The sequence below is a fragment of the Geotrypetes seraphini genome, chromosome 9 (genome assembly GCF_902459505.1).
Source record: "Geotrypetes seraphini chromosome 9, aGeoSer1.1, whole genome shotgun sequence".
Classification (NCBI taxonomy): Eukaryota; Metazoa; Chordata; class Amphibia; order Gymnophiona; family Dermophiidae; genus Geotrypetes; species Geotrypetes seraphini.
The window spans coordinates 77138573-77622082 of NC_047092.1; the positions used below are offsets into that span (position 1 = coordinate 77138573).

The 483510-nt window shown below is 44.6% G+C and overlaps 1 protein-coding gene across 1 annotated transcript; it reads right to left on the reverse strand.

Moving 5' to 3' along the window:
* Window positions 1-57321: 57321 nt before the first annotated feature.
* On the reverse strand, window positions 57322-442686 carry LEMD3 (LEM domain containing 3). Its single transcript, XM_033958493.1, has 13 exons — window positions 441348-442686; window positions 413718-413755; window positions 361436-361502; window positions 298461-298528; window positions 269188-269267; window positions 268762-268907; window positions 251871-251972; window positions 204644-204746; window positions 203801-203979; window positions 131185-131266; window positions 121819-121924; window positions 103522-103600; window positions 57322-58313 (listed from the first exon to the last, which is right to left on the reverse strand). Exons 1-13 carry the CDS (start codon window positions 442630-442632, stop codon window positions 58150-58152), a joined length of 2499 nt encoding a protein of 832 aa, XP_033814384.1. The 5' UTR covers window positions 442633-442686; the 3' UTR covers window positions 57322-58149.
* Window positions 442687-483510: the final 40824 nt, after the last annotated feature.

A 483510-nucleotide genomic window follows, 5' to 3' on the forward strand; every position in this document is an offset into this window, starting at 1 on the left:
ATAAAGTCGGGCTCGTTTAGACTTCTTCGATGTACTAATGTTTGGGAGCTGCCTGAATGAAGGGTGCAGGACCCGTCCTTGTAAAAAAAAACCTTAAGGAGTGACTGCCATCAGGACAGGAGCCGCATTGTCCTTTCCTGTGTCCAGTAAAACGCATCACCAGCCTGCCAAGCGTTTCCTAGCCACGAGGATGGTTTGAAAAGTTTGGTAAAAAATACAAAAGCAAGTTAAACAACGTAGTCTCTCCATCGAGGGCTGTACACTTAGTCCAGACAGTTTCCAGTTGTTTTGGTTGTTGTTGTTTTTTTTCATTTGTAGGAGAAACAGCGTACGAAATACTGTAACTGGAAACTGGCTGTACTAAGTGTACAGCCCTCGATGGAGAGACTACGTTGTTTAACTTGCTTTTGTTTTTTTTTACCAAACTTTTCAAAATCACCCTCTACCTTTCCACAATTACTGTCTTCGAATCTGTAAATGCAAGATCTTGACCCCCCCCCCCCCAATCTGTATGAAAAACATGATTTTTAGTAACAAGCCACACATCACACATCACACACCTAGGAAAAGGCAGCATCTTACTGCAGTGAGCAGTACAACATCAATACACCCATTGTAAAACTAAACAAGCCAGGCTAATACAGATCAATCCTATACTGTCAATCCTTTTTTTTTTTTTTTTAATTCTTTATTTATCATTTTAAAAATTTTAACAAAATCAAACATTTTGTACAGAAAGATTGTCAGATTGATCACAAAATAATAAATAAATTATTAACATAAAAAGAACAAAATTCAAATCGGACAATCTCAAGTCCTCAATAATTATGTGATCCAAGATATATATAAGAGTGAACTTTTAAGGAAATCAATTATAAATTCTATATAATAAAGAACAGTATCATGTGTCTGACTTGAGGAATTATTCTATTACCAAGTCCAACAATTACTTAGTTGTTATTGTGGTAGTTGTTGTTATACCCTCTTTTTCCAGACGTTTCAGTGTCAGAAAAGCTGTAAGTTGAGATGGCTCAAAAAACACATACTTATTATCACGATATCTTACTATACATTTACATGGGAAACGTAAAAAGAAAATGCCACCCAGCTGTGTAACTCCTGCTTTCAACAAAAGAAACTGACGTCTACGATTCTGAGTTTCTCTGCTAACATCTGGAAACATTTGAATTTTCAAACCCAGAAACTCCTTACTCTTGTTCCTAAAAAACATTTTCAAAATCCAATCTTTATCCGGCAACAATGCCACAGATAGTATAAGAGTTGCTGGTTTAACCAAATCTTTATCTGATGTTTCCAAAATTGCTGTCAAATTTTGTTGAAGGTCTTGTATTTCCTGTCTCTTATCCTCCGAATGTTGGCCCCTTACATTCATAGGCAAATAATATACTCGAGTGAGAGGAGGCAATGATTCCTCAGGAATATTAAATATCTCCATGAAGTACCTTTTTATCATCTCTCTCGGGTCTACTGATAAGATTTTAGGAAAATTTAACAGTCGTAGGTTATTAGTCCGATAGTTATTTTCCATAATTTCCAATTTTTTTCTATACTGTCAATCCTAACAGAAAACCATGTCTTTCAAACACAGAAAACACTTTCACTTAGTATGGAATATGTCATCACAAACTAACCCCGCCCCTTTTTACCACCATGGATTTTAGCCATGGTGGTAACAGCTCTGGCTCATAGAATTCTGAGCATCAGAGCTGCTACCAACACGGCTGGCGCTAAAAAACACTCCACAGTTTTGTAAAAGGGGGGGATAAAATAGAAATACATAGACAAAGGTTAAATTGAACCAGCAAGAAGCTGGACTCTGCATATAATGCAACACCACAGAAACAGAGACACATCTCCTAAAGCAATAAATAAATAGAAAATTTTTGTTCTACCTTTGTCTTCTCTGGTTTCTGCTTTCCTCATCTTGTTACTCTCTTCCTTCCATCCACTGTCTGCCATCTCTCTGCCCCTAAATGGCATCTTCTCTCCTATGCCCCTTCCAGAAACTGTATGCCTCCCCCTTCCATCTCTCCTTTCACCCCCATTGGTCTGGCATCCTCTCCTTCCCTCTCCCACACCTCTCTTCTGCAATTCCTTTCTTCCCTCATTTTCCTTTTCAATTTATTTTCTGCATCCATCAAGATTACGTTCTTACTACCCTCTCATCAATTTCCTTTTTTACTGTCTATCTACAGCTCGCCACCTTTTTCCCTCACCCCCTCCAGTATTTCCCTAACTCAATCCTTTTCTCCCCATCATGTGCCCTCCTTTTATTTATCCCCTTCTTCCATCATGTGCCCTCTTTCTCTACCCCTTCCATCTAGCTAAAGAAGCACTGCCTGGGCTTTGCAGTCCTCAGTTATGTCTCTAGCAGGATAGATATATATTTCAAATCTGATATATTCTAATGACAAAATAGAAATAAAATGATTTTTTTCTACCTTTTGTTGTCTCTGGTTTCTGCTTTTATCTTCTTTTTACTCTTTTCCTTCCAGTGTCTGCCCTGTCTCTTCAATCCAGCATCTGCCCGTTCCATCCACTGTTTGCCCCTTCCAGAAACTGTCTGTCTCCCCCTGCCATCTCTCCTCTAGACCCCCCCCCCTTTTGTCTGGCATCCATCATCTTCCCTCTGTTCGTTCATGGTCTGACATCTTTCTCCTTTCATCTCTCTTTCCCTCCCCTCTGTGGTTTTTAGCATCTCTCTCTTCTCATTTCCTCCGCTCAGATCTGATATCTCTGTCTCCTTCCCCGTTCTCTGGCATCTCTCTCTCTTCACTTTCCTTCTCTGGTCTTCCTTCTTTATTTTCTGACTCCATCTAAATTAAATTCTTTCTTACTATGCAGTCCTCAGTTTCCCTCTTTTCACTGTGTCTACCCACAGCATGCCACTCCTTTCTTTCACCCCTCCACTATCTCACTAACTCTATCTTCTTCCCTATCCAGCATATGTCCTTTTTCTTTATCCCTCCTTCCATCCAGTATGTGTTCTCTTTCTCCATTTCCATTCAGCATTTGCTCCCCCTTCACCCCACTTCCATCATCTGCCCTTTCTCTCCCCATTTCCATCATCTTCCCCTTATCCCCACTTCCATCATCTGCCCTCTTCTCTCTCCCCCTTCTCTCCACTTCCATCATCTGCCCCTTCTCTCCACTTCCATCATCTGCCCTCTTCTCTCTCCTCCTTCTCCCCATTTCCATCATCTGCTCTCTTCTCTCTCCCCCTTCTCTCCACTTCCATCATCTGCCCTCTTCTCTCTTCCCCTTCTCTCCACTTCCATCATCTGCCCCCTTCTCTCAATCTCTCCATCCACTACAGGCCCATCTCTCTCCCGTCCTCTCACCTTTCCGATTTTGGCAACAAGATCGGCAACGCCCCCGCCCCGCCCCTGCGATGACACTTAAGATCGGCAACGGGCCTCCTTCTAACCCTGGCATCAACAGAACTTCAGATCAGCAACACGGTGCTCAGTCCAAAGCTTCCCTCTGACTCAGCTTCCTGTTTCCGCCCAGGCAGTTCAGTCAGAGAGAAGCTTTTGACTGAGCACCGTGTTGCCGATCTGAAGTTCTGTTGATGCCGGGGGTAGAAGGAGGCCCGTTGCCAATCTTAAGTGTCATCGCGGGGAGGGGGGCATTGCCGATCATGAATTGCGTCATGTGGGGGCCACCGATGCCGCTCATCGCCATTGTAGCCTAGATGCTGCCGATGGCCCCAATGCGATCTTGACGGCCCTGAGCAGACTGGCACCAGACGACCCGGACCTGGCCGGCCGTGCACCCTCCCTAAGACGTGCACCCAGGGCGGACCACCCTCCCGCCCCCCCCCCCCTTGGTACGCCACTAGTGCTATTCTTGCTCAGGCAAAACAATCCAAGTATTTGTTATTTTAATGTAATCTACATGGGACAGCATTGTGAAGGACTTGCGGAATATATACATTTGATATAAATAACTTTTATTAATTTATAAGATTTATAAAAATGTTTTCCTAACAATTGTCCAAAGCAGTGTACACAAAAACAATCAACATGAAGAGACAGAGAAGGGAAAGTGGAAGAGGTGGCTTTTACAGTATTCAAAGCCTGACTTGTTCAAGCTCCTGTAAATGATACTGGCTCTGTCCCGTGATCTTTGTTGAAGAGACAGCTCTGTGCCCTCTAACCTCATACATGTTGCAGGGCACAGAACTTTCAAGACAGTGAGATGGGGTGGGGGTCAGTGTTCCCGCTAAGGTGCGTTGGCCTGCGCGCGCGCACAAAATATTACATCGCAGCGCAAAGTTTCTCTTCACAGCGCACACACGCGTCGCAAAGGTAAGGGGAGGTAAGGTAAGGGGACGCATTGGGGGGATTGCACTTCCCCACAATTGCCATGCTTCGGTTCCTCTTCTTCCTTCCTTCCTCCCCCCCCCCCCCCGCGGGACCCTGCGGCACCATCAACTCTTACTCCCTCTAATGTCGGCCCTGCAGCTCCAGACTTCCTCGCACCTTCTCCCCTCCCCCTTTGGATCGCTATTATTTTAAATGTTATAGCCGCGGAGATGTATCCATCAGTGGAGATGTCTAACCTCGGCCTGCCCCGGAACTCTTACTGCAACAGTGACTTCCTGTTCCTGCCTAGACGGGCGGCTGCTGCAGTAAGAGTTCCGGGGCAGGCCGAGGTTAGACATCTCCACTGATGGATACAGCTCCGCGGCTATAACATTTAAAATAATAGCGATCCAAAGGGGGAGGGGAGAAGGTGCGAGGAAGTCTGGAGCTGCAGGGCCGACATTAGAGGGAGTAAGAGTTGATGGTGCCGCAGGGTCCCGCGGGGGGGGGGGAGGAAGGAAGGAAGAAGAGGAACCGAAGCATGGCAATTGTGGGGAAGTGCAGAGCTGCAGGGAAGAGTGTTGCGGTACCCAGCTGGAGGGAGAAGGAAGATGAGGGAGGGAATTAAAGGAGATGCCAGGGCTTGGAGCATAGGAGGAAGGTATGCCAGTCTAAGGGAAAAGGAAGGGGGAGATGTGAGAGCATGGAGGGGGAACGAAAGATGGAAGAAAAGGAAAGGAGAGAGATGCCAGAGAATCAGGGAAGGGGAGATACCAGACTATGAGGAGAGGTGTGGGAGAGGGAAGGCGAGGAGAGAGATGCCAGACCAATGGGGTGAAAGGAGAGATGGAAGGGGGAGGCATACAGTTTCTGGAAGGGGCATAGAAGGAGAGAAGATGCCATATAGGGGAAGAGAGACGGCAGACAGTGAATGGAAGGAAGAGAGTTACAAGAAGATGAGGAAAGGAGAAACCACAGAAGACAAAGGTAGAAAAAAATTTCTATTTATTTATTGCTTTAGGAGACATGTGTCACTGTTTCTGTGAAGCATTGTATGCAGAGTCCAGCTTCTTGCTGGTTCAATTTAACCTTTGTCTATGTATTTTTATTTTATCCCCCCTTTTACAAAACTGTGAAGCGTTTTTAGCACCAGCCTTGGTGGTAGCAGCTCTGATGCTCAGAATTTTATGAGCATCAGAGCTGTTACCTCCGTAGCTAAAATCCACACTACAGTTTTGTAAAAGAGGGAGGGGTTAGTTTGTGATTACATATTCCTTACTAGGCGAAGGTGTTTTCTGTGTTCTGTGTGTTCGAAAGACATGGTTTTCTGTTAGGATTGACGGTGTAGGATTGATCTGTGCTGGTCTGGCTTGTTTAGTTTTACAATGGGTGTACTGCTCACTGCAATATGTAAGATGCTGCCTTTTCCTAGGTACTCATGTGTGACGTGTGGTTTGTTACTAAAAATCATGTTTTTCTTACAGATGGGGGGGGGTGCCAAAAAATGATGGGCCCCGGATGTTACATATGCTAGGTACGCCACTGTATGTAAAGATACCAGAAAGCTGGCGTAGCAAAAACTTCTAAGTTTTGAGTATTTAACCCTCCCACAATCTCACGGGCACTCGTTTCAAGTTTATTGAGATTTTGATTTAAACGCAATATCAAATATTTTCAATGCATATAACAAAAATAAATTTGGGGAAATAAATAAAACCATTTGAACCAGTGTTCCCGCTAAGCTGCGCTGGCGTGCGCTGGCGCACAAAATATTACATCGCAGCGCACACGTTTCTCGTCACAGCGCACGATCGGAAGAGGCGTACGGCAGATGGCAGGGCGGCGAGAGGAGAATCGGGCGAGTTGGCTCATAACTTGCTGGCGCCCGATATTTTTGGCTCACGGTGAAAAAAGTTTGCTCACAACACCCGCCCGCTTAGAGGGAACACTGGTGGGGGTTGCAAGGAATGAAAAAGAAGCAAATAGAGAAACTAAGGAGATGATGATGGCCCCCATCAGGACCCCAACCTGGTTTAGTTGGCCGGCCCCTTTCTTGGGATGCACCAGGGAGGGGCCTAAGAGCCTGATTGGCCCAGGTGCTTAAGGCTCCTCTTGAACTAACTAACTAACTACTCCATCCCTCAGACCAAGAACTAACTAACTACCTCTATCCCTCCCTCAACACTTACTGACCAACACCTAACAGCCCCCACCCTAACAAACATCCTAAAAAAAAATAAAAAAATTTTAAATTAAGAAATAATAACAATAAACCTTTGTAATGGCAGGTAGGACTAGAAGCAGCAAGACTTCAATCAAAACAGGCAGTTCAGTCACCGAAAGCACACAGGGGATGGCTATGGTCCGAGTACAGATGGAAGGAGAACCAGGACAGAGGGCAGAGGTCTCTGTACAGACCGAGGCCATCCCCTCAAAGATGTCTACAGTCTCAACGCAGACAGAAGTAATGGTTCAATCGGACGAAAGCCTTTTGATGGAGCTAAAGAGCCTGAGAGAGGAGGTTCAGCGCTTAAGGAGCATCCGAGACGACGAGACCTTCATCGATGGAGTCATCCAGGAGCTGTCTCAGATCGCTGAACAAGAACCTGACAAGACCACCCTGGGAACACCCATAGCATCCAAAACGGCCACCTTGAGACAAACTACCGGAATGCAGGAAGTGGTTGGAGATGCTGACTCTTGGCAGTTGGTGACTTCCTCCACAAGAAAATGCAGAGGACCTAACTCTGTCTCTTTTTCCCCCATACAGGATAGCTCAACATCGACACCTCATATCGCCCTGAGGAACAGATATCAGCTGCTACAGGAAGGTCCGGAGAAAGAGCTACAAGTAGTTGTTCAGCAGACGGTTCCAACTCCGGAATCAACAGTACAGCCCACCCCTAAGAAGCGCAGAGTGGTGGTCATCGGAGATTCGCTGCTGAGGGGCACCGAGGGACCAATCTGCAGACCAGACCTACAATCAAGAAAGGTCTACTGTTTGCCAGGGGCCAGGATCCGGGATGTCACTGCTTGCATTGACAGACTCATCAAGCCCCGAGACCACTTCCCCATGGTTCTAATCCACGTTGGAACCAACGGCACTGCAAGGAGCAGCCCGGACAGCATACCTGAAGACTTCAGGGCCCTGGGGGAGAAGCTGAGGAGGATGGATGCGCAGGTAGTCTTCTCCTCGATTCTCCCAGTGAGGGGCAAGGGCAGAGTCAGAGAGGATCGAATACAAAGGGCGAACGACTGGCTGCGAGGATGGTGCAAGGAGATTAACTTCGGGTTTCTGCACCATGGAGAAGCATTGCAAGGACTACAGGGACACAACGGGCTACACCTAACCAGAAGAGGGAAGAATGTCCTTGGACACCGCCTAGCCCGCCTATTCCACAGGGCTTTAAACTAGGTAAGTCGGGGGAGGGTACAGGCACAAACAACATACCAGGCGAACTAAAATGCCAATACATTTATGAGGCTGAGGAAAGTAGACACCGAAATTCTGGGTCAGGGGTGAGTGCACACACTTTTGAGTCGGGAGTAGGGTCACATCATATTTATGGGTCACATTGTAATTCCGGGTCTAGGGGGAGTACACACTGTAGTTCTGGGTATATGGGGAGTACACATTGTGGTTCTGAGCCTCAGGAAAGCACAAATAACACAAACAATGCTAAAGGTGTTCAAATAGCTCAAACAGGAATATCCCCACTGAGACATAACAAAAATATAACATGGAGGGCTATGTAAGTCAACGCACACAGTTTAGGAAACAAGATCCTGGAATTGGAAACAGAAATAAGGAATGCCAACCTGGATGTGGTGGCGATATCCGAAACCTGGCTCACAGACTCCCACGGGTGGGACATGGTCATACCGGGTTACAACTTGCTTCGCCAGGACAGAGAGGGTAGGAAGGGAGGGGGTGTAGCATTATATACTAAAGATGACATTAAGGTCACGAGAATCTCAGATGTCCAGTATACTGGGGAATCCCTTTGGGTTAATTTGGCCAGAGGGAAGGACAAATGCTTGTATCTTGGCGTAATTTACAGACCCCCAAGACAACAGGATGACCTGGATATGGAAATAATCGAAGATATAGAAAATATCACCTTGCGTGGGGACACAGTATTGCTAGGTGACTTCAACATGCCTGATGTGGATTGGGTTACACTTACCTCTGCTTCCGGCAGCAGCAGGAGGCTATTAAACTCTATGAAAGGAGCAAGCCTCAGGCAACTGGTGTTGGAACCGACAAGGGATCAGGCAATACTGGACCTGATACTTACCAATGGAGAAAGTGTCACAGAAGTCTCGGTGGGCGACACATTGGCCTCCAGTGACTACAACATGGTATGGTTCAATATCAGGAAAGGTTTCACTAAATCTACTACACTAACTAAAGTCCTCAAATTCAAGGACACAAATTTCAAAGAAATGGGAGACTTCGTTTACCAGGCGCTACAAAGCCAAGAAGAAACCGATAACGTGGAAGACATGTGGTCGACTTTGAAAGCAACCATACAAGAAGCAACAAACCGCTATGTAAAATCAGTAAGTAAACGGCGAAGGAACAATAAGCCACAGTGGTTTACTGCGGAGATCTCAGACCTGATCAAGGAGAAGAAAAAAGCATTCATCTCTTACAAACAATCAGGGAAGCAGGACTCTAGAGCAGACTACCTGGCCAAATCAAAAGCCGTCAAAACAGCAGTCAGGGAGGCTAAATTCCTCATGGAGGAGTCTCTAGCAAAGAACATCCAGAAGGGAGATAAATCCTTCTTCAGGTATATCAGTGATAGAAGAAAAAACTCAGGTGGGATTGTACGTCTTAGGAAACCAGACGGAGACTATGTGGAAAAGGATTCGGAAAAAGCCCAACTATTAAATGAATACTTCTGCTCAGTCTTCACCCGAGAAGCGCCAGGGCTCGGCCCTCAGCTACAGACAAGGGTTGGCTCAGTTGACCCGTTTAGTAACTTTGAGTTTACGCCCAGCAGTGTCTACGGTGAGCTGTCAAAGCTCAAGGTTAACAAAGCAATGGGGCCGGACAACCTGCACCCCAGGGTGCTTAGGGAGCTGAGTGATGTCTTGGCGGAGCCACTGTCCGTGCTCTTCAACCTCTCCCTTAGTACAGGCAGCGTCCCGTTGGTCTGGAGGATGGCTAACGTCATTCCACTCCACAAGAAAGGCTCAAAGATGGAGACAGCAAACTACAGACCAGTGAGTCTAACATCGATAGTGAGCAAACTAATGGAAACTCTAATCAAACACCAATTAGATAAGATCCTGGATGAAGAGAATCTACGGGATCCCCGACAACATGGATTTACTAAGGGGAGATCCTGCCAATCCAACCTGATCAGCTTCTTTGACTGGGTAACGGGGAAGCTGGATATTGGGGAGTCCCTGGACATCGTGTACCTGGACTTTAGCAAAGCATTCGATAGCGTACCACACCGCAGGTTACTGAGCAAGATGAGTTCTATAGGATTAGGTAACACATTGACGAAATGGGTTGGGAGCTGGCTTGGAGGTAGGCTCCAAAGGGTGGTGGTGAACGGCACCCCCTCCGAAATGATGGAGGTGATTAGTGGAGTACCACAGGGCTCAGTCTTGGGTCCAATCCTATTCAACATCTTTATAAGAGACTTGGCAGAAGGGCTTCGAGGTAAAATAACATTATTCGCTGATGACGCCAAACTGAGTAATGTAGTGGGCAAATGCACAACAGACGAAGATTCAGTGCCCGACAACATGATGCACGACCTACTCCTACTGGAGCGATGGTCTAGGACATGGCAACTCAACTTCAATGCCAAAAAATGCAAAGTTATGCACCTGGGCAGCCAGAATCCATGCAAGTCTTATACCCTTAATGGCGAGATCCTAGCAAAAACGGTAACAGAACGAGACTTGGGGGTAATCGTCAGTGAGGACATGAAGTCTGCCAATCAAGTGGAGCAGGCTTCGTCCAAGGCAAGACAAATCATGGGCTGCATACGAAGGGGTTTCGTCAGTCGTAAGGCGGAAGTCATTATGCCATTGTATAGATCCATGGTGAGGCCCCACCTGGAATACTGTGTGCAATTCTGGAGGCCGCATTATCGCAAGGATGTGCTGAGACTGGAGTCGGTGCAAAGAATGGCCACCCGGATGGTCTCGGGACTCAAGGATCTACCATACGAAAAACGGCTTGACAAATTACAGCTATACTCGCTCGAGGAGCGCAGAGAGAGGGGGGACATGATCGAGACGTTCAAGTATCTTACGGGCCGAATCGAGGCGGAGGAAGATATCTTCTTTTTCAAGGGTCCCACGACAACAAGAGGGCATCCATTGAAAATCAGGGGCGGGAAACTACGAGGTGACACCAGGAAATTCTTTTTCACTGAAAGAGTGGTTGATCGCTGGAATAGTCTTCCACTACAGGTGATTGAGGCCAGCAGCGTGCCTGATTTTAAGGCCAAATGGGATCGGCACATGGGATCTCTTCACAGGGCAAAGGTAGGGGAGGGACATTAAGGTGGGCAGACTAGATGGGCCGTGGGCCCTTATCTGCCGTCTATTTCTATGTTTCTATGACCTTAGGTACCTGGGCCAACCAGAATGCTCTGGGATGCACTGGGGTGGCCTAAGAGTCCGATTGGCCAGATCCCCTTAAGCCCCTCCCCAGTGCATCTGAAGATTCACCAGGAAGGGGCAGGGCAGGATTAATTTGTTGAGGGCCCCTAGGCACACAAGTACACTGGGCCCCCCTGCCCCGCCCCACCCCACCATGCGCCCAGGCAGAAACAGGAAGCTGCGTCAGAGGGAAGCTTTGGGCAAGCAGCACCGCTTGCACAATTACAGTTCCTGCGTTGCTTGCTTGTCTTACTTTCCGTCGATGGGGGAGGTTGCGGATCGGGGTGGGGCTCGCGTTGCGGATCGGGGGGGGCCACATTGCCGATTGATGCTGGAGGGGCCCATCGCCGTTTGGAAAAAACAATGTTGATGGCTTACTTCATCGGGCCCCCCTGACCATTTCGGGCCCTAGGCACATGCCTACTTGGCCTATTGGTTAATCCTGCCCTGGGAAGGGGCAGGTCCACCATTCCTTTCACGTCGGGCTGGCCAGATGCAGGCAGGAGTCATCGATCTAAACCAGGTTAGGGGGGGAGGGATCCAGGTGGGGTCCTGGTGGAGGGGGGAGTCCGGCTGAGGGTGAACTTGTGGGGAGTGTTGGCAGGAGGGACTGGGAATCGCTCCTGCTGCTGATCATTGGGGGGGAGGGGTTCATGGGGTGTTGGCAGGAGGGATTGGTCATCCTTCCTGGGGAACATTGCCAGAGGGTTCAGGGGGGGGATGGTTCCACGAGTCTCTAACTGGCGCTTAGGACAAATGCTGGTTAGAGAATCGTGCTTTTAGGTGAAGGACTGGTCCCTCCCACGCCTAAAAAGCACAGTTACTTACCTTAACAGGTGTTATCCAGGGACAGCTGGCAGCCTATTCTCACATATGGGTGACGTCATTGTCGGAGCCCAGATGCGGAAGCCTAGAAAGCAAACTTATTTGTAGAAACTAGAAGTTTCGAGTCAGCCACACCGCACATGCGCGAGTGCCTTCCCGCCCAGCGCAGGGCGCGTCTCCTCAGTTCAGATAGCTAGCAGAAAAGCCAACCAGGGGAGGTGGGTGGGTTGTGAGAATATCTGCCTGCTGTCCCTGGATAAACACCTGTTACAGTAAGTAACTGTGCTTTATCCCAGGACAAATAGGCAGTCTATTCTAACATATGGTTGACCTCCAAGCTAACCAGAATGGGATGGTGGGAGCACTGGCAAATTAGGAGAATAAATTTTGTAATACTCTCTGGCCAAATGGCCATCCCATCTGGAGAAACATCCAGACAATAGTGAGAAGTGAAAGTATGAACTGAGGACCAAGTAGCAGCTTTGCAAATTTCCTCAATAGGTGTAGATCTGAGGAAAGCTACTGAAGCTGCCATTGCTCTGACTTTATGGGCTGTGACTCTACTCTGTAGGTGTAATCCAGCCTGGGCATAGCAGAATGAGATAACAGCAGCCATCCAGTTGAAGATGGTACACTTAGAGATTGGATGTCCCAACTTGTTTGGATCAAAGGAGACAAAAAGTTGAGGAGCAGTTCTGTGTGGTTTGGAGCTTTCCAAATAGAAGGCCAAAGCACGTTTACAGTCCAGAGTATTAAGAGCCGATTCTCCAGGATAAGAATGAGGCTTTGGAAAGAACACTGGAAGAACAATGGATTGGTTGAGATGAAATTCTGAAACCACTTAGGGAGAAATTTAGGATGAGTACGGAGGACCACCTTGTCATGATGGAACACAATGAAAGGTGGATCAGCAACTAAAGCTTGCAGCTCACTGATTCTTCGAGCAGAAGTGAGGGCAATGAGAAACACCACTTTCCAAGTGAGATACTTCAGATGAGCCGTAGACATTGGTTCAAATGGAGGCTTCATCAATTGAGCAAGAACAACATTGAGGTCCCAAACCACTGGAGGCGGTTTGAGAGGAGGTTTGACATTGAAAATTCCTTTCATGAATCTGGAAACCACCGGATGAGCAGAGAGGGGCTTCCCTTCAATAGGCTGATGGAAAGCAGCAATTGCACTGAGATGGACTCGGATCGATGTAGACTTGAGGCCAGAGGCGGATAAGTGCAAAAGGTAATCTAAAACAGAAGATAAAGAGGAATATTGAGGTTCTTTATCGTGAGAAAAACTCCACGCAGAAAATCGTGTCCATTTTTGGTGATAGCATTGTCTAGTGGTAGGCTTCCTAGAAGTCTCTAAAATGTCTCTTACAGGTTGAGAAAACTTGAGAATGAGACGGAATGGAGGGAATGCGTACAGGAAGAGATTTGTCCATTCCAGAAGAAAAGCATCTGCCTCGAGGCGATGAGGGGAATATATCCTGAAGCAGAACTGAGGCAGTTTGTGGTTGTGGGGAGTTGCAAAGAGATCTATCTGAGGCCTTCCCCACTGTGAAAAAATGTGATGAAGAGGCGAGGAATGGAGTGTCCATTCGTGAGGTTGCAGAAGACGACTCAAGTTGTCCACCAAGCAATTTTTCGCCCCTTGGATGTAGACAGCTTTGAGGAAGGTGTTGTGGCGAATTGCCCAGTCCCAAACCTTCAGAGCTTCTTGACAAAGGGAGGAAGAGTCCGTCCCTCCCTGTTTGTTGACATAGTACATGGTGACTTGGTTGTCCGTCCGAATGAGGACTACCTGGTTGTGAAGAAGATGTTGAAAAGCTTTGAGAGCATTGAAGATCGCTCTGAGTTCCAACAGATTGATGCGACACTGACAATCCGTACTGGTCCAGTGGCCTTGAGTACGGAGTCCATCGAGATGAGCACCCCAAGCGTAGGTCGAGAAATTTGTTGTGAGGACCTTCTGATGGGGGGGAGGGCATTTGAAACAGCAAGCCTCTAGAGAGATTGGAAGAGAGCATCCACCAGTGAAGAGATTGTCTCAATGGAGTGACTGCAATGTGTTGAGAAAGTGAGTTGCAAACCTGCATCCACTGAGATGCTAGGGTCCACTGAGGAATTCTGAGGTGAAATCTGGCAAAAGGAATCATGTGTACTGTGGAGGCCATATGACCCAGTAGCACCATCATGTGTCTAGCTGAGATGGAAGAGCAGGAAGACACTGTATGACAGAGTTGAAGGAGAGCTTCCAGACATGGTTGCGGAAGGAATGCTCTGAGTTGGATAGTGTCCAGAACAGCTCCTATGAATTGTAGATTCTGAGAGGATTGAAGTTGTGATTTGGGAAAGTTGGTTTTGAATCCAAAATTTTGTAGGAGCCACATAGTCCGTTGGGTCGCTACAATAACCCCCTGAGATGTTGAATCTTTGATGAGCCAGTCGTCTAGGTAGGGAAATACCTGAAGACCATGGTTCTTTAGAGCTGCTGCTACCACTACCAGGCACTTGGTGAATACTCTGGGAGAGGAAGCCAGGCCAAAGGGCAGCACTCTATATTGATAATGCAGATTCCCCACCTGAAATCTGAGATATTGCCAGGAGGCTGGATGAATGGGAAAATGAGTACAGGCCTCCTTGAGATCCAGAGAGCATAACCAGTCGTTCTGATCGAGAAGGGGATAAAGGGATGCCAGGGACAACATTCAAAGTTTTTCCTTGACTAAAAATTTGTTGAGAGCCCTGAGATCCAGAATGAGTCGCAGATCGCCCGTCTTCTTCAGAACAAGGAAGTAACGGGAGTAAAAACCCCTGTTCTGCTGTTCCAAAGGAACTGGTTTGATGGCATGGAGACAAAGCAGAGTTTGAGCTTCCTGAAGAAAGGCGGTCTGGGATGGACGGAAGGATACTCTCTTGGAGGAAGGTCTCGAAGAACCTGAGTGAAATGAAGAGACTATCCTTCCCTGATGATTGACAGCACCCAGAGGTCGGAAGCGATGGTCTCCCATCAGTGGTAAAAATGATGGAGACGACCTCCAATAGGGGGAAGATAGGTCAGAGACAGAATGGTGGAGGTTATGCTGTTTTAAACAGTCAAAAAGGCTGTGTAGCCTTAGATGCAGCAGAAGGCTGAGATTTCTGTTGCTTCTGATTCTGCTGTTTCTTGAGAGGAGGAAGAGTGTAAAGAGCCGCTCTCGGAGCAAAACACCTCTGGAAAATTGGAGGAGGGCGTGCAGGCTTGGCAGAAGCTGGCTTGGGCTTTGGTCTGACAATAGAAGCAAAGGATTTTTCATGGTCAGACAATTTCTTGGTGGCTGCTTCGATAGAGTCATCGAAGAGGTCATTGCCTGCACAAGGAACATTAGCCAAGCGGTCCTGAAGATTAGGGTCCATGTCAATGGTACGAAGCCAGGCTAGGCAGCACATTGCTACAGAACAAGCAGTCGCCCTGGCGGACAACTCAAAGGCATCATAAGAAGACTGAAGTAGATGTAATCTGAGTTGTGACAGAGTAGCTATGACCTCTCGAAATTCGAAGTGCTTTTGAGTATCTAGATAACTGAGAAATTTAGGAAGAAGATCAATGAGGAACTTGAAATAAGTGACAAAATGGAAATTGTAATTGAGGACTTTAGAGGACATCATGGCATTTTGGTAGAGGCGACGTCCAAACTTGTCCATAGTTTTCCCTTCCCTTCCAGAAGGAACGGTAGCATAAATCTTGGAAGGATGGGACCTTTTCAAGGAGGACTCCACAAGTAAGGATTGGTGAGGCAACTGCGAATTCTCAATGTAGAGTTTAATACCTGGAGTCCAACTTGCCTGGAACAGCAGGAATTGCATAAGGAGTCTCCAGGCATTGTATAAAAGTCTGAGATAAAAGCTTGTGAAGAGGAAGCTTAAGTGAGATGATCCATATAACTCTTTCTCCTCAATAACTGATCCCTTGAGCTGTTAATCACTAGCTTCCACCCTGTTAAGTTCAATCAATTTGTACCATCTATTAATCTTTGTAAACCGCATAGAACTTCACGGTCCTGCGGTATATAAACTGTTATTATTATTATAAGTGACTCTGCAGGAGGTTGAGGAAGATGCATGACTTCGAGGTACTCCTTAAAGTATTTAAAACCAGCATCCAATTGAAGGTTCAGGTCAGCAGCCATCTGACGAAGAAAAGAAGAGAAAGATAGCTGATCCACTAATGCCTTGCCTCGAGAAGGACTCGAGGAAGTCGAGGCAGCCTGGGTCGAAGATGAAGCTTCGGCAGGAAAATAGGCATCAAAAGAGAAAGGAGACTTGTCTCCCAGGGGCCAAGACACGAGACATCACTGATAGGATCGAGAGGATCCTGGATGGAGCAGAGACAGAGGAGACTGCGGTAATAATCCACGTCGGAACGAATGATGTGAGCCGGAGGAACTTCAGCATGGCCACACTGACTGACCAGTTCAGGGTCCTGGGACGAAAGCTGAAGCGGAGCACACGGAGGATAGCATTCTCGGAGATCCTGCCTGTACCGAGAGCAGATGCAAAGAGGCAGGCAGACCTCCAGGCTGTGAATGCATGGTTGAGGAGATGGTGCCAGGAGGAGGGCTTCCACTTTGTGAGGAACTGGACGTCCTTCTGGGGAAAGAGCAAGCTCTACCGGCGGGACGGCCTGCACCTGAGCACAGCGGGAACTAGACTACTGGCAGCCAATGTGAGGAAGGAGATCGAGAGGGCTTTAAACTGAGGAGAGGGGGAAAGCCGACAGCTGATCTGATGTTGACGCTTCGGACAACAGTATCCAGAACAGATGCTGAACGGGCTGACTGCAGGGAGGAAGCAGAGGGACCGGAGGATCTTATGATCAGACAGCGAGGGAAACATCAGGTAAAGGGAGCTTGCTGGGAGAAGACTAAGGGGCATGGAGACACAGGGGGATTGGGTGGCACGAGGGCGAAAGCTGAGGGCAATATAGAGGCACCACAAGGCGAGGGGGATCAAACAGAGGCTCAAGGGATGATAGCCCAGGAGGGGGCCGGTAGGGCTAGAAAACCCAGAGGAAAAGCGGGGAAGTGGGGTGGCGGGAATGTGGGGAAGCTGAAAGCTAAAAGGGTAAAGGCTGAGGGCAAAGCAGAAGCACAGGGAATGGGAGAACTGCCCGAAATCCAAGGGCAGGCGGCCCAGGTAAATGCAGAGGTGGAGGAAAAACGACGGGACCTACGGGACCTGCGGTGCTTATACGCAAATGCAAGAAGCCTCATGGCCAAGATGGGTGAACTAGAAGTCGTGGCCAAGGGGGAGGACCTAGATATAATTGGAATTGCAGAAACCTGGTGGACAGAGGAAAATCAATGGGATGTGGCGCTGCCGGGGTACAAGCTCTACAGGAGGGAGAGGACCCACAAGAAGGGGGGAGGCATAGCACTATATATAAAGGACTCTATCCACTCGGTCGGGATGGATATGGCAACGAAGACAGAGGGGCTGGAATCGCTATGGGTCAAATTGCCGGGAAACAAGGGTGCAGGCATAAAACTGGGGCTGTACTATCGCCCACCTGGTACGCCAGAAGGAGTCGGACACGACTTGGAAGTGGAATTGAGACAGGAATGCAGGACTGGAAGTGTAACAGTGATGGGGGACTTCAACTACCCGGGAATAGACTGGAGTACGGGTCACTCCAACTGCACTAGGAAAACAGGATTTGTAGAAGCTGTGAGGGACTGCTTCGTGGAGCAACTAGTCAAAGAACCGACACGAGGGGGTGCTACTCTTGAATCATCCTAAACGGATTAGGGGGGCCTGCAAGAGGGGTAGAAGTGGGAGGACCACTAGGCAACAGTGATCACAACGCGATCAGATTCACATTAGAAAGGGGGACACCCATAGAAAGGAGGACCGCAACAACTGCGCTCAACTTCAAGAAAGGGAACTATGTTGCTATGAGGGAAATGATGGGGAGGAAGCTCAGAAACATCTTTAGGATGGAGACTGTGGGAAGCGCCTGGACCCTATTCAGGGACACCCTGCAGGAAGCACAAAGAATGTACGTCCCCAGTTTCAGGAAAGGCTGCAAGAACAAGCGATCAAAGGACCCGGTTTGGATGTCAACTGAAGTAAAGAGGGCAATAAATGACAAAAAAGTATCCTTCCGGAGATGGAAAAAGGACCCAACGGAGGAAAATCACCAGGCGCACAGGAAATGCCAAAAGGAATGCTACCAAGAGGTTAGAAAAGCGAAAGGGGAATACGAAGAGGGGCTGGTCAGGGAGGCGAAAAACTTCAAGGCATTCTTCAGTTACGTAAAGGGGAAGCGACCAGCGAGAGAGGAGGTGGGGCCGTTGGACGATGGGGATAGGAAGGGAGTGATTAAGGAGGATAAAGAGGTAGCTGAGAGGTTGAACACGTTCCTCTCGTCGGTTTTCACGAGCGAAGACACATCTAATATACCGGACTCAGAGGAGCTCATGAGTGGGGAACAGGCCGAAAAACTGGAGCACATAGAGGTAAGTAAGGAGGATGTCCTCAAACAGATAGACAGGTTAAAATGCGGTAAATCACCGGGCCCGGATGGGATCCACCCAAGGGTTCTGAAGGAACTAAGACAAGAAATAGCGGGCACAATCTAGCATGTTTGCAACCTATCCTTGAAAACTGGTGAGGTACCAGAGGACTGGAAATTGGCGAATGTCACACCTATCTTCAAGAAGGGATCGAGGGGTGACCCCGGGAACTACAGGCCGGTGAGCCTGACTTCAATTATAGGGAAGATGGTGGAAGCTATAATCAAGGATGGCATTTGCGAGCACATCGAGAGAAATGGCCTACTGAGAACAAGCCAGCACGGATTCTGTAAGGGAAGGTCGTGCCTAACGAACCTTCTGTACTTCTTTGAGGGAATAAGCAGTCAGGTGGACAATGGGGAACCCATAGACATCATTTACCTCGATTTTCAAAAGGCTTTCGACAAGGTGCCACATGAAAGGCTGCTTAGGAAGCTGTGGAACCACGGGGTGGGAGGGGATGTGCACAGATGGATCAAGCACTGGTTGTCGGGTAGACTGCAGAGGGTCAGAGTGAAGGGCCAATATTCTGACTGGCGGGGAGTCACGAGCGGTGTGCCACAGGGATCGGTGCTGGGGCCGTTACTCTTCAACATATTTATCAATGACCTGGAAAAGGAGGCAAAGTGCGAGGTTATAAAATTTGCAGACGATACCAAACTGTGCGGTAGAGTTAGGTTCAGGGAGGAGTGTGAGGACCTGCAAAGGGACCTGGACAAGCTGGAAGACTGGGCAAACAAATGGCAAATGCGCTTTAACGTGGAAAAATGCAAGGTCATGCATATAGGGAAAAAGAACCCGTTGTTCAACTACAAATTGGGGGGGGGGGCATTGTTGGGAGACAGCAGACTTGAGAGGGACTTGGGTGTGCTGGTGGATGCATCACTGAAGCCATCTGCACAGTGCGCAGCAGCCTCGAAAAAAGCCAACAGGATGCTGGGCATCATAAAGAGGGGCATAACAACCAGGACGTGGGAAGTCATCATGCCATTGTATCGAGCGATGGTGCGTCCACATCTGGAATACTGCGTTCAGTATTGGTCGCCACACCTCAAGAAGGACATGGCGGTACTTGAGAGAGTCCAAAGGAGAGCAACGAAACTGGTAAAAGGGCTGGAACACTGCCCATACGCCGAGAGGTTGGATAGGCTGGGGCTCTTCTCTCTGGAAAAAAGGAGGCTCAGGGGAGATATGATAGAGACCTTCAAGATCATGAGGGGCATAGAGAGGGTGGATAGGGACATATTCTTCAGACTGAAGGGGACAACAAGTACGAGGGGGCATTCGGAGAAACTGAAGGGAGATAGGTTCAAAACAAATGCAAGGAAGTTTTTTTTCACCCAAAGGGTCGTGGACACTTGGAATGCGCTACCTGGAGGAAGTGATCAGGAAGAGTACTGGTACAGGGATTCAAACAGGGATTGGACGGATTCCTGAGGGATAAAGGGATCGTGGGATACTGAGAGAGGTGCTGGGATGTAACACAGGTATAGAAAGCTAACCAGGTAATAAGTATAGAAACCCAACAGGTCGTGCATGTGCAAGACCGGAGGGTTAGGACTACGATGGGAAGATAGGACTTCAATGAGAAACCAAGGTGGCAAGGGAGCCCCTTCTGGTGATTCAGACAGGTCGTGACCTGTTTGGGCCGCCGTGGGAGCGGACTGCCGGGCAGGATGGACCTATGGTCTGACCCGGCGGAGGCACTGCTTATGTTCTTATGTTCTTATGAAGCAATAGAAACCGCTGAGTCCTTGAGGTCTGGAAGCGGGGACCTCGATGGAGGAGTCAGTGGTCTAGTAGAGCTAGATCAAAGCTTAGTGGAAGAAGGACGCTCTTTGGAAGAAGAGGTATGCCTGGAAGTATGCCTCAAGGAAGGCCTCGATTATCGGTGAGAGTGGTGCTTGGAAGCAGATCTTGAAGATCGAGGAGACTTCACCCTGGAGATGGAAGCAGACGTTGCTACCAATGAATGGATAGGGCTAGAAGCTGTGGATCGAAGCTCAGAAGGCTTGATGGAGGAACCTCGAGGCACTCCCAAAGACTCTGCTCCTTGTATGGAGTGTGAGGATTCCTGTCGAGGCACTTGCAAAGAATCTGCTCCTTGCTTTGCGTGCATAGATGCCAGACCAGACACTCGCAGAGACTCTGCTCCCTGCATAGTGTGTAGTCTCAGCTGGAGGCATAGGAAGAGGCTCGACCTCGCGGGAGTCTGCAGAATGCCCAGGCTGGATCAGAGTAGCAAGTTTCGGTCCCATATTAGTGAGGAACTGAATGAATTGCTTCTCTAACATGGTCTGGAAAGAAGCCGGCAAAGATGGATCCGCATCTGAAACCGGACCACTTACTTTGGCTGGTGGTTCCACAGAGGCAGTGGAAATGTGCTTCGACTTGGAAGTCTTGGCCACCTTGATTACCACCGCTGGAACCTTCTGCTGAGCTATCTGACCTGGATGCAGGGGAAGATACAGCAGGTGTAGTCGAGGTAAGAGCCGCTGCAAACGAAGAAGGTCTGATGAGGCTTGAGGTCAGAGTAGTGGAGGCAGATGGACCCTCGGTCGAAGGTGGGACACAGGCCGCTGTTGGGAAAGTGGTTGAAGAATCCATCTCGAAAAGCTTCTCCACTAAAAGCCAATGATGTTTAAGGGCTCGAGGTTGAAGAGTAGCACAGTGCTCACACGACTTCAGTTGATGGTCTGGCCCAAGGCACTTGAGGCACCAACGGTGTGGGTCTGGGAGGGAAATAGCACGCAGGCACTGGCTACACTTCTTGAAGCCCGTTGCTGGCCGGGACATAAGAGGAAAAATAGCCACTGCAAAGTCGAAGCACACAGGCTGCAGCCAAGTGGCCTGCCCCGGCCGTCGAACGGAAGAAATAATTTTTTTTTTTTTTAAACTAGAAATAAAAGAAAACAGCGATTCGTGAAGAAAATAAACACAAACCACGGAAAGAGAAGGCACAAAGTAACAAAGTTAAACGCAGAAAATCAAAGACGGACTTCTCAGCTCCGCAGAAAACTGAGAACTGAGCGGGGCGGGAAGGCACTCGCGCATGCGCGGTGCGGCTGACTCAAAACTTCTAGTTTCTACAAGCAAGTCTGCTTGCGAGGCTTCCGCATCCAGGCTCCGTCGATAGCATCACCCATATGTGAGAATAGGCTGCCTGCTTGTCCTGGGATAAGGTCTTGTTTTGGGCGTTTTGGACTTGGGCGATTAGTTTTTTGAGAATAGGGCTTAAAGGTAGACATAGTGGCGGTATAGGCGATTAAACTCCTGAATGTACAGGTAGGCCATTCTCGACATTTTTTCGAGAATGGACATTTCCCTACTGCCTACTTTGGGCGCCTAGTTTAGACATAATTTTTAAGAATGGATAATTTATTGGTGGTGACTAGCGCCCTATGTCCAAATCGGACTTAGATGTTTCTTTTGATTATGGCCCTCCACATTAAAAACTAAGGGTATGCAAAGTTTTGAACAGGACCATTTTATTATTTCATTTATTGCTATGGTTAGTTTAATGAGGGATGCATAATAGTTTAATGGCCCATGTTAAAAAATAAAAATAGTTTTGTCTGATCACTTGTATTTTCCACAAATAGTACACATTTTAGACAAATTCTGTCGGAGATATGTAAACTTTTGATCACAACTTGCAGATCAAGGAATGTACACATATTTAGAGACCTTTGTAACTGTGAACTATATACAGTGGAACCTTGGTTTACGAGCATAATTTGTTCCAGAAGCATGCTCGTAAACCAAATTACTCGTATATCAAAGCGAGTTTCCCCATAGGACAGGGGTGTCAAAGTCCCTCCTTGAGGGCTGCAATCCAGTCGGGGTTTCAGGATTTCCCCAATGAATATGCATGAGATCTATTAGCATACAATGAAAGCAGTGCATGCAAATAGATTTCATGCACATTCATTGGGGAAATCCTGAAAACCCAACTGGATTGCAGCCCTCGAGGAGGGACTTTGACACCCATGCCATAGGAAGTAAGAGAAACTCGCTTGATACGTTCCCACCCACCCCTACCCTCTGAGGCCAGCGGCGCTGCTCCACCCCCCTCGAGAACCAGCACCCCCCACCCGAACAACATTCAGCCTTACCCCCCATCTAGCACTGGCACGCAGCCCACAGGACGTGCCGATGAAAGAAGTTCCTGCCTCTTGCCTGGGCCTGGCCTTCTGGTTCTCGCTCTCTCCGAGAAGCAGGAACTTCTTTCACCAGCACGTCCTTTGGGCTACGTGCCGGTGCCAGATGGGGGGTAAGGCTGAATGTTGTTTAGGTGAGGGGGGGTGCCAGTTCGTGCCGGGGGGGGGGCATTCACAGGCAGGGGGGGAGCGATGCCGGTTCTCGGGGGGTGTGCTCACAAATCAAGTCAACACTCGGTTTGTGAGACAAGATTTGTGAGAATATTTTGCTCATCTTGCAAAATACTCGCAAACTGAGGTTTGACTGTATTTTGAACCAAGTAAAAGTGCTAACATATTTACAATATCTTTGTCCATGGCCTTCAGTGAAGAAACTGCTACTCATAAGAACATAAGAATAGCCTTACTGGGTCAGACCAATGGTCCATCAAGCCCAGTAGCCCGTTCTCATGGTGGCCAATCCAGGTCACTTGTACCTGGCCAAAACCCAAGGTGTAGCAATATTCCATGCTACCAATACAGGGCAAGCAGTGGCTTCCCCCATGTCTTTCTCAATAACAAGGTTATAGACTTTTCCTCCAGGAACTTGTCCAACCAGCTATGCTATCCGCTCTTACCACATCCTCTGGCAATGCGTTCCAGAGCTTAACTATTCTCTGAGTGAAAAAAAATTTCCCCCTATTGGTTTTAAGAGTATTTCCCTGTATCTTCATCGAGTGTCCCCTAGTCTTTGTAATTTTTGACGGAGTGAAAAATCGATACACTTGTACCCATTCTACTCCACTCACTCAGGATTTTGTAGACTTTGATCATATCTCTCCTCAGCCGTCTCTTTTCCAAGCTGAAGAGCCCTAACCATTTTAGTCTTTCCTCATGTTGCATCCTTTTCTCTATGAGGATTTATCCCAGTATATCCAGCTCCTACTGTATGTTTCTGAGCATGTCTCTGACCTGGAGCATAAATGCTGGTTGGTGCTTTGCTGCTGGCTAGGGGGGCAGTTTCTCCACTCCTTTCTTTCCCTCTACTTAGGGCATGTCCTTCCAGGGGGTCCTGCTTCTTGGGCTCAACATCCAGCTTCTGATTGTAGGGCAGGGGGCATTTTCCAGTAGCCTGAGTCCATGACCGCCTCCTCTCAGATCCTCTAAGCTTCAGCTTGGTCTGAAGCTGCTTTATCTGGAGCTGGATGATTATGTGTTAAAATGAATAGCAATTGGAATCAGCACATCTTACATGGCTTATATTGTGGAACAGTTGGCTTTTGATAGGCAGGGGCAAGAACAGGGACCCCTGGGAGCTGCTGATTGTGGTGACAGGTCAATCGCGCGAGGACAACTCAGCGCAAAGACAATAGCGCGAGAGACAATTGGCGCAAGGATAACTCAGCGCAAGACAATTGAGTGTAACGATAACTGAGTGCCAGACAATTGAGCGCAACAATAACTCAGCGCAATGACAATTCAGCGCGCCTCTAGATGGCGCCTGCCGAACGAAGGCCACGCGCACATTCAGCACGTTAACACGTGATCACGTCACCACGTTGTCAGTATGGTTCCCTTGACTCTTTGCGTTTTCAATATAAGTCACGTGAATGCATTTTCGTTACTATGGTTACGTTTCCCCTTTATATATGTGCTCCGAACAGCCCGCCTTCCTTTCGCTGCCTGACTTTGTCCGTTATACATAAAGATCTGGTTTTGCTAATACTTCATCTATAACAAATATTTGTCTTGCGCGGATTTTTCTCGCCTCTAGTGAGAGCGAATGTACTTCCACATTTCTTCATTTACAGGCATGTTTATATTTTCGGTTCACGCGCACGTGGACCTATATTTTAATGTCGCTCCTTTTGCAAGCGATACAAGATGCACGCTACACAATCGCAAGAAGAGCGAGGGTATAATAATAAAACTGAGCGCAATTGACTATGAACCGTTTATATTGGGTATGTTTATATTTTCGGTTCGAACGCAGACTCGGACTGTATTTTTTAATGTTGCTCCGGTTCGTACGAGCATGCGGACCTTATATTTTAATATTGCTCCCTTTGCAAGCTATACAAGATGCGTGCTACATAATCGCAAGAAAAGTGAGGGTATAATAATAAAACTCTGAGTGAACTTGTTCAAATTAAACGTTTGTTGGTTATCATGGAATGCTCAGCGCGCATGCGCACATCAATAGTCATTTTTGCACCCGTCTTGCGCTTAGTTGTCCCGCATGGTAAAAGAGCGAGAAGGCTGATTTATGATATTAAGATTATGTATCATGTGATGTCTGATATTAATTGGATGTATAATTGAATGCAGTTATAGAATTGAAAAGTAATAAAGATGTAAAGAAACATGTTTGCATGAGGTAAAAACTCTTATGCCAGCAAGACTAGTATCTGAATATGTTTAATTTGAGTGTTGCATTATCTAATGATACAATATTATTTGGTATGTCCATGAGAAAACAAAAGTCAAATATCAGCACATAATAATAAACCTTTATTGATCATGACTGGAGTTGCCATATCATCTTCCCAAACACACATGTTGCAGGAACAGATGTTGTGCTCAGGATCTTCCCCCAGGAGTTTCTCTGAAGCCCTCCCCTGGCCCCTACCCATTCTAGAATCCACTGCTCTGACATGTGCCAAGTGTGAAGGTTTTTTATGCCGACCAAGGTAACCCACTCAAGCATACTGTACTCGCTTTGACCTTTTCAGGGTGTTGTGGGTGGTGTTCAAAGGCTTTTTCCTTCACGTAGGGCAGGTCAGATGGTATCTTGGCTGGAGCGGCTTCAGGGATAGCCAGTGTTAAGGAAAAGTGGAGACACTTTAAAATTTCTATTTCCTCCCTTGTTTTTGATGGCCCAGAAAGTGCCCAAGTGGGAATGTCAGTCATGTGTTATCTCAGAAGACATGAGATGTAGAATAATACATGGTTTTAGAATTCAGCATGTTGTACATAATAAAGGTGCAAACCTGATGGTGGCAGTCATGTGTTGGCCTTTGCAGAACCAAGAATGGGTTAACAAGGGTGCAAACGTGATGGTGGCAACTGCATGAGGGAGACCAAATTCCTGGAAACCACGAGGGACTGTTTCATGGAACAGCTGGTCACGGAACCAACACGGGGAGATGCCACTCTTGACCTAATCCTCAATGGGCTAGGGGGACCTGCAAAGGAGGTGCGGTGCTAGGACCCCTAGGAAACAGCGATCACAACATGATCCAGTGCAGGCTGGAAATTGGATCATCAAAGGTGAAAAGAACCACAGCGACAGCACTCAACTTCAAAAAAGGGAATTATGATGGCATGAGGAAAATGGTGGGAAAGAAACTCAACGGCAATGCAAGGAAGATGGAGTCCGTAGAAAAAGCCTGGACCCTACTCAAGGGCACGGTGCATGAGGCACAGAACCTGTACATCCCCAGATTCAGGAAGGGGTGCAAAAAAAAAAATCGAACAAAAAACCCAGTGTGGATAACAACTGCAGTGAAAAAGGCGATAAGTGACAAGAAAGCATCGTTCAAAAAATGGAAAAAGGACCAAACAAAGGACAACCAAAAGGAGCACAAAGAACACCAAAGGGAGTGTCACCGTGTGGTTAGGAAAGCTAAAAGAGAATATGAGGAGAGACTGGCGGGGGAAGCAACAAACTTCAAATCGTTCTTCAGATATGTGAAGGGGAAGCAACCGGCAAGGGAGGAAGTGGGGCCATTGGATGATGGAGACAAAAAGGGAGTGGTAAAGGAGGAAAAAGAGATAGCTGACAGGTTAAATAAGTTCTTCACGTCAGTCTTCACGAGGGAGGACACATCCAATATTCCGGAACCGGAGGACATCGTAAATGGGGATCGGGATGAAGAGCTGGTCCAACTAGAGGTAAGCCAAGAGGATGTCCTCAGGCAGATAGACAGACTAAAGAGCGACAAATCGCCAGGTCCGGACGGCATTCACCCAAGGGTACTCAAGGAACTAAGGAACGAAATAGCAGAGCCACTTCGCCAAATATGTAACCTATCCTTAAAAACTTGAGAGATCCCGGAGGACTGGAAAATAGCAAATGTCACGCCCATCTTCAAGAAGGGTTCAAGGGGGGACCCGGGAAACTACAGGCCGGTGAGCTTGACCTCGGTCCCGGGAAAAATGATGGAAGCACTGATTAAGGACAGCATCTGTGAACACATAGAAAACAATGGACAGCTAAAGTCGAGTCAGCACGGCTTCTGCAAGAGTAGGTCATGCCTCATAAACTTATTGTACTTCTTTGAGGGGGTAAACAGCCAGGTGGATAAAGGGGAATCCATTGACATAATTTACCTTGACTTTCAAAAAGCCTTCGACAAGGTACCGCACGAAAGACTGCTTAAAAAGCTGTGGAAACACGGGGTGCAAGGGGAGGTCCACCGATGGATCAAAAACTGGCTGGCAGGCAGGAAACAGAGGGTTGGAGTAAAGGGCCATTACTCAGACTGGCAATGGGTCACGAGCGGATTTCCGCAGGGGTCGGTGCTGGGACCGCTCCTGTTCAATATATTTATTAATGACCTGGAGGCGGGAACAAATTGCGAAGTTATTAAATTTGCGGATGACACCAAACTCTACCGCAGGGTTGAAACCATGGAAGACTGCAAAGATCTGCAAAGGGACCTAACAACACTAGAAGAATGGGCCAAAAAGTGGCAAATGAGCTTTAACGTAGGGAAATGCAAGGTCATGCATGTAGGGAAAATGAACCCGATGTTCAGCTACAAAATGGGGGGATCACTGCTAGGGGTAAGTAATCTTGAAAGAGACCTGGGAGTGATGGTAGACACAACTTTGAAGGCGTCAACACAGTGCGCCACAGCCTCAAGAAAAGCAAACAAAATGTTGGGTATCATTAAGAAGGGTATCACGACCAGGACAAAGGAGGTCATCCTGCCACTGTATCGTGCAATGGTGCGCCCGCATCTGGAATACTGTGTCCAGTACTGGTCGCCGTACCTTAAGAAGGACATGGCGGTACTTGAGGGAGTCCAGAGAAGAGCAACTAAACTGATAAAGGGTATGGAAAACCTCTCATATACTGACAGACTGAAAAAGCTGGGGCTGTTCTCCCTGGAAAAGCGGAGACTTAGAGGAGACATGATAGAAACCTTCAAGATCCTGAAGGGTATAGAAAAGGTAGACAGGGACAGATTTTTCAGATTATGGGGAACCACAAGTACAAGGGGGAACTCGGAGAAATTAAAAGGGGACAGGTTTAGAACAAATGCCAGAAAGTTCTTTTTCACCCAGAGGGTGGTGGATACATGGAACGCGCTTCCGGAGGCTGTGATAGGCCGGAGCACGTTACAAGGCTTCAAAGAAGGTTTGGATAGGTTCCTAGAGGATAAAGGAATTGAGGGATACAGATAAGAGTAGAGGTAGGTCATAGGGATAGTCTGGGACCACTGCTCAGGCAATGGGCCTGATGGGCCGCCGCGGGAGCGGACCGCTGGGCGAGATGGACCTCTGGTCTGCCTCAGCGGAGGCAACTTCTTATGTTCTTATGTGGCAGTCAGGTGTTGACCTTTGCAGAACCTAGAATGAGTTAACAAGGGTGCAAATGTGATGATGGCAGTCAAGTGTTGGCCTTTCTAGAACCCACAAGCAGAGTACCCAAGTAGAAATGTCTTCCCAACCATATATGGTGCAGGAACAGATGAGACACTTGAAAATGTCTATGTCCCCCACTCCTTTTGGTGGCCCAGAAAGCCAGAGGCCTGCTAACTGTTATGCTCAGGATCCCTCCCCTAGGAGTTACCCTAAAGCCCTCCCCATCTTACAATCCACCGCTATGACATGTGCCAAGCGTGAAGGTTTTTTATGCCGAACAAGGTAACCCACTCAAGCATACTGTACTCGCTTTGACCTTTTCAAGGTGTTGTGGGTGGTGTTCAAAGGCTTTTTCCTTCATGTAGGGCAGGTCAGATGGTGTCTTGGCTGGAGCGGCTTCAGGGATAGCCAGTGTTAAGGAAAAGTGGAGACACTTTAAAATGTCTATTTCCCCCTTGTTTTTGGTGGCCCAGAAAGTGCCCAAGTAGGAATGTCAGTCAGGTGTTATCTCAGAAGACATGAGATGTAGAAAAATACATAGTTTTAGAATTCAGCATGTTGTACATAATAGAGGTGAAAACCTGGAGTGGCAGTCATGTGTTTGCCTTTGCAGAACCTAGAATGGGTTAACAAGGGTGCAAACGTGATGGTGGCAGTCAGGTGTTGGCCTTTCTAGAACCCATAAGCAGAGTCCCCAAGTAGAAATGTCTTCCCAACCACACATGGTGCAGGAACAGATGAGACACTTGAAAATGTCTAATGTCCCCCCTCTCCTTTTGATGGCCCAGAAAGCCAGAGGCCTGCTAATTGTTGTTCCAACTGCTTCACTTAAACTATCTGTTAATTTGCTCCTGATGTTGTTTAACTGCTGTAACAACATCTTCCTCACTCACTCCCACTACTGTTGGTTAACTGCTCTGCCAACATTTGCTCTCACTCCCACTAATGTTGGTTAACTGCTCTGCCAACATTTGCTCTCACTTCCAGTGATGTTGGTTAACTGCTCTGCCAACATCTTTCTCACTCACTCCCACTACTATTGGTTAATTGCTCTGCCAACATTTGCTCTCACTCCTACTGATGTTGGTTAACTGCTCTGCTAACATTTGCTCTCACTCCCACTGATGTTGGTTAACTGCTCTGCCAACATCTTTCTCACTCACTCCCACTACTGTTGGTTAACTGCCCTGCCAACATTTGCTCTCACTCCAACTGATGTTGGTTAACTGCTCTGCCAACATCTTTCTCACTCACTCCCACTACTGTTGGTTAACTGCTCTGCCAACATTTGCTCTCACTCCCACTGATGTTGGTTAACTGCTCTGCCAACATTTGCTCTCTCACTCCCACTGATCTTGGTTAACTGCTCTGCCAACATCTTTCTCACTCACTCCCACTACTGTTGGTTAACTGCTCTGCCAACATTTGCTCTCACTCCCACTGATGTTGGTTAACTGCTCTGCCAACATTTGCTCTCACTCCTACTGATGTTGGTTAACTGCTCTGCCATTTGCTCTCTCACTCCCACTGATGTTGGTTAACTGCTCTGCCAACATCTTTCTCACTCACTCCTACTACTGTTGGTTAACTGCTCTGCCAACATTTGCTCTCACTCCCACTGATGTTGGTTAACTGCTCTGCCAACATTTGCTCTCTCACTCCCACTGATGTTGGTTAACTGCTCTGCCAACATCTTTCTCACTCACTCTCACTGTTGGTTAACTGCTCTGCCAACATTTGCTCTCACTCCCACTGATGTTGGTTATCTGCTCTGCCAACATTTGCTCTCACTCCCACTGATGTTGGTTAACTGCTTTGCCAACATCTCTCTCACTCACTCCCACTACTGTTGGTTAACTGCTCTGCCAACATTTGCTCTCACTCCCACTGATGTTAGTTAACTGCTCTGCCAACATTTGCTCTCACTCCCACTGATGTTGGTTAACTACTCTGCCAACATTTGCTCTCTCACTCTCATTGATCTTGGTTAACTGCTCTGCTAACATCTTTCTCACTCACTCCCACTGTTGGTTAACTGCTCTGCCAACATTTGCTCTCACTCCCACTGATGTTGGTTAACTGCTCTGCCAACATCTTTCTCACTCACTCCCACTACTGTTGGTTAACTGCTCTGCCAACATTTGCTCTCACTCCCACTGATGTTGGTTAACTGCTCTGCCAACATTTGCTCTCACTCCCACTGATGTTGGTTAACTGCTTGGCCAACATTTGCTCTCACTCCCACTGATGTTGGTTAACTGCTCTGCCAACATTTGCTCTCACTCCCACTGATGTTGGTTAACTGCTCTGCCAACATCTTTCTCACTCACTCCCACTACTGTTGGTTAACTGCTCTGCCAACATTTGCTCTCACTCCCACTGATGTTAGTTAACTGCTCTGCCAACATTTGCTCTCATTCCCACTGATGTTGGTTAACTACTCTGCCAACATTTGCTCTCTCACTCCCACTGATCTTGGTTAACTGCTCTGCTAACATCTTTCTCACTCACTCCCACTGTTGGTTAACTGCTCTGCCAACATTTGCTCTCACTCCCACTGATGTTGGTTAACTGCTCTGCCAACATCTTTCTCACTCACTCCCACTACTGTTGGTTAACTGCTCTGCCAACATTTGCTCTCACTCCCACTGATGTTGGTTAACTGCTCTGCCAACATTTGCTCTCACTCCCACTGATGTTGGTTAACTGCTTGGCCAACATTTGCTCTCACTCCCACTGATGTTGGTTAACTGCTCTGCCAACATTTGCTCTCACTACTACTGATGTTGGTTAACTGCTCTGCCAACATCTTTCTCTCTCATTCCCACTACTGTTGGTTAACTGCTCTGCCAACATTTGCTCTCACTCCCACTGATGTTGGTTAACTGCTCTGCCAACATCTTTCTCTCTCAATCCCACTGATGTTGTTGGACCATACATGATTATAAGCAATGCTATACTGTTTTTCTGCTATAACACATCTAAGTTAACAAAGGTGCAAACCTGTTGGTGGCAGTCAGGTGTTGGCCTTTCTAGAACCCAGAAGCAGACTCCCTAAGTAGCAATGTCAGTCAGGTGCTATCTCAGAAAACATGACATGTAGAATAATACATTGTTTTACAATTCAGCATGTTGTACATAATAGATCATGACTGGTGAGCTCAAAGATTTTGAGGTGTTGACACTATATTTGAACATATGTGTATTACATGTTTATTACATATGCTATATGTTAATAAACATTTACCAATTTTGAAAACGTTTTGTTCTATTCTTTATCTTACTATGACATCAATAACCATGCCATTAATTGTTACTTGTTATTGTGCTATCCCACTAACTAACAAGGTACACAACTGAAACAATGAACTATTAGAAAGAATTGCAAGTGATGTATTTAATTTAAAATGTTTTATTATTTGAACACTTGATGTATGATGAAAAAATGAATAAAAAATTTAACAAATCTTTAATCATATTTATTCGTACATCATTAAATACATAATTTGACAATATGAATAATAATATATAACTGGGGTCCAAGATGCTCTATGCTAAATAAAAACCTAAGTTTGTCTCATAGATGCAGACATTGCTCATCTCATCATCCAAGACCAAATTCGTGGCCATTGAGATGCTGAAACTCAATGCTCCAAATATCCCTTAGACCAGTTTTAGGCTACTTTTTTACAGATTAACACTGAATGGCCTGTTTCAGTTGCAACCACCTTAAACTTTGTGATTTATTAAGACCATATTTATGTTGCAACTGTGTAAAATCAAGCAGTTCACCATTTGAAATAACATCATTTTAAGTCCTTATACCTGCTATCATCCAATGCTTCCAGAGGACCTTAAATCCGCCAATTTGAATCTTAGGGTTTAGCCATATAGTCTGATTTATTAATAGAAATAGTTGTTAAATTGCTGTCAAATGTTATGGTTTTCCATGTGTCCATTAATGTTCAGTTACTTTATATAATCTAGGCATCCTGATAATAAAACATAACATATATTTAAAGGAAACATGAGTAGCCATTCAAAATATAACCAATCTGGAGTGTTTTAAATGAGCTCAGGGATGACCCAATGCACACCTTGGGGTAAAATATAGGCTTGATGATACCTATATAAGTTTGGAAAATATACCCCACCCTCTGTAATTGGTTTTTGTACAGATACTACAGCGATTCGAGGACTTTAATTCAAGTACCCATATGCAAACACTGTTATATCTGCGCATGCGCATTTCCGTCAGTCTCTCATGCATATGACTTGCAACCGTTCTGCTTTCTTTTATTTTGCGTATACAATAAATTATTATTGCCAGTATTTGATAAACACTTTGCACATGTACGCTGCACATTCATATCGGCGCAACTCACATTTGAATCATAAGGATCAATAGGTCAGCACATGCATACTTCCAACAACATGTGCGCATGCGCAGTTCTGGCCCCCCACCTGCATTTACACCTGTCACCATTTATTCCAAGTTCCCAGTAACTTGTTTAGTCCACGCGGTTTTGACTTGCACTCATTGGACTTAAAACCGTCAATTGCGCGCTGGGAAACGAACCCGTCAATTGCGCGCAAAACTATGATAACTTTAACATGATGACACATGTTATCATAATGCACTAATGAATGCATGCTGATGTCATCACGCGTTTCACTCAGTCATGTGACTGGTATATAAGCTTTGCAAAAACGTCATAAATTCAGAGAAGATGGCATCCTACCAAGGATTTCGTGGGTCCAAGCCCCACTTCTCTGAGCATGAAGTACTCAGATTAACTGAGTACTTCACGCTCAATGCAAAGCTGCTGTTCCCCCATCAAGGGGAAACTCAGAAATAGCGGACAAATGGACAGGGCGTGCAGCAAACTTGCGCACCTGTTCAATGCTAGTGCCTTGACACCGCGCTCCGTAAGTACTTATTAAATACATGTTATATATATATGCTTGTTTTTTGCACGGAAGCCAATAATGTATGCATATTTCATCCGCATGTCATGAAATCGCGCACTGCGTCATCATCCATCCGCTGGAAAATTGCGCAGTTCATAATGGTGTCCCTCCATCTTTTACTTGTTTGAGTTAAATACAGGGATAGGCATCTCCAGTCCGAGATAGCTGTATTCCAGTCGTGTTTTCAGAATTTCCACAATGAATATGCTTGGAATCTATTTCCTTGCACTGCTTTCAATGCATATTCATTGGGAAAATCCTGAAAACCGGACTGGAATACGGGGCTCGAGGACTGGAGTTGCCTTTAATATGATGTTTAACATTTCTCATATATATCATGCCTCATTCATGTCTCTCCATTATATAATAGGTTGAAGATTTGAAAAAAAAAAAAAAAAAAAAGCCCGAGAGCTTAGGCTCCATCTCCCTGCGTGGGTGCGGGCTGTAAGGCGTAATCTGGATAACACCCCAGGCATGTTACAGTAAAATATAGGTGGGGTGTAAGGTGTGCATTCATAATATCTCTGTTGACTAATAATGTTTTTTAAACATTAACAGTTCTTCATATACTTCTGACACTACATGCATTTATTTCTTCAGATGAGAGTGAGGAGGAAGAGGAGCAGGATGAGGTTGAGGAGGAGGAAGAGGAGGATGCCCCTATCCCTGACCGCCCCTTCCTTATCCCACGCCGATGCCCCACTTCCCAACCCCCTTCCACCTCCGCCCAGTCCCGCCCCACTTCCCAACCCCCTTCCACCTCCACCCAGTCCCGTCCCACTACTCCCCACCGACACCCTCGACCTCCCCCCTCCAAAAATGCCTCAAACCCAGCCCTGCCCCTTCATTCCCAATGCCCGGTTCCCCCTCCTTCCCACACCCTAAACCCCGGTTATGTTTAGAACTTTTCCCCCAAAATCATCCCTCCGTCATCACCTCTCCCCCAGCCCTCCCACATACCTCCAGGAGTCCTCCCTCAACCCCCATCCAGGACAGATTCAGCAACCTCTCTGTCCAGTCTGGTAAGTGTTCTGATATTTTGATTCTGTAATTGTTTTTTTTCAAATTCTTTATTCATTTTTAAAACTTACATCAAGTATACAATTAATAAAAACATTTAAGATTAAATACATCACTTGAATTTTCCTAATATAATATCAAATGCATAGGTTAATTCCCTTCCTATGTAACAAAAAGAACCAAGTTTGTCTCATAGATGCTGCCACTGTACACTTCATCTGCCAAGACCAAATTCTTGGCCATAGAGATGCTGACTATGTAATTGTCTTTTCAATTTCTAACTGCTTATAATGCTCTTTTTCATTGGAGATATATTGACATCTCCCTCCTCCTCCCCTGTGTCAAGATCCCCCCTCCCCATTAAAAGCCCCGCCCGTTGTCCCACTTGTTCTACCCCCCTCCACCCGAGATTGTGGGACCAACCCCGCACCACCAACCACCCCTGTTGCAGCGACAACTATTGTGGCTCATGCTGCCATCAACACAGATCCTGCACCCAGTTCAGTAATAGCGGAGGACATTCATACGGTGGTGGAAATCTTGAATGCAGGTGTGGAAAACATCCAAGACTACGCAGAGGAGACGGTCACAACCATTCGTGACGTGACAGGGGCACTACGGATCTTGATAGCAAAACTTTGTGGTGCCCCTCCCACCCTGTGAATGGCTCCCGCTGTTACCACTCCTCCCATCCCTTCTTCCTCCCCCTGCCACACTCCCTCCCCCTCCTGCCCTTAGCCCTCCTTGAAACAAAAAAAATTAAAACAATTCCCACCCCTTCTTCCTCCCCCTCCTGCCCTTAGACCTCCTTGAAAAAAAAAACAAAAAATTAAAAAAACAATTCCCACCCCTTCTTCCTCCCCCTGCCACACTCCCTCCCCCTCCTGCCCTTAGCCCTCCTTGAAAAAAAACAAAAAAATTAAAAAAACAAGTCCCACCCCTTCTTCCTCCACCCCCCTCCACATCCGTTCCCTACTTACCCACCCCTTCTCATCTACAGCCACTGGTCTCCAGCATCATGACTCGCCTGCCTCCTATTGTCTCGTGGGATCTGCTATCCTCCTGTGAGTGTCTTTCTCTCCCTCCCTCCCTTTCTCTCTCCCTCCTTCCCTCCCTCTCTCTCCTGGTCCCAGACTGTTGCTTCCTATCCCTGACAACTGTGTTTTCTTTCCCCTCCAGCCTCTTGTGTTGCTGCTGCAATGACTACTACCTGAACAATCTGGTCTCCAGCATCATGACTCGCCTGCCTCCTACCGTCTCGTGGGATCTGCTATCCTCCTGTGAGTGTCTCTCTCTCTCCCTCCCTCTCTCTCTCTCTCCCGGTCCCAGACTGTTGCTTCCTATCCCTGACAACTGTGTTTTCTTTCCCCTCCAGCCTCCTGTGTTGCAGCAGCTGTGACTACAACTTCACAATTCAGGTCTCCAGCATAATGACTCGCCTGCCTCCTACCGTCTCGTGGGATCTGCTGTCTTCCTGTGAGTGTCTCTCTCCTGGTCCCAGACTGTTGCTTCCTATCCCTGACAACTGTGTTTTCTTTCCCCTCCAGCCTCCTGTGTTGCAGCAGCTGTGACTACTTCACAATTCAGGTCTCCAGCATCATGACTTGCCTGCCTCCTACCGTCTCGTGGGATCTGCTATCCTCCTGTGAGTGTCTCTCTCTTTCCCTCCCTTTCTCTCTCTCTCCCTCCCTCTCTCTCCTGGTCCCAGACTGTTGCTTCCTATCCCTGACAACTGTGTTTTCTTTCCCCTCCAGCCTCTTGTGTTGCTGCTGCAATGACTACTACCTGCGGTCTCCAGCATCATGACTCGCCTGCCTCCTACCGTCTCGTGGGATCTGCTATCCTCCTGTGAGTGTCTCTCTCTCTCCCTCCCTCTCTCTCTTTCTCCCGGTCCCAGACTGTTGCTTCCTATCCCTGACAACTGTGTTTTCTTTCCCCTCCAGCCTCTTGTGTTGCTGCTGCATTGATGCCGCCACGAACTAGTTCCATGAACAATCAAGTCTCCAGCATGAGAACTCGCCTGCATCCCACCGTCTCAGCTCCCATGTCTGGACTTGGCTTGCCAGCTCTCCTTCGATGATCAGAAAAATGTGACATCATATCTATGATACTTTTAAAAATAAATTTTAATAGTTTATTGAAAGTAAGGCACAACTGCGTACAAGATAAATGCAAATCTTATCAAACATAAGTGTTAATTTACATGGCTGTGTCATGCCCAGAGACAGCAGCACAGCACAGAACTAGGTAGAATTTGTAAAGCTATAAGATTGACAGCTTATCTTGTTTAGAGAGCTTTTTAATAGAGTAGAACACTTATCGTTCTTAATCATTTAAGTATAAATTAGATGAAATGTATAGAGGTGATATGTTAACATCTTTCCTTTCGTGCACACACAATGTGATGGCTGTATAAGGTGTACACCTGGTGTAATTTTAGTCACCCATATCCCTGTATGCCTCTTGTAAGGCGATGCGCATCTAGTTTGCTTTAAATCCCAGAACTACTTACCATTAATAAAACAGGGAAACTGGTCTCCTGAAGTAATAGCATGAGAATAATCTTCTTCAGGAGGTATAAAATTCCACTCCCCAAATACACTCCAATATCATCAATAATGAAGAGGTTCAAAGACCTCACAGTGGAGCGTGGTATGTGTTCCCACTCCTATATTTTTTACTATGTAAATGTAATAGGTACTTACTGAGCAAGGGGTCAATGCACTGGCAGTGAACAATTTCATTTCCCTGTCCTTTTCTACAATATTCCTGTGCTTGCCCTTGCAGTCATAATATCTCTGTTGACTAATAACTTTGTTTTAGCATTAACAGTTCTTCATTCAATACATATATTTCAGACACTACATGCCTTTATCTTTTTTCTTTCTTCAGATGACAGTGAGGTTTGGGAACAATACTTTCTCATTGAACGAGAAGTACTCTGTTAAACAAAATACTTCCGCACAACAAACATATATTGAACAGGTGCATGAGTTTGCTCCACGCCCTGTCCATTTGTCTGATATTTCTACGTTTCCCCTTTTAGGGGAACAGAAGCTTTGAATTGAGCAAGAAGTACTCAGTTAATCTGAGTACTTCACGCTGGGAGAATTTGGGCTTGTGCACACAAAATCCATGATAGGAAGCCATCTTCTCTGTGAATCTATGACGTTTTTGCCAAGTACTCAGTTAATCTAAGTACCTCACCACCAACCACCCCTGTTTCAGCGACCACTATTGTGGCTCACACTGTGGCTCCCGCTGCACACACACACTGATTGAATGAGAGCCAAAGAGTCAGTTTTCTCCACACTCTGTCCATTTCTCCAATGTTCCTGTGCTTGATGGGGAACAATACTTTAGCATTGAACAAGAAGTACTCAATATGTATATATGGACTAGATTTATGTATGTATATCTCTGTATATAATCTTTTACGGTTCAGTCTTTTACATCCTCCAGTTCAAACACTGAAGCTCAAGGCTTAACTATTTTATACCTAAAGTATACAGAATACTTCTCTTTCTGTGAATTCACACTGGAGTTTCTTCCACTCCCTGTGAATTTCTACAATGTTCCTGTGCTTACCCTTGCAGTCGTAATATCTCTGTTGACTAATAATTTTTTTAAGCATTAACAGTTCTTCATATACTTTTGACACAACATGCATTTATTTCTTCAGGTGAGAGTGAGGATGGGGAACAATAATTGTCTTTTCAATTTACAACTGCTTTTAATGTTCAATTCTCCAATGTTCCTGTGCTTGCCCTTGATGAGGAAGAATACATTCTCATTGACAGAGAAGTACTCTATTTGTGTATATGTACTATAATTATGTATGTATGTATATAATCTTTTACATCCTCCAGTTCAAACACTGAAGTTCAAGCATACAGAATACTTTTCTTTCTGTGAATGTAGGCTTTCGCCCTCATAAGCATCCTATTTTTTGACCATGTAATTGTCTTTTCAATTTCAAACTCCTTATAATGCTCTTTATCATTCAATGTTATTATTCACTGTTCACGTCATGTTTACTTGTGTTCAATAATACTTACTTTGCATTTAACTTTGCCCTGGGGGACTAAACTAAACTAAACTAAACCTTAGGTTTGTATACCGTGCCATCTCCACAGGCACGGGACCTATGTTCACTGTATTATGCTTTCTTCAATAACAGTTACCCAGAAATAAAAACATTATAATGCAACTACTGAGTCCAGAATTTATTTTATTTTAACCTCACAAACTCCAATGAGATTATGAACTTATAATGACTTATAATGACTGAGGTTGCCATTTAACAAATTGGTTATTATTCTCTTTTAACATATTAAGACACTTTATAAAATTAATAACTAGAAGGCTGCAAACAAATTGTGGACAGTTTTGTTTGGTTTTTATTTGCGGGGGGGAGAGGGGGGGGGGTGGGTTAAGTGAAGCTTGTCTTTAATCTTTGGAATCTGTTGAGCCTGAAGACAACAGAGCGTGAAGACAACAGAGCGTAAAGACAAGAGCGTGAAGACACTTATTGTAAGTTTGAAAATGAATAACAATTTAAACAAAGAAAAAGAGATAATGACCTTCATAAACACTTAAAACATATATTCTGTCATGTAAAGATTATTAAGCGAATTCAGCTTTACAAAATTTTGAGAATTCATACAAAAACATATCATGCAAGACAAACACAAATAAATGATTACTTAGAAATAATGAAACTTAGCATTTGACAGATGGATCAGATGAATAGACACTGCAGGCATCAGACTATGGGCATTTTATTATGACCCCATTGCAAACACCCACTATGCCCATTTACCTTCCACTATAACAGGTCTCACAGTCCCCAATGAATATGTCTGGTAACGGGACAAAAACACCTGGGTCAAAAATTGAGAACCATCCCAAAATCTCCAGCCTGGAACTGGGTAACCTGGCCACCCTGTTACTTTGATTTATTAAACTCTTTTTCCAAATAGAGAATGACACAGGGACACAGGAACTAAATTTTCCCATCCTGTCCCTGCGAGTTATGTCGCTGTCCTTGTCCCTGTCACATTCCTATCAGCTCTGCTTTAACTACACAAGCCTCAAACACTTATGACTTTAAAGTGTTTGAGGCTTGTGCAGATGAGGAGCTTAGGCATTGGTGGAATGAGGCACTATGACATCTGGTTCTGGTAACCGGTCTCACAGTCCCCCCAAAACGCCGGCAGATATATATTCCGTAAAGTGTGTGTGTGTGTGTGTGTGGTGGGGGGGGGGGTTGCGCTCAGTTGTCTCAGCGTGCGCTTTGACTATGAACCAGTTGTCTTGCGCTCATGTGTCGGCGCTCAGTTCTCTCTCGCTCAGTTGTCTCGCGCTCACCTGCCGGCGCTCAGTTGTCTTGCGCTCACCTGCCGGAGCTCAGTTGTCTTGCACTCACCTGCTGGCGCTCAGTTGTCTTGCACTCACCTAAGGCGCTCAGTTGTCTTGCGCTTACCTGCCGGCGCTCACATGACTCTTGCTCAGTTGTCTCGCGCTCAATTGTCCCGCTCGTGCACATTACAGAAAATAATCTGCGCTCCATTGTCTTGCGCTAGGTTGTCTTCACGCTCAATTGACTAATGCTCACTTGTCTTGCGCTCAGTTGTCCGCGCCTCTTTGTCCGTGCGCAATTGTCTATGAACCGCTGGTTGTTAACCAGGGGAGCATTTATTTTCTGAGGTACCAGTGCGATGACATGGTAGGGAACCCCCATTGCCACTGTGATATCTGTTCAGTGAGGGGATTGTTTCCCTAAAGGCATGCAAGATGGATCCTGGCTCTGCTGGAGGGCCATGGGTGACAAAGTACTGAGTGAGAGGTAAAATGGCATGGCTAGGGCCATTGTTATAGCTCTTGTCAGAGATATGGGTGTCCCTATGTCTATGTAGCCTACAACTGGTTGTAAGATGGCAGGGGTCTTAGTTTGAGGCTTAAATCTTTCTGCCCACCTCTGTTTGGGGGGGGGGGGGTCTAGGACAATTCAGCACAGGACAGTTCAGCATGGCAATTTCATCACAGCTATTGTAATGGCGAGCACTTACCTTGCTGAAGCTGAGGTTTGAAACAGAGGGGGGATAACCCCCCTCACCGCTTCTTTCCTTTCCCTTCACCCACCTGTGGTCTTCTGCCTTCACATCAGCTGATGACTTCAAGGTTTGAAAGAGGGGGGACATAGCTCACCCCCCTTTCCCTTCACCCACCCATGGTCTTCTCTTCCCTCCACATCATCTGGTAACTTCAAGAATTGAAGGGGGGGGGGGGCATCAATACACATCAATCAGGCACATCGTAAGGTTTCCTTCTATACTGGAATAGAAAGTTGTCCAGAGGGAAGACTTCCAGGGTAAAAGGTTGACTTTAAGAAGGTGTCTTAATATTAAGCGATGAAACAGCCCATGCTGAACTGACTGCATTGAAACGGCCATGCTGAACTGTCCCATTCCCTCTGCTGGGACCCTCCTGAAAAAGGAAGGTTACATACTGCAAGGTGGGAAACCTAAGTCTGTAGGCATCTATCAGTGATGGCAGCAGGCTAGTTGGTTTGGAGGCCCTCAGAGGGCAGTAGCTCACCTTAGTGCTCTCTATCTCCACTTTCTGGTGGATGGACATAACCACTAGCCCCTGGATTCATCTGCTGCTGATGGCAAAGAATGACATATTCTCACATATTCATCATCAGGCTTTAACAGGTCATAAGAGCAAACTTCAACTTACCCAATCATCCCAACTCTCTTGAAATCCTAACCTTAACTTCTGACTTAGCGCTCTTTCCTCTTATCTCTACCCCCACCCATTTAATGGGGCACACCCTTGACATGATATTTGGACCAATAGCACTCACCCCCATTTTCAAAAATTCAATAACCCACCATCTCCCCTGGTTGGATCACTCCCTAATTATACTTAATCTGCTTATACCGCCTACTCATGACCACACCATTAATTTACGCGACTATAGCAAAATTACCGACACAGGAATTCAGAACTCTCTAAATTTAGATCTAAAAGAATTTGCTACTCTTAAAATGGAAGAACAATCAGATCTTTGGGCAAATTCAACCTGTTCCTTAATTGATACTTTAGCCCCTATCCAATGGTCACACCCCAAAAAGAAACCCTGGTTCACTGAAAACCTTACTCTCCTTAGACGCCAACTCCACTCCTCTGAAAGAAAATGGTGCCAATCCCGAACCTCCTCTTAAATCTGACAATATAAAGAATCAGCCACACATTACAAACGTGCCATCCAAAATGCTAAAAAGGGATATTACTCAAAACGCATCTCATTAACCTGCAATTCTTCTACCCTCTTTGCTATTATTCGGTTTCTATCTCCTTACTCAAAAAGAAACAACACCCACCCTGGATCGCTCCCAACCACTTGCCACTGAACTGGCCAACTATTTTGTTTAAAAATAAAGAACATTAGTCAAAGTTTCGGTCACACTCCTTCCTTAGGACCCTCTGATCCACTAAGCCCGAATAATCTCCTATATATAGCACCTTTTCAAAATTTAGACTTCTGACCCTTGAAGATCTTAGCAAAACCATCCATTCTGTGAACACCTCAAACAACCCAATTGAAAACATTCTCCCTTCTACCTTAAAAAAATTATTTCCTATATTTGGACCTTTCCTTCTCAAAATAACTAATAGTCTCATTTCTAATACTGTTCCTAACTCATAGAAATCCGCTTTAGTTTTCCCAAAACTAAAAAAATCGAGACTCAGATCCAACCAAATGTGAAAACTACTGTACCATTGCTAATCTTCCCTTCATTGACACTCACTGAAAAAATAGTGTTCAACCAGCTGTCTGAATTCCTCGAAATAACCCAATTCACTACACCCTAATCAAATAGGTTTTCGCATCAATCATTCAACAGAATTGTCCCTTCTTGGACTTACCACTAGAGAATGACACAGGGAAAAAATTTATCCCCATCACCGATCTGTCCCCGCGACCACCATCCCCGTCCCTGCCCCGTCCCCACAACTACTATCCCCGCAGCATCCATACAAGCCTCAGTACTGCAATATTTAGCTTATTCCTTCTTTATAAATCAAAGTTCTGGCTGCTGAACTAGAGAAAGATGTTCAGCTGGCAGGGCTTTGTTTATAAATTTTTATCCTATATACTAGGGAGATTTAAAATACCCAATGGTGACAAAATACAGCTCTATCACTGATCACCTTAAATAGATAATAAATATAATTTATATAATAAAATTACACTATCAAACTGGCTTCAAAAAGTGCTATTAAGTGAACGCTCAGACCCACAATCTGAACTCTAGTGATTTTTCACGGAGCCAGTTGCAAATGAGACCATCATAGCATGTTCACTGTCTCTGCCACCTGCTTCCCATTACACCTAAAAATTGGGAGGTACTTAGTGGGCGTGACCTGTGTTGGAATCGAGTTGCCGGAGCTGTCTGTTAGCTGGCTAGAGGAGTCCTGTTACCCGGTAAGCCGTGATTTGGAAGTTTAGTGAATGTTATAAGGTTAGGAAGAGAATTGTATGGGTGTAGTTTAGTGCTTTTTGTGCTTAGTGGACGGGAGGATCTTCTTTTCACTGGGTGGTAGTCTGATTGATTATGTTTTATCTCCTCAGTGTCCCCTTTGAAGTGGCACTCTAGGGGGCGCTATGGAATGGATAATGAACAATATGTTTTTGTGGAGTATTTTGTGGAGTTTTTCTACAAAAGTGCCTGCTTTTCGTATGATTCTGGGTAACTCTAGTTAGATACAAGCATATGTGTTAGTTAAGGCCACGCCTAATAGAAGCATATGAAAAGTTGGTGAATAAAAATCTGAATATGGATGTAGCCAAGGCCAGAAAAACACACTACAGATTAATATTAAGGAAAAGCATAATAATATTCTCTTTATGTACTTTGCTATTAAGCCAGATCATAGAGGAAATCAGGTAATGTGTAACATACATAGAAACATTAATGACTCCATTTTGTTCTCTGTTTTTCTGTGTCTTCTGCTTGGCTTTACTCCATTTTGTGTTCGGCCTATGTCCCTAGTCTTTGTTCAGGTTTTTCCCGCCTTGAGCTTCCCTCGTGGTCTAATTGATACCAGATGGGCTTGAGCTGGGTATACTGGACATAATAGAGAAAGTTTTCTTGCATTAAATATGAATGAAATACATGGTATGGATGTATGTGGATGAAAGGGACCCCAAGCGAGTGATGGATGTATGAAAGATATATATATATATATGAAAGAATGGTGTGTATTTAATTTCTAATACAGTGGTACCTCGGTTTACGAGTGCACCGGTTTGCGAGTGTTTTGCAAGACGAGCAAAACATTTGCAAAATCGGTGCCTCGGAAACCGAGCATGGCTCGATTTACGAGCACCCCCCCCCCCGCAATCCGGCACCTCCCCGCCATGATCCGACCCCCCCGCCACGATTGGGCACCCCCCGCCACGATCCGACCCCCCCGACATGATTGGGCACCTCCCGACACGATCCGACCCCCCCTATGACACAATTGGGCACCCCCCTGCCACTTCTTACCCTCATCTGGGCACTCTTGAAGATCGGCCCTCGTCTGCTGGGCCTTGAGCATGCTCAGATGCTCAAGGCCCAGCAGACGAGGAGTCCGATATTCTAGAGTGCCCAGATGAGGGTAAGAAGCGGCGGGGGGGGGTGCCCAATTGTGTCGGGGGGATGTCGGATCGTGTCGGGGGGGGGGTCGGATTGGGTTAGTGGGATGCCCAATCGTGTTGGAGGGGGGTTGGATCGTGTCGGGGGGGGGGGTGCCGGATCGCAGGGGGGGCCTTCGAGGGGAGCAATGCCGGTTCTCGGGGGGGGGGGGGGAACGCATCAAAGCGAGTTTCCATTATTTCCTATGGGAAAACTCGCTTTGATAAACAAGCATTTTGGATTACGAGCATGCTCCTGGAACGGATTATGCTCGTAATCCAAGGTGCTACTGTATTTTATATATTTGCAACCTAAAGCAACTTAAAGGAAGCCTGGGAGACAACATCTGGAAATAGTTAAGCTAGAATCAGAAATTCTGTAGCAGTCTCTAGCATAGGAAGGAGGGCATTGGTAGCCCACACTTAGGAATGTGTGGTCAGTGAAATTTGAAGCTGTCAGCTCAGAGGGAGTGCTGACAGGAAGGGACATAAAGTTTTCAGCACTTCAAATGCAGTTTCTCCTGAAACAGATAAGCAGTTTTAGATTTAACATTTCTTTGGCTATGTTATAAAATGTTAATGTATATTCAAGGATGAATGTAAACAACAAAAAATATGATTTCTGGAACTTATATTCCATGTTAAAAAGAGTTCTTTGTCCAAATTTAAGGACAGCTTGTTAATGGATTGACTGATAAGTAATGATGTCATGCAGGACAAAAGATATATATTGGGGAGCAACAAATTATCGAGTTCAGATCTTTATCAGAAGGCCAGCATTTGGCAACTATAAAGACCCAAAATTAACCCTTTTGAGGTCCATTCAGACAATTATTAAACGGACATAATTATTTTATTAAAATTTGCATCATGTGTTATTTCTCATGTACTTTTTACACACCTAGAGCACTAGCCACGTACGGCTGCTTAGTACACGTGTGCCGCTATGCTTACCTTCTGAAGAAGCCAACTGTGAAACCTAGGTTGGGGGGTCAGAGAGAGTATGACAGCAGTTTAGAATTTAAGAATGTACCCGGAGCAGTTGCAGAGCTGAATTTTTGCCACCATGCAATATAGATAAGTAATAATCTTCTTATTTATGTAGTTTTTAGGTGTAATGGGAAGCAGGTGGCAGAGACAGTGAACATGCTATGATGGTCTCATTTGCAACTGGCTCTGTGAAAAATCACTAGAGTTCAGGTTGTGGGTCTGAGCGTTCAATTCATAGCACTTTTTGAAGCCAGTTTGATAGTGTAATTTTATTACATATATTGTATTTATTATTATCCATTTAAGGTGATCAGTGATACAGCTATAAATTTTTATCAACACAACTAATATACTACTTTATCCTAAAGGAAAAAAAATAAATAGAAATTTTTTTTTCTACCTTTGTTTGGTTTCTGCTTTCCTTATCTTCTCATTTAATTCCTTACATCCACTGTCTGTCTTCTCTCTGCGTCTTCCATTTGCTCTGTTACTGTGCCATTCACTTCACCCCTACCCCCATAGTCTGGCATCTGTCTTCTTCCCTTCCAGCGTCTTCTCCCCACTCTGTCTTCCCCCTTGCCCTTCAGCGTCTTCTCCCCAGTCTGTCTTCCCCCTTTCCCTTCAGCATCTTCTCCCTACTCTGTCTTCCCTCTTTCCCTTCAGCATCTTCTCCCCACTCTGTCTTCCCCATTTCCCTTCAGCGTCTATTCTTCTCCACCCCCCTTCAGCATCTGTTCCTTTCCACCACCACCCTTCTCTCTTGCCACCTCACCGCCCTTCAGCACCTCTCGCGCAGTCAGAGCATCTCCCTCCCTCTTACCTTCACGGCATGTTTTGTTTATAGAGCAACTTGCTCAAACCGCCGGAGTCTGCCTGCAGTCGCATGCGTCTGTGGGCGGAAGCTTCTCCTCTACTTACCATTACTATTTACTACCATTTAGATCACCGTAAAGCCATCATTCTCATATCTCTTAATCTCTTGGTAGCATTTGATCCTATTGATCATGATCTTCTTCTTCATCGACTGCGAAATTTCCGGACATGCCTTCAACTGGTTCTCCTCCTACTTCTCAAATCGCAGCTTTCAAGTTCACTCTAGTGGTTCATAAGAACATAAGAATTGCCGCTGCTGGGTCAGACCAGTGGTCCATTGTGCCTAGCAGTCTGCTCATGCAGCGGCCCTTAGGTCATCTTCTCAAATAATCCAGACTTATGGTGTCCCACAAGGCTCCATTCTCTCCCCCCTACTCTTTAACATCTTCTTGGCCCCATTAACATTAGCTCAATCAATAGGATTCACCCCTTTTGCCTACGCCGACGACATTCAACTTCTGCACCCCATCAACCCCTCCAATCAAAAAGACATACAAGAAATAAATCAAAAACTTGACAGTATCAGCCAATGGCTGCATGATAACCAATTGTCTCTGAACATAGACAAAACATCAGGTACTCTTTTCTCTGTCATAAAGAACGAAACATTAATCGGTCCAATCTGCATTGAATCCCATCAAATTAAAATCAAACCTAAAGTTAAACTGTTGGGAGTTACTCTAGATAACCATCTTGCCTATCATGATCAAATTAGTTCAATAATTCAAAAATGTTTTTATAAACTTTGTCTATTCTGTTACCTCTCTTCTTGAACCCTCTTCCATTGAAACTCTTATTCACTCCCTGATCATCTCACACATTGACTATTGTAATTTCCTTTACCACAGGATTACCCAAAAAGAAATTCGCCAGTTACAGCTTATCCAAAATACAGCTGTCAAACTCATTCACAATGCAAAGAAATATGACCACGTCACTCCGCTTCTTCATGAATCACACTGGCTACCAGTCTCCCATTGCATCACATATAAAATTCTGCTCATTCAAAATCAAGTCGACCATTGTCCATCTTTTTAGACAAACTACTCATTCCCTATTCCTCTCCTTGCGCAGAGATCCGCCATCGAGAACCTTTTAACCGTTCCATCAATCAAAGAACTTTTCTACACTCGTAATATTAATTTTTCCGCTGTTGCATCAACCCTTTGGAACACCATGCCATCACACCTCCATCTCGAAAATCTTCTTAACTTCAAGTCTAGACTCAAGACTTTTCTATTTCAAGATGCCTTTCAAAATACAAGTTAGACTTCTCCTTAGATATCCAGCAGCATTCACTATGAACTGCTTTTAAGAAGCGACCTCCTCTCCCTATTTGTTTTTCCCCTCCCCCCTTCATTTTAATTTTATTTTCACTTAGATGTATTTATAATATCTTCCCTCCCCTATTACCTTATGTAACAACCCTTCCCATCCCAATCGTTTTTGTCACTCCACCACCTATTTATTTTTCATTTTTTATTTATTTTTTTAAATTGGAAATTTTAGCTTTGTAAACCTACAAGATATTTGTTGATGGCCAGTCTATCAAATTATAAATAAACTTGGAAACTTGGTTCATGGACCGGTGCAGGTCCTCAGAAATTTCCTGCCGGTCCGCACAGGGCCAACGAGATCAGGGGAGCTTCCCAGCCCTCAATACTTGCCTGCAACAGCACCAGTAGCGTCAGCGCATCGATTCACTTAGGCAGCCTTGGGTCTTTTGATGGGTCGCACCTGCCTCTGAGAAGAGGAAGTTGCATCATCAGAGGTGGGCCGCGACTCAACAAAAGCCCCAAGGCTGCCTAAGTGAATCGCTGCGTTGATGCAGGCAAATACTGAGAGCTGCTGGGAGGGGAATAGAGGGAAGGGGAGGAAGCCACTGTTATAGTCTGGGAAGCTGCTGGATAAATGGAGAGCTGCTACTGGGCCTGGATGGAGGGAGGAGAGATGCTACTGGGAGGGGAGGAGGGAAAGGGAAGAGAATTAATGTTGGATAGAGGGAAGGGAGAAAGAAAAAAGAAAGGAAACAGCTGGCAGGGAGATTAGAGGAGGGGAAGGGGGTCAGGGTGGAATGGAGAGACGGAGGAATGAGAAAGCAGAGAGAGATTGATGCTGGAAAGTGTGTCAGCAGAGAAATAAGGAGAAAGGGACAAAGATGCTAGATCTGGTGTAGGAGAGATAAAAATGAAGAGAGCAGTGAAGCTGGAATGAATCATGTAAAAAGGAGCGAGGGGGCGCAGGCTGGATGGAGAGGGGCATAGAAAGAATGCAGATAGATGGACCTAGGGTCTGATCCGGTGAAGGCGTCTCTTATGTTCTTATACTAGATACCATATGGAAGGGGGAGAGGACAGACAAGTGGATGGAAGGGGCAGATGCTGGATTGAAGAGACAGAGAGGACAGACGCTGGAAGGAAGAGAGTGAAAAGAAGATGAAAGCAGAAACCAGAGACAACAAAAAGTATTAAAAAAATAATTTTATTTCTATTTTGAGATTAGAATATATCAGATTTGAAATATGTATCCTGCTAGAGCTGGTGTTAGACATAACTGAGGACTGCAAACCCAGGCAGTGCGTCTTTAGCTTCCAGCTGGCTCAGGGCTCTCTCTGACCAGGGTGCAGTTGCCCAAGTTGCACTCTCCTAACACTATTCCTGTCATGTGTGACTGCAGTATTCTGTTAGCATGATATTTCTGTGTAGCATTCTGTAATAATTTGGCTTTTTCAGTTTTCTTGATAGTAGAGGGGATATATGTGAAGGGGAGGGGAGACAGGAGTTTTGTTGATCCTTGCTCTGTATTATTTGTATTTATAAAATGACAATTGTACAGAATATCATTTATTTTTATACCTTAATAAAATACAATATAAAGGCGGTGGTTGCTACCAGAACGATGCTGGGCTGTATAAAGAGAGGCTTAGCCAGTAGAAGGTGTTGATGCCCCTATACAGGTCATTGGTAAGGCCCCACTTGGAGTATTGTGTTCAGTTTTGGAGACCGTATCTGGCGAAGGACGTAAGAAGACTTGAAGCGGTCCAGAGGAGGGCGACGAAAATGATAGGCTTGCGCCAGAAGACGTATGAGGAGAGACTGGATGCCCTGAATATGTATACCCTAGAGGAAAGAGGCACAGGGGAGATATGATTCAATACTTGAAGGGTATTAACGTAGAACAAAATCTTTTCAAGAGAAAGGAAAATGGTAAAACCAGAGGACATAATTTGAGGTTGAGGGGTAGTAGATTCAAGAGCAATGTTCGGAAATTCTACTTTACGGAGAGGGTGGTGGATGCCTGGAATGCGCTCCCGAGAGAGGTGGTGGAGAGGAAAACGGTGACTGAGTTCAAAGAAGCATGGGATGAACACAGAGTATCTAGAATCAGAAAATAATATTAAATATTGAACTAATGCCAGTACTGGGCAGACTTGCATGGTCTGTGTCTGTATATGGCTGTTTGGGGGAGGAAGGGCTGGAGAGGGCTTCAATGGCTGGGAGGGTTTAGATGGGCTGGAGTAGGTTTTAACGGAAATTTTGGCAGTTGGAACCCACACAGTACCGGGTAGAGCTTTGGATTCTTGCCCAGAAATAGCTAAGAAGAAAAATTTTTTTATTGAATCAGGTTGGGCAGACTGGATGAACCATTCGGGTCTTTATCTGCCATCATCTACTATGTTACTATGTTATAAAATCATAACTATTTGAGGCTTGTGCGGATGAGATCAGATGGTTTGCGGGAACCAAGCTCACGAGGACAGGGTGGAGACAGGGTTTTTTAATTTCAGTCTTAGTAGTTGGCCGGTCCACAAAATAATTATTTTATTTCCGCTGTAAAAAGGTTGAAGAACACTGGCCTATTATATACATTCTTATCTGCCTTGCAGTGGTGATACTAGTACACATAATATATGTAGTATTGTATATACATAAAACATGTCACAGAAAATAAGTGCATCTGCATCAAAGGGTGGCATTTTTAAATGCCACTAATACTCATTCACTTTTGTAACAAGTCAGAATATGGTGTCACTAAGGAGCTCAAGTGACAGAGCCATATCATACAAGTTCTTCTATTCCTCCTTTACCTATCTAGTTCAAGGATGGATTACACAGCTAGAGACCAGACCAACCTTCATTTCTATAATTAGTCCTGCATGAATGGCTACTTTTAGATATCAAATACACAAAGAAAGTGGAATGAAACAAAAATTAACTTTATCAATTCAATTGCACTGAAAGATCATAAATGGAAGGCGGCAAAACCTCAGACCGTATTGTTACGTTTCATAACAGCCAAAGGCTATTGACAAATGCAATATTATGGTTTCAATCATTGGTCCGCCTCCATCCTTTTCATGTGAATGCAATAATTCATTAAGTGCTATAATTGATATTTTAAAAAAAATTTTCAATAGATTTTATAATTTTGTATATATAAAGTTATTGTGATTGTCAAAGTTAATAATAAAGTTGTATGAAGTCATATAAAAAGTTCTGTGCAAAATGGCAATTCTGTGCAAAAATAGCAGTTTTATCATAAACTAGTCTTTAAGCCCGTTACATTAACGGGTGCTAGAATAGATTTGTGTGTGTCTCCTTGGCAGCTTTCTATTTGTTTGTCTTTCTTTCTTTCTGTTTCTTTCTTTCCTCGGCTGTCCACCACCACCCCTTGCCTGCTCCCCCTGTCCAGCAGTAGCCCTTCTCTCTTTCTTTTACCTCCCCCGTGTCCAGCAACACCTCCTTCCCTGCTCCCCCTGTCCAGCAGCAGCCCTTCTCCCTTCCTTTTACCTCAACCCACTATCCAGCAGCACCATTTCCCTGCTAACCCCTGTCCAGCAGCAGCCCTTCTCTCTTAGTTTTACATCTCCCCTGTCTAGCAGCACCCCTTCCCTGCTCCCCCTGTCCAGCAGTAGGCCTTCTCCCTTCCTTTTACCTCTCCCCCCTGTCTAGCAGCACCTCTTCCCTTCTCCCCCTGTCCAGCAGCACCCCTTCTGGCCCACTGGCACAAACCTCATGTCCATCTCTCCCTCCTCCTTCTGTCCCCTCCATGAATCTATCTCCCTCTCCCCATCTTGCCTCCTCCACATCCATTTCTCCCTTCCCCCCGCTTCCTCACTCTATAACGCACCCCTGCCATCATCTACTCCTCCCGCCGTGTTTAACTTAAAAAAAAAGCATTGCACCGCGATGTTGCTGGCCTCAGCATCTTCTGTCCACTGCGGCCAGCCCTAGTGGAAACAGGAAGTTGTCAGAGAGCGGGCAACAGTGGAGAGAAGATGATGAGGCCAGCGGCAACACGGCGCTGCGCTTTTCTAAGAAGCTAAACGCGGCAGGCGGATGAGCAGGCGAGGGAGGAGGGTGAGAAGTAGATGCCGGCAAGGGCGCCTGTTCCGCTCCCCCCATTCCGATGCCTATGGAATCAGCGGCGGCAGCGGATTCTCTAGTGGTGAGTGAGGGTGGGAGGATAATTCAGTGTTCCCGCTAAGCTGCGCTGGGGTGCGCTGACGCACAAAATATTACCTCGCAGCGCACAAGTTTCTCGTCACAGCGCACACAGTGTAGAGCACAGTTCTTCAACCGCCGGTCCGCAAACAAAATCTTGCCGGTCCGCGAAGGATTCGGTCCCCGCCGCAACGAAAGGCCGGCGTCAGCTGACTTGCAACTTCCTGTTGCAGTCGCTGTGCCGGGACTCCTGCCTTCGCCGGGACTCCTGCCTTCCACCGCGTTTGCCTCCTGCCTTGTCTCCGCACCTCCAGACCAGCAGCGGCAGCTGTGTATGCTTTTAACTTCGGCACAGAGCTGCCCCTAATCAATAGTTTAGCGCGGTTTCATAAGGCAGCCTCGGGGCCTTTGCTAGGCCGGCCCACATCGCATCATCGAAGCGGGCCGGCTATCAAAGGCCCCGAGGCTGCCTCATGAAACCGCGCTAAACTATTGATTAGGGGCAGCTCTGTGCCGAAGTTAAAAGCATACAGAGCTGCCGCTGCTGGTCTGAACTCTTGGGCCGCTGAAGGAGGGCAAAAAGCAGCTGTCCTGGAGGTTTCCCTTCCTCTCGCCTTTACAGGTTCCTTTTTTCCACCTTTTTTTTTTCCTTCAAACGGCAACGGGCCCCAGCATCGACATCAATCAAGTAAGTTCCACTGTCAATCAAGCGGTTCTGCTCGGCCAAAGCTTCCCCTGTGACATGAGCCACCCTCAGGGGAAAGAAAGTGACCCACAAAGGTGAGGGGAAGGGGGGCAGATGATGGAAGTTGGGGGGGGGGAGAGAGAGAGAGAGAGAGAAGGGGCAGATGATGGAATGGAGGAGATGAGAGAGAGAGAGAAGGGGACAGATGATGGAAGTGAGAAGAAGGGAGAGAGAGCAGAAGGCAGATGGATGTCAGTTGAGAAGGGAGAGCAGATGCTGAATGGAAGTGGGGAAAGAACACATACTGGATGGAAGGAGGAGATAAATAAAGGGGGAAGAAAATAGTAAGATAATGGAGGGGTGAGGGAAAGGGGTGACAAGCTGTGTGTAGACACAGTGAAAAGAGGGAAACGGGACTAAATAGTAAGAAAGAATTTAATTTAGATGGAGGCAGAAAATAGAGAAGGAAGACCAGAGAAGAAAAGGGAAGAGAGAGCAGAGAATGATCAGATCTGAGTGGAGGAAATGAGAAGAGAGATATGCTAAAAACCACAGGGGGGAGGGAAGGATAGAGATGCCAGACCATGAGGGGAACAGAAGGAAGATGATGGATGCTAGACCAAATTGGGGGGTGGGGGGGGGGGGCAGGAGGAGAGATGGCAGGGAAAGACAGACAGTGAATGGAAGGGGCAGATGCTGGACTGAAGAGACAGAGAAGGTTATCATGCTGCTGTACCGGGCCATGGTACGCCCTCACCTGGAGTACTGCGTCCAGCACTGGTACTTTAAGAAGGACACGGTACTACTCGAAAGGATCCAGAGAAGAGCAACTAAAATGGTTAAGGGGCTGGAGGAGTTGCCGTACAGCGAAAGATTAGAGAAACTGGGCCTCTTCTCCCTTGAGCAGAGGAGATTGAGAGGGGACATGATAGAAACATTCAAGGTACTGAAGGGAATAGACTTAGTAGCTAAGGCAGGGAGAACGAGAGGGCACTCTCTAAAGTTGAAAGGGGATAGATTCCATACAAACGTAAGGAAGTTCTGTGGTAGAAAGCAACATATTTATTTGGCTCATAACTTGCTGGCGCCCGATATTTTTAGCTCACAGTGAAAAAAGTTTGCTCACAACACCCGCCCGCTTAGAGGGAACACTGGAGGGGAGAGTCGCCGGCGTGTTCGAAAATGGAAATCGGCATGGACCCAGACACCATGGTAGAGTCCCTGATAAAGGACCGCATCATTGATCACCTTGACAGACACGGGCTGATGAGGACCAGTCAGCACAGTTTTAGCAAAGGCAGATCGTGTTTGACAAACTTGCTGCACTTCTTTGAGGGAGTAAACAGATAGATAGACAAGGGCGACCTGGTCGACACTGTATATCTGGATTTTCAGAAGGCGTTTGACAAGGTTCATCATGAACAACTACTTCGGAAAATTGCGAGCCATGGAATCGAGGGTGGATTAAAAACTGGCTGGAGTATAGGAAACAGAGAGTGGGGGTAAATGGACAATACGCGGACTGGAAGATCGTCACCATGGGGGTGCCGCAGGGCTGTGTTTGGACCTGTGCTCTTCAACATCTTTATATATGATCTGGACATTGGTACGACGAGTGAGGTGATTAAATTTGCGGACAATATGAAGTTTTCAGAGTAGTGAAGACACAGGGGGATTGTGAAGATATGCAACGTGACATAATCATGCTCGAGGAATGGGCATCAACATGGCAGATGAGGTTCAACGTGGATAAGTGTAAAGTGATACATGCACGAATACAGGATATCCGGGGCGGTACTTGGAGAGACCTCCCAGGAAAGAGACTTGGGAGATATGATTGATAAGTCGATGAAACCGTCTGCATAATATGTGGTGGTGGTGAAAAGGGCGAACAGAATGCTAGGAATGATAAGGAAGGGGATCACAAACAGATCAGAGAAGGTTATCATGCCGCTGTACCGGGCCATGGTGCGTCCTCATCTGGAGTACTACGTCCAGCACTGGTCGCCGTACATGAAGAAGGACATGGTACTACTCAAAAGGGTCCAGAGAACAGCGACTAAAATGGTTAAGGGGCTGGAGGAGTTTCCATACAATGAGAGATTGGAGAAACTGAGCCTCTTCTCCCTTGAAAAGAGGAGACTGAGAGGGGACATGATCGAAACATTCAAGATAATGAAGGGAATAGACTTAGTAGATAAAGACAGGTTGTTTACCCTCTCCAAGGTAGAGAGAACGAGAGGGCACTCTCTAAAGTTAAAAGGGGACAGATTCCGTATAAATGTAAGGAAGTTCTTCTTCACCCGGAGAGTGGTAGAAAACTGGGACGCTCTTCCAGAGTCTGTCATAGGGGAAAACATCCTCCAGAGATTCAAGACAAAGTTAGACAAGTTCCTGCTGAACCAGAACATACGCAGATAGGGCTAGTCTCAATTAGGGCGCTGGTCTTTGACCAGAGGGCCGCTACGTGAGCGGACTGCTAGGCACGATGGTCCACTGGTCTGACCCAGCAGCGCCAATTCTTATGCTGTTATGTCACAGGGAACACGCCGTCCTAAGTGCGCATGTGCGCTTAGGGTTTTATTATAGAGTATATATAAACGCATGAAAACAACTGAAACTTGGAACAAACACAAGGATGATCAGAAGAAGTGTCACAGGGCGGTGAGGGATGCCAAAAAGGACTATGAGGAGAAAATAGCGCAGGAGGCCAAAAACTTCAAGCCCTTCTTCAGATACGTGAAAGGGAGAAAACCTGCAAAAGAGGCGGTGGGACCACTAGACGACCAGGGAAGGAAAGGGTACATCAAGAATGACAAACAAATTGCAGATAGACTAAATTCTTTCTTTGCATCTGTCTTTACAAAGGAAGACATTGCAACAAGTCCAGATGCAGTGAGTGTTCAAAGGAGCAACAGAGGACAGTCTTACCACAGTAGAAGTGGACTTGGACCAGATTTACCGCCAGATCGACAAACTCAAAAGTGACAAATCTCCTGGACTGGATGGAATTCATCCGAGAGTCTTGAAAGAGCTAAAAGTGGAAATCGGTGAACTATTGCAAAAACTTCCCAACCTGTCAATCAAAACATGACAGATACCGGACGACTGGAAGATAGCGAACGTCACGCCGATATTTAAAAAAGGATCAAGAGGAGTACCGGGCAACTATAGACCTGTGAGTTTCATGTCGGTCCCTGGGAAGATGGTTGAGGCGCTGATCAAGGATAGCATAACCTGGCACTTAGACACACATGACCTGATGAGAGCCAGCCAGCATGGATTCAGGAAGGGGAAGTTATGTTTGACGAACCTACTCCAATTTTTTGAGACAGTAAACAGACAAATTGATAGCTGAGAACCGGTGGATATTGTATACTTGGATTTCCAGAAAGCGTTCGACAAGGTTCCACATGTAAGACTCCTCAGGAAACTGCAAGGCCATGGAATAGAAGGAGACATACTAAGATGGATAAGCAAATGGCTGGAGAACAGAAGGCAGAGAGTGGGCATAAATGGGAAATTCTCAGACTGAGAGACTGTGACTAGCGGTGTGCCCCAGGGCTCGGTACTTGGGCCCATCTTATTTAACATCTTCATAAATTGCCTGGAGGATGGAACATCCAGTGAGATCATCAGGTTCGCAGATGACACAAAGCTATGCCGGGCAATCAAATCACAGGACAGCGAGGAACTCCAGAGCGACTTAAGCCGATTGGAAAATTGGGCAGATGAAGTTTAATGTGGATAAATGCAAAGTCATGCACTTAGGAAGAAAAAATAAGGAACACAGGTGCAACTCTGGGAAAAACCGAACAGGAAAGAGACCTGGGCGTATTAATCGATAGGACCCTGAAGCCGTCGGTGCAATGCGCGGCGGCAGCGAAAAAAGCGAATAGAATGCTAGGCATGATAAAGAAGGGAATCACGAGTAGATCGGAGAAAGTAATACTACCGCTTTATAGAGCGATGGTCAGACCACACTTGGAATACTGCGTCCAACATTGGTCTCCATACCTAAAGAAGGATTTAAAAGTACTCGAGAGGGTGCAGAGATGAGCAACTAAGCTAATAAAGGGCATGGAGAACTTGGAATATGAGGAACGACTTAAGAGACTGGGATTGTTCTCCCTTGAGAAGAGGAGACTGCGAGGGGATATGATCGAGACTTTCAAAATACTGAAAGGATTCGACCAAATAGAGCAGGATAAAAAACTATTTATAATGTCCAATGTGTCAAGGACAAGAGGACATGGACTAAAGCTAAGGGGGGACAGGTTCAGGACAAATATCAGGAAGTTCTGCTTCACGCAACAAGTGGTGGAAACCTGGAATGCTCTCCCAGAAGAGGTTATTGCGGAATCCACCGTTCTAGGATTTAAGGGTAAACACCTCCTTATGAGTGACTTAAGGTAACATAGGTAAGGGTAAGCTAGATGCGCATCTCTTATGAGAAGCTTAGAGTGATATGGAAACTAATATTGTGCCAAGGTACACCTGGCGGGGCCTCCGTGTGTGCGGATTGCCAGACCTAGGGTCTGTTCCGGAGATGGCACTTCTTATGTACTAACGAAACGGATCCATCAGTCAGTTATTGTGCCACTAAGATAAGTGGTTTCTATGTTTAATGATTTTTTTGATATTACAAACAGAGTCAGTTTCAATGATAAACTTTGAAATTTTTATCTATTTATGATAACTGCTATTTTTGCACAGAATTGCCATTTTGCACAGAACTTTTTATATGACTTCATACAACTTTATCATTAACTTTGACAATCACAATAACTTTATTTATAAAAAAATCATAAAATCTATTGAAATTTTTTTTTAAGTATCAATTATAGCACTTAATGAATTATTGCATTCACATGAAAAGGATGGAGGTGGACCAATGACTGAAACCATAATATTGCATTTGCCAATAGCCTTTGGCTGTTATGAGACGTAGCAATACGGTCTGAGGTTTTACCTTCTTCCATTTATGATCTATCAGTGCAATTGAATTGACAAAGTTAATTTTTGTTTCATTCCACTTTCTTTGTGTATTTAATTTTTGGTTGTGGAATTACTGATTTTTTGTTTTGTAGTTTTATATATCACCACAAATTAGCATAGGGGATGTAAACTGAGAATTTAAAAACTATCTTCTTCCAATATTAACAACCCATCCCCATATTCTATCAGGTTTCCCACAAAAGCACAGCATGTAAGGCATGAGAGGATTTTCTGTTGCAGAAGTGAGCATAATTACTTAACCAGAAACAATACGCATTATTTGTTCAAATTCTTGCTATAAATCTAAGAGAAATCAAGGGAGTTGGCTTTTTATAGCCAACAGAGTGACTGGGGCCAGGGGGCAAATTTCTTGTAATTAATATACCAATGACTATGTATAAATTTGCTAAAAATCTAAATATTTCTAACTTTTGCCCCTGCAGACCAATGTTTTATATTAGAAGTAGGCATGATACTTGCATTTTCAAGACAAGTGGGTAAAATACTAAATCCCAATATCTCATCACAGCTCTAATAATTACAACACATATATAGCTTTCACAAGATTTTTTTTCCATTATCTGCCAATTGTTTCTTTATTGCTCACAAATTTAAATCCATTACAGTTGGTATCAGATCTTCCACACAAAATCAAAAGTCAGACATCATATATAAAACCTACAAAATATATTTAAGGTTGTATCTAATAATTAAGGTGTTTGGCTGTTTGACCTTTATGTGAAGATATACCCACAAAATATATAAAATAAAATTATGGTATGAAAAAAATATGAAGCTTATCTGATGCTTTAATGTAGACATCCTTACAGAACATTTTGCCACCACCATTTACATTTTATATACAAGAACTGTAAGTACAACTCTACTTGCCTTTCCTGCCACACTTATATATAACACAAAAGCCAAATGAATTTCTCACAATTAAACTGTAACAAAATTAATATCTATAAAAGAATCTTTAAAATTTGAGTTGTGATGTATATGATATACAAGAACAGAAAAATTACACCAGACAAAATTAAGAGGAGCTATGGAGATAAGGGAAGTCTGTTCCATGCTTTAGGATTGTAATATCAAAAACACTTCTTGGTGCAAAAAATACATCCACCGCTTTTGAAAAAGTATGACTATCTTTCTCATGCAAAGAACTTTAAATGCACTGGTAATGACCAGAGCATCAAAACATTTGCATGAAGTTATTGTTCAAACAGCTCAATACTACTGCATTACTGCCAAGCTCCTTTAGGAATTTTCCTAAGATCTCTAATGTCCACCAGGCCTTTATTAATGAAAATATTACATACAAAAAGCACTTAAAAAAGGAAGACGGCAGTCAAACAGGAAATTTCCTGCTGCAAATAACAGTCTTAGCAGTAGTGCAAAGTCTTCTCAGGATCTTCCTAGAGAGTTAGTTGTGCATGTCCGGAGACGAAGATGTGACATAGAGTTCATATGTGTGTTTGATGGCTTTAATGGAGTGTTGCATGCCAGAGCCTGAGGAAAGCGGTGATGATATCGATCTAACCGAAGGTATTTTACTGTTACCAATTTTCCTGTAATAAAACAAAACAGGTTTTTGTTTAGTTGTATTCATGACATTTTATGTTGTTTCTAATAGTATTTCCATGAATGAAAATTACTACTATTTAGTCATGTTAATTACCTGTGGCAAGACATTTTCACAGACAGCAGGATATAGGTCCTCACATCAAAAGATTAGGTTCTTACCTTTGCTAATCTTCTTTCTTGTTAATCCATACTTTATTCTGTGACAAATGGGTTAATAAATCACCACTTAAATGTATTCCTATTATTCCACTATCTTGAAGGATATCTTCAAGATAGTGGAATTATAGGAATATGTTTAAGTGGTGATTTATTATATTCCTATTGCTAGTGGTTTACAAATGGGTTAATACCATATAACTGCCAAGACATTGTAGGAAGCCTCAAATTCCAGAGACTTTAGCTCCACCCCTCTCACCTCAGCACTGCCTCTTCAGTATTCAGTTACATAATAACATAAGCAGTGCCTCTGTTGGGTCAGACCAGAGGTCCGTCATGCCCAGCAGTCTGCTCACGCGGCGGCCCATCAGGTCCAGGACCTGTATAGTAATCCTCTATATACCCTTCAATCCCCTTTTCCTTCAGGAAATTATCTAATCCCTTCTTCCAGTACCTAAGTCCACTTTAGGTGCCACTAGGTGTGATTTTATAAATCGTGCCTAAGTTATGATTGACATGCACTTTGTGTCATGCTCCTCAGCACCTATGCTTTAGGTGCCATTTATTGAATTGAGGCCTAAGTGTATTCTGTAAAGCATGTGCACCAGTAATAAATTTGAACTTAGCTCCGATTCCCATGCCTAATGGTAGGCACCAAATTTACATCGGCTGAAACCTGGTGTTAATGCTGGCCCCCAAATTAGGTGTTGAGGTAGTATTCGGTATCAATGCACACCTCTGACACACCCCTTCCCCTTCCATGGCTACATCCCCTTTTGAGTTACACGCTATTGGAGTTAGGCACCCTGCCTTATAGAATAGCATGCAGCCAGATATGCATGCAAATTCTAATGGGTGCTAATTAATATCAATAATTGATTGAGCACCTAATTATTGATAGTTATGAGGTTGTTATTCATTTAAGCCCTCTGTTAATAAGCTACCGTAGAGGTTTCTACCGCAGCCCAGAGCGCCAAATGCTCCGACACTCATAGAAATTCTATAAGTTAGTCGTAAAGCAACTAGGAACATCTGTAGAGGATAAAGGTAAAAGTGAGAGAGGAGTATGTGGACACTCCCCGACCAATAAGTCTAATCTGCTCATATCAAGAAATGCAAAACAGCAACAATTAAATATAACTGAACCAGGTCAACAAACATTAGAAATCTGAATGACAAGAAAACAGTACTATAAGGAGACAGCCTGTCAGAAGGGGGCCCCTGAACTAGAGACCCCCCCAAATAAGTGCTAAACCCATTCTGATGACACTTATAAAGGACTTGTCAGAAAACAGAAATCCAGCTTGCCAGTACCTAGAAAGGCAGACAATCGGCGAATTAGCACAGCATAGGGCAGGTTCCTGGAATAAAGTGTGGATTTACAAGAAAGCAATGTTACTTACCGTAACAGTTGTTATCCAGGGACAGCAGGCAGCTATTCTCACTAGTGGGTGATGTCATCCGACAGAGCCCCGATACGGACATCTTGAAAGCATGTCTTGCTTGAAGAAACTCAGAAGTTTCGAGATGCCCGCACCGCGCATGCGCCAGTGCCTTCCCGCCCGATGTACCGGGCGTGTCTCCTCAGTTCAGGTAGCTAGCCTGAGAAGCCAACCCAGGGGAGGTGGGTGGGACGTGAGAATAGCTGCCTGCTGTCCCTGGATAACAACTGTTACGGTAAGTAACATTGCTTTATCCCAGGACAAGCAGGCAGGTATTCTCACTAGTGGGTGACCTCCAAGCTAACCCCAATGGGATGGTGGGAGAGTTGGCAACTTAAGAGAACAAATTTTGTAACACTGTTTGGCCAAACTGTCCATCCCGTCTGGAGAAAGTATCCAGACAATAATGAGAGGTGAATGTATGAACCGAGGACCAAGTGGCAGCCTTACATATCTCCTCAATCGGTGTCGATCTGAGGAAGGCTACAGAGGCTGCCATTGCTCTGACCTTATGGGCTGTGACCTTACAGGGAAGGGATAATCCAGCCTGGGCATAGCAGGAAGAGATACAAGCCGCCATCCAGTTAGAGATGGTGCGCTTCGATACAGGTCGTCCCAACTTGTTTGGATCAAAGGAGACGAAAAGTTGAGGAGCAGTTCTGTGTGGCTTTGTGCGATCCAAGTAGAAAGCTAGAGCACGCTTACAGTCCAGAGTGTGCAAAGCAGATTCCCCAGGATGAGAATGAGGCTTTGGAAAGAACACTGGAAGCACGATGGATTGGTTGATGTGAAATTCAGAGACCACTTTAGGCAAGAATTTTGGATGAGTACGAAGGACCACCTTGTCATGATGGAATACAGTGAACGGTGGATCTGCCACTAGGGCCTGAAGCTCACTGACCCGGCGAGCTGACGTGAGGGCCACCAGAAAAACCACCTTCCAGGTGAGATACTTAAGTGGAGCCTTGTTGAGAGGTTCAAACGGAGGCTTCATAAGATGAGACAGGACAACATTGAGATCCCAAACCACAGGAGGAGGTTTGATAGGAGGGTTGACATGGAAAAGTCCTTTCATAAATCTGGAAACCACAGGATGAGCAGACAAAGGTTTCCCCTGTAGAGGCTGATGGAAAGCCGCAATAGCACTCAGGTGGACTCGTATAGAGGTAGACTTGAGACCAGACTGAGACAGGTGTAGAAGATAGTCCAATACAGAAGATAGGGAAGCTCGCTGAGGTTCCGTGGCATTGGAAGTACACCAGGAAGAGAATCTAGTCCATTTTTGGGAATAGCATTGTCGAGTAGCAGGCTTCCTGGAAGCCTCCAAGACCTCCCTCACTGCTTGAGAGAACTGGTGAGGAGTTATGTTGAAAGGAACCAAGCTGTCAGGTGGAGAGACTGCAGGTTGGGATGAAGTAGTGAACCTTGATGTTGAGTAAGTAGTGAAGGAAACACTGGAAGAAGTACTGGCTCCCTGCTGCACAGTTGAAGCAGAAGGGAGTACCAAGGTTGTCTGGGCCACCGAGGAGCAATCAGAATCATGGTGGCATGGTCTGATCTCAACTTGACCAGAGTCTTCTGAATGAGAGGAAAGGGAGGAAACGCATATAGGAAGCGATTCCCCCACTCCAGTAGAAAAGCGTCTGCCTCGAGGCGGAGAGGAGTGCAGATCCTGGAGCAAAACTGAGGCAGTTTGAAGTTGTGGGGGGCTGCAAAGAGGTCTATCTGAGGTGTGCCCCACTGAGCATAGATCTGATGAAGGGGTTTGGAATGGAGCGTCCATTCGTGAGGCTGGAGAAGACGACTCAATTTGTCTGCTAAGACGTTGTCTTTCCCCTGAATGTAGACAGCTCTGAGGAAGGTGTTGTGGCGAACCGCCCAATCCCAGACTCGAAGAGCTTCCTGACAAAAAGGGGCCGAGCCCGTGCCCCCTTGTTTGTTGACATAATACATGGCGACCTGATTGTCTGTGCGAATAAGGACCACCATGTCGTGAAGCAGATGCTGAAAAGCTTGGAGAGCATTGAAGATGGCTCTGAGCTCCAGAAGATTGATTTGATGGAGTCGTTCCGCACTGGTCCAGAACCCCTGAGTGCGAAGGCCATCCAGATGGGCCCCCCATGCATAGTTCGATGAATCGGTTGTGAGAACTTTCTGATGGGGAGGGGAGTGAAACAGCAAACCTCTGGATAGATTCGAAGAGGTCATCCACCAGAGAAGAGACTGCCGTAGAGCAGGAGTGACGATAATGTGACGGGACAACGGGTCGGACACCTGAGTCCACTGAGATGCCAGGGTCCATTGAGGAATTCTGAGATGTAGTCTGGCAAAAGGCGTCACATGAACTGTAGATGCCATGTGGCCCAAGAGGACCATCATGTGTCTCGCCGAGATGGACGGGCGAGAAGACACCGACTGGCAGAGTAGAAGGAGAGCATCCATGCGTTGAGGAGGAAGGAATGCTCGAAGTTGAATGGTATCCAGAACAGCCCCGATAAAGGGGAGAGACTGGGTGGGCTGAAGATGAGACTTGGGGAAGTTGATCTCGAAGCCCAAACTCTGCAGGAAACAAATTGTAGTCAAAGTCGCCGAAATGACCCCTGGAGCCGACGGTGCCTTGATGAGCCAGTCGTCGAGGTATGGAAACACCTGAAGACCCATGTTCCGGAGTGCAGCGGCCACCACCACCAGACACTTTGTGAAGACTCTGGGAGACGAGGAAAGGCCAATGGAAGCACTCGATACTGCAGATGTAGATGTCCTACCCGAAATCTGAGAAACTTGCGGGAGGCCGGATGAATCGGGATGTGAGTGTAGGCCTCCTTGAGGTCCAGAGAGCATAACCAATCGTTCTGCTCGAGGAGGGGATAGAGAGAAGCAAGGGTCAACATGCGGAACCGCTCCTTGACCAAAAACTTGTTGAGGACTCGAAGGTCCAAAATGGGACGCAGATCGCCCGTCTTCTTCGGAACCAAGAAGTACCGGGAGTAGAACCCCCGGTTTTGCTGATCTAATGGCACCGGCTCGACGGCCCGAAGCCGAAGAAGAGCTTGAGCCTCCTGTAGAAGAAGAGCGGTCTGCGTCGAGTTGGAAGGATACTCTCTTGGCGGGTGGTCCGGGGGGACCCGTTGGAAATGAAGAGAGTATCCCTCTCTTACGATGGTAAGGACCCAGAGGTCCGTGGTGATTGTCTCCCATCGATGACAAAAATGATGGAGACGACCCCCGATGGGAAAAACGGGAGGAGACAGAACAAAGTCGGTTATGCTCCCTGGAAGAGAGTCAAAAAGGCTGAGTGGCCTTGGGTGCAGCCGGCATCTGAGGCTTCTGCTGAGGCTTTTGAGGAGGCTGTCTCTTTGCAGGCTGTCTCACAGGAGGAGTCTGTCTCGGCTGATAACGCCGCTGGTAAATCAGAGGCGGCCTAGAGGGACGAGACTGCTGAGGCTTAGGCTTAGGCCGCAGAATAGACTGGAAGGACTTCTCATGGTCCGAAAGTTTTTTAGTAACAGTCTCGATAGGTTCATCGAACAGATCAGCCCCCGCACAAGGCACATTAGCAAGTCTGTCTTGGAGGTTCGGGTCCATATCAATGGTACGAAGCCATGCCAGGCGACGCATGGCGACCGAACAGGCCGCAGCACGTGCCGAGAGTTCGAAGGCATCGTAGGAGGATTGCATTAGCTGCAGGCGTAACTGAGAAAGGGTCGCCACCACCTCTTCAAATTCGAATCGAGCTTGAGCATCGATAAAAGGGATGAACTTGCGGAGCACCGGCAAGAAGAAGTCCAAATATGAAGAGAAGAAGAAATTATAATTGAGCACTCGAGTCGCCATCATCGAATTCTGGTAGATACGTCTACCAAATTTATCCATCGTCCTCCCTTCACGGCCCGGAGGTACTGAGGCGTAAACCTGGGAGGGATGAGATCGTTTGCGGGAGGACTCGACCAGAAGTGACTGATGAGAAAGTTGTGCCCCCTCAAACCCCTTGTGATGGACGATGCGGTATCGAGCATCCAATTTACTGGGAACTGCAGGGATGGAATACGGTGTCTCAAAACAACGCATGAAAGTCTGGTCAAGCAGTTTATGCAGAGGAAGGCGAAGCGTCTCCGCTGGGGGGTGAGGCAAGTGCATGGTGTCCAGATACTCCTTAGAATATCGAGAACCAGTGTCCAATGTCCCATCCAAATCATCCGCCATTTGTCGAAGGAAGGATGAAAAAGATAGTTGGTCCGCCAGCGCCGGCCGGCGAGACGGACTAGAAGAAGTGGAAGCCTCCGGATCCAGAGAGAGCTGAGAGCGGCAAGGAGAATAGGAGGTAGATGGTTCCTCATACTCCGGTCCCTCAGGCGGGGATAAATCCAACGAGGAGTATCCCATACGCTGGATCTTCTTTTGCGGGGACACCTCCGAATGACGTGAGGAGTGTCGAGATGAGTGTCGAGATCGATGCCCCTCCCGGTGACAGGATGGGGAGCGAGATCTTCTGTGCATCGCACGATCCCCCGAAGCCTCTAAGGAATGGATGGGACTTGATGCAGTGGATCGCAGAGGTGGTAAGGATGCGGACTCACGCAGTGCCACCCAGGTCTGGTATGGAGTGCGGAAGAACTCTTCCTGCGATGCAGTATGCCCAGGACTTCGACTATCAGGGGCTGACACAACACTCTGCTGTTGAGGGGGTGTGATGGGCTCCAAAGGCGGCATATCACTAAATGAAGCCCGCCTGGAAGCACCCGCCGCCCTCCGCCGATCCTCCTCGTCGAGCAGAGAGATCGTACGACGAGGAGGAGGGGGAGGGGGCGGGCCGCCCCCCGGGACCGAGACCGGGAGGTCACCCTGAATGGAGGCGATAAGCCGGGGTCCCATAGACTGCATAAGCTCGACAAACTGAGCTTCCAGCAGGGATCGCAGCGAAGCCGATATGGAGGGATCCGCACCGAAAGGGGGTCCGCCAGCACGGTCTTCGCGCTCCTTTGTGGCCAAGTGCTTTTGCTTGCTAGCTTTAGGCACTTTGATGACCACCGGAGGGACAGTGGAAGGCGGTACCTGAGCCGAGGAGACGGGGACAGGCACCGATGCTGAACCGGAAGCAGAAGTCGGAGTGAACGATGCCGGCTTCACGATGCCAGATGCAGGGGTTGTCGATGCAGGCTTCGAACGAACTGGCGAAACCGCAGTGGAAGTTGAAGCAGACGGCTCTTTAGCAGACTCCATCTTAAACATCGACTCCCAAAGTAAGCAGCGCCGTTTGAACGATCGCGCAGTGAGCGTGGAACAAGGCCGGCACGATTTCGGAACGTGTTCTGGACCAAGACACTGAAGACAGCATCGATGCGGGTCCGTCAACGAAATCGCACGCTGGCACTTGCTGCACTTTTTAAAGCCGGTGATTGGCCGGGACATAGGCCGGAAAATCGTCGCCGCTAGGTCGAAGGCGCTCAGCCTAAGCCACGAGGCCGGCCCGGCCGAACCGCCGGAAGAAATAATTTTAACTTTTTTTTTTTTTTTTTTAAATACAACTTAAAATTGAAATAAATCAAATAAACAACAAAACGCGGTAGTAAAGAAGGCAAATATACTGAAATTCAGTCAGCGCAGAATGAAGTGAAACTTCTCAGCTCCGCGGAAAAAAAAGAACTGAGGAGACACGCCCGGTACATCGGGCGGGAAGGCACTGGCGCATGCGCGGTGCGGGCATCTCGAAACTTCTGAGTTTCTTCAAGCAAGACATGCTTGCAAGATGTCCGTATCGGGGCTCTGTCGGATGACATCACCCACTAGTGAGAATACCTGCCTGCTTGTCCTGGGATAAAGAAGATTAGCAAAGGTAAGAAATTAATCTTTCGTTCTTGTACAATTCTACTTTATTCTGGGATGATTGGGATGTAACAGAGAGGTCCCAGAGAATCAGGGTGAGACTGATGAGCCTGCTGCCAAAAGAGAGGCACCAAAAGCAACATCCTGTTGGGCTGCCACATCGATCCTGTAAAACTTGGTGAACGTATGCAAAGACGACCAGGTAGTGCTTTTTCCCAGCCACAACATAAGCTAAGCTAAACTAAATTAAACTAAACCTTGGGTTTGTATACCGCATCATCTCTACATTCGCAAAACTCGACACGGTTAACAAGGGTTAGGGTAGAAAGGAACTCCAGTGAAGGGAAAAGACAAAATGAAGAGAAAATTTAGGACAGAGTAACCAGAGAGAGGAAGAGTTACATTTTTGAAAAGAACCAGGTTTTCAGATGTTTACGGAAGAGTTGGAGGGAGCTCAGATTCCTAAGAGGGGAGATAAGGTTGTTCCAGAGCTCAGTGATTCTGAAAGGGAGGGAGGAACCTAGTTTTCCTACAAGGGAAACGCCTTTTAGAGAGGGAAAGGAAAGTTTCAGTTTTTGGGTAGATCTGGTGGAATTGGGGTTAGAGGAATTCCAAGGAGGAATAAAAGGGGGGAGGATGCCGTGTAGGATCTTGAAGGTAAGGCAGGCCATTTGAAGTGGACTCTGGAGATTATTGGAAGGCAGTGGAGCTTGGACAAAAGTGGAGAGACGTGGTCGAATTTGCTGTTTTGCGAAGATAAGCTTAGAAGCGGCATTTTGAATCCGCTGGAGTCTTTGAAGGTTTTTCTTTGTTAGGCTTAGGTAGATAGAGTTGCAATAGTCCAGTCTGTAAAAGGATGGTGGATTGGACAAGGACGGCAAAGTGTTTTTGATGGAAACAGGTTCTCACTTTCCTTAGCATGTGAAGGCTGAAGAAACATTTATTTTATTAGGGAGTTGAGGTGATCGTTGAAGGAAAGTGTAGAGTCAATGATGAATCCCAGAATTTTACTTGAGTATTCAAGATGCAGGGTGGGGCCAGAGGACAGTGGGATGGAGGTGGGCAGTTGGTCCAATTTTGGGCCGAGCCAGAGAAGTTTTGTTTTGGATTCGTTCAGTTTCATCTGCACAGTGTGGGCCCAGGATTGAAGGTTCAATATACACAAGGATATGTTCGCAGAGAGGTTGGTGAGGTTCCGGTTGGTCTCGAGGAGGACAAAGATGTCATCTGCGTAAGTGTAAAGTGTTTCAAGTGGGGAGAGATGGAGGAGTTTAAGGGAGGACATGTAAATGTTGAAAAGAATAGGAGAGAGGTGAGCCTTGTGGGACTCCACATATCGGGTTCCAGGGGGAGGAAGAAGTGCCCTTCATGTTGACTGTGTAGGAGCGGGAGTGTAAGAACTTCGAGAACCAGTCAAGGACTGTGGAGTTAGTGCCTATCTCGGTGAGTTGGTAAATTAGGATATCATGATGGACGACATCAAAAGCTGCAGAGAGGTTGAATTGAAGAAGGACGGCGAACTTGTTGCGAGAATGGAGATGTTGAACTTTTGAGATTAAGGAGGTCAGAAGGGATTCGGTGCTGAAGTTGGGATGGAAGCCGTATTGGTAGGGTAGAAGAATGGTGAATTTTTCAAGGTAGGAAGATAGTTGAGTGGATATGATAGATTCTAGCATCTTGGTAAGGAGAGGAATGTTTGCTATTGGATGGTAGCTGGATGGTGTGGAGGGGTCTAGATCAGGTTTTTTCAGTAGTGGGGTTAAGGAGATATGGCCCATTTCTGGGGAGAATAGACCCGAATGGAGGGAGGAGTTTATGAGAATGATAAGAGATGAGATGGACTGAGGGGGAGTGTTCTCATAAAGGTAGGCGGGTAATGGATCCAAGGTACCGTTACAGGATTTCAATTTGAGGCAGAGATTATGGACCAGGGATTCAGAAACTAGTTCGAAGGAAGACCAGGATCTGTCGGTTGGGATGGGGTAGGAGTCTATTGGGATAGGGTTGGGGTCGATTGGAATCAAAGATTTGTAGGAGATTGTAGGAGGGAAGGAGCACCTCAAGGTGGAGACCTTATCGCTGAAGAACTTTGCTAGAGAATCGGCTGAGGGGGAGGAGGGGAGGATGGAGTCATTTTTGGAGGTTAAGGAACGCCAGATGTTAAATAATGTGCTACTCTGGTTGTTGGATTTGGAGATTTTGTCACCGTAGAAGTTTTTCCTTGCTTTTTTTAGAACAGTGTTGTAGAATTTTTAAATTGACCCTCCAGAAGTGTCTGTCTGTAGGGGATTTAGATTTTTTCCGTTTTCGTTCCAGAGCTCGGCATTTCTGTTTCAGTTCTCTGTGGTATGGGAGGTACCAAGGGGCCTTACGGGAATAGGAGATGGTTTTAGTGGAGAGAGGGGTGAGGGAATGGAAAGTGGACTCAGAGAGGGCGACCCAGTTTTGCCAGTTAGTTTCTGGTTCTGCAGGTTTAGGGATGGGGGAAAATTTGTCAAGAAATTTGGACCAGAACAGATTGCTCGAGATTTTTTTTCGGAAGGTAATAGAATTTGAGGTGCGGGACAAAAATTGTTTGTAACCACCAGGAACCACAACCACAGCTTGCGCACATCCAAGGACAACAACACCTGGTCCTGCTGCCCCCAAGCTGGAAGAAGCAAAAGCAGGAAGCCAGGCTTCCTGAATCAAATGGAAACTACTTGCGGAAGAAAAGAAGGAACCATGCACAGCACCACACCAGAAACCCGGCAGGAAAGAGCCGGAAGCTCCAAAGCTCTGCAGGCGGAGGCAATGGCCACTAGAAAGATAGTTGGGACCTTAGGATCCATGAGAGATGTCTGCTACAGAGGCTCATAAGGCAGACGAGCCAGAGAGTGGAGAACCATATTGAGATTCCAAGCTGGACATGGAAAGCACAGCAGAGGCCGAAGCTTCAGAGTGCCCTACAGAAACCGAATGACAGCCAAAAGAGCTATGAAAAACCGGCAATCTGCACCCAGAGACAAGCCACCACCAGACCTGTCATCAGGCCATATTGCAGAAATTCCAGGATGTGAGGAAACGCTGGAACAGACGGGTCCATCTGACTCAGGATGCACCTCGCCTGATAACATCTCCAAGCCTGCGCATAGGTAGTTAGTGTGGATCTCTTCTTGTTGCAAAGCAATGTGGCAACCACCGCTGAAGAAGAACCCTGGCCATTTAAGGCCATGCACTCAATAGCCATACAGAAAGACCAAAATGATCCGGATCCTACAGCACAAATGGACCCTGTCTGAGGAGGCGGGGGTGACAAGGGAGCTGGAGGCCCTGATCCTCCTGGAGCCAAACCAGGTCAGCATACCATAGGCACCTCAGCCAATTGGGTATGACCAGGATCACAGGACCTCCATCGCAACAGACACCCTTATCAAGGGCCACGACAGGAAGACAGAGACCTTCCTGTCGCCAGGGCTGAACCAGAGTGTCCAGTCCTTCACTGCTGGCCTCGCAACATCAACTGAAGATATGTTGGCTTTCTGGTTAGCTGCAAGCGCCATGAGGTTGAACATGGGACACCCCAATGGACCACGATACAATTGAATATCCTTTGAGAAATGGATCACTCACTGGAGGCCAGAGTCTAATGACAGAGAAAATCCGCCTGAACGTTGTCCACTCAGGTCAACTGTGCTGCCGACAATGCCACTAGACGTCTTTCCGCCCATATGAAGAGCAGCTGAGCCTCCACGCTCAGGGAGGCACTCCTGATGCACCCCTGCTGGTTGATGTAAGCCACTGCCGAGGCATTGTCTGAGAAGACACAGATAGGTTGATGACGGAGACGACCTTTGAAGTGGAGGAGAGCCAGTTGAATCGCCAGAAGCTCTAGGTGATTGACCAAGCACTTGCGCTCTGAGAGAGCGCATCGCCCTTGAACAGGGATGGTTATACACACCGCCCTCCAGCCTTGGAAACTTGCATCTGTGGTCAGAAGCACCTACACCGAAATACGAAGATGACCTCTGGAAAGCGAAAGGGGTCGCAGCCACAAGTCCAGACTGTTCCGTACCACTGTCGACCAAGGCAAGGGTGCATGTAACAGGTCCCTTTGTGGACTCCAGCGCGAAAGCAGAGCATCCTGCCGCAGATGCAAATGAACTCTGTGCCAAGGGACCACATCGATCATTGCCACCATGGTCCCCAGAATCTGGAGAAACTGCCAGCCTGTAGGGACTGGAGTAGTTAGAAAGACCTTGATAACCTTTTGGAGCATCTTCTGACATGATACTGGCAGACCAATGCGAAAGCAAACTCCCAGGTACTTCCAATCCCAAGTCAGCTCGAGGTGATTCTTCTGGAAACTGATCACACCACTCAGGTGCTGCAGCAACTGTACAACCGGATTCACGACGCTTATCAGCCAGTCTCCCAGATATGGGTGAATCAAGATATCCAGGGTGCAAAGATGGTCTGCCACCACTACCATCACTTTGGTGAAGGTTCTGGGTGCCATCACCAACCCAAAGGGCAACGTCGTAAACTGGAAATGTGGCTCTAGGACATGGAAACTCAGGTACTGTCGGTTGTTCGGAAAAAAGGAAATGTGATATGCCTCCGTCAGATCCAGGGAGGTTAGAAACGCCACCGGAGCCACCCAGGTGATCAGAGAATACACTGACTCCATACATAAGCAAGGCACTGGCAGCGCTGCATTGACCGCTTTGAGGTCCATAAACTCCAATCTGCGGAGCCTTTCCTAGGAACAAAGTAGTATATCGAGTATCCCCCAGAGCCTGAGTCTTGCCCTGGGATGGGTTCCATAGCAGCCAGATCCAGTAATCTGCAGACTGTGGCCTATACTCTAACTGCCTTCTCTGGTGGCCCACCGAGAAATCCAGGAAATACTTAGTCAGAGGACAGAGAAACTCTAGTTTGTAGATGTCCTGAAGGACCTCCAAGACCCAACGGTCGGAGGTAATGATCTGCCACTTGGCCAGAAAGGCCAACAATCGCCCCCCCCTAAGCACAGAAGGGCTGGTACTGATCTGGCATTCAAATTGGGTTCTTGCATGCCCCACCAGATGACTCCCTGGGGCAGCTGGTGCCTAGGACCACTGAATCACAGTCTGGCTGAAGAAGAGGGTCACTGGCCAGCTCGAGGTCCCAAGTATAGATGAGAAGACCTGAAGGGACGAAAATTAGAGTGCCCCAAAGCCCTGATTACAAGCGGGACCTGATTACAAGCCATGACTTGGGTCCACGATCTTACACACTAGTCAAGTTCAAGTTTATTTATTCATTTGATGAATCGCCTATTAAAATTGCTAGGCGATGTACAAAAATCCATGTAGAAAGTAATACAAAGAAACTATCAATTAACAATATAATTACATAAAATACAGACATGAGGGGATAGGTCATTACATCATCCAACCCCTGGCCAAAAGTTGACCCTTGAAGGGCAACCAGCTCAAGGGCACTGTAGAGGAAGAATCACCGGACCACTGATGGATCCATAGCATCCTGCGAAACGAGATGGAAAAGGTGAACAGCCTAGAGAAAACCTTCAACATGTCAGACAGGGAACCAGCCACATGGTCCACACCTGAGATCAGGAAATCCAGGTTCTGGAGAATAGCCGTGTCAAAATCATGGGGGGAGATTGGAATGGCATGCTCTGGCCATGGAGGAAGAGGCTGACGCCACCTGCATGCTGGCAGCCACCTCGTCAAAACAGGCGTTTAAAGATGAAATTCACACACCAGTCCTGGACATACTTCAGGACCACCCCTCTCCTCCCGACACTGGGGAGACGTGCATGTGGTGACCTGTGCTACCGAGGAATCCACCTTCGGGGAAGCGAAACCCTCATTAAAAATGTCCACCAGAAGATACATGGAACAAGCACATATCAAGGAACCATCGGGTGCCTCTCAAATGCCTGTAAGGATCCAAACTATGTTAGGATGATCAGGAAAAAAAGACAGATTGTAGCCTCTGTTCATTCATGAGGGAACACTCCAGTGACAGGCTGCTCAGCCTACAGCTTCAATTCCTTAGATTCTAAGATCCAATCCACCAGATACACAGGCGCACAATAGGATCCACCCCTAGATCCAGGGCTCCACTGGGATCCTGATCTCGGAGATCCGCCAGGGCAGCCATGGTGCCCCCATGCTTAAGCAGAAGCATGGTAAGGGCATTTGAAGCAACCACGAACACGACTGGCATGCTGACTGGGACCCCAGAAGGGAGGCAAGGGTCAAGACACTGGTCCAGAGGAGGAGGGGTCCAAGAGGCCTGCGGAAAGATACAGGCAGAGATTTCTTATCCAAAGAAGCCCAATACATCCCATTAATAAATCTGAGGGAAAAATCCATTCTCCGGGATTGGAGCCGGCTCCTTCAGACTCTCTGTAGAATGCTTGAACAAACTGTGAGATGTTGCCCCCGAAGCATGCTTGCATTTTGCCTGCATACTCCCCGGGGTACCCAATGCCATTTTCATGGGGTACCTAGGCAGGAGTAGCGGGAAGACCCCCTTCAGAGATTTAAGGCACAGTGTCTGGGCAAATTTTGCTCCCCTCGCAGGCCGCAGCGCATGTGGAACATGGCTGCGCACCCACCGCAAACAAGGCATGAAACCATGACATCCTGCCCTGGGGAGTCCATCTGACTGGTTTTCTTGATAAAACAAAGCTTGCAAGTGCTAAAAATAACTTTAAAACAAAATCAGGAAAATCCAAGATGGCCACTATGGGAGCTGATTCTGACTAAAAATAGCCCTGGGAAAAAAAACAAAAAAACAAACCCCTTAAAAAGGGTGATTTTAGGATTGGGGGTGGGGTAGGACATGCAGGGAAACCTCTCAAAATCCCCTTAAGACCCCTCAAAATCATTGATTCAGGCTGTTGGCCTGTACTCACTGTGACAAGTGCTGACTGGGAAAATACTGCAAAGAGAGCTGAAACAGCTTACAGGGAGATCTTCTGTCTGAGGAACTGGACTACATTTCTTCTGACACAGCACAGATGCCTGGCGGAAAAATGCAGTCTGGTCCCAGGTGCGCCCCCACGGAGACTGCGCTCGACCCACTAGTGGACGAACCTGGGGTGAGCAAGCTCCCAAGGGAATGATCCTTCAGCCCTGATTTGAAGTGCAGGCTGTCCAGAGGGTACATTGACTGGCAGCCAATCCCCTGGAAACAGACTTTTCCAAAGGTCTGTGATTTCTTGTAGTCAGAGTTGTCCCCGCAAGGAACCTCTGTAGCACGAGGGCAAAAACCATGAACTAAAAGACTGAATTTTAAAGAAAATAAGCACGAGCAGAAGAGACAAGCTCCTAAAGCCTGGCTTGCAGGAAGGAAAACTGAATCCTGAGGGGGCAGTGCTGAGGTGAGAGGGATGGAGTCAAGTTTCTGGAATTTGAGGTTTCCTACAAAGTCCTGGTGGGTATAAGGAGATTATGTACTTACCCTGGTAAGCTCTTTTCCATAGGGTTATTTCCCTTTACCCGCATGGGCTGCAGAAGAGAACCATTCCACTCTGCCTCTAGAGTACTTCACAGGCTAGCTTAGCTCCTCCCATCAGTCAGTACCCAAGGATAGAAAGACACTGTATGACATCTGTAATGACAAGCTAAAACTTCGTTCTGCTCAAAACAACTAAACAGTACCTGGAACCGCCAACATAAGCTTCAAAGGAGCTCAGGAACTGCTCTCAGAACAGGTTGAACATATTTACAAATACTTCCCAGCTCCTAAGGGCTGACCGATCTCCATGAAACAGATTGGCAACATAGGAAATATGACATTGAACTCTGAAATCAGGCACAGCAAAGACGGCGTGGAGTCTAGAATGTCTCACCTATCGACTGGAAAAGAGCTTACCAGGGTAAGTACATATTCTCCTTTTCCAATGTAATACCAATGTAATAGGTGAGATATTCTAGACCATAGGGACATACAAAAGCAGTCCCCCCCCCAAGTCAGGGTGGGCTTGTTGTGCCAGCCTTTAAGACTGAGCACCAGAAAGCCGAGTCCCGTCTGACAGCAACATCAACTGAAAAATTTTGCAAACGTGTGAAGAGAAGACCATGTTGCCGCTCTGCAAATCTCCAAAGGAGAAACAGATCACTCTTTGGCTCATGAAGAAACCACACTCCTGGTAGAATGTGCCTTAATAGAAACAGGAAACTGTTTTTCTGCAAGAATGTAGGTGGACAAAATGGCCCTATGGATCCCACCAGGAGATTGTGGCCTTAGAAGTGGGAGTACCTCGCTTAAACGAATGTGTCAGCACAAACAGATGGTCAGAAAGTTGAAAATCGTTAGTGACCTTCAGATAATGCAGCAGGACCCTGCGCACGTCCAACATTTTCAGGAGATGATCCTGATGTTTGCAAAACAGGCAAAACACATCTCCTGATTGGCATGGAATGTTGAAACCACCTTTGGCAAAAAGGAAGGAACTGTCCGGAGCGAAACTCCCGTCTCCGAAATATGGAGAAAGAGGTCCCTACAAAACTACGCCTGCAGTTCAGAAACCCTGTGGGCAGACGTGATGGCGACCAGAAAAACAGTTTTGATCGTTACATCCAGGAGAAAAGCATTGCAAAGAGACTCAAAAGGAGCTCTGGCAAGGCCCGACAGCACCACATTAAGGTCCCAGACTGGGAACGGATGCTTAGCGGGTGACTGGACCCAAAGTGACCCCTTCAACAAACGAGCAACAGCTGGATGTGACGTTAACAAGGACCGGCTATCCCGAGATTGGAAACAAGATAGACCAGACACCTGGACTCAAAGACACCACAGTGAGGTCCTTATCCAGACCAGTTTGGAGAAAGGCAAGGTCTGCGACACTGGAGCCAAAAAAGGGCCCATCTGATCCTGGTCACACCAATGTTGGAAGGTGTTCCACACCTTAGTAGGCAGACACTGTGGATGACTTTTTGGATTTGAGAAGAGTAGCGATCACAAGCTCCAACTAGCTTTTACGTTCTAAGGTTGCACACTCAAGAGCCAAGCTGTAAGAGAAAAGCGACCTGGATCTTCCATGGCCACCGGGCCCTGAATAAGAAGGTCCGGGTAGATGCGCAGGCGCAGACTGTGTCCTACCCGCAGTTGTATCAGATCCATGTACCAGGCTCTTTGTGGCCAGGTAGGAGCCACTAGAATGACTTGGCCTGGATGAGTCGCAATCCTTCGAAAAACCATGCTGATCATCGGCCAGGGTGGCAAGACATACGGAAGAACATCCTGAAATGACAGGGTCCACTCGCTGGGATCCAGAGTCTGACAACTGAGGAAGTCCGCTTGAACGTTGTCCTCATGTGACGCCATCAGCACTAGGAGATGATGATCCGCCCAACGGAAAAGAAGCCGGGCCTCTTGAGCCAAGGGAGAGCTCTCGGTCCCTCCATGTCAATTAACATATGCCACTGCTGTTGCATTGTCAGAAAAGACTCGGACAGCTCGCCCCTCCAGAAAACTCCGTAATTCTCTCAAGGCCAGCCAAATGGCCCTGCATTCCAGGCGATTGATGGACCACTTCCTCTGTCACAGGGTCCAACAGCCCTGAAGGGGACGACAATTGCAGTGAGCCCCCCAGCCCCGAAGGCTGGCATCCATGGTCACCACAATCCAGGAGGCAATGTGTAACGGGACTGAGTGACTGAGGGTGAAGCCACCAGGTCATGCTTGCTCTGGTCCCCAAAGTCCATTGCAGATGCATCTCTAAGGCATCTCAGTGTGGTGCCCAACAAGAAAGCAAAGCATGCTTTAGAGGATGCATGTGCAACTTCGCCCAAAGAACCACATCCAGCGTGACTACCAAGGAGCCCAACACCTGCAGGTAGTCCCACGCTAAAGGCGCCGATTTCTTTAACAGATCCAAAATCTATGCACACAACTTTTGTCTATGAGGTTTGAGTAGGTAAACGTGGCCCACCTCCATATCGAACCGAACTCCTATGTATTCTAGGAATTGCATGCTCATCAAATGGCTCTTTCTGAAGTTGACAATCCAGCCCAAGGATTCCAGCAACCTTTCCACCATAGAGCGCCCCTCTTCCCAATGAGGGCGCTCTGATCAACCAGTCGTCCAGATAATGATGAACTTGCAACCCCATCTTCCTCAGATGAGCTGCTACTACCACTATCACTTTGGTGAACGTCTGAGGTGCTGTTGCCAGGCCAAAGGGTAGAGCTGAAAATTGATAATGCTGATCCAGCACATGAAACTGTAGGAATTTGCGGCAAGATGGAAAAATGGTAATGCGAAGATACACCTCCGTAAGATCCAGGGAAGCCAGAAACTCCCCCGGAGACACTGCTGCAATGACCGACTTCACAGTCTCCATCCAGAACCGAGGAATCTTGAGAGCTGCATTCACATGTTTCAGATCCAGAATAGGTCTACAATCTTCCAACCCTTTCTTTGGTATGATAAAGTAAACAGAGTATCTGCCTGAGCCCAGAAAATCACTTGGCACAGGCTCTATTGCTCGAATATCCAGAAAGTGCTGAACAGTAGCCTGTACTTTGCGCGCTTTTTCCTGCCTCCCTGCAGGAGAGGTCATGAACCAATCGGAGAGTGGTTGGGCAAATTCCAGCTTGTAGCCTGATCAAATAATTTCCAAGACCCACTGGTCTGCCGTAATGCGCATCCAGGCAGGCAGAAACTCTGAGAGCCAACCCCTTATCTTTAGAGGGGTCCTCGGCTCCCTGGCATCATTGTGTCTTGTTAGTAGGTCAGGCAGGACAGGTGGCAGCAAGCTGACCCCTGAAGCCCTGTGAAGATCTCGGCAATGAGGAGGGAAAACATTGTTAGTAATCACAAAACTTTCCTCTGGAGCCACGAAAATTAGGACGCCCAGACATCTTAGGTCTGGCCTTACTATCTGGCACAGCCTTTGGGTGAAGGTCCATCACCGCATCCATGAGATCATCCAACCCTTTACCAAACAATAACTGCCCCTTAAAAGGCAGTCTAGCCAGGGTTGCCTTGGAGGTGGAATCCCCGGCCACCTTCTGAACCTAGAGCATTCGGCGGGCCAAAATCTAATAAGCAGACACCTTTGCCAGCAATCTCACAAGGTTATATAAGCCATCCACTAAACAGTCCATCCCAGCCATCAGAAGCTGAGGAGGATCTACTGCATTAGTCTCCAGCATAATCAGCAGACCATACAGGCACATGCCACAAATGACATAGCCACAGCAGCTTTGACTCCTAAATTAGCTATTTAAAATTTTTTCCTGAGGATCACATCCACCCGGTGATCCTGCATATCTTAACACAATGCCCAGTCACTAAGGAGCAAAGTGCGTCGGGTCACCTGGGCCACCAAGGAATCCACCTTGGGTTGTCCCAGCAGCTGCTGACACTCCTGTGCCAGAGGATACAAGTGAGACATAATCCTAGCATTCCACAAGGGACCTTCCAGAGAGATAAACTGTTCTGTAACTAAAAAACTCATATCCGGATGCCAAGGAAAGATTGTATAGTGGGCGCACATAGTGCAGAGCCATAGAGAAGTGTAAGACGAGGAAGGAGTGTGCTTGGCTTCCAAGCTCAATTCCTGCAAGGATTCAGCAAACAAATCAGGGAGCGCCAAAATTTTAAACAAGCGCACCAAATGTCGGATCTTCTCCAAGATTCGGAGCTCCTAAGGGATCTGCCGATCCAGCATCCCAATCTGGATCCTCCAATCTGGGGAATAAATGATCAGCGAGGTCCGGATTCACAGCTGGAGACTCCTGAATGGGCTGTGAAGAAGGTACAGCTGGAGCAGCCTGAGACTGACATCCCCGCAGAGAGACTGGCACTCAGTGAAATCATAGGGCAGGGGTGTCAAAGTCCTTCCTCGAGGTCTACAATCCAGTCGGGTTTTTAGAATTTCCATAATGAATATGAATGATATCTATTTGTTTGCACTGCTTTCATTGTATGTCAATAACCACAAAAATGTAATGAACTCTGAGAAGATATCTGGACCCTGGGGCAAAGAGACACCCTTAGATGACTTAGATTTGTGCTTCTTAGGCTGCGGTGGGTCTGTCTCGTGGCTGGCTGATAAAGGCGCAGACCCAAGCCCCAAAAATAAAGACGGCTGCCCCGAAAGGCTAGCTGAGCATGTTATCAAATGCTTCTGCAGAGGGAAGGTTGAACCCGAAGTTACTGTCCTCGACGGTGCCGCGCAACACGTGGTGCACGGACTCTCTAAAAGTGGTACATTTGCACATATTTTACATGAATCCACTGTAGGAAACCCTGAGGACTCCATACCAACAGTTTTTCTAGCAAAAATTTGCATTTTGAAGAAGCAGGGAGAATTTGAAAAAAAGATTGCTAAAAATCTAACATAGCCGCTGGACCTGAATTTGCGCCATAACACAGTAAAAACGACCTTTCCCAAAATTAAAAAATTCAGAATTTAGGATTTTTCAGGTGGTGGAACCCAGGGGAACACTAGAAAACTCTCAAAACCCCTCAAAATTAAGTTTTAAAAATCGCTGATGGAGCCTGTCAGCTCCTCTTACTCACAGTAATGTAGATAGAAGCTGCACCTGCTTTCTAGGCCCTGTAAGGAGCCAGAGTCAGAATTCACTGCCACACTGCTGGAAAAGCTGTTGCTAAGCTGATCTTCGGGCTGCCGTTCAGACCCACTGTCTGACTATGCCTCCACCTCTGCGAATCACAGACTGCGCACCAGAACGGGCAGAAGCTCAAAAACGCAGCCTGCACACTGTGGAACACCGCTGAGCCCCCTAAGCATGCTGAACAGTCTGCGCTCGATCCCCCCCCCTTAAAAAGGAGTGAAAGGGAAAAATGCTTGAGTACCTGAATAAATTCATGTAAACCATTCTGAGCTCCCTTGGGAAAACGGTATAGAAAATTTAATAAATAAATAAACTAGGTCAGGGATGGCCCTGAGCTGCAAGGAAGACTAGCTAACAGGTAACCTGAAGGGATTGGCCTGTCAGCTACAGATTGAAGTCTGTGGAATTCTCAAGCAGGCAACTCTTCAAATTTCTTCAAACGCGAAAGAACCGCAAAAGGGGACAAATCTATGTCGAATTTAAAATTATGTTCTTACCTGTTAATTTTCTTTCCCTTAGATGCAGCAGATGAATCCAGAGACCAATGGGATAGCCCACATCTACCAGCAGGCGGAGATAGAGAAACTGATTAACAGGTGGTCCTATTGGCTGGCACTCCTCCTGTTTATCCAGTATAGCTCCTTGCCCAAGCATCCGTAACCATCAATAGGCATAGCATGTAAAAAACTTCTGTCCCATAACAAATCTCAAAATGCAATAATACAGAAAACAACCTGCCATAATAACAAACTGCGAAAGTTGCAAAAGTAAAAACCAAGAGACAATATCCAGAAAGGGTGGGGCTCTGGATTCATCTGCTGTGTCTAAGGAAAAGAAAATTAACAGGAAAGAACATAATTTTTCCTTCCCTAGCAACAGCAGCAGATGAATCCAGAGACCAATGGGATGTAGCAAAGCAATCCTCAATCTGGGTGGGAAGCAAACGCCGCCTCCGCAACAACCGAAGCACAAAACGCCCCTACTGCATGCGCCCCCCACATCCAAGCAGAAATGCAGAGAGAAAGCACTCTCGGAAGACCAATTAGCCGCGAGACAAAACTCCTCCAAGGAAAAAACCTCTGGGCCGAGCCCAAGAAGTAGCCATCGCTCCGGCGGAATGGTCATGAAGTTCTTTCGCCAACTGCTTTCCTGCCAGCAAGCAAGCATAAAGAATGTCCTCCTGGACCCATCGAGCGATGGAGGCTTCGGACGCCGCCATACGTTTGAGGCGTCCCTTGAAGAATACAAAAAGGAGATATAAACAACTAAAAGTCGTTAGAAACCGAGCTCGCGGAGAACGCTACGTACGTACCAAAAAATGCAGTGAATAAAAGCACTGCTCCCAATTTCTCCTCCCAGGAAGAAGGAAGGAAACGCGAGCATAACATAAAAGAAAGTATGACACCCCCCTAGAAAGAAATAGTGGTACCATCCGAACTGATACCCCATATTTTGGAAATCAGAAATAGGAATCCCCGTTGAACAAGACCTGCAACATAGAAAACTGCAGAACTGAAGCCATGGCCACAAGAAACCCCATGTTCAATGGCACAGCCCTTTAGAGTCCCAAAAGACAAGGATGAAATGAAGCCTTCGGTAAACTGAGAAGAAGTACGTGAAGATTGTACTCCAAACCGGGCTTTCTAAGAGGCGCATGAATATACCGCACTCTGATTAGGAACTGAACTACATGAAGCTGAGAAGTAAGCGAAGAGCAATATACCTAGCCCTTGTAACAAGCCAAGAATGGCACTAGAAGCTGAAGGGAATTGAACGCTAAGCCCTCTGCAATACACTTGTGCCAAAAAGGAATTCTGGAGTGGTTCAAAAGTTAAGAAGCACTCAAGAAAGGAAAAACCTCCAAAAGGAAGCAGAAGCCACAGGAGAAGATGTCCGTAGCACCTGGATAAGAGAAGAAACAACCTGCTTCGCATAACTCTTACACGTCAGCCAAGATTTTTCAAAAAACTAGGTCGTAATACTAAAGTAGTACAAATATCCATGTTGATCGGACTCTAGGCGAGCAAAGCCGGAGATACCAAGAAACTTCTTAGTCCAGCTGTCGAAAGACTCATCAAATCCACATAGTAAGGATGGCGCCGCCAATCCAGAGATTCTACAAATACTGTGCCCGAAAAGCGAGCTCGAGATGGCAAATCCAAGCCATCATCAGCCAGTGGAAAACACTGAAAAAGAGAAGGCAGAGGCGAGAAAGGAGCCAAGCAGCTACCCCCTCTAACTCCCACTCCCTGGGCCCGCCGAAGAAGCTAGGAAACTTAGAATTGAGAGACGAGGCCATGAGGTCTAGGTCAAGGAGATCTCACGTTCATAAAAAGAGCTAGAATGCCTGAGCCACAAATCTCAATATCCAGGATGCAGAAGATTACACTATTACTAACATGCACACTTTCCAGAGCGTACACAGTGCTGTACACTGTAACATACAAGAAATGGGCCATGCTCAGATTCCGCGGAGAGAAAGTCTATCCAAACTCTTATCCTGATCCATAAAAGGATCTGCCAACAGAAGACGAAGATGAGAGTTCACCCATTGAAGCAGAACAACTTCACCTGCCAACTGAGTACCACACCTACTGCCCAAGCTGTAGAGAAATACCCCCATCCTTATACTGACCAAAAGGACCTTCAGCGGCAATCCGGAAGAATGATCTGAAGCTCCAGAAAGGTAGCCTGACCCTGCTCAAGAATAAAAGAATGAACAAGTACTGAGTCGCCTCTGAAGACCAGACTCCTGGAGCTGAGGATGGAAGCCACCGAGCTCCCCAATCCGACAGCCCGAGATGGTCGGTGGTCATGAGCTAGTCCAGCAAAGACCGAGGCATGCCTTGAAAAGAGAAATCACGCTAAGCCACCAAATCATACAAAGCGATGCAGGAGGAGCATACCAAATAATTGGAGCCCTGAGATACTGGGAACCACTGGAACAAAAGCGACTGCTGTAGCGTAAGAAGGGGAAAGCAAGCTGAAGTTCCCAGTGGAGTCAGCAATATGGATCTCAGAAACTGTACAGAATCCCATACTCTTGGTCATGGTAAGCGAAGAAGAATACCAATCTGAGACCGAGACCCCACGCCCAAGTCTCCGGAAAGAAACACATGTCTCTCCTATATGAATAAAAACATCACCCCGATATACCTATAAATAGTACAGGAGAAAAGAGCGCTGTGCAAATTCGAAGATGCACGTGTAAAGAACTGAGGAAAAGATACCACCCTTTTCATGTCAGTCAAATGGCCCGAATGGAAGTCGTCCGAATCAAGCAGGCAGTCAAGAAGAAATTAGATGAATCGCCTGGTAACGCCAAAACGGTACCACCGCCCACATCACCTAAAACGTTCGTGAAGCCTTGGGTAGGCGAAATGGCATGTGCCAAAACCGAAAGCGCTGCTCCAAGAGAGGCAGGCAAACCAAGTGCCGATTCGGAGTCCATAGAGAAAATGTAAATATACTCCCAGGTTGTCTGCAGAAATGTGTAACCCGAGAAATTAATTCAGCAGAATGGGATCCAGCCTGCCCAATGCCCCCGTCTCGGGCACCATGCAGTAAGTGGAACAACGTCCCTTAGTTCCCGAAGAACTACAAGAACTGTCCTGAGGACCAGTAACACTGAAAAGGGAAACATAAAACATAGACTCCAAAAATGAACTGGAAACCTGAGGAGGATGCAAAGATGCAAGCATCCTGAAAAATCTTCACAGCTCCCTGACCTGACATTATAGCATCTTCTCCCTCATGAGAAAACCTGAAGAGTCATTGGAAGAAGTCAAGATCCCCTCAGAATGAAGTGCAGAAGGTCAGGGAATGGCAGAATGAGACTGTAGGATCTGCAAGAAGATTCTCCTAGGAAAAATCAAGTTTCACAATGTAAAGAGGAATATACTGGAACCATGAAAACAGTACTAACCCCATGCAACATGAGCGAAATACGCATGTTCTTTAAAGTGAATACGTACTAGACTCAATCAAGATGCTGCATCTACCGCCCCGTGGAAAACAACAGCATCCTTACAGGTACCAGACAAAGCTCACATCGCTAATGAGAGCTTCAGGGATGAGGCTAACAGCCACATAGCGCGTGATCCTCCGCGGGTTTGATAGAATAGGTAACTTGCTCCTGGTTAAAAGGAGCTGTTCAGCCCTTCCTTTCTGGTCGGGGGGCCCGTCTAGCATGTGCCATGAGAAAATGGTGACAGAAGAAACCAGCATGATAAGCATGGAAATCTGAAGTCCAGGCCCCCTCAGAAATAGAGAAAGAGAGTCCTGGCCGCAGGATGATGCGCAGTGTCATTATGCCCATAGAGACAGCCCGAACTTGGAAACTATTTGTACTACCTTTAGGCATATATATCCTGTGCCACTACTAGACACATGCAGCTCAGCACAGAGGCCCAAATAAGGACCGTTACCAACAGACAAAGGCTCAATCTGCAGGGACCCCAAGAGAGACAATGAGATACCTGTGTGAAATACAGGGCACTATCTTACTGCTGATCTCACCGTGCCGTGAGTTGCCGTATGTCGCCCCAGTCCGGAGACAAACCGAGACTGGGTGACCTAGCACAGGTCAGAGTCTCTCTGGTAAACCCCTTGAGTGCTAACCCCAGAGTCTGATTAAACAAGCAGCTTCCTTCAAGGGAGTACAGCAGGAACACATAGACATATAAATCTGCCCAAGCTTGTCCTAAAGCTGATGAAACACATACAACTTGTCTGAACCGGAAAGGAGAGAAGCCCCGGCATACCCTGACCAAAGTCAGCTGGAAACAAACTACCGGAACACTGCAGCTCTCCCGCCATCGCCGGAGACCCAAGCGCCGCCTGATTCTCGCTGACACGTGGCCGCTGCATCAACGCTCCTAGAAACATAGTCGGATTCAAGCCCCGCAAAATTTATCCTGCTGCGGCTTGCATAGAAAGAAAATCAGACTCAGGGAATAACTAGAAGAACGGCCCACAGCGCCGGAAAAAAAAAACCATGTCCCATCTCATGTGCGCTGCTATAAACCGGCACCTGCACAATCAGCTGCAAATGGCCGTGACAAACACCGATGAAAGAGAGCCTCAGAATAAACAGGACTACTATTGCTACACTGAAACCCAACAATGAGAAGTGCGAGCATGAAATCGCACCGCTACTGCCGCGCTGTAACCAACAAGGAAACCAAGTGCGTGCATGCAAAGGGCGGGAAGTCCTGGCTCCCTCCACGGATTTCTAGTCATAAAACTTAGCCTCAATAAAATATCCATTCCTTAAATGTACGATGACCGAACCCACAGTACTAAGACTCCCAAACAGAACCTGAAGTTCAACCGATAGTAAAAAACCATACATACTCACAAGCTTGTTGTTAGGGCAGGTTGAAGCCAGTTAAAGCTGGTTGATCAGCAGTAACCGAGCAGAATGGAGGAACTGTGGTCTCTCTTTTATTTTTATTTTTTTTACAGAGAAAGGAAAGAAGAAAACAAAATTGAGACCCAGTCAGACCCTCTATCACTGGAGGGAGGGTGAGGCAGGGACCTGGGGGGGCCTAGTTGTAACCCCTAAAGCCGGCACCATTCAGCCGGACACCCCTGTCTCACTGAAGAGAAAATCTCAACAGGAGAAATAGCATTGCCAACTCACTGAAGAGAAACCTCAACAGGAGAAACAGAATGGCATTCTCACTGAAGAGAAACCTCAACAGGAGAAAATAAAGTTCCAGTCACAGCCAGAATTCAGGAGCTAGTTGAATAGCGACCTTTTCCTGCTGGGAGATAGAGAATACTGGATAAACAGGAGGAGTGCCAGCCAATAGGACCACTTGTTAATCAGTTTCTCTATCTCCGCCTGCTGGTAGATGTGGGCTATCCCATTGGTCTCTGGATTCATCTGCTGCTGTTGCTAGGGAATAATAAATATGGGAGAGCAGAACTCTAACACCTGCAGCCATGCATGCTGAAGAGAAAGACTGATGGGAGCAGCTAAGCTAGCCTGTGAAGTACTCTAGAGCGGAGTGGAAGACCTGGAATGGTTCTCTTCTGCAGCCCATGCGGATAAAGGGAAACGGGTAAAGGGAAATAACCTTATGGTCTAGAACAGGGGTGGGCAACAAGGGCCGCAATCCAGTCGGGTTTTCAGGATTTCCCCAATGAATATTCATGACATCTATTTGCATGCATTGCCTCCCATTGTATGCAAATGGATCTCGTATTCATTGGGGAACTACTAAAAACCCGACTGATTGTAGCCCTCATTGCCCACCCCTGGTCTAGAATGTCTCACCTATTGCACTGGAAACAGAATTAACCCAATCGTCCCGGAATAAAGTGGGATTGTACAAGAAATAAGTAATGTTATCTGATGCGAGACTATTATGATAAAATGTGTAACAAAGTTCTTTTAGCTTGCAGAGTTCCCATCAAGGGAAATCACATAAGTGCAAGAACTCTAATACTAGTGTCATAGCAAAGGGTCACATCAGGTTTAAAACTGGTAGAAGGGAATTCATGGAGGGGGTGGGGAAGGAGGTATTCTAACATTATGTGCTTAAAGGATACCTGTTAAAAGCAAGCAATTTTGGAATAGTAAATCCTATATAACAAATCCCTAGCTTTAGGATGCCTTTAAACATAAAGAGAAAAAATGGTGTCAATGGGCATCCACTTCATTTTGTTTCCAATAGGCTTTTTTACACATACCATATATACTCGAATACAAACAAATTTTTGTGCCACAAAAATGGCCTAAAAATGGGAATCACGGCTTATATTCAGGTCATCGCCCACCTACCCCCCTCATGGACTTGTTACAGGCCTTCGCTGGGCCTGCCGTATGGCCTGATGGGGTGGGGCAAGACAGGAGGGATCCCTCCTGTCTTCTGTCCCGGCTAACTCTGCCAATTTATTTTTTTTTTTATCAATAAATGTTTATTGAAAGTTTTGTAGTGTGAAAATATACAAACCAGAATATAAATATCAGGAACAACAAATGTGAAGCAAGCATCTAATAAACACACCAATACACAGAATGCTCCCCCATCAGTACAAATATCAAAAATGGCTCCCAACATTAGTAACAAGCCCCCAATATTTATCAGTAACCAGGACTCCACAGTACCCCCCCCACCCCTCCAGCATCAGCACCCTGCAGGAGGGACCCCCTGTTGTTTCTTCAGGTACATCCCCCTCAAGCACTATCCCCCCCCCCCAGAAAGAAGCTCAATGTAAAGATTCGATTTTTTCTAATATTCGTGTCCAAGTCCGGGTGTTTTGCAATAGACAGTTCCATTTGGAAAATAAACTGAAGCTTTAAAGTCCAATCCAAATGAGTAGGTGCCAGATCCTGTTTCCAATGAGCTGCAATCAAGCATTTAGCGGCCGCCAAACCCCAGCGCCGGAGCTTAGTTTGCCAGGAATATTGACTAACATTGTAAAGGCCTAATAAACATCCCTGTGGAGAAAAAGGCAATAAAATCTGTAACAAGTGTGATAAACATTCCACTACTTTCCTCCAAAAGGGCTTCAAAACTGGACAGTCCCACCATATATGCAAAAAGGTCCCCATATCCAGCCCACATCTCCAACACAAGGCAGAAACAGTGGGAAACATGCGATGAAGACAGACAGGCGTATAGTACCAGCGGAGGACTACTTTATAGGCATTTTCCTTAATAAGTGCACAAGAGGAGGCCTTGCCCACTTCCATGTGAATTCTAGACCACTCCACCTCAGAAAAATTACAGTGCAAGTCCACCTCCCAAGCCCGCTGATAGAGAGTCGGAAAAGAAAAGGAGCCCCGTATATATTGGTAAAGAACAGAGATGGGTTTAGGCATGTTCCTAAGAGTGACCCACATGTGAGCAAAAGGGTCGAGAGATTGAATGGGCCCCCTATCCCACTTCTGAGAGTTAAGAAAATGACGTATCTGAGAATAGGCCAGAAAATCTCCCTCGGGCAAGGCAGCGCTAATCCGGAAGGTTTCAAAAGACACCAGGACCCCCTTCTGAAGCACATCGCGAAAGGTATATAACCCCAATCGTGCCCACCGCACAAAAACAGAGCTTTCCCCACCGGCCGGGAACATTGGCTCCTCCCGCATCGCACCAAGAATCGATGGGACTACCCCAGCCCCCCAGCGCCTTCTAGTAACACACCACATTTTCAAAAGATGTTCCAAAAACGGGTTCCCTGGAACAGCCAATTTCCTAATACCCATCGAGGAAGACCAAAGCCAATGTCTCAAACAGGGGCGTCCCACAAAATGCTGTTCCAGGCGCACCGCCAACTTAAAATCCGCGATCTCCCAATCTAATAAGAGCCGCAGCTGAGCAGCTCGGTAGTACCACAACAAATTTGGTACCGCACGCCCCCCTCTATCCCTGGCCGCCCACAAAGCAGCTCTAGAAATACGAGGAGGTTTCCCCTGCCAAATAAAACGAAAAAATAAAGCATGTAACTGTTTCAGCACCAAATATGGGACTGCAACCGGCAGTGTTTGAAAGAGAAAGAGCAAGCGGGGTAAGACATTCATTTTTAAAACTGCAATGCGACCCCACCAAGACAACCAAAACCCGTTCCATCGTTGAATATCAGTTCGGACTTGGTGAATAATCCTTGCATAGTTAGCTGTATATAATTGGGATAAATCAGTAGGTATACGGATCCCCAGATATCGAATAACCCCAGGTGCCCAGCGAAAAGGAAACCGATCAGCTAACCTTCGTTGATCCTCCACCCCCAAGGTTACACTCAACAATTCAGATTTATCCATATTTACCGTAAATCCCGAAACCTGCCCGTACTCCAAAAAAAGATCAACTAAAATCGGTAGCGAGTCCTCCGGATCCCGGACATACAATAACACATCATCAGCAAAGAGTGCCAAACGATGTTCAATATCCCCCACCGTCACCCCCAATAAATCACCATGTTCCCGAATACGAGTGGCCAAAGGTTCCATAGAGAGAGCAAACAACAGAGGAGACAAAGGGCAACCCTGTCGGGTGCCTCTCCCTATGGAAAAAAAGTCACTATAAACCCCATTAATACACACTGTGGCTCTTGGAGCAGCATAAAAGGCCTGCACCCAGGTCAAAAAGAAAGCTCCCAACCCCATCCGCGTCATCACCTGCCATAAAAATTCCCAATCAACCTGATCAAAAGCCTTCTCGGCATCAATCGCCAATAAGGCAACTTTAGCCGATGTCCTCTGTGCAGCCCACATAAGGTGTAACGTGCGTCTAATATTATCACAAACTTGTCGTTTTTGAACAAAACCAGATTGATCCAAATGCACCAAAGAAGGCAGCACCCGACCCAGACGAAGAGCTAGAACTTTAGCTAGAATTTTTGCATCAGTATTCAGCAACGAAATCGGCCGATATGACCCACACCCCAGCGGATCTCTGTTAGGCTTAAGCAGGATCGAAATCCCGGCCTCCCCCATAGTGGAGGGCAACGGGGAACCTTCCCGCACCCCATTTGCAACCCGAACCAACAACGGAGCAAGAACCTCGCGAAATAGTTTATAAAACTGATTAGTATACCCATCCAGGCCGGGCGATTTCCCCAACTTCAAATTAGCAATGACTCCCATGACTTCTCCTAACTCAATAGGCTCATTAAGCAACTCCCTATCCTCGTCGGAAAGTCGAGGAAGCCGCAACTGCGATAGGTACCCCTCAGTAGCCATGGGATCTTTTCCCTGCGAAGTCCCATACAAATCAGAATAAAATTTAAGGAAAACCGACCTAATAGCCGAGTCAGTACGACGCACCGTCCCCCCCGCATCTCGTATTGTCGTGATTGCCGCTCTCGCCTGTTTCAACTTAATTAACCTAGCCAGACGAGATCCAGGTGTATTATTATACTCATAAACGGTTTGCCTCAAGCGGGTCCTCAAAAACTCATAGTCCTCCATCTGTAGTAAAGAAAGCTCCGCCCGTACCTTAACAAGTTGCTCATATACTAAGGGGTCCTGGTGTCTCTGATGCAGCCTCCCCAACCGCTCCAGTCGTTTATGAAGCGCCAATGAGCGCTGAGCCCGCCGACGCTTATAACGAGCACCCCATTTTATAAAAATACCCCGAACTACCACCTTCAGGGCATCCCATAAAATTGCATCATTAACCGTATCATTATCATTATTCTGGAGGTACTGATCTACTGTCTCACTCACCTCCCGAACCACAACAGGATCCTTCAATAAAGACTCGTTAAGTCTCCAAAAACAGCGTCCCTCCCCGGCCCAATAACCCGCACAAGTTACCCACACCGGCGCGTGATCAGAGACTTGAATATCTCCAATTTCCGCCCGGCAGATCCCTCCCCACAAATTACGATGGACCCACAGCCCATCTATACGTGCATACGATCTATGTGCATGTGAATAGTGAGTATAGGTACGCTGCGTGGGGTGCAACAACCTCCAGCAGTCTACCAAGCCCAGAGAAGAAAATAAAGACAGTAAAGCCCGTCTAGCAGCCTTAGACGGTGACCGAGTCCCACCCACAGAGTGATCCAAAATAACATCAGGTGTAACATTAAAATCCCCACCAAGATACACTGACCCCTGCACAAAACCAACCAGGTCTTCTTTAATAGACCCAAAATAACTGGCTTGTCCTGTATTGGGGCCATACAAATTGATAAGGGTGATGGTACGGCCTGTATAGTAGCCACAAGAGCCAAACATCTCCCCGCGCCATCACGATAAACTTGATCAACTACAAGCCCTAGTCCCTTTCGTATCAATATGGCCAAGCCCCCCACTTTCTTCCCTGGTGTTAACCCCTGGTGTGTCCAGATCTGGTCATAAGTGTTGGAACGTAAAACCGCCACATCACGAGGCCTCAAATGTGTTTCCTGAAGTATACAAACATCCCATTGCATGCGTGCCAATTCCTTATACACAATACTACGCTTACCGGGACTATTAAGTCCATTAACATTCCACGAACCTACAGTAAAAAGCTTCTCATCTGCCCTTGCCCTCCCCTCCCCCACCCTAACCCCCCCAATCCCCACCCCCCTCCCCCCACCCCTACGCTGCATCGAACCCTGTACATTAGGATTCGCCAGCTTACAGAAAGTGCAATCCTCTCCCAAAGTCATTTAGGACCCCTTTCAAAAACATTGAAACAACCAAAGTGCAGATCCACACACATACCCAATGTGCCACACCTTCTCCCCCCAACTGCACTCATCCCTCAAGCATTCCACCAACTCCCAAACCCCATGCAGACCAGCAAAAAAAACTCCCCTTGCCCCTCAAAGCCCAACAAGCAAGTAACAATATAACCCAACATCACATCATGTAATAAAGAACTGGGTGTTAAGGAAAGTCGCACATCTTTGGGGGTGCCAGTATCAACCAGAGTCCCCAGCTCAGCCAAGCCTACTCATAGAGGCTCCCCCACAGCCAAAAGATCAAATCCGGCTCCGCAAAGGTAGTACAGTATCCGAACCCCAGTCAGGTATGGGGTTTTGCCGGTTTCTTGCCAGAGCGCAATGCCGTATTCCAAGATGCACTCTGCGCTGATGTGGATGCCACAGCTGGAGGCCGTTCTTCCTCCCGCACGGTCCCACAGCCCAGGGCTCGCATCTCCGCCCAGGCCTCCGACACTGTGCTCACCCTCCGAGATGTCCCATTAACGGTCAGCCACATCCCAAAGGGAAAGAGCCTACGGTATTTATGGCCCCCAGAGCGTAAGGCGGAGGTGACATCTTTAAACGCTCTGCGCTTCTGCAAGGTAGACCACGCCAGATCCTGGAATACTCCCACCGCCAAATCCTTCCACCGGAGTGTAGCTTGTCGTCGACCAGCCAATAAGATCCGCTCCTTCAACGTAAAGTCCCCAAAGCAAGCAATGATATCACGAGTGCTCTGGGCTCGTGCAGCTCCCAGACTGCGATGGGCACGCACCAGCACTATAGTATCAGGCAGGTCAGCTCCATCAGCTCTCAGCAAATGCTCACAAAAGTCCCGTACCACTGCCTTGCAATCCCTGTACTCCTCTGTTTCAGGGATGCCCTTAAAGTGCAGGTTGCAGCGCCTAGACCGATTCTCTAGGTCCTCAACTTGGGTTTGGAGGTCCCGGAGTTCGGACGACAGGCGAGCCGAGGTCTCAGAATTAGAGGTCACCACCGTTTGGAGGGTAGCCACGTGGTCTTCCGACGCTGATACTCGGGCTCCCAGCTCACCAACCTCTGACCGCAGCTCCGCAATCGCTGCCCGCACGTCACCTCGCACCCCAACAATTTCCGCCTTCAGCTCTTTAAACCAGTCCGTGATGGACTTCTGGGGCGCATCACCAACCTCCCCCCGCTGATCGGGGATCCCCTCATCCTCTGACTCCGATTGAGTCGCCGGTCCGGCCGCCATTTTCTTTTTCTCCCCCATGCTGCCTGCCGCCTCCGGTCCCGATTTCTCCAGCGGATCGCCAAAGAATTTAAATTTATCTAGGCGCTTTCGGGTCGCCATGAAAGAGGGGGTCCGGGCCGTTGAGTTTCGTGGCAAAAAAGACGCACTTTGGAAGCGCCAAGCTCAAAAGTAGCAAAAGCCCGACGGAGCTTCTGCTTCACACTGCCATTCGGCAAGATGATGTCACTTCCCTCCTTCTCTGCCAATTTATTTTTGCCCCCCTCCGCATACCTCTTTTGAATCTCTGGTGGTCCAGCGGTGTACCGGGCAGGAGCGAGCTTTCCACGCTTCTGCCCTGCGCCCCTCTCTGAACAGCCACCCCAAGTTCTTGGACCCAGCAGTGTGCCAGGCATGAGTGAGCTATCCTTGCTCCTGCTCAGCGCTGAGCTGCTTGCTGAATGGATGCCCCGAGTTCTTGTGGGACTCATGAGAACGCACGGCAGCCATTCAGCGAGCAGCTCAGTGCAAGGCAGGAAAAGCTTGCTCCTGCCCAGTACATTGCTGGACCACCAGGGTGTCAAAAGGTACCCGGTGGGGGGTTGGTGGGTGGGAGGAAGGTAAAAAAAATTGACAGAGTTTGTCAGGACAAGAGATGGGAGGGATCCCTCCTGTGCTGGCCCATCAAGTCATACACTACTACTATTTATTATTTCTAGAGCGCTGAAAGGCGTACGCAGCGCTGTACATTTTAATACACAATAGAATGGTCCCTTCTCAGAAGAGCTTACAATCTAATTTAGACAGGAGATTTCAGGGTTGGGGAGATTATAGTAGAGGAAATGATACAGTGGGTATAGGTATCTGACAGCAGTGAGTGGGAGTTAGGAGTTGAAAACAAATTCAAAAAAGGGCTTTTAGCTTGGATTTGAACGCTACTAGGGAGGGAGCACGACGTATTGATTCAGGCAGCCTGTTCCAGGCATAAGGTGCTGCAAGAAACAAGGGACGGAGTCTGGAGTTGGCAGTGGAAGAGAAGGGTACAGATAAGAGGGGCTTGCCCGATGAACGGAGATCATGGGGAAGAGCATAGGGGGAGATCAGTGAAGAAAGATATTTGGGGGGGGGAGGCTTCAGAGCGAACACACTTGTAAGTCAGCAAGAGGAGTTTAAACTGTATTCGGAGATGGACGGGGAGCCAATGAAGTGACTTGAGAAGAGGGATAATGTGAGAATACCAGCTCTCACGGAATGTGAGTCGCGCAGCAGCATTTTAAATGGATTGAAGAGGCGAGAGATAGGCACGCGGGAGGCCTGAGAGAAGTACATTGTTATTTAACATTTTTCTTGCTCCACTTTTGACCTTATGTCAATCCATTGGATTTTCGGTATTCGCCTACACCGATGATATACAAATATTACATCCAATTGATCCCAATAATCCACAGGAAATAACAGCAATAAATGACAAACTGGATCAAATTCATCATTGGCTAGATGCTAATAAATTATCCTTAAATATTCATAAAACCAATGTGATGCTCTTTCCATGGAAGGACTGTAGCACACCGCTTATTCCAATTTCCATTAAAGGCACTCCATTGCAGATACACCAAAATATTAAGATCTTAGGAATTATATTTGACAATAAATTATCATACCACGATCACATAAGCAATGTGGTTAAATCTACTTTCTTCAGACTGCGTCAAATTCGTTCCGTCGCCAAGTTCTTATGTGCAAAATCCCTGAATATTCTAATACATTCTTTAGTTATCTCCAAACTTGATTATTGTAATGCCTTATTTAAGGGCATGACACAAAAAGAAATCAGACGTCTTCAAATTATACAGAACGCCTCTATTAAAATAATTCATAAAGCAAAAAAATTTGACCACGTCACACCCTTACTTAAGGAATCACACTGGCTCCCCGTTGCACACCACATTTTATATAAAATATGTTTGCTTACTTTTAAATCATTAACATTTCAAACCCCCACTTTCATTTTTAGAGTTTTAATTCCTTACACTACTTCTAGAACACTAAGATCTCAGGATCAACATTTATTGGCCATTCCCTCATTGAGAGTCATTAATACGAGACGTCTTACTATTTTTTCAGTGACTGCCCCCCAGTCTTGGAATGATCTCCCACTTTATATAAGAGAAGAAAAGAACTTAGACAAATTCAAGACTAAGCTTAAAAGTTTCCTTTTTAATGATGCTTTTAGTGAATAAACAATTCTATAATCCCTCTTTAGCTTATATTTCCTTCTTTTTATGTTGTCTTCCCTCCTAATGTTGTTACCTTTATATATTTAACTTGATACAGATTGTAACCTTTAAAGAATTTTCCTATTGTTTCTCATAGTTGTTTGTTTTTGAAATATTGTTTGTCTATGTAATAATTTACCTATGTTTTTAAATATTCGTACTATTTTGTATATCGCCTATAATATAGATTAGGCGATTAATCAAACTGTATAATAAACTTGGATAACTTGGATAGTCTAAGCGCAAGGTGACGAGAGCATGGACAAGAGTTTTGGTCGTGTGTTCTGAAAGAAGTGGACGAATTTTGGTAATATTATAGAGGAGGAAACATAGAAACAAGCAGCAGAAAAGGGCTATAGCCCACCAAGTCTGCCCATACCAAGTATCCCTGTCTGTTGGATCTAAGCAGAGAAGGAGAGAGAGGAGTCAAAGATCACCCCAAGGTAGTGAGCTGATGAGACAGGGAGGAAGATAGCATTATCCATCGAAATAGAGAACAGCAGGAGGGGGAAGGGGAGTTTAGGTGGAAAGATAAGGAGTTCAGTTTTAGCCATATTCAGTTTGAGATGGTGGCGAGACATCCAAGCGGCAAGAAGAGAAGACCCAAATTTTCACAGGAGAAAAGGACAATCCAAACAAACGAAACTGTGGAAATCCAATGTACTTCACGCTTTTTATTCAATTAATCCTTAGAAACATGATGCCCACATTTGTCATAGAAGGACCCAATGTCCACAGTTGTCATTGAAGGACCCAGCACGGGCCGTGTTTCAGCAAAACATGCCATCCTCAGGGATCCTATGATATTAATTTTAGGAAAATGTCATATGATTATTTTAATGCTCAAAAAGAGCAGTGGAATGTAAAAAAAGGCTGATTATAAATACTGGCAAATAAAGCACAATTGTACTAGTGAGAAGACCAAAGATGTGAAAAGTCATATGGTAGTGGAGGCCTGCAGGACATCAGGAAGGGGAGGGGGGAACAGAATACAGAACAGGGAGGGGGGCTGAGTGCAGAACCTGGCAGGGCAGGGAGGGTGGCTGGATGTAGGGGAGGGAATGAGGGGGAGGCAGGGCCAATGTTACGTCAATTTTTAAAAAGAACTCCAGGAGAGATCCTGGAAATTACAGACCGGTAAGCCTCACTTCAGTGCTGGACAAAATGGTGGAAACAATTATAAAAAATAAAACTGTGGAACATGTAGACAAACATGATTTAATAAGACGGAGTCAGCATGGGTTCATCCGAGGGAGATCTTACCTCATCAATTTGCTTGACTTCTTTGAAGGTGTGAATAAACATGTGGATAAAGGTAAGCTGGTTTATATAGTGTAGCTAGATTTTCAGAGAGCTTTTGATAAAAGTTCTTCACGAGAGGTTCCTGAGAAAATTAAAGTGTCATGGGATAGGAGGCAAAGTTCAGTTGTAGATTAGGAATTGGTTATCGGATAAATATAGAGGGTAGGGAGATCACGTGGTACTATGATCCGGAAAGCACGCAGGTAATTGCTTCTCTGGCCACCTTCCCGAATAAACCCTGCTTTTAAGCATTCTCAAACCTATATTTGTGGCAATCTGGTGGGGTATTATTATTCGATTCCCCGAGCTGTTTTCCTGCTGGGCCCGCAGCATTGGATGGCCAGTAAAACTGTGCGGAAGGACAGGGAGCACACTCATGCACTGGCGGACAAGAGGGCACTTACTTCCTGCCGTCTCTTCCTTGTGGGTAGCCGAGATTTCAGCAGAGGTCACAGCGGCACTGGAAGTTGTGCTCAAGAAGCGGCCTGCAACCTTTGGACTCCAAGCTGGAAAATTTAGAGCAAGCTGGATGGCGTCAGTAGCGATCTCACCCAATTCCAACAACAGGTGAGTGATGTAGAGGATCGAGTGGGAAATGTTGAGACTTCGCAGGTACAGCAGCCCCGGCAACTGACGGCTCTGGAGGACCGCATGAATGACCTGGAAAACCGCAATCGGCGGAATAATCTTCATTTGGTGGGGCTCCCTGAGTCTGATGCAGGCCCCAATCTTCCTTGTGCGCTGGTTGCCTGACGTGCTGGGGCTCCTGGAGAGTGTGGGCCTTTTTTGTGTGGAGCAGGCCCACTGGATTGGCACGCGCCAGGAGGACGCCCACCCAGCCCAGTTTAATCATCATGCATGTGCTTAACTTTGCCCATAAGACTGCTGTTCTGCAGGCTCTCCGGAGTGACCCATGACCATCAAAGGGTACTCTGCTTCCAGGATTATTCATCCCAGGTGGCACAGCAGCGGCGGCAATTTGGGCCCTTGTGTTCCCGCCTTTTTGCCCGTAAGATCAAGTCTGCCCTTCTCTACCCGGCGAATTTGCCATCAGGGGGCCACCCACTTCTATGACACCGTGGCGGAAGCACAGGACTATGTTAACAGGCAGTGGATGCCTTAGGTTCCCCTGCGTCCACTCCCACCTCCACGGCGTCCTGAGGTGGTAAGACCTGGCCTTCCTGGGGTCCTGTGGTCACACTTTATTTTTCTCTCCTCCTCCAGTGGGCCTCTATGACTTGACCCTTACTGGTTGTTTTGGGCTGGGGGTCATCTTGTTTGGTGCAGACCTTCTGGGGCCCCCCCTGGCTCGGATCTACTTGATTGTGGATGGATGCTCTACCTCTGGCCTCTGTGATGGGGGGGGGGGGCCTTCTTTTCTTTCGCTTCTGGTGGCATTGTCGCTGAGGCTAAGGGTCTCCCTCAATTATGTCAACTGTTGGATCTTTTGGATGTTTGGCGACTCCTCCACCCTGGAGAAAGGATTTACACCCATCTCTCTCGTGCTCACTCTATTCAATCTCGCATCGACTATCTGTTGATTTCTTGCTCTCTCTTCTCCAACAACGGGCGGAGATAGGACCTTACATGATATCGGATCATGCCTGGGTGTGGATGGACTGGAACTCGGACTTAGGACCTTGTACCCCAGAGTATTGGGCTTATCCTTTATGGCTAAGGGATGATCCTCACTTTTTGCCATATCTTCTGAAAGAGTGGAAAGACTACCAATTCCATAACAGCCAACATGTAGAGAATGGCGAAGGCGGTACTTTGGGGCACTATCATTAGCTATGTTAGTAGGGTTCGGAAGGCACATGATAGGGAACTGCTTTGTTTGTCTGGACAACTGACAAGAGCTCGACGTGCCTTTGCTCTTCATCCCACCCCGGCTAACAAACAAAATCTCCTATTCCAGCAGGCGGCACTCAATGAGCTTTTACATCAATGGGTTCCAAATCTCTTGCCTATTACAAATTCTGCTTGTATGTTCATGGCAATAAGGGGGGAGACTTTTGGCCCGTTTGGTCTCCCACTGGGAGAGTCGTAAGAAGATTTTGCGTCTTCGTACAGACGAGTCCGCTCGGGTCACTAGTGATCCTGATATCTATGACGTCTTTTGTCATTTCTATGTGGATCTTTATGCTCCACCTCTGGATTTGGGGCTCCCTGGCGACTTATATTTAGACGGATTTGATCTCCCGTGTCTTACGGAGGAGCAGCTTGCCCGATTGAATGCACCTATTGAGGCTGGGGGAGGTGGAACTCGTTATTACTCAAAGCTCTACTTTGAAAGAACCTGGAGTTGATGGTTATAGAGCTGAGTTTTACAAACTTCTGAAACCTAAAATTGTGTCACCGCTTGCTGCTATATTTAATGTGATGGTCAATGCTGAAGCTATGCCCGAACACCTCAATATGGCTCAGATTATAGTCCTTCCGAAATCAGGGAAAGACCCTACTATCCCAGAATAGTATTGTCCTATCTTGCTCCTCAATTTTGATGTCAAACTTCTAGCAAAGATCCTGGCCAATCGTTTGGATCGGTTGTTGCCACTCCTCCTTCATGAGTTCCAGGTCAGATTTGTAAAGGGTCGTTCCGTGGCAAAAAATTTGCGGAAAATCTTGCTCTCTTTGGAATATAACTCTAGAATTGCAGCGCCTTCTCTACTTAGCAGTTTTGATGCTAAGAAGACATTCGACCGAGTTCGCTGGGATTATTTATTTGCTACTTTGACTAAATATGGCTTTCAAGGGCGTTTTGTCTCAGCTATACGTACGCTCTATGCCACTCCCCAAGCCACTCTGTGGATTAATGGTTGTAGATCTTCTTTGTTTGAAATTCATAGAGGCACCCATCAGGGATGTCCCCTGTCTCCTTTATTGTTTGTCTCAGGCCTTGACCCGCTCCTTCGTGATGTTTACTCGAACCTGGACATTAAGGGAGTTTATCTGGGACCGCAAAGTTTTAAAGTCGTTGCCTTTGCGGATGATATTTTGGCTCTTCTGACAGACCCGCTCCCTTCTTTACAGGCCCTTTTGGAGACCATTCAAGAATATGGTGACTACGCTGGTTTTCGTCTGAATTTAGTCAAATCTGAGGCTTTACCGTTTTTCCTTGGCCTTGAAAGCTCAATGGGGCAACTCCTTCCCTTTGCGATGGGCTACTTTTGGTATTTGGGGGTATATCTTTCGACCTCTACAGCACATCTTTATTCACTCAATTTCAATAAGCTTTTGGCTGATACTAGGGTCTAGCTTGAGGCCTGGGGTGACCTCCCTTTGACGCAGATGGGCCGTAAAGCCTTGATCCGTATGATGATTTTCCCATGTTGGTTGTATGTGTTGCAAACTTTGCCTCTCCGTTTGTTGAAGAAAGATCTTGCTAGTTTGAACCATTTACTATCGAGTTTCTGCTGGAATTCTCTTAAGCCAAGAGTTCGCTTTCATTATTTGGTGGGTGGCTGGTCTCGTCTCGGGAAGGGGAGGGGGGGCTCGGTATTCCCGATTTTGGCCTCTACAATGAAGCCTGTTTACTCCGGCATCTGAAAGATTGGTTGCGAGGTGAACAACAGTATATCCTTTGGATTTTGAACGGGCTTTCTACGCACCTCATTCTTTGTCTAGTCTCTTACATTTGCCTGCTAAGAAGCTTCCCGCTGTGTTCCGTGCCTGTGTTCTTTTGAAATCTATGCATGTTGTGTAGGGGAGCTTGATAAGTAGATTGGAAGGGGACCCCCGAATGATGAATCAATTGCCCCTTCGCGGGAATTTGGCCTTTCAGCCAGGCCGGGATAACCCTGCTTTTCTTAGCTGGGCTGCTCGTGGAATTAGTCTCGTGGAACACCTGTTGACTGAGGAGGGCTGTTTGAAGCCCCTTGCTGCTTTTAGGGACCGCTCGGGTGGGTGCTGGGGCGATACTTTTGCCTACAGTCAAATTAAACACTATATTCTCTCCCTTCCTCAGGAACGGATCGCATAGCCCATGGGGGGGCACCTTCGGGTTTTCTTTGAAGGGGTGGCGGTTTGCTCTACTTCGGTGTTGGCGTTGTATAGGGCACTTTTGGCATTTGCTGATGCCAAAGATGTTTCACAAATACAGGGGAGCTGGGGGGCGTGAGCTTCACATGGATCTCAGTCATTGGAATATTCTGTGGACCCTGCGGTGGGTTCCTTGCTTGCTCACAGGGGAGGTGTTTCGTGAGTGTTATGTTAGAGTGATTTATAGGGCCTATTATACTCAGGTACAATTGCATAAACTGGGGGGGGGTATTGATTCACCCCACTGTCTGAAATGTGGTTGGGATCCCAACACTTTTGCCCATTCCTTTTGGGATTGTTGGGACTGTCCAAATTTTTTGGACATCTATTGTTCATTACTTACAGGGCTTTTTTTTATGTCCGGTTGAGGGTACTGTAGAACAATTGGTCCTTGACCTACCTGGGGCATTTCGTGACCTTCCTAGGGGGGGGGGGGTATTCTCACTGGTGTCATAAGGTGTGTCTCCTTGCTCGCAAATGCATTTTGCAATCCTGGACTGCTTCTGAGCCTCCCTCTTTTTGGAACTGGAGATCTTTGGTGCATAATTTGGCCACATGGGAGGCACAAGAGGCGGTTGGTCGCCCTTGTCGTAGGCGTAGCTTTTTGCTGGTTTGGGGAGTCTATTTGGCTTCTTTATCTCCTCAAGGACATAGTCTCCTTTTGAATCCTCTGGCTTAGCTTTGTTGCTGTGCTATGCGCCTACTGCTGGGTTGGGTCACTGCAGATACCCCCCTTTTTTTTGGGGGGGGGAAATCCTCATTGAAGATACCGAGGACCACAAGAGTACGGGCCTTTGGGATACGAGAAACCTATTGTTTCTCTTCTGTCTGTTTATTTGGGGGGGGGCAAGAAGGTTATGATAGGGGATTTTGCTGGCTGGGTTGGGGAGGCAGGGGGTGGGGTTTCCTACTTCTGTTTTACCGACTACAAACTTAAAAATGTTGTATTGTTGAATGTTGGTTCTTTTGACTTTGCTCTGTTCTTGGTTGTCTGTTATTTGCATTCACAATAAAAAGATTTGAACATAAAAGCAGAGGGTAGGGTTAAATGGTCATTTTTCTCAATGGAGGAGAGTAAACAGTGGAGTGCCACAGGGGTCTGTACTGGGACTGGTGCTATTTAACTTATTTATAAATGATCTGGAAATTAGAACGACAAATGAGGTGATTAAATTTGTAGATGACATTAAACTATTCAAAGTTGTTAAAACCAAAAAAATAACTCTGTGGAGTGACGATGTTCCTAAATGGACTTTATTTGAAAGTATTAAAGTTCCAACGGTACACTGAAATCATCCACATAAAATAATTTCATCCACATAAAAGTAAATCATCCACATAAGAGCCTTAAAGGACCTAGTCCGCTAAGGATACAGGACCCAACATGGTCCGCGTTTTGACAAAAAGTCTTCTTCAGGGGTCCCTGGGGGTCCTATAAAGGTGAGTATGTGGGAAACAATTGTGTGGTGAGCTGGAAGCGAGACATTGCTTGCATTTGCAATGGAAAGGGGGTGTATTCCTAGGAACATCATCACTCCACAGAGTTTTTTTTTTTGTTTTCTCTAGATTTTCTTCTTTGTGAATATTTTGGGGTCAATTCTTTTTGTTTTTTGCAAAGTTGTTTGTAAATCTTTATTCGTTTTCATCTCTTACAACAAGTGTATAATAATCAATCAAAATAATTTTTACAAATCACTTGACAATCTTACTTATAATCATTAAAGTATAAAAGAATCCCTTCCCACCCACTCCACCCAATAACAATAAATCAATTATCAAATATCATATTTCCCAATCCCACCCCACCTATATCTTATATAATAACAAGGTGTTTAGGGTGTAATATGTAATCAATGGCCCCCAAATCTTTTTAAAATTATGATAATTTCCTTGATGTATAGCAAGCACCCTCTCCATTTTATAAATATGACAAACTGAATTCCACCAAAAAGTATAATTAAGTTTAGTATAATCCTTCCAATTTCGAGTAATATGTTGAATGGCAACCCCCGTCAGTATTAATAAAAGTTTATTATTATTTGCTGAAATTGGACTCTTAAGATGTACCAAATAATATAGTATCATATGAGAGGGCAACATGATTTTCTAGCAATGAATTAATATGGGGCCAAATTAACTTTCAAAAGGCATTTATATAGGGACAGAAAAAAATTAAATGATCTAAAGTCCCAGCTTCTAAACTACAATGCCAGCATCTATTAGACCTAGAGCTATCCAACTTCTGTAAACGAACTGGGGTCCAAAAGCTCTATGCAACAAAAAGACCCAAGTCTGCCTCATAGATGCTGACCTTGTAGTTCTTATTCTCCAAGATCAAAATCGTGGACATTGAGAGGCAGAAATTTGGTGCCCAATCTCAATGCTCCAAATATCCCCAAGACCAGTTTTCCGTTTTTTATTCAAATACCCATACAACAATTTATACCACTGTGCGGCTTGGTGACCCAAGAAATCCGCCTGAAAGCATAGGAATTCCAAACTATACTGAGAGTTAAGAACTTTCCATTCAGGGAACCCCTCCTGAATAGCCTGCTTCAATTGCAACCACTTAAAATATTGTGATTTGTTTAAACTATATTTATGTTGCAATTGTGAAAAACTAAGCAGTGACCCATTTAGAATAACATCATTTAAAGTCCGTATACCTGCAATAATCCAATGCTTCCAAACGATTTTAAATTCGCCAATTTTAATCTTGGAGTTTACCCAAATGGATCGATTTAATGATTTAGAAATTGGATCTGGTGATAAATTACTAACATAACGTAAAGTCTTCCAAAGTTGTTAAAACGCATGCGGATTGTAAAAAAATGCAGGTGGACCATAAAAAATTGGAAGACTGGGCGTCCAAATGACAGATGAAATTTAATGGACAAATGCAAAGTGATGCACATTGGGAAGAATAACCTTGAATCACAGTTACCGGATGCTAGGGTCCACCTTGAGGGTTAGCATCCACTGGTCCCGGAATAAAGTGGGATTGTATAAGAATAAAGCTTTTCCTGCTGGGCTCAAATTGCTCTCTATTACATCTTAGCACAGTAGTCATGAAATTTCCCAGCAACCTAGTAGCAATCAGCATCAGTTAGGAGTATCATCATCTATTAAATATTTCAGGCATTTTAAACCTATTAGTTTACTTCTAGCTTATTGTGAAAACAAAACACAAAAAAACGCTTTCAACCAAGCCACTAGCACATACTGCAGTCATCAAAATCAAAGTTGTGACTCATGCATTGGACTGTGCTATTAAAACAAAATGGCTGAAGAAACCTGAATTCCAAAAAGCATCAAGCAACCAGTATGAGAAGTGCATGTGAAGCAACAAGATAAGACTGGCAGCCTATAACAGCTATTAGAATGGTCTTAATAGATGTTATCCTCCTACGACAGAAAAGAAAGAAATTGAGGAGCAGCGCATCTAAGTTGCACATCAGAATAGTTTATGATATACTTGAACATTTTCTTCTGGTATTAATCATTTACACTGCTCATTGCACCTGCTTGTTAGAGAATGTAAGTGGTACTTTCTCAAATTCTTTAACTAGGCTTAAGGAACATGCTACTTTTAAAAATTAGAACTGGGCTTAAAAACAATCCTTTCAAACTTCAACTACCGTATTTTCACGCATATAACGCGCGCGTTATACGCGTTTTTACCTACCGCGCATACCCCTCGCGCGTTATATGCGTGAGCGCGGTATACAAAAGTTTTAAAACATAGTTCCCACCCCGCCCGACGCCCGATTCACCCCCCCAGCAGGACCGCTCGCACCCCCACCCCGAACGACCGCTCGCACGCGCTCCCACCCGCACCCGCATCCACGATCGGAGCAAGAGGGAGCCCAAGCCCTCTTGCCCGGCCGACTCCCCGACGTCCGATACATCCCCCCCCCCGGCAGGACCACTCGCACCCCCACCCCGAAGGACCGCCGACTTCCCGACAATATCGGGCCAGAAGGGAGCCCAAACCCTCCTGGCCAGACCGCTCGCACCCCCACCCCGAACGACCGCTCGCACGCGCTCCCACCCGCACCCGCATCCACGACCGGAGCAAGAGGGAGCCCAAGCCCTCTTGCCCGGCCGACTCCCCGACGTCCGATACATCCCCCCCCCCCCGGCAGGACCACTCGCACCCCCACCCCGAAGGACCGCCGACTTCCCGACAATATCGGGCCAGAAGGGAGCCCAAACCCTCCTGGCCACGGCGACCCCCTAACCCCACCCCGCACTACATTACGGGCAGGAGGGATCCCAGGCCCTCCTGCCCTCGACGGAAACCCCCCTCCCCCCCAACGACCGCCCCCCCCAGCCGACCCGCGACCCCCCTGGCGACCCCTACGACCCCCCCACCCCCCTTCCCCGTACCTTTGGTAGTTGGCCGGACAGACGGGAGCCAAACCCGCCTGTCCGGCAGGCAGCCAACGAAGGAATGAGGCCGGATTGGCCCATCCATCCTAAAGCTCCGCCTACTGGTGGGGCCTAAGGCGCGTGGGCCAATCAGAATAGGCCCTGGAGCCTTAGGTCCCACCTGGGGGCGCGGCCTGAGGCCGTGGCCAGGAGGGTTTGGGCTCCCTTCTGGCCCAACTATCAAAGGTACGGGGAAGGGGGGTGGGGGGGTCGTGGGGGTCGCCAGGGGGGTCGCGGGTCGGCTGGGGGGCGGTCGGAGGTTCTTGGGGGGGGGGGCGGTCGTTGGGGGGGGGGGGGGGTGCGTCGAGGGCAGGAGGGCCTGGGATCCCTCCTGCCCGTAATGTAGTGCGGGGTGGGGTTAGGGGGTCGCCGTGGCCAGGAGGATTTGGGCTCCCTCCTGGCCCGATATTGTTGGGGAGTCGGCGGTCCTTCGGGGGGGAGGGATGTATCGGACGTCGGGGGGGGGGGATATCAGGCTTTCAGGATGGGGACAGACCTTCAAGGGGGGACAGTGCACGGAAGTCAGGGGGGGTGAACGGAGAGTCGGGACAGCGCACGGAAAGTCAGGGCGGGCGAAAGGAGTGTCGGGCAGCATGCGCGGTATACCCGTGAGCGCGGTATACCAAAGTTTTTGTACATATCATCGTGATTTCTGCGCGCTATACCCGTGTGCGCGTTTTATACGGGTGCGCGTTATTTGCGTGAAAATACGGTAAACGTTTCTTAGTCACATGAAAAACAACAATGGTTAAATTTCTAAAACCCATAAACTTACCATCAAACCAAGAACCATGTAGTGCCTTAAATGCTTTTCCAGCATACTCAGGAGATAAACATTTCACATATACGCAGCCCTGCAACAACAATGCATTAGTTCAGTACAAGAAAAAGTAAAAGTTTTCATTTCTGATGTTTCTCATTCTGTGGCAACTTGCATATCAATCAATGGTCAAAATTTGACTCAGTGGTATAATAGAGTAGAAAATATATTTCTTCCTATGATTTGAATAGATAATACAGTACAGAAAAATAGGTAATGATTCTTCAGAATCAAAGCAAATCACTAGAAAGCACAGTTACTTACCGTAACAGGTGTTATCCAGGGACAGCAGGCATATATTCTCACATGTGGGTGACGTCATCTACGGAGCCCCAGCGCGGACAGCTTTTCAAGCAAACTTGATTGAAGTTTCAAGTTTGCTACACTGCACCACGCATGTGCATGCCTTCTTGCCCACTAGAGGGCGCATCCCCACCTCGTGGTCCTCAGTTCCATAACCAGCAAAGAAGCCATCCCCGGGGAGGAGGGCGGGTTGTGAGAATATATGCCTGCTGTCCCTGGATAACACCTGTTACGGTAAGTAACTGTGCTTTATCCCAGGACAAGCAGGCATGATATTCTCACATGTGGGTGACCTCCAAGCCAACCAAAAAAGGGCAGGTGGGAGGATGGCAATTTAGGAAAACAGGTTACGTAACACCGACTGGCCAAACCGGCCGTCACTTCTGGACAAAGTGTCCAGACAGTAGTGGGAGGTGAACGTATGAACCGAAGACCAAGTGGCAGCTTTACATATGTCCTCCACAGTAGACCGGAGGAAAGCAACCGAAGCTGCCATAGCTCTGACCTTATGCCCCGTGACTCGACCATGGAGCGTAAGACCAGCCTGAGCATAGCAAAAAGAAATACAAGCAGCCAACCAGTTGGACAAGGTGCGCTTGGAAACAGGATGTCCCAACCGATTAGGATCAAAGGACAAAAACAATTGAGGAACCTTCCGATGAGACTTGGTACGTTGGAGATAAAAAGCCAACGCCCTCTTACAGTCAAGCGTGTGAAGCGCCGCCTCTCCAGGATGAGAGTGGGGCTTCGGGAAGAATACCGGAAGAACAATAGACTGATTGAGGTGGAAATCAGACACAACCTTAGGTAGAAATTTAGGATGGGTGCGAAGAACCACCTTGTCATGATGGAACACAGTAAAGGGCGGGTCCGCAACCAAAGCCTGTAGCTCACTAATCCGACGGGCCGACGTGAGCGCAAGTAAAAAGACCACCTTCCAAGTGAGAAACTTAAGAAGAGACTTATCAATCGGCTCAAAGGGAGGTTTCATCAGCTGAGCCAAGACCACATTAAGATCCCAAACCACAGGAGGAGGTTTCAGAGGAGGATTAACATTAACTAAACCCCTCATGAAACGAACCACCAGAGGATGAAGAGAGAGAACGTCCCTCTAGATGCCGATGGAAAGTAGCAATCGCACTGAGATGTACCCGGATGGAAGTCGTCTTCAGCCCAGACTTGGACAAATGCAACAAATATTCCAGAACCGAGGACACCGGAACCAAACTCGGATCCAGATGGTGCGAGGCACACCAGGATGAAAATCTGGTCCACTTCTGGGAATAACAAAGCCGAGTCGAGGCCTAGCGCGAGGCTTCCAACACCTCCCTGACCGCCGAAGTCAGGGGGAAAGGAACCAAGCCGTCAGATGTAATGACCGAAGATTGGGATGCAACAGCGAACCCCGACTCTGAGACAGCAGAGAGGGAAACACAGGCAGAAGTAGAGGCTCCCTGACACTGAGTTGAAGGAGCAGGGAGAACCAGTGCTGATGAGGCCAACGAGGCGCGATGAGAATCATAGTGGCTTTGGATGACTTGAGGTGAACCAACGTCCTCAAGATCAGAGGAAAAGGAGGAAACGCATAAAGGAATCTCCCTCCCCAGTCGAGAAGGAAGGCATCTGCTTCGAGACGGTCCTGGGAGTAAATCCGTGAACAATAGAGGGGCAGTTTGCGAGTCTCCGGGGAGGCAAACAGATCCACCTGAGGAGTCCCCCAGCGGTCGAAGACCTCGCGCAGAACTCGGGAGTTTAGCGACCACTCGTGCGGCTGGAGAAGACGACTGAGTTTGTCGGCCAGACAATTCTTCTCTCCCTGAATGTAAACCGCCCGCAGGAAGATGTTCTGGGAGGTCGCCCATTCCCAAAGGCGCAAAGCTTCCCTGCACAAGGACCAAGAGCCCGTCCCCCCTTGCTTGTTGACATAATACATTGCCACTTGGTTGTCCGTCCGTACCAGGACCACCTGATTTCGCAGCAGATGACCGAAGGCACGAGCTGCCAGAAAAATGGCACGAAGCTCCAACACATTGATGTGACAAAGACGGTCCTCCGCCGACCATAGCGCTTGAGTCCGCAGACCGTCGAGGTGAGCTCCCCACGCGTACTCCGAAGAGTCCGTGGTCAGGACCTTGCGATGTGGAGGGACGAGAAAGAGCAAACCCCCGGAAAGATTGGAAGAGTTGGTCCACCAACGGAGCGATCGTCTCAAGGAAGGAGTCACCGTCACAGGAAGGGACAGCGGGTCTCGATCCTGACGCCACTGGGAGGCCAAGGTCCACTGAGGGAGTCTCAGATGCAATCTGGCAAACGGCGTGACATGAACTGTCGAAGCCATGTGGCCGAGTAGAATCATCAGCCTGTGCGCAGAGACGGAGCGCTGCCGCAGAATCTGGCGGGCCAGGCGAAGCAGAGCCTCCAGTCTCGACGAGGGAAGGAACGCACGAAGGCGAACCGTGTCCAGCACGGCCCCGATAAACTGAAGGGATTGAGCCGGGCACAACTGCGACTTGGGAAAATTTACCTCGAACCCCAGTCGTTGGAGAAAAGTGATAGTCTGTCGGGTCGCTGAGATAACCCCCTCCCGGGACGAAGCCTTGATCAGCCAATCGTCCAGGTAGGGAAAGACCTGCAGTCCCTGAGATCTTAGGGCAGCCGCGACCACCACCATACACTTTGTAAAGACCCGAGGAGACGAGGCCAGCCCGAAGAGAAGGACGCGATATTGGAGGTGCAACTCCCCCACCTGGAACCGTAAGTACTGGCGGAAGGCGGGATGCACCGGAACATGAGTATATGCTTCCTTCAGGTCCAGGGAGCACATCCAGTCCCCCGATTCTAACAGAGGGTACAGGACCGGAAGGGACAACATACGGAACTTCTCCTGGACCAGGAACTTGTTGAGCCTCCTGAGGTCCAGAATGGGGCGTAAGTCCCCTGTCTTCTTCGGGACCAAAAAGTAACGGGAGTAAAACCCCCGTCCCCTTTGGTTCGGGGGCACGGGCTCCACCGCCCGAAGGCTCAACAAGGACCTGGCTTCCGCCAGGAGAATAGGAAGCAGGTGTCGACAGCCAGGAGAAGTCCCCGGCGGATGTTCTGGCGGGATGGCTAAGAAGTGTAGCGAGTAACCCTCGGAGAAGATCCGGAGCACCCAAGCGTCCGATGTGATCTCGGCCCAGGCTGGAAGAAAGGCCTGCAATCGGCCCCCGATAGGAAGGGGGTCTTTTGACAGTGCGGAGGGGGCCCGCCCCCAACCGCGCATCACGTCAAAAAGACGGAGCGGGTTTAGACGCTCCTTGCACTAGAGGCTTTGGTTGGGACGCCCTGCCCTGCTGCTGGGGACGTCGGGGCGGTGGCCTGGAGAAGGCCGGCGTCGACTTCTGCGGGTACCGCCGCGGAGGGGGTCTAAACGGCTTCTGCGGTGGAGCCCGGGGTTTGGGACGGGCCAACGAGGCAATAGAGCGCTCGTGTTCAGACAAACGCTTGGTCGCCGCCTCCAAGGATTCGTCAAACAGCTCTGAGCCAACACATGGAAGATTGGCCAGACGTTCTTGCAAATTCGGGTCCATATCCAGGGTACGGAGCCATGCCAGGCGGCGCATGGCCACCGCGAAGGCGGACACGCGAGAGGCGAGCTCAAATGCGTCATACACAGCATGGAAGAGGTAGAGACGCAGTTGGGACAAATTGGACATAAAAGCCCCAAAATCCTCCTTATGGGAATCCGGCATGACTCCATAATACCTCGGCAACGACTTCACCAACTGTCTCAAATAAGACGAGAAGGTGAATGCGTAATTTAGGACCCTGGTCGCCATCAAAGAGTTGGAATAGAGGCGACGACCAAACTTGTCCAAGGTCCGTCCCTCCCGTCTTGGGTGAACCTTCGCAGAGACCTGGAAGGCTGTGACTTCTTCAAAGCCGACTCCACCAGTAGGGACTGGTGGGACAGCTGTGCCTTATCAAAGCCCTTGCACGGAACAGTGCGATACTTGGACTCCATCTTAGAAGGCACCGCTGTAACTGTAAGAGGGGAGTCAAGGTTCCTCAAAAAGGTCTGGCTAAGAACCTTATTAAGAGGGAGCCGAGGCGTCTCTCTGGGGGGAGAGGGTAAATTCTGCTCCTCCAAAAACTCCTTGGTGTACCGTGATCCTGCTCCCAGATCAAGGTCCAAAGCCCTTCCCATATCTAGAACGAATCTAGAGAAAGAGGAGGGCTTTGAAGGCGGAGATGGAGATCGCGACGAGCGCCTCGCCAAGAAGGAAGGAGAAGCCTCGCGTGAGTAACGAGGTTCCCTTCCCGTGCCAGACCCCGAACCCCAAGAAGCCGCACCGAGAGATCTAGGCGGGGTCGGGGACCGCCCATGCCCCAAGGAACCCCTTCGGGAACTCCCCGGGGTATGGGGCACCGAGGCACGCCCCTTTCGTCTTGGCGAAGAGTCCCTCGAGCACTCAACCTCAGACGAACGGAACAGCCTCGGATTATCGAGGCGTAGTTCGGAGACCCGCAGGGTCTCCGCCCCGGTCGGCGAGGAGCGACCGCGGCGTCGAGGAGAAGCCCGTTGGCGTTTCGGCTTCCTCGATCGATGCTTCGCCCGAGGCCGACCCGAGGGCGAGGAACCCCGGGAGGACCTCGACGAGGACAAAGAGGAAGAGATTCTCCGAACTCGCCGCACCTTGTCCCGAGGCCGCAAACTCCGCTCAGGCTGGTCCGCCGAGGTCGAGGGCAAGGTCGGGGCCAAGGCCGAAACCCCCCCCCCGGGCCCGAAGTCGAGGGCACCGAGACCGAGGGCACCGACGCCGGGGCAGCCGAGGCCGAAGCCTGCTGAAGGTGCGTGAGGGCCGCGGACAGCTCCGAGGCGATGAGAGCCCGGAGCAAGTCCTGGAAGACGGGTACTCCCATCATAGCCGGCAGATCCGGGGCCGTCGGGTGCTCCCTCGAGGGCGACCTCGGTACCGAGTATTTCCGCGGGGCACCCGACTTCGGCTCTTGGGGCGGGGCCGAGGACGACCCACCCGCCCCCGCCGAGGAACTCGAGGATGGCTTCTTCGAGGCTGAAAATGAAGAAGGAAGTGAGGACTTACCCTTCGCCGACTTCGGAGTCGAAGACACCGGCTTCGATGTCGAGGGATCCCGGGGCGAGGACGAAGGAGTCGAGGCCGAGGTCAAGGCCGGGGCCGAAGCCGAGGCCTTCCCCGCCACGGGGTCCACTGCAAAGAGCTCCGCCATATGAGGCTGACGGCGGCGGAGAGCTCGCCTCTGAAAAGTGGAGCACCGAGAACAAGTGTCGGTGGGGTGCTCAGGGCCCAGACAACGCAAGCACCACCGGTGAGGATCGGTAATAGAAAGGAGCCGATCGCACCGGGTGCACTTTTTGAAGCCCGTCACAGGACGGGACATGGGCCCAAAAACCGGCCGGGAACAAGCGAGGTCCCGCGGCCGCGGCTACCGGGAGCCCCCAGAGCCGAACGAAAAAGGTTTTTTTTGACGAAAACTGAAAGAAATAAAAGGAACAAAAGAGAGAAACACAGCGACAGAGTCAAAAAAGAGACACAGCCACGGTGACAGAAGGCAAAACTAAGAGCACAATTTCCACAGGGCTTCTGGCTCCGCGGAAGAGAATGAACTGAGGACCACGAGGTGGGGATGCGCCCTCTAGTGGGCAAGAAGGCATGCACATGCGTGGTGCAGTGTAGCAAACTTGAAACTTCAATCAAGTTTGCTTGAAAAGCTGTCCGCGCTGGGGCTCCGTAGATGACGTCACCCACATGTGAGAATATCATGCCTGCTTGTCCTGGGATAAAACTGTAATATGTATTAAAGCTGACAAAGTTTGATACTAGCAAATCACTGTGACAAGATGGTATTCATGTTAGAGGTCTGAAAACTCAAACGGGAAATAAATTGCATATATACTACTAATAATCTATCATTAAAATCTGGTGCCATGTCTGATGCTTGGAGGAAAGCAAATGTTGTATCAATTTATAGAAGGGCTACAGAGGTGGTGCAGAAAAGAGACTAGTGAGCTTGAAATCTGTTCTGGAGAAAACAGTTAAAGTTAAGAAGAAAATCACCTAATATACAGATATACATGTAATAATGCTGAAGAGTCACAAATTTAGCAAAGGGAAATACCACCTTACTGATCTAATACAATGTTTTCTTAATGATGCTAAGATAAGACGTGGAAGGAGTTCGTACAGTACACTAATTTTTAGAAGCCATTTCATAAAAGTACCTCATGTAGACTTCTAAACAGACTTAAGACAGGAGGCAAACGTCCTATCATAAATTTGAAATTGCTTTAAAAAAGTATGATTAAAGGGGAAACTTTGTCATACCTATATAAGAATAGCCATATTGGGTCAGACCAATAGTCCATCTAGTCCAAGTATCCTATGTTCAACAGTGGCCACCTAGTACCTAACAGAAACCCAAAGCTAAAGTGAGATTTGAACCTGGGTCCCTTAGTTCCCAGTAGAGAGCTGCACGGGACCGGAGATGACAGGAATCCCACAGAACCCATGGGGATCCCATGGAGATTCCCCCTGGGGTTGTGGGGTTTCCATGAGGATGCCCCTCAGGGTCGCAGGGATCTTGCAGGGTTGGAGGTAGAGAATGACACAGTGACTGTTATCCACTGCTAGCTGTGGGTAACCCGCAGGAATGGGGAAAGAAATTGACTGTTTGCCGCGGGTATGAGGACAAGGCCATTCACCGCTCAGTAAAGCGACGAATGGCCTCCCTTCTCACCCCTCCCGGTCAGCAGCCCCCTCGCAAGTCCAGCAGCTCCCCTCCCTCCCTTCCTATCGTGTGTCCAACAACCCTCACACCCTTCCTCTCTGGGTCTCCGATTGCCGGCGGCAAAAAAAACCCAAAACAAATCTGCAACTCTCCTGGGTCAGCCCCTTCGCGCCTCCTGGGGTGGGCCTACCAGCCTTCTCTCTTCCTCCCTGCAGCTCCTGCACCTTTCTCCCTTCCCTCTAGCCCCCTTCCCATGGGTCCAACACCTCTATCCCCTCCCTTCAGTGCCCAGGTGTGAGTCCGGCGAAACCAGAAGTTACATTGGAAGAAGGGACTCGATGGCAAGAAGGTTCGAAGCAGGAAGTTTCCATCTGGCTGGTAGGCCTGCCCCGAGAGGCGCAAAGGGGCCGATCTAGGAGAGTTGGATCGTTGTTTTGGTGGTGTTTTTGTTTTTTTTTTGCCACCATAGGGAGGGTGCGAGGGTTATTGGACCCATGATAGGGAAGGAAGGAGGGGGGGGGCTGCTGGACTCACTGGGGGGGAGGGCTGCTGCTGCACCCATGAAGGAGGAAGGGATGTGCTTGGGCTGTTGGACCTCTGGAGTTGAAGGGAAGGGAGACAGTTGCTGGATCTGGTCTGGGGATTGGGGGGGGAGAAGAGAAACAGGTGCTGGGCCCATGTGGTGGCTGGAGTGGAGTGGGAGTGGAGCGGGAGGGAAGGCAGAGGTGCCAGATGCACATCTGGGCACTGAAGGGTGGGGATAGAGGTGTAGGACCTTCGGGGAGGAAGAGAGAGAAGGAAAGGTAAAGAGAAAAGCTGAACCAAGTGAATGAAGGAAGAATGACTAAAATATTGAACATAGTGGAGGGAGGATGGAAAGAGATAGTGTGAGAGACACATTGGTGTTAAGGGAGTAAGACAGGGAGATATACAAAAAGAGGGGAGATAGTGAGCATGGATGGGAGCATAGGAACAGGGACAAAAAGAAGAATGCTTCATGGGGTGGTATATGGACACAGAGGAGTAATGCTAGACATGGGAGGGTATATGGACACAGAGAGAAGATGGCTAGACATGGGAGGGTATATGGACACAGAGAGAAGATGGCTAGACATGGGGGAGTATAAGAATGCAGAAGCAAGATGATGGATAGGAGGATATAGAAGAGTGATATTGTACATGGGGAGGGGTTCATAGAATGGAGAGATGATGAAGGCAGGGAGATGGGCACAGGTGAAATACTAGGAAAGGGATGTATAGGAGACATGGAGACGCGGAATATGGGGGAACAATACATAGACAGAGATATAAGATGGATGGTGAGCATGGAGAAAGAAGAAATGTCAAATGGTCAGGAGACCCTGACAAGTGAGTTAAGAGAAGAAAAAAGAAAACAAAGACCAGCACCTGAGACCAACATGATTTCAGAATAAAATGAGACAATAAAAGGTAGAAAAAAAAAAAAAAATTTTATTTTCTATTTTGTGACTAGATTATATCAGATTTGAAATATGGATCCTTCTAGAGCTGGTGTTAAGATATAACTGGGGACTGCAAAGCCTAGGCTTTGCTTCTTTAGCTTCCAGCTGGCTTAGGGCTCTCTCTGCCCTAGTTGCACTTCCCTATCACTATTCCTGCCATGTGTTTCTGAAGTATTCTGTTAACTTGATTTTTCTATGTAGCATTCTTTAGTAATTTGACTTCAGTTTTTTGATAGTGGAGGAGGTATTTGTGAGGGAGAGGAGAGACAGGGGTTTTGTTGATCCTTGCTCTGTAATTATTTGTGATTTATAAAATGACAATTGAATAGAATATTGTTTCTTTTTAAACTTTAATAAAATAAGTTCAATATAAAACCATAACTATTTGAGGCTTGTGCTGATGGGATCAGATGGTCTGTGGGGACGGGGTGGGGGCGGGGACTGAGCTCGCAGACATGGGGACAAATCTTCTGATTCCATATGGCTCCTAAATGGTCCTGTATAAGAACATAATAGCCTTACTGGGTCAGACCAATGGTCCATCAAGCACAGTAGCCCATTCTCACGGTGGCCAATCCTGGTCACTAGTACCCAAGGTGTAGCAATATTCCATGCTACCAATACAGGGCAAGCAGTGACTTCCCCCCATGTTTTTCTCAATAACAGACTATGGACTATTCCTCCAGGAACTTGTCCAAACCTTTCTTAAAGCCAGCTACGCTATCCACTCTTATCACATCCTCTGGCAACGCGTTCCAGGGCTTAACTAATCTCTGGGTGAAAAAGCACAGTTACTTACCGTAACAGATGTTATCCAGGGACAGCAGGCAGATATTCTTAACGTATGGGTGACGTCACCGACGGAGCCCCGGTACGGACTTTTTAACTAGAAAGTTCTAGTTGGCCGCACCGCGCATGTGCCTTCCCGCCCGACGGAGGAGTGCGTGGTCCCCAGTTAAGATAAGCCAGCTAAGAAGCCAACCCGGGGAGGAGGGTGGGACGTAAGAATATCTGCCTGCTGTCCCTGGATAACACCTGTTACGGTAAGTAACTGTGCTTTATCCCAGGACAAGCAGGCAGCATATTCTTAATGTATGGGTGACCTCCAAGCTAACAGAGAGGGAGGGGGGATGGATGGCCATTAGGAAAATAAATTGTGTAACACAGATTGGCCGAAGTGTCCATCCCGTCTGGAGAAGGCATCCAGACAGTAGTGAGTAGTGAACGTGTGAATTGAGGACCAAGTGGCAGCCTTGCAGATTTCCTCGATGGGCATGGAACGGAGGAAAGCCACAGAAGCAGCCATAGCTCTGACCCTGTGGGCCGTGACAGCACCTTCCAGTGAGAGATCGGCCCGAGCATAACAGAACGCAATGCAGGCAGCAAGCCAGTTGGAAAGCGTCCGTTTAGAGACAGGACAACCTAGGCGGTTAGGGTCGAAGGACAAAAAGAGCTGAGGGAACGAGCGGTGGGCCCTGGTACGGTCAAGGTAGTATGCAAGGGCACGCTTACAGTCCAGCGTGTGCAACGCCTGTTCCCCAGGATGAGAATGGGGCATAGGGAAAAAGACAGGCAACACAATGGACTGGTTGAGGTGAAATGCCGAGACCACCTTGGGAAGGAATTTAGGATGGGTACGCAGAACCACCTTGTCATGGTGAAAAACAGTGAAAGGTGGGTCGGCAACCAGTGCATGCAGCTCACTAACCCTCCTGGCAGAGGTGATGGCAATGAGGAAAAGCACCTTCCAGGTAAGAAATTTGAGCGAAGTCGTGGCAAGAGGCTCAAAAGGAGGTTTCATGAGGGCAGATAAAACCACATTCAGGTCCCAGACGACTGGAGGAGGCTTCAGAGGTGGTTTGACATTGAAGAGGCCTCTCATGAACCGGGAAACCAGTGGATAAGCCGTGAGAGGTTTTCCGAGGATAGGCTCATGAAACGCAGTGATGGCACTGAGGTGGACTCTGATTGAGATAGACTTGAGGCCAGCGTCGGACGGAGAGAGCAAATAGTCCAGTACAATTTCCACCGCCAAAGAGGTGGGATTGTGGTGATGTAGGAGACACCAAGAGGAGAACCTGGTCCACTTCTGATGGTAACATTGGAGGGTGGCCGGTTTCCTGGAGGCATCCAAAATACGACGGACAGGCTGAGACAGATTGTGTGGAGAGGTCAGCCCGAGAGAAACGAAGCTGTCAGGTGGAGCGAGGACAGATTGGGATGCAGTAGAGACTGATGCTGCTGTGTAGGAAACACAGGAAGGAAACACAGGAAGAGGAATGGGCTCCCTGGAGCAGGAGGGAGAACCAGTGTTGGCGAGGCCACCGAGGGGCAATGAGAATCATGGTGGCTTTGTCCCTGTGGAGTTTGAATAACGTCCGCAACATCAGAGGCAGTGGAGGAAAGGCGTAGAGGAACCGATCCGTCCAGTTGAGTAGGAAGGCATCCAGGGCCAGACGATGAGGAGAGAAGAGTCTGGAGCAGAACTGGGGCAGCTGATGGTTGTGAGGAGCTGCAAAGAGGTCCACCTGAGGAGTGCCCCACTGAGCGAAGATGGAGCGGAGTGTGGGAGGATCCAGAGTCCACTCGTGAGGTTGAAGGATGCGGCTGAGATTGTCGGCCAGGGAGTTCTGTTCGCCCTGGATATAGACAGCCTTGAGGAAGAGACTGTGGGCCGTGGCCCAGGTCCAGATGCGGATGGCCTCCTGACAGAGGAGGGGAGATCCGGTGCCGCTTTGCTTGTTTATGTAATATATGGTGACTTGGTTGTCTGTATACAGGAGAAGAACCTGAGGGTAGAGAAGGTGCTGGAAGGCCTTGAGAGCATAGAACATGGCCCTGAGTTCCAGGAAATTGATGTGATGTTCACGCTTCTGATGGGACCAGAGTCCCTGGGTGCGAAGATCTCCCAGGTGAGCTCCCCATGCATAGGGGGAGGCATCTGTGGTAATGATCATGGAGTGAGGGGGTAGATGAAAGAGTAGACCCCTGGAAAGATTGGAGGAGTTCAACCACCATTGAAGAGATTGCTGAAGAGACGATGTCATAGAGATGGGATGAGAAAGAGGATCCGTGGTCTGTGACCATTGGTTGGCTAGAGTCCATTGAGGTGTCCTGAGGTGGAGTCGCGCCAGAGGAAGCACATGGACCGTCGAGGCCATGTGGCCCAGGAGGACCATCATCTGCCGAGCTGGGATGGAATGATGAAGGAGCACCTGACGACAGAGGTGGAGCAGGGTCCGTTGTCGGTCGGAGGGGAGAAACGCCCTCATCAGAGTGGTGTCGAGAACTGCACCAATGAAGTCGCTGTGTGGGAAGTAGGTGCGACTTGGGGTAGTTGATCTCGAACCCCAGGAGATGGAGGAAAGAGATGGTGTGTTGAGTGGCTTGTAGCACAAGCGGAGACGTAGGTGCTTTCACCAACCAATCGTCCAAGTAGGGGAACACCTGGAGGTTGTGAGACCTGAGGAAGGCCGCCACCACAATAAGGCACTTGGTGAACACTCTGGATGATGATGCGAGGCCAAAGGGTAGCACTTTGTACTGATAGTGATGGTGCTGTATCTGAAACCTTAGGTAGCGACGTGAAGTCGGATTGATTGGGATGTGAATGTAGGCCTCTTTGAGGTCTAGGGAACATAGCCAGTCGTGTTGAGAGAGAAGAGGGTAAAGCGTGGCAAGGGAGAGCATTCTGAATTTTTCCTTGACCAGACACTTGTTGAGGTCCCGGAGATCGAGGATGGGACAGAGGTCTCCTGTCTTCTTGGGAACCAGGAAGTAGCGGGAGTAGAATCCCTGACCCCTTTGGTCTGAGGGTACCTCTTCGATGGCATTGAGAAGAAGGAGGGATTGGACCTCCCTCAGGAGGAGGAGGGATTGGGAGGAGTGAGAAACAGACTCTATGGGAGGATTGTCTGGTGGAAGAGTCTGAAAGTTGAGAGAGTAGCCGTGGCGAATGATGTTGAGGACCCATTGGTCGGATGTGACGACCTCCCAACGGCTGAGGAAGAGTTGGAGGCGTCCGCTGATAGACTGAGGAAGAGGCAAAGATGGTGGGAGACTCCCTATGCCCTGGAGAAAGGAGTCAAAAGGGTTGAGATGGTTTTGACGGAGGGAGAGGCTTGGCAGGCTGCTGAGACTGGGAACGAGCCTGAGGTTGATGCTGGTGACGAGGACGGCGAGGCTGCTGCTGAGGCGGGTTGAGAGGTCTGGCCGAGAACCTGCGTTGGTAGGAGGACTGCTGTCTGTAGGGGCAAGCAGGCGGAGTCTTCTTTTTGGGTTTGACCAGAGTGTCCCACCGAGTCTCGTGTGCTGAGAGTTTCTGGGTGGTTGAGTCCAGGGATTCCCCGAAGAGTTCGTCACCAAGACAAGGTGCGTTAGCCAGGCGGTCTTGGTGGTTAATGTCAAGGTCAGAAACTCTCAGCCAGGCCAGACGCCGCATGGCAACAGCCATGGCAGATGCTCTAGAGGTCAGCTCAAATGAATCATAAATGGAGCGTACCATGAATTTCCGAAGTTGGAGCAGACTGGAAATTAGCTGTTGGAAAAGAGGGACCTTACGTTCAGGAATGTATTTTTGTAAGGAGGAGAGCTGTTGCACCAGATGCTTCATATAGAAGGAGAAGTGAAAGGTGTAATTATTTGCCCTGTTGGCCAGCATGGCATTCTGGAAAAGGCGCTTGCCAAATTTATCCATAGTTTTGCCCTCTCTGCCAGGAGGGGTGGAGGCATAGACACTGGAGCCCTGAGTTTTCTTTAAGGTGGACTCCACCAGGAGAGATTCATGGGGCAATTGAGGCTTGTCAAACCCCGGGATTGGAATGACCCGGTACAAGCTATCCAGTTTGCGAGGGGCCCCGGGGACAGTGAGGGGGTTCTCCCAGTTTTTATAAAAAGTTTCCCGTAGGATGTCGTGGACGGGTAACTTAAGGAATTCCTTGGGAGGTTGCTCAAAGTCCAGGGCATCGAGGAAAGCCTGGGACTTTTTAGACTCGGACTCTAAAGGAATGGAAAGAGCAGCCGACATCTCCCTGAGGAACTTGGTAAAAGAGGACTGTTCAGGCTTTGAACCGGTGTCAATCGTTGAGGGTTCCTCGTCCGTCGAGGAAGCGTCTTCCTCGGTACCGTGCAGGGATTCTTCCCATAAGTCAGGGTCCCTGATGTCGGGGTGTGCACGGCGGGTCATCGGTGTGGAGGGCTCGGCATGGCGGGTCTTGGAGAGACACTTGCTGGAGCGTACCGAGGCGGTACCGGGAGAGGAAGACCGGTGCCGTTCCTGGTACCGGGAAGGGTCGGCATCGGAACGGGCCTGTACCGCAGGTTGGGAACGGTGTGGTTCAGCCGAGAGCACCGGCATGGATGTGTTAAGCGGTACCGAGGGGGTCGACACTGATGGAATCGTGCGAGGCTCGGACCGGTTTTGCACCAGAAGGTGTGAGGCCAGCAATGCCGGCAACAGTTGTTGGAGTTGTTGCTGCAGCTGCTCCTGTAATTGGGTCTGGAGTATGGCCGCGATGCGGTCGTCCAGGGGAGGCACCGGTACCGCTTTTTTCTTTTTCGGTACCATAGGTGCCGCTCTTCGCTCCGGCGATGAGGAGGCCGATGACGAGGCACTCACCGATATCGGAGCGGAGCGTTTGCGGGGTCGGTGCGGTGCCGGAAGGACCGGCGTCGCAACCGTGGCAGGAAGGCGCTCAAGGGAAGTGGAAGGCTTCTTAGCCGGCTTACCTGGGGCCAGCGACCCCGAAGAAGGATCTGGTGTCGTCGAAGTAGTCGGTGCCGACTTTTGAGATGCCGTCGACGTCGCGGCAGGTTCCATGGCAGATCCGGTGCCGAAGAGAATATTTTGCTGGATCTGCCTATTTTTCAATGTGCGCTTTTTAAGAGTCGCACAGCGGGTGCAGGTGTCAGCCCGATGCTCTGGACCCAAGCACTGCAAGCACCAATTGTGCGGGTCGGTGAGAGAGATCGGGCGTGCACACCGCTGGCACTTCTTAAAGCCCGGTTGAGGGGGCATGAAGGGAAACACGGCCTCTGCAAAATCGAAGCCGGAGGCCTGTATGGTGGCAACAGGCCCCGCCGGGGCCGGGCCTAAAAAATAAGAAAACTGGACGAGTTTTTTTTTTTTTTTAGAAATAAAAGCAAAGGAATCCGAAAGGAAAAAAATCAAAGAACAAGAAAAAATACGCCAGCGGGAAGGCAGAAAATAGTTTTTCAACGGCCGTTGAAAACACATGCGTCTTCTTCGCTCCGCGGAAATGAAGAAACTGGGGACCACGCACTCCTCCGTCGGGCGGGAAGGCACTCGCGCATGCGCGGTGCGGCCAACTAGAACTTTCTAGTTAAAAAGTCCGTACCGGGGCTCCGTCAGTGACGTCACTCATACGTTAAGAATATGCTGCCTGCTTGTCCTGGGATAAAAAAATTTTCTCCTATTGGTTTTAAGATTACAGTCAAACCTCGGTTTGCGAGTAACCCGGTTTACGAGTGTTTTGCAAGACGAGCAAAACATTCTCGCAAAACTTGTCTGGCAAACCGAGTGTTGACTTGATTTGCGAGCACCCCTGAGAACCGGCATCACTCCCCTCCGCTCGCAAAAGCTCCCCCGCTCAAACCGGCACCCCCCACCCGAACAACTTGAAACTTACCCCCCGTCTGGCACCGGCACACAGCCCTCAGGACGTTCAGGTGCCGCTTGAAGAACTTCCTGCCTCTGCCGGGCCTTGAAAATGCATCTGCGCATGCTCAAGGCCTTCTAATTCTCCCTCTCGCCCAAGATCTCCAAGAATCTCGGCGAGATGGGGGGGTAAGTTCCAAGTTGTTCGGGCGGGGGGTGCCGGTTTGAGAGGGGGTGGAAAGGGGGGTGGAGCAGCACCGCTGGCCTCGGGGGGTAGGAACGTATCAAACGAGTTTCCATTATTTCCTATGGGGAAACTCGCTTTGATATACGGGTATTTTGGTTTACGAGCATGCTTCTGGAACAAATTAAGCTCGTAAACCAAGGTTCCACTGTATTTCCCTATAACTTCATCGCGTGAATCCTAGTCTTTGTAATTTTTGACGGAGTGAAAAATCGATACACTTGTACCCGTTCTACTCCACTCAGGATTGATTTTGTAGACTTCAATATCTCAGCCGTCTCGTTTTGCCAGTCTCTCAGCAAAAGACTGTGCAATTTCCCCAGCCACTTCAACTTTTGAACCAGTCCTCTGCTGTTCCCTTTTGTGTGTCTTTTGTTTTTTTTATAATTTTGTAATACAGTTCAGATTTAGAACAGTACAAGATGAAGATAAACATAACACAGAACAAAATTAAACAGTTTCTTTTAGAAAGAATCTTCCTAGCCCACTACTATGAAGGAGTTAAAGGCAATATTACAAACTAAAGTATAAAGAAAAATATAAGCTCAGGAGTGAAGATAAAGAATCCCCTGAGCTAAACTTCTTAGTGCACATTTACTATCTCCCTTCCAAGATCAGCCTTTATTATCCTCCTAAAGTTGTTCCCTTGGTTCTACTTCTTGCTCACGTAAATTTAAAAACTGTTGCAAGTATTTAGGATCCCCAAAAATAAATTATTTATCCTGAAGTTTAATAATACATTTGCATGGAAATTTTAAGAACAATAAAGCATTCAAAGCTAATACACGGGTCTTTAAAGTCAGAACACAGAGCAGCGTGGGACAAGGCAGGAAGCGAAAAACTCGCACCTGCCTGCTTGCTGCTGCCGCTCGGGGGGAGGGGGGAGGAGAAAGCAGGAGAGAAGGGCAGGAGGCTGAAAGCTCCTGCCCTATGTGCTGGACCGCCATTCACGGGAAAATGAAGGTTGGGGGAGGGTGGGTTAGTTAGTATTCGCTGCGTAAGATACACCCTTATTTCCACCCACTTTTTTTGGGGAAAAAGTGCGTCTTATAGAGCGAAAAATATGTTAACTTTATTCGGATGGGGGATTACGTCAAGGAATTATTGTCTGGATGGAAACATATGGATGGAGTGGAAATGCAGTGAGCAAAACCTTTTTGTGAGGCAAGTAAGTAAAAGAAGGCCGCTTTGGTTCTAAAAAGTAGAAGCTGAGAAGGTAAGGAATAAGAGATTAGCTTTCATAAACTACAAAAGATCACAGAAAGAGGAAGACAGGCAAAAAAATCTGGAAAAGTTGAGAGAGGCTGGTTATGTAGTCAGGAAAGCAAAGATTCAAATGGAAGAAAAAATAGCTGACAGTACGTCTGACTTCCGTGGTAAGCAAATTAATGGAAACACTTAAAACAGAGAATGTTGAAGTTTCTGGAATCCTGTGGATTACAGGATCAGAGGCAACATGGATTCACTAGAAGATCTTGTCAGACAAATCTGATCAATTTCTTTGACTGGGTGACCAGAGAATTGGATAGAGATGTGTACTAGATGTGCTGTATTTAGATTTTAGCAAAGCCTTTGACAGTGTTCCACACACACGTCTAAATAAATAGAGTGCCCTCGGAATGGGTCCCAAAGTGACAGGCTGGGTCAAGAACTGGTTAAATGGAAGGCGACAGAAAGTAGTGATCAATGGAGATCACTCTGAGGAAAGAGATGTTACCAGTGGTGTGCCTCAAGGTTCTGTTCTTGGGCCTGTTTTTTAACATTTTTATAAACGATATTGCTGCAGGGCTGTCAGGTAAGATTTGCCTCTTTGCGAATGATACCAAAATCTGCAATAGGAGTACACACCCAGGATGGTGTGAATAACATGAGGAAAGACCTGGCTAAGCTTGAAGAATGGTCTGAAATTTGGCAGCTAAAATTTAATGCTATGAATGCAAGGTCATCCATTTGGGCTGCAAAAACCCAAGGGAACGGTATAGTTTAGGGGGGTGAAGAACTTATGTGCGCGACAGAAGATCAGGATTTGGGTGTGATTGAATGTGATGATCTTAAGGTGGTCAAACAGGTTGAAATGGTGACGGCGAAAGCTAGAAAGATGCTAGGGTGCACAGGGAGAAGTATTGCCAGTAGGAAGAAGGAGGTATTGATGCCCCTGTATAAGACTCTGGTGAGACCTCATTTAGAATATTGTGTACAGTTCTGAAGGCTGTACCTTCAAAAAGATATAAAAAGGAATAAGTCAATTCAGAGGAAGGCTACTAAAATGGTGCGTGGTTTTTGACATAAGTCATATGGGGACAGACTTAAAGATACTATATACTTTGTTGGAAATGTGGGAGAGGAGAGGTATGATAGAGACATTTAAATACCTACGTGATGCAAATGTCCATGAGTCGAGTCTCTTTCATTTGAAAGGAAGCTCTGGAATGAGAGGGCATAGGATGAAGTTAAGAGGTGATAGGCTAGGGAGTAATCTAAGGAAATATTTTCTTTACAGAAAGGGTGGTAGATGCGTGGAACAGTCTCCCGGTAGAGGTGGTGGAGACAGACTGTGTCTGATTGGCACGTGGGAATCTCTTAGAAAGAAGAAATAATGGCTACTGCGGATGGGCCATTTGGCAATTATCTGCCATCATATTTCTAACACATTACAATAAAGAATTCATAAAGAGAACTAAAAGTGTCTATCCAGAGTGTTGGTTTAAAGACATATATCCCAGATTATTTATTTTCTCATCCCTCTTCTTTGTGGATTTGGTACTCTCTTACTGTGAGGATCTTTTTCCATCATAGTTTCAGAGAAACATTGCAGACCTTGTTGTACATAAGGGCATATCAATTAGGAACAAAAATATTACCTCTCGTGAATTTTTATCTACAGCAATGTGAACAATTCCATCATTATCACAGCATTTCTCCAGAATTGCTTCTTGAATTGCCAAATGCCAGAGATCCCCCACTTCCCTAAATAAAGAACAGAAGTGCTCAAAAGATTTCAAAATAGTGCACATATGCAAGAACAATGAGAAGGTTCATCAACAGATTGTTAAAAAAAATGGTAAACTAGTATCAGTTTGAAATGTAACAACTATATCAACATTTTTCATAAATACAAAAGTGATTGAATCACTGAAGGGCTGATGTAGAAAACTTCCTGGGCAGTTACTGCAGGTTTAACACCATTTTACCATGGAATAACAAAGAAAAAATGGTTTTAGTGCAGGTGTTACCTCACACAAAATCACTTATTGCAGACCATATTAAAAATACATGTTAATAGTCATTAACTATCATGTAAACATGCAGAAAAAGTCCAGGTCCAGGTCCAGGGCCGTGTAGAAGGGTTGGTTGAGAGAAGTGGACATCTAGTAGCACCTCTTCTCTCACTTTAACCCCACCATCCTGCCTTGGATTGCTTTCTGCAGCAGCACCATCCTCAACCCCCCTCCCTCCCCAAGGTGAAACAAAATAAATCAGCACAAAATTTTTTTCCTCTGAACTGGCCCTACTTGGTGTATCCCTGTATGCACCATGTAGGGTAAGGAAGGAAAGGGCACCACCATTTTGAAGAAGACATGGGAGACAGGAGTGAATGGGTATCACTCCTGCCTTGAGATACTGGAGTAGGAATCTGGAAAGGACACTAGACAGCAGGGAAGTTTCTCTTACTGTTGGAGGAAGAAAGGAAGGAGGGCCAACCAGGAATTAGGTGTGTTAAGTTGGGTGCTAGGGTGGGGCCCCATTAGACTCCCAGACTTTTTATGCTCTACCTTTGGAGGGGGGGTCAGTGTCAGAATTACCTGAGCCAATAGATCTGCATTGGATTTAATTTTAAATTTTTGTTGTGACTTAAACATCTTATGAAGAGATTCACACAAGGTAGTGTACAACAGACATACCTTGACATAAATAACTTACATGGTATGAATATAATAGTAAAAATCACTACATTTAAGCACAAAATGCAAACAATATAGGGCTCAAAATCAAAACTTAAACATGTCTAAAAACCCGCCCAAGTCAGCGCTTGGCTAACCTAAAAGGCAGGTCATCTAAGTGCCGATAATCAACCGATTTTCTGGATGTATTGCGTGACTTTTTATGCCTATGAATGCCGGTGTGCCCAGAGCTGAAAGGGGCCTATCTGGAGGAGTGGTTAGGGTAGTTCTCATGGTGGCCTATCCAGGTCACTAGTACCTGACCAAAACCCAAGGAGTAGCAATATTCCATGCTATCAATCCAGAGCAAGCAGTGGCTTCCCCGATGTCTTTCTCAATAACAGACTATGGACTTTTTCTCCAGGAAATTGTCCAAACTTTTCTTAAAACCAGCTATGCTATCTGCTCTTACCACAACCTCTGGCAGTGCGATCCAGAACTTAACCATTCTCTGAGTACAAAAAAATAATCCAGATGAGGTTGCACCATGGAATGATACAGGGGCATTATAACATTCTTAGTCTTGTTAACCATCTCTTTTTTAATAATTCCTAGCATCCTGTTTGCTTTTTTGGCCGCCGCCGCACATCAGACAGAAGGCTTCATTGTATTGTCTACGATGATACCCAGATCCTTTTCTTGGGTGCTAATTCCCAAGGTGGACCCTAGCATCCGGTAACTGTGATTATTCTTCCCAATGTGCATCACTTTGCATTTGTGCACATTAAATTTCATTTGCCATTTGGAAGCCCAGACTTCCAATTTCCTATGGTCCGCCTGCAATTTTTTACAATCCGAATGTGTTTTAACAACTTTGAGCAGTTTAGGGTCATCTGCAAATTTAATCACTTCACTAGTCACTCCAATTTCCAGATCATTTATAAATAAGTTAAACAGCACCGGTCCCAGTACAGACCCTGCTGCACTCCACTGTTTACTCTCCTCCATTGAGAAATGACCATTAACCCTACCCTCTATTTTCTATCCGATAACCAATTCCCAATCCACAATGAACTTTGCCATGTATCCCATGACTCTAATTTTTTCAGGAGCCTCTCATGAGGAACTTTAACAAAAGCTTTCTGAAAATCCAGATACACTACATCAACCGGCTCACCTTTATCCATATGTTTATTCACACCTTCAAAGAAGTCAAGCAAATTGGTAAGGCAAGATCTCCCTCAGCTTAACTCATGCTGACTCCGTCTCATTAAATCATGTTTGTCTACATGTTCCACAATTTTATTTTTTATAATTTTTTCCACCATTTTGCCTCAGCACTGAAGTGAGGCTTACCAGTCTGTAATTTCCCGGATCTCCCCTGGAGCCCTTTTAAAAAAAATTGGCGCAACATTGGCCACTTTCCAATCTTCAGGTACTACAGACGATTTTAGTGACTAACAACAGGTCTGCAATTTCATGTTTGAGTTCTTTTAGTAGCCTGGGATGTATACCATCCGGTCCAAGCGATTTATCACTTTAACTTGACGATTTGCCTTAGTACATCTTCCAGATTCACTGAGATTTCTTTCAGTTCCTCCGCATCAACACCCTTGAAAACCATTTCCAGTCCTGACAACACCCTTCCCTCCCTCCCTCCAGCCCCCAAAGCAGCAGAATCAATCCTGACAACCCCCCTCCCTCCCTCTGGGCCTGAGAGTGCAGTCAGTCCTCACAACCTCCCCTCCCTTGGCCCTGAAGCAGCAGCAGTAGCCAGTCCTGACACTCCCCCATTGGCCCCAAAGCAGCAGTGGTAGCCAATCCCGACAAACCTCCCCCCCCCCCCCCCATTATCGAGGCAGTAGCGGCAGCCGATGAACTAAAAAAGCACATAAACAGATTGCTTCCAGCCAGCTTAGCAGGGCCTTTCTTTTTCCGTGTTGAAGTGACATGGCAGAGGAAAGGCCCTGCCGGGAAGGGCCAGAAGAAACCCATTTACAGAGTTGCTTCTGTTCAACGGCTGCCACTACTGCTTTGGTAAGAGAGGGAGAGGGGTTGTCAGCACCAGTTGCTGCTGCTTCGGGGCCAAGGGGGTGTCAGGATTGGCTGCCACTGCTGCCTCACGCCCAGAGGGAGGGGGTTTCAGGACAGCTGTACCTTTTACTTTGGGGGTTGGAGGAGGGGTGTTGTTTGGAGGTTGTCTGAGGAGTGAGGGAGATTTTTTTGCTGGCTGGTTGAGAGTGCCGGTTAATTGAATGTCAGTTAGATGAAATTCTACTGTATATTACATGAGTGTATATATGCCCCAGGAGCTCAATACAATTTACACTTTAGAAGAGCCTCAATATCTTGGTTTGTGTTCGTGTATTGTTTGGAGAGAAGACTGACCATATCTGGTGCTGTAATATTGACATTATGGGTTCTAGTATGAGTGTCAGCTTCCTGGTTTGTGGGGTGATGGGTATGTGGAAGGTGGTCTCTTATTACTGGGTCATTCTGTAATTGCAAGCAGGTTTCATTTATTAGTAATAAACTTGGTTGGTCTTGCATTAGTCAGTCCCTGATTAAGTCTGTTTTATTTATCAGGGATCTAGCATTAATATAGTAGCCAGAGATTGTGAGTGAGGTTGTTTGGGGACAAGTCATTGTTTAACCTTTTAGGTCATAAGGTTGTTGATCAATCTACCATGGTCTAGTTTATAATTTCTTATGGGGTCTATTGCCTGCGACTTCCTCAATTTTCCTCGTAATGGAGTCTGGAAGGGACATAACAGAATTTAATTTAACTCTTATTTTAATTTAACTCTTATTTTTTTTTTTCACCTTATAACCCCATTGTATTATGTAACATCTTTCTTCTCTCATGTATTCTTTCACCATGTTTCTCCAATTCATGATGTAACTTCCTTCTTCTTGCATTTTGTAATTCGCTGATTGTCGGAGCCCTGGGTAAGAAGCTGAAGCAGATAGGAGCACAGGTGGTCTTCTCATCGATTCTCCCAGTAAGAGACAAAGGCAGAGCCAGGGAAGAGCGTATCCGAAAGACCAATAAGTGGCTTCGCGAATGGTGCATAGAGATGAACTTTGGATTCCTAGACCATGGAGAGGCACTACAAGGACTACAGGGACCTGACGGACTCCACCTGACCAGGAGAGGTAAAAACGTTTTTGGACATCGACTAGCCCACCTACTTCGTAGGGCTTTAAACTAGGTAAGTTGGGGGAGGGTACTTACTCACTTTCCAGAGCAGTAAGGAACCACCCTGAGGAGGCGAATCACACCCACACTTCTGAATCTAAGGTAAGTACCAATACTACGTACAATAATTTAGGAGCCACACTATCTCGGAAGGAAATCTCTTCACAGGTATGGAGAGCAATGTATGTCAATGCACACAGCTTGGGCAACAAAATTCTGGAATTGGAGACTGAGATAATGAACGCCGACCTAGACGTGGTAGCGATATTCGAGAACTGGTTCACAAACTCGCATGGGTGGGATATGGTTATACCAGGCTACAACCTACATCGTCGTGACAGAGAGGGCAAGTTAGGAGGAGGGGTCGCATTATATACTAAGGAAAACATAAAAACTACCAGAATCACAGATATTAGATACACCGGGGAATCCCTCTGGGTGAACCTGGCCAGAGGAAATGAAAAATGCCTATACCTTGGTGTGGTATATAGACCTCCAAGACAACAGGAAGACAAAGATATAGAACTGATCGAAGATAAAGAGAACATCACTTTGCGTGGGGACACAGTTCTGCTAGGGGACTTCAACATGCCCGATGCAGATTGGAACACACTCTCCGCGACTACCTGTGGCAGCAGAAGAATATTAACCTCCATAAAGGGTGCACGACTCAAACAAATGGTATTAGAGCCCACCAGGGACCAGGCAATACTGGACCTGGTACTCACAACGGAGACAGCGTTTCGGAGGTTTCAGTAGGAGATAGGCTGGCCTCCAGCAACCATAACATGGTATGGCTCAACCTCAAGAAAGGCTTCTCTAGATCAAACACAGTGACGAGGGTCCTCAACTTTAGAGGCACAGACTTCGTCCTCATTGGAGATTTTGTCCATCGGGAGCTGTATAACCAAGCAGAAACTGACAATGTGGAGACTATGTGGTCAACTCAAAGTCACCTTACACGAAGCTACAAACCGCTACATAAAAACAGTTAGCAAGCGCCGGAGAAACAAAAGACCCCAGTGGTTCAGCTCCGAAATTTCAAACCTCATTAAAGATAAAAAGGAAGCATTTATTGCCTACAAACATTTCGGAAAGCGGGCGAAAGAAGACTATCTGGTCAGATCTAGAGCAGTCAAAAAGGCAGTCAGAGAGGCCAAACTACATTAAGAAAGGGGATAAATCCTTCTTCAGGTATATTAGTGACAGGAAAAGAAACAAAGATGGGATAGAACGCCTTAGGAAATCGGAAGGAAACTATGCAGAATCGGATTCTACCAAGGCAGAACTACTAAACAAATACTTCTGCTCAGTCTTCACCTGTGAAGCACCGGAAGCGGTCCACAGTTAAGGACAAGAGACAACAAGAAAGACCCGTTTCAAGATTTCGAGTTTACGCCCAGCAGCGTCTACTACGAACTTTCAAGACTCCAAGTAAACAAAGCCATGGGACCAGACAACATACACCCCAGGGTCCTCAGAGAGTTGAGCAAAGTCCTGGCAGAACCGTTATCCGTACTCTTCAATCTTTCCCTACATACTGGAAGAGTTCCCTTGGACTGAAAAATAGCCAACGTTATTCCACTTCACAAAAAAGGCTGCAGGACAGAGACGGCAAATTACAGACCAGTGAGTCTCACATCCATAGTGAGCAAGCTTATGGAAGCACTGATCAAGCAGAAACTTGACACAATCCTGGACGAAGAAAACCTATGTGATCCCCACCAACACGGATTTACCAAGGGCAGGTCCTGCCAATCTAATCTGATTGGCTTCTTTGACTGGGTAACTAGACAACTGGATGCCGGGGAGTCTCTGACGTGATATATTTGGACTTCAGCAAAGCTTTTGATAGCGTCCCACACCGCAGGTTATTGAACAAGCTGAAATCGCTGGGATTAGGGGACACACTAACTGCATGGGTTAGGGACTGGCTACACGGTAGACTTCAAAAGTTAGTGGTTAACGGTAGCCCCTCCAAAACTTCAGATGTGACCAGTGGAGTACCACAGGGATCGGTCTTGGGCCCGATTCTATTCAACTTATTCATAGGTGATATGACCCAAGGGCTTAAGAACATAAGAACATAAGAAACGCCCTCACCGGATCAGACCGAGGTCCATCTAGTCCGGTGATCCGCACACGCGGCGGCCCATTTAGGTACACCTTTTTGGAGACCTGGATTTACCGTATCCCTCAATATGATATGCAAGAAGGTGTGCATCCAACTTGCGTTTGAATCCCAGAACAGTAGTCTCCTCCACAACCTCCTCCAGGAGTGCATTCCAAGCACCCACCACGCGCTGTGTGAAACAGAATTTCCTGACATTTGTCCTAAGCCTGCTGCCACTCAGTTTCAGTCTATGTCCTCTTGTCCTCGTCACATCAGAATATTTAAGTAATGCTTCTTTTGGTCTATTTTATCAAATCTTAATATTTTAAAAGTCTCTATCAAATCCCTTCTTAGTCTTCTCTTCTCAAGGGTAAACAGCCCCAGCTTCCTGAGTCGATCTTTGTAGGTCAAATTTTCCATTCCTTTGATAAGTTTCGTGGCTCGCCTCTGCACCTTTTCCAGCAGAGTTATATCTTTTTTAAGGTATGGAGACCAATGTTGGACACAGTATTCTAAGTGCGGTCGGAACATTGTTCTATAAAGTGGCATTATGACCTCTTCCATTCTACTCGTAATCCCCTTCTTAATTATGCCCAACATCCTGTTCGCTTTCTTCTCCGCCGCCGCACATTGTGCCGATGGTTTTAGGGTACTGTCAATCAGTACCCCCAAATCCCTTTCCTGCTCGCTTTTTGCTAACTTCACTCCCAACATCCTGTACTCATGTTCCTTGTTTTTCTTTCCTAGATGCATCACCTTGCATTTGTTTATATTAAAGTTCATCTGCCACTTTATCGCCCACGTTTCCAGCTTGTTCAGATCTTTCTGGAGGTCCTCGCAGTCCCTTTGAGAGCCAACCGCCCGACAAAGTTTTGTATCATCTGCAAACTTAATTATATTGCATGTTGTATCCTCTTCCAGGTCGTTTATAAAAATATTGAACAAGATAGGCCCAAGAACCGAGCCCTGGGGCACGCCGCTAGTCACTTTCTCCCAGTCCGAAAATTTCCCATTTATGCTAACCCGTTGCCTTCTGTTTTCCAGCCACTTTGCCGATCCATCTGTGTACTTGTCCTCCAATTCCATGGCTTATTAGTTTCTTCATAAGCCTTGCATGAGGGACTTTGTCAAACGCTTTCTGAAAGTCCAAGTAAATTATATCCACTGGTTCTCCACCATCCATTTGTTTGTTCACTTTCTCGAAGAATTGTAGTAAGTTTGTCAAACATGATTTCCCTTTCCTGAAACCGTGTTGACTATCCCTTATTAGATTGTGGTCTTCCAAGTGTTGTACAATGTTCTCTTTGATTAGTGTTTCAATTATTTTCCCTGGAACCGATGTGAGGCTCACAGGTCGGTAGTTTCCTGGATCCCCTCTTGATCCTTTATTGAAAATTGGGATGACATTAGCTATCCTCCAGTCTTCTGGTATTTGTCCAGTTCTAATTGACATGTTAGCCACTGTTAGTAATAGATCGCCAATTTCCTCCTTGAGTTCCTTTAATACTCTCGGGTGAATTCCATCCGGTCCAGGGGATTTGTCGCTTTTTAGTTTGTCAATCTGGGAGTAAATCATGTCCAGCGTCACCTTCACTGTTGTTAGGCTTTCCTCTGTGGCCCCGGTGAATATCTTCCCTGTGTCCAGCATTATTGAAGTGTCCTCATTTGTGAAGACTGAGGCAAAGAATGTATTTAACCTGTCGGCAACCTGTTTATCCTCTTTAATTGACCCTTTCTTTCCATGATCGTCAAGAGGTCCTACTGCCTCTCTTGCTGGTTTCTTTCCCTTTATATATCTAAAAAAGGGCTTGTAGTTTTTGTCTTCCTGCGCTATCTTCTCCTCATAGACTTTTTTGGCTTAGAGGAAAAGTATCTTTGTTTGCCGACGACACCAAACTATGCAACATAATAGGCAAAAGCATTTTGCCTGACAGTATGACGCAGGACCTACTACTACTGGAACAGTGGTCATCGACTTGGCAGCTATGCTTTAATGCTAAAAAGTGTAAAGTAATGCATCTGGGTAAGAGAAATCCATGCAGAACTTACACACTAAATGGTGAAACCTTGGCTAGGACCACGGCGGAACGTGATTTAGGGGTGATCATTAGTGATGACATGAAGGCTGCCAATCAAGTGGAGAAGGCTTCCTCCAAGGCAAGGCAAATGATGGGGTGTATCCGTAGGGATTTTGTCAGCAGGAGACCTGAAGTGATAATGCCACTGTACAGATCCATGGTGAGACCTCATTTGGAGTATTGTATTCAATTCTGGAGACCACACTACCGGAAAGATGTGCTGCGAATTGAGTCGGTTCAGCGAATGGCCACCAGGATGGTCTAGGGGCTCAGGGATCTCACGTATGAAGAAAGGCTAAATAAATTGCAGCTGTACTAACTAGAGGAACGAAGAGAGAGGGGGGACATGATTGAGACATTCAAATATGTTACGGGCCGTATCGAGGTGGAAGATGATATCTTCTGTCCTATAGGTCCTTCGACCACCAGAGGGCATCCGCTGAAAATCAGGGGAGGGAAATTTCGTGGTGATTCCAGAAAATACTTCTTCACAGAAAGGGTGGTCGATCATTGGAACAGTCTACCTCTGCATGTGATTGAGGTCAGCAGCGTGTCAGATTTTAAGAGAAAATGGGATATTCACGTGGGATCTCTAAGGGAATAAAGACAGGGGGGTGGGTCATTAGAGTGGGCAGACTTGATGAGCTATAGCCCTTTTCTGCCGTCATATTCTATGTTTCTATTGTCCAGCCTTCTTTCTATGTGAACCGCCTAGAAGTCAGTTTGACTATGGCGGTATAGAAAAATAAAGTTATTATTATTCTGAACTGGTAAACTAAAAAAAGTTCTGGGTCTGTTATGATTAACGCTTTCAAAAAATGGTCTTTGTCCAAGAAAACATCTAGGTTTGTTTGGCTTCAAGATAATTTGGCTTCATTTGACTCCCTAATAAAAAGCATTCATATCCACACAACAAACAGTTTTCCTCTATATTACTAGAACTCCAAGTTACTTACATAACAGGGTCAAACATATTTCGAATCTTTAGACATGGTGTTAGGCTGTTTGGTGGTGAGTTTCTTCCATCTAAATGGAAAGCTGCAAAGAGAAAAGCATAATAAATTATCTTGAATAATACATTTTGGAATTTCCACCTGAAATGTGTGTTATTGTTCTGTGAAGTGAACTAAATAGATCCAATTTTTTACCTGCTTTTTGTGTAAATATCCATAAAATTTTATTTGACTGAACTGGCCACTTCAAGGCAGTGATGGCCAACTAGTGGTCCACACACTTTTGTGCAGTCAACCAGCTGGCCATAACAACCAGTAACGAAGAGTAGAGACTACCAGCAAAAAGGATAGAATTGCTGAAGCCTAATGGTATAAGTAAGAGGATAACATGGGAGAAACTCAGAGTGAAAATAAAAATAAGAGAGGGAAAATGGAGAGGGAACGATAGAAGAAAGATGAACACTATATATACTTATTAGTGCTATAGAATCAAACTGCAATAATTCTCCCTATAACAGATGTCCTGATAGCAATGCAAAGTCACAAATGCATTCTATGATTGACTTATGATGGCACAACTCAAAGCTTTCTAGACATTTTCCCATGTGCTGCTGGATCTAAATACCACAGTAACATTTAACAAAGCAACTTATGAGGAAAAAAAAGAGCATTCTCAATGGGAAGGCAGTTTTGTTGTATGATTTAATGTACTATTAGAGACTGCTTAGAGGAGTAGAGTGGCCCAGAGGTTACAGTCAGGGTTCAAATCTCACTCATGTTCCTTATGACTTTGGCCAAGTCACTTCACTCTCCATTAACTCAGGTACCAATCTAGATGTTAAACCCTCAGGTGCCTATGGGAAATATTCACTGTACTTGAATTAACTTACCTTGAACTATCAACAAAAAGGCGGTGCTAAATTCAGAGAGGATAGATAAGTAGTAAAGATAAGCAATTTCACTATAATTGATGAGAAACAGGAACAATGGAGAAACAGATGGAATTCCATAGATGATGATGGTCTTCAAATGAAGAAACAAATGCCCAAAAGTAAAACAGTATAAGGCATGATTTTGTGTTGTAAAAACCTCCAATTTTTCATCTTTTATGATGAACACATGCAACGATAATTTAAACTAGACTTTAGTACTAGAAGGAAATATGTTGTGCTCTATTCTGCAAACAAACCTTAGCACAGATGGTCCCAAGAGAGACTGCTTCCAACTTTATAACTAAGATAAGAACATAAGAGTTACCATTCTGGGACATACTGAAGGTCCATCAAATCCAGTATATTGTTTCCAACAGTAGTCAACCCAGGTCACAAATACCTGGCAAGATCCCAAGTAAAACAGATTTTATGCTGCTTATCCTAGGAATAAACAGTGGATTTCATCAAGCCATCTTAATAGCTTATGGACTTATCTTTAACAAATTATCCAAATATTTTTAAAATCCTGCTAAGCTAGCCGCTTTCACTACATTCTCCGTCAATGAATTCCAGAGATTAAATCTACTATTTAGTAGTTTCATTGCTTGCACCCTAGTCCAAGCATTTTTGGAAAGAGTAAACAAAGCATTCACATCTACTCATTCAACTCCGCTCAATATTTTACAGACTTCTATCAAATCTCCCCTGAGCTGTCTTCTCTAGGCTTCAAAGCCCTATCCATTTTAGCCTTTCCTCATAGTAAAGTCCTTCCATTCCTTTTTATCATTTTCATCGGCCTTTTCTATAATCTAATACATACCAGATAGTTGTTAGCTTGAGACAATTATTAATTTAAAAAATTAAAAATACTTATCATAAAGGTTATACTCGTGTTTTTCTTCTTCATGAAAAATGTAGAGCTCTTGTTGTAATTGAAATATATGGGCCAACATATTGCAACAAGAAAGCCAGCCTGAGTGGCAATAGTATAACAGACATATATTTAACTCCCATATCTTCACACAATTTTTTGAAAAATCTTGCTTTTACTGGATGAGTTTTTATAAAGTTTATCACATCTACCATGTGTTCTGGGACCAAATTCAATGTAGGACTCAAATGCTTTGATGCAAGTACTATGTATTATGTAATGGGTCCACATTGCTATGTATTATGTAATGGGTCCACATTGCAGCCGGAGCTTTGTTACGATTACATGCTTGTAATCCCCCATAAAATAGAAACATGATGGCAGATAAAGGTCAAATGGCCCATCTAGTCTGCCCATCCACAGTAACCATTATCTTTCTCTCTCCGAGACATTCCACTTGCCTATCCCAGGCCCTCTTGAATTCAGACAGTCACTGTCTCCACCACCTCTTCCGAGAGACTATTCCACACATCTACCACCCTTTCTGTATAAAAGTATTTCCTTAGATTACTCTGGACCTCTTAATTTCATCCTACGCCTTCTCATTACAGAGCTTCCTTTCAAATGAAAGGCTTGACTCGGTAGCGTACTAAGGGGGGGGGGCGGTCCGCCCCGGGTGACAAGCCCTGAGGGGGTGCTCCCGGCCTTGCCGTTCAGTCCCCCCCACCCCCCGAAGGACCGCTCACCCACCTGGCCACCCTGCACCACCAAGAAGCAGCCGGCAGCGGGATCGCGATATCAGTGATCCCTGAGCTGCTTCGGTGCTGCTTCCTGCACCACGGTTCCGCCCCTCCTCTGATGTCAGAGGCCTTCAAGGGGGGGGGGTGACAGGCAGGCAGGCCTTCAAGGGGGGGGGGACAGGCAGGCCTTCAAAGGGGAGACAGGCCTTCAAGGGGGGGCAGGCAGGCAGGTTATCAAGGGAGGGACAGGCCTTCAAGGGGGGAACAGGCCTTTGAGGGGTGCAGGCCTTCAAGGGGGGGGACAGGCCTTCAAGAGGGGGATAGGCCTTCAAGTGGATCAGGCAGGCCTTCAAGAGGGGATGCAGGCCTTCAAGGGGGTTGCAGGCCTTCGGGGGGGTGTGCAGGCCTTCAGGGGTGGGATGCAGACCTTTAAGGGGGGGGACAGGCCTTCAGGGAGGGGGGCCCTGGTGTACAAATACACGGAGGGAATGGGGGGGGGTTCAAAGAGACGCGAATATGCTGGACTTTGGGTGGGAAGAAATAATGGGTCTGAAAACAGAGAAGAGGGAGAGAGATAATGGACAATGGTTTTTAGAGAGGGAAGGAACAGAAAGGGGGATAAGTTGGACACAAGGGATGGTGTCGAGGGGGGATAGAGATACTGGATAGGAGGGTAGTTGGGAAAAGAAAGGGAGAGATGGTGGACCCTGGGGTGGTGGGGAAGGAGGGAGAGATGCTGGATGAAAGGGTAGTTAAGAAAAGATGGATCTGTGGAAGGAGACGAAAAAAGGATAGATGCCAGACCTCCAGGGGAGGGAAGGGAAATGGGGAGGACAGAGATGGCAGATGGATGGTTAGCATGCAGAAAGAAGGAAGAAGGAGACCCTGGCAAACAAGTTATCAGAAGACAACCAGACCCTTGGACCAACAAGATTTGAAAAATAACCAGACAACAAAAGGTAGAAAAACTAATTTTATTTTCTGTTTTGTGATTACAATATGTCAGATTTGAAATGTGTATCCTGCCAGAGCTGGTGTTAGACTGCAAACGTGAGCTAGGATTTAACAAAGAGGAAAAGTCCTTTTTGTTTCTTTATTTTATTTACACCACAGCGCCAGTGTGGTTAGGAGAAGCCAAAGGGGGGGGGGGGGGGGTGAAAAAGCTATAAAATAAACCCACCAGGATGTTTGAAAAAACAAACAAACACCCAATTGGGCAGGAAAGTTGAATCGATAAACCAATTCAATAGGCTGAATCAAATCGAACATTTTTTTTTTTTTTTTTTTCTTGAATCGGGCAGCACTAGTTTGCGCTACTGTCTTAGACTTTAGGACCTGGGATTGGAGAGAAATGGCATCCTCAGTACTTTATAATGCAAGTAAAACGAGGATTTGGTCAGACTTTTGAAGGGTCTGCAGAAGAAAAATATTGTATAGGCCGGGGACATGAGACAGCAGGAAACAGGAACTTTTCTTCCTTCTATTTTTGTGAATGGCAAGGCTGAGGATGTCGGAAAGTTCAGTTAAAATATGTGTTTTATAAGAAAATATAATAATGTGTTTTATAAAGTTTATAAGCATTGCTGGCCTACCCGGCGAGGTGTTCCTAATGGTGGTGATGGTGGCGGCAGTGTGTCAATGTGCTGAGAGGAAGAGGTGGTCTGGGAAATTCTGCTGAGCAAACTCCGGGCCCATTTCCACCCCCCAGTTAGTCCACTCCATTCAACTGGTTCACACACTGAGTGGGTCTTTGGGTGTTGTGCCTGGGTAGTTGTTTTGGGATCTCTTCCAGTGGTTTGTCAGTATCTCCTTCTGGGCCAAGGAAGGAAACTTTGTTAACCTTAGCATTGACCTTCAGAATATGTTTGTAACAGCGCTGCTTGTGTGGCATTAGGCTATTTAGTGATCAAAAGAAAAAACCAGATCTTTGCACATTTTTGCACTATATGGTGGGTGTATGAGGAGATTCACATTTCCTGCACAGCTAAGTCCTTGTGAAGTTACCTTGTTCTTTCTGTATTTGACATCTAGCAAGGTCTCTGTTTGGAAGGAAAGATCTAAGCTTAAAAATGAAGTGGCCAGAAATTATGGTAAAAGCAGATAGCATTGCTGATTTTAAGAAAGGTTTGGACAAATTCATGGAGGAAAAGTCCATAGTCTGTTATTAAGACATGTGGGAAATGTCTGCTTGCCCTGGATCGGTGGCATGGAATGTTGCTACTCTTTGGGTTTTGACCAGGTACTAGTGACCTGGATTGGTTACCATGAGAATGGGCTACTGGGCATGATGGACCATTGGTCTGACCCAGTTAGGCTATTCTTATGTTATGTTCTCATCTGTAGGGGCCTTTGTTTTCACTTTTTATTTTAATGTATTTTTTTTCTGGGAACTTATCAGTTTTTTTAGAATGGAAGAGAATTAATGTGTGTGGAATGGGAGGGGGGGTAACTAATTTCTTCAGCTAAATAATTAAATCCACTTCAACCAGACATAGGAGAACTCGCACACTATTTACACACACTCCAACCAAAATCGTCAAAAGAAAAAAAACTGTTCGACAACCTCCTAACGCTCGACCCCAAACTCTACAACCTATTGACCTCGACCACAAACTACAAAACCTTCAAAAAAGAAATAAAAACCCTTCTATTCAAAAAACACATAAAACCAAACTAACACAATCATAACTGTCCAAAGCATCACCTGCAACTACTCCATATGTACTTCTGATGTCATGACAATTCAGACATAATTTATGTTATGTTTGGATTAAGGGTTACATATATGAGGTTCAATAAAATAAAATTTTCAGTACCTGTTTCTATTATGACCATTTATTTTTCATGGCTATTACAAAAAATATTTTTTTACATGGGGGGGTGTCAAAAAATGATGGACCCCGGGTGCCACATACCCTAGGTACGCCATTGGCTTGATTCATGTGTATTTACATCACGTAGGTATTTAAATGTCTCAATCATATCTCCCCTCTTCTGCCTTTCCTCCAAAGTATACAGATTAAGATCTTTAAGTTTGTCCCCATACGCCTTATGACGAAGACCACACACCATTTTAGTAGCCTTCCTCTGGACCTTCGCAATCCTTTTTATATCTTTTTGAAGGTTTGGCCTCCAGAATTGTACACAATATTCTAAATGAGGTCTCACCAGAGTCTTATACAGGGGCATCAATACTTCTTTTTTCCTACTGGCCATACCTCTCCCTATGCAACCTATAGCATCCTTCTAGCTTTTGCCGTCACCTTTTCAACCTGTATGGCCACCTTAAGATCATCACATACAATCACACATAAGTCCCGCTCCTCTGTCATGCACATGCATTGTATGTTCCCTCGGGTTTTTGCAGCCCAAATGCATGACCTTGCATTTCTTAGCATTAAATTTTAGCTGCCAAATTTCATACCCATTCTTCAAGCCTCACCAGGTCTTTCTTCATATTATTCACACCATCCTGAGTATCTACTCTATTGCAGATTTTGGTATCGTCTGTAAAGAGGCAAATCTTACCTGACAGCCCTGCAGCAATATTATTTATAAAAATGTTAAAAAAAACAGGCCCAAGAACAGATCCTTGAGGCACATCACTAGTACCATCCCTTTCCTCAGAGCAATCTCCATTTTTCATGAAGAAGAACTGAGAGCCGAGTTGAGGCGAGAATGTAAAAACGCAAACACCATAGTTATGGGAGATTTCAACTATCCTGGGATAGACTGGAGCCATGGAGTTTCAAAGTGTTCAAAGGAATCGGAGTTCCTAGAGGCTGTAAGGGACTGCTACTTGGAACAGCTTGTCAAGGAACCAACGAGAGGGACAGCTATTCTGGATTTAATCCTCAACGGGTTGAGAGGACCTGCCCAAGAAGTGGAAGTAGTGGGACCATTAGGAAACAGTGATCATAACATGATCCAATTCAAAGTGGAAATAGGTATGCCAAAGGGGAGGAAAACCATTGCAACAATGTTCAATTTCAGGAAAGGGAACTATGATGCCATGAGAGAAATGGTAAAGAGAAAAGTCAGGGACAGTTCCAGAAAGGCACAGACGGTGGAGCAAGCCTGGACCTTATTCAAGGACACGGTAAACGAAGCGCAAAACCAGTATATACCCAGATTTAGAAAAGGGTGCAGAAAGAATCAAGCAAAAGACCCAGCATGGTTAACCAATGAAGTTAAGAAGGTGATAGGAGACAAGCAAAAATCTTTCAGGACGTGGAAAAAGGATAAAACCGAGGAAAATTGGAAAGAGCACAGGAAGCATCAAAAAGAATGTCACCACGTGGTCAGAACAGCATAGAAAGAGTATGAAGAGAGACTTGCCAAGGAGGCACGGAATTTTAAACCATTCTTTCGATATGTGAAAGGAAAACAACCGGCGAGGGAGGAGGTGGGACCCCTGGATGAGGGAGACAGGAAGGGAGTGGTAATGGAGGAGGCAGACAGATTAAATACGTTCTTCTCGTCGGTCTTCACAAAAGAGGACACATCCAACGTGCCGGAACCGGAAAAATTCTTCAAGGGGGATCAAGAGGAAAAATTATCGTGCATGGAGGTAAGCCTCGAAGAAGTACTCAAAACAGATAGACTAAAAACTGACAAATCTCTGGGCCCAGACGGAATCCACCCGAGAATACTAAAGGAGCTTTGAGACGAAATAGTGGAGTGCAGATTTGCAACCTATCCTTGAAAACAGGAGTAATCCCGGAAGACTGGAGGATAGCGAATGTTACACCTATCTTCATGAAAGGATCCAGAGGCGACCCAGGGAATTAAAGACCAGTCAGCTTAACTTCAGTTCCGGGGAAGATGGCCGAATCATTAATCAAGGACAGTATCAATGAGCATATAGAAAGAAATAAGCTGATGAGAGCAAGCCAGCATGATTTCTGTAATGGAAGATCATGCCAAACAAACCTACTGCACTTCTTTGAGGGGTTAAGTGAACAATTGGACAAAGGTGACCCCATAGACAACTAGAACATTAAGATCTATTGATCAAAACTTATTAACCGTCCCCTCATTAAAAATTATAAACACGAGACGACAATATATATTTTCTGTAACAGCCCCACAAACCTGGAATGCTCTTCCAATTTTTTTACGTAATGAACAAGACTTGGTAAAATTTAAAATACAATTAAAAACATTTTTATTCAATGATGCTTTTAATACTTAATTTAACAATACTCAGACTAATTCCAATATTTTTGTACCATTTGTTTTAATGTTTCCCCTTTGTGTTTTTCCTATGTATCTTTTTTATTTGACAAATGTATTTCAAAAACCCCTTTTACCTAATGTAATGCAGTTTTTATTATTCTTTGTAAGTATTTAAAGTTTGTTCTGTATGTTCTCTTTTAATTATATTTTACTATGTACATCGCTTTGAATTTGATAAAGCGATTAATCAAGAAAAATAATAAACTTTGAAACTTTGAAACTTTAGTATACCTGGACTTCCAGAAAGCCTTCGACAAGGTACCTCACGAGCGCCTACTAAGGAAACTGTGGAACCACGGGGTGGAAGGGGACATACACAGATGGATCAGAAACTGGCTGGCGGACAGGAAACAGAGGGTAAGAGTAAAGGGACACTATTCTGACTGGAAAGGAGTCACGAGTGGCGTCCCACAAGGGTCAGTGCTGGGACCACTGCTGTTCAATATATTTATTAATGACCTGGAAACAGGGACGAAGTGCGAAGTTATAAAATTTGTGGATGACACAAAACTCTCCGGTACAGTTAGATCTGTTGAGGAATGTAAAGAACTTCAAAGGGACATGAACAAACTGAGTGAGTGGGAAAATAAATGGCAGATGAGCTTCAATGTAGAGAAATGTAAAGTCATGCACATAGGGAAAGGAAACCCGATGTACAACTATACGATGGGGGGGAATGATATTGGGGGAAGGCAACCTAGAAAAGAACTTGGGGGTTTTGGGGGATAAAACAATGAAACCAGCGGCACAATGCGTAGCGGCCTCAAAAAAGGCGAACGGAATGTTGGGCATTATCAAAAAAGGTATCACTACCAGAACCAAGGAGGTTATCCTCCCGCTGTATAGGGCAATGGTGCGACCGCATCTAGAGTATTGCGTTCAATACTGGTCGCCATACCTTAAGAAGGATATGGTGATACTCGAGAGGATCCAGAGAAGAGCAACAAAAATGATAAAGGGCATGGAGAACTTTCTATATGCTGAGAGGCTAGAGAAGCTGGGGCTCTTTTCCCTGGAAAAGCGGAGACTTAGAGGGGATATGATAGAAACTTACAAGATTATGAAGGGTATAGAGAAGGTAGAGAGGGACAGATTCTTCAGACTGGTGGGGGCAACAAAAACTAGAGGGCACTCAAAAAAATTGAACGTAGACGGATTCAGAACAAATGCTAGGAAGTTCTTCTTCACTCAGAGGGTGGTGGACACCTGGAATTCGCTTCCAGAAGAGGTAGTAGAGCAGAGTACGATTTTGGGTTTCAAAATGGGATTGGACGAGTTCCTGAAGGAAAAGGGGATTGAAGGGTAATTAGAGGGTTACTATATAGTACAAAATGCTTTAGAGCATTAGATCACTTACAGGTCATTGACCTGGGGGGCCGCCGCGGGAGTGGACTGCAGGGCATGATGGACCTGTGGTCTGACTCGGCAGAGGCGATGCTTATGTTCTTATGTTCTCTGTTGCCTTTCACTCAACCAGTTCTTGACCTAGCCCGTCACTTTGGGACCCATCCTGAGGGCACTCAGGTTATTTAATAATAATTTATTGGAAGTATGTGTGGAACACTGTCAAAGGCTTTGCTAAAATCTAAATACACCACATCTCATGCACTCCCTCTATCCAATTCTCTGGTCACCCAGTCAAAGAAATTGATTAGATTTGTCTGACAAGACCTACCTCTAGTGAATCCATGTTGCCTCTGGTCCTGTAATCCACAGGATTCCAGAAACTTCACCATTCTCTGTTTTAAAAGCATTTCCATTAATTTGCTTACCACAGAAAAGCACAGTTACTTACCGTAACAGGTGTTATCCAGGGACAGCAGGCAGATATTCTTGACTGATGGGTGACGGCACCGACGGAGCCCCGGTACGGACAATTTTAGAGTGATTGCACTCTAAGAACTTGGAAAGTTCTGGTAGGCCGCACCGCGCACGCGCGAGTGCCTTCCCGCCCGACAGAGGCGCGCGGTCCCCAGTTACGATAAGCCAGCTAAGAAGCCAACCCGGGGAGGTGGGAGGGACGCAAGAATATCTGCCTGCTGTCCCTGGATAACACCTGTTACGGTAAGTAACTGTGCTTTATCCCAGGACAAGCAGGCAGCATATTCTTGACTGATGGGTGACCTCCAAGCTAACAAAAAGAGGGATGGAGGGAAGGTTGGCCATTAGGAAAACAAATTTTGCAAAACAGATTGGCCGAAGTGTCCATCCCGTCTGGAAAAAACATCCAGACAATAATGAGATGTAAAAGTATGAACTGAGGACCAAGTAGCAGCCTTGCAGATTTCCTCAATAGGAGTAGAACGGAGGAAAGCTACAGATGCTGCCATGGCTCGGACTCTATGGGCAGTGACAGAACCTTCCAGTGTCAGTCCGGTCTGAGCATAACAGAAAGAAATACACGCTGCTAGCCAATTAGACAACGTACGCTTAGAAACAGGACGTCCCAATTTATTTGGATCAAATGACAGGAAGAGCTGGGGAGCAGATCTGTGGGGCTTAGTACGCTCTAAATAGTAAGCTAGAGCCCTTTTACAGTCCAAAGTATGTAGAGCCTGTTCTCCAGAATGCGAGTGAGGTTTCGGAAAGAAGACAGGCAGAACAATGGATTGGTTGAGATGAAAATCAGAGACAACCTTAGGGAGAAACTTTGGATGTGTACGCAGAACCACCTTGTCATGATGAAAGATTGTAAAAGGTGGATCCGCAACTAGTGCATGTAGCTCACTGACCCTCCTGGCAGAGGTAAGAGCAATAAGGAAAAGTACCTTCCAAGTGAGGAACTTGAAAGAAGCAGTAGCTAAGGGTTCAAATGGAGGCTTCATCAAAGCGGATAGAACTACATTGAGATCCCAGATAACAGGAGGGGCTTTAAGAGGTGGTTTCATATTAAAAAGACCCCGCATAAACCTGGACACCAAGGGATGAGCTGAGAGGAGTCTTCCATGGACTGGCTCATGAAAAGCCGCAATAGCACTGAGGTGGACTCTGATTGAAGTGGATTTGAGACCAGAGTCGGACAACGAAAGAAGATAGTCCAACAAGGACTCCACTGCAAGGGAAGTGGGATCATGGTGATGAAGAAGACACCAGGAAGAAAAACGTGTCCACTTTTGATGGTAACATTGTAGAGTGGCCGGCTTTCTGGAGGCATTCAGAATTGAACGAACAGGCTGAGATAAAAGGGGATCACTCGAAGTCAGCCCGAGAGATACCAAGCTGTCAGGTGCAGAGACTGGAGGTTGGGATGCAGAAGGGTTTCCTGATGCTGTGTAAGCAGAGAAGGATACAGTGGCAGAAGAAAAGGTTCTCTGGAACTGAGCTGAAGTAGAAGGGAGAACCAATGTTGCCTGGGCCACCTCGGAGCTATCAGAATCATGGTGGCTCGTTCCCTCTTGAGCTTGAATAAGGTCCTCAACATGAGAGGGAGAGGAGGGAAAGCATACAGGAACAGATTTGACCAATCTAGGAGAAACGCATCCGCTGCCAGACGGTGAGGCGAGTAAAGTCTGGAGCAGAAAAGGGGCAGCTGGTGATTGTGAGGAGCTGCAAAGAGGTCTATCTGAGGAGTGCCCCATTGAGCGAAGATGGACTGAAGAGTTGTAGGATCGAGTGTCCACTCGTGAGGTTGGAGAATTCTGCTGAGTTTGTCTGCTAAAGAATTCTCTTCTCCCTGAATGTAAATCGCTTTCAGGAATAGATGATGATTTATGGCCCAAGTCCAGATTTTCTGGGCTTCCTGGCACAAGAGGCGAGAACCCGTTCCGCCCTGTTTGTTGATGTAGTACATCGCCACCTGATTGTCTGTGCACAGGAGCAGAACTTGAGGGAAGAGAAGATGTTGGAAAGCCTTGAGGGCATAAAACATTGCTCTGAGTTCCAGGAAATTGATGTGGTGCTTCTTTTCCTGGGCTGTCCACAGACCTTGAGTTTGGAACTCGTTCAAATGAGCTCCCCAAGCATACGGGGAGGCATCGGTTGTGATGACTAGTTGATGAGGAGGTAGATGGAATAGAAGACCTCTGGATAGATTTGAGGATACCAACCACCATTGTAGAGACTGACGAAGAGATGATGTCACAGATATGTGACGTGAGCAAGGATCCGTCGCTTGGGACCACTGGGTAGCAAGGGTCCATTGAGGTGTGCGCAGGTGAAGACGTGCCAGAGGAGTGACATGCACTGTTGAAGCCATGTGTCCCAATAGTATCATCATTTGTTTGGCAGAGATGGAACTTTGAGGAAGAACCTGTTGACACAAAACCTGAAGAGTGTGGAGCCGGTTGGACGGCAGGAATGCTCTCATGAGGATCGTGTCCAGCACTGCTCCAATGAATTGAAGTCTCTGAGTGGGGATGAGATGAGATTTGGGAAAATTGACCTCGAACCCCAGAGTCTGTAAGAACAAGATGGTTTGATTGGTGGCCAGTAGCACTGTTTGAGGAGAGTTGGCCTTTATCAACCAATCGTCCAGGTAAGGAAAAACTTGTAGATGGTGTGAACGAAGGAAAGCAGCTACCACAATCAGACATTTGGTGAACACTCTTGGAGATGAAGCAAGTCCGAAGGGGAGAACTTTGTATTGGTAATGACAGTGATTGATCATGAAGCGGAGATACTGTCTGGAGGCTAGATGGATGGGAATATGAGTGTAAGCCTCCTTGAGGTCGAGGGAGCATAGCCATTCGCCCTGATTGAGAAGAGGATAAAGAGTTGCTAAAGAAAGCATCTTGAATTTTTCCTTGACCAAGCATTTGTTGAGATCTCGGAGATCTAAGATGGGCCTGAGATCTCCTGTTTTCTTTGGAACTAGAAAGTAACGGGAGTAAAATCCCTGACCTTTCTGGTCTAGAGGAACTTCTTCTATAGCGTTTAGAAGAAGAAGAGATTGAACCTCTTGTATCAGGAGAGAGGATTGATGAGTGTTCAAAGCAGACTCTTTTGGTAGACTTTGAGCGGGATAAGTCTGGAAGTTGAGAGAGTAGCCGTGGCGGATGATGTTTAGGACCCATTGGTCGGATGTAATGATCTCCCACCGACTGAGAAAATGGGTCAGGCGTCCTCCTATAGGCTGGGGAAGATGGGTAGATGGTATGATATTGGCTATGCTCAGGAGAAACACGTCAAAAGGGTTGAGTAGACTTTTGAGGTGGGGGAGGTTTCTGTTGCTGCTGCGTCTGCCTTTGAGGTTGACGTTGTTGTTGCTGTCGTTGCCTTCTAGGCTGTTGAGTAGCCTGAGGCAAAGGACGAGCAGCATAGCGGCGTTGGTAGGCCGATTGTTGTCGGAAAGGCCTAGCAGGTGGAGTCTTCTTTTTGTTCTTTAGGAGAGTATCCCAACGTGTCTCATGCGCTGATAGCTTCTGTGTGGTGGAATCCATGGAATCACCAAACAGCTCATCCCCTAAGCAAGGTGTATTTGCTAAACGGTCTTGGTGGTTTACTTCCAGCTCTGAGACCCTGAGCCATGCCAACCTGCGCATAGCCACTGACATAGCCGTGGCTCTAGAAGTCAATTCAAAGGTGTCATAAATTGATCTTACTAGAAACTTCCTCAACTGGAGAAGAGAGGAGGTACAAGTGTGAAAAGCGGATTTTTTGCGATCAGGCAGATATTTCTCAAAGGTAGAAACTGTTTGGATTAAATGTTTCAAATAAAATGAGAAGTGAAACGCATAATTTCCTGATCTATTTGCAAGCATGGCATTTTGATATAGCCGCTTGCCAAATTTGTCCATTGATTTCCCTTCTCTGCCAGGAGGGACTGAGGCATACACATTAGCTCCCGCTGATTTCTTTAAAGTGGACTCCACCAAAAGAGACTCATGCGGGAGTTGGGGTTTATCAAACCCAGGTATAGGTATCACCCTGTATAAAGAGTCCAGTTTTCTAGGGGCTCCAGGGACAGTCAGGGGAGTTTCAAGGTTTTTATAAAACGTTTCTCTCAATATATCATGGAGAGGAAGTTTAAGAAATTCCCTTGGAGGCTGGTCAAAATCCAATGCATCAAGAAATGCCTTAGATTTCTTTGACTCAGCCTCCAAGGGAATAGACAAGGATTCACACATTTCCTTTAGAAAAGAAGGAAAAGATGCGGAATCTGGATGAGAAGAGGGATTGGTAACAAGGTGTTCCTCCTCATCAGAAGAGCATTCACCTTCGGAAAGAAAGGGCTCTTCCGAATCACCCCACAAATCAGGATCCCTAACCTGAGAGCCATGGTGTCGAGACTCTGGTGTGGAAGGGTCCTGGTGTCGGGTTTTATGTGTGGACTTGCCCGACCTCATGGATACGGTACCAGGCGATGTAACCTGTTGTGCTGGTACCGAGGTTTGAACCGCCTGGTGGTGAGATTTTGGCTCTGGAGCTAAAACCGGCATCGAGGTCGATGAGGTGGTAAGACCCGGTACCGATAAAGTGGATGCCGATAAAAGAGGGCGTTCCACTATCGGCACCGGTGGCTCCGACCGTACCGGAACTGGAAGGTTCTGGGGCAAAAAGGCAGGTAGTAGCTGTTGGAGTTGTTCTCTCAGCTGTACCTGCAGAACGGCGGCAATGCGCTCGTCCAATGAAGGCACCGGTACCGCCTTTTTCTTCTGCGGTACCTTGGGTGCCGCTCGACACTCCGATGAAGAACCCGATGTCGAGGGGCTAACTTCAATCGGAGCGGAGCGCTTCCGTGGGCGCCTCGAGGTCGGCAGGATTGGACTCACTGCAGTAGAGACCGGAGGACGCTCCAGCGGGGAAGGCTTCTTAGCCGGCTTACCTGCTGGTTGCGACGCCGGCGCGGTATCGCGCGGTGTCGATGAAGTCGGTGCCGATTGAGATGCAGCTGATGTCGGTGCCGGTACATTGGAATCGGACATCTCGGCACCGAATAGCAACCGCTGTTGGATTTGGCGGTTCTTAAGTGTTCGTTTTTTCAAAGTTGCACAGCGGGTGCAAGTGGACGCTTGATGGTCGGGACCAAGACACTGCAGACACCAGTTATGTGGGTCTGTCAGTGAGATTGGCCTAGCGCACCGCTGGCACTTTTTAAACCCGGGCTGAGGGGGCATGAAAGTAAAGACAGCCTCTGCCAAATCGAAAGCCGAGGCTTCGATTGTGGCAACAGGCCCCGCCGGGGCGAAACGAAAAAAGAAAGAGAAAAACAAGTAAGTTTTTTTTTTTTTTTTTAAAAGGAAAATAATAAAGAAATAAAGAAACCTTTATTAAAACAAAGGTTTACGCGAGCGGGAAGATCGAAAAAATATTTCTTCAACAGCCGTTGAGGAAACGCGTCTTCTTAGCTCCGCGGAAACTAAGAAACTGGGGACCGCGCGCCTCTGTCGGGCGGGAAGGCACTCGCGCGTGCGCGGTGCGGCCTACCAGAACTTTCCAAGTTCTTAGAGTGCAATCACTCTAAAATTGTCCGTACCGGGGCTCCGTCGGTGCCGTCACCCATCAGTCAAGAATATGCTGCCTGCTTGTCCTGGGATAATCAGACTAACCACAGAAGTCAGACTTACCGATCTGTAATTCCCTACTTCTTCCTTATTTCCACTTTTGTGGAGAGGGACCACATCCGCTCTTCTCCAGTCCTCCGGCACCACTCCCAACTCTAGAGATTCATTGAAAAGGCCAGTCCCCCCTTTAAACCAGTCTTCTTGTATAAGGGTTTAAACAGTTCAACATCAAAAAGAGAAAAAAACCAATACTGTCAAGATGCGCCAAGGTACAGAAAGTGCACACCGTGCACAAAAAGAAATGTACTTTAAAATAGTCTCTGGGTTACTGCAGACCAATAAAGTTCTTTAAAACACTTTAGATTGAGTCTTTCAATATTGGAAATACAAATAAACTAAAACCCACAGTTCTGGCTTCTCAAAGCCGTCACAGCTTCTCCAGCTTATCTTCAAAACAAATATTTGGATTTAACAAACAATTCCTCGGGCTGATGTCCGTTAAGTCAGCTTGCACTAGTGCTACGGCTCTAGGCACCAGTATGTTCTGGCCAGGGAGTATGTTCTGTGTGGTCTAACATGCAAAAAAACATGCCCTCTAAACCCACCTCAAAAGACACAGAATGGACCCCAATTCCTGGAACTTAAGCACCCTTCCCCCACACAGAGAGAAAGAAGGAAAAACAAAACAGGTCTTTACAAAGTTCTCTTCATGGATAGATTACTATGGTACTTTGTGTGTCTAAGTGGTTTGAAAATGAGCCCCATAGTGTCTCCCCCACAGTGATTACAATCACACGAACACAGAAAACAAACTGTTTTACCAGCTATAATCATTAAAACAGTAACGAATAACCTGAAGATTCAGTTGTAGTATTTTTATTTCTATATACTTTTGAATTTCTTAAGGTTGTAAAAGATGTCTCTAATGTAAGTTTCCAAGTTTATTAGTTTTTAATATCCCGACCATCAAACAAATGTCTGGCCGGTTAACAATAAAATTTAAAAGGGAGATTAAAAATAGTAAAAAGTGAGTAGAAATATCTAAATTGAACATAAATGACAAAGACTAGACGAACTAGAAAGTGAGGATAATAGGGGAGGAGGGGGAAATATTTACATTATTTAGATGAAAAGGAGAAAGAGGGGTAGGGATAGAACGTAGGGGTAAGGCCACGTTGTACTACCAAATATTTGCTTGAAAAAAGAAGGAAGAAATAAAAGAGAAAGAAAGGAAGAAAAGAAGAGGGTGAAAAAAAAAAAAAAAAGGGAAAAAGAAAAAAAGGAAGAAAGATGAGGATCTAGGTTAGGTTGCATGCATCCTGAAATAAGAAGGTCTTTAGGTTAGTCTTAAATTTGGCTAATTGTTGTTCGTCACGGAGGTATTGTGGCAGGGAGTTCCATAATGTAGGGGCGGTTACTGCAAAGTTTGTTTTACGGGTATAGTAGAAGTCTTTTAGGGAATAATCTGCGGCTCCCCTGTACATCATTCATAGCTTCCAAGGGAGCCACGGCTCAGTTTGGGAACCGCTGTTATAGAGGAAGAAGCAGCAGGTTTTAGAGATATGTTGTATCTGGGCGGTGAAAGAGAGAGAGGAGTCAAAGATGACCCAGAGATTATGAGCAGACTAAACAGGAAGGATGAGAGTGTTGTCACAGAGACGGATAACGAGGGAAGCAGAGAGGTGGGTTTAGATGGGAAGATGAGCAGCTCTGTTTTAGCTATATTCAATTTTAGATTTATGGCGGTGAAACATCCAGGTGGCAATGTCGGACAGGCAGGTTAACTCTAGTCTGGGTTTCATTAGAGATATTTGACACAGAGAGGTAGATCTGGGAATCATCAGCATAGAGGTGATACTGGAAGCTGTGGAATGAGATCAGCACTTCAAGTGAGCAAGTGTAGATTGAGAAAAGGAATGGTCCCAGGACAGAGCCTTGAGGTACACCAATTGATAGTGGGAAGACTGTGGAGGAGGAACCACCATTGCATACACTGAAGGTGCGATGGGAGAGATAGGAAGAAAACCAGGAAAGAGCAGAACCCTGGAATCCCAACAAGGACAGCGTATCAAGAAGTAGGCGGTAATCAACAGTATCAAAGGTGGTAGATAGATCGAGAAGGATGAGGATAGAGTAGAGGCCAAGAACAGGTCATTGGAAACTTTAGTAAGGGCAGTTTCCGTGGAATGCAGCGGGTGAAACCCTGACTGAAGCAGAACCAGAATAGCATGGGATGAAAGGAAGTCCAGACAATGGCAGTGAACGGCAAGTTCAAGTAAGAAGGGGAAAGAGAGAGATGGGCCAATAGTTGGGAGGGACATATGGGAGTCCAGTGAGGGTTTCTTGAAGAAGGGTGTGACAACTGCATGTTTGAAGGCATCAGGGACAGTTGCAGTGGAGAGTGATAGGTTGAGGATGTGACAGATAGAAGGGATCGCTTTGGATCGCTAGCGGCTGATGTAAATGGGAAAGTTTTACTTCACTTAAAAGTTCCCCCGACCTTGATAAGGACAAGCGAAATGCGTCGGGAAGGGGAACCCACAGCGATAAAGGCTAAGTTATTTCATGCGAAGCGCCCACATAAAATTTTTCCTACTAGAAGTCACCCTTTGTTGCGATCCATGCGACAATGTTGGCAATGGTTGTGCAAGCGCATGCAGTTGCCATTTACGTCCACGGTTTTGTTGCCTCTCTGTGGTAATAGAGATCTGGATCCTGATGCTTCCAAACAGTTCTTACAGCGCTGGAGTGCTCGTGGACTTTGTTATGTGCGTGATGTGGTGACGCCGGAGGGAGTGCTTCGTTCCTTTCAGGACTTGCAAATGGCTGGATTCAAGGAAGCCACTGAGTGGCTTTTTATTGTCAAGTTTCTCACTACCTCCTGTCTTTAGATGCCACTACTTTGAATGAAGACATGGTGGATATGGTGTGGGAGACTCTGACTCTATCCCGCTTGACCAGGACTAGCTTGTCTTTTCATCAAACCAATTTGGGGAGTTTCAGTGCTCCCTGGGACTATGAAGGCGTGGCTGCTATGTGGAACTAGGAGTTGTCTCCCTCCAAGCAGGTCACGGGGGAGGGCCTCCGTATTCTCATGAAACATTTAACTAGGCTGACTCGTTCTATAGATTTACAGGAACAGCAATACAAGTTTCTTCTGCGGCTCTATGTGTCTCCATATCGGGCCTATGTTTCTGGGTTTGCATCTCATGCTCGGTGTCCTAAGTGCCAGTTCACCCCAGCGGGCCTACTTCATATGTTTTGGTCCTGTGACCAACTTCAGACCTTTTGGTCTTTTGTTGCCTTGTATTTACAAACGAGATTGAGTAAGCTGATTCCTCTGCGGGCGGATATTTTGGATTTTTCCCAACTAAATTCCTTGGGTTTGTCTAGAGGGGGTAACTTGCTGATACACAAAGCATCCTTATTGGCCAGGAAATATATCCTTGTGTTATGGCGACAGCCTGAGGCGTCTACGGTAACGAAGTGGAGAAATGAAATGTTTACTCTCTTAAAATTTGAATACTTGGATGTGCGTAAGGGTGGCCCTTGTCCCTGGCGGAAATTTCAGATAATCTGGGCCCCTGTATGGGACGGTCTGTCCCATAGAGCTAGAAGTTCCCTCTTGAACTTTTGACACTGGAGTGTTGAGGGGGGGAGGTGGGGGGGGTTTGCTGTGGGTAGGGTGGGTTCTGGGGTGCGGGGGGTCTTTAAGGCCTCCATGAAAGATCAACAGGGAGGTTTTGGTGTTGTCTGCTGTTGACTTTGTACTATTGTTTAGTTTGGAATGTATGTTTGTACTATATAACAAATTTTTCAATAAAAATTTAAAGAAAAAAACAAAACAAAACCCCATAATGGAGTACAACTTCAATGTTTAAACAGGAAAAAAAAAAAAAAAAAGCTAAGTTATAGGGAGAAGCTAAGTTATGATAAATAATATGCATTAAATCACAATTTGATAGAATAGAAGTGAAGCTATAGTGGGAATGGTAAAGAATAGCACCACCAGAGGCGTTGTGATCTGGGTGAAAATCTGGGCTCCCTTATAGTCTTCTATGTATGAAATTGAAAGACATTGAAAAGAAGTGTTTTGTTTGAGCGTTATGGTGAATGAATTTATATTTTTGTGAGATAGAAGGGATGACAGAGGGCAAGATAGCACCAAGTAGGTCAATGGGTATTGGATCGGAGGAGCAGGTAGTGGGGTTTGAAGGATGAGAGAAGATATGTGGTTTCCTCCTCAGTGATCTCAGAAAAAGAGGAGAGGGTGGCAGGTATTGAGGGGAGGTTAGTAGAAGGGACAGATGGAGGGAGGAGAGGGAAAAGCAGCCTGGTTGAGAGCTCAAGGTGAATCTTTTGAATCTTATTGTAAAAGAACTCTGCCATTGTCTGGGGAGAATTTGAAATGGGGGATAGGTTGTGAGGGTGCTTTGAGTAGGGAGTTTAGTGTGGTAAAGAGATGGCGAGGGTTGGAGCTAAGGAAAGTGGTTAAGTGGATATAGTATTCTTGTTTGGCCAGCGAGAGAGCAGACTGGAATGATGTCAGCATGAATTGGAAGTGTATGAAATCAGTGTGTGCACGAGATTTAAGCCAGAGACTTTCAGTGTAACAGACACATGAGCGCAGGTAGCAGATACAGGGGGGCTGAGACAGGGTTGGGGTTTGGCACACCTAACAGGACATGAGATCGGAGGAGCAAGTGTATCTAGAACAGAGGAGAGAATGTTATTATAAGAGAGGACAGCTTTGTTGACAGCCTTGTAGTTGAGGAGAGGGATGAGACAGCAGCGGAGAGGGCTCTGGGGTCAATAGCCTGAAAGTTCCTGAATGTGTTGGTAGCGATTTGCCAGATCTGGGAGATAGGGTGATGAATAGTGAATGTTAACAGGTGATGTCAGGGAGATACTACTTTCACTGAGAGGGCGTCCAACGCCCCTGAATAGAAGAGCAATTGCAATGGGCTCCCAAGCCCCGAAGGCTGACATTGGACAGCACCACAATCCAGAAGGCAACATTTAGCGGTACACCCTGCAGAGCGATTGCAGGAGAAGCCACTAGTCCACGATGCTTGCTCGGCCTTCCAGCAAATGAGCAAAGCATGCATAAGAGGATGCCTGTGTGTCCTTGCCCAAGGAACCACATCTTGTGGGGCAACAACCCAGAAATTGAAGATAAACCCATGTCAACGGAGTCTGCAGCTCTAGAAGGAGAGAAACCTGGGTATACAGTTTCTGCCAGCGGGCTACTGGTAGATAGACGCGGCCCGCAGCCTAGTTGAAAAGAATTCCCAAGTATTCCAGTTGTTGTGTGATCGCCAGATGACTTTTTTTGGTATGTAGCTCACCATGACAACCATCACCTTGGTACAGGTCAGGGATGCTGTCGCCAGCCCAAAAGGCAGAGCCAAGAGTTCCAGAACATGAAACCGCAAAACATTGTGGTGGGCCAGAATAAAGTAAATAAGCAAATATGCTTCCATGAGAACCAGGGAAGCAAGAAACTCCCCCTGGGGCCACTACTAAAATTACTCCATTGGAAAGCGTGGAACTCTGAGAGCTGTATTCACGAGCTGAAGATCTTCTGAGCCTTTCTGGGCATGAGAAAGTATGTAGAACAGCTGCCTAAGCCCGAGAGTTGGGGGTGATCCCAGATCTAGAGCTTGAATATCCTGCCAGCACTGAAAGATGGCTGGAATTTTGAGCGCCGTCACCGGGCAACCTGTAAGAGAATCAAAGAACCAATCTGGCAGAGGCCAGGCAAATTCCAGCCTGAAGCCTGACCGAAGAAAATCCAAGACTCACTTGTCAGATGTAATATGCATCTAGGTGGTAAAACAGACTTGGAGCTGGCTTCCTATCAGAAGAAGAGTATCCGTTGGCCTGGCACCATTCTGCCTATACAGCAGGGGGTGCAGAACTGGAGGAGGAACACCTATAGCCATTACACTGTCATCGGTAGCTCTGAGAAGAAATCTGTGACGTAGCACTTACATACAGTCAGGATTGTTGTGAGCCACAAAATTAGAATGACCAGTACCCCAGGAGGGTCTGGGTCTTCTCTCAGGCAGAGCCATAGGGCGACAGTCCATTCTAGAATTCATGAGGTCATCCAGCCCATAGCCATAGAATAACTGCTCCTGCAAAAACAGTCCAGCCAAAACAGCCTTAGAAGTGGAATCACTAATCTGCTGTCTGAACCAAAGCATTCTGTGGGCAGAGATGGAGTACGCTGACAGCTCTGCCAAACTCGCATAAGGTCATACAATGCCTCTGCCGTATAACCAAAAAGTTGAAGAGGGCAAATCACCACCTCACTCGCATTTGAGAGAAACTGGCTCATGCGATAAAAGACGTTGCCTTAGCAGCTTTAATGCCTAAAGCTGTTGTGTCAAAGAGTTTTCCAAGGACGGCGGTCCTGCATATCTTCTACCACCACCCACACTGGGGAGAGGTGCGTTTAGCCACCTATGCCACCAAAGAAATCACCCTGGACTGATCCAAAAGCTCTAGCTATTTTCAGAGCATCTTCTGGAGAGTCAAACTGCTCCGAGACCAGAATGCACATATCAGGGTGCCAGGGGAAGGTAGCAGACTGCAAGCATACACCACAAAACCAGGAGGAAGATGTGGACAGGGCAGCTGATTGACCTGCAAAGATGCAGAAATAAGGTTCGGCAAAGTCAAAGACTCAACTAAATGTAGGATCATGAGAGCACTTCCAGACTCCAAAAACTCCAGAGGGATCCATAGATCCAGCACAGTCCCTGATCTCCTGTCCTGGGACCCGCTGCAAATAAGGAGTCAGGAAACAAGTCATCTGCATCAGAATCCCCTAGACCAGGGTCAGCCAGGGCAGAAGCGAGGACGTGTCCAAAGGAGCAATGCCAGTGAGAGACACTGTGGAGGCAGATTGGGACTTTGCAAGGGAAGAACACTGGTTCTGAGATTCAGACCACAAAATTTCAAAAGTCAGAAGAAAGTGTCTGGTTCCTGTGGCATAGAGTCACCTTTAGGTAACTAAAATTTGCATTTCTTAGGCTGCAAAGGATCTGCAGCCTGGAGGAAAGAATTATCAGCTGTGCCAAGCCCTGAAAGTCATAAAGGCTGCCCCACTGGGCTAGCTGAGTGTTAAGTCACCTGCTTCAACAGGGGAGAGGTTAAGCTGGATGTTGCAGCACTCCCTGGCTGCGCCACGCAGCATGTGGCACAATAATGCTTTAAACACGGTAAATTTGCATAATCCTGGTAAGAATCCACATGAGGAGAGCCCAAGGATTCCATCCCAGCAAGTTCTAGGCAAAATTTGCAGTTTTGAAAAAGCAGGGAGCTTTAGAAAAATAAAATCATTAAAAGTGCAAAATGGCCACTGTCAAAAAATTCACACCAAAATCGCAATAGTTTTAACATTTCCCAAACTATAAAAATGGCGATTTTAGGATTTTTCAGGAGGAAGAACACAGGGGAACATCCAAAACCTTCAAAACCCCACTTTTTAAACCTCCCCCAAAGTTTCTCACAGGCTGTCAGCCTATGTACTCACTGTGCCTGAGAGAAGCTGTGTTGCAACCTGCTTTCATCTCTCTTACAGTAGCAGGATGAGAAATTTCACTGCCACAATGCTGTGAATGGTTTTGGAAGGCTGATATTCAAGCTGCCATGTCTGACTCCTATGTCTGACTACACCGCCACCCTTGCAGACCACCAGATGCGCCCCAGGACGGGCAAAGGCAAGATAATGCAGCCGGCATCCTGAGAGACCCCTCCAAGCCTCCTAAGGGTACCTAACAGCCTGCGCTTGACCCCTGATTAACAAGAAGTGAGACCACCTCAGGGACAGCCCTGAGCTCCAGAGAAATTATACAGTACAGGCTGGCTAACAGATACTCAGTGGAACTGGCCTGTCAGCTACAGATTGAAGTCTTTGAATTCTCAAGCAGGCAAAGCTTCAAAATCACTCCAAGCACTAAATTACATCATCATATTAATGATAATACTTCTACTTGATTATTGTAACTCCATTTATTTAGGTTTACCTAAATGTGTCTTGCGTGCATTGCAGTTGGTACAAAATGCTGCTGCACGCCTTATTGTACATGCTTCAAAATTCGATCACATTACTCCGATACTTCAAGAGCTTCATTGGCTACCTGTTGGTATGCAAGTCGAATTTAAGGTCCTTTGTGTGATGTCTAAGGTGCTTCAGTATAATTGCCCGTCAAATGTCTGTTCTCTTTTGCAGTGGCATTGTCCTACTCGTGAGCTATGGTCTTCAGATAGTTTGAAACTTGAAATTCCTTCATTAGCAGCCATGAGGCTTATGGGGAATCGCAAATCCATGTTCTCTGTGCAAGGCCCGGCTCCATGGAATGCCTTACCTTTGGCGCTGCACCAATCAAATATTCTCTGGCATTTTAGGAAAGGGTGAAAACTGTGTTTGCGTGTTTTTTTGGTGCTAGCCAGGCAACTGTGTGCGAGGGAGTTATTTGTTGTCCTTTGCTGCTACTTATTTGTCTTATCTGTTATTATGATGAGTTGGAGCTGTTTTTTGTTGTCCTTTGTTGCTATGTACTTGTCTTTTATTATGATTATGTATATTTTTATTGTTCCCTACTTAGATTTGTGAATAGGCGGGTTATAAATAATTTTAAATAAATAAATAAATAACCCAAAAAGGGGACGGAATTACATTGAATTAAAATAATAAAATGGGAAGAGCAGAACAAACACTCCTGCAGGCACGCTTGCAGAAGGAAAGAACTGAAAGTGGAGCTAGAGAGCCTAGTGAAGTACAACAGAGGCAGTGTGAAAAATCCGTAGTGGATTCCTACTGCAGCAGCACTCAACTATTGGGAAATAACCCTACTGTCTAGAATATCTCATCTATTGTACTGGAAATGCATTTGGGGATTAGAAATCAGAAGGAGCCGTATGTACTGGGAGGTGAGAGAGTGATATGCATAGATGGGGAGAGGGGCCTTGGGGTATCCAACCTGCAGCCCAAGGGCCGCATGCAGCCCCGTGAAGTATTTTGTGCAGCCCCGGTCGAGGGCGATGCAGAGTTTTCCTCTGCTGCCCCCGGGTGTTTATTGTCTTGCCAGCTCCCTCCTCTGTGTTGCTGCAGCAATTGCACGGCCCCAGAAACATTTTTTTTTTGGCCAATGTGGCCCAGGGAAGCCAAAAGGTTGGACACCCCTGATCTAAAGGCAAAGAAACAGTGTGACAAAGCGATGGCTGTTGCCAGAAGGATGCTAAGCTGTATAGAGAGAGGCGTAACCAGTAGAAGCTCTACTCAGTACTGTGCTTGGGTTACAACTATTGAAGTCTCCGTCAAAGCTCACTCCAACCCATCTACACCCTTCCAGCCGCTGAAGCCCTCCCCCGCCCTTCCTCAACCAAAAGGCCATATACAGGCACATACCATGCAAGTCTGCCCAGTATTGGCCTTAGTTCTTCAATATTTACTATTATTTTCTGATTCTAGATCCTCTGTGTGTGCATCCCACGCTTCTTCCCGAGCTTTGAAACAAGGGACTCCAGCAACTTGGACCCGAAGTGAAATCACGGTGAGGCTCTAGTCAAGGCCCACTTAGAGAAAAGCCAACACCACTGAAACTGGAGCTGAAAACGGCTCCATACATTCCAGGGTGCACAAATGCTGAAAAGTCCTCTACGCCTTAGCGTAGGCAGAAACTGTAGTTGATTTCTTAGACTTGAGAAGGGTGGCAATGAACATGCCTGAATTTTTCTTTACACTCTTAACACCTCATGTTCAATACCCATGCCGTAAGAGCAAAGCGATCTGGATCCTACATGCATACCGGACCCTGTGAAAGTAGATCTGGACGCACCTGAAACCGGAGGCTATGGCCTGTTCGAGGTTGCATCAGATCTGCATACCAAGGTCTGCAAAGCCAATCTGGAGACACCATAATGATTCTTCCCTGATGAGCTGCAATCCATTGAAAAACTCGCCCTATCATGGGTCAGGAAGCAAAGACATACAATACAATATCCTGAGGCCACAGCTGAACTAGTGTGTCTAGCCCCTCGTTGCTGGGTCTGAATATTTGACTGAAGAATCAGACTGCCTTTTTATCTTTTGCTGTCACCATGAGGTCAAATTGTGGATGACCCCAATGCTGGACAATGGACAAATGCTGCCTACGACAGCGTCCACTCATCCGGATCCAATGTCTGTCTGCTGAGGAAGTTGGCTTGACATTGTCCACATCTGCAACATGTGCTGCTGTTAATTGCCTGAAGATGTCGCTCCACCTAATGAAAGAGCAGATGAGCTTCCAGACACAGAGCTGCACTCTTGGTGCCTCCCTGCTTATTGACATACGCCACCACAGTAGTATTGTCAGAGAAGACTGACTGCTTGACCCTTGAGAGTCTTCTGAAATTTCTTCAGAGACAATCGGATGGCATACAGTTCCAGCTTGTTGATCGACCACATTTTCTGAGAGGGTCTCCACTGACCCTGAAGTGGATGTTGATTACAATGGGCTCCCCAACCCAGGAGACTGGCATCTGTCATGACAACTACCCAGGAAATCAATCCGCAGAGGAACACCATTGGAAAGGGACTAAGGCAAAGTCACCAGTCCATGCTGGCACGAGCCTCCAACGTCCATGCCAGAGTCCTCTATAAGGCATCCGCCTGAGGAAACTAGCGGGAAAGCAACACTGGCCCATCTGGAGAGGACGCATGTGGGCTAACGCTCAAGGCACTGCATCAATTGTAGCCGCCATCGACCCCAGGAAGAAAGATAGTCCCACACCAATGGAGCAGGTCTGGCCAAGAGACCAAAATCTGGGAGCACAGCTTCAGCCTATGTGCCTCTGGTAGAAAGACGCGGTTGGTTCCTGTGTCGAACAAGACTCCTAGATATTCCAGGGAATGAATTGGTGTCAAATTGCTCTTTTGGTAATTTACAATCCAGCCCAGATCCTCTAGGACTCGGATCACCTGATTCACTGTGCGCTGACCCGTGGACAATGAGGGGGCTCTGATTAACCAGTCATCCAGGTAGGGATGCGTCCACTTTGGTGACAGTGTGAGGAGCTGCCATCAGCTCAAAGGGCAGCTGAAAACTGCTAATGGTTTTTTGAACATGAAATCTGTGCTCTGGGAAAATAAGAATATGCAAGTAAGCCTCTGTCAGATCCAGAGAGGCTAGGAACTCTCCTGGGGGGGTCACCATTACTATGACAGATCAAACAGTCTCCATGCGAAAGCGCGTAACTTTGAGTGCTGCATTGATTTAAGGTCTAGGATGGGTCTCCAATTGTCGGAGCCTTTGTTTGGCACGATAAAGTATATGGAGTATCTGCCTGAGCCTGAGTGCTCAGGTGGCACGGGCTCTATAGCTTGAATATCCAGCGACCTTCTCACAGTGGCATGAACATTTTATGCCTTTTCCAGGTGACCCACAGGAGAGTCTGCAAACCAATGTCAGAGGCCAGGCAAATTCCAGCTTGTAGCTGGACTCACTAATGTCCAGAACCCAGTAGTCAGACAAAATCTGACTCAAAGTCTGCAGAAACTCTGAGAGCCTGCCTCTGATATGCAGAGGGGCCTCTCTCAGCCTGGCATCATAGTGACTTCTTGGCAGATGGAGCAGCTCTGGAAGCAGAGGCTTAATTGTGCCTAGGACCAGAAAACCTCTGCCTGAAGCCCTGGGAGAATCTTTGCAATGTGGCATTGGCATACTGACGAGATCGCCTGGAGCTATGAAAATTAGAGCGCCCTGAGCCTCTAGAGCAGGGGTGTCAAAGTCCCTCCTCGAAGGCCACAATCCAGTCGGGTTTTCAGGATTTCCCCAATGAATATGCATGAGATCTATGAGCATACAATTAAAGCAGTGCATGCAAATAGATCTCATGCATATTCTTTGGGGAAATCCTGAAAACCCAACTGGATTGCGGCCCTTGAGGAGGGACTTTGACACCCCTGCTCTAGAGGTTCTGAGTCTACTATGAGGCAGGGTTTGGGGCGATGGTCTACCACAGAATTCATAACATCATCCAGGTCCTTGCCAAATAACAGTTGCCCCTTAAAAGGAAATCTGACAAGGGTAGCTTTAGATGTAGAGTCACCCATTGTCTGATCCAGAGAATTCTGCATGCAGAAATAGAATAAGCTGACGCCTTCCCCAGAACACTAATAATCCACACCAGATAAAAGAAGTTAAGGAGGAGGTTCATCACCCTCACTCTCCAAAGTGTGCAGTCTTGACAGAAAAAGCATGTGTGACAAAGAACGCCACCGAGGCAGCTTTGACCCCCAAAGCACTGCCTCAAAAAGTCTCCTGAGAACTACATACACTTGGCGGTCCTGCATGTCCTTAAGCACCTCTCCATCTTCACTGGGAAGGGAAGTGCATTCAGTGACATGGGCAACCAGGGAATCCACTTTAGGCTGACTAAAAAGTTGCTGACTTGTGCCATAGGATACAACCTAGACATAACTCTCGCTTCCTTGAGATTTCCTTCTGGAGAGTCCCACTGCTCAGAGATCAAAAGGTTAATATCAGGATGCCAAGGAAATGCTAAGAATGCACTCTCAATCCACACATAAGGGTGGAGGAAATAAAAGCAGCTGGCTGAGTGGCTAAATCCAACTCATGTAGAGATTCTGAAATAAGATCCATCAAGGCTGCATACTTAAAAGCAGAATCATGGGATTGTCCCCTGGTTCTAAAGCTAAAGCATGATCTAAAGAGCAGGCATACGTTCCCGGGTTCCCTGCCGTGGAAGAAGCATCCCCAGAAAATAAGAGATCAGCAAAATGATCATCATCCCTTGGAAAGAGATCTCCCATGTCCTGGACAGCAGCAGACTAGGAAGACGATGTACCTTGTGAGACTTTACAGTGAGGAGACAAGTCTGAGGCGCAGGGGGATTGTGCAGGAGAAGCACAGACTTTTACAAACACAGGATTATTCAAGCTAAGACGACATACTACACAAATCGTATATCCAAAACAAAAAATTCCTCCATTCTTTACTCAATTGTTAAATCACTTACCACAAACAACAAAAACCTGAACATACCCCTTCAGCTCAAGAACTCACCTTATACTTCATGGAAAAAAAATAAAAACCACACATAATCAATTCTCAAACCATTCCTCAGATGACATAATACTGACAAACAATTGTACTACCCTGTCCCTTTTCCAAATGCTCAAAATTCTCCATCCCAACACTAGCTGACATTCAATGTACAATCCAATCGATAAACCTCACAGGATCCTGAACGGGATCCGGAAGGTTCGCCCCCCACATTTCGCCCCCAGCAATTCGCCCCTCACATTTCGCCCCCCACATTTCGCCCCCAGACACATTTCGCCCCCACACATTTCGCCCCCCGGATGTTTCGCCCCCACATTTCGCCCCCACACATTTCGCCCCCGTCTCGGAGCGCAAATCCTTACCTCGGAGCGCAAATTAGTCCAGCTACTGTTGTGAGCGCGAGAGAAGCCAAGGGGGATCGAGGCTTGGCCAAAGCGAGACAGCGTCCCGCGAGAGCTGTGCGCGAGCGAAGCCAAGGGGGGGAGGGAGTTGTGAGCGCGAGAGAAGCCAAGGGGGATCGAGGCTTGGCCAAAGCGAGACAGCGTCCCGCGAGAGCTGTGCGCGAGCGAAGCCAATGGGGGGGTAGGGAGTCGAAGCCTGGGGATGAAGGGGGATCGGGGCTTGGGCCGAAAGGGAACATGAGCTGTGCGCGAGCGAAGCCAAGGGGGGGTAGGGAGTCGAAGCCTGGGGATGAAGGGGGATCGGGGCTTGGGCCGAAAGGGAACATGAGCTGTGCGCGAGCGAAGCCAAGGGGGGGTAGGGAGTCGAAGCCTGGGGATGAAGGGGGATCGGGGCTTGGGCCGAAAGGGAACATGAGCTGTGCGCGAGCGAAGCCAAGGGGGGGTAGGGAGTCGAAGCCTGGGGATGAAGGGGGATCGGGGCTTGGGCCGAAAGGGAACATGAGCTGTGCGCGAGCGAAGCCAAGGGGGGGTAGGGAGTCGAAGCCTGGGGATGAAGGGGGATCGGGGCTTGGGCCGAAAGGGAACATGAGCTGTGCGCGAGCGAAGCCAAGGGGGGGTAGGGAGTCGAAGCCTGGGGATGAAGGGGGATCGGGGCTTGGGCCGAAAGGGAACATGAGCTGTGCGCGAGCGAAGCCAAGGGGGGGTAGGGAGTCGAAGCCTGGGGATGAAGGGGGATCGGGGCTTGGGCCGAAAGGGAACATGAGCTGTGCGCGAGCGAAGCCAAGGGGGGGTAGGGAGTCGAAGCCTGGGGATGAAGGGGGATCGGGCCCAAGGCCAGAGCGAGACAGCGGAAAGGGATGAAGGGGGATCGGGGCTTGGGCCGAAAGGGAACATGAGCTGTGCGCGAGCGAAGCCAAGGGGGGGTAGGGAGTCGAAGCCTGGGGATGAAGGGGGATCGGGGCTTGGGCCAGAGCGAGACAGCGTCCCGCGAGCGTACGCCGCGCGCCTCCGACGAGCCGCAGGTCCGCCGAAAGGGAACATGAGCTTATCCCGCTGGAGCGCGCTGATAAGTGCAGCAAGGCCTGAAGTAGGGGAAAACGCTCAGGGGCGAAAGGTGCGTGGGCGAAATGTATGTATAGTCGCCAGTGCTAAATTCGGCCAATCTGGCGCCAATGACTTTGCAAAATTCACCAGAGCTTCTATAAATATGACATGTTCTTGCCTCTTGGTCATTTAGTCCTTTCGATTTCCTGATTAACTGATCTGTGTAGTGATTTATTTAGTTATGGAATCAGTTCTTTCAAAGCGTGGCAAGAAGAAGCTAGTTTACGAAAATCATATTTATGTATTCTCTAAACGAACAGCAGATGACAGACATGCTATTTGGGTATGCGAAAAGCGGTCAAGGTGTAAAGGATGCGTTTGGACTGAAGGAATTGATGGCGAAGTTGTGAAAATCGTAAATATACATAATCATGCAGCACAGGCAGCAAGGCCTGAAGTAGTTCGATTAATCAATGAAGTTACTTCCAGGGCAAGGTCGACACAGGAGACGCCACAGCAGATTCTTAGTGAGGTCATTTCAGGCAGCCATGCAAACGTTGGAGCGCTTCTGCCTAGAAAAGATTCGCTAAAGAGATCAATTCGATCGTCAAGACAAGTCGAGGGTATGCCGCGGCTGCCTCAAACCATTGATCAACTCGTCATCCCGCCAGAATTTCAGGAGATCATTATCAATGGCGTCCAACAGCAATTTCTTTTGTGGGACTCGGGTAAACTTTTCTTTTCAAGCTATTAGCATTATGTACTCGTACATGTAGGCGTTATTTGCTCGCATTTTATATCACTTTGTGGCACATAAAATGGCCCAAAATTTCTTAATTTATTAGAATTGGTCAAACAAGTATGTCTGAGTCTTCTAAGCCGTTTTAAGCGTTATCTTGAATTATTGTTGCTATATAATCTTCCACATTTAATTTTACTAAATTACTTGGTACAATTTTTGGTAGAATTTTAGTAGAATTTGTGAAACATTCCATTAACGTAATAGCTCAAAAAAATGAAGAAAAAATATTTTTTTTGTCTTTCGGAATTTTTTGATGCCAGCGAATAGAGCTCGTCGAAAAATGGTGTTTTTTCTGCACCCCTGACTATTTCTGACCCTTTTTTGGACTTTGAAAAGCCCATGTATGTCCCGTCCCAACTGAGGGGTTTCCTCCATCCACCGCCTAAATTTATGCCTAAATTATTTTTATTTTTATTCAGGGACTGGAACCAGCCGAATATTGATATTTGGAACGAGGGATAATCTCCACTCGTTGGCACAGAGCAGTGAATGGTTCGCTGATGGCACGTTTTCTACTGCACCAGCTTTGTTCGAGCAGCTTTATACGATTCATGCAGTTCACGGTGGTGTCATCATTCCAGCATTGTACGCGCTGTTGCCGAACAAGACCCGAACAACCTATCGACAGATGCTGCAGCAGCTTAAGAATATGCAGCCAGGTCTCCAACCGCAGCAGTTGATGACCGATTTTGAACAAGCTGCAATTCAAGCGTTTGAAATCGAGTTTCCTAACATGGAGAAAACAGGCTGCTTCTTCCACTTGTCGCAGTCAATATGGCGAAGAGTTCAGAATGAAGGATTGAAAGTGCGCTACCAAAATGACCACGAATTTGCCCAGTGGATCCGCATGATACCTCTTGCTTTTCTGCCTCCGGCCATTGTTGTGCAATCATTTGAAGAGCTGCTGGAAGATCCCAAATTTCCAGAAGAAGCACTACCCATTGCCAACTATTTCGAGGACACCTACATTGGTCGAATGAACCGAAGAGGACGCCAGAATCCATTGTTTCCAGTTGTGTTTTGGAATGTTCATCAACGAACGTTGAAAGGCCAACATCGGACGAACAATGACGTCGAGGGCTGGCATCGCAGCTTTCAAGAAACCTGCGGCTCACTTTTCCCCAATATATACCGCTTCATCAACTGCTTGAAAAGACAGCAAGGCCTTCACAATTTTGAAATCACGCAGATTATAGCAGGCAATCCTGTCAATGCGCGAAACAAGAAATACGCGGCTATTTCTGCAAGAATTCGGCGTATTGTGGAGGACTTGGACAATCGAAATTTGATCGACTATCTCAGAGGAATAGCATACAATTTTGAATTTTGATTGACGTTCACTGTATTTCATTTTACTTGTTATTTGACTGTGTTGTGTTTGGACTGTTATTTCATTTGACATGTTAGTTTTTGTTCACTTTATCACTTCATTTTACTTGTTATTTGACTGTGTTGTGTTTGGACTGTTATTTCATTTGACAGGTTAGTTTTTGTTCACTTTATCACTGTATTTCATTTTACTTGTTATTTGAATGTTATTTGACTGTTTTGTTTAGCACAGTAAAAAATAAAAAAAATTAAATCATAAACATCACAGAAATCAATGACTTCGCTCTGGGGATAAAGGAGACATCTCCACCAAATTTTCGATTTTTGAAACAAATCACCATTTTAACATGATAAAATGAAGCAAAAAAAGTTAATTATGTATTTTGGTCCTCTCAAATTCAGAAAAATCCTGTTTTAGCCCAGCCTCTTGTTTCCAACAGTGGCCAATCCAGGTCATGCCCAATATATGCTCTCTGCAAATGGTGTGCACTCTTCACAGGGAGCGCATATTCTTCATGGTGCATAAAAGAAGCCAAAATGTATACAAATTTCAAGTTTATTTAGCTTTGATATACTGCGTTAATTACCAAAGAGGTTTACATTGTACAAAATTTAAAATATAAGTAAAAATGGGGTAGTAAAAAGACAGACTGCATGGTATTAAAGACAAAACACGCTAAAAGGGGAAAATGGTTGGGACACATTGCATAAAAAGAAAGGGGCATGGGGAAAAGAAGAGGGAGAAATGGAATGTCTGATATGTGGCCATTGCCTGAGTCTCATGAGTAATTAAACCTAGGTATAGATCTTTAAAGAGAAAGGTTTTGAGGCTAGATTTGGAGTTGTTGCAGTTAGTTTCCTGCCTTGCTACAATCCCTCATGCCATGCTTGCCACACAATGTTTAACGTTCCATGTGTGCATGACACACATAGCACGGAGCTCTGGCCCAAGCCCCGATCCCCCTTCATCCCCAAACTTCGACTCCCTACCCCCCCTTGGCTTCTCTCGCGCTCACAACAGTAGCTGGACTGACCTACCCCCCCTTGGCTTCGCTCGCGCACAGCTCATGTTCCCTTTCGGCCCAAGCCCCGATCCCCCTTCATCCCCAGACTTCGACTCCCTACCCCCCCTTGGCTTCTCTCGCGCTCACAACAGTAGCTGGACTGACCTACCCCCCCTTGGCTTCGCTCGCGCACAGCTCATGTTCCCTTTCCGCTGTCTCGCTCTGGCCCAAGTGCGCGATCCCCCTTCATCCCCAGACTTCGACTCCCTACCCCCCCTTGGCTTCTCTCGCGCTCACAACAGTAGCTGGACTGACCTACCCCCCCTAGGCTTCGCTCGCGCACAGCTCTCGCGGGACGCTGTCTCGCTTTGGCCAGGTGCTCCTGCTTGGATAATCACTGGCGTGTATGGGGGGAGGGGAAAGTAGCCGTGTTCAGCACACACATCCCACCCTTCTCTAATACAGCTGTCTAATGCTGCAGTTGATTGCATCTCTCCAGAAGCCTCGATCCCCCTTGGCTTCTCTCGCGCTCACAACAGTAGCTGGACTGATTTGCGCTCCGAGGTAAGGATTTGCGCTCCGAGACGGGGGCGAAATGTGTGGGGGCGAAATGTGGGGGCGAAATGTGGGGGGGCGAAATGTGGGGGCGAAATGTGTGGGGGCGAAATGTGTAAGGGCGAAACATCCGGGGGGCGAAATGTGTGGGGGCGAAATGTGTGGGGGCGAAACATCCGGGGGGCGAAATGTGCGGGGGCGAAATGTGAGGGGCGAATTGCTGGGGGCGAAATGTGGGGGGCGAAACTTCCGTGAACCATCCTGAACAGACCCAATTTCTTCCTTTATCCTAAAATGATATTATTCAATTTTTGGAACAATCATTCACCACATGATCTGCACTAGCCTATCATCAGGGATATTGCCTAAAGCTTGGAAAGAAGCAACAATTCACCCCAAGATTAAAGACTACAATGCAAAATCAAATGATAGTTCAAATTATTGTCCAATAGCAAATCTCCCTTTCCTAGCAAAAATATGGAAAAAATAATCTGAATTTGTAGAAAAAAACCCAAAGTTCTTCACCCAAACCAAACAGGCTTCAGATCAAATCATTCTAATGAACACTCACTAATTGAGCTAACAACCTCAATTCTATACTACTTAGATCATCGGAAATCTGTACTACTCATATCATTAGACCTCTCAGCCGCATTCGATACCATTGATCACCACCTTCTACTACGACGACTAAAACCAATCAGAATTACCAATCTATCTCTCGAATGGTTTTCTTCTTACTTCTCAGACCGCACTTCAAAAGTCATCATAGAAAAGGTCTCCTCAAGTACTTTCACACACAAATACGGTATACCACAGGTTCAATTCTCTCTCTGCTCCTATATAGCATCTTCTTGGCACCTCTTCTAACACTAGGGCATTCAATTTGCTTTATAATGTTCATGTACACTGATGATATACAACTAATCCATCCAACTGATCCCGACAATCCAAATGACATTTCAGATATCAATTAAAAATAAAAAATAAAAAAAAAATCAATGGCTAAATGATAACAACATGTTAGAACTTAATATATAAAAAACTAAAACAATGCTCTTCCCCTGCAAAGAAGGTCATTCTTTGTCAGTAATCATCTATCTTAGATCCACTCCTCTTCAAACTGTAACCATCATAAAACTCTTAGGCATTACGTTTGATGACAAATTAATTTACCATCAACAAATCAGCTCTGTAGTACATAAATGTTTCCATAGATTATGTATGATTCGTTCCTTAACAAATCTCTTAAAACCATCATTTCTACACAATTTAATACATTCACTAGTCATCGCCAGACTAGACTATTGCAATATGTTATATAAGGGAATAACACAAAAAGAACTCAGACGACTACAAATAATCCAAAATACAGCGATCAAACTTCTAACAAAAGCGAAAAAGTTTGACCATGTAACACCCCTTCTGATCAATGCACACTGGCTACCAATCTCACATAGAACAACATATAAAATAGGCAGCCTTTGCTTTTACAGCCACCAGACTTGCTTTGGCACAGTGCTGGCGTACTCACAGGGTGCCCCCCTCTTCAGACAGTTTACTCTCATTTGGATTATCTGCAATTGATGTCCCACCTTACTGCTATAAAGCATAATACACTCTTAGCTTATGATAAGGTTTGGGACCCGTAACTACGATGGAGACAACACTCTACCTAGTTTTGATTTATGAAGTAGATCTCTTGGGGTTTTGGGTGGGGGAAGGGGAGGCTCTGTATGCTTTTCTTGTTGATTTAGGAGTGGATATGCTGTTTATTTTGTTTGCTTTAGTTTGCTGTGTTGCTTTTGGCTGTGTTATTTTGTGAAAATTTAATAAAGATATTTAAAAAAAAAAATTTTTTAATCCTCACAATCAAAACCCAATCTTATCCCATATGCCCCCTCAAGATCTCTCTGATCAAATAATCAGCATTTATTAATAATACCGTCACTATGTCAAATAATATGACTCACCCGTGACAATTCTTTCAAACCTCTATGAAGGCGCTGTGGTCGGGTCAGAGTGGCTAAAGCCAGATAGGTAAGAAAGGGAGGTTCGAGAGGTTTTACTGAAAGATAGTAAGGATATTTATGTGTATGTATGACTAGCTGTAAATTGCAGGGACTAAGTGTTTTCTCCGTTTAATTTATAGAGAGTGGTAGCCTTGATAAAACCCTTTAAAGTTATATGGGTGAAACATGTGGTGATTCTACCCACATATGAAGTACCACCACACAGCTAAGTACTTTTAGTACATATTTAATCAAATAAGTTAAAATAAAAAGAACTAAACTAAACCTTAGGTTTGTATACCGCGCCATCTTCGCAAGCGCAGAGCTCAGCACGGTTTACAGAGTTAAGAGGAAAGGAACTACAATGAAAGGATATAGGAGAGGGGACTAAGAAGATGGAGAGGGACAGGATACTAGAGAGTAGGAGGTGATTAGATTTTTGAAAGAGCCAAGTTTTCAAGTGTTTGCGGAAGGATTGGAAGGAGCTTGAATTTCTGAGCGGGGATGAGAGGTTGTTCCAGAGTTCTGTGATTCTGAAGGGGAGGGATGTTCCAAGTTTTCCTGCGCGGGATATACCTTTTATAGAGGGGAATGATAGTTTCAGTTTTTGGGAGGGTCTGGTGGAGTGTGGGTTTGCTGAATTCCAAAAGAGTGGGATAATGGGAGGAAGGACGCCATGTAGGATCTTGAAGGCTAAGCAGGCACATTTAAAGAGGACTCTGGAGTATACTGGGAGCCAGTGAAGCTTGGAGAGGAGTGGGGAGATGTGATCGAACTTGCCTTTTGCGAAAATAAGCTTAGCCGCGGCGTTCTGAATTAGCTGAAGTCTATGGAGGTTTTTCTTAGTTAGGCTTATATAGATGGAATTGCAGTAGTCCAGTCTAGAGATGATTGAACGAGGACGGCGAAGTGAGAATGATGAAAGCAGGATCTCACTTTCCTCAACATATGAAGGCTAAAGAAGCATTTTTTTTATCAAGGAGTTGAGGTGATCATTGAAGGAGAGAGAGGAGTCTATGACGATGCCTAGGACTTTGCTTGAAAACTCAAGCTGAAGAGTGGGGCCGGAAGGTAGTGGGATGGAGGTGGCTAGATGATCTAATGTTGGGCCGAGCCAAAGTAGTTTTGTTTTGGACTCATTCAGTTTCATTTGTACAGATTGGGCCCAGGATTGAAGATTCGTTATACATGTGGATATGTTCTCAGCGAGGTTCGAGAGGTTCGAGTCGGTCTCGAGGAGGATGAGGATGTTATCAGCGTAGGTGTAGAGAGTTTCTAGGGGGGATAGAAGAAGGAGTTTCAGAGAGGACATGTAGATGTTGAAAAGGATAGGAGAGAGGGGTGAGCCTTGCGGGACTCCACATTTCGGCTTCCAGGGGGGATGAGGTACCGTTTATGTTAACGGTGTAGGAGCGACAGCGTAGGAATTTCGAGAATCAATTTAGGACTGTGGAACTTATGCCTATTTCGGAGAGTTGGAAGATTAGGATATCGTGATGGATGACGTCGAATGCTGCGGAGAGGTCGAATTGTAGGAGAACAGCGAATTTGTTGCAAGAATGGAGTTGTTGCACCTTAGAGATTAGTGAGGCCAAAAGGGATTCGGTGCTGAAGATGGGTCTGAAGCCGAATTGGTGGGGTAGGAGAATAGAGAATCTTTCTAGGTAGGATGAGAGTTGAGAGGATATGATGGATTCTAATAACTTGGTTAGGAGAGGGATATTTGCTATAGGACGGTAATTTGATGGTATGGAGGGGTCAAGGTCGGCCTTTTTCAGTAGAGGGGTCAATGAAATATGTCCCATGTCGGAGGAGAAAAGGCCCGATGTTAGGGCAGAGTTTATAAGTTCGGTGAGGGAAGCGATGGCTTGTGTAGAGATATTCTCGAATAGATAGGCGGGGAAAGGATCCAAGGTGCACTTGCAAGTTTTTAGTTTGAGGCAGAGTTTGGAGACTTGCGATTCGGAAACAAGCACGAAGACGGTCCAGGATCTGTCGGCTGGAATGGGGGTGGAGACAGGTAAGGTAGGGTTGAGGTCAGTAGAGGCCAGGGAGTTGTAGGAGACTGTGGGTGGGAAGGAGCATCTTAGGTTGGTAACTTTTTCATTAAAGAAGTTTGCAAAGGCATCGGCTGATAGAGACGGTGAGAGCAAGGATGGGTCTTTTTTTGTAGTTAGGGAGCGCCAGATGTTAAACAGCGCACTGATCTGGTTGTTGGATCTAGAGATCTTGTCTCCGAAGAAGTTCTTCCTGGCTTTTTTTAGTGTTGAATTGTAAAGTTTAATATTGACCCTCCAGGTCTGTCTATCAGAGGGGGATTTAGATTTTTTTCCATTTGCGCTCCAAAGCGCGACATTTCTGTTTCAGTTCTCTGTGAAGAGGTAAGTACCAGGGGGCCTTTCGGGGGTAGGAGATGGTTTTAGTGGATATTGGAGCAAGGGAGTGGTAGGTGGACTCGGAGAGGGAGGTCCAGTTGCGCCAATGAGTTTCGGAGTCTGTAGGTCTAGGGTTGAAGGAATTTGGGCCAGAATAGATTGCTCGAGGTTTTTTTGCGGAAGGTTATGGAATGAGAGGAGTGGGGTGGGGATTCAAGATGTGACATGAAAATGGGGAGGCAGGTAGTCCCTAAGAAGTGGTCAGACCAAGGGACTTGTTCCCAGCGAGTGTCGTCGGTTGAAGTTTTAAAGGCGGTAAGATCGAGGAAAGTGGTGAAGTCTAGTGTGTGCCCTTTTTCGTGGGTTGGAGATGGGGTGGGTGAGGGAAAACCTAGAGAGGTAAGGAAGTTGTTGAATTCAGTCGTGTCCTTGCTGTTGGTGTCGTCAAGGTGGAGATTGATATCACCAACGATCAGAAGTCTTTGAAATTTAAGGAAGGCGTTTGTTATGGCCTCCAAGACAAGACTGGAGGAATTGGTCCAAGGGGTAGGTGGGCGGTATAGTAACAGGATGCCCAATGGGTGGGTGCGGAGTTCATCATTGACTGAGGCAAGCAAATATTCTAGAGAAACGTGAGTGCCCGTCTCGAGGAGCTGGACGTCAAAGAAAGATTTATAGAGGAGTGCCAGACCACTTCCTTTTCAATTGGGTCTGGGGGAGAAGAGGCCTTGGTAACCGTGGGGGAGGAGTTTGTTTTGAGTGAATAGATCGTCTTTGGCGATCCATGATTCCGTGATGCACAGGAATCCAGGGTCGAGCTCGTCTAGAAGGTCCTTCAAGATTTGGGTCTTATTGCACGCGGATCTGGCATTGCAATAAAGTGTCGGGACTGGGGTGAGAGAGTCTGAGGCAGTGTTGGGAAGATTGGCCGGGGGCAGGGGCTTTAGAGAATCTTGGTTGACTTTTTGGGGGTTTTTCTTGGAAGGGGGATTTCTGGTGCGTATCAGTGTGGGGATTCTAAGTCCAGGGCAGATGTTGTTGGTGTTAGCGGGGTCGAGTAGGTTGGGAAAGGGAGGTTTCAGACAAAGGGAAGTATAGAGAGGTGAGCAGAGTAGGAGGAGAAGGAGCCAGAAGGATGGATTCATGGCGGGGTTAGGAAAGGGTGGTTGGTGTGTGAGAGTCTGCAGCAGGGGGGGATTAGAGTTAGTTGAGGAAGGAGCAGGGGAACTTAAATTAGGCTGGCTGAGGGCAGGGCCAAGAGTAGGGAAGATAGGTTTTTTTTTTTAAGGGGTAGGTCAAAGGGGGAGCTTTATCGGTGAAAGCAATTAGGCAGCTAAGCACTTTCCGTATGGAGCCTAGAACAGAGAGACTTGGGGCAGTAAATGGATAACAGGGGAGATTGCGCAGTTAGGTTTGTGTGTAGCCCAAGGATGTGCTGGGGGGAGCAGGGCAGCCGAAAAGTGAGAGACTGGTAAAACCTTTGGCAGAAATACAGTTTGGTGCTGAACTAAGCAAAGACAGAATAAAATTTGGCATCTAAACAAGAGCATAGACAATAATAAAATATGGCACAGAAGCAGGAATATAATCAATGATAAACTTTGGCAACGGGCAGAATCCGACGCCACAAGGGGAGCTGTGAGTCTGGAGGCCCTCAGTGGACCTCGATAAGCCAAGGAGGGGGGAGGGCGGTGAGGTGAGGCAGAAAGGAGCCTGAACGTGCTTGTAACTGTCTTGCATGGACTTCGGCAGCTCTTGTGTGGGCTGTGGAAGGCAGAGTACAAGTGAAGAGCAGAAGCAGGGCCGATCCCTCCTGCTCGAGTGGCGTCGGGCGGAGGAAGGAGGAACAAGATGGAGGAAGCTTCCTCCTTCCTCTGCCTTGGAGTTGCTGAAGAAGAAAAACTTTTGGCGGCCCGCAGTGGGCTGAAGAGAAGCCGGATCGCGCTAGGGATCGGTCCTTTTGCAGCCCTCGGATGGACTGGAGGAGAGCAAGGCTCGCAAGTGCTTGCTACCAGATGCTAGAAAAGAAAAATGCAAATTTAAGGGAGACGATCTGATGACGATTTGGAGCTTAAAGCCAAGCACTGTGAAAGATATTTTGAGTGCCTGGTGACCCTGCTGAGGATTGTGAAGACAGATATTTAACACATTAAGGTTATGAGGTGCAATATGAATATGTGATTACATTCACTACTCTAAAAGTCTAGCAAATAATATATGACAATACGCACTCTTCGATCTTCTCAGTAACTGCCCCCCCAACTATGGAAATCTATGCCAACCAATCTCTGGGAAGAATCAGTGCTAGATTGATTCAAATCTAACCTAAAGACATTCTTATTTATGTTCAAATCATTTTTATTAAATACAAGAAAACAAAGACAGTGCATACACTTCCAAGTTTTACAAGATGAAACAACGAATCCCCCCTTCCCCCATTCCCCCAAACTCATCCCCCTCCCTCCCAACCAATGTCTTTCTCTAAACAGCAAAACAAAGGACTAACAAAATGGAAGTTAACAAACTCAAGCATCAAAAATTCAAAAGACGACTCCGCACCAGAGGAGTCATGGTATTCCAAAAAGGCTCCCATGCCTTTTGAAAGAAACACCCCCGAGGGGAGGAAATCTCCACAATGTCTCTGCGTTCCCACTTCAAAAAAGAAATCACTCTAGTCCTCCACAAGGAGATATCAGGAGCTTCTGCATCCAACCACTTTAGAAGAATATACTTCAACGCAATCGCCATTGTCCATTTAAGAAAAGTGGAAGTACCCCGCTGCCGGGGATAGTAACTGGGAAGAATACCAAAAAGAAACAAAGGAGAATGACGTAATTTTATCTTCAAAATATATTCAATAAAAGTGAAGATACAGTCCCAAAAAACCTCAACCAAAGGACAAGATCACAACATATGGCCCAAACTTGCCTCTGGGCAGGAACAAGGACACTGAGCAGATGCCCGAAAACGAGTCAAATACGTTCTCTTAGGAGAAATATAGAGACCCAACACCAATTTGTAATGTTTCTCCCAAAAGGTCATGTATTTCCGATAAACATACAATTTCTTGATAGCTATTGAGACCACATCTTCAGGTAACAAAATTTGTTCATCTCGGGCCCAAGCATCCCGAAGCTTATAATGATCAAGCAAAGAGGACTCATCCTTCAAATGACAGTGATGGAACTTAAGAGGGACCAATTGCTGGGCTCCAATAGTATAGGCCGTAGACACAATTCATGCCAAACTGCAGCCAGATCTCCCAAAGGCAGAGATTGAAGGTAATGCCGAATTTGGAAATATGCAAACCCATCAGTAGAAGGTAAGCCAAATTCATTTTGTAATTGGGTAAAGGATTTAATGGTCCCATCATCTGACACAAAAGCAGCAGTATCCATACCAGGAAGAAAGGAAGGATTGAGATGTATAGGTAAGAAAGGAGAAACTTGAAAGCGGCATACCCAATGCCAAACCCGCTTCAAAGAACCATGTAAAACAGTGCAAGAGTCCTCAGACGCAGTAAAATGTAGAGTCTGAAAACAAGAAAGTTCCAAGGGAGTGTTAGTAAGTGGTGCCAAGAAACAAATTAATATGACGCATACCACAACCGACAGTCAAATAACGAAGATTCAATAAGCCTAAACCTCCCCTATACCTCGGTAAAGCCACTCTCCGATAAGAAAGGCGTGCTCGCTTACCAGACCAGAGAAAACATTGCTCCAGACAAATAAGGCGCATCTCATCACTATGAGTCAAATAAAGAGGTAACACCTGAAAAACATAAAGCCAAGGCACTACCATCATATTATACAAACTAACATGATCCATAAGGGAGAGTGGATATCCCTGCCAAAGACGCAACTTAGTAGATAAATCACGCAATAAAGGTTCAACATTCTATCCTTCAACGAACATCTCCAATCCCTGGTGAAGAAATGCTTCTTCAGCCTTCACATGCTAAGGAAAGTCAGACCCTATTTTCACCAAAAACATTTTGCAGTCCTAGTACAATCCATCATCCTCTCCAGATTGGATTATTGCAATTCTATCTACCTCAGCCTAACCAAGAAAAGCCTCCACAGACTTCAGCGGATTCAGAATGCCGCAGCTAAGCTTGTTTTTGCGAAAAGCAAATTTGATCACGTCTCACCACTCCTGTCTAAGCTCCATTGGCTCCCAGTAATCCCCAGGATCCACTTCAAATGTGCGTGTCTGGCCTACAAGATCCTACATGGCATCCTTCCTGCCGTTATCCCTCTATCCTGGAACTCCCCAACCCCTACTTCCTCCAGATCCTCCCAAATTTTTAAACTATCCTTCCCTTCCATAAAAGGTATTTCCCATGTAGGCAAACTTGGGTCATCCCTCCCCTTTAGAATCACTGAGATCTGGAATAACCTCACCTCCCCTCTCCGAACCTCAAGCTCCCTCCAACTCTTCCGCAAACACCTAAAAACCTGGCTATTCTCAAAACTGTAACACTTCCCCCCTCTTAGGCCTCTCACCTTCCCCCTTTACACCTAACTCTTTAATCTCTCCACTGTAGTTCCTCTCTCATCTTTCTTCCTGTAAACCGTGCCGAGCTCCGCATTCGTGGAGATGGTGCGGTATATAAACCCAAGGTTTAGTTTAGTTTAGTTTAACATTAAGCGCATACAAGCATGATAAATCCATAGGTAGAAAAACACCGAGGTATTTAAGGTAAGTATCAGCCCATTGTAGTGGAAAAACCCCAGGCCAATCAATACGTACCGCCGAGAAAAAGGGGAGAGCCATTGACTTATCCAAGTTAAGTGAGAGACCAGAATAGAAGCCCTGAATATGTATACCCTAGAAGAAAGGAGGGACGGGGGAGATATGATTCAGATGTTCAAATACTTGAAAGGTATTAATGTAGAACAAATATTTTCCAGAAAAAGAAAAATGGTAAAATCAGAGGACATAATTTGAGGTTGAGGGATGGTAGATTCAAGAGCAATATTAGGAAATTCTACTTTACGGAGAGGGTGGTGGATGCCTGGAATGAGCTCCCGAGAGAGGTGGTGGAGAGGAAAATGGTGACTGAGTTCAAAGAAGCATGGGATGAACACAGAGGATCTAGAACCAGAAAATAATATTAAATATAGAACTAAGGCCAGTACTGGGCAGACTTGCATGGTCTGTGTCTGTATATGGCCGTTTGGAGGAGGATGGGCTGGAGAGGGCTTCAATGGCTGGGAGGGTTTAGATGGGCTGGAGTAGGTTTTAACGGAAATTTCGGCAGTTGGAACCCAAGCACAGTACTGGGTAGAGCTTTGGATTCGTGCCCAGAAATAGCTAAGAAGAAAAAATTTGATTGAATCAGGTTGGGCAGACTGGATGGACCATTTGGGTCTTTATCTGCCGTCATCTACTATGTTAGAGGCTTTTGAAAAAAGATAGTTTAAAATGCAAGCTGGCCGCCGCCAGGAAAATCGTGCCAAAAACAGCCTGTGGAGATTTAAAGTGCAAAAACACAGAAATAGAGTTTTAGAATAGGGAGACTTGAACTCTAACTCCGGGAACCCTCAAATTTGGGATATTCTAACCCACCCCAATTCTCCCATAGGAATGAATTGGGTTTTACTCAGTTTTCTGTTGGTGCCTGCAGCTTTTTCAATGCAACTGAAAGGAGGAAAGGACTCTTCTGCCTCTGCTACTTCCTGTGACTCTTCCAGACCATGGACTCTTCAGCCTGCAAGCTGGATGGACCGACCTCCACCCCCCCAGGACCTTGGAGCATGATCGGGGTGGGTAAACACGTAGCTGTTGCCCCGATACCCTAAGGGTTCTTACTCAGGGCACCCACAGCCTGTGCACAAGTCACTGAGAAACTCAGAAAACGAGCCAGCTCCCTGGGGAATGGACTCCAAGCCCAGAAGAAACACAGCAGGCTTGCCCCACGGCAGTGGAGTCGGAATCGAGGAGTCGAAGGAAATTTCGGGTACCTGGAGTCGGAGTCGGAGTCAGAAGTACAAAAAACTGAGGAGTCTGAGTCGGAACATTTATCTACCGACTCCATTTTTGAACTTGGCATACCAATCATGAGCGATTCTTTCAGCTATAGCACCCACTATATACACAGCACAAATGTTGCGAGCAGCTTCTGCGGCCTTAGAACCTTGATTAAAAGCAAAAAGAAGGTGGTGTCGAAAATGCTCATTTCTCTCAACTTGACATTCCATTTTAACGATCTAAAAATTAACCAGTGCTGTGGAGTCGGAGTCGAGGAGTCGAAGTCGGAGGAAATTTCAGGTACCTGGAGTCGGAGTCGGAGTCTGAAGTACAAAAAACTGAGGAGTCGGAGTCGGAACATTTATCTACTGACTCCACAGCCCTGGCTGGCCCTCCAGGTCCACCAGAAGGCTTGCCCTGCAGAGCTGCAGACCGGTACAGCGAGTCTGCATCCATTCCCAGATAGAGGATTCCCTAGAATGGGATGTCAGGGCACTGAAGACTCAGAAAAAAATGAACTTTAAACAGAAAAAAGCAAAAAAGCTACACAGAGTAGATCAGAACCTCTCTGCACAGTTCACTTGCAGAGAAAAACTGAGGTGTGAATTGGGGCTCTACCTCTATAGGAGAGGTGCTCAAAGCTGTAAGTAATCTCTCTCTGCAAGCAAGTTCACGGGAAGGGATAAAATACCACACAAACGGAATGCAGAGTAGATGTAACTGAATGGGTTAGGTACTGGTTGAGTGGAAGGCAACAAATGGTAGTGGTAAATGGAGCTCATTTTGAGTAAACAGATGTTACCAGGGGTGTACCACATAGTTCAGTCTCTAACTTAAAACAGAATGGCTGATGCTATCTTCTTGACAAAACCAGTAAAAGAGATTCAGATGGAAATTTCCTCCTTTTTTAATTTATTTATTTATTTTAACATTTATAACACAAGAATCCTCTTGTTACAGAAATTCAGAGAAATAGATAAGCAAGAAATCATGAAATATACATATTGCAAATATAAAGAATAACAATAAACTTAATAGAAACATAAAAATTCTTAAATTGTGCAATATTCCCAGTAATTAATTATATACTCTTCCTTAGACCACTAAATAGCTCCAAAAAGACAAGATAATAGTAAAGAGATCTCTTAACCATGTAATCAACTTTTTAGGTAAAAGGCATGACATGATTTATCTCAGCATAATCTTATATAGCAGCTCTTATTTATTTTTAATTGGTTTAATCATTTTTTGAGAATCCAGAAAACTACGAAGTTGTTCCGGTACAAAATATACATATTTGTTCCCTGCATATTTTATCACACATTTACAGGGGTAACTTAACACGAAAGTCGCTCCCATTTTTGTTATTTCTTCCCTCATGCTTAAAAATAATTTCCTCCTTTCTTGAGTAGATTTAGTAACATCAGGGAAAATCTAAATTTTTTCTCCCAGAAACACATTTTGGGAGAAATGAAAATAAGTTTTCATTATCATATTTAAATCTTGTTCAAACACTAATGATACAATCATAGTTCCTCTATATTGGACTTCCTCCTGAGTGGTTTCAAGAATACCAGTCAAGTTGTTCAAGTCTAATTCCTGAGGGCGGGAATTTTGTATCTTTCTTGGTAGGTAATATATTTTATTTATAGGTGGTATACATTCAATTGGAATTTTTTAGGTATCTTTTGAAAACTTCAGTAGGTGTCCCAACTACTAATTTAGGAAAGTTCAAAATTCTTAAATTCAATCTTCTACTGAAGTTTTCCAAATTTTCAATTTTCCGTTGAAGATAGGTTCTATCTTGAACCATTGTAGAGGATAAGGACTTTAATGAAGAAATCTCTTTAACCACTAGTTCAAACTTTCAATGCATTTCAGATTGAATATTTTGCACTGAAGATAAATCATCTAATTTATTAGCTACCTTAGTTATATCTTCAGCTGATTTTGTAGCCGCAACTTCGAGTCTCTGAAGACTCTTCCAAATGGCTCCAAGAGTCACTGCCGAGGGGTCCGAGCTCTCATCGACCCCAGAAAGTGTTGCCTCGGCGTCCTGTTCAGCGCTGTAGCCCCCTCCGTGTGAAGATGCCAAGCTCATCGATCGTTCGGCTCTCTCAGGCTGAGCACTGTACTGCGCCGGGTTCAGGAGTGAACGAGCTGCTGGAGGGGAAAGAGATGTTTCAAAACCCAGCGCTCCTACGGCTCCTTCCATCGGGGCGTCAGAGGGCACATTGCCTCCTTCTACAATTGCCGGTGAGCTCATCAGGAACCGGTCCATCAGCAATTGTACGGGGGTAGAGGAGCCCCCTCGGAGTACGCCCTTGCGTTTAGTATGGGGCATTTTGTTTTCAAGACAGGAAAATCTGCAAGGTATAATGGAACTTCAGCTCCGAGTGCAGTCACACCGCCGCCATCTTGTCTCGGATGTGCGGCCGCTGAGGATTGCAGGGCAGCAGGTCCTCCTGCTTTTTTAAGGTGGTGAAGAATCAGAAGGGACTCTGTATGATTCTGAAACCCATGAGTAATCCCAAGTTCTGCTTCAAAATCAGAATGGACAATCTCAGCCTGCCTCAGCTCAGTAGGATCCATATCCGCATCTCAAAGGGCACTGAGGTACAGCTCTAACCTCCAACTTAGAGAAAGCTTCCTCACCGACACTGAAGGCAGTGCTGCATGGGCCTATTCCATGGCTAGTACCCCCTTAGTATTCCAGTGCCAAGAATCACTCTACAGGCCTAGCATGACCCTCAGGGAGGTGTGCAGGCTGAGCGTCAACTGGCTTAAGTACCCTCAATGGCTGATCAATGCAGTTGTAGAATCTATGGTACTTCCTCCTTGAATATGATTCAGTACTGCTCAAAGGTAAGCATCACAGCAAAGGCTGGGAAGCCAGGATAGGGACAGCCTGAGAATGACTGCCTGGAGATGGACACAAAGGCACCTGAAAGAGGGGGAGCTACCTCTCGATGCCCTGGCACTTCTGGCACCCTGAGTCGAAGAGGACTGAAGCTTGTGCTTTTTGGGCTTCCCTCAATGCTCAACACTGTAGTCCTTTGGTGCTGGTGAAGATGATGTCAATCCAGTATGGAACATCTCATGTTCTCTATCAATACCAGATTTGAGTATAATTGATCTGCTGGGTTTCTCAAAGTTTGTGGTTTTTAGGTAACATTTAGCAAATACTAACACAAATTACTATATATGGGGGATGGCTTGACGCGCATGGCGGTCAGATGCACATTGTGAGCACTCTTCACAGACAGCATTTCAACTAAGAAGATTGGTCTCAAAGCTGAAATTAGACAGTCTATTCATGTCAGTAACTAAATCAAGTAAGTTAGATCCTCAAAATACCTCGCTCCTGAGTGGAAAAAGGATTAAACAAAATGGCACCAAAATTGATCGACTCACAGCTAGACCTTTTTAATATCAGAAATGCATATATTAAAAAATTTAATGACTGAACAGGTTGAAGAATCTAAACTGATAAGTACAGAGTTTGAGACTTTAAATGCTTAATTTACAGATACTCGCTATCATATTGATGTACTTGAAGAACAATCACTTGAGCACACCGGTAAACTGGCACTCTTCTCTAAACATGATCAGAATATCCTTCAGCTGAAGCGTGACTTACAAGATCTTGCTAATAGCAGCCGTAGAAACAAAGTCAGAATTTTGAGCATTCCAGAAGGTTTGGAAGACTCTAATGCTATCTTTTTCCTAACTAAGCTAATACCATCACTGTTAAGCTGGATTTGGCTGATCCAATAGAGATTGAATGATGGATCACATCCCATCTCACCCATCTATTAACCAAAAGTCTCCTAGAACAGTGGTTGGCAAACCGCAGCTCTTTAGCCACTTGAGTGCGACTCAGCTAGCTAAAGCAGGGGTGCCTAACCTACTTCCCTTCAGCATAAAGATAAGGTGACCATACGTCTCGTTTTGAATGGAAATGTCCCCTTTTTAGATCTCCTGTCTCTTTGTCCCCACGCACAGCTTCAGGACGCTGAAATGTCCCAATTTCAGGGACAGCGTCCCGAAGCTGTGCATGGGGACAACGGAACAGGCGATCGCTTCCCCTCCCTCCAGTGCCGAAGCCTGCCCCCCCCTGAACTGGCCCCAGTTGCTCTTGCCTACCACCACTTCAAACACCTCCCCCCCCCCCGGTCTGCCGCTGCTGCCGACTGCCGCAACTAAAGAGAAGGAATGTCCAGGTGCCGGCCCACAAACCTTCTTCCCAATAGTCAATTTCTGATGTCGGAGAGGAAGTTCGGGCAAGCCAATCGTTGCCTGGCTGGCCGGAACTTCCTCTCTGACGTCAGGAAGGTTTGATGGGCCGGTGCCTGGACCTTCATTCTCTTTAGTTGCGGTGAGGGCAGCGGACCGGGAGTGTTTGAAGCGGCAGTAGCAGCTGAGTTGGGGGACAGGCTTCGGGGAGGGAAGGCAGACAGGCTGGCTTTAGTGCGGGAGGGAGGTAGGATGGCTAGCTTTGGGGGAGGAGGTGGAACAAAGGCTGGAAGGCAGTGAGGGGGACATGGGAAAGAGGCACTGGGGGCACTAAGGACATGGGAAGGGGCACTAAGGACATGGGAAGGGGCACTAAGGACATAGGAAGGGGCACTGGGGGCACTAAGGACATGGGAAGGGGCACTAAGGACATAGGAAGGAGACACTGGGGGCACTTAGGACATGGGTAGGCGGCACTGGGGGTACTAAGGACATGGGTAGGAGGCACTGGGGCACTAACGACATAGGAAGGGGCACTAAGGACATAGGAAAGAGGCACTGGGGGCACTAAGGACATGGGAAGGAGGCACTGGGGTACTAATGACATAGGAAGGGGCACTAAGGATATAGGAAGGGGCACTAAGGACATAGGAAGGGGCACTAAGGACATAGGAAGGAGGCACTGGGGGCACTAAGGACATGGGAAGGAGACACTGGGGCACTAAGGACATGGGAAGGGGCACTAAGGACATAGGAAAGAGGCACTGGGGCAGTAAGGACATGGGAAGGAGACACTGGTGGCACTTAGGACATGGGAAGGAGACACTGGTGGCACTTAGGACATGGGAAGGAGACACTGGTGGCACTTAGGACATGGGAAGGAGACACTGGTGGCACTTAGGACATGGGAAGGAAGGAGGGAGGGAATAGAAAGGGACAATTGTTGGGCCTGAGTGCATAAAGAAAGAAAGAAATGAAAGAAAGGATGCAGTCGGAAGGAAACAAAACCAGAGTCTCATGAAATCACCAGACAGCAAAGGTAGGAAAAATGATTTTATTTTCAATTTAGTGATCAAAATGTTTTGAGAATTTATATCTGCTGTCTATATTTTGCGCTATGGCCCCCTTTTACTAAACCGCAATAATGGTTTTTAGCGCAGGGAGCCTATGAGCATCGAGAGCAGCGCAGGGCATTCAGCGCAGCTCCCTGTGCTAAAAACCACTATCATTGTTTAATAAAAAGGGAGGGGGTATATTTGTCTATTTTTGTTTAGTTGTTACTGAGGTGACATTACATAAAGTCATCTGCCTTGACCTCTTTGAAAACCCATGGAATATAAATGATAATTAACATTTTCTCTGCGTACAGTGTGCTTTGTGTTTTTTAAATTTTATTGTTAGTAGATCATTTTGACTTGGCCCAAAGGTAAGGGGGAGGGAGGGGAGCTGCTGAAAGACATCTGGTAATCCTTGCAGGCTTGACTGTGCAGGGAATTATTTTTGTAAAATCATGTTTTGTTATGTAACTTGCATTATTTAGACCAGGGGTGCCCACGCTTTTTGGGCTTGCGAGCTACTTTTAAAATGACCAAGTCAAAATGATCTACCAACAATAAAATAAAAACAAACAAACCACAAAGCACAATGTACGCTGAGAAATGTTAATTCTCATTCCTATTCTGTTTTTTTTTTCAAAGAGGTCAAGGCAGATGACTCTATGCACTGTCACCTCAGTAACAACCATACAAAAATAAACCCCCTCCCTTTTTACTAAACCACAATAACAGTTTTTAGTGTAGGGAGCTGCGCTGAATGCCCCACGCTTCTCTCGACACTCATAGGCTTCTTGCGCTAAAACCGCTATTGTGGTTTAGTAAAAAGGGGGGCCATAGTGCAAAATATAGACAGCAGATATAAATTCAGACACATTTTGATCACTAAATTGAAAATAAAATCATTTTTCCTACCTTGTTTGGTGATTTCATGAGTCTCTGGTTGCACTTTTTTCTTCTGATTGTGCATCCAATCTTTCTTCCCTTCTTTGAGCCTTTATGCTTTCTCTCCTCCAGACCTCATTCCCTCCCCCAACTTTTTCTTCCTCTCTCCCTGCCCTTTCTTTTTCCCTGCCTCCCTTTCTTTTTTTTCTCTTCATGCCCTCTTTCTTATTTTCTGTTTCCCTTCTTTCCTTCTGTCTCCCTGCCTGCCCCTTTTCTTTCTTTCTCCCTACCCTCCACAAAGCCACTGCTACCACCATCGGGGAACAGGCCCCCAAGCCGACGCTGCCATCAGGTAACAGGCTCCAAAGCCGTCACCGCCGCAGCACCAAGCTCTCTCTGCTTCTCTGCGGGCTGACCAGCATTCCTCTCCCCGACGTCAATTCTGCTGTCAGAGAGGAAGTTCCGCCCAGTCAGGCAGCGATTGGCTGGCCCGAACTTCCTCTCCGAAGGCAGAATTAACGTTGGGGAGAGGAAGGCTGATCGGCCCGGTAGATCGCCAAGACGAAATGAGTCTGATCGACTCACTTTGCCCTGGCGATCTACCGGTCGATCGCGATCGACCTATTGGGCACTCCTGATTTAGACTTTAATTTCTATGAATGAATAGAATGAAAATGATATAAAATTGCTTGCTTGTTTTTATGTGCGTGCACTGAAGGGAAGTGGAGAGATAGTGGGCTGAGGACGCTGAAGGGAAATGGGGAAGAGAGAGTGGGGAGAAGACGCTGATTTATAAATTGACAATTGTACAGAATATTGTTTCTATTTATACTTTAATATAAGTTCAGTATACAACTATTTGAGGATTGTGTGGATGGATCAGATGGATTTGCAGGGACGGGGGACTGAAGCTCACGGGACGAAGACAAATTATTTTCCCCGTGTCATTCCTGCAAGAGATACAAGACTGAGCACTTATTATTATGAATTATTAATTAAAACATTTTTTAGCAATTAACTTGAATATAATGAATTATCTTTGTTGAATTAACAGAAATTAAAAAGCTGGTAAATGTGATTAAACAATTAAAAATACTAAAGTACCAGTTCTGTATAACTTGGACTCCTAACAATATTAGGGAGTCGGGGCCCTAGGAGTGTCACCTTGCCACCCAATCAATTGAGTGGTTGGGTGGTGGGGCGATGTTCTTGGGGCCTCGGCTCCTTGTTTTTGCCTCTGTGTATCTAAGCATATTTTTGGCTGTTTTGAAAACAGCATAAATAGCAAAGAAATGTGTTTGTTTTTTTTCTAAACTGGCAATTTTAAAGGCAGCAAAATTAGGGGTCCTTACTAAGGCGGGTTAACTGATTTGGCATGCGCTAAATGCTAAAGAATATAATGGACGCCTTAGCATGCGCTAAATTGGTTAGCGCGCCTTGTAATTTGCTGATTGCCCTTTTATTCTATAATTCACTTTAGTCTGCAATTCGCCTTATTATCCAGCTCTATTCTGAAATTTGCAGATTGTCCAGCTTTATTCCTTGGGCTGCATACACGAGATCTATATTACATATTTTCATTTTATCTATTTCTTGTGTTAATAAGTTGTACCCTCACTTCTTGCATTCTGTAATTCACTGATTGTCCAGCCTTCTTCGATGTAAACCGCCTAGAAGTCATTTGACTGTGGTGGTATAGAAGAATAAAGTTATTATTATTATTAAATTCTCTAGGCTCTAACAAATCGATTTCAACTATGTGCGGGCGAGCGGGGTGTCAGTCGGGTTGATGTAGCCATCATAGCGCAAGCAGGCATAGGGTATGGATCTCAAAAGAATTCTTAAACCATTGTACTGCTGATCTTTGGCTGTTTTGACTAATGAGTTTGCCTACCACTGTCCTAGACCAATTTTAGCCAAAATCCTGCGCTATGAACAAGCCTTGCAAATTCTAACATTGGCAAAGTCTCAACATCTTATATACCAGGGGAAGAAAATCATTTTTGATCCAGATTTGACGCAAACCACTGCTGCACGTCAGAAATGTTTTCTACAACTTTGTCAAGACCTGAAGGATATCAGAGCCAAATTTGGTCTTTTATATCCTGCATGCATGAAAATTACCTACAATAACAAAACCACCACTTACTTGGATCCTTTTGAACTTCATGAATTTATTGACTCTGTTAAAATGCAATGAATTTATCCTCAACTATTTTGACTTGTATACGATTTATCCTCAATTTCAGCGGAGACATATCTTCTGTCTTCTTCCTTACCGTCGTTTGGGAAGTGCTCGCGACATTTGTGCTTGCCTTTTGCAGTTTAAGCACCCCCATTTTCATTTCTATTTCATTCTCCACTGCCACATCTCTAGCTTATTACTTTACCAATAAACTGCTGTTTGATTTTGCATGATTATTCAGGAGGACATATTTTTCTTTAACAATCTTTTCAGGTCTTGCATTTGTCCACATTAAATTTCATAGGAAATTGGAAGACTGGGCATCCAAATGGCAGATGAAATTTAATGTGGACAAATGCAAAGTGATGCACATTGGGAAGAATAACCTAAATCACAGTTACCAGATGCTAGGATCCACCTTGGTGATTAGTACCCAAGAAAAGGATCTGGGTGTCATCGTAGACAATATGATGAAATCTTCTGCCCAATGTGCGGCAGCGGCCAAAAAAGCAAATAGGATGGTAGGAATTATTAAAAAGGGATGGTTAACAAGACTAGGAATGTTATAATGCACCTGTATCACTCCATGGTGTGACCTCATCTAGAGTAATGCATTCGATTCTGGTTTCCTTATCTCAAGAAAGATATAGTGATTAAGGTTTGTAGACAAATTAACTACTGATTCTATTTTAAAATCGAAACAACAGACTATTTGGGTAAACTCCAAGATACAAATAGGCGGGTTTAAGGTTGTCTGGAAAGATTGGATTAAAGCAGGTATAAGATCATTAACGGAAGTAATTGATAATGGTAAGATGCTTGAATTTTCACAATTGCAACATAAATATGGTCTGAATAAAAAACAAAGTTATAAGTGGTTGCAATTGAAGCAGGCTATTCAGGTGGGGTTCCCTGAATGGAAATCTTTAAATGATCATTACAGCTTAGAATTCTTATGTTTCCAGGCAGATTTTCTGGGTCACCAGGCCACAAAGTGGTATAAAATTATATCTAATTATTTGAATAAGAAGCCTAAAAATGGATTAAGAGATATTTGGAGCATTGAGATTAAGCATCAGATTAATGCATCTCAATGGCCACGTATTTGGTCTTGGAGAATTAAAGGTACGATGTCAGCATCTATTAGGCAAACATGGTTCTTTTTGTTGCATAGAGCATTCTGGACCCCTACTAGATTACAAAAATTAGATTGCTCTAAGTCTAATAGATGCTGGCATTGTAAAATTGAAGTTGGAACGCTAGACCATCTTTTATTTTATTGTCCATGTATTCAGGCATTTTGGATATCAATATGGGATCAAGTTAATATGTTGATGGAGAGTCATGTGGCTTTATCCTATGACACAGTGATTTTTGGAATGTGTATGAGGGCCAAATGCCAAATATCTACAGCAAACAATAAATTATTGTTGATTCTTACGGAAATGGGAATTCAACAGATAACAACTAATTGGAAAGACTGTTCTAGATTGAATTGTAATTTTTGGTGGAACTCAGTTTGTCATATGTATAAGATGGAAAGATTTCTTGCGATACAGAAGGGGTATTTTAAAAGATTTCAAGAGGTGTGGAGGCCATTAATTGAATATTATAACGAGTAAAGTTTATTCTTTTTCCTTAGGGGATAATATATAGAAATGGGATGGGATGGGAGGGATAGGGAGGGAAAAATATTGGAAATATGTTGTTATGAAAAATAAGGAGATATATGTAATAGGATGGGATATTTATTGTTGTGCATTACTGGGTATAATAAAATGTTTAAAGTGTTTGAGGAAGGATGGGGGGAGAGACAGATTTCATGTCAGATTAATTGTATTATCAAAAAGGGATATATAATTATATATAAATTTGTAAGGAATATTTTATTGATATGGAAAAGGGTGGGAGGTGGGGGAGGGAATAAAAACATGTATAATAATATTGTTTAAGAATGCCAAGTGTGTTATGTAAATTAATTGTAATAATACTGTACACTTGTTGAAAGAAATAAAAAGGAATAAAGATTTAAAAAAAAAAAAAAAAAAAAAAGAAAGATATAGTGGCGCTAGAAAAGGTTCAAAGAAGAGCGACCAAGATGGTAAAGGGGATGGAACTCCTCTCGTATGAGGAAAGACTAAAACAGTTAGGGCTCTTCAGCTTGGAAAAGAGACGGCTGAGGGGAGTAGAACGGGTACAAGTGGATCAAATTTTCATTCTGTCAAAAATACAAAGACTAGGGGACACTCGAAGTTACAAGGAAATACTTTTAAAACCAATTGGAGGAAATTTCTTTCATTCAGAGAATAGTTAAGCTCTGGAACGCGTTGCCAGAGGATGTGGTAAGAGCAGATAGTATAACTGGTTTTAAGAAAAGTTTGGATAAGTTCCTGGAGGAAAAGTCCATAGTCTGCTATTGAGAAAGACATGAGGGAAGCCACTGCTTGCCCTGTATTGGTAGCATGGAATATTGCTACATCTTGGGTTTTGGCCAAGTACTAGTGACCTGGATTGGCCATCGTGAGAACAGGCTACTGGGCTTGATGGAGCACTGGTCTGAGCCAGTAAGGCTATTCTTATGTTCATTTAAGTCAAAAGTATTACTCATGTTGTCATACCATTATAAAGTACCATTTTATATACTGGTTTCTTAAATGTTAGACTTTACACATCATTTCCTCGTATAATGCTTTAACAGATGCATCTCTCTGCTGCTAATAGTACTAAAACTATTTTTAAGCGTTACTCCACTCCTTATTTCTCATCTGCTTTACACATTACACAAGAAAAATAGTTTCCACCGATATCAAATCCACCTCACACATTTTAATTCTTTCACATACAACAGATGCAGAGGGCAGATGGTGTCCAATTCATGCTTCAATTAAATCTAGAGAGTTTATTATCCTCAATATCTATGCTCCGGTTGCTGATTCACCTGAATATTTTAGATCTCTTCAAACCTCGCTATTGGATTACTCCAACATTCCACTCATTATTGGAGGTGATTATAACCATCCTTTAGATCTAATTTTAGATAGAACATCACTATGTAGACCTGCTAAATCCAAAACTTTAGATGATTTCCAATTTTAATCTTTTAGATCCTTGGAGAACTCTAAACCCTAAAGAAAAGGATTGTACACATTACGCCTCTCCTCATGACACATATGCTAGGTTAGACTACTGTACTTCCTTATTTCTTCTCACTTATCACCTATTTATTAAAATCCATCATTCATGCAATACTGCTTTCTGATCATGTTCCTGCGTCATTGCATTTATGTCTTTCAGACGTTCCTAATACTAGCTTTCTTGGAAACTCAATAACCTTATCTTAGCAGATGAAGAAATCATTGAAAAGATAAATACTTTTACCAATGAATATTTTCAAAATAATATCCCAGACACAGATATCTCTCTAGCTTTAAGGGGGGAAATAATTAGTTTGATGGCATGGAAAAAGAAAATGACTTCAAAACAACTTAAAGATCTTGAACAAAATATAAAACAACTAGAACCCAAATACATAACAGACCCCATTAAGAACGATGCTCATTCTAAACTACTTAAATTGAAATATGAATATAACTCCATTATTTCCTGCAATGCCAAACAAGACCTTTTTATGTTTAAATGATTTTTATTATTCCAGCAGTAAGAAGCAAATATAAACAGTAGTACCATTCAGGAAATAACATTTTCAACAATATAATCAGTTCCCCTACCATCCCCCCCTCCCCTCCCCAAGAATCCATGGCCAGTCCAACAGCTGAGAGCGGGAATAAAATCTTAAAAATTCAAAAGTCTACTGCGAGCACGCAGTGTGAGGTCCTGCCAGAAGTGCTCCCACACCTGACAAAATTTGCGACCCGGGCCAAGAGTCAAGTCTCCCACCATGCATCTCTCCAGTGTTGTGTGCACTGTCATTAGGGATCTCCATTGTGCATATGACGGGGGATCACGGGAGAGCCAGTTGGTGAGGATGGCTTTTTTCCCCATCAAAAGGGCTCTGGAGATAAATGCTGACATTCCCCTGGGTTTGGGCGAGGCTATATTATAAAATCCAAATAACGCCCTCGGTTGCGGAAGCCATCGCCTTCCCCAAAGCGATGTGGTATATAGGCCAAGATGTCTCCAAAACTGTTGGATTGCGGGGCAGGCCCAAAACATGTGACTCAAAGATGCGTGAGCCTGATTGCATTTCGGGCAAGAATGCGACGCAGTAATCCCCATCCGGGCTGCACGTTCCGGTGGAATGTAAAATCTAAGAACAAATTTCAATTGCATTTCCCAGTGAGTAATATTGGGTGACACCTTCTGAATGTTTTTCAGGACCCGTTGTAACTGTTGAGCAGTCAACTGGCAATGCAAGTCCTCAGCCCATGCTGTCGCTAATATATCCAGATTCGTACTTGGTTGGCAATCCCGGATCCCCAAAATATGAAATCGTAGAGGAATCCTCTGTTGGGCTGAAAGGCTGAAGAGTTCCGAAAGTGCCTCCCTGCAGACTTCAGTAAGGGCAGCCACTGGGAAGAACTGAACATAGTAACGGATCTTATAATAGGCAAAGAGATCATTAGCCTGTAGGTCAAAAGTCCGTTGCAGCTCGGCAAATGTGACCAGGTTCCCCTCCTCCGAAAACAGGTGAAAAAGATATTGTAGACCTTGTGCTTGCCACCTAATAAAGGTGGCATTTTGCATCAAGACCTTTTTATACAAAAATCAGGACACTAAAAATGGATCTCTTGCAAATTATTTAAAAGGTAAAAAAGAGAGATTTCTAATCTAATCTAATTCTTAGGTTTGTATACTGCATCTTCTCCACGTTCGTAGAGCTCGGCACGGTTTACAGGAGATGAGATAGGAAGGAACTACAATAAAGGGTTAGAGGTCGAAGTATGAAAAATATTTAGAGGACTTGGGATGCCAGATATGAAGAGTTTTTTGAGGACTTGGGATACCAAAGTTGGACAGAGGCTTACATTTTTGAGAAAAGCCAGGTTTTCAGATGTTTGCGGAAAACTTGGAGAGAGCTCAAGTTCCGAAGAGGGGAGGTAAGGTTGTTCCAGAGCTCAGTGATTTTGAAGGGGAGGGAGGTCCCTAGTTTTCCTGTATGGGAAATACCTTTTAGCGAGGGGAAGGATAGTTTTAATTTGTGGGAGGGTCTGGTGGTATTAGGGTTTGAGGAATTCCAAGAAAGAGGGATAAAGGGAGGGAGGATACCGTGTAGGATTTTGAAAGCTAGACAGGCGCATTTAAAGTGGACCCTGGTAATTATCGGAAGCCAGTGAAGCTTGGACAGGAGCGGGGAGACATGGTCAAATAGCAATGTTACTTACCGTAACAGTTGTTATCCAGGGACAGCAGGCAGCTATTCTCACTAGTGGGTGATGTCATCCGACAGAGCCCCGATACGGACATCTTGCAAGCATGTCTTGCTTGAAGAAACTCAGAAGTTTCGAGATGCCCGCACCGCGCATGCGCCAGTGCCTTCCCGCCCGATGCTCCGGGCGTGTCTCCTCAGTTCAGGTAGCTAGCAGAGAAGCCAACCCAGGGGAGGTGGGTGGGATGTGAGAATAGCTGCCTGCTGTCCCTGGATAACAACTGTTACGGTAAGTAACATTGCTTTATCCCAGGACAAGCAGGCAGGTATTCTCACTAGTGGGTGACCTCCAAGCTAACCTCAATGGGATGGAGGGAGAGTTGGCAACTTAGGAGAACAAATTTTGTAACACAGTTTGGCCAAACTGCCCATCCCGTCTGGAGAAAGTATCCAGACAATAATGAGAGGTGAACGTATGAACCGAGGACCAAGTGGCAGCCCTACAAATCTCCTCAATCGGTGTTGATCTGAGGAAGGCTACAGAGGCTGCCATTGCTCTGACCCTATGTGCTGTGACCTTACAGGGAAGGGGTAATTCAGCCTGGGCATAGCAGAAAGAGATACAAGCCGCCATCCAGTTGGAGATGGTGCGCTTCGATACAGGTCGTCCCAACTTGTTTGGATCAAAGGAGACGAAAAGTTGAGGAGCAGTTCTGTGTGGTTTGGTGCGATCCAAGTAGAAAGCCAAAGCACGTTTACAGTCCAGAGTGTGAAGAGCTGATTCTCCAGGATGAGAATGAGGCTTTGGAAAGAACACTGGAAGCACAATGAATTGGTTGAGGTGAAATTCAGAGACCACTTTAGGCAGGAATTTCGGGTGAGTGTGGAGGACCACCTTGTCATGATGGAATACTGTGAAAGGTGGGTCCGCCACCAAGGCCTGAAGCTCACTGACCCTGCGAGCAGATGTGAGGGCCACCAGAAAAACCACTTTCCAAGTGAGAAACTTTAGTGGAGCCTTGCTCAGAGGCTCAAAAGGAGGTTTCATAAGCTGAGAAAGGACAACTTTTAGATCCCAAACCACTGGAGACGGTTTGAGAGGAGGATTGACATGAAAAAGTCCTTTCATAAATCTGGAAACCACAGGATGAGAAGAGAGAGGTTTCCCTTGTAGAGGCTGATGGAAAGCCGCAATAGCACTCAGGTGGACACGTATAGATGTCGACTTGAGACCAGACTGAGACAGATGTAAAAGATAGTCCAAAACAGAGGATATGGAGGCTCGCTGAGGCTCCTTAGAATTGGAAATACACCATGAAGAAAATCTAGTCCATTTTTGGGAGTAGCATTGACGAGTAGCAGGCTTCCTGGAAGCCTCCAAGACATCCCTCACCGCCTGGGAAAACTGGTGCGGAGTTACGTTGAGAGGAACCAAGCTGTCAGGTGGAGAGACTGCAGGTTGGGATGAAACAGAGACCCCTGATGCTGAGTAAGCAGTGAAGGAAACACCGGAAATAGGTACGGTTCCCTGCTGCTGAGTTGAAGTAGAAGGGAGAACCAAGGTTGCCTGGGCCACCGAGGAGCTATCAGAATCATGTTCGGACTTCAGTTTGACTAGAGTCTTTTGAATGAGAGGGAATGGCGGAAACGCATACAGAAAGCGATTCCCCCAATCCAGCAGAAAAGCATCTGCCTCGAGGCGATGAGGAGCGTAGATCCTGGAGCAAAACTGAGGCAGCTTGAAATTGTGGGGAGCCGCAAAGAGGTCTATCTGAGGCGTTCCCCACTGAGCAAAGATCTGATGAAGGGGCTTGGAGTGGAGTGTCCATTCGTGAGGCTGGAGAAGACGACTCAGTTTGTCCGCCAAGACATTGTCCCTCCCCTGAATGTAGACAGCTTTGAGGAAGGTGTTGTGGCGAACCGCCCAATCCCAGACTTTGAGAGCTTCCTGGCAGAGGGAGGCCGAGCCCATGCCCCCTTGCTTGTTGACATAATACATGGCAACCTGATTGTCGGTGTGAATGAGGACCACCATGTCGTGAAGCAGATGTTGAAAAGCTTGAAGAGCATTGAAGAAGGCTCTGAGCTCCAGAAGATTGATTTGATGGAGTCGGTCCGCACAGGTCCAGAATCCCTGAGTGCGAAGCCCATCCAGATGCGCTCCCAAGGCATAGGTCGAGGAATCGGTTGTGAGAACCTTCTGGTGGGGAGGAGAATGAAACAGCAAACCTCTGGATAGATTCGAAGAGGTCATCCACCAGAGCAGAGACTGCCGAAGAGCAGTAGTAACTGTGATGTGTCAAGTCAACGGATCCGACACCTGAGTCCACTGAGATGCCAGGGTCCACTGAGAAATTCTGAGGTGGAATCTGGCAAACGGCGTCACATGAACTGTAGAGGCCATGTGGCCCAGGAGGACCATCATGTGTCTCGCTGAGATGGTCTGGCGAGAAGACACAGACTGGCAGAGATGAAGAAGAGCATTCATGCGCTGAGAAGGAAGGAATGCTCTGAGACGTACGGTATCCAGGACAGCCCCGATGAAGGGAAGAGACTGGGTCGGCTGTAGATGAGACTTGGGAAAGTTGATCTCGAATCCCAAACTCTGCAGGAACAGAATCGTTGACAGGGTCGCTGAGAGGACCCCCGAGGCCGAGGGAGCCTTGATCAGCCAGTCGTCGAGGTAGGGGAATACCTGAAGACCTTGGTTCCGGAGGGCCGCAGCCACCACCACTAGACATTTGGTGAAGACTCTGGGGGACGAAGACAGGCCGAATGGAAGCACTCGATACTGCAGATGGAGATGTTCCACCCGAAATCTGAGGAACTTGCGAGAGGCCGGATGAATGGGAATATGAGTGTAGGCCTCCTTGAGATCCAGAGAGCATAACCAGTCGTTCTGCTCGAGGAGGGGGTAGAGAGAAGCAAGTGTCAGCATGCGAAACCTCTCTTTGACTAGGAATTTGTTGAGGACCCTGAGGTCCAAAATGGGTCGCAGGTCGCCCGTCTTCTTCGGAACAAGGAAGTACCGGGAGTAAAACCCCTGGTTCAGTTGGTCCGTCGGAACCGGCTCCACGGCACGAAGCCGGAGCAAAGCCTGAGCTTTCTGAAGAAGAAGGGCGGTCTGAGTCAAGTTGGAAGGATACTCTCTTGGAGGGTGGTCCGGAGGGACCCGATGGAAATGAAGAGAGTATCCTTCCTTGATGATATGAAGGACCCAAAGGTCAGTTGTTATGGCCTCCCAGCGATGATAAAAATGATGGAGGCGCCCTCCGATGGGAAAAACAGGGGGAGGCAGAACGAGGTTGGTTATGCCCTCGACGAGACAGTCAAAAAGGCTGAGTGGTCTTAGGGACAGCAGGCAACTGAGACTTAGGCTGACCCTTCTGGGGAGGCTGACGCTTCGCCGGTTGCCTCGCAGGTGGAGTTTGCCTCGGCTGATAACGCCTCTGATAAATCAACGGCGGACGAGAAGGTCGAGACTGCTGAGGCTTAGGCTTCGGCCGAAGGATAGATTGGAAGACCTTTTCGTGGTCAGACAACTTCTTCGTGACAGTCTCGATGGATTCGTCAAAAAGAACCACCCCAGCACACGGGACGTTCGCCAGGCGGTCCTGAAGATTCGGGTCCATATCAATGGTCCGCAACCAGGCCAACCGGCGCATCGCCACCGAGCAAGCCGCCGCTGGGGCTGAGAGCTCGAACGCATCATAGGCAGATTGCATTAACTGAAGCCGAAGTTGGGACAGCGAAGCAACCACTTCCTCAAACTCAAACCTAGCCTGGGACTCGATGTATGGTGTGAACTTCCGAAGCACAGGTAGAAAAAATTCCAAGTAGGCTGCAAAGTGGAAATTGTAATTCAGGACTCGAGACGCCATCATCGAATTCTGATAGATACGTCGACCAAACTTATCCATGGTTCTGCCCTCGCGGCCCGGAGGCACTGAAGCATAGACCTGGCCAGGATGAGACCGCTTGAGCGAGGATTCGACCAGGAGGGACTGGTGAGAAAGCTGAGGACCCTCAAAGCCTTTATGATGCACCGTGCGGTACCGCGCATCCAATTTACCAGGGACCGCAGGGATAGAGTAAGGAGACTCGAAGCATCGCATGAAGGTCTGGTCGAGGAGCTTGTGCAGGGGAAGCCACAAGGACTCTGCCGGAGGACAAGGCAAGTGCATGGTATCGAGGTACTCCTTGGAATATCGAGACCCAGCATCGAGAGTAATGTCCATGTCATCTGCCATCTGCCTGAGGAACGATGAAAAGGACAGTTGGTCCGCCGTCGCCGGTCTGCGAGACGGACTAGAAGAAGAAGAGGCTTCAGGCTCCAGAGAGGCCTGCGAGCAACAGGACGAGTAGAAAACCTCGGGGTCCTCGAACTCCGGGCCCGGAGGAGGAGACCCAGTCGAAGCAGCATACCCCAACCGAGGCAATTTCTTCTGAGGCGAGACGGTCGAGTGCCGAGAGGAATGCTTCGAAGAATGTCTGGATCGATGCCTGGAAGGGGATCGAGCCCGTCTGTGAGAAACTGGGTCAGACGCCTCCAAGGAGCAGATCGGACTCGATGCCGTCGATCGCAGAGGCGGAAGAGTCGGTGCCTCCCCTGACGACGCCCAGGCTTGATAGGGGGTTCGGAAGAACTCGTCCTGCTTCCTGCTATGCCCAGGACTGGGTGGCCCCGAAGGTGGACGCCACACTGAGTCATGGGGCGGAGTAATCGGTTTCAAGGGAGGCAGGTCACTAAACGAGGTTTTCCTCGAGGGGATGGGCTCCAAGGGAGGCATATCACTAAGGGAGGCCCTCCTCGAGGGAATCGGTTCCAAAGGAGGCACAACACTAACGGAGGACCTCCTCGAGGACCCGGACACCGCTCGCCGCTCCTCCTCGCCGAGCAACGAGGTCGTGCGGCGAGGAGGAGGAGGAGGGGGCGGTCCGCCCCTCGAAGCCGAAGCTGGGAGGTCACCCTGGATGGTGGCAATCAGTCGAGGCCCCATGGTCTGCATGAGCTCCACGAACTGAGCCTCCAGAAGGGACCGCAACGAAGCCGATATGGAGGGATCCGCACCAAAAGGGGGCCCTTCCGCACGGTCTCCGCGCTCCTTCGGTGCTGCGTGCTTCTGCTTGCCAGTCTTCGGCACCTTGAGCACCACCGGTGGAACTGAAGGGGTCGATACCTGCTCCGAGGAGACGGAGGAAGGCACCGGCGCCGAAGCCGGGGCCGAAACCAGTGTGAACGATGCCGGTTTCAGGAGGCCCGAAGCAGCCGGGGAGGCAGAGGGCTTCGCTGAAGGAGTCGAAGCACCCGTCGATGTCGATGTCGAAGCTGCAGGGTCCGATGAAGCTTCCATCTTGAACATGGACTCCCACAATAGAAAGCGGCGCTTAAACGCTCTCGCCGTCAGAGTGGAGCAAGGCAGGCACGATTTCGGGAAGTGATCCGGTCCCAGACACTGTAAGCAGCGTCGATGAGGGTCCGTGAGCGAAATCGCGCGCTGGCACTTGCTACACTTTTTGAAACCAGTAATCGGCCGGGACATAGGCCGGAAAAGCTCCGCCGCAAGGTCGAAGGCGCGGGGCCCCAGCCACGCGGCTGACCCGGTATCGGACGGAAAATTTTTTTTTTTTTTTTTTTTTTAAAGAAATCAAAGAAAGAAATAAATGCACAGGAGAGCCAAAAGAACTCAACCCGCGGCAAAATAGAAGGCAAAAAAAGAGATTCAATGGGTGCAAATTGAAGATAGACCTCAGCTCCGCGGAAGAAAAAGAACTGAGGAGACACGCCCAGACCATCGGGCAGGAAGGCACTGGCGCATGCGCGGTGCGGGCATCTCAAAACTTCTGAGTTTCTTCAAGCAAGACATGCTTGCAAAATGTCCGTATCGGGGCTCTGACGGATGACATCACCCACTAGTGAGAATACCTGCCTGCTTGTCCTGGGATAATTACTTTTACTAACAAATTCAAAACAGATCCAAATTTAATTTGAACAATTTTACTCCCAACTATTTCAATCAGAACTTAAGAACAGATTATCTCTAAATTCTTAAGAACAATTGCACATCCTATTTTATCTCATCATCTTAAAAAAAAGAACTAGACTCTCCTATCACTATTTAAGAAATACTATCTCTAAATTGGCCTCTAAGAAAGCTCCTGGGCCCTGATGGCATAACGAGTGAACTTTTTAAGCAATCTGGTTCCCAAGTAGCCTCCCATTTTATCTCTTATTACATACAACTTTATTCATGCACATCCTAACCAGCAACGTAATTTCACAGAAGCCAAGAGTCATTTTTCCTAAACCCAACTGTGACCCTTCTTTGGTTAAAAATTATAGGCCAATCTCACTATTCAACTCTGAATATAAAATCATGGCCAAAATACTATCCAACAGACTAAATAAGGTTGTAGAACATCTAATCCCACCAGATCATGTTAGTTTTATGAGGAATAAGATATAGGTGATAACCTAAGATTATTTCATATTAACAATGTAGCCAAGACACTTTCGGAACCTGTTGAGGGATTGACTATTAATGCTGAAAATGTGCAGAACTGGCACGCGCAGCTGGCACAGAAGCCCTGAAGCAGCCTCCTGCATTCAGTTGTTCAGGGCAGGAAGACTTTTTTTCTTTAATGGCACAGATTAAATGCACAATAACTATCCCCATTTAAAAAAAGTTAGGCCCTCTCCCCGAACGACACCGCCCCCAGCAACAGCCCCAGGACAAAAAAAAAAAAAAAAGGAGGCAGGAGGGATGCCATTTCCTCCTGCCTCGGAAACCTGTACCCACAGACTAATGGACCCTACCACGAAGATCATGGCCACCCAACCTCCACCTGCGAAGATCCCGACCACCCAAATCGCACCCCCCCCTCACAAAGATTGCTGGCAGGAGAGTTGCCCAGTTTCTCCTGCCTCAACCACCCAGATCACTACCATACCCCTAACTGACCAAAACCTGGAACCCCCACACCCCCATGCTCCCCCCAACAAACCCCTCACCAAGTCCCCGAGAGCCCTGGTGGTTTGGAGGGAGTCAGGTAAGCATACTCCAGCTCAAGCACACACACCCTAAACAAAGTAGTAGAATGGACTACTTTATAATATGGATCATTTGGGAGGAAGAATCAAATTTCCCCACTGATTGATGAAAAATAGTTGTCCAGTAAGATGTGAGTCTCAATTAGGGACACCATTATAAGAAGTCTGGGGTAAGAGGTCTTCTGTAGGTTACTGTGAAAGAAGAAAAAAAAAAAAGTCCTATAAGTGAGTCATAAAAATCTTATAATGAACAAGAGATTTAAAGTTGTAGAAAATACATTGTTTATTTTTAGTTATCCCCTGAGGAAGCCTGTAAGGCAAAAACCGGGATCCCAGTTGGGAAATTATTTGATGGTTTGCTGAGCTAGAAATACAAGTTGAAAAAAAACAACGTATTCACCCTGAAAATCATCAAAGATAAGAGAATCACTTCAGTTTGGAGCATTAAACAGAAGATAAGTACAAACAGAAGGAATCAATGCTTAACAATTTTATGTATAGACTCTTTTATATTGTATTAGTGTGATGATTGAGAAGGGCACTTGCTGCTGAGAAGGCAGCCTTTTCTGAGCACTAAAAGCATAAAATAAAAATATTGTTAAAAAAAAAAAAAAGACTTTATAGTGAGCATGTTCCAGGATGTAAAGAGTTTTAAGATTTAATTGTTACCAAGAAGACTGCTTTGACCGACAGATTCATTAGAGGCTTCCTGTAAGGGTTCATATGGAGCCCTGATGATTCCTTCTAAGACTATATTAAGATTCCAAGATGGAAAAGGATCTTGAATCAGCGGCCTTAATCTCAGGGCAGCTTTCAAGAATCTAGCTACCTTCTCTGGCTGGCCCGTCAGTGAATCCACGAACCAGTTGGAGATAGGGTGCGCAAACTATCTTGTAATCCTCTCTGATAATAACCACAGCTGTGTTCTGAAGATTATTTGTTCCCACGCTTCTATATAGTCCGAGAGCTGACCTCCAATCTTCAGAGGAGCGGCTTGAGGGCTGGCGTCATTGTGGCTTTTTGGCTGGCACTGCGGAATGGGAACTGGAACCTTGGTTCCTCCGGCTCCTGGAAAATTTGTTTGGAACCTTGAAAGGCTCTCTGGCTAAAGGCTCCTGTTGAGTACTCGAAAGAGAACTGTGACCCACGAAAGGACCCCCAGCTCTGGTGTCTGACTGCTTGGGATCTGCAATCTGGTAAAGATCTGGGACAGTGATCTTGTGCACTAGCCATAAGATCATCTAGGCCCTTCCCAAACAGCATCTGTACCCTGAAGAGGAGCCTGTTCAGTGTTGCTTTAGAGGTTAAATCACCAGCCCACTGTCTGATCCAAAGCATATTGTGGGTGGAGATCGAATATATGGAGACTTTCGTATCTCAAAACAATTGATAAAACGTAAAGCATTTTATTCATCCAAAATTGACTCATCCAATACTCGAAAGGAATCAATACAAAAGAACTGTTCAACTTGGTTACAAATTTATTTGACACCACACGCTACACTCAATTCATGCATAATATTAAGCTACCTTCAGCAAATGATTTAGCACAGCATTTTGATTCAAAAATTAAAAACTTAAGAAATAACTGTTCGACAAATGACATATGAACATCAAATAGTTAACATACAAGGAAATGAAATGGAATAATTATATCAAATGAATTAATTATATCAAATTCTATAACAAGTACACTAAATCATACTGCATTTTGGACTCCTGTCCCCCAGAAATTATGAAATCAGCTCCATTAGACTTTAAACTAACTTTGTTGAATTATTTTACCGATAATTAAAAAAGCAGAAAATTCCTTACTAATAATGGTCACATTATAATAACCCCAATTCCAAAAAATCATAAAGAATCATTAGCATTAGTAACTAACTATGGACCAGTAGCACCCATTCCATTTTCTGTAAAAATCATGGAAGGATTGGTACATACCCAATTGATGGAATATCTTGATCACTTCTCTCTTTTACATGAAACTCAATCTGGTTTCAGACCTTTGTTTAGTACTGAGACAGTTATTGCGGCCATCTTGGATAATTTACGTTTCCTGTTTAGTAGGGGCCTTAATGCCCTGATAATGCAATTTGATATGAGTTCTGCCTTTGACTTAGTGGACCATGGAAAAATTATTACAATGTTTAGATGCAATTGGTATCAGAGGAGAGGTGTACATTTTAATTACAATCTCTCTGATACCTGGAGTACCGTATTTTCACGCATATAACGCATGCGTTATACACGATTTTACAAACCGAGTATAACCATGCGCGTTATATGTGTGAGCGCATTATACAACTTTTTTTTTCTCATTGCGATCCAGCATTCTGAATCTGAGAATCTCGGAGAGAGCGAGACCAGAAGGCTTTGAGCATGCGTAAATGCTCAAAGCCCAGCCCAGCCCAGGCGAGAGAGGATCTTCGGGCACTGGCACGTCCTGTGCATTGGTGCTGGTGCCGGTGCCCAATCGGGTAAGCGATGTCTTTGCGGTGCTGGGGGGGATGAAGGATCGCGGGGGAGGGAGGGTGACGCGAGCGGGAGGGGGGGGGGAGGAGGATGCCAGTTCGCAGGCCAGAAGAGGGAGTGAGCGGGGGTGGCGGGAGGAGGTTATAGCAGCATGTGCGGTATACGCGTGTGTGTGCTAAATAGAATTTTTTTTTTACAGCAATGCTTTGTTCCCGCGCGCTATACGCGTATGCGTGTTCTACACGTATGCGCATTATATGCGTGAAAATACGGTAATCCATCTGGCGTTCCGCAGGGGTCACCATTATCCCCATTGCTTTTCAATGTTTACATGTCATCATTAGGTGCGCAATTGACCCAGCTGGGGATAAAATTATTTAGTTACGTAGATGACTTTATGATCATTATCCCATTCGCTACCCATGTAACAAGCCTCAAGAATGCAGTTCTCAATAAGCACTACTAAGTCTCACCAAGCTATTCTGATAAGAGCCCTACTGGGATTGCTAGTCAGACAAAACAATGGTCAACAGAGAAAATAGGTCATAAACTATACAATGCTGTGCTTAGACCTACAGGCTCTTTCAGGCCTGCAAGTGCAAGCACTACACTACATGGGGTCTCAGCCTCCAACAGGTTCTGATTTCACAGCCTGGAATGACAGGCGTGCACCACAAAAGAGGCCATGACTGCAGCCTTAATCCCTAAGGCTAGAGCTTCAAACTGCCTCCTGAGGACCATATCCTTAATCAGAAAGGGATTTTTCACTCTCTGGAAACTCAGATCCCTTAAAGCTTATTTTGTTACATCGGTTTTTAGAATCCTAGTCCAATCCCTCGTACTAAGCCTGCTTGACTACTGTAACATCGCCTATTTGGCAATTTCCCAAAAAAATATGCGACGCCTACAACTGTTGCAGAATGCGGCAGTCAGACTAATCTTTGGACTAAAAAAATTTGACACGTGACACCCTACTACCGGCAGCTACATTGGCTGCCGATGAAGGCACGCGTAAAGTTCAAATTTGCCTGTTTCTGCTTTAAAGCATTACACGGACTTGCCCCCAAATACATTATAGACCTTTTCTCCTTCTCAACCAACAGACACAAGAGAAGTTCACATTCCAACTTCGTTTCCCCCCCAGTGAGAGGTTGCAAACTGAAAAAACACCATGAATTCCTTCTCTCACACCAAGCAGCATCATGGGGTAAAGACCTAGAACAATTACTTTCGCCCTCTACTTATGAGGAATTTAGGAAACGTCTAAAAACACACCTGTTCCTAAAACATCTTGACAACTGATCCACTTATCTCTTTCCTCTCAATAGCGACCTACTGTCCTTTTGATCACTTTTCTCCTCATCAATGAATTTCCTGTCTAATTACTTCTCTTTCCTCTTCCCCTCTTGAAGTCAGTCAATTTGTACCTTTGCTTAATCTTTTGTAAACCGCATAGAACTTCACGGTATTGCGGTATATAAGCTGTTATTATTATTATTATTATATCCACTCTGCGGTTCTTTGGATCCTTTAATACAGGGGTGCCCAACGCGTCGATCGCGATCCACCGGTAGCTCAGGAAGGCAACGTGAGTCGATCGCAGAGCCCATCCCGGGCTCTGTGATAGACTCGTGTTGCCGTCCCTCCCCGATGTCAAAGACGCCATCCCTCCCCGATGTCAAAGACGCAGATGCCGGGCATTAGGCTGTTTTTGTCATTTCGTGGGGGGGGGGGACGTGGCGGCGGCAGCAGCAACAGCCTGAAAAAGAAATCATCCTGGCCCGGGTCGGTGTCATACTCCGGAATTTCTACCTCTTCCAGCAGCCCTCTCCCTTCTACCTGCTTCCGGCCACACCCCCTGCTCCGCAGCTCTCTTCGGCAACTCAGCAGCAGCGATCGACACAAGCTTCTGACGTTGGGGCCTACCCTCTGCGAGTCCCGCTTGTTTCAACTTCCTTTTTCCACAAAGGTGGGACTCGTAGAGGGAAGGCCTCGATGTCGGCAGCTTGTCTTGATCACCGCTGCTGACGAGTTGCTTAAGAGAGCCGCGGAGTAGGGGGGGTTTTGCCAGGTGCAGGTAGAAGGGAGAGGGCCAGATGTAGGACTCGTGGGTGAGGGAGCAGAAGAGAGAGAGAAAGAGAGAGGGGAGGGAAACAAAAGGAAATATTTCATACTGGGCTGGGCCGGAGTGGAGGGAGGGTGGAAAGATTCTGGCTACAGGGTGCATTAACAAAGGAAAAGGGGGGAAAGCTGAAAATGGAGATAGTGACACAAAGAAGAGAAAGAGTAAGCAGGACCTACTGAATAAGGATAGAGATACAGAGGGGACATGAAGAGGAGGTGAAATAGAGACATAGAAGTAATGCTGAAAAAGTGTGTGTGTGTGGGGGGGGGGAGATAAAGACATTGAAAGGGCAAATGGTGAACATGGGGTAAAGACAAGGACAGAGACAAATGAAGATTCTGAAAAAGTGGTGAGATAGGAATATAGGTGAGATGGACACAAAGAAGGATGATGCTGGAAAATAGGTGGAATGGTAATTCTGACAGACACAGAAGGGAAATGCTGGATCAAGGAGAGATGGGGCTCAGGCTGGATGGAATGAGGAGAAATGCCTTGTTGGCCCGGAACTTCCTCTCCTACGTCAGAATTGACGTCAGGAGTGGAATGCTGGTCAGCGCGATGCTTCTGCAGGGAAAGCTTGGGACGGCGGTGGCTTGGGGGCTGTTCCCCGATGGCGGTGGCAGCAAACCGAGTGGCTTGGGGGAGGGCATGGAGAAAGAAAGAAAGGGGGCAGACAGGGAGACAGAAAGAAGGGGGAACAGGGAGAAAGAAAGAAAAAGTTGGGGGAGAGAATGAGATCTGGAGGAGAGGAAACATACAGGAGGCTGAAAGAAAGGAAGAAAGATTGGATGCACAGTCAGAAGAAGAAAGTGCAACCAGAGACTCATGAAATCACCAAACAGCAAAGGTAGGAAAAATGATTTTATTTTCAATTTAGTGATCAAAATGTGTCGGTTTTGAGAATTTATATCTGCTGTCCATATTTTGCACTATGGCTCCCTTTTACTAAACCGCAATAGTGATTTTAGCGCAGGGAGCCTATGAGCATTGAGAGCAGCACGAGGCATTCAGCGTAACTCCCTGTGCTAAAACCTACTATTGTGGTTTAGTAAAAAGGGAGGGGGTGTATTTGTCTATTTTTGTATTTTGTTACTGAGGTGACATTGCATAGAGTCATCTGCCGTGACCTCTTTGAAAAAACCCGGAATATGAATAATTAACATTTTCTCTGCCTTTCAGTGAGCTTTGTGTTTTTTTTTTTTTAATTTTATTGTTGGTAGATCATTTTGACTTAGTCATTATAAAAGTAGCTCGCAAGCCCATAAAGTGTGGGCACCCCTGCTTTAATACTACGCCTCCCTTGCTTGGCAGAGAAGGGCATTTGGCCACCTGTGCTACCAGGGAATCCATCTTTGGCAGAGCAGATATTTGTTGGAATTCCTGAGCCATGGAATACAGCTTAGTCATGGTTTTTAGTCACCTTCAGGGGTCTCCCAGGGCACTGTGACTAGGATCCTCATATCTTAGTGCCTCAGAAAAGATGTGGGTTGAGCCCGAACCCCTCTCAAAATTGAATAGTGGAAGGATGGGGTTTGAAGAAGGTCTATCTTTAATTCTCTTAGGGACTCGGTAATAATCTCCAGCAATGCAGAGGACAAAGAGTCGGCAAACGGAGGGATCCTCTCCCTGGTCCATGGCCAATATTGACTCCTTGTCCTCCATATGAAGTTGCCTCTCTCACAAGGGAAGCCTCACTTTGGGACAATAAAGGGATTAAATCTGACCCTCGTCCTCCGAGTCACTGTCCAATGGACCATCTGAGACCAGAATAACCTCCAATCGCAATGAAGAAGGGCTCTGAGCATCTAGAAAGGTTTGCACTTTTGTTTCATTCGCCAGTGGACCTAACAGGCGGAGTTCTGCCTTGTGCATAAGCCTGCCAAAGGAGATTAATGAACTCCGTGGTAAAGGCCTGAGTGGGCAACTCTGCTTCCTGCTTAGGTTGGAAAAATTGCCATTTCTTGGGCTGCGAAGAAGCATCTACACCCTTACAGTACACAGAACCACTGTCCTAAGTTTCCAGAAGGTGTTTCTCTCCCCTTCCCCCCAAAAGGATCCCTTGCTTTTCATCTAGACTGCAGAGGGGGCTAAGCCTGAAGTTTCTGCCCTCCTCCATTCCTTGCGAAGCAGCACGTGGCACAAGGGCACTCGCAAATGAGGCATGAAACAGGGGTATTAATGTTTGAGGACTTCATTCCTGTCAGTTTTGAGGCAAAACAAGTTGTTTTGGAGAAGTTGGAGAACTTAGGAAAAAAATAGGAAAATCCAAGATGGCCACTGTAGCAGCATTTTGGTACCAAAAAGAGACTTCCAAACATTTCAGGGCTGACCAAAAAAATTTTAAAAATAGGATTTTAGAGGAGGGGGGGGGACCAAAGACTTAACTGCAGAAACACTCAAAATACACTTTTCAAGACCTCCCTGATTTTTCTCATAGCCTGTCACAGTCTGCACTCAGACCAGGTGCTGGGGAAATGATGCTGCAACCCCCTTAAAGTGTAGCTGGAACTGGAAAGGTTCTCTGCCTCAAACTACCAGTCAGCTCCCACGCCGAGATCTTCAGGCTGCCAGTTGCACCTTAGTCGGACTGATGTACTACCCCCCCAGGATGTGACGTATGATGGAGAAATGGGGGGGGGGGGGGGAAGTGAAGTTGCAGTTGGCACCCTGAGTGCCTCAAAGGACCATTATTGATACCTAACAGCCTGAGCTCAAGCTCCTGACCAAGTCAAGGAAGTAAGCAAGTGCTGAGGGCCAGGAACCCTGAGCTCCACAAATCTCCAGCAGACTGGCTGTACAGGTTACCGAGGGATACACCTGACAGTTGCAGATTTAAGCATCTGCTCCTCTCTGAGCAGGCAGAGCAGTCCCTTTGAAGTGGGATCTCTAACACCACACACAAACACACAAAAAAAAAATCCACAAAAATTGTTTTAAATAAACCACCACAAAACAATAAAGAAATAAACACAGCAGTTCAGAAAGATTCCTTCACGCACACTTGCAAAAGGAAGAACTGGAGGGGGCAGCAGAGACCATGGAGAAGGAGTAGGAGTTGAAAAGCTGTGATTGGCATCGTCTGCAGTATGCTTGCGAGCACAGATGGATAACCCTATGGTTCAGTATACCACCCTTATTGCACTGGAACAGGCTTTGTACTGAGTGGCCATACTCGCAAACAGCCCAACATGCAACACTGAGAAGCTGGACATCTAAATGGCAAATATGCAGCATTTAAACAAGTGTAGATAAGACCGGGTATAAACAGGTAAGACTGGATTGGCAACATGGTCTATTAGCCATCATTTTATATGTTTAGATAAGATGTATTTGACTCAAACAAATGAGAGAATTTCTATTATACCAGGAGGGCTCAATAAAAATGTAAATTTCAATAAAAAATGTAAATGCAAATATTAAGACTTACCATTAAACAAAGCCTATTTGAAATAAATATAACATTTGCATTCTTTTCAGTTTATACCTTGGCCTTGCCATACTTTAGATGGTATCAATGAAATTTTATCACATGCTGCAGACGGCTGCATCCATCTCCAAACCAGAAAATCATCACCACCTATCTTTTGAGCCTCAGAGCGAATTCGTGATTCATTTGCAGAAAGGAAGTCAACTGCTCTATCCCATATAACCTTCATTTTCTCCCTAAAATAAAGATCCACACAAAAGTATGTCTTGTATTATTGCAATTCAGTCACTATCACTAGCTTCAATCTTACAACCTTCAGGTCTGCTCCTATACAACCTGGCCATTATTTGAATGGAAGATCAGAATGGAGTCTATGTTAAACAACCCCAACATGATCTTTCATCTTTGAAAAGATTCTTCCAGAAAAACACTGGATGCACAGTTTAAAGGCACTCTTCTCAAAACTGACAGTGAAACCTTGGATGAATCTCAGATGAGAAAAATCAAAATTTTCCTCTTATGTGAATACAAATCCTGTGTACGTTACAGAACAGTAGAGATATACAAATTAGTCAAACTCTCATTTATGAAAAGCACCTAATTAGGTTTAGATGGAAACTGTCCCAATTTATAACCAGCATGATTTTTGTGATATAATGTCGTTACTTCAGAAGGTTGAAAGAACCTCAACTACATACTAAGCACAAACTGATATAGTTGTTTTTAGTAATACACACACTAGACAAAAAGATTCAAACTAGAGTTCTCCAGTATGTACGAGTAACTATGCTAAATAGAATGACCACTGGAGAAGTGGAAAAAGTTTTGCTTATCAACAAGCATAGTTTTGCAAATATTGTATTCTGGTATTAAATTAGAAAACATTGATGTTTAGCACACCTGTCTTGAGGCTTTATTAAGGAATCTCGCACATGTGGAACAGGCATGTATGGCTGCAGGCCTTTATTTTCTTGGCAAGCTTCACTGTGATTTTTGAGAACATCTGAAATTAAAAGCACAAAAATTAAATTCAGTACTATAAACATTAAAAAAAAAATCAGTCTTGGATTTTAGCTTTACATACTATATCAGTGGTCATTAAACCTGTCCTGGGGGACCCTAGCCAGCCACATTTTCAAGATATCTCTAAGACATAACCAGCACAACCAATATCCAACACTCTATTTACCCTTAGATCTCTCTAATACTCTTTTATCTACCAAATGTTATCTAAAACCCATAATTTCACTCTATTCTTATCTCCTAAAGACCTCCACTTCCCTTTGGTAACTCTTTACTCAATATATATTACCTTAAAAATTCTGTCATCGCTTATTCTATTCCTTCAAATTTTGAATGTAATTTTGTTTTAGTTTGGATGTAATCCGCCTTGAACCGCAAGGTAATGGCGGAATAGAAATCACTAATGTAATGTAATATGCATGAGGCAGATTTGCATGTCTGACACCTCCATAATATGCAAATCTGCCTCATGCATATTCATTAAGGATATCTTATGGGTCCCTCAGGACTGGTTTTAAAAACCATTGAACTATATTATTTAGTCAACAAAAGGTATATTAATTTTGGTAAGTCTGAATGAAAAATCATTTCAAGAATCAGGTCTCATACTGAAATCTATGTCAACCTTCAGGCCAATTTTAAAAAACTGTACAGCAGTTTATTTAAAAGCAGACTGAAAACTCACCTTTTTGATATAGCTTTCAATCCTTAACCCTACTCCTCTGCCCTCCAACTGAGCCAGCTGATTAACCATTCTCCTTAACTGTACCCATGACATCTTGTTTGTCTGTCTTGCCTATTTAGATTGTAAGTTCTTTTGAGCAGGGACTGTTTTCTTACTCTTTGTGACTGTACAGCGCTGCGTGCGTTTGGTAGCGCAATAGAAATAATTAATAATAGTAGTATTTAGGAGTCTAAATTCAAAATGGTCCTAAATGAAAAACTTATAAGCAATTTTCACATCTGGCATTTTTTCATGACCTAACCCTACCTCTGCAAACACCCACTATAGGGATATCAGCTTAGATGCTCAGCCTGAGTCAATTTTCAGAAAGGCCAAATGAAGAACAGACATATCTAAGTTAGGTTCCTAAATCTTTTGAAAATCAACTCCATCGTGATTAACCATACTATGACATTAATAAGTGTAATTTTCTTATAACCTAGGAGACAAGTATCACATATTTTGGAGAAACTAGCTGTAACTGTTGCATCAAGCAACATTACTCAAGCATGTTATTTAGCAATCTATTTCTTTTTCCTCCTCCTCACCCAATAATCCTACTTCATAAGCCCTCAGGTAAGTAAATCACTGAATATCTCTACACGGATGGGAAAAAGGGGGCAATGTCTGGAAAGCAGTATATATTAATGATCAAAGTATGGGAAACAAGATTCTGGATCTAGAAGCTGTGACGGAAGAAGAGGAGTTGAATATAGTGGTGATCACAGAGACATGGTTCACAGAGAACCATGACTAGGATGTAGTTATACCGGGCTATAATCTGTTCAAGAAAGACAGGGTTGGAAGAAAAGGAGGAGGAGTAGCGTTATATGTTAAAGATCATATTAAAGCCACACAACTGCAGGATCTGCAGAGCAAGGAAGAGGCATTGTAGATCAATTTGGAAAGAGGGAATGGTGAATATATTTACATTGGTGTTATATACAGGCCTCCTTCACAGATGGAAGAAGTATAGTACACAGATTTAATAGTAGACCTTCAGACTATATCTGAAAAAGGGGAAGTCTTGCTAATAGGTGATTTTAACATGCCAGATGTTGATTGGGGTATCCCTATTGCAGGGTCTTCTAGAAGTAGGGAGATTCTGAATTCTCTACCAGGAGAACTGTTCCAGCAGTTGGTAATGGAACCCACACGGGATTGGGTCATACTGGACTTAGTGCTTACAAACAGTGAAAGTGTTTGATGTTACAATAGGTGAGACATCTGGCATCCAGTGATCACTGCATGGTACAGTTTAATATTAAGATGGGTATAGAGAGGGCTCATTCAAAAGCAAAGGTTCTAGACTTTAAAAAAACTAACTTTGTTCGGATGGGGGTTTACGTCAAGGAATTGTCTGGATGGGAACGTCTGGAAGGAGTGGAAATGTGGTGGGAAAAACTGAAAGTAACAATTGTAAGGGCGACAAACCTTTTTGTGAGGCAAGTAAGTAAAAGTTAAGAGGAAAAGAAGGTCGCTTTGGTTCTCAAAAGTAGTACCTGAGACGGTAAGGAATAAGAGGTTAGCTTTCATAAACTACAAAAGATCGCAGAAAGAGAAAGACAGGCAAAAATATCTGGAAAAGTTAAGAGAGGCTAGTCATGTAGTCAAGAAAGCAAAGATGCAAATGGAAGAAAAAATAGCTGACACGGTAAAACGGGGAGACAAGACATTTTTTTAGATATATTAGTGATAGAAAAATGCAGAATTGGCATTGTGAGACTCAAAGGTGAAGGGGAGGAATATGTAGAAACTGATAAAGAAAAGGCTGAATCTTATGTATAGGTCGCAATTTCCCTTACCCTCTCCTTTAGGCTAAGCGTTACCCTCCAGATGTTTTTTCCCTAAATGTACCTTTATCTTCTTTAAAGATGGTAGTTCATCCCTCTCTCCTTTTGTATCGGTAATTATTTGTTCGTTACGTTGTACGTTTATTTGTATAAAACTGTTTAATTTTTTGTCTCCTAATTTTAAATTGTCATACGCATTGAAGTACTTGACATTGCATGTACAACAAACTTTTAATAAACTTGAAGCTTTAATAATAATAATTAATTAAAATTGCTTAACAAATATTTCTGTTCTGTGTTCATGGCTGAAGCGCCGGGAGTGGAACCGCAGAAGACAAATGTGAATAGGGATGGAGGGGTTTCAGAGGGTTGTGTTCGTGAGGAGCTAGCTAAAATAAAGATAGACAAAGCGATGGGGCAGGTTGGTGTATATCCTAGGGAGCTGAAGGAACTTAGGGAAGTTCTGGTAGCTATGTTTTGGATTTAAAGTTTTCTTTGGGTATGTTATAATGGTTTTATGCATATTCAGAAATTAATGTAAAAAATATATATATATATGATTTGTGAAACTTTTTTGATGTCAAAAGGAAGTTCTTTGTTCAAACCTAAGGACAGCCTCTACTAGCCAATTGGCTGACAAATGTGATGTCAGACTGGACAGAAAATATATATTGGTGAACAACAAATTATAGGTGGGGATTTCTTTGCCAGAAATGCCAGCGTTTGGCGTCTGTAAAGACCTTCGATGACGCAAATAATCTTTTGATGGTTGTTATGGAAATAAATAAAATTAATACATTTTTTGGGATCATTTTGCGTCATGTGCCATCATTCATGTACACTTTACTTACCTAAGAGCAAACCTAGCTGCTCAATTGGCACCCCAGATGGGACAGCTGCTTTAGAGCGTGCTTGTGTCAGATCACCATACTTAGCACAGAGAACTGACGCGAGCTAAAACTACAAAAATAACGTGATGATGTAAAAGGCTGTGCTAAAATGAATTTGGACAATGTGAGAATGACTGAGAATGACTAACAGATGTGTTGCAGGAAAGTCATTAAAAAGGGGGGGAAGACTCCGCCTACTAGCAGGAAAGGGGAAATATGTCAAACCTATAACAGGAATGTGGTCAGCGAGTGCAGTGCAATGTTGATATGTTGACGCGTCCAAAAGAAGGGAAGTAAGGGACATGTGAATGTGAGGGTGAAGATAGATAACATGTAAAAAATGGAAAACACATAAAAAATGAGGGTGAAAAAGTGACGATCATGTGAATGCGGGCATAAGAATGTCGGCGCGAGGACTCCGGCTATATGGGAGGGATATATGCCAGAAAAAGGGGGAGTGAAAAATTGAGATGATACAAAAATAATGGTAAAAGCAAGAGAAGACGTGATGTGTGGTGAAAGCGAAACATATGCAAATGGAAAAGAGACAAGCCCCAAAAAACCCATATAGAAAGGAGCCGTGATAAAAATCGGCACTATGGATGCAAAGGAGAATAAATTGACCAGTATGATTGTAAAGAAAGATAAAAAGATAAAGAATCAAGGCAATATTAAGCAAACAGAACAATAAATAATAAGCAAAATACAGACGTGAATGAAAAAAAACCTAATAAAATAGATGTTAAAAGATAATAAAAGACATATATGCAATGTAATCATAATATGTGTGTCTAATATCACATGGGAATATGAATATTCATTCATATGCTCTCATGTGTCTGTATGTGAAGACATTTATGCACACATATGTTTACACAAACCCACATGGGCGAACATGCATTAATATATGTATATGAACAAAAGTAAAAATGTAAATAATATGGTTTAAAATAGAATAATAATAACAGCCATATTGTAAATAAGAATCATAAAAGGACATGGTAAATTGTGAATGTTGTTAAAGATGAAAACATTAAAAATCATGTTATAAATTAATAAACCAACATATAGCTTTTGGCATTAAAATGCTGAACATGCAGAATACAAAAAGGTGTGCATATTATGATTTAAAATTCAAGAATTGACCAGTTAGTAATAATAATAATAATAACAATTTATATACCGCAGGACCGTGAACTTCTATGTGGTTTACAATGATTAGAAATGTTACAGATTGAATGGAATAAACAAAATACAGACTTAGTGATTGATAGTTCTAGAGATCGTTTGTTGAGAACTAAGAGGCCCTGATTCTGTATAGGACACCCGGGAGAGGTGTCCTATTCAGAATCGGGCCTACACTAAACCTCGATTCTGTAACCGGTGTCCATGGTACAGACGCTGGTTAGAGAATTGGGTTAGATTAGACATGGCCCGCTACACTTATCACGGCAAGGGATCTCTCTGCCGCTATAAGTATAGCGGGCCGCGGCCGCCTGTCCAATTGCTGGCAGGAGGGTGCCCAAACCCTCCTGCCAGAAGATGCCCCCCCCTGACACTACCGACCGCCCCCCCCCCCCCCGACACTACCGATCGCTGGCAGGAGGGTGCCCAATCCCTCCTGCCGGAAGACGCACCCCCCCCCCCTACCGATCACCGGCAGGAGGGTGCCCAATCCCTCCTGCCGGAAGACGCACCCCCTCCGCACCCCCCCCCGCTAACAGCCCTCAAACCTCCCCCAACCAAACTAACCTATCCTTGTTGGCCAGATGGGACTTGCCCGTCCAGCCGGCAGGCCCGTCTCGTCGAAATGAGACGGGCCCGCCCCTTCCCGGCCCATCCTTCCGAAGCCTAAGGCCTGATTGGCCCAGGCTCCAGAAGCCTGGACCAATCAGGCCTTAGGCATAGCGGGTCCGCCCATCCCCACTAAGTCTAAGGCCTGATTGAGATTAAGTGGGGATGGGCGGACCCGCTATGCCTAAGGCCTGATTGGTCCAGGCTTCTAGAGCTTGGGCCAATCAGGCCTTAGGCTTTGGAAGGATGGGCCTGGAAGGAGCGGGCCCGCCTCATTTCGACGAGACAGGCCTGCCGGCTGGACGGGCAAGTCCCGTCTGGCCAACAAGTAAAGGTTAGTTTGGTGGGGGGGAAGTTTGAGGGCTGTTAGCGCGGGGGGGGGTGCGTCTTCTGGCAGGAGGGATTGGGCACCCTCCTGCCGGTGATCGGTAGTGTCGGGGGGGAGGGGATGCGTCTTCCTCTTCCGGCAGGAGGGATTGGGCACCCTACTGCCAGCGATCGGTAGTGTCAGTGGGGGGGGCGGTCGGTAGTGTCGGGGGGGGAGCTTCTTCTGGCAGGAGGGTTTGGGCACCCTCCTGCCAGCAATTGGACAGGCGGCCGCGGCCCGCTATACTTATAGCAGCAGAGAGATCCCCTGCCGCAATAAGTATAGCGGCCGCGTCTACTTACAATGTAGACCAGCATTTTGTTGGCCTACATTGTAATCGTCTCTTCCTCTACTAGGGAGACGCATAGGGCCGCCTAGGTTCGCCTTAGGCGAGCTTAGGCATCTTGCGGGCCTCCCTAGGCTCCCGGAGGCGCATTCAATATAGGCGGCCTGCCTGGGGAGCATTTTTTTTAAAAACGTGCATCCCGATTGGCTGATTAGACAGCTGTAGGACGCCTACAGCTGCCTAAAATTGGGACGCACTTTGTAGAATCAGGGCCAGATTGTATAGGTTGGTTTCCTAAGTATTTGAGGAACAGATGTGTTTTTAGGTGTTTCCTGAATTCCCTATAAGTAGTAGGCACGAGTAATTGTTCTAGGTCTTTACCCTATAGTGCTGCTTGATGTGAGAAAAGATGTTGGTGATGTTGGTGATGACTTAAATTTACAACTTCTAACCGGTGGAGAAACAAAGTTCGGGTGTGAGCTTCGCTTGTGTCTGTTGGTTGTGAAAGAGAAAAGGTCTGTTATATATTTAGGGGCTAAGCCTTAAAGTACCTTGAAGCAAAAACAACCAAACTTGAATTTCACACATGCCTCCATCGGCAGCCAGTGTAGAAGTCGATAGGAAGGTGTTACGTGATCAAACTTCTTCAGTCCACAAAGTAGTCTAACCGCTGCATTTTGTACTAGTTGAAATCGCCGCATATTCTTCTGGGGGAGTGCCAAGTAGGCGATGTTACAATAATCGAGTTGACTCAGTATAAGGGATTGTACCAGAATTCAAAATGATGAGAGGGTGAGAAAGATTTTTCTAATCAAGGATTCTACCTGGTCTTTCATGGTCAGGCTCTGGTCCAGTGTTACTCCCAATATCTTCATAGTGGATTGAATGGGATAACTAAGGTCATTGATGCACATTGGTGCTTTAGTGTCAAGTGGGTGTGGCGATGCTATGAAAAATTTTGTTTTCTCTTAGTTTAGTTTTAGTTCGAATTCAGTCATCCATTGCTCTATCCTATTTAGTACTTCTGTTGTTTTGGGGGTGACTTCTGAGACAGAGTTGGTGAATGGGATAATTATCGTCAGCGTAGCTAAATAGTTTTATCCCCAGCTGGGACAGTTGTGCACCCAATGAGGACATGTAAACATTGAAGAGCAAAGGGGATAGTGGTGATCCCTGTGGCATGCCAGATAGATTGCTCCATGTGTCAGAGAGATCGTGATTAAAACGAACTTGGTAGCTGCGTGATATAAGGAAACCTCAAAACCAGTTTATACCTCTCCTCTGATTACAATTGCGTCTAGGCATTGTAACAGTTTTCCATGATCCACCAAGTCAAAGGCAGAGCTCATGTCAAATTGCATGATTAGGGCGTTGAGACCCTTACTAAACAAGTAACGCAAATTGTCCAGAATGGCTGCAATTACTGTCTCAGTGCTAAACAGAGGCCTAAAACCAGATTGAGTTTCGTGCAGAAGAGAGAATTGGTCGAGATATTCCATTAGTTGGGTGTGTACCAATCCTTCCATGATTTTTACCATAAATGGAATAGATGCTACTGGTCTATAGTTGGTTACTGATTTTGATGATTCTTTTCAATTTTTTGGGATTGAGTTTATTATAATATGATCATTATTGGTGAGGAATTTTCCATTGTTTAGGTTATTTGTTAGATAATTCAATAGAGATAATTTAAAGTCTAGTGGAGCTGCTTTCATAATCTCTGGGGGACATGAGTTCAGGACACAGTATGATTTAGAGTATTTGTTATATAATTTGATGTAGTTATTCCAATCTAAATTGTGGAAGGAACTCCAGATCATGTCCGCTGGTATTTCATTTCTTTGTATATCAATCGATTGATGTTCATATGCAACAATTGTCGAGTAGTTATTTCTTAGTTTTTTTTTAGTACTACATAGCAAGACCAAAAAACATATGTGAAAACATTTGAAAGGTAATCAAGTGATAAAAAAGTAATAAGAAATAATATAATAATGAAAAACTGAGACATGAACAGCAATAGAAATAGACGAGTAGTATGTGAAAGCAACTAGCACAAACTCCAATCTATAGAGGCATTGGAGCTAAAAAAAGGATAGAGCTAAAAAGAATAAGAACTATATATAATATAAATATATTGTAAATAACTATACTTATAAACGAGAGTAAATTACTAAAAGGAAGAAGATTGGCTCATCAGTAAATATAAAATTTATTAAAAGTGTTTGAACTCAATTTCAAGATTCAGGCCAAAAGGGGAGATGGTATTGAGTTCAAAAATTGCCCTTTGTTCAGCTCTCAATAGTGTCCCGTCCCCCCCCCCCCCAAGTTTCTTTTAAAAGTTTTGAACACAAAGAACTTCAGATCTGTAGAGGAATGTCTGAGTTCTGTCCAATGACTGACGAGAGGGGCCGATTTTACATTCCTCATGATGCAACTCCGATGTTCTATTATCCTTGTTCTAATTCTTTTAGTTTTACCGATGTATAGTAAATCACATGGACATTGGAAGATGTAAACAACAGATTCTGTATTGGAGTCACTGGTGAAATTCAATTTATAGTTCCTTCCTATGCATGGATGTATGGAGTTAGAGATGCAAATACACAAACTGAATACCGTGCATCTATCTACCACAGGTGGTGTGTCCTTAATGGTTAGTACTGACACTGTTGATGCGAGGTAATGTCGAAAGAACTAGTTTGTTTTTTAGGTTTTTCACACGGGAGTAGGCAATGACAGGTTTTACATCTATAAAGCATCTGTGCATTTGTAGGATGTGCCAATGGTTCTGTATAATTTTCCAAATATCACTGGAAAGATGGGAATGTTTCAGTATACAGACAAGATCTGGTGACTTCTTTTCTCTTTCTACAGTTTTAAGATCATCAAGATGATGTAATTTGGATTTTTGGTATCCATCTCTTATATAACAGGTGGGATAGCCTCTCTCTATGAAACTAGAGGACATAATCATTACTTGTTTTTCAAATTCAAATGGAGAGGTACAGAGTCTTTTTAGTTGTAAAAATTAACAATATGGAAGATCGCTCTTAAGCTTATTCTGGTGAAAGCTGGAGAAATGTAATAACAGTTTTTAACTGTGGGTTTTCTATAGACTGAAGTTAAGAAACTGTATTGTTCCTTTGTGATAAGAATATCAAGAAATGATATCTGGTGCTGGTTATAAGACATTTTAAATTTCAAGTTCTCATCACAGGAATTGATCCAGCTTATAAATTGATGCAAACGTGCTTCGTTACATCGCCAGAGAATAAACACATCATCAATGTAACGTTTATACATTCTGACTTCTTCTGAAAATTCATGTGTACAGTAGTCAATAATTTGTCCTCAAAATCTGCAACATACAAGTTTGCTACATCTGGGGCCATAGAGGCCCCCATCGCTGTCCCTTTTATGTGTAGGTAGAAATCCTCATTGAAGCAGAGAATGGTCAAGTTTCTGTAATCTTGTGGATTACAGGACCAGAGGCAACATGGATTCACTAGAGGTAGGTCTTGTCAGATAAATCTGATCCAATTTCTTTGACTGGGTGACCAGAGAATTGGATAGAGGATGTACACTAGATGTGGTGTATTAAGATTTTTGCAAAGTCTTTGACAGTGTTCCACACAGGCGTCTAATAAATAAACTGAGTGCCCTTGGGAAGGGTCCCAAAGTGACAGGCTGGGTTAGGAACTGGTTGAGTGGAAGGCAACAGAGGGTAGTGGTCAATGGAGATCACTCTGAGGAAAGGGTTGTTACCATTAGCTTGCCTGAAGGTTCTATTCTTGGACCTGTTCTTTTAACATTTTTTATAAATGATATTGCTAAAGGGTTGTCAGGTAAGATTTGCTTCTTTGCGGATGATACCAAAATATGCAATAGAGTAGACATGCTGGATGGTGTGAATAACATGAAGAAAGACCTGGTGAAGCTTGAAGAATGGCCTGAAATTTGGCAGCTAAAATTTAATGCTAAGAAATGCAAAGTCATGCATTTGGGCTGCAAAAACCCGAGGGAACGGTACAGTTTAGGGGGTGAAGAACTTATGTGCACAATAGAAAAGTGGGATTTGGATGTGATTGTATGTGATGATCTTAAAGATGGCCAAACAGGTTGAAAAGGTGATGACGAAAGCTAGAAAGATGCTAGGGTGCATAGGGAGAAGTATTGCCAATAGGAAGAAGGCGATATTGATGCCCCTGTATAAGACTCTGGTGAGACCTCATTTAGAATATTGTGTTCAATTCTGGAAGCTGCACCTTCAAAAAGATATAAAAAGGATGGAGTTGGTCCAGAGGAAGGCTACTAAGATGGTATGTGGTCTTTATCATAAGGCGTATGAGGACAAACTTAAAGATCTCAATCTGTATACTTTGGAGGAAATGCAGGAGAGGGGAGATATGATAGAGATGTTTAAATATGTAAATGCGCATGAGTCGAGCCTCTTTCATTTGAAAGGAAACTGCAATGAGGATGAAGTTAAGAGGTGATAGGCTCCGGAAGAATCTAAGGAAATACTTTTTTACAAAAAGGGTGGTAGATGCATGGAACAGTCTCCCAGAAGACGTGATGGAGACAGAGACTGTGTCTGAATTCAAAAGGGCCTGGGATAGGCATGTGGGATCTCTCGGAGAAAGAGATAATGGTTACTGTGGTTGGGCAAACTAGATAGGCCTTTTGGCCTTTATCTACCATCATGTTTCTATAATGATCCCTCCCTCTTTCAAACCTTATGGCAGTGTTGGGTTCGGTAGAATGAGTACAGAAAAGGAATTAAGATGCATAAAATCTCAGACCCTGTTCTCCCATTAGCTTTTAAACCAAGCAACCGAGAAAGTCCCCTCTGCACGAATCCCAGGAAGTCCAAAGAAGCAAAGTGAGCCAGAACCGTAACACATTTTTGTAGTGATACTTGTTACGATGACAACTGTATGCTTTGTGATTTGAACTTTATCCATAGACACTGACTAACTTCAGAAATATTTATTAAACTCAAAAGCATTGACTAATATCTTGGACTCCTGATGCAGGCATTATTGCCAAAACACAGTTCATGTCAAGTTCTATGCATGGTTAGATGATACACTGTACACGTTGTATTGGTTGCCATTAAAGTGTGGTTCATTTGGAGACCTGGCTCTTCTTTGGACTCCCTTTAGTTTTTATGCAGAACATATGCTAGACCAGAAGTCCCAGACAGCAGAAGTTGGACTGGAGATCTATGGAAAAGGGATGCATAAGGTGACCATACGTCCCATTTTGAATGGGTCTGTCCCCTTTTTAGATCCCCTGTCCCCACTCACAGCTTCCGGACACCGAAATGTCACATTTTCAGGGACAGCGTCCCAAAGCTATCCGTGGGGACAACGGGAGAGGCGATCGCTTCCCCTCCCTCCAGCGCCGAAGCCTGCCCCCCCAGGACCAGCCCCTGCCTACCGCCACTTCAAACAACACTCCCCCCCTCCTCCCCCCGGTCTGCTGCTGCCTGCCGCAACTAATGCAAAGTAAGGTCCAGGCGCTGGCCCACAAACCTTCTTCCTGACGTCAATTCTGACGTCAGAGAGGAAGTTCCGGGCCAGCCATTCCCAGGCCAGCCAATCTGACGTCGGGAAGGTTTGTGGGCCAGTGTCTGGACCTTACTTTGCTTTAGTTGCGGCAGTCGGCAACGGCGGTGGACCGGGGGGGGTTTGAAGCAGCGGTAGGCAGCATCAGGAACCGATCCGGGGGGGGGGAAGCAGGCTTCGGCGCTGGAGGGAGGGAGGCAGGCTAGCTGGCTAGCTTCGGGGGAGGGGGTGGAACAAAGCCTGGAAGGAAGTGAGGGGGACATGGGAAGGAGGCACTGGGGGCACTGAGGACATAGGAAGAACACACCGTGGGCACTAAGGACAGGAGCCAGGCTGTCTTATGGTGCATTTCGGAAAGAAATTAAGGCTGTATTGTTTGATAAATTAATTTCCTAAATAGAAGTTATATTAATAACAATAATTCTACTCTGACTATTCTTAAGAAATATGTTGTACTTTTACTATTTGTATTTTGTACTTCGCTGATTGTACAGCTCTCTTCGCTGTAAACCGCCTAGAAATCGTCTGATTGTGGCAGTATAGAAGAATAAAGTTATGTTATGTTATAGGAAGGAAGAAGGGAGGGAATAGAATGGGACAATTATTGTGCCTGAGTGCAGAAAAAAATGAAAGAAAGGATGCACAGTCAGAAGGAAATGCAACCAGAGACTCATGAAATCACCAGAAGGCAAAGGTAGGAAAAATGATTTTATTTTTAATTTAGTGATCAAAATGTGTCAGTTTTGAGAATTTATATCTGTCTATATTTTGCACTATATTTATCTATTTTTCTATAGTTACTGAGGTGACATTGCATATTTTAAAGTCATCTGCCTTGACATCTTTGAAATCCCCCAAATATAAATACTAATTAACATTGTCTCTGCATATAGTGCGCTTTGTAGTTTTTTTTTAATTTTAGGGTTACCATTATGAATTAATAAGATATTATGTGTACATGAAAAATGAATGGAAGAGATTGGGGCGGGGATAGGGCAGGATTGAGGCAGGGATAGGGCGGTATTGGGGGCAGGACTGACAATTAATAGATGTCCCGTTTTGATGAAAAAAATAAATGCTCACATTAGGGTTGCAAGAACTTTCACAGGTCTACGTCTGTAAAGAATCAGTGGCTTAGAAACATGATGGCAGATAAAGGCCAAAAGGCCCATCTAGTCTGCTGGCTCCCACTGTGGGACACAGAAAACATGAAGTATTTTACTTAAAAAATGCAAGTGAGGTTTACTCTAGTGAAAAATCAAGTATTTGGGAGCTAATGTGGCTAAATTCTAGCTCTGCAGAGTTTGTAAACCCATGGAAAAATTTGCAGTTTTAGGCTTGAAAGCCATTTTTCAAAGATAAAATTCTCATAGAATTTCCTTGCATGAGGTTAAGGGGAAGGGGGCTGTAGATAACAGTTGGTTTGCAGAAAATCAATTCTTTGAAGTTTTTTTTTCTAAATTATATTTAGCACGCCTCTGGTAAGCATGCTGGAATTCTCATGTCTACAACTGGTTGATGAGAAAGCAACAACCCTTTTCTGAGCTTTCAGAAAGGCCAGTAAAACCGAGGAAAGCCTCCAGTGTGAGAGATGTTTAATGGGAGACGGTAAAGTGTCTTACCTGATGACTCTCTTTCCTTTAATGCAACAGAGAAATCCATAAGTGTGTGTTATGACCATCTATTAGCAGGTGGAGACAGTGAGAACTGAAAGGTGTTTTCTAGGGCATTATTGCTCCTAGTCAGTTAGTATTTATCATTTATTTTATTGAACTTGATTGATATACCATCTTTGTTGCAGCACTGATCAAGGCTATCATAAAGCTTAAGTATTCAGCTGCGATTAAAGGAACAAAAATTATTAGGTAAGATACATTTTCCTTCCTTAGCATCAGCAGCAGATGAATCCAGTAACTTGTAGGATGTAGCAAACCAGTCCTCACATAGGGTGGGAATCCAAAATTTCCACTGAGAGAACCAATTGCCTAGGCTGTGATGTCTAGATCAGTGGTTCCTAACCCTATCCTGGAGGAACACCAGCCAGTCCAGTTTTCAGGATAGCCTTAATGAATATGCATGAGAGAGATTTGCATGTAATGGAGTGACAGTTATGCAAATCTGTTCCATGCATATTCATTAAGGCTGTCACTCCATTACATGCAAATCTCTCTCATGCATATTCATTAAGGCTATCCTAAAACCCTGACTGGCTGGTGGTCCTCCAGGACATGGTTGGGAACCACTCATCTAGATGATAGTGCCTGGAAAAAATATGATAGAAGACCACATAGCTGCTCTAAACAGCTCTTCTAGAAAAAAGGTCTTGGACTCTGCTCATGATGTCACTAAGGTACATGAGGAAAGAGTTCACAGTGAAGGCAGAAGCTGTTTACTGGAAAAATGGTAAGCATCAAAAATAGCTTGTTTCACTCAAAGAGCAACAGTCACTTTGAAAGTCGCACTACCTCTATTTAGACCTGAAAAAAAGAACAAAGAAGTGGTCAGAATGAATGTATTCATTAGGTATTGAAGTAGGACATGACAAACATAAGGACTCGTAGCAAAAGAAAATCCTTGGAATAAACTTCCTGGTAAAAGAAAGGAAGGAAAATTAGCTGGTTGAGATGAAAGAATCACTTTAGGAAGGAACTCTCTGAATTGTAACCCCTGCTTCCATGAAACGGAGAACGGATCTCTGCAAGACAATGGTTGTAACTCAAAAACGCTATATGCCAATAGCCACAGTGACTAAGAAAATTGCCTTTAGAGTATGATCCTTCAAAGTTGATAGAAACATAATGGCAAATGGCCCATCCAGACTGCCCATTTGCAGCATCTACTATCTTCTCCTCTCCCTAAGTTGTTCTCTTTGATGGCTCAAAAGGGGCTCTTTGAAGAGCCCTGAGTACCAAATTAAGGTTCCACTCCTGATAAGGAAGACGGGCAGGTGATCTGAGATTGTTCATCCCTTTCAGGAAACGAACTACATCTGGACAAGATGCTAATGAGGAATTTAAAATTCTACCCCAATAACAGCCAAGAGCTCCTACATGAATCCTAAAAGAATTATAGGCCTAGTCTTTATGAAGATCATCCTAGAAGAATGACACAATCTGTGGCAGATCTGCCTGAAAGGGACTGACCGCTCTTTTGGAGAACCAGGCTTCAAAAATTCACCATATTTGCATATACACCAGAGGAAGTGTGTTCTTCATGTGAAGCAGTGTTGAAGCTCGGGTATTGTTCAAGCTGGGCTGTTTTTGTTACAAGGTTTTATATGATGCAGCCCCTACTTACCTGGCTAGTAGTTTTTCCATAGCTATGCACAAATGCAGAGTAGAAAAACTCATGCTCTGTTTAATTTTCCTTCTGTAAAAGGTTGTAAAAGCAAGAAATTCCTAAATCACTCTTTAGCATCTCAGGCAGCTTCTCATGAAAATAATTTCGATCATTGTTGCTCACAGCTGTTTCTTACAGAAATTTTAGAAAACAGCTATAAACCTAGCTTTTCTCCAAATACCTGACTAGCTGACTCATTCAAATATATGATTATGTTTAATGTTTATGTAAACCGCATAGAACTTTTTGGAAACGCAGTCTATAAGTACAATGTTATGTTATGTTGAAACATCTTCAGCATACCCTCCTTTTTCTTAATCTTGACCTCTCAAGAGCAAAAAAAGCAAAGCGGAATGGTTTCTCTATGGAAGAGAAAGCAGTTACTTACTGTAAGAGGTGTTATCCGAGGACAGCAGGCAGATATTCTCACATCTGGGCGATGTCATCCTCAGAGCCCGGTAAGGACAGTATTAAAATTGACAGTGTCAATTGAAGTTTTAAAAAACTTTGCGAGTGTCTTCCTGCCTGACGTAGGCTTACGGTTCTTCAGTTCCATAAGCAAGCTAAGAAGCCAACCAGGGGAGGTGGGAGGGATGTGATAATATCTGCCTGCTGTCCCCAGATTGAGCAATCCACTTGCTCAGAGTTCGAGCAGATTGATATGGAGTTCTCTCCTGAGGATTCCAGGTCCCCCAAGTATGGAGACCATCGAGGTGTGCTTCCCATCTAATCATGGAAGCATCAATTGTTAGGATCTTTTGATGTGGTGGTACTTGAAAAGTTTGGTAGGTGTTATCCACTACTGGGGTAGTTTTTCAAGTTGTAATGTCACTCATCTGCTGGGAGAGAAGGCCCATGGCCCTAAGACCACTGAGTGGATCTCTGAGATGGAGACAAGCAAAAGGAGTGACATGTACTGTAGATGTCATGTGCCCGAGTATTCAGATCATTTGGCGTGCTGAAATGTAGTGAAAAGAGGAGACTTTCTAGCAAAATTGAATTAGAGTGTCGAGTCTCTATTGTGGTAGGATTGCACAAGTTTGAATGGTGTTTAAGAGTGCTCCAAAGAACACTGGAATTTATATGGGTTCCAGATGTGGGATAGGCACGTGGGATCTCTTAGAGACAGGTAGAAATAATGGTTACTGCAGATGGGCAGACTAGATGGGCCATTTCACCTTTATCTGCCATCATGTTTCTATGATTGCAAACCCTAGAAGTTCTAGTAGGTGAATTGTTGCGTCCCTGGTTTATTGGGCCTGCAGAGGTGTGGAGGCTTTGATCAACCAGTCATCCAAGTATGGCAATACATGCAAGCTGTATGTGCGGTGTAACACTGCAACCACTACTAGGCATTTTGTGAAAACTCTAGATGCTGATGCAAGGCCAAATGGAAGCACCTTGCACATAAGAACATAAGAATAGCCTTACTGGGTCAGACCAATGGTCCATCAAACCTGTTCTCACGGTGGCCAATCGAGGTCACTAGTACCTGGCCAAAACCCAAGAATTAGCAATATTCCATGCTACCAATACAGGGTAAGCAGTGGCTTCCCCCGTGTCTTTCTCAATAACAGACTATGGACTTTTCTTCCAGGAACTTGTTCAAACCTTTCTTACCACATCCTCTGGCAACGCGTTCCACAGCTTAACTATTATCTGAGTGAAAAAAAATTTCCTCCTATTGGTTTTAAAAGTATTTCCCTGTAACTTCATAAAATGTCCCCTAGTCTTTGTAATTTTTGATGGAGTGAAAAATCGATCCACTACTCCACTTAGGATTTAGTAGACTTCAATCATATCTCCCCTCAGCCATCTCTTTTCCAAGCTGAAGAGCCCTAAACATTTAGTCTTTCCACATATGAGAGGAGTTCCATCCTCTTTACCATCTTGGTCGCTCTTCTTTGAACCTTTTCTAGCGAGATAAGGAGACCAGAATTGAACGCAGTACTCCAGATGAAGTTGTACCATGGAGTGATACAGGGGCATTATAACATTCTTAGTCTTTTTAACCATCCCTTTTTTAATAATTCCTAGCTGCCGTCGCTCATTGGGAAGAAGGTTTCATCGCATTGTCTACGATAATACCCAGATCCTTTTCTTTGGTGCTAATCCCCAAGGTGAACCCTAGCATCCGGTAACTGTGATTCAGGTTATTCTTCCCAATGTACATCACTTTGCACTTGTCCACATTAAATTTCATCTGCCATTTGGACGCCCAGTCTTCCAATTTCCTATGGTCAGCCTGCAATTCTTCACAATCTACATGTGTTTTTAACAACTTTGGGCAGTTTAGTGTCATCTGCAAATTTAATCACCTCAATTGTTGTTCCAATTTCCAGATCATTTATAAATACGTTAAATATCACCGGTCCCAGTACAGACCCCTGTGGCACTCTACTGTTTACTCTCCTCCATTAAGAAAAGTGACCATTTAATCTTACCCTCTGTTTTCTATCTGATAACCAATTTCTAATCCACAACTGAACTTTGCCACCTATCCCATGACACTTTAATTTTATCAGGAGCCTCTCGTGAGGAATTTTATCAAAAGCTTTCTGAAAATCTAGATACACTATATGAACCGGCTCCCCTTTATTCACATGTTTATTCACACCTTCAAAGAAGTCAAGCAAATTGGTGAGGCAAGATCTCCCCGGCTGAACCCATGCTAACTCCGTCTCATTAAATCATATTTGTCTACATGCTCCACAATTTTATTTTTTATAATTGTTTCCACCATTTTGCCCCAGTACTGAAGTGAGGCTTACTAATCTGTAATTTCCCGGATTTCCCCTGGAGTCCTTTTTAAAAATTGGTGTAACATTAGGCACCCTCCAATCTTCAGGTACTATGGACGATTTTAGCGACAGACTACAGATCACTAACAGCAGGTCAGCAATTTCATGTTTAAGTTTTATTAGTACCCTGGGATGTATACCATCCAGTCCTGGTGATTTATCACTTTTTAATTTGTCGATTTGGCTTTGTACATCTTCCCGATTCACCAAGATTTCTTTTAATTCCTCTGGTGTGTTCCTATTTGAAAGCGGAGGTATTTCCTGTGAGCAGTTAGAATGGATATGACTGTATATTTTTTTTGAGATCTAGAGAGCAAAGCCAGTCTTCATTCATTGCATCCATGTGTTGAAAATTCTATCTGTAAACCAAAACTAATTGACATATTGCTTTCATTAGGCATTCAACAGGTCTTAAAAATCTTGAAGTCTGCTAAGTTCCTGGACTATACTTTTTGGTGGGCATCCATTTGCATGTATAAGCACTTTGAATTACATGTTGAAGGAGAAACATGCTCCTTTCTCTATCTACTCAGAAAGCACTGTGGTCTCCCACTGACATATATTTACAAAATAACCAGTTAGAATAATAATACAATCAAACCTCAGTTTGCGAGTGTTTTGCAAGATGAGCAAAACACTCGGCAAACTTTTGTCTCGCAAACCAAGCACCTCCCTGAAAAACAAGCACTTACAGCTGCAGGCAGCGCCACTTCAGGGGGATGTCTCTTCCGTCCGCTGGACAGTCTTCCACGCCAGTTGCCTTCTGCATGTTGGAGAGCCTCTGAGCCCACGCAGCCGAGTGCTGTCCCATCTAAACTAAACTAAATCTTGGGTTTATATACCGCGCCATCTCCACATTTGTGGAGCTCGGCACGGTTTACAGGAATTGTAATGAGAAAGGAACTCCAAGGAAGGGTTGGGTGAAGATCGGAGGAGGAAGAGTGTTAGCGGGCTAGGATGTCAGAAGAGGAGGGAGTGATTAGGTTTTTGAGAAAAGCCAGGTTTTCAGATGTTTACGGAAGGGTTGGAGAGCACTCAGGTTTCGAAGAGGGGAGGCAAGGCTGTTCCAGAGCTCGATGAATCTGAAGAGGAGGGAAGTCCCCAGTTTTTCAGGGTGGGAAATGTCTTTTAGTGAGGGGAAGGATAATTTCGATTTTTGGGTAGGTCTGGTGGTATTAAGATTTGAGAAATTCCAAGAAAGTGGAATTAATGGAGGAAGGATGCCGTGGAGGATCTTGAAAGTTAGGCAGATGCATTTGAAGTGAACTCTGGAAATTATCGGGAGCCAATGAAGCTTGGAAAGGAGTGGTGAGACGTGATCGAATTTACTTTTTGCAAAGTTAAGCTTGGCCGTGGCATTTTGAATCCGTTGGAGTTTGTGAAGGTTTTTCTTCGTTAGGCTTATAAAGATAGAATTGCAGTAGTCCAGTCTGGAGAGGATGATGGATTGGACGAGAACGGCAAAGTGTTTTTGATGGAAACAGGATCTTACTTTCCTCAGCATGTGTAGGCTGAAGTAGCATTTTTTTACCAGGGAGTTGAGGTGGTCATTGAAGGATAGTGTAGAGTCAATGATGACGCCCAGGACCTTGCTGGAGAATTCGAGCTGCTGAGTGAAGCCAGCGGACAGTGGGATTGAGGTGGGTAGCTGAGCTAATTTTGGGCCGAGCCAAAGTAGTTTTGTCTTGGTTTCATTCAATTTCATTTGGATGGTGTGGGCCCAAGATTGGAGATTCGAGATACAAGAGAATATGTTCTCTGAGAGATTGGTGAGGTTCGAGTTGGTCTCGAGAAGGACAAGGATATCATCAGCGTAGGTGTAAATTGTTTCAAGGGGGGATAGATGGAGGAGTTTTAGAGAGGTCATATAAATGTTGAAAAGGATAGGAGATAAAGGACTCCACAGATTGGTATCCAGGGGGGGGGATGAGGTGCCATTCCTATTGACAATGTAGGATCGGGAACGGAGGAATTTTGAGAACCATTCAAGGACTGTAAAGGTGATGCTGATCTCGGAGAGTTGGTAGATCAGAATATCATGGTGAACAACGTCGAAAGCGGCGGAGAGATCGAATTGCAGGAGGACGGCGAACTTGTTACGGGAGTGAAGTTGTTGAACCTTGAAGATTAGGGAGGTCAATAGGGATTCGATGCTGAAATTGGGGCGAAAGCCATATTGGTAAGGTAGGAGAATGGAAAATTTCTCTAGATAGGATGAGAGTTGGGTCGATATGATGGTTTCGAGCATCTTGGTTAAGAGAGGAATATTTGCTATTGGGCGATAGCTGGATGGTGAGGAAGGGTCGAGGTCGGGTTTTTTCAATAGAGGGGTTAAGGCGATATGGCCCATTTCTGGGGAGAAAAGGCCCGAATGCAGGGCGGAGTTTAGGAGTATGGTAATGGAAGAGATGGCCTGAGTGGGTATTTCCTCGTAGAGGTAGGAGGGGAAAGGGTCTAAAGAACAATTGCAAGATTTCAGTTTGAGACAGAGTTTAAGGATGAGGGATTCGGGTATGTGCTCAAAGGCTGCCCAGAGTCTGTCGGCTGGGATAGTGCTAGAGGCCGTTGGAGAAGGGTTGGAGTCAGTGAGCACTAGGGAGTTGTAGGAGATTGTAGGTGGGAAGGAGCAGCGTAGGGTAGTGACCTTTTCATTGAAGAATTTTGCTAGAGCTTCGGATGAGGGGGAGGAGGGGAGAAAGGTGGAGTCTTTTTTGGAGGTTAGAGAGCGCCAGATTTTGAAAAGTGTACTACTTTGGTTGTTGGATCTGGATATATTCTCGCCGTAGAAGTTCATCCTAGCTTTTTTTAGTGCTGAATTGTAGAGCTTAATGTTGGCTCTCCAGGACTGTCTGTCTATGGGGGAGTTAGATTTTTTTTCCATATGCGCTCTAGGGCTCAACATTTCTGCTTTAGTTCTCTGTGATAAGGGAGGTACCAGGGGGCTTTGCGAGGGTAGGAGATGGATTTGGTGGAAAGGGGGGCGAGGGAGTGGTAGGTGGACTCAGAGAGGGAGGTCCAGTTATGCCAGTTGGATTCGGGGTCTGCGTGCTTGGAAGCAGAGGAGAGTTGTTTGAGAAATTTTGTCCAGAACAGGTCGCTTGAAATTTTTTTGCAAAAGGTGATGGAATTAGAGGAGGGGGGAGGGGCCCCAAGATGCGACATGAAGATGGGTAGGCAGAAGGTCCCAAGGAAGTGGTCAGACCAGGGGACCTGTTCCCAGCGGGTGTCGTTGGCTGTGGTTTTGTAGGCGGTAAGGTCCAGGAAACTAATGAGGTCTAGAGTGTGTCCCTTTTCATGGGTTGGGGAAGGTGAAGGGGGGGAAAAACCAAGAGAGATGAGGAAGCTCTTCAGTTCAATCGTATCCTTGTTGGTGTTGTCATCAAGGTGGAGATTGATGTCCCCAATGATCAAAAGTCTTTGAAATTTGAGGAAGGCGTTTGAAATGGTTTCGAGAACGAGATCAGAGGATTTGTTCCAAGGGGTAGGTGGGCGATAGAGAAGTAGGATACCCAGTGGGTGAGGTTGGAGTTCATCATTGACCGAGGCTAGCATGTATTCTAGGGAGGTGTGGCTGCTCTTTTCGATGAGCTGGACATCGAAGAATGATTTGTAAATTAGTGCCAGACGGCCTCCTTTTCGGTTAGTTCTGGGAGAGAAGAGACCTTGGTAGCCGTGGGAGCACGTTGCGTATGATCACGCACAATGTCAATCATTGACATTGTGCGTGATCATGCGCACGTGCAGGTGGGATGGCGTTCGACTGCATGGGCTCAGAGGTTCTCCAAAATGGTGCGGAAGGCACCCGGTGCGGAAGGTTGGCCGGCGGACGGAAGAGGTATCCCCCTAAAGTGGTGCATTGTGGGCTCAGGGGTTCTCCAGCAGCTGGCAGACGGAAGAGGCATTCCCCCGAAGCGGCACGGCGCGGGCTCAGGGGTACTCCAGTGGCTGGCGGATGGAGAAGACAATTACTTGAGACGGCGCTACAGCACCCGGCATCCGACAGGTACACACCACTTCTTCCCAGTTCCTTGGCACTTTTTGGGTTGTGGAACTAATTGTTAGCATTCCCCTTATGGCCTATGGGGAAAGTTGCTTTGATATACGAATACTTTGGATTATGAGCATGCTTCTGGAACAAATTATGCTCGTAAACCAAGGTACCACTGCATATCTATTCTTACTGTTAACTAAGACTATTCAAATGAGCTGTAGAGAATTTCTATGTTTAGCTTTATTGAGATATTCTTGTTATTTTTCAATGTTTTATGGCTTTGTAATGTTTAACATAGTAGAAGATGGCAGATAAAGACCCAAATGGTCCATCCAGTCTGCCCAACCTGATTCAATTTAAATTTTTTCTTCTTAGCTATTTCTGGGCACGAATCCAAAGCTCTACCTGGTACTGTGCTTGGGTTCCAACTGCCAAAATATCTGTTAAAACCTACTCCAGCCCATCTAAACCCTCCTAGCCATTGAAGCCCTCTCCAGCCCATCCTCCCCCAAATGACCATATACAGACACACACCGTGCAAGTGTGCCCAGTACTAGCCTTAGTGATATATTTATATTATTTCCTGATTCTAGATCCTCTATGTTCATCCCATGCTTCTTTGAACTCAGTCACCGTTATCCTCTCTACCACCTCTCTCGGGAGCGCATTCCAAGCATCCACCACCCTCTCCGTAAAGTAGAATTTCCTAACATTGCTCTTAAATCTACCACCCCTCAACCTCAAATTATGTTCTCTGGTTTTATTATTTTCCGTTCTCTGGAAAAGATTTTGTTCTATGTTAATATTCATCAAGTATTTGAACGTCTGAATCATATCTTCCCTGTCCCTCCTTTCCTCTAGGGTATACATATTCAGGGCTTCCAGTCTCTCCTCATACGTCTTCTGGTGCAAGCCTCCTATCATTTTTGTCGCCCTCCTCTGGACCGCTTCAAGTCTTCTTACGTCCTTCGCCAGATACGGTCTCCAAAACTGAACACAATACTCCAAGTGGGGCCTCACCAATGACCTGTACAGGGGCATCAACACTGTCTTCCTTCTACTGGCTATGCCTCTCTTTATACAGCCCAGCATCTTTCTGGCAGAAACCACTGCCTTGTCACACTGTTTTATCGCCTTTAGATCTTCGGACACTATCACCCCAAGGTCCCTCTCCCCGTCTGTGCATATCAGATTCTCACCTCCCAGCATATAAGGTTCCTTCCGATTACTAATCCCCAAATGCATTACTTTGCATTGAATTTTAGTTGCCAGGCATTAGACCATTCCTCTAACTTTTGCAGATCCTTTTTCATATTTTCCACTCCCTCTGTTACAAATCTTGGTAACATCTGCAAAAAGGCACACTTTTCCTTCTAACCCTTCAGCAATGTCACTCACAAACATATTGAACAGGATTGGCCCCAGAACCGAACCCTGAGGGACTCCACTACTCACCTTTCCTTCTTCTGAGCGACTTCCATTAACCACCACCCTCTAGCGTCTGTCCGACAGCCAGTTTCTAACCCAGTTCACCACTTTGGGTCCTAACTTCAGCCCTTCACGTTTGTTCAATAGCCTCCTATGAGGAACCGTATCAAAGGCTTTGCTAAAATTTAAGTAAATTACATCTAGCATATGTCCTCGATCCAGCTCTCTGGCCACCCAATCAAAAAATTAAATCAGGTTCGTTTGGCATGATTTACCTTTTGTAAAGCCATGTTGCCTCGGATCCTGTAACCCATTAGATTCAAGGAAGTACACTATCCTTTCTTTCAGCAACACTTCCATTATTTTTTCCAACAACTGAAGTGAGGCTCACTGGCCTGTAGTTTCCCGCTTCATCCCTGTGACCACTTTTGTGAATAGGGACCACATCCGCTCTCCTCCAATCCCCAGGAACCACTCCCGTCTCCAGAGATTTGTTGAACAAGTCTTTAATAGGACCCACCATAATTTCTTTGAGCTCCCTCAGTATCCTGGGATGAATCCCGACCGGTCCCATCGCTTTATCCACCTTCAGTTTTTCAAGTTGCTCATAAACACTCTCCTCCGTGAACGGCGCAGAATCTACTCCATTTTCTCATGTAACTTTGCCAGACAATCTTAGTCCTTCTCTAGGATTTTCTTCTGTGAACACAGAACAGAAGCATTTGTTTAGCACATTTTCTTTTTCCTCATCACTCTCCACATATCGGTTCCCAGCATCTTTTAGTTTAGCAATTCCATTTTTCATCTTCCTCCTTTCAGTAATATATCTGAAAAAGTTTTTGTCTCCCTTTTTTACATTTTTAGCCATTTGTTCTCCCGCCTGTGCTTTTGCTAGATGCAGCTCTCTCTTGGCTTCTTTAAGTTTCTCCCAGTTTCTCCTTTCTGCACTCCTCTTCTTGGGTTTTTTTAATATTTCATGAACGCCAACTCTTTCACTTTTATTTTCTCCGCCACTAGTTTGGAGAACCATATCAGCTTCCTTTTTCTCTTGTTTTTATTTATTTTCTCCACATAAAGGTCCGTAGCCGTTTTTATTGCTCCTTTCAGCTTAGACCACTGTCTTTCCACTTCTCTTATGTCCTCCCATCCTAACAGCTCTTTCTTCAGGTACTCTCCCATTTTATTAAAGTCCGTATGTTTGAAATCTAGGACTTTTAAGTATCGTGCGGCTGCTCTCCACTTTAGCCGTTATATCAAACCAAACCGTTTGATGATCGCTACTTCTCAGGTGAGCACCCACTCGAACATTAGAGATACTCTCTCCATTTGTGAGGACCAGATCCAATATCGCTTTTTCCCTTGTGTGTTCTGTCACCATTTGTCTGAACAGAGCCTCTTGAAAGGCATCCACAATCTCCCTACTTCTTTCCGATTCCGCAGACGGAACATTCCAGTCCGCATTCGGCAGGTTGAAATCTCCCAACAGCAGCACCTCCTCTTTCCTTCCAAACTTTTGGATATCCACAATCAGATCCTTATCAATTTGCTGCGATTGAGTCGGAGGTCTGTAGACTACACCCACGTAGATAGAAGTTCCATTTTCTCTTTTCAGAGCGATCCATATCGCTTCTTCCTCTCCCCAGGTCCCTTGCATTTCAGTCGCTTGGATATTGATCTTTACATAGAGAGCTACTCCTCCACCTTTTTGACCATCTCTGTCCTTCCTAAAAAAGATTATATCCTGGTATGTTTGCATCCCATCCATGTGATTCACTGAACCATATCTCTGTGATAGCGACAATATCTAGATCTGCCTCTAACATCAGGGCTTGCAGATCATGAACTTTATTGCTTAGACTGAAATTGAACTAAAAACAAACAGGTGAATGTAAGAGAGTAATGACCTTTAACTCCAGAACTAGTTTTTAAACTTCCTGTAGTTTACTTTATTAGTTCATGCAGTAAGAAAGGTGCCACCTTGGCTTTTTGAATCCTGCTTGATTTTGTGAGTACTTTTAGTTCAATTTGATTATTGAATAATAAAAACAACTGAAATAATGATCATCATGAAATAACAACAGTACACGAAGAATTTGGCACGATAGAAAAAAGCATCAGGGAGGTCACCAGAGTTCAGTTAGGTACAAAAGCAGTAAGTTCTAAGTAGTTTGCAAATAAATGTCAATGGGTGTCCATATATTTTAAGTAGAAATTGTAGAATGGGAGTATAATTTGTCCTTAGCATACTGCTCGTAGCACTTGTATAAACAGATAAGAGTTCCACCAGAAAGTACAATTTAGAAGGGAGGCAGATTTCCAATTTTGGAGAGCATGTTGTATACCAACAGATAGCATGATATCTATCAACTGTGGCTCACATGAGCAGTTAGCAAAACATGGATGGAGAGAATGCATGATATCTATCAACTGTGGCTCACATGAGCAGTTAGCAAAACATGGATGGAGAGAATGCATTACGATTATATCAAAAGACAAATCTGCTGTACAATTTGAAACAGAACTGATCAAGGACCATATCTGTGTCCAAAAGTGTATAACCTGAGGGCACTCATACAGCATATGCGATAATGTAACCTTGTGCTTTCGAGCAATGCCAACATAAGTCATCTGGCTGAGAGCAGGGATCTGTTCACCTTTGACCAGAATCTAGACTAGTCGTTATCCGCGAGCTCCATGTGAAGCTCCTGCGACCATATATAGTTAATTTCTTGAGTTGTTGTGGATTGAGCATCTCTTCGTATATTATAGAAATAAGAAATCGCTTTCCCTTTGGCTTCTACTGTTGTACCCCATTTCGAGGCATATCTTATCAGAAAATTGTATGGTAGAAAGTATAGAGGTTAGCAGAGACCATTGACTCTGTTTAGTGGAAAGGGTAGGGTATCTTAAACAAAATTCTGAAAAAAAGAATAAAGCAGAGTCCTGAAAAAGTTGTGATACTTGCCATAGGCCTTGCTTTTTCCATGAATTCCAGTTTAAGACTCGTTTTTTATGTTTTAGAGCAGGATTGTGCCAAAGGGCCATATCTTTGGTATGAGAAGATAGAGTGGTTAGCTAAATTATCTAAGGCTCGTAATGCAGTAATCATTGCAGGGATAACAGTGAATTGTTTAATTTGAGGAGGAATGGACATGGTAGGTATGATATTAATAGGGATTGGTTTGCAAAAGTGAAATTTCTAATTCCAGCCAAGATGGTATAGAGGAACCGTGTCTAGAGGAGTTATGTAAGATCGAGCCTGATCCGTATTTAGCCAAGACCAAGTGGTAACTGTAGAAATCAGGAAGATTGATGCCACCGTATATTTTGGAAGCCTTTCCCTTATGGAGTGCAATTTTTGGTTTTTTATGTCTCCAAATGAAATTGGTAATTTTTTGATCAATCCAGTGGTATACGGAAGGTTTGCATAAATAGGGCAGCATAGATAAAATATAAAATCTTTATTATCTGCGGTGCTAGTGTCATTTTAATAGTAGAGATTCGCTCCCACCAAGATATGTAGGGTGGCGTTGTTAGAAAGAGAATTACTAATAAGGTCTTTTAGTTTGGCTATGTTAGTGTCCATGATAATGGCATGATCTTTATGAATATATATGCCAAGGTATTTAGTTGGGGAGGTGGACCATGAAAACCTAAAATTGGATAAATCTGTTTGAGAGACAAGGTTATTTAGTGGTATTATGTCAGATTTTTCCTAGTTAACTTTATATCCAGAGTGTGTGGAGTATACTTCAATAAGTTGAATAAAGGTGGGGAGGGAAGATATGGGATTTCTAATAAACAACATAATATCATCTGCATAAGCAGCTATTTTGAGTTCTCTAAATGATAAAGGAATATCTTGTATCAGGGGGGATTGTCTAATTGCAGATAAAAATGGTTCTAAGGAGAGATTGAAAAGGACTAGTGAGAGAGGACATCCTTGGCACGTGCCTCTTTTTAATGAAATAAGATCAGTGATGGATCCATTAATGAGAACTTTGGAAGAAGGTTGCCAGTGGAGAGCTTGGATCCATGAAACAAAATTGTCTCCAATGTTAAACCATCTCAGGATCTGTAACAGGAACCGCCATTCAGTCCTGTCAAAGGCTTTTTCTGCATCGATGGTAAGTCCTAACACAGGTTCCGAAATGGTCTTGGCGTAATCATTCACATTATGAAAGATTCTAAGGTTATCTCCAATATAGCAATGTTTAATAAAGCCCACTTGATCTGGGGAGATCAGTTGTTCAATAATCTTGTTTAGTCTATTAGCAAGGATTTTAAAGGCAGAATTAAGTAATGAAATCGGTCTATAGTTTTTTGCTAGGGTACAATCCCTGCCTGGTTTAGAGAAGATTAGTATATTAGCTTCGGTGAAATTGCGTTGTAATTCAGGGTGATCACATATAAAATTAAAGTAGAGCAGTAGTTGTGAGCAAAGTTGAGAGGAGGTAGTTTTATAGAACTCGCTTGTAATACCATCAGGGCCGGGAGATTTATTAGAAGGTAATATAGAAATAGTAGATAATATTTCCTGTGGGGTTATTGGTTTGTCTAGCTCTTCTTTGAGATGAGGTGACAATTCTGGATGAGAAATAGACTTTAGATAATTTGCAATGTACTCTATAGACGAAGAAGGCCAGTGTTAAAAGTAATTGGGAGTAAAAGTGTTCAAATTCAGATTTTATTGCATGTGGATCGGTTTGTGGTATATTTTGGGAGTTGCAAATAGAGGCGATATGGGACCTTTCTTTTTTGCCTTTTAGATATTGAGCTAGGGATTTTCCCATCTTGTTACCTCCAATATAATGACCTGATTTTAGGAGAAAAATATCTTTGGTTGCGAGTTGAGAGGCAATGGAATTATATTCATACTTCTTTTTGGTGAGCTGAGAATGGAGTGTGGAGTTAGATGGATTGGATATGTACTGAGACTCTATTAATTTAATGTCAGATTCTAGATTTGTGAGAAGTTGGTTAGATTGATTTTTTTTTCCATGCCATCAGGCTTATGATTTGTGCTGTCAAAGTGGCTATGTAGGCCTTCCACACCGTAGCCGAGGACATTTCAGGAGATGAATTTTGAATGAAGAATTCTTCAGTAAAGGTGCAAAGTTTCTGAATAATGATATCATCTGTCAGAATACTGTCATTCAATCTCCACGTCGGTATAAAGTGTTTAGGGCCGGAAAGCTTAATGAGTGAAATGGGTACATGATCCGAGATGAGCATGGAATGTTTGGTGACTTTAAGCGTATCAGGAATTAGTTGAGCAGAGATTAGGAAGTAATCTAATCTGGCATGTGTGCTGTGTGGTGCCGAGAAATGTGTGTACTCACGGTCTGTAGGGTTCAAGGTCCTCCAGGGGTCCAGTAAGTTGTAATTCAACATCAATGTTTTAATTTCAGCCAGAGTCCGGGTTTTGGAGGGTCTACATCTAGATGTTCTATCAAGAACAAAGTCCAAGGGTTGGTTATGGTCCCCTCCCACTATAATTGGAATGTGAGAGTAGTGTAAATGGGTATTTTGCAAAGAACGATAGAATTCTGGCAAGTCAGAGACAGGAACGTAAATGTTAAGCAGTACAAAAGATTTCCCATATAATGATAGTTGTAATAGACACCATTTCCCTTCTGTATCATTATGATGAGAGTGTATTGTGACGGATAAAGATTTATCAAGTTTCAAGTTTATTAAAAATAATTTTTATACCGCTCAATCAAACTTCTAAGCGGTGCACAAGTAAGTGCTAATGGGGGACCAAAGACACAGGCTTACATAGGTAGAACTTGAAATAAGTTACAAGACAAATATCTCATGACATATAAACGAACGAGCACAAGAGGAAAGAGGGAGGAACTACAATAATCAAGTAAAGTTAAAGTAAAAGGTAGGTACAATAGGAAGGAAAATTTTAAAAAATAAATTAATAATGATAAATTAAAAATTTAAAAGTTTTAGCCCTAATAAGGGCAGTTAGGTGTCAAAAGCATCTTGAAATAGAAAGGTTTTTAGGCTATTTTTAAAACGAGAAACAGAAACTTCTGTACGAAGATGGCTAGGGGTAGAATTCCAAAGAGAAGGGGCAGTTACCGCAAAATTATTAGATCTAATGGTGTTGATATGTTTTAGGGAAGGAATTGTTAGGAGATTTTGAGATGTAGAGCGAAGAGCTTTAGAGGGGCAGAAAGGTATGATTAGATTATTAATAAATTCAGGTTGGTTACTTGAACGAGTTTTAAATATCAATAAAAGAATTTTATAATTGATTCTGTGCTCGACAAAGATACTGTTTTTTGGGTTTTTTTTTAAATGCTAGGGAGAAATAAGGATCAGTGTATCCCTTGATCTTGGTTCTGATGTTATCAGAGTGTGAGAGATGAGTCTCCTGGAACTAAATAATATCAGGGTTTAAAGAATGCAAATAGTTAGTTACTTTTTTCCGTTTGATACAATGATTTAATCCATAGACATTAAAGGTTAGTATATGTAGATTATTCATAGTGAGTAATTAGCAGAGTAATAAGCAGAGTAGCATGAAAGAAAGACATGAATGTACATAAGAGATCATGTAGAAAAAACTGGTATTATGAAATAAGATAGTACCAAAACTTCCTGAACTGTAGAAAACAATAAAATGTCATAACTATAAAAGGCAAACTGTGCCAGAGGAATGATATTATTATCATTAAAGAGAAAAAACTGGGTGGGATTGAAGCCTCATCAGCTGGCCTCCACACTTAACGGAGCCTCCAAGATGGCGCTTCGATGAGAAGAAAACTGTAAATAACATCTACACAACTGTAGAGAGTAAAGCAAAGTTAGACAGCATTTTTACATCTGAAAACTATTGCATTTTGATAGAATCTATGTATTGTTGTAATTTAGATGGTTCCAGATATGTTACAGTTTTGTTGTTGTGGGTAATCAGCATTTTGGCAGGATAAATAAGGCCAAACCTGGCTCCAATGTCTTTGAGGTCTTGTCGCTGTTGAAGAAAAGCCTTCCTGCGAGCTGCCGTTGATTTTACAAGATCTGGGACAAAGAGAATCTTCTTTCCTTGTTATAGGAGATGTTTCTTATCTTTTGCTGCGGTTAGAATTCGCAAAGCATATTGATATCTGAGCAGCTTAGCAACAATGGGTCTAGGAGACTTTTGATTCGGAATAGGCCTAGATCAGGAATCTCAAAGTCTCTCCTTGAGGGCCGCAATCCAGTCGGGTTTTCAGGATTTCCCCAATGAATATGCATTGAAAGCAGTGCATGCACACAGATCTTATGCATATTGATTAGGGAAATCCTGAAAACCTGACTGGATTGCAGCCCTTAAGGAGGGACTTTGAGACCCCTGGCCTAGATGGTACCTGATGTGCTTGTTCCAGTTCTAGCGGCTGACTGAAGGTGAGGCCCAGCAGAGATGGGATCCAGGTTTGCAGGAACACAATGGCGTCAGAGCCCTTCAAGGTTTCAGGAATGCCCAGGATTCATATATTATTGCTGCGACTCCAGTTTGCTAGATCTTCCAGGTCGGATTTTAGTTCCTTAATATCCCAATCGTGCAGGGGGGTGAGGGAAACATCAGTAGTATGTTTCATTGTGAAGCTTTCAAGTGCGTCGAGTCTGTGTCTGGCATCAGTGAATTATGAGTTTAAAGCTTCTATTTCTGTTCTAATTAGTTGGGATTCTTCAACTTGTTTAGACAGTAGGTTTTTAAAGACACGCATTTCAACAAGCAAAAGCTCAAACTGTGAGTCAATTGATTTGGGGGGGCTGCGTTTCAGGCGAAGATACCTTGTGTTTAGGCCTCTTGCCGCTTGGGAGCACGGTGGTTGATTGCTCACCTTTGTTCGAAGACATATTTCCGCGCAGGACATACAAAACAGTGCACACTGTTAATAGCAAGGCTCCAGTCGTCGCGCAGATATTTATATTTAATAGATTTAGTGTGCCGTCTTAGGGAGAGCTTAGTCAGCACTTCTGGCCGCCTGATCATCAAGCCACGTCCCGTGAGTACTATGTTTCTAAACTGCAGTGATAGTTTGCTTTACTAGTTCACGCAGCAAGGGAAAATGTGCCACCTTGTTTTTTTTTTAATCTGTTTTATTTTGAGAAGATTTGGCTTTTTTTAACTGACTATATACTGTAAATCTAGTATTGGCTTTCATTTTGTAGTACCATTCACTGAATGTGTTGTTTCCTTCTGTTTTATTGGAAACAAAGGTGAATTTGAAAGAGTTTGGTTTAAAAGAAAAGAAGCTGTGCCTCTTTAGATTTTCAATCCTGCTTGTTTTTGTGAGTACTTTAGCTATTTTTACACCGATTATAAATTTTGTGCTGGTTTTAATTTTTATATACTGAATATGCTGTCTCAATCTGTTTTTTGATGACATAGATGGATGAAAGAGTGATTTGCCTCAAAAGGGGGGGGGGGGAGTGTTGTATTTTTCCCCTTCTAGGTAGGGCTTTGAATAATTTGTAATGCAAGCACTTTTGAAGCACAATGAACACCTTCAGTTAGCTCTATTAGGCATGATATTATACCAAGATCACAACTGGTTCGTTGATGTAACACTATTAAGGCATACATAGACACTGGACAAACACACTTTTATGTTCTGTTTTATTTGTGCATGCTCCTTCATTTTATTTCAAATGATATTTATTAATTGTTACTGAATTTTATGAATTAACATTATGTATGTTTATATATTTTGTTTTTAATTGAATTTTAGCAAATTTCCCCTGACGCAATCTGAGGGTTAAACACGGCCACATCGGGTTTGGTTTATCTAATATTAATTGCAGCCTTCTTGATATCATTCGTCTGCTCTGTGTTTCTGTCTGTGAGAATATTCGCAGATTATCACCTCTTTGTGTTCTACTTTGAGAGTGATGCCTTAATTGAATATCCTAGCAATGCATGGACTGAGCTGAGGACTGACATTGTTTATAGCATTTGCGACCGACGCAGGACAGCTAACTCTTTCTACAACATCATAGAAAGATGTTCCTGCAGAGATGGCACTGTAACCGGTACGTGCACATTAGTTGAGCATCAAAAGCACTGGTGTCTGTTAAGAAAAGACAGGGTAGGAAGAAAAAGAGGGGGGATGTAGCGTTATATGTTAAAGATCATATTAAAGCCACACAATTGCAGGATATGCAGGGCAAGGAAGAGGTACTATGGATCAATTTGGAAAGAAGGAACGGTAAATTTATTTACATTGGTGTGACAGAGATTTAATAGTGGACTTTATCTAAAAAAGGGGAAGTTTTACTAATAGGTGATTTTAACATGCTGTGATGAGATTCGATGCTGATTCATGCCTCCAATTTGATGCTGACTCCGCACCCTCCTTCCCAATTCCGACCTAAACAGCAGCGGTAAACAGGCTGCTCAGTAGCCTGCCCACTAGGGCTTACCTCTGCCAAGTCATCAGTGATGTCGTTAGTGACGCGGGAGAGGGAAGGCCCTAGCAGGTAGGCCAGGAGCAGCCTGTTGTTCACCGCTGCTGTTGCTTTGACCCGGAGGAAACAAATCCATTCAAATTGGTGAATCAATTCGAATGAATCAGGCAGCACTTCCACATACCCCCAACAAGCAGCTCGTGTACCGCGTGTTGAGAAACACTGCTTTAGCTACATGCTTATGTCCTTCAATTAGTTATTCCAACAAAACCTGCATTCTGTAGTGCTGAAACAGTTATGTTCTGCAATGGCTTGAAACAATGAGTTCCCAGATAATTGCAAAAAATGTCTCATCTCCCTCCCCACTTCCTTCCCAGGCAGTTTCTGCATACCTCTGCAGTATGCAACAATTAATGCCAGGCTATACAAACAATATTAGCAAAAGTATTAATATAAAAATACTGTATTATATAAGTTCTCTTTTCATACTTCTCAAAAAATGTTTATACTTATCTATCAAAGAAAAATAGGGAGACCCAATAATCCACAGTGAAAACAATCCACCCATGAAAACAAAAACAAAAAACTGTGGATACAGATGTTCTGGAGATAATTTATTAAACACTGACATATAAAAACATGAAAATTCAATTTAAAAAGTACAATGACAAAAAATAGTGATAAAAATCCAACCAGACACTACACAGTCCATGTTTCGGCGAACATGCCTTCCTCAGGGGTCCAATGGTTTGCAAACTCACATATAAAGAATTGGACTGAAAACAGTCTATTGTCTTTAAACATGTGAGCAAAGAACACCGCAGACAAGCTGAAGTAGCAAAAAAAATGCTATTGAAATGAACATTAACTAAAGGGTGGATTACAATGAAATTTTTATTTTATGATCCAAAATAGGCCAAATGTGTGAAATAAAAACAAATTTATTAACCATCACTTTATATACAGTAAAACCTTGGATTACAAGTAACTTGGTTTGCAAGACAAGCAAAACATTTTATTAAATTTTAACTTGATATACAAGCAATGTCTTGCAATACAAGTACTTACAGTATACACACATCACAACTGAGCCGATGGCTCTTCTTTCTCTGACACTGCAAAAGTGTAATGACTTTACATTCTACGGCCCAGAAAAATAAAAGAAGAGACAAGTTAATCTAATCATGTATTTTTTAATAAGTATAACTTATGGGCAGATTGGATGGTTCAGGTCTTTATTTGTTGTCATTTACTGTGTTACTATGACTGTTCTAATCAAGCAAAGTCTTGCAATACGAGTACATACAGTCAGTGGCGTACCTAGCATAGGTGACATCCGGGGCCCATCATTTTTTGACACCCCCCATCTGTATGAAAAACATGATTTTTAGTAACAATCCACAAGTCACACAAGAGTGTACCTAGGAAAAGGCAGCATCTTACATACTGCAGTGAGCAGTACATCAATAAACCCATTCTAAAACTAAACAAGTCATACTAGTACAGATCAATCCTACACATTCAATCCTAACAGAAAACCATGTCTTTTCGAACACACAGAATACAGAAAACACCTTTGCTTAGTATGGAATATGTAATCACAAACTAACCCCTCCCCCTTTTACAAAATTGTAGTGTGGTTTTTAGCCATGGTGGTAACAACCAACGCTAAAAAACGCTCTACAGTTTTGTAAATGGGGAGATAGAATAAAAATCCGTAGACAAAGGTTAAACTGAAGCACCAAGAAGCTGGACTCTGCATACAATGCAACACCACAGAAACAGCGATGCATCTCCCCTAAAGCAAAAAAAAATAAATAAAGAAATAGAATTTTTTTCTATCTTGTCTTCTCTGCTTTCTGCTTTCCTCATCTTCTTGTCACTATCTTCCTTTCATTCACTGTCTACCGTCTCTCTGCCCCTTCTATATGGCATCTTCTCTCCTATTCCCCTTCCAGAAACTTTATGCCTCCCCCTTCCATCTCTCCCTTCACCCTCATTGGTCTGGCATCCATCTACTTCCCTTCCCTCTTCCAATGGTCTGGCATCTCTCTCCTCTCCTACACCCCCATGGTCTGGTATTTCACTCTCTCCTCTCCCTTCCCCCCACTTCCATCAGCATTTGCTCCCTTTGTCACCCTTCACCAAGCTTCCATACCACCCTGACCCTCTTTCTCACCCTCCACACCCTTCCATACCACCCTGACCCCCTTTCTCACCCTCCACATCCTTCCTTACCATCCTTACCCCATTTCTCTCCCTTCACCATCCTTCTATACCACCCTGACCACCTTTCTCACCCTTCACCACACTTCCATACTACCATGACCCCCTTTCTCACTCTTCACCAAGCTTCCATACCACCCTGACCCCCTTTCTCACCCTTCACACCCTTCCATACCACTCTGACCGCCTTCCTCACCCTCCACACTCTTCCTTACCATCTTGACTCCATTTCTCTCCCTTCACCACCCTTCCATACCACCCTGACCCCTTTTTTCTCCTACTACCCTGCTATGCTCCTTTCTCTCTCCATCGAAATCAGCAAGGTCCCGTGATGGCTACTTCTGCTGGCTCTGCTCCGGAAGAGGTAAGTGACATAGGAGGGGGGGCTGGGCCGGCAGATGCAGGGATTTGTGGCAAGGTCCCGTGATTACTGCGGCTGCTGGTTCACCCCCTCCCCCCAACATCACTTACCTCTTCCAGAGCAGAGGCAGCAGAAGTAGTCATCGCGGGACCTTGCTGCACTTCAGCGCGGCTGCCGACTCATATTTCAGAGCAGAATCGGCAGCCGCATTGAGGTACCATTTTGAGCAGCGCGGGAACTTCCGGACCCGGCCGGCTGTGCACCCCCTTGAAGCGTGCACCTGGGGCAAACCGCAGCCCTCCCCCGCCCTCCGCTTGGTATGCCACTGCATACAGTACACAAGCGTCATATCTGAGCCGATGGCTATCTCTCTAATGCTGCAGGAATGTAGTGACTGCTCTAAATGAGCGAGGTCTTGCAATACAAGTACGTATAGTATTTTGTATTAAAGTTTTTGGGTTGTAGAACGAATCATCTGAGTTTCCATTATTTCCTATGGGGAAATTTGCTTTGATATACGAGTGCTTTGGATTACAAGCATGCTTCTGGAACGAATTATGCTCACAAACCAAGGTTTTATTGTATATATACACACTGTAACAAATGTAACGGGCTAAACACTAATGTGTAGGAAAAAAAAAAAAAAATTTAAATTGAATCAGGATGGGCAGACTGGATGGACCATTCGGGTCTTTATCTGCCGTCATCTACTATGTTACATATGTTACTATGTGTATATATATAGATATAGATATATATGGCAAAAGGGGTGCAACAGGGTCAGAGAGGGTGTACCGCTGCTGCTTTGGGGCACTGAGGGAGGAGGGGTTGGTACGTCAGTACCGCCTCGGGTAAGTAATGGGGGTCCAGGAGGCCAGATGGAGGGCCACGGGTGGGGTCAGGGTCAGGATATAGGTGAGGCTATTCTAGCACCCGTTACTGTAACAAATGTAATGGGCTAAAACACTAGTGTGTATATATAGATATACCAACCCCTCCTCTCTCAGTGCCCCAAAGCAGCAGCGGTACACCCTCTCTGACCCTGTTGCACCCCTTTTGCCATCTTTCCCTCTCCTGCTCCTGCTGTACAGACAGGCAGCCTTGAATGCTTGCAGGGTCTGCTGGAGTATATTAGGGAGGGATAGATTCTGTAAAAGTACAGAATTACCAGCGCTTATTTTCTTAATTTTCTTTTTTTGTGAGCTACCTAGTCTCCAGGATGACAATTCTTCATTCAGGGCACGCGTCCAACAGCCATTCTTCCGGCCGCACGCCCATTTCCCCCAAACCGGAAACAGGAACCGCAGTCGAAGGCGCTGAGTGGGCTGACAAAATGAAATCCAAATCCTGCGCCGGCCATTCTTCCAGCTGCGCACCCGCTTCCCCCAAACCGGAAACAGGAACTGCAGTCGGAGGGAGAAGGCGCCGACAAAATGAAATTCAAGTCCTGTGCCAGCTCCGGTCCTGCCAGGCCATTTTGCTCAGGCCGCTTTGGTGGACTGGATGGGGGACCTATAGAGCAGGGAGGCCGGCGCTTTGCAATTTCTCTTCCGGCTGCTGGCACTGGTAAGCGCACATACGCACTTCTGCTGCCACGAACCTACTGATCATGGAAGCACGCAGGTAAGAGTGCACATGCGCGCTTAGGGTTTTATTATATTAGATTATATATATATATTCCATAGTATTTATGGTACTGACATTTCCTTTATCTCCATATCTAGTCACTCTCAGATCCTGCCAATTTCCTTCACACCTTGAGGGAGAATCAGGAGTAAGACTTTCATGAAAATGTAGGTGAAGACCCCTATGAGACCCCCAGAGGATATTTTTAAGAGAGACATTATGCTATGAATGCAGGTTTCTGACTAATGAAAGAATCATATTTCTCCCCGTCAGCAGAAACAATATGCTTATGGGACAGGTTCATCTTTGCTCTAGTAGCTGGCAAATATTTGCTGACTGTAACAGCATTGGATATTTCGGGACTTTCCAAGAAGATAAACCCAAACAAGATGTCCTACCAACAGTTATCTGCACTGCTGACAAAGTGACAATGAAGCTCAGGAAGGAGGGGGGCCTACTCTCAGAAATTACTGCACTTAGTATTAAGAATGCATTATCAGGGGGAAATAGAGAGGTCAGATTTGACACTGGGTGATATCATGCTTCAATATGGCTCCGTGATAAGTATGCAGACTATACAATCAATAGATATGATAAATGTGACAATCCAATGGAAACGGAGTATGTAATCTGTAACTAGGTAATACATTCAACTCTAGGCTACCGAACTAAAGTATATATGTAGCATACCGGCTGGCTTAAGCTTCAGGGTGGATCCATGACAGGAGTTGGCTACTCTCTATGTTATCCATTGGCTCAATTTGCTCTACTGTTGTTCCATGTAAACTGACTTTTGTCTATTACTAATAAACCTTATCGTAACTGAAGGACCGGGCGGGAAGGCACTCGCGCATGCGCAGTGCAGGCTAGCCAAAACTTTCTAAGTTCTTAGAGTGCAATTCACTCTAAAGTGTTCGTACCGACATAGGTGCGCGGTCCCTCAGTTAAGATAAGGCAGCTAAGAAGTCAACCCGGGGAGGTGGGTAGGTTGTGAGAATATCTGCCTGCTGTCCCTGGATAAACACCTGTTACAGTAAGTAACTGTGCTTGATCCTAGGACAAGCAGGCAGCATATTCTCTCTGATGGGTGACCTCCAAGCTAACATAAATGGGATGGTGGGAGTGTTGGCCAAAGAAAATATAATTTGATACACAAAATGGCCGAAGTGCCCATCCCATCTGGAGAAAAAAAAAAAATCCAGACAGTAGTGAGAAGTGAAGGTATGAATTGAGGACCAAGTGGCAGCTGTACAGAGTTCTTCAAAGATGTAGGTAAAAGGAAAAACAACCAAAGCTGCCAGAACTCTAACTCAGGGGACTGGAACACGATATCCCCATGCAAGGCCAGTTTGAGTATAGCAGAACGAGAGGCAGGCAATCAGTCAGGTAAAAAATGTTCTCAATAAATATAGGATACCCAATCTGGGTTGAATCAAAATAAAAGTTTGGGAGAAAATTGCTGCAGCTTTGACCGGTGAATCAAGGAGGACAATCCCCCCCCCACCCCACCCCACTTACAGGCCAAAGTATACAAAGCAAGAGCTCTTGTAGGAAAAACGAGGTACAGGAAACAACACAGACAGAAAAACTGACTAGGTGAGATGAAAATTATAGAAGAGACTGTGGACATGAACACAGAATCACCTTGGTATGATGAAAAACTGTTAAGGATGAATCTGCTAGCATTGCATGAAATACACCGACCCTCCTGGCAAAGGTGAGAGGCATAAGGAAAAACTATTTTCCAGGTACGAAACCCAAGTGGAGCTGACGCCATTGTTACAAATAGTAGCATCAACAAACAGGAAAGAACTATAGAGTCCAGACGACAGAAGGAGATTGTAGAGATGGTTTCACAGGAAAAAAGAAATTCCATCAATAAACCTGGAAACCCAGTAGAAAAGGCTATAGCCCAAATGACTTTAACTTATGTAACCTAACAGGGGTCCAAAAAGATTTATGTAACAGAAAAATACCATGTTTGTTTTATAGATGCCGACACTGTACACCCCATTCTCCAAGTCCAAATTCGTGGCCATCGAGATGCAGAAATTTTTTTCAATGATCAAGCGTACTGCAACATTTTAAACTCTTAAGTTAAGTTACATTACATTACATTAGGGATTTCTATTCCGTCATTACCTTGCGGTTCAAGGTGGATTACAAAAGAGTTATAGAAGGTGTATTACAAAAAGACATCTGCTCATTTTCAGGGAAAAAGTAGAGCAGGTTGTTTCGGGGGGTCAGGGAGTTTGTGGGAGGAAAGAAGGAAGTTTGTGGTGTTAAGTCTTTTTCAGGGATTTCTTGAAAAGTATGGTCTTTATTTCTTTTCTGAATGTTTTGTAGTCTGGGGTTATGAAAGGGGTGTGAGTTTTCCTATGCCTGGTTGAGGTGGTTTGGATGAGGCGGTTGTTCAGGTAGGTTGGGCTGTCTCCATTTAAAGTTTTAAATAGTAGACAGTAGAATTTAAATAGTATTCTTGCTGGAACTGGAAGCCAGTGTGAGTTGAGGTATGCCTCTGTAATGTGGTCGTGTTTCCTCAATGAGTAATGAGTCCCAGTGCTGTGTTTTGGATTGTCTGTAATTATTTTGTTATTGTTGCAGGAAAGGGAGATAGAGGATGTTGCAATAGTAGACCTAGTATTAGGGATTGTACTATGAACTGGAATTGTGCTTTCTCAAAGAATTTTCTAAGTATATTTGTGCGATGTCCCGCAATATGAACTGAATTATTAGTAATATGAAGTGCTAAGTATTAGGGATTGGACAAGGATTTTGAATGCCATAGTTTCAAAATAAGATTTTATGGTACAAAACTTTCACAAGATGAAGAAGCATTTTTTCACCAATGCCGAGGTGAATGCTTTCATAGTCAAATTTCTGTCTAAGTATACTCCCAGGATTTTAATTTCAGATTCAATGGGATAAGTGGTTCCACCTAACATAAGATCTCCGACTACTATCTTGTTCGAAGGATAGGCTAAAATGAATCTAGTTTTATCTGAATTTAACTAAAGTTTGTAATATTTCATCCAGGTATTCATGATGGACATAATCTCTTGAATTTTTGCTACCATAGTACAGGTACATCAGTACAGTTATTAATACAGTTAGGTCATACAGTAGTTACAAATACATAGTTACAAGTTCAAGTAGGTCATCATTAGCTCAACATTATGTCCCAGGAGTTGCATTAGACAGTTTAGGTGTGATTAATTTCTATAACTATCTGAGCGGGCGCCATGCGTGACATCAACGTCTGGGGGGAGGGGGCTGAACAAAGCAATTCTTCCATACCAGCCCCGACTCTCTCTGCTCCTCAGGAATGACAAACATTAAATGTCTATATGCAAAAGCTACAATCCTAAGAAACAAGATGGGAAAGTTAAGACTAGAGTATATTGTACTAAATTAGATATAATAGGCCTCTCTGAGACCTTGTGGAAGGAAGATAACCAACGAGTACTGATATCAGGGTACAAATTATATTGCAGTGATAGGGTGGATTGAATTGATGGAGGTGTAGCATTATATGTTAATGAGGGCCTTGAACTGAATAGACAAAATTCTACAAGAACCAAAACATACCTTGAAACCTCTATGGGTAGAAATGCCATGTATAATAGGGAAAACAGTATGCTAGGCTAACAAAATGGGTAATATAACAATGGGTAATTTCAACTACCTTGATATTGACTGGGTAAATGTAACATCAGGGCATACTAGGGAGATGAAATTCCTTGATAAAATCAAGGACTGCTTTATGGAGCAGCTGGTTCAAGAACTGAAAAGGCGTAATTTAATGCTGTGGCCACTCGGTAACAGTGATCATAACATGACCAGATTTGATACAGTATCAGAGAAAGTTCACACAGGAAATCTAACAAAATAACATTTACATTTAAAAAGGAAACTATAACATGAGGAGAATGGTTTTAAAAAAAAAGAAAAAACGAAACAGATGAGCAGCTGCAAACGCTAAAAATTTACATCAAGTCTGGATGTTATTCAAAAATACCATCCTGGAAGCCAAGACCAAATATATTCAATACATTAAAAAAAGGAGGAAGGATGACCAAACGGCAGTTGACGTGGTTGACAAGTGAGGTAAAGAAAGCTACTAGAGCTAAAAGAAAATACTTCAGAAAGTGGAAGAAGGATCCAAGTGAAAATAGGAAACATAAGGAATGGCAAGTCAAAAGCAAGGAAAAGAAAGCAAAGAGAGACTTTGAAGACTGCATTGGAGGCAAAATTTAATACAGTATGATCTCGTTATAACAGACTCGCTTATAACGGAACCTCGCCTATAGTGGACGACGTCTGCTGGTCCCGGCCGTGCGCCATTATAAATATACAGAAAATCATCGCATATAGCGGACTCGCATATAACAGACAACCAATTTGGTCCCCAGAGCCGCTTATCGCTGTAGTTTTCTTCGGCTATAACGGATATGCAGGCTCCGCCTACAAGGCGCGTGGCATGCCGGTGATATAGTATCAAAATGCAGCCCAGTAGAAAATGATAGAGAATTTTTCTTTCCAGTACAGTACGACATAATGCTTTAGAACAACTTTTAGTGTTCTGGTTTTGCTATTATTTCGTGCCATACCAATGTTTTGCTAAGTTTTGTTCTTGATGTTGCCGATATGGTTGTGCAGTGACTGTTGTTCATTGATTGAACGTCTTTTCAAGTTGACCTAAATAAAGTTGTCCTTCTTGAGATAGATTCGAACCTCACTAACCCCACCTGAGAAAATAACAGCTTGCATAACGAAACTCCAATCCTGGGCCCTCACTGTACAAATGAAGCTGAATGAGTCCAAAACAAAACCACTTTGGCTTGGTCCAAAATTAGATCAGCTACCTACACTCATTTCACTACCTTCTGGTCCCACACTGCAGACTGAATTCTCAAGCAAAGTTCTGGGCATCATTATTGACTCTACACTTTCCTTTAATGACCATCTCAACTCTCTGGTAAAAAATGTTTTTTTTCAGTCTTCAGATGTTGAGAAAAGTGAGATCCTGCTTCCGCCAACAACATTTTGCTGTCCTTGTACAATCAATCATTCTTTCCAGATTGGACTATTGTAACTCCATATATCTAAGTCTAACCAAGAAAAGTCTTCAAAGATTTCAGCGGATCCAGAACACTGCGGCTAGGTTGATCTTCGGAAAAAGTAAATTCGATCATGTTTCCACGCTTCTGTCAAAACTTCACTGGCTTCCAGTGATTTCTAGGGTTTACTTTAAATGTACCTGCCTAACATTCAAGATCCTACATGGCATTCTTCCTTCCCTAATTCCACTATCTTGGAATTCTTCGAGACCTGACATTACCAGATCCACCAAAAAATTTAAACTATCTTTCCCCTTGTTAAAAGGCGTCATCTATGCAGGAAAATTAGGGAAATCTCTTTTCTTCAAAATCATTGAGCTTTGGAACAACCTTCCTGCCCTGCTGCAAAATCTGGAATCCTTCCAATTATTCTGAAAGCATCTGAAAACCTTGCTTTTCTCAAAAATGTAAAGCTCATTACCCTCTTTATAACCACTAATTCTTATTATGATTTTCCCTTATTTATTAAAGTACCTATAAACTGTGCCGTGCTCTATCTTTATGGAGAGGATGCGGTTTAGTTAAAAAAAAAATGCAACTCTGGATAAAACGGACTGTTTTTCCAGGTCACTTGAAGTCCATTATAACGAGATTATACTGTAGTAAAAACTATTAGAAGCAAGAAGCCAGGAAAACAATCATTTTGGACTACAAGATAACCAAGGGGGTAAAAGAGAAACTCAGGAAAAACAAGGCCATAGTGGAGAAATTAAATGAATTCTTTGCTTTGGTTGTTACCAAGGAAGATATGAGGGAGATAACAGTGACAGAAATGGTACTCAATGCTGATGAATCAGAACATCGGAAATAAATCTCTACTGGAAGACATAATGGGGCAATTTGACATATTAAAGAGCAGCAAATCACCTGGACAGGATGGTATACATCCCACAGTACAGACAGAATTTTAAAATGAAGTTGCAGAGCTATGGTTAGTAATTTGTAATTTATCTTGAAAATCCAGCATGGTTTTACAAGACTGGAAGGTGGCCAAAGGAATGTGTTTTTATAAAGAGTTCAAGAAGTGATCCAGGAAATTATAGACTGGTGAGTCAGATGTCGGCGCCAGAAAAATTGATAAAGATTATAATATTGTGCATTTGGATTTTTCAAAATGCATTTGACAAAGTACCTTATGAAGAACTTCTGAGAAAAATAGAAATTTATGGGATAGAAAGTAATTTCCTATTGTGGATTAAGAACTGGTTAAAAGATAGAAAACAGAGTTAAATGGTAAATATTCTCAGTGAAGTTACCCAGGGGTCTCTGATGGGTTTTTAGCGCATGCAGGCGAGGTAAGTGCTCCGACGCTCATAGGAATTCTATGAGCGCCAGAGCATTTATTGTGCCAGCTCATGCTAAAAACCTTTAGCACAGCTTGATAAAAGAGGCCCTAAATTTGCTGATGAGACAAAATTATTCAAAGTTGTTACATCATAAGAGGATTGTGAAAAATTGCAAGAGGATCTTGGGAGGCTAGGAGATTGGGTGCTAAAATGTAAAGTAGATAAATGTAAAGTGATGCATCTCGGTAACAAAAATCTCATGCACGAATATAGGATGTCCGGGATGGTACTTGGAGAGACCTCCCAGGAAAGAGACTTGGGAGTTCTGATCGACAAGTTGATGAAGCCGTCCGCGCAATGTGCGACCGCGACGAAAAGGGTGAACAGAATGCTAGGAATGATAAAGAAGGGGATCACGAACAGATCGTTGTACCGGGCCATGGTACACCCTCACCTGGAGTACTGCATCCAGCACTGGTCGCCGTACATGAAGGACACGGTACTACTCGAAAGGGTCCAGAGAAGAGCAACTAAAATGGTTAAAAGGCTGGAGGAGTTGCCGTACAGTGAGAGATTGGAGAAACTGGGCCTCTTCTCCCTCGAACAGAGGAGATTGAGAGGGGACATGATCGAAACATTCAAGGTACTGAAGAGAATAGACTTAGTAGATAAGGACAGGTTGTTCACCCTCTCCAAGGTAGGGAGAACGAGAGGGCACTCTCTAAAGTTAAAAGGGGATAGATTCCGTACAAACGTAAGGAAGTTCTTCTTCACCCAGAGAGTGGTAGAAAACTGGAACACTCTTCCGGAGTCCGTTATAGGGGAAAACACCCTCCAGGGATTCAAGATAAAGTTAGACAAGTTCCTGCTGAACCGGAACGTACGCAGGTAGGGCCAGTCTCAGTTAGGGCGCTGGTCTTTGACCAGAGGGCTGCCGCGTGAGCGGACTGTTGGGCACGATGAATCACTGGTCTGACCCAGCAGCGACAATTCTTATGTTCTAAAATGACAGATGAAGTTTAATGTAAGTACAACATGATGCATGTGGGAAAGAGGAACCCAAACTATAGCTATTACATTACATTAGTGTCTTCTAGTCCGCCAATACCTTTCGGTTCTAGGTGGATTATAAAAGAATTGGTCTGGACATACCCAGTGAAATTACAAGCTGGATAATTAGAAGAAGCATTAGGGTCCAGGAATATATTGAGAAGGTTAGTTTAACTTGACAAATTTCCTGAATAACTTGTTTTTTTAATTCACTCCTGAAGGTTTTGTAGTTGGAAGTTGTGATCAGCAGGTTGGAGATGTGTTGGTCTAGTTTTGTTGCTTAGGTAGTTAGTAGGCCGTCATTCATTTTCTTATGATGTACGCCTTTGATTGCGGGGAGGGGGAGAGGGGGGGAGTGATGGGTGCCTGTGTTCTCCTTGGTCTGAATGTGCTGTTCCTGGTTAGGCGATTGTTTAGATAGGTTGGTCCATCTCCATTCAGGGCTTTGAATAGCATGCAGTAGAATTTGTAGAGTATGCGTGCTTGTACAGGGGGCCAATGTGAGTCTTGGAAGACAATTGTAATGTGGTCATATTTTTTCAACTGAGTATATCAGTCTGGGGGCTGTATTTTGCACTGGTTGTAATTGTTTTATCATGTTGGCAGAGCATGACAGGTATAGGATGTTACAGTAGTCTAGGAGTCCTATAACTAGGGACTGGACCAGGAGTCTGAACTGATTTTTGCTGAAGTATTTTTGGATTAGCCTTAAGTTGTGCATGACTGCGAAGGCTTTTTGGACTGTTTTGTTGATTTGGAGTTGCATGGTGTAGCCCTTGTCTATTACTATTCCCAGTTTTAGATTGGGTTGCAAGGGGTATGTGATGGAGTTTATTTCAAGGTTTGTTATGATTGGGTTTTGTTTTGTTTTTCGAGGAGTAGAAATTTAGTTTTGGCTTGGTTCAGCTTTAGTTTGTGGTCTTTCATTCATTTTGTTACTGTTTCTAGTGTTATGTGTAGTATGTTTGCTGTGTTGTTGGTATGTTGGTCAAGAAGGAGGATGGTGATGTCATCTGCGTAGCTGTATGAAATTATGCCTAGTTTGTCCAAGCAAGTACCAAGTGTAGCTATGTAGAGATTGAAGAGTGTTGGAGATAGTAGAGAGCCTCGGGGGACTCCGCAGGGGTTGGTCCAGGAATTCAATTTTTCTTTGTTTGTAATAACTCTATATCTCCTGTATTGAAGGGATCCTTGAAACCATGTGTAAACATGTGATTCCTATTGCTTCCAGTAGGATATCAGGGTCTACCAGGTCGAATGCTGCAGCGAAATCAAGTTGTATGACTAGTATTTTTTTGCCTTTACTTAGATGTTGTCTGGCTGTGTCTAATAGAGAGCCTAATAGTGTCTCTGTGCTGTAGTTAGTCCTGAAGCCTGATTGTGAGGGATGGAGTATGTTATGGTTTTCTAGGCAGTTGGTGAGAAGTTTTGCTACAAGGCCTTCCATTAGCTTGATGTATAGCGGTATGGAGGCTCTGGGTATGTAGTTGGATGGCTGATCTGTTGTACTCTTCGGGTCTTTCAGAATAGAGGTGATAATGATTTCATTGAGATCTTGTGGGAATTGGCCTTCTGTAAGCATGCAGCTCATCCATTGCAAGAGGTTGGTGTGGAATTTTATGGTGGAGGTTTTTAACAGGTATGGATGGGGGCAGTGGTTCAGGTTGCATGCTGCATGGCTGTATTTTTTGTATAGTCTATTCAGGTTGGACCATTGTATATCTGGAAAGTCTGACCAGGTTCTGTCTGCTGCACAGGACTCTTTTTCTGTGTGTGTGTGAGGGGGGGGGGTAGTCATTTTGCATGGGGACTATGTGGAAAAGTGATATGTTCAATTGTTCACAGTTACTTCTATTAAAGCCGTTAAATGTATTTTGCCTTTACTTTTTAATTTATCCTTATAATACCAATTCTTGATTGTACTTTGGATCTTTATGTACCAGTTATTATATGGGAATTTCCTCATTTTATGGGAAGGAGGTGTTTCTGTAGATATTGATCTTTTTTGCTATTTTCTATTAATAAAACGTTTAAACACAAGATCTTTTAAACACCTCTAGAAAATGCCAACTGCAGTTACATTAATAAGATATCTTGAAACAGATCACTGTCAGAAGAATGTTCTGTTAATCTCATGTGAAAACTGTTATAAATAAACCATATCTACCGTCACTTCATCTAGCTACAAAAACAAACAAATATTATGAATGTTTACCTGATAATAAAAGACTCTGCAATAGTTTCATGCTTTTCACTAATGTACACCTGCCTTTTCAGTAGTCCCTTTTGGCTAGTGAAAATTTACTCCTCCTCCCTCCACCTCCCCCCCCCCACACACTTTTGTTCTGGTTAAAAACCAAGTCATGTTTCTACAGCAGATCACTCAAATGACTTCTTGAAAGGAGTGTGTTTTTATGAAAGCTCCAAACAGAGAAATAAATACTTTACATGCTGTCCAAAAATAAACACTTTTGGGAAGCATCTAAATACTTTCTAATAGAACAGGGGTGTCAAAGTCCCTCCTCGAGGGCTGCAATCCAGTCGGGTTTTCAAGATTTCCCCAATGAATATGCATGAGATCTATTTGCATGCACTGCTTTCAATGCATATTCATTAGGGAAATCCTGAAAACCCGACTGGATTGCGACCCTCAAGGAGGGACTTTGATACCCCTGTAATAGAATATTTTCACTAATGCTGCAGTGTCATGTTTATTTTAATGGTGAAAGGGGTGGGTTGTGTTTTGTTCAGAAAGGCGGTGGGAGAGTTGGGATGGCTGGATGTTTTGAATTTATATTCTACTCTGATTAGCAAAAAAATAGCAGAATATAAGTCAGTATATTAAATTCAGCATCAGCAAGATTATTTTCAAGATAATTTCCCAGTATTCTAATGAAATTCATACCTTTAGTCAACCATTCATATACTTTAGTCATGGATATTACAGAGAAGGCAGGAAATTGGAACATTTTAATAATCTGTGACAAAGTACTGCTCAAATAAGTAGAAATTAGCTTAAAAAAAAAATTAGCTCATACCTATAATTTTTACTACCATATCATACATTTGTCTTGTTTCTTCTTCTTCTTTGGCCCATCGGTATTTCAAGTAACGTAGAACACACCAAATCAACCCTATACCTGTAATAAATTAGCAGATGCATCACTATATTATAATTTGAAAAAGCAAAAGAACTGGCAATCTTAACTAAAAAAATATATTTACACTAGAAAGTATATTTATTCAAAATAGAAAAGAAAAGCAAGGGAATACAGTTACAAAAACCTTACCAAAATAGAAATACTGGCATTTCATACCTAAATAAAAAGGCCGATGAAAGCTTTGCATACATCTTAGCACAGGCTCTGAGCATAATTTTCTGTGCTTGAGCACAGGGCAACTGCAATAATAGTTTAGTTCATATGAAAACTATGCAAAGGACTACATAGACACTGCTTATTTAAATCCAACAGAAAACCCTAATTCAAAGAAGTTCACACACAATTTGAAAGTTTATACTTTATTATTTTAACCCTGGAGATTTAGTAAGTAACCTGGGTAGAACAGATTAGCTTGCTTTTTGGTGACTAACATTCAGTGGCGTACCTAGTATATGTGACACCCGGGGCCCATCATTTTTTGGCACCCCCCCCCCCCATCTGTATGAAAAACATGATTTTTAGTAACAATCCACACATCACACATGAGTACCTAGGAAAAGGCAGCATCTTACATATGCAGTGAGCAGTACAACATCAATACACCTATTGTAAAACTAAACAAGCCAGACTAGTACAGATCAATCCTACACCGTCAATCCTAACAGAAAACCATGTCTTTCGAACACACAGAACACAGAAAACACCTTTACCTAGTATGGAATATGTAATCACAAACTAACCCCTCCCCCTTTTACAAAACTGTAGTGTGGATTTTAGCCATAGTGGAAACAGCTCTGACGCTCATAGAATTCTGGCCATCAGAGCTGCTACCACCACGGCTGACGCTAAAAAACGCTCCAGTTTTGTAAAAGGGGGGATAAAACAGAAATACATAGACAAAGGTTAAATTGAACCAGCAAGAAGCTGGACTCTGCATACAATGCAACACCACAGAAAGAGTGACACATGTCTCCTAAAGCAATAAATAAATAGAAAATTTTTGTCTTCTCTGGTTTCTGCTTTCCTCATCTTCTTGTTACTCTCTTCCTTCCATCCACTGTCTGCCATCTCTCTGCCCCTATATGGCATCTTCTCTCCTTCAATGCCCCTTCCATCTCTCCTTTCACCCCCATTGGTCTGGCATCTCTCTCCTCTCCTTCCCTCTCCCACACCTCTCTTCTGAAATCCCTTTCTTCCCTCATTTTCCTTTTCAATTTATTTTCTGTATCCATCTAGATTACGTTCTTACTACCCTCTCATCAATTTCTTTTTTACTGTCTACCTACAGCTCGCCACCTCTTTCCCTCACCCCCTCCAGTATTTCCCTAACTCAATCCTTTTCCCCCATCATATGCCCTCCTTTTATTTATCCCCTCCTTCCATCATCTGCCCTCTTCTCTCTCCCCACTTCCATCATCTGCCCCTTCTCTCTCTTTCCCCCCACTTCCATCAGCATCTGCCCCTTTCTCTCCCTCCACCATGCATCCATACCACCCTGACCTCCTTTGTCACCCTTCAGCATGATTCCATACCACCCTGACCCCCCTTTGTCACCCTTCACCATGTTTCCATAGCACCCTGACCCCCTTTTGTCACCCTTCACCATGTTTCCATAGCACCCTGACTCCCTTTTGTCACCCTTTACCATGTTTCTATAGCACCCTGACCCCCTTTTGTCACCCTTTACCATGTTTCCATAGCACCCTGACCCCCCTTTGTCACCCTCCACACCCTTTCATGCCACCCTGACCTCCTTTCTTTCTCCGTCCCAAAGATCCCGTGATGACTGCTTATCCTCTGATGGAAGAGGTAAGCGACGTCGGAGGGGGCTGGGCCGGCAGACGCAGTTAGTTGCAACAAGATCCCGCGATGGCTGTGGCTGCCTATCTCCCCCCCTCCCCCGACGTCACTTACCTCTTCCCAGTCATCGCGGGACCTTCTTCATTTCAGCGGGGCTGCCGACTCTGCTCTAAGTAAGGCAGCCGCACTGAAGTGTGGTTTGAAGCAGCGCGGGAGGTTCCGGATCCGGCCGGCTATGCACCCCCTTGGAGCGTGCACCCGGGGCGGACTTCCCCCCCTTGGTACGCCACTGCTAACATTAATGAGTGGTATTTTAATGTTCTAGCAAGAACTGGCAAGCATTCAAAGGAAGTAAAATATTGTTTCAATTCAAGATTATACATATGTATGTACAGTATATACGCATCCTTGAGAGCCAGTTGCCTTTGGGCAAAGAGGAATGAAAGAGGATAATAATAAAAAGTTATAATAATAACAGTAATAATAATAATAGCAGTTTATATACCGCAGGACCGTGAAGTTCTATGCGGTTTACAATGATTAAAAAGAATGCTGCAATTGAGTAGAACTTACATAGTTGGAGGTTAGTCACTAACAGAATATGAGAGCGGTTGTTGTGGGAGAGATTGTGCGGATTAGCAACCTAGGTAATTCAAGAACAGATATGTTTTTAGGTGTTTCCTAAATTCACCATAGTTGTTAGTATGCCTAAGTAGTTTTTCCAGGTCTTTGCCCCATGATGCTGCTTGATATGAGAGGAGATGTTGATGGTGTCTTTTATATTTACATCCTCTAACCGGTGGGGAGACGAACTTCGGGTGTGAACTTCTCTTATGTTTGTTGGTTGAGAAGAAGAAGAGGTCAGTTATATATTTAGAGGCTAAACCGTATAGTGCCTTTCTGTTTCCGCAAAGGCAGGACCCAGCAATGAGGAAGGCCCCTCAGGAGTCTTTAGAGTCTTCAACAGATATATCAAAAGCAATGTATGAAGATGCACACACACCCTAAATGCGGCTGCTAAGCTTTGTTGTCTGATGACTTTATTTTTCTGTGTTTTTAACTGTTCCCAAGGTCTTCTTGTCCACTGACTGTTTTTCTCTCCGTCTTCACTTTCTGCCTTGCATCCATCTGCTAATAGGAAGAACAAGCCTCAGATTTCCGCTTGCTGCCAGAACTAATATTTGCTTCCAAACTAGAAAGGGAAAATACCTCATTGGCCATTAGTTCTGGCGGCAAGTGGGAATCTGAAGCTAAAGACTCCTGAGGCATGCCGGTAGGCCGAAACATGTGCATGTCGAGTCATTGAGTCATTGGATGAATTTATGAGACTTTGGATGAATAAAAGAATTTGAATTATCAGATGAGTTGAAGGACATTTTATTGGTACGCACCATTCTGATTTGGACACTTCCACTCTGATTCTGTGCTTTTGAGTTTGTGGTTTTGTTTCCCCTGTTTTATTCTATGGGAATCACCTCTTCATTTTTTTCCTCTGGGCCTCTCTAACCTAGCTCTGGCTCTGCCTCCTGATATTTCCTGGCAGCTGCTTCCCTGACTCCTCCTTCCTGTGTAACTTTTCTCTAGGTTCATAGTCTAAATCGAGCGAGGACAAAGGTGCGCCGACAACCGAGCGTGGATAACTGAGTGCAGGACTTCATCGCGCCGAAAAAAACCCATATTTTAAAGGGCTCCGATGGGGAGTGTTGGTGGGGAACCCCCCCACACTTTACTTAATAGAGATCGCGCTGGCATTGTGGGGGGTTGTAACCCCCCTCATTATACTGGAAACTTAACTTTTTCCCTGGTTTTTTTTTAGGGAAAAAGTTAAGTTTTCAGTATAATGTGGGGGGTTACACCCCCACATCCCTCCAACATGGCAGCGTGATCCCTATTAAGTAGGTTGGGGGGGTTCCCCCCCACACGCCCCGTCAGAGCCCTTTCAAATATGGGTTTTCTTTGGCGCGATTAAGCCCAGCGCTCGGTTGTCGGCACGCCTTTGTCCTTGCGCGCTTTTGACCCGTCACCTTTCTCTAAGGAGGCATATGTTGAGGTAGTTCTGACATTGTGAGGGAATATCCAGCAGGGGGAGTTGTAATGTCCTATAGACTCTCACAGGTACTGATCTGTACAACCTTTCCCACATTAACTGATCTCTAGAGCCGCTATTTACTAGTTTTAACTTGTCAGTTATACTCAAATTTGTAGCATTTTTTTTAAATCATTGTAAACCGCATAGAACTTCACGGTCCTGCGGTATATAAACTGTTATTATTATTATAAGCATTTTAATAAAGATAAACATAAAATATTACTTCTATACATGGATTAAGAACTACATAAAGATATGCAGTTTTTTTCTGTTATATTAAAAATATAGTGGGGGCTATTTAAATGTAGCTCTCATGCTGAATCTGGTACAAGAGTTGTGGTGGTAGAGCTGCTTGGCTATAGTGATCATAGTACAGTCAAGTTTGATAAAACCATGAGAGAATAATAAAACGACTTAGTGCCTTGTAGCTTTAAAAAGGGAAACTGATAAAATGAAACTAGTTAGGATTGTTTACTTAAGTTATGGAAATTGTTTAAAAATACTGTCTTGAAACCCAGATAAAAAAGATTATACAGGTTAAAAGAATGTGTCAGCATAGCTAAATGTTGCTGTGAAAGAGACTATTAAACGCCATAAAAACATCTTTTAGACTAGGAAAATGGACGACCTGTAAGCCCTGGCAAATTAGATGTGAAGCATGAATAAAGCAGCCAAGAGAAGTTAGAGACTTGCCAATGATGAAGCTGCTGATTTAAAAAAATAAAAAGTGAAAAAAATTCTTATATTCTGCAATTACCTGTATCAGGTTCTATGCAGATCACTTAAACTGGGCAACCCTTGGAATTTAGAACTATTTAATTAGGTTAACATGATAAAATTAGCAAACAGAAATGTAAAATTAGCTTAGTAAGTTTTTCTTAATGTTTTTCTATATACAAAATAAGATCTAAGAGTTTCGATTTGGATCAGAAGAAAGATTAACCTTTCTCTTCCATGAGTTCCTTGAGCTCTTCGGGAACACTGATGCTGCCTTGACATCAGTTGATGCCAATTCTCCCATGATTTTTAAATTCTTGAGACTGTAGCATTTTACATAGCTAGCTAGGCAGTCAGCATCCCTTACAAGCTTTAAACTCCTTCCTCGTGCTCTCATCAATCCCTCACACTACTGCTCAGAGGCCTTTTCACACATAATTCTACTATTAACAGGGATATGCTTCTATGACATTTTTTCACAGACACACACCTGAGGCAAATAAATACTCAAACAAGTGCAGAACAGAAACTGAGGATCTGTTAAATGGCATGAGGCTACAGCAGGGTATGCATACACATCACTTTCGATCTGTAGTTGGTTGAATCCACAGATGCGGAACCCGTGGATATGGAGGGCCGACATTCCTAATGTTTGCTTTTTTGATCCCCATAATATAGTGAGTTAAGGATTTCAACACACCAGCCATAATAATTCTAAAATCCTTTTCCAAAGTAATGACCCCTAACATGGAACCTGCTGTATACCTATAGTTAGGCTTATATTGTGTCACCTTAAATTGCACCTACCATTTAGATCAGGGGTGTCCAACCTGCGGCCCCGTGAAGTATTTTGTGCGGCCCCGGTTGAGGGCGATGCAGTGTTTTCCTCTGCTGTTCCCGGGTGTTTACCGTCTTGCCAGCTCCCTCCTCTGTCTTGCTGCAGCGTTTACACATTTGTGTGGCTCCAGAAACTTTTTTTCGGCCAAAAAATACAGCCCAGGGAAGCCAAAAGGTTGGATACCCCCAATTTAGATGTTCAGTTTTAAAGTCCTCAAATAGTTCCTCACAGTCTACTTGCATTGAATCTACTTTAGGAATTTAAGTCATCTGATCACTTTCACTCACTGATCCTTTCTAGATCATTCATGAATAAGTTAAACACTGGCCCCCTTACAGCTTTCCAAGGCATTCCAATATGTTCCAGTGGAAAACCAACCATTTAATGTTACTATTTCCTTTGAATCTTTTAATCGGTTGCCCAATCACATTAAGACTGCCTCCCATTTCAAGATGTTTTTAATTTCCTAAGGAGTTTCTCATGAAGGACTTTCTCTCTTGATTACTTCACCTTTAATAACCACATGCTTAATCATACCTTTAAAGAATTCTGATAAATGATACCCATCTTGCTGGCCCAAATAAGAAACCCCAGGCCTAGCCTACCTGCTCCTCTCCACAGATCACATGGCAAGGTGATTAGAAGAGACTGCACATTTAGACTGATCCTTTTGGTTTATTTGGGCCAGCAAGAGGGGTGCCGCTCAGAAGAAAATGTTTTAAATCCTGAGCAATGGAGGTCGGTTCACTGTATAAAATTATATAGTGAGCTTCCACTAGGCTACAGAAGAGAGGGGTATTGCTGGAGAGGGAAGGAGGGAAGGGAGAAGGGGGTACTGCTAGACATGGGTATTGGGAGAGGGGGGAGGGAAATGGAAGGGAAGAGAATTACTGCTGGACAGGAAGGAGGAAGAACGGGAGAAGGGGTACTGCTGGACAGGGGGGAGGTAAAAGGGAGAAAAGATTCTACTGGACCTGGCAGAAAGGGAGGGAAAAGAAAGGTGCTACATACTGTAGGGGAAGGTGTGATGGTGCAAGGGGAGAAAGCATGTTGGGTTGGGGGATGGGAAGAAGGGATGCCACTCAAAGGAAGAGGTAAGGACAGAGAGAAAGAGTACAAGAGGCAGAAAGTGTTGGACTCATGAAGAGTGCAAGATGGATGGGGAGGTCTAAAAGGAGGGAAGGAGAAATGTTACACTGGGGAAAGGGGAGAGCAGAGAGTGAAAAGTTGGACTCAAGGGGGGAGAGAGAGAAAGAGAGATGTTGGTTGGGGAGGGAAGGAGGACAAGAGGAGAAGCATGCAGGAGGAAGAGAGAAAAAAATGTTGGACTGGTGGAAAGGAAGGAGAAATATTGGACTGAGAGGGGGGCCAGAAAGGAGGAAGGGAAGGGACATGGACTGCAGGGGGCAGAAAGGAGGAAGGGAAGGGAAAGAAAAAATGTTACACAAGGAGGGAAGGAGAGAGAGATAGGAAGGGAAGACATGGAAAAGTAGATTTTGAGAAGAAAGCAGAAAAATTGAATGTTAAGTTAATGCCAAAGATGGATGCAATAATGATAAATAGGAGACTGACTATAATGGTGATAATTACCAGTGAGGAGAAAGCGACTAACACTTTGAAAAAATGCTCAGAAAAGTGAAACTCTGAAGAGGGGGTGAGAACCTCCTCTTAAGGGAAGAGTTTACCGTCCAGTCATTGCATTGATATATGAAACATCACATTAAGTGATGTTTCATATATCAATGCAATGACTGGACGGTAAACTCTTCCCTTAAGAGGAGGTTCTCACCCCCTCTTCAAAGTTTCACTTTTCTGAGCATTTTTTCAAAGTGTTAGTCGCTTTCTCCTCACTGGTAATTATCACCATTATAGTCAGTCACCTATTTATCATTATAGCTATTTTACTGACTAGTATTTATACATTAGTCCCTGTATTCGTCCTTAACAAAGATGGATGCAAGGCAGAAAGCGAAGACGGAGAGAAAAACAGTCATTGGACAAGAAGGCCCTGGAAACATAGTTAAAAGCACAGAAAAATAAAGTCACCAGACTACAAAGGTAAGGAAAATGATTTTATTTTCAATATAGTGACTGATGTGTGTGAGTTTTGAGAAAGGAAAGATGTTAAACTTAACTGTGAGGGCCGCAGAAAAATAGTTAATGTCTTATTAAAGAAATGACAATTTTGCATGAGGTAAAACTCTTATAAATCTTTCCTTTAACAGTTAAAGGAAAGATTTATAAACTATAATGAGTTTTACCTCATGCAAAGTTGTCATTTCTTTAATAAGACATTAACTACTTTTTCTGCGGCTCTCCATGTTCCTACAAATCCAAAATGTGGCCCTGCAAAGGGTTTGAGTTTGAGACCACTGCCATAGACTAACTGAACAGCCCTAAGTAAAAGAATTTAAGAAAACCTGAAAGCAAACCACAGTCCCAATTGCTCTGTCAAGAGTTGAGAGCTGGTCTTTTCTTACAGTATTGAAAGTTTAATAGACTGGGATCCCAGAAGAGGTGTTATGGAAGGTGGTTGTGACGAACTGGTGACCCACATTCCAACAGTTTTCTGAAGATTCAGAATCAGTTTAATTTTCAGTGATCCAATCATTGAACTGAATGGGAACTCCTACCAAGCACTAAGTCTTAGACAGCGTCAGGACTGTCGTATGAAGGGAGACCATGGCCTGACTGCAAGTAAATTATGAACAGACCATAATACTTTCATGTGTGCATGGAGATCATTGACAGTATACTACTGTCCAGGTGTCCCTCAAGACTCCAGTTAGGCAGGCCAAACTGGAAGCAGCAGACTTGCTGCAGTTTTCCTACCCCGTTGTTTTGGGCTGGGATTTCCTAAAGTTTGGAGCTCTCTGGGCTCAGTTAACTGCTGGCTCTCACGGAAAGGTGGAAGGGTCTTTCACTAAGATGCTTCCTTTGGAAGACCCTGACCTCTATGTAGAGGAGCCCTAAGATGCCTAAAACCCGTCAACAGAGGCAGAGGGACAAGCTGCACTGTCCCATGAACTTGGGGGCAACGGTAGATGAGGATCCAGAATTGGGAGAAGAGGGACAAGATACCTAAGACTTGTTGGATAGCCTGCCCGAGAGGAGTGGGGTGGGATCCCAGGAGAGTTCAAGAAAGCCCAAGCTGAAGATGAATCCCATAGGACAGTCAGAGCTCAAGTGGCGATGGTGGATGGGAACCCCGTGGGCAATCAAGATCCCTCTAAAATAGTAATCCCGTACTTCATAATTAAGAGGTATCTGGTGTATAGGGTGGCCAAAGGAACAATGGAGGAGGAAGAGATAGAGCAGTTAGTTGTCCAGTCATAGCGTAGGCAAGTCATGCAGTTAGCCCCTAGTCACCTGCTAGGAGATCACTTGGGGGAGGAGAAAACCCAAGACCAAATTTTGGTCCAGGTTTTCTGGCCAGGCATATATAGGACAAGCAAACAGAATTATTCTGTCAATCTTGCTCAATTTGTAGTCCTTGTTTGTAGAGGTTTATTCCCTTCAGAGTTCCTCTGGGGATCTGCCAGTTGAGTAGTCCTGCAAGGGTTCCACCTGCCCCTCTGGTGCCTATACCCCTTGTCAACACCCCTTTTGAGTGGCTATGGAATTTGTGGGACCTCTGGAATGCACTATGTGGGGAAACAAGAATATTTTAGTTATTATGGACTATGCCACTAAATATCCAGAGGCTATTGCTCTGTATAACATGAAGGTCACTACTCTATTAGAGAATGATGCGAGGAAAAATCTTTGTCCCCGCAAGCTTGGTCCCTGTCCCCAGCCCACTCCCACGAGCTCGGTCCCCGTCCCTACAAACCATCTGATCCCATCTGCACAACCTTTGAATAGTTATGATTTTATAGTGAACAAAACCCATCGCCCCTCCCTATCAAGAAAACTGGAGACGGGGACAAAATGTGAGGTTATCAAATTTGCTGATGACACCAAACTCTGCAGCAGGGTTAGGAACACGGAAGACTGTGAAAACCTGCAAAGGGACCTAACGAGACTGGAAGACTGGGCAAATAAGTGGCAAATGAGTTTTAACGTAGAGAAATGCAAAGTCATGCATGTAGGGAAAAAGAACCCGATGTTCAGCTACAAAATGGGGGGAACACGGCTAAGGGTGAGTAACCTTGAAAGGGATCTGGGGGTGATGGTTGACACATCACTGAAACCATCGGCGCAGTGTGCGACAGCCTCAAAGAAAGCAAACAGAATGCTGGGCATCATCAAAAAGGGTATCACAACCAGGACGAAGGAAGTCATCATGCCGCTGTATCGCGCAATGGTGCGCCCGCACCTGGAGTACTGTGTTCAATACTGGTCGCCGTACCTCAAAAAGGACATGGCAGTACTCGAGGGAGTGCAGAGGAGGGCGACTAAACTGATAAAATGTATGGAAAATTTCTCATACGCTGACAGGTTAAAAACGCTGGGGCTGTTCTCTCTGGAGAAGAGGAGACTTAGAGGGGACATGATAGAAACCTTCAAAATCCTAAAGGGCATAGAGAAAGTGAATAAGAACAGATTCTTCAAACTGTGGGGAGCCACAAGCACTAGGGGTCACTCGGAGAAATTGAAAGGGGACAGGTTTAGAACAAATGCTAGGAAGTTCTTTTTTACCCAGAGGGTGGTGGACACATAGAACAAGCTTCTGGAGGAGGTGATAAGCCAGAACTCTGTACAGGGGTTCAAGGAAGGTTTGGATAGGTTCCTGGAGGATAAGGGGATAGAGGGGTACAGATAGAACTTGAGGTAGGTTATAGAAGTGGTCAGTAACCACTTCACAGGTCGCGGACCTGATGGGCCGCCGCGGGAGCGGACCGCTGGGCAGGATGGACCTCTGGTCTGACCCAGTGGAGGCAACTTCTTATGTTCTACTACAGAATGCTACATAGAAAAATCAAGCTAACAGAATAATTCAGTCACATGGCAAGACTAGTGTTAGGGGAGTGCAACTAGGGCAACAGCCCCTTGGTCAGAGAGAGAACTAAGCTAGATGGAAGCTAAAGAAGCACAGCCTTGGCTTTGTGGTCCCCAGTTGTGTCTAACACCAGCACTAGCAGGATACATATATCAAATCTGATATATTCTAATCACAAAATAGAAAATAAAATTATTTTTTTCTATCTTTTGTTATCTCATCATTTTATTCTTCAAATCATATTGGTCTCAGGCACTACTCTCTGTTTTCTTTTGTCTTCTCTTAACTCACTTGCCAAGGTCTCCTGACCATTTGACATTTCTTCTTTCTAAATGCTCACCATCCATCTTTCATCTCTGTGTATGTACTGTTTCCCATGTTCATCATCTCCCTTCTCTATGTCTCTTATATGCCTCTTTCTAGTATTTCCCCTGTGCCCATCTCTCTGCCTTCATCATCTCACCATTCTATGAACCCCTCACCCTGTGTCCAGTATCATTCCTCTATATCCCTATGCCCCAAGTCCAGCATCTTCCTTCTGCATTCTTATTCTCCCCCATATCTAGCCACCTTCTCTGTGTCCATATAATCTCCCATATCTGGCATTACCCCTGTATCCATAAACCACCCCCAAGTAGCATTCTCCTTTGTGTCCCTGTTCCTATGCTCCAATCCATGCTCACTATCTCCCCTCTTTTTGTATATCTCCCTGTGTTCAGCTTGGTGTCAGGTCAAAAGCACGCCGCGACAAAGGCGCGCCTAGACAATTGAGCGCAGCGCGGAGGCGCACGCCACTCTAAATTACTGTTTTTAGGGCTCCGACGGGGGTGTGTGGGGGGGAACCTCCCCCCCACTTTACTTAATAGACATCGCGCCGCATTGTGGGGGGTTGTAATCCCCCACATTTTACTGAAAACTTAACTTTTTCCCTGTTTTTAGGGAAAAAGTTAAGTTTACAGTAAAATGTGGAGGGTTACAACCCCCCATAACGTCGGCTCTTCAACATCTTTATAAACGATCTGGACATTGGTACAACAAGTGAGGTGATTCAATTTGCGGACGATACGAAGTTATTCAGAGTAGTGAAGACGCAGGGGGATTGCAAAGATCTACAAAGTGACATAATCTAGCTTGAGAAATGGGCATTGACATGGCAAATGAGGTTCAATGTAGATAAGTGTAAAGTGATGAATGTCGGTAACAAAAATCTCATGCACGAATACAGGATGTCCGGGGCGGTACTTGGAGAGACCTCCCAGGAAAGAGACTTGGGAGTTCTGATCGACAAGTCGATGAAGCCGTCCACGCAATGTGCAGTGGCGACGAAAAGGGCAAACAGAAAGCTAGGAATGATTAAAAAGGGGATCACGAACAGATCGGAGAGGGTTATCATGCCGCTGTACCTGGCCATGGTGCGCCCTCACCTGGAGTACTGTGTCCAGCAATGGTCGCCGTACATGAAGAAGGACATGGTATTACTCAAAAGGGTCCAGAGAAGAGCGACTAAAATGGTTAAGGGGCTGGAGGAGTTGCCGTACAGTGAGAGACTGGAGAAACTGGGCCTCTTCTCCCTTGAAAAGAGAAGACAGGAGGGAAAGTGTCTCTCGGAGGGTGCAGAGACTGGAGCCAAGGGATTGATTCTGAAACTTTTGTTTTTGCTGCTTCCCCAGAGAGTTTTTCTCCCGATATTGCAGTGCCTACTGAGAACAGGCACTGAATTGGACACCTTAACATCGGGTCTGCCCGGGAGATAAGAAGCCTCTTCTCCTGTGGCAATATCAGGGAAAGTGTCTCTCGGAGGGTGCAGAGACTGGAGCCAAGGGATTGATTCTGAAACTTTTGTTTTTGCTGCTTCCCCAGAGAGTTTTTCTCCCGATATTGCAGTGCCTACTGAGAACAGGCACTGAATTGGACACCTTAACATCGGGTCTGCCCGGGAGATAAGAAGCCTCTCCTCCTGTGGCAATATCAAGGAAAGTGTCTCTCGGAGGGTGCAGAGACTGGAGCCAAAGGATTGATTCTGAAACTTTTGTTTTTGCTGCTTCCCCAGAGAGTTTTTCTCCCGATATTGCAGTGCCTACTGAGAACAGGCACTGAATTGGACACCTTAACATCGGGTCTGCCCGGGATATAAGAAGACTCTCCTCCTGTGGCGCGGCCACAAGCCCCTCGAGAGCCACTGGAGCCTCTGGAGCAGGAACAGCTTTTAGTTAAGTTGAATTTACTTATCTATGTGTGATTTGCTTGTTTTTTGATAAAATGGGGAAACGTAAAGGGAAACTTCGTGTTTCAACACCAGTTAGTGTTGGACCTATGGATAAACATTTATTGCCACCAGGTACCCAGAGGTTAACAGATAAACCTGACTCATTCTCAGGAGCATCTTTGAGTTCTCCAGAACGTACCCCTCCCCTCCCTCCGGATCTTCCCAGGGACTTGGAACCAACAGGTTCACAAGGTGCTTCTTTTGAAGCCTCCGACCCCCAACTGTCTGCGGAAATTGTATTTTCGCAGATGCCTCAAGTTTTTCCTGGAATAACTAATCAACCAGAGGGGTTGGAAGAAAACCCAGAGGAAGTTACTTTAAAAGATTTGTGGACTTTAAATATGAGGATGGAGGGGATGTTAAGGAAAGTTACTAATCATGTTCAAGTTTTTTCCAATGAAGTTGTTGATAAATTGGGAAATGTAGATGCTAACATCTGGAATCTAGATAAACGCACGCTCTCTCTCGGAAAGCAGATAAAGAATTTACAGACATCTATGGTGGCAGTTACAAAAGATTCCTTGAATATTCACTATAAGTTGGAAATGAGTGAGAATCAGGTTAGATCAAGGAATCTTAGATTAGTTAATTTTCCACTGACTCACCTATTATCTCCAGAGATGCTATTGAGAAAGTATCTCAAGGAAATATTAGGGGTCACTAACTCTGACACCATGATGTTTTCTAACTTTTTCTATATACCTCAAAAGAAAAAATTTCCAGTAGAAGGGGGAATGGATCAATTAAGTATTGTAGATGTAGATTTAACTAAATTTCTTGAAGATTCTCAGGATTTGATCCAAACCCGCTCTACTCTGTTAGTCACCTGTGTAAATGAGGTAGATAAAACTTTAATGTTGAAGCTGTATTTCCAGAATAGAGAGGCAAAATTCTGTGGAGAAAAGGTTCTAATGTTCCCCGATGTGGCAAGGGCTACTCAATATAGGAGAAAAGCCTTTTTGGCTTTACGTCCTAAAGTTCTTGAAATGGGTGCAACGTTTTTTCTCAAGTTTCCCTGTAAATGTATTTTGCATGTTCAAGATAAAGATTATGTATTTTGGGAACCTTCTCAATTAGAACTTTTTCTAAAAGGAAAGAAACAAGATTAATTATTATTGTTATCATTATTAGCTTTTCTTAGTGAGGGGTTTAAAATATATCACCCTAAGAGGTAAATAGGTTTTGTGAAGGGGGGTAAATGTGTTCTTTTCTCCTCCTTTATACCTATTTTTTGTTTTCCTGTTATATAGTTTATTTGAATTATGAGATATCTTCCTCCATTTGTGGGCTAGATGGATATTTCCCCTAAGGGGTAAAATTGGTTCTTTTGTGGATAACGTATATTTTCTTTGTATTCCATATCTTATTATGTTTATTTAAATGGATGTAATAATGTTGAAAATTTTTAATAAAAAAAAAAAAAAAGAAAAGAGAAGACAGAGGAGACATGATCGAAACATTCAAAATACTGAAGGGAATAGACTTAGTAGATAAAGACAGACTGTTCACACTCTCCAAGGTAGGAAGAACAAGAGGGCACTCTCTAAAGTTGAAAGGGTATAGATTCCGTACAAATGTAAGGAAGTTCTTCTTTACCCAGAGAGTGGTGGAGAGCTGGAACGCTCTTCTGGAGGCTGTTGTAGGAGAAAACACCCTCCAGGGTTTCAAGACTAAGCTGGACAAGTTCCTGGTAAACTGGGACGTATGCAGGTGAGGCTGGACTCATTTAGAGCACTGGTCTTTGACCTGAGGGCTGCCATGTGAGCGGACTGCTGGGCAGATGGACCACCAGTCTGACCCAGCAGCGGCAACTCTTATGTTATTAAAAGATAAGAGACCTCAAGTGTGAACCCATCTACATGGGCTTCTTAGCCTAGTTTGGATACATCTGTGGTGAGGACAATTTGCTCTGGAGAAAAGGGATTCTTTTTGTTAGATTTTTTAAAAGGAATTCGTTTTGCTAGATTTGAATGATCCTTCCACTAAGATGAAGTCCCGTAGATGTTTTGTGATACAATCTATGTCCTGTAGCTTTTGCATGGTCTAAGTGCACTAAGTTGACATAAGAATATAAGAATTGCCGCTGCTCGGTCAGACCAGTGGTCCATCCTGCCCAGCAGTCCGCTCATGCGGCGGCCCTCTAGTCAAAGACCAGTGCCCTAACTGAGACTAGCCCTACCTGCGAACGTTCTTTTTCAGCAGGAACTTGTCTAACTTTGTCTTGAATCCCTGAAGGGTGTTTTCCCCTATGATAGATTCCGGAAGAGCGTTCCAGTTTTCTACCACTCTCTGGGTGAGAAAGAACTTCCTTATGTTTGTACGGACTCTATCCCCTTTCAACTTTAGAGAGTGCCCTCTCGTTCTCCCTACCTTGGAGAGGGTGAACAAACTGTCCTTATCTACTAAGTCTATCCTTTTCAGTACCTTGAATGTTTCGTTCATGTTCCCTCTCAATCTCCTCTGTTCAAGGGAGAAGAGGCCCAGTTTCTCTAATCTATCGCTGTACGGCAGCTCCTCCAGTCCCTTAACCATCTTAGTCGCTCTTCTCTGGACCCTTTCAAATAGTACCGTGTCCTTCTTCATATACGGGGACCAGTGCTGTACGCAGTATTCCAGGTGAGGGCGCACCATATCCCGGTACAGCGGCATGATAACCTTTTCCGATCTGTTCGTGATCCCCTTCTTTATCATTCCTAGCATTCTGTTCGCCTTTTTCGCCGCCGCCACACATTGCATGGTTGGCTTCATCCACTTGTTGATCATAACTCCCAAGTCCCTTTCCTGGGAGGTCTCTCCAAGAACTGCCCCGGACATTCTATATTCGTGCATGAGATTTTTGTTACTGACATGCATCACTTTACACTTATTCACGTTGAATCTCATCTGCCATGTTGATGCCCATTCCTCGAGCCTGATTATGTCACGTTGCAAATCTTCGCAATCCCCCTGCGTCTTCACTGCTCTGAATAACTAAGTATCATCCACAAATTTAATCACCTCGCTCGTCGTACCTATGTCCAGATCGTTTATAAAGATGTTGAAGAGCACGGGTCCAAGCACCGAGCCCTGTGGCACCCCACTGGTGATGTTCTTCCAGTCCAAGTATTGTCCATTTACCCCCACTCTCTGTTTCCTATGCTCCAGTCAGTTTTTAATCCACGTGAGTATTTTACCCTCGAGTCCATGGCTCGCAATTTTCCGAAGTAGTCGTTCGTGGTCCATCTATTAGTCGTTTGTGGTCCATCTCATCCGAGATGTGCCAGAGGAATCACATGCACTGTTGAAATCATGTAGCCCAACCTCTTCAAAATGCCTCATGCAGATGTCAGATGACTCGTTTGTATCTCACAAGGGAGATCTTTTCTTATGGAAGAAAGGTCTATGCCAGAATTGTGTCTAGCAGAGCTTCTATGAATACCAGTTGAGGTGGCAAACCTAATTAGGACTTTAGAATTTGTAGTTTCCTGGAGAATCCTATGGATATCTGAGCTCCTTCCTAAGATGTGCTCTCAACCAGCCAAATGTATATATCATGGAATCATTAATTTTTGAGATCCTGTTGGGTATTTGTGACCTGTTTTGGCCACTCAGCTAAAATGGACCTTTGGTCTGACCTAGTACAACAATTATATTCTTATAAGGTTTCTCACGTGGTCTCCTTTTGATAACGTCACCCACTTACTATTCTGCTTATCCTTATAGCAACATGCACTTGGCTACAAAGGGGGAAAAAAGGCAATCCAAGTGACAATGCAGCATGAGAACTCAAGCTCATATGCAATAAAGCTAGAAGCTATTCTTCTAGAAAAACTAGATAAGAGTTTTCCATGTAAAGGGTCAATCAGTGATACCATTCCATTTTGGCTTACCTCAGAAAATTTCATACCCTAAAATACATCTGCTACTCTAATAGGACTGCCCAGTTAAACACATTCACAGAAGCAAATAGCCAGCAAACTTCATTTCCCAAGTTTCCTCTGAGGCCAGCACATTTATCATCCATTTGGCTATAAAATAAACACCAACACTAGATGCTGAATTCTGGATAACCTGAGGAAAACACCCACAACTTATTATAAACAATTTCACAATGGCACAGGATGCATAAAAACTTACCTAAAACTAGTATGGATAATTTATGAGCTACACTAATAAAAGCTCGCCTAAAACGACACACCAAAGACATTTGTGGTCTCGTAGATTCCAAGTACTTCACATCAGTTACATTTGTCAAATCTTGATCAGGGTCACTGCCAACGCATCTGTTAAAAACAAGGGAAAGGGAATGAATTGCTGCTCAGGTAGAGTTCACAATTATCCTGAAAGGCCAATATCAAATTTACAGTATAATTTGGTGCTATTAGATCAGCTTTATGTTTTTGTTGATTATGCATATGAATGTTATTTCTTAAATTCAAATGTCAAACAGGAAAACTGCTCTGATAAAAAAAAACAAAACACAAGGTGAAAAAAGTCAATGTTTTCCAGCACCAAAAACTTAATCTTTATAATACAGCTCACTCAAGTAAATTAAACACTTACTTTATGCCCACATCCTCTCCAGTATTTAAAATCCACTGCAGTGATGTGTTAAATGCCTCTTCATATTTGGGGTTTAAATTCTGTAAAAAGATCCAAAACACATATACATGAAAGAATCCTATAATTTTTTTTAAAAAATCTCTAAATTACAAAATATTTAGATTAATTGGCTCTCATATCTATAGTGGAAACCTTGATTTTGTCAAGGGTAGGATCGGAGAAGTAGCTTAATGGTTAGTGTAGCCATTTTTGATTTTCCACTGCAGCTTTGAAGAATTTCCACTGCAGCTCCTTGTGACTTTGGGCAAGTCACTTAACCCTCCATTGCTCCAGGTAAAAAACTTAGATTGTCAGCCCATATGGACAAAGTACCTGCATATAGTGTGTACAGCGCTGCTTACATTTAGTAGCATTATAGAAATGATTAGTAGTAGTTGTAGATTATTCTAACATTGTATTGATTGGCTGTTCCAAGGCTTTAATTAAAGTTTAAATAATTCAGAATATGTCAACCAAGTTAATATATTTCCTTTATAGATTTGATTTCTACACCCCTGCTTTTCTTGAACTATACTGGTTTCCAAAAGAAGCCAGAGTTCAATTTAAACCATGCATAATGATTTTTAGCACATTATATGGAGACAAGTCACCTTATGATTGTCTTAGTATATTTATTAGCAAGACATAACATGTATAGTTTACCAGATTTGCTATGTTTTCCTTCAGTATGAAAAATTACTTGAAAACAATGACAATTTATGCTATATCTGTTTGGAATTCTTTGCCATCTTCTTTTAGAATAACTAGGTCTTATTTGAGATTTAGAAGAATTCTAAAAATTCTATTTTGTAAATTCCTAATGTAGAAAGTTAGCAAGATTGTTCTAAATGAACTGAATCGTAAGTGGACGTGGGGTAGGGGGGTTAATATTTTGAATTTAAAATAGTGGCTGTATTGATGTTTCTTATTGTAATTCCTGAATTAAATGATTCATCTATTCTTGTCTGTGAAACAGACATTATATGAGTTTTATATTCCATAATATACATATAATGTTTTAACAGCTAGAATAGCTAAGTTACTCACCTGTAGCTGATGTTCTCTAAAGACAGCAGAATACAGTAAAATCTCAGTTAACCGATTCTCTCACCCAACAGGCAAAAAAAAAATTGCAGGTGAAAAAAAAAAAAGTCCCCAAAACACCAGTGGCAGCAGTCCTGAGCCACAAACCCCACCTCCCTCAAGCCCCAAAGAATTTGAAGCAGCGGCCATTCTGAGCCGTGAACCCCACTTCTCTCCTGATCTGAAGCACCAGCGCAGCAGCGTCCTGAGCTGCAAAGCCCACCTCCCTCCCTCAAGCCCCCAAGCAGTTGAGACGGGAACCCCACATTTTATTTTATTTACTGCCCTTCTAAGAGAATCAGAGCAGTCCACAATCATTAAAAACCAATAAGAAAAGAGTTACAACTATTAATAACAAAAGAGAAAAAATAATAAAAGGAGAAAAAAATAGAAAGCCAGGGCTACTACTGTAGTGCCAAAACAACCTCCCTAACCTAGGCAACAGGGCTTAAGGAGAGTTTAAAATATTGATATGATTAAGATCTATTCAATTTGATATACTGCAAACTTACAATACAATCTAAGCGGTTTACAATTTTAAATAAAATCATATATTGGAAAAGAACTCCATATATTAGAAAGGAAAGTCCCCACCAACAGCTCACCCAAATATGCAAAAGCCCAAAGTATTATTTTAAAAAATATTATTGTTCAGTGTGTAAGTCTGATGGAAGAAGATTCCAGAGATACGACCCAAGCGACAAGTAGTCTGAAGTCATATATATGAAAGCGCTGGCATGCTCTTGCTGTTCAACATGTGCAGCGTGCCAGAATAGGCATGGGTATTTGGAAAGAATGTGGGCAGAACTGACTGATTAAAATGGAATTCAATCACCACATTAGGAAGGAACTTACAATGGAGTGCAGAGAACTACTCTATTGTAATAAATCTCATGTAAGGCGGATCAGCTACTAGGGTCTGAGGCTCACTGATTCTGCAGACGGAAGCAACCACCACCAAAAACAAAACTTTCCAGGTTAAATACTTCATATAACAGGTGGAAAACAACTCAAAAGAAGTCATCCGCTGAGTAAAAACAATGTTGAGATTCCACAACATTGTAGGAGGCTTGATGGGAGGTTTGAGTGTTAGCAAGCCCCTCATGAATCAAACTACTAAACTAAACCTTAAGTTTATATACCGCATCCTCTCCATGAAAATAGAGCTCAGCACGGTTTACAAGAGCTTAATAAAGGAAAAGAATAGCACATTGAATTTGGTTGATTGAGTATAGGGGGGGAGGAGAGCGTTACGTTTTTGTGAAAAGACTGGTTTTCAGGTGCTTATGGAATAGTTGGAAAGAGACCTGAGTCCGCAGTGGGGTAGTAAGGTTATTCCAAAGCCCTGTAATTCTGAAGAAGAGAGATTCTCCCAATTTTCCCGCATAGAGGATACCTTTTAGTGAGGGGAAGGAAAGTTTAAGTTTTTGGGTGGGCCTGGTATTGTCGGGACTCGGAGTTCCAAGATAGAGGGATTAGAGGAGGGAGGATGCTGTGTAGGATTTTAAAAGCTAGGCAGGAACATTTAAAATGAACTCTGGCGATTATTGGGAGCCAGTGGAGTTTGGACAAAAGTGGGGATACATGGTCAAATTTAGTTGGGCTTACCTTCCACATGGTGATAGTAAGCATCAGTTGCACAAAGATTAATCCATACAGAGGTGGTTTTAAGACCAGACAGACAGGTATAGAAAGGATTCAAGCAGGAAAAAATATCTATGGTCCTGCCCTCACAACAGACAGCAAGTCTCTTCCACTTTATAGCATTTCTTAGTGGACTCTTTCCTAGAAATGAGCAAGACTCATGACACCTTTAGACATTCAGAATCAACTACTAACCTCTGAACATCAAGTCATGACAGCTAGGAACTGAAGGTTGGTATGTTGAAGGGACCCCTCATTCTGAGTGATAAAACGTGTAAAACACGTCATCCTCCATAGGTTCTACACAGGTAAATCAAGAAGTTGAGAGAACTAAATCTGCCTCAGTCAATGAGGTGTGATAAGAATAATGGATTCTCTTGTTATGCTTGAGTTTCAATAGAGTTTTTCCTATGATTGGGGGACGGTATCCTACCCTACCTAAGAGAAAGGTATCTGAGACTAGTTTCTTGTATGATCCTAGTCAAACAGTATTTATTTACCGAGAAACTTTGTTTTTTAGGTGAGTAGTAGATCTATCAAGGGGGTGCCTCACTCTTGAAAGATCTTGTGAGACCCCTCATGAGGTTGCATCCTGTTTAGTTTGTCTGCTAGATAGTTGCTTTTCCCTGCTAGGTAAATGGTTCTCAGCATTATGCCGTTGTTGACTGCCCAACACCACATCATGACTGTTTCCTGATATAAGAGGTACATTTAAACCTAAATTTGAATGAGAAATAATTTAGTTCTCCAGCCAGAATCTGAGAGTCTTTAGAGCATTTCAAATAGTCTGACATTCCAGGAGTTTGAAGTGATACTGAGTCTCCTGGGAGGACCATTGATCTTAAATATGAAGGCCATCTACATAAGCTCCCCAATCCAGGTTTGATGAATCTATTGTCAATGTCTTGTATAGTACAGGAATTTGAAATGGGAGTCCCAAGGTCAAAATGGAAAGAATTATCCACTAAAGTGATAACAGTGATAGTATCTGCTAGATTCTCTGTGGCCTGAGACCTCACATGGAGATGTTCCATAGCATCCTAATTATGCACAATTGAGGCTATGCAGCTAAGCAATCTTAACATTTTCCAACCTGATGCCTCCTAATGAACATGCACCATTATGGAAGCTAATGTGCCCACCTGCAGGGCTGAGAGAAAAACCCCAGACCTCAGCCATGATTAGCAGGGCTCCTATGAACAATCATGAAAAAAGGAGATGGGAACTTAGGGTAGTATATGATGCACCCCTAGCAGCTCTAACACAAGCAGTTCTCTGCATTGACTCTTCAGCCCCTTCCCTTGAGGTGCTCTTACCAGTCAATCATTTAAAAAAGGAAAACACATGAAACCCCAGTCTACAATGTTAATATTGGAATGGACAAGTACACTGCAGCTATGTTGACCTGGAGACCATAAAAAGCCTACCCCTTGGTTTAACCGAGGATCTGGTTAATGTTTTTGAATTCTTTGCTGCAGTTAGCAGGGATGAGAGCTCTGGGTAGGTTGGGATGTATGAAAGCTAGGAGTGCTATGTAAATAGGACCTTGATTGTCCTCTAGCTGAACACCTCCTGGAAAAGGAAGCAGCAGCAGGAGTAGGCTAGGATAGTGACCTCAGGGTATCACTGTTTGTTGATAAGGTTGGCAACCTCCTCCACTGTCACCAAAAAGTCTTCTCAGCAAGGGACATCACCCTAGCTTCTCCTAATATGCTGGTTCCAGGTCAGAGTACAGCCAGTCAAGCCTGCACATTCTGATGTCTACACACCATATTACAAACATCATAGGTTGCCTGATGACTTTCTATACTCCTGCTTGGCTACTAGCTGGAAGAGTTCTGCATCCTTCTCAGGTGGTGGTACATCTACAAATTCCACCAAACTGTGCAGTAAAAGTTCAAATGCATGTTTGTGAAGAGTTGATAAAAACTGCATATGGGCGGATAGCATAGCATTCTGAAAAAAAAATTCCTCACAAAAGATTCCAATATTTGAACCTCAATCCTCAGAGGCACCAGAGAGCAAGTCCTGGAACTCATGGCTCTTTTGAGGGTGAATTTGATTACTTAAGAGCAATACTGGATCAGACCAATGGTCCATCTAGCCTAGTATCCTGTTTCTCATAGTGACCAATCCAGATCACAAGAACATGGAAGAAACCCAAACCAGCAGCAACATTCCAATCTATTGAACCCAGAGCAAGCTGTGTTTCCCCCCACATCTCTCTCAATAGTAGACTATGGACTTCTCCTCTAGGAAATTGTTTAAACCTTTTCTAAGCCCTGCTACATCAAAGCAGTTACTTACCATAACAGTTGTTATCCAGGGACAGCAGGCAGCTATTCTCACAAGTGGGTGACGTGATCCAACGGAGCCCCGATGCGGACGCCTCACAAGCAGTCTTGATTGAAGAAACTCGAAGTTTCGAGTCACCCGCACCGCGCATGCGCGAGTGCCTTCCCGCTCAGCATAGGGCGCGTCTCCTCAGTTCAGATAGCTAGCAGAGACGCCAACCCAGGGGAGGTGGGTGGGATGTGAGAATAACTGCCTGCTGTCCCTGGATAACAACTGTTACGGTAAGTAACTGTGCTTTATACCAGGACAAGCAGGCAGGTATTCTCACAAGTGGGTGACCTCCAAGCTAACCAAAGTGCGATGGTGGGAGAGTTGGCAACTTAGGAGAATAAATTTTGCAATACTGTTTGGCCAAACTGACCATCCTGTCTGGAGAAAGTATCCATACAATAATGAGAAGTGAAGATATGAACTGAGGACCAAGTGGCAGCTTTACAAATCTCCTCAATCGGTGTCGATCTGAGGAAAGCTACAGAGGCTGCCATTGCTCTGACCTTATGGGCTGTGACTTTACTGTGAAGGAGCAATCCAGCCTGGGCATAGCAGAAAGAGATGCAAGCCGCCATCCAGTAGGAGATGGTATGCTTAAGAGATAGGATGTCCCAACCTGTTCGGATCAAAGGAGACAAAAAGTTGAGCAGCATTTCTGTGCGGTTTGGTGCGTTCCAAACAGAAAGCCAAAGCACGTTTACAGTCCAGAGTATGAAAAGCTGATTCTCCAGGATGAGAATGAGGCTTTGGAAAGAACACTGGAAGAACAATGGATTGGTTGAGATGAAATTCCAAGACAACTTTAGGAAGGAACTTCGGATGAGTGCGAAGAACCAACTTATCATGATGGAACACTGTAAAAGGTGGATCCGCAACCAATGCCTGGAGCTCACTGACTCGACGAGCAGAAGTGAGGCCAATGAGAAACACCACTTTCCAAGTGAGCCTTCAGATGAGCCTTGTCAATTGGTTCAAATGGAGATTTCATAAGCTGAGAAAGAACAATATTGAGGTCCCAAACCACTGGAGGTGGTTTGAGAGGAGGATTGACTTGGAAAAGTCCTTTCATGAATCTGATTGAGCAGAGAGAGGTTTCCCTTGAAGAGGCTGATGGAAAGCAGCAATTGCACTAAGGTGGACTCGTATTGAAGTAGACTTGAGGCCAGAATGAGAAAGGTGCAAAAGATAGTCCAAAACTGAAGATAAGGAAGAATGTTGAGGCTCCTGCTGATGAGAAAAACACCAAGTAGAAAATCTAGTTCATTTGTGGTGATAGCATTGTCTAGTAGCAGGCTTCCGGGAAGCTTCCAAAACATCCCTCACAGCTTGAGAAAACTGGAGAGGAGCTATGTTGAGAGGAACCAAGCTGTCAGGTGTAGAGACTGCAGGTTGGGATGAAGCAGAGATCCCTGATGCTGCGTAAGCAGCGAGGGAAAAACTGGTAGAAGGTAAGGCTCCCTGCTGCTGAGTTGAAGTAGAAGGGAGTACCAAGGTTGTCTGGGCCACCGAGGAGCAATCAGAATCATGGTGGCATGGTCGGACTTCAGCTTGACTAGAGTCTTTTGAATGAGAGGAAATGGAGGAAACGCATATAGAAAGAGATTCGTCCAGTCCAGAAGAAAAGCATCTGCCTCGAGGCGATGAACAATATAGATCCTGGAGCAGAACTGAGGCAGTTTGAAGTTGTGGGGGACTGCAAAGAGGTCTATCTGAGGCGTTCCCCACAGAGAAAAAATGTGATGAAGGGGCGTGGAATGGAGAGTCCATTCATGAGGCTGCAGAAGACGACTCAAGTTGTCCGCTAAGGCATTGTCCGCCCCCTGAATGTAGACAACTTTGAGGAAGGTGTTGTGGCGAATTGCCCAATCCCAAACATTCAGAGCTTCCTGGCAGAAGGAGGCCAATCCCTTGCCTCCCTGTTTGTTGACATAATACATGGCGACTTGGTTGTCCGTGCGAATGAGGACTACACGGTTGTGGAGCAGATGTTGAAAAGCATTGAGAGCATTGAAAATCGCCCTGAGTTCCAGGTGATTGATGTGGCACTGGCGATCTGCACTGGTCCAATAGCCTTGAGTGCGGAGACCATCCAGATGAGCCCCCCAAGCGTAAGTCGAAGAGTCGGTCGTGAGAATCTTCTGATGGGGGGGGGGCGTGTGAAACAGTAAGCCTCTGGATAGATTGGAAGAGAGCATCCACCAGCGAAGAGACTGTGTCAGAGCAGGAGTGACCTGGATGTGTTGAGATAGAGGGTCGGAAACCTGCGTCCATTGAGATGCCAGGGTCCACTGAGGAATTCTGAGGTGAAGTCTGGCAAAAGCAGTCACATGTACTGTAGAGGCCATGTGGCCCAGAAGAACCATCATGTGTCTCACCGAGATGGACGGACGAGAGGACGCCGAATGACAAAGGTGGAGAAGAGCTTCTAGACGCTGCTGAGGGAGGAACGCTCTGAGTTGGATAGTATCCAGAACAGCTCCGATGAATGGAAGAGTCTGAGAAGGGTGAAGATGGGATTTTGGAAAGTTGATCTCGAATCCCAGACTCTGCAGGAACCTGATAGTCCGCTGGGTCACCAGGACGACTCCCTGAGACGTGGAATCCTTGATGAGCCAGTCGTCCAGGTAGGGAAACACCTGAAGACCATGGTTCCTGAGCGCTGCGGCCACCACTACTAGGCACTTGGTGAAGACTCTGGGTGACGAGGCCAGGCCGAAAGGGAGAACCCTGTATTGAAAGTGCAGATTTCCCACCCGAAATCTGAGGTACTGACGGGAGCCGGATGGATGGGAATATTAGTGTAGGCCTCCTTGAGATACAGAGAGCATAACCAACCATCCTGCTCGAGGAGGGGATACAGAGATGCCAGGGTTAGCATGCAAAACTTTTCTTTGACAAGAAACTTGTTGAGCATCCTGAGATCCAAAATAGGACGCAGATCGCCCATCTTCTTCGGAACAAGGAAGTACCGGGAGTAAAACCTCTTGTTGTGCTGAGCCAAAGGAACTTGCTCGATAGCTCAGAGCTGTAACAGAGCCTGAGCTTCCTGAAGAAGGGCGGTCTGGGCAGAGGTGGAAGGATACTCTCTTGGAGGATGTTCTGGAGGAACTTGATGGAATTGAAGAGAGTATCCCTCCCTTATGATGGAAAAGACCCAGAGGTCGGTGGTAATAGTTGTCCAACGATGGTAAAAATGATGGAGACGACCTCCGATAGGAGGAAAAACAGGGAAGGGCAGAACAACTGACGTTATGCTCTCCAGAAGACAGTCAAAAAGGCTGAGGAGCCTTGGGCACAGCAGGTGGTTGAGCCTTCTGCTGCTTCTGGGGATGCTGCCTCTTGACAGGCTGACGAGTGGCAGGAGCCTGTTTTGGTGGAAAATGCCGTTGGTAAATCAGAGGCGGGCGTGAAGGATGAGGAGAAGCAGGCTTAGGATTAGGACGGAGAATAGACTGGAAAGACTTCTTGTGGTCCGAAAGCTTCTTGGTTGCTGCCTCTATGGACTCATCAAAGAGGTCAGTGCCAGCACAAGGGACATTAGCCAACCGGTCCTGTAGATTGGGGTCCATGTCGATGGTCCTGAGCCACGCCAGGCGTCGCATGGCTACTGAGCAAGCAGCAGCCCGAGCAGACAGCTCAAAGGCATCATATGAGGACTGAAGCAATTGTAGCCGAAGTTGGGACAATGATGCCAGAATTTCCTGGAATTCAAAATGAGCCCGAGGATCCAAGTAGGCCATGAACTTGGGGAGGATGAACAGAAAAAACTCGAAATATGTAATGAAATGAAAATTATAGTTGAGGACTCTGGAGGTCATCATGGAGTTCTGGTAAATTCGACAACCAAATCTGTCCATCGTCTTGCCCTTCCTGCCCGGTGCAACAGTGGCATATACTTCAGAAGGGTGAGACCACTTCAACGAAGATTCCACTAGAAGGGACTGATGGGATAGTTGAGCACCATCAAACCCCTTATGATGAACCGTCCGGTATCTGGAATCCAATTTCCTCGGAAAAGCTGGGATGGAATAGGGGGTTTCCAGACAGCGGACAAAGGTCTGATCCAGTAGCTTATGAAGAGGAAGCTTGAGGGATTCAGCAGGAGGTTGAGGGAGATGCATGGTCTCGAGGTACTCCTTGGAAAATTTGGACCCAGTGTCCAGTTGAATGTCCAAATAAGACAGCTAGTCAGCCAAAGCCGGGCCTCGAGAGGGATTCGAGGACGTCGAGGCTTCTGGATCCAATGAGGACGGGGATCTGGATGGGGAAAAAGACCCCACCGTGTCCTCGAGATCTGGTAGTGGAGGAGGCAAAGTAGCCGGTGGGGAATACTGAAAAAAAGGCTGCTTCCATGAGGCGAGGCATGCCTGGATGAGGGCTTCGAAGAATATCTCGATTGATGATGCGAGCTGTGCCTTGAAGCAGGCCTCGACTAACGAGGCGAATGTGTCTTCGCTGAGGCCCCCAGAGAGTGGATGGGTCTGGAAGCGGTGGATCGAAGCAGAGGTGGTTGGCTGGAAGAACCACGAGCCACTCGCAAAGACTCGAGTCCTTGCATTGAGTGGATAGGTTCCAAAGGAGGAACTCGCAAAGACTCTACTCCTTGGATCGAGTGAATCGGTTCCAATGGAGGCATGGGCAAAGACTCTGCTCCTTGCGATGCATGCATCGATGCCAGACCAGACACTCGCAGAGACTCTGCTCCCTGTAGAGAGTGTGCGTACGGCTGAGGCACAGGAGGCGGCTCGACCTCGCGGGAGACCTCCGCATGCCCAGGCTGGAGTTGAAAGAGAAGCTTCGGCCCCATTGTTGTAAAGAGCTGAATAAATTGCTTCTCCAATAAGGTCTGGAACGAAGCCGGCAAGGATGGATCAGCATCTCCAACGGGACCACCTGCACGGGCTTCGTGCTCCCTCGAGGCAGTGTGAGAGTGCTTGAACTTAGTAGCCTTGGGCACTTTAAGCACCACCGGGGGAATGGGCTGCTGTGCTATCTGACCTGAAGAGACAGAGGAAGGCACTGCAGCACGTGTCGAAGACATAGCCGGTACAAACGAAGCAGGTTTGATGAGGCTCGGAGCAGTAGACGTGGAAGTCTGGAGAGCTTCGGATGAAGTCGAAGGTGAAGCACCCTTTGATGACAAAAGTTCCATCGAAGACTCCATGCTGTAAAGCTGCTTCCACAAGATGCAACGACGCTTGAAAGCACGGGCTGTAAGTGTTGAGCAAGGCCGTCACGATTTCGGGAGGTGTTGAGGCCCAAGACACCGAAGACAGCGTCAATGAGGGTCCGTCAGTGAAATCGCGTGCTGGCACTTGGAACACTTTTTAAAACCGGTCGCAGGCCGGGACATAGGCCGAAAAAGCTCTGCCGCAAGATCGAAGCCGCGGGGCTGCGGCCACATGGCCTGCCCGGTCGAACGGAAGGAAGAATTTAAAAAAAAAACAAAACAAGAAAGCACGATGAAAATCAGCGATTCTGAGAAAAATCACCCAAAACGGCGGACTCAAGAAGGCAGAAGTAAAAACTGAGGAGACGCGCCCTACGCTGGGCGGGCAGGCACTCGCGCATGCGCGGTGCGGGCGACTCGAAACTTTGAGTTTCTTCAAGCAAGACTGCTTGTGAGGCGTCCGCATCGGGGCTCCGTTGGATCACATCACCCACTTGTGAGAATACCTGCCTGCTTGTCCTGGGATAACCACTGTTACCACATTCTCTGGCAACAAGTTTCAGAGTTTAAATAATAATAACAGTTTATACCGCAATACCGTTAATGATCTCTTTGGATCTTTCTGCTGCCTTTGATCTGGTAAGTTATTCACTACTAATTTCTCACCGCAAATCACTAGGAATCTCTGGTACAGTATTAAAATGGTTTTCATTTTTTCCTTGAACGCAGGTCATCTTTTGTATCTACTGCTTCTTCAAACTCCACCTACTTTTCATTGTCCTGGGAATACCCCAGGGTTTGGTCTTGTCATCCTTACTTTTTAATATCTTTTTAGCTCAACTTGCACTTCTTATTCAGGAGTCACTAATAAGAAGCTGTATTTATGCTGACGACATTCATTTGGTTTGCACACTTGCCTTGCACCTTTACAGGCATTTCTTAACAAAATTGATAATTGGTTATTCTCTAATCAACTGATCTTGAATCCCTCCAAAACTCAAGGTCTTTGGGTGACCGATACTCATTCTAAACCTCCCACAATTCTGATAATCTGATCTAAACCAATTCAGGTAGTCCCCATTTTGAAGTATATAAGGGTGAACAGACAGTGCACTCACTTTCTCCACACAAATCTCAGCAGTCACTGAATCCTGTTTTTACTCACTTCACCCCTTCTTAGATCACTCTTCCTGTGCTATACTGTTATTTGCATTAGTTGCCTCAAAATTGGACTATTACAATGTCATCTATTCTGGACTTCCCACTGTAGCCCTCAAAAAACTTTAGTCAATCCAAAATACATCCATTAGACTACTAACACATACACGGCGCTATGATCATGTGACACCTCATCTCAAGGATAATCACTGGCTCCCAATCAAGTACAAAATAGACTATAAACTTCTTACAATAGCTCATAAAACAATGCATTCAGGTCTACCATTCTATTTGGCATCTTTCCTCACTCCATACAAACCAACGTACGCAGTTGAGGCTGGACTCATTTAGAGCACTGGTCTTTGACCTGGGGGCCGCCGCGTGAGCTGGTATGACTCAGCAGCGGCAATTCTTATGTTCTTACATGTCTTATGTCCCATTTCCTCACATCAACTTATCATGCCTTCTATTCATATGACCAGGCTTGCTTCCATCCACCAATCGGAATTTTTTTTGCTGCTGTGCCTTTTATTATGGCCTTCGTGGGGGGAACATGTCTTTGTGGTGGGGAGCAGGCCTTCAGGGCAGGGAGGCAGGCCTGTGAAGAGGGAGGAGGAGAAAGAAGAGTTCCTTTGGTGGTGGGGAGGCAGGCCTGTGCAGAGGGAGGAGGAGGAAGGAGTAAGAGAGGGGAGGGGAGATGCCAGACCTGGGATGAAGTGAAGGAAAGACAGAGACCAAAAAGAGGGGGAGGAACGCAGAGGAGAGGTGCTGGACTAACGGAGAGAGGGAGAGGGAAAGAGAAACGCAAGACCACAAAGGGAAGGGTACAAGAGGGACAGATACTGCTCCAAAGTAGGTGGGCAAGGCGCAGGATGGCAGTAGCAATAGTAGGAGAAAGCCTGTACCTGGGGAAGGGGATGCAGGAGGTAAGGAAGAGAGAAAGAAGAAGCTGGATATGGGGAGGGATAAGATGCTGGGCATGGAGGGAGCTTAGGAACAGGGACACAGACGAGAGATGCTGGATGAAAGGGTAGATGAGAAAAGGAGACATGGTGGATCTGTGGATGGTGGGGTCCATCACTGCAGCTGCGGGGGGATGGAAATGAAAAAAAGGAAAGATGCCAGACCTCCGGGGGAGGAAAGGGAAACAGAAAGGGAGGACAGAGATGGAAGATGGATGGTTAGCACAGAGAAAGAAGAAAGGAGAGCCTGATCAGAAGACAACCAGACCAACATGGGACCAACAAGATTTGAAAAATGACCAGAGAACAAAAGGTAGGAAAAATAATTTTATTTTCTGTTTTGTGATTACAATATGTCAGACTTGAAATGTGTATCCTTCCAGAGCTGGTGTTGGACCGCAAACTTGAACCAGGATTTAATAGAGAGAGGAAAAGTATTTTTTGTTTGTTTACACCACAGGACTAGTGTGGGTAGGAGAGGGCAAAGAGGGTGAAGAGGCTATCAAATAAACCCTCCAGGATGTTTTGAAAAAAACCACCCAACTGGGCAGGAAAATCGAATTGAATCGAATCGAAAAATCGATTCAATAGGCTGAATCGAATCAAATCAAAAATTTTTTCCCTTAAATCGGGCAGCACTAGTGTCCTAGATATCTTTCCTATTACAATTGCAGTTCCTTTCCTGCTTTTAGATTATAAACTGCCTTGAGGGCAGTATATAAGAATTCAATAAACAAACTTCCATGTAATTTAACTCCCCCTAAACTTTGGTAAATTTAGAAAGAATAAAAACTCGATCCACTTTTACCCATTCAACACCACTCAAGATTTTGCAAACCTTAATTATACCTCCCTTCCCTCAACTGTCTTTTTCAAGCTGAAGAGCCCCAACCTCTTTAGCCTTTCCTCATATGAGAGGAGTTGTATCCCCTTTTACTAGTTTGGTCGCTCTTCTTTGAACCTTTTCCAATTCTACTGTCTTTTTGAGATATGGAGACCAGAACTGAATGGAATACCCAAGGCGAGGTTGCACCATGGAGCAATACAGAGGCATTATATTATTCTTAAGTCTTATTTACCATCCCTTTCCTAATAATTCCTAGCATCCTGTTTGCTTTTATGGCTGCCGCTGCACACTGGGCAGAGGTTTTCAGAATGTCTAAAATGACACTTAGATCTTTCTCTTGGGTGCTGACTCCTAAGATGGACCCTAGCATCTGGTAACTATGATTCAGAATATTCTTTCCAATGTGCATCACTTTGCATTTTTCTAAATTAAATTTCATCTGCCATTTGGATTCCTAGTTTTCCAATTTCTTAATCTTTGTGCAATATTTTACCAGTCCACATATGTTTTGACAACTTAATCACATCAGGTCATTCTGATTTCCAGATAATTTATAAATACGTTAAACAGAACTGATCCCAGTACAGATCCTTGATGCATATCACTATTCACCCTTCTTTGATAAAAATGGACATTTATCCCTCTTGGTTTCTAATTCAAAACAGAACATTGCCTTCTATCCCATGGCTTTCTAATTTTCTCAGAGTATCTCATGAGGAACTTTATCAAAAGCTTTCTGAAAATCTAGATATACTACATCAACTGGCTCACTGTTGTCTACATGTTAATTCACACTTCTAACAAATGAAGCCAATTTACAGACCCCCAAGACAACAGGATGACCTGGATATGGAAATAATCGAAGATATAGAAAATATCACTTTGCGCGGGGACACAGTATTGCTAGGTGACTTCAACATGCCTGATGTGGATTGGGTTACACTTACCTCTGCTTCCGGCAGCAGCAGGAGGCTATTAAACTCTATGAAAGGAGCAAGCCTCAGGCAACTGGTGTTGGAACCGACAAGGGATCAGGCAATACTGGACCTGATACTTACCAATGGAGAAAGTGTCACAGAGGTCTCGGTGGGCGACACATTGGCCTCCAGTGACCACAACATGGTATGGTTCAATATCAGGAAAGGTTTCACTAAATCTACTACACTAACCAAAGTCCTCAAATTCAAGGACACAAATTTCAAAGAAATGGGAGACTTCGTTCACCAAGCGCTACAAAGCCAAGAAGAAACCGATAACGTGGAAGACATGTGGTCGACTTTGAAAGCCACCATACAAGAAGCAACAAACCGCTATGTAAAATCAGTAAGTAAACGGCGAAGGAACAATAAGCCACAGTGGTTTACTGCGGAGATCTCAGACCTGATCAAGGAGAAGAAAAAAGCATTCATCTCTTACAAACAATCAGGGAAGCAGGACTCTAGAGCAGACTACCTGGCCAAATCAAAAGCCGTCAAAACAGCAGTCAGGGAGGCTAAATTCCTCATGGAGGAGTCTCTAGCAAAGAACATCCAGAAGGGAGATAAATCCTTCTTCAGGTATATCAGTGATAGAAGAAAAAACTCAGGCGGGATTGTACGTCTTAGGAAACCAGACGGAGACTATGTGGAAAAGGATTCGGAAAAAGCCCAACTATTAAATGAATACTTCTGCTCAGTCTTCACCCGAGAAGCGCCAGGGCTCGGCCCTCAGCTACAGACAAGGGTTGGCTCAGTTGACCCGTTTAGTAACTTTGAGTTTACGCCCAGCAGTGTCTACGGTGAGCTGTCAAGGCTCAAGGTTAGCAAGGCAATGGGGCCGGACAACCTGCACCCCAGGGTGCTTAGGGAGCTGAGTGATGTCTTGGCTGAGCCACTGTCCGCGCTCTTCAACCTCTCCCTTAGTACAGGCAGCGTCCCGTTGGACTGGAGGATGGCTAACGTCATTCCACTCCACAAGAAAGGCTCAAAGATGGAGACAGCAAACTACAGACCAGTGAGTCTAACATCGATAGTGAGCAAACTAATGGAAACTCTAATCAAACACCAATTAGATAAGATCCTGGATGAGGAGAATCTACGGGATCCCCGACAACATGGATTTACTAAGGGGAGATCCTGCCAATCCAACCTGATCAGCTTCTTTGACTGGGTAACGGGGAAGCTGGATATTGGGGAGTCCCTGGACATCGTGTACCTGGACTTTAGCAAAGCATTCGATAGCGTACCACACCGCAGGTTACTGAGCAAGATGAGTTCTATAGGATTAGGTGACGCATTGACGAAATGGGTTGGGAGCTGGCTTGGAGGTAGGCTCCAAAGGGTGGTGGTGAACGGCACCCCCTCCGAAATGACGGAGGTGATTAGTGGAGTACCACAGGGCTCAGTCTTGGGCCCAATCCTATTCAACATCTTTATAAGAGACTTGGCAGAAGGGCTTCGAGGTAAAATAACATTATTCGCCGATGACGCCAAACTGAGTAATGTAGTGGGCAAATGCACAACAGACGAAGATTCAGTGCACGACAACATGATGCACGACCTACTCCTACTGGAGCGATGGTCTAGGACATGGCAACTCAACTTCAATGCCAATAAATGCAAAGTTATGCACCTGGGCAGCCAGAATCCATGCAAGTCTTATACCCTTAATGGCGAGATCCTAGCAAAAACGGTAGCAGAACGAGACTTGGGGGTAATCGTCAGTGAGGACATGAAGTCTGCCAATCAAGTGGAGCAGGCTTCGTCCAAGGCAAGACAAATCATGGGCTGCATACGAAGGGGTTTCGTCAGTCGTAAGGCGGAAGTCATTATGCCATTGTATAGATCCATGGTGAGGCCCCACCTGGAATACTGTGTGCAATTCTGGAGGCCGCATTATCGCAAGGATGTGCTGAGACTGGAGTCGGTGCAAAGAATGGCCACCCGGATGGTCTCGGGACTCAAGGATCTACCATACGAAAAACGGCTTGACAAATTACAGCTATACTCGCTCGAGGAGCGCAGAGAGAGGGGGGACATGATCGAGACGTTCAAGTATCTTACGGGCCGCATCGAGGCGGAGGAAGATATCTTCTTTTTCAAGGGTCCCACGACAACAAGAGGGCATCCGTTGAAAATCAGGGGCGGGAAACTACGAGGTGACACCAGGAAATTCTTTTTCACTGAAAGAGTGGTTGATCGCTGGAATAGTCTTCCACTACAGGTGATTGAGGCCAGCAGCGTGCCTGATTTTAAGGCCAAATGGGATCGGCACATGGGATCTATTCACAGGGCAAAGGTAGGGGAGGGACATTAAGGTGGGCAGACTAGATGGGCCGTGGGCCCTTATCTGCCGTCTATTTCTATGTTTCTATATTGGTGAGGCAAAGCTTCACTTGGCTGATCCCATGCTGATTATATTCCTATTAATGTTCTATAATTTTATTTTTTATAATAATTTCCACTATCTTGCCCAAAACTGAAGTCAATTTGGCTCAGAATGTGTTCTCGGTTCTTCTATGCTCACCGAGATTTCTTTCAGTTTGTACAAATTATCACCCTTAAAAACCACTTATTCAGGTAAATCTATTACATCTTCTTCAATAAAGACTGAAGCAAAGAATTAATTCAGTTACTCCACTATGGCCTTGTTCTTCTTCAATGCCTCTTTGCTCCTTTTGGATCTAATGGTTCCACATATTCCCTCACATGCCTTCTGCTTCCGATATTCTTGGTACTGTGCATTTTTGCTTCTGTGGCAAGTTTCTCTTTGTATTCTCTTTTCACCTTCTTTATCAATACTTTGCATCTAACTTGCTTCTTATTTTCTTCATTGTGATCCTTTTCCCATTTCTTCAAAGATGTTCTTTTGGCTTTTCATGTCACCTTTTAACCATGCTGGCTGTCATTTTCTCTTCTTTCCACCTTTGTTAATACTTGGAATATATCTGGTTTGGACTAGGTTTCCATAAATCGCATTTTTGAACAACACAAAATATACACAATACCCTCAGTAAAATAGCAGTAAATACAGTAGACTCTTAGCTATTCGGCACCCACGGGGATTGATGGATGCCAGGTAACTTTTTCTGGTTGCTTGAGATTTACTGTAAAAAAAAAATAATAAATACTGTAACAGCAAGCAGTCGCTCCTGGCAACACCCTCTCTCTCTCTCTCTCTAAGCAGCAGAGCCGATCCCGACATCCCCCTCTCTCCCTCTCTGGGTCTGAGGAAACAACAGCAGCCAATACCAATCCCCCCCAGCTCTGAAGCAGCAGACAATCCTGACAACCCCCCTCCCTCCCTTATTGAAGTAGCAGCGGCAGGTGGTGAACAGAAGAAGTGTCATAAACAGGCTGCTTCTAGCCAGCTCCAGCAGGGCCTTTCTTCTGTCTCGTCGGAAGTGACATGGCAGAGGAAAAGCCCTGCCGGGGCTGGCTGAAAGCACCATGTTTAAGGAGCTTCTATTCACCGGCTACCACTATGGTAAGGGAGGGAGGACGGTTGTCAGGATCGGTTGCTGCAGCCTAAGGCCCGGAGCGGGGGGGGGGGGGGGGGGAGGGTTGTCAGGACGGCTGCCGCTTTTGTGGCTGGAAGAAGGGAAGGCGATTTGTAGCTGCCTCCTGCTTTGGGGGCTAGAGGGAGGAATATTTGTGGCTGGAGGGAGATTTGGGGCTGCCTGCCACTTTGGGGGCTGGAGAGATGGAGATTCGGGGCTGCCTGATGCTTCAGGGGCTGGAGGGAAATTGTTTGGAAGTTGTCTTTTGGCCAGCAATTATTTTGCTGGTTGGTTGTGAGTGCTGGTTAATTGAATACCAGTTAGCTAAGGTTCTCTTATCTTTAAAGTCAGTTGGCTGCTAAAGTAAATTCAAGAATAAGTGGAAAATATGGGAGGGAAAAGCCTCAGAAGCTACATAGGAACTTTGGAAATGTAGCTACAAAGAAAGAGCTTGATTCACTGGCCCACATTCATTTCTCTTTCACTGGCATAAAAAACATCCCAGCTTTACCCAACAGTTCTGTTTGAAATTTTCAAACATCACAGTTCTAGAATACAGATAAAAAATAAGGCTGGCTGAAGCATGTTTATTTTGTTTGACTTAATTCTTTCTAACATATAGTACAACTCCCCCTCCAATTTGATCTGCCTATCATTGTGCTATAATTTGTACCCCTAAAATGCATTATCCCATTGAATGCCCTCCTTCCACCAGGTCTCTGAGATATCTATTACATCTACCTCTCCCATCTTATTTTTTAGGCTCCTAGAAATTTGTATACTGACACTTCAAATAGGGTTTTCCCTCTGTATCTACAGGCTGCTTAGAAATTGATGGGGATAATTTGTATCCTTTATTCTGCTCCCCCCTTAAACACTGTTGGCTTCCTTTTACCATTATTGAAACCTTTCTATTGGGATTCTCTAAATGCCCTATTTCAATAGTATCCTTCAAAGATACTCCACACTGAACCAAGTGCTCTTGGGCATCAGCTTTCCACTCCATTTTAGTTGAAAAGCTGCTCTCTCATTTTTAAATGTTAGCACTAGCACCCTGGTGCTGAAACTGAAGCTTTTCGAATCCAGGAACATACCGTATATACTCGAATATATACTCAAATATATACTCGAATCCAGGGACATACCATATATACTTGAATATAAAACAAGATTTTTGGGCCAAAACAATGGCATTGTGGCATGCCACTATTTACCTTCCTTCATTGAGAAAAATGGCCATTTAATCCTACATTCTGTTTTCTGTCCAATATATTCAATTTCTAATCTACAACAGATCATTGCCTGCTATCCCATGACTAACTTTCTCAGGAGACTTTCATGAGGAACTTTGTTAAAAGCTTTCTGAAAACCTAGATACACCACCTTGGATGAACCCATGGAGGGGCATAATCAAAAGAAACATCTAAGTCCGATTTGGACTTAGGGTGCTAGTCACCCAAAGTTGGGAGCGGCAAACTGTCCATTCTCGAAAAATACACCCAAATTATTTTTTTCAAAAATTGTCTATATGTACATACATGCGTTTGATCGTCTACGCCACTACGTCTAGCTTTATACTATATTCTTGACCAAAAATTTGTTCAAGTCCCAAATGCCCAGAACAAGACCTTTTGGAAGTGGGAGGGGCCAGAGAGTAGTGGGGAACCTTATTGGGCATTGCTGTGAACTTCACAGAAAGGGCGCCACAAACATCTCACCAGATTTCCCTTATAGGTCATGGTGAGCTTCCCAAAACGCACTATACCCACCTGTCTACAACCCCCAATAGCCCTTATGGCTTCAGTTGCCACCAATATGGCAGTATGGGGTTTTTTGGTAGGCTCAGATGTTCCACCATGAATGCAGTGATTAGAGTGGCTTATGGGCTTGAGTCCTTCTTCTCTATGGTTCACTAGTCCACCCCCCCAGACTACTTAAGCCACCTCCATGCAGCTCTACTAGGCTTTCCTCTGACAAGTGCTGATGTTCCGGAGGCAGGTATGTACGTTTTTATTCTGAACTTTGTGGGTGTGCAACTGGGTCAGTGAACACAGGGTGGGGCTCTTTAGTTTGTCCATGCAATGGTTTTCTGGTCACTTTAGATACTTTTAGGGCACATGCCTTTAATTCGTCTAACTCACAACATATAAGTTCCATCTAGACTAGGGGTGGGCAACTCCAGTCCTCAAGGGCCAGAATCCAGTTGGGTTTTCAGGATTTCCCCAATGAATATGCATTGAAAGCAGTGCATGCAAATAGAGCTCATGCATATTCATTGGGGAAATCCTGAAAACCCGACTGGATTTCGGCCCTTGAGGACCAGAGTTGCCTATCCCTGATCTAGACAGTTTCGTCAAACTTTTGATTTTCCCTGCAGGACAACTAAGTCTAGGTTGGCCCACATCCCACCCTAACCACTCCTTCAAAAACACCCCTTCAGCTCTGGGCACACAGTGGGATTCAGAGGCCTAAAAAGCTCTTGGATACGTCTAAAAAGCCGTTTCGATTACCGGCACTTGGACAACCTGTCTTTTAGATCATCCAAGTGCCGACTTAGGCAGGTTTTTAGATGTATTTAACTTTCGATTACAAGCCCCATTTCGTCTCTGACCTATTAATCAAAAAAAGGAAAGCAGCATTCCGGAACTTGGCTGCAAGACAGTATGGCTGGGTGCAATTCATATAATTTGACAGCACAAGTGATCAAATTTACACTCCAAAAGGGAAAAATCTGATTTGTGAAATCTTCTGCAGCTGATATGGCATCAGAAAGACAGTCTAACTTGGAAACAGCATTTGCTGTGGGAGCCTCAGCTAAAAGGGCTGAACAAGATCCACCCACGCCTTCAAAGGTGCCATTATCTAAGGACACATCAGAATTGTTGGAATAAGTTATATCTGAGCTGAAAGCTATAAGGGAGACAATGCAGGTTAATGCTACTGAACTAAAGATATTAAAAGAAGAAGTTCAAAATTTTAGCCAGAAGTTACAGATAAGTGATGATAAACTGTACAGTTAAACACCGGGTGTCAGTTATGGAAGGCAGTTTGAAAAAGCTACAAACTGAACATCTTGAACTGAAAAGGTATGACGGAATATAAATAAAGCTATTATTATTATTAAAGCAGTGGATCGCCTGACTAAAGAATTGGAGGAGGCTAAGAACAGAAGTTGGAGGAATAATATTAGATTACTAGGGCTCCCAGAAAGGGTAGAGGGATCAGATGCTGTATCTTTTCTTGAGGATTTATTGCCTAAGATGCTCTCCCTCAACCTGAAGTATCCTCTGGAAATAGAAAGAGCACATCGAATTCCATCCAGAGCCTCCAACAGTCAAAATGGTCCCAGGCCCATGATATTCAGGGTACTGCATTTTAAACAAGCTTTGGATATTTTGTCTCCCGCTAAGCAAATGAGGTTGGCAAAATGGCAGGAAACGATCCATCTCCTGCCTGATTTTGCTAAAGTCACAGCTGGCTTAAGAAAAAAGTTCCTGCTTCTCAGACCTCAGCTTAGATAAATGGGAGCAAGATATGGGCGGCTATATCCAGCAGTAATGAAAATAACCTTTAATAATAAAACCAGTCATTATGAAGACTCATCTAAACTACAGGACTATTAATCAGCATTTAGACCCGATGACATAGAGGGTGATATGAAAGGTAGATTCTGCTATTTCAACTTTGGATTTTATTTTAACTTTTTTTTTTTTTTTTAGCTGTTGTGGTCTGGACATGAAGGGGTTCTTTATTAGTTGTAAATAAATTATACTTGAGTATGGTTTCCTCTTTGGATTTGCAGCAAAACTGGTGTGGTGTGTGCAGATTGTAAAACTTGAGCAGACTTGGACAGCTTTATGCCAGCATCACACAGCGAGTGCCATTACATTTCAGAAGCAGCTAAAACCTTTCATGAAAACCCTGAATGAATGCAAAGAAAATGTGTCTGTGCCCCTGGGTGGCATCTCGGTACCTCATATTCTTCCTCTGATTAGCGTGATGGAGGGGACAGAGCTGTGGGATCACATCGAAGGCTGTGAACTGCTGCTGCGCATCCTGGAGTCAGCACGTTCCATCGCAGGGAACACGAGAGTTTACCAGAGGAACGCAGAGGACAAACTCGCAGGATTTGAACCCAGCCCAAAGCTGCTCGATGCCTTTAGGACAGAGTTTGCTCTCCAGTTGTTCTGGGATAGTAAAAGAGCTGAAGCACCGCAGAGCGAATGATATAAAAATTTGATTAAGTTTTGACTGTTCTTTCTCAGAAACTTTAGCCAGAGAAGAGACTGGAGCGGTGACTTCCTGGAGCTGGGGGCGGAGGGAATTTGAGGCTGTGCCCCTTGCTGAAGGACACAGGTGCAGGATCACTTGAGGAGAAAGAGGCAGCAAAGACTTTGGGCGGCTGCCCTAGACAAACATACAGCATAGATTTTAGGTGATGGTTGGTTTCCCACTGCTACAGAACACTGGATGACTCTGTATTTATTAAGAACCAGACGCCACCTGGAGGCCCAGGTCACTCAAGTATCATCCTCTATCTTGTGCACATACTGCTGGAACTATTCTGTGATTAAAAACGGTTATTTGCACAACAATAACAAAAAAGCTGGAAAAAAGGGCATGGGATGTGTCCTTCTAAATTAGATTCTTTTGTTAAGACTTTGGAATAAGAAAGGGTTCACCACAAAAGAGAATCTGAGAATCTGATTAAAATGTTTCGAAGCAGAGGATCCAGTCCAAGGTGAAGTCCCACTCGAAGTCGCACTCGCCTCTGTTCTCTAACTGTCCAGGCATCAAATTATGATTCTGAAGTAATGAAAACCCTCAAAGAATGGGAGGATCTGCAGTTCATGTTGGAAAAGTATGAGCGTCACAAGTTTGAATATGGTTTTATAATTAACTGGTAAATAAATCAAATAAGATTGAAGAAAATAGAAATTTGTTCAAAACAAAAAAATAATATGAACCAGAGAACAAATTCATATCAAGTTTATATTGAATTACCAGACCTCAAATACCCAAGGCACTACTGTGCGGGTGCTGGCTATTGTGGCTCTGTTAAAGTTTACAAAATAAGTTTTGGTGCAGTAATAGAAGGAGGCATTAGCCCCTGATGAAACCAAGTGTGAAATGGTTGGACAGCTGTCGGGCACAAAAGATAAGTGCTTTCCTTCCTCTAGCACCTTATATTTATTTAAATTGATATTAAAAATATTTTTAAAATATTTACAGCACAAATCACTTTACCAAGACCAATGATGAATTTACCACCCCAGTAAAGGCATGAAAGATTATTTAAGTAGTGCCTTGGGTATTTGAGGTCTGGTAATTCAATATAAACTTGATATGAATTTGTTCTCTGGTTCATATTATTTATAATTAACTGACCATAATAGTAAATTATATGTTTTTAAAATGGTCTTGTTAATCCATTGGGGGAATCATTTTCAAGAATTGATTATTTTTTGGTTCAGATCATTTAATTCAACAGGTCACAAAAGCTAGCATAGATCCGATCATTCTGTCGGATCATGCTGGTATTTGAATAGAGTATCAATTTGCTGAAGAAGATTAGAGTTTTCCAAGTTAGAACAAATTATTACTGCCTTAGAATCACAATTGGTTTTAAAATGGGATCATGATACCTTGAATGCCCTGAAGAAGGCTAAATATAAATATAATGAGATTTGCTCACAATTGGCTAGGAAAGATTTGTTTTGTCAGCGGGCAGTGTATTATGGAAACTCAAATAAAGTGGGAAGAATATTGGCTAATTATCTTAAAGCTAAGAAAAAAGAGTAAAGATTGCGGCTATTACTGATGGAAAAGAAAACATTTTTACCCACATTTCAGATGTTTTAAAGCAATATAAAGCTTTATATTCTTCTGAGCTATATTTAAATAAAGAAAATGAAGGAAAATAATTTTTTAATTTGATTAATGGGACAAAAATTCCAAAGCATATAATGGAAAAACTTGAGATGCCTATATCATTTACAGAACTCCAGTCAGCATTGAAGTCTCTCAGAGCTGGATCTGCTCCAGGTAGTGATAGATTCACAGTGGAGTTTATAAAAATTTTTCAAATCATACTGTTACCTCATCTTTTTAAATTATATCAATCACAATTGATGAAAGGTCAGATATCAGGTACTATGGCAGAAGCTTTAACAATACTTTTGCCAAAGCCAAACAAAGATCCTATGTTGGTGTCAAACTACAGGCCTATTTCTTTAATCAATGTAGATGGAAAAATTCTAGCTAAACTATTGGCTCTAAGGTTAGCTAAGGCTCTCCCTTACATGATTGGAATGCACTAAACGGGAAGCCACCCAGTACAACAGAAACAAAAATACTTTTTTTTTGTAAAAGTATATAGCAGCTGCCTGCAGAGTGAAAAGCAGAAGGAAAATGAAGCAATGGAGAGAGTAAAGGCAGTGAGTGACTCAGACCTCCAGGTGTGACCCAGTCACAGAATGACACCTCCAGATCAACCTAGAGCAACTCAAACCAACCCCTGACCTGCAGAGCACACCTTGTTCACCTGCTGGAATCACAAAAATGCTAAATTGTAGGACCTGTTTAAGAGCTAATAGAGAATCTAGAATTGTGGTGTGCACTCTTATCAGCTCTTCTGGAACAGTCTAAGGATGCAACGGAAAGGAATATTTTTTCAGTTACATGGAGTAACAGATGGAGTGTATCGCAAGTACGATAGTATCTCTTAAAACCAAATTACACTCCAATCAAAATTTCAAGTCTGTATTTGCTAATATAGACCAGAAGAATAGTGTTCCATAGTGTTCTTCAACCACCGGTCTGCGGACCAGTGCTGGTCTGCAGAAAATTCCTGCCGGTCCATGCAGGGCCGGCGAGATCGACGCCGTTAAATTTCCTGCCTTGGTGGTGTTCGCGGAAATCTTCTGTTCCTCCCAGCCTCGGGCGATCAAGACAGGCTGACGACGTCAGGCATTCCCTCTGTGAGTCTCACCTATGCGGAAACAGGAAATTGAAACAAAATAGGTGGGACTCAGAGAGGGAATGCCAGACGTCGGCAGCCTGTCTTGATCGCTGCCCCTGCCGAGTCGCCGAAGAGGGCTGCGGGGAAGTTGCAAGTAGAAGGGAGATGGTCAGTGTGCGCGGGGGGGTCAGCAGCGTCTGTGCTGAGAGTCTGCCCACGTGCAGGATGCGGCGGGTAGGGGCCTCCGGATCGTCTTGGGCGGCAGGGCCTGCGGTGCAAAGCTATTTTTGCCGGCTTGGGGGGGTCACGAATGTGCAGGGCACAGCAGGAGTAAGATCATGGGGAGCCTTCAACAGTGGCTGTCTCCTCTCCTAGCAGCTCTGTACTTACCAGGAGAGTGATTCACTTTGGCAACTTCCCCTTTCCTCAGAGGCGGCAACGGACCCAAGGCTGCCTAAGGAAATCACTGCTGCGGGCAAGTACTGAGAGCTGCTGGAAGGAGAGGAAGCCACTGTTGGAGGCTGGGAAGCTGCTGGATAAAGGGAGAGCTGCTACTGCACCTGGAGGGAGGTAGAAGGAGAGATGCTGCTGGGAGGGGAAGAGGGAAAGGGATGGGAAGAGAGCTACTGTTGGTTAGGGGGGAGGAAGGAAGGGAGAAGGAAAAAAGGAAGGAAACAGCTGACAGGGAGATTAGAGGAGGGAAAGGGGAGAGAAAGGAATGAGAAAGTAGAGAGAGATTGATGCTGGAAAGGGAGTCAGCAGAGAAATGAGAGAGGGATAAAGATGCTAGATCTGGTGTAGGAGATATAAAAATGAAGATAGCAGTGAAGCTGGAATGAATGTTGTAAAAAGGAGAGAGGAGGCACAGGCTGGATGGAAAGGGGAGAGGGGCATAGAAAGACGTCAGATACATATGGAAGGGGGAGAGGGCAGACAATAGATGGAACGGGCAGATGCTGGAAGAAAAAAAGTGAAAAGAAGATGAAAGCAGAGACCACAAAAGGTAGAAAAAAATCATTTTATTTCTATTTTGTCATTACAATATATCAGATTTGAAATATATATCCTGCTAAAGACATAATTGGGGCCTGCAAAGCCTAACACTATTCCTGTCATGTGTGACTGCAGTATTCTGTTAGCATGATATTTCTGTGTAGCATTCTGTAATAATTTGGCTTGTTTAGTTTTCTTGATAGTAGAGGGGATATATGTGAAGGGGAGGGGAGACAGGGGTTTTGTTGGTCTTTGCTCTGAATATTTATATTTATAAAATGACAATTGTACAGAATATTGCTTCTTTTTATACTTTAATAAAATACGTTCAATATAAAATCATAACTGAGGCTTGTGCAGATGGGATCAGATGGTTTGTGGGGACCAAGCTTGCGTAGACGGGGCGGAAATGTGTTTTATTATTTCGGTCTTAGTCGTTTGCCGGTCCACAAAATAATTCTTTTATTTCTGCTGGTCCACAGGTGTAAAAAGGTTGAAAAACACTGCTCTACAGTATCTTCTATAGAGAAAAAAGAAGATCTTAAGGGGATCCATCTATCAATTTGCAAAATGAATACATAATGGACTTCATATTCTACATGCTATAAGGCTATAAAACCAGTTTTTCCTTAGGTTACATCAGTTAAGGCAGTGTTCCTCAACACATGGTATGCGTACCCTAAGGGGTATGCGAGTCACTTGTTGGGGATGGGCGGTAGCGCTGCCCAATTAAATTGAATGGATCTGTTCCCCCCCCTCCACCAGTCAGCAGCAGGCAGTATGTGGGAATTGCTGCCAATACTACGATGAGATTCAATGATGATTCACTCCCCCCATACCTCTGATTCGATGCTGATTCAGCTCGCCTCAGACTCCAACCTAAAGTAGCAGCGGTAAACAGGCTGCTCCTGGCCTGCCTGCTGGGGCCTTCCCTCTGCTGCATAAGTGATGACATCACTGATGACGTGGCAGAGGGCCACCCTGGTGGGCAGGTAAGAAGCAGCTTGTTTACCACTGCTACTTTAGGTTGGAGTTGTAAGCGAGCTGAATCAGCATCGAATTGGGAGTGGGGCAGGGTAGAGGAGCAAATCGTCATTGAATCTTGTTGCAGTATCGGCAGCAATTCCCATATGCTGCCTGCCACTGACTTGGAAGTCTCTCCACGACAAAAGGGAGAATTCTGGGTTAGCGGCAGGTAGCACATGAGAGTCACTGCTGATTTTACGACCAAAAAAAACAAGCCCTGGAGTACAGAGAAAAAGAGGAAGGATATCTGATGGCACAGGGGGAAGGAAGAGATAAGAGGAAGAAAATCTGGTGGCACATGGGGAGGGTGAGAAGAAGGAAAGATGGGAGAGTTGAGGGAGACATGCATGAGGGGAGAAGAAATTGCAAATAATAGAGGAGAGGAAGGAAAGATGGTGCATGGAGGGGTGTAGAGATTTCACATGGCACAAGAAAGGGAGAGAGAGAGAGAGAGAGGTGCTGGGCATGGGGGTAGATGAGAGGGAGAGAGAGATACACAGGAGGTGGAAGGGGAGAAGGAGGGAGATGTTGGCTCCAGGAGCAGAATGAAGTGGAGAGATGCACAAAATTCTGCCAAGAGTAAACAAAGAGGTAGAAAGGGGCGAAAGGGAGATGTGTTGGATATGGTGGTGGAGAGGGAACAGAGGGACAGACTGAAGGAGATGCAAGGAGGATGAATTTTGGACATAGTGATGGAGGGAAAGATGTGGAATGGTGCTGGAGAGGGGTGATAGAAGGAGAAATGGGCATGGGGCTGGTGGGCAGTGGTGAATAATGCTGCACATGATCTGGGGGTTGAGAGAGGGAGAAATGTTGGATGAGGCAGTAGTTGGGGTGAGAGAGATGCCTGGATTTCTCAAGACAAATGGACAGTGAGAGAGAGAGAGAGGGAGACATGTTGCCAATAGGGGTGGAGGAGAGTGGAAGAAAAGTTGGACTCATGGAGGGACAGAGAGAGATGTTTGTTGGGGAATGGAATGAGGTCTGGAGGAGAGGATACGTGTATGAGGCAGAAAGAAATATTGGATGCACAGTCAGAAGGAAGTGCAACTAGAGACTCATGAAATCACCAGCCAACAAAGATAGGAAAAATTATTTTATTTTCAATTTAGTGATCAAAATGCGTCAGTTTTGAGAATATATATCTGCTGTCTATATTTTGCACTATATTTGTATATTTTTCTATAGTTGTTACTGAGGTGACATTGCATATTTTAAAGTCATCTGACTTGAACTCTTTGGGGGAAAAAACACCCAAATATAAATGATAATTAACATTTTCTTTGCAAACAGTGTGCTTTGTAGTTTTTTTTTTTAATTTTGTGGTTACCATTATGTATTAATAAGATTATATTGTGTGTATATGAAAAATGGATGGAAGAAACTGCATTACAATTAGTACATTATGGGGTGGAGTCAGGGGTGGAGCTTAGGCGGGGCTGAGGTGGAGCTTATGCAGATCTGGTGCGGAGCTTGGGCAGGATTGGGGTGGAGCTTGTACAGGTCTGGGGCGGAGCTTGGGAAGGGGCACTCAGTTGGTATTTGTTAGGCTTAGGGGGTACTTTGCTTGAATAAGTTGAGAAACACTGAGTTAAGGCACAACGAATCTGTGGAACGAATACTATGCTTTAATCCAGGAGTACTCATTTTTTTGTGCAGAGGTACCTTGGTGGCTGTTTTGTCTAATTTTCACCTGTATTTTTCAACTTGATCCACTCCTTTCTTTATCCCATCCAAACACCTATAGATCTCTCTATGCACCCACCCAACCTGGCAACTGGCAAGTGAGGTATATTGGGATAGGGTAGGTGAGTTCATCTGGCCACTTCCCTGACATTAATGTTTTATTAACTGCAACTCTGGCTTTTCCACCTACTAGACTGCTGTCCTGCTGCTGCTATGTCTGCACTCAAGTTGCACAGTGCCTCTACTCCACTCTATACTTACTTTCTTGCAGGAACAATGCAGACATACAAGCACCACCTAGCCTAAATGGGCTCAGAAGCAGCAGTTTCTAGGAAAAATGCTAGCAGACAGAACTGAAAGGTGACAAATCAGTAAGGGTCTAATAGGGAAGATATAGCTATGTCTCCAAAGTCACTGAGAAACATTGCTTTAGACAACAAAATTAAGGGAGGGTTAGGGGTAGAGGGAGGGGAATAAACTAAACATTTGTCTCTTAAGACTTTATCATTCATTATTTTGCAGCTATGTTCTCTCTCTCTCTCTTTAAATACCGCATTCAGGATGTTTTGAATCATGTTAACAATTGTGTCTCAAATTAATTACTGAACTAGTTTAAACCAGGAAAATTATAAAAGATAACCTTTTAACAGTATAACACCATATATTTAGAATTTCAAGCCCATTCATACACAATTGTAGAGGTGCTAGTTTTTAGGCATATCAAAGGAATATCTCAAGTAAAATTTTACAAGCTGAGAGAAGCTGGCCACCAAAAAGAAAGATTCAAAAGTCATTTCATAACCAATCAATAGAACGATTGAGAATCTTCAAATCACAGGCTCACTTACTAAACCCGTTCCCAACTCAGTTTAGTTACTTACAATTAAATATGCAGTTGCTTCTTGGATGGATAGACTTCTGTGGACAGAACTTCCGCAATCATGATCTCCTGGTGAAATTAAATTCTTATTTATTGTGCTCTGTATCAATTGCAAATATGAAAAACAAAAACAACACAGCAGATAAAGACTACAAGACCTATGTGCCCACAATCCCTTGTACATCACAAACTGCGCAAGCCCTGGTGTTACCTTGGCTTCCCCGTGACGAAAGGATCTTTCATGTTTACCCTTTGCTCTCAAATTGTTACCATTTTTTCCTCTACCACTTCCACAGCGAGACCATTCAGTGCATCCACCACCCTTCTGTGAAGAAGTTTCCTCATTATGTCTGAATCTATCATATACAGTCACTTCCACATAACAGGTTGCCCCTACTTCCCCCCCCTTTATGTCCCCTGTGATGTCTCACAAATAAGTTGCCCCCATCCCTTCCCCTCCCTATCCACCCAGGCTGATTCCAGCATATCTCCCCTTCCTCCTCTCCACAGGCAAAGGACATGACCCAGGCACTGCGTCTCAGCACGGGCCAGAAGAAGAAACCCTGCACCAGAACTGAAAAGGCTGTTCAGCTTCAGTAATAGGTATCACTGAAAAGCACCGGCATAGGGAAGGGAGGGGACAAGGATATACTGGAACAGGCATGGGTGTGTAGGGCAGTGGAAAAACAAAGCTAAGATTCAAAGGTCACCTCCAGCATTTGTCCTTAAACATCAAAAATTTGTAACCTATATACTTCTTTTGGCCTCAAAATATGTTTTAAATTAGCACTCAAGCTTTCTGTGGCTGCAACCCCAATTAACACAGCTGCAGAGAAATTACCTGCAGCAGGTGTTCTCCAAATGCAATGTCACTAAATTTTAAGGCAGTGCTCATACCATGGCATGCAGGTGCCTTCCTGCCCAACAGCAGCTCACAGGATCTGCAGTTCAGTAACAAAGCTAAAAATCCAACTAGGGAAGGTGGGTAGGTTGTGAGAATATGCCTATCTTCAGAAAACACCTGCTACAGGTTAACATCTTTGCTTTCTCCGAGAATAAGCAGGCATTAAATTCTCACATGCTGGACTCCCAAGCTGCTAGGATCAAGACTCAAGAGAAGTACTGTAGGGCTCCAGTATCTGTGGGTAATACGTTCCAAGACCTACTGCAAATACGTGAAACTGCAGATAATAGCGAAAGTTATTCTAACACACCTGGTTCATACATAAATACCAGTATCACTTCCAGTATCTGTACTCTTACATTTTGGAGCCATTCTAAAGAGCTTTCTGAGTACAAACACTGAACAACAAGAAAGCTAGAAGCCAGCAGTGAGCAGAATCTCCCGCCCGCTGCTCATGCTAGGTGAAGCACCCCGCTTCTGACATCACAACCAGGTCGCAGGACCAGGTAGTGAGCTAAGGTCAGCACGAGCAATAGGCAGGAAGCACCACTCGCTGCCGATGAAGATCGAGGTACACTGAGGAGGCTGCAGGTGAGGTGGTAGAGTGTGGAGGAAGCACTCTGTGCTCGGGCTGCTGTGACCCGCAGATACAGATAAAGGGGCCCTGCTGAGCAAGGAATATACAAAACATGAGCCTGGCAAAACCAAGAGGATTGGAGGGAATGTTGGCATTCAGGTAGTAAAAGGATTCTATAAAACTGCTTGTCCAAATTGTCTCTTCTGGAGTTTTGCTCTAAACTGCAGTGAGAGGTGAATGTAAAGCCGCTTAGCAAATGTCTTCAACAGATGTAGAGCAGAAATGAGCTACTGAGACATCCATAGCCCAAACATGTGATATAGCTCTGAATTAAACTTCACTCCGCAAATAACTTATGTAGTAAAAATGTGCTTCTACTTTCTAAGACTATTATGGCAACTAAAGCCTGTGCTCTCTGTAAATAATCAAAATCACTCATGGATTCAAGCTGTTTTGCCTAGTTTTCAAAGCCTGGCATCTTTTACTTCCCGATTATCTACATAAAAAAACTAATAAAATCTCAACCCAGTAGAACTCTAAGATCATCTTTCCATAACTAATTTTAAATCCCTTCCCAGGTCAAGCAACAAGGAAAAGAGCCTTCTCATATGTGGGTCCCTGCCTTTGGAATTCCATACTTCATGACTTCTTTGAGGGAATAACTTTCTCCTCTTTCCAGAAACTAATGAAACCTATTCTCTTTCATCTTCACTATGGATCCATCCAAAGTCCATTAACGAACATCTCTAGCTAAATATGGTATCTTGCGCTAGCTTTTCTTGGATGATAAATTGAGGCGTTTGTTCTGTCTATTGGGCCGGAATGAAACTCAGAACTATAAACTGTCTAGAGTTTACTTTAGCTTAATTTTTAATATTTTTCACTTTCCTGTTATTGATACTTATAAATTTAGATTGTCAGTTTAACTATTCTAACTTTCCTTATAATGTAACTATAATACTCATTTTCTTGGATCGCGAGGGTTTGTTTTTTTTCTTTTTTTTGCCTTCAATGTTCTTTACTTTCCATGGGCTACTTTCTTTTCCTCCCTCTTATTATATATCTCCGTAATGTTAGTGATGTCTTCTCTTGTTTGCTTAATTAGATTGTAAGCCCATTCAGGACAGAGAGAGTAGCTCCAATGCCTATATTTAATATTGCTCCAGTGCCTATATTTAATATTGTAAATCGTTTAGTATAAATCATGTTTTATTGGCACATCAGCAGTAAATACACAATACAGCACGACAGTACAACAAGGTCGCGAACACCAAACGTACCATCAAACACATTTTCACCCCAACCAAAGAATCCCCCCAAACCCCACCCCCTCCAAAGCCCAAACCCCCACCCCATCCCAAACCCACACCATGAGACCCAATCCATATCCAAAAACCCCCCAGCAAGAAAGGAGTATGCTGAGCAAGCTGTTGTAAATCGTTTAATACCTAAGTTCAAGCGATATATCAAATGCAATAAATCCAATCCAATTATGGGCTGTCACACGGCCTTGTAGCATCAGCCCAGTCTGAGTATATACGAAGGAACGACAGTCTGTCAGCCAAGTCTGTTAAGGTCGAAAGCCACAAAGAACTGGGAGGATTTCCTATGAGGTTTAGTCTGGTCCAACTAGTATGCCAAAGCATGCTTGCAGTAAAGGAGTGAAGAGCTGCTTCCCCTGGATAAAAATGTGGTTTCAGGAAGAAAACAGGTAAACTATGGACTGGTTAAGATGGTAATGACTTTAGGTAGGAATTTGGGAAAAGTTTGAAAGATTACCCTGTCATGGTAGAATCTTGTATATGGTGGATCCGAAACTAATGCTTGGAGTTCACTCACTCAGCATGTAGACATGAGGGCTATGAGAAAAGCTACTTTTTGAGAAAGGAAGTTGTAAATGCTTCAAAAGGATACTTCACAAGAGCACATAGGACCACATTGAGATCCCAGGCAACAGGTAAAGTTTGATAGGTGATTTAGTGTGATAAAATCCTTTCATGAATCTGGATACCAAGGGATGAAAGACAGAGGTTTCTTATCCAAGGCTGTATGAAATGCACTGATGGCACCGAGATGTACTCAAGCAGAGTTGGTCTTTAGGCCAGAATTATAGTTTCAGAAGGTAGTCCAGAATGGATGAGAGTGGACATTGACAAGTTCAAAAGAATGTAGTGCACACCAGACAGAAAATCTGGTCCATTTGATGTGATAACATTGATACACGGAAGGTTTCCTGGATACGTCAATAATAGCAGAGACTGCAACAGTGAAAAGAAACCATGCTGTGAGTGCTCAGAGGGTTCAGATGAAGGATAGAACCATCTTTTGTGTTAGTAGCATTGGGAATGGTTGCAAACATCTGGGTTTCTAGGCCAAGAGTTCTAAAAGAAGTGGGATTCAAGGTTTACGTAGCCAACAAGGTGCTATGAGGATCATGATGCCTCGATCTTGGGGAAGTTTGAGAAAAGTCCTCCCTATAAGAAGGATTGAAGGTAATGTGTAGAGCAGTGTTTCTCAACTCAGTCCTGGAGTACCCCCTTGCCAGTCAGGTTTTGAAGATATCCACAATAAACATGCATGAAAGAAATTTGCATATAATGGAGGCAGTGTATGAAAAATCAAGTTTGTGCAAATTCAATGTGGATATCCTGAAAACCTGACTGGCAAGGGGGTACTCCAGACCAAGTTGAGAAACACTGGTATAGAGGAATCTATTCCCCCAATCAGGTGGAGGTATATAGAAGCTTCATCACATGTCCCCTAGTCCTAGTATTTTTGCAAAGAGTGAACAAGTGATTCACATCTACCCTTTCCACTCCACTCAATATATAGACCTCTATCATATCACACCTGAGCTGTCTCTTTTCCAAGCTGGAGAGACCTAGCCTTTAACTTTTCCTCAGGGCTCTTCAACTTGGAAAAGGGACGGCTCAGGGGAGACATGATTAAAGTTTACAAAATCCTGAGTGGAGCAGGATGGGTACAAGTGGATCGATTCTTCACTTCATCAAAAATATAAAAATATTAAGGGACACTCATTGAAGTTACAGGGAAATACTTTTAAAACCAATAGGAGGAAATTTTTTCACTCAGAGAATAGTTAAGCTCTGGAACGCATTGCCAGAGGTTGTGGTAAGAGCGGATAGCGCAGCTGGTTTTAAAAAAGGTTTGGACAATTTCCTGAAGGAAAAGTCCATAGTCTGTTATTGAGAAAGACATGGGGAAGCCACTGCTTGCCCTGGATCAATAACATGGAATGTTGTTAACTCCTTGGGTTTTGGCTAGGTACTAGGGACCTGGATTGGCCACCATGAGAACAGCTACTGGGACCATATCAAGACTATCAAGACTGGGCTTGATGGACCATTGGTCTGACCAATAAGGCTATTCTTATGTTCTTATGAGTTAGGTAAGTACGATGGAGCTGAGAGAGGACTATGGACTGCTTGTGCCTGAAGCATAACTGCCAACTTGCTTTGCTGCATCTCCTTAATCTCATCCTGATGAGATTGGTACAGGATGTTGTTGGTACGGGAGGTGCAGCAGGGCGTCGAGGCATTGGCGACCTCGATGATGAGACACCAACTGCAAGGATGATGTCTTGCATTGGAGTGCATCAACTTACTCAGTGCTTGAGAAGATGTCAATGTATGCCTTGACATGAGGTATGGGAGTGCTTCTTAGCATTTTTAGGAGGCAAAGCTAGTGGTGCCACAGAGGCGAACACTGAATGGGCTGCTGATGTCGACGTTGATGGTTCCGTAGAGTGATGTTGGTTCGATGTCAGTGGGGTGGACATCATGTGTCTGGCATCCTGAACAGCGTCCTGTTGTAAAATCTGAGCCTTCAAAGAATGCTTTTGAGGTTTAGAGCAGCAGGCAAAAGAGTCCACTCAATGCCCAGGACTAAGTCACTAAAGACACCAATTATGTGGATCTGTGACTGAAATGGTCCTGATGCTCTGCATACACTTCTTGAAGCCACTGGAAGGCAAAGTCGAAGTCTCAATCGTACCAGATGTTGAGTGATTGAGAACCCAGAAAGGAATCAATGCCGCCAGCCTGCAAAAAGGCCTAGAAGGGCCAGAAGGCTGGACAATTTGAAAACAAAGAAAAATGAAAAGTTAGAAAGAAAACAATCAGAGAAAGAAATTAATGAAGAAAAGTAAGGGGAAGGCAGATAAAATATTAACCCCCCCCCCCCCCCATGAACTTGGAGAACTCCAAAAATAGAACTTGTTAGCTCTCCAGAAAATGAAGAACTGATGGTCCCACGAGCCGACATCGGGTGGGAAGGCACTCACGTACGGGCGGTCTTGAGACTTCAAAAGAAGTGACTACGCTTTTACATCGTCCATACCCTCTGTGGATGACATTATCCATCTGTGAGAATATGCTGCTTGCTTGTCCTAGGATATATAGTCTGTATCTTTTCCTAAGCAGAGATACCTCCAGGAATACTGGGAATCTTTTGGGCACGGAAAGCCTCAAATAATCAGATAAAAATATTCGAAAATAACAAATCAGATGCAAAGCAGAAGAAAAGACATTATCACAACCCGCATGGAGAAGGAGAAACTGAGGGAGAAGAGCACTACTGCCCAGTGACACAAGGAGGTGGAGCAGAGGAAATTGTTTGATGTCTTCTACAAGTTTCCCCATGAGTATGGAGATAGTCATATGGCCTAGCCTAGTGTTTCTCAACACGCAGTACATGTACCCCTAGGGGTATGCGGCGCTGTATGTCTCCCAACTTCCTTCTACCGTCATGTATATGCAGCGCCAGAGCTGTATGTCTCCCTTCCTTCTGTCATCATGCATCTCCTGCCTTGTCTTCTCTCCCCAGCTTCCCTCCCTCCACCCCCCCACCCACCCCCACCCCCCCGGAACAGCAGCGGTAGCTCACTGTGACCTTTGCTATGCCGACCTCCGACGAAAGAGGAAGTTGCACCATTGGAGGCAGGCCAGCATAGCAAAGGCACTGAGGCTACCTGATGGAATCATCGTCTCAGCAATACCTTTCCTTTCCCTAGCGTACCGTCTCCAACGAAAGAGGAAGTTGCATCATCGCAGGCTGGCCGGCCTAGCAAATGCCCCGAGGTTGCCTGATGGAACCGCAGCTAAACTAACGATAGCAGCAGCTGTGTGGGGAAGTTAAAAGCACGCAGTGAGCTGCCGCTAGGAAAAGGAGAGGTACTGCTGGACATGGGGAGAGGGAGAGGTTCTGCTGGATAAGGGGAAGGGAAAGGGAAAGGAGGTGCTAATTTCCATTCTGTTGCAAAGACATAGGGTTCTGTACTGAAGCTGACATGCCAAAGCAGTCATGCACTAGTTTGGCTTTCACTGAATAACAATAGCCATACAAAAGTTCAAACTATCATGCTGATATAGTTTTTATATCACTATGGGGATTCTCAGAACGCCACCCTGTCCAGAAGGAACAGCGTGGCAGCACTCTTCACTGATTCAACCAAAAATTGTGATCTCTTTTTTACTTTTGTGTTTTTTTTGTTTGGTTTTATATATTTTTATCTTAATCTTAATTTCAAATAAATATTAACTTATCAATTGCATTTTATTTCAGTTCATCTTTTCATAACTCATTGCTATTCATAGTGCTAATTGCTATTCATAGTGCTAATAGTATTTAATTTAGCTTAATGCTGTTGTTGCACTTACTCCCTCCTTTCTAGCAGTATTAGTCAGGTGAACCATAAACATTGACATGTAGTGAGCTTGAATGATAGTACCCTGGGGGAGGTCCCTATATTTTCTTACATACGATCTAAGAATTTTGGGGAAATATTGAACCCTAGTTCGGAGAAATATCAGCGTGAAATCCAGCCAGAGCATCACAGTACTTGTGGTAACTGTCAATGGTGCCCTTATGCAATGACAAGAGAACTGGGCTCACCCTGATACGGGCAAGGTTTACCAAGCTAGAGAAATAACTAATTGTAGATCTTCACATGTTATTTATGTAGTTGTATGTAGGGCGGACCACTAGACCTATAAGAATCAGACTCACTAAACATAAGCCAGGGTCCACACACATATTGAATCAGCTCCTCTAGTTTGTCACTGGAAGCTTTTAAAGCATACGATCCAGGACTTAAAATGGAGAGTGATAGGTTCTGTGAAGATTGGGTAGGAATTATGAACGGATTTTAAATATAAAGGAATTGCATTGAATGTTTGAGTTGAATAGTATGCAGCCCACTGCTTTAAATGAGACGAGTGATTGGATGACTTTAGCTGAATGAATGCACTATTCTCTTTAGTGTTTGCTGGTTTGTGTTAGTTGTTAGTTTTTAGTTTGGGGGAGGTTCCTTTTCCGGGTTTGAATGAGTCAGCTGTTAGATGACCTCAGGGAGTGTATATCATGTCTGAGACGCCACGGCCATTTTGTAATGGAAACTGGTCGCTTTGATAGGGAAATGAATACACTTAAGCAATTGGTAAGAGTTTTTTTAGTTTAGTTAAGATTTGGGTAGTCAAAATTGGGTTTTTTAAATCTTGGTATGTATCTTTTATTGCAGTTGCGACACAAACCCCTATCCTGAGGAAGATTCGAAATGCGTTGATGGGGACTAGTGCAACAACAGCATTAAGCTAAATTAGATACTATTAGCACTATGAATAGTAACAAGTTATGAAAAGATGAATTGAAATAAAATGCAATTGATAAGTTAATATTTCTATGAAATTAAGATAATAATATATAAAACCAAACAAAAAACCCCCACAAAAGTAAAAAAAGATATCACGATTTTGGTTTGAATCAGTGAAGAGTGCTGCCACGCTGTTCCTGTCTGGACAGGGTGGTGTTCCGAGAATCCCCATAGTGATATAAAAACTATATCAGCATGATAGTTTGAACTTTTGTATGCCAAAGCAGTGCCAGATGTCTAGGGAGGGACAGATGAGCCTGCCAGCAGCACCAAGGACTCAAATGCGTCATTCTCTTGGGTCACCACTTCCACTCTGTAGAACCTTGTAAAGGTATGGAGCATAGACCAAGTAGCTTCTCTACAGATTTCATTGGGTAGAACAGCCCAGGACTCCACCCAGCAAGCAGCAATACTTCAAGTCAAAAGTGCTGTACTAGAAATAGGTGATAGTTTTCTGCAGGCATTATATTAAGAAAAAAAATCTGGCAATCGAAGCCATGGAGGCTAGCCTAGATAGACAGGAATCATTGGTCTTCTCCAGGTAGTGGAGCAGGACTCTTCGCACATCCAGCCTTTCCATAATCTTGTCCTATTTAGTCAAATCCATAGGGTGAAAAGCAGGAAAACAAATCTCTTAATTGACATGAAAAGCTGAAACCACCTTCAGAAGAAAGGAATCATTCACAGAGAAACACTAAACTCTGTAAACCTGAGGAAAGGTCCTCTGTAATCTCTTAATTCCGAGATTCACCTAGCTGAGACAATGGCCACAAGAAATACCATCTTGACCATAAGGTCCAAAAGGAATGTATTTCAGATCCTGAGAGGTCCCTTCAGAATTACATTAAGGCCCCATGACGGGAAAAGTAACACAATGGAAGACACAATCTGAGCACCCCCTCAAGAAATGAGTGACGTCTGGATGAGACGCAAGTAACTGCTTACCTCCCCAAGCCTGAAAGCACGAGGAGGCCAGTCACCTGTACTTTGAGAGATGCAACTGCTAGGCCTTTTTCAATTTCAGTTTGTAAAAATGTCAGAATCACTGGAATTGGTGCCTGACAAGGCTCTACTTGCTCCTTAGTGCACCAGAGCTAAAATGCCTTCCAGTGCAATCATCAGCTTTGCTCTAAGGAGAGTCATGACGACGACCTCCGAGTAGCCCTTACAATTTAGGGCCAAAGCACTTTGGATTCTCCATGGGAACAGGGCCCTTACAGAGGAGTCCCAAGTGAATTGGCAGCTTAAGACACCAGCCTCTTTACAGTCACACCAGATCCACATACCATGGCTGATGAGGTGAGTCTGGAGCTACCAGTATTATCAGACCCTGGTAGCTCACAATTCTGTAGATGATCCAGCCCACCATGGCCCATGGTGGGAACACAGAGTAGCTTCTCTGTAGGCCACAGCTGAATCAGGGCATCCAGCCCTGCATTTTCTGGTTCGGCTCTGACTGTAGAAGCAATCCGCTTTTGCATTCTTGACTGAGGCAATGAGATTCATTTCACTTTGCAAGTGCCGCACCACGAGACTGGACGCTCTCTGGAACAAGGATCACTCCTCTGGATCAAGTCTGCCTGCTTAAGAAGTCGGCTTGGACATACTCTTCTCCTGCCACGTGGGCTGCAGAGAGCGCCTGTTAAGTGAGCTTCCACCCACTTGAACAACATCTATGCCTTCAGGCATAATGGGGTGCTTCTGGTGCCTCCTCGTCTGTTCAAATAACTACTGTAGTGGCATTGTTGAAGAATACACCAATTGCTTTTCCTGTCAGGAAAGTCTCCAATGCTTTTAGCACCAAATAAATTATCAGTTCCAGATAATTTATGGACTACTTGCTTTCCGATGGCATCCACTTGCCCTGGAGCATACAATCACAGCAGTGGGCACTCCAGCCACTCAGGCTGGCATCAATCGTGAGTGTCATACCCATGAGGTGATTTTAAGGGGCATGCCTTCGACACTTCCTTGCCCCCCTCCCCCCATGACCAGGGAAGAGAATGTCATTGGGGTGGGGCCACCTGGAGAGAAGAGAATCCTGGAGAGGACTCATGTATGCTAACACTGAGAGGACACTCTCTAGAGTGGCCACCATCAAGCCCAATACCTGAAGGTAATATCAGGCTGTGAGGCTCAGCAATGCCACAATCTCTGTGATCTGCTTTCTGGGCTTCTGTTTGCATGGCTCAGGAATTAGACACAGCCTCTTGCTGTATCAAACTGGACTTCCAGATAAACCAAGCACTGAGTCGGCTGTAGTTGACTTCCTGAAACTGACTATCTAACCAAGCCCCTGAAGGAGATCCATCACCATTTGCACTGTGTGCATAGCTTCCTGATGAGTCAATCATTCTGTGAAGGTGAGCTGCTACTACAAACATCACCTTGGTAAAAGGTGAGTGGGGCTGTGGCCAATCCGAAAGGCAGAATCACAAATTGGAAGCACCTCTGGAGAACATGGAATCTCATATCTTCTGTGATCTGGAAAAATGGGAACGTGAAGATATGCCACCATTAAATCCAGTGAGGCTAAGAATCCCACAAAGTCACCGCCACGATGACTGACCGAACCACCTCCATGCTGTTTACTGACTTTAGGTTCAAGATAAGCCTCCAATCTTCTATACCTTTATTGGGCACTATGAAGTATACCGAGTATCTGTCGGAGCCTGATTCATCTTCGGGAACTGGTTCAATGGCATGAATGTCCATGAGTTGTTTTACCGTCACTCGGACCCTGGCTTCCTTTTCTGGCCATCTGGCTTGGGAAAGAACAGATCTGGAGGGGGAGAAAAAAATTCAATCTTGTGCCCCTCCCGGATAACGTCCAGAACCCAGAGGTCTGATGAGATCTGCTTCCACTCCCTCCAGAAAGCCAATGCGAGGAAGTTGCTTTTACATGGCTGAGCCGCTGCACAACCTAGAGGGTTTTTTGCATCTGTAGTTGCCCAATCTCTGTCTGGACCTTTGGAAGGGTCTCTGATAAGAAGAACTGGAGGAGAACTGACAGGATCTCCGAAATGAATGGAAAATTTCCTCTGCTGCCCCTGGTAGAATGTCAAATTCTGCTGTCTGGTAGAGATTTGGGATTGCAATTTGCCAAACTGGCCATATGCTTGTCCAAGCTTTTGCCAAAACACATCTGCCTTTTAAAGGGTCATTTTCTGAGAGAAGCCTTAGAGGCCGAAATCACCCATCCACTGCCTAATCCAGAGGGCACATAAGCATAATAGCCACATAATCCACTCCCTCCATAAATCAATTTGGAACAGACATCCTCCATCTCCGAAGGACTATGCTGCAACCTTTTATGACAGGCCCATGCCACAAAGGAGGCAGTTGCTGCCATTTTGATACCCAAAGCCAGCACTTCAAAGTGCTATATCCATTTTGTAATCCTATGCGTCCTTCAGTATCACCCCTCCCTCACTAGAAATGGAAGTATGCTTAGTCACTCGAGCTTCCACGGAATCTGCCTTCAGCTGCAAAAACAACTGTTAGAAGTCCGGAGCCATAGGTTAGAGCCTGGACATAGTCTTTGCCGCCTTTAGGGAGCCTTCTGGAGACTCCCACTGGTTAGTGGCTAACGAGATGATGTCTGAATGTAATAATAACAACAACTTTATTTTTATATACCGCAATACCACAAATAGTTCAGAGTGGTTTACAGAGGAAGAGACTGTATACAGACAGTGATACAAAAAAACTTTTGAAATTACATTAGCATGTTAATATTAATTGAGTTTATCTGGGAGTGTTTTAGGAATGCCGGAAAGAAGATAGTCTATGCATTTGTACCACTCATTACGGAACATTGGGAGGTGGAGGGCTGTTGAGGGTTCAACTTCAACTCACAGAGTATCCAAAATGACATGTGAAACAGTGGCAGACTTGAAAAGACAGCCCACTAAGGGATCATCACAATGATCAATAGAAGCCACAGCCTCCTGAACGGCCTCAGACAGGGACCCTAAATCATCCAAATACGCAGCGTATCCTTGAGATAATAAAGGCATGGAAAGGGACTTTCAGTTTTCCCAGTCCTGCTCCAAGTGATCACTGACACTTGGAACCAGCTTGTTCCAAGGCAGGGAAGCCTGCTTTGGATGGAAATCTCCCTGTTCCAGTGCTGGCACACTCGTAGGAAACGCAGCACTTCCCGAGCCTATCAAATAGGCTTTTCACAAGAGACAAAGTCTGAGAAACCCTGGTGACCCTAACAACCGCTGCAAGACCCCTGACTGGGGTAAACTGGACCTCCACCACCTCCAAGCTCTTGCATTTCGTACCCTCATTGTGTGTAGCTTCAGAACAGGATATCTTCTCTGTTTGCTGGGCTTTTGGGGGTTCTCTCATCCTGGATGACTAAGGAGGCTTACCCTGAAGCTCCCGCCCCTTTCCTTCCTCGACCCATGGCACATGGAACACAGTTGTTCCTCTGCTGACAAATCTGCAAAAGAAAGCCATGACACAGGAGTAGATTGGCCTGGGGAATCCATTGCAGATGATCCTTGGGCAAAACAAGGGCTTTTCAGGCAGAGGGAAACTTTGGAAAAAAGATCGATAAAACCCCAAGATAGCCGCTGCCAGTAAAATCGTAAAGCAAAAAAATGTAAAAAAAAAAAAAGTGTTTAGAAGGTGGAGGAACCCTACTCTAACCCCAGAAACCCTTGGATCTACCTTTTTTCTGACCTCCTCCTCCCCCTACCCACGATTTTCCCCGCGAGTAATAGAGAACTCACTGTGACTTCTGATGACTGTCAGCTTGCAGCAGCATGCCTGCAGTTAAAAGGTTTTCTGCCTCAGAGATGCTGGAAACAGATCTGGAAATCTTCTGGCTGCCAGTCAGGAGGACTCTGATCAAGAACTCCAAACACAGAAAAAGCATGCGGCGTATTGGGGGAGATAATTTGCAGTTGACTCCCTGATAACTAAAGAATTGTTACACAGGAGCCCCTTAGCCTGCGCTCAAGCCTCTGATAATCAGCAGGTGAGCAAGCTCCCAGGGGAACAGACCCTGAGCTTTCAATGGATGGCAAAGCAGGCTGGCTCCAAAGGTACTCTAAGACAGTGGTTCCCAACCCTATCCTGGAGGACCGCCAGGCCAATTGGGTTTTCAGGCTAGCCCTAATGAATATGCATGGAGATTTGCATGCCTGTCACTTCCATTATATGCAAATCTCTCTCATGCATATTCATTAGGGCTAGCCTGAAAACCTGAATGGCCTGGTGGTCCTCCAGGACAGGGTTAGGAACAACTGCTCTAAGATATTGGCCTACGAGTAGCAGCTCACCCTTGTGGGTCTGTGTCCTTACCATGGGGAAGTAAGCTCAAGATAGGGACCGCCAAGCACTGAAGCAATGCAGGAAAAAAAGAACTGATGAACCAAAAGATCTAAAAATAAGAAAAAGCAAGCAGAGCAGTTCAGAACACACCTTCCCAGTTCAATAGTAGAAAGAAAAACTGAAGATGGAGCTATTCTCCACTGGTGAAGGGGAGGAGCTGAAAGATATGCGTGACACCCTTCTGCAAAGTCCGTGACTATAGGAGGTCAACAACTTCAGTACAGAATCCTATGTCTATGTAACAGAATGGATGATTAGGTTTTTACCTTCGATAATCTTCTTTCTGTTAGTCCCTGTAGGATTCCATATGCTACCCAAGTCCGGTCCTCAAGATCTACTGGCAGGCCAGGTTTTCAGGATATCCACAATGAATATGCATGTGAGAGATCTGCCTGCACTGCCTTCTTCGTACGCAAATCTCTCTCAGGAATGTTCATTGTGGATATCCTGAAAACCTGGCCTGCCAGTAGATCTCAAGGACCGGACTTGGACAGCCCTGTGCTAGGTGTTCACTTCCAACTCGCAATCCAGGAGTTGCAGAAATCCTAAACTTTTCTGAGCACTTGCGCCTACCTCTTAGACTGAGAGCTAGAGTCATATCCAATTGAGTTCCAAAGTCAAGCAACATACCTGAAAAATCCATGACAAGGGGGGTATGGGGGAAGATCACCAGCAACATAAACAATTCTTGAACTAGTCTGCTCTACAAAACATGAACAAGTAATAAACAGGCACAAAGGCAACTCAGAAAAATATTGAGGAACAATGTAGAACTAACCTGCTATGTGCAATGAGCACTCCAAGAAAGAGCCTTTGGCAATGTGCATACTCACAGAAAACTCCCCACAGGATCTGGCAACTGGTTGGAAAATGTTAAAGCTTGTTAAGGAGAATAACCAAGGCAGAACGAAGCAGGCTATTCCAAACCACTGAGTGTACACAGAGAGAGCGGGTCATATAGAATCCAACAGGGACTAACAGAAAGAAGATTATGGAAAGTAAAAACCTAATATTCCATTCTGTAATGTACCTTCCGGATTCCATACACCAGGTGATATATCAAAGCAATGTTAGCAGCAAGGGAGGGATAGAAGAGCCTGCCCTCAACACTAAGGTCCCAAAAACAGCATCAGAATAAGCTGCCACATGTACTTGGTAAAGCCATGTAAAAGTATAGAGGACCAAGTAGCCACCCTGCAAATTTCATTGGGATGAATCGAGCAAGACTCCGCCCACGACTCAGCAACACTTCTAGTTGAGTAGGCTTTAAGAGAAACCGGTGGCTGCTTGCCACGGGTGATATAAGTCGCAGAAATGGCCATTTGAATTCATCGAGGACTTGAATGCTGATCGTCCACAACGAGGCGCAGCAGTCAGGACAAAAAGGTGATCAGACAGCCAGAAATCATTAGTCATCTCCAAATAGTTGAGTAACTCTCCTGACATTCAACTTGCGCAAGATCTGATCTTTGCGTTCCGAATCTGTGGAATGAAACGTACGTAAGGTGAACCTCCTGGTTAACATTGAAGGCTGATACCACCTTTGGTGAAAAGGAAAATAATAGTACATAGGACAACTTTTGCGTCCGAAATATGGAGAAAGGGTTCCCTGAACGAAAGAGCTTGAACTTCTGAAATACACCATGCCGAGACAATGGCGACCAGAAGACAGTCTTAATCGTCAAAGCCGTAGTATCGTCAAAGAGTAGTATCCTTCAGCACAAAGGGAAAGAAAGACGCAAGGGAGGTCGCAATCGAAGTGCCCCTCTCCTAAACCTGGTCATATCTAGAGAAGCAGCAAGCGAACTAGCATCTCTGTGCGCTCTAAAGCACGAAAAACCTGCCACTTGAACTGTAAGGGATGCCACTGCTAAACTCTTCTCTAGGCTTGCCTGAAGGCTAGGACCACCGAAATGGTAGTTCTCTCAGGCTCCACCTGGTCCTTAGCACACCATTGTTGGAAAGCTTTCCAGACTTTGGCATAAGAAGCCACAGTAGAGGATTTCTTCGAGTGCAAAAGAGTCAAGATAACTGCATTTCATCAAGGCTGAGCGCTCAAGAGCCATTCAGTAATACCCAAAGCGCTGTGGGTTCTCCATGGGCACCAGCCCCTAACTGAGAAGGTATCGAGGAAGAGGGACTGGAATTTCTTGTCCTGCTGAAGATTGATGAAATCCACATACCATGGGCAACGAGGCCACTCTGAAGCTAAACGAATCACAAGGCTGGGATGCATTACTATCTGGCGGATGACCCGACTGACCAGAGGCCATGGAGGGAACACAGAGGAGCTCGTAAGTCGGGCAAGACTGAACCAAGGCATCCAGCCCTAGACTTCCGCGCAGTGTTTTGTCGACTGAAAAAGTGCCTGGTCTTCCAAGTTCTCTGCTGAAGCCATTAAGTCCATCTGGGGCTAACTCCAGCACTGTACGATCAGATGGAACACCTTCTGCGAGAGTGACCATTCTCCCAGATTCAGGACCTGTTAGCAGAGAAAGTCTGCCTGAACATTGTTGACTCCAGACACATGGACCGCCAAGAGAGACAGAAGATGTGCTTCTCCCCAGCGAAGCAGCATGCAAGCTTCCTGGTGCAAGGGAATGCTTATTGTGCCCACTTGACGATTTACAAATACCAGAGAATACTCTCACCGCTTTTCCTTCCAGAAGGGGCTGGAGAGCAAGTAATGTCAGCCAAATTGCGCGGAGCTTCAGACAACTGATCGACCAACGTTTCTGATGAGGAGTCCACTGCCTCTGAATGGAGCAGTCTACGCGATGATCACCCAACCCCACAGGCTGGCATCTGTCATAGGAGTCATCTACTCTGAAATCTGAAGCCTGCTCTGGCAGAGCGCCTCTTCCTGTTGTGGTAAACAGGGATGAAGCTAGAAACTACAGGCCGGTAAGCCTCACTTTGGTTGTTGGAAAAATAATGGAAATGTTGCTGAAAGAAAGGATAGTGAACTTCCTAGAATCTGAGTTACAGGATCCGAGGCAACATGGCTTTACTAAAGGTAAATCTTGTCAAATGAACTTGATTGAATTTTTTGATTGGGTGACCAGAGAGCTGGATCGAGGACATATGCTAGATGTAATTTACTTAGATTTCAGCAAAGCCTTTGACACAGTTCCTCATAAAGGACCTTGAACAAACTTGAAGGGCTGAAGTTAGGAACCAAAGTGGAGAACTGGATTAGAAACTGGTTGGCGGACAGATGCCAGAGGGTGGTGGTTAATGAAGTCGTTCGGAGGAAGGAAAGGTGAGTAGTGGAAACCCTCAGGGTTTAGTGCTGGGGCCGATCCTGTTCAATATGTTTGTGAGTGACATTGCTGAAGGATTAGAAGGAAAGGTTTGCCTTTTTGCTGATGATACCAAGATTTGTAACAGAGTAGACACTGAGGAGGGAGTGGAAAACATGAAAAAGGATCTACAAAAGTTAGAGGAATGGTCTAATATCTGGCAACTAAAATTTAATGCAAAGAAATGCAGAATAATGCATTTAGGGATTAACAATCGGAAAGAGCCGTATATGCTGGAAGGGGAGAGGCTGATATGCACGGAGGTGGGGAGGGACCTTGAGGTGATATTGTCAGAAGATCTAAAGGCGAAAAAAGAGTGCAACAAGGCAGTGGCTGCTGCCAGAAGGATGCTGGGCTGTATAAAGAGAGGCGTAACCAATAGATGAACGAAGGTATTGATGCCCCTGTACAAGTCATTGGTGAGGTCCCACTTGAAGTATTATGTTCAGTTTTGGAGACCATATCTGTCGAAGGACACAAAAAGGTTTGAAGTGGTCCAGAGGAGGGTGATAAAAATGATAGGAGCAGTGTTCTCCCTAGGGCCTTACAGCCGGGCACTGTGCCCAGCTGATTTAGATGACCGCCCAGCTAATCCTGCTGCTGCCGCCGATGCTCCTTCCCGGGCTAACTCGCCGCCAAAAATTTTGTTCGACGCCTGCCTTTTTTTTTTTTTTTTTTTTGCCAGCATGCTTTTACTTGCTTCGGGCCTTCCTCGTTTCCGGGACCTGCCTACTTTCTGTTTCCGCGAAGGCAGGACCCGGCAGCGAGGAAGGCCCAAAGCAAGTAAAAGCAGCAAGTTGTAAGCTTCCCTCCGGGGCTCTATCTTGTGCGTGCTGGCTTCCCTTCTCTCCCCCCCCACCCCCTGGGACGCTACTTCCGGTTTCGGAGGGAAGAGAAGGGAAGCCAGCACGCACACAATAGAGCCCCGGAGGGAAGCTTACAACTTGCTGCTTTTACTTGCTTCGGGCCTTCCTCGCTGCCGGGTCCTGCCTTCGCGGAAACAGAAAGTAGGCAGGATACGGCAACGAGGAAGGCCCGAAGCAAGTAAAAGCAGCAAGTGTAGTGGTATACCATTTGAGAAAAACAAACGAACGGACATCGGACCCGATTCTGCTTGCTCTTTTAAAGCTCCGATCCAAGCAACCTTGGTGTCTATTGTGGAAGATAAAGTGGTCAGCCAGGAAGAATAAAATCAAGAAAGTTCAAGTTTAGACAAGCTGTGATTTGAACTTTATAGGCATTTGTTTTTCATCCTTTAACTGGCAGGCAGAAGGATGCTCCATTTATTAATCTTGCAAAGTCTGATACAGGAAAAGCTAGAAGTGCGTCAGGATTTAAGGAGCTTGGGGTGTGCAAATCCACTTAATGCAGAAATTACAGTAAAATGAAATCACTTTTCTATTTCACTGCAGCTCTATGAGGTTCTTTTGCACTTAGCTATAGTCAAATGATGGATTTTGTTTTTCACATTATTGCTTCTATTTTTATAATCCTTAAAAAATAAGGGGCAATTCTCCAAGTGGGTTCTTCCTCGTAGGCACCCTGAGACTGTACAGGGAACGCCTATTCTATAGCAGTGAATGGGCTCTCAGGTTCCATTACAGAATGGTAGCATATAGCCTTAGATTCAGGCGCCTTACAGTTAAAGCAGCCATAGAGCTGACGTAACTAAGCATGTCCACTTGTGGGAGAAATGATTTTATTTTCAGTTTAGTGATCAAAATGTGTCTGTTTTGAGAATTTATATCTGCTGTCTATATTTTGCACTATGGCCCCCTGTTACTAAATCGCAATAGCGTTTTTTAGCACAGGGAGCCTATGAGCATCGAGAGCAGTGCAGGGCATTCAGCGCATCTCCCTGCGCTAAAAATTGCTATTGCGATTTAGTGAAAAGGGAGGGGGTATATTTGTCTATTTTTGTATAGTTGTTCCTGAGGTGACATTGCATAAAATCATCTAACTTGACCTCTTTGAAAACCTGCGGAATATAAATGATAATTAACATTTTCTCTGCGTACAGTGTGCTTTGTGGGTTTTTAAAAAAATTTTTATTGTTGGTAGATCATTTTAACTTGGTCATTTTAAAAGTAGCTCGCAAGCCCAAAAAGTGTGGGCACCCTTGCTGTAGAGCCATTGCTTGTATGACTGGATCAGCTATATTTATCTTTTTTTTTTAGTTGTTTAAATTCATGCAGAAATAAATGGCTAGATTGAACCTAATGACTTCATTAACGCCTTTCCCTTTTTTTAACCTCTATACCATTTGAAAGAGGGCAAAACTTCTTAAATTTAGTAAAAATATTCTGGCACAAGTGTCAAACCTTAAAAAAGGAAGTCATATTGAGCATTGGAAAATAATAATAATAATTAACTAATAAAAATAGTACACATTTAGGGCTCCTCTTACTAAGTTACAATAGTGGTTTTAGCGTGTGCTTAGTGCGTGGATAATTGCCTCATGCGCTAGATGCTAACGCCAGCATTGAGCTGGCGTTAGTTTTCCCACATAGCACAGGGGTTTGCGCGCGCTAAAAATGCTAGCGCACCTTAGTAAAAGAGGGGGTTAATTTTCCCCACCACCAAATTTCCCCATCCCGCCCCACCCGGCTACTTTTTCATGCCACCCGGCTGGAAAAAATTTCTGGGGAGAACACTGAGGAGGTTTGCGACAAAAGACATATGAGGACAGACTTGAAGCCCTGAATATGTATACCTTAGAGGAAAGGAGGGACAGGGGAGATACGATTCAGATGTTCAAATACTCAACAGGTATTAGTGCAGAACATAATCTTTTCCAGAGAAAGGAAAATGGTAAAACCAGAGGACATAATTTGAGGTTGAGGGGTGGTAGACTCAAGAGCAACATAAGGAAATTCTTCTTTATGGAGAGGGTGGTAGATGCCTGGAATGTGCTCCTGAGAGAGGTGGAGATGAAAATGGTAACAGAGTTCAAAAAAGTGTGGGATGAACATAGAGGATCTAGAATCAGAAAATAATAGTAAATGTTGAAGAACTAAAGCCAAAACTGGGCAGACTTGTACGGTCTGTGTCTGCATATGGCCGTTTGGTGGAAGATGGGCTGGGGAGGGCTTCAATGGCTGGGAGGGTGTAGATGGACTGCAGTGAGCTTTGGCAGAGACTTCAGTAGTTGGAACCTAAGAACAGTACCCTGCAGAGCTTTGGATTCTTGCCCATAAATAGCTAAGAAACCCCCCCCCCCCAATGAATTTTTAGACTGAATCAGGTTGGGCAGACTAGATGGACCATTTGGGTCTTTATCTGCTGTCCTCTACTACGTTACTATGTTATCCAGGGGAGCAGCATCTGAAGGAGATGATGCTGCGGAGACCACTGAGAGAGAAAGGACTCCTGTAAAGGGTGCATGTGAGCTCTGGCCTAGGGTACCGCCTCCAGGGAGACTGCCATGAGCCCCAGAACCTGCAGATAATACCAGACAGTCTGAGTCAGACAGTCCAGGAGAACTCTGATCTGCTGTTGAAGTTTCTATCTGCATGCCTCAGAAAGAATCACATGACCCTGCCTAGTGTCGAAGAGAAGACCCAGATACTCCAGTGATTGGGAGGGTGTCAAGTGGCTCTTTCTGAAGTTGACAATCCAACCCAACACCTTCAGCAGAGATGCCACCATTTCCACTGCACTTTTGCATTCCTAATGAGACAGAGCCCGGATCAACCAATCGTCCTAATAAGGATGAACCTGTACCTCCTGCCGGCGGAGAAAAGCCGTCACAACTACCATCACCCTGGTGAAAGTGTGGGGCGCCGTCGCAAGACCAAAGGGCAGAGCTGCAAACTGGAAATGCTTTTGCAGACCATTGAAACGCAGAAACCTGGATGCTCCGGGTAAATTGGAATATGGAGGTATGCCTCTGCGAGATCCAAGGATGCCAGAAACTATCCTGAAGAGACAGCAGTAATAACTGTGAGCACCATTTCCATGCGGAAAAGAAGAATCCGCACGCAGCAGTTGACAGACTTTAGATCCAGAATGGATCTCCAGTTCTTCTTTATTTGGCACAATGAAGTATAAGGAGTATCTGCCCAAGCCCAATTCGTGAATGGGTTCTGTCGCTCTGATGTCTAAGAGACATTGCAGATTAGTGCGGACCCTGGACTCCTATTCCGGCCAACCTGGAGAGCCCAGAAACAAATCCGGAGGCAGGCAAAAGAAGTCTATCTTGTGCACCTCCTGAATGATGTCCATTGATTCGAGGAAATGCAAGTCCACTCCTGATAAAACTGAGAAAGTTGGCTTCTGATATGAGGCGTCAGTGGGGCCTTTTAGGAGTAGTAGCTGCTTGGGAACCTGAGGCCTGAAGAGACCTTGAATTGGAACTGTTGTAATGAGGGTGGAAGCCCTGGAAATATCTCTGAGAGGAAGATCCTTGACGAAACCTGTGGAACAAAAATTACTACGATCCCCTTCCAACGTCCGGCAAGACTTTTTCACAGGGAGAGACTTAGGGCAGTGCTCGGCAACACTAGCCATGAGGTCATCTAGACCTTTACCAAAATGAAGTTGGTCCTTGAAAGGAAGTCTGCTTAAACTGGCCTTGGAGGCAGGGTCTCCAGCCCAATGATGGATTCAAAGAGTCTGGCGAGCAGACACTACATAAGCAGAGACCTTACTAAGAATTCGGAAATAGATCATAAATGGCGTCCGCCACAGAATCCATACCATCCATCACCGTCGAAGGAAAGGCATGCACCTTCACAGAGGAAGCACTGTGTAGTCTCATATGACAGGCACAAACCGTAAAGGAAGTGACCATTACACTTTGATACCTAAAGACGCCACTTCAAAAAGCTTTTTTCAACCTAATGTCCACTTTGTGATCCTGAGAATCATGAAGCATCACTCCCCCCATCACTGGGGAAAGCCATACATTGGATAACTGGCACCACGCGGAATCTACCTTAGGCTGCTCAAAAATCTGCTGAAAATCAGGAGCCAGTGGATAAAGTTTAGACACAGCTTTAGAAAGTCAGAGAGCTTTCTGGGATATCCCACTGTTCTGTAACCAGACCAAAAAGCTGTGGAAGGGATGGAAAAAAGGAAGCCAGCATATGTGGAAGGTGGAGAGAAGGTGAAGAATCCAATTTGAGCTCTTTCAGAAAATCAGCAATAAAAAAGTGGACAGAACCATGCTTAAAGAGTCTGTGGACAGAAGGGTCATCACCCAAATCCAGATTCTCAGGGTGGCCAAGGTGACTAGACCCCAAGGGTATTAGCCGGATTCAATATAGAAGTAGTTCAGGAGACAGAAGAGGCATAATATCTGAATGGGAACTACTGCAATTGAGGTCTGCCACAGGTAGACGAGATGCTCCTGAACAGGAATCTCTGCCACTGGCGCAAATGGCCGAGAAAGACCCAATGCACCCTCTGGCTGCGTGAAACAAGTGGGGTCTGAAGAATACACTTTCCAGAGGAGCCAAATAAAGTTCGGTGAAAAGGAGGCACACACATCATGCCAAAAGAGTCCCCAAACTCGGAACACAGAGGGAGTTTGCATCAGACTCCAGAACGGCCTCTGGGTGAGATTTTTTCCCGAAGTCACGGACCCAGGCTGGCTCCCCAGCCCTAGAGGAGGGCAAGGTCCGAAGCTCCCGCCCCCTCCCTCAGCATGCTGTACACAGTCGCTGATCTGGTGCAGTGCAATAAACTTGATATGACTCTAGCTCTCAGTCTAAGGGGGAAGAACACATGCTCAAAAAAGTGTTGGATTTTGCAACTCCCAGAGTGAAGGTAGGTATTGAATGCCTAGCATATGGAATCCAGAAGGGAAATAACAGAAATATTTGTTTTTTGCATACAATACTAAGATCCATAAAAGATTTGATACTTCAAATGAAGTAACAAGAGAGCTTAAAAATTTAAAAATTAAAACTGTAACAAGCAATTTTCCTATTAAAATAAGAGGGGTACAACATGTGGCATGGACAGTAACTCTTGGCAGTAGATGTCACCACAGAATTCAATATTAACCACATTTTAAAGGCAGCTTCAGCATGAATGCAACTAAGTTTTTCTTGCTGTAATTGTCTATTCATGATTTCCCCAAACCTAAAATTATGATTATAACGCACATGAAGTGGCACAGATTTTTAGAAAACAAGACTGTTTAATGGAATAATCACAATGGCTGAATTATGGTAAATTCAGTGTATTTTCTCACTTTTAATACACCAAAATAGACATACTAGAACTAGTAGATTACTTAATCAGTTTATATATTTAATAGCTATATAAAATTTTAGAATGATTAGCCCCTATACGAGGTGCTACCCAAAAGTTCAGGGAATTCAATTGTAAAAAAAAAAAATTGCTTACCGAAACTCCAAGTTTCCACCATCTCCTTCGAAGTAGTCCCCTTAAGAATGTATATAGCGATTTCAGCGTTTTTCCCATGAGTCCATGCATCTATGGAAGTCATCTTGGGTGACTGCCTTGAGGACCTCCTGCGATTCTGCCTGGATCTCTTCAATTGTGTTAAAACGACACCCTTTCAATCATAATTTCATTTTGGGGAATAGAAAAAAAAAAATCACAGGGGGCAAGGTAAGGCGAATAGGGAGGGTGCGTAATCACTCTAATGTTTCTGGAAGTTCCGAATAGACAGAAACGCAATGGGCCTTCTGTTCATCAGTTAGCAGTCTTGGCACAAATTTCATAGAAATGCGTCTCATGTTAAATTTATCTGACAAAATTTGTTGAACTGTCCCGTATGACTGTCCTATCATCTCACAAACATCATAGATAGTTTGCCTACAATCTGCAAGGACAGTCTCATGAACTTTTGCTATGGTTTCTGATGTACTTGTTGACAGTCGTCCAGAACGGTTATCGTCGTGGACAGATGTTCGTCCATCCTTGAAGTGTTTGTACCAAAGAAAGGTTTTGCTTTGGCACATGGCACTATCTCCAAAAGCTTCCTGGATCATACGATGGGTTTCTGCAGCAGTTTTTTTTAAGTTTTAAACAAAATTTGATGCAGATTCTTTGCTCAGTAAAATCCGTCATATCGAAATCCATCAAGTCACTAAAACACAACCTTACAAAATCACACAGAACAAAACAAAGCGACCACTCTGCTGTATGCCCGTTGGCACACTGATTCACAAAGCATATTGCTAGACACCTCTAGCAGCGGAAGGGCATACAATATCCAGTTCACGCACGCTGGTCCTATTCCCCAAACTTTTAGGTAGCACCTCATATAAACCAAATACATAAAATGTATAGTTATACCTTACATGATAACTGTTGTTCCTCGAGTTCCTACAAAACCAGTCAAGAGTATACCCTCCCTCCAGCACAGGGAAAAAAAGAGCAACTTTCTGCTCCATCCACTCTATATACTGATGAACATAGCCTCTCAGTGTGGTTTGGTTTTTTTTTTTTAAGTCTTTATTGGATACGTTTCTGGATGACGAAAAGACTGAGGGATCCCCACCAGCATGGATTTACAAAGGGAAGGTCTTGTCAAACCAATCTGATAAGCTTCTTTGACCTGGGTAACGAAACTACTGGATGGGGAGACAATCCCTGGATATCGTGTATTTAGACTTCAGTAAGGCTTTTGATAGTGTCCCACACCGTAGGTTATTAAACAAGATGAATACGATGGGTCTGGGAGATACATTGACTGCAAGGGTTAAAGACTGGCTTAGTGGCAGGCTTCAGAGGGTGGTAGTAAATGGTACTCCCTCGGAAATGTCGGAAGTGACCAGTGGAATGCCACAGGGCTCGGTTTTGGGTCCGATACTATTTAATATCTTTGTAAGAGATCTATCTCAGGGACTTCGAGGTAAAATTGCGTTATTTGCAGATGACGCTAAACTATGCAACATTGTGGGCAGCGCAACCGTGCCACACTATGAGGCAGGACCTACTTTTACTGGAACAATGGTCTAATACTTGGCAACTGAGTTTTAAATGCCAAAAATTGTAAGGTGATGTATCTTGGTAGCAATAACCCCTGCAGAAACATACACCCTAAATGGTGAAAACTTAACAAGAACCATCGCAGAATGAGACCTGGGTGTAATCATTAGTGAAGATATGAAAACTGCCAATCAGGTGGAGAAAGCTTCAGCCAAGGCTAGGCAAATGCTAGGGTGCATCCGGAGAAGTTTTATCAGCCGTAAGCCTGAAGTCATAATGCCGTTGTACAGGTCGATGGTGAGACCTCATCTGGAGTACTGTGTTCACTTTTGGAGGCCACATTATCAAAAGGATGTGAAGAGAATGGAGTTAGTTCAGCGTATACCACCAAGATGGTCTCAGGACTTAAGGATCTCTCATATGAAGAACATCCTAATCAGGCTGCAGTTATATTCTCTCGAAGAATGCAAAGAAAGGGGTAACATGACAGAGACATTCAAATATCTTACAGGCCGTATTGAGGTGGAGGAAGATATCTTCTTCCTTACGGGGCCCACGGCAACTAGAGGGCATCCGCTCAAACTCAAGGGTGGGAGATTTCATGGTGACATCAGGAAATACTTCTCACCGAAAAGAGAGTGGTTGATCGATGGAATGGTCTTCCACGTCAGGTAGTTGAGGCCAGTAACGCATTCGACTTCAAGGAACGATGGGATAAAACATGTAGGTTCGCTCCGGGGAAATGCTTAAAAAGAGGGTTTCTTGTTGAGGAAGGGGTTCTTGGAGTGGGTTCACTCCGGGAAATTCTTAGAGGGAGGGTTCTTGTTGAGAGAGGGTTCTTCAAGTGGGCAGACTTGTTGGGCCGACAGCCCTTTTCTGCCTTCATACTCTATGTTTCTATTGTCCAAGTTTTATACATATGTATCTCCACATCCTCTTTTTAGGCACATTTCACATCAGCGACAATGCCTTTTGGGAAGGGTTCATCCATCAGTTTTGTCATATGAATGTTTGCACATGCACCAACAGACAGATGCATAGGATTTCAGTAAAGCAGGGAGAGCAGTGGCAAACAGTACAAAAACAGCACAAATGATCCAGGTCCCTTCAAAAGCGGAGGCAGAATGGCAGCAGTCCCCAGGAACCACCAAGCAAAGATGGGCTAGCCATCAGAAAAAAAAAAGTGGGGCAAGGTGAGGAGAGGGTAGCAGAGAATAAAGGGAAGGAGCAGGTTAGAGAGGGGGGTAAGAAATTGAGAGCAATGCAGGGAAAGGAGAGGAATTGGCAGAGTATATTCGGGGGGGGGTGGTGGGGGGGGGGTTGGGGGGGGGGGGGGGGCAGAAGAGAGAATAAGAAAAGATAGGGGGAAATGAGAGAAGGAATGAAAAGGTGTGCAAGTGAAGAATGGAGATGGATATAGGGAGGAGGAATGGTGCCAGAAGGCTGAGATGAACTAGTGAATGGAGAAATAGGCAAGAGAGAGGCCTACATGCCAAAACACAGTGCTTTCGCATATACATCCATTCCCAAAGCATACCCTCAAACATATTTACGCATACCAATTGTTCAACTAAGAGTAGGCAGAACTTGGTTACTTTGACAATAACCTCTAATAGCTCCAACATCCAAATAGTATTCTACATGGATTATTGAGGCATCTTCTTTTGATAAGCTCTTAGCAGCCAATCATCCAGACAGTAAAACACAAAAACCCTCAGTCTGCATTGTGATGATGTGTCTACAGCGAGACATTTTGTAAACACATTGGGAGCAGATGAGAGTGAGAATACCTGAATGTGGTTGTAATCATCTTTCAAGTCCAGAGAGTATAGCAAATCATTTGCCTGAATCATAGGAAGTGAGTGTACATAAGGAAATCATTCTGAACTTTTCTTTCATCAGATATTTGTAAACCCATCTGTTCTCCCCACCCCCTTGACTTTTAGGGTACAAGAAGTACTTGGAATAGAGTCCTCTCTTTCCCTGGAGGAATGGATTTGACTGCATGGGCCTTTAAAAGTGAGGAGAGATCCTTTGCAAACACTTTCCAATGCTGAGAACCAAGCTTTGACGCCATCATAGAAATATAGAAACATGAAGGCAGATAAAGGCCAAATGGTCCATCCAGTCTGCTCATCTACTATCTCCTCTTCACTCTAAGAGTGATCCCCAACCCTGTCCTGGAAGACCACCAGCCAGTCGAGATTTTGTGATAGCCCTAATGAATATGCATATAAGAGATTTGCATATAATGGGAGGTAGCATACATGCAAATATGCCCCATGCATATTCATTAGGGCTATCTGAAAACCTGAGTGGCTGGTGGTCCTTCAGGACAGGGTTAGGGACCACTACTCTAAGAGATCCCATGTGCTTGTCCCATACTTTCTTCAATTCAGATACAGTATTTGTCTCTACCACCTCTACCTGGAGATTAATCCATGCATCTACCTCTCTTTCTATAAAGAATTATTTCCTTAGATTACTCCTGAGCCTATCAGCTCTTAACTTCATCCTATGCCCTCTAATTCTGGAGCTTCCTTTCAAATGAAAGACTTGTCTCATGTGCTTTTATGCAACTTAGATATTTAAACGTTTCTATATGTCCCCTCTTCTGCCTTTCCTCCAAAGTCTTTGTTTGAGGATAAACCTTCATGTTGTTACTTTGAGAAGCTGATGATTTGGTTATCTGTGTAGAAGATTATCCACAACTTCTATTTAAGTCAAATTGTACTACTACATATATTTGAACTCCTGAGGCAGGTGGGTTTCTGCCAAAATATAGCTCCAAGTCGAGTCAGTGTTTTGTCTAATTTGAATAAAAATTTATTGGTTGTAAAAGCTATCTATCTGACCCCTACTTTTGTTTGATTTGGTCCAGTCCCTGCATGGGGGTGCTCCCTTTGCCTTTTTGGCTTTCCTCCAAAGAATACATATTGAGACCTTTAAGTCTGGCCTTATACACCTTATGACGAGACCACTGATCATTTTAGTAGTCTTCCTCTGGACAACTCCATCCTGTTTATATCTTTTTGAATGTGCTGTCTCCAGAATTGTACACAATATTCTAAATGAGGTCTCACCAAAGTCTTATGCAGGGGCATCAATGCTTCGTTTTTACTACTGGCCATACCTCTCCCTATACACACTAGCATCCTTCTAGCTTTCACAGTCACCTTTTCAACCTGTTTGGCCACCTTAAAAGCATCACATACTAACATAACTAAGTCCCGCTCCTCTTTCATGCACAAAAGTTCTTCACCCACTAAACTGTAGTGTTCTCTTGTTTTTTTGCAACCCAAATACATGACCTTACATTACTAAGCATTAAATCTTAGCTGCCAAATTTCAGACCTTCTTCAAGCTTCGCTAAGTCCTTTCTTATGTTATTCACACTATCAGGGGTGTCTACGCTATTAAAGATTTTGGTATCATCTGCATAGAGCTAAATCTCACCTGATGGTCCTTCAGCATAGAAACATGATGGCAGATAAAGGCCAAATGACCCATCCAGTCTGCCCATTCACAGTAACCATTATCTCTTTCTCTCTCTCAGAGATCCCATGTGCCTATCCTAGGCCCTCTTGAATTCAGACACAGTCTCTGTTTCCACCACATCTTCCGAGAGACTGTTCCATGCATCTACCACCCTTTCCATAAAAAAGTATTTCCTCAAATTACTCTGGAGCCTATCACCTCTTAACTTCATCCTATGCCCTCTCATTGCAGAGTTTCCTTTCAAATGGAAGAGACTTGACTCAAGCACATTTATATTATGTAGGCATTTAAACAACTATCATATCTTCATAGTTTCATAGTTCATTAAAATTTGATAAAACGCTTATCAAAAACTGTGAAGCGTTGTACAATAAAATAAAACATTTCTAAAAAAAAATTGGGGGGAACTAATACCAAATAACAGACGAGACAGTAACACCTACAAACAAGACATAGGGTAGGTTTCCTCCAAAGTATACAGATTGAGATCTTTAAGTCTGTCCCCATACGCCTTATCACGAAGACCACACACCATTTTAGTAGCCTTCCTAAGGACCAACGCCATCCTTTTTATATCTTTTTGAAGGTGTGGCCTCCAGAATTGTACACAATATTCTAAATGAGGTCTCACCAGAGTCTTATACAGGGGCATCAATATGTCCTTTTTCCTACTGCCAATATCTCTCCCTATGCAACCTAGCATCCTTCTAGCTTTAGCCATCACCTTTTCAACCTGTTTGGCCACCTTAGGATCATCACTTACAATCACACCCAAGTCCCTCTCTTCCATTGTGCACATAAGTTCTTCACCCCCTAAATTGTACTGTTCCCTCAGGTTTTTGTCTAAACGCATGACCTTGCATTTCTTAGCATTAAATTTTAGCTGCCAAATTTTAGAGCAGTCTTCAAGCTTTGCCAGGTCTTTATTCACACCATCTGGCGTGTCTACTCTACTGCAGATTTTGGAATCATCCGCAAAGAGGCAAATCTTACTCGACAATCCTTCAGCAATATCGTTTATAAAAATGTTAAAAAGAACAGGCCCAAGAACCGAACATTGAGGCATACTACTGATAACATCCTTTTCTCAGAGCGATCTCCATTGACCAATACCCTTTGTCACCTTCCACTCAAACAGTTCCTGACCCAGTCCGTCACTTAGGAATCCATACCGAGGACACTCAGTTTATTTTTTAGATGCCTATGTGGAACACTCAAAAGCTTTGATAAAATCTAAATACACCACATCTAGCATACTCCCTCTATCCAATTCTCTGGTCACCCAAAGAAATTGATCAGATTTGTCTGACAAGACCTGCCTCTTGTGAATCCATGTTGTCTCAGGTCCTGTATTTCACTGGATTCTATAAACTTCACTATTTTCTGTTTTAAATGTTTCCATTAATTTATTTACCACAGAAGTCAGAATTACCAGCTTGTAGGTTCCCTGCTTTTTCCTTACTTCTACTTTTGTGTAGGAGGGGCCAGATTTGCCCTTCTCCAGTCCTCCAGTACTACACCCAATTCTAGAGAAGCATTGAAAAGTCCAGCCAGAGAACCACCAGAACTTCCCTACGTTACTTCTGTACCCCTCAGATCTACATCATCTAGCCCCATCGCTTTGTCCACCTTTAGTTTAGCTAGCTCCTCACAAACACAATTCTCTGATAATCGATCAGGGTCTACCACACCTCCAGCCCTATTTGCGTTAGTCTTTTGCTGTCCTGCTCCCAGTACTTCAGCTGTGAACACAGAACAGAAATATTTGTTAAACAATTCCGTCTTTTATTTAAGTTTTATATCCAGTCCTACCCAAGAGCTCAGAACGGGTCACAGTAGTACATTCACAGTGTTTGGGGAACTAGGAGTAACAGTATATTCTATATTATAGAGTAGAAACAATACAATCATAATGTTTTAGAGGTGCATGGTTAATAGTGCATATACAGTATACTTTTGGAATGGGAGAGGACAGAGGACACTTACAGTAAAAGGGTATACATCAAATGTTGTGTGTGTGTGTTGGGGGGGGGGGAGTTGGCTGGAAGGAACACTTATTATTGGCTGGGGGAATTAGGTTTGAAGCAAGGATACCCGGTCAGTAGCGGTGATAGCCTTGGTATATAGTCCTGATTGGATTTACATCATGTAATATACTCGGTCAATAGCATCGAGGCCAGGTCATGAGTTTGGGTCAATGGCTATAGAGTCTTATCTTTATCAGCTTCTACACATTTCTCCCCTTCACCTCCGAGTCTCACAATGTCACATGTACACTTTTTCCTATCTCCAATATATCTAAAATGCGTCTTGTCCCCTTTTTTACCATGTTGGCTATTTTTTCTTCCATTTGTATCTTTCCTTTCCTGACTACTCAACCAGTCTCTCAAATTTTCCAGATATTTTTGTCCGTCTTCCACTTTCTGCGAACTTTTGTAGTTTATGAAAGCTAACCTTTTTCTTTACCTTTTCAGCTACTACTTTTGAGAACCAAAGCATCTTTCGTTTCCTCTTACTTTCTATACAGAATGGATTGTTGCCCCTCAGAATAGCTCCTTTCAGTTTTGCCCACTGCTTTCCTACTTCTTCCAGATGTTCCCATCTAGACAATTCCTTAATGTAATCCCCCATTTGAACAGTTAGATTTTTTTGAACTCTAGAACCTTTACTTTTGAATGAGCCCTCTCTACACCTGTCTTAATAGTAACATACACCATGTGGCAATTACTAGATGCCAAATGATCACTCACTATAACAACAGAACACTTCCCCATTTGTAACACTAAGTCCAGTATGGCCCCCATCTCACGAGAGTTCCATTACCAACTGCTAGAACAGTTCTCCTTATAGAGAATCCAGGATCTCCCTACTTCTAGAAGGTCCCATAATATGGATACCCCAAATATCTGGCATGTTAAAATCACCTATACTTCCCCCTTTTCAGCTCTACTCCAAATGTCTACTATTGAATCTTTGTCCTCTTGTCTGTGAAGGAGGCCTGTATATCACACCAATGTAAATACATTTTCCATTCCCTCTATGTTTCTATAGCCTTTGACAGTGTTCCACACAGAGGTCTAATAAATAAACTGAGTGCCCTTGGGATGGGTCCCAAAGTGACGGGCTGGATCAGGAACTGGTTGAGTGGAAGGCGACAGAGGGTAGTGACCAATGGAGATCGCTCTGAGGAAAGGGATGTTACCAGTGGTGTGCCTCAAGGTTCTGTTCTTGGGCCTGTTCTTTTTAACATTTTTATAAATGATATTGCTGAAGGATTGTCGGGTAAAATTTACCTCTTTGCGGATACCAAAATCTGCAATAGAGTAGACATGCCAGATGGTGTGAATAACATGAAGAAAGACCTGGCAAAGCTTTAAGAATGGTCTGAAATTTGGCAGCTAAAATTTAATCTAACAACAAAACAAACTGTGGACGAAACCAAGGCTATTGAGTCGGAATCAATTTTGGGTACCTGGAGTCGGAGTCGATAAAAATGTACCAACTCCAACTCCTGATAAATTTAAATTATAATTTTAAAAAAATACAGCAAGTTCAAATGTCCCATTTCACAAACAATAGTCATAATTAACACACTGTTTGCAGGCATTTTTTGCTGATCTACGCCGAAAAGCAGGCAATTTTTTAAAATGTTGCATGGGAAATTACGTTTCGCATAAAATAGCTGTACCAAAAATACAACATGGAGGGCTATGTACGTCAACGCACACAGTTTGGGAAACAAGATCCTGGAATTGGAAACAGAAATAAGGAATGCCGACCTGGATGTGGTGGCGATATCTGAGACCTGGCTCACAGGCTCCCACGGGTGGGACATGGTCATACTGGGTTACAACTTGCTTCGCTGGAACAGGGAGGGCAGAATGGGAGGAGGTGTAGCATTATATACTAAAGATGATATTAAGGTCACAAGAATCGCAGATGTTCAATACACTGGGGAATCCCTTTGGGTTAATTTGGCCAGAGGGAAGGACAAATGCCTGTATCTTGGCATAATTTACAGACCCCCAAGACAACAAGATGACCTGGATATGGAATTAATCGGAGATATAGAGAATATCACCTTGCGTGGGGACACAGTATTGTTAGGTGACTTCAACATGCCTGATGTGGATTGGGAAACACTTACCTCTGCTTCCGGCAGCAGCAGGAGGCTATTAAACTCTATGAAGGGAGCACGTCTCAGGCAACTGGTGTTGGACTCAACAAGGGATCAGGCAATACTGGACCTATTACTTACCAATGGAGAAAGTGTCACAGAGGTCTCGGTGGGCGACACATTGGCCTCCAGTGACCACAACATGGTATGGTTCAATCTTAGGAAAGGTTTCACTAAATCTACCACACTGACCAAGGTCCTCAAATTCAAGGACACAAACTTCCAAGGCATGGGTTCCTTTGTTCACCAGGTGCTGCAAAGCCAAGCAGAAACCGATAGCGTGGAAGAAATGTGGTCGACTTTGAAAGCCACCATACAGGAAGCGACAAACTGCTATGTTAAATTAGTAAGTAAACGGCGAAGGAACAATAAGCCCCAGTGGTTCACTGCGGAGATCTCAGACCTCATCAAGGAGAAGAAAAAAGCATTCATCTCTTACAAACAATCGGGGAAACAGGACTCTATAGCAGACTATCTGACCAAGTCAAATGCCGTCAAAACAGCAGTCAGGGAGGCTAAATTCCACATGGAGGGGTCTCTGTCAAAGAACATCCAGAAGGGAGATAAATCCTTCTTCAGGTATATCAGTGACAGAAGTAAAAACTCAGGCGGGATAGTACGTCTTAGGAAACCAGACGGAGACTATGTGGAAAAGGACTCGGAAAAAGCCCAACTGTTAAATGAATACTTCTACTCAGTCTTCACCCGAGAAGCGCCAGGGCTCGGCCCTCAGCTACAGACAAGGGTTGACTCAGTTGACCCGTTTAGTAACTTCGAGTTTACGCCCAGCAGTGTCTACGGTGAGCTGTCAAAGCTCAAGGTTAACAAGGCAATGGGGCCTGACAACCTACACTCCAGGGTGCTCAGGGAGTTGAGCGATGTCTTGGCAGAGCCACTGTCCGCGCTCTTCAACCTCTCCCTTAGTACAGGCAGCGTCCCGTTGGACTGGAAGACGACTAATGTCATTCCACTCCACAAGAAAGGCTCAAAGATGGAGGAAGCAAACTACAGACCAGTAAGTCTAACATCAATAGTGAGCAAACTAATGGAAACTCTAATCAAACGCCAATTGGATAAGATCCTGAATGAGGAGAATATACGGGATTTACTAAGGGGAGATCATGCCAATCCAACCTGATCAGCTTCTTTGATTGGGTGACGGGGAAGCTGGATGTTGGGGAGTCCCTGGACATCGTATACCTGGACTTTAGCAAAGCATTCGATAGCGTACCACATCGCAGGTTGCTGAGCAAGATGAGTTCTATAGGATTGGGCGACACATTGATGAAATGGGTTGGGAACTGACTTGGAGGTAGGCTTCAAAGGGTAGTGGTGAACGGCACCCCCTCCGAAATGACGGAGGTGATCAGTGGAGTGCCCCAGGGCTCGGTGTTGGGCCCAATCCTATTCAACATCTTTATAAGAGACTTGGCAGAAGGGCTTCGAGGTAAAATAACATTATTTGCCGATGATGCCAAACTAAGTAATGTAGTGGGCAAATGCACAACGGACGAAGATTCAATGCCCGACAACATGATGCACGACCTACTCCTACTGGAGCGCTGGTCTAGGACCTGGCAACTCAGCTTCAATGCCAAAAAATGCAAAGTTATGCACCTGGGCAGCCAAAATCCATGCAAGACTTATACCCTTAATGGCGAGATCCTAACAAGAACGGTAGCAGAACGAGACTTAGGGGTGATCGTCAGTGAGGACATGAAGGCTGCCAATCAAGTGGAGCAAGCTTCATCCAAGGCAAGACAAATCATAGGTTGCATACGCAGGGGTTTCGTCAGCCGTAAGCCGGAAGTCATTATGCCGTTGTATAGATCCATGGTGAGGCCCTACCTGGAATACTGTGTGCAATTCTGGAGGCCGCATTATCGCAAGGATGTGCCGAGACTGGAGTCGGTTCAGAGAATGGCCACCCGGATGGTCTCGGGACTCAAGGATCTCCCGTACGAAGAATGGCTAGACAAATTGCAGCTATACTCGCTCGAGGAGCACAGAGAGAGGGGAGACATGATCGAGACATTCAAGTATCTCACGGGCCGCATCAAGGCGGAGGAAGATATCTTCTTTTTCAAGGGTCCCACGGCAACAAGAGGGCATCCGTGGAAAATCAGGGGCGGGAAACTGCGAGGGTGACACCAGGAAATTCTTTTTCACTGAAAGGGTGGTTGATCGCTGGAAAAGTCTTCCATTGCAGGTGATTGAGGCCAGCAGCGTGCCTGATTTTAAGGCCAAATGGGATCGACACACGGGATCTATTCACAGGTCATTAGGGAGGGTCATTAGGGTGGGCAGACTCGATGGGCCGTGGCCCTTATCTGCTGTCTATTTCTATGTTTCTAACTTCTGAACCATTGCTTATTTTTGAATAAAACTTTCAGTTTCTTTTCTTATATTGAATTCTTTATTATAATTTGAACACATTTAATTATTTTGTTATAAACAAACAACATTCAAGGTTAATTTTAAAAAAAATTTTAAACTACTCTTTTATACTGAAGAAATTTAAGGAAAGACAACTGAATTTACCACTATTTTATTTACGATTTTGATCTCCCTTCCGACCCTAATTACATGAATCGTCAGGTATCTCTTCCCCGCCTAATGTAAACCTAACGAAAGATAATGCGTAATTTTTAATTCACCAAATAGCCATGTTTACACTTTTGCCACACCCCAATACTAATTTGTAGAAACCGAGTTTTGTCAGCTCCCGCTCTCTAGTGATAGTATGCGAAAAGTGTGAAGTTCAGCTGAGCTATTATACAACCTGACATTCACATTATTGTAATCTGGATTCTGTACATTACAAAAAGTGTTTTCATTTTATTTCAGATATAATGTGTTGAACAAGTTCATTTGAGTGTAAACAAGTGTAATGATGTAGGTGTAGGTGAGTGCTATGGCCTGATGTGTGTCCTTGCCTGCACTCTCCATATATGCTCCGATCCAGGGCTGAACTTTAACATTATTTTGCACACTACCTAATACTAGGAAGTTAGTTAAGTGGCCCCCCTGGCCCTGAAGCCTCCCACTGCCCTATCTTCAGCAGAAGATCAGCAAACAAAGATAAAGGCGGCAGCATCTGCTCAACTTCCTCTGTCTGCTAAAAGAGCTTAGAACAGGGCTGCCCAAGTCCAGTCCTCGAGATCTACAGGCAGGCCAGGTTTTCAGGATATCCACAATGAATGCATGAGAGATTTGCCTGCACTGCCTTCTTGGGATGCAAATCTCTCTCTCATGCACATTCATTGTGGATATCCTGAAAACCTGGTCTGTCAGTAGATCTTGAGGACCTGACTTGGGCAGTCCTGGCTTAGAAGAACTTGGAGGAACAGCTTTTTAGATTCAACTGTAAGTGTTTATGTTTATTTTAAAACTGCATGGCTGCTTGTGTGTACTATGATGGAAGGCTGTATGCATGTTTCTGGATAAAACTGCAGGGCTATGTGTATGTTTGAGTGTATGGTGCAGGAAAGTATGAATGTTTGTATATACAGTAGTGCATATTGTGTGTATGTTTCTGAGTAAAATGTAGGGCTCTGTGTTGTGTCTATAGTATATATGTTTGTGCATGTTTTTCTGTATAGGACAAATTATGTCTAAGTTTAGTGCAAGGCTATAGCTTATTTGTGCGTATAGTGCTGTGTTGCAAGTATGTATGTTTGCAATAGTGCATGATTATGTGTATGTTTGTATTTAAATCAAAGAATATGCTAGTTAGTATAACATATTTTATATTTATATTTTAGTGAAAGTGGCACCCCTGTTCACAATGGCAAAAAGTCTGTCAACAAACATGATAAAGTCTGCTGTTTATGAGCACTTTACATTATCAAGTGATGGGAAACATTATGTGTGCCAATGTATTCTTGAAGATGAAAAACAATGTGATGCAAAAATTAGCAGTTTCAGTGGGTCTGACAAAAATGCACCTACAAGAGCATCAAATTTGAAAAGACACTTGCAGCGTTCTCATCCTAAAATGTTAGAAGTTGTGAATGAGAAAGGTATCAATGAAAACATTCCATTTCTGGAATAAAAAAATGTTCAGAAAACTGGAGGCCAAACACTACTAAGAAGATTCTTTATATATCTTTATATCTGACAAAGTTACCATAACAATGACACCAGAAAAATTCAAAAACATTACTGAAATGGTAGTAAAGAATAGTGTACCACTAACCTTTTCACAGCCAGCCTTTTAGGCCTAAATGGAGAAATAGCTAAAAAACTTGGTGTTTCTCTGGAAAGAGAAAGTATAAGGAAACTTATAATTGAAGAGGCCAAATGTACAAAAGAAGAACTACGAAAAGGTCTGAAGGGACATTTTGTCTTCATAAAAATGGATGCATGCACACATCACAGAGTCAATTATTTTGTTATTAATGTTAGATTTGTTGATCAAAATAATAAAACAATAACACGAACCTTGGGAGTACAAGATACCCAGGCACATTACACCAGTGACTATCTTCATAAGTTAGTGGGGGATGTTCTAGAAGATTTTGAATTTAAAAACTAAACTAAACCTTAGGTTTGTATACCGCACCATCTCCATAGTTGTAGAGCTCGGCACGGTTTACAGGAATTGGGATGAGAAAGGAACTCCAAGGAAAGGATGAAGATCGGAGGAAAGAAGAATGTTTAGAGGACTAGGATATCAAAGGAGGAGGGAGTGTTACATTTTTGAGAAAAGCCAGGTTTTGAGATGTTCACGGAAAAGTTGGAGAGAACTCAGGTTCCGAAGAGGGGAGGATAGGTTGTTTCAGAGCTCGGTGAATCTGAAGGGGAGGGAAGTCCCCAGCTTTCCTGGATGGGAAATGTCTTTTAATGAGGGGAAGGATAGTTTCGATTTCTGGGTAGGTCTGGTGGTATTAAGATTTGAGGAGTTCCAAGAAAGTGGAATAAATGGAGGAAGGATGCCATGGAGGATCTTGAAAGTTAGGCAGATGCATTTGAAGTGGACTCTGGAAATTATCACAAGCCAATGAAGCTTGGACAGGAGCAGTGAGACGTGATCAAATTTACTTTTTTCAAAGATAAGCTTAGCCGCGGCATTCTGAATCCGTTGGAGTCTGTGAAGGTTTTTCTTCGTTAGGCTTATGAAGATAGAATTGCAATAATTCAGTCTGGAGAGGATGATGGATTGGTCGAGAACGGCAAAATGCTATAGATGGAAACAGGATCTTACTTTCCTCAGCATGTGTAGGCTGAAAAAGCATTTTTTTACCAGGGAGTTGAGGTGGTCATTGAAGGACAATGTAGAATCAATGATGATGCCCAGGACCTTGCTGGAGAATTCGAGCTGCAGAGTGGAGCCGGAGGACAGTGGGATTGAGGTGGGTAGCTGAACTAATTTTGGGCCGAGCCAAAGTAGTTTTGTCTTGGATTCATTCAATTTCATTTGGATGGTGTGGGCCCAAGATTGGAGGTTCGAAATACAAGAGGATATGTTCTCTGAGAGCTTAGTAAGGTTCGAGTCGGTCTCGAGGAGGACAAGGATGTCATCAGCATAAGTGTAAATTGTTTCAAGGGGGATAGATGGAGGAGTTTTAAAGAGGACATATAGATGTTGAAAAGGATAGGAGATAGAGGTGAACCTTGCGGGACTCCACAGATTGGTTTCCAGGGGGAGGATGAGGTGCCATTCATGTTGACAATGTAGGATCGGGAACGAAAGAATTTTGAGAATCATTCAAGGACTGTAGAGGTGATGCCAATCTCGGAGAATTGGTAAATTAGAATATCGTGGTGGACAACGTCGAAAGCAACAGAAAGGTCGAATTGCAGGAGGACGGCAAACTTGTTGCGAGAGTGAAGTTGTTGAACCTTAGAAATTAGGGAGGTCAATAGGGATTCGGTGCTGAAGTTGGGACGAAAGCCATATTGGTAGGTAGGAGAATGGAGAATCTCTCTAGATAGGATGAGAGTTGGGTCGATATGATGGACTTGAGCATCTTGGTTAGGAGAGGGATATTTGCTATTGGGCGATAGCTGGATGGTGTGGAAGGGTCGAGGTCGGGTTTTTTCAGTAGAGGAACAGATTCTATGTATTGTGACAGATGATGCTTCTAATATGTTGAGCACAATTGAGAAAATGAAGAAAGTAGATGAAGAAAGTGACAAACAGATATTAGAGGAAGACAGTTCTGCAACTACGAGGGAAAAAGTGATTTTGAATCTGGCCCTCACAAATGGAGAGAGTATCTCTAATGATCGAGTGGGTGCTCACCTGGAAAATAGCGATCAAACGGTTTGGTTTGATATAACAGCTAAAGTGAAGAGCGGCCACACAATACTTAAAGTCCTAGATTTCAAACGTACGGACTTTAATGAAATGGGAGAGTAACTGAAGAAAGAGCTGTTAGTATGGGAGGACATAAGAGAAGTAGAAAAACAGTGGTCTAAGCTGAAAGGAGTGATAAAAATGGTTATGGACCTTTATGTGAAGAAAATAAATAAAAACAAGAGAAAAAGGAAACCGATATGGTTCTCTAAACTAGTGAGGGAGAAAATAAAGGCAAAAGAGCTGGCATTCGTGAAATATAAAAAACCCAAGAAGAGGAGTGCAGAAAGGACTACAGGGTGAAACTGAAAGAAGCCAAGAGAGAGATATGTCTGGCGAAAGCGCAATCGGAAGAACAAATGGCTAAAAATGTAAAAAAGGGAGCCAAAACTTTTTTCAGATATATTAGTGAAAGGAGGAAGATGAAAAATGGAATTGCTTAAACTAAATGATGCTGGGAACCGATATGTGGAGAGTGATGAGGAAAAAGCAAATGTGCTTAACATATACTTCTGTTCTGTGTTCACGGAAGAAAATCCTGGAGAAGGACCAAGATTGTCTGGCAAATTAACACAAGAAAATGGAGTAGATTCTGCGCTGTTCACGGAGGAAAGTGTTTATGAACAACTTGAAATACTGAAGGTGGACAAAGCGATGGGACCGGACAGGATCAATCCCAGGATACTGAGGGAGCTCAGAGAGGTTCTGGTGGGTCCTATTAAAGACTTATTCAACAAATCTCTGGAAACAGGAGTGGTTCCTGGGGATTGGACAAGAGCGGATGAGGTCCCTTTTCACAAAAGTGGTCACAGAGATGAAGCAGGAAACTACAGGCCGGTAAGCCTCACTTTGGTTGTTGGAAAAATAATGGAAGTGTTGCCGACAGAAAGGATAGTGAACTTTGGTTACAGGAACTGAGAAAGGAAAATGGTAAAACCAGAGGACATAATTTGAGGTTGAGGGGTGGTAGATTCAAGAGCAATGTTAGGAAATTCTATTTTACGGAGAGGGTGGTGGATGCCTGGAATGCGCTCCTGAGAGAGGTGGTGGAGAGGAAAACGGTGACAGAGTTCAAAGAAGTGTGGGATGAACACAGAGGATCTAGAATCAGAAAATAATAGTAAATATTGAAGAACTAAGGCCAGTACTGGGCAGGCTTGCAAGGTATGTGTCTACATATGGCCTTTTGGTTGAGGGTGGGCTGGGGAGGGCTTCAATGGCTGGGAGGGTGTGGATGGGCTGGAGTGAGCTTTGATGGAGACTTCAGCCTTTGGAGCCTAAGCACAGTACTGGATAGAGCTTTGGATTCTTGTCCAGAAATAGCTAAGAAGAAAAAAATTTAAATTGAATCAGGTTGGGCAGACTGGATGGATCATTCCAGTCTTTATCTGCTATCATCTACCATGTTAAATATTGGAGAAAGTGAAAGCGAAGAGAATAGTGATATTTTAGTTAACATTGTTGAAGAAGCATCTAAGCGTACTACTATTCAACATATGCGTTGTGCTGTTCACTCTACAACTTGCAATAAGAGATGGATTGAAAGATCGTCATGTAGCTACTCTAATTGGCAAATTGGGGCAAGTAACTGTTGCAGCCAGGGCCCCTAAAACAGATACCATTTTGAAAAGACGTGCAGGAGAAGTTTGGATGGTCACATTGGATGTGACATCATTGCACACCCAGATCCCTCAGCACCAAGCGTTGGACATCATTAGGGAAGTTCTTCAAGCTCACAGTATTCCACACAGAATTTCTACTTCTTTTATTTTACAGTTGGCACGGTGGGTCATTGAAGATAATTATTTTCAATATCGGGATCTTTTTTTCAAACAGATCCAAAGGGTGGCCATGGAGCAAGCTTGGCACCTTCTGTGGCCACCCTGTACATGTCAAATTTTGAGGAACAACATGTTTATTCAAACATCTTTTTTGAGAAAATCCCTATGTGGGTTAGATTTTTAGACGACATCTTTTTTCTATGGGCAGGTTCACGAGAGGAATTGGGGAGTTTTGTTGAATATTTGAACTCAGTGAACAGACATCCAATTTACAAGCTCATTTCACCAACACCGGATCGAGTTTTTAGATCTTTTGGTCATGAGATCCCCTGAGGGTTCTCGACTACAATATTCAGAAAACCCATGGCCCATAATACTCTATTACACTTCACAAGCTACCATCCTTTCAAATTGAAATTTGGGCTACCTATTAGCCAGTATCTCAGGATCAGGGGGAATTGTTCCAATCTGGAGGAATTCAAAATACAGGCATGGGCGTTAAAGGACAGATTTTTGACAAGGGGTTATCCCGCCCGAGCAATCAAACAAGGGTATTTAAGAGCAAGATTTGCCCAAAGGGAGCTCTTGATCAGGGACAGACAAAAAGATCAGTCTGATCATAATAGACTGATATGTATTAAAATTTCCTGCAAAATGTTGCATTCCACTAGAAGGGAAAAAAACTTTTTTTAAAAACCAAAACAGTTGTTGGAGTTTATTGTTGCTAAAGAAGGGGGGGAGGGGGGTTTAATGATAGGAACAATTGCACCGCCCATTGTTTAACGAACCAGCTGTCAGATTTGTTCTCCAATGCTGTCCTTTTGGTATTGTTAATTTTCCTTTTCTTGGGTCCTAAATGTTGTGGACTAAACTAAACTTTAAGCTTATATACCGCATCGTCTCTATAAATATAGAGCTTGACTTGGTTTACAAAAATTAAAAGGGAAGTACAGTTGGAGTTGGGGTAGGTGGAAGCGGAAATTTACAAACTAAATTTACTAGACTAAATAATTAATTATAATTTCCTAGATTATTTTGATACCACATATCATGTGGATGCTTTATTTCTAAATAAGTACGGTTTACTTGTTTATATGTTGAAAATTAATAAAGAAAAAAAAAATAAACACAAGCAGAAAAGACTAGCTCCTACTATCTCGCTTGTAGGAAAGCAACTGAATCCCTGAGGTCAGTCCTGAGGTAAGAAGAGGGTCTGAAAAAGTTATGTAAATGAGGCTTCCTACAAGCAGTCTCGCAACTGCAGATGCATAACCCACTTGTCCAGAAATAAAGCGGAATTGTACAAGAAATTATGTTTTAACTTGATGTCTAGACTAAGGGCTCCTTTTACAAAGGCGCGTAATAGCGTGCGCTAAACTACCGGAAGCACTAGCCACTACCGCCTCCTCTTGAGCAGGCGGTAGTTTTTTGATTAGCGTGGGGGTTAGCGCGTGATGAAAAATCACGTGCACTGAAGCCACTACCACGCCTTCGTAAAAGGAGCCCTAAGTTGCTTAGAATATGTGCTTTCAGCACTCCTACTTGGCTTCTGAAACTCCATCACAATGTGCATCAAACTCTTCAAGTAGATACTCATGTGGAGCTGGTAGGACTAAATGTAGCAAATGAGCATCAAACCCTGAAATACTTCCCTCCCAAGACACTTCATTGTGCGAGACTTCCTGCCTGAGAGAGACAAAGTATAAGTCCTCAAACTTCTGGTTCTTTTGAGAGTGGAACTGACCACCACAGAATGATGAGGAAGCTGCTGCTTCTCAAATCTGGGAGCCTTCTGGACTCTATACACAGAGACTATCTTCTTTGGTACAGGCTGTACAGTGAGAGAGATCTCTTAAGTCTTTAGAGTCTCTTTTATGGCTTTATATAAAAAGCCTTTTGGTTTAGATTAGTATTTTAGGTTGCATTTCAGAGCATAAGATAAGGTCAGAGTACAGCACAGATAGCCATTAAGGAAAGTCTCTGCTAGAGAGCTGCGTGGAAACAGAAATCAAACCCATCCCCACAAACTTCAGAAGTAGTTATTTAATTATGCTACTGAATTAGAGGCTCTGGTAGAAACCCATTTCCATATAAGCAAAGACACTATTAATTTGAAAATATTAATTCAGAAAAATACATACTTTGTAAATGGGTCTCTGCTACAGCCTCTAAAGTAAATATAAAATATAGTAAAAATACTTCAGCTGATGAGGACCCTCAAGCTATGTCAACTGAAGACTTCCTATGAAGGTGGTCAAAAATCCTTTTTACAAAGCTTGGCAGGCAGCAGCAGTGTCCCTAAGTCACAGATGCTGTCGATAACTGCTACGCTTGGTAGAAGGGAATTCTGGCCACCTTTGGAAGACATCCTCAGCTGGCGATGTTTGGGGATCCCCACCAGCTACAGCAAGGGTTAGCAAATACTTCAGTACTGGAGAAATAAAATCAGAAAAGGCATCTGCTATATACATTTCCCAAAGTTAATGTATTTCAGTCAATAAATTCCTTTTTTACCTTTGTTGTCTGGAAATTTATTTTTCCATCAAATCGATTCTAGTTTCTCTTTTTTCTGCTTTTCTTCCTCTCTCCTCCACGCCCCTCTACAACCTGTCTTCCTCTCTCTCTCCTTCCATCCCTTGCTGCAAAGGGAGTAGGAAAGAAAGAGAGAGATCAAGGGCGCATCTCTCCAATCCCCTATACTGCCAAATGCAACATTTCTCCCTCTCTCATCCACTGGCTACTGCACAGCATCTTTTGTCCCTCCCCACCAGCCTCATGCCCAACATTTCTCCTTCTATCAACCCTCTCCAACACCAGGTTGCATCTCTACATCCCTTCCCTTCACCACCATGTTCAACATTCCACCCTCTTGCCTCCCTTTCCATCTATCCCTCCCTTCCCTCTCTATCACAACATCCATTATTTATCCCTCCTTCCACTATTATGTCCAACAATTTTCCTTTCCCCATGTACACCATCTCTCTTTCCTTCCCACTCCACACACTTATGCTCAACAATTCTCCATTTCTCTTACCTCCCCTACTGACAGCATCTCTTTCCCCCTTCCTACCACCCCACCCCACCCATGCAGCACCTTTCCCTCCCTCCCTTCCTAACCAACCAGCCTGTGCAACATCTGTCCTTCCAACCTCCTCCCAGTTCATGCAGCATCTGTCCTTCCCTGCCTTCCCAAAACCCCTACTCCCAAGCCCATGCAGCATATGTTCTTCCCCCTCCCCCAAAGCAGGATTCTATGACATGACCTCTTTCTCCAGCTCCCAACTCCGCCCCACTTATCTCCTTCACAGCTGCTGTAATTTTAAATCTTTGGGCAGCCAGCAGCAGCAATGAGGTGACCCTGCTGCCATCAGCCTGCCCTAGAAAACTATCCTGCAGCAATTTCCTGTTCCCATGTAGGGGGGGGGGGGCGCTACAAAATAAAGATTTCCAGGGCAAGCTGGCAGTAGCAGGCTCACTTTGTTGCTGCTGCCTGAAGATTTAAAATTACAGCAGCCGGAGAGGAGGTAGGTGGGGGAGTCAGGAGAGCCATAAATGACTTTTCTGACTGCAAATTTTTTTGTTTGGGGGGCATGGTCCCTGTGCTCTGTATATATATCAATGCTTCCCATCCCCCCAGCCCATGCAGCATCTTTTTCCCTCCCTTCCCATACAACTCCCGAGTGTACTACATTCCTCTGGGTGCAGATGCACCTCGCCCTCTTCAGGCCGAAGCAACATGCCTTGCTACATGCGGCTGATGGCTAACCCAGAAGCCTTCCCTCTAGTAGAAAACGCATCAGAGGGAAGACTTCCAGGTTAGCTGTCAGTCGCGTGTAGGAAGGAACACTTCTGGCGGCCTGAAGAGAGCAAGTGCAGCTGGACACGAAGGAAGGTAATACACTCAAGGAAGCCCAGAACTAACCATTTCCATCCCTGCGGGATACCCGTTAGTCTATCCCTGTGGGATTCCCATTGCCTCCGTTCATGTGCAGCATTATAGTTTCTGTTTAGTGTTTAATTCCCTCCCACCCTCCCCAAGGCTGATCTTTTAATTTATACGCTTTTCAGTCAATTAGGGTCAGGGTATTGCCTACAAATAATTTTTTTCTGCTTTTTCTTCTTTTCCTTCAGGTGCAAGTACTTCTGCAACCATAGTATGGCTGGGAAACATCATGTCACTAAAGCTATTGCTCAGGTTACAGCTTCCATCTCTGTGCAGACAGAAAATGTGTCCAGGCTCTGGGTGAGAGTGCAGAAGTAAGTGTCTTCTCCAGAGGTTGCTTTCTCCCTCAACAGACTGAATAAGAGCAATGTATCAGTCAGTCCTGGCTCCAAATACACAACAGAGCACCAGCACTGACAAATGCTCATCAGAACATGAGCTGAGAGTGGCATCATAGCCACAGGAAAACCCCAGTGTTTCAGCATTAATGTGAGCTAGGATACACCCCAGATTCTCCTGTAACATGACCTGAAGCCATTCTTTGAAAGTAAGTATTGGTAAAGACAGGGCATGTATAAGGACAGCCTGCGAAGATGTAGGAGCAGAACCAGAGGCCAGGTCCCAGCTTCAAGGTAACTGGCATATCAGCCCTGTTTCCACAGAAAGGGAACAGTCCTCATGGCACAAATGATCTCAGAAGTGGTGGCCTCTGGTATCCCGGAGTACCTTGGCACCATGCTTTGATGAGTACTGGTGTTGGTGGTTCTTTGCCTTCGCTCAATGCACACTCAGGTCCTTCGATGCCAATGATGTTGCAATAATTCTCTCAAGTTCTCTCTGTCTAGGTCCATATGATACTCTTCTTGAACAGGGGACTACCCTCCTCAATATTGTATGTATCCCAAGTATCCAGCATAAAATCCTGAAGCCATAAAGACCAATGCCCTTGATACTGATGTCGATAGACTCGACTTCAGGATACCAAAATGTCTCTCACTATTACTATTTATCATTTCTCTCTAGCGCTGAAAGGCATATTCAGCACTGTACATTTAGCATCAATAGATGATCCTTTCTCTGAAGAATTTACAATCTAATTTGGACAGACAAGACAGGATATCTTAGAGTTGGAGAGTTTCTGGTAGGAGGAATGGAAGTTTAGGTTCTTACCCTTCAATAATCTTTTTGGTAGTCAGCCTAGAAGAAGAAAATCCAAGGCAGAAAAAGCAGGTGATTCAGAGAAATAGCATATATGAAGGGCAAGCCATATTGAATCCTCCAGGGACTACCAGAAAGAAGATTATCAAAGGTAAAAACCTAATCTTCCATTCTGGTATGTCCCTGGAGGATTCAGTATGCAAGGTGACGTACAAACGTAATGGCAGTGTCTAGGGAGAGACATAAGAGCCTGCCCTCAACACTTAGGTCTCAAAGGCAGTATCAGAATGAGCCGCCACATCCACTTGATAAAATCTGGTAAAGGTATGAAGAGAAGACCAAGTAGCCACCCTGCAAACCTTATCTGGATGAAGCGCTCAAGATGCCACCTATGATGCCGCAACACCCCTGGTCATGTGGGCCTTGAGTGAGACCAGCAGTGGCTTACCGCAAGCGATGTAAGATGATGAAATGGCCAAGGTGAAGTTTCTGGAATCCTGTGGATTACAGGACCAGAGGCAACATGGATTCACTAGAGGTAGGTCTTGTCAGACAAATCTGATCAATTTCTTTGACTGGGTGACAAGAGAATTGGATAGGAATGTGCTAGATGTGGTGTATTTAGATTTTTAGTAAAGTCTTTTGACAGTGTTTCACACAGACATTACATTACATTAGTGATTTTTATTCCGCCATTACCTTGCGGTTCAAGGCGGATTACAGAATTATAGAAGAGGATTTCTGGACATGTCCAGAGGTGTTACAGAGTGGAGCGGGTTGAATCAGAGGATTGAAATGTTTCATATGGTGTTAGTCTTCAAGGATTTTTTGAATAGCAGGATTTTTATTTCTTTTCTGAAAGTTTTGTAGTCTGGGGTCGTGATTAGTAGATTGGAGAGTTGGTGGTCTAGTTTTGCTGCCTGTGTGGCTAGTAGGCCATCGTACAGTTTTTTCCGTTTGATGTCTCTGATTGGAGGGTATGTGAATGGTGTCTGGGTTCTCCTGTGTTTGGTTGTGGTAGTTTGGATTAGGCGGTTGTTCAAGTAGGTTGGGCTGTCACCATTTATGGATTTAAATAATAGACAGTAGAATTTAAACAGTATTCTTGCTTGAATTGGGAGCCAGAGTGAGTCGAGGTATGCCTCTGTGATGTGGTCGTGTTTTCTTAGTGAATAGATTAGTCTCAGGGCTGTGTTTTGTACTGTTTGTAGTTGTTTTATCATTGTTGCAGGGCAGGGGAGATATAGGATGTTGCAGTAGTCAAGGAAACCTAGGACTAGGGACTAGATCATGAGTTGGAATTGTTTTCTGTCGAAGAAATTTTGAACTTGCCTTAGGTTTCTCATGACCGCAAATGATTTCTGTATTGTTTTGTTGATTTGTGGTTGCATGGTGCAGCATCTGTCTATCGTCATTCTCAGAAGTTTTAAAGTGGGTTGAATGGGGTATGTGATTGAGTTTATTACTAGGTTTGTTATGGTTGGGGTTTTATTTTTTCGAGTTTTGTTTTGTCTGGGTTCAGTTTTAGTTTGTGGTCTTTCATCCATGTAGCCACTGTTTCTAGAGTTCTGTGTAGTGTGTCTGTCATGGTGGGTGTTGGCTGATCAAAAGGAAGGAGAATGGCGATGTTGTCTGCATAACTATAGGACAGGGGTAGGGAACTCCGGTCCTCGAGAGCCGTATTCCAGTCGGGTTTTCAGGATTTCCCCAATGAATATGGATGAGATCTATTTGCATGCACTGCTTTCAATGCATATTCATTGGGGAAATCCTGAAAACCCGACTGGAATATAGCTCTCGAGGACCGGAGTTCCCTACCCCTGCTATAGGAGGTTAAGCCTATTTTGTCTAGGCAGGTGCCGAGGGATGCAATGTAGAAATTGAAGAGTGTTGGGGATAATGGCGATCCTTGGGGTACGCCACAGGGGTTAGACCATGGTTCTGATTTTTCTTTGTTTGTCTTTACTCTGTAGGTCCTGGATTGTAGGAATCCTTGAAACCATGTGTGTACTTTGCCTGTGATTCCTATTTTATCTAGTATTTGTAGCAGGATGTCGTGGTCTACCAGGTCAAATGCTGCGGTGAGATTTAGTTAAATAATCAGCATTTTTTTGCCTGTGCTGAGGTGTTGCCTAACTGTGTCCAGAAGGGATCCTAGTAGTGTCTCAGTGCTGAAGTTGGTTCTGAATCCAGACTGTGTAGGATGGAGCAAATTGTGGTTTTCTAGGTAGTTGGTAAGGAGTTTAGCTAAGAGGCCTTCCATTAGCTTGACATAGTGGAATTGAGGCTACGGGTCTGTAGTTGGATGGTTGATTTGTTGCTCTTTTTGGGTCTTTTAAGATCGGGGTGACGATGATTTTGGAGAGGTCTTGTGAGAAAAGGCCATCTGTGAGCATGGTTTGTATCCATTGCATGAGGAGAGTGTGGAATTTTAAGCTGCAGGTTTTTAATAGGTATGGAGGGCATTGGTTGAGGTCGCAAGCTGCGTGGCTGTGTTTTTTATAGAGTTTGTTAAGGTCAGACCATTGTATTGTGGAGAAGTGGTACCAGGTTCTATCTGCTGCAGCTGATTCTTTTTCTGTGGGGGGGCATTATGATCTCTTCTAGGTGGGTTAGGGTTCCTGCAAAGTTTGTCCTGGCTGCTGTAATTTTGTTTTTAAAGTATTCAGCTAAAAGGGTGGCTGAAGGGGGAGGATTGTCATTTTTGGCTAGGTAGGGTTTGGTGTCTGTGAGTTCTTTTAATAATTGGAATAGTTTTTTTGTGCCTTGGGCTTCTATGCCTATTTAGTTTGTGTAGTATGTCTTTCTTTTTTCTTTTAGTTTTAGTTTGTATTGTTGGTTTAGTTTATTCCATGCTGCTCTTGTATGTTCTTGGTTACCTTTTCTCCATTTTCTTTCTAGTTGTCTGTATTGTCTTTTGAGTAAGAGTAGTTCGTTGTCGAACAATTTGTTTGATCGTCTGATGATTCTGTTTTTTTGTTTGTATTGGGGCTAGCTCGTCTAGGGTAGTTGTACTTATATTGCACTATTGTGAGATGAAGTCTTTGGAGTCACATTCTTGGATTGCAGCGTCTGTTTTATTCCAGAATTTGGAGGGATCGATATATGTACATGATCTGTAGGTTAAGCTTTGGGATTTTGGTTTGGTTTTGCCTTTGGCCCAGTTGATATTGAAGGTGTATGTGTAATGGTCTGAACAGATGGAACTGGACCATTTTCCATTTGAGGTTTGAATCTCTGGTAGAATGGGCTGTTGGGTCATGAAGGCTGCAGTGTCTAGTTGGTGACCTTTCTCGTATCTTGCAGGTTAAGGCTTTGAGGTAAGATAGTAGGTTTTCTACTTGCTTAGAGGTATGGTCTTCGAGATGGAGGTTTCGTTAGTGAGTTTCGTTATAAATAATCTTTGAATTCTGGTCTTGCTGTGTTCCATTTCCCTGGTGTTATGTAGCAGAGCATGCAGGTTATGGATCCTTTTAGTGTGGTGCATGAAAGTTGGCAGGCTAGTAGATCCATATATGGGGTGCCCTCGGGATGGGTCCCAAAGTGACGGGCTGGGTCAAGAACTGGTTGATTAGAAGGCGACAGAGGGTAGTGATCAATGGAGATCGCTCTGAGGAAAGGGATGTTACCAGTGAAGTGCCTTAAGGTTCTGTTCTTGGATCTATTCTTTTTAATATTTTTATATTCCCTTCTTGACTAAACTTATTGAGGGGCTGGTAAATGTAGCGCTTAATGACTATCTAGATCACTTCTCAATTCTTCACCCTACTCAGTCAGGCTTTTGCCCTCATTACAGTACAGAGACAGAGTTAGCTTCTCTGTTTGATTACCTTCATCAGCTATTTAGTATAGGTACAAATGCTCCAATTATGCAGCACTTTTGATCTCATATATTTTAGTGAGTTGCCTGGAAACTACTGGGGTGTCAGGTAATGTCTTAAATTGGTTTAGAGGTTTTCTCGAAAACCATTCTTACCAAGTACATTTAGATAACTCCCTTTCTCATAAATGGAAGAATATATGTGAAGTTCCTCAGCGTTTCCCTTTATCCCCCACATTGTTCAATCTTTATCTAGCTTCATTAGGGTCACAAATTTCTCCTCTGGATGTAAAGCTATGTAGATAATATCACAATAGTTCCATTGTCAGCTTTTACAAATGATACTTTATCTTTTAATCAATCGATTCTTAAAGTTGTAGAAGCTTGGGATGACTTTAGGTTAAAACTTAATCCAGATAAGACAAATTTCTTCTTAGCATCTCCATCAGATATGATCAGGGAAAACTCTATAAATTTGAACGGCAATATTTATTCCATCTTACCAATTATAAAAATCTTGGGAGTCCACCTTGATCATAATTTATCTTTTGACTTCCATATTACTTCCTAAATTAAAAAATCTTACTTCCTTTTATGGAAACTAAGAACAATCAAGTCATATTTTGACTTTTCTTCTTTCAGACTGTTGGTGCAGTCTCTTATTTTGAGTACACTGGATTATTGTAATATTCTTTACCTTTTAACTTTAAGAAAAATATAAAAAAATTACAGATCATTCAAAATGCTGCGGTATGGTTGATTTTTGGACTGAAAAGAACTGATCACGTATCGCAATATTATCACAGATTGCACTGGCTGACAATGGAAGCTAGAATAATTTTCAAGCTCGGTTGTATATGCTTTAAAGCTTTGAATGCTTTGTAGAGTTTTCAACACTAGATGAAAGGCATGAAGCTCCATTTCTACCCATTTATCTTTTTGACCATTTTAAATTTTTAAACAGAAAACATTTACATAAAGTATAAAGCTTTGATTTTCCATAAGCAAATGGATGTGTTTACAAATGACTTTTTGGTAAAATCTTAGCATATCAGGCGGCTATGTGGGAGAAAAAAGTTAGCACTTATAAATCATTTTCTACTCCTTATCTGGCCTTTAGAAAAATTTTAAAAACATATCTGTTTGGCAAATATTTTGCTTAGTCTGCTGTGACTATACTAAGATTGATTAGTATTTCTTGGTTTGTGAACCACACAGAACCATGAGGTAGTTGCGGTATATAAGAATGAATGTTATGTTATGTTAAACGATATTGCTGTAGGGCTGTCGAGTAAGATTTGCCTCTTTGCGGAGGATACCAAAATCTGCAATAAAGTAGACACCCAGGATGGTATGAATAACATGAAGACCTGGCGAAGCTTGAAAAATTGTCCGAAATTTGGCAGCTAAAATTTAATGTGAAGAAATGCAAGGTCTTGCATTTGGGCTGCAAAAACCCAAGGGAATGATACAGTTTAGGGGGTGAAGAACTTATGTGCACAACAGAAGAGCGAGACTTGGGTGTGATTGCATGTGATGATCTTAAGGTGGCCAAACAGGTTGAAAAGGTGAAGGCGAAAGCTAGAAGGATGCTAGGGTGCATAGGGAGAGGTATAGCCAATAGGAAAAAGAAACTATTGATGACTCTGTATAAGACTCGGGTGAGACCTCATTTAGAATACTGTGTACAATTCTGGAGGCTGAACCTTCAAAAAGATATAAAAAGGATGCAGTCGGTCCAGAGGAAGGCTACTAAAATGGTACATGGTCTTACAAGTTTATTAAAATTTGATTGATCACTTTACATAAAATTCTAAGCAATTTACAATTAAAATGAGAGGGAAACAAGTAATCATATAAAACATGACAAAAGACAGAGACTTCAATTACAATCTGGAACATAAGGAAAAGGAAGAACTACAATTTGTATAGTAAAGAAACAGATAAGGGCAACACAAAAGGTGAGGGGGGAAAAAACCCCTAAAAGTGGAAAAAGCAGATTAATGTTTTAACATTGTGGAGGTATGTCCGAGTTAGAATTCAAAAGCATCTTTAAAAAAAAAATAAAAAAAAAGAATTTTAGAGACTTAAAGATCTCAATCTGTATACTTTGGAGGAAAGGCGGGAGAGGGGAGATATGATAGAAACGTTTAAATACCTATGTGATGTAAATGTGCCATGAGCCGAGTCTCTTTCATTTGAAATGAAGCTCTGGAATGAAAGGGCATATGATGAAGTAAAGAGGTGATAGGCTCAGGAATAATCTAAGGAAATACTTTTTTTACAGAAAGGGTGGGGTAGATGCATGGAACAGTCTCCAAGCAGAGGTGGTGGAGACAGAGACTGTCTGATTTCAAGAAAGCCTGGGATAGACACATGGGATCACTTAGAGAGAGGAAGAGATAATGGTGTATGCAGATGGGCAGACTGGATGAGCCATTTGGCCTTTATCTGCCATCATGTTTCTATGTTTCAATGAGCAATAGAGGCTTAAGAAGCTGGTTTATCTCATCACGACTGGTTAGGCAAGACAAAGATGATCAGAAAGGTGAAATTCATTACTCTTCTCCAAATAGTGGAGGAGGAGGAGGAGGAAGAGGACTCTCCACACGTCCAACCTGTGGAGCAAAAAGCAGGTAAATGAACCACTTGATTGACATGGAAATCTGAAATCACTTTCAATAGAAAAGAAGGAACAGTATGGAGGACAACTCCCAAATCTGTTATCCTTAGAAAAAGTTCTCTACAGGAAAAGAGCTCTGAAATACTCCGTGCAGAGACAATGGCCACAAGAAAGACAGTCTTGATTAACAGATTCAGAAGAGAAACATCTCTGAGCAGTTCAAATGGAGCTTCCGCAAGACTTTGCAGAACAAAGGGCTGACGCAAGGGAGGCCACAAACACAGCGTCCCCCTGGGAAATCTAGTCACATCTTGATGAGCCGTCAGCAAACTGAAACTACTGTGTGCCCGAAAACACAAAAGACCAGCTACTTCAACCTTAAAAGAAGGCCATCACCAGCCCTTTATCCAGACCCAGGGCCGGATTAATGAATAGGCCCAGTAGGCAGGTGCCTAGGGCCCGAAATAGTCAAGGGGGCCCGCTGAAGGACGACTTATCAATATGCCAATTTTTTTTCAGATATTAATGGGCCCCCATCTGACAACGATGACAACACTGGCCACTACCGTTCCCCGCGCCCCCCCCCCCCCCAGCATCGACGGACAGCAACGCAGCCTTCCGCTGTCTTCAAAGGTAACGTGGCCAATGCAGTTCCAAGAATGACCCCACGATGAATGCATCTGCCGGTCCACCCCCCTCCTATGTCACTTACTTCTTCCGGCAAACGCAGTTATCACGGGATCGTCATGGAACTGAGCTGGCCGCGTTGCCATTGATGCCGGCGGAAGACCGCGTTGTTGTCCGCTGATGCCAGGGGGGGCCGGCCGGTGTTATCATCGTTGTTAGGTGGGGGCCTGTTGCCGTTGCTGAGAGGAGGGCGTTTCCGTTGCTGTGTGGAAAGGGTGGTGGAGGGAGAGTAAGGGGGCAGACGCTGATGGAATTGGTGTGCAGGGAAAGGGGGAAAACATAAGAGGGAAGGATACTGGATGGAATTGGGTTGGAGGGAAATAAAGAGGGCAGATGCTGATGGAATTGGTATGCAGGGAAAGACTGAAAACATAAGGGGGAAGGATACTGGTTGGAATTGGATTAGAGGGAAAGAAAGGAGGCTGATGCTGATGGAAGTAGGGGGTAGGGAGAGGAGAGAGTGAAATGCCAGACCATGAGGATGAGGGTGCGGGTGTGGGAAAGGGAAGGGAAGAAGAGGAAAGGAGAGAGATGCCAGACCACTGGAGTAGGGAATGGAAGAAGATGGATGCCAGACCAATGGGGATGAAGGGATAGATGGAAGGGGAAGGCATACAGTTTCTGGAAGTGGCACAGAAGGACAGAAGATGAAATAAAGAGAGTGACAAGAAGATGAGGAGAAACCAAAGAAGACAAAAGGTAGAAAAAATTTTTTCTATTTATTTATTTTTTTGCTTTAGAGCAGTGGTTCCCAACCCTGTCCTGGAGGACCACTAGCCAGTTGGGTTTTCAGGATAGCCCTAATGAATATGCATGGAGCAGATCTGCATGCCTGTCACCTCCATTATATGCAAATCTCCCTGAAACAAACTGAACCACAAGGCAATGGCGGAATAGAAATCACTAATGTAATGTAATGTAATCCCGAAAACCCATCGGGCTAGTGGTCCTCCAGGACAGGGTTGGGAACCACTGCTTTAGGCGACATGCATTGCTGTTTCTGTGGTGTTGCATTGTATGCAGAGTTCAGCTTCTTGGTGGTTTTATTTAACCTTTGTCTACGTATTTCTATTTTATCCCCCCTTTTACAAAACTGTAGAGCATTTTTTTAGCGCTGGCCGTGGCTAAAAACCATACTACAGTTTTGTAAAAGGGGGAGAGGTTAGTTTGTGATTACATATTCCATACTAGGCGAAGGTGTTTTCTGTGTTCTGTTTGTGTGAAAGACATGGTTTTTTGTTAGCGTTGACTAGCCTTGTTTAGCGAAATGCATCAGGCATGGTTCTTGGGAGCACCTTGAATTAACCCGATTTGAATCTCCTTATTTTCTGCCAATCTTCTTTTGTTTCATGTTGGATTATTTGGTGGACTGCTTGCCTTGTTGTTTCGTTGCAAGTTAACATACATGGAGTGGAACGTACTAGAGGAGTTACAGATTTGGTTGTCTATACATACATATATATGGGTTACAGTTGGTTGATGTAGAGTGGGGCAATTGAGAGGCGTTGTAAACTTAGTTATTAATATAGACTTATATTTTGGATAGTATTACTGCTTTACAAATATTTGAACACTTTTTTATATGCATGGAAAGGGTTCAGAGTTAAAGTCCTGGGTAAGTAGGTGTGAAGGGAAGGAAGGGGTATTTGTTCAGAGATGTTTGGGGGTTCCATAGAAGAAAACTGTGCACTGGTATGCTAATCTTTGTTTGTTTTAAATTAAAAAAAAGAAAAAAAAGTGGAAATAAAGAAGTAAATAGGAAAACAGATATATGGGGGCGGGACATGGGCGGGGCAGATCCAGGGGGGCCCAGTGTACTTGTGTGCCTAGGGGTCCTCGCAGAATTAATCCTGCCCTGTCCAGATCTGCCTGCAGAAAAGCAAGAACTGGAATGGGAGCTCACACTGGCTCCACCTGATCTTTGTGCACACCACTGCTGGAAAGTTTTCCAAGCTTTGGCATAAGAAACCATGGTAGAGGGTTTCTTGGACTTCAAAAATGTCGAGATGACCACATCAGAGTATCCACATCAAGGCAGAGCACTCAAGAGCCATGTTGTAAGAACAAAGCATTGTGGGTTCTCCATGAGAACTGGACCCTGACTGAGCAGGTCACAAAGAGGAGGGAGTTTGAGCTTCATATTCTGTTGAAGATGGATCAGATAACATAAGAACATAAGAATTGCCATACTGGACAGACTGAAGGTCCATCAAGCCCAGTATCCTGTTTCCTCTAACAGTGTCCAACCCAGGTACCAAGTATCTAACTGGATCCCAAGCAGTAAAACAGATTTTATGTTGCTTATCCTAGGAATGAGCAGTGGATTTCCCCAAGCCATCTCTTTTAGGAAATTATCCAGACCTTTTTTAAACCTCGCTAAGCAGCTGATTTCACCACATTTTCCGGCACCAAATTACAGAGTTTAATTACACTTTCTGTGAAGAAATATTTTCTCCGGTTTTCTCCGCATACCACAGGCGATGAAGCCAGCCTGGAGCCACTAGGATCATCAATCCCGGATGCAACATTATCCTGCGGATGACCCAACCAACAAGAGGCCATGGAAGAAACACGTAAAGGAGTTCATGAACTGGCCCAGGGCTGAACTAATGCATCCAGACCCATGCTTCCTGGCTCTGTTCTTCAACTGAAGAAGCTCCTAGCTTTCGAGTTTCTGACTGAAGCTATCAAGTCTATCTGGGGCCTACCCCAGCGTCATACAATGAGACGGAATGCTCTTTGGGAGGGAGAGACAACTCTCCTAGGTCCAGAACCTGGCAACTGAGGAAGTCTGCTTGCACGCAATCTACTCCATCCACATGTGCTGCCCATAGATGCCCTTCCACACACCAGAATAGCATGTGCGCTTCCCGACTCAGGGAAGCACTTCTAGTGCCCCCTTATCGATTTACACCACAGCTGTGGCATTGTAAGAACATACTCGCACCACTTTCCCTTCCAGATCGACCAACGTTTCTGATGTGGAGTCCACTGCTCCTGAATGGAGTGGTCCCCACAATAAGTCCACCAGGCAGGCATCAGTCATTGAGAGGATCACTCAGTGATCCAAAGAGGCTGGCTCTGCCGGAAAGCCTCCCCCAGAATCCACCAGCACAGGCTGCTGCGATCTGGTTCCATCCAGGGGAGCGGCATCTGAAGGAGATGATGCTGTGGGGACCATCAAGAGAGAAGCGACTCCTGGAAAGGTCAAATAGGTGTTCCTTGCTCAGGGCAAAGCCTTCAGGGAGGCTGCCATGGACCCTAACATCTGCAAACAATGCTAGACTGTAGGAAGCTGAAGCACCAGGAAATCCACAATGTTTTTCTGTCTGCATGGCTCGGGAAGAAACACACAACCCTGCAGTGTATAAAACTGAATACCCAGATATTCCTAGGTCTGCGACAGCATCAGCTGACTCTTCTTGACAATCCATCCCAAGCACTGTAGCAGAGATATCACTGCTTGCTTGCACTCCAGCCAGGAAAGAGCACAGAACAGCCAGTCGTACAGATAGGGATGAACTTGGACCTACATCCTGTGGAGAAATGCCGCTACAACACTTTGGGAGACGTTGCTAGCCCAAAAAGGAGAGCTGCAAATTGGAAATGATACTGTAGAACATGAAACCGCAGATATCTGCGATGGTCCGAGTAAACTGGAATATGAAGATAAGCTTCTGTGAGGTCCAACAATGCCAGAAACTCTCCCGGGGTGATAACAGTGATGACCGTATGCACCATTTCCATTTGGAAATGCAGAATCCGCAGGAAGGCACTGAATGATTTGAAATCCAGAATGGGTCTCCAGTCCTCTGATCCTTTCTTTGACACGATGAAGTATATCTGCCTAAGCCCGATTATTTTTCCAGAACGGGCTCTACCACTCGAACATCCAAGAGATACTGCAGGGTAGTGTGGACTTTGGACTCCAGCTGGCCGGAGAATTCAGAAACAAATCTGGAGTGAAGCAAAACAAGTCTATCTCGTGTACCTCCCCAAATTATATCCAGCACCCATGTCTAGCTCTAGAGGACCTGGAGGAAGCAAGGCCCAAAGTTCCTGCCTGCACCCCCTTACACACTGCAGCACACAGTACACGGATGCTCATACGCCGGTAAACCAGCACAATCCATACATGTATTCAACAGAATAGGGGCTGAGGGGTCTACCCCAACCAATTTTAAGCAAAATCGAGGGGGTTTTGAGGAAGAATTTCAGCTTTGGAAAAAAGATAGATAAAAATCCAAGATGGTCATTGCCAGCAAATTTGCACCAAAAAATGGCAAAAATAAACACTTTAGAAAAATTAAAAATAGTGATTTGAGGTTTGCGAAGGTGGGAGACCTGAACCCTACCCTTAACTGTGAAAAACACTTTTTTCAGACCACCCCCGATTCTCCCATAGGAAATAATAGAAGTGTCTGAAGTTCCTTGCCTGGATGCTCTGTGTACTGCAGCTGAACAGAGGAAAAGGGTTTTCTGCCTCAGAAATGCTTCAGAAGGACCAATTCTCAAAGTTTTTGGGCTCCTGGACAGACGAACCTTGACCGAAACCTCTACTCCCTCAGAACCTCTATATGCAACCGGGGCTGAGAAACACAGCATGCACCCTGAGGGCTGTTACTCAGGACGTAAATAGCCTGCGCTTAAGCCGCCAAGGTCAGAAGGCAAGCTAGCTCCCAGGGAGACAGACCCCGAGCCTGAAAAGGGCAGCATATAGCAACCTGGCCCCATAGGTCCACATGAAGCTTGTCCAGTGAAGCTGCAGGCCAGCTCCACGAAAACTGTTTCCTTTCTTCCAGCAGAAGACCAATGCAAAGGCACCAAAGCCACCGAAAAACGAACTAAAAGAAAAAAAAATAAATAAAAAAGGAAAAGAAGCAGATCAGATCAGAAAGACTTTGCATAGTTCACTTGCAGAAATTGAAACCTTAGAGGATCTCTGTCTCTCTCAGAGGTAATAGAACATGGAGAAAAAAAAGTGTATCGATTTCTGCAAGCCCTGGTTCGCAGCTATGGATTGGACACCTTGCATACTGAATCCAGAAGGGATGTACCAAAAAGCACAGTTACTTACCGTAACTGTGCTTTTTGGTACCCGCTGGGCGGGAAGGCACTCGCGCATGCGCGGTGCGGGTGACTCGAAACTTCGAGTTTCTTCAAGCAAGTTTGCTTTTGAGGCGTCCGCATCGAGGCTCCGTCGGATGACATCACCCACTTGTGAGAATACCTGCCTGCTTGTCTTGGGATAATGATACAATAGATATAGGCATCTGACCGTGAGTGGGAGTTAAGAGTTGAAAGCAGCTTTAAAAAAGTGGGCTTTAAGCTTGAGCTTTTCGACTCCTCTGTGCTCCCTTCTGCATTTGAGCACAAAGTGAACAGCGAGATGACTTATGGTCAGGCTTGAGGCACAGTAGGCCATGTCGTGGGGATAAATGATGGACATGGAATGTTTCTACTATTTGGGTTTGTGTCAGGTACTTGTGATCCGGATTGGCCACTGTTGGAAAAAGGACACTGCGCAGGATGGACCACTGGCCTAACCCAGTATGGCTATTCTTATATAGCAGCCTGAGCACTTCTTAAACTCACTGGAATGCTTTAGGGACATAGCAAGAAAAATAGACAAACCAAAATCAAACAGCTTAAAGGTAAAAAAACAAACAAGCAAACCACCAATCCTTTTTTTTATTTTGGGAACAAAGATCTGCCAAGAGCTCAGGCCTAAGGAGGCTGTGAGCCGCAGAACAAAAAATTTTTTTAAAAAAAACTTAAAACAGCTGAAAAGACTAAAAAAGAAAGAGGGAGCAAGGACAAAAAGAAAGAAAAATTGGTCCCACACTGATGGAAAAGGGGCAAGGCAACATGAGACAACAAATTCTCTCGGACAAAAAACAACAACTGTGCAACAAAAGCAAAGAACATGTCTTTACTGTTCCAAAGATGAAGTAAAACTGCGGGTCCCGCATGAGTCAGATGGATGGAAAAGGATAAATGCATGCACAGTCGAGTCTGCCACAGAGAATGCTGGGCAGCATCTGTGCCAGGCTCCATGGATGAGATCACCCACATGTGAGGTCTACTTGTCCTTGGAAGATGCAAGTTACAATATGCATTACGAATGTGCAAAGGCAAAAATATTTCCGTTTCATTTTCAGAAAATTTAGATTTCCCTGTCTATATTTTTTCTCTTTCATACATTTGCTTTACTTGTAATAAATAAAAATGTTCGATAATAAGTGAACACAAATCTATTATATGCTTATTACACAATCACATCACATTATTATGACCGTCTGTAATATCCAGAATAACCATCTCTGACAGCATGGATGGCAGCCAAATTCTGTAAGAGTGACTCAATAAGATGCTGGGTGGTTGCTAGAGTATCTGGAGCCATGCAGACTGCATTGTGTCCGATACTTACTGACAGGTGTGTGATGATGGATACAGTCATTGAATATGTTGATCGAGGTGGTCTCAAATGTGTTAAGGCCTAGGAAATTCAGAGGCCAGGGAAGTAGCTGGAAGTCTCTGCAAACCACTCACGAACAATTCTGGCAATACGACATGTTGAAAGATCCCATTGGCCATACGGAAAACCATAAAAATATATGGGTCTACTTGATCAGCAAGAATAGAGAGATACCCATATCGGTTGAGAGTGCCTTCCAGAAGTATTGAGGGACACATACCATACCAAGAAAACATTCACCAGACTATAACGCTGCCGCCACCAGCTTTTGTGTACATCCAACAGCAGTTGCTAGGTGTTTGATCTCGGCAGTTTCATGCCCAACAAGTCAACATCCATCCGTTTGATGGAGCTCAAAATGTGACTCATCAGAGAAGGCAACCCTCTGCCAGTTGGTGCAAGTTCAATGTCAGTACTCCTGTGCAAATTACAGCCATTTATTGCGATGAACCCTCATGAGCATGGGTGCAGTCACCAACCATCTGCTCCAGAGCCCCATTCGCAGTAGGGTTTGCTGCAGTCATTTTGGACACACATCTGGAAGCCCCTGGTTCATTTGGACAGTGAGTTGTTCCATGGTAGCATGTCGATTAGCCTGCACCAACCTGTGTAGCCAACATATACCTCTCAAATCGATGGCTCGTGCTGCTCCACAATTACCACATCGGGTTGTCGAAAATGTTCCATTCATCCACTCACAGTACACTTTAACCACAGCAGCCTGTGAACAGGTCACAAACTCTGCCGTTTTCAAAATGCTGATGCCCTTAGCCCGGTAGCCTATGATCATGTCTCTTATAATGTCTGATAAAATTGCACTTTTTCTCCATGACACATGGTTGCTATTTTGGCAACTTGCTGATATTCCACCTTATATAACCACAAAGTCTGCATGCTACATATACATTCGTTCATCTGCTATGTGTCCCTGATGTAGGAGGTAGGCGGTGGTCTTAATAATGATACTCGACCATGTAATTCATAGCTTCATACCTCTTAAATCAGTTGTTCCCAAACTGTCCTGCAGGCTCCTCAACCAGTCAGGTTTTCAGAATATCCACAATAAATAGTCATGAAAGAAATCTATATGCACTGCCTTTGCAACATGCAAATCTCTGACTATTCACTATGGATATCCTGAAAGCCTGACTGGCTAGAAGTTCCCAGGACAGGCTTGAGAACCACTGCCTTAAAATCAATTGTGCACACACTGAATTTAAGGTATGCCAGCAAACAAAATGTATGCTAACGAATGTCCATCTGTAATAGTCACCCTCCAGTGTTGTCTGCTTCTGTGCTCAGCATAAGTCAAGAAAATTAACAAAAAATGTTTTACAAGGAACAATGCAAAGGTCCAATCCCCCATAAGAAAACTGAATAACTTGAAAAACAATGGAAGCCATGATCATTGATCCTTCAGGAAGTTGACAATATGTTACGTGAAAAACTACAAAACACAAACTCAGGGGAACCAAATAATCAGGGTTCTTTGAGTGGGCAGACTTGTTGGGCCTATGGCCCTTTTCTGCCATCATACTCTATGTTTCTATAACCAAACAATCATAAAATTACTATAATTTAGCACAGCATAATTAAGTTTACTCACATAGCACAGCACAATTAAGTTTACTCACATGTAAAGGTGTTTGGTTGGGAGGTTTTTTATGCCAATGAGGTATCTCTCTGTGCATTGCTTGCCTGCATGCTAAATATGCTAGCGTCAAACTTGAGTCTGAGCAGTGGCGTACCAGGGGGGGGGGTCAGGGGGAGGGGCAGCGGTCCACCCCGGGTGCAGACTCCAAGGGGGTGCACAGACGGCCGGATCCGGAACCTCCCGCGCTGCTCCAAATGGCACCTCAGCACAGCTGCCGTTCTTATAACAGAGCAGAGTCGGCAGCCGCGCTGAAGTGAACGAAGGTCCCGCGATGACTGCGCTGTCTACTGCCTCTGTTCCGGAAGAGGTAAGTGACATTGGGGGGGGGGTTGTGAACCGGCAGCCGCAGTCATCGTGGGATCTTGCAACAACTCCTTACGTCTGCCGGCCCAGCCCCCTCCGACGTCACTTACCTCTTCCATCCAGAGCAGAAGCGTCATCACGGGACCTTGCTGATTTGGGATGGCGAAAGAAAGGAGCAAAGTAGGGTGGTGAAGGGAGAGAAAGGAGGTCAGGGTGTTATGGAAGGGTGTGGAGGGTGAGAAAGGGGGGGGTCAGGGTGGTATGGAATCATGGTGAAGGGTGAGAAAGGGGGTCAGGGTGGTATGAAAGGGTATGGAGGGTGAGAAAGGGGGGTCAGGATGGTATGGAATCATAGTGAAGGGTGAGAAAGGGGGTCAGGGTGGTATGGAAACATGGTGAAGGGTGAGAAAGGGGGTCAGGGTAGTATGGAAGGGTATGGAAGGTGAGAAAGTGGGGGGTCAGGGTGGTATGGAATCGTGGAGAAGGGTGAGAAATTGGTCAGGGTGGTATGGAAGCGTGGTGGAGGGTGAGAAAGGGGGGTCAGGGTGGTATGGAATCATGGTGAAGGGTGAGAAAGGGGATCAGGGTGGTATGGAAGGCTGTGGAGGGTGAGAAAGGGAGTCAGGGTGGTATGGAAGTGTGGTGGAGGGAGAGAAAGGGGCAAATGTTGATGGAATTGCGGGGAAAGAGACATAAGGGGGAAGGATACTGCATGGAATTGGGTTGGAGGGAGAGAAAGGGGGCAGATGCTGATGGAAGTGGGGGGAAGGGAGAGGAGAGAGTGAAATGCCAGACCATGTGGGTGTGGGAGAGGGAAGGGAAGAAGAGGAGAGGAGAGATGCCAGACCATTGGAGGAGGGAAGATGGATGCCAGACTAATGGGAGTGCATAAAGTTTCTAGAACAGGAATAGAATGCCATATAGAAGGGACAGAGAGAGGGTAGACAGTGGATGAAAGGAAGAGAGTGACAAAAAGATGAAGAAAGCAGAAACCAGAGAAGACAAGGTAAAAAAAAAAATTCTATTTATTTATTTATTTTTTTGCTTTAGGTGAGATGCATCACTGTTTCTGTGATGTTGCATTGTATGCAGAGTCCAGCTTATTGGTGCTTCAGTTTAACCTTTGTCTATGTATTTTTATTCTATCTCCTCATTTACAAAACTGTAGAGCGTTTTTTAGAGTTGACATCTGAACTGTTACCACTGTGGCTAAAAACCACACTACAGTTTTATAAAAGGGGGAGGGGTTACTTTGTGATTACATACTAGGCGAAGGTGTTTTCTGTGTTCTGTGTATTCAAAAAGACATGGTTTTCTGTAAGGACTGACTGTGTAGGATTGATCTGTACCAGTCTGGCTTGTTTAGTTTTACAATGGGTTTATTGATGTACTGCTCACTGCAGTATGTAAGATGCTGCCTTTTTCTAGGTATTCATGTGTGACGTGTGGATTGTTACTAAAAATCATATTTTTCATACAGATGGGGGTGTGTCAAAAAATGATGGGCCCCGAGTATCACATATGCTAGGTACGCCACTGAGTTTGAGGCTTTTTCCTCTTTCTTAAAACAAACTGAGCCAATTGTGAGTTGTATGTGCTGCAGCAATCCTTGTAACAGGAAGGTTTGCAATCTCTATAAGGGGTTTATTTTGGAGAATGGGCTGACAATATGTTCCCTGCATGTGAATGTGACAAGCTTTCTGAAAAACACTCGCAAGGCTGTTTATGTCAGTCTCATAACCTATTTGTGGGTTCCTCTGTAACTATGCTTAAGACACAAAAACAACTTTGAAAACAAAATTAAATATATTATTGAAGGTGGAGTAGATAAAAAAAAAGTTACCTGCTACTTTTGCCAGTTTATCATGCAGCTTATGGAGTGTGCTCATCATGAGATTTTTTTCATAATTCTGAAAAACAAAATATATATTTTAAATCAAGAAAAACTTTGCAATAAAATTCATACATGAAATTGTATGCCTATATTTTCATTTTTCTTACAAAACAGCCAAATAGCCCATGTTACATTTTTGGGGCATGAAACTTAAGATTAGAAACTGCTTTGCTCATTAAGTCAGTTCAGAGGAGATATGAATGGATAGTCTGGTAACAAGCTATTATACCATCTTAAATAAGAAGTAGGAAAAATAACATACCAGTAATATCTAAAGATCACACAATAAAGCAAAATAAATGTGTGTTGGAAGGAGGAGATTATTTTCTTCTTTTTAATCCCCCTTACATTATTAGAGTACAAAGGAGAACTAGATTCTTACCTACAGTCCCACCAGATCAATCCAGAACTTTAGGGTGTTGTGACCATCAACCAGCAGGTGGAGATACAATTCTGTGCTAAATAGAACTATATGCAGCTCCCACAATTCAGTATTTTGTTAAAGCAGGAGGAAACTTAAAAGGAGACCAGAAACAGACAACTTGACATCCTCCTTGTAGTATTAAGAGCAAAAAAAAATATTAGAACTTGACACTGAATAGAGCAGACAATTTCTAAACCAAATCAAAGGCAACCCAAAAAAAGAATAGGTAGGAATATGAACATTTCTGGTGGGACTAAAGAAAAGAAAATTAGCAGGTACCTAATTTCTCCTTCTTTAGTGTCTTCAGTCCAAGACTTACAGGATGTAATAAAACAAGTCTTCAAATATGGTAAAAAATCAAAATACTTGCTTTGATTATCAAATCATAGAAAGATGCCTCCTGTCTTGAAGCAATGCTTTGAAAATTTATGAAGAGAAGACTGTGTTCATGTTTTGCAAATGTCCTCTGACAAATGTCCTCTAGCAAAAACTGCCTTAACCTCTGTCCAAGAAGTTGCCCCTCCCCCCCCTCTCCTTTGTAGAGCGAGCTTTGAATATATAAAAGTTGCCATACTGGGAAAGACGGAATGTCCATCAAGCACAGTATCTCATTTCCAACCGTGGTCAATCCAGGTCAAAACTACCTGGAAAGATTCCAAGGAGTAAAACAGATTTTATGCCACTTATCCAAAGAATAAGCAGTGGATCTCCCCATACTATCTCAATAAAAGGCCTATGGACTTTTCCTTTAGGAAATTATCCAACCCTTTTTAAAACCCTGCTAAGCTAACCGATTTCACCACATTTTCCGGCAAAGAATTCCAGAGTTTAACTGCACATTGTGTGAAGAAATATTTTCTCCAGTTTGTTTTAAATCTACTACTTAGTTGCTTCATCACATGTCCCTACCAATGTTCCCTCTAAGGATTGATGAGGTATGTGCAAAAAAAAAAATATGCATGAGCGACAAGTTACATACTCCACAAATTTATGAGCAGGCGCAGAGGACGAGTGCCCATGAGATTGTGGGAGGGTTAAATACTCAAAACTTAGAAGAATAACAATTTACTTAAAGTTTTTGCTTCGCCAGCTTTCTGGTATCTTTACATACAGTGGCGTACCTATGTAACACCCAAGGCCCATCATTTTTTGGCACCCCCCCTCCATCTGTACGAAAAACATGATTTTTAGTAACAAGCCACACGTTACACATGAGTACCTAGGAAAAGGCAGCATCTTACATATTGCAGTGAGCATTACATCAATACACCCATTGTAAAACTAAACAAGCAAGACCAGCACAGATCAATCCTACACCGTCAATCCTAACAGAAAACCATGTCTTTCGAACACACAGAACACAGAAAACACCTTCGCCTAGTATGGAATATGTCATCACAAACTAATCCCTCCCCCTTTTACAAAACTGTAGTGTGGATTTTAGCCACGGTGGTAACAGCTCTGACGTTCATAGAATTCTGAGCATCAGAGCTGCTACCACCACAGCTGGCGCTAAAAAACGCTCCACAGTTTTGTAAAAGGGGGGATAAAATAGAAATACATAGACAAAGGTTAAATTGAACCAGCAAGAAGCTGGACTCTGCATAAAATGCAACACCACAGAAACAGTGACATATGTCTCCTAAAGCAATAAATAAATAGAAACTTTTTGGGCTTGAGAGCTACTTTAAAATGACCAAGTCAAAATGATCTACCAACAATAAAATTAAAAAACACAAAGCACACTACACGCTGAGAAAATGTTAATTATCATTCCTATTCTGAAGACCAGCACAAGATGTAGAAGTAGAAGGGACGCTGGGAAGCTGCGATCACAATATGATCCGCTTTGATCTTGTCGCAGGGGAGAAACATCGGTCCAAAACGACAGCCACGGCACTGAACTTCTGAAAAGGGAATTATGAAGGGATGAGACTCATGGTAGGGAAGAAGATTAAGAAGAGGATAAGCACTGTAAAAACGCTAGAGCAAGCTTGGTCCCTTTTTAAGGACACAGAAACCGAGGCGCAAAATCTATATATACCGCGTATCAACAAGGGATCCAAGAGGAAAAAGAACAAAGAACCGGCATGTCTCACTGTAGAGGTGAAGGAAGCGATCAGAGATAAGAAAACTTCATTTAAGGAATGGAAAAGGTCAGAATCGGATGAAAACTGGAACAAGCACAAACAACATCAACGCAGGTGCCATAAGGCGGTAAAAGGGGCCAAAAGAGACTACGAGGAAAAAATAGCCAAGGAGGCGAAGAACTTCAAGCTGTTCTCTCGATATATTAAGGGAAAACGACCCGCAAAGGAAGTGGTGGGACCGTTGGATGACCACGGAATAAAGGGAGCACTAAAAGAGGACAAAGCAATCGCTGACAAACTGAACACATTTTTTGCATCTATATTTACCGAAGATGTACACAGCATACCGGAACCCATCAGGCTATATGCTGGAAATGAAGACAGAAAGCTGACAGGATTGACGGTCAGTCTAGAGGAGGTATGTAGGCAGATTGATAGGCTTAAGAGCGATAAATCCCCGGGACCGGATGGCATCCATCCGAGGGTCATCAAGGAACTGAAAGGGACCATAGCTGAACTGCTTCAACTAATAGCCAATCTGTCGATCAAATCGGGAAAGATTCCGGAAGACTGGAAGGTGGCGAATGATACACCGATCTTCAAGAAAGGTTCGAGGGGAGATCCGGGGAACTACAGACCAGTGAGTCTGACCTTGGTACCGGGAAAGATGGTAGAGTCACTGAAAAAGGACAGCATCATTGATCACCTTGACGGACACGGGCTGATGAGGACCAGTCAGCACGGTTTTAGCAAAGGCAGATCGTGTTTGACGAACTTGCTGCACTTCTTTGAGTAAACAGACAGATAGACAAGGGCGATCCAGTCGACATTGTATATCTGGATTTTCAGAAGGCGTTTGACAAGGTTCCGCATGAACGACTACTTCGGAAAATTGCAAGCCATGGAATTGAGAGGGAAATACTCACATGGATTAAAAACTGGCTGGAGCATAGGAAACAGAGAGTGGGGATAAATGGACAATACTCGGACTGAAAGAGCGTCACCAGTGAGGTGCCGCAGGGCTCGGTGCTTGGACCCGTGCTCTTTAACATCTTTATAAATGATCTGGACATAGGTACAACGAGCGAGGTGATTAAATTTGCGGATGATACGAAGTTATTCAGAGTAGTAAAGACGCAGGGGGATTGCGAAGATCTGCAACGTGACATAATGGGCATTGACATGGGCATCGACATGACAGATGAGGTTCAACGTGGATAAGTGTAAAATGATGCATGTCGGTAACAAAAATCTCATGCACGAATACAGATTGTCCGGGGCAGTATTTGGAGAGACCTCCCAGGAAAGGGACTTGGGAGTTCTGATTGACAAGTCAATGAAGCCGTCCACACAATGTGCGTCGGCAGCAAAAAGGCCAAACAGAATGCTAGGAATGATAAAGAAGGGGATCATAAACAGATCAGAGGTTATTATGCTGCTGTACCGGGCCATGGTACGCCCTCACCTGGAGTACTGCGTCCAGCACTGGTCGCCGTACATGAAGAAGGACACAGTACTATTCAAAAGGGTCCAGAGAAGAGTAAGGAAACTAGAAAGAACATGGCGTAAATCAGGGACCGACAATGATAGACTTAACTGGCGACGAAAAGTCAACGAATACAAAAAATTGATAGTCGAAAAACGCAGTAAATATTACTCCCAACTCTTCAACACCCCTTCTCTAAACAGTAAAGCTCTTTTTAGATTAGTCAACTCCCTTCTAGACACCGATTCACACAAACGCTCTAGCTCAGAACTCCCGCCCCCCGCAACAATCCTAGCTGACCACTTTGCCAACAAAATTCAAACCTTAAAATCGTCTCTTACAACTCCCAACACTGAGACGATATTCAACCTTCCAGCAGTAGACACAACAGGTTCAAGGGCCGACATGACCTGGAGCTCCTTCGAAAGCCCAGACTGGAACCTTTTTCTCAAACTCTTCTCAAAATACGCCAACGCCAACTGCCTATTAGACAACTGCCCACCCACCATCATTAAATCCGCCCCCCCCCCCCAATTCACAGCTGAACTCTTCAATTGGGTCTCACTATGCCTGTCCACTGGTCTCTTCCCGACTGAACTCTGCCACATTCTCGTATCCCCCCACCTCAAAAACAACAAAGAACCCATCTTCTCCGCCGCCAACTATAGACCCATCGCCAACATACCACTCTTCCAAAAACTCATGGACCTCATGAACTACCTAGAAAAGTTCAACATCCTTCATGATTCCCAATCCAGCCTCCGCTCAAACCACAGCACAGAAACGGTCTTAGCTGCTCTAACCAATTACCTCCTCCACCTATTCTCACTGGGCAAAAGCGCCCTAGTACTCCAATTCGACCTAAGCAGCGCTTTCGATCTGGTCGACCACGATATCATGCTCTGCTGCCTTGACTCCATCGGCATTTCCGGCCAAGTACTAAACTGGTTCTCAAGCTTCCTAACTAACCGTACTTATCAGGTCCACAGCAACAGAACCTTCTCCCATCAATGGCGTAATTCCTGCAGAGTCCCACAAGGCTCCCCACTATCCCCCTCCCTTTTCAACATTTACTTGGCTCCTCTAGCACGGACACTAGCCGACTTAAACCTTAAATCATTCATATACGCCGATGACATCACCATTATCTTACCCCTAACTTCATTCACACAACAGACAGAACAACTCACCTCTTCTATCCTCACCAAGTTAGAACTATGGACCTCACAATTTAAATTAAAATTGAATACTGAAAAAACCAAAATCTTCCTGGCAAGCCCTACCCATAAAATAACAAACACTTCCCTGAAACTGAACGGCCTAGATTATCCTATCAACCCCACCATAAAAATACTCGGAGTCATCCTAGATAGATGCTTGACCTTCGAAGATCATACCAGTGCCCAGGTCAAAAAATGCTTCTGCTTCCTCTGGAAACTTCGCACCATCAAACACCACTTCGACCACCTCTCCTTCCGTTTACTGGTCCAATCATTAATCTTAAGCATACTGGACTACTGTAATATCATATACCTGGGAGCCTATAAAAACACCATCAAAAGTTTAAGAATAGTACAAAATGCCGCTGTCCGCCTCATTTTCGGCCTCAAAAAATATGACCACATTAGCCCCTATTACACTAAACTCCACTGGCTGCCGGTGGAGGCAAGAATCATCTTTAAATTCGCTTGCCTCTGCTTCAAAACCTTAGCAGGCTCTTCACCAATTTACCTATCTGAGCACCTCGAAATTGCTGGTCCCTCTCGTACTTGAAATACCTACCTGTTTTCCTTTCCCTCCCTGAAGGGCTGCCTCTACAAAAAATTCCTCGACCAATCCCTAGCATTCCAAGCGGGCAAATGGAACAAATGCCTCTCTACTCTCATCTCCAATTCCCCCCCCCCCCATCAAACATTCAGAAAGTTAACTAAAACCTACCTTTTTGACAAATTCCTCTGATTTATCCTCCCTCCTCCTTCCTCCTTCTCTGACCTCGACTCACCCCCAGACTCTTTACCACCGTATGTAACACTGCTATTTGTAACACCGCTGTATGTAACTTATAGCAAATGTAACTACTCCAAATATATAACCTAGCTGCAAAAAATAACTTCACCGTAAATCTATCGTCTAAAATGTACATGTAACATGACTGAAAATGTATCGTCTAAAATGTAAATGTAACATTAACGAAATAGTAACTTCGCTGTAAATGTACAATCTCTTCATATGTTAACCGCATAGAACTTCCATGGTAATGCGGTATACAAGAATAAAATTATTATTTATTTATGACTAAGATGGTTAAGGGGCTGGAGGAGCTGCTGTACAGCGAAAGATTAGAGAAACTGGGCCTCTTCTCTCTCGAACAGAAGAGATTGAGAGGGGACATGATCGAAACATTCAAGGTACTGAAGGGGATAGACTTAGTAGATAAGGACAGGTTGTTCACCCTCTCCAAGGTAAGGAGAACAAGAGGGCACTCTCTAAAGTTGAAAGGGGTTAGATTCCGTACAAACTTAAGGAAGTTCTTCTTCACCCAGAGAGTGGAAGAAAGCTGGAACGCTCTTCCAGAGGCTGTTATAGGGGAAACACCCTCCAAGGATTCAAGACAAAGTTACACGTTTCTGCTGAACAAGAACGTGCGCTGGTAGGGCTAGTCTCAGTTAGGGTGCTGATCTTAGACCTGAGGGCCACCACGTGAGCGGACTACTGGGCATGATGGACCACTGGTCTGGCTCAGCAGTGGCAATTCTTATGTTCTTATGTTAGGTCAAGGCAGATGACTCTATGCATTGTCACCTCAGTAACAACCATACAAAAATAGACAAATATACACCCCTTCCTTTTTATTAAACCACAATAGCAGTTTTTAGCGCAGGGAACTGCGCTAAATGCCCAGCGCTGCTCTCGACGCTCATAGGCTCCCTGCGCTAAAAAACACTATTGCGGTTTAGTACAAGGAGGCCATAGTGCAAAATATAGACAGCATATATAAATCCAGACACATTTTGATCACTAAATTTAAAATAAAATCATTTTTCCTACCTTGTCTGGTGATTTCATGAGTCTCTGGTTGCACTTTCATCTTCTGACTGTGCATCCAATCTTTCTTCCCTTCTTTCAGCCTGTATGCTTCCTCTCCTCCAGACCTCATTCCCTCCCCTAACTTTTTCTTCCTCTCTCCCTGCCCTTTCTTTCTTTTTTTCTCTCTTGATGCCCCCTTTTTTTTCTGGTTCCCTTCTGTCCCCCTTTCTTTCTTTCTTTCTCCCTACCCTCTACAAAGCCACTGCTGCCACCATCGGGGGAAACAGACCCCAAAGCCACCGCTGCCCCAAGCTCTCTCTGCTTCCCACCGATGGGCCGACCAGCATTCCCCCGACATCAATTCTGCCCTCGGAGAGGAAGTTCCGCCCAGCCAGGCAGCGATTGGCTGACTCAAACTTCCTCTCTGACGGGAGCCTTAGGGGAGGTGCACAGCCGGCCAGACCGGTTGTGCACCCCCCCTAAGGCTGCATCTAGGGCGGACCGCCCCCCCGGTCCCCCTTGGTACGCCACTGAAGACGTGGCAGCAGCTCCTCTCACGAATCCCCATCTGCGTCGGATGTCCGATACAGTCGGGGATCTTGAGAGGAGCCGCCGCTGCACTAAGGCGAGCAGGGCAGACCGCCGCCGCCGCTTCCTCTTACCTCCGCCCGCCCTCGATTGAGCGACACAAGAAAATAGCCCTCCATTGAGCGACGCCACTGAAAATAGTGAGCGATCGCTCATGCGCTCAGCTTAGAGGGAACATTGCCCTAGACCTAGTATTTTTGGAGAGTAAACAAGCGATTTCATATCTATCCGTTCCATTCTATTTAGTATTTTCTAGACCTCTATTATATCTCCCTGAGCCATCACTTCTCCAGGCTGAAAAGCCCTAGCTGCTTTTAGCCTTTCCTCCTAGGGAAGTCTATCCCATCCCTTTTATCATTTTCATCGTCCTTTCTTATACCTTTTTTAATTCCACTGTATCATTTTTGAGATGTGGCTACCTAGAACTGCACAAAGTATTTGAGGTGGAACAATTCAAGGGCATTATAACAGTCTCATCTTTGTTTTCCATTCCTTTCCTGATAATTGTTAACATTCTATTTGCTTTCTTAGCCTCCGCCAAACATTCAGCTGAGGGTTTCAACACATCCTCAATGACGCCGCCTAGATTCTCTTCCTGGGCAGTGACTCCCAACATGGAACCCTGTACCACAAAAATACAGTTTAGATTAATCTTTCCTATATGCATCATTTTGCACTTGCTCACATTAAACATCTGCCATGTTGATGCTCAGTCTCCCAGTCTCACTTGATCCTCTTGCAATTTTTCACATTCCCCTTGTGATTTAACAACTTTGAACATCTTAGTGTCATCATTCAAGGTACTGAAGGGAATAGACTTAGTAGATAAGGACAGGTTGTTCACCCTCTCCAAGGTAGGGAGAACGAGAGCACACTCTCTAAAATTGAAAGGGGATAGATTCTGTACAAACATAAGGAAGTTCTTCTTCACCCAGAGAGTGGTAGAAAACTGGAACGCTCTTCCGAAGTCTGTCATAGGGGAAAACACCCTCCAGGGATTCAAGACGAAGTTAGACAAGTTCCTGCTGAACCAGAACATATGCAGGGCAAGTCTCAGTTAGGGCACTGGTCTTTGACCAGAAAGCCACCGCGTGAGCGGACTGCTGGGCACGATGGACCACTGGTCTGACCCAGCAGCAGCAATTATTATGTTTTTATCAGCAAATTTAATTATTTCACTAGTTTATCCCATCTCTAGATCACTGATACATATGTTAAAAAGCAGCAGTCTCAGCACAAACCACTGGGGAACCCCATTATTTACACTGCAATAAACCCCCCCCCCCTTAAATTGTTTCAAGCAGACAGATTATTCCAAGGAAGAAACTTCATAGGCACAAATACAGTACATCCTCTCCTTGAAGCTAATAAAGTTCAGTAATTAAATATCTCCATTCATCCTGTGCTCTTTTAACACAAAATTCATAAAACTCAATAATTATATTCAATGCTCTTCTCAATAATCCTTAACTGATCAGTTGAAATTCAACAATGATTTCAAGCGGAGTTTTTTCCACGGCTCTCCACATATCAGTTTTTCCATGTATCTACTACCATAGGACTCTCAGGGATCCCTGAAGAAGACTTTTTTGTTGAAACACGACCATGTTGAGTCCTATGCTTTCAATGGACTAGGTCCTTTAGGTTTTTATGTGGATTATTTTATTGTATCTTTGGAACTTTGATATTTTCAATTAGGAACATTGTCACTCCACAGTGGGGTTTTTGTTTTTCCTGGGGTTGTTTTTTTTTTTGTTTCTCCAGGAATTTTTCTCTGTGGATTTCTTGGGATCAATTTTCTTTGGTTTTGGTCAGCTACAATGTGGTTTCATTAAAATGTGTTTTCTATTTTTGACCTGTATTCTAGCCCTGACTCAGCTTCAGCAAAATGATGGCTGGCCACTGTCGGCTAGGCAACATGGTATGGATTGTGAAGATTATACATTGGACACCATGCTAAGTTATAATTTTTTTTTTGGAAAGAATTGATGGGGTGCCTGATGTTTTAGTAACATTTTTTTTCATGAGTACCAACTTGCTAAAGAATATCAACTGACCAGTTAAGGCTTATCATGAGAAGCGCATTAAATCTAATTACTGAACTTTACAAATTTCATATTAAAAAAAGCACAGGATGAACTGATACATGTTTAATTATTGAACTTTATTTCAATGAGAGGAGGTTTTTGTGCCTATGAGGTTTCTTCCTTGGAATAATCTGTCCACGTGAAATAAGGAATGGCAGATTGGAGTCTGAGGATTTTCCTCCTCTTCTGCAAAGTCAGTTTTGCTTGAGTCCTTTCCTGTTATCAGACAATTTAAGGGGGTACCCCTTTGCCTACAGTTTTTTGATGAACCCCATTATTTACCCTTCCCCACTGAGAATATTGACCATTTAAACCTACTTTCTGTTTTCTGTCTTTCAACCAGTTCTTAATCCATAATAGGACATTACCTCCTATCCTAGGTGATTTGCTACTCTTTAATTTGTCAGAATTGCCCCATTATATCTTCTAGTATTACAAAGATTTGTTTCATTTTCTCTGACTCATCAGCTTTGAATACCATTTCTGGCACAAATGTCTCCAACTACATCTTACTTAGTGAAGACCGAAGTAAAGAATTCATTTAATCTCTCTGCTATGGTCTTGTCTTCCCCGAGTGCCCCTTTAACCCCAGCCATCTAGGGGTCCAACTGATTCTTGTTCCGGCTTCTTGCTTTTAATATAAAAAAGATTTTACTTCCTTTTTCGTACTTTTTGCATGCAACACAATCTTCTTTACAAGTTCTTTCTTTGCCTTATCAGTGCCTTGTATTTGACTTGCCATTCCTTATGCCGTTTCCTATTATTTTCAGTTGGATCCTTCTTTCACTTTCTGAAAGATTTTCTTTTAGCTCTAATAACTTCCTTCACCTCACTTGTTAACCACACCAGCTGCCATTTGGTCTTCCTTCCTCCATTAATACTTGAAAAATATCTGGTCCAGGCTTCCAGGTGTTCTATTTGAATAACATCCATGCCCGATATAAATTTTTGACCTTTGCAGCTGCTCCTCTAAGTTTATTTTTTACCATTTCCCTCATAATATCACAGTCTCCTTTTTTTAAGTTAAACGTTATTGGATATCCTGTGTATACTCCAGAGACTATATCAAATCTGATCATGTTATGATCACTTATCAAGTGGCCCCAGCATCATTACCTCCTGTACCAATTCATGCACTCCACTTCCACTAAGAACTGGATCTAGAATTGTTTCACCTCTTATTGGTTCCTGAACCAGCTGCTCCATAAAGCTGTCCTTGATTTCACCTCCCTAGCATGCCATGATATTACATTTACCCAGTCAGTATTGGGGGTAATTGAAATCATCCATTATTATATAACCCAGTTCATTAGCCTCCCTATTTTCTGATAACACTTCAACATCTGTCTGTTCATCTTGATCAGGTGGACAACAGTACAGTCCTATCACTACCCTTTTCCCCTTTACATGTAGAATTTCTACTCGCAGGGCTTCCAAGGTGCATTCTGGTCCCTGTAGAATTTTTAATCTATTTGATTCAAGGTCCTCCTTAACACACAATGCTACACCTCCACCAATTCAATCCTCCTTACATAGAAACATAGAAGATGACGGTAGAAAAGGGCTACAGCCCATCAAGTCTGCCCACTCTGCTTACCCACCCCCTGTCTATGCCCTAATTACCCAATTTCCTTATCTTGACCCTCGTAGGGATCCCACATGGGTATCCCATTTATTCTTAAAGTCTGGCACGCTGACTGCCTCGATCACCTGCACTGGAAGCTTGTTCCAATGATCAACCACTCTCTCTGTGAAGAAATACTTTCTGGTGTCGCCATGAAATGTTCCGCCCCTGAGTTTGAGCGGGTGCCCTCTTGTGGCTGAGGGTCCCTTGAGAAAGAAAATATCATCTTCCACTTTGACACGTCCCGTGAGGTACTTAAATGTTTCGATCATGTCTCCCCTCTCCCTACGTTCCTCAAGAGTGTAGAGCTGCAATTTGTTCAGTCTCTCTTCGTACAAAAGACCCTTGAGCCTCGAGATCATCCTGATGGCCGTCCACTGAACCGATTCAATTCTGCACACATCTTTACTGTAATGTGGCCTCCAGAATTGCACACAGTACTCCAGATGAGGTCTCACCATGGCCCTGTACAACGGCATTATGACTTCAGGCTTTCGGCTGACAAAATTTCTATTGATACACCCAATATCTGCCTTGCCTTAGATGAAACCTTCTCCACTTGATTGGCAGTTTTCATGTCTGCACTGATGATTACTCCTAAATCTCGTTCTGCTGAAGTCCTAGTTAAAGTTTCTCCATTCAAGAAGTACGTCCTGCATGGATTTCCGCTTCCGAGGTGCATGACCTTACATTTCTTAGCATTGAAGCCTAGCTGCCAGGTTGAGGACCAACTTTCCAAAGTAAGCAGGTCCTGCGCCATATAATTCCGTAAACTGCATTCACTTACTATATTACATAGTTTGGCGTCATCGGCGAATAGTGTTATTTTACCTTGAAGCCCTTGAGTCAGATCCCCTATGAATATGTTGAAAAGGAGTGGACCCAGGACCGAGCCCTGCGGCACTCCACTGGTCACCTACGATGTTTTAGAGAGGGTACCATTAACCACCACCCTCTGAAGTCTGCCACTCAGCCAATCATTGACCCATGCAGTTAGTGTCTCTCCTAACCCCGATTCCATCTTGCTTAGCAGCCTGCAGTGTGGGACACTGTCAAAAGCTTTACTGAAGTCCAGGTACACGACGTCCAAAGACTCTCCCAAGTCCAACTTTCTTGTTACCCAGTCAAAGAAGCTGATGAGATTGGATTGGCAGGACCTACCCTTGGTGAATCCATGCTGACTGGGATCCCGAAGATTCCCTTCATTCAAGATCGTGTCCAATTTGCTTTTAATTAGTGTTTCCATGAGTTTGCACACTATTGATGTGAGACTCACTGGTCTATAATTCGCAGCCTCTGCCCTGCAACCCTTTTTATGCAGAGGAACGACATTAGCTAATTTCCAGTCCAGGGGAACTTTCCCCTTACTTATGGAGAGATTGAATAGCTCAGCCAACGGTTTCACCAGGACATCGCTCAATTCTCTGAGCACTCTTGGGTGCAAATTGTCTGGTCCCATGGCTTTGTTCACCTTGAGTCTTGCCAGTTCACTGTAAACTTCACTTGGTGTGAACTCAAAATTCTGAAACGGGACTTCTGTGCTTTGTGTTGCCTTCAACTGCGGACCGTGTCCCGGTGCCTCACAGGTGAAGACTGAGCAGAAGTATTCATTCAGTAGTTCGGCTTTATCGGAATCTACTTCCACGTAACTTCCGTCCGGTCTTCTAAGGCGTACTATCCCGCCTGTGTTCCTTTTTCTGTCACTAATATACCTGAAGAAAGATTTGTCCCCCTTTCTAATGTTTTTTGCCAGAATTTCTTCCACTTAAAGTTTTGCCTCCCTAACTGCCATTTTGACCGCTGTAGACCTAGTCCTATATTCTATCTTTGCCTCTCTTTTCTCCGTGCGCTTGTAGGAGAGAAATGCTTTTTTCTTCTCCTTAATGAGGTGCGAGATCTCCGCGGTGAACCATTGGGGTTTATTATTTCTTTGTCGTTTCTTTACTGATTTTATGAAGCGGCTAGTTGCTTCATGTATGGTTGATTTCAGTGGTCTCCGCTTGGTCCTGCTTGGTCCTGCAGCGTCCGATGGACAAAATCTCCCATGCGTGCGAAGTCTGTGCCCCAGAAATTGAGTACCTTTGTTTTCGTGTTTGATTTAGGGAAGCCTTTCCTAAGGTTGAACCATACTATGTTGTGGTCGCTGGAGGCTAGCGTATCTCCTACTGAGACCTCTGAGACGCTTTCCCCGTTGGTGAGTACCAGGTCGAGGATCGCCTGGGCCCTAGTGGGCTCCGTTACCATTTGTTTGAGACGTGCTCCCTTTATGGAGGTTAAGAGCCTCCTGCTACCGCTGGTTGTCGCTGAAAATGAATTCCAGTCTACATCAGGCATATTGAAGTCCCCTAGCAGTACAGCTTCTCCTCGTAGAGTGATATTCTCTATGTCTTCAATTAATTCTGCGTCCATGTCTTCCAGTTGTCTTGGGGGTCTGTATACCACACCTAGATACAGGCATTTTTCTCTGCCTCTTGCCAGGTTTACCCAGAGGGACTCCCCGGTGTACTTGACATCTGTGATCCTGGTGGTTTTGATGTCCTCTTTAATGTATAGAGCTACCCCCCCTCCTAACCTGCCCTCTCTGTCCTGACGAAGTAGATTGTAGCCTGGTATAGCCATATCCCACCCATGTGAGTCCGTGAACCAAGTTTCAGATATTGCCACTACATCTAGGTCGGCATTCCTTATTTCAGCCTCTAATTCTAGAATTTTGTTACCTAAACTGTGTGCATTGACATACATGGCCCTCCATATCTTGTGTTTGCTAAGTCCCTGTGAAGCGTATCCTTATCACTGTGATATAAATTTGTACCCTGGAATCACAGTGCCCCATACAGAAGGCAACTGCTTATTTACAAGAGAAATCAAAGAAATTGTTTCTTTAATCCAGAATTTTCTTGTTTCATGACAAAAGAGAATAATCTATGTAGAATCCATGTGACTTCCAAATATTTAATTTTCACTTCCTTAAAGTAAAATTTGAACCACTGTTCTCCCTCTGAAAAGGACAGATAGATGGATTATGGACCAATTCAAGTGAAATGATTCAACCTCAGGGAGGAAAAGCAAAAGTATGAAGAGATCTACCTGTAACACAAATGGTTTTCAAGGGTGATGATACTAAGGAACTGGAAGAAGTCTCAGTGAACATTATCAGCTCTCCTCTTATATCCTCTTATATTCGTTCCCCCCCCCCCCTAGCATTTGTGGACGAACCTTTACAAGAGCAATTACATATAAATGGGATGAAGTTCTAAAATAGAAAAGGGATGATACTGCTCCATTACAAAAAAAAAAAAAAAACCAACAACAAAACAAGGCAGTTCTAGACAAAATGGCTGGTTTCATGCTGGTCTGTTAGACAATTAGAATGTTAATAGAATAAACACTGACCAGCGAATCTATCTCAATATAGAATAGTTGCCTTGTGTCTTTACAACTTGAAAATTAGATGAGCTAAAAAATTGGAACTAAAGAAAGAACAGCACATAACAGCTTTTTTTTGCCTTGTTAAACATTTAATTGGTAATTCAGATATTGTTTTGACATATGAATCAGCTTCTTCTACCAATAAGCTTGCAGATTGTTTTTAGGTATAAGGTTTCATCATTACTTAATTCTTTACTACAGCATAAGCTTCTGAATATTTTAGATCAGCAGTCTCAAACACGCCCCCCCCCCCCCCGAGATTATTTTGCAGCCCGCAATCTGTCCTCACCTAAAGCAGGGGTCCCCAAACTGCTTCCCTTCCCACTGCCCACCCCCAAGCCACCGCAATCGGGGAACAGGCCAGCGCCCGAGGTCTTAGCTCTCCCTGCATATCTTCCCCAGCTCGGAGCCGACCAATTCTCGCCACCCAACGTCAATTCTAACGTCGGGGAGGAAGTTCCAGGCCAGCCAATCGCTGCCTGGCTGGCCCGGAAGTTCCTCCCCAACATTAGAATTGACGTCGGGTGGCGTCAATTGGTCGGCCCCGCGCTGGGGAAAATAAGCAGGGAGAGTTAAGACCTCGGTGCTGGCCTGTTCCCCGATTGTGGCGGCGGCAGCCTGTTCCACGATTGCGGCGTTGGCGGCTTGTTCCCCAATGGTGGTGGCTTGGGGGAGGGCAGGGAGAAGTAAAGAAAGAAAGGGGGGACAGGGAGACAGAAGGGGGCATGGAGAGAGAAAGACAGAAAGAAAGGGCGGGCATGGAGAAAGAAAAAAAGAAAGAAAGGGGGCACGGGGAGAGAGAGAGAGAGAGAGAGAAAGACAGACATATAGAAAGAATGGGGGCATGGATAGAGAAAGAAAGAAGGGGGCAGGGTGAAAGAAATAAAAAGTTGGGGGAAGGAAGGAGACAGATGCCAGACCAGGGGAAAGGAAGGAAGGAGGGAGGGAGAGAAAGGAAGGAAATAGATGTCACACCATGGAAATAGGGACAGAAGAAGAGAGAGATAGAAGGGAAGGTAAGACATGGAAACGTAGATTTTGAAAAGAAAGCAGAAAAATTGAATATTAAGTTAATGCCAAAGATGGATGCAAGGCAGAAAGTGAAGACGGAGAGAAAACCAGTCAAAGGACAAGAAGACCTTGGAAACATAGTTAAATGCACAGAAAAATAAAGTCACCAGACAACAAAAGGTAGGGAAATGATTTTATTTTCAATATAGTGATTGAAATGTGTCAGTTTTGAGAAAGGAAAGATATTAAACTTTAAATGTGAGGGCTTCAGAAAAAATAGGGTACTTTGAGGGCCACAGAAATAATAGTTAATGACAATTTTGCATAAGGTAAAACTTTTTATAGTTTATAAATCTTTCCTTTAACTGTTAAAGGAAAGATTCATAAACTATAAAGAGTTTTACCTCATGCAAAGTTGCCATTTCTTTAATAAGACATTAACTATTTTTTCTGCGGCCCTCCAAGTACCTACAAATCCAAAATGTGGCCCCACTAAGGGTTTGAGTTTGAGACCACTGTTTTAGATTCAACTATATCTGATGCTAAAGTGGTTAGCCAGAATTATTTAGGGGTTACTAATAGTAAGGCCTTAGTTCTTTCTAAAGCCCAATTGGGATCTTAAATTTTGTACCCTAATTTCTTTGGAGAAAATTATTTCATTTTTGAAACTTTTTTATGCTCTTGATGTCATGCCTTCAGCTTGGATTAAAATGTCAAAGCACAGTCCGTCATCTCTCCTTCAATCAATGGTTAAATCAGCACTTATCCTCTGATTTGTGACCATCTACTTGGAAATATGCATTGACTTGTCTCATCTTTAAAGTTTCATCTGCAGATATTGTGGATCCAAAAAATGACAGACCTATTGCTAATTTACCTTTTCCAGCTAAATTTGTTAAAAAGTTGTTTTTGAACAATTTTCAAATTTTGTAGAAAGCACTGATGTCTATCCTCGTCAGGCAGGATTTAGAGTGAGGCAAAGTACTTAGATTATTATTAAGACACTTTTTAAATGGCATATATAGGATTCTGGGCGACGGACATATAGCTTTTGCAGTTTCCTTAGACTTAGCCTCAGCCTTTGATTTAGTTAATCGTAATTTACTGTGTGATCAATTATACAGGGAGAGAAGCAAATAAGCCTCGGAGGTGAGCAGTATTTGTGACCCTTGATGCAGGCGCCATCTTTACACCGAAACACAGTACTAAGTCAGGTCTTGACCATTTGTGATTGGATATAATAAACATTTTGACATCCTACTGGCTCTGTTTATTGCGGAAAGTCCATTATCCCGTCCCACTATTTTCCAGACTTGTCTTGCTCTCTGGTGGACTCCTTGTGGCAATTACGCTGTATTGGTCCAGCTGGGAAGACAGCTGCAGTATATTTTGTGTTGCACTATTTTTTAGCATATGCCTCTATTGATGAAGGGTAACTTGAGAATTGCTACCTTAAATGTTGATGGGATTCACTCCCCTGTGAAGCATACATGCAAAGATCTTAAATTACTGTAAGCGCATGAAAATTGATGTCCTGCTCATGTGGAAAACCCACCTGACCCAAATAGAGCATAATAACTTGCAAAGAGATTAGGTTAGGAATGTTTACCTCCTGTAATGGGAGGTAGAGGGGGATAGTGATTCTTTTTCAAAAACATAAATATTGCTTGATGCATAAACCATCCAAGACCCAGAGGGCAAAACAATAGTATGAGCTGGGGAACTCTTCAGGAAAAAGTTTGTTCTGTTTATGCTCCAAATATTTCTTCTCAAATTTTCCTTCTCTTCGTTGGCAGTTCTAGCTCCCCTGCAAGATTACCAATTAACAATAGGCAGAGATTTTAATATAATGGCAGATCCTTTGATGATTTTAAGTCCCCTAACCTAGGCTGGATGGGGGGGATGATAAAGGAACAACTTTGTTGTGAAGAATCTAGGGTTGCTGAATGTCTGGTGCAATTTACATCCAGATGACCCTGATATTACTTACTAGACCCAAACCCACAAGATATTCACCTGGTTGGATTATATACTTTTGGCAGTGCCTCTTATTTGAGGTGAAGGGTGCAACCATTGAAGATGGGAGTGCTATCTGATCACCATATGGTATGGATGAATTTTATTATCACACAAGGCACTAATGACCTCAACCTTATATTTAGTTGAGGATTTTAAAATGATCCAGATGTCCCCATGGTCTAAGGTGCATATGCAGATTACACCTTAAGCCCAAGATTTACCTATATTTTTTAAAAATAAGATCACTACAAAGTCTTTGAACCCTGTTCCTAGCCAAACTCCAAATGAGGATTCTTTAGTATCTATACTTTCAGTTAGTACATTGTCTAGTTTTAATTTACCTTCACTTTCATATCTTAAACAAGTGATTGCTTCAATGAGACCTACAATGGCAAAATGACTTCCTATATTTATTAATTTTATTCATTCAATGATTAGCCTATCAACTGGCATTGTACCAGAGGATTGGAAAGAAGCTATCTTTTGTTCAATGATAAAAAAGTATATGCTTATCAAATAAGGATATTACTAATTTTCATCCAATTTCAAATCTTCTATTCTTATCAAAAATCCTAGAATCAGTGGTAGTACATTAATTATTAGATTTTATTGAAAAAAACAAATTCTCTTCATCCTCATCAAACAGCATTTAGAAAGCATCACAGCACTGAAACGTCTTTGTTAGCCATGATATCATTTATCGGGCCCTTGATCAATTTAAAGCCGTACTGATGCTCCCCTTAGATTTGTCCGCTGCCTTTGATTGATAGATCATGCTCTTCTCATTGATAGATTAAAACAACTAGGAATTACTGATGTAGCACTTAGTTGGTCTGAATTTTATTTAACCAATCGTACTTTTAAAGTACAATTTAATAATACTTTATCGACTTCAACTTCCATTGATACAGGAATTCCTTAGGGCTCTTTGTTATTGCCAATTTTATTTCATCTGTTCTGCCTTTGGGGCCATAGCTAAGATTCACTTTGTGTATGCAGACAATAGCCAGATTCTTTACACCCTAGATCAGGGGTAGGCAATTCTGGTCCTCGAGAGCCACAGCCAGGTCTGGTTTTCAGGATATCCACAATAAACATGCATGGGATAGATTTGCATCTCAAGGAGGCAGTGCATGCAAATCCATCTCATAGATATTCATTGTGGATGTCCTGAAAACCTGACTTGGCTGTGGCTCTCGAGGACCAGAATTGCCTACCCCTACCCTAGATACTATATCAGTCTCAGAGTTAGAAAATGTTAATCACAAACTGACTTTTATTACCACCTGGTTAGTCAATCTTCAAATTGACTTTTATTACCACCTGGTTAGTAAATCTTAAGTTGAAATTAAACCTTATTTTTCATTCAAAAGGAAAATGTGAACCAGTTATTACTATACTTGAAAATAAGACAGCTTCTCTCGTAAATTCAATTTATATACTAGGTGTGACTTTTGATACTGAACTTTCTTTTAAGCAACATATTTTGAATATTACATCTACATCTAACTTGCTCTATACGATCGTTGATTTGTCCTTCCTCAATGAACATCCTAGTACATTCTCTAGTGATTCAGCAACTAGATTAATGTAACTTTTTGCTAAAGGGAATTAGACTTAAAGATCTAAAAGATTACAAAACATTCAAAATACAGCTTTAAGATTAATCTATAATGCAAAGAAATTTGATCATATTACTCCATTATTCACAAAATCATCAATCAGCAGCATAGAGATGCTTTTTGAATAATGCTGAGAAGAACTTGGAAGATAGATAAATCTTTACTTGCCTTTTAGTATGTTAGTAGGTAGTCCCACAGGATCAAAAGCTTTTTCAGCATCTAAGCTTGCAATAATCGCATCTCGATGCTGATGCTTGCCTCCTGTAGCACTACCAACTTCCCACAGAATGTTTATGGGTAATACCCAATTTGGCATAATGGGGGTACAAGCACCGCATAGAAACCCAACCACTAAGATTCTGGTAAATAGGGATCTTACCATGTCTTTTAGTCTTGAGCGAAGCACTAGGCAAAGCTGCCCTCTTTCACCTATGATTTTTGTTCTTTGCTTACAGCCTCTGGCAGCTAAAATCAGGCAGCTTGAATCTTTCCAGGTCATGCAGATGGGCACTACATTTCTTTGTGGACAATATGCAAGTATTTCTAGGACAAGTGGTCCAAGGTGTCTCCTGGTTAGTAGCTCTTATTCAGCTTTTTAGATCTTTCTCAGGGCTAAAGATACATTTTGAAAAATCTGAGGAGGTCTCACCTGAGTGCAGATCTCACTTTAACCCTTTTTCCATTTGGCATGGTCCCAAGGCACCTTGAAATACTTGGACATCTATTTACACTGATGCCTCAATAGTTTACAAAATACACATCCTAGATAAGTAGGACTCTATTAAGTCCTTATGCCATAAGTGAAGGGAACAACAAAAGGAAAGAATCCAACACAATCTACACTGAGTATAACACAAACCAAAACAAAGAAAACTGCAGACAGGTATACAAAGATGCAGGCTAAATTTATTAAACCAAAATCATGAATGTGGTTAATGTTACCATCTTGAACCAAACCAAAGGACCCAACACGGTCCGTGTTTCGGTAAACACGCTTTCATCAGGGGTCCCAGGTGGATAAGGTATCAAATCAAACCGCAAACAAAAAAAACTTAGCCTACCAAAGAAATACAAGCAGCAGTGTCCCCTGATGAAGGCATGTTTACCGAAACACGGACTGTGTCGGGTCCTTTGGTTTGGTTCAAGGTGGTAACATTAACCGCATTCATGATTTTGGTTTAATAAATTTAGCCTACATCTTTGTACACCTATCTGCAGTTTTCTTTGTTTTGATAAGTGGAGGGAACTCCATGTCTCCTTTTCTGGGATGTATTGCCCTAATCAAGATGGTAATCTTGCCAAAAATATTTTACCCAATACAAATGATGACCTTATGGAACTGTAGCATGGAATATTGCTTTTCCTTGGGTTTTGGCCAGGTACTAGTGACATGGATTGGCCACCGTGAGAACAGGCTATTGGGTTTGATGGACCATTGGTCTGACCCAGTAAGGCTATGGCTATTCTTATGTTCTTATTACAGAGAGGAGTGGTTACCTCCTTTATGTGGATATCTTAAGCAAGCTAGGAGGTGGGACTGTTCTAAAGATACAGGACAGTTGCCTGCATCTTTTGTTTTGTGCATGCCCCCTTGACATAAGATGCTGCCAACTTTTAGGTGCAGCACATCACTGCTCGACGCAATGCCTAAGCTGCAAGCCGAAAGCACTCTCCTTTGCGCAGCAACATGTGCAGCAACTTTGGAAGTAAAAATTTAAATTAGTAATGTTAGTTTAGTGCTTGGTTTAGGCCAGAGTTTCTCAACACACAGTATGTATAGCCTTGGGGGTACGTGGCACTGCACGAGTCTCCTGACCAACTTCCTCCTTAATGGCTGCCGGGAATCCCATGCTTTCCTTAATGGCCGCCCCCCTCCACTGCTGCTGCCGGGGATCTCTTGCCCTCCTTCCTACATTCCTCCCTCAGCCAAAGCAGACCCTGAAGGTTTCCCACCAATGTCAGAGCTGATGTCGGAGGAAAGCCTTCAAGTTACCTCCTTCAGGGTTGTCCAGCTGGGCTGCTCCTTCCAGCCTTCAAGCTGCACAGGCAGCAGTTCTTACATGCTGTATGTGGCTGACCCAGAAGCCTTCTCACTGACATCATAGTTGACATCAGAGGAAAGGCTTGTGGGTCAGCCACATACAGCATGCATGTAAGAGATGCTATGTGTGCGGCCAAAGGCCAGAAGGAGCAGCCGAACTGGATGGCCCTGAAGAAAGTGAGTATGGACCTGGAGCAAGCAATTGAGGGAGTGAGGGGACATGATAGTGGGACAAAGGGAGGGAAGGAGTGCATTGGGACATGGGAGGGGCACAAATTTAGGATAAAGGCTGGAAAGGAGGGATGGGGCATGAAAGAAGGGAAGGAGCATGAACTTGGAACACAAGGGAGGAAGGGGGCACTAGCTTGGTATAAAGGAGGGAGGGAGGGAACAGAAAGGGACAACTGATGGGCATGAGTGTGTGAGTAAGATGAAGAGATGGTGCACATGGGGAAAGGAAGAAACAGGAAAATTGGGCAGAGAGAGGAGTGAGGTAGAGATGCATGGGGAAGAGGAGGATGAGAGGGAGAAATGTTGAATATGGTGGTAGAAAGGGAACAGAGGGACAGATTGAAAGGGATGCAAGGGGAGGAATATTGGACATAGTGATGGAGGGAGAGATGTGGCATGGTACTGGAGAGGGGTGTTAGGAGTAATGGGTATGGCTGGTGGGCAGTTGTGAAAAATGCAGCACATAATCAGGGAGATGAGAGAGGGAGAAATGTTGCATGTAGCAGTAGAGGGAATAGGAGAGCTGCACCCTGGATCTCTCTCTCTTCACTCCCTTTGGTCTCTAAATGTTAAAGAAATTGTGTTTCCAATTGGAATGTTGTCACCATGAATGTTAGCTTGTCAGGCTGGGGAGCTCACTTTCGTCTGTAGCTCAGGACAAATGTTATTTATTTAAAAAGCTTATATCCCGCTTAAACTTAAGCGAGTTACAAAAAAATACATACAAAATTCCAACAAACAATTCTTATAATACTTTCAAACAAAATAATTATTTAAGTCACCGTTTAGTATTTATTCAAATGATTCTAGATGGAAGCTTCAAGACCCATCAATGGTCTAAAGCAGGGGTAGGCAATTCTGGTCCTCAAGAGCCACAGGTAGGTCAGATTTCAAGATATCCACAATGAATACGTACGAGATGGATTTGCATGCACTATCTCATGCATATTTATTGTGGATATTCTGAAAACCTGATCTGCCTGTGGCTCTCAAGGACCGGAATTGCCTACCCCTGCTCTAAAGCTAAAAGTGATTCAACAAGCAGGTCTGGCATTTGTTCATCTTCTGTTTGATCAGGCAGTCTGTCTGTGTCTTCTCCAACAATGAAAACAGTGGCTTATTTGAGCAGACAAGGGGATACGCACAGCCTGCATCTTGTTCTGGGGCAGAGAATGACATGGGGACAAATTTTTCCCCGTCGGAACTCATTTTCCCATCCCAGAGAGTTCTTTTCCTATCCCTGCCCCATTCCTGCAAGCTCTGTCTTCATCTGCACAAGCCTCAAACAGTTTAAAATCATAAGTGTTCGAGGCGACAAAACTTAAGAGATGGGACAGGGAAATTGAGTTCCTGTAGGGACGGGGAAAAATTTGCCTTGATGTCATTCTCTACTCTGGGATCCCACATGTTATTCAACAAATAAAACCCACATGTTATTCAACAAATAAAAGGAAATATTTTTTCACTCAAAGAATATTTAAGCTCTGGAACGCATTGCTAGAAGATGTGATAACAGCAGGTCTATTACATATACACAGGAGTCCATACATTAGGTGATCAATCCTTGCTCAAGAACCACTTGCAGAAAGGTGTCAATCACATCTTTCAGCTCCTCCTCCTTCACCAGTGGAGTATAGCTCCCTCTGCAGGCAAAAGCTAAATGTTTTTCAAGCTAAAGAGGTGAACAGGGAAGTGCAGGGTTGAACACTTTGGTTCAAACCTGGCCGAAAGAGAAGCTTCTATGTGTGTTTCCCCTGTGGCCTATGGTTGACCGGGTCATCCGCAGGGATTTGTAATTTTGGTAGCCCCAGACTGGCATCGCAAGCCTTGGTATGTGGATCTTGTGCATCTCTAACAAGACAGATGCCTCAAGCTTCTGGTGTATGCAGGTCTTCTCAGTCAGAGTCCAATTCCCATGAAGAACCTAGTTCACTTAGTCTTTGGCATGGCTATTGAGCGTAAGGGCTGTTCTAAGGTAGTCATTGCTACTCTCCTTCAAGCAAACAAGCCATAAACGTTTCCAGATCTGATGCTCCAAAGATCAGGTTGAGTCTTTCATGGTGCCAATTTCTGTGATCCTGGCATTCCTTCAAGCCAGATTAGAAAAGGGCCTAGCAGTTGCATCTCTCAAGGTCCAGGTGGAGGGCCTCTCATGCTTCCAGGCTCAAAGGGGAAAACAACCTCTGGCATCCCACCCTGATGTGACTCAATTCTTGAAGGGAGCACTCAGGTTGCAACCTCCTGGACACAGGCTTTTTCTGTCCTGGAATCTTAATATTGTGCTGAAGGGCCTGCGGCCAGCGTGCAAGCAAAGGATTCTGGGATATTAAACAAATCTGATCCTGGGAATGTTTGCAGATAGACTGAATGGCCCTTGCCATTCAGTCTAACAACGAAAGATTAGATTACTTACCTCTGCTAATCTTCTTTCTTGTAAATAGCCTCTGGAATCTACACCAGTGGGTCATTTACCTTTTCCAGCCTGGAAACTGTAGGGAACTTGAAACCAATTTCTAGCCCCTCCCTCTGTAGGCATCTTCTGTCACTTATCCCTGGACATTCAGTCAGTACACAAGCCAGAGATCTACAGCACAAAACAGGAAACAAAAGAAGAGAGGGGGCAAGGGGACCTCCCAGCTACACATATTAAATCCGCTCGTGAACAATTGCAAACAAATAGGGCCCTAAGGCTAAACATTGCATAATAAACTTGAATATTAAACAATTTGAAAAACAGCATAAATTCAGAGAAAGGAGACGCAGCCTGTAGTTCAGAAGGGGGCAGCCACCCTGGGACCCCCCAAACTTACATAAGGGAACAAGAATAGAATTCTTAGTGAGGCTGGTCAAGGACAGAAATCCAGCTTAACAGTTACTGGGCAGGTGACCTGCGAATCTGACATACAAGTCTGGGTGGGTGTGTAGATTCCAGAGGCTATTTACAAGAAAGAAGATTAGCAGAGGTAAGAAACTTAATCTTTCGTTCTTGTACAATAACCTCTAGAATCCACACCAGTGGGACGTATCAAAGCAATCCCAGCACATCAGGGAGGGCCCAATGAGCTAGCCACCAGGACTGAAGCCCCAAAAGCTGCATCTTGCTTTGCCGCCACATCAAGCTGATAGAGCTTTATGAAAGTATGCAGAGGTGGCCAAGTGGCTGCCCTACAAATCTCTTCAGGAGAAACAGCGTTAAAGTCTACCTCTGGTAGAATGAGCCTTCACCCCAAGGAGAGGCTGCTTTCTTGCTGACACAAAGACAGATGAAAGGGCTGCACGAATCCATCGAGAGATGGTAGCTGTAGAAGCAGACCTGCCCTGCCGGGCAGGATTCGTCAGCACAAAAAGATGGGCCGAAAGATGAAAGTCATTCGTGGCCTCAAAGTATCTCAGAAGGAGACGCCTCACATCCAGAGTACGCAAAACACGGTCCTGGGACATGGAGCCAGAAGGAACAGAGGTAGGCAGGCGAACTTCATGAATGACATAGAACACTGAAACCACTTTCGGAAGAAAGGAAGGAACTGTCCTCAAGGGGACTGCAGAATCGGTGATATGAAGAACGGGAACTTAGCATGAAAGCGCTTGTAGCTCCGAAACTCTACGTGCCGAAGTGACTGCCACAGGAAAACAGTCTTGATAGTAAGATCCTCCAGAGATCTTGATCCAGGGGCTCATAGAGCAGACGAGCCAGCCAGTGGAGAACCAGGTTCAAATTCCAAGTTGGACAAGGCAAGCGCAAAGAGGCTGCAACCTCCCCACCCCCCGCAAGAAGCGAGTCACGTTCCGGTGAGATGCAAGAGAACCCCTGAAAGAATTGGGACCCAAGCAAGTGAGGCCTGCAATTGGACCACGGAGTGACAAGACCGCAAGGCCCCTCGAAGGCTTGCTTGTAAGAAATCCAGGACCTCCACTACAGAAGGAGCCGAGGGATCCACCTAAGCCCTCTCACACCAAGCCTGATAGCACCTCCAGGCTTTCGCATAGGCTGAGAGTGGATTTCCGCTTACTCTGCAGGAACGAATCAATAACTGCAGACAAATAGCCCCTAGCTGTTAAAGCCACGCGCTCAAGTGCCAAGATGTAAGACCAAAGCGGTCCGGATCGCTATGGGATTCTGCATAAGAAGCCTCGTATGACAAGGAAGGCGCAAACATAAGAACTGCCGTCACTGGGTTAGACCAGTGGTCCATCGTGCCCAGCAGTCCGCTCACGCAGCGGCCCTCTGATCAAAGATCAGTGCCCGAGACTAGCCCTACCTTTTTTGTTACCCAGTCAAAGAAACTGATTAGATTGGCAGGACTTTCCCTTTGTAAATCCATGTTGGTGAGGATCCCTTAGTCTCTCATCGTTCAGGATCATATCTAATTTGTGTTTAATCAACATTTCCATAAGTTTACACACTATCGATGTGAGACTTACCGGTCTGTAATTTTCAGCCTCCGTCCTGCATCCCTTTTTGTGCAGCAGAATGACATTAGCTGTTTTCCAGTCCAATGGGACTCTTCCTGTACTCAGGGAAAGATTGAGGAGTGTAGCTAACATTCCGCAAGGACATCTCTCAACTCCCTAAGTACTCTGGGATATAGTTTATCCGGTCCTATGGCTTTGTTCACTTTGAGCCTTGATAGTTCTTGGTAGACGCTGCCGGTGGTAAATTCAAAATTCCGGAACGGGTCGTTTGAGCTCTTCCTTGCCTGCAGCTGTGGACCGGATCCCAGCACCTCGCAGGTAAAGACTGAGCAGAAGTATTCATTGAGTAGTTCAGCTTTATTGGAGTCCTTATCAACTGAGTCTATTCCCTTCAGTACCTTGAATGTTTCGATCATGTCCCCTCTCAATCTCCTCTGTTCAAGGGAGAAAAGGCCCAGTTTCTCTAATCTTTCACTGTACGGCAACTCCTCCAGCCCCTTAACCATCTTAGTCGCTCTTCTCTGGACCCTTTCGAGTAGTACCGTGTCCTTCTTCATGTACGGCGACCAGTGCTGGACGCAGTACTCCAGGTGAGGGCATACCATGGCCCAGTACAGTGGCATGATAACCTTCTCCGATCTGTTCGTGATCCCCTTCTTTATCATTCCTAGCATTCTGTACACCCTTTTTGCCGCCGCACATTGCATGGACGGCTTCATTGACCCCTCTCACCACACCAGGTCTACATACGTCTACTGGCCCAGTCTGGGGCCACCAGGATACCCTGGCCCATTTGAGAGGCCACTCAGCGCAGAACTTGCCCTATCATGGGCCATGGGGGAAAGACAGAGAATCTCTCCCCGGGGCCAAGGCTGCATCAGGGCATCCAACCCCTCGATGCCGACCTCTCGGTAGCGGCTGAAGAATCTGTCTCCGTCCAATTCCTAGTAGAGGCCATCAAGTCAAGAGCAGAACGTTTCCACCTTCAGACTATGACTTCGAACACTATTCTGAACAGGGACAATTCCCCCGGGGCCAGAAGATGCTGACATAGAAAGTCTGCCTGCACGTAGTCGATGCCCGCTAATTGGGCTATAGATAAGGCCACCAGATGCCTTTCCAACAAGGAAAAGAGCAGCCGAGCCTCCAGGCTCAGGAAGGGACTCTTTGTGCTCCCCTGGCAATTGACAGAGGCTACTGCCATCGCATTGTCGGAGAACACTCGAACAGCTCGCCAATAGAGACTCTCCTGAAAGCGCAACAAGGCCAGCTGGATCACTCACAACTCCAGGTGATTGATCGACCATTTGCTCTCCCAAGCAGACAACCGGCCCTGCACCGAGACAGATCTGCACACTGCCCCCTAGCTGGACAGACTTGCATCCATCGTCAGAGCCACCCAGTCCAAGACTCTCAAAGGAAGCCCTCTGTCCAGTCACCGGATTCAACCACCACAACATGCTGTTGCAGGCTGCCGTCGACCAGGGAAGCGGAACACACAGAGAATCTCTTTGGGGATTCCACTGAGACAATAGAGACTGCTAAAGAGGACGAAGCCTTGCTCTGGTCCACCAGACCACATCTATGGTCGCTACCATGAGACCCAGGACCTGCAGAAACTGCCAGGCCGACGGAGCCAGGACTGCCAACAGGCTCTGAATGGAACTCCATAACTTGAGCTTCCGGGGCTCTGGAAGGATCACCTGGTTCCTGGCCATGAGAAACCTGACTCCCCAGGGACTCCAAGTCCTGCATCGGTTCGAGATGGCTCTTCTTTGCATTAATTACCCAGCCAAGATGCTCCAGCAAGTGCACCATTTGATGAACTGTCCTGCGGCCCTCTGCTAGAGAGGGGGCTCTGATCAGCCCGTTGTCCAGGTATGAATGGACTAGGACACCCTGTGAGCAGCCACTACCACCATGATCTTGGCGAAGGTTCAAGGCCGAAGGGTAGAACTACAAATTGAAATTGCTGCCCCATTACATGGAAGCGCAGGAATCTTCTGTGTTCCTGAAAGATTGGTATATGAAGGTACGCTTCAGTGAGATCTAAGGAGGCCAAGAACTCCCTGGGTGCCAGTAGAATCAAACGCACCATTTCCATCCGGAAACGCAAAACTCACAGGATTGCCTTCACCACCTTCAGATCCTGAAGAGATCTCCAATCTACGGAGCCTTTCTGTGGCACGATGAAGTATACTGAGTATCTCCCTGAGCCCAAGAATTCTTTTGGAACTGGCTCTATTGTTGCCAAATCTAGCAGCCGGGCTTATTCGGGAGAAGCCAGGAAGAAATCCGATGGGGCTCGGTAAGACTCCAACTGAAGACCCTCTCCAAGCACTTAGAGGACCCACTGGTCTGAAGTCACCCTATGCCATTCTGGTAGGTAGGTCGAAAGCCGCCCCCCGACCCGAGTGAGATGCGCCAGAGCCTGGCATCAGAACTGCTTCTTAGCAGGGGCAGCAGGGTGTTTGTTGGATGACTGTTGATAGGATGGGCCCCCGAAACGGGGTCTGGAAGCTTCAAAGCATTGCCCAGACACCTGGGCCCAGCATACAGATGAGGGTGTCGGTAGGGACAAAAATTTGGCCATCCCAAACCCCATGCTGGGTGATGCTTCGAACCGGGAAGCACCTTGGGCTTACAGTCTGGAACACTGGTCATAAGAGCAACCAGACCCTGGCCAAGAGAAAACCTTTGAAAGGCAACGTGCTCAGTGTAGCCTTGGAGGAAGAATCACTGGACCACTGGCGAATCCACAGCATTCGCCATGCTGACACAGAAGAAGCTCCAAGCTTAGCAAAAAACCTGCATCATGTCATACAGGGCATCCACTGGAAAATTCACCCGGGAAACCAGGAAGTCTAGGTCCCGAAGGACAACCACCACTGGGTCTTGGTGCGGTCTGGTGTAACACACATGGGCAACAAGGTAGGTGGCTGCTGTAGCTCACTCCTGTCGCCACGAAAAGGTGCTTTGATAAAATCTACTCACCTGTCTGAAACATCCTTCAGGACAACCCCTCCATCCAAGGGTAAGGAAGTGCGCTTAGCAACCTGCGCCACAGCTGAATCTACTTTCGGCGGAGCCAAACATTTGGTGAATTCCAGGTCCATGGGAAACAAATGCACCATGGCCATAGCACATTTAAGGGAACCCTCCAGGGACTCTCCAGACCTCTGACAGGATCCTAGCCAAGTCCAGATGTCTGGAAGGCAGACAGCATATGCTGATTACTCAGAATAGAGCATCCTACATGCTCTGTTGTCCTGAACACAGGTCAACTCTCAATAGGACTCAGAAATGATGTCCACCAGGCTGCTAGTCTTAATTAGCCTGCACACTGCCATATCATGGGATCCACTCATTAGGATCACGAAGATCTGCAACATTAGCCATGGTGGTTGCTGCTGCCTAAGAAAAATTGCGATAGCAGAGGGACAGAATTGTAGCAGGAGCAATGGCAGGAACCGCCCACCTGCTTGCCCGGGTCCCTGAGAGAAAACAAAGATACATGCTGGAATCTCCAGAGCTGGTACTGAGCTGGATTCTGAGAGGGAGAAACAGGCATGTCCGTCTAAAACCAAAAAGCCTGATACATCAAATCCTCACTTTCCGGAGGAAAGAAGTCACCGATGGCAAGGGTCACTCTGCATACAGCAGTGTTAAAGTGCTTAGATGAGGCATAATACTTTCCCCCTGGAGTTGCGCTTGCGTTACGCCAAAGTGCCCTCCACACCCTTTTTAGGGACAATGGACGCATCAGTCGCGCCTCTGGTAGAAATGAAGACAAGGGGGGCTTCTGCAGAGGTCGGTGCAGAAACCACGCACTCTTTGCCACCCTTTTGGCCCGCGTGATACACAGTTACGAAACCGTCAGCCATCTGCCGCATTTAAGGCACGAATCAATGCCATAATGTCCTGAAGAGGCCATATATCAAGTTTGGAGCAAAAACTAAACTCCTAAGTGCAAAAAATATACTTTTGAAAAGTTTAAATAAAATCCAAACTAGCCACCACGGGTGCCGATTTTGCCCTAAAATGGTCTGGGTAAAACGCAAGGAACCCGGGGAAAACAACGATTTTGTGTTTTTATAGGAGGGGGGGGGGGGTCAGGTCATGCAGGGAAACCAATCAAAAACCACTTTTGAAAACCCCCCAAAATCGTCAATGCAAGCATGCATACAGTGACTTTAGTGTCTGTGCTGCTCTCACAGAAACGGCAGGCAAACTGATAAGCAAGCATGGAGATCTACTGCCTCACCAGCCCAGTCACCCCAGTCAGGGGCAGGTAAGCAGTCCAGTCCCGATTGCGCCTTCACAGAACCACACAGCCTGCTGTCAAGCTCATAGTGGACGAACCCAGGATGAGTTGGCTCCTGATCCCGGAGCCCTGATCTGTCCTGGAGGCTGTCCAAGGGACTTATTGCAGTTCTACTAACAGGGCACCAACCGCCCACAAGAAGCAGACTCTTTCAGAAGGTCTGCGATCTCCTGCCAAAAGATATCCACGCAGGGTGAATTTGCAGCATCAGGGCAAGACCCGCACCAAGAATTAATCAATTAACTAACTAACTAAAAGTTTTAGAAAATAAAACACGAGCAGAAAAGAAAAGCCCCTACAGCCTAGACTTGTAGGAAACGAAAACTGAATATCCAGGGGTAAGTAACAGCAGATTCCTACAGAGGGAGGGGATAGAAATTGGTTTCAAGTTCCCTACAGTTTACAGGCTGGAAAAGGTAAATGACCCATTGGTGTAGATTCCAGAGATTATTGTACAAGAAAAGACATTAGTATGCCACTAAATGACTTCTAAAAGAGCAGTACCTGAGATTAACAAAGAACCCTCTGCATAGTACTGGGGAGTATCCTGCACAGCGCTGGACTTTGAAACAGATGTGATAAAGACAGGTGCTTAAGAAATGGCTCCAGCTATCTGTTCTTAAAGACAGGTGCTTCTTGTTAACTGAGAGCCATTGTTTCAAACAGATACCAAATTATTACAGATGATACTTGAAGCTACTATTTTTAGAACAAACTAGAGATCTGCACGGGAACGGGGATCACGGGAATCCTGCGGGTCCTGCGGGGGTCCCGCAGGAATCCCCCCTTAACCCACGGGACTCCCACGGGAACCTCTCTCTGGCCCACGGGACTCCCACAGGGACCCCCCTCTGGCCAACGGGAATCCCACAGGGATGGAAGGCTTTGGAAGCCTTAGTAAAAGAGGGGTTTATAAGTTAATTACCTGAACAGAAAACAAAAGAGATTCCACAAGGAAAACAGCAGCGCAAACACAAAAGAAATTGGAATTGACGATCCTGTCAGAAGTTATTGCTGCTTTTTATGGTGACGGGCGTGGATGGAGGTAATTCCTTGCGGGGATGGGTGGGGACGGAGAGGATCCTGACGGGGACGGAGAGGATCCTGGCGGGGACGGGTGGGATTTCTGTCCCCGTGCAACTCTCTAGAACAAACTCAAACCTATAAAAACAGGCTAAAACCCTTCTTCTGCCTCTCTCAGCCTCCCCTCCACTCTCTTTCCCCTTCAGCATAACATAAAATTGATTTCTAGACCACATAACCTTACAGTTCTATGCAGTTTACAAAAGACTAAAATTGAAATACAACAAATGAAATGGTAGAATGAAAATTAATTACCTCAAAACTTAGAAAACAAATAGGTTTTCAAGTGTCTCCTAAATTCTAATTAAGAAAATGAAACAATAACTGCTTAAAATCCTTATCCCAAATTACTGCATGATACGAAATCATATGTTCACTAGTTGTTTAGCCCGTTACATTAACGGGTGCTAGCAGCCCTTCTTCCTTATTTTTACCTCCTCCCTGTCCAGCAACACCTCCCCCCCTTTCCCTGCTCCCCCCATATAGCAGTAGCCCTTCTCCTTTTATCTCCCCCTGTCCAGCAGTACCCCTCCCATTCCCTCCTCCCCATGTCCAGCAGTAGCTCTTCTCCTTTATGTCCTGCTCACCCCCCCTGTCCAGCAGTAGCCCCAGGAAAAGAGTGAGGATCACAGGACCAAAGCTTTTACTCCAATCCTCTTGATGCCTGACATCCAAGTAGAGGAAATCCACTCTCCCCACCTCCTTGCTCCTGCTGCACTTCCTCCTCGGCTATACACACGCGCACACACACACTTACATACAGCTCTCCGGCTCCTCACGCCCCTCCTCCACCTTCCACTTCTTCGGCGGGGGCCAACATTTTCTTTATTTTGTTTTCTTTTCTTTTTGCGTGTTCCTCCATCACGGAAAAACAGCACTACCGGCCAACTTAATCCCTTGTCGGGCAGAGCAAATCAGGGCAGTAGCAGGCTGCGAAGCAGCGTGTTTAGAGTGCTGCGGCCCCTGCTGGAGTAAGGACGTTTGTTGGGACCGTGGGGCGGGAAGAGAAGAGGAGCGGCGGCAAGGAACTAAGGGAGCCAAAGGTAGGGTCAGATGGAAGGCTGAACAGGGGTTTGGGTGTGCTGGGGAGAGGAACGAAGACGACGCTGACGACCGGAGAGAGAGAGCCGCTGCAGCATCTCTGAAGTTGAAAAAAACTTTGGCCCGTCTCTGTGCTCGGCTGCGGCGGGCTACAGCTTCCGCAGCCTGCAGCCGCCGACAGCCGCGGCGGCGACATCCGTCTTGACTTTTTTCTTTTTTTTAGTTGAAAGACGCGGCGGTGGCTCCTCATGATCCCCGCCTGTGTCGGAAGTCCGACACAGGCGGGGATCGTGAGAGTAGCCACCGCCGCGTCTTTCAAAGAACCGTAAGCCGCGCATGCACACTTCCTATGTGTCGCTACAGCTCACGGAAAACCAGCGCACACATAGGAAGTGCGCATGCGCGGCTTACCATTTTATTATATTAGATGGTACCCTTTGAACTTACAACCCTTCACTGGTGGATAAACAAAAAAAAAAAAAGCATGAGCTTTGCGAGAATATTTTTGAGTGGAAACTGAAAATAGATCAATCAAATAAAATGGAGCTTGACTCATTAGGACTCTGTAATAGATACAACTTAACTTAAAGATAATACATGCCTCAACTGGCAACCAATGTAGTTCCCGATAGAAGGGGGTGGCATGGTCAAACTTTTCAGTCCAAAAATAAGTAACTGTGGTGGTCTTAGAAATAGTTTTCTTGACAACAGCCAAACAGATAATGTTACAATAGTCAAGATGACAACACCAGCAATTAGACTAATCTGCTTAAATGCCGAGATATCAAAATAAGCAGAGTGCGTAGTTATGGAAGCCTTTACAAACTACCGTATCCACTTGGCTTTGCATAGTCAAATTCTGGTCAAGAATAACTCCTAGTATTTTAACATAGGAATGAATCGGATACTGTAAGGTTTTTACAGTAATAGAAGCTTCCGAAGCATTCTGGCGTGAACACCAAGGACATTCATTCATACAAAACTGTCTTGTCTCTCTCACTCATTAAAAGCAAAGTAGCAGTTCTGTAGCACATCCCTCTAAGCACTGTATATTTCTAATATTAAGCTTATTTCTATACCAAATATACTTTTTTATGTATCACCTGGCTGTTTCATAAAATTCTACTTCCCTCTGCCTCTCTGAGGCCTGAACCCAGGACCCAAAATAGACTAGAAAATACAAGAAATGCAAAAGATTAGAGTTATAACCTCCCTTTTCTGTCCTGAATCTTAATATTGTTCTGAACAGCGAGTCCAAGCCTCCATATGAGCCTCTCCACGAGGCGTCTCTTCTGGACCTCACAGTGAAGATGGTATTCCTTGTGGCAATTATCTCCACAAGATGAATATCAGGATTGCAGGCTCTTTCTTACAGAGAGCCCTTCCTAAGGATCTAATAGGCTAGGATTTCTCTGCGCACTGTACCCTCTTTCTTTCGAAAGGCTGTGTCAGCTTTTCATGTCAAAAAGAGGTTCGTTTACCTGCTTTTTATCCTACAGGTTCAAACAAGCAAGATGAGATATTGCGGAGGCTAGATGTGCGACAAGTTCTACCCCACTAACTGGAAAGGACAAATGAGTCTTGCCTTTACAACCACCTTTTTGAGCTGTCTAGTCAGTCCAGACTCCAGACTAGACAAACCAGCTTCCACGGCTTCTATCGCCAGATGGATTCACATAGCAATTTCATCGGCATACACTGGCTGTGGAAAACAGCTGCCTATTTCTGTCAAAGCTCATTCGACCATAAGTATAGCATCTTCATGGACAGAGTCTTGGGCAGCTCCACCCGAAGAGATCTGTAGAGCAGCTACTTAGTCTACTCTCCATACCTTTATGAAGTTCTACAGAATGGATGTGACGACTTGAGAGGATGCTGCTTTTGAATCCTCAGCCTTGTAGGCAGGTTCATCTGTCCCTCCCTAGATGTGTGCCACTGTTTTGATACGTCACCTAATAAACAACTCCTACTACATATATGTAAGAGAATGAAAGCTTAGGTTCTTACCTGGATAATCTTATTTCTGTTAATATACACAGGAGTCCATACAACATGCCCTGTGCATTCTTCAATGTGTGTGCTTTCTGCCAGACAACTCTATGATCCAGAACTAGAATTCTTCCCCTGTCAGTTGGATAAACATGTATGATTAACTTACTAATAGAAGTACTGAGTTATTGAGCTTTGTTGTCCCTTATCTGTTAGTACTAGTTGCAAGCAGCAGGTTGGTTCGATACACCTATGTTACAAATTCATGCTAATTTTCTGCTCTGTAACTCTCACAAAAAAGAACAGAAATGTATGTTATTTCCAGGGGAAGTTTCCCGTGCCTCTCTCCCTCTTTCTTCCCGTTACAGTGGAGCTCAATTGCTTTGGTACGAACTGAAGATGGTACTATACTCCACTAGTGAAGAAGGAGCTGAAAGATGTGATTTGACACCCTTCTGCAAGTGGTTTGCAAGCATGGATTGATCACCTAATATACGGACTCCTGTGTATATTAACAGAAACAAGATTATCCAGATAAGAACCTAATTTTTTATTAGAATAGCTGGGTTTAAAAAGGAAAAAAAAAAGGTTTGAACAGGTTCCTGGAATAAAAAGTCCATAGTCTGCTATTGCAACAGACTTGGGGGAAGCCAATGCTTGCCCTTGGATCGGTAACATGGAATGCAGCTACTATTTGGGTTTTTGCCAGGCACTTGTAACCTGGATTGGCTACTACTGAAGACAGGAAACAGGGCTAGATGAACCATTGGTCTAACCCTATATGGTTATTCCTAATGTTCTTATGAGTGGAGAAGCATCTCAGCAGCCTTCTGGCAGAACACACAGCAGGAACACTGAAGTTGCAAACATTTTATCTCAGCAGAGAGTCACTGGACCCAGGAGAATGGCATTATCCGATGCGGTATCTCAACTAATTCTGTGCAGTAGGATCCATAGTAGGAACAATGTTTTACCAATTCTGCAGGAGCTGCCATAAAAGGAAACCTTAAGGCAATGATTAGCACAAGGAATCGATAATCAGCAAGAAAGCCGCAAACTGCAGCAAGAAAGGAGGCATTTTGGACCGAAGTAAAAGTTAAGAAGAACAAGCAGAAGTCACAAGAATCAGTCTTACCACAACTGATCTTATAATCTCTCCTTAGCCAAGTTGCCCTTGGATAGGAATTCTCCAGTGCTTCAATGCTTTTTTCCTCCCCTATTTGTCTTTTTATTTTTAAAAAATATGGTATTAAGTGCAAGAAGAGAGGGGTAGAGAGGGGAGGGGCAGTGGCCTAGAGATCTCGAGATATGACCCTTGAATAGACGAAGATTCCCCTACACCTCTCCCAGCTCAAAAGGGAGACAGCATACTCACTGGACCAGGAGTACCTCAGACTAATCCAGGAGTTGCGGAGAATACCATGCTCACTGCTGGATACAGAAAAATACTAAATTGTAGGAGTTGCATACTTAGCTTATAGAGCACACCGCAATTCTGCATTCTCTATCTCCACCTGCTAGTCAACAATCATAACACCTGCTTTTCTAAAATAGTTTAAGGATGCTAAGGAATGTGCCATGACATCCACTGCTGTACCTTAAACTTGCTTGTAAAATTCACCTTCAAAAAATTGTCTTGTATGGCTTGGAAGGTGAGAGTTTTACTATAACTCTGATGAGGATTATTGTACAGAAGGCCTTATGGTAATGGTTGCCACACCTGGACCTGGAGGCACCCCAGCCAATCAGGTTCTATTTACCATATTTATATTCCACTTTAACCAAAGCAGGATACAAAGCTACATACATAATTACAGTCAACATACAGTGCTTTTATCATCTTTCAAACTTCATGTACACATCTCTATTATAAATCAAAACATAAAAATCTCCCCAAAACCTAAAATATATTTTGTTTTCTCACTCTATAATTACATATGTATAAAGTGGTCAGCATACTGTACACCAATCCAGCCTTCAACGGTGTACTTATAACATCATAGCACCAATAACCCACCTGACCAACCCACTGTAAGGACAAGCAAAAAAAAGATGTCTTTTAACATCAGCTTTTTAAAAATAAATGAAAATCACTTATCTTGATTAGATGAACCGCAATCTTTTCCTTGCCGAACACTGCAATTTAAACAGTCCATAATATTCAAAGTCTTCTTCTTCTTGAAAAATCAATTACAAATAATAATTCTTCTTGGAGGAAGAACACTTTGAATATTATGGACAGTTTAAATGGACATTTGGATTTTGGTTTTGCACCTGAAGTTTGGGTGTGTTTTTCACTTTTCACATTTGATTTTTCACCTAGGGGAGTGCAGCCAGACCTAACAATGGGCGCCATTAACCTGCAGTATTGGGCAAGAAAAAGATTGCGGTTCATCTAATCGAGATAAGTGACTCATTTATTTTTAAAAAGCTGATGTGAAAAGACATCTTTTTTTTTTTGCTTGTCCTAACAGTGGGTTGGTCAGGTGGGTTATTGGTGCTATGATGTTATAAGTACACTGTTGAAGGCTGGATTGGAGTATGGTATGCTGAGCACTTTATACAAATTTAATTATAATTTAGAATGAGAAAACAAAATATATTTTTTTTAGGTTTTGGGGAGATTTTTCTGTTTTGATTTATAAGTAAGCTGAAAAATCTTCAATTATTTGCAATTGATTTTCTCCTATTTGGTTTGTGTAGTCTATGATTGCACATCTCTATTATACATATACATACACACTGTATATGAGAACTGCGTTTTGATTAAAAATTAATTGTGTGATGCAAGGCATAGCCAGCAGTACATAGGGAGAAGGGTAAATGGGGGACATAGGGGGGCAAGCATTTCATCTTCCTCCTCCCCATACTAGGCATCATGCCCTTGCTGGCGGGAATGCCAAAGCCCAACAAGTCAAACAAATCTATTCCCAAACTGCCTCCTTTCTCCATGTGCTGCATCAAGACCGAGGAAGTCAACAGGGTGTTGCCAGTCATTGATATCGGCACTTTCCAGACTTTCTTAGTTCATGGATGAACTGAGCAGGCTTGGAGAGTACAAGTCTTGGTGGCTGGAGACATGCCGCTGACTTCTCTGCTCCTGAGGAGGAAAGGGGCAATTCAAGAAGCAGATTAATCTGGCTAATGGGGCTTTAGCTACCATACCAGCCACTGAACACGTACTGCAGCTTGGGTGGGAAGAATATCTTCCATTCTTCCAAGCCCCACTCTCTCTCGCCCCTCCCCCAGTCTAATTCTCTCCCTCCCTTCACAAAACAGGATACTCACAATGAATACTCATAAGAGATTTGCATGAGAGATAGTGCATGTATATCTCTCATGAATAGCCATTGTGGAAATCCTGAAAACCTGACTAGCTAAGGTGCCTTCAGGATCAGGCTTGAGAATCTGCCCTAAGGTGAAATGTTTGTATACAAAGACTATCATCAAAAAAAGATCTGAAATAACTCGGTTGTCTCTCCCAGCAGCTAAGAACTGCAGGCAGGCAGTATTCCTGCAGCAGTTTAGAGGTTGCTGATTGTCTCCCCGGAGTCCCTGCAGGCCGCAGCTACATTATGCAGCGAGCAGAGGCTAGAACTTCAGCAGCAGCACCGCTCATCAACTCCACACAGGCAAAGAGACGTCTGAAGAAGAGACATATGAGATTCCAAAAGTTCATACCTAACATTATCTACTGTATGTAGAAACTATTTCACTGCTGGCTCTGAAAAATAGCACAACTTCTAGTGTATTAGAGCCATTGGAAACTTTATACTTCCTCCTGATGAAGCCTTCAGTGAAGCACATTCGTATTGAGGAAGAAGAGTGATTTACATTTTGATGAAGCTGGATTTGTTTTGAGTAGGATGATGTGGTTAACACTTTTCATATTGCACAGAGTGGATCATAGCCGCCAGCAAGCCCTGACCTGCAATGCCTTGAATATTATATTGGAGTTATTATCGGCTGTTATCTGCAAACAAGAAAAACAAATCTACAAGATAAGTGAATTACAACATACACTTCTCCCTCCGTATTTGCAGTTTTCGTATCTGCGGATTCGTTTATTCGCGATTTTTCAGATGCTGACTCCGCCCCCCCCAAAATTACATCATCACTAGTTATTTTTTCTTGTACTGATAAAAAAGTTTATCGCTTACCATTCACTCTGAAAATTGCTGCTTCCATGCTTCCCAGTGTGCATTGAGAAAAACTCTTCTTCCCAGCATGCTTGCCTAATCCAAGTCCGCTAGGGATACAGGACCCAACACTGTCCGCGTTTCGACAAAAAGTCTTCTTCAGGGGTCCCTGGGGGTCCTATAAAGGTGTGTACGTGGGAAACAATTGTGTGGTGAACCGGAAGTGAGACACTGCTTGCATGTTGCATGTTAAGGCTCTTATGTGGATGATTTACTTTTATGTGGATGGAATTATTTTATATGGATGATTTTAGTGTACCTTTGGAACTTTGATACTTTCAAATAAAGTCCATTTAGGAACATCGTCACTCCAGAGTTTTTTTTGGGTTTCTCTGGATTTTCTTCTTTGTGGATATTTTGAGGTCAATTCCTTTCGTTTTTTGCTTGTTGCCTAATCCAAGCCCAGAAATCGCTGCTTGCCTCTCCTTCAGGAACAGATCAGGTATCCCACCATGGCTACAAAGCACAAGAGTTCAAGTGGTACCGACAGTGCTCCCAAAAGGGGAAAAAAAAGTGAAAACCTTACAAGAAAAGGTAGAATTACTGGATATGCTTCAGAGACTAAAGTCATCCTCCGCTGTTGCTCGACATTATGGCATAAATGAGTCAACCGTTAGGTACATAAAAAAGAATGAAAAACAAATCTGTGAAGCTGTTGCGGCAGTGGCACCACCAGTTGCGAAAACATTACATGTTGTGCGAGATGCCAATCTCTCTCATACGGAAGCTGCAACATTTATTTGGGTGCAGGATTCTACAAAAAGAGAATCCCGCTAGACTCTGTGATAAGAGCAAAGGCTAAGTCTTTATATGAATACTTGAAGAACAGAGAAGGTAAAATGTCACAATCCACCAACTTTCTGGCCAGTAAAGGGTAGTTTGATAAATTCTGTCACAGGTATGGCCTGCAAAATGTGAGAGTGACAGGAGAAGCAGCATCTGCCAACCAAGAGGCAGCTAGAGAGTTCCCTTCTACCTTTAAGGCAATTATTGAAGAGAAGGAATATGAACCTGAGCAGGCATTCAGGCCCTGATTCTCCAAAAGTGCGTCCCGATTTTAGGCAGCTATAGGCGTCCTACAGCTGTCTAATCAGCCAATCGAGAAGCACGTTTTTTTTTTAAAAAATGCTCCCCAGGCAGGCCGCCTACATTGAAGGCGAGGCCCGCAAGACACCTAGGTCCTGATTCTGTATAGAACGCCCGGGAGAGGCGTCCTATTCAGAATCGGCCTACACTAAAACCCCGATTCTGTAACCGGCGTCCATGTTACAGACGCTGGTTAGAGAATCGGGTTAGATTAGACACGGCCCGCTACACTTATCGCGGCAAGGGATCTCTCTGCCGCTATAAGTATAGCGGGCTGCAGCCTGTCCGATTGGATGCCCCCCCTCCGACACTACCGACCGCCCCCCCCCGACATTACCGATCTCCCTCCCATCCCGACACTACCGATTGCTGGCAGGAGGGTGTCCAATCCCTCCTGCCCAAAGACGCACCCCCCCCGCCCCCCCCGGCGCTAACAACCCCCAAACTGACCTGTTCTTCAGGCCAGACGGTACTTGCCCGTCCAGCCTGTAGGCCCGCCTGGTCGAAATGAGGCGGGCTCGCCCCTTCCTGGCCCATCCCGCCGAAGCCTAAGGCCTGATTGGCCCAGGCTCTAGAAGCCTGGACCAATCAGGCCTTAGGCATAGCAGGTCCGCTCATCCCCACTTAATCTAAGGCCTGATTGGCCTGATTGGGGGGGGGGGCATCCGATTGGCAGGCCACGGCCCGCTATACTTATAGCGGCAGAGAGATCCCTTGCCGCGATAAGTATAGCGGCTGCGTCTACTTACAATGTAGACCAGCATTTTGCTGGCCTACATTTTAAGGTTTCTTCCTCTACTAGGGAGACGCGTAGGGCCACCTAGGTCCGCCTAAGGCCCTTAGGCGAGCTTAGGCGTCTTACGGGTCTCCCTAGGCTCCCGGAGGCGCCTTCAGGCCTGCCTAGGGAGCATTTTTTTTTTTTTTTAAAACGTGCATCCCGATTGGCTGATTAGACAGCTGTAGGACGCCTACAGCTGCCTAAAATCGGGACGCACTTTTGGAGAATCAGGGCCTCAATGCCTATGAAACTGCTCTCTTTTGGAAGAAAATACCACAGAGGACTTTCATTAGCGAAGAGAATAAGCGAGCACCAGGTTTCAAGGTGAGGGAGTTCAAGATTCAAGATTCTTTATTTTTGATATACCGTCTATAAAAATACATGTCTAGACGGTGTACATTATAAAAAAAATTATAAAAACAATTAAAGGAGGCAAATAAAAAATGGTAGTTTATCAAATATTAAAAATACTGGACAAATTTAAATTAACATACATGAAACAAAAGGATAGTAGGGATGGGAGAGGTTATTTAAAATACATCGAAATAAAATTAATAAAAGGACGGTAAATGGGGGAGTGGTAAAAACAATAGGAGGGGATCACTTAAGAAGAAGTGTTAGATATTTCAAAACTACATATGAATCAGGAAGTTAAAAAGTGGAGGCTGATGCTAAAGAGCGAAAACATATTTAAAGAGGAAAGTTTTAAGTTTAGTTTTAAACTTTTCGAGGGAGTTCTCTAATCGAATGTCGAGTGGAAGGGCATTCCAGAAAGAGGGGGCAGTAACTGAGAAGTTGGATTTGCGAGTGGTGTCATGAAACAGTTCCCGTATTGACGGTATAGAAAGTAAATTTTGATTATTTGATTGGATGATCCTTGATGATGAGTAGGGGATCAAAAGTTTGTCTATAAATGCCGGTTGATTAGAGTTTTTAGTTTTGAAAGTGAGGAGAAGTATTTTATAGGAAACACGATGAGAAACAAGTAGCCAATGTGCTTTACGAAAAAGAGGGGTGACATGATCCAAACTTTTTAGCATGATAGATTAATTTAACAGTTGTATTCTGTAATAATTGTAAACTACTGATTTCTTTCTGGGTTATGCCTTGATAGAGGGCATTACAGAAATCAATAGTTGAGATTACTAGGGAGTGAATCAAGATATTAATAGAGGAATGGTCAAGAAAAGAGGAAATAGAACGGATGAGCCTGAGCTTATGAAAGCATTTCTGCATGACTGCACTAATTTGTTGATTGAAAGTATGATCCCCGTCTAGAATGACTCCAAGAAGTTTAACTTTGTTATCCATTTGAATTGGGGAGGAGTCAATACTGATGGGTAGACATAGATGGTCATCTTGGGAAATCGATAAAAGAACACTGGTAGTTTTAAGAATGTTCAATGATAGTTTATTATGCCGAAGCCAAAGGCTGATTTTGTTGAGTTTTTGATTAATTTCTGGTATGTCTTCAGGGGATTTAGAATTTATGGGCTGTAGGTTGGTTTGAAGTAGGACCGGGTCTTAACGTAGGGGGGAGAACAAGCGGACAATGGAATATAGTGCTGAAGAGATTTTGGTGGTAGATATACAGTTAGTATAGTATTTTTTCTTGGCTGCCTGTAGGGATTTCTTGTAAAAGGTGGCTTGTTCTTTGTATTTTTTAAGTGTAGATGAGGAGCGTTTGCTTCTCCAGAGCCTTTCAACATAACGGAGCTGATGACGAATAAGAAAAAGTTCCTGGTTATACCATGGTTTTTTAGTTGAGGAGGTGGAATGAGTGTGGGAATGAATGGGGGCCAGATAATCTAGCAATTGTTGTGTTTTGCTGTACCAGGTTATGGATTGTTCATTGAGAGCAAGATCAGAAAATTCTTCTATGTGCAGTTCCAGGTGGGTATTAATAGAATTGGTAGTAATGTTGCTGTAATCACGAGTATGGTAAGTGTATGATTTGGATAGAGATATGCATGAATTTTGGGGAAGATTTAGACTAATTAAAGTGTGATCAGTCCAGGGAAGAGGAAAAGTTTAAGGATTTTTAAATCCTGAAGAAAGAGAATTAGGGACAAAGATCATATCAATGGTATGACCGGCTGAATGTGTAGAATTATGTATAAGTGGAGTTAGTGAGATATCAGAGATAAGATAGAATATCAGAAGTAATTGGATTATTAGGGACATCAAAATGAATATTAAAATCTCCTAATATAATAGGGTACTCATGGGAAATACAGAAATCTAAGATAAAATAGATTGAAGAGATATTAAATTGTCTTTTTTAATTGGGGGAGGTAGATAAAGGAGTTGGAAGTGAAGAGGGAGAGGGTTAGAGAGGGTGAATTGGAGGATCTCAGCAAATGCACAGGTGGTACTGGGTAGTTCAAAATTAAGAGGAAGAGAAGAATGATAGAAAACAGCAACACCTCCTCCAGTTTTGTGAGACCGGTAGAAAGATTTGAAAAGAAAGTTATTAGGACAAGCTTGATGTAGGTAGGCATCTTCCCCTTCTGATAACCAAATTTCAGTAAGACAGAGGATATTTAGATTGTGTTGTAGAATAAGATCATGTACCAGATGATATTTCCTCTTGATAGAGCGAACATTTAAGAGTCCAAGTTTTATATCAATGGAAAAGTTAGGGGTGTGGGAAGGGGTGGAAGAAGAAGGGATAAGAGAGATAGGAGCTAAATATCTTGAACGTACTGTAGTTGTGAAAGCAGGTCGAGGAGGGGGCCGATGTCCCCAAAAGACTGGAATTTGGGAGCTTTCTAGTGAAAGTTGAAAAAGAAGAAAAAATAAAAAAGAGAGAGACAAGAGAAAGAAAAAAGTTTTATTAGATGAGTGAATAACATGATCTGGTGAAGGAAATCCAAGAAGGCACAAAGGAGGCGCACAAAGGAGCACAATAAGGAGCAGGACCTGCGCCGCAGGTAGAACTAGATTTAAAGAGAGCTACCGATGATGTGAGCAGAGGGCGGAGCAATTATAAATTTATGGAAACACCCAGTGGAACATAAATATAAGGACAGCAGTTAGATAAACCAAAGGCAAGCAGTGAGTGAAGAAAGTACAAAACAACTGGTGGCAGAAGCAGTGATTTCTACATACAAAAATATATACAAAGAGATGAAGCAGAAGACCCAGACAGAAATCACAATGTATTTCCCAAGGATACCTAGAGTCAGTGCCTCTCCATCCACTGCCTCACAATCCACCTGTTCCACCCATGAGGAGACATCCCCTTTGTCTCTTCATCTTCCTCCTACTGAAGACCCACTTCCACTGCATGAGGAGGCCCCTGGTGCTCACTTATCTTCTTCGTCTCCTCCTCCTGCAATACTTATATAGGACGATGAGGATGAAGACACTGCCTGAATATTGTTTAGAACTGTGCTGTATACAGTACAATACAGGTATTTCAGTATTGAACTTTCAATACTTTATTGAACTCTTAGTATTGAACTTGTTTGCCCTGAGAATATGACTGTACAGTACTGTATGCTACATTGTATTGAACTTTTTTGTTTGCACTGAGAATATGACTGTACAGATATTGTATAATAAAAATTTGAGAATTTCAATAGTAGTAATAGTGGCTTATTTCAAAAACCGCAAATAACAGTAGAAAAGTTATTCGCAGTTTCAATAATAAAAACAAAGGCTTTTTCTAAAAACCGTGAATAACATTTAAAAAGTTATTTGCGGTTTCTCTATATTCACGCCTATGATCCGCCCGCATCCACCACAAATACGGAGGGAGAAGCGTACATATATATTGTTTGACAATTGTTCAGGACGCAGGCAGGACGTGCTATGATGCGATACATAACACTGTGGCTGGTGGTTTGGTGTTACTTTTACTGAGCACAATTATTCACTTTTAATTATATATTTTGGTATATACTGTCTTCAGATTTTTTTTGATAGTAGATTTAAGATCTGATATTTTACTTAAAGTCTCCCAACTTATGCTTGCTTGATTGAATACAAAGACTAACATGTCATCTGCATGTACAGTATAACTATATTTCTTAGAATATTGATAAGGGTAGTGTCTGATATAGCAAAGGATCTTAGTTACCAAAAGTTCTAAAAATTCTGTCTACAAAGACTGATAGCAGTTCAAGAAAAGAACCAATGGATCTGCCTAATAGGAGGGATTTGAGAATATTAGTAAATATGTAGATGACAGGTGTAACCAGATGTAGACCTTGAAGAAAAATCATCTGATGAGAAAACTAGCATTTTCTAAAATACTTAGAAGTAAATCGATAGTTTTCTATATTCTAGAGGTAAGATCACATCTGAACTCTTCATAAATTTTACTGAGCTGCCTATTGATCTCCTTTAAATAAATCAGTATTGTTCATTAATACTATTGTGCCTCCATTATCAGCCTGTTTGATTATAATGAGGGTATTATTCATGAGTGATTCAATAGCCTTGGATGTCAAATTATAGAAAAGCTTTCTTGTTTTTCTTTTCAAGTTTGCAAATGTCATAGAAACATAATAGCAGATAAAGGCCAAATGGTCCATCCAGTCTGCCCATCCACAGCATCCACTATCTCATCCTCTCCCAAAGAGAGTTCATGTGCTTGTCCACGCTTTCTTGAATTCAGACATAGCTTTTGTCTCCACTACCGGGAGACTATTCCACTCATCTACCACCCTTTCTGTAAAAAAGGGTTTTCTTAGATTTCTCCCGAGTCTATCACCTTTTAACTTCATCATATGCCCTCTCATTCCAGAGCTTCCTTTCAAATGACTTACCTCATACATATTTATGCCATGTAGGTAAGAACATAAAAATAGTTTTACTGGGTCAGACCAATGGTCCATCAAGCCCAGTAGCCCGTTCTCATGGTGGCCAAACCAGGTCACTAGTACCTGGCCAAAACCCAAGGTGTAGCAATATTCCATGCTACCGATATAGGGCAAGCAGTGGCTTCCTCCATATCTTTATCAATAACAGACTATGGACTTTTCCTCCAGGAACTTGTCCAAACCTTTCTTATAACCAGCTACACTATTCGCTCTTACCACATAACACATAATGGTTAACCACAAAATTAAACTACACAAAGCACACTGTATGCTTTCCAATGTTCATTCCTACCAGAACACAGATAACCCCTATGCAAATACGGGACCAAAAACTAAAAGTACTAATATATACAAACCAAACCCTAAGATGCAAGACTCTGCATTCAGTACAACCTCAGAGAAGTTTCAAGTCAAGTTTATTAAAATTTTGATAAAACACTAATCATAAATTCTAAGCATTTTACAATAAAAAAGAAACAAAAGCATTTCTTCCTGAATGGTGCAAAATACAGACAGCAGATGTAAATTCTCAAAATTGACACAATTCAATCTCTAAATTCAAAATAAAATCATTCCCCCTACCTCCATGCTGTGCCTCAAATAGGTGCCTCCCTCTGGCAGGTGTCTTACTTTCTGGCTGGCTCCCGGTATTTAAATGTCTCTATCTTATCCCTCTCTCCCACCTTTCCTCCAAAGTATACATATTAAGATCTTTAAGTCTGTCCCCATATGTCTTATGGCAAAGGCCACTGACCATTTTAGCAGCCTTCTTCTGGAGAGACTCCATCCTGTTTATATCTTTTTGAAAGTGCGGTCTCCAGAATTGTACACAATGTTCTAAATGAGGTCTCACCAGTCTTATATAGGGGCATCAATGCTTTTTTTTTCCTACTGGCCATATCTCTCCCTATGCACCCTAACATCCTTCTAGCTTTCACCATCACCGTTTCAACCCGTTTGGCCACATTAAGGTTGTCACATTGTCCCGCTCCTCTTCGCCCCTAAACTGTACCATTTCCTTGGGTTTTTGTAGCCCAAATGCATGACTTTACATTTCTTAGTATTAAATCTTAGCTTCCAAATTTCAGACCATTCAAGCTTTGCTAGATTCTTCCTCATGTTGTTCACACCATCAGGGATGTCTACACTATTGCAGATTTTGGTATCATCCGCAAAGAAACAAATCTTACCCAACAGCCCTTAAGCAAAATCGCTTACAAAAGAACATGCCCAAGAACCAAACCTTGAGGCACTCTACTAGTAACATTGCTTTCCTCAGATAAATCTCCATTGGCCACTACCCTCTGTTGCATTCCATTTAACCAGTTCCTGACCCAGTCTGTCACTTTGGGCCCATCCTGAGGGCACCCAGTTTATTTATTAGACACCTATGTAGAACACTGTCAAAGGCTTTGTTAAAATCTAAATATACCACAACAAGCACATGCCCTGTATCCAATTCTCTGGTCACCCAGTCAAAGAAATTGATCAGATTTGTCCAATAAGACCTGCCTCTAGTGAATTCATGTTGCCTTGGGTCCTATAATCCACTGGATTCCAGAAACATCACTATTCTTTGTTTTAAAAATGTTTCCATTAATTTTCTTAGAACATAAGTCAGACTTACCAGCATGCAGTTCCCTACGTCTTACTTGTGGAGAAGAACCACATTTGCCCTTCTCCAGTTTGCCAGAACCACTCCCGATTCTAGAGAAGCATTAAAAAGATAAACTAGCGAAGCCACTAGAACTTCTCTAAATACCTTCACTACACTCGGATGTACACCATCCGACCCTATTGCTTTGACCATCTTCAGTTTAGCAAGATCCTCACGAACACAATCCTCTGAAAATCAATCAGGGTCTACCACACCTCTATCACTATTTGAGTTTGTTTTCTGTGGTCCTGGTGCCAGCACTTCAGCTGTGAACACAGAACAGAAATTTGTTGAGCAATTCAGCCTCATCTCTATCAGCTTCTACATATTTCTCTCCTTCATCCTTTTCTTGGGTGCTAATCCCCAAGGTGAACCCTAGCATCAGGTAATTGTGATTCAGTATATTCTTCCCAATGTGCATCACTTTGCATCTGACCACATTAAATTTCATCTGCCATTTGGACACCCAGTCTTCCAATTTCCTAAGGTCCGCCCGCATTTTTTCACAATCTGTAAGCGTTTTAACAACTTTGAACAGTTTAGGGTCATCTGCAAATTTAATCACCTCACTCGTCGTTCCAATTTCCAAATCATTTATAAATAAGTTAAATAGCACCGGTCCTAGTATAGACCCCTGCGGCTCTCCAGCTTCTCTTTCCCTTCTGTCATAGTCTCTCTCACAGATTCTATTCCTTCACGAACATATAGGGCAATACCTCCACCTTTCTGCCCCACTGTATCTTTTCTGTACAGTTTGTATCCCTGTAGTACTGTATCCCATTTGTTTTCGTCATTCCACCAGGTTTCTGTTATGCCAATGATTTCCAGTTCGTCATTTTTTGCTATTGCTTCTAATTCTCCCATTTTGTTTCTCAATCTTCTAGCGTTCGTATACATACATTTGAGTTCCCTTTGTGTTACGTTGATCTTGCCTCACCTGTAGTTAAGTTTGGGGTTTGTGTCCTCTCCCCCTCTGCCTCTCCTTCCTCTGGCTTGGCCCCTGCCTCATTTGATTTTGTTGGATTTCCCTTCAGTTTCATCCTCAGTAATTCTCTGATCTAAATCTCCACTTCCACACTCAATCCCTCAAATGAAAGCTGGAAACGGGTCTGCTTTTTTTCCCCCTGGTTTTACTCCCTCCTCTTTTCTCATCCTTGTGTATACATATCCAGACAATCTTGCTTGACCCTTTGATATTTTTAAATCTTTTGTTGGTGTTAATTCACCCCTGAATTTATCCATCTTGATAGTGATCTCTTGTAGCTTCTCCGTATACCCATCTTCATTTTTTAATAACTTCAGACCCTCAATAATAACTTGATGTTCTTCTTTAATCTTTTGTTGCATTCATTTAATAAGCAACAACATTAGGTCTAGAGAACAACGGTTTAATATTTTATTCCAATGGTCAACAAAATCAGGGTCATCCCCGAATAGTTTAGGCGCTCTAGACATACCCCTTGGAATCACTTTCTGCTTGCAATAGTAACTAATGACGCACTATGCATCTCAAGTCTAGCCACATCTCTGTTTGTTCAATATATCCAACCAAGCCTCAGAAATATCCTAATTTTCTTGGTCAAATCCAAACGAGGGAACATTCAGAATTTCTTGCCTTTGACTGTCTGTAAACCCTGTTCCACTATTCCATTGTTGTATCATATTGCTAAGGTCGAGCATAATTCAATTATCAAAGACGATCACATCATCAATCACATGACGATCAATGTTTTCAACTCTTAACTCCCACTCAGTGCTGTCAGATACCTATACCTACTATATCATTTCCTCTACCATAATCTCCCCAACCTGTCTAAATTAGATTGTAAGCTCTTCTGAGTAGGGACTAGTTTATTGTATGTTAAAATGTATAGCGTTGCATACGCCTTTCAGCGTTTTAGAAATAATAGTAGTAGTACCATTGGCTATTAATTTTAGAAGTCAACATAAGACCTTAAATACTTGCCCACAAGGTTTTGTACTCCAGATTTCTGCTTATTAACTTCATTACCCAATACATGCTCTCTTTTATTCTGCATTTCTCATTTGACTAACATCTTCTCCATCCCCCCCCACCCTATCTATTGCTCTCGACTTGAGTCCACTTGGTATTTAGCTTTTTTCTATATTACTCCCTCTCTCTGGAAATCGCTTTCCATCTCTCTAAACGGTCTTATCATTAGTATCTCTAAGAATGCTCAACTTATTACTTTGGCTTTCCACAATGATGCATCAGGATGAAAGTCTCTGTGGGTGGCAGCTATAAACTTTTTGTTTATTACTTTTTTTTTTCTTCCTTTATTTATCATTTTAAAAATTTTAACAAAATCAAAACATTTTGTACTGAAAGATTGTCAGATCGAACACAAATAATAAGTAAATCATTAACATAATAAGAACAAAATTCAAATCGGACAATCTCAAGTCCTCAATAATTATGTGATCCAAGATATATATAAAAGAGTGAACTTTTAAGGAAATCAATTGTAAATTCTATATAATAAAGAACAGTATCATGTGTCTGACTTGAGGAATTATTCTATACCAAGTCCAACAATTACTTAGTTGTTATTGTGGTAGTTGTTGTTATACCCTCTTTTTCCAGACGTTTCAGTGTCAGAAAAGCTGTAAGTTGAGATGGCTCAAAAAACACATACTTATTATCTCGATATCTTACTATACATTTACATGGGAAACGTAAAAAGAAAATGCCACCCAGCTGTGTAACTCCTGCTTTCAGCAAAAGAAACTGACGTCTACAATTCTGAGTTTCTCTACTAACATCTGGAAACATTTGAATTTTCAAACCCAGAAACTCCTTACTCTTGTTCCTAAAGAACATTTTCAAAATCCAATCTTTATCCGGCAGCAATGCCACAGATAGTATAAGAGTTGCTGGTTTAACCAAATCTTTATCTGATGTTTCCAAAATTGCTGTCAAATTTTGTTGAAGGTCTTGTATTTCCTGTCTCTTATCCTCCGAATGTTGACCCCTTGCGTTCATAGGCAAATAATATACTCGAGTGAGAGGAGGCAATGATTCCTCAGGAATATTAAATATCTCCATGAAGTACCTTTTTATCATCTCTCTCGGGTTTACTGATAAGATTTTGGGAAAATTCAACAGTCGTAGATTATTAGTCCGATAGTTGTTTTCCATAATTTCCAATTTTTTTCTAATACTTTGATTATCATTTATTATTGTAGATTGAACTTGTTTAATCATTTTCACTTCATTTTCGATACCTCCCAATTTTTCTTTGACATTGGAAATTTCCTGTTTATTTTCCTCTATTGTCTGTTTTTGAATTTTTATATTCTTTTCACCTTCTTTAATTTGTTTAGTTAGTGAGTCTCCCAGTTTGGAAACTAGGTCCCAAATTGAATCAAGAGTCACTTCAGCTGGTTTCTGATATTTAAAGAAAGTCTCATGTAAAGTTGGGGAAGACTCACCTTGGCTGCCTTCTGTCTGTTGGTCTGGATTTTTTCCTCCTTCCTCTCTATCCGCTGGAACCGTCTCTGGACTTAACAAAGCCATAGAGACTTCACCTTGCTGGCTCCCTGATGTTACAGCCTCATGATCAGAGAGTGCTGCTACTCCTGGCCCACTCCTTTCACATGGGGAGCTCGCGCTCAGCGGTGGGGGAGGTGGACTCCTCTGGTCGGGGCTCAGCGTGGTATCCAGCCCAAGGGCTTCCGATCCGGCGTCACTCCACGTCGCAGAGTCCAGCGGGCGATTCCCCGAACCTACTGACTCCCTCTGAAGTCGCTGAAGAAAATGTTCAATTGAGGCGAGAGGGGGGTGTTCAAGACGTCGCGAGGCTGCAGCGGCGCTTTTACCCCGTCTCTTCGGCATCGCGACTAACAAATAGTCTAATCGCTGTTGAAATATAACCAATCGTACCCTCAGCGTCTCACCAGGCACTGATACAAGTCAAATCATATATCCTGGATCTGGAGATCTCCTGTATTCGTACCTATATTCCAATAGGCAAATAAATAATCTCCAACTCCCTGGCTCCTCGTGGCTCCAAGGGGCTCCCAAGGGGCCTGGCGAGCCCCTTAGGGCACGCCCCTTCGGCCACGCCCTGCGGCCGTGCGGCTGCGGCCGCAACCGCGGCGGCGTTCTGGTTTTAAATTGTTGGAGACGGACCCGGTGACGTCAGGGGTCCGTCTCTGAAGATGCCTGCCAGGAACAAGTAGTTAGAAGCAAAACCGCTGCTGCAGGAAGCCAGGGAGAGAGGCACAATCCCCTCCGATGAAACACTCCGATGCAGGAGATCTCCCCTTGTTTATTACTTTTAGCTTCAGTTTTCTTGTCAGTTCATTGTACACTTCTCCCTCGGTATTCGAGGGGGATAGAGGCAGAGCTGGACTGCAAATGGAGAAAAACCATGTATATCTTCTTGTCCGGCTCTGACCCACCCTCGACTCCCTCCTGCCTTCCCCCTAGCATCCCGGCCTTACCTGGTGGTCTAGCAGGCTTTCGGGGCAGGAGCGATCTTCCTACACTCCTGCCCCGGCAGATCGCCAATAGGAAATGACTGCCGTGAGTTCCCTTAGTCTCTTGAGACTATGGCGGGAGCTCACGGCAGCCATTTCCTATTGGCAATCTGCACGGGGCAGGAGCGTAGGAAGATCGCTCCTGCCCCTAAGGCCTGCTAGACCACCAGGTAAGGCCGGGATGCCGGGAGGAAGGCAGGAATGTGATAAAATATGGGGGGTTTTCCCCACCACCCCCCTAAAAAAATCATGAATTTGTGAAACCGTGAGTGTGGAAACCATGAATGGGGAGGGGGAAGTGTAATTCTCTTTTCTTACTGATACTATTTTAGAGTAACCATTCTGATTCTGTAAATTGAAAGGCGATATATCAAGTACATAAGAATTCAATAACGCTCTTACTAGATTTCTTCATCACCTTTGATTTAATCACTCCATCTTATTAAGACTAATACTTTGTGATCTTGGGTATTTTCCTGTCCAGGCTTCATTCGTACTGTGGTAGAATGTTGTCTTGGACCTCAGGTCCTCACTTTACAGGGACCCCCCTCAAGGGTCCTTAGCCCAAATTGTGTTAAGTCATGTTTTATATAACTACTTTCAAAATATATCAACCATCAACAATCCAGACAATATATTTATGAACTTACTTGTATTTTTCCAAAATCTAGACCAAAGGGATTTTTGGCTGTGGAAAAAAAAAAAAAAAAAATCTTCAAAACTCTATTGTACCAGATCCAAATAATAATAATAAGCAGCATTTTACAAAGAAGATTAGGTTCCTACCTCAATAATCTTATTTCTGTTAGAAGACACAGGAGTCTGAATGTTAGGTGAATATCCCCTAGTCACGAGTTGCTTGCAGAAGGATGTCAAGCACATCTTTCAGCTCCTCCTCCTTCACCAGTGGAATATAGTGCCCTCTTCAGTTTGTACCAAAGCAGTTGAGCTCTACTATGAGAAAGGAAATCAGGAGAGGCATGGGAACTTCCCTGAGAACACAATACATTTCTGTTCTGCTCTGTAACTTATTTTAAAGAATAATTAGCATGAGCATACAACATATGAACCAACCTGCTGTGTGCAACTAGCCCCTAACATGTAAGGACTCCAAAACGCAGCAAATGTATATGTACATGTCCATCCAACTACCAGGAGAAAAACTCCAGTTTTGGACTAGAGATTTGTCCGAAGCAGAAAGCAGGCAAATTGAAAAACAGACTCCTATGTCTTCTAACAGAAAAAAGATTATCAAGGTAAGAACCTAATCTTCCATTCTGTTGCATAGACATACGAGTCTGTACTCTAAGTGATGTACCAAAGCAGTGTTTGACATCTAGAGTGGGACAGATGAGCATGCCCGCAAAACCGAAGATACAAAGGCAACGTCCTTTCATGCTGTCATGTTCACTCTGTAGAACTTTGTAAAAGTATGAAGAATAAACCAGGTAGCTGCTCTACAAATCTCTTCAGGCAGAACTTCCTGGGCCTCTGCCTATGAAGATGCCACACTTCAGGTTGAATTAGCTTTGATAGATATAGGCAGTTGTCTACCATAGCTTATGAAATTGATATGCAAATTCATCTGACAATAGATGTCTTGGAAGCTGGTCAGCCTCGTCTTGACGACTGGTTAAAACAAACAAATGGTTGGAAAGGTGAAAGTCATTGGTCCTTTCCAAATAATGGAGTAGAACTCGGCACATGTCCAGCCTCTACAGTATCCCATCTTGCTTAGTCGAACCCACAGGCAAACAAATTTCTTGGTTGACATGAAAAGCTGAAACAATTTTCAGCAGAAAAGAAGTGACAGTGCAGAGAGAAATCACAATGTCTGTGATCCTGAGATATGGCTTTCTGCATTAAAGAGCCTGTAATTCGGAGACCTTCTTGCTGAGACTATTGCTACGAGAAATACTGTCTTGACCAAGAGGTCCAGGAGGGATGCCTCTTGCAGCAGTTCATACAGAGGCTTACTAAGACCTTTAAGGACAATATTAAGATTTCATGACAGGAAAGCTAGCATAATGGAGGCCAGAACCTGAGAACCCTCCTCAAAAATCTGGATGAGATGCTAGCGATAACTTTCCCTCTCAAGCTCAAAAACATGAGAGGCCTGCCACCTGAACTTTTTAGAAAGACTGCTACCAGGCCTTTTCTAATCTGGCCTGTAGAAAAGCACGGATCATAGGAATTGGCACCCTGAAAGGCTCTACTTAATCGCTGGCACACCAAAGTTGGAAAACCTTCCTGGCCTTAGAATAGGACACAACCGAAGGATTTTTAGCTCAGAGGAGAGTAACAATGACTACTTCCAAATACTCTTAAGGTGCTAAGTCCATGTACTCAAGAGCCATGCTTTAAGACCAAAGTGATCTGGGTTCTCCATGGGAAACAGACACTGATTGAGAAATGAACCTAAGTTTGAAGCTTCTGTCCCATTGGAGATGAACTAGATCCGCATACCAAGGCTGGCAAGGCCAGTCTGGGGCTGCTAAGATCAAAAGGCCTGGGTGAGACACAATTCTGAGGCTCCCACCCCTCCCTTGAATGCCCCATGGCACACATAAGAATAGCCTTACTGTGTCAGACCAATAGTCCATCTAGCGCAGTATCCCGTTTTCATGGTGGCCAATCCAGGTCACAAAACCCAAAACATTGCAGTCAGGCTAATCTTCAAGACCACAAAATCTTGTTCCATCAAAAACTGCATTGGCGGACGATAGAGAGATGAGTGCTCTTCAAATTTGGCTGCCTCTTCTATAAAAGCACTACATAGCTTATTGTCCATCTATCTTACTAATCAGTTCATTTTCGCTGAGCCTGGCCAGCCCACTCTCTCATCAACAATCATGCTTCACCTTTCCCTCAAAGGATGCACTCAGAAAAGATTCATCAGCAGACTCTTATCATAACAAGCGCCTCCAGAGACCCAAAATTGAACCAACTAGTCAAAGCATCAGCTTCCTATATGCACTTTAGAAAGCTCCTAAAAACACACCTATTCTCCAAATTCTGCAGTCCTTCTTAAAGAGACTTAGGGATATAACCTCAACTACCGTCCACTCTTGCCAAGTTACAAAGCACAGTTACTTACCGTAACAGGTGTTATCCAGGGACAGCAGGCATATATTCTCACATGTGGGGTGACGTCATCTACGGAGCCCCGATGCGGAAGCATTTTCAAGCAAACTTGATTGAAGATTTAAGTTTGCTCTGCTGCTCCACGCATGCGTGCCTTCCTGCTCCACTAGGGGGTGCATCCCCTCGTGGTCTCCAGTTCACTTAACTAGCCAAGAAGCCAACCTCAGGGAGGTGGGCGGGTTGTGAGAATATATGCCTGCTGTCCCTGGATAACACCTGTTACGGTAAGTAACTGTGCTTTATCCCAGGACAAGCAGGCATGATATTCTCACATGTGGGTGACCTCCAAGCTTACTGAAGAGGGATGGAGGGAAGTTGGCAATTTAAGCAAATAGATTTCGCAATACCGATTGGCAGAACCGGCCATCGCTTCTGGACAGGGAGTCCAGACAGTAGTGGGAGGTGAAGGTATGAACCGAAGACCACGTGGCAGCCTTGCAGATTTCCTCAATAGGTGTGGACCTGAGGAACGCTACGGAGGCTGCCATCGCTTGGACTTTGTGTCCCGTTACTCGACCATGCAGCGCGAGACCAGTCTGAGCGTAGCAAAAGGAGATGCAATCGGCCAACCAGTTGGACAAGGTACGTTTGGAAACTGGGTGGCCTAACCGGTTTGGGTCGAAGGACAGAAACAGTTGTGGGACTTTCCGGTGTGGCTGAGTGCGTTGGAGGTAGAAGGCCAACGCTCTTTTGCAGTCAAGAGTGTGGAGCGCCACTTCTCCGGGGTGAGAGTGGGGCTTTGGAAAAAACACGTGTAAGACGATGGACTGATTGAGATGGAAATCAGACACTACTTTAGGTAGGAACTTTGGATGGGTGCGGAGTACCACCTTGTCGTGATGGAATACCGTGAAGGGTGGGTCCGCTACCAGAGCTTGTAGCTCACTAACCCGCCGTGCGGACGTGAGCGCGAGTAGGAAAATTACCTTCCAAGTGAGGAATTTTGGATGGCATTTGTCTAGTGGCTCAAATGGAGGTTTCATCAGTTGAGCCAGAACCACGTTAAGGTCCCAAACCACCGGGGGAGGTTTGAGAGGGGGGTGGACGTTCAGCAGACCCTTCATGAAGCGAGTGACTAAGGGATGGAGCGAGAGGGCTTTCCCTTCCAGGGGATGATGAAAGGCCGCAATTGCACTGAGGTGTACTCGAATGGAGTTGGTCTTTAGGCCGGAATGAGATAGTTGGAGTAGATAGTCAAGGACCAGGGGGACGGGGACCGACACCGGGTCCTGGCTGTGGGAGGAGCACCAGGTTGAGAATCTGGTCCACTTTTGGGAGTAGCAGGTTCTCGTCGAGGTTTTTCTAGAGGCCTCCAATATCTCCTTGACTGATTGGGACACGGGGAGAGCAGTCAGGGGGAGAGAAACCAAGCATTCAGATGAAGAGATTGAAGATTGGGATGTAACAGTGAACCCTGACCCTGTGACAGTAGAGAGGGAAACAGAGGCAGAGGCAGTGGATCTCTGACACTGAGTTGAAGTAGAAGGGAAAACCACGGCTGGCGTGGCCAGCGAGGGGCAATCAGGATCAGGGTGGCTTGTACTGTTTTCAGGTGGACAAGCGTCCGCAGTATCAGAGGAAACGGCGGGAACGCGTACAGGAACCTTCCCTCCCAGTCGAGGAGGAAGGCGTCGGCCTCGAGCCTGTCCGGGGAGTATATCCGGGAGCAGAAGAGAGGCAGCTTGTGGTTGTGAGGGGACGCGAACAGGTCTATTTGAGGTGTCCCCCACTGTTCGAACTGTAGTGACCATTCGTGTGGCTGGAGGAGGCGGCTGAGTCTGTCCGCCAGGCAGTTTTGTTCTCCTTGTATGTACACCGCTCGAAGGAAGGTGTTGTTGGAGATTGCCCATTTCCAGAGGCGCAGGGCTTCCCGACAAAGGGACCAAGACCCTGTCCCCCCTTGTTTGTTTACGTAGTACATCGCTACCTGGTTGTCGGTTCGGATGAGAACCACTCGGTCGTGGAGCAGATGTTGGAAGGCTACAGCTGCGAGATAGATGGCCCGAAGTTCTAGCACGTTGATGTGGCAGCGACGGTCTTGTGCTGACCACATTCCTTGGGTGCGTAGGCCGTCCAGATGGGCTCCCCAAGCGTACTCCGACGAGTCCGTGGTGAGTACCTTGCTGTGGGGTGGGGTGAGGAAGAGCAAACCTTTGGAAATATTTGAAGAGTCGGCCCACCAGCGGAGCGATCGTTGCAATGAAGGAGTCACTGTCACGGGGCGGTCGATCGGGTCCCGGTCTTGACGCCATTGAGACGCCAGGGTCCACTGAGGGATTCTCAGATGGAGGCGGGCGAAGGGTGTGACATGGACGGTGGAGGCCATGTGGCCCAGGAGGGTCATCATCTGTCGAGCTGGTACCGAGGTCAGCAGGGAGATCCTTCAGCTCAGACTTACTAACACCTCCAGGCGCGGAGGGGGGAGGAAGGAACGGAGGCGAACCGTGTCCAGCGTGGCCCCGATGAACTGCAAGGACTGCGAGGGGCGTAGTTGAGATTTTGGGAAGTTTATTTCGAACCCCAGACTTTGTAGGTAGGTAATAGTCTGTTGGGTCGCTGAGATAACCCCTTCCCTGGACGGGGCTTTGATTAGCCAGTCGTCCAGGTAGGGGAATACCTGGAGGCCCTGGAAACGTAAGGTTGCTGCTACCACCACGAGGCACTTGGTGAAGACCCGAGGTGATGATGCTAGTCCGAAGGGAAGGACTCGGTATTGTAGGTGCCAGTCCCCTACCTGGAAACGCAAGACCTTGCGGTGAGCGGGGTGCACTGGGACATGTGTGTACGCCTCCTTGAGATCGAGGGAGCAGAGCCAGTCGCCCTCGTCGATCAGGGGGTAAAGTGTCGGTAGTGAGAGCATCCGAAATTTTTCCCGTACCAGGAATTTGTTGAGGTGTCTCAAGTCTAGTATTGGGCGTAGGTCTCCCGTTTTTTTCGGTACCAGGAAGTAACGGGAGTAGAAGCCCTTCCCCCGTTGGTCGGGGGGAACCTTCTCTACTGCTCTCAGGCGAAGCAGGTCTCGGGCTTCGGAGAGGAGTAGGGATAGCTGAGTCCGGTTGGGAGGGCAATTCCTTGGGGGGTTGTCCGGGGGAATGGCCCGAAAGTTGAGAGAGTACCCTGATGAGATCACGCCAAGGACCCATGCGTCCGACGTGATTTGTTCCCAGCGAGGGTAAAAGGCTTTGAGTCGACCCCCGATGGGAAGGAGGCCTGGGACTATGGCGGAGGGGGCCCGCCCCCTTCCGCGTGTCCCGTCAAAAAGACGGGGATGGTTTGGTGGTCGCAGGCGGTTGGGACTTGGGCATGGCCCTGTGGTGGGCTTGCGGACGCCTGGGTGGGGGCCGCGAGAAGGCAGGGGTGGACTTTTGTGGGTAGCGGCGCGGAGGGGCCCTATACGGCCTGGACGCTGGCGGTTTGGGCTTTTGCCGGACGAGGGAGGCAAACGAGCGTTCATGTTCGGAGAGGCGTTTTGTAGCCGCCTCGATAAGTGTCATCGAACAATTCCTTTCCCACGCAGGGGAGGTTAGCCAAACGGTCCTGTAAGTTGGGGTCCATGTCGACCAGGCTCAGCCAAGCTAGTCGGCGCATGGCGATAGCGAAGGCTGCTTCTCTGGAGGAGAGTTCGAAGCCATCGTAGGCCGCGTGGAATAGATGAAGGCGCAGGTTGGAGAGGGACTCTAAAAGCAGGCCGAACGTTCCTTGCCGGGAGGCCGGTAGGTCAGTCTCAAAGGCTCTTAATAGTCCAATGAGGTGTTTGAGGTAGGATGTGAAGGTGAAAGTGTAGCTTTGCACCCTAGAAGCCATCATTGCGTTTTGGTATAGTCTCCTGCCGAACTTGTCCAGGGTTCGGCCTTCTCGGCCTGAGGGGACCGCTGCTGAGACCCGGGACGGGTGAGCCTTTTTCAAGGAGGATTCTACTAGCAGTGATTGGTGGGAGAGCTGTGGTTGCTCGAATCCCGGGTAAGGCACTGTGCGGTACTTGGCCTCCATTTTGGAGGGTACAGCCGTGACCATGTAGGGGGTCTCCAGGTTCCTGAAGAAGGCCTGTTGGAGTACCGGGTTAGGTGGTAAGCGAAGGGACTCTCTGGGCATTGATGGCATATCCAGCTCCGCCAGGTACTCCTTAGAGTATCTGGAGTCGGACTGGAGGTCTAAGTCCAATGCGTGGCCCATGTCTTGGACGAAGCGGGTGAAGGATGGGTGAGATGTCCCCGGGGCCCCGTGCGGGGTCGGGGAACGAGACCTTCGTCGGGTGGAGAAGGATGGGGAGGCTTCCCTCGAGTACCGAGGTTCATGCTCTGATCCATGCTCCGAGGCTGGGGAAGCACTGTGAGAGTGTTCCGGGGTTGTCGATCTTCGGCGTCTCGAGGAGCCCCTCGGAGACGATGCCGGGGTTAGGGGTACCGATCGATGTCGGATTGGTGACCTCGATCCGGACTCCCTCGGAGGATACGTCCGAGGGGGAGTTCGGAGGATGCGTGGGTTGGAGAGTGATAACTCAGCCACCCTTAGTGGTCCCGTACGAGGTGTGGGAGAACGGCCTCGTGGAGTTGGTGAACCTCGGGCCTTCTTGGAGGCACGGCGGTTCGAGGTTTCTGTCGTTTTAGCCCGACGTTTTGCCCCTCGGCGGTCTGCGGAGGGGGAACGTCTCGGGCGCCTCGGCGAGGAGTCCGAGGAGGATGGGATGCGGCGAGGATTGCGCACCTTTCCTCGAGGTTGTTCGGTGCGAGGCTCAGGCTGGTCTGGCACATCCGAGGTCGAGGCCGGTTGAAACTGGGCCATTGCAGCGGACAGCTCCGACGTGATCATCGCTCGGAGTAGGTCCTGGAAGACGGGCACGGACAGCATCGAAGGCATGTCCACTGCCTCGGTGCACTCCACAAGGGGCGACCTCGTATCAGAGTATTCCCGTGTGGTAGAGGCACGGCCCGAAGGCTTGGAGGGCTTAGTCGGGGCTGTAAGCATGGGGCTTCCGCCATGCATTGACGTTGTCCCCGAGGTTGGCTTCTTCGCTGTTACAGAACCTGAAGAGGGAAGAGGGGACTTACCCGGGGCCGAGGCTTTCTGTTGTCCCGAGGACTTCGGGGTCGAGTCTCGAGGCGATGCCGAGGTATCCGGGGCCGAGGTCAAGGCCGGGGCCGACCTCGAGGCCGAGGTGGAGGGTTGGTCCGGGGTGAAGAGGTCCGCCATGCGGGCTTTTCTTCGGCGGAGGGCCCGGTTTTGGAAATTAGCGCACTGGGGGCAGGAGTCGGTTGGATGAGCCGCCCCCAGACAGAGGATGCACCGGCGATGCGGATCTGTGAGAGAAAGAAGCCGCTCGCACCGGGTGCACTTTTTAAAGCCGGTCAAAGGCCGGGACATTAAATCGAAAGTAGCCGCGGCTCGATTAGCCACGCGGCCACGGGGACCCGGAAGCCTCCGGGTCGTCGAAAACGAAGCAGGAATCAAATAAAAAGGTAAAGAATTCGCGCACAGCGACTTAATCGTGAAAAAACAAGAAAAAAATCGCGGTGCTAGAAGGCAGTTGGGGCAGAGCCTGAAAAACACGGCTTCTAGGCTCGCGGAAAATTTTGAACTGGAGACCACGAGGGGATGCACCCCCTAGTGGAGCAGGAAAGCACGCATGCGTGGAGCAGCAGAGCAAACTTAAATCTTCAATCAAGTTTGCTTGAAAATGCTTCCGCATCGGGGCTCCGTAGATGACGTCACCCCACATGTGAGAATATCATGCCTGCTTGTCCTGGGATAATATAGATTACAGACACTGGTCAGCTATACCTCTTTCAGCCACTTTATCTACAAAACACTACATGGCAAATTGCCCTGGTTTACCTCCTTGCCAACTCTTTGTTAACCGCTGTTACCTCTTATGTTGTAGTTCACTGACTTTGATCAGTTTTACCTCTTTTGTAAATCACATACAACGAAAGGTTTATGCAATATATATGTGTGGTATGTCTCAATGGCAGACTATGGACTCTTCCTCCACCTATCCAAACCTTTTTTAAAACCAGCTATGTTAACTGCTCTTACCACAACTTCTGACAATGCATTTCAGAACTTAAATGAGTGAAAAAAATATTTCCTTCTATTGGTTTTTAACTTCATCACGTGTCCCAGTCTTTGTAATTTTTGATGGAGTAGAAATCGATCCACTTGTACCCATTCTACATCACTCAGGATTTTATAGACTTCAATCATAATTCCCCTCAGCAGTCTCTTTTCCATGCTTAAGAGCCCTAACCTAGAACAATTGTTTACGCCTACTACTTATGGGGAATTTAGGTAATGCCTTAAAACATATCTGTTCCTGAAGTATCTAGGCAGCTGACATATCTGTTCCTGAAGTATCTAGGACAATTCTTACTCCACAATAACTGATCCCTAGAGCTGTTAATCACTAGCTTTTAACTCTGTTAATTCCACTCAATTTGTACCATCTTTTAATCATTGTAAATCACATAGAACTTCATGGTCCTGCGGTATATAAACTGTTAGTATTATTAACCTCTCTAGTCTTTCCTCATATGAGAGGAGTTCCAGCCCCGTTATCTTAATCCCTCTTCTTTGAACCTTTTCAAGTTCCGCTATATCTTTTTTGAAATAAGGCAACCAGAACTGAATGCAATACTCAATGTGAGGTCGCAACATGGAGTAATAAAGAGGCATTATAAAATTCTTCGTCTTGTTTACCCTCCCTATTCTAATAATGCCTAGCATCTTGTTTGCTTTTTTGGCCACCACCACACATTGGGCAAAAAGGTTTCAGTGTATTGTCTAAAACAGTGTTCTTCAACCTTTTTACACCTATGGACCGGCAGAAATAAAAGAATTATTTTGTGGACCGGCAAACTACTAAGACTGAAATAAAAACCACTACTCTCTGCGTCCTTGTCCCTTTGTACCCCTGTGATCAGTATTGCCCTTCTGTGTCCCATCTCTTCTCCATTCAGCATTCCCCCTCTATGTCTGTCCCTATTCTCCATGCACAGCATCTCTTCTGAGCATCATCTCTCTTTTCTTTTCTGCCCGGAGCCCAGGCCCCCCACCCTATGGCTTGTATGCCTTATTTGCTCTCCCCCTGTTGTTAGCATCTCTCTCTCCATGAGTCCACTGTCCCCGTCCACCAAGTCACTCTCTCTACCCCCTTCTCCACTGACCTCCCCATAATCCAGCAGCATCTTCTTCTCCCTCCTTCCCGGTCCAGTAGCAGCAGCCCTTTCTTTTCCTTTGACCAGCAGCATCTCCCCCTTCATCATCCTCCGTTTCCAGTCCAGTGTGGCACCTTTTTTTTTTTTTTTTTAAACATATCTTTATTAGTGCATCAGAATAATCACAACAAGAACCACTAAATATAGGAAAGCAGCCAACTATACAGGCTTCCACTCAGATGCCACACCCAAAAGAAATAAAACAGTTTACCTTATTTTTATATAAAAAGCAAACCTTCCAATCAACCAACGGCTGATCTCCACTATCATAAGAAAAGAACCCCCCCCCCCCCCAATACTCACACTACAGGCATCCAACAACCACCCCCTCACACTCTTGAGAAAAGAGAAAAGAAAAGCGGTGACACCGTAAGAAACAGAAATACTCCCAGGTAAGGCAAGGCCAATTCCAAAACATGCCCAAGAGCATTCATACAACTAAGCATTGCTGCCAGGCACCTCTCTATCCCACTCAGCACCTTCCCTTACCCAGACTAGTAACAGCTCAGTGTTTTAACTTGCCTGCAGCAGTAACAGTAGCATCAGCACAACGATTCGCTTAGCAGCCTTGGGTCCTTTGATGGGTCGCGCCCACCTCTGAGGAAAGAGGAAGTTGCATCATCAGAGGCGGGCCATGACTCAGCAAAAGCCCCAAAGCTGCCTAATTGAATCACTGCGCTGACGCTACTGACATTGCTGCAGGCAAGTTAGAATACTGAGAGCTGCTGGGAGGGGAGAGGCGGGAGCCACTGTCTGGAGGCTGGGAAGAGAGCCACTGCTATTCCGGAGGGAGGGAGGGGGGGATAGGAAAGCAAAACGTTAGCTGCTGCACAGGAGGGAGTGATACATGCGTGTACTCAACTCATCGGGCCACGGACCAGCAGGAAATTTTTGCGCACCGGCGGTTGAAGAACACTGGTCTAAAATGACACCCAGATCTTTTTCATGGACGCTGACCCCGAAGGTGAAACCTAGCATTCAGAAACTATGATTTGGGTTATTCTTCCCAAAGTGCACCACTTTGAATTTGTCCACAGTAAAATTTCATCTACCATTTGGACACCCAGTCTTTCAATTTTGTATGGTCTACCTACATTTTAATAACTTTTCAACAGTTTAGTGTCATCTGCAAATTTATCACCTCATTCATTATTCAAATTTCCAGTTCATTTACAAATAAGTCCCAGAAGAGTTCCTGCAGCACTCCACTATTTACCTTCCTCCAATGAGAAAAATGGCCGTTTAACCCTATCTTCTGGTTTCTGTCCGATAACCAATAACCAATTCTAGTCATGGTACATGGGCTTGTCATGCCACTAGGACTTGCGTGCATCTGAGAAACTTAAAGCTATGCCATCTGTAGTTTCAGTACTAGTAGGGCCTCCCAAGGCATACAGGTTTTAGCGGAGATATCAGACTAACGATGTACAGCCTCTCTGGGCTGCAGCAGATGGGCAGTGTTGGAGACAGAGAATCATGTTTGATGCAACAGTGGCAACATTGAATTTATACTGCACACAAGAAAGGCCCAGCAATCTACTTCTGTATTTTGCCACAAACACTTTATGTTCATCAAGTCACTAGGACTCAAATTTGAGTCGATGGCACCTAACAATCAATTCCTAATCCACAACTGAACATTGCCTCCTATCCCATGACTCTTTAATTCTCTCAGGAGCCTCTCATAAGGAACTTTGTCAAAATTTCTGAAAATCTAAATACACTACATCAACCGACTCACCTTTATCCACGTTTATTCACACCTTCAAAGAGGTCAAGCTCCTCCGCCGACCATCCAGCAAAAAAACTGGCATGATGTAGGGGTAGAACAAACTGAGGAGTCTATTCCAGTCAATTTTTAACCAAATTGAGGGGTTTTGAGGTAGATAGAGGCATTAGAAAAAGTTAAAAATCCAAGATGGTTACTGCCAGCAAATTCATGCCAAAAACGGTGTATAGGGGCTCTTTTGAAGTTCAAATAATTCAGGGAAAGGGGTTTGGAGACACTATATCTGGCCCTAGAACCCCCCTCTCCGATTTTCCCTGTAGGGAAAAATTAACTGTACTCACTGTGCTGTGCTGGTGCCTGCCTGTGTCAACTTTCCTGCAGCCTGACTGAATGAAAAAGAATTTCTGCCTCAAACAGTGCTAGAAACAAGCCAAAACTGGAGGAGATCTTTGGGATGCTAGTTGGTCCGACACAGACTGTCAAACCCCCACAAATTCTCGCAATGCGACTGGGGGGGGTGGGGGGAGATAAAAACACAACTGACTCCCTGAAAACCCTACAACCTGCATTCTAGCCTTTAATAAATCAAGAGGCGAGCTACCTCCTAGGGGAATGGACTCTGAGCTTGGCCAGCTCACAAGGTACACCTAGGGATTGCCATGCGAGCTGCAAACTGTCCTTGCAGAGTCTACATCCTCTCGCAGGCAGAGCTGCCCCCCTCCCATTGTGGGACCTCTGGGCACCAAAGCCTCACAAATCAGATGAAAAAGTACCCAAAAAGAGCAAAAACAGAGCAGATCAGAACACACCTTCTTAACTTGTTTGCAAAAGGAAAAACTGAAGAGGACACTATACTCCACTGGTGAAGGAGGAAGAGATGAAAGATGCGACTGACATCCTTCTGCAAGCAACTCGCAACTAGAAGATATTCACCTAGCATACAGACTCCTATGTCTTTGCACCAGAAATCAAACATTTTTTTAATTAAGACATTTTTATGCCAATTTTAATATCTGCATGTACTCTTATCAGCAGCTATATGTAACATATACAGTAATATTAAATATGCAGTTCTAATTGGCTCTTTCGGCAAAGTGCCACAAATGAAAAAATGAAAGGAGAGAGTCTACGTGTGAACAATTTAGAAATTTTAATTTTTTTTTTTTTTTTTTTTAAAGAAAGAAAAGTGCATTCAACAAGCATTTCAATAGCCCACCTTTTTGGGCTATAAGTTGAGCAACTAGATTATAATTAAAAATACATAAAATTAAAACACAAAATAAAGCAATACCTAAATATAGCAGAATAAGAGAACTAAACAAAAAACATGTGCATTAAAATCATTCCTGCGTTTTAAAAAAAAAAAAAAGGGGGGGATTATGCCTTAACTGATTAAGGGCTAGATCAGGGGTCTCAAAGTCCCTCCTTGAGGGCCGCAATCCAGTCGGGTTTTCAGGATTTCCCCAATGAATATGCATGAGATCTATGTGCATGCACTGCTTTCAATGCATATTCATTGGGGAAATCCTGAAAACCCAACTGGATTGCGGCCCTCAAGGAGGGACTTTGAGATCTCTGGGCTAGATGCACTAGAAGTCAGTGATCGTCACTAAACCTGTTTTCAAAGCTTTAGCAACGATCACTTTTACCGACCTGATACACAAAACGGCCAACCATGTGTATATTCCCCCCCCCACCTCGATCGTTCATTTTCCAATCCGGCCATGCAAATTATCTAAAACCCCATGCAAAGTAGCCAAGCGATTGATGCACTAACATCGCTTGGCTATTTCCCCCTCCCCCCCAAAAAAAAGGAGTTTTAGCAATTGCTAAAACTGTCCCCCTTTTTTACTAAGGGGCGCTAGCCAATTTAGCGCGCGCTAAACGCTAACACCTCCATAGACTATAATGGGCGTGTTAGCGTTTAGCGTGTTCTCCTCAGAAATTTTTTTCAGCCAGGTGGCATGAAAAAGCAGCCGGGTGGGGCAGGACGGGGAAATTTGGTGGTGGGGAAAATTAAGGGCTCCTTTTACTAAGCTGCAATAGCGTTTTTAGCGTGTGCAGAATTGCTGCGCTACATAGTTAGAACTAACACCAGCTCAATGCTGGTGTTAGCGTCTAGCGCATGCGGCAATTCTGCGCGAGCTAAGCGCGCGGTAAAACCGCTATCTCAGCTTAGTAAAAGGAGCCTAAAATGTGTATTATTTATATTAGTTATTTTCCAATGCTCAATACGACTGCCTTTCTTAAGGTTTGACACTTGTTCCATAATATTTTTATTAAATTTAACAAGTATCCAATTCTAGAAGTGAATAATTAGATATTTTCCCTCTTTCAAATGGTATAGAGCAGCGTCTCTCAAACTTTTTTAACTCCAGCACACTAAACGGAGCAAATGTTTTTTTGTGGCACAATAAATACAGCAAATGTTTTTCATGGCTGGAAAAAATTTCTGGGGAGAACACTGTTGCCATTAGTTTTCAAGGTCCAATCACGTCAAAGAATGATGTTTATCTGGGCAGTTGTATAATAAAAAGAGTGGATAAGATAACATGAGAAGTGAAATTGTCATGAATCAGAGGGATACATACCCTGTAGGTTCTAAAAGCAGGCTTGTGGATTAGATATAAACTATGAAGGCAGTGGCATACCTAGCATATGTGACACCCAAGGCCCATCATTTTTTGACACCCCCCCATCTGTATGAAAAACATGATTTTTAATAACAATCCACACAAGAGTGTACCTAGGAAAAGTCAGCATCTTACATATTGCAGTGAGCAGTACATCAATACACCCATTGTAAAACTAAACAAGCCAGACTAGTACAGATCAATCCTACCTGAAAACCATGTCTTTCGAATACACAGAACACAGAAAACACCTTCGCCTAGTATGGAATATGTAAATCACAAACTAACTCCTCTCCTTTTTACAAAGCCATGGTGGTAACAGCTCAGACTCTCATAGAATTCTGAGTAATTACCACCATGGCCGGTGCTAAAAAAACGCTCTACAATTTTGTAAAAGGAGGGATAAAATAGAAAAACATAGACAAAGGTTAAATTGAACCACCAAGAAGCTGGACTCTGCATACAATGCAACACCACAGAAACAGCGATGCATCTCCCCATAAGCAAAAAAATAAACATAATTTTTTTCTACATAGTCTTCTCTGGTTTCTGCTTTCCTCATAGTCTTGTCACTCTCTTCCTTTCACCCACTGTCTACCCTCTCTCTCTGCCCCTTCTATATGGCATATTCTCTCCTTGTATTCCCCTTCCATCTCTCACTTCACCCCTATTAGTCTGGCATCCATCTTCTTTCCTTCCCTCCTCCAATGGTCTGGCATCTCTTTCCTCTTCTTCTCTTCCCTCTCCCACACCCCCATGGTCTGGCATTTCACTCTCTCCTCTCCCTTCCCCCCCACTTCCATCAGCATCTGCCCCCTTTCTTTCCCTCCAACCTAATTCTATCCAGTATCCTTCCCCCTTATGTCTCTCTCTCCTTTCCCTGCACACCAATTCCATCAGCATCTGCCCCCTTTCTCTCCATCCACCACCCTTCCATACCACCCTGACCCCCTTTTTCTCTCTCCACCACCCTTCTATGCTCCTCTCTCCCTCCAAACCAGCAAGGTCCCATGATGACTGCTTCAGGTGCCTCTGCCTCTGGAAGATGTAAGTGACGTTGGAGGGGGTGGGCCGGCAGATGCAGGGAGTTGCGGCAAGGTTTCACAATGACTGCAGCTGCCGGTCCACCCCTTCCGCCGTCACTTACATCTTCCAGAAGCAGAGGTGGCAAATGCAGTCATCGCGGGACCTTCCTGCACTTCAGGGCGGCTGCCAACTCTGCTTCGGAATAAGTACAGCAGCCACGCTGAGGTGCAGGTGCCATTTAGAGCAGCTAGGAAGGTTCTGGATCCAGCCGGCTGTGTATTCCCCTAGGGCTGGCACCCAGGGTGGTCTGCCACTGTATGAGGGGACAAAAAATAATAAAAAGAATGGATAACTTGACCGATTTAGACATGTCATACAATTATAACCACAAAAATATGTCATAAAATGTAATTCTAAACTCAAAAGACTCCAGACAAAAAGCAGACTATAAAAAGGAAACCCGAAAAGACCAAACCCATAGTACTAAGATTCAAATGCTAAAATCGGACATGTCCATTATGAAGAGACGTGTGGATCACTGCTAATTATAACGAGTGAGTCTTTAAAATACGAGACGGTAACGGATAGCCAGACCTGGTGGACGGAAGTGATAAATACTGGAGCCAAAACCAGAGCACCATGATGAAACTTGAATGGAAATATGGATACCTATTTATACTTTTGAGTAAAATTGCGATGCGAACATGTCATAGAAAAGAATAAATAATGTGTAAACTAAAAACCAAGAACAACATATTGTAACACTGAACTTAGAATTAATGAAATAACATGCTAAAAGAACTTAACCCCCCCCCTAAAATAGGGCATATACATACTTAAAATGATGGCTAGTTACAAACAGTATGCCTAGACTATATAGATCTAAACAGGGCAAAAGTAAACGTATGGGAAATGAACAGCTGATAATATAGAGTGTATCTTGAAAACATAAGCCGAGAATAGCTCAAAGAAAAGCCGACCGGGTAGATGAAAAGTAAAACCTGGGAAAGATCTAAATTAATGCTCAAATGAGCTTCTATTAAAACCAAAGAATAAAACCACAGCACTCGGGAAAATAAAAAAGGGAGAGTAAAATGGACTTACCGAAAAGGTCTCTGCACTGATGAGATAAACTCGTACGCAGAATAAATGTGAACACACGACAGTGGGGCTATGATATTTGATCTATTTGAAAGAGGCACCAAAAAAGTGTCAGCAGTGGATTGGATGCACACTGATAAGGGAGGAGCATCGGGCTGTTAATAAAGGCTGCTTTAATAAATAAATGAAAACTAAATAAAAAACCAAAACCAAACGACGAAGAAACAACAGACCCCAATGGTTCACTACAGAGATATCGGACCTCGTTAAAAGAAAGAAAAAAGCATTTATTTCCTTCAAACAATCTGGGACAAGGGAGGCTAAAACAGACTATATAGCCAGGTCTAAAGCAGTCAAAATGGCAGTCAGAGAGGCCAAACTTCGAATAGAGGAAAATCTAGCAAAGAACATTAAGAAAGGGGACAAATCCTTCTTCAGGTATATTAGCAACAGAAAAAGAAACAGACGGGATAGTACGCCTTAGAAAACCAGAAGGGAATTATGTAGAGTTAGATTCCAATAAAGCAGAACTTCTAAATGAATACTTCTGCTCAGTCTTCACCTGCGAGGCACTGGGGCCCGGTCCACAGTTGAAGGAAAGGCAAAGCTCGGATGACCCATTCCAGAATTTCTAATTTACACCCAGCGCTGTCTACCATGAATTATCAAGACTCAAGGTGAACAAGGCCATGGGAACGGACAATCTACACCCCAGGGTGCTCAGAGAGTTGTGTGATGTCCTAGCAGAACCGTTATCCGTGCTCTTCAATCTCTCCCTAAGTACGGGAAGAGTCCCCTTAGACTGGAAAACGGCCCAACGTCACTCCACTGCACAAAAAGGGTTCCAGGACAGAAGCTGCGAATTACAGACCAGCGAGTCTCACATCGATAGTGAGTAAACTCACGGAAACACTAATTAAACATGAATTAGATACGATCCTGAGCAAAGAGAATCTACGGGATCCCCACCAACATGGATTTATCGAGGGTAGGTCCTGCCAATCCAATTTAATTAGTTTCTTTGACTGGGTCACCAGAAAACTGGATTTGGGAGAGTCCTTAGACGTCGTGTACTTGGACTTCAGTAAAGCTTTTGATAGCGTTCCACACCGTAGGTTATTAAGCAAGATGAAATCGATGGGATTAGGAGAAACACTAACTACATGGGTCAATGATTGGCTAAGTGGTAGACTTCAGAGGGTGGTGGTTAACGGCACCCTCTCCAAAACGTCGGAGGTAGCCAGTGGAGTGCCGCAGGGCTTGGTCTTGGGCCCGATCCTTTTCAACATATTCGTAGGAGACCTGACTCAGGGGCTTCAAGGTAAAATAACATTATTCGCCGATGACGCCAAACTGTGTAACATAGTAGGTAATAGCAATTTGCCTGACGGTATGACACAGGACCTACTCTTGTTGGAACGTTGGTCCTCGACTTGGCCACTTAGCTTCAACCCTAAGAAATGTAAGGTCATGCACCTTGGCAGCAGAAATCTGTGCAGAAATTACACCCTTAATGGTGAGACTTTAGCTACGACCGCAGCAGAGCGCGATTTAGGAGTAGCCAGGATGCTAGGCTATATAGAAAGAGGAGTAGCCAGCAGAACGGAGGTGCTGAGGCCCCTTTATTGGCAAGGCCACACTTGGAGTATTGTGTTCAGTAAAGGGTTGTAAAAGTAAGAAATTTCTTAATCATTCTTTGGCATCCCAGGCAGCTTTTCATGAAAATGAATTTTGATCACTGTTGCTCTCAGCTGATTCCTATAGACATTTTAGAAAACAGCTGAAAATATCTGACTACTTAATTCATTCATTCTTGATTATGTTTAATGTTTATAATTTTTTGTTAACCGCGTAGAACTTTTTGGTAACGCGGTCTATAAGCACAATGTTATGTTAAGTAGTCCAGAGGAAGGCGATGAAAATGGTAAGGGGTTTGAACAAAAAAACCCATCAGAAAGGTCACCACTTAGATATGATTACATTTCTTTCCAATGTTTCAACTACCCTCAGTGTAAGTTTTAAAGGTGAAACCTGGACTAATACCTCTTGGTCAAACCAATTATGCTGGATTAAAAAAACAACCCAAAATGAAACCAAGGAACAATTTCAAAGATTTGGACAAGAGGACAACTGAACCCAGTAGAATTTTGGATGCACTATAGCTTAATATCTAACTCAGACTTAGATCCAAATTTCATCCTAGGGCACTCTCTAAAGTTAAAAGGAGATAGATTCCGTACAAACGTAAGGAAGTTCTTCTCCAGCCAGAGAGTGGTAGAAAACTGGAACGCTCTTCTGGAGGCTGTTATAGGGGAAAACACCCTCCAGGGATTCAAGACAGACAAGTTCCTGCTGAACCAGAACGTACGGAGGTAAGGCTAGTCTCAGTTAGGGCACTGGTCTTTGACCTAAGAGCCGCCGCCAATTCTTATATTCTAAACAATATTGCACCACTGAACGAAAGTAAGAAAAGACATCGTTTATCAGTCAGCCGGTATGATACTGATTTAATGGTTTTAAAGCAAGAAGTATGTAAATTGGAAAGAATATGGTGTTAATCAGGGAAAGATGAGGACAGACTTTTACAGCGCGTCTCTACGACTTACTTTTTCCTTCGGGCAGTTTTCGGCTCGTTTTGCCAGATGCCTCATTCTAAGAGGAAGGGTGTAACTCGTTTGGACCCCTTACCAACGAGGACTTCTACCCCGAAACAAAGATCGATCCTGGAGTATGCAGCAGCTGCCAGCAGTCTGACATGTTCTGGAGGTCCTGGGCTTTCGTCGGCGAGTGGAGCTACCAGCGATTTCGGGTTGGAGATATCTCTCTCCCCTCCAGCGACTGTCCCACCACCGCGTCCTGCTCCTCCCGCGGCTCTGTCAGGTGACCCTTGTACGGAGGGAATGTCAAGGGAGACCCTGTTTGAAGGGGCAGTAGCCGAGAGGGAACAAGAGTAGAGAGAGCAGGGAGCTGATGCAGCTGAACTTGAACTTAGAAGACCTGCTGTGGTGACTCTTGAGAGTATATGGGATGCTCTCGAGAGATTAAACTTAACGGTTACAGGATCTTCCCAGGAATTGAAAACTCTTGTAAGTACTGTGGACAATCTGGGGAAGTCATTAAAAGATACTAAACAAGAGTTTTCTACAGAAACTAAGATACTTAAAGAAAAAACAGACAAATTACAGCACGTAACAGAGGGGATTCTGAAAGAAAGAAATCTTTTAAATAGAAAAATTGAACAAATAGAGAATTACAATAGAAGGTTAAATTTACGCTTTTTGAATTTTCCAAAATTCCTTGGAGTCTCTCCTCATGAAATGCTTAAGAAATGTTTAATAGATGTGCTAAAATTTTCTCCTGAACATATACCACCAATTAATCGTTTATATTATTTACCTCAAAAAAAGTACTAATTGCCTCTATAGAAGGTGAAGGCTTGGAAGCCGTAGAGCCATTAAATCTTACAGAGATTTTTGAATCATCGGTGGATGTGCAAACAGAGAGAGACACTTTATTGGTTTCCTTTGTTTTTGAACAAGATTTGAACTCAGTAATGAGACTGTTTTTCGTAATTCCCAGATGTTGTTTCATGGAAAGAAAATTTGGATTTTCCCTGATGTAACAAGAACTACACAGGAACGGAGAAAGTTGTTCTTAGCAATGAGGACAGAAACATTAGCACTTGGAGCAACATTTCTTTTGGCATACCCATGCAAGTGTTTAATTAAATTCTTAGGTGTTAAGTATACATTTTTTTATCCCGGAACAATTTAGATCATTTCTGGATTTGAAGAAAATGTCAACCGGGACAGTTTAATAATGATAGTCATGATTTTGAAATATGAGGACCATATACTGTTAAGCCAATTTCTTTATTACTAAATTTCTTTATTGAGTTGCTCCTCACTCTAAATATTCTTCCTCTGATAATGTGGTCTAAGAAAGATTTAATATTTGTTTTCTTGCTTAAATTTTTAAGTTTGTATCTTGGTTTCAATTCTCTGATTTGCGTGTACAAGAGATCTCTTGTGAAATTATATTAAAATTTCAATTAAAAAAAAAGAATTAGATTTGCTTTAGAAAATGAAGGTTCAACTGCTGATATGATCTGGAATCATTTTGAAATCCCAGATTGGAACCAATTTCTCAAGCTTTACTCAAAATATGAAAAATCCAATTGCCTATTAGACAATCATGAAATCAGCTCCATTCCCTTTCAAAAGCTGAACTTTATAACTGGGTTTCTTTATGTGTGTGTACAGGCTATTTTCCAGTGGAACTTGGCCATATCCTTGTGACTCCTATTATTAAAAACTCCAAGGAATCAGTTTCTTCGGCTGCCAACTACAGACCTATTGCCAACATACCACTTTTTCTTAAACTAATGAAAGGACTAGTTAACATTGATCTCATGAAATATTTAGAGAAATTCAACATTCTACATGACTCCCAGTCTGGTTTTCGCACAAATTACAGTACAGAAACAGTCTTAGCTTCGCTGACTGATTACGTTTTCCATTTGTTTTCCCTGGAAAAAAGCGCACTGGTACTTCAGTTCAACTTGAGCAGTGCCTTTGACCTTGTTGACCATGACATTCGTCTTAGATGCCTCGAGTCTATTGGCATTTCTGAACAGGTACTAAACTGGTTTACGGGCTTCTTAAAAAAAAACGCATTTACCAGTTTCACACTGAAGGAACCTTCTCTCAGTCTTGGTGTAATCCCTGTGGAGTTCCACAGGGATCCTCTCTTCCCTTCACTTTTCAATATCTACATGGCATCATTGGGACATATGCTATCTGACTTATAATTGAAATCGTATATATACGCAGATGACATTACAATTATCATTCCCATAACCTCACTGACGAAAGAGACAGAACAACTCACTTCACTAGGGTAGAATAATGGACTACGCAATTTAAATTAAAACTGAACTCGGAAAAAAAACCCCAAGATTTTCTTGGCAAGTCCTAATTACAAGATCATGAATACCTCTTTGAAATTAAATGGTTTAGATTACCCAATTAATTCTACTATCAAAATCCTTGGAGTCATCCTGGACCGATGCTTGTCTTTTGAAGATCATACTAATGCTCAGGTTAAAAAATGTTTTTTCACCTTATGGAAACTTCGTACCATTAAACACTATTTTGACTTCCTCTCTTTTCGACTGCTGGTTCAATCTCTGATCTTAAGCATCTTAGATTACTACAATATTATATACTTGGGATCCTTTAAGAAAACCATCAAACGATTGAAAGCCATTCAGAATGCTGCCGTCCGTCTCATTTATGGTCTCAAAAAATCGGATCATGTAAGCCCATATTACAAAAAATTACACTGGTTGCCGGTGGAAGCAAGGGTCATTTTCAAGTTTGCCTGCTTCTGCTTCAAAACCATAACAGGTTCATCCCCAATCTACCTGTCGCGCAATTTCAAATTTCCAGGCACCACTTGCACACGTAGTGCCTACCTGTTTGCTTTTCCATCCTTGAAGGGCTGTATCTACAAGAGATTCCTTGATAGATCATTATCATTCCAAGCAGGCAAATTGAATAAATGTTTGACCAACTTCATTTCAAATGCACCCTCCAGGAAGTCAATTAAAACCTATATCTTTGATAAATTTCTCTGACTCCTTTCCTGTCTTGTTGTATCTCTGAAATGCTTCCGGATAAATCTTGACATGCTAATGTAATTTGAAAGTCATTTTTGTAACATCGCTGTCTGTATACAGTCTCTTCCTCTGTAAACCGCTCTGAACTGCTTGTGGTATTGCGGTATACAAAAATAAAGTTATTATTATTATTCCTCATTTGGTCGAGACGCCTATCAAAGGATGGAGAGGGGGAGCCCCAGTGCCACCGCCACTGGTGAACTGCTAACAGCAGCTGAAAACCCTTGATAGTTCAAATAAGCATGCTACATAAGACTCAGAAAATATACTGTGAAGCCTTGTACTGGGGGTCTCTCCAACCCCAGCAGGGATGCCCTACCGGTCCTCCTGAGCTCCACAGCCCCATGCAACTGCACTTGGCCAATACAGATTCAGAGGGTCCTGGATAGGGTCTCTTTCCCCGAGGAAGTACTTCCTGCAGATCCCCAGCCCTGGAGTACTCGGAGGAGGCTGAGCCCAAAGCTCCCGCCCTTCCCCAACATACTCCATTGCACACGGGACATGGACATTCCTCAGCCAGCCAGCCAGGGCAAACCTGTCATATTAGAGGGGTAAAAAGGCCTGAGGAGTCCATCCCAGTAGATTTTGAGCAAAACTGAGGGGTTCCGAGGTAGATTGAGGTAAAAGAAGAAAAAATAAAAGATTGTTTAAAATTTAAGATGGCCACCATCAGAAGAACTGCACCAAAAACGGCCCATGGAGACCATCCTGAAGAAAAACAAATCATAGGGAAAGGGGTTTTGGAGATTGGGGACCTGGGGTCAGAAACCCTCAAGTTCAACTTTTAATGATCCCCCCCCACAATTTCTCCCATAGGATTCAATAGCCTTACTCACTGTGCCACGTGGTACCTGCCTGCTTCAGCATAGGATTTCAGCTGCAGTCAAAGGAGAAGAAATCTGGCTCACAGATTCACTGGATGAACCTAGTCTTCTGGCTGCCAGTTGGACTGAACATCAACTCCCGTAAAAAGCACCGTAGAAGGGGGGGGACCATGCAACTGGCTCACTATTAGACCCAGCCAAACTGGGAAGGAGCCCACACAGCCTGTGCTCAAGCTCCTGATTAAATCAGGGATGCGTGCAGTTACTCAGGGGACGGCCCCTGAGCTCTAAAATATTTCAGACTGGCAAGCTAGGTGTCCCCAAAGGGCTGATCCTGCTAGCAGCAGACTTCCACTGAGCGAGTCTACATTTTCTCCCAGGCAGAGGTCCCATTAAGTGAGAACCTCCAGGCACCGAACCTCCAAAGAACACTGAGCAAAAATACCTGAACATAATAAAACTGCAGAGCACGTAATCTGAAAATAATAAAACTGCAGAGCAAGTCAGAGCAACTTGATTGCAGAAACAAACCAAGGGGGCAGGAGTAGCTCACCGAGGTTGAGTAGAAAAACACGATTTGACAGTTTTCTGCAAGCAACTTGCTCATTTTGATCCAAGGCCCTAGTGTTGATGACCACTATCTACACTTCTCCCTCCATATTCGCGGTGGATGCGGGCGGAACATAGCCACGAATATGGAAAAACTACGAATAACTTTTTATATGTTATTTGCGTTTTTTTGTAACGGCCAGCGAGCTTGTGATTAAAACCGCAAATAACTTTTCAAATGTTATTCGCGGATTTAGAAAATCGGCCACTATTATTAATATTGGAATTTGCAAGCAGCGATTACCAGCGATTCCCAAAGCTTCTAGCAGCTTTTATCAGGCAAGCAGCGATTACCAGCGATTTTCTTGGTAATAGCGATTTTTTCCATGCATACTGGGAAGCAGCGTTTCTCTCTATGGATGATAGGAAGCAGCGTTTTTCTCTGTGCACGCTGGGAAGCAGCGATTTTCAGGGTGAATGTTTGTAAATGTTAAACTTTTTTTCGGTATAGTAAAAGGAAAGTAACTTTAATCATGATGTAATTTGGGGAGGCAGAGTCAGCATGCAAAAAAAAAAATTGCAAATAAGTGAAACCGCGAGTGCCGAAACCACGAATACAGAGGGAGAAGTGTACAACAAACCATGCCCAACCCCCTTTTTCTAAGTGTCTTGAAAATTCCAAATCCTGGGCATCAAAAACAAAATTTTTAATTTGTTGCAACCAGCACATCCATCTTAGACAAAACTGCCCCTAAACGTAATAGCAAAAGAAGTGCAAATAAATATAACAAATGGTTTGACACCAAACTCCTAAAAATGAAACAACAAGCTAGACGACTGGAAAGAATTTGGGGAAAAACAGGAGAATTGGCAGACCGTAACAAATGGAGAGCCAACATAAAAAGCTACAAACAACTGATAAGACAAACGTAAAGCATTCTACTCTACTAAAATCAACTTATCTTGCAATGGTTCACAACAAATCAATACAAAAGAGCTGTTCAACTTGATCATGAACTTATTTGACACAACTCGCTACACTCTACCCGTACACAACATTAAGTTACCCTCTGCGAATGATTTAGCACTGCATTTCGACTCAAAAATTAAAAACCTAAGAAACAACTGTTCAACTAATGACTCCAATGATCACCAAATAGCTAACTTACAAGGAAATGAAATACCAGCAGATATGATCTGGAGTTCCTTTCAAGACTTAGAATGGAATAATTATACCAAACTATATAATAAATACTCTAAATTATATTGCGTTCTGGACTCATGTCCCCCGGAAATCATGAAAGCGGCGCCATTAGAATTTAATCTATTGCTGCTGCACTACTTAGCCCATAACCTAAAAAATGGAAAGTTCCTCACCGACAATGGTCACAAAATAATAACCCCAATCCTAAAAAAATAGTAAAGAATCATCAGCTCTAGTAACCAACTACAGACCAGTAGCATCCATTCCATTTATTGTAAAAATCATGGAGAGATTGGTACACACCCAATTGATGGAATATCTTAACCAGGTCTCTCTCCTACATGAAACTCAATCCGGTTTTAGACATTTATTCAGTACGGAGACAGTAATTGTAGCTATCTTAGATAATTTGCGTCTATTGTTTAGCAAGGGCCTCAATGCCCTGATCATGCAATTTGATATGAGCTCTGCCTTTGATCTAGTAGACCATGGGAAAATGCTACAATGCCTAGATCAGGGCTGCCCAAGTCCAGTCCTTGAGATCTACTGGCAGGCCAGGTTTTCTGGATATCCGCAATGAATATGCATGAGAGAGATTTGCTTGCACTGCCTTCTCATGCATGTTCATTGTAGATATCCAGAAAAACTGGCCTGCCAGTAGATCTCGAGGACCGGACTTGGGCAGCCCTGGCTTAGACGCTATTGGTATCAGGGATGAGGTGTTGAACTGGTTTCATGGCTTCCTTATGTCCCGTACCTATCAGGTACGTTTCAATTATGATCTCTCCGATACCTGGAGCAATCCATCCGGTGTGCCGCAAGGGTCGCCGCTATCCCCATTGCTCTTCAATGTCTACATGTCTTCACTGGGCATGCAATTAACCCAGCTGGGGATAAAATTATTCAGTTACGCAGACTACTTTACGATCATCATCCCATTTGCTAACTCTATCTCGGAAACCATTCCCAAGGCATCAGAAGCTATATCTGCACATGCACCAATCTGCACATTTACTACTAGTTCAGAGCAGGAAGAAGTGTGTACATCAGCAAATCAGAGATACTGAGGCTAGAATAGTGTGCCTAATTATAGAAAAGGCACACAGGCACCTATGCTTCTTTTAAAAAATAGATTTAAAATACACCGTTTTTGGACTTCACACACATTTATGTGCATTGTCCTTTTAGTTAGGAAAAGGAAGCACATGGACATAAGCTGTCTCATAACAGAAGTACTACATGTGAATTTGTCAACTATTCTCTTGGCTGCTTAACAATATCACCTCTACACTAGCACTTTTCGAACTTTTATCCAATCTATCCCACCCCCTAATTTAACACTTGAAACTATACACACTCACAGAGGAACAAAACAGTAGGCCTCTCCTTCACTCTACTTATCCAAAGCAGGAAATCATTGGTAATTGGTGGATGCTCATAAGCTCCAAACTTCTACAATGGTTTCTAGCCTTAAAGGACTTGAGCAGGCATTTATAAGCCTCTCACTATTTTTATGCATTACTACTCTTGGTTGCAAGCTACAGTGAAGATCCAGAGGGAGGTGGAGTAACTATTTCTGTAATCCCCATCTGGGATGGCAATTTACAGTTTGAGAGAAATTACGCTCTAGTCTAGCTAAATCAGGTTGTCCAACCTATGGCATGTGGGCCAGAATTCAGCCCACCAAGTGCTTTTTTTTTCTGGCTCTCAGAAGCTTGGCAATTCTTGTGGTGCTTGCAACGGGATTCCTGTACCCTACCACAACTCAGCTCTTTGTAAACTTGAGCAATGCAATGCCAGAAGTTCAGATTGGTCTTGTGTTTTTCGAGTCTTGCACGACTTGAAACTGCAACATCAATCTGAGCTTCTAGTACCATGTGGCTCAGGTTTACAGAAGGCCACATCATAGAGGGGAAGCAAGAATCCTTGTTTTAACTCCCACAGACCTCACAGATCCTGCTCACCCCACACAACCTCATCTTACTCCCTCCAACAGAATCCATGAGTTCTGCAAGAGTTAAAACGAGGATTGCAGAGTGCGCGAGATCCGTGGGGTCCGCCAAGAGTTTTAAAAAATGAGGATCCCTGGGGATCCCTCACCACAGTTACTTTCTTTTTAATAATAATAATAATTTTATTCTTATATTATACACCGCCAAAGCCATAATAGTTCGAGGCGATTTACAACAAGAAGTGCTGGACAATCAGAGAAAGTCACAATATAAAGTCATTAAATACATGCATACATGCACTTTTAGCTCCGTGGGGTACATATTTTAATTTAGAACTACCCTTACTGGTTTCTTTCTGTTTGTGGTTGGGATTGCTGGTGCTGTCATATCCTAGCTCTCCCTTTTGTTGCGCCCAGCTTTTCTGCACCACAGTGCCCCAAATGCCTTCTACCTGCAGAGCTAAAGTATACGGCCTTAAAAAGAAAGCAGCTGTGGCTTGGGGTCCGCCGGTATCCTTATTTTAACTCTCACAGACCTCATGGATCCTGCTCTCCCCCAAGGTAAGCAGATTTTTAAGGATATGTGGTAGAGGTCTGCATTTTACCCCTTCCCTTCTTCTGTAGCTGAAGCTAGGTAAAAAGGAAAAGTTTGAGTGAAGATGGGGGAGGGGTACTAGGGAATACATGGAGAGAGCGCACGCAAGAATGGGTAAAGGTTGGGGAGAGGGAATGCACTATTGTATTATGTCACTATTTGAAGAAACTTGTGCCAAAATTCAACAGTGCATGTTTTGGCTGGCCATGTTACAAAATCTAAAATGTGGCTTCTGATAGAAAAAAGTTGGACAAACCCGAGCTAGATAATACATCTTTATATTTGTATAGATCAATTCTAAAGTAACTGGGATGATATACACTAATGCATCTTTCTACACTAATTATATTAGACTTAACCATAGTTTTTTTTTAAAAGTCTTGCTTTTCTGCTACTTAATTTCCTCAGTCTCAGAAATCATTTTATATTTAAATACATAAGTATCTTTAAAATAAATCTGATGTTATTAGGTCAGCCCATTTTGTGAGCCTTCTGAGTTCTGGGCTAAGAAAAGTCTTAAAGAAAACACTTCAAGTCATAGTAAATCATTTAACACATACAAAAATCCAATTAATATACTAAAATTTCATAAATACTTAAGTGACAAGCAGTTTCCCTTCACCTAATACTTACTGCCAATTCCCCCTTCCTCGGGCACCCCTGAACCTCTCATCTTCAAGTAGGTAAGTCCCAGTATGAGAAAGAAGAGACATGCAGCAGTTAAGAGAAACATGGACAGATAATGGGCACTGAAACTCCCATTAGTAGACACCTCCTCTCTTTTAAACTGCTGAAGAAGTTCTTCCTCGGGCTCTGAAAGCTTTTTCTTGTAGCTATTTTTCACATAGCTGTGGTTTGAACCTGTATGGTTAGAATAACCGGCCAGGAAAGAAGCGCCTGTAAGGCTGTTGGGCACCGAATAGATCCTGGGGTCCTGGATCAAACCAACCTCTCCATCACCCACGTGATTGTTAATTTTCCTCCTGCATACAGGTTCTGGAATGACATTTGTGTTTGGCTGCAGCTCAACCTTTCTCCAGGAGCTACGGTACGGCGTGAAATGGCTGGATTCCAATTCACATCCACCCCTTTCCGTCTCCTCCTCAAACTTGTTTCCCGTGTCTAGACTCCCAGCAGCCTCAGCCCTGTTATTCATTCTCATGCCGCCGCCTCTCTCTGTTGCCCTTTCGTGGGCTGTACCCATCGGCGCTGTAGATTTACTAGCGACAAGCTGAGTCGTTTTGCTTACAACCCGCCGAGGTCGGCGGGAAAGGGAAGGGTCTTCCAAGACAGGTTTCCCCACCGCCTCCTCCTCAGAGTCTGAATAGTTTTCCTTACTATAAGGTATTCTGCGGCCATTCACAGTCCTACATTTTAACCGCTCTTCCCCTTCAGTTGAATTCCTCTTCCCCCACCAAGAGGAATTACTGCTGCTATTAACGTAAACTTCCCGGGGCCTGCAGGACAGAGACTTCAGGCCACGACAATGCAGCGAGCAGCTCCGCTCCCAGCTACCGGCCTGGTCCCTTGGGCTGGCCTCCACATCGGACTCGTCCGAGCTGAAGCCTAGCAACACTTTGCCTGACATCGCTGCCGAATTCTCTCGGTCCGGGTCGCTAGCCTGCGCCTGGCAGGTGACGTCACGCTCCGCCAGTCTGGCTCCGCTCTCTGAACCTTCTCCATTAGCCGCCGGCCCAGCTCTTACTGCAGCGGCTGGAATTGCCGCTGCCTTGCTATTGTTGCTGCTGTTTCGCGCCTTGGTACTCCGACCGCCGAAACGTTGTAGCGGCTCCTCGCGTAACTTCTTGAGCTTTTTTAGATAAACCGGCCGCGTACTTTCTGTGACTGGACCCGGCGATAGCCCAAACCTTCTTAGCTCAGAAAATAACTCCTCATCCGTTAACTGCACAGCCGCCATCTTATCGACCCCTTTTTCTTTTTTTTAACATGCTCACCTTTACCGGAAATGACGTAGAAAACTAGACAGTGAACTAGACCCGTTTTTCAACTTGTGGGAGGTTGCTGGCGGAAAATGAAGGTAGACAGCGCACCTCTGCTTTCATTCGTGGCTTGAGTTGGATAAAACAGAAAGCTGATCGGTACACAGAACAAAGTTTACCTTTCTGTTAGAGCCATATTGTAGTGGAAATAGTTTACTAAAGTTAAAAAAAATCTATAATGAAGTGCTTTTTTATCATTTTGTTTCTCGATGTGTTCTATTGAATCTCTTTCTTATTACGTTGCTTTTCTATTTGCTCTCACGTTTATACCTTATTCTTCAGTTTCTTTTTATCCGGTTTTTAACCTAGTGTCTGTGTGAGTTAGATCAATCTCTATCGCATGATTGCCTCTCACATTTATCTTTATTGAGCCTAAGCTGTCCATATCGTTAAGGTGCTACATACAGTAATACAGTACTGTATTTGGCTTCTTCCATTCCACTCTCTCTCCCCTCCTCATCTTTCACTGATCTAGCACAGTGTTTCTCGACTTCTTCAAGCCAAGTACCCCCGACCCTAAAAAGATTGCCAGATGGCAAAAAAATTTCCAGCCCAACTCATGGCAAAAGGTAGCTCAACTTGTATTAGAGTAGCCCAGTTACCGCTGGAAACACCTCTGATTTATCAAATAAATACACCATACAAATACAAACTGTTTATTTATACACTGCACATATAGCAAACAGCCAATAATGGTGTACAAAAGGCCAAAAGGGTTATTATTCCATGTCAAGTGATCAAGGGCTCCCTGCATGACCATCACGGATTTTGATAAAACTTTATGCACAAAGTCCCACATGTATCAAACGAACTTTGGTAAAGTTTTAGTTTCGCCTGTGGAATATTCGTGGAGATATAGCCATTTGTTTGACCCCATGCTGCAATGACATACAGTACGACAGTGACATTCTGACAACTTTGAGACACAATATCTCACGAGCTATGTTTCCAAAAAAACTGAAACTTAGCTACCCTGCACAACTTTTGGAGCTCTATTCAGTGCTACCAATAATAATTTTTGTCGAGCACTGAGTGAATGGCTGAATTACAGTAAACTTGGCCGAAAAAATTAGTGCTCCAAAAAAAGTCAAAGTTTGACATTACTTAGCTCCCACAATAATTGAGTAATAAATGCGAAATTTGGTGCATAATGTCTCAGTACAACGTTGTTTTCAAAAGTACAATTTCAACCTCCAAGCTCTTTCCATTAGTTTACAAATTAAGTGTAAAGTTGCTAATTTGTGTAAAAAGGCCAAAAATAGGGTCTTTTCAGCCTGCTTTTACAGAAAAATACCTTTCAGAAACTCTTTCAAATCAGTCTCATTATAAAGAGCATATTTCAAACCCCCTAGAAAAGTGGGCTTCATTTTTCAACGCAGGTTAACAATGCCCGAAAAAGGGGGACAAAGTTGGGAGATGTCACCATGGCAACGGCCTACGTTTCAACTTACAATTATGTCACTTTTCACACTGTTTTTCCCTGTTTATTTTTACTCAAGCTTTGGGTACAATTATAGTGTTCTTAATTAATGATTATTCCTAACTAGAAATTGAGGTGATAATTTTGTTGCATGCAGATCACAAATTACAACTTGTTTTCTTTTTCAGATCCACATTATTATTATTTCAGTTTAAAATGGATACCAACGAATCGATGCCAAGAAAGTGGACTTCACTTCGGCTTGGGAACCATATAAGATACCCAATTTAGGCTTGGGAACCTAGGATAAGACACCCTAATCATTGGCTTTGGAACCAGAAAGATACCAACAAAAGGCTTTGGAACCTTGACAAAGAAACCAAATGCGAGGCTTGGGAACCTGGACGAAGTGGCCCACTCGTGGCTGGTATTGCACAGCTATCGGGCGTGACCCCTATGGCGATGGGGTTGCCAGTTCAAACTCTTGAACTGGTAGTGACAATGTCACCATGGACCAACGCAATAGAGTAGTAGTAATACTACGTCAATACAAAACTGTAACTTTAAAAATGACAGAACTATGTTGAAATAGAGGTTGTTGCCGTGGCAACGTCTCCCAACTTTGTCCCCCTTTTTCAGCCATTGTTAACCTGCGTTGAAAAATGAAGTCCACTTTTCTAGGGGGTTTGAAATATGCTCTTTCTAATGAGACTGATTTGAAAGAGTTTCTAAAAGGTATTTTTCTGTAAAAGCAGGCTGAAAAGACCCTATTTTTGGCCTTTTTACACAAATTAGCAACTTTACACTTAATTTGTAAACTAATGGAAAGAGCTTGGAGGTTGAAATTGTACTTTTGAAAACAACGTTGTACTGAGACATTATGCGCCAAATTTCGCATTTATTACTCAATTATTGTGGGAGCTAAGTAATGTCAAACTTTGACTTTTTTTGGAGCACTAATTTTTTCAGCCAAGTTTACTGTAATTCAGCCATTCACTCAGTGCTCGACAAAAATTATTATTGGTAGCACTGAATAGAGCTCCAAAAGTTGTGCAGGGTAGCTAAGTTTCAGTTTTTTTGGAAACATAGCTCGTGAGATATTGTGTCTCAAAGTTGTCAGAATGTCATCGTCGTACTGTATTTCATTGTGGTATGGGGTCAAACAAATGGCTATATCTCCACAAATATTCCACAGGCGAAACTAAAACTTTACCAAAGTTCGTTTGAGACATGGTGGACTCTGCATATGAAGTTTCATCAAAATCCGTGATGGTCATGCAGGGCACTTTCCAAGAATCTGATCACTTGATATGGAATGACCCAAAACTCAAATACAAAACATTCAGGAAAAACACAATAAAAACAAGGTAAAAGTCCTTCCCAAAATTTAAAGCTTTTCAAACTTAACTTGATGTAATGGGCCGGATTCTGTATAGGAAGCCCAGTCTCAGAAGCCGCCTAAGCGGGATGGGGTAAAACACGGACCTCGCGGATCTAAAACTGCACGTCCTTAAAAATCTGAGGTCCGTTGTAGTTTCTGGCTCTGACAGACCTTGATGAGTATTAGGATCCATCAGCGCTAAAATGTCATCGAGGTCTGTCAGAGCCAGAAACTAAAAGTGGCATGGACCTCAGATTATTAAAATTACTGAAAACAAACAATGTAAATACTCTGCTCCAGCACTAGTCTCTGGCTCTGACAGACCTCGATGACATTTTAGCGCTGACGGATCCTAATGCTTTTCCCTCCCTATGCTGAGACGGATCCGTCAAAGCTAAATTGTCATCGTGGTCTGTCAGAGCCAGAAACTACATCGGACCTCAGATTTTTAGGGACATGCAGTTTTAGATCCGCGAGGTCTGTCAGGTCCACGTTTTACCCCTTCCCCGCCTAAGCAACTTTAAAGAATCACACACGGGTGTCCTATATAGAATCGTGTCTGTCCTCACCGACAGACGTCTAAGCTTGCCTAATTACCACGATTCTCTAACCGGCGTCCATGTCACAGGCGCTGGTTAGAGAATCGGGTTGCTGCTAAGCTGATTACAGCAAGGGAACCTCCCTGCCGTGATCAATTTAGCAGATGCAGCAGGGACACACACACACCCACACCCACGTGAAAATGACTAGCAGGAGGGAAGCTCAGTCCCTACTGCCGAAAACCCCAAAGCCCGCCCCCAAATGCCCATGGCAGGAGTGGCCTATTCCTCCTGCTGCCACCACCCCCCTTCCCCTTATCTAATTTAATTTTTCATACCATTCTCCCAGGGGAGCTCAAAACGGTTTACATGAATTTATTTAGGTACTTGATCATTTTTCCCTATCTATCTGTCCCAGTGGGCTCACAATCTATCTAATGTACCTGGGGCAATGGGGGGATTACAAGGAACAGCATGGGTTTGAACCCACAACCTCAGGGTGCTGAGGCTATAGCTTTAACCACTGCGCCACACTCTCCTCCATAATGCCATCCATTCACTTAGGTGCCAGATTCCCTTTTCTGTTTTTCTTTGTTTTTTTTTGTTTTTAACTGTCTTCTCAGGATCATCTATTTTACATTTTGTTCCCATCTGTTCCCTTCCCCTCCCATCTCTATTCTAAGCTTCTCCCCTCTGTGTCCCTCTCCATTCCCCTGCTTCCATCATCCCTGTCAGAATCTCCCCTTTTCAAGCAATGTCCCTGTGTCTAAATGTCCTTTTATGCCCTCGTCTCAATTCTCCCCATCAAGCATTCTTCTCCATGTCTGTCCCTCTCTGTGCCCAGCATTACTTCAGTGTCCCTCTATTTACACTCAGTCCCATCTAGAATCTCTTCTCTATGTTCGTCTTGGTGTATTGGATGTTCCACTTCTGAGACAGTATCTCTCCCTTACCCATCAAGTCTGCATCTCTTAATCATCCCTGTACCCCCTCCCAGTCAGCATTTCTCTCAACCCTGGACCCCCCCAGCCAGCTGTATACCCACCAGCATCTCTCTCATCCCTGTACACTTCAGCCAGCAACTCATCCCTGTACCACACCCCTAGCCAGCATCTCTCTCGTCCCTGTATACACCAGCAAGCTATACAACCCCCCCAGTCAGTATCTCATCTGTACCTTCCACCTCTAGCCAGCATCTCTCTCATCCCTGTCTCCTTCCAGCCAACATTTATTAGACTCTTTCCTATCCCCCCTGAGCCAGCATTTATACCCCATCAATCCCCAGCCAGCATCTCCTACCGTCTCTCCATGAAGCAATGTTGATTTTGCTGGCAGCCTGCCACCAGCTCTCTAGTTTTCCCTCCAGCATCTCCAAGTCCCACTCTAAGTTTGCACGTGCATTAGCAGCAGCATAAGCCGTGTTCTCACTGCGTGCCTGCTTAGCTCACAACTCAGGATGGCTGCTGTTAGTCTATTCCCCCTCCCTCCACACCACCCCGTAAGTCCAAATTCTCCCCTCTTTCTTTTCTCTCCCTCCATCCCATTGTCCACCATCTCTCTCCCTCTTCTCTGTTTCCAGGCCCATAATTTCTTCCCCTTCACCTCCCTCCCCCCACCTTGTCCGGCATATTCCACTCTCCCCCCCCCCCCCCCTGTGTACGTCAAGAAGGGCCTTTAGGGTAAGGTCAGTTGTCATGTCCCCCCAAAAAAAACCGGCATGGCTCCCCCTTGTTTCCACCTTCGTCCGGCTCCAGTATCCCCCTGGCCTAACTTTATAAGTTAATTACCTGACTTCCTGTACTGGAGCGTTTTTGAATCAGCTCTTCCTGCCCACTGCTGCTGACATTGGCTTCTGAATCCTCCTGCTGTGCTGAGTCGCTGAAACAGGCTGTTCAGATTTCCAAATCCTGAGAGGTTCTCGGGTCTCAGGTGAAACAGGCAAGCAGTAGACTTCCATTTCTATTTACAAATCCTCTCGGTCTCCTCCTCGGGTCTGGACTCGGGGCTCAGGTGGCACAGCACGATAAATACAGTTGGTCTCCCACTTTAGCCTGCATGTGACATAAGAACATAAGTAGTGCCTCTGCTGGGTCAGACCACAGGTCCATCACGCCCAGCAGTCCACTCCCGCGGCGGCTCAACAGGTCATGACCTGTCTGAATCACCCCTTGGTTTCTCCTCGAAGTCCTATCTTCCCATCCAATTCTTGACCCTTTGTCCCCGCACCCCTTTCAGTACCCTACGATCCCTTTGTCCCTCAGGAATCCGTCCAATCCATGTTTGAATCCTTGTACTGTATTCTGCCTGATCACTTCCTCCGGGAGCGCATTCCATGTGTCCACGACCCTTTGGGTGAAGAAAAACTTCCTTGCATTTGTCTTGAACCTATCCCCCTTCAGTTTCTCCGAGTGCCCCCTCGTACCCGTTGTCCCTCTCAGTCTGAAGAACTTGTCCCTATCCACCCTCTCTATGCCTCTCAAGATTTTGAAGGTCTCTATCATATCTCCCCTGAGCCTCCTCTTTTCCAGAGAGAAGAGACCCAGCTTATCCAGCCTCTCGGCGTATGGGCAGTTTTCCAGCCCTCTTACCAGCTTCGTTGCTCTCCTTTGGACTCTCTCAAGTACCGCCATGTCCTTCTTGAGGTGTGGCGACCAATACTGAACGCAGTATTCCAGATGCGGGCGCACCATCGCCCGATACAGTGGCATGATGACTTCCCGCTTCCTGGTTGTGATACCCTTCTTTATGATGCCCAGCATCCTGTTGGCTTTTTTCACTGCTGCTGCTGCACACTGTGCGGATGGCTTCATTGATGCATCCACTAGCACACCCAAGTCTCTCTCAAGTCCGCTGTCTCCCGGCAGTGCCCCCCCCATTTTGTAGTTGAACAACGGGTTCTTATTTCCTATATGCATGACCTTGCATTTCTCAACGTTAAAGCGCATTTGCCATTTGTTTGCCCAGTCTTCCAGCTTGTACAGGTCCCTTTGCAGGTCCTCACACTCCTCCCTGGTCCTAACTCTGCCGCAGAGTTTGGTATCGTCCGCAAATTTTATAACCTCGCATTTTGCCTCCGTTTCCAGGTCATTGATAAATATGTTGAAGAGTAGCAGCCCCAGCACCGATCCCTGCGGCACACCACTCATGACTCCCCGCCAGTCAGAAAATTGGCCCTTCACTCCGACCCTCTGCAGTCTACCCGACAGCCAGTGCTTGATCCATCTGTGTACATCCCCGCCCACCCCGTGGTTCCACAGCTTCTTAAGCAGCCTTTCATGTGGCACCTTGTCAAAAGCCTTTTGAAAATCGAGGTAAATGATGTCCATGGGTTCCCCTTTGTCCACCTGACTGCTTATTCCCTCAAAGAAGTACAGTAGGTTCGTAAAGCATGACCTTCCCTTACAGAATCCGTGCTGGCTTGTTCGCAGTAAGTCATTTTTCTCGATGTGTTCGCAAATGTTGTCCTTGATCATCGCTTCCACCATCTTCCCTATAACTGAAGTCAGGCTCACCGGCCTGTAGTTCCCGGGGTCACCCCTCGATCCCTTCTTAAGGATAGGTGTGACATTTGCCAGTTTCCAGTCCTCTGGCACCTCTCCTGTTCTCAGGGATAGGTTGCAAACATGCTGGATTGTGCCCGCTATTTCCTGTCTTAGTTCCTTTAGAACCCTTGGGTGGATCCCGTCCGGTCCCGGTGATTTGCCACTTTTTAGCCTGTCTATCTGTTTGAGGACATCCTCCTGACTTACCTTTAAAAGCTCCAATTTTTCGGCCTGTTCCCCCCTCATGAGCTCCTCTGAGTCCGGTATATTGGATGTGTCTTCGCACGTGAAGACCGACGAGAAGAACGTGTTCAACCTCTCAGCTACCTCTTTGTCCTCCTTAATCACTCCTTTCCTATCCCCATCATCCAACGGCCCCACCTCCTCTCTCGCTGGTTGCTTCCCTTTTACGTAACTGAAGAATGCCTTGAAGTTTTTCGCCTCCCTGGCCAGCCCCTCCTCGTATTCCCTTTTTGCTTTTCTAACCTCTCGGTGACATTCCTTTTGGCAATTCTTGTGCTTCTGGTGATTTTCCTCCGTTGGGTCCTTTTTCCATCTCCTGAAGGACACTTTCTTGTCACTTATTGCCCTCTTTACTTCAGTTGTCATCCAAACCGGGCTTTTTGACCGCTTGTTCTTACAGCCTTTCCTGAAACTGGGGATGTTCAGGTTTTGTGCTTCCTGCAGGGTGTCCCTGAATAGGGTCCAGGCACTTCCTACAGTCTCCATCCTAAAGCTGTTCTTGAGCTTCCTCCCCACCATTTCCCTCATGGCAACATAGTTCCCTTTCCTGAAGTTGAGCGCAGTCGATGCGGTCCTCCTCACTATGGGTGTCCCTCTTTCTAATGTGAATCTGATTGCGTTGTGATCGCTGTTGCCTAGTGGTCCTCCCACTTCTACCCCTCTTGCAGGCCCCCTTAATCCGTTAAGGATGAGGTCAAGAGTAGTTCCCCCTCGCGTCGGTTCCTTGACTAGTTGTTCCATGAAGTTGTGACACCTCCTGACCAATCAGCAGCCATGCTCTCATAGTGCGTAGGTGTGAGCCCAGCCTGGCTGTTCCTGCCGTGGTGCCAGACTAGTCTTGTCATTAATGAATTTTCATTGGTTCTCCTGGGGCACAATGTATCCATCACAAATGACCTCAGAGTTCCTAAGGTCATTTGTGACTGGCCCGTTGTGCTGCAGCAAAACCAATGAAAAAAAAATACCCAACCAAAATAGCCCATTACTAAAAAAAAATAACCAAACACCCGCAACCCGCCCAAGCCCTTTATTTCCCACCAAGGAGCTTTAAAAGCAGCCCAATTGGACGGGAAAACTGTCCAACTGGCAACACTGCTAAGTCTAACAAATATCAACTGAGTACCCAGCCCCCACCTCCAGACCCGCCCAGACCACACCTCCATAATAGTACTAATTGTAATGCCATTTCTTCCATTCATTTTTAATATTCACACAATACTGTATAATCTGAAAAGCCGTTGCCAAGCTCCTCACTAGCTGACTCCAAGAACCACGCAGACGTGCAATGTATTGCCAAAATCAGAATTTAAGCAGAGTATAAAAATATAACAGCAAAAATGTATTAGCAAAATATATTGTCTCAACTGGTATACACTGGAGGGATTGGTACAGATAGATGCCAAGGCAAAAAATATCTAGTTCAAAGCAGGATGTTCATCAATTTTTATAATCTTTGTTCATGGTTACACCTTTCCCTCCTGTGCCAATCAAGGCTCATTCTGTCATATTGCAAAGATGCTACTATCTGCCCTGTCCTATTATATCATGATTACTATAGCTGCGCTTATCAATAAATGACCAATCCTTACATAATTCCACAGTTTTTTTTCTGTAGTTCTGTCTTTCTTTATTTGGCAAGTTTGTTGGCAGTATGGCTAGCTGTTTTTCTCTGCTAGCCTGTGTCTGGTCCATCCTAGGTAGACATTTCTAAGACCTGACACCATGCAAGCTTGTTTTTCTGTGCTTCTCTGTATCAGGAACCACATATCTTCTTGCTCACATGATCCAAGTTCAAATACATGGAAGCCTGTACCCTTTTTCGAGCAAGGTCTCAGCCTGCTTCTTTGATAAATGAAACTTAAGCAGGTTGAAAATCCAAACTGAAATACAGGTCAAGCCTGCTTATAAAGTCTTGACATCAATGGTAAATAAGAGGTCCATTTCATGGGGGACAGTGGGCCCTTCCTCAAATCTTATTAATAATGAACAAAGGAAAAACTGCAGGAGTGATGTACAAGATGCCAATCAACAAACATAGATATCAACATAAAACAGTTTGTATCCAGAATATGGTCCAGAATGTTGGTACTGGGATACCATATGGATAACAACTGGAAAAAGCGGTTGTGTGTTTGCCTAGTTGTTTACACAACCGACTTTTCCAGTTGTTATCCATATGGTACCCCAGTATGTGATACTTTTTTAGGACCCCTGAAGAAGGAGTGTTTATTTGAAACCCAGACCATGTCGGGTCCCGGTTCACCAACATTCTGGACCATATTCTGCATACAAACTGTTTTATGTTGATATCTATGTTTGTTGATTAAAAACTTGGCATCTTGTACATCACTCCTGCAGTTTTTCCTTTGTTTGTTGTTCTACATATTACAGCAGTTCTGTTGGATTTGTTGCTTGTGTTAATCTTATTAACATTACATAATGGTAACCACAAAATTAAACTATATATCAAAAAGTTATGTTTCACTCCCATAAACTGTCTGGCCTCTTGTCAGCTGGTGTGTTCTTACTAACTGAGGGCCCCTTTTACAAAGCTGGGGTAGTGGTACGATACTGTCGCTGTTAATGCACCAAAGCCCATTCAATTCCTATTGGCTTCAGTGCATTTACCATGGCTTTGTAAAAGGGGCCCTGCATGGGGTCCATTTTATAAAAACAGGAGAAAAGAAAATTCTTCTCTGGTGATCATGGTGACTACCGTACTCAGATTCCTTTTTTCATTTTCCCAGAGAAATAAAAGATAAACTTGATTGACCACTGTGGGCAAATTCTCTATGACTGTAGGCCCATGTTTGTTCTTACAGTTTTAATGGAAGACCTGGGCTTTTTGTTTGATGAAATTAAGCATTCTGAATCTTGGTTTCAATGTACTGATTCCCACAATCAGATCACTTTCTGGACACAAGCAGTTTCTTATTTTAGATTTGAGAGCTGTTAAATGAGAGAAGCTGGTTTCACATAAGTAGAGTTACCATATGGCTCCAGAAAAAGGAGGACGGATTGAGACATCTGGATTTTATTTCCATTTGTTTCAATAGATCTGTCCTCCTTACTTCCATTGCTTTCAGTAGAAGTAAAACCCGGATGTCTCAATCCGTCCTTCTTTTTCTGGAGCCATATGGTAACCCTATACATAAGTAGTTACTTGCAAAAGGGAGAAGATCTGTAAAAGCAATTTTTCTTAGCTATAGGTACTGTATTTTTCGCTCCATAAGATGCATCCTTCCATAAGACGCACCCCTCTGTTGAGGAGGAAAAATCAAGGAAAAAAATTCTGCCCACTGCCCTGCCCTGTACCCTGTCCTCCATCTGGTGGTCTAGTGGTAGGTTGGGACAGGGTACAAGGCAGATCTAGTGGTAGGCAGCTCCCCCCCAGCCCCCCTTGGCAGGTCTAATGGTAGGAAGACCCCCCCCCCAACACCCCCGTACCAGGCATAGCAAGTCCATACAGACGGCCCTGGTCACTGCCTGGACATCTTTATATGCCTCTTCCTCAAGCACTCCCCTGATACTCAAATTGCACCTTCTGGAAAGATTCTCTAGGTCCTCAATCTTGTCCCACATAGCTTTCTCACTCTGGTGTGTAGAGTCCAGTTGCTGTTGTACTGCAATTGCATCTTCCGCCACCTCATCTAGCCGTGTCTCCACCGTCTCAAGTCTATTCCACAGGACTGCTATCTCAGATTAGAGACTGCTTGCTTTAAGTCCGAGCGCATCGAGTGCAGGGAGGGAGGTCATTTTCTTCACAGAATTCTGTGAGCTGTGGAAAAGAATTGAAGTTTCTTGATAAAGCCCGGGTTTTCCAAAACTTCAGATTTTTCACCTTATTTTGGCAATGTGAAAATGTTTGTGCAAAATCCCTGCAGTTGTAGGTCACTGATTTTGTCAAAAACATAACTAAGGTAAGCAAGTTTGCAAATCCACTGTTCATCTTCAAAATTATTTAACAGTTCACTTTTCACATCACTCAGGAAAGCCATCACTTCATTTCTTAACTCAAAGAGACGATTCAGAAGCCGTCCACGTGATAGCCAGCGAACATCTGTATGAAGCAGAACTGTGATATCATCAGCTCCCATGTCACAGCACAGTGTCTGGAAAAGATGTGAATTTAAAGCTCTCGCCTTTATAAAGTTGACAGTTTTCACAGCCTTTATCTGCCATCATGTTTCTAAGAACACTGTTTAAATCTCTGCTGAATCATTTTGATGCAAGTGCTTGCCGATGAATAATACAGTGATTCCACTTTATGGAAGGATTTAAGGCCCTAAGTCGAGCAATAAGGCCACTCGAACCTCATTTGACACTGGTTTCATCTATGCATACAGACACACACCACTTCTAGAACAATTCATTTTCTAAAATGTGTCTATTTAAAACATTAAAGATGTCATCACCTGTTGTGTCCAGATATTTTATTTATTTAATAATTTTCTTCATTACATATTTCAAACGAAAGAAAATAATGGAATTAAAGTCCACATTAACAAGAGTAGACAGCTTGAATTTGAATTATTATTTATATAAACACAAGGAAAAAAACCCCAACCCATCCTTTTTCTACTCATTTCTATTATTTAACTATACCCACTACCATCTACCTCTCACCAGAAGCTTCTTTTTCAATCAGTAATCTCTCAAGCTGAGAAAGGTCAAAGTAAATATATCTATTAGAATCCAATGTTACTACACATTTACAAAGAAACTGAAGGAAAAAAACTCCTCCTGGAGATGTTACCTTATAGTAACATCGTAGATGACGGCAGATAAAGACCCGAATGGTCCATCCAGTCTGCCCAACTTGATTCAATTTAATTTTTTTAAATTTTTTCTTCTTAGCTATTTCTGGGCAAGAATCCAAAGCTCTACCCGGTACTGTGCTTGGGTTCCAACTGCCAAAATCTCCGTTAAAACCTACTCCAGCCCATCTACACCCTCCCAGCCATTGAAGCTCTCTCCAGTCCATCCTCCCCCAAACGATCACACGAAGCCTGAGAAGAATCAGCCCATAACTCAAGGCATGAAAAAAAACAATCAGCATATACAACCAGTGGCATACCTAGGGTATGTGACATGCAGGACCAATTATTTTTTAATGCCCCTCCATATAAAAAGGGATTGGAGGAGCACCCCCTAGGAGCTGCTACTGGGGCGGGCCCCCCTCTTCCCCATGGTACGCCACTGTTTGAGGAAGGGGATTTTGGTCTCCAAAAGTTATTAAAAAATTTATTTAAATTAGTTCAATAAAAAGATTGCCTTATTTCCATTTTCTTTTTATAAATGTATATCAATATAACTACAATACTACTTTATTCCAAAGCAACAACAAAAAAATCTTATTCCATCCAGCATTTGCCTTCTTTCTCTGTCCCTTCCATTTTTCTCTTTTTGTCTCCACTCCCTCCCCTTTGCTCTGGCATCTGTCCCTTTCTCCTTTCCTTCCCTCCTTCCCATCCCAACTCACCCTATGATCTGGCATCTGCTTCCATTCCCCCATGCCCTGGCATCTCTTTTCTCTTTCCATCTCTCCCTTTCCCTCCATGCTTTGGCATCTCCTTTCCCTCTCTCCCTTCCTTCACGATGGTCTGGCATCATAGTCACCTTCCCTTCTCTCCTTCTGTACCCTGGCATCTCTCTCTTCTCCTCTTCCATTCTCCCCCTCCATGCTCTGGTATCTCCTTTTTTTCCTTTCCCTCCCTCCCTCCTTTCTCCCTGATATGCCATTTTCCCTCCCCCCATGCCCTGCCATCTCTTATTCCCCCTCCATGGCCTGCCATCTCCTTCCCTTCCTTTCCCTCCCTCCTTTCCTTCCCCAAGGGAGAGGCCTTGGGTGCCTTAGCCAATCAGGATGCACTGGGAGGGGCCTAAGCCTTTGATTGGCTCAGGCTTATGGCCTTCCCATGTAGGAGAGGCCTTAGGCACCTGAGCCAATCAGGGCCTTAGACCCCCTCCCAGTGCATCCCAGGATGCACTGTGAAGGAGAAGGCCCACCATGCCTCCCTCCTACTCTCTTCTTCCAAATAAGGTAAGGGGTGGGTCAGGTGGTGTGGGGGGAGCCAAGTAGCAGAGGCAGGAGGGAATGGGCTTTCCTCCTGCTAAGAATCTTCGTGGGGGAGTATGTCAAATGTGATGGGATCCTCATGGTGGGGGGAGGGTGTCCAGGTGATCTTCATGGGGGAAGGTTAGAAGTGTGGGAGGGTCTGGGTGATGTTATCCTCATGGGGGGGGGGGCATTTGGGATTGTGGAGAGGTCCAGGTGGTGCAATATGGAAGGGATCGGGATTGGGGAGGCTGAGGCAGGAAGGAGTGGGTATTCCTCCTGCCTGTCTTTATTTTGTTGCAGGATGTTATCAGGGACGTCCCGGCACAACTTCTATTTTTTTAAAATAGGGACAGATGTGCATGTGTAACACACGCACAACCTCTATGCCCATCAAAATGAAAGAAAAAAGATATGGCAGACCTGTTGGTAATTTCAGGCCTTTCAGCCATTACTAGATTTAAGGCATGCCCTAGCGATGTTAAGGGCATCAATTGGAGGGCTTATTTTAATATTAATGATCTCATTTTAATACTAGTGAGGTCATTTGCATGACAGAGTCAGAAAATGTACGAACGCATGGAGAACCATGTGGAGAGCCAATGTGTACATCGGGTCGGCATCCAGGCCTCATCATTAACCCTCTTTCCTACCTCTCCAGTGTCCCCTGTCAGCTCTAGCTGCTGGCACTTAGGTAAGAGTTGAAATCAGAGATCCAGTATAATACAAGTACTTGCTCATCAATTTCAATAGTCCTGTAGTGCCAGTAGTCAGAGCAAACAGAGCACAGGTAGAGCTGCAGAGACAAAACAAACTCCCACCACCCTGCAGCTGATTTACCCCCCCCCCCCCCGCCTTTTTTTTTTTTTTTTTTTTACAAAAGCGTGTTTTTTAGCGCCAGCTGCAGTAGTAAAAGCTCTAACGCTCATAGAATTCCTACAAGCATCAGAGCTGTTAATGCCTCGGCCGGCATTAAAAACCACTTTACGCTTTTGTAAAGGTGGGGGGGGTTAAAGAACAAGAATTTTTCCTTAGATCTCACAGTAACTACGCTTTTGTAAAAAAAGGGGGGGGGGTTAAAGAACAAGAATATTTCCTTAGATCACGCAGCAGGCAACCTTTATTAGTAAATAACCTTGGCTTTTTGTTAGGTTCGCACAATAGTAGCTATGTCCCTGCTGGTGCCTGAAGTCTAATTAGTGAATTTTGAAAGCCTTGTTATGTAAGAGAGATGTTTAAGTTTTCTGCTGTCCACCTGATGTTTGTGGCATCCATGCATGTTTGTGTTCAAGGCATTCAAAAAATAATCACCTTATCCCCATATAAATAAATAAATACTTTCATAATCACTACAGTGACTCTAGACTTCTAAGTAAACGCTCAGACCCATAACCAAACTGTAGTGAAAAATCACGGAGTCAGTTATAACAGAGACTATCACAGCGAGTTCACGGTCTCTGCCACCTGCTAGTAAACACCACTATTTACTTCGAATCTTGATTTAACATACAAGAAATAATGGGTGACTTATCTGAATGCAGGATGGCACTGCTGCTGCTCTTTAACTGCTCTGGGTACATATTTAAAGTGTTAACACATTGCAACTGCCATATGTTGTTCAAGGCATAACATAATTGAGTCAGGAAATATGGTATTTTTCTCCATTCATTCATTTTAAAACATTTATATTCTTCCTATCAGCATAAACATCAGTTAAAACACTAGACAAACAAGACATTTTAAAAAGAGTAGGCAAAAGGCCAGCATGGAAAACATCTTAAGTTTGATTTTAAAGGTCTAAAGATGAGTCTCAGTAATTAGGTATTCTACAACAGGGATACAGCAATAAAATAAGCACCATTATGCAAGGAACAAGTCACTCCTGAAGTGATCATTTGCACTTTCACTTCAGGAAATTAAAAGTGTAGCAATGTGACAGTTCTGAAAAGTAGATCTTTTAACATTATACTGCTAAAACTTTAGCAATTAAGTCCCAGTTTCCAAATGATTTCACAATTGCTAAATTATGTTTCTACCTAATCCATGGAAAATGCTACTTAATTTACAAATCCATACATTAAAAGTATTGATGATTTCAGTTTACTGTTTCTGCATTAATCATATCAGCCTGTAGGAGGCCATGTTGGATCAAAAGTTTTAAAATTGTGCTACAGACTTCAGTTGGAATCATACATGCTGCAATGCCACTTTAATAACAGAATTCTCAACCAAAGGGGTGTATGTATCTATATCCATAACTGGATGCCTTGTAAGAGCCTATTCTATAAAGGTAATATAGCACTTACCGTATTTTTCGCTCTATTAAGACACATGAGATTTTTCTTACCGACATGCATCACCTTACACTTATCCACGTTAAACCTCATTTGCCTTGTCAATGCCCATTCCTCGAACCTGATTATGTCACGTTGCAGATCTTCGCAGTCCCCCTGCATCTTCACTACTCTGAATAACTTCGTATCGTCCACAAATTTAATCACTTCGCTCGTCGTTCCTATGTCCAGATCGTTTATAAAGATGTTGAAGAGCCGGTGGGGCGGGGAGGAGAGTAACACTGGGGGGGTAGGGGGGATTGGGGAGGGGAGGTGGGGGGTATTGAACATTTCTGGCACTTAGTCCTGGATATGACAAGTGGGGTTCGGTAGGGGAGGGGGTGATGTGGCATCTTCGGGGTTCATAAGAGTCCAGGGCCTCGGAGTGCCTTTCCACCCTCGTTAGTCTCACTTGCCCTATATAGAGTAGGAACGGGGGGGGGGGGGGGAGTTTGGTTGCTGTTACTCTTCTTCTGTACATGTTTGTTCTATTATTGTATATGATGCATCATTGTTTGTTCTGTATACCCTTGGGGTGCCATGGCATTGTATTTGCTGATATTTGCATCAATAAAAATTGTTTGAACCTAAAGATGTTGAAGAGCATGGGTTCAAGCACCGAGCCCTGCGACACCCCATTGATGACGCTCTTCCAGTCCGAGTATTGTCCATTTACCCCCACTCTCTGTTTCCTATGCTCCAGCCAGTTTCTAATCCACGTATTTCACCCTCGAGTCCATGGCTCACAATTTTCCGAAGTAGTCATTCATGCGGAACCTTGTCAAATGTCTTCTGAAAATCCAGACATACAATGTCAACCAGGTCACCCTTGTCTATCTGCCTGTTCACTCCCTCAAAGTGCAGCAAGTTTGTCAGACAAGATCTGCCTTTGCTGAAACCGTGCTGGCTGGTCCTCATCAGACCGTGTCCGTCAAGGTGGTCAATGATGCAGTCCTTTATCAGCACTTCTACCATCTTTCCCGGTACCGTGGTCAGACTCACTGGTCTGTAGTTTCCCGGGTCTCCCCTCGATCCTTTATTGAAGATCGGTATAACATTTGCCACTTTCCAGTCCTTTGGAATCTTTCCCGTTTTGATTGACAGATTGGCTATTAGTTGAAGCAGTTCAGCTTTGGCCCCTTTCAGTTCCTTGATGACCCTCGGATGGATGCCATCCAGTCCCGGAGATTTATCGCTCTTGAGCCTATCAATCTGCCTGCATACCTCTTCTAAACTGACCGTTAACCCTGTCAGTTTCCCATTTTCACTTCCAGCATATAGCCTGATGGGTTCCAGTATGCTGTGTATATCCTCTTCGGTAAATACAGACGCAAAAAACGTGTTCAGTCTGTCTGTGATTGCTTTGTCCTCCTTTAGTGCTCCCTTTGTTCCTTGGTCATCCAGCGATCCCACGGCTTCCTTTGCGAGTCGTTTCCCTTTAATATATCGAAAGAACGGCTTGAAGTTTTTCACCTCCATGGCTATTTTTTCCTCGTATTCTCTTTTGGCCCCTTTTACCGCCTTATGGCACCCACGTTGATATGAAAGTATGATTGCAGAACAATCTGGAAATAGTAAGAGGTTTAAAAAGATTTGGAGTGGAGTCACGTGATATGCTGAGCCGAGCAAGACGTGCATTGCTCGTGCTCCGGGGCCCCGGGTCCCTCTGCACCTAGCCTACCCTCGAATCTACTTTTACCTTTGGTATTTTGACTTTGCACTGCATGGAACGCTATTTCCAATCTGGTAGCCCGGTCATGAGTGGAAAGGGGAGCCGCGCTACAAAGGATCAGGAGGTGAGAGCCTCGCGGGCTGATTCCAAGATGGCGGCGGCAGCCGAAACAGGTTCCACGCTCCCCTTATCGGCGGCTCACATAGAGGCGTTGTCTGCCTCGGTGGTGCGGGCTCTGGATGCTCGCTTTGATCAGCTTTCCACCCAGCTCTCCTCCTTGGAATCTCTTCTCACAGACACCACCCGCCGCACCAGGGAGCTGGAGACCCGAGTCGCCCATGTGGAAGAGGCCCACTCAGTCTCTACAGCGGACCTTATCTCCCTCAAAGCTCAGCTTCGGCGCCAGGAGGACAAAATTGAAGACCTGGAAAACCGTTTGAGACGCGACAATTTGCGTCTGATTGGGCTGCCTGAGGCGGTTTCTGACTCTCGATTGCTCCCCGCTCTGGAGTCCTAGCTTCAGGCAGAACTGCCGCTCCCTGCTGGGATGGGGCCCTTACGGCTGGAGCGCGCTCACCGCCTTGGCAGGCGGGCTGAGGACCATACCCATGTGCGGGTCACTATCTTCAAAGTCCTTAATTCAGCACATAAAGCGGAATTGATGCGCACCTATCGGAAGAACTGCAACACGCTCACATATGAGGGGGCTCTGGTCCGCTTGTTCCAGGACTATTCCCCTGCCTTACAGGAGCGGCGGCGGCGGTTTTCCAGGGTTTGCTCTGCCTTATTCAAGCGCAAACAGCGCTTCCAGCTCAACTATCCTGCTCTATTGAGAATCTGGACGGCCACCGGGTGGAAGAGCTACACCTCGGCAGAGGACGCGCAGGCATACTTGGATGCCCTTCCGGGGGAGGCTGGCACTTCCTCGGCTTCCTGAGGATTTTGCCTTCACTGCTGCACTTCCCTTCCTAATGTTGTCCTTCCATCATGGACGGTTGCTGGCTCTTTCTTGGGGGGGCATACTTGTTGGCTATGGCTCGAGCTTTGATCTTTGGCCCCCTTGCAGGGGTTCTTCCCCCCCCCTCTTGTGCTGGGGTTGGACCCAAATGGCAGTGTTGAGCTGGCAGGAGATGCGCGGGCATACCTAGATGCCCTTCCGGGGGAATATGGCCCTTCCTCGGCCCCTTGAGGATCCAGGTGTCATTGTTGCTGTTTTCCTCTTGTGACAGTCCCCTCCCTGTGGATTATTGAGAGCTGGTTTATTGGGGGAGATCTTAGTTTGGGTTCTGACTGTATTTTGGCCTTCGGCCCCCCCAGCTGAGTTTTCCCTCTCCCCCGGTGTCTGGGGTGGCAGTGATGTGCTTCGGTGACCATGGACATCTTTCGCTGCTATGCCTCTCGGGAGGCCTGGGACTTTCTGCTGACTTTGTTTGCCCTCCTTACACTGTTTGTCTCTTGAAGACTCTGTTAGGGGTGTCTGTGATATGTTTGGGGGGCTTTGCTTGCGGTCGGGGGTTATTTGTTTGGGTTGTTTGACTGGGACTGCTTTACTTGTGGGGAGTCCTGGTTCTTAGTGTGAGTGGGGTTCTGCATCTCCTTTGGGTTCCTAGAGTTCGTTTTGGGCTGGGATGGCTGGTTTGGTTGTTGGGTGTGTGGAACCTTGAAGGGAGGGCGAGTGCGAGTTTTCATGCACATCACTGGCTGGGCAGTAATGTTTGATGCTTCCTAGAGCAGTGTACGACCTTTGCCCTTTATTACCGCCCTTGTGCTGGGAGTTTGAGGGGGGGTGAGGGGTGGATGGTGAGTGACTGGACTCTTGTGTATGAGTGCGAGGGACATTTGCTTTGTTATGTTTAAGGGGGTGGGTGGGGTGGGGGGGACTGGGGGCCCTTGTTACATCTTTGCGTGGCTTCCTCTACGCTCCGAGTCCATTGACTGGGGTGTGAGATTGTGGTGGGGTTTCTGGAGTTTTTGGGGGGTTTGGGGTGGTTGGGAAGGGGTGGGGTTTGGGTTGGGGTGGGTTGTGTTTGTGGGGGTGGGTGGGTCCTCCTTCGGTATGTATAATCTGATTCTTATGAATTAACATTACTCACGTTTTTTCTTTCAGGTTTTGCTGTTCATTTGGCATTACTGCTCTGGGGGTGGCTGGGCCCCTGGGGTAGTCTACCCTTTTTTCCTTTGCCTTTTCTGAGCTGTTTCTATCTTGACTTTCCGACCTGAGTACCCCTTTTAGACTAACCTCTTGGAATGTAGGGAGCATTACATCACCGATTATTAGGTTATTGCTTGTTTACAGGAAACCCGCCTGACTGATGCAGAACATCTTAAATTGGCCCGCTCCTGGGTGGAGGAGGTTTATTATGCTTCCTCTCAGGGCCGCCATGGTGGGGTTGCAGTGTTGGTCCGCAAATCTTCGCCTCTTGGGGTGCAGGTTTTGGAAAAGGCCCCTGATGGGAGATCTTTGCTTTTGCGTCTCACTCTGGGTGCTCGATCTTATCTCTTGCTTGTGGCTTATGGCCCTAACTCAGGGGAATCCGCTTTTCTACAACGTTTGCTTCAGCTTTGCTCTCGTTTTTCTGGGGACCCGCTTCTCATCTTGGGCGACTTTAATTTGGTACAACGTCCGGACTTAGATAAGTCCGGTACCTCTGTTGCTTCTTTGGAGGCTAAGGGTCGCCTTCTTTCTGATTTTTGTGATACTCTTTCTGTGGTAGACCCTTGGCGTCTTTTACATCCTGAAGTTCGTGATTATACGCATCTTTCTCGGGCCCATGACACATGGTCCCGGATAAGACTATATTTTTCTGTCCTCGATGTTGTTCCCCTTTGTCCAATCGGCTGAGATCGGCCCCCCTGAATATTTCGGACCATACTCCGATTTGGGTTGATATTTCTCTGGATTCTGAATATATTCGGACTCCATTTTAGCGATTTCCCGCCTATCTTGCTAACAACAAGGAATTTCATACCTTTTTGCAGGCCCAATGGGAGGACTATTCTACTGACAATGCTCCCCATTTGGATGATCCTATTTTGTTTTGGGAGGCGGGTAAGACGGTGATTCGAGGACAAATTTTTTCTTTTCTGAGTGCTCGCAACAAGCGTATCAATAAAGGAATTATTAATTTAGAGCGGGCTCTACGAGTGGCTAAGCGGTCTTTTCATTTGACTCCCTCACGGGAGACTCGAGAATGCTATTTGTCTACCCAGGAGGCTTTAAATTCAATACTTCATTCTCGTTCCCAACGATGGCTGGCTTTTCATAAACACCGCTTTCAACGTTTTGGCAATAAATATGGGCGCCTCATGGCCCGCTTGGTTAAAGTTGAGGCTAATAGAAAACCGATCTTGTCTCTTCGGACCCCGAGTGGGGAGGTGGTGACCAAAACGGCTGATATCTCTGGAGTGCTCTTTGACTTTTTTAGCCGGTTATATGCTGCTCCCGATGAAGTTTCCCCGGAATTGTTGACGGACTATCTTCAGTCTTCTGGTCTTCCTCACCTGCCGGACGACGTAGTTTCTTCTCTTAATAGCCCCTTTAGGGCAGCTGAATTAGAATCTGCTATTAAAGCTCTCCACTCTGATAAAGCCCCGGGTCTGGATGGCTTTTCGGGTGACTTTTACCGACTTCTCCCTCCTCATCTTTGTGACCCTTTGCTGGCTTACTTTAACGCTGCTATCGCTCGGGGCTCCTTTCTAGGTTATGCCAATGAGGCCCTTATTTCTCTATTGCTGAAGCCTGGCAAGGAGGCTGATTCCCCAGGATCCTATCGTCCCATCTCCTTGATCAACGTGGATCTCAAGCTTTTCGCCCGTATGTTGGCTGATCGTCTCGCTCCACATCTTCCTGCACTTATTCATGAGGATCAAGTTGGGTTTGTCCGGGGGCGTCAATCCGTCTGTAATGTCCATAAGGTTCTCTTTGCCCTTGCCCATTGTCATTCTCATCGGATTCCGGCTCTGTTTGTCAGCCTTGATGCCTCTAAGGCATTTGATAGTGTCCATTGGTCCTTCTTGTTTCGTACCCTAGAACATGTTGGGTTGGGTGGTTTCTACCTTGATGCTATACGTTCTCTTTACTCTAACCCGCGGGCTTCACTTCTCATCAACGGGACCCGCACGGATTCTTTCCCTATTCTTTGTGGAACCCGACAGGGTTGCCCTCTTTCCCCCTTGTTGTTTCTTCTTTCTTTAGAACCTTTGCTTTGTACCCTTCGGGGATTTGTGGAAGTGAGGGGCCTTCGCGTTGATGGGATTGAGTTGAAGACGTTGGCATTTGCGGATGATATGTTTTTGATTCTCACTAGGCCTGAAGATTCTTTACCAATTGCGTTGGATCTCATTTCCAAATTTGGCTTTTATTCTGGTCTGTCTCTTAATTTGGATAAGTCCTTGGCCTTACCTTTCCCACCCGAGCTGCGTTCCAGGTGCAGGGGTGCCTTTCCCCTTCGTTGGGCGGACTCTATCTTGAAATACTTGGGGGTCTTTATTCCTCAAGACTTGTCTACTTTGTATCGCTTGAATGTGGAACCATTGTTTCAGGCCCTTCAGAATAAATTACAGCTATGGGGAACTCTTCCTTTTTCGCTCTTGGGCCGGGTGCATCTTTACAATATGCTTATTGTTCCCTGTTGGCTATATGTCTTCCAGGTCCTTCCTCTTTATTTGTCTTCTCGAGATGAGAGACGTCTGATATGCTTGGTTCAGAGATTCCTTTGGTCTGGGAAGCGGCCTTGTTTGCCTTATAAGAGGGCCGCGGCTCCATGGTACAGGGGTGTATTGAATCTTCGTTATTTGACTGTTGGTTGAGGTATGCGCCACATTAATGATTTTTTCCGGGATACTTCAGCGTTTACCAACACTTCTTTGGAACTTTCATGTTTTTGTTCTACTCACTTTAGTGCATATCTTCATTCTCTTCCCTCTCTTGTACCTGAATCTCTCTCTGTGAAAGTGCTACACCGTCCCTTGCGGAAAGTTTGGCGCTGGGTCTGTAAATTTCATGCTCTTTCTGCTTCTGTATCTCCCTTTCTGCCTATCCGCTTTAATGGCTCTTTTCTACCTGGGATAGATGGGCCGAGCTTTGCTCGGTGGGGGACAAGGGGGATTCATTATGTATTTCACTTGGTTGATGATGATGGCAAAATTAAGCCTTTTGCACAGTTGCAAGAGGAGTTTGATCTCCCCCCACCAGTGGCGTACCTAGGGTATGTGGCACCCGGGGCCCATCATTTTTTGACACCCCCCCCCCCCCCCTCATGGAAAAATTTTTTTTTTTTTTTTTTTGCAATAACCATGAAATGGAATAAATGGTCAGAATAGAAACAGGCAGTGAAAATTTTCTTTTATTGAACCTCATTTATGTAACCATTATTCCAAACATAACATAACATAAATTATGTCGGAATTGTCATGACATCAGAAGTACATATGGAGTAGTTGCAGGTGATGCTTGGGACAGTTCTGATTATGTTAGTTTGGTTTTATGTGTTTTTTGAATAGAAGGGTTTTTATTTCTTTTTTTAAGGTTTTGTAGTTTGTGGTCGAGGTCAATAGGTTGTAGAGTTGGGGGTCAAGTGTTGCAGCTCGAATGGCTAGGAGGTTGTCGAACAGTTTTTTTCTTTTGACGTTTTTGGTTGGAGGGTGTGTGAATGGTGCGTGAGTTCTCCTATGTCTGTTTGAAGTGGATTGAATTATTTAGCTGAAGAAATTAGTTACCCCCCCATTCCACACACATTAATTCTCTTCCATTTTTGTTCCCATTATAAAAAACACTGATAAGTTCCCAGGAAAAAAATACATTAAAATAAGAAGTGAAAACAAAGGCCCCTACAGATGAGAACATAACATAAGAATAGCCTAACTGGGTCACACCAATGGTCCATCATGCCCAGTAGCCCATTCTCATGGTAGCCAATAGTGCTGCCCGATTCAGAGAAAAATATTTCATTCGATTCGATTCACCCTGTTGAATCGATTTTTCGATTAGATTCACTGTTAATGACACCGCTTTTTAAGTTTAAACAAAGTATAACAATAAATTTCACAACAACAATAAATTTCACAAAGTACTTAAAAAAAAAAAATCACATTTTTCCATTAAAGCAGTTCTGGAGACATTTGCTTGAACAGTCTTTTTTCCCAGTCCATAAGCAAGCAATATGAAAAAGATTTCCTTAATTATCTACTCAAACATTTTTGCTATTTACTTTCATTGTACCTAGACTATTATTCAGTAGAAAAAATTTAGTTTGTTCAATCAAGCAGAACATTCACTCATAGAAGTCCAATGTCCACACAGGATTTGATTGAACAAACCATATTTTTTTCTACTGAATAATAGTTTAGGTATACTGAATAGCAAAAATGTTAAAGCCACACAGAAAAGCAGTAAAAGTCAATAGGTTCTCCAAGTGGGAACAACCTGATGTCTCAGCACTTGAGGAAAAGACCACGTAATAATGTTTATAAGATAAATCATATAAATGATTATACTGAAGCAGGGTGTCCTCAGCGTGAGAGGTAAGCGAGAGGAGAGAATTCTCCAGTGCTTTACACAATAAGGCTCCTCTGCCTGCAGTGCACACCATCATAGGACACCTCAGGTGTGCTCAAATTAATCAATGTGATAAATTAAACAGTGATAAACAATTGGTCAATCACAAGAGTGCAAGATCAAACAGGTTGTTCCCACTCAGAGAACCTATTGACTTTACTGCTTTTCTGTGTGAGTAGATAATTAAGCAAATTTCTGATAGCCTACAGAACTGATTCTCACCTTCCATCCCCAGCCCCCAAGACTTACCAGACCCCCCCTGCCGATGCATTTACTTACTGCCTGAACTGGATATTAAATCGTGGGGAAGAGAGGAGAAATGCGGGGAAAGAGCCAGCCAAAACTAGTATTTGTTGCTGCTGAGTGCACCAATCCAGGGCAAGCAGACGCTTCCCCCATGTCTTAATAACAGACAATGGACTTTTCCTCCAGGAATTTGTCCAAACCTTTCTTAAAACCAGCTACGCTATCTACTTTTAACATAACTTCTGGCCACTTCATTTTTAAGCTTAGATCTTTCCTTCCAAACAGAGACCTTGCTAGATGTCAAATACAGCACAAGGTAACTTCACATGGACTTAACTGTGCAGGAAATGAATCTCCTCATACACCCACCATATAGTGCAAAAATGTGCAAAGGTCTGTTTTTTTCTTTCGATCACTACATAGCCTAATGCCACACAAGCAGCGCTGTTACAAACATATTCTGAAGGTCAATGCTAAGGTTGACAAAGTTTCCTTCCTTGGACCAGAAGGAGATACTGACAAACCACTGGAAGAGATTCTAAAACAACTACCCAGAAATAACACCCAAAGACCCACTCAGTGTGTGAACCAGTTGAGTGGAGTGGACTAACTGGGGGTGGAAATGGGCCCAGAGTTTGCTCAGCAGAATTTCCCAGACTACCTCTTCCTCTCAACACACTGACATGCTACCACCACCACCAACACTAGGAACACCTCACCGAGTATGCCAGCAATGCTTATAAACTTTATAAAACACATTATTATATTTTCTTATAAAGCATATATTTTAACTGAACTCAGCCTTGCCATTCACAAAAATAGAAAAGTTCCCATTTCAAGCTGTCTCATGTACACTTTTCAAATCTAACATATTGTAATCACAAAACAGAAAATAAAATTATTTTTTCTACCTTTTGTTCTCTGATCAATATTCAAATCTTGTTGGTCCCAGGCTCTTGTTGTCTTGCTTGCCAGGGTCTCCTTTCTCCGTGCTAACCATCCGTCTGCCATCTCTGTTCTCCCCTTCCGTTTCCCTTCCCTCTCCCGGAGATCTGGCATCTTTCCTTTTTTTTTGTCTCCATCCACAGATTCACCTTTTCTCAACTCCCCACCACCCCAGGATCCACCATCTCTCCCTTTCTGTTCCCAACTATCCTCCTATCCAGTATCTCTATCCCCCCCTCCACACCATCCCCTGTTTCCAAGTTCTCTCCCTTTCTGTTCCTTCCCTCCCTAAATCCCATTATGCACCATCTCTCTCCCACTCCTCTGTTTTTAGACCCATTATTTCTAACCCCCAAAGTCTGGCATATGCACGTATCTTTGAACCCCCCCTTCCCTCTCTCCCTCTGTGTACTTTTACACCAGGACCCCCCTCCCCCGAAGGTCTGTCCCCCCTCAGAAGGGCTACACCCCACCCCTGAAGACCTGCACCCCCCGAAGGACTTTACCTCCCACCCGAAGGTCTGTCCCCCTCTGAACGCCTAAACCCCACCCCTGAAGGCCTGCACCCTCCCCGAAGGATTGTACCCCCCACCCGAAGGTCTGTCCCCCCCTGAAGGCCTGCACCCATCCCGAAGGCCTGCACCCACCCCGAATGCCTGCACCCACCCCGAAGGCCTGCCCCCACCCCGAAGGCCTGCACCCCCGAAGGCCTGTCCCCCCCCCTTGAAGGCCTGACCCCCCCTTGAAGGCCTGCCTGCTTGTCCCCCCTTGAAGGCCTATCCCCCCTTAAAGGTCTGCCTGTCCCACCCCCTTGTAGGCCTGTCCCCCCTTAAAGGTCTGCCTGTCCCACCCCCTTGTAGGCCTGTCCCCCCCTTGAAGGCCTGACCCCCCCTTGAAGGCCTGCCTGCTTGTCCCCCCCTTGAAGGCCTGTCCCCCCCCTTGAAGGTTGGCACCCCCCCAAAGGCCTGCACCCCCTTGAAGGCCTGTCCCACCCCCTTGTAGGCCTGTCCCCCCCTTGAAGGCCTGCCTGCTTGTCCCCCCTTGAAGGCCTGTCCCCCCCCTTGAAGGCCTGCACCCCCCCTTGAAGGTTGGCACCCCCCCAAAGGCCTGCACCCCCTTGAAGGCCTGTCCCACCCCCTTGTAGGCCTGCCTGCCTGTCCCCCCCTTGAAGGCCTGCACCCCCTTGAAGGTCTGCACCCCCCCCGAAGGCCTGCACCCCCCCGAAGGCCTGTCCCCCCACTTGAAGGCCTGCCTGCCTGTCCCCCCCTTGAAGGCCTGCACCCCCTTGAAGGTCGGCACCCCCCTTGAAGGCATGCACCCCCCCTGAAGGCCTGTCCCCCCTTGAAGGCCTGTCCCCCCCCTTGTAGGCCTGCACCCCCTTGTAGGCCTGTCCCCCCCCCCTTGTAGGCCTGTCCCCCCCCTTGAAGGCCTGCCTGCCTGTCCCCCCCTTGAAGGCCTGCACCCCCTTGAAGGTCTGCACCCCCCCCCGAAGACCTGCACCCCCCCTTGAAGGCCTGCCTGCCTGCCTGTCACCCCCCTCCCCCTTGAAAGTCTGCCTGCCCGCCCGCCCGCCCCACCCTGAAGGCCTGATGCCCCGACCCACCCCGAAGGACCATTCGCCCCCCTGGCCTCCCCGCACTACCTATGAAGCAGCCGCAGCAGGATCGCGACGTCAGCTATCTTTGCGCTGCTTAGGAGCTGCTTCCTGCGCCGGGCTACCTTAAGCTACTGCCCCCCCCACGCCCGAAGGACCGCTCGCCCCACTGACCTTCCAGCACACCTATGAAGCAGCCCGCAGCAGGATCGCGCCGTCAGCAATCCCTCAGCTGCTTGGGCGCTGCTTCCTGCGCCGCGGTCCCGCCCCCTCCTCTGACGTCAGAGGAGGGACGGGACCGCGGCGCAGGAAGCAGCGCCCAAGCAGCTGAGGGATTGCTGACGGCGCGATCCTGCTGCGGGCTGCTTCATAGGTGTGCTGGAAGGTCAGTGGGGCGAGCGGTCCTTCGGGCGTGGGGGGGGGACTGAGCGGCAAGGCCGGGAACACCCCCTCAGGGCTGGTACCCGGGGCGGCCCGCCCCCCCCCCCGCCCCCCCCCTAGGTACGCCACTGCCCCCCACTGACTATTTTGCTTATATGCAACTTCATCATTATGTTTCTTCCTTACCCTCAAGCTCTTTGAATGCCTCATGTCATGAGCTGCTCTCTACGGCTTTCACCGTTGGTTCTCAACTACCTGTCCCTCTTAAATTTCATCATCGCCATTTGAAGGATGAGTCCCCCTTGTTTGACCACTCCACTTTACGGGAGGCTTGGGCACGTGACCTTGCCGCAGCTTTGCCGGAGGATGTGCTTTTGCAGGCTGTCCGTCGGTTGCCAGCCTTTCGAAAATACACTTTTTGGGAACAACACTATAAGTTGGTTTTCCAATTGTACATCTCTCCTAAGAGGGCATATTTATCCCACCTTCGTGAAAATGCTGCCTGTCTCAGATGCCAAGCTCCAGAAGCGGGCTTGGGACACATGTTTTGGACTTGCCCTGCTGTTCAAACTTTTTGGACTGAAATTTTTGTCTTTGTGGAGCGCATTTGGCACATTACCATTCGCCGCTCCCCTTTGTTATTGTTTGGAACTGTTCCTCATCTTTTCCCTCGTGTGCGGGGAGCTGCAGCTTTTCTTAAATGGACTGTCTTGGTGGCCCTGAAATGTATTTTACTGCACTGGCTTGAAGATTCTGCTCCCGACTATTCTCTTTGGCGATGTCGGATGATTACCCTCTTGATGTGGGAACGGAGGGATGTATTGGACCTTGCTTCTCTCCCAGGCCGGGTTTTTCAACATACTTGGGAACCATTTTGGACAACAATGACCCCGCTGGCCCGGAGCCACTTACTGAACTATTGAATCTGTGTATTCTGTTTTCTTTTGCTATGCTTGGATTGCCTACTTCTTGTATAATTTTCTTTAGCTGTGATGTACTTGGAAGGAGGATCCGGGGGAGGGGGGTTATTTACTTTGGGTTGGGTTGTGTTGGGCTGGGGGGGGGGTTCTCACCTGTGGGGACGGGGTTTTGTTCCCTAAACTGCTGAGCTTGCTTGTACTTGGTTTGTTTCTTGTTTGCTGGTTTTGCTGAGCTCAATAAAATATATTTGAATAAAAAGAGATTTGGAGTCCATTGGAGGCATTTGTCAGGCAACAGAATGATTGAATCCTTAATTTCTGGATTTTCTTAGATTTCTACACACATCCAGGTAGGGAAGGAGGGGAAGGGGGGGATGGGTTGGGTTAATGTGTTTCAGTTGTTTGCAAGAATATAAGTGCTGTTACTTGATATTGTTGATTGTACATTTGTTGCACTTTGTATAAGTTTTGAAAATCAAAGATTAAAAAAAAGAATAGAATAGAGCAAACAAAGGTAAGCCAGGAGCATGCAATAAGGTAACAATTGGTATTAATGATTGTTTTGTGGACCCTCACAGATTTCCACTGGTTTCCTGTTGCCCCCATCCCCAATTCAGATAAATTTCACTTAAAACTTTCCCATGCTAACATATGGATTTTCTGAATATAAAAAGTAGCAAAGCCCAGCCTGTGACAAAGTACTAAATCTGGTTCCAAATCTGGTTCAATCTTTTCAAAGAAAAGATTGAACAAACAAAATAACTCTACAAATCTAAAATAATTGAGGCAAAATCAAATTATTACTCCCAAAAAATATCAAAGGCAAAAAAACTCAGCAACACTTTTTAAGATAGTGCGCTCTCTGACCACAAAATGTCACAATGAACCCTTTCTCAGCTTCCATTAGCCCAATCTTTGGCTGAGTTTTTCATAGGAAAAACCTTAAAAATTAGATCTACCATTCAGTCATCTGACCAAGTAAAATTCGACAGCTTATCTCCTATAAATCTCACATCTTCACATACATGGAGTTCAAAATGTTCTAGGTTCAGGATTCCCTCATTATCAGAAATACAACAAACCATCAATTCACTGAACTGTAAGGGTTCATCTGTTGAAATTATTCCCCCTCTTATTTTCAAGTGTTATTTTTCAATATTTGGTCCCCAAATACGCAAATTGATTGAAACTAGTCTCATTACAAGTACTGTTCCTAAACAATGGAAAGAAGCAATCATCTTTCCCACAATTAAAGACAACAAAATAAGTGCAGCAGAGATCTCCAACTACCGGCCTATTTCCAATATCCCATTTTTAGCTAAACTTACTGAAAAAATTGTCTTTAATCAACTCTCTGACTTCATTGAAAAAATAAATGTCCTCCATCCTAATCAGACGGGCTTCCGTAATCACCATTCGACTGAATTATCCTTGATAGGGTTAACCACTAACATCATGTATCAATTAGATCACTAAAAATCAGTTATACTTATTTCACTGGATTTATCATCGGCATTCGATACCATAGATCACCAATTGTTAATCCATAGGCTCAGCGACATAGGGATCTCCGATCAAGTATTAGATTGGTTTATATCATATTTCAAAGATCGTTCCTCTAAAGTCCAGTTTAACGGCTCTTCCTCTAATACTTTTTCAAATAGTTATGGGATCCCACAAGGTTCCATTCTGTCACCTATGTTGTTTAATATCTTCCTCGCTCCACTCATCATACTAGGGCAATCAATAGGGTTTTTTATCTTCGCTTATGCGGATGATATTCAACTTACCCACCCCGTTGACCTGGATAACCCCGCAGATATTTCTTCTATCAATTCAAAACTGAATCAAATCTGTCACTGGTTAAACAAAAATATGTTAGCTCTTAACATCAGTAAAACCAAAGCAATGATTTTCCCAGTTAAGGATGGTTTCTCCTCTTCCGTCCCTATTACAATAAACTCTGTTCCTGTTCAAATAGTTACTTCTATTAAACTTCTTGGAGTTATTCTTGACGGAAAATTTTCGTTCCATGATCATATAAGTTCAGTAGTCAAGAAATGTTTTTACCGCCTCCGAATGATTAGATCTCTTTCTACGTTATTAGACCAAATTTCTTTCAATACTCTTATTCATTCGCTAGTCATTTCATGTCTTGACTATAGCAATGCATTATATAAAGGCATCACTAAGAAAGAAATAAAACGCCTCCAAATTATTCAAAATACTGCCATTAAAATCATTTCAAAAGCTCGAAAATTCGATCATGTCACACCACTTTTGATTAACGCCCATTGGCTTCCCATAGATCATCGAATTACTTATAAAATAATGTTACTGATACATAAAACCATAGCTTCCGGTCTACCTGATTTCATCAACAGGTTATTAATTCCCCACACCTCCCATCGCACATTACGTTCTTCTAATCAAAACCTGTTATCCATTCCCTTTTTAAGACACATTGGCACCATGCGTACTAATATCTTTTCTGTTACGGCCCCTACCATCTGGAACTCAGCACCAAATTATATAAGAGAAATTTCATCACTTGATAAATTTAAAAGTAGCTTGAAGGCCTTTCTTTTTAAAGATGCATTTGGAGTATAATAGTCCTTTTAAGGACTGTAATGGAACTTAGCTCCTTGCATTTCTTATTCATCTTAATCTTTTCTACAAAGTGTTAGATTATTTATTTTATGTTCTCCTCCCTTTTGTTTTGATCCTTCTCCCTCTCTTTTTCATTACACAAATGTATTTCTACCCTTTTCCATTTTGTTTCGGTAAGTTAATGTTTGTCTATGTGTTTGATTGTCTGTTTTAATAATTATAATTTGTTTTTAATTTATGCCTCTCTACTCTTTGTTTTTATATATTACTAGTCTTTAAGCCTGTTACATTAACGGGTGTTAGAATATATGTCTGTCTGTCTTTCTTTCTTTCTGTCTCTCTCTCTCTCTCCTTGGCTCTCTTTTTCTGTCTGTCTTTCTGTCCCTCTCCCTGCCCCTGTGTCTTTCTTCCATTCTGTCTGTCTCCCTCCCTCCTGCTGTCTGTCTGATATTCTTTCCCTCCATTTCCCTGTGCAGTAGTATTTCCACCCCACTTCCTTGCAACAGCATTTCCCTCCCCCCACCCCCACCCCGACTTCCCTGTGCAGCAGCAGTGGTATTTGTCTTCCCTTCCAGGTCCCTGTGCAGCAGTTGCAGCATTTCCCCCACCCCTTCCCTTCTATTACCGCGATCTTGCCTGCTCTGTTCGGCCCCTCCCCCGCATTCTGGCCTGCTGCGATCTGGTTGCTCCGTTTGGCTCCTCGCGGCTGGAGTCCTCTTCTTTGTCGGCCCCCCCTTCCCTTCCCTTCCCACGGTCTTGAGCTTCGGTCTGGTCTGGCCTGCTCACCTTGCCGTATTTTTTTTTTTAGTTGAAAGACGCAGCGGTGGCTCCTCTCATGATCCCCACCTGCGTCGGAAGTCCGACGCAGGCGGGGATCGTGAGAGGAGCCACCGCTGCATCTTTCAACTAAAAAATGTAATACGGCAGGGAGCAGGCCAGACCGAAAAACAGAACCGTAAGCCGCGCATGCGCACTTCCTATGGGTCACTACAGCTCACGGAAAACCGGCGCACTCATAGGAAGTGCGCATGCGCAGCTTACCATTTTATTATATTAGATGTAAAACCGCTTTGAACTTTGATAAGGCGATATCAAATTTTTAAATAAACCTGAAACCTGAAATTGTCTATTCGTGGAGGGGCATTTTCGATAGTGCATCTAAGTCCGAATTTGGATGTATCCCACAAGATGTCTAGATTTTGGGGCAAGGAAGCAGTCATTTTCGATACTGCTAGATGCCAAATTTTTTTCTTTTTTAATGACCTATTTGGATGTCTAATCTTTTTGGCCATTTTCAAATACAAAAATGTCCATGTTCAAAATGTTCAAATCATGCCCCTTTGTATCTGGGAGGGGCCATCATTGTAATGGAATGTCCAACAGAGAAGTGGGGCACCTTAAGAGGGCACTGCTGTGAACTTCACATAAAGGGTGTCAGATGTATAAATCACCATAACCCTCTTATAATTTATGGTAAGCCCACCAAAACCTACTATATCCACCTATGTACCACCCCAATAGCCCTTATGGCTGCAGGTGGCACCTATATGGAAGTAGAATAGGGTTTGGGTGGGTTTTGAGCTCATACTTAATACCATAGATGTTGTAGTTAGAGTGTCTTATGGGCCTGGGTCCTCTTCTCTATAGTTCACTAACACACCCACCTGATGTTCTACTACAGGGGTGCCCAATAGGTTGATCGCGATTGACCGGTAGCTCGCCAAGGCAAAGTGAGTCGATCACCCAGGACTCACTTTGCCTTGGCGATGTATCGGGCCGATCAGTCTTCCTCTCCCCGACATCAATTCTGCCGTCGGAGAGGAAGTTCGGGCCAGCCAATTGCTGTCTGGCTGGGTGGAACTTCCTCTCCGACGGCAGAATTGACGTCGGGGAGAGGAATGCTGGTCGGCCCGAAGCAGGGAGAGCTTGGGGCGGCGGCGGCAGCAGCTTTGGGGCCTGTTATCCATTGGTGGCTGTTTGGGTCCTGTTCCCCGATGGCAGTGGCAGTGGCTTGGGAAAGGGCAGGGAGAAAGAAAGGGGGCAGGCAGGGAGACAGAAGGAAAGAAGAGAAAAAGAAAGGGGGCATGTAGAGAGAAAGAAAGAAAGGTCAGGGAGAGAGGAAGAAAAAGTTGGGTGAGGGAATGAGGTGTGGAGGAGAGGAAGCATACAGGCTGAAAGAAGGGAAGAAAGATTGGATGCACAGTCAGAAGAAAGTGCAACCAGAGACTCATGAAATCACCAGACAAGGTAGGAAAAATGATTTTATTTTAAATTTAGAGATCAAAATGTGTCAGAATTTATATCTGCTGTCTATATTTTACAATATGGTCCCCTTTTACTAAACTGCAATAGTGGTTTTTAGCGCAGGGAGCCTATGAACGTCGAGAGCAGTGCTGGGCATTCAGCGCAGCTCCCTGCGCTAAAAACTGCTATTGTGGTTTAGTAAAAAGGGAGTGGGGTGGGTATTTGTCTATTTTTGTATGGTTGTTACTGAGGTGACAGTGCATAGAGTCATCTGCTTTGACCTCTTTGAAAAAACCCCGGAATAGGAATGATAATTAACATTTTCTATGCGTACAGTGTGCGTTGTGTTTTTTTAAAATTTTATTGTTGGTAGATCATTTTGACTTGGTCATTTTAAAAGTAGCTCGCGAGTCAAAAAAGCGTGGGCACCCCTGCTCTACTAGGCTTCCTCAAACCAGATGCTGCTGTTCTAGAGCTAGGTATGTATCTTTTTTTTCTCATTTATGTGTGGTGGAAGGGGGTCAGTGAGCACTGGTGGAGTGTGGGGGTGTTTTACCTTGATGCATGCAGTGGTTACCTGGTCAGTTTGGGCACTTTTGTGTCACTTGGATGCTTCTAAAACAGGTCTAGCTCTAAATGTCCAAGTTTCATCCAAGACATCTCGCATAACATTCGATTATTATCACTGCAAGATGTCCAAGTCTAATCCGTCTTTATGCACACCCAACACCCGCCCATAACACACCTCCATCATGCCCATCTCAAGCTCTGGATGCACAGATTAGGATGTCCAAGTGCCGACTTAGGACGCTTTTTGGATGTTTATGATTATGAGCCCCATAGTATTCAATACAAGGAACTCCCTGTAGCCTTTATAATTTTTTTTTAAAGGTTTTATATTGTACTTAGTTTACATCAAAATAACTTCATCTATAGCAAATCTGTTTTAGTAAATAGCACGGTCACAACATTATATTCAAAATACAATGTACAAAAAAACCCAACAATTGTGACAGTGATTCTTCAACACAAGAAATATCAGACAAGAAATCCAAAACATCGCCTGCCAGAATGACACAAGATTAATCACATGAAATGAATGTGACCCTCATAAATCCCCAACCCCCCTCCCCCACCAAACAGAGACCTCCAGTAACCAAAATTAGGACAAGGGGAGGATCAGGTCTCAGATTACCTCCTCTATGATCCTAAAACCAAACCCTTTAAACTCTATATCCTTTAACGTGGTGTCTGAGGAGGATACAAGGCCCTTAGAAATCTACAAATTTAATGTATTTAAGATAGAACTACATGCTCTGTCCGGAAAAAAAATAACTTAATTTAAACCGCAAGAAAACAGAAGTAAAGGAAAAGTTAAACAGAACACTGAAGATTTTTCAATGCTTTCTTTACATTTGAAGTAAATTGGTTTCCCTAGGTAAAACTATGCTAATAAGTGGACTTTGCAGTGTGAAAACCCAATTCTAACTCTATAATTAAGACCAACTGACTCCATGCCACTGTTTACAGGTACCAAAGAAAATCTAATATTGCTTTTCAGTATCTACGAGAGGGTGCTGACAAGTTCTCAGTCCAACCAACTTCCTAAATTCTGAGTGTTATTTTGCCACTGAAGCTGAAAAGAGTTTTATTTTATTTTGCAAAGTACCAATTTGCAGACTCATAATGCTATGTTTTGACATGGTTTCAGATCTGAATTTTCAAGTGTGGAATTCTGAGCTGTCATGAAATTCCTATTCCTGCTGAAGAAACTTCAAAGGAAATCCATGAATGTAAGATGCAAACACTGAGTGACAAATGCCCATTATACTTCACAGTGAAGAAGTGGTGTACAATCTTTCAGCGTGGAGATTTTGAGACCGAAGATGCAATAAGGTCTGGGAGGTCCCACTCCCAACTGGTGTCACCTCCTGAAATTGTTGACCATGTCCATGACCTAATTTTGGCAGATCGGTGAATATCAGCTAAAACAATTGCTGAGACATTACAGATATACAGGGAATGTTTTGGGTGTATAATCCACAAGCATCTGGGTATGCAGAAGTTGTCAGCTAAGTGGGTACCTGTTGAATGTTCACTTTAGTTGCTGTTGGCAGAGAATGCCAACTGGTCACTCTGGCATCTCTGGTCTCTTTCTTTCTGGTCTCTTCCAGTCACCACCAGTCACTTGGGTCTGAGCTTACTGGGGGGGCTAGGTGGGTGCCAGCATACATCCCCCAAGGGTCACTCATAGGCATTCCTATTACCAGGAGCTCTGCCTCACTTGTCTTTCTAGGCTCCAGGTCTTTTCTGCAAGCTCCTGTTTGTCTCAGGGTAAGATCTGTTCCAACTTGACTTAACCTGCATATGAGCTTGTTTCGCTTGGCCCGTTGGGAAGAGCCTATACCCAGCAGGTTTTAGCATAGGGCTTCTCCAGCGGTGACTGGAGTGATAGCAACTCTACCCCATTACAGTGCCTAGATGTTTGAATGCTGAAGAGAAACGATGTTGAGTGGACACTTCCAAATCGATTTTGCAGCATTTTCAGTGAGCTGGTGCCAACTTTTTGGAACTAGTTACTGCTGATGAAACATGGTTACACCACTATGATTCTGAGACAAAACAACAGTCCATGCAATAGCAACATTCAGGTTTTCCAAGGCTAAGGAAATTCAAGACCCAGAAGTCAGCAGGAAAGGTCATGGCCACAGTGTTTTGGGATCAGAAAGGTGTTGCTGTAATGACTATCTTTCAGGGGGCTAAACAGTTAATGTAGAATACTACTGTGACTTGCTGTGCCAATTAAAGGAGGCATTGAAAGAAAAACAGAGAGGGAAGCTGTGGAAAGAAATTCTCTTTTTGCAAGACAATGTACCTGCTCACAAGGCTGGCAAAGGGTAGATGTTTTGACAGCGGTTACGGTTTCAGTGCATACACCATTCACCCTACTTACCAGATCTTTCTCCATCTGACTATTTTCTGTTTCCAAACCTTATAAAGAGTTTGAAAAGAGGAGATTGCAGCAGCAAAGCAGTATTTTAGTGACCATATATCTTGAGTACCTGAATAAATGCATGTAAACCGTTCTGAGCTCCCCTGGGAGAACGGTATAGAAAATTGAATAAATAAATAAAATCTAAGTATTTTTGGAAATGTTACAGAAACTTCAGAGAGGATGTACCAAGTGTGTCGAACTTAGGGGTGAATATGTGGCTTAACAGGTTTCATGACTCCACCCTATTCCCTTTTTCATTGGGCTGAGAACTTTTCAGCACCACCTCATAACTGTACCTTTATGGCCAAATCAACATACATTATTTAGACTGGAGATTTCTCCAGTCAGTCATTGCAGGGTGAGGTGTCCTGGAGCTGCTTTATGCTCTGACAGTTTTAGGGAAGAAACCCATTTTTACTATTTCCATTCATGGCAACAAAGGGATGGAGATTGCAATAGCTCCAAGGCAAAGAAATAAAACCTGGACCTACCAGATTGTAGTAAAGTCGCCTTTAAAAAGGCAGGGGGGTCCCTATTGTCCATATCAGATAAGCTTTCCAGTGGTTTTGGAAATGTCATAGCAATTCCCTGCCCTCTCAGCAATCCCACCCTATTATATAAGCCCTCCCCCCGGGCAGCAGAACACTTTTTTGTTTAGGGGGGCCCGCAAACTGCACCCCAGATCCCACCCAAGCTCCATCCCAGACCCCATCCTCATAATAGTACTAATTGTAATACCATTGTTTCCATTCATTTTTCATATATACACACAATATAATCTTATTAACAATACATAATGATTAACCACAAAATTAAACTACGCAAAGCACAATGTATGTTTCTCAACATTCATTCCTACCAGAACACCTGGCCTTGGTCACACATGCAGAACACAGATAACCCCTATGAAAATACAGGACCACAAACCAAAAGTACTAACATATACAAACAAAACGCTAAGATGCAAGACTCTGCATGCAGTACAACCCCTAGAGAAATAGAAACAAATGCATTTCTTCCTGAACAGTGCAAAATATAGACAGCAGATGTAATTTCTCAAAACTGACACAATTCAATCACTAAATTGAAAATAAAATCATTTCCCCTACCTTTGTTGCCTGGTGATTTTGGTTTTCAAACCATCTTTCCCAGTCTCTGGCCGCACTTCCTTCTGTCTGTGCTCTTAATTGTGTATCCAGGGCCACCTTATCCCTTTGCTGTTTTTATTTCCTTCACTTTCTGCCATACATCCATCTTTGTTTCTAACAAAACCAGGGATAGTATATCCTATATTGAAATTAAAGAAAACTGGCTGAAGTGAATATAAGTCTCAAGAAAGTGATCCTATGTTTTAAATGCGCTCAGAGAAGTGAAACTCTGAAGAGGGGGAGGTCACCCCCTCTTGGTACAAGAGTTTACCATCCAGTCATAGCGTACTTGATATTAAATAGGTCACTCTCTGAGGTATATCGGGTTATCTAGGATATTGATCAATATGTAGCAGAAGCCACACGCCAACTTACAGATTCTACATATTATGAACCTTTACAGAACGATCCAACAGAGTATATACAAGATGTTATTTCACATCTCCTTGTTCAGGCACTAGAGACAGGAGTGATTACTGAGAGAGAGTTTAAGTTTTCATTTTGCAGATATCCTAAAATACCGGTGATGTACTTTGTTCCAAAGGTTCACAAATTGTTGATAAATCCCCCCGAAAGACCAATAGTCTCGGGGATAGGATCCATATTAGAGCCATTATCTGCCATTTTGGACATATATCTCAAGGATAGAGTTCCATTAGCACCATCGTATGTGCTAGTTTCAGCAAGTATGATAAAATTTTTGGCAACCTTTCAAAACATACCGGATAATGCTGTATTATTTACCCTTGATATTACAGTGCTGTACACGAACGTACCTCAACGAGAGGCGATTGATATTATCAAGGAAGAGTTACAATCCTTAGATATATCAGAAACCAAGGTACAGTTCTTGATTAAGTTAGCCTCCATAGCACTAGGTATGAATTCTTTTCAATTTGATAGTACTTTCTACAAACAAATCAAAGGTACTGCCATGGGTGCCAAAATGACCCCATCAATAGCTTGTCTATATGTATCAAAGTTTGAGCGCACTTTCTTATATTCTTCAGAGCATTGGCAACATCTCATGTTTTGGAAGAGATACATAGATGACATATTGGCAGTATGGACGGGTGCAGTCGCTGAATTGAATCAATTTTTTGAATGGCTCAATAAGTGTGACAACAACTTACAGTTTACTATGACCAAGGATTATAATCAGGTTTCTTTTTTGGATATTAATATTTCTGTAAAGCAGGGCAGTTTTCATACTAGTATCTACCGCAAGCCCACTGATAGGAACAATCTCTTGCAGCATGAGGCACTTAAGAAATAATATCCCGGTTGGACAGTTTTTACGGCTTCGAAGACTCTGTACCACGGTGGAAGAGTATATCAGTAAAGCAGATGATATTAAAGAGAGATTTCAGGAAAAAGGGTATCCATTGTCTGTGATCCAGAAATCATATAAAAGAGGTTTATATGCGAACCGCTCCCTATTGTTAGAATCACAATCTAGACAAGAGAAACAATCTTTAGTATGTTTTGCCATACTCCACCCTTGCCTTTCAAATTTAACGTGTCATTAAACAACATTGGCACATCATGCAGTATTACCAGGAGTTCCAAGATCCTCCTAGATTTGCATTTTCTAAAAGTCAAAATTTGAAACAAAAGTTGGTTCATTCTCAGTCTAATACACCGAGCGAACATACCCCCTGTGGACATTGTAGAATGTGTCAACACAGTGTTACACTACAACAGATACAACTTACAACAAGGCATAGATACACTCAGCAAGCGACTAATTGTAATTCTCGACAAGTAGTGTACATTGTTCAATGTCCATGTGGTCTACTTTATGTGGGCTGCACTATTCGAAGCATTAAAAACAGGATAGGGGAACACATTAGCAGGATACGATTGGGTATACAAGAAGCTCCCCTGGTACAACATTGGCTTCACAACCAGCATGACCTGGTAGATCTAAGATTCTCAGTGTTAGACACAGTAACCAACATAAGGGGTAGAGATGCAGCGCACATTCTTTGGAAGAAGGAGCAAAAATGGATATACATTTTAAACACACTTCATCCACATGGACTTAACAATGAAATAGAATGGATCGCCTTCCTTTGAAGCTGATTTTTCATTCATAAAACTAGGTCACAGCGGGGATCTCAATTCAATTTGCTTTATTGACTCCTTCTGTCAGCATGCGTGTGTTGTCATCATGTATCATTACATATGAAGCCACTCCACCTCCAATTTAAAAGCTGGAGTGTCGGGTAGCGTTTTCCATTGATTGGAATTATTGTGTGATCTTTTTTGAGTGGTATGTATAATCTTTTCAGTGCCCTTCTCCTTGCATGGGTGGCCAGAAGAGTTATAATGTCACACAATAGCGCCGCTAGGAAGTTTGTAGTCTATGTGCTATGTGTGGTCTTTAATATCGTACTTTGCATTGCATATTAATATTCACGGACATTAAAAAAGTGTGTGTCAACCTTCAATTGCCGTGTGAGATTTACACAAATCTACAGCTGGGTCTCCTGAAGCAGATACCGAAACGGGGCTGCGTTGGGACCCTACAGAATAACTCTTAAAAGATAAGTGGGGTTTAACCAATGTTCCAGTGATTCTTTGAATGCAAACATATATATATATATATATATATACAAAAAATAGAAAAACAAAGAACACAATTGGATTTTTAAATAATATTTAAGAAGATATAAAGTGCCCGATATACCTCAGAGAGTGACCTATTTAATATCAAGTACGCTATGACTGGATGGTAAACTCTTGTACCAAGAGGGGGTGACCTCCCCCTCTTTAGAGTTTCACTTCTCTGAGCGCATTTAAAACATAGGGTCACTCTCTTGAGACTTATGTTCTCTTCAGTTAGTTTTCTTTAATTTCATACATCCATCTTTAGCATTAACTTTTAACATTCAACTTTCTTCCTTCTCAAAATCTACTTCTCCATGCCTTCCTTTCCCATCTATCCATGTGTACCATCTCCTCCTTCTTCCATCTATCCATAAGAAGCATTTCTTCTTATCTCTTCCCTGTTACACCCATCGCTGTGCACCATCTCCTCCCTCTGTTTCCCCTTCCCCTCTATCCCTATGCACCATCTCATCCCTTTCCCAAGGTCAGACATCTCTGTCTTCCCCCTTCCCCCCTCATATGGTCTGGCATCTTTCTCCTCTTCTTCCCATAGCCTGGAATCTCTCTCCTCTCCATTGTCTGGTATCTCTCTCTCTCCTTCCCTCCCTCTTCCCAAGGTCTAACATCTCTCCTTTCAGCGGTCTGGCATCTCTCTCTCCCCTCCTTCCCTTCCATTGTGTGGTCTGGCGTCTCTCTCTCTCTCTCTCCTTCCCATTCCAGTGGTCTGACATCTCTCCCTTCTTTGGGTCATCTCTCCTCCCTCCCAATGTAACATTTCTCCCTCCCTCCTCTCCACCACTATTATGTCCAACAATTCTCCCTTCTTCCTTTCCCCATATACATCATTTCTCTTTCCCTCTCACGCCACACACCTATATCCAACAATTCTCCGTTCCTTTTCCCTCCCCAACCAGCAGCATTTATTTCTCTCCCTTCCCACTACTCTACCTGTGCAGCATCTCTCTTTTCCCAACCCTCTCCCAGTATGTGCAGTATCTATCTTTCCCAACCCCCTGAGCATCTGTCCTCCCTGCCTTCCCAACTTCTTACCTCCTGCATTCAGCCTCTCCATGCCAGGTTCTGCATCCATCCCCTTCCCTCCCTTGTCAGGCCCTGCACCAAGCCTTCTGCACCCAGTATCTGTCTTTCCCAACCCCCTGAGCATCTGTCCTCCCTGCCTTCCCAACTCCTTACCACCTGAATCCAGTCTCTCCATGCCAGGCTCTGCATCCATCCCCCTTCCTTCCTTCCCTCCCTCCCTCTCCCCTGTCAGACTCTTCATTCAGCCCCCTTCCTTCCTTCCTTCCCTCCCTCTCCACTGTCAGACTCTGCATCCAGCCCCCTCTCTTCCTTCCC

What these genes read in the sequence shown, in the direction of transcription:
- LEMD3 (XM_033958493.1), bottom strand. Translation starts at nt 442,632, where the DNA reads ATGGCGGCTGTGCAGTTAACGGATGAGGAGTTATTTTCTGAGCTAAGA. An exon ending in TAAACTGGCAAAAGTAGCAG is followed by an intron (nt 298,529 to 361,435) that starts GTAACTTTTTTT and finishes TAATTTCACCAG; the next exon opens with GAGATCATGATTGCGGAAGT. An exon ending in GGAGAGGATGTGGGCATAAA is followed by an intron (nt 268,908 to 269,187) that starts GTAAGTGTTTAA and finishes TGTTTTTAACAG; the next exon opens with ATGCGTTGGCAGTGACCCTG.